The sequence below is a fragment of the Neopsephotus bourkii genome, unplaced genomic scaffold (assembly GCF_033783945.1).
Source record: "Neopsephotus bourkii isolate Nb327-2 ecotype Australia unplaced genomic scaffold, CSIRO-AGI_Nbou_v1 NB_272, whole genome shotgun sequence".
NCBI classification, from domain to species: domain Eukaryota; kingdom Metazoa; phylum Chordata; class Aves; order Psittaciformes; family Psittacidae; genus Neopsephotus; species Neopsephotus bourkii.
This window is the reverse complement of record NW_026900781.1, coordinates 3,360,840-3,937,555: the sequence shown is the minus strand read 5'-3', so window position 1 is coordinate 3,937,555 and position 576,716 is coordinate 3,360,840. Positions and strand designations below refer to the sequence as shown.

Below are 576,716 nucleotides of genomic sequence, written 5' to 3'. Positions count from 1 at the left end.
CCAATGTGTTTGCTCCACACGAATAAGGGGATGTGAACCTATACTCCCATTTACCTCTCCCATCCCTGCAAACTGTCAGTCATATTCCTTCGCTGATATTTTTCCTACAAAAATGCACATTAAGCCCATGTTTGGTTTGTGTCAAAATATGCTTGCAGATGCTTCATAAAAGTTTGTAGCCTTGCTACTGTTCTCTCTGTATTGCAACTATTTACATGTTAAGATGTCCATGTGTGAGTATTGCAAAATGCCTGAATTAGAGCTTACGGGACTTGTTAGCCCCTGCTTTTGGTGGTCATTTAGGAAGGCAGGCTTGGGGGCCCTGGCTGAACACTAAACCTGTACTTCCTCACCCAGGTTTTTGCTCAGCTCCCAGGAGTGTTTCTGATCTGGGCAACCAGTTATTGGCTTAAATGTCTGCCTTTTACTCTTGCTTGAATATCCAAGTATTTCAAAGCTGTGATATTCTGGCTGCTTACGATGCACAAGTGTGTTCAAAATGCTACCTGGCTGGAGAAGAGATCGATGCTTCCTTCTCAGTGGGGGTCCCTGCTGCTGCAAGAACTGTCACAAAGGAAAAATGTGTGGGTCTGTGCCTTTTAGTCTCTTATGGACAGAGCCATTTCTTATAAAGCTTTGGCTATTTTCCAAGTGGGATAGGTTAGAAAAATCTGTCAGTGGCTTCCATGAGTCTTCATGTCTGACAGACTGGGCCAGGTGGACCATTCCACTCAGCAGTTCATGCGTTTTGCCAGTCAACTTCTTTTCTATGCTTAATGACTTCTGCAGCACATTCTGGGCAGCTCCAGTTAATTTCATCCTTTCATCCTCCTGTGATCTCCCTCAGTTTCCTGGAGAATCAAGTGTGAAGGTGCAGTTGGCCTCTTCTATACTCCAAGCCCTCAGGCTGACAGTGCTGGAAGGGGTAGCACAAGGTAGCTTATGCCTTAGTCTTAAGTGGCTCCGTGACTGGAGAAGTACCTGTCCTTAGGAGATCGGTCCTCCACTGGATAAATCTTGGTAGCATTGATATTTCAATGCAGATTTTAAATTATAAACTGTAGCCTGTATATACTAAACCCCTCATCCAGTTGTATGCTGAATTTAGAGAACAAGGTGTAAAACCAGGCAAATAGTTCTAGAAAATAAATGGGCAGCCACTGTATTTCTTATGTAAATAGGATATAGAATATACAGATAGCTGGTTTAGTGTCTACCGCTGTATTGGCATATGTAGATAACTGCTTCGTGTGCATATGTGTTAACAGTAACTAAATATGAAAATTGAACAGTCATGCATGTGCTTTCCCTCATTTTACAAAATCTGGCCTGCTTTATTTGAGCAACGTATTACTCTTTTGTTGTTGTTGTTGAAATATCTGTACAATATTTACTGAATTCATAAGTCAAAATATGAATTCAGTTTTCACAAAATGAAGCACATTTACCATTTCTGTGGACTTATCATGCTTGCATGTAATAGAAAATTCACAAGCTGAATAATATATTTTGAGAGAGAAGAGCATTCAAAAAGATGTCTAACACAGAGAGGATACATCAGATGGAAAAGTCCTCAATAGGCTGGAATAATTACAAGCTCCTTTTAATAAAATCTATCAATGGGCATTTTCAGATGTGGTTTGGGATACTCACTCGGAGAATTTAATAAGCTGAAGTCTATAAACACTCCATCTAGGGACTAGAATCATTATTTGAACTATCTTTAAAAGTTCTGCCATTTATTCAGCTTTATGAGCTGCAGGGATTCATTATGCAAATACCTATTTAAGATTTGTATGGACCACAATTAAAAGCATAGCTGGATAAAATGCGTTAGTTTTTACATGCCCAGTAGACAGGCTCCAAAGTGAAGTATCTCCGCTTCTTCAAATTATTTTTGTACCAAAGAAACTTAAGAAAATTACATTTTTCTTTATGAATACCTATGTTGCCTTGCTTTCCCTCTCTTATTTTATTTCCAAACCTAACAGTTAAGGTGTACCATTAAATCAGGACAGAGAATGAGACTTGCATGTCATTGTTTAGGGCATGGTTTTACGAGACTTTTTTTGCCAGCATCTTCAATAGGGTTATATCTTGAAATGCATGTATGCGTATAAACTTAAAATGGCCAGATTTTATGACATATTTTTAAAGCAGTAACTTGTCAAGCCTGGGGTGTCAGTAAATTATCTCCCTGAATCCTTAGGAAACTGGACTGGTGGCAAGGGTTAATTCTGCAAATGCCAGATGTTAACAAATACTTGCCTTCATTCTTCCTTTTGTCCACAATTGCAGCATTTCATTTGCCTGGAGTATGATCTGATCAAAAGAGGAATACAAAGGAGTGCTGTACCCTTCTGCTGTTTTTCATGGAAGCTGAGTGTACAGTCTCCTCTGACATTGACTATGAAAGACTTCAGGCTTTCTCTGCCTTGCATTTGCCATCAGCGGGGGAGGCATTTTCTGCCACATGTGAGGTGTAAATAAAGGCTGCAAGAGTCTCTTCAGGACACCAATATATAAAATCTTCACCCCACAGAGTTATCATTCTAGTGTTAAGTTGCAAATGAAGTGGAAAATCTTCTGTGATAACAGGCGTAATAGTAAAGCAATTGGACTGGGGGCTTTGTGCCCTCTTTTTTTGTGTCTTACAAGAAATGATATGGAGTATATTTTCTTCTTTTTTGTGTCAGTTTTATGAATTTTATTTTATAGAGATGGTGGTTATTGCGTTAAGTTTGTTCATGTTCTTCCCCCAAAACACTAGCAGTAATATTACATGTGATGTGTTGGTTTGCACCCTTTATTTCACAACAATGTAAGATGAAATTATCCTTCTGCTGGAAATTGCATATTTTCTATCTACCTCCTCCCTTAATGTTACCAGATTGTATTAATCATAAATGTCAATGAAGTCTCCAGATGACTTCCTGACTTTCGACAAAAGGCCTTCATCTCAGCCTCTTAAATTCCAAGGTCAAGGGGAATGTAGCATTCAGAATAATTATTAGCATTATTTTACCTTGACATTTCAGCCCTGCTTCCAGTTTAGCATTCAAACTAGGCAGTGGAGACGAATGTCATCTTTCAATTCACAGGAGGGAATTGCCCCAGTTAAACCTGACTTTAAGGATATCTGAAGCACTGTATTAATGTGCTGTCCTGTTGTTTTAGAAATACTTCATGAAGGAAAGTTTCATTAAAAGCAGTCAAGATTTACAGTGACCAGAACAAGCAATTTTTGAATTGCAGCTTCCCCCCTAGGCTAGGATGAATAATCAGTGCTTCTCATTTTCAGAGGAGCCAGTGGTTACACTGCTCTAAAGATTCTTTTACCTTTTGTTTCAGCTAAAAGGTCAGAGTTACAGTTTTTTCTCATCATGAAGCATTAGTGGTACCTTGTCATTGTTAGGTGCATTGTTATGTGTCCAGGATCACAGTATCACAGTACGCTAGAGATTGGAAGGGACCTCAAAAGATCATCTAGTCCAATCCCCCTGCCGGAGCAGGAACACCTAGATAAGGTTACACAGGAATGTGTCCAGGCGGGTTTTGAATGTCTCCAGAGAAGGAGACTCCACAACCTCCCTGGGCAGCCTGTTCCAGTGTTCTGTCACCCTCACTGAGAAGAAGTTTCTTCTCAAGTTTAAGTGGAACCTCTTGTGTTCCAGTTTGTACCCATTGCCCCTTTTCCTATCATTGTTTGCCACTGAGAAGAGCCTGGCTCCATCCTCGTGACACTCTCCCTTTATATATTTATATACACTAATAAGGTCACCCCTCAATCTCCTCTTCTCCAAACTATAGAGACTCAGCTCCCTCAGTCTTTCCTCATAAGGGAGGTGCTCCACTCCCTTAATCATCTTAGTTGCCCTGCGCTGGACTCTCTCCAGCAGGTCCCTGTCCTTCTTAAACTGAGGGGCCCGGACCTGGATACAGTATTCCAGATGAGGTCTCACCAGGGCAGAGTAGAGGGGAAGGAAGGAATCTTGTGCCCATCCTTTGTGCATGTATTTGCTTAACATTTTTAACATCATATCAGGAAAGAGGGACAGAATATGTTGTTTGTTGGGTTTTTCCCCCAGGAAAGAAAAATATTTTCACCCAAGCACAGATGAAAAGAAGACGCAACCACCATGCCACACAGAACCCGGCAGCTATCTGACGTTGACTGAGCGGAGCGCTGGCAGTCTGGTTCTGTCAAACCATTTTACTTACTCATTTCCTGCAAACTTTTGATGCTTTGAGATTCTAGAAGTGTGTTTTGATAATGAGGTAAATAACTGTATAAATGTCATTCATTGTATATTGGTCAGAAAGCAGGTGCATACAGATGAATGCCAGACACCAGTTAGTCTTCAGAGCTTTTTTGGTACAGTGTGGAGAATAAATCAAGTTCTGGTGATGAGCACCACTTACTTCAATAACTTTGTTCCAGTTCAATCCTTGACAGAGATTTACTGTAGAGAAAAATGGAGTCACACTGCAAAAGGATATGCTACACTGCATAACGCTAGTTCTCTGTTCTTACTAGTTGTGTTTCCTGATACACTATGCCTTTCTGTGAAACCTTGAAGATCAAATTGCTTTGCATGTTTTGGACTGTAAGTCATGGCTACTCTCCAGCTGATAACAAATTGCTATTTGCATCTGTTATGATTGTGTGCCCAGTGTGTGATTTTACACAACTGCTGTGGCCCATATTGTTTCGATGGAAGTGAAATTTATTGACTTCCAGTTAAATTTGAATTTGGGACTTCACCTAACTGGAAAATAAATTTATTGACTCTGACAATCCTTTTATTCTAACCTGGCTCCATGCAGATTCTTCCTTGAAATGCTTTTGTCCCCAGCACAAACATGCTCTTTCTTGTATTCTTTATTTTTAAGTAGAAGTCTTGCATAAATATCATATGAACATACAGTTTGCTGCACAGATACGTAATGATCTGCAATGTGTTTTTCCCCAGAATTTTCCAGCAAGTTTGCCATTGTTTTTTTACTCAACTGCTGTAAGTTCTAAGATGGTTTATACTTAAAAGACAAATGGTACATAAAAGTCAGACTTTCTGTGAGAAGTTGGTTAAGCAATACACCTCTAATTTATCATGGAAGTCCATAGGAGTCTCAAGTCCTTTTCCAATTTCCATTTCCTTTCCTGTTTCCTCCTGTTAGATATTTACTAAGGATAGCTGACTCATCTTCAGTGAATTTATGGCCAACAGTTCCTGACCCAGTTTTAGTTAGCTTTCATTGACCTAAGCTGTGTGGTGATTAATTGCGCTGATAACAGAAGTGGAAGCTTCTTTCCTTCTGCCTGTCAAGCTTAGAAAAACATTGAATCTGAAGAACATGGCAGAGATAGAGGATTGATACTGAACACTGTGGAAATGACCCTGTCTCAGTTAAAGATCTGGCCCAGTTTGTGAAATAGAATTAAATTTATTCACTTAATACTTCATTACACAGGTGCTGCAGTAAAGCACATATGTTGCATGCATATATACATGTAAGGGTATAAAAGAAGCTGTTGCTGGTCTTTTGCATCATAATTTTTACTGAGTACTGTCCGGCATTGGAAGGGGGTGTAAAAGCATTTCATTGAACACCTGTGCATTTCCTTATTTTTTCTGTTTCCCAACATTAAAAATGTACTTTTTAATTGTATAACAATGTTTTGCCAGCTATCATCTTAATCGTAGATTTGTATCATGGAATCCCAGAATGGGTTTGGGTTGAAAGCGACCTTAAAGCTCATGCAGTTCCAACCCCCTTGCCACAGGCAGGGACACCACACACTAGACCAGGTTGCTCAAAGCTCCATCCAACCAGGCCTTGAACACTGCCAGCGATGGGGCAGCCACAGCTCCTCTGGACAACCTATGCCAGGGCCTCACCACCCTCATAGGAAAGAACTTCTTTCTTGTATCTAATCTAAATCTGCCCTCTGTCAGCTAAAGCCATTCCCCCCCTTGTCCTGTCACTACATACCCTTATAAAAAGTCCCTCTCTGGGTTTCTTGGAGGCCCCTTTTAGCTCCTGGAAGCTGCTCTAAGGTCTCCCTGGAAACTTCTCTTCTCCAGGCTGAACCCCAACTCTCAGTCTGCATCCACACGAAAGATGCTCCAGCCCTCAGAGCATCTTTGTGGTCTCATTAATGCTAATCTACTAGATAGGACCCTGGAGAGTGTGAAAGAGAGATTCAGAAGAGCTATCTGTAACCCAGCAATGCTGGATCCCATGTCATCCAGCTGCTCTATATAACCTTTTCGGGAGGGCTCCTGGGGTTTCTTCTGTATCCCTTCAGGATTACCTAACTCCGTAAAATTAGGTTTTCGCATATTAGCATTTTTCTTCTATGCCTCCCGCAAGCGTGTTTCTGACACTTCTGAGTTTGAGGGCTGAGAACACAAATCTGTCACTTTCCAGTGTGCTCTTTTATTTTTGCACAAGCGGCATATATTCTCTCCTAGCAATGAGCTGCATTTCATAAATTCACCTTTTCAAAAGACCATTTCTAATTTAATTCGTTCTTTGCTCAGTCCCACTTCTAAGCCCTTGGAACCTAAAGCTTGGGAGACAATTATTTCCATCCCTGAAGAGGGGTCTTTCAAAATCCCTTTGCATCTTGTGAGTAAAGTGTTTAATGTTTCAGCTGGAGATTGGTAAGCATAAGAACAGAAGCTGAATGGAATGAAATGTTTTCAGAGCCCATCCATTTTAAATAGATTTGGCCCCAAACTTTCTTGGTTTTCTTGTAAATTATATTCAGAGTTTCCAGTGAAGAGGAGCTAGAGATTATTTTCCCCCCTCTCAACTGGAATAAATACAGGAGTGCCTGGCTGATAATGGATCTGCAGCCACACAACTCCAAGGCCCTTATTGTCTGTGGTTTTCATTAAGTGATGTATGTCTTCACAGTAATACAGAAATGCTAACAAAGGAGTGCTGTTAAGTGTGAAGGAGCAAATAGATTCAGATCTATTTTTGGAGTCAAACACATTTTCTTGGAACATAAAAAAATAAGAAATTACTCCATGCTGACAAGAAGTCCTAAAAACTCAGTCTGAGGTGATTTATGTGTGTGTACACACACAGACAGGTATCCTGGTCTGGCTTCTTAGTTTGAGACTGTTATAAAAGTGATTGAAAACAAAGGGAGTTGTTTGGGAGCACTGCTTCAGTGAATCAAAACTATTAGGGATTTTACTGTTGTGAAAACAGGGTTTATTTAATGGGCCTCTCCAAAGTTTTTCTTTCCTCTGCCTCCAAGCCAGAGTGGACACTGGCATGTGAGATGATTGCAGGCTGTGAGTTTTCAAAGAGGTTTAAAGTAGCAAGACCACCCCAGTTGCTCTGCTAATGCTGCTGCTGCTGCTGCTGCCCTTAGAAAGAATTCTGTAAGTGTTTGAATTGCAGAGGCAGCAAAGTAATTGAGGAGACTTGTTCAGGAAGCAACTTATGAACATTTCCTTTCCCGAGAGCTCTTTGGTCAAGGACATGAAAGCAAATGTAGCTGAAAGAAATCTAGTAAAAACCTAAATGTAATGGCATTGATTTTCTGATTTGTGTTTTTCTGTTGTTTTCTTTCCTCTTCTTCTTTTTTAATACATCCTCTGTGCTTTTTCTAACAAATTACAGTATTCCACCCGCTGCCTCAGAAGTTTAAAAAAACCCAGTTGAGCAATTAAACAGGTTTCCAGAAGGTTTGGTTACAAAGCCATTGGGCTGCATGGAGAATATGCTGGCAACAAACAACTGATGTAATTTAATGAGGTGTAACTGAGTAATCTGGGGCATCCAGCAGGTTTTTGCTATAAGGGGCTACATCAGAAGGCCCTTTTAACAAGTACCCTGTTGCTGGCATTTGGAGTTGTCTTTGCAGAGCACTTATGAAATGTGTTCTGCTGATGCTGGTCTATGGGCCCTGATTTCCTGCTTTTCACCCATTTAATTAATTAGAGAAAAACTGAGCCAGAGGGTAAGTGACTCTAAGGTCTCATACTTTCTTTTCATATTGTATTGCTTACAAAGAACTTGAACAGGGAGGTGACCTTGCTTGTAATTGTAACATTCCTTATTTTTTATTTAATATGAGCAAAAGTCTCATCTATTATATTCGCATACTCTTAGAATTATGGGCCTTGAGGTGCTTTAGATTTGGATCCTTCTGTGAGGAAAATTGTGTCCATCTTCCATTGCAGAAATGGTTATCAGGTTTCCTGAATTCATGTCTCATTACAAAAATAGCACTATTTCAAGAGGAGTTAATGTTGCACAATTTGTGACGCTGTTTATGTACTCTTTCTATGGGTCTGAAAACATCTGTGATGTGTTTATTAAAAGGACAGTAATGGCCCCTAAACTGAAAACAGGAAAACTGAACATTTTTTTTGCTTTTATTTTTCAAAGACTAACTTGAAATGTGTCAATGCATATAGGCCATTTCTCCAGTGTGAATTGCAATAAGGTCCATTTTTTCACATCAGTGGTATGTGAGTCCATAATGCCCTGGCTCTGAACAAGCCTCCCGTGCTTTTGGATGACTGGATATTTAGAAGAGCCCTTCCTAGAAATTAAGTCCAGTGGGTCAAACCTGCTGTGGTCTTCCCCAGAGAAAGACCTCTCCTAAGACAATGCCACTGCAGAAGAAAGGCTATGTTAATTGGTGTACTTTAAGAATATTCAATTTAAAAAATTTGTTGCTTGTACTAATATGGAGATATATCTGGCAGAAGGTTTAGGTTTTTGCTTTGTTTTGGCTTCAGGGCTTTTTTCTCCTAATGCCTCAGTTGGTGAGATAACAGAGAGCTGTAGAGATGCTGCAAGAGTGGTGCTGCAGCATGAGCAATGGGCGGGTACTTTCAGTGGTCCCTGAGATGCCCACTTCCCCTCAGAGCACTATTTGAGGGTGGCCTGCGAGTCAGCACCCACATCCACTGCCATCCCAGGCGAGCTGCTGGGCTCAAGGCTGTGCTCTCCACCAGCCAAGGAGGAGTGAGGCAAAATACAAGTTAAATCTATAGTACATATTACTGGCTGTTAGTATAGTGTGTGTATGTGTGTGAGGGTAGGGAAGGGGTGTACTGGAAGCTTCCTGTGTCCCATGCTTTTTAACTCCTGCCAGCGTGCCTGTGATTGAAAAGGGGGCTGCTGCTTCCTTGAAATCTTGGAGTGTGTAGGAGAGAAGAGAGAATAGGCCTCTATTTCGACTGAAATCACTTCAGTGAGCAAAGATAGCACTTCCAAAGTATCAGAAGCTGTTGAAACACACATCATACCAAAAGGCAGGTAGCTAATGGGAGTGTTCTCCACAAAATGTACTTTTTAGATCTGCTAATACAGCATCTGTTTGATTAGTTTGCTACAAAAATGTGTTCCACTTCCAAAATGTGTCCAGTAGTTTGTATCAGGCTGGTACTATGACTTCACCAGTTCACTAATATTTGAGACGTTTTGTTTCTAAAATCTACACAAGATCACAAGAAGAAATTTGTTTCCTGAACCTTAAAATAAATATGTTAATCAACACCCAGTTGCTTCAATATTTATTCTGAAATAGTATCTTGTGACTGTAGCTCAGTCCAGAGTGTAATTTTAGTGTAATTTATAATCCAATAAGTGTAATTTATAATCCGTTAACTTAAAGTGTTAGAGGATGAAGGTAGATCTGGTATGCTGACAGTGTACTCAAAACACCACCTGTTATAAACCAAGGCTGAATGAAGGTTTAGATGGGTATGTCTCTTTACCTGTGAACAGTCATTTTTAGAAATCATTGTATTTCAAACTGGTAGTAAAACAATACAGATTTACAGCTGCTTGCGCATATAGGTCATTATGGAAACTGTGCTGGAAAGTTGTGTGGAGGTTGCATAGATGATGTCAGGTTGCTTGTTTAATTTGGAGAGGTTTTTCAGCTGTAGATGCTCAAGTTATGCCCAGGTACAGATGCAGTTGTGACCATTGTAGTCAGGCTGTTGAAATTATATCCACAGAATAGCCATGTAGTATGTTTTGCATGAGCAGCTACTTGAAATGTTTTGCAAGGGCATCTATGAAAAAAAAAAGAAAGCTAACAGAAAAACAAGTCTGGCATTGCTTTAGTGTGAGGTGTCCCTGCCCATGACAGGGGGGTTGGAAATGGATGATCTTGAGGTCCTTTCCAGCCTTAACTATTCTATGATTGCTCACTGTAAGAGCTGAAAGCCTGGTGTTGGAGCCAAAGATCTAAAATAAGAATGGGCAACATAACAGGCTTTTTTGGTGATTAATATAAAACCTCTGTTAGATTTCCTAATTCTGATCAATCCTAAATGTAATAGCAGGTGAGCTAGGAAACAGTGGAGTGAAACATGTGAGAGAAAGAGCAAATGGGCTACATTTTTCATAGTAAGATCCATTCGAGAACTGACTCACTGACTAAAACTGGTTAAACCAGGATGCTAAAGCCTGCAGGAGTTAAATGCTTTTACAGGTATCTGTTTAAGGGAAACCCACACCTTTCATTTAAAAAAAAAAAAAAAAAAAAGAAACCCATTCTACATGAATGGGCCAAGTTGTCTTATCCAGAAAACTTTGATCAAAAACTTTGGTGGTTCTTCAAAGCTGATCCTAACCACTGTGGGTGGAAAGCCAAAGTGAAAAGTATGTGAAGGTTTTTCATGCCTCCTGCTTCTGGAAATGCCAGAAGAGGAGCTTTCTCATTTCCCATGTGGTTATTTCCCCTGTTTCTCATCATTCTTAGAGTTCTTGGTGAGAAGGGGATTGTGGTTTATGATTGTGAAACCTCTTTGCTGTTCAGAAAGCAATGTTACATGAGCAGAATGGTGACCTGTGCTAAGAGGTGGTATTATTATTCCGTGTTTTTCTACCACTAGCTTAAATTTAGGCTTAGCAGTGAGAAGTACTGAGGCTGCAGTTGTTAGTAGAAGTGCAAGTCTTTAGTACATCTCATCTATACTTAATGGAAGTTAATGATGTCAGCATCTCACAGGACTTGCCTTCATACCCTGATTTAAAAGAGGGGTTAAGTAGGTTACAGGAGTGCTTTTTGCTGTCTTTTTCTTAAATGTCATATTTTCCACACCCCTGCCTTAGCGACAAACTAATCTGGGAAGACTCCTGTGTGGTAATAAAGAGACGCAAAACTACCCAGTCAAGCCTCCCTCTGTAAAGTCAAGGAAAGCACTGTTGGCATGGGAAGCCAGTCCATTCAAGGGGGAGCTTAAGTGCTCTCTACTCATCCGAAACTGTCTCGGGAAGTTTTATGAAAGTCCACAAAGGCAGTTGTCAGACTGCAGTGGGTGGGAAGACCCGAGAAACTGGGTGGAGTGGTGAGAAAATTTTAAGAATAGCTGGCAATTAATCTTAGCTCCTGGGATTTAGGGACTTTCCAATGCTGGCAGGTCTCAGTATGTGTGTTGTTATTCAGGCTACATGCCAAGAATATTTAATGCTGACTGCCGAGTGTGTTGGAGAAAAGTCATTGTGCAGGCACTGTCACTCAAAGGAAATACGCCACACCATAATCATTGGTTCAGCAGTCATTTTGCAGACTATGAATGCTGGCATTTGGGTAGCAAGTGGAACAAATAGCAAAAAAAGGTGGGTGGATGGGAAAACCTTTGTCTTTTTGGTAGTTAAAACTATTAAACCTGTTTGTATACATTGTCTGTACATGAGTCCTGAGATGCTGTTGCTGTTGCGATAATGAGAGTGCTGTGAGATTGTGTTAGAGCACATGGGGAAAAACTGGCTGTTGAAATAACAATGGCCTTTTGTGGTGAAAAAATGCTGTCTCTGTCCTGGAAAAAAAAAAAAAAAAAAGAAAAGTACAATGTAAGGGAGCAAAACCAGAGAAAAATTAATGAAGGGTGGCAGAAAAGAGGAAAACTTAGTTTGTCTGTAACATAACAATGTGAATTGCCCTGCAGATTTAAACTGAACCTGGACTTCAGACCTGACCTTGTGTAGTGTGATACCCGTTAGCTGTGACAGGCTGGGATGTGCCCTTCCCTCTGTAATATGTCAGTGAGTGTTTATGGAATAAGCATATTTAGAGAGCTGGGCTGAGTGGTGAGACTGAGAGAATGAAGAGATGGGGGGTCTCTTCCTGAACTCAGCTATGTGAAGGCACACAGCTATGGGAAGTGTGTGCATATGGTGGTATTGCTCCTTTAGGTCACACCGTGCCACTTATCTGCTGCCTGTTGCACCATGTATGCCTGTTCGAGGAGGTATTGAGACACCTCAGCAGCATGTGGGGCCCCCCATGCTGTACACACATGGGGTGCCCCTGACACTAAGCAGTGACAATGGCGCACACTGGTGCCTTGCCTGCACAACATGCCTGCTGGACCCTCCTGTCACCCTTCAGCCCTGCCAGCTTGCTGAGGCAGCTCCAGGCAAAGGGGAGAAGCAGGAGGCAGGCAGAAAGGCAAAGAGAGTGCAGCCAGCAGCAGCCTCGCAGTGGTTGCTGCAGGGCCAGTTGGCCGCCTTATCTTTGGGACTTGACTTGATAACCCCGGCGCCAGTGCCGGTCTCTTGCAAATTATCGGCTAGTCACTGCTTTAGATGTGCAGGACAGGATCACTGCCACGCTTTGTCATGGTCCTTGAGGGAATACACATAGTGCTCCAGGGCACTTTGAGAATGTACTCAATTATTAATAACCATTATGATTCTTTTTTCTGTCAGACTCTAAAGTCTTCCTGGTCATCATGGATTATTTATACCCCCTAGTGCTAGTGCTGACTGCACCAGCTCTGTATCATCAATCCTCCAGCAGCTACCTTTCTGACTGGCAGATATCCTTCTTCCCATGCAATACTCCCTGCTACACCCCAAGTGTAGCTATCTGACCAGCAGATGTATTTCCTGTTTCCACCATTGTGGATGCAGCCATAGTGTAGTGACTTCAGAAGGTTCAACCATGTCTTTAGTCTATTCAAGATGTGTTTTGTAGTAAAGAATAGGTAAAGGAGGTAAAAGATGTTCGGGGCCCAACTTTGGTGGTGGCTCAAAATTGAGGCCTATGGTGGTGTTAGGTGGTAGTGGTATTAGTGGTGCTTATTACCCCATCCTTTCTGATGTTTAAGGCACCCTACTCTTCATCCAGCTGGTGATAAGGTTCATCATACCCCACCCCACCTTTCAATGGAATAGCTTGATGCATGTCCATCAGCATCATGTATTCTTCCCAAAGACTACATGAAACATCTTGTTCTAAAGGCAGGATCACCTCCAGCTTGGAGAATTACCATTCGTGGTCTTGTGAAAGCTTTTTTTTATTTGTCATTGGAATCTGGCCTCTGTGTATTTTTTTGACTGCTTTTCTTTCACAAAGTGATCCTATTTCTGCCTGAAAAACAAATGCCAAACTAGAACCGGTTGGGAATTTTTCAGACAGATAGTAGATGTGGCCATTGTAAGCTGCCTATCTGAAACTTCAGTCCTGTGCACACTGCAAGGCTATATTAATGCAGGGTTTGCCCCATTTCCAGCATTCACCACACAAAGCTGACTCACAGGAGGCTCTGTGGGAGGCAGTCTCAAATTCGAGTCGTCTGGAATGCCAGTTATGCGGAGCCTTCGTGGAGGTCCCACGGGCGACAGGACAGGATGCTCCTGAGGTTTAATCTATTGATGGAGCAGTGGAGGCCCCTTTATGTCTTTGTCACTGTGGGCAGTGGAGCTGTGTCTCCTGAATGCCACCAGAGCTCTCTGCAGAAGCAGCTGAGGAAATCAATCCTAGCAGGAAGAATGAAATGGGAGAAGCTTAACTTAAAGAAAAGAAGCAAGCAATAGATAAGTAGAGATTGAAACAAATGTTCAATATGCAAAGCCTCCAAACTGAGCTCTAGACACTGAACTCAGCAGATGAAGTGGATAAGCAAAGAGGTCAATGTCACAGGTACTGACAGTGTTAAGTGTCTGTCTAGTAGTCTGTTGTCCATTGGTTATTAAAAAAAACCCCAAAACCAGACAAGATCTACACTTCTATCAATTGTCTTTTCATCTGTCCCAGTAAGAAGAATAAATGTATTCCCTGGTATAAAATGTAGAATTACACTGCAGGGAAAAACAAGCATAAACTCTGTCCTGTGCTAACACTGCCCACCTCCTGTGAGCTAACTTTGCAGTGCAGGCCTGGGCTGGGTACAAAGCTCCTGGGCCAGAGACCTTGACTGGGGGAAAAGCACTAAGTCCATAAAGGGCTGAGGGTGCACTTTGTGGATAATGTTAAACCACTCTAAAGGCTTAGTGCCTTCAAAGAGGCTATCACCTTACTACCTTCCTTTGCTTCTGCAGTTATGCAGTGCATGAAGTTACACTGTCAGGAAAAGACTCAACATTTGAAGGTCTGTGTCTCTTTAGAAGTTTGCTTAGCCCCAGGAGCAGGAGGTCGGAGTGTTAGGCTGGAAAAGTGGGACCCCTGCTTTAGGCAGTGTTCTGTTACTGGAGGAGCTAAACCTGCTGTGTAGAGCTGAACTGTCTCTCATACCATTAAAATTCTCAAAACAGGTTCCTGTAGGAGCAGTAGAGATGTAGTAACCCCCAAGTACCCATTACTCTGAGAGTTTAGGTGTCCTCCCAAAGGTTGGGTGCTTGTCTTCAAAGCCAAGGCCTGAAACAAGATCATGTAATTTGGAGAGGGGAAGGGCTCCACAGAAAAGCTGAACACTAGAAGCTACATATGGTAATAGAAGCAGTTTTAATCTTGAAGTCCTTTGGTGGGTTTCACTGTGTTTACATAGCTAAGGTGTTGATCTGGGTTGTTTGTTTTTTTTTGCTTATGAGATACAAGTAGCTCCAATACTGCCATATAAGCAGAAAAATAACTTATCTGAGAATGTGTGTGTATATTACATTAAAAAGTAACCTAAGGCCTTTGTGGCATAGAAAATGTTAACAGAATGCTTGTTATAAAAGTGACGTTTGTTGTCATCAGTGAGACAAGATTATAGACAGTGATGAGACAGTGATGTTACTAATGGTATTGACATGCAAGAAGAAGCAGCAGGAATTCTTGCCTTTTGTGTCATCAAAATCTAAACACATGGCTAAAGCCAGAGGAGAGTGTGTATGACAGAGAAGAGCATAAGAGAATGGTGATTGTCTGTAATATTTCCTACACTGAGTTTTTCCCTTTTATTTTCTTACCTGGTTTCCTGGTTTGTTTAGCCTTGAGGCTGAAGTTAACTGTAATTTCCATGGACAGCAAATTCTGGGTGTGTGGTATAAGCAGTAATGCTTTACCAGAAATATGCTTGCCAGGCTTGTCAATACAAGAATTCAGAGGTGCTAATTTCTGGAACGTGTAGTGATAATGTAAGTGGAATCAGTATTCAGTTAGAGTAAACATGGCATCACCCAGCAGCCCTTATGAGAAAATCCCAGTATTTTGTGTTACGTGGACGGGCAACCTAATGCTCTCAGAAGAGATTCCTCAAGTGCACGCAGTAGGTAGGAGTCAACCTGAGCTTCAGGTATCTCAAATGAACTGTTTAAAAGTGTAAAACTGTTTCTGAGACATAGTGCATGACATACACACCCCACAGACCCCCAACCCCTCCCCACCAAGGGTGTCTTCTGCTTTAAATGTCTTGCTGTCTAGCGTAAAGGAGGAGGGAGTAGTGTTGCTGAGGACAGGAGGTTACGGAGTAACCTGGCTGGGGAAAAAGCCAAATTAAACAAAGGTTTAGATCTATAGCTGAAAATAGTATAACTTACCATTTTCCTCTGCCAGTGGCTGACACACCACATTTTTTGTTCTTTAAAACCACAGTGAACCATTCCCAAAAAAGGAAGTGTAACCTCTGCTTTCTACACTTCTGTCCTTCCCCTCATCTGGGGAAAACCTTTCCTTGCCTTATTTCTCATGACACATTTGACTGGAGGGTTTCTTCACAGCGTTTCTGCTGGGGGCTGTTTGTTTTATCTTGCATTTTGCAGTAGATAACAGACCTGTATGCTACATAGGTTAGAGTTGGCCAATTTTGCCACTGATTTCTTTAGGTAGAGATAAAATGCCTTAGTCTCCCCCTCATGTCTACTGCTACAAGCAGGATTTTTAAATGCCTGTTAATGGGAGTGCTGAGTGATTTCTGTGTTTCCTTTGGTTCTCAGGTGGCCACGTGTGCACACTAATGAGACACGCTAATATTAAAAGCACAATTTGCAGCGGAGCAGAGGCCAGCCTAATAAATCTGCTGTTAATTCAGGCTCTGCGGTGATGTTGCTGCACTCCGGGGGAGGAAGGGCAGAAGCTGGGCGTTGGGCCTGAGGGACAGAAAAGGAAATCAGCCGTGGGCAGGCAGAGAGGCAGGATCTCGGTTGGCGAGGGCTGGAGGCAAAAAGCAGCAGCTTCTGAAGGAGTGTTGGGGCAGGATGGTGTGCAGAAAACAGGCTGTGGAAATCGTGTTTCAGGAGGTGACTGTACTGCAGTAAGAGGATGGGTGATTTTGGACTGAAAGGTTCTGTATACCTGAGAGTAGATAGCACAATTTAATGAAAAATACATTCAAAAAAGTGTTGCCTTAATTTGAAAACATCTTCTAAGAAGACAGGGCAATCAGCTTATGTTCTTCTTCTAGTACAGCCAAGATTTTATGCTGACCAAGCCCTGGCATTTCTCTGAGAACGGGATTGGGCTCACTGACCTTGGGAGGTCCCCACAAACCTGCGTGTCTGGTAATTCCATGATTTTGAGCACTGAAGGTAAAATCTCTGCTCCATTCACCCCTGATGTCAGCAAAGCTGGAATCTTATCCTGAAAGAGTGCTGATTGTAGTAACTCATATCCAACAGAGGAAAAGCAATTTAGGTGTGAAAGGCTCTATATGCTCCAGGTTTGGATTTGATGGATGCCAGCTACAGTAGCTTATTTGCCACGTTTGAGTCATTGACCACTGTGAAATAGATGGATGATGTATATACCTTCTTCCCACTGAGGAGAAGTCCTGACCAAACAGCACTCAAACAGAAACTGGTTTGTAACTCAGCAGCAGAGCCAAAGATATGAGTTGTCATAGTGACATGGTGGCCTTGCTCATATTTCTTCCTAGTACGTGCGAGTGTAAAGTATGCTTGAAAGGGCTTGATTATCACTGTTACGGATTTTGCTTGCCTCCAGGCCAGGCAGGCAAGCAGGCTGGAGCTAGCTATGTCTGTTTAGTGCACAAAGAGGGAGGCTTGGTTTCAAGAACTGTAAGTCTGGTGCTGTCCTGAACATCAAATTCATACAAACATGAAAGAAAAAGGCTGCTGGAAGAGATCAGTCATTCTCCAGAAGGGCCACTGAGTTGGACTGGAAAACCCTATCAAAGGCAGAACACAAATCCATAGATGTGAAAAGCTACAGAACAGCTCTAAGCCTATGATGAATTAGAGACTTGCTGGATACCAAAGCCTCTGAAAAGTTACTTGCAAGTGCCGAATTTCACTATCCCTCTCTCACTAAGTGGCTGGGGGTTTATTGTGCCTTCTGCAAGAAGTTCATGAGTTGTAGATATCCAGAATAGTTTCCTTTCCTGAAGTTATTTAATGCTAATTATTTCTCCTCAATCAAATTCAGAAGAGACTTTGTAGAGGGAGGACTAGCAAAACTCTGGAAAACAGATCTGAACAGCTGTACCTCATCACTTTGTGAAAGATTAGGAAGGGATGAAACGTCAGGCTTTGTGCTGAAGTTGGCCAAAGTAAATACAGAGTGGAATCTTCAGGGGTTATGATGAAACTATAAGCAGCAAACAAGTAAAGCCATTGAATATATTTAGATCACAAGCTGCATGGGATATTTGCCTTTCCTAAACTTGATTGCATTAAGCCAGGCCATCATCTTTTGGGGGCAAACAAGGTCCTGTATTTCATAGTGATCCTGACATCAGCGAGATTATTTATATAAAAAATTATTCTTTAATGTGAGTGAAAGTATTACAGTCTTGTCTTGTATTTGGATGTTATATTCCCATTTATTTTTCTTATTTTCTTATTCTTTATTTTATTTATTTTTCTTGTCCATTTAGACTTGGGTCTCCCTGGAAAAGAATGACTTTTTCATATGTGCAACATACAATTGGTTGTGATTCCCCCACAAATACATGTCACTTACCCTGAAGAGCTCATATGTCAAAAGGAAACATTTTGACCTTTATATGAATATTCATTTTTATATAATTTCCTCCTAATTTAGAGAAAATGGATACATTCCCATGAAATATTTTAATTGTGCCCAACATAGTATTTCCTACTTGGCCAGCTCTACTCTAAAGAGACCTGGTGAACACAAAGTCACTGGGAATACGCAGAACTGTGGGTGTTTCTTACTGACCTTTCTATCTTAAATTAAAGGTCATCCTGTAATATGGCTGTTGGAGTTTCTACATACTACTTACTCCAAGGAGGGGTCAATCTGAATAATTATAGGAAAGGTGACATGTGCATGGAACTTTGTTAAAAGACAAGAAAGTGCATGCCATAGGCCTGTGACAAGTTCATTTTGAAAAGGGGTGGGAGAGACTGTTGGGAAAAGGTTATGCTATGGAATATCTCTTCATCTGAGATCACAGTGAGCTTGCACAGGGTTTTGAGGGAATTTCTATACTCTAGATTGCTTTCAGTGATGAAGCTCAAGTAGTGGAAGTGGCTTCCCATGAGTGTCTTGGCTGGGAAGATGCGTCTGGATGCCAAGGTGCCACAGCCCTCAAATGGCTTGGGTACTACCATCCTCAGCAGTGGCTCACAAGCACTGGTGTGGACCAGCTAGAGGAAGCGCAGGCCACCTCAGAAAAGTCCCTTCTGTTTTCCTGTGATTAGCCTTTAAGAATGTGGCAATGGCAACCCCAGTGTAATCACTGGAGGGATTGAGTGCTGCTGCAAAGGGTGGAACACGGTTACCTTTCTGCAGTGAGTCTTGACTTGGAACAGCCGGGGGACCTTTGTTTTCTGCAATATCAACAGGCTGTGAGAATAAGCACTGCTTTGGCAAAAACATATGTCTATAATGGGCTAGTGAGACAACCTAGGTGTTATTCATTTGGGGAAATGCATGCAAATTTTTAAGTTGTTGCTATTCTTGGACTGCTAGGAGCAGGAAAAGTCAGACCAGTTATTTAATCAAAAGTCTTACTGTTGGCAGTGAGCAGGACAACATTTGCCCCCCTCCCCCCCCCCCCAGTAGAGCTGTAGTCAGTAATAAATAGCTGGGTTTTGAATATGCTTTTGTGTTGTTATATACATGTCACTGTACAGTACAGTTTTTTGTTGCTCAACAAAATTTCCTGACATATTTATTTACTGCTGCTTTTACATTGCTGCTACATTTTTCCTAACAGAGTAATGAATGCATTTGCTGAGAACTTCATATGATTATTAGGGGACCTGCAGTCTGCAGTAAGCAGGGACATCTTCAACTAGGTCAGGTTGCTCAGAGCCCCATCCAACCTGATCTTGAATGTTTCCAGGGATGGGGCATCTACCACCTCTCTGGGCAACCTGTCAAAGTTGTAAAAACAGTTCACTTTAAAAAGGTTCTTGCTTATATCTAGTCTAAATTCCCCATCTTCTGTTTTAACTGTTGCCCCTTGTCTTGTTGCAGCAGGCCCTACTAAAATGCCTGTCCCCATCTTTATCATAACCCACCTTTAAGTATTCAAAGGCCTCAATAAGGGGTCCCTAAAGCCTTTTCTTCTCCATGCTGAACAACCCCAGCTCTCTCAGCCTGTCTTCACAGGAGAAGTGCTCCAGCCCTCTGATCATTCTTGTGGTTCTCCTCTGGTCCCACTCCAACAGGTTAATGTCTTTACTGTGCTGAGGGCTCCAGAGCTGGAAGCAGTACTTCAGGTGGGATCCCACCAGAGTGGAGAAGAGGGGCAGAATGACCTTTCTGGATCCGTTGATCACACTTCTTTTGATGTGGCCCAGGATTTGATTGGCTTTCTGCTCATGCCCAGCTTTTCATTCACCAGTACCCCAAAGTAATTCTCTTCAGGTCTGTTCTCAATCCCTTTATCCCCCAGCATGTATCGACAATGGGGGATTGCCCTGACCCATTTGCAAGGCCATGCATTCACTTGGCCTTGTTGAACCTCATAAGGTTCTTGTCTCAAATTGCACTACCTACAGCTATTCCCATCCTCCTTGTACTTGTGTGTTCCCTTTGTTAGGCTTGTGTGCTTCAGTTATGATCACCTCACTGCACACTTGCTATTATGAAGCTGCTGTTGACTGATTCTCCAAGAAATGCTATCAGATGGGTCTCTCATTATCTTATGTTTCATCTATATAACCCCCATTTTCAAGAAGGGGAAAATGGATGACCCAGGGAACTACAGACCAGTCAGTCGCACCTTTGTGCCTGGCAAAATCTTGGAGCAGATTCTCCTGGAAGGCATGATAAGGCACATGAAAAACAACAAGGTGCTTGGTGACAGCCAGCATGGCTTCACTAAGGGGAAATCCTGCCTGACCAATTTGGTGGCCTTCTATGATGGGGCTACAGAACTGATGAACAGCGGTAGAGCAGTTGATGTCATCTACCTGGACTTGTGCAAAGCTTTTGACACTGTCACACATGACATCCTTGTCTCTAAATTGGAGAGACATCAATTTGATGAGTGGACCACTTGGTGGATAAAGAACTGGCTGGATGGCCGCACACAAAGAGTTGTGGTCAATGGCTCAGTGTCCAGCTGGAGACCAGTAACGAGTGTTGTCCCTCAGGGATCAGTGTTGGGACTGGTCTTGTTCAACATTGTTGTCAGTGACAGGGACAGTGGGATTGAGTGTGCCCTCAGCAAGTTTGCTGATGACACCAAGCTGTGTGGTTCGGTTGATATGCTGGAGGGACAGAATGCCATCCAGAGGGACCTTAACACGCTTGTGAGGTGGGCTGATGCCAACCTCATGAAGTTTAACCATGCCAAGTGCAAGGTCCTGCACCTGGGTCGAAGCAATCCCAGGCACAGCTACAGGCTGGGCAGAGAAGAGATTCAGAGCAGCCCTGCGGAGAAGGACTTGGGGGTGCTGGTCGATGAGAAAATGAACATGAGCCTGCAGTGTGCGCTCGCACCCCAGAAAGCCAAGCGTATCCTGGGCTGCATCAAAAGGAGCGTGACCAGGAGATCGAAGGAGGTGATCCTGCCCCTTTATTCTGCTCTCGTGAGACCTCACTTGGAGTATTGTGTGCAGTTCTGCTGTCCTCAACATAAAAAGGACATGGAACTGTTGGAACAAGTCCAGAGGAGGGCCACGAGGATGATCAGGGGACTGGAGCACCTCCCATATGAAGATAGGCTGAGAAAGTTGGGGCTGTTCAGCCTGGAGAAGAGAAGGCTGTGTGGAGACCTCATAGCAGCCTTCAAGGATGCTGGCAGGGACTTTTCATTAGGGACTGTAGTGACAGGACAAAGGGTAACCGGCTCAAACTTAAACAGGGGAAGTTTAGATTGGTTATAAGGAGGAAGTTCTTTCCTGTTAGGGTGGTGAGGCACTGGAATGGGTTTCCCAGGGAGGCTGTGAATGCTCCATCCCTGGCAGTGCTCAAGGCCAGGTTGGACAGAGCCTTGGGTGACATGGTTTAATGTGAGCTGTCCCTGCCCATGGCAGGGGGGTTGGAACTTGATGATCTTAAGGTCCTTTCCAACCCGAACTATTCTATGATTCTATGGTTTATAAAAGCACTCAGGGAAAAAGAAAACCAAGTGTGTTCTTTTTACTATTCAAATTTGATCACACTGCTTGGGAACAATGCATGTCAGCTACAGGCTTAAAGTGCTAAATAGCATTGCTTCATAAGCACACAGCGATTTTGTCCAAACAAACTGCTTCATCAAAATGTTGAAAAATGTACTGTACCACTGGACAGTTCTGCCATAGACAGTTTTATTCTTCTGTTTTCTCTTATTTTTGCTTTATGATTAAAAAAATAAAAGAAAAAGAAAGAAAAAAAAACAACAATATAATCACTTTTATTTTTATTACTGAAATATTTGCAGTGGAGCCTGAAGAAGAGAAGTAGTTATTATACATTATGTAAATAGTATCTTTAAAGAAAGGAGCCTTACAAACAGCACTCCTTTAACCCTTCAGCAACACCTAGCACCTCATTCTTCTTTGTTTGTTGACAAACAAGGCCAATTAACATCAGTGTGGTAATTAACTACAGCTCCAGGTAGTATTTGCATCCAACCTATTGCTGTTCAGAAGCTGTCTCTTCTCCTTACCTCTTTGCAGCTTGAAGGTGCTAATTTTAACACCTACAAAGCATGGAGCTTAGATTTGGTTGAGAAGAGAGCAAGACTTTTTTTTTTTATTATTAAACCATTAGATGAATAGTTATAACAGCAAGGTGACTTCAACCTTCTGCTAGATTTTTTTTGGACATTTTGGGATGCTTATTTTATTTCTTATCTTCCACATGACAAATTACTCTTTTTGGATGTCTTGTATTTACAGTGACAACACTTTGGTGATGGATTTAACTGGTGATCCAAAACCAGCGTAATTATGTTTGTTGCCAGGGAAAGAATAATATTCCTGGAGACACAGCAGGCATTTTATTAAATGATTGTACCAGCTGGAAACAAATTATTGCCTTTATTTTAAACTACTATTTAGAAGTCTAATGCTTTTATTTCAACGGGAAGCAAATTTTTAAGAAGATTACAGCTCACATGTTCTTGTGATTTTTAGTGGGTATGCTAGATTCATAATTATCCATGATGGTGTTAATTGCCTTAGTTTTGATGAGGCTGTTATTACCTGCAAGTTAGAAGTTGATCCTACTGTTATTTCCCTTCTGTCTGATAACCCAACTAATTTTGGAGTGAGGAAGAGCATATGCAGCAGGTGGGCTGTTTTTCTAATAATTAGTTTTCTTAAACATGTTGTAAAAAGCCTTGCCAAGAAAATATCACTGTAGCATTTTGAGCCCAGCTGGCACTGTATTGGAGTCTGGAGAGCGGGGAGAGAACAGCAGACAGAACCATGTTCATCTGTGGAGTCTCTCAGTCCAATTCACTTACAGGTGAATTTGTGTTCCCTGTGCTCTAGAATATGTTTTTGCCTGGGATTTTGTGGAAGGAAACAGAGGTAGTTATTGTGAGCAATTGCACACACTCACTTGCATTGTGAATGTGCACAGTCATTTTTTCCATCTGAGCAAAGTCCTTAGGACGCTATCATAGTTTACTTCAACAAGAAGCTCTTGAGGTTGAGAGGAACTGCATAGCTCAGTTCTCTGGCTTAATTGCTGGGTGTACAGGAACCCAGAACAAGAACATGCTTATGGACAATAAAGTCTGAACAAAGGCTCTCTAAGCCTTCCTTTCCCAGGTTTCCAAACCAGAAACTGATAAGAGATGGCTAGGAGAAATAGCAGTAGGGGTGCAATACGGGTCTGTGTTTTGGCAGTAAGTCTAATTTCACAGTCTCTAGGTCAAAAATGCCTCAGCCATGTAATGCAGAGTGCTGACGTGGTATGAACTCACTCTAGCACTTAAAATCTCTTCCAGAATGTTGAGGGGTTAGTATTTCAATTGCTTGCCTTACTATCAGATCAAGTTGTTTTCTGTCTTCCTGCAGTAAGCACAAACTCCATGTGTTTTGGCTAATCAAATGGAAATACGATCTTGGGCATGTCTCTGAGCTGAGTTCTATTTGTATTGCTGAATTAAATTTGTCAGGCAGTTCATTGGCTGTGCAGTACCAGTGTGAGTGTTCCCCTCCCTTCTCCCAGAGAAATGAAAAAGCAGCAAGGCTGGAGTGGTTTCCTGCAGTGCTTTTCCAAAGATTGATGAACAGTTTTGGCTGGACCACTCAAATAAACTCAGTTTCATGAAACATGGAAAAGTTCAGTGAGGTTACATGCATTTGAAAAGTGCCAGGTAATCCTATCAGCCCTGTGTTCTGTGTAAGTCAGCCCCAGAATATACATTGCTCTTCCTGTAGTCGTGATTAGCAGATGGGTTGTATGGTGCTCAGCTTATTTTAAAACTTCATGCTAAGTAAACTCTGTCGTTCAAGCAAGCTTGTTTTGTCCAAATTAAATACAACTATTTGGTAGGAAAAAATAATCTGGTTTTTAAGGCTTTTAGATTTTTCTTGGTTTTTATTGAAGAAATCAAGTTAAGGGCCCCTTCCACCGATTTGTGACATTGCTTTAGTGAGAGTTCAATGTAGAACATGCCAGTAGAAGCATTTCTTTTATATGTAATGTGCCATACATGTAAGATACATGTCATTTCTGTAGCATAGTACCGTAGTCTCCTGACAGCCTCTGAAAAACACATGAACGTTGCCCTTTCCCATACAATAGGGTAATGTTGAAAATGTTGCCAGGATGCAGCCAGCTACTTCAAACTATTGCTAGAGGCACTTTAGCAGCAAGGCCCATTTGTGCAGTAAAAGCTCTGTGATGAATTTAATACACATGAAGCACTGACTTCCCTAGGGAAAGCAGAAACATGATCAGAGAAGATAACCAGAGAGTCTGAAGGCTTAAGGAGGCAAACAGGTGTTGTCTGTGCTTTGTTGCCTCCCACTTCGCATCTTAGTCTGGAGGATACATTATTTTCTTCTTTGACATCAGGACTTCTGCTTCAGGAAGATTATTTGTTTTTGTAGTACAGTCTGAGCCCTGATGCAGGAGCTAAAAGCCATCTGTGTGCTTATTGTTTTTCCTCTTTGGGTATTACTATTCCAAGTGACTCTTTACAGTACATAGTTATGAAAAGGCTGAACAAGAAAGTGAAAAAACTGAAAATACCCTTTGGGGAAAGGAACGCGCAGTCAGTCACCTCAAGGTCATACAAAGTACTATTGGTTTACGTACTGGTGAAGGTTCACCTGATTCGTTTCATTAATCAAAGCTCATACTGTGTTTGCAAAGAATAATTGACATTAGCAGAGCTATGTTACTTAGGAATCTGATATTAACCTCTCAGTTGAATTATAATGAGTTTTTAAGTTAGAAAATATGCCCTTCCTTATTCAGTAGCAACAGTGTCTCTAATTAACAGAACAAATTGTTTGTCATGTTATATAGGACAAATTTTGTATTTTTAGCAATGAAATAAATACCAAGTTATTGTGACTCTGATTTGTAGAGGTTAATGTCAGATCCTGATATGAAGCTGTATTCTGCGGAGGTCCTTGTGCACATTGGGAGGGGGAACCAAAAAGGAAATTTCAAAGATTAGTGCAGTATTATTTAAAAAAAAAAAAAAGGTATATTTTGGGGGTGAGGTGGGGTGGCTGAGGAAGGGTGGGAAAAGAGAGGATTCAGAACTGGGAGGATGTGTTTGGGAGAGGAATGCACTAAGCACTGACTGAAAATGGAAAACTGAGGACAAGAAGAGTTGTATCTACATGTATTTAAAGGAAATTAGGGGAGATGCATTTTATTTTCTGTTAAGAAAATGCAAAAACACTTGATCATGACCTAACAATTGCATGTTGTGGCTTCTGCTTATCCTGCAGATTTGTTGCTGCCAGTGCTCTACCCAGGCATCTGTATTTACCAGTGTTTCTGCAAGTGTGCAAGTAGCAGCTCATCGGGTAAGCTTTGTGGGTTTTTTGCTCAATGCCTAGTATAATGGGGCTTTGATCTGTGAGGCATCCATAAATATTGCTGCAACACAAATGGATGTGATGTCCCAATCCACTTTTTCTGTCTTCCTGATACTAAGTATTACCTACCTTCTAGGAAAATCCTGGTGAAATCAATGGGTCTATAAAGGTATTGCTCAGTTTAACCAAGATGGCAAAAGCATCTTTTCCTCAATTTCATTTTTTAATTGAAGACATCTTGCACAGCAGGTTTGCCCAGTTTATGTCCTGTGTGATTACTCTGGCCTGTTAGGGTAATTTATTCGTCCTCTTCTTTCCATAGTCTGATCAAATGGATTTTTCCAGTTAAAGTGAGCATCTCTCTTTAACCACTCTGTCCCTCACTGTTTGAGGGACTTTCAGCCAGTCATTCTTTGGTGAAGTGAGTCTGGGGAAGGTCCCAGCTGAAAGGAAGAAATTCATGCTCCCCATGTAGGACTCAGGAGCAACTGCAAAGGTGGTGGCTAAACAAAAGAGCTCAAATTGCTCTTTTGCTTACAGCAGCTGAGGGGCAACTTCAGACCAAGGCTAGATACCTGGTGGATGTTCCAAAAAGCCACAGCATACAGGTGCAAGGGTTTTGTCATGGCATGGGAAGAAGGCTGTGGCACTGTTCTTCTCCATGTTCTCAGTGAAATTAATGGACCTGCCTAGAATTAAAGAGCTTGGTACTACTATCCTACAAGGATAATTTGTTTTGGCATGATACTTGGCCTTAGGAATTGGGTTGCTGAGAGAATCTTCTATCAGGAGAATTGGTCCTACGGGAGTAAGATAGTGGTGTCCTTCCTGCAGAGCACTGTGAAAAGAGTGGCAAGCAGACATCATCTGATGTCTACTTAGTCAAGGAGTCACACTACAAAGGAAAGACTTTTCCCCCTTCTAATTGTTAATTTCTATTGCTTTCATTTCCCATTTTCAACTGCACATCTTGCCATTATCTCCCAGTTTTTCATTTTTCTGAATAAACACACCCTTTCAAATGGGGTTTGCTTGTCTGCTGTTTGACCCAGCTGGTTTTTAGTAAGCTTTGGAGCTAAAAATTTTTTACTACTACCTGGTACTTTTCGGTTCTCCTCTTCAAAGACTGTATCAGCCAGGAAAAGCATTTCTTGCTTTTTCTAACTGTAGCAGTCATGTTGCCTTGACAGAACCCATTTTGGCTGAAAGTGCTAATAATATCTTGCTTTTCCTGCTATTGCTCTGCCCTTTTCCAGTACTGCAGGCATTTTTACTGAAAACTTAACCAACATCTCCTCCTCTGTTTGCTGTGTCAGGTCAGGGTGCCACCAATAATTTCAGTGTAGCTTTGGCATTTTTCCAGTATTAGCTGCCTTCTATTCACTTCAGGATTCAGCCTCAGCACCTCTGCATTGTTGACCTCTGAAGCTATTGATTTCTGTAGCTGGAATATGTTCAAGCTGCTGAAGGAAAAATCTGCTTTCCCTTATCAGCAAAAAATGTTGGGTCTTTCTATAAGCTGCCTTTTTAAATTTGAGGTTTACTGCAGGGATATGTTGAAAACACTGTTTATCAACAGCATCTTGCTCATTACTTGCTATTCAGATACTTAATAAAAAGTAAAAATCAGGGTCTTTTTTTTTGTTATGATAAACCTAGGCACAAATTTTTTCATTCAGTGGCAGAGTTCAGTGAGGGTTTACAGAACCTCCTGATTTCATCCTTCTTCACATCAGATAGATGAATTTCTCACATCTGGGGGGATAATCAGGGGCATCTGGGAAAGCTTGTGCAAAAGAGCAGTTCATTCAGCCTTCCTCCCACCCTACCCTAAATGGAAGAGGGCATACTTGTCCAGACAGTTCTGACTAAGATGAAATGTGTCCCTTTCCTCGGGAACACAGGAGTTCTTTGTTCCCAAACTTCAGTTTTTCTTGTGTTCTAACCTTTTCTGGTTTTTAATGGTATCTATTCAATGACTGCTCTTTCTTATGCTTGTAAAATGTAATTAAAGGCACCTGTACATCATAGATGGCATAGAATCACTTCTATCATTCTTTGCATATTATGTATTGCTGATGAATTCTCAGCAGTGATTTGGCTCAGGAGGAGCAAAGTGTCTCTGATTTCACTGGCCTTCTCATTTGTACGAAGTCTGCTTCACACTGTTCTGCTAGAAGAGGCCTTAAATGAAGAGTGAAATTTGTTTACTGTCCCTACTGTGTCCTGTCATGGTCTAAGGAGATCTAGCATCAATATATTCCTTAATTGCGTTTAGATAGTGTGGATTTGTGACACTTTATGCACTTAGGCCACCATTTAAAGGGAGAAAGATTTTACTCTATCTTTTAGGCAGTTTTGTTTTTCTGGGTTGTCTGAATTCCTTTTTGATTGTTTTTGTTTTTAAGTTTCTCAGTTATGTGGTTTTGTGGGGCAGCTTTAACGGCTCTGGTCTCAGAAGTCTGAGAAAAGTGGGCAGCTGCTGATCTTGCAGTTGTATGTTTGTCTGCGTACCTGTAGGATGAAGGGTAATATTATTTCTTGAGGTATTCCCATCAGCTGAAACACAAAGTTTGCTTTTTATGAAAACTGCAAATATGAAATCTAAATGTGTATTTTAGTCTTTAAAAAAATACTTATTGCTGCCAAAGCTATAAATTGTATTTTGTCTAAACCAAATGAAAGATTCAGTCTTCCCAACAGGAGACATTATGCTTTTTAATTCTCTTCTGAGACTTGAAGGCTCATGCTACTAGTTTAATTTCTCCCTCTGGAGCTTATTATCCATCAGTTAAATAGATTGATACAAACTGCTGTTTCCTGATCCTGGTCTTTACTAGTTTTATTTTTAATTAACTAAATCTTTTTCTTGTTTGTTTTTTGTTTTTTTTTCTCCCTCTTTAATTTATTTTTTGTACTCTACCCATCTTTCCCATAGAAACACCCTTTTTTTTTTTTTTTGGATCAAGAAATTGTCTTAGTTTTGTAATATAAAGACTGATTATTCTCACAATTAACCAAGGTGTGTATGGAAGGGGTAATGGGAAAGACTTTTATGTCCTATAAAGTGTCTTGTGTCTTATTTGTGGACTTACTTGCACACCATGGGGTTTTTTCATATACTTTATCATCAGGTGTCTCTTGCAGGTTCAGATGGAGAGACTGGTTTTACTGTAGTTGTGCCAGCTTCCCTGCTAAATGTTTGGCAGAGAAAGGTGTAAAACCCTAGACATGAACAGTGAAATAAAGACCTAAAAGCAAATTCCCTTAGTGACCAGATTTTACATTTCTTCTGCATCCCGCTGCTTTTATCTTATTGTGAGTTCCTAAGCAAAATTCATTTTAGTGAAGAAGTAGAGTTTCATTGTAAAGAGAATGGTATTATTTCAGTATTTCCTACCTTATAAAGGACTTGGTTTATAAGAATGTGCATTTTAGTTTAATATTCTGAAGCACTGAGTGGGTAACTTGGAAAGCAGAAAAAAAAGTCAGGCTTCAGTGTCCACAGAGCCTCCTCAGGGTTATGTATCTGCCCTGGTTGTGTAGTCCTGTTCTTTCAGGTCTTCATTTCATTGCTGTAGAGACAGCGCAGGAGCCCTGTACTTTAAAATGTGATTTGTTATTTATTCATTTTCAACTGAGATGACAGAACGTTTAGAAACATCCACACAGACACACCAAATTTACATCTTTCTCCCCATGAATCTCTGCTCACTCTCTCTGGCAATGGTGAGAGCTTTTTGCTCCTGTTTTCCTCACTCCTCGTTCACATCAGAATGTCTGACTTCCAGGTGTCCTCCTTGTAAGCAATACAGGCTTACTTTTGGAATTGCTACTTAAAAAAGACCAACATGAAGTTTTTTATTCCAATGGCATAGAACTTCCTTCCATCCACATTGAAAGTCATGTTGTTTTCTTCAAGAGCTCCACAGGTATCCAGGTAAAAGGGTCAGGACTGCATGTAAAGTGTACTTTTCAAAATCATTAGGAGTAGTCAGCATGGATTCACTAAGGGTAAGTCATGTTTGACCAACCTGATAGCCTTCTATAACAACATGGCAGGATGGGTTGATGAGGGGAGAACAGCAGATGTTGTCTACTTCGACTTCAGTAAGGCTTTTGACACTGTGTCCCTTAACATCCTCATAGGTAAGGTTAGGAAGTATGGGTTAGACAAATGGGCAGTGAGGTAGACTGGGAACTGGCTGAATGGTAGAGTTCAGGGGGTTGTGATAAGTGGAGTAGAATCCAGTTGGAGGCCCATAGTCAGTGGTGTTCCCCAGAGATCATACTGAGTCCAGTCTTATCCAACTAGTTTATCAGTGACCTGGATGAAGGGGTAGAGTTGAGCCCTCAGCAAGTTTGCCAATGGTACAAAGCTGGGGGGAGTGGCTAATACAACTGAAGGCTGTGCTGCCATTCAGTGGGACCCCGATAGGCTGGAAAATTGAGCAGAGAGAAACCTGATGAGGTTCAACAAGGGCAAGTGCAGGGTACTGCATCAGAGGAGGAAGAACCCCAAGTACTAGTACAGGGTGGGCGCTGATCTACTAGAGAGCCTTTACATTGAAGGTGACAGAGCACTGGAACAGGCTGCCCAGGAGGACCGTGGAGTCTTCTTCTCTGGAGACATTCAAAACCTGCCTGAACACTTTCCTGCATAGCCTGCTTTAGGTGGCCCTGCCTTGGCAGGCGGGTTGGATTGGATTATTTCCAGAGATCCCTTCCAACTCCAGTGATTCTGTGAAAACCCAGCAAAATGGGACAACAAAATCAGTCCCAATGCCCAAAGTTTTAAGAAATTATTTCTTACTGAACTTCTGGGGAATCTGCAGATAATAACTTTGTTTGTGTGCCCCACAAAGATTTGCAGACAGACTAAATAAGAGTCCTTTGAGCAATGTGCCACACTTCTTGGTGACTTTAGTAGAATGGTGGGTGCCCTTGACACCACAGACATGGGACAGTTCTCTGTGCCTACATGCTCAGGTATTTGTAGAACGGGACTCAGCTCAGTAAATCTTTTCCTGTATTAATTTTCACTGTGAACTGTGTTTTTGCTCTATTGTCTGCAGGCTGGATCATGTTTCAGCAACAAGAGTAGCAACGATGAGCCATTCACATCAGTGCCGTGTTTGGCACTAGTGGAGGCTGAGGCTCACTCCTGTGATTTACAGCCTTTTTGAAATAAATTTGTCACCAGATGCCAAAACCAATCACGAGCACTGCTTCAAACTTCAGATTCTGGTTCTTTGGCATGTTTTTTTCTACTGGGGTTGCTGATCTGTTTCGTTTTGTTTAGTTTTAAAATAAACTGGTTTCTGGTATGTGGAAATAGAATACAGCACGTATTCTATCTCTTTGGCCAAAATCAGCTAGAATTGCTTTGTGTTGCTTCTAACCAGCACAACAAGAAAAGAGCTAAATAAGGACATAGTTTTAAAACAAAACCAAAACAAACAAAAAGAAAAAAAGAAAGAAAGAACAAAAAGTTTGGCAGCTGGGTTGAGACCTGTGTGTCAACACGAATGAACACTTGTAAAGGTAGTACTCTTGTAAGATACAATCTTTTTTTATTTTCTTAATAAAATCTAACCTGTGTGGCTATGCAAAACTATTGCAACTGGCTGGGCTTCCCCCTGGTTCTAAAATCAAGTGTACATGGGATTTTCTACTTTTAGGTTTAATTTTAAAAATGAATAGATTTCTCTTTAAAAACTGTTTTGTATCTGTGGCATTGGTGGCATTCTCTACTTTTTGTGAAATACCATGCGATATAGACCACTTATATGAAGTAGGAACATACTATAAACTCTACAGGTTTAGGTGAACCCCCGTAAGAAACATTATTGCCAAAATCTAACAAAAATAAAGGATGTATGCAATTTTAATGTGTGAATTTAGAATTATGGCTATCTGTAGAAAAATATGTTTAGACCAGTTGTCTCATGCTGGCTATCACTAGGATACAAGGCGCTTGGGTTCCTGATACCCAATAGGATTATTCACTCTTGGCTTCCCCACATACTGTACAAGTAAAAGGGAACCATAAATCATGCCTTGCAAAACTTGGTCGGGTTTTGATGCCTCAGACTTGCCAAGTTTGTCTTACTACGAAGCAGCTGTTTCGTACACTAAAGTAAATAGTAATTTTTGAACATAAGTGGGAAAGAGGGCAAAAAGAGGGACTGACAGTGGTTGTCCCATGATATGTAACTCCGAGGGGCAGTTAATTCCCTAGTGTGTGTGGTAAGAACTGCCTGTTTTTTTCAACAGGCTGCATATGATCAATATTTGAATTAACCCAGTCTGACAAGGAGAAGGAAAGACTCCTCTCATTTTGGGGCACTGCGGTGTATGTGTCACCCACCATATTCATTGTCACTGGCTTGTATGGTTTCAGAGCAGCGGGGTGCACTACCTTGTATTTATTTGCATTGGAGCTAAGTATGGTTTAGCAGCTCACTGGGAAATAAGCAGTGGGTCCAGATATAATACAGGTCTTGTGCCTGCCAGCTCTGCGGTCTGCAGAGCATGACCCCAGATCTCATGTGGCCACTTTCTTCAAAGGGGACGAGTGAAGCCGCCTTTGAATCTGGTGTTTTCTTCCTGCAGTTGTTTACTTCCAAAGATACTGCTTACAAGACATGTAAACTGGAGGGAATTACATTAGCAAAATGGGAAATCCATATAGTTAGCGGTGCTGTGGTTGACTGGTTTGTCTTCTTGGCTTACAGCATAGTGATATTTAAACTGTCAGCCACATCTAAGTTGGATTTAAATGCAAGTGACTCCAAACTGGCATGTAAAATTCAATTAAATAGCTGTGAAAGCTTTTATATTTGCACTCTGAGGATTGTGACTAAAATAGGTGTTAATGCTATATATTATTGCAGCATAACAAAATTTCTGATGTCAGTTTCCCAGTCAAAGATAAACACCAGAGATAGGAAATGAAGCCTCATTCTGAAATGCAAAGCAGGTGCTGTATCCAGCAGAAAAAATAAGTTCATAAAGTAATTTGGTATTTTAAATTCTGAGTAGATGCTACGCATTGGGGCAATTTAATGCAGTTTGAAAGAATGTGTAAATTATTAATCACATAAGAGCTGGATATCTCTATCCATTCATTTATCCTGAAAGTAAGAGTCTTACTTCTAAATATTTCACACTAGTTTTCTTTCCAGCCTGTAGGAGGAAAATCTTCATTCATTTGTGTCAGTTTTATTTACGGATAGAAACGTTCAAGGGAATTTAAGCTGGAGAAATACATGTCAATCTGTGCTGTGATTGCAGCTTGGTGTTGGTTGCGGTACTGACAATATGAGGCAAGCCCAGAGTCCATGTAAACTCTGTCTGCTGCATGTCCTATGTTTCCTGATGGGTTTGTTTTTATAGTGAAACACACATGTTGTGGGAGATCATGGCAACACAGTGATGATCCTTGATATAGACCCAGCACAAAATAGCAGTATAGAAACCCCTATTCCATTACAGTGGTCGAAAGCAGAGAGTAGGGAGCTTGCAAGGTAAGTGATGTGGTTCCTCAAGGTGTATGGCTTCCTATAATGAGCCAGATCCTAAGTGGAGAAGAGTATGGATAAAACCGCTTTCCTCCCACTTTTGGCATCCCTATTCCTACCTGTAACTGGAGCAAACTTCAGCTCTCTTGGTTCACCAGAGCATCCACAGAAGTCAAAAAAATTTTTTATGTTTTATAAAAATACACAAGGTTTCCAGAATTATTAAATTACTCTTACACCAGCGTGGGAGTCAGGAGCAATTACTAAGCCTGTTACACCTTCTGGAATTCATGGCAAAGCAGTATGAAAGACACTTGGTCTGCTGCATTGCAGCAATAAAACCTGCAGTTCACGGATAAGTGAAAATGTGTTGGTGTATTTCTGACAGGCTGAGGATACACCTCTTACAGTGGTTAAGAAATTCCTGAACTGAAAATTTTCTTTCTTTCTTGTATTTTTTTATTCTCTCTGTTCTTCTGACTAATCAGTACTATTTACCTGAGTAGTCTTTTACCTGGCAAATAATTCTGTATATTTACTATCTCTGGCTGATCCCCTTACTCCTCCTTATTTTGCAGCATTAGGGTTGTCATCCACATACTATGTTCCGCTTGAATTTGAAGGTTTTAAACTCTCCTTTCCCTATCTTGCATGTATGTATTTCATTATTTGTAAACTGGTCCTGGTATAAACTATTCTGACTGCTGTGGTATTTTGGAGTCTAATATCACAGAAATACACACAGATAAATGTTAGGAAAAAAAAAAAAAATGAACAGGCCAAAGAATCTGCTAAGACACAAAGAGAGAAAAATCAGCTGAAAAATGATCCTGATGGTTAAGGATACACAGGCTAAAGCTCCAAGTCTTTGCTGTCATGTCTAAATACAATTGACTCTTCCACCATTTATAGAATCCTCTGTTTTTTTTACATCAGACTATATGAAAAGGAACTTTCAAATTTGCACACTTCAAGAAGATACAAGTCCAGTTTAACCAAGCTTCTCAGCTTCTTGCATCATCATATGAGAAGCTGCATTTGTCATTATGTTCCAGGACCCTGTAAAGCTCAAGTTATTGTATTTCATCACAGCATCATTGCATCATTAAGACAAATGAATCTTGCTGGCTTTTGTTAGGTGAAAACCATACAAAGCTCTGCTTTGGCTCTTGTGATGTTTTTGGCCAGTCAGTCATAATATTCCTTTCTTTCCATGCATAAAATAGTTTGTGTCTCTTTAGGTGCAGAGGTCACTTTGCACACTGGGTGTAGCTCCTAAAATAAGCCAAAGAGGAGGGGATATGAGCATGGGGGAACAGCTTCAGGAACTGTTAGGGAGCCACTCCCAGCTAGTTAAAAAATTATTTCCATGTGAGCTAATACTATTCCTAAAGCTCTTAGTGGAAACAGAGTTCAGTATTATCTAGCTACATCTGGAAAGGCTCTTTTACTCAGGGTAAAATTTTTAAAACATGGCTATTCTAGAAGCAAAGTGGAAGGTCTGGTTAGCTTACAGTCTAGCTTCCAGAATGCCCTTACAGCTCTCAGGGTTTATTCCCAGCTCTACTAGCATCTGAATTGTAAGAACAAACCAAAGATTTAGATACAGTTGTACATGCCTTGTAATTTTTAATGAGTTTTCTGAATAACCATAGTGAATATGTTTCCCGCATGGACAGTTTGTGTTTATGTGCATGTGTTATACCAAATGTGTTTCATGCAAAGCATTAGAGTACTGTACGGACAGGTACTTCATATAAAACCCTTTCTCAGGTTACTCATGATTTCAGAGCAATACAGCTGGAACCAGCACTGATGTGTTTATGAATACCTGATGAACAGGGCAAAGGTATATCTGTGTCTTTGTTACAGTGTGTGTATGTATAGAGTGCATGTATGTATGTATGCATATTGTTCAGCAAGGGCACTGCTTTTTTATACAGAGCTGAGCACTGGCCACCACAAAAGACTGTTTAGAACAACACAGTGCCTCCATTCTAAAACTTGTTTTCCTTACATATGAATGTCTGAAAAAAAAAAGGTAAATGACAGGTGGAGGAGCATGTGGGATTTTTTGGCTTTTTGACAATATTATTGATTTTAGAAATATTAGCAAATTAGAATCTGTCTTTTTTTGATTTGTCCGGAGAAAATTCAGAAGGGCTGAGTGAAGTCTGCTGTGAGCATAGTTACCCTTATTCAGTCTAATTAAAACAGTCACCTTTTTCTCCAGGTCCCTTCGTTCAGTCCCTCTGTAGGTCTAAACATACTGTGGAATTTTCCAGTGCAGACAGGGCTGTTGTTTTGAATGTAAAATAGTCTGGGAAAAACACACCCCATTTTCAGTGGCTTTTCTCCATGATGAATAAATCCATAGAGGGGAACAAGCTCGTACTTTTTCTTTCCTCACTTTTCTGAAGTATTAAATACAACTTTCAGTGCCAACAGGCAGCCAAACCTCCTGTGCTCTGGGTAAGCGGGATGCTTAGAAAACAATTTTTTAAAGTGACCCTTTAGCAAAGATCTCCTGCCATTTTTGTTGTCTAAATAACAGCTTTTTTAAATTGCTCTTCTCTTATATCTCTAGCACCTCATTTACATTTACCCATAGAGCAGAAAGCCACCAAACTGTGCTTCCAGAAACTTTGCAGGTGGCTCAGTAGAAATAACAAAGCAAATATAACCTGAAGGAGAAATGAGATGCATCATTTTGAGTAGGTGTTAGGCTGAAGTACTGGATGATTGACCTATAAAACAAGGCAAAACCACTACTTCATCTGAAGTTGTGCCCTTGTGTGCTTCTGCCTGAAGTCAATTCAGTCCTCAAATAAAATAGTTGACCCACTAGATGTGAAACACATAGAGGTGTCTACTTTCCAAACACATCAGTAAATCTTCTATCATTAGTAAACTGGTTTTAGTTTTCTAACATTGGTTAGAAAATGTGGAAGAAATGCATTTGGAAAACACATGGAGGAGAGAAACATGTTGCAAGTGTTAGTTTATGTTATCTTGCTTGCTATGCATAACTTGTAGGAAAATTAAAACAAGATATTGTCCTTCCCTTCTCCCCAAACTTAGAGCAGAAGATTGGGTTTTGCTAACCATGAACCAACTGTGATTCTGGACTTTCTTCTGGTGCCCTGCCATGGCCCACGAAAGACTCACTAGCAGCCCGAGGCACTCATCTCCCAGGTATGCCCAGGAGAGAAATAGATGTAACATGAAGTTAGTGAATGTAGGGGCCAGATCACTCTGCTAACATTTTCTGGCATTTTCACCAGGTTTCTGAATAAGTCAGGCTGATGGGAGTCTTAAAATCAAACACATGCGTATGCCTCAAAACCATCAAAAGCAAACAACAACAACAAAACACACAAACACCACACAAGTATCATGAGAGGAAGGAGTCTGTGTGGTATGATAAGGGCTAGGCTTACGATACTGTGACAGAGAAATCCCTTATCAGATTTGGTAAACAACGGCTTCAAAGGTAAGGTACCTTACCCTTTCAAGGGTAAGGTAGTACCAAAAAGGAATGCCTAATGTTAAAACTAAATTTAATCCTGTCTAAACATTTTGAAACATCACATTTAATATCTCTTGCTGGCTCTGTGTGTGTGCCTATGTTGTAATCTCAGGCTAGTATTTGCTTATACTAGAGAGCTCATTGCTCACATGTGTCTCTGCATGAAGAGGTATGTGACTTTCAGAGATACAGCTTTTATATGCAAATCTCTGATAAATATCTTCTGAAGATAGGACCATTTTTTCTATTATAATATTAAGAAAAATAGAGAAAGAAAACAGGTTTAGCTGTCAGTTACAGACTTCAAAAATACTGTTACTACATCACATGTTTAAAGCCTTTAGTACCATCGCATCACTGGGGCTCATTGCTAGAATATGAACACTGCAAGCACAAAATCAAATCTCCTCTTCCATCCTAATGTGCACTTTCTTTTAAGCACCTTTAGTTTTTGGGAATCCTAGTATGCAAAGTAGAAATCATCATTGATTCTTCTTAAGTATGGGATTTCCTCTTACTATGTTCCCAAAAGTATCAGGAATATGGCCTGTTTTCTTTCAGTGTGCTCAGCTACTGTTCAATAAAATATGAAGTCTTGTTAAAGTATTGATTTTTTGAAATGGGGTTGATTTGCTAGACCAAAACCCAAGTGTTTATGTTCTTTCCATAAGTGGTTTCTGTAATGCCTCCACTTTTTTGCCATTTAAATGTTTTTTAAATTTGAAGAGAAATTGGAATGAGAACTTTTTTCAGTTAGATTTTTGTTTGGCACTGGTTTTTGTGCAAATGTTATGCAGTTGTTTGAGTTCCTATGAAGAAGCCATGGTATCAAAGGTGGAAGATACCCCAGGAGCTTTGAAGTAGAGAAAACTATGTGGGTTAGTTTTTAACATTTCCCCATAGGAAACCCTTCTGGAGCTGAGGTCTAGGTAGAGGACTTAGGCAGTAATACAGTAGAGTCTGTATAAAATTTTTGCTCTAGTTAAAACCTCCCACTAGTACAAATTGTAACTGTACCGAGATTTGTCACTCAAATCTAGACCATGGGCCACCATTAGCATCCCAGGGTTGCGCGACCTAACATTCAATTTAGATACAACTCCTTTAGAAAGCCTACTACTGAGCTGTAATTAAGTGCTTAATATTGTTCTTTACTCTGGGATATGTGGTTAAAAGAGAAACACCTTCACTCATTAATTTATGTAAAGGATAACTCTTTATGGCCAGGAATGGAATTTCAGAAAAGGAGGGGGAAAATACAAGGACCCACTTAGCTTTCCATTAAGAAACCATGTAGTGATATTCGGAGGGGAAGACACAACAGTTCCTATAAGCAATGAAAACAGGAAAAAAACAATAAAAACTTAGTGTCGTGTATATACCAAGCACATTTTGTCACAGCTCTGTCAATGCCACCTTTGTTGTGACTGCAAATCCAGACATTCATGTAAATATGACTTTACCTACCACTCGTTATGGATCTTTTACCTAAAGTGCCTGTGGTGTGGAGGTTCTGCTGACTTCTGGGCTGGTTTTAGTGTAACTGTTTTGCATGGATTTTGAAGGGAAGATGTGATGCTAAGAAAACCTAACACATAAAAATGCAAATATTTGGGGAAAATGGCAAAGTGTGAATCCATGTGACAGCAGGCCCCTTAGTGGAACTGAGCTAACCCCATCTTTGTGAGGAGGCAATTCTCTAGAAGGTATGAGCAATAGTGAGGACAGAGGTTTTTCAGACTGCTGGTGGCAGGTTCAACATGTCCATTGTGCCTACTGATGTCAGCCTGAGGGAATATGTAGCCTGATGCAAACTGCATTAGGGATGAGGTATTCAAATGGGAAGCATTTTGATAATCAGTCTTTTTCATTGAATTAAAGGAAAAGACCCACTGAGACATGTGGGATATATGTTGTTAATTGCTCCTCATAACAATTATGTTTCTTCAGTAAGATCTCTCCTTTCCCTTAGTTCCTCTCCCTGTGAAATGATCTTGTCAATAGGGAGAGATCAACCCTGAGGAATCTATAATTTAATGAAAGATTGCTGTTGCCATGGCATAGAGAGAGTTCTGATTTTATATTTAAAGGATTTCTTAGTCTTCACTTGCATTTCCTGACTCTCTAAATAGCTATATCAGCTGTTAGAATTCAAACAATTAAAAATGCTCTATTATTAAGAAGAAATTAAAAGAAGTAATCAGCTTAACACAATTCCAGCTCAAAACAACCTTCCCTGGCAGCTCATGGGAAAAGCATATTTGTATGCTGTTAACATGCCAAATTGGCTTAAGCTAAAATACACCAGGGCAAGATTAAACCAAAGCAAAGACAATGGAAAAAGAACTAATGTTTTCTTTTCATTGTGAACAATGTGAAATTTCATCAGTTTTTGTTGTTAGTATGTCATATGAAAATACTATGCTGAAGCCTACCATGCAGGCTCTTACAGTCTTTGAAGTGAGACTCTTTGCTACAAACTTCTTGCATCTACTGAATTCCTCTGTTTATTTGGCTGAAATGTTTGTACCAGCCTCATTCTTGTCCCATCTTCAGTGTCTGAACAAGAGAGAATTTTTTCTCCTCTTTTTTTTAATTCCTTGGTTTTGTGGATGGGTGCAATAAAGTTGTATTATTCTGATGAACTGATAGTAACAGGGCTGAACTCAACACAAGAAGAGGCAGATAATATAGTACCTACACCTCTGTTGCTATTCCTAAGACACCTATTGCCATCATTCATCAGTCGCAGCCTCTACTGTTATCATCTTGGATGCCTGCAGGATAGATGCTGCAGATTGCACTGCAGCTCATCAGGTAACTTTGTGGCAAATGAGGTGGTGCAGTCTGTGGTACAGTCACCAGGAACACTGGCCAGTGTTTATGCCCCAGGTTAAAAAAGCCTGAAACCATAAACATTTGGCTCCTGCGTTTTTAGATATCCTGAGCCAAACTTCAGGAAAGTACAGCTGAGGATTAAGAGATTTGGTTTTCATTTTATTTCCATTGCTAAAGATTTTAGCTCAGAGCACCAGACACAGGCAAGAGATCCAGGCCTTCCTGGGATGCCCAACTCAAAGCTTGAAGTCATGGAAGCTCTCTGCCCTACCTGGTGTGCTTTCTTTGCTTTCAACTCTCCCTACTCTCCAGTACACTAGTAATATTTTGTCTTTTCCTTCCTCTTCTCTTTCCAGAATATCAATTCCACTGTATATTTGACCCTGGATCATTTTCACATCTGTGGTTGAAATTTACCTCTAGAAGAAGCTTGGGCACTGAGCATTTCCAGGCACTCCTAAACTTTAAGAGAAACTACTCATGCCTGTGCTTTGTGGTCTAGGGCTGTCCCAAATAACATCACTGACCTTGCTTTGATCATTTCACTCCTGTGTGGGTGAACCTCCAAACCACTGTTTTAAAAATAAAGTTCATTTTGCTCAGAAGGAGGTTTTTCATCCTTAATACGTAGCATACCACATAGTGTCCATATACCAGGGTTAATATGGAAGTCAGCTTGGTATGTTATGTGCCTCTGAATCTTACCCCAGTAGAAAAAGTAGAGCCAGAGCAGCTTTTAAGGAAAGATGGTATGGTTACTGTTCTCTAGTTCCCTCATCGTCGATATGCGGGATGTTGTCCCTGTCTATCTCTTTCTGCACTGGAACTGAGAGTGAACTGTGCTCATTACAGCATCATTATAGTTTATAAGGTAGGTGGTCCATAACTGCATCTCCAAAGCACTATTAAACCCTTGAATTGGAGTGCAGATGGGCTAAAAAGCTTAACCAGTTCAAAGGCCAAATGTGCTTAGTTGGCAAGGCAATGATCGTCCAAGAGATTCCTTTTTTTCTGACTTCCATTCATATTCTGCAGTTTGCCTTCCAGGATGATAAGCCAGCTGATCTAGAGACAGTTATTTTATCAGCTGTTTAAGAGGTGGCTTCGTGGTACAACGTGTGGTCTCTTTCCCAGTACAGGATGTCTCCTCAAGAAGGACTGTCTGCATATCTGATGTAAGATTATTTTTCTATCCCACAGTAGTCCTGAAGGCTGAGGTTGCTTGCCCATAAGTTTGGTTATTTTTTGCTTTTATTTTTTCTTCCTAGCCTGCTGTACGTCATGTGGGGCAAAGAGGAAAAGATGAAGGTGCAAGTCTTTTAATTTCCAATGTTAGACATATAGTTAGTTTTGCTTGTTATTCTAACCTCATGCATCCATCTTAGAGTTGATGAAGGGATGAAAAATAACTGTAGAGAAAGTCTCTTAAACTTCTCTGCTGTACACAGTCTCTGAACTCTAAATCTCTAAACTTCAAGATTCATTCCTCTAGGGTCCAAAAATATATTATTAGTTCTGCTTGATATTCCCTAGTGATTGAGTCAGTAGATATTGATGATTGAACTCCCAGTGATTGATCTGGTAAAAAAAAATAAAGCCCCCAGCAAAATCCCACCACCTACCTGGAGATACTGTGTTTCATTTCTATATGGAACACATCCTAAAGCTTTTAACTCACCTTGTAAATCCAATTGTACTTCTTGGGTACTCCAGTGTGCAATGGTAGCTGATGCTCTTGCTATTTTGCCATCAGCTCAGCATCATGCTGTGACCAAATTTGGTTCTACATCAGTCATTTAAGTAAGATATATTGACTGCTTACAGCTTCAAAGCAGAGGTAGTTAAATGAAATATTTTACTTGGGACTGGTGAGTTACTGTCAAAATGTGTGACAAACTCTCAAGACATGGCTGATATATCATGAAGAATCTTCTCAATTTTTTCTCTTGTAAGAAATTTGTTCACTGAATATGCTTATATTTAAGTGTCAAAGTCCTAGGCAAGGTCCAAAGTCTGCCCAGTAGTGGTTGTACAATGTGGATTTCTCCTCTAGTCCTTGATTTCCTGTTTGGTCCAATAGGAACGGGAATTATTCCTGGATTAGCATATTTGGACAGCTACAACTAATAAGTGTATGCATGCATGTGTCATATCACTTTTATAGACATGTATCAGACAAGCATGAATTCGGATTTTTTGATGATCGTTAAAGAAATGAGACTTCCCTCATTTAAATCAATTCCTTGGTGAAAGAAGCCTTTTTGTAGAAGGCATTTTAAGTGGGATTATTGCTATCCTTTGTAACACTGATGAAATCCTCCCAGGAATTAGGTGACAATGTTTGTCAGTAAGAACACCCAAGTTGTGTCCAAGAGCTAAACAGACTTCTGATCTCTCAGCATGATCTTCTGAGAGCCCTTCTCCATTACCTCTGCAACATCCAGATTTGACCCTGCATTCTGCCTCCAAAGTCCTTCCTACCTTCTGCTATATGAGTAAATAAAATTGTTTTAGATAGATATCACCGTTTCATAAGAACAAAGAAATGCAGACTGTTCTGAGTGTCTGACCCTCCTTTAGTCTTTTTTCCATTTCTCAGTGAAGCAAACAAAGCCATGTGACTCTGAAATACTCATGGGAGGGGAGAAAGAGGGAGAGGCTGCTGCTTGGTTTTTTGGGTTTTTTTGATCAAGGAGTAGTACCCAGACACTGAACAGAAAAAGGCTCCCATTGTGCACAAGCTGCACAGACATGTGAAAGAAGCAGAGTGTTCATTTAATATTACTGTATTAAATACTTGTATATATTTTGTAAGTCTATAGTATGCTGCTGCAAAATCGTTGCTTGTCTCCCAGTAGTCTTCCAGGAAACATCTTAGTATGTTTGTATCTCTTGTTCACATTGCTTGGAAAATGAGGATGAGTTTAGTCGTATTTGGGAAGCTGACTCTGATGTGTCTTCCTCCCATTTGTCTGGTAACGGTTCTTGCTGACAGTGATCTGCAAGGGAGTTTCCCTTAGGAAGTAAGGTTTTTATTGGACTAGCGCTTCTCTGAAGTATGTATAGAGGAAAATAACACTGGTAACATCAAATAAAAAAACCAAAAATCTCCTTAAGAGCTCCAGCAGGCTCCCCTAAATATATCACATGTTGTATAATACAGGGAATAATAAAAATAAGTAGTGATTTTAGAGAAACACACATTTTATATGTGTTTTTTGTCATCCACAAAGTCAGTATTATATTGATCAAAAAGCTCTCATGTACAATGTCAATTTTATATTTGTAACTTTTGTATGAGAATACCAAATATAATAGTTGTGTAATGCAGAAATATGGTACTCAGATGCTTAAATATTTAAATAATGAAAAGCTGTTGATAACATAGTGAGAAATGTTCAAATACTACGTGAAAAGTAGCAGAAAATCTGCAGGAAATTTATAATTACACAATTTGTTAAGCCTTTGTATTTTTCATTGACGACACATCATCTTGTGTATATATATGTTTGCAAACGGAATGAAATGTTCATCATTTGATGCTACATTTGCTAATTATAATGTGGGATCCAATACAGCAATAAGCGTCTACAATGAATAATGGCTGACTGTAGCTCAAGAGTAGGCTTTTCCTGTTTTTGAATCTCAGTTGTAGGTGCACATAATCCCTTTTTTCTTTATTCTCTCTCCAAAATTTTTTACTCCCTGTTACAGTTTCAGCTGTCGGCCCCACAGTCAGTCTTAAATAATGTAACCTAGGTCTGAAACCCTATTAGGAGTGTCAGGCTTTATCATTCTGTTAAACCACTGATTATTTTAGTGAGATGTTCAGGGTAAATGTTGGAAGGGTACATCAGACCTCCTGCTTTAGATTTTGACTGATAGAGAGGGGAAATAAGGAGAGAAATCTCCTTCTCACCTTCTCTCTGCTTGTAGATGAGAGAACCTTTGGACTCCTTTTACTTCCTTGGGCTGTCTATGTCTTTTCTTTGTACTTCCTCTGAGGGGCTGTTGCCTCTGCTACCCTTAATGATGTATTTTAGTCCCTGAATTCAGAAAGATCAGCAACCCAGATTATTGTTTATCCTGTTAGCAGGGGTGCAAAGAGAAGGAAACACTCATTTTTTCCTTCTCTTACCCCCTTGAAAGTCCATTTAAAATTATGTTTGTAATATTGGAGTGCTACATCTTTTTTTCTTCTTTCCCCAAGTTCCTTCTAAATTTTTTTTGCTAACATTTTAATGTAACAGGCCTGGAGATTGTTCTTGTCTTCAGCAGGAGACTCCAGGACTCCTGGGAATGGAGGTACCCATGTTAATCAGAATGTGACTCCAAGCAGTTGTCAGCACATCCAGATTCCTGGACTGCTGTGAAGAATTTGTTCCAACTTGTGTCCTCATAATTAGAAGTACAGTTACTTTAGCTGGACAGTCCAATGCAGGGGGGAGACTAGAGTGAGCTTTCTGTTAACACGCTCTCAGTTTAGGTCGTCAGAAAACCTCTGACCAGTTTTTACTTGAAGATGGTCTCTGTCCAGGATAATACTATGATTAGAATCAAAGGAAGCAGAAAAAAACCAAGTTTTTCTACTGAAACAAAGTGAAGGACACTTCTTATTTCCCCAGCCTAAAACTCTGGAAAAGTAACCCAAGATAGGACTTAGGAAGTACTTATTATGCCCTCTGCCAAATAATGGCTAGAGATCTAGCAAATCTGGTTATTAAATGAGCTGAGCAGGAAGAGCCTGTTTGAAACTGCTTAAAAATACTAGCACTATGCTCAGCAGAGGACAAAAGATGCAGAGATTATGACCTGCACTCGCTGAGGCATCAACTAAGTAAGATCAAAGTCAGCAAGTGGGCACAGCAGCTCCAGAGAAGCAAGAGAAGGGAGAGGAGTGTTGTTGAGGCTCACATGCTGCTATCTGCGCTCACCCTGCTCTTGTTATTGTTACTTTTCTTGGCTTTTAGCTGATAAATAAAATATGGAGTACTGTCTACAGACACAAAAGAGGGTTCAACTACTGCCTAACTGCTGTGTGTTGCAGTTGCCACCTAAGAGCTATCTTTTTGGAATTAAAATGGGAACTGGTGGCATTTTATGGACTGGTACTAGCAGTAATGTTTTACAGTAATAGGCCATGAATAGGGTGGTTGAGAGAAGCAGAAAGGCTTTATTCATAGTCAAATCCAGGGAATGATGTTTAGACAGTCCAGAGAGTCTGTTCTGTAGCTGAACTGTGCTGGCACCAGTTGCTAGAGCAGATTGTGTAAGTGACCCAAAGGGATGGCAGAGAATAACTTTACAACTCCCAAGAGTGGAGGGATCCTATTCAGGGAAGCTGTCTCAACTGTCAGGGCAGTTCTTCTTCCATGTCAGTGGACTGAAAAATATCTCTATTTTTCCCTTTGCAATCAAAAGCAAAAGCCGGCTTTTGAAAGACTATTTCAAGTGTAGAAGAGCTTCAGGCTTCTGAGAGCTTAATCTTCAAAAATGTTAATAATGGCTCATAAAAGCTAGTATTCCACAAGGAGACACTATAATTTCTGTCTTGCATCCTTCTTAAAGATGATTGCTAACTCTATATGTAGAATAATTCACTTGCTATTTTAAAGCTGAGGAAGGTGCAACTTCATTTAATTCTGTAACTATATGATCTCTCTGTTTCAGTACTGGGGAGGAAGTGCTGTTTCTTCACCTGAAATCCTGTATAGGTGTGATAGACAGAAAGCTGTGTTTCTCTATGTAGGTGCTCAGCTGCTTTTCTACCAGGTCTCCCCAGAAGGACATTTCTTTTGAATCAATGTGCTTGGCAAAGGGGGTGAGCCCTGGGTGACTGAGCTGTGCTGTGACTAGAATAAAGCTGGAGAGAGCAGCAGCTTGTATTCCTCAGGGTTTTAGAGGCAGTAGACCAGGAGAGGTCTCCTGTATCTTTTTACAGTTTGCCTTGGCTTCCCTTTCTTGCCTGGTGAAGGAGGCCTCCACATGCTTGGGGCTTGACTCCAAGCACAGAGGCTGGGTTTGCAAATGGCTTTAAAACACTAGCCAAAAATATTAGTCTGTGCATGTGTATGTGGAGGCGTGGGGGAGGGAGCGTTGCTCCCTTGTGCAGTCGCACAGAACAAGACACAATCTGGCGTGCTTTTGGTTATTAATAGCTAGAATATGGAAGTAGGGCAAATATCCATCCTGATTTATCCTGACCTGAATAATCCATATAGTCTTCAGGCCACAGACTAGCGATTCCGTCTCTAACTGTCATATTCCTGAATTTTAGGAAGTGATATCTGTGACCATTTTGTGTCATGATGATCAATGTCACATTAAAGAGAGAAGCCTGCAGGCAGGCGTGTGAGCTGGGTGAGTGCTGCTTGATTAGGGAAGCTCCGGGGTGGGGATCCTGCTTGCTGTCACTCCTGCTCTCTGTCACTCCACGCTGTTAGAGACCACAAAACAAAAGATCCCGAGGGAGAGGTCACCCTGTCCCGGCATTGCTTTGCTGGGGAGGGGAGAGTGGGAAAGACACTCTAAGGGGGAGGCCACAGGCAGAGGAGAGTCAAAGATCTATGAAGCAGCACTGAAGGAGGCAGGAAACATTTGGTTCAGGAGCAGAGAGGGTGGAGAAAAGGAGGGAGAGATGTGCAAAATCCAGTATCCCTACGGTTAACCATTCCTAGGCAGGATCAGGGTGTTCTGTGTTGAGCACAAGCTGGTACAAGAATAGCAGTCTGTTTAGATTCCAGGAATTAAAATAAAGAGTGCTGAGACTCAGGAAAGGCTCTGGGGTGTTGCTGGAAGTTGAGCTTTATTTTTTCTTCTTGTTTCTAAAAATCAAATACATTGAATCCCATATTTTTATCCTCCTCTCAGCTTGCAACATGGTGTTTTTCACACCTATTTTTGAAATCAAAGCAACTTTTTTGACCAAATGTGCAGATCTGCTGTTATGGTCTACTTATATTCCAAATATGTGAAGAGAGACAACCAAAAGGGTATTAACGGTGATAAATCCAGCAAAAAGATGCCTGGGACACAAATCAGAAGTCCTCAGTTGGTCAGTTTTCCCGCTGACTTCCACATGAACTGGCATGATTCTGGAGTAAAGTATGAAAAGCTGGAAGAATAGGGTGCGCATTTGCATCCTGTTATTGTTTTAAGAGTTATTCTGGTAATAGGTTTGCTTTTCTGGATAGGCACATAAAAAAGCGATAAATATTGCTGATTGCCTTTTAGGAACTGCAGGCGTTAGTTGGAACATAGTCCTGTTTACTAGGGGTAGAACAACTACATAGGGAAACAAATCCTTGCCCAGAAGACTTAAAGCCTAATATTAAATCAAGACACAATGTAACGAACAAGAGTAGCATGAAATGAAGATGGTTATGCTAACAGTCTGCTGTTATTTAAGCCAGCTAATGAACAATTTGATAGCTTCAAATCACCTAGCACTTTGTGTGTGTTGTGGCATGTTTCTGTTCTGCTTTGATGCAGTTAAGTAAATACAAGAACGGTTTCTACCAGTTCTACTAATTTCTGGAGTTGCAGTGTTTGATTTATAGCCAGGGCAGGTTAGTCCATTTGTAAATATTGAGTTTCAGTTTAAATCTGTGAGTCCAAACCGTATTTTGGACCTTAAACCTCAGTATTGAACCTCACAGATAGCCAGCCCTCCACGCTGCAGCCAAGTAGCCATGGTTACGCACCTCCTCCTCATGCCTCCCTTCCCAAGGCACAGCAGAGGAGGAAGCACCACAGGTCCCCTGCCTCTTCCCTCCAGATTTCACACTCTTCCCCCACCAAACATGAGCCTCCATTCACACCCCCTTGGCAGAAAGTTCTCAGCCAGAATGAATGCAGCACAGCAAGATAAACGTGAATGCTGGCAACCACCTTGGTGCTGCTGCGGAAGGGGCTGGGATGGCACCTTCCTGTTGCAGGGAGCTGAAGGTGGGCAGGCGAGGCTGCTGCCACACATGGGCAGCCCCAGCAGCTATCCTTCCAAGCACCCAGCCCTTGCCTGCGAGCAGAGGGCAGCTGTGGCAGCAGCACTCCCTTTCCTCTCACGGCCAGGGAAACCACAGGGCCCCAGGTCACGACCCAGCCAGGGAGGCTGAGATTCCCACAAGTGGGGATGAGAGGGCATGCCGGGATTTTCCTGTTTGCTTTTGAAGCACAGATGCCAGCTATCCGCGTGTTTCTCTCTGTGTGTCTGATGGGAAGTGTGCACCAACACTCGGGGCTCTGTGGCTTGGGCTTGTGGCGTTTGTGGGCCTAAGTTTGTCAGCGGTAAGTTATTTTTGTCAGATTTCCAAGTAAACAGCAGACAGATACTTACCCCTTTGAGCTGTTACAGTTTGCCAAGAAAACCGTCTGAGCTTTGAAATTTCTCCTTTTATATTCTGCCTCCCTGACCCTGCCTCCGCCGACAGCAGGTCCCTCTTGTCAGGGGAATGTCCTCCAGGCACAACACAGGGAAATGCAGGAAGGGAATTTTCACCTCCAGAAATCCTGTTTGGCAAGACAAGGATGTCTGGGCCTGCGAAAGGGACTGCAGCAGGCAGCTCGGTGCAGCTAGGACTCGTCGACGAGTCTCTCCCTGACACTGAGCAAGATCATTTCTCTGGAGAGGGGGGGGCAGGGTAGGAGCGAGCACATAGTAACAGCAACCCAGTTGACGGGTGATAGCTCATTAAGCTGTCACAGCTCTATGGTAACAGCGTGTATGGCATTCACATCTAAAGCAAGCACACAGGCTTTGATCAAGTTTGCTCTCATTATAGTAGTGGAGTTCAGCCCAGCCTGGGCTCCTTGGGAGCTGGAGAATTTGCAGCTAGCAGAATAAGCCCTGTCTATGCCTCTACAGAGACACTTTCATCAGGTTTCTTGTTGCTGTGCCCAGTCTCTACCCAGGGTTGATGCAGAGGGTCAGCTTTGCCATCCTCTGAAGCTGTGTGCAGGCAGCACCTGGGGCGTTAGGTTGCCTTCTCTACCAGGACACCCTTAATGAGGTTCTCAGAGGCCCTGCTGGATGTACCTGAATATGCAGTGAGGTTTCTGTAGTCTATGGGAAGGAGCAGGGTATGAACAGCTTCTGTTGAGTTATTTTTGCATGATCCATACATGCCTTGAGCTTACACAAAAGCTGTTTATGGCTGGGATAAGGCATGAAAAATGCTAAAGTATCTGGTATATCTTCCTGTTTAAGGTGTTACACAAATTCTATAAAGCTAATAGTCTGAATTCTGGAATAAAGAGCATTAGTCACACTCAAGATCCAACCTTTTTGCTTTGTGAAGGAAACTAGAAATGTGGTGTTTGAAGACAGTTTTTTATCATATGCTTGTAGATGCTGCAAGCAAGGTATTTATTAATTACAAAATATAGTTGTTCAGTTTTGGTCTTTGGAATGGTAGAGGACTTCTGGCCTTTAGCATTTCTTTGCGGAAGAAATAATCCAGTTCTGATGAATCAATGGGGTTTTTTCTATTGACTTTATACATTTTGGCTGATGTCCAATCTGGCCTCCCTCAGCTTCTGTCTGGGTGTTTGAACAGTTAGATCATCTTTGGCAGCTAGTAATATATGTTTGAATTTTTTTACCAAAATTAATATCAATGTTCAGCAGGTTATCAAACCACAAGTTTATGTTGCCACAAAGAAAGCATTGCTGTTTACTTTTGAAAATCCAGTCTTGAATTTCTTCTCGTCTTGGGGAACAGCACAGTAAATGATACAAAGGAACTAAGGCATGGTTCAAATACATCCTGACAGTGAACATTCCTGTAAATATAGATGGTTTAGCAACAGATCTTTGTGAAGGATCTGTTTTACATAGGCTTCCCAAATGTTGCAGGAGGTGCATCCTTTATATGCCATGCAGGTCAAATCTTTTATAAAAGTGCCTTTTCTTCTTGTCATTGGTAAAACTTAACAACTTCTTCCCCAAACAAAACCTTTCCCTTTTTCCTGCACCCCTTTTGTCCAGGTGTGTGAGGTCTCTGTGCCACAGAGGTCATTCATAAAGCAATTCCTACTGGCTCCGGGTTAGAGTACAGTTCTGGCACTGTCTCCTACCCTTGTCTTTTTCCTTAGCAGATGATCATGTGAGGAAGTCAGTCTGCAACTGAAAGTCTGTAAACAGCTTTTAGAGCAGCAGTTGCAGGCTTTAGTGTGGTTCATTGAAGTGAGACTCAACCAGCCCTGGGCTGTGTTGAGCTGAACACACCCCAGTTCCCTGTCATAACATATAGTGTATACCATGCTGACAGTCATTTGGTTTTAATGTAGGTAATCACTGATATGTTCTTTAAAGTGAGATCCATAGATGCTGATTACATTTACTGCATAAATTACTTCATTATTAAAATCAGGTCATTTGAGCTCCAAGACCATTAACATGCAACCTATTAGCATAATTTCATAAGCTAATAAATCAAGCACAGGAAAAGAATTAAGCAGTTCCTTGTGATAAGTGTTTCTTCAGAGATTAAGAAACACAATTTTCTTATGCATATATTAACATTTTTAAAGTGAATTCATGCAAAAGCAATTTTTCTGCATATATAAAACTTGTATTTAGTAATCATTATACTTGGCCTCAGAGCTGTTTCAAAATTAATGTTTTTTTCTCAAATCACTGTACAAGAATTTGACATTGAACCAGCTGGCCTGTTTTGATCTATTCTACCTGTAAAATTCTTTATGCCTTTATTAAACAGTCAAAGTTAAGAAATAAAACAAGCCAAGATACGATTTAGCAGAAAAATAGCTTGGGTTCATCTCAGATAATGAACTGTTCATCCAAGGTAAATTTTGTATTCTTAATCTAAAGCAGTACCAATGAAATTGTAATTATCTCCATAATTGCAATCTAGAAGTGTGGTTGTCTTCTTATTAAAGTGGTGCATTAAAATGGATTTAATTCCCATTTCTTATGTAATAGAAAGTAATGTTGGCTAGAACAATGCAGAGATAGGCTTTTCTGTTCACTTTACTGACTAGGTTTAAAATAATACAGTAATACAACTGTAATTATTTGGATACACAAAAGTCACAGGGAAACAAAGAAAATTCCAATGTAAATGAAATTGTAATAAGCAACAGATGACAATGCTCAAGAATTTTACTATTAGGAGAGGTCCACAATTTGTTTATGTTTAGCTGGTTTTGTTTTCCTGCTTCTAACCTACTGTTTTGATTTGTTGAGTGTATTTCTTTTTCATATGAGGCACACAGTGTTTTGCTCCAAGGAATAAGAGAATAGAGAGTTTTCAGAATAGCTCTCACCATACTGGATGTTTTTGGTCTTTTGGTTCCTACAGCAATGCCGCAGTCTACTTTTCTAGCCCACATGTGAAAAAACACTCAGATAGCTTTTAGCAATTGCTGTACTTGCTGCTGTTTATTGACTGACTTAGCTAAGACCACACCATACTGTGAACTGCCTCTTTGGGGAGGGTTGGCTTGTTGCTGTCCATCTCCCTGAACCAGTTCTCACTGGGGTGAGACAAGGACCACCACCACTGGCACTAGGGAGGTGGTGAAGATATGCAAGAGGGGAAGTCTGGGGACACCCCTTATCATGGCAGCTGGTTGCAATGTCAGCTTTGCTACAATTTAAAGCCACAACCTCAGCCACAGGAGAGCCAGAGTGTTGACCTGAGCACAGTGATAGCGTTTGCCCGAGCACAACTGAGGTAAGCAGGACAGTCTGCAGACAGCCTGTGTGGAAGAGGAGGCAAAAAGGGAATGTGTTATGATCACTCTTGTTATAGTGGTGTAGCTCATGTGGTAGGTGAATTGGACCTGTGGCTCAGAAAACTAAGTATTATCATCAGCTCTGGGGCACCCAACATAAGGAGGACATGGACATGTTGGAGTGAGTCCAGAGGAGACCATGAAGACGACCAGGGGGCTGGAGCACCTCTGCTATGAAGACAAGCTAAGAGAATTGGGCTTGTTCAGCTTGGAGAAGAAAAGGCTTCAAGAGACCTTAGAGCAGCCTTCCAGTGCCTAAAGGGGGCCTACAAGAAACCCGGAGAAGGACATTAATAAGGGCAGGTAGTGACAAGACAAGGGGGAATGCCTTTAACCTGAAAGAGGGAAGATTAAGATCAGATATTAAGAAAAAAATCTTTGCTATGAGGGTGGTGAGGCCCTGGCACAGGCTCCCCAGAGAAGCTGTGGCTGCCCCATCCCTGGCAGCGTTCAAGGCCAGGCTGAACAGGGCTTTGAGCAACCTGGCCTAGTGGAAGCTGTTCCTGCCCATGGGAGGGGGATTGGAACTAGATATCTTTATGGTCCTTTCCAACCCAAACCATTCTGTGAGTCTATGAATTGCCTAAATAGGGGAACAGCAGAGCATTGTCAATGAGGAACTTTCCATATCTGTTGTCTGAGCCACTCCTGTTCTGTGTTCCTTTCTCATCTTTTGGCCCATCAGGAAGTACACGGGTGTTGTAAATCATAGTATCTCCCAGATTATTGTTCTTCTTACCTTTCCTCCACTGGAGGAGTCAGTGCCTTGTTCCTCACTTATGGTCTCTTTTGCATTCTTTATTTCAAAGCAGATACTGAATTACTGCTGCTCCTGGCAGGTATTTAGATTATTTGGAGGCAGTGTGTGCTTCTTCATATCTATAATAATTTCTGTTGAGGATTCTCCTGGGCTGTGTTTCAGGTATGTCTTCAGAAGAGTTTATCAAAACTCCATTCCAGGTCATAAACTCATTTTTCAATGTTTGTGTAATTAATTGCACAGAGGAAGTAATGTATCTAGCCCAGGACAGGTGACAACACCTGAAATGGTATTTTGAGAGTTTTCAAATAAATATGTGACTAATCACAGTAAAATGTTTATTGAGTATTTGGCACTGTTGCTTTCCATATTGCTGAAGCTGAATATTAAAAAGGAGGTTTGAAATCTTGTCTGAACAAATTGGCATGATTGGGAGTTTTTTCAACATGACAGTCCTACTGGAAGACAAATGGAGGCCACTGTGCGAACACAAAAGCTGATTTGATTGCTTTGTTCATATATAGTAGAATCTTATGGAAGTCAAAGGCAGATTTCTCACCTGAATAAAATTTCTGGGTCAGGTTCTGCATTTGCATGAATGAATATGTGTAAAAACAAGAATTTAAATTTCCAGAATTCTGTAATAATTACTGTCAAGGTAACACTGCTATCTTCCCTTTTAAAGTGCTAACGAATCTTTTTAATGTGGAACACCCAATGTGAAGTACTTCACTCAGCCAGGCAGTATCCAAATTTTCAGCAGTGTATGAAGAGGAAGGTTCCTTGGGGCAGCGTCTGTCACACCTACCTCAGGCTTCTACTCTCACTGCCTCTCAGAGGACTCAGTTATTTTCCACATGCTAGAGGAAAAACCTCAGAAGACATGTGGGTCAAAATGAAGGCATCTTTGCTCAGGTTCAATGAGTGTTCTCTCAAGAGAAACAAGAGAAACTAATTTGAATCACAGAATTTCTGTTTCCCTGTTGTTTTTCACTGACATTGTTTATACTGCTATCTTTTCTCTTTCAGCCTACTTATCTGCTTTCCCTGTAAACTGTGACCTCCTGATGAAGTAGTAAATTCAGATGGGAATTAATTTCTAGTACAAACTAGTTTCTGGTATACCTGCTCACGGTATATTGTCATTGGACAGTGGTAAAAGATAATTAAAAAATCAGTCTTTGAGTGATAGCTTATTCATTACATTAAAAGCCTATTCATTCACTAATCTGACTGCTTCTAAACTACTACTACTATAAACTTATGACAGAAGAAAATGGAGACAAGTGGACTGAGTTGTCTGTGGTTGGAAATTAGAGTGCATACTGGTGACAGGAGAATGGATGGAAGTTCAAATCCATTTCTAACTAATTCCTTTAATACTGCCTTACATGAAAGTGTGTACAGGGTTTCACTTTACACACACAGTTCAGAGCCAGGAAGGCCAGGAAAAGGCTGGCTGAGGCATTTAGATGTTACGTGCTGTTTTTTTCCTGCATGTCTGTATTGTCTGCTGTGCTACAGTGTACCTCTGCAACCTGTCCCAGGAAACATTCCTGTCCTCCTTGGCTGCTTCTCAAACAGACTATGATCCTTATTGTGTGCAAGTGTATGAATGATGTTTGGAGAAAAGTGCTAGGAAATCAGCATTCCTGCTCTGGTGGACTAACAAACCCACCAGCTTTGCTCGTTTCCCAGGAATCCAGAATACTTATAGAAATCCTGACCTGTTGCAGATTTTCTTCCAGGAAAATGGTGGTGTCACCAAGATCTTTTTCATGGCAAGAAGGGCTGTGGTTTGTTTTGCTGGTGGGTTTTTTGTTGTTGGTGGTGTTGGTTTGGGATTTTAGTGTTTTGGGGTAAGTAAGAAAATACAGGTAGTTGAGGTGGAAAATGGACCATCTACCAGAGGTTATTCCAGGAGAGGAGACACTTCCAAAGTCCATTGGGACCTCCACAAAAATCTCTGTAGCCATTTCAGTATCTTTCTTGTTACCAAATCCACTCATTGATTGAACTACTTGCCCAGCTCAACCATTGCTCCATTTCTGATTTGGCAGGTATTTCTTTAGGAACAAAACAAATGCATCACTTAAAAAAATAAAAATCCACAAATCCCAAGGTATGTGAAAGTGCTTGCTGAGGACCAAAGCTTTTGTGTAAGAAAAGAGTTCAAGAAAACTAGGATACATACAGTACTGTTGCTTTGTCATGTGTTTTCTGATGCAAATTTGAAATTACAGTATTGAAGGTGACTGTGGAGTTTGTGGAAGTTCCTGCTGAAGATATCTGATGTGGTGTATATGACCTTGGATTATTAAAATCTGATCCTGATTGCGTTGACTCCATTTGCATTTGAACTATTGAAGAATAAGAATCAGTTCACACAAATGGTTCTCTCTGAGTTACACATCAAGGCATGTATCTACTCCATTTTCTCACATAACCTTAAATAGGACAATAAACTTTAATTTCTTATACGTGTATTTGAACTTTTCAATGGAAAGGGGTCATAAATCTCAAGATATCTGAAAAATTATGAGACTAAGAATACACTTGGGGTTAATTTCATTTAAATGGAATTCAGATGCTTACTTGAGACCTTAAGAATTTTGTAGAAATTTATGCAAAATAATGCAATTTAATTTTTTTAAGGTAGTAATAATCTGGTTGCGCTTTATTTCCTGTTCTGTGAACCACTCACTCAGGTAATGGAAAACATTTTTCCTTTTTATTTTGGGCGACCTGTAGTATCAGGTTTTTCCTCAAGAAAAAATCAAAGGTGTTATTAATCAAATTAGAAGATTTTAATGTAAACTGCAAAGGACAAAGAGAATTGCTCCACCAAGGCCAGAAATTGAGCCCACAGGAATTAGCTGAATGGTTGTAATATATCTTCCATAGAAGACTGGCAGTGGTGGTTATTCTTCATTTTTATGTGATGTATGTTAGCTAACCTTCGTTTACTCATCCAGCAGGAACACTGTAGAGGAGAATTATACACAATAGTATATATTTAGGATATTCTGGAAATATGATTTCCTCTCAGAAATGAGCCTTCAAAACTTACATTAAAAGCTATCTGTGGCTTGTATTTCAAATAAACAGTTCCTTTGAAATTACTCTAACGCAACAGAGTATTTATAAACTGACAAATGCTTACAATTAGCTAATTTGTTAGCATTCCATCCTCTTGTTTCCATGTTTTTCAGGCATTTGGGACCCATTTTTGAACCAAGACACTTCCTGCTCATTTTCCCTACAACCCTGGAATATTTCAGGGTTGTCATTCAGAGTGCAAAGACAGTCTTTTCTTGGTACTGTGGCTTGGCTTGGTGCTGGCTGACCCTGGTCACTGAACTATTCAAGTGTGCTAAGCCAGCAGGTGTCTGATTCAGCAGGGAGAGACCTGGTGGTTTTCTGTTATGCGACCATGCAGAAATATCTCAACAGTGTTAACGATGATGCAAAGGTGAAGATGGGACAAGTCTACCAGAAGGGAGGAGGGAGCTAAGGTATCACCTACTACTCAAGTCACCTGAAGGGAGGCATGGAACTACAACTTTGTAGGGGTAGCTACTGTGTGGTTTTCCACACCCAGTTTAGATATGTACTGCTGATGAGATTAACTTCATGCTGTCTGTTAAGAAACCTGTTTATCAGCATGGGGTATCATCTTTGAAAGATGTAATGCTTAAATGAATATATAAGATGTTTATGCATTATCGTGACAGAGAAAGTCTTATCTTGCACTACAGACTAATATTACTGCAACATAAAACTATATTTTAGAGAATCAGAAGAGAAGATAGTGACAACTTATTATAACTGACATGTTAAGTGTGTGCAGTTTTATACTTCTGATTACACAGATTTTATTAAAGTGGACCAACATCAACTAAGTTTGTCTACCAGTCTGACATGTCCTTTCCTTCTCTTTAGGTCTTACACATGGAGAATTGCAGCACTGAACATGCAGCCTTTATTTCCAGGCACTTCTAAATAAGAACAGCCAAGAAAGTTAAGGCAAATCAAATTAGGGATGTAAATTCAGCTTCCATAAATTAAAGTTCATTAAAGGCTTCTCTGTGGTTTAGTTCCTTCAGGTGTAGTGCAGCTGTAGACTTGCGTGAGGTCTGAGCTTGATTTTTGCTATTGATTAATCTTAAATTCAATGAACTTTAGAAAAACCCCAAGAGTGAGATAAAAAAAGGTTGAAATGTGTGTCTATTCTGATTAAACACTTACAGGAAGAAGAGAATGTCTTACCATATGACTTGCCTAGGTATAGCTTGAAAGTATACAACATTGCTGAAGTAAGGTCCCTTCTGCAGTTCATGAAACTCCTAATAATAACAGCACTTGCTAAAAAGTATCTTGGGAGCTGTATTCAATGTGAAAACTGTAGACAAATCAGAGAAGATGATTCTGAAGTGTTTCCAAGGTAAGTAAACATACTTTAAAATATGTTATTAGTGTTTTGCTAATATTTATTAATGTATTATCCTTGGGAAAGAAAAAAAAGGGGGGGGGGGGAAGGCTTAGGAAGAATCTTATCCATTTGTATAAATACATAATAGGAGGGAGCAGAGAAGACAGAGCCAGGCTCTTCTCACTGGTATCCAGGGAAGGGATAAGAGGCGATAGGCATAAACAAAGGAAATTCCATTTAAACAGAAGAAGAAACTTTTTTGTTTCCCCATGAGGTTGGTCAAACACTGGAACAGGTTGCCCAGAGTGGTTGTGGAGCCTATGTCTTTGGAGGTATTTAAGAGCACAGCTGATCATGGCCTGAGTAACCTGCTTTGCAGACCCTACTTTGAGCAGGGAGCTGGACCTCCAGAGGTCCCTTCCTACCTTAGCCTGCTGTCATTCTGTGTAAATAAGAGGTTGTTAGATACGAGCAAAATTTTGATCTCTGAGGTTTCCTCTGATATCATCTCATTTACAGATGGTGTTTTAATTACCCTTTTTGTAATACAGTGAAAAGGGATGATTCAAGCGTAAGTGGTCCTTTTGATTAGAGATGGGAAATCAAAATGTTATGCCAACAATTCTTTCGTAGAATTCAGGTTCAGTTGCCAACGGTCTGGACATTGATTTTATCTTGGGTCTGCAAGAAACATTGTCTCCAGATCTTCGCTGATTTTTCATTTTGGATGATTTCTGGCATATTCTTTTTGACAATACTTACTGTCATCCTCTTTTTTTCCCCCTTGCTAGTTCCAATATACTGTAAGATTTAAAAAATGGAATACAACCATAAATTACTTCAGTATTTTCAGTAGTCTTAGCATTTTGCCCAAACTGGCTTGTTTGACATCTGTGTTCAAATGTTTTGAATTTGCTGTGTTGCTAAATAATCCAGATGTTCAAACACCAGCTTAAGAAGAGCTGTATCCACTTAATGGAAGCATGCAAAGATCCAGAACACTGGAAAGCAGCAGAACTTCTCCTAATTTTGTCTACTGTCTATATTTATTGCTGTTCGTTCGACTCCATGCCTTCCCTTCCACCCCAGCTGCTACTACGCAGATGGCATTCCCAGCAAAACAAACAGTTCAGATTCAGTATGCTATTTGTTGTCTGGAAATGTTAGCAGACGACAGGGAGAAAGGAAGAAGAGGAGGACTAGCTCCACATTTTTCAGGTCGAATGTTGCCCTGGATTCTACTCACTCACCGCAGAGAGGTCCTGGGGCTTATCAGGGGAAAGGGAGCTAGAAAGAATTTGATACTGTGCGTATAGTGACCTTTGATACTTTCTGAGGCTTGATGGATTTAAGTTTCCATACTATGCAGCTATTTACTTCCAACTCTATAACAGCTTTCATTTATTAAAGGGCTGAAAAAAAATGTTTGCCTTAGAAACCAAGTGAAAACAATAGGGAAGGAGAAGGCATCCGTGCAAAGTTGTTACTATTAAACCCAGACACAAAGTGGAGTGTTTGCAGCATCTATGAACAGATGTCTAATGACAAGCAAACAAAACAATTATTCTTAAGTAATGGTTTATTTCTGGTTGATTTTTAAAATGCATTTTATTCAGCTTTTTTATACTATTTTATATTATCTATATGCTTTTAGTGTTGGATGCTGGCCCAAGTGATACTGAAAAAAATACAATGGTCTGGGGTTTGGTACAATAAAAGGGGAAAAGAGAGACATGGTAGTATTTTAGGCTAAATGAGAATGTAGCCACAGGTGTCCAGCATTTGCCTTCAGGAATTCAACTTTCAGATTAACTGTGCTAAACTTTCATTCTGGGGGCTGAATTCTCCAAAACTATTGTGTGCCTCAGAGTGAGAAGTTTCAGATGAAATTATTTTGATGAGCAAGGCTAAGGGAAAAGAGTGCTGCCTTTGGTATCTTAAAAAAATATCTTTGTAACCGTTTTTCTGAGGAGCTGTGGTAACTCTCTGTGTTGCAACAAGGACTTGATATTCAGCACATCTGACTCTAGCAGTGGTTTTGGCTGCCTTGTGAAAATTAATTCAAAATACCACTCAGAGCACAGGCTTCTGAAAAACACCAGTGCATAACAGAAGCTCTCTTACTGCCCAGCTGCAGTAGGGTCACTGAGACACCAGGTTTGAGAGCAGAGACAGATGTCCTTTTCAGTGGCTCTAGATAGAGCACTTTCAGCAGGTATTGGCCCATCTGCTTGGTACCACTCCCATATCTCAGATGTCATGGCTGATTATCCAAACACTCAAGCCCTGTTTCAGCGAAAATTACGGGAAACAGTGCCATTCACTAACAGTGCCACCTTAACAGCCCCCATCTGCTCATTCCCAGCCTATGCCCTCCTTCAGTTGTAAAATTGTTTATGAGGCCTTGCAACAACCTGGATCCAAACCCTGCCCCTCCACACCTCCAGAAGAGCTCTGATTATTTTTAATCTGAGCCAACTCTCAGAACCAGTTCAATGCAGAGATGACTATGGCTAGATTTGCTAGAGGAAACCAACTGCCTGTGCCCTGCAAGCAGGGAGGTGGTCTTTTCCAAGCACTGAATCTGCCTCTTGCTTTTTATACAAGGGTGTCATAAGGAGATCCAACTGTGTTGTACACATTCTGCAGTCAGGAGAGCAACGGGAGCAGCTGAGGACTGGCATTCTCCTCTGCAAAAGGCAGCCAGCTGAGGCTGGGAATCCCCTAACTGCCACTGTAGGGTTTGATAAACCTGCTCTGGCAGAACACTTCATGGTCTATCCTTGCTTTCCTACCACCTTAAAAGGTAACTAAATCTTAATAAGGCTTATGTATAAATTCAGAGTCTCTGCTGCCATGAGCACTTCATTATGCTCAAGAAATGTAGGAACATTTCTGTTTTGTACCACAAGCACAGTTCTTCACTGAGCAGGAGGGAAATTTTCTCAAACTGTTTGGCAAAATGCCCTGAATTAGAACCAGAAAAGACAGGACTAGGGGACTATGTAATCCGTCAGTGTTCTAGTGATAGTCTGTAGATCTCCTGTTGCCACCCTGGACAAGTCACTTAGAAAGACACACCTGTGTTTGTAACTAGAAATTTGAACTTGGGCTTTCAAGTTGAACTTGAAAAAGATGGGTTTTCTGAAAACCATGTAAAGGTACTTCATAGTTTTTGTGCACTATGAAGAGTTTCTATGGGAATAAGTCTAGAACATCAGTGCTGGTGGTGCTTTCCACATGTAGTCCATGGATCCTGGAGGTCTGTGACCTTTTTATACGAGGTCTGTGAAAATTTACCTTTGAAGAGTCAGGGAGCTTTGATTTGCTACATAAAGCTCTGCATTTCCACTAGAAAGAAAAAGAAAACTAGGAGCCTCCAGACTGATGTAGTCTGAAAGTCACTGATTTGGTGTCACTATTTGTAAGTATTCATCTGCGCTACAAATGACTGCATGCTAATTTCCCATGCAGGCAAGCATGTGTGTTTGTCCATGATGGTTTTATTCATCTCCTGGGTTCTCAAGATGGTTCCTCTGTGACCTAAATTATTGGGATGCAAATAAAACAAAATTCTAAGTGAATTTAGATAGTTCATGACAAAGCTTGTAAGCAGTTGCAGAGCTATCTGTGGATTAGGTGAAAATAAGGTGCTTAAATAGATAAAGTGAAAAAAATATTGAATTACGATTTTTTAAAAGCAAGCTCTGTTTCTTTCTCCTGTCTAATTAAATTTTAAGCTCTCCCTTTTTAACCAGCATATGGGCCACAGATGTCCTAGTCATCTGGGGATCAGTTAGATACGTGTCTGCATGTTATTCAAGTTCCAGCTGATTAAGCTATTGCATATACCAGAAGTTTTCTGTGATATTTGTATGGACTACCATGGACAACAAAGCTGGCTTGAAGATTTTTTGACAAAATTAGTTTGATCCAAAAATGCCTCAATTTTTCTAAGCCAAAACTTTGTAGGAAACAAATCAAATCAGATTTCAAGGTCCTCAAAAATTAAATTTGATGAAACAGGATTTTGACACTTTCTGTTAAATGGATTTCAGTTACAAAACATAAACTAATTCTACTACAGCTGAAATGTTTTAAAGATCACCTAAAAAATATTTCTAATTACATTTTTGACATTATTACTTTTAGTTCATAAACTTTGTTAAGATTTTTGTTGGATTTTTTTTTTTTTTTTTACTTTTTGCCACAGTCCAAGAAAGAGAACTTTCCACAGGATGGGAAAGAATCCATATCCAGTCCTAGTTCAGTCCATTATATTATAGAGATCTGAAAACAGAATGAAGAAGAACCACATAAGTGTCCTCCAGAAAAAAACAAATGAGGTATAGTTGTTCTACTTTCCCTTCACATCTACTAGCCTTTAATCATTCATTAGCAGCTATAGTTCTGGTATGATTCTTATCAACATATCTGCTCCAACAGGTAAAGCATAATGGTAATGAATAATCGGGATCTATTATTTTAGCAACTGTTCCTGATTCCGTTTAATGACTAAATGAATACAAAATGTTTTCTCCTTCTTTTAGCAAGGCTGTTTAATTTAGATGTTCTATAGATAAATGCTTAAAGAAGTCATTCCTTGAAACTTATAACAACAGGAAACATTTGCATGTTTAAATATCTTCTTCATACAATGCTGAAATACCTTTTGTATTTTTTTCAAGGTGACACAGGAAGCAGCCTAGTGTGTTAATTATGGTTCATTAGGTAATTGCACTGCAATGGAATAAATTTCTCTAGCATACAGCTACAGCATAGAAATTGATAAAAAAAATACTGTTTAACTTCAAGTTATGATGTCTGCTGAATGACTACAATTCTGCTTCAGTGGTTAACAATGCAAAAAATATCTGCATTTTATTTCAAAGCAAAATTTTTCCTATAAATTGTAAAGTTTATAATTTATATATTACTTTATGCAGTTTTCTTACCTAGAAATTAGAGTGAAGGGGTTTCACTGGGAAGAAATGTAGAAGCAGCATGTATGGTTGGGGATATTTTCTTGAGTGTATGGGAAAAACGGGAAAACAGGTTTCAGTCCTTCTTGAGAAAGAGCACTGTGAGAATTTTTGCTAGCGGCAGTTGAAAGAAACAAAAACATGGGGGTTGAGATTAATAAGATTGCTGAATTTGGCCAAGGAATTCATTCAGAAGTTGCAAATTCTTGGATAAACCAAAAATGACTATTAAAGGATTAGTTTCTTAGGGGACTCTAAAATTATGATGGGTCTGAGGTCTGGGTACTTTTGAAATAAATGGTGAATCTCATGAGAGCTTCCTGTCACTGAGGTAGTTTGTCAGGTGGAAGAATCTCTGAAGATACTTGAGAGGGAAAATCTCTGGACAGCAGCTCAGTCCTATCTTTGCTGTTGGCTGAGATAATTTTATGATAATGGTCAATTTAGAAAACAGCTGGATTTAACTGTGAATAAATCCTTCACCACTTCACTAAGGAGAGGGTTGACAACCAGGCTTTATGATGTCCATTCATAGGTGCTGGTAGTGGGAGACGCTCCTCCCTTTCCAGCTTAGGTTCAGAGAGGTTTTAGGTTACTTCAGGCCCAAGTGTTCTGAATAGTGTATTGCTATACATGAAAACAAAAGCTGCAGATCCCACAGCTGCATTGTCCTACTTTATTGCTTTATTGTGTAGGTCTTAGGAGGCCCCTTTTAAGCAAAGGGCGGTAGGAAAAGGAAACTGTAGGCTCTGTACAATTGCTTCTCTCTTCACCTTCCCTTCTGCTGGTAGAGGTTGGTGTATAAGAATCTCAGTAAATGGTCAGTTAATAAGTGCAATTAGCTCATTGAAAACTGTGATTTTGTAAAGACTAGATTTATGACTTGGCTGTGTCAGCCAACATGGTACAAGCTGGGAATGGACACTTAGCTGCTGTGAGTTGGCATAGTTCTATGGGAGTTGATCAATCCTGAGTAATTTATGCTGTGTGAGGATTTCAATTACAGAATGAACATGAAAGACCATTTTATATTCAATTATTTTTCATGACAGAGGACTAACATGACCAAGATCATTTTCATATGAGTTATGTAGGGATTACTTCATCTAGTTAAAAAAAAAAATAAAAAAAATAATGGTTTCTGTGATTTTTGCACTTCTGTATATTAATGCTTTATTTTCTATCTATGCATGCACATTTGTCCACTTGCAGAGCCCTTGAGGGTTTTTTCAACTGTGTTGATATAGATTTGTTCTGAGAATAAACCATCTGTAACTTTTTTCATTTTAAGGACAATTCCAATTTTCTTGTCATTTCACCTGCTGGGAGGAAGAGAGTATTTTTTCCTTCTATGGGGATGAACAATTATTTTCTGTCATTTAGTGTGTGGCTCCACTTTTTACTTTAAGAGTTAAAGACTCTTATATGCAAGTTTAATTCTGCTTTATCTTTTCTTTATGCTACTTGCTGACCCTGCTTACTCACTGCGTCTTAGTATTTTCAGTCTTAAATCTGTTTGGAGTTCTTTAGCTGACTCTTGTTGTTCGGGTTGTACCAGATGAATCCACAGAAAACTCTCCACAAACTGCAGGAGCTGCTTAAAAGTAGGATGATAAGAAGGTCTGTCCCAGCTCAGGCTAAAAAAGACCCATCTAGCCCAGTATCCTGGCTCCAAAAGTGAGGAAAAGTGGTGAAAAATGGAGGATGATTGCTAAAGATTAATATAAAATAACAAGTGTGTAATGATAGCTACCTGCCTTCTATTCCCAGCTTCTACTGATATTACTTCCAAAGTCAAGAGGTAGAGTCTCTCTGTTTAATAGCTCCTAATGGATGAAATTGCCCAAGAGATTTTTAACTCAGGTCAAATTCTGTAAAGCACATTTTGTAGCAAGGCAATTCAAAGTTACCAACATGCTATATGAAGAAATACTTCTGGTTTATTTGTTTTGAATCAGCTAATGATTCAATTCATCCTTGTTCACTGCCTTCCATTTCCTGTTAGCTCCTGCTAACTCTTTGACAGGTGTCCTGCTTATACAGAAAAGCCTTTACAAGTTGTTGATGGCCATTAATGTCTCTTTGGGCATATGATGTGTTTATGTTTTATGTCCTATTCTTACCTTCAGCTTCTTGAGAGATGTAATCTTTTTAAATACACTTCCTCTCTTTAACCATGGCAGCATTTTCTGAACTAATTACACCGAGACTTTAGTCTTCTTGGAAGTATCTTGCTCATGGGGTTATCACTTTTGATACTTCTTTTACATGCTTCCACTTTCTTTTTCTTAAACTTGGTTACTACCATAGTGGATTTCTTGTTGGTTTTATTGGTAGTTTTTTGTTGGTTTTTTTCTTTTTTTTTTTGGGGGGGGGTGTTGGTTTTGGTTTTGGTTTGATTTTTTGTTTGTTGGATGGGGTTTTTTTTAAATTTTTTTATTGCTTATATATGCATAAATCTAATTTCCTTACAGTTACTGTTAACATAGATCTTTGATGCAGAAGGACTCAAATAACAGGTGAGATGGCTTTCCTGGACTGTTTCAAATTCTGTGGCTGTGAATGGTTTTTTTGTTTTCCTCAATTATTTTTCCTTTCATTTAAGATGATGAGATTGTCTACGTTTTTCAAGTTGTTCTGAACAAAATTTAAACCTGGAAAATGTTACTTTTTCTCTTCATGCATGACCTTTGTTTATTGGTATAATTGATATACAATTTAAACTATTTGTCTTTTCTGAGATAAGGGGAAGGTGTTCAAGTTCTTACACACAGCTAGCAGCTGGTGAGTGTCAGTTACTAACCCACAGGGCAGAGACTAGTTCATCACCTAGTGATGCCCCAGCAACTGCCAGTGTTGTGTGGGACATTGCATGGGGTGCTCAGCCACCCACTGTAGCAGTTTGGATAAGGAACAAAGGAATGCTGGCCTTCCAGAGAGGCCTGGGTTTACAGTTTCTCTCTGACCAAGCTCCCTGGGACAAGTATCGCCCAGAACTCTTCTTTGAAACTGCAATACACATTAATAATTACCTAGAGACATATGGGAACTGGGCAGGCTGTTGTGTGAGGCATGCTAACTGAAAAAGAAGCCAAATTCAGGGAAGTAACTTGTGAGAGTGCTACCAAAAAGTATTTGGCATTTTAAAAAATGCTTTTGCGCTTGATTAATGGATTTACCTTACCTGAAATGTACTCTGAAAGGCTCCGGCAGTTCAACAGGCAAGAAAACTTTAGCCAAAAGGTGTGTACTTATAGCTGTATCTATCTGCAGTGATGAGAACTAACCTGAAGGAAATGAAAAGTAGTGAATTTTATATGTTTCCAGAGGAAAATAAAACTTGAAAAAATACTTTTTTCCTAAATTTACATGTTGGAGATGCCAGGAAAAATATATTTAAAAACAAACAAGCATCCTGGGATAATTATGGTATTTGTGTGTTTGTTGAGCAGGGCTAACAAAATGCAACATCTATTTTGTTATCAGCTCTTACATCAAGCTGTTGTAGCAGCAGTAAGTAGGCAAAATACAGGAACAATCCCCATATTCCTTCGGATGTACACTGCACTGACAAGTGTGAGTAGAGGGTTACAAAGGAGCTGTTGTCTAAAGACAGGTTTAATAGATAGAAGTGCTCAGCTCTGATTTGGGGAAGTGCAAGGTCATACTGTCCCTTTTATGAAACATACACGGGAGGTCACAAGCACCATCAACCTCAGAGAATTTAAGACAGTAGTGTAATTGCAGTAATGTACAAATAAGTGAAATTCTTGTTTTAAAATACTTGTCTGTCTTCTCCCATGCTCCATTTTAGTGAAGAGGCTTTACATCTAGACAAGCAAAGACTTAAAACCCAGCTTCATCCTGACCCATTTGCTTGTCTTGCCCCTTGAGGACTTCAAGAAATCCATGAAACTGTCAAGGTATCAAAAAAAAAGTTGTTGCAGGATCAAGATTTTTTTTTTTTCCTTATAAGTCTTTAGTGCTGAGCTGTTCCGGAACATAGGCAGAAATAATCCCCTGCCAAGGTGTGGGAATCCAATGTGCCTGGAACCACTCAGGCTTCAGGGTGCCTGGAAATTGAGAAAGACATTCTTGAATGTTCTTAAACATGATGAGAACAACCTTTTAGTTTCAACAGAAACTAAAGCTTGCTGTCAAAGATCAAGCTGGAGAGATTACATTTCCTGTACATGTTTTGAATTGGATAGTCTCAGTGTGGAAAGTGTATCTGTCTCAACCTATAGCTTTGGGGGACTGCTTTTTGTCTCTTAGAAATGCCATTGTGCCTTTCTGTCCATCCTTCTTGTTTTTTAAGTACTGGACCTAAGTTGCCGACGTTGCTGATCCTTGTCCAGTCTACTTCGTGAGATGAGGACCAAAGGCATGCGAGAGCCCAGTCTTTTGAGGTATTTTTCATATTTAGCTCCCAGTGACATCAGACTAGAAGGCAGCTATACATCTGCTTTAATGTATTCTTTAGGACTGTCAAAGTAGTTCTTCAGCAGCACAGACCAGAGCACCTGCAATAGTTTATAGTCAATAAGTGACTTAAGTTGTATTTAATAGTCTAAAATAGCTTTATTGCAACATTGCAGTGATACCATCCAAACTGAGGTCTTTATAAAGTGCAGTCTTGTCTGCCAGACCGATGTTAGCATGCATGATTTAAATGATGACACAAGCAAAACTTCTGCTCTAAAAAGGAGAAATTAAAGATACCAAAATATTATCTTACTTCTTGCCAATGAGAACAGCTGGCATGATGGGTTTACTGAACAAAAACTTTGGCCAGCAGACATAGGTTATCATTTTCAGGGCTTTCCCTCTGAAATACTGGATTAACAAAACATGCTAATTTTTTTATTTCAAAATTGGAGGGTTTTATGTCTTTCATCTGGTCAAATTTAGCGTAAAAGTGAAAATAATATCAAAGTTACAGGCACCACAGGGAGACTGTTAATGTGGTAACAAAGGGCATTCGGCCAGTTAAAATAATAAAAGACTATACAGCTTTCCCAGTGATGGCTGGAGCCCAATTAGTACTTTCCAAGTAGAGCCACAATATTCCTTTCCAGATTATGTGGTTTGGCACGATTCAGAATGAGTAAACTTACTTTCCTACAAGGGAAAAATACAATTAACAGAAAAAACAAGGTCACGCAGTATTATGCTTTCAGTAAGCAATAATACACCATGGGCTGTGCATTCAACAGTCAATATCTATACACTTTGGGCAGGCTGAGGCAGAGAAAAAACAATGGCTCAGCATACAAAAAGATAACATATATTATCTTGATAAACCTGTGTGCAAGAGTAAAATGCAAATGGATATTTTATTTCCTTACTAGATGATTTTAAGGGAATATACAGTGTTCATGTGTATAGTACTCACACATTGCTTTAAAAATATCCTTTCTGTTAACATTCTATACTTTTAAGTAATAAGTGGATTTGCTATTTTCTTTTTGTTTGAGCACCTGGGGTTTTGTGCAGCCACTGAAGGCAGAATGGTTTGGAAGAGTCTTTTTTTTTTTTTAACTAATTAAATTTGTTAAAAGGACTTTCAACCTGGATACTCACACTGAAAGCCTCTAAGAGTCTATTCTTATTTATAGTGATCTACTTTGCAGGAGTCTGGAAGTGACATAAAGGCTCAACAAAGCTGAAAATAAAGTCACAGGACTGGAAAAAAAAAAGCAATTTCCAATTTGGAGGTGGACTTGTAAGTGATTTGTAAGGATTTTTTTTTCTTCTCTCTCATTTTTGATAGTGTTTTTAAAACAAACGGACTGTTCAGCTGAAGCTCAGATAGGGAGAAAAATATGCAATAGAAAAGAAAGCATGGTAACCCAGGGTAAGTATATACTATGGTAGCAAAATGAAAACAGCCTTGCTGAGACATCTGGTTAATCTGTATTAGTGACACCATTCATGAGAAAGCAGAGGAATATGCCAGGAGGAAGATGAAAAAAGAAGAAAAATTAAAACTTCAAAAAACATGATGAAGAGGGATGGGAACCACTCCCATCACCTGAAGCATAGACCACACACCTGAAAAGAAGTAACCCACATGTAATTCAAGCACAGAATATGAACAGCCTTATCTCTCTTTTGACTTTATAATTTTGCAGATATCTCATATACTTATATAAGGAGTAAGGTAGGAATTGATCTTTTCTTTTTTTTTTTTTTAATGGTTAGGGCTGGAAAGGACCTTAAGATCATCAAGTTCCACCCCCACTGCCATGGGCAGCGACATCTTACGCTACACCCTGTTGCCCAAGGTTCTGTCCAGCCTGGCCTTGAACACTGCCAGAGATGGGGTATTTACCACTTCTTTGGACAGCCTGTTCCAGTGCCTCATCACCCCAACAGTAAAGAACTTCTTCCTTATATCTAACCTGAACTTCCCCTGGTTAAGTTTAAACTTATTACCCCTTGTCCTATCGCTACAGTTCCTGATGAAGAGTTCCTCTCCAGCATCCTTATAGGCCCCCTTCAGATACTGAAGGGCTGCTATGAGGTCTTCATTGGCATTAGCTCTCCTTTCAAGTGTGACAGGGTCACTCTGGATGGCATCCCTTCCCTCCAACATATCAACTGAACCACACAGCTTAGTGTCATTGGCAAACTTGCTGAGAACACACTAAATTCCACTGCCCATATCGCCAAGTTGTTAAACAGGAGCGGTTCCATCACCAACCTCTGAGGGACACCACTTGTTACTGATCTTCAGTTTTACGTTGATACACGGACCACAACTCTCTGCATGTGGCCAGCCAGCCAATTCTTTAGCCACCAAGTGGTCCATCCATCAAATTGATGTCTCTCCAATTTAGAGACAAAGATGTCATGTGGGACAGTGTCAAACGCTTTGCACAAGTCCAGGTAGATGACATCCACTGCTCTACCACCGTCCATCAGTTCTGTAGCCCCATCATAGAAGGCCACCAAATTGGTCAGGCAGGATTTCCCCTTAGTGAAGCCATTCTGGCTGTCACCAAGCACCTTGTTGTTTTTCATGTGCCTCAGCATGCTTTCCAGGAGAATCTGCTCCAAGATTTTGACATCCCTGGATAGGCTCAGTTCTAACTGGGCTTTACCTGATCCCTAGCTTCCCAGACAGGTGCCATGTTCCTGTGTTAGCCTGCATGGCATAGCAGGGTCTATGCTGATGCACATTCCTAATTCCCAGAATGGAATTTTTCCACTTTTGCCCTTGAATCAACATGGCACTCCTTACAATGTGAAATTGAAACTTGCCATATCTTTCTCCTGTACATAAACCGTAAGGTTCTTCTCTTAAACAGATTAATCTCATTAGATACTGAGGTATCTACCTCAGGGTAGGGGGATTGGACTAGATGATCTTTTGAGGTCCCTTCCAATCTCTAACATACTGTGATACATGGTCTAACGGATTTATATGACTTGACTGTATAAAGAAATAGAAATAGTATAAAACTATGGAGATGACCAAAAATTTGTATGCCTCGACACAACTTTTTCTCTATGTTTCCATACTAATAAATCTTCTTTTAGGAAGCAATAGATCTGTTTTTCCCTGAGTCAGATTTAACGGAAAGGAAACCGAATCAAGAAATGGAAAGTGAGAAAAAAAATGCACCTCTTTTTTACATAGAAAATATTTCCTGGGTGCTTCTTCATATATATGCCAAACAGTGTTTTATATTAACTTATTGATGAAGCCAGCTTCTCACAGAAAAGTTAATTTTCTTAGCTTAGAAAAGTATCACTGATTTTGATTTTAAAATGACACCAGAAGATACTGCACAAAAGGAAAAGTAATTATTTTATATTAAGAGAAATATAAAAAAGGCGATTCTCTGCTCTTTACTGACACTACCCCCCACAAGCTATTTTTAATTACTTAAGAACTATTTTCTGTGTAGAATCTGTATTAATGGCAAAATTATACTGAGTAAAAGGACATCTTGTCAAACAAGTATACTATGTTTACCTGCAAAATACCCTATACTTGCATGCAGCAATTGTGTTTTCTCTCTCTCCTATGTATGTTCGTGCAATGCTTTCATCACCCCTGTGGTTCTGTGTATCCTTCAGCAGTATATTAAGCAATATGATTGGTATCTGTCATGTGTAGTTTGTCTTTCTTAATTAGCCTAACACCTCTATCAGATTAAGATCAGCAGGATAATATTGCCATACACTACACATTTTACTCTCTGTGACATGTTTCTCTTTGTAAGGCATTTTGCAAATCCACTTCCTTCAGCAATACAAGAAGTCTAAAGGATAGAGACTAATGACAGAGCTTTGTCCCAGTTTGACAAATACTTTTACTAACTGCAACAGCAAAAAAAGAAAGAGGTAATTTAGGGGAAAGTACTACTTTGAAATTAATTTTGTCAGATCAAAATGATCATTTGGTTACACCCTGCTTCAGTGGAGGCATACAAGGTCCTGGTGTCTGAACACATCTCAAATATTTTTAAAAAGATAATGAATTATGGGTCAAGAGAAATAAACTCTTCTGACAGAAATATCAATTCATTTACTTTTTGAAGCAGCTATTTGAATAAGCTAGGTTTACTTGACACCATTCTTGGGATTTATAAAATCAAAGCCTTCCAAACTCAGCTTAACAAAATAAAAAATATCAAGACTTCTTCCTCCTTTGGTGAAACTCATCATGTTACCGCTGAAAGACATTCAGACCTTACCTGCTAAGGATGCCAGGCATAAATCCATAGCTATGAGCTCCACAGGGGTGCCCTAACCAGAATACAACATATTAAACACTACTAATAATGCACCAAAAGGTTAATATGTTCACTTCCCCACTTCAACATCAAAGAAGGTATTATACAGCAGTAGTCAAGGAGGGCACATTAAATAAAACTACCTTTTAATAACTTATTAAAGTAATCCTGAAGGGATGAAGATTCCCTTCCCAATAAGCAGATTTCCATCAAATTTAAAACTGACAAGAAGAGTTTTCAAGAATTCTGTAAAGCTGCATGTGCCAGCAGATAACTCTTTTGAATATATTTTCTCATTCCAGCACTCATTAAAAAAAAAAAAAAAAAAACAACCCAAAATTCGCATTATTTTTACATAATCTTTCTCTTTCAGGAAAAAAAAATAAATCTCTCAAAAACTTAGTTCATCTTTCTAAGAAATAGTGAAGCTCTTGCTAGTAAGTGTGGGAATACACCGGTCTTCTCCTTTATACAATTGTACAGCTAAAGGTGTTTCATAAATTGCTGGTTTCAGTGACAAAATAAGTAAATTTCACCTCTTGTCTTAAGTATTCAAAGTTTCCAAATTCCTAGGTAGTTGAACTTGCAGTCCAAAATCTTTAGCATGGTTCAGAAAATGTCAATGTGTTTTAAAACTTAAGAATAATGTACTCTACATTCCAAAATGTCTGGCTCTTAAATGGAACTTTTACAACCAGGTAGTATCAAAGTTTTTTACTGTGAACAGCTCTAGAAATATTGATGCGATAATCAGGCAAAGAAAATACTGCACTGCTGTTTCAAAGATACAGACTCTCTTAAGTCTCAAGTCCATAACTGTTACCCCAACTTTTAAAAAATAAGCAAAACCAAGAAACAAATCTACGGTAATGTGTGATTTCTAGGAAATTATGTGTATAATACTACCACTACAAAGCACTCTAATACAGAGATTCTCCAAATAAATTTGCTTTAGATACCACCATGGTATCCAATGGTGGATACCACCATGGTATCCACCATTGTTTTCTTTTCTCTTACTGTGGTAGACACAGTAGCTGCCAGCTGTGTGCTCGGCTTCAGATATACACCATGAAAGACATGGGTCTCCTTGAGCAGCAAATGAAACCCAGAAAACTTTTCTCCAGCTTCTATGGGGAGGAGGTGGTGGGCTGCGTGTGCCCCCACACTCCTTCCATGTCACCTTGAAAGATTCTGTAAGTGTCTTTGGGAGCTCCTGCTCTAATGCATCAAAGCACTTTTCCCCCAACTAAAATGCAACATTCAAGCAGCTGTGAGTATACAAGACCAAAAAATAATTTTCTGAGATCCTGCACACACCATACCACTCTCAAAACTTTATGTTCTATCATATTACACTGAGGCATTTGTGAAAATGTCTTATTCCTTATTCCATTGTGCCTGCTGCTATCAGCGCGCTGAATACCTCCCTTTGCCTCCCAACTTTATTCCTTCTTATTTTTTTATTATCTTTGGCATTAATGTATACAAAATGTGTTACCAATAGAAAAAGCACATTAGAAATAAACACTGCTAAACTCACTCTTTAACATGTAGTGTTGGCAGTGGATACATGCATTCAAGGATGAATTAAAAAAATCTGCTCTAAACAGGAACATATCAGTTGTAAACAATATAGGAGATGGATCTAGGTATGCATGTTAGCTGACTACAGGGTTATTAGGTTGCCTGTGGGATACACCCAGGAAAAATAAATGCCACCCAAGGACAAACCAGTTAAGATGTTTCTTAGCAAAGCAGAGGAAAACATCTGCACCGTTACTTGAAGCACCTGAGAGATCCAACGCAGATTTTTTTCATCATCTTCATAGAAGATGAAACAGATAAAGAAAAGAACTTCAGAGATTACCAGTGAGGAGTCATTTCAAGAGCAAGGCTGCAAAATTTTTGGTTGTTTAGTCTAGCAGAAACAAAAGCTGATACAGGAAATAATTACTCTCTAAAAACACAATGGGGTGGTAAACAGTAGGCAAGGAAAAGAACTATTTACTTTAGCAGACAATGTTGGCACAAGAACAAAAAAGTGTAATTTGGCTGTGAATAAATTTAGGCTGGAAATTAGAAAGTTTCTGACCATGAAAGTGGTGAAGTTCTAGAGTAGTTGTGGAATACAAATAGCAGGGACAAAAAAATAACAGTTCAAACTATTTAATGATGAAGACTGTTAAGTTCATGGAAAACTCTACACACATAGTTCCCTGGGTAAGTAAAGGACTGCATTTTGATCTTCCAGAACAGTGTTTGTGGTGTTATGTTTACCTATTTTCTGAAAGGATGGGGTTAAAAAAATTAAATTAAATAATATTTATGCAAACAATATCAGAAATATTGCTTAAGCAAATGCCATCCATATGTAAATGATCTCTGTAATTAAGTTTGTGCTTTGCAACAAGGAAACAATTGAACTTGATAAATAGGTATCACATTGTACTTCAGTGGTTGGAAACCAATTCTTTCAAATGGAAAGATGCAATTTGTCACGTGCTAGTTTTCTTGGGGTTTATAGTGTATCTTTCTACTACTTTTATTTTGCCCTGTCTTCTTTTACTCTTTAAAGTTCTAGACAACAGTTTTATCAGCATGTGTAGACAGAAATGGGAGACAGCTGGAAAGTAATGTCTGTTTATTTATACCAATCTGGTCAAATTTGGCTTTTGAGTTCCTCAGATGAGCATTTGCATTTAGTCTAAAATAATATTAGGAAAAATAAAAAAAAACTGATGATCATCATGAAAAGATGTAATCTGAATATCAGAAAGAAAGAAGCAAACATAAACCAAAGTTATTTGAGTTAAAAGAATAACTTAGAATTCAGGAAGGGTGTCCAAAGAAAATAAGGAAGATGTTATGAAACTAATTTCTACAAACACAGAATTTGCTGAGAGTGCAGTCAGGAGTTTAGCCTAGACACCCAAATTAAAGCACTTCTTAAGGTTTCCTTGTGCAGTCTCTGATGCTTGTAATAGCCCTACTATTAATAGCTAATAAGTATGGTTCACCCAAAACTGTAGTGGCTCTTGAAATTCAGATCTGTGGTATACCACTGTGACATCTGAACCATTACAATTATTTAAAAACTATCCTACGTTCTTTCATCAGCAAAGCCAAGCAGCAAAAGCAAAATAGAGGTATTCTGCTACTGGTGTCAAAATAAAAACAAGTGACAAGTGTTCAAATCAAAGAGACATTATTGCATATGTATAGTTTAAAGTCATGTTAAAAATTCTTATTTGCAAGTATGTGTGTACACATATGTATATAATTATAAATATATTTTTATCATAAGTTATCATTTATATTCTTTGTAAGCCCACTTACAAAAGATTTATTATGGAGAAAAATTTTATTATCAATTGCAATATTCGTAGCTATTAGCTTATAGTTGACACTTGCTCACCAAATATTGCAAAAATATATCAAAACATAACAATATATGAAAAATTGTGTGAGTAAATGTCTTGACCAGATACTGGAGGACTCTGGCTGTATCACATAGAATCATAGAATAGTTCAGGTTGGAAAGGACCTTAACATCATCTAGTTCCAACTCCCCTGCCATGGGCAGGAACACCTCACACTAAACCATATCACCCAAGGCTCTGTCCAACCTGGCGTTGAACACTGTCAGGGATGGAGCATTCACAACCTCCTTGGGCAACCTGTTCCAGTGCCTCACCACCCTTACAGTAAAAAACTTCCTCTTTATATCCAGTCTAAACTTTCCCTGTTTAAGTTTTAACCCACCACCCTTTGTCCTATCACTACAGTTCCTAATGAAGAATCCCTCCCCAGCATCCCTACATGCCCCCTTCAGATACTAGAACGCTGCTATGAGGTCTCCATGCAGCCTTCTCTTCCTCAGGCTGAACAGCCCCAACTTTCTCAGCCTGTCTTCATACAGAAGGTGCTCCAGCCCCCTGATACCGTAGAGGAAAAGGGCGTATACAACCTTCCCACCTTGCTCCTCAAGAAAAAGCACCATTATGTGGGCTGGCTGTAACAGATCTCACTCCATTTGCTGAAAAATTACAGTAGTCCTAATGGCCACTAATGGAGAAATTTAAACAAGCAAACATAGCCATTTTTCTAGTTTTGTTACTGACCAAGACCAAGTTATGCAAAAATGTAGTAAAAAGGATGAAAAATTGTTAAAAATGTGGAACTCAATTTTCAGTTCACTTTAATTCACCTTTGTATGAAACTGTTTTTACTCTTCTTCCTTTTTAACCCCTTCTTTCTTGTAGTTAGTAGCTACTGTATTCAGTAGTTTTGCAACTAGCAGGTAACTGTAGTTACAGGTCTGAAGGCCTCAGTAAGCTTTTTAGGGATAAGAAGAGCCCACATCATTCAGAAAGCAATTTCAAATTCTTTATATCTGAAGTTGGCACTGAGATACCAGCCATGATGCTTATGAGACAGCTGTCAGTTTTCAGGCTTTTTTTCTTTACTTTTTACTTCTGCTCACAGAGTACAAATGAGTTTTTCAATAGTGTTATGGTCTGGTTTAGAAAGACACATTGCTGATGAGGAATTGTTATTTCTCTTTGTATGTAGCTCTTAGGAGGACACCATCACTTGTCTGTTGAACAAGTGGTAAGGGACTGCTGAGGAATGTGTTTTCACTCTGTGAATTCCAATGTGCACATCCCAGTAGCACCCAGTCAGCAGGTGGGACTTGGTGAAGTTTTACTATCACTTGTAAATAAATAGATCTTGATTTAGCTTTTGAAAGTGAAACTACAATTCCCAGGCAGGAGAACAAACAAACAAACAAACCCAAACAAACAAAAAACCCAGCCCTACTCTAGTGCCAAGTTATTGTGTGTTTCCGAAGGTTGTGCACAATGAAAATGCGGCTAGGATATGGGAAGAAATTTAACACTTTGGGTACAATCAGTATACTCAGGTAGATGAAAGCAAAGGTATCTCTTAGTTAAGTTTTACATCTTAGCTGATGACAAAGAGGTGATGTGCATAGAAGATCAACAGGGATTCAAAGAGGTTATCTGGTTTACACTCCGTAGAATACCCTGCAAAGGATTATTCTTAAGAAGCAATGAAGAAGATCAGACCTTAGTCCCATCCCTTCTAACTTCTACCTGCTGTCTCCATCGTGCACCCCATGCTCCACTCCTAGCATTCTCTTTACTATAGTTAGATTTTCTCTGAATTTATAATCTCCAGATTTTACTTAAGACATTTTCATGTCTGTGCTTTGATGCAAAGGAACAAGAAAGATCCAAAGTTATGCTTCAGATAGTTTCCCAACCCTGAAAAGGTTCATGATTTAACTAGCAAACTGAGCTTAAAAGAATGAAATTAGTAGCAAGGCTCTAGCGGTCATCAACAGTTAAAATATCATATAAAAGAGGCAATAACCCATTATTTCTGATTTATATTTGTGTCATGCTACCTTGAATTTCTGGACGGTCCTTCTTCCACCTCTGTCATATTTGGATGTGCTGGTTTTTAAAGTAACTTTTCCCAATGAAGTACATTTTAACAAAAAAAGGAAAATTTACTATTTGGAAAGCTATTAAATACCATTTCAATATCCTCTATAGTGTCTATATAGATTAGTTTCAGAAAACTGAATAAAGCTATTTGGGAGTAGAGGAGAATATTAAATTAAAGTACTATGCAAATATCAATAAATCTGCAAAGATCAGGGGAAAGACAAAATGTATCATACTATTAGGAAATTTGGTGACAGTCACTCCTAAAATAACTAAACATTTACCCATCATCAATGAAAATTGCATTCCTAATTGTGCAAAAGCCATCATATTCCTTCATCTAACTTCCACTTCAGCTCACTCATTTAAATAATAGTTTTCTTATGCATATAGAGCAATTTTGACTAAGCTTGAGTTGTGAAGGAATTTAAATGAGCTAACAGCCCTGATGCATTTCATAATCACCTTTAAAATCAACAAGCTTCTCTACTTCTAATATTCCAGGATACTTTCATTTATTTTCTAGATTTTTTTTTTCAAAACCGTCTCTTAAAAATACAGTATTTTTCCTGCGGGTAAAGAAAATGAGCAATTTACTGAGTTTTTTAAATGAAAATCCAGAAACTTCTCTGTCTACGTGGTAGGTTGTTACATGAGCACAAAAGATCAGCTTGCATTATACTTACGTGACTGCTGACAAATATGCACAATATTAGCTACCTTATTTCTAGAAGTCACTCCAACACAAGCCTGACAAGTTCTTAAATCTTTGTAGAAGCTTTAAAAACTGGTGCTGGCAGATTGGAGTCTGTTCAAGGCTTATATGCAAATTACATTCTGCTACATGTAAATTTATGAACACTCCAAGAGTGATTGGTTAACGAGGTTGTTGTTGTTATTATTGTTATTATTATTATTGAAATTTCTTTTTTTCTATTGCTTAATCAGGGCCTGAGTTATTTTGGGGAGTGGAGGGGATGTCGCTCTTTTAAATCCAATCATCAACTCATAACTACATTTGCATTTTGATAAAAATAGATATGAGAACTGCAATGAGGCTGTTAAAAAAATGGGTTGCATATATAATGTGAATCTTTTGGTTCATAGTTTACAGCTTTCTTTTTTCTGTGTTTTCTAAAAATGATCTCTGAATAGCTCAAGATGGCACCCTGCTTTCTCAAATTGTCAGTGACTGTTCTTCAGTCAAGAAAAAAAGCCCCAGCTCCAAAGGGTAGACGTTTTCCCTTCATACAGTGCTTTCCACAGTAAAATTGTTTTTTCTTGATAGGTATTGTGGCTCAATATATAGCAATGCAAGTATTTTCCAGCCTATTCTTGTGAATGTCCAGAAACTGTGGAAGTGGACTACTCAAATCGATAAACTATTCAGAAGTATGTGTTTAGTGTGACTTGTTCGGAAGTATGTTTTAGTTCGAGGTGTCCCTGCCCACGGCAGGGGGGTTGGAACTTTATGATCTTAAGGTCCTTTCCAACCCTAACTATTCTATGATTCTATGTACCCCCCAACAGTCACTGCTTCACTGCCGTAGTGGAAGATGAAAGGACATCTCCAAACCCAAGACCGTAGGAAAGCCATAAATTTTTCAGTGCCAAATTAAGACAGCATTTTAATGTTCTTTAAACAAACAAACAAACAAGCAAGCAATTATAGTTAGGTATCTAGTCTTTTTCACACATTTATGATACCCCTTGACAACTATATTTTATTTTTTGCCCCTGACACCCCCAAAGTACCACTGAAAATTCTTTGGATTAGTCAATTTTATAAACTTTGTGCATTAACTGGTGATCAAAATTCCCCCAAGGTATGTTTATATATTTCCAAAATACAGAATTAGGGTGTTCTTGTTGATCTTAAAGAAAAGATATGCATAGTAAAGTCATTCTTTTCCCAATTATATGAAGGTATATGCATACACATCTGTATGTGGCATAGGCACAAGAAATATAGGCAGGGAGCTCTGATTATGTTTATCTTCTCAGCACTTTTCATTTATATGATCTTGTTCTCTGATGCTTACAGTCCTGACAGAGTTTAACTACTCAGCTGGTATTTTCCACACAGGGTATTTGCATCAGGGAATTTTCTCCCTCTTTGTTTCTACTGTTCTTGAAATTAGTTGTTGTTATTATCCCATTGTTTGTAAGCTTTTGGCCTTAGCCCTGTTTAAGAATACAGGAAATGTTCTTCTGCCTGTGTGCCTTGAAGAACTCAGTAGAGATGGAAAAGAGCTAAGGGAATGTTTTCCCTGAGAGACATGCCTATTGCTCTCTCTATAAAAATGCACCCACATTTGGGTGCTTGGAGCTGCCTATATTTTGAAGGCCAGACTGGAACAATAAAGAACCAGTCTGATGCCAAGCAACTAGAAATAAAAGCTCAGAGGTCAGGAAGGGGAGCGTGAAGTGGGAAAGGGGGAACGTGAAGTGTAAAGTGGGAGAGGTAAAAAAAAAAAGAAATCTCTTCGGAGAGGATTAGGATTGACTAAACTAAGATCGGGTCCTAGGGTGGGAAGCAGTAGGGATGCAAATCTGTTAGGAAAGGAGTGAGCCCAGAAAAATGTGGCTTGAGTGGGCTTGAGTGAGACTGTGGCAAGAAAGTTGCTTTTCAAAATGGGAAAATGCTGGGATGGACAGAGAAACCAATAGCATGGGGTACAAAACTTGCTCTGTCCTCAAGACAAACTCTCAGTGAACAGCAGTTTAGTCTTTTAGTCCTCATTTTCTGAAGAGCCTGGTCCTAATCTGCCATACAGCACTGATTATGGGAGCATGCATTTCCAGCAGCATCCCATAACAGTTACCTATTCATTATCTGACTCACAGATAATGAAATTATTTTCATAAAGCGATCTATAAGGGGAAAGAATTGTGTTTAGAGGAATTCATTTACAAAAATAAAACAAGACCTGGGGATTAAGGTCACAAGTATTGTCTAAACTGAAGCAGTCTGAAGCACAAGGAAGTTACTTTTTTCTTTATTTCTTTACAGAGAAATCAATCCTGTGCATACTCCCATGGACTCCAGATACTGTTGCAAGAGCTCAGCAATTCAGCAAGTCACACACGACTGTCAGAAGATCTAGCACGTATCATTAGAAAGTTTGGTTTGAGTAATTATCTAGCATTGAGTTTTGTGGCAGAGGAAAGGATGCACTCCAACTCCTAAATGCAATGAAACAGACACCAAACAAGCAGAAATTGTAAGCAGTTCATAACCAGATCAAGCCCATCAGCTTGCCAAAGGCAGACTGCACCTCAGGAAAAGGTAGGTGATAAATTTAGTACAGTCAAGCTTGGAAGAAAATAATTTCTTTTTAGAAAAGGAATTGCAAGGATCCATGCTAATTCTATGCATGATGCATGCCGTGCTATATCAGTCAAAGGAAAGACAAAAATACCATTACCCAAAATGACAAATTAAATGAGATATAGCTGTTATGAAATATATGGTTAACTTACAGATATTACAGGTGCAGTGGCATCGGTGGCTACATTTACATGTAAATAAGAAGGCCTTAAAGCTGGGTTTGAAAAGTAATGCTGGGACTGTGGGTACTTAAATGAGTAAGCATTATTGTAGTGGATTGGGTTATGGAAATTTTTCTTCAGTCACAACTTTGATTGACAAATTAAATTTTCTGTGTGACTTACAATTTTGATACATGATGCTCATGCTGGGTACAAATATGACAAGTTTAGAGGAGAGCTGCCTGTAACAACGTAGAAACTGAAGATATCGCTACTCCTCTTTAGTTACTTAATAATGACTCTTTTTCCACTTTTGCTTTAGTATAGGAGTCAGAATTATGTGGCATATAGATCATCTCCCACCCTCAAGGCCCCTCTGCATACCTCCCTCTCCCCTAGGCCTGCCAACCAGGGTATTGCCTTTAGGAGCTGAGGATGTGGGATCTCACCAGAATGAAGCTTCTTACCATCAGTTGCTACCTGCAGGTCGGAGGGGTGACAAGTCTCCGTGATTGTTATGCCATTGGAGGTGGTTTTGGAATGAACATAGGAGGCAGAAGAAACAGAAATGGGTGAGTATGAGTAAAGGCTTTTCTACTGAAGATTTCACTGTCCTCCCCCACCCCCATTTCATTTTAACAGCATTTCCCAATTTATCTAGTATTCAAAGCTAATTCATTGGGTGTTCTCGCTTATGCATGACTAGCTACAATGAGGTATATTGTTGCAAATATGCTTTTGGATACAATTCCCTGATAAACTTTTAAACAAGACCTGTGGCAGAAATAGTATCAAATGCAGTTTTCAAGCTCAAATGGGGGCATATTTTGAATTCCTGCTTTCTTTTAATTTTGTGCTTATTAGGTTAAATTCTAACTGAGTTTAAGCTGATGTAGAAAATGCACCATTAGAAGGATTGGCATGAGACCTGAGAAACCCACTGTTTCCACTGCAGTTCCCATTTTTAAATTCATTTCCCACATTCACTTGGTCAGAAATAATTCAATTTTCAGAACTTTTGGCTGCATTAGAGTTATTCAGCTAAAAACACAGAGCAGGTGTATCTTTATAGTCCATAAAGTGAACTGATACTGTGAAATGCAATGCGAATACTTATAAAGCCAAAAGTGGTTTTTAGTTGTATCTGTATAATATGAACTATCTATATAATATGAACTGAAAAGGCAAAATTGTTGACCTCTATCACATCTTGCAGTTTTCATATGAGATCAGAAAGGGAGTAAGCTATTGGAATTGTATCTGTGATATCTGTGAACATTTATATTGTCTTTTGCTTAACTTTGAATTTCGTGTGTCAAAATGGCTGGTCTGGAAATGCTACTGTTATCCTTTCAAGTTACTTCAGTCTTACATTCCTCCTAACATTTTTGTCCAGGAATAATAGTGTGCAATTCCTAGCAGCCAGGATGCAGAGGAATCTAGAGATACTTTATACATACATAATGCATTTCTCTACATTCTTAGGGGATCATATTTCCATAGGCAGCTACAATTAATTCAAAGCAACTGTAAAGTGAAAAAAACCCAAACACACACACAACAGACCCTTCTATCCTCAGGGCTCTTGTCCAGGTAGATACAACCATTATAGATCAGAACTTGTGTGGTCTATAGCAGTTGATAAGAATGCAGAATTGACAAGCAAGTGAGCAGATATACTACAAAACAAATGCTATTAACAAAACTACAGGCAAGAAGGTCCCTTCAATTCACAGACAAACCTATTTTGACTTGTTGAGTTCAGTGTATGTTTAGCTCAGGCCACATGTCCTGGTGAACAGAAAGCATCTTCTATTCAACATTGTGTCAGCTACACTGGATTCTTCCAGTCACAAGAATAATAACAACCACAAAACAAAACAACAAAACAGCAAGAACTTTCACAGAAAGTCTGTAATGGAAGGAAAGTAATTAATCGATCCATTTTCTATGCTGAATGGCACAGGGAGTGTTGCTACTAAACTAATGGCAGTAGAATGGGCTTAAGTATGTTCTTCACATGTGAAACTGGATTATAATCACAGTTTAGCTGCAGATGAGGGCATGGGTCCTCCAGACTCATAGAAGGAATTTTCCTGAATTGAATATTGGCATTTAATTGGGAAATCGTGTGAAGAAGTGTTTTGGCCCGTAATTGCATTCGGAGATCCATCTATAGACAAGTGCGACACAGTGAAAATCATAAGCACAAAACCAGACCAACGCATCTTGTGACATAATGCAGGTTAACTGTTGAATACTGTTGCTAAAATTAGTGGCTTTATGTTAGAAGTTTAATATTGCACAGTCTGACATTTATTTCAGCACATACAGTTACACACCTCAAACACTTCAGCTGTAGCTGCACCTGATTAACTATAGCCATATCAGAAAATATATGGATAGTACCGGTGACTATAATGCTTTTTACAAGGTAATATTGATAATATTCACTTCATGATCCTGCAGCTGATTTTAATGCTCTTTTCCCCATTTGCACATGCAGTCTGTCCTGCTGGCAGAGTGCAGTCCTGCCCTTTTTTGAAACACAAACCCAAAAGCCAGTTTACTTCCTGGGTTTTTCAAACTTTTTCAGGTACTTTGTAGCAGTCTCACAGATAACCTCACCTCCTAAGGGCACTGTCATAACACCCTCAGCACCTACTGCAGTGGCTTACACAGAAATAGCATTAAGCTTGACCAGCACCAGTATATTTTGAAACATGAGGCCAGTGTGGAGCAGTGGGTGAAAGCCAGAGGCACATTAAATATTCAGTGATATGAACTCAAACTAAGTTAGAGGACTCCAACAGGGATTCACAGAATTCTTTGGATCGGGTCTTTAAATGAAAACTTCATGTTATAATCTGCTCTGCAGTTGTTAATAAGGACATCTAGCATCCCATGACCAGCCACTCTCCACAGACTGCTGCAGCAGATAACACTGATAAAGAAACTCTGATTGCAAATAGAATCAAAATGGTTAACAGACCATGATTTCAAACCAGTAAATAATACTATAAGACTGTGATGCTAATAATAATAATGTAAATGCTAGCAAGTACTTGTATGGTACTTTGCAAAACATTTACATTCCTGTTTGCATGATCCTTGCAGCATAGTACTTATATCAGTGTATCTTATATTTGTGTACCTAAAACTATAAAATACTCATCATAACCAAACTACCTAGTTCTCTTCAGCAAAGTTTTGTCTGAATCTCTTGATTTTATCAGCACAGTAACATAATGCAGATTTTACACTTTCACCAGAGTTCCAGTCTCTCCTTTACACAAGGATTTTTTTTTGTTAAGTTTTGAATACTGTGTGAAAATTAAGAATATAAATATAGCACTGAGTTGACTAATTAATTCCAGATAGCATAGTAACTTGAGAGCATGTTGTCTAAGAAAAACAGTTTGCTAAATCACAATACTGAATAAACTAAAATTCAAGATTTTTGTATAATCATATTTTGTGCCCTTTCAAATTCCTTTGTTATCACAGCTAAAGCTGTAAAACCTTCTGCCTCTCTTACCTCTAAAGAACAGTCTCCACTTATATAAGGAAATTTAGAAGTGCAGTAAATTGTATTTTAAGAAGATAAATTATCTAAAATACAAATATTTTAAGAACATTATTATTTAGGTAAAATAGACTTTTCTTTAATAACATGAAAGAGTCAAAGCTGAATACAAACCCAATCTTTAAATTCTTTAAAGTCTATTTTGAATAAAAAGCCATATTTTAAATATGCTCTCTTGTCCCAATTTTAACATGAATACAGAAACACTTAATTAGATGTCATGAGATCATGCTGGTTTATATAAATATGTGCTATAAACACGCATTTTCCACAAAAGAAATACAATACAGTCACATAAATTAGAATAAATACTGCTTACCTTCCTTCCTTAGAAACTGTTCCCTGAAGGCAGAGTAAATCTGGTTATAAAATGAAAAACAAGCCTGAATTGTACAACTCACACACATACAGCAGATACAGTCATCGCCATGAAGAATGCCTATTTCTAGCCTTCTCTACATGTTTCTCAATTCTCCACATCATAGTTATGCTACAAGGGCTCAAACTGTGCTTAAAATGCTATTCTCTAGCGTAGCTATAGGCACCAACACATTGCATAAATGGTACTTACTGTTCCAGAAGTCACGCTTCATCCTATACGAAATTTACACCTCCAAGCCAGGGATTTGTTACAAGTGAGCAGATTGTGGCAAAACACTGTGCCTGGCTTGTCAGAAAAAGTTGCTACTTTCAGTGATCGGCACATATTCACAAAGCACAGTATCTTTATGTATGTGTGCATGCGTACCTACATATGCACGTCTACAGAAGTTGCAGCCTGTCTCACAACCACATGCTAACTGCTGAATAAGGGAAAAAAAATCTTGTTAGTATCACACATGACCATTTTACTTCATTGTGGCTTTTGCATATTTTTTTCATGTAATACAAGGCCGGTGATGCTAGAAAGCATTTCTAACTCAGACACGAGTAACTATTAACATAAGGCACTGAACTCATTTCGGCTTCCTCTGCAAGAGCGCTGCCACTGCAGCAGCAGTGCAGGGTCTCTCTGCTGGTACTCTTTTGCTGCAGTCTTTGTGCATGAGTATACATTATAAACAAATTAGTAACATAATGACATCCAGTACCCAAGAGCTAAAGAAAATCATGGAGAATCAATCAGATCTTACAGCAGACATGCAGATTGGCTGTAAAAACATTTAACAGCAGATAGATTTTTCCTGTACTGTCAAAGTTAAAGGTGCCAAAAGAAAGCACACACTAAGGCATTTTTGTTCCACTGTGATATTGATCCAATGCCAGACGTAGTGAAACACAATGGGCACACAGTCAGCCTTGGTAAATTAGGTAAATTAGAGATCATTTGATGGTATTCTATTGTTGCTATTGTAATCACAGTAATTTTCACTGGTAATGGTGCTTCATGATGAAGTGCGGTTCTCACTGGATAATTGTGAAAGGTATCGAAAGATTCAGGGTGTAGCATCTGGTTTTAAAAGCTCTTCAGATTCAAATTGGCATTTTACTTTATCTTGAAAATTTATTAGAGATTCAGATCATGCCGTTTTAAATGGAAAGGTGAAAGCAGGGTAATTTCAATCTATGAATTATTCAGATTCAGACTGGTGAAATTGCCATCCATGAACTGATTCTCTGACAGTCTCTTTTGCAGAGCCTCCATTATGCTTGTCATTTTTATTTCTTTATCTACAATATCATTCTCAGTTACTGAGCTCGTCCCTTAGGGCTGTGCTTCACAAACCAAGTATTTCAAATTGGCAATAACCTAAATGTGTTGCTGTCTCAAATCGCAGTCTCCACAGGCTGTCTTTTCCAAAGCATTAAAACCCACATCCACGATGGTGTCTGTTAGGCTCTTCGATTAGATGAATTTGAAACAAAAATACCCAGTAACAATAGAACAGCAAAGAGAAGAGACCAGGGTGTCATATCGAAGAAGAGTTATGTTCCTGTAACAGTCCAGCAAAGAAAGTGGTGCATTGTGCTTGTTCCTTTGTTGTCAGTGTAACCCATTCTAGTTGCATAGCATCACGCAGAAAGAAAAACCTTTTAAAGCAGGCTGACTTCGTGCCCTGATTTCCAGCAGGAGCAGATAAGAACTGCGTTATAGACAGACTAATCCAGGCAAATATATGCTCAGAGACCAAGCACAATTTATAGCTTCTTACAGGCAAGAAAAACAGAAGTAGTAGTAGTAGTTGTAGTTGTAGTAATTGTAGTAGAAGGAGAAGCGACTGGATAACCGAAAAGGTTTCATTCTCTCAGACTCCAACCGATACAGATTGCAGTCCCAGAGAGTCTCCACTTGATGGCTGGTTGTGTCATTGCTAGTCGACTGCTGCCCTGTATCCAAAAGGAGTGGGATTGATTTAGGTCAGAGAGTCTGGTTTCTTGTATGAGCTTTGCTCTAACTGAGGTAAGAAACTGCGGCAATCTGTATTACCAATCTATATGACCCTGGGACGTTGGCACAGCTTCGGCAGTGGAGTGCCTGCAAAGGCCCCAGTCGGACAAACAGTGACAAGTACTATCTCCTTTGTCCTATTGCTGCAGGTATATCATTGTAGCATAAAAAAAAACCCTCTTGGTATATAAAGTGGGAAGCCAGGCGTTCTTCCTCAGAGGCAGTTTGGGTGCAGAGCTCCAAGCAGTCCCTGCTCAGCTGAAAACGCTGCCAGGCTGAAGCCAACACATCCAGGCTGTGTGTCTGTTCCTGTGCTAACACCAGGAAAATTCCCTTCATATGAAAAAGACAAGAATAAAAAAAAATCTATGCTGCTTTGTGCCTGGTTCTATGCGTCTGCTTTGCCGCACTGCGACTAGAAAACTGCAGCAGTAAGAGCTCTGGCAGTTGCGATAATGTAGAAAGCAGCAGCTCTGTGACACAGCAGTCAGCTGACTTGCAGTGTTATCATTCAATGTCCTCTGTAGAATAAGGCCAGTTTCTAAGGTAGCACCAGGAGGATGACCATGCATACAAAAATCGGGCTAGAAGGATTGGCAAGACTTATGTACACCTGCAAGTGATTTTGGGGTGATGTATAGCACTCAGGAGTGTGCAGGTCTTTTCTCTTCCTCCTTTCCTTCTTCTTTTCAAAACAGAACTTGTAATTTATTGAGCAGTTCTCTCTATGTCATGAAATAGTCAGCATGGTCATGGTACAGCTGATGACAAGAGCTACCATTAATAACAGTGGTTAGGTAAATTATTTTTAAGATATTGCTTGTAAACCACATTTCTACGGGAAGACCTGGTGGGTTTTTACTAACTGCCCCCACCCCCCCGTGACTATGGATATGCTCCAGGAAAGAGAAAGTAGCCAGGTGAACACTCCTGAAAGGCAAGTCCTAATTGGCGAGAGCATGTTTTTGAGTTCTTATGGAGGCATCTAACTGATGGCTTGGCTTTGCGAGCGAAGATTTGGGAAGGGCTTTAACCACGCTTACTACAAGCACAATGACCAAAGGCATGTGGGATATGCAGATCTGCGTGGAAAAAAGGGTGGTGAGGCAATCAGGAAGTGTCCAACCACGACTCTCAACTCCTGAGCTCACTTGAGCTACCTATGCACTGGTCCGCCTGCATGCAGCGTTGGATCTTGCAGCTTCCCATGCCCCTTGTCACATACCGTTTTGACCCCCGCCCGTCCATACAGACAAGTGAGAGTAAGCCCTTCCAGCCTGCACGGTGGATTTTTTAGGTGAAGCAGAGCTTGCACAGAAGTGGCCCCACCCTTTAAACCTGAGGTTTAACTGGCATGGCCTACTTAGCTAGGACAGTGACAGCAAAGTCCACAGGTCGTAGGCATTGTAAGAGTGTCCTTCTCTTTGATGGAAGACCATACAAAGCTAGACGAGCTCCATCAGCCCGGGCTTAAAGATAGGAGTTTTCCTTCTCTTAGGCATCTAACTACCTAGGCTGATTTTCACAGCTCTCTGCAGCTCCCAGCTAAATTCACCGGGAACATTTGGTTGCTCGTGCCTCTGGGAAATCAGACGGGAGAACATTAAAGTTATAGCTGACAATTATGGGACCTGATTGAAGCTTGGAGTCAACAGGAGTCAAGTGGCCCACTGCCACTCAGGACTTTGAAAGTTCCCCTGGGGAACTTCAGGGATGCTCTTGAAAAACTTGACCATGTGTCTTCCTACTTAATTATACCTAAAGCTAAAGCAGCTCCATCAGAAATTGTTATAAACCAACTTGTCACTTACTGAAGGAATCTATATTATGTTGTGTTACCTTTGGCCTAGCACAGACCAGCTTCCACTGATCTTAATGGACAAACTAAACCAGGGTAAGTTCAGGTTAGATATAAGGAAGAAGTTCTTTACTGCGAGGGTGGTGAGGCACTGGAACAGGCTTCCCAAAGAAGTGGTAAATGCTCCATCCCTGGCAGTGTTCAAGACCAGGTTAGACAGAGCCTTGGGTGACATGGTCTAGGGTGAAGCATCCCTGCCCATGGCAGAGAGATTGGAACTAGATGATCTTAAGGCCCTTTCCAGCCCTAACTGTTCTACGATTCTATGATTCTATGAGATGCTGTATTTGCTCAAGCCAGAACAAAATTTGTTCTCTTGGAGGACATAAAGAGCAGAGCAGCCATGCAATGACTGTATGTCCATTCCTATATTGCTTCAGGGAGAGAAGTGTCTGTTCTCATGCGTAGCTAGTTAATGGATGAGTAATATAGCCACAGTCCTGTCTCTTCCTTAATCATTTTTTATTAAATGCCCCAAAGGCCACTATTCCTGCAGTCATCTAGTGGGGAAGTGCCTGCACCCTCCTCCTCCCCCTTACAACCAACCGACTGCACTCCTCAATTATGGGCTGTGCCTCCAGAGCCCCATGTGCTTAATATTCAAGAATATATTGCTATTTGCTATTCTGGGATCTCTGACAGAAGACAGGAAGAAGCATGAAGTCTAGGCAAACTCTGGGAAGACAAAGATGCCAGTTTTCCTGCCTTAAAGGATTTTCTGGATGACTAATGTGTCTTGACTCTGCTAATGAAGTGTCTTTTTCTGCTGAGCTGTTCCCCATGGCCTCACTTTCTGGCTTCAAGATAAGCTGGATGACCATTCCTCCTTCAGGGAGTCTTGCAGGTGGCAGCTCTTCCTAAGTGAAACATGGTCTGTAGATATCAGAAGATGCGTTTCCACCACCCATTGCAGCCATGGGAGGGGAGAGGACAGGAGCAGATACTTCTTTTCCCCAGCCACCAGCTGTGTGGGACCAGCTACAGCTGCAACAATCACAAACTGAAAGTTTTTCCCCGTTTATTTTTTCCCCTGTAATTCCATTGCCTCTTTGGGAATAGACAAAGGCATTTTACTCCCTCAAAACCCTGCAAGGCTGGGGGCAACCTGCACCTTTTGCTGAGGAAAGAGTGAAGGCAGCCAGCTGGCTCTGGTGACAGTGCCCTGGGGGTCAGTGATGTGCAAAATGCAGGATGGGGTGTATCTACTGACAACACTTCAGGAGCTCTCCTAAAACTGACATTAGGGTTTGGTTCCAACAGAGACTTTTCACTTTGGTTTTCTGGTGCTGATGAAGGCTAATGCAATTTCCTGAAATGTGTGCAGAGCTCCTTTTCTAGTCATTAACACACACATTTCTCCCCATGAACAAGATCCTAATTTGGTTTTCTGAAAGGCTGTTGCAGAAGGTTCAAAGTTGAGTGTTTTGATTAGTTCTTGGCTATGTAACCGTGTGTGTCCTATATTACATTCTGTTGCATTTTTAGAGTAAACTACCTGTTTAGAGTAAGAAATCATATTTGGACAAATTTCATAAAGGTGACTAAAACATTGAAACATTTACCTAATTAGCACTTAATAACTCCAGGAACAGAACAGATTAAAATTTTGCCTCTTTCCTCCCATTTTATTTTTTACTGAAATGAAAGCTGCATCCAAGTCCATAAACTGTATGCCAAGTTTTAGCTGAACACAATTAGAAACAGCTTAAATATTAAACTGAAAGCTGAAAGACCAATGACATTAAAGGGATGCTTTCTCACAGGCTCTTAACCATAGCACTGCTGACAGGATGCTGTATTAGAGTTGAATTTTAAAGGCACCACCACATATATCCCGTGTATTATGCTAAATTACAAATTCACAACATTTTGCAAGTCATTTGGATGTTGTGCTCCCTCTTCCTAAATATGTGCAACACCATGTTCATTCAGCTGACATTATTCTAAAATCCCAGAGCATTGCTTCAAATTAATAAGGCTGGTTTATGTTCTGTGCTTTTTCTCCGTTCCCTATATGTTGGTTATAGTTTTTAGTCAATCCATATTCTTAAATGCTAATTTTTTTAATCAACTGAACTTTATTTCAAATGGACCTCTTTGGTTGCTTGCTTTGTTGGTTGTTTTTTTTTTTTTTTACTTGTCAGATTTTAGTAAATCCAATTGCTTTGATTTTAATTATGCTACTGTGTAAACAAGTAACAAGAAGTACACTAATCTACAGGGTTTTTTTTGTCCATTATGAGTTGGCTTAGGTTTTTATTCCTTCCCACTGTACAAACCCTGGGCCTTCAGATGTTTAAACTACTATACACATATTTTATAAAATCCTCCCAACAGCTGGTTCTCTTAAGATTTCAGTGAAGTAGCGTATTGACTACCACTCCCTGCTTCCTATATCTTCAATAAGCTTCATGTAACTCAAGTCTACTGGGAGAAAATAAAATCCCAAACTCTTACTTTTCTTCACTGGAATTGCAAAGGAGCTGACTTTCCTAAAAACCTGAAAATGCTTTCAGAGCTGGTCCCTACATGCACATAAAAAATGGCCTTATCAAGTCAGACTCAAATTTGAGCTAGAGAATTAAACTTCTACAAGCTGCCCTCAGAAGACTAGCAGGGGCTAATTAAAAATATAACTCTTGCCACAGAAGTGAAAGAGAATCCTGTGTATTTCCCAATCCTGCTTCTGCAAATCCTTCCTGCTGAAACAGCTGAATCAGAACAAATTGCTTGTGTGCAAGTTACTTCAGCCATATGGTGAAAGAAAAAAGAGCCATGTGCCTCCACAGCTATGTAGTAAATAGGAACCACCTCCATGTGGTTTTGCACATTTATAGCTAATGTAGAGACCTAAATGTGAAATCATGGAAATTAAGTGAATTTGTAAGTCTTCCTCTGGGAGTTAAGGCTTATAACCCATTAAAAATATGATATTTAATCAGGTACAGATAAATACATATATATTGCAATGCTGATTATTCTGCTACGAGTAACTTTTTTCATTTAGTGATTAAAATACAAACAAAATGAATTGCAAAAAACAGAGCAAAATGGCAATATGCATAAACCACTAACAATAACAAGGAAAGGTTTTGATCCAAAGCACAAGAGGATCACTGCAGGAGGTTGGTGAATAGGATGCGACAGGAATGTCAGTAAAGGACAGGCACAAAAGAGACATCTTGCTGTATGGCACATCATTGGTGTCAGTCACTAATGATCTTCTTGGCATGTTGAGTACATAGCTCAGAATGTATCAACATCTTTTTTCTCTTGTTATTGGAAATCAGTTTAAGCTTTCCGTGATAGAAACCAAGGCTTGTGCAAAGGGGTGGTTGCATGTCTTGAGGAAGGTTACATCTTTGACCTTATTTGGATGTGGCATTTGATAAATCTGGGACAATTAATCATGGAATAATCTATGAGATTATCCATCTGGGGCCTCTGTCTTTTTCAGCTTGGGTTTGTGCTTCAGTTGGTATTTTTATTTGCTGAGAAAGACTGCTGTAGTGCCAGGGATGAATGAGGAAACAATCCTGGAGGGAAATTAAAAAATCAGAAATATGGCATAAAGTAGGGGAACCTCTATAAAAGGACAAAACTGAGTGTACGGCACTGAATATATTGGCCAAATGCAGCAGTCTGCAGATAAAAAGCCATCAATCTGCTATAGCCCATCCAGAAACCTGAAATTGCCCCCAAACTTTCAGGAACCTAATTCTCTAACAGAAACAATTCACACCTATATCTGGAACCCCAAGCTCTCATCAGTGCTTACATGGTTGTTTATGTTTGTGTGTTTGATATGTAATGATTTTATTTAAAATTGCCATGCTCCTAGTGCAGTTACAATCATCACTATTGCTTGCAGTTAGAAAATGCATCAATTTCTTCATTTAAAGCATTAAAATACACCCAGCTAAAAATAAAAACTGGAATTAAAAATTGGAAATAGAAACTAACATGCAGGGAAATGCTAAAGTGAATGCAATCAGTTCCAGATTTAAAACAGCCTCCCCACATTCACACCCTCCCCCCACCCTTTCCACTACTGGGTGGTCATGGACTCACGACTGTTAATAGTGGTTTTCTTTAGAGTCATTCCAGACTTCTATTTTCACTCACTTAAAAATGGGAAGAAACAGAGGTATTGACTTAATTTTCTACATGTTCTGCACTAAGTTTCAAAATCTACCCCTAAGGAAACAGGCTCCTGAAATAGTGGTGGAGTGTTCCTAATCAGGCTAGCAGTGGGAGTCTGGAAAAGACCTGCAGTCAAGAGAAGCTGAGCTAAAAAGAAAGCCCCTATTATCCCTCAGGATGAAAGTCGCTAGGTTTATAGAGGGCAGTATATGACATACAGGCTGTGATGGGCAAAGTCTGTATTCCTGGGCATCGGTGAGTGATGCAGCCCACTTACAGCTGAGTAATAGAGCAAATCTAGCAGTATTTAGTTACTAGCTCACGCAAAGCACCCAGTACTGGCCCTGTATAAATTTCTGGAGCTTTACTTGGTACTTGGTAAAAGAACCATAGAATCATAAAATAGTTAGGGCTGGAAAGGACCTTAAGATCATCTAGTTCCAAGCTTTACTTGGTAGTAACTTTACTTGGTACCGTGGTCTGACCCCACAGGAGCAGATGGACATTATGTGTGCTTTTGGAGCATGTCTTCCAGGTCAGGGTAATCCAAAAGGAAACCAGTGAGCATGCTGCAAAAGGGCTACACAGTGTGAACATCAGCAATGTAAATGGAAACAACTGAAAGATATGCTTCAGCAGTACCCTCTTGATCCAAGATGGAGTGATAGGAGAGCCACAAAGACTCCCTTCCCACCTTGTCATCAGTAATAAAACAAAACTATTTCAGTGTAATAGCCACTGCAGATCTGCTATTTTGACGTCTACTCCCACGCCAGCCGTTATCTGCAGTGTGTTCACAATCAGGCCCCATGTGATACAAAATTGAGTATTTTATCCAATACCTGAAGAATACCAGTGTCTGGCATTTTGAGTAAAAATAAAAACAAATCTGCATAGGAATATTCAGATAATATGACATGGGCTTGTGTAACATAACTAAATAATCAATTAACACGGTAATTTACTTTTTTTCTGCTCCCATTAAATTATTAAATAAGCACTTTAAATGCTATGTTATTTCTTCTCATTTTAACTTGCACATTTTTTACCTTTTCCTCCCTCGTTCCACAACTTTGGTGGCCATGTATGTGGCCTGTTTCACTTCCCCATCTCAGGCACAACTGCAACTTGGTCTGACCTCTCCTACCTAGAGGGGCAAGAGCTCAGCTTTTTGTCCCACCCATTCAGGTATGTTGATTTGGCAAGTCACAACTTGAAGTTCTACATGTATGCAGTGCAAGGTTCAGGGTCTAAATACCCTGCCTTGCAGAGCATCAAAAGAAGCACTTAGCTGCAAGGCAGCAAGGAGATAATCCCCATCTCCTCTGAGGAAAAGACTGAAGGGTCAAAAGAAAATGTCTTGAACTCCCAGCTTGGCTGCAGGCAAACTGTTAGAGCCTACAGGACAATCCTCCTTTCTGGACACAGGGCTTCCCATACGCTGGATGTCAGCTTAGCTTTCCTAACACTAAATCACGTATTTTTAATGAGCTTTAGCAAGCTTTCCCTGCAAATTATCTTTCTGACATTCTAGAATAAGTAGGGCAATAAATCACAATGTAATGCAGGTTTCATGTTGGGTCTGCTAGGATCTGTGAAGCTCTGGCAATGCAGACAGTTAGAATTAACCAAATCATCAGTTCATTCACTAGCTTAATAGAAACCATTTTACAGGCAGAGTTGTAACTTGTTTTACTGTTGATCTGTGAAAGTACTTGCATTTGTATAGCAATTTTTTACTACCTACAGCATAGTTCACCCTTCTGAACCTCTGAAGTTACTTACAGAATAAAGTATTACTACTCAGAAGTAATGATTAAAACTGGATTCAATCTAATTGCTGAAGACAACCACTGATTTAGTTTTTAAATTGCATGTGCTTAAAAGAATGGTGTGTATAAGCTCCCGTAAAGGAATAAACATTTCTTTTATGCAAGTGCACCAGAAGGTAACATCTAGAGGACCATCTTCTATAAATGTACTTGGATTTTTGATAGGCCCATCCCACGCATGATTACAAGGGTAACAGTGCACACATGCAAACATGTTCAGACTTGAGCACCTGGAGCTCTGGAGGCTGCTGTGCAGATAAGGACCATGCACACAATGACCTTCACTCTCTATTTCACCCTTCACCAGAGAACATTCCACCTTTTTTTGTGGAGGTAAACCACATTTAAATTTCACACTGACATAAATTCAGTCAGGCAACTCACCACTCCCCGTGCAGGACAAGCAAACTGCCAATTGCTGGGTCTAGGGGGATGAATCAGTGGGAATACCACCCTAGACTTAGCCAGCTTCTCGTGCATTGTTTTTCGTTGGCATCTGCTGTTGGGAAGCAGGAAACTATGCCTGATGGACTCTCACCCACTCAGAGGAACTCTAACACAATTATATTAAGTACATAACAAGCACACATCATTTAGCAGATATGCATTTAAATCCACAGCTCTTTCACAAGCGATCTGAAAGTGCTTCAGTCTCACACAACTGACATATTTCTTTGCTTTAAATTTCCAATATCATTGTATTTAATGATTTCTATCATTTCCTATATCCCTTGATAATTTTTAATCCTTCTATCTGTAAATCAAATATAACTCAATCAAAAAGAAAACAGTATTTAAATATTTCATAGGGGGAAATAAAAATGTGCCATTTTGTTTTGAAACCTAATAAAAATGATAGTGCTTATCTTTTCCCATTGGCTTAATATGGCCAGGGTGTTATGTGCAGGATGGCCTTTGCTCTGAAGTCTGAGGATGGGAATTGCGTTTCTGTGTATCTTTGACACAACACAAAATGCAGTGTATCTCTGATCTTATCTGAAACTATAAAGTGCTATTATGCTAAACAACAATATAATGAATGACTTAAAGAAAAAATAAATCATCAAAGGAAGCTTAACCAGTTCTTCTAGTTGGGCTGTTAGATACAATTACATACATTGTAATTGTATGAATTGTAAATGAATACAACATTCATCTTGAATTTATCCCTTTTCCTTTCTTGAATAGTTTAAAAACTGAACTAAATGGGTTCAAAAGTAACAGAAGCCTCATTTCACTTTTTTTTTTTTTAAGAAAATAATTTTAACATGTTTAAACGTGTTTAAAATATGCCTTAAACACTTTTCTGGGAGGAGGTTTTTTTGATCACTGTCAACTATTTTTCTCAAAGTCTATTCATGTTTCTCCATCTTATTATTCATATATCACATAATCTTGTTCCTGCTATCAATAGACTAATGCCCCAGGCACTGAAATACAGCAGTTACAACTGCGGCCTCAGTCCCATGCAGGCTGGCATATCCGCACAGACTAGGGGTCCCAGAAGGGCTGAAATGTTTCCTGGCACACATCTAGCCAAGGCCAGGATTTTATTGAAAAGTTTTGGTTAAATCTGTTTTGATATCGTGAATAAGGAAGAGCATGCCTTGTCCACATCAGCAGCACCACTACGTTTTACAGGCAGCTCTGTTGGGAAACTGCTTTATTGAAGCATGGACTGGCAATTTAAGAAATAAATTAATACATAATAAATAGCCCAAAGAGCTGCATCATTGTGAAAATTTTCCACAGTGTGACCTAGTTATGAATTTCTGAAATGTGTTTGGGATTTAAGGTCTGGCATTCAATGTTTTGGAAAATTAGGAGCTGCCAGGCTCTTCTTCTTCCACCTCCAGAGTGACTGATGGTGGTTTGTCCTCTTGCAGCTTTAAGTATGTGATGTGGCCAATGCACAAGACATGCTGAGGAAGCAAAAAACAGCCTGAGGCTACAGAGTTTCCCTGTACTTGCACTTCCTGACCATTGAAGGCTGCTGCAATAAGACAACAGTGTCATACTGTCTGGCAAAAGAAAATTTTTTCTTCTATATTAAAACTGTGTATTTTAAGAAAATATGTGCAAAAAAAAAAATAGAATGCTAAGCTTAAGGTTAAAATAAAAAAATGCGTTACAGATATAGTCTAAGGACTGCCGGGCTGACATTTTATGTTATGTTTTAAATAGTCCTGCTCCGTCCACGTAGTTTCATCATATGGAACTTTGGATTTAATAATTACTTCTCAATTTGCTCGTAACTGTTTTATAGCTATTTAATCTTTTGGTAACCCCATTCTTAGCTTAGCTCTTTTAGAGCTATTTTTCCTTTTGCTGATTATTAGGCAGAAGTCCAATCTTCTCTCCACCTTTAGTCTGACAAAATAAAGAAGCCAATCTTTTTTACCTTGATGCATACATCAGATTTCTCTGCTCCCTTGGAGAGTAACTATTCTCTAAATCTCTACTGGTCCAAATTAATCTTTTCTGAAAATGAGTCACAAGTATCCCAGGTTTTTTTCACTATTATCTTACCAAGGGACTTGTACAACAGTATTAATCGTTTCTACAACCTCTTGAAAAAAAACACCACCATAAGGTGGTCTTAGAATCATTGTGATTTATGAAATTATTAAATTTCTGGCTTTCTATGGCTGCAGCACCTTGGTAGATGATAATCTTGCTGTGACACACTTGTATATCCAGACTGCTCCATCTGCCTTTGTTGTTTATAGCCACTGCACACTTATCCCTCAGTAACAATGATTACTGGTAATCTGTACCAGCTTGGACTTGTACTTTGTACTTTCTTATCCCATTTCTCCTGCCCCATTCATGCAGTACTCCAGTTGTCCTTGTTATCCCAATCTTCCTTTCTATTAGCAGTGCCTCTTTGTCTTATAAGCAGATTTCTCTAATGTGCTTCCAAGTCATCAGTGAAATATTAAATAAAAACAACACCGGGACCAAACCTTGTATGACTGCACTTCCTTCCAGCCCAAACCTTCCATTTTCAGCAGCCCCCAGAGGTGATCTCCCTGACCCCGTGCCTCACTAACCTCACAAACACTAGAAATTTCCCCATCTTCTCAGTTTAATTAATAATTGCCTATGCAGCACTATATAAATACTTAACTGACCTCTAAATACTTCTTTTTGTTTCTCTAGAGAATTTTTTATCTTATCTAACACAGCGTTTGAGTTAAGCAGCCACAATACACCTTTTGTAAAGCCAGAAGTGTATTTGTCCCATCTACAATTTACTTCCATGTGTGCATTATACTGCCTGTGCTGATGAGGATCAAAGACTTTTTTTTTTTTTACCACTCTAATCTATTTTTGCTCAGAAAACTCTGTTATTACTATTACTACCAAAGGTACCAATAGTATGTTCCTTAAGTGTGTCTGGGTTTAGACCTCTAAGTGCCGAAAAGGAAAGTCGTTTCCTGGCTCCAATGGCCTATCTTGTCTTCCTGCCTGAGTGTATTTCCAGCAAAGGACTTTTGCTGACACTATGAGGCCTGAAGTCTGGAGCACAAACAGAAGAGTTCCTGCTGTGAGATACTGGTGAGGTTTGTTATATTTTATGGACCAGTGAGAGCCATTTTTTCTCTCACATGCTACCTTGGGCAATAAATGATGCCAAGTGCAGGAGGAATAGTCTCTCTCGAACAGGTTTGCTGTGAATGGAAAGTGAATCATAGAAGTGAAGGTCCCACATCCTTCAAATGACAACACTCACTCCCTTTGTCTGAGGCTAATGCTTAAGTTCATGCCCATTTGCTTCAGAAGCAGCATCTGAGACTGGTAGCATTTGTTTTAAGGCCCAAAGTCTAGGTGTCTTTAACAGATTAAGGAAGGAAAGATCTTTTCTTGCCCTTCCTCATAAACCTCCACCCAAAGCGAAAAGAAAGAAGGTTAATTCACAAATCGAAATGCTGTAATTCAACAAAATAGTCCTTAATAGAAAATAAGGTTCTGTGAGGGTAAAAGTAAGTCAGTTGTTTTTTGCTTGCTCTGAAGTCTACCAGAACACATGTTCAGTAATATATTCTGAGCTAGATATGCTCACCTGTAGAACTGTCAGAAATAATTACTACTTGGGTGCCTGAACTGCCATTATTAAAATAATGGTGTGCTTAGTCATTAAAAAGCAAAATTAATCCAATTGCATTTCAAGTTCTAAACTGGCAAATTTGCAGAAAGATCTCAGACTGACTTGAGAGGATTACTGAATATAAGTAATGCAAGTCCCAAACTGATGAAAATCCAGGGCCCAAATACCCTGGTGCACCTACAGTAAAAGGGCAAAAGCCAAAAATCTTGTGGTACAGGAAAGCCAGGTGAGTTCAAGGTCAAGGTCACTGATGCCACTAAAATGAAGTATGGCTTTGAGGACTGATCACATAATATTCGTAGTCAGACTGTGCTCTGCATTATCAAAGGTAAAAACAAAATAAAACTCTCCCTAGAGAATGCACCAGATGAGGCAGTTTTATGAAGTATTGTCTCACATTAGAAAGTTGCCCACATTCAAATAGTAACCGAACAGTTAGACATGAAGGTGATGATAAGTATTTTAGTACCAGGGGGTTTGTTCTGAACCTTGAACTGATACAGGGAGGCAGAGAATAGCATTTCTCTCACATGTTGAACCCTTTTCAGCCATGCATTCACCCATGTTTCTAGAGAAAATTATATGAACCCTGCACTTCCTAAGACTAAATCTTCCTTCCAATGGACTATTACTAAGTAAGACCAAATGCACCCCAATCCCCACACTGCGATGCAGATAGTGAGTGAACTCAGTATGAAATACCAACCATTACAACAGGTAGACATCCATATATGCATTAATATCTTCTACTTTGGAGTGGAATTAGCATGTGTAACCATACATAAGCAGTCAATTATTCAGATATTCCATCTCTGAAAGTTAAGTTCAGATTTAGCAAGTAGATCAGGTAAGGCAGTAGCTTCACTTTCCAACAAAAGCTCCTTAAGCTGGTAGCTTAAAAATTGCTGTTAAGGCTTTATTTGCCTAACTGTAAATTCATACATTTTTACAATGTATTAATCAGTCTATGTAATCCTGTCTCCAACCCCAGTGACAGAGTAATTGATGTAGATATATCTAGAAGGATTTTAGCCTCATTGGCAGAAGCCTTCCCATCTGCAGTAATATGATGAGCAATAAGGAGCATGAACACGAGCCTTTGAGGTCAGGCTAGTGGAGAAAAATGGTAAGTTTGCACAAAATCTAGTCTGCATGCATGCAGTCATTATTTATAAATTACAAAATGTTTTAAAGCCTTCACCTTAGATCCTCAGTTTATGAAGAGCCACTAATCAGTTTTTTTGAACAAAGATCTTCTTTTCCATGTTTTTATACAGCAATGCAAATATAGTGCTAGGATTAAGTATCAGATCAACAAAAATGTGTTAAAAATTTAAAATGTAATTCAGAATAAAAAGTCAGAGGGAATTTCAATCCACCACAAAACATTGTGTGCAGAGAAAGGAGCTAATCTGAATAGGCAAATTAGTCCCTGCAGTTATTTGTTCAGGACCATTAAATTAATGCATTTAATGGTTGCCAATTACTGTGTATGTATGCTGCTCTATGCCAATGATAAGACACTGCTGGTCATGCATTTTAAAACCGTAATCAGGATCAAAACTTGGGATTCTTTTCTCTTTATTTCTCTTTTTTTGTTAAAACACTTACATGTGCAACTTCTTTACTTTCAAGAATACCAAACTTACATTGACAAGTGCTAATAGCTGTACTCTTTGCTATTAAAACTCCTTTTGTTGGGAAGCAAATTTGAAGATACATGTAAGCAAAAGATATAGAAGCATGTAAGTTGTAGAGGAATTACTACTGTATAACTCTTTATCTAACACAAAGGCGTCTTGATGTAAGTGAAAGCAGAAAATTGACACAATCAAGATTGTGACTCCATTACAAAAACTGGACATGACTCACTGGTAAGGACGAGATACATTTATTTTAAACAAGCTCTTTAATTTTGTACCAGAATATAGAGAGCTTTGGAGGTTTTGTGGTATGTTTACTGCTGTGTATATATATCTATACATCCCAGTGTCCACAGTGTGAGCTATAAAACTAAGAGAAAGTAATACTTATTTTTTTTTATGACTGCTATTTAAAATTCAGCTTTTACAGATTGTGTTTGTTAATTTAGAAGGGCTGACAGCAAATCCACTACGTGACTTGATGGAACTAAGTAGGCAAAACTGAGCCCTTATCAATGACAGATCATTCTCATAAAACAGACAAAAAAAAAAAACATTTATACTTGACAAATCACTTGTGTTCTACCTTAGATTAGAAACCTAGAGAGCAAGCACATAGTCTTAAAGATTCTAAATCCCTAGAAAAGAAATGAATCAAATGAATGCTCTAAAAGACATTTTCATTTTCTTTCTAAGTAGCACAAACTAAGTAACAACAAAGCCACGCACATGAAAATTAAATGTAAATTCAATAGCTAGGACAGTTTACAAATCACTTCTGTAGCCCTGAAGCAGGATAAAAGGAAATAAGTATACTTCATGGTTGGTAACCTATTAACTGACACCAACTGTTGCAGCTGTGAATAAAACAAATGCACGATAAGATTAGATATGTTGATTGCACCTGGCCATCTGTAAATTGCTGCTTACCATAAGAATCACATGCTTCCTACTAGGCACTGTGATAAATGCGGAGTAACTGTTGTTGGTTGTTTTTTTTCTTCTTTTGGTAAATAATACAGGAAATAATAAAGCAAAACTTGTAGGTAGCAGATCTGGTTTCTTTTCAGTTTGTGCAGTTTGCCCCAATGTTTGCCAACTTTTAAAGGGAGAAGGAGTAAGCCAAATAAATGAGACTGTATCTCACCAGTGTGGACAGAACAAGTCATCTAAATGTGTTTGTTTTATACAGAGACTGCAAAGGCCTTGCAAGACTTTCTATGATTTTGAACAAAAATACAATAAAAATATAAGTTAACATACCAACAGCTACAGCAGTCAATTTTTACCCCTTGAGGGAGTCACTAGCAGCTCCTGACTAACAGCTCCCCTTATTTTTAGGCTAGAAAAACCACAGAGGAGGCTTATTGCATGTGCCACATTCAGATGTTGCTTCGCCTACTCGTGAGCAGGCATCAAAATGAAAAGGAAGCAGAGGGGCTGCTGTGAAGAGGAACGTGGGGCTATCACACAGACCAAGGTGTGAAAAACTTCTGGTATGACCCCCCCCCCCCGAAAGCAGCAGCTGCCCCTCCAGAGCTGCTGCCCCGCTCATCATATCATCAACCCCATATATGCTGGGGTTGGCTTCTCCCCAGGGAAGGCAGCTGTGGGGCAGCAAACCTTTTATGGCCCAAGGACCACACAGAAGGCTGGGAAGCACCTGGCAAGGGCCTCCTCCTCTGCAGCAAGACAGCTCTATGAGCTGGTGGATGACTGACCACTGTTCCTGGGTGCGGGACAGTGAGGCACCATTTCCTAAACCTGCAGGAAGTATTCCTGCTTTCTTGTGGGAAGATGCAACTGAGCACTGCTGCCTGCGAAGCACCTGAAGGGTCACTTGGACTTGCCAAGTGTGCAGCCAGACCACATACAAGTCAATTTGAAGAATCAAAAACCAGAATGGTAAATAAGGAGCTTTTTGCCCATAGCAGGGGTGTTGGAACTAGATGATCTTAAGTTTTCTTTTCCAACCGTAACCATTCTATGATTCAATGATTTTTTTACTCCAGCTAGATACTGTCCTCTACTGTATTAACCAAACCTGAAAAACTGCTCTACCATAGCGCTGACAGTGTACCTGTGCTATAACTTGTCCCTGTTACAAATGACAGTGTCAGTATGGGGGGTCTCTCATATAAGTAGTGGCATATCACATACAGCCAGTTTATGTATGCATGCAATATTACAGCCTCATTAAACAACAGATTCCACTGCTCCTGTCAGCAAGTGCTTAATATAGTAGTGTTACCCTGAGTTCCAAAAAGAAAACAATTGCAGTAAAAAAATTGTAAATGCAATCAAATGTCTTAGTTGCAGGATCACCATGGCTGTGAGATAGTCGGGTGTCAGATATCCTTTCATGGCTGGATTTGCTTAGGAGTCTTTGAACAACCCAAACAGCAATCAGATACCACTCTGCTCCCCTAGATTGCAGTGATTTTGGCATTACATGTTGAGCTTTTCTGAGCAGCAACCCATTTAACACTAGAATGTACACCAGCATGCATTTTGAAACCTCAGTTACTGAATATAGATATGGAGTATATAAGATTGCAAAATACATCAGCATATATCTATGTAAGAACAGCAGAGCTTCTTCCATTTATAGCAGTAAAGATGGTATTATATTTCTAGGATAAGAAAATGGAAAACCAAAAATAGATTACTTGAGAAAGCTTAAACTCTAGATAATTTTTATCTTCATCAGTAGGTGGCAATTTATCTGCTCACTTGCTCCATGTGATTCTGGAGATAAAATCTCCAGAGGTAAATTTCTGGAGATGAAATCTCCATAGGTAAATTTTTTGCCACGTAAGATATTTTTGTGTGCATTTTTTTAATGCGCAAGGGTGAATGCTGTTTAAATTTCCTTTACATGATTAAAAAACAAATTAGTGCAGAAGTTAGAACAAATTAGAGTGATGTTGAGAACAGGGAAGCAGAAAGTTCAAGACATGGTAAGCTGTGGACTAGCGGAGCTATGCAAAGGAGCCAAAAGTCTGCTGGCACCTGCCTTGAAGAGCCCTCACCCCAGGAGGAGTTGGGAGCAAAGCTGTGCACAGAGAAGCAGTAGAACAAAAGTAGAGTAGGGCACACCTGCACCACAACCCATTCCCAGCTGCTATATAAATACATTGGAGAACAGGTGCCACTCTTGAATCACAGCTGATGTGACACATGAATCAAGGGTGAAAATTTAAAAGCATCTATGTACCTGCCTGGTATGCAAGATGACTTGATTAAAATTTCAGGTATTTTTAATGCTATAGTTTGCAGTGTACATCTATCCTAAAAAGCAAGTGCCTCCAGGGTCTATAGGAACTTGGTAATCTTCTGTCTTTTTTAGCTCTCTAGTCTAAATATTGAGGGTTTTCCCCAGTGCTCTCACCATTGTTTTTGCCAGTGGGTTTAGGGTTTTTTTCCCCTTTTTATATATACAGGGAGAAAAGGTCATACAAGAAGTCTTCAGGACAATGCCTGTGCATATGTATGTGTTCTTATTAGCAACATGCTGCAGTGCCTCAGAGATGTTCTTTGACAGTTGTACACCGCTGGAATGAGCATTACTTATACACCTGGTGTAAGATACATAAGATGCAGTCTTGTATCCTGGTTACTTCCACCCTGCACAAAATATCTACCTGAGAACTACATCTTCTGTGTCACACCATCATAGGCATGAGAAGGAACTTTATGTCATGGGGCTGAGAGCATGATGAAAAGCCTAAGATCTGCACTGAGATAACGCAAGTGCCTCAACCCTTTCCCCCCCACTCCCCTGCCCCGCACTGGGGCATACAATGTCTTTCTTGAATACAGGGATATTTTCTGATATATCAACAGGATTAACACCTTGAATTTCAAAGACAGTCCTGCTGAACCAAATTAAGGGCTGTTTAGCTCTTTCATAGGAAAGCTTTGAATAGCAGGAGTGCAATATTTTTCACATTTTTCAACTATTGTATTTATAATCCACAAAATGACTATACACTAGCATCCTCTTATACAGTATTCAATAAATCAGTAGTTTTACAAACCAAAATTCAACAGTTCAGGCTTTTTAAAATTCATTTTGGACACTCAGATTAGATACCAGACTTTGTGTATTGGTGAAGCGCATGAGTCGAGGATTAGAATTTTTGAATAATACATGGAAATTGCGTGATTCTTGTACTATGAAACACTGTATAATATTCTAGCTTCCTGAGGTTCCGCACAGACAATTTGTTATTTCTGATACCAATTAATCAAACTTAAATACAGGCTCTATAAAGCAATGCAAATTCAGACGCCCTGTCTCACTTGAGAACACCTGCAAGTTGATATCACTCATATATGTGCTTCTTGAGTGTGACAGCTAGGTCAGGATTACATAAAGTAGTGTAGAGCTCTGCCACCTTTTTCTGACACTCTGTTCAGAAAAATACAGTTCTTAGAGAAAACAAGCTTTTGAAATAGGTTTATTTTTTTAATAAAATTCATATTTAATATTAAACCAGTAACCTTTTTCTGTACAAGCAACATAAGCAAGGTAGGTGACAGAGACTGTAGAACAGGCCCTGGCAAGTACAGAACGGTATCGTTTGAGCAATCTATTTAGAAAAGATTAATTAAAAAAAAAACAACAACAAAACAAAACTACTCGTAACTGTCACACCACCACCATCATTAAGAACAATTATAAGGAAGGAAACTAGGAAGAAAGCCAGACTTGTATTAGTCCTGAGCACAAAAGGAGAAAATTGACAGGAAATGTACCTTTTTCTCTCTTTTTCTCTCTACTTTTTAGACGAAAATGTATTTTTTCCTCTTCCTACCAGAACCTGGTATGTCCCTACCTACCAGACCCCTTATGTCTGAATACTGCAGGGATGAACACAGGGGTGAATTTTTGGGTACAAAGGCAATTTTATCATAAAAAGTACTAAACGTTGCCTAACGCTGAAATATCAGAAAATGATAGGCCACTCTTAAGAACAGTCTTAATGGCATGACACTGCTGGTTTTAGTCACAGTTATTTCCATGCCTCAGGAGATCCTAAAATTAAAGACATTTAAAATAATCACAGTTATCACCTCCACCGTTCTGTTTTGAACAGTAAACAGTGTTATTTGATGACAGGCTCCTCTGGAGAAAGCTCTGCAGAAAGCCTCCACAAAGCTTACGTCAGCCATGTATCTGCCTGGGTGAACATTTTATGGTGAGTCAAAAGCCAGGTGCTGCTTCAGAGTCCGTGTGCCTCTGCCAGGACTGTCTTTAGAGTGCATGGATAACTGTCCACAGGCTGCTGAAGGACTTCACAAAACCCATGCAAGATTTTATTATTGTTATTGACTTACCTTTAATATATCGCTCAAGAAATGTTCTCACAAGAATCTAGTTAGAAATGCTAAATTTTAGGAGAACCCTTTTTCCTGTGTGCACAGGGATTACCTTTTGCTTCCTTTCCAGGAGTACTAAGTGTAAGCCACATTTTGCTCAACATAACAAATCAGTCACGCACTGAATTAAATAGTATGCAACATCCCACTAAATGATCTTTAAAACTAACCCAAATTTAATTCAGTGCACAGTGTCTTTGTAGCTCCAGCTTATCGATGACACTAACATCTGGGTGACATCATGATGCTGTGGAAGTGGGTAGCAATATGACCTCATTCTTGGTACTATGTGGGCTTCTGCCAAACTGTCTTCTTGCAGCTATTTGCTAGTTCATAGAGGTGGCAGGAAAAAATGAGCTGAATGTTACGAATGTGATAGTGCCTTGTAGAAGGCAAGGGAAGGTGAGAACAAGCAGGAAAGACAAGTACAGGTGACTGGGAAGGAACGTGAAGGGCTGAACAGAGGAGCATGCTCAGAAAACGCAGCACTCAGAAAGAGCAGAGTGCTCCTTCCCCAGTCCTACCACAGGGAAAAGGCTCGGCCTTGCCCAAGGGATGGCTGCAGGCACCCACCAGCCGCTGCTCCCCAGCCCTGGCTCTCCTCTGAGCTACTCAGCCTGGGGTGGCCTTCATGGCAGCTGCACCTCATGAATATGCAATCTGCTGCTACATATGCAGCAGACCAGTAATTCCTCTTCAACCCTGTGGCTGTGCGTCTTTTCACTTTGCAGAAAAGCCTTGCCAAAACAGCTTTAAAACTGAAGAAAAACCTTTCCTTATATGAAGTGTAAAAAAAAAAAACAACCCAAAAAGTTTACTAAATCCTGTAGGATTGGCTAGGGGTTGCAGTTCTCCTTTTAAGTAAATGCAAACAATGTGTTTTTCCAAATTTCTTCCTCCTCCCCCCCCCTTTTTTTTGAACTTGTTCTCTAAGAATAACACAAGTTAAAACTTCAAAAGTCCTGAACGTGGATAAAGGATAGACAGTATTATCATATTTTCTTATTAAAAATCTCTGGAGAGGTGCTTCTGCCTTCTCAAACCAGACATTTCCATATAAGTGATTAATATCTGAATTAATATAAATATGTATACGCAAATGCCTTCTTACCTACTTATTGTATTAAATGAGCTAGAAATGTCTTGGCATTCTCATAACAAGAGCCCTGAGTATCTCTGTGAAGGCTTGTCTTCAGCTAAAACATAGTGAATATACAGTTTTGAAGGAAACGATACCATGCAACTTTAGGCAACAGATTTTCACTCCTAAATATCCTCTATGAAATGCTTCCCAGTAATAAAAGTTATTCTCTGCAAAGCCACTGGGGAGAGTTCAAAGTGTTTATGAATCACGCTGAATAAAGGTACTCTGTGAACCTGAGTGATGCAGTTGTACAATGGAGTTCTCTGCTTGCAAACAGGATGAAGAAGGAGGGCCCACTTTCATCTCAGCTTCCACCTCTTGAGCCTTAAGCATGCTTATCTTCTTTGAACGTCATCACCCACTATCATCATATTTTAAAAGCCATTTTTTTTTCCCCTTTAATGGCAAGTATCTTGCCAACTTTGTTCTCCTTGGATCAAAATGTGCAACAGAAAGATGGTGGGAAAGGCTCTTCAGCATCTCTCTGCTGTGGCCTAGTCCTTCCCAGTTCAAAAGGCTAAAATCACCCCGCTACACCTATTTAAATGCAGCATAGAGTGTCAAGGCAAAATATATGTTACAGAGGTGAATGTTACAGACAGAAAAACACTCAGAAGTAATGCAGGTTGGTTTGGATTTTGTGTTTGTTTTTTTTTTTTTGGGGTTTTTTTTTTTTTTAAGGAAAATAAGGTGTCGCCATTCCCTGCCTTGAGGATGCCTTAATTGCCCGCAGTGTTTCCTCTCTAGTGACTCTATGCCCCGCTCGCTGCTGCAAGCTACTGCTCAGGCCGTGCCCGGGGGGAGGGCCCCGCTTGTTGCGTGAAAAGCACGCCCTGGCGCGGGGACCCTTCCGCGGGGGGGCGCGGAGAGCCGCACACCGCCCGGCACCTCCCCTTCTCTCCCTACCCCGCGGCGGGCGGTGCGCGGCCGGGGAGCACCCTCCCCCGCGGGAGGCAGGCTCCTCTTCCCCACTCCCTCGTCCGCGCATCCCCTGCAACGCGGGTGGGTCATTGCGCGGGAGAAGGGTCGTGCCCGGGTGAAGGGTGGCGCTGGAGGTCGGGGTTGCGCTGGGCAAGGAGAGGCTGCTTAGGTAGCCTCTTTGTGCACACTTTGTGCGCAGCGCGCAGTTACTGTGAGCGTTAATTAACCCGCCCAGTCCGGCGGAGGGGCGGGCTCGCTGCTTCCCGGGGGCAAAAGGTGGCCGGTGAAGCTGCAGGGACTCCTCGGCCCAGTGGGGCGGCCGCCCGGGCAACTCTCCCTCCCGGGAAATGAGCCGGCGAGGGCACGCAGGAACACGTTTCGCGGGAGGGAGGGTTTGCCTTCCGAAAGCTCAGCCAGAGTCGACACCAGAGCGTTTCTCACAGCCTGCGGAGCTGGGGGTGTGGAAAAGATCAACGGCAAGGGCTGCAGTTAAATATGCCTGAGAGCCAGTAATCCTCTGCTTAAGAGGGAGAGGGGAGAAAATACGTGCCTCGTTGCTAAATCTGCGTATTCTTAAGGCATTTTAAACGGTGGGGACTGTGGTGCGATCTGCACAGGAAGCCCGTGGTCGGTGCCCGGAGCGCCCGGTGCTGCTGCTGCTTGCTGCAGATGTGCCCGGGCGCTTTCCCCCGCATCAAGTTACCCTGCTCCGTGAGCCGGGCGAGCCGCCGGTGTCGGGCCGCAGTCCCACGCATAGGAGAGCGGTCAGGGTGACTGTGCCCTTACCTCCCCCCCCTCCACGAGATTTATCGTCGATCGCCAAGTGGGTGTGAATGTGTGGGTACAGCCGCTCTGTCATGCAAACCTGCTGAATTCCAGTTAGAAACTTGTGGTGCTGTGCCGCTCGGTACAACCATGGGGGGAAATAATGATAATGATAATAATAATAATAATAAATAATAATAATAATAAATAACAATAATATAAAATAAAGGTCCCGAGTTGGGTATCGCGTTTTCCCATGTCTGGCAAAGAGGCTCAGCGCTGCCACCTCGCGTCCCCCGGCCCTACGAAGCCTGCAGGAAAAGGAATGAAGTTTCGAGGGTTTTTTTCACTTGCAAAACGTGGAGAAATCTGGCCAGTGCTCTTCAAACCGCCTTTTAGGTGGAAGCCGAGTGCTCACACTTTACACCTAGGCTTAAAAATGTGGGGAGCTGGAAGGTGCTTCCAGTCCTGCACTGGAGGATTAGGGGTGGAAGTAATTAACTTTAAGGAAACAGCCAAGAAATTGTAGTAAAATGGTTTTATAGAGTTTCACATCATGTTCTTGCGCTTGCTTTATTAAGCAATTCTAAATTGCCCTTTTGTAAAGTGTTCTTTCCTTCCGGAAATAATACTCTTCTGGCCATCCCATGTTCATGCTTTTTGAAGCAAGATTAAATTGAGGTGACTGCTTTCATCAAGATAACACTTAACTCACCTGAAGATAATTTTTAGCCATGGTACACTGTGACACAACTGGGTGAAGAGCTTTTCTAAAGCTTTTTTCTTTTCATGTCTCTGAGTTTAGTTTGTATTTTTCCTGCTTTAACCTGTACCTAGAAACATGAGAATATTTTACTTGCTTTGTAGTTTAAACAAATTGAGATTCATATGTAAAACATAATAGCTGGGATTGAAATCCTTTTGGATAGCATGCTTACAGGTGGAGCAGCCAGGAGCCGCTGGCTGCTCCCAGACCCAGTTTTTCCCACTGCTGCACATGGGTACCAGGGGTGTAGATAAAGCCAGTACTTACTCCTTGACACCCAAACCACCGTGAGTCCCCTTTTCCACAGATGTTGATGGTGTATGGTAGAACAGATTTGATGTGAGCTTTGGGGTAGTGGGGGAAAAAAACATGGCATGATTTACTACACACCAAGTGTAAAAGTGAGAAACACCACTGATGTCACTGAGTCTCCTCAACTTAGTACAAAGTGGTGTTTTATCCAGTGCTTACCAGAGGCTGAGGAAACAATGTATTATTTTTGCAAGGAAAGCAATAATTTAGATTGTATCTTTGCAAATGTTCTTGGTCATGTAGGTGACCTACCCAAGGAGGTACCTGGAATTTAGGATTTTTCTCAGCACTTCCTGACAGTGTAATAGTCTGTGTCCCATGTGGGATCTTAATATTCAAAGCTTGTTCTCAAACCAGTTAGAAACCATGCTAAAGGATCCCACTGTAAATTTTATTGCAAAAATATCTAATTTTAGACCTCTTTTTCAGACATTTCAGCTGTTTTCAACTATTGTTTTTTGTTTCTGATTTAAAAAGTGTTTTTAACTGGTGGTGTGTGGAACAGAAATTTTCACAGCTGTTTTGTCTAACAGCCTTTTCGGTCTCTGGCCTGACGGATAGTGTGAGGAATCTCTGGGGCAGTAACATTGCCAGTGTTTTTAAGGCCTCACCAAGCCTTTACCTGAGTACTGGGTTATTTGACACCGCGAGGCCTGAAGCGGTGCCTCACAGCGCCTCTCACCGCCGCCCTGTTGTTACCACTGACCACGGCAGGGCGCAGGGGCCGGAAAATGGGATGAAAACGCACCTCGAAACGCACCTTGCGCCCTCCGAAGGGCCCCAGAGGAGGCGGGGGACGGGGGGACGGGGTTAGGCGCGGCTGCACCTCCGCGCCCGGGAGGCTGGTCCCTGCCCACCGGCCGGGTACCGCTTTCCCCGCCCCTCGCGGCCTCTTCTGCTCCCAGGGGAGCCGGCGGGGCCGGCCAGGACCTCTCAGCCAGGGGTCATGGGGCTGCGGCGTGGGGGAGCGGCCGCTTGCGGAACGCAGGGTAAGCAGGCAGTGAGGGCAACACGTCTGCCCTCCCTCTTACTCCAGGGCTAAGCGATGGAATGGGTGGCGGCGATCAGCGAGCGCTGCCGCCGGTGCGGATCTCCCCTCTCCGCAGAAGATGCCGGCCGCGCCTTCCGTCCCACCCGCGGCGCCGCTCTCCATGTCGAAGGGGGCGTGACGGTAGCGCTTTGCGGCCACTTCGTGCGGGGTGACGACCCCGCCGCAGCAACACCCGCGTGTGGCCGGGGGGCGGACACACACACACACACACACACACACACACACACACGCACTCCGGCATCCTCCTCCCGGAACCCCCGGCAGCGGGGTCACCGGGGCGGTGTGTTGCTTTGTGCGGGCAGGTGTCCCCTCCGCCCCCCCGCGCCCCCCTTTAATGATTTGCATTATGATGATTTTTGCTGATTTCCTAATTTTTACCCTGCAGGGAGGGAGGAAGGGGGAGGGGGTAACGGGGGGGGGTTGCGGGCACGTGCTCTGCGGGGCGGCGCGCGGGGCTTGCCCTCCTTTGCCCCCTTTCAAAAAGTCCTCCCCGCCGCCGCCGCCGGGAATGAGGTCAGCGCGGGCGCTTCCCATTGCACGCGGGGCGCGATTACCGCGCCGCCGCGCCCGCCAATCGCCGCGCGGCGGGCGGGGCTTGGCACGCGGAGGCGTTGGATACAGCGCCCGATTGGCCGCGGGGCGGGCCGCGAAAGGATAAAGCGGGCGCGGGGCGGGCGCGGGGGTCCGCTCTCAGGCTGCAGCCGGCCGAGCGCGGCTGTGCGCGGGGCAGCGCCCGGCGGGCGGGGGGCGGCGGCGGCGGTGGCGGCAGCTCCTCCGCAGGGCTCCGCGAGCGCGGAGCAGCAGCAGTGCCGGCAGCAGAACCAGAACAACCACCACCGGCTGCGTCGGCGGAGGAGGACGGGGCTGTGAGCCCGGCTTGCCGCTCTTCCTGCCGGGGACGTACACACTCGTTCATGCACGGGCGCTTTTCTTTTGCTAATTCCTCGTGATTTTTTTTCCCGTAATTATTATTTTTTCCTTTTTCTATTTTTTTTTTTTTTTTGCCTGAGGGGTTTTGCTCAGCGCCTCGTAACCGCCAAATCCTACCTGCACTAACTCCTGACCGCCGAACCCGCCGCCACCACCACACGAGTCCTGGAGCCGGGGTTTTCGGGGCTTTGGAGACGCGCCGCAGCCGCCTCCCCCCTGCCACCACTCCCCCTCTCCCGCCGCCGGTGCACGCTGGCCGTGCCCAGCGCTGAGAGACTTTGTGCGCCGGGCGCGCTCCTCTGCTGAAACGCCGCGAGCAGGCGGAAAGCACTTGTGAACTGCGGGACCACAGCTGCTTCAGGGAGGGGGCAGATCCGAGGTGGTGAGGAAAAAAAGCAGAGGGACATTCTCCCCTCCAAAAAATCCCAAACCCGTAACACACCAAGGAAAAAGCCAACTTGGACCGACGGCTCGCGGTGCGGCTTTTGCAGAAACTCTGTGTCTGACCGCGGGCGGCCCCGCCGCTGCCGTCGCCGCCGCCTCGAGGGGGAGAGGACCGCGCCGCCGGGGACGAGGCGCCGGTGTGGAAGTACAAGTGGTGCGCGGAGCAGGACCGCGGCCGCGGGGGGCTGCGCGGCCGGCTGCGCCGCCCCAGTACCGCTGTGAGAAGTTGCGCGCCCTGCCCCGCGCCGGAGCGGCGCTGAGCTCCGGCGAGCCCCGCGCTGCCGCCGCCGCGATGGTGCAGCAGACCAATACGGCGGAGAACACGGAGGCGCTGCTGGCCGCCGAGACCTCCGACTCCGGGGCCGGCATCGAGCTGGGCATCGCCTCCTCCCCCACGCCGGGCTCCACTGCTTCCACGGGGGGGAAGGCGGACGACCCGAGCTGGTGCAAGACGCCCAGCGGACACATCAAGAGGCCCATGAATGCCTTCATGGTGTGGTCGCAGATCGAGCGGCGGAAGATCATGGAGCAGTCCCCCGACATGCACAATGCCGAGATCTCCAAGCGCCTGGGCAAGCGCTGGAAGCTGCTCAAGGACAGCGACAAGATCCCCTTCATCCGGGAGGCGGAGCGGCTGCGCCTCAAGCACATGGCGGACTATCCCGACTACAAGTACCGGCCCAGGAAGAAGGTGAAGTCGGGCAACAGCTCCGCCAAGCCCGGCGACAAGGCGGACAAGGGCGGCGGGGGCGGCGCCGGCGGGGGCAGCGCGGGCGGCGGCAACGGCGGCTCCGCGGCCTCCGCCAAGCCCGCCCCGAAGAAGGGCGGCGGCGGCGGCTCCAAGCCCTCCCCCGCGGGCGGCGGCGCGGGCGGCAAGCCCCACGGCAAGGTAGCGGCGGGGGGCAAAGCTGCCCCCTTCCCTGGGGAGCCCCCGGCCGCGCTGCTGCCGCCCGAGCACCAGGCGCTCTACAAGCCCCGGGGGGCGGCGGGCTCGCCCTCGGGCCCCGGCAAGCCGCTGGCCGAGAAGAAGCTGAAGAGGGTCTACATCTTCGGGAGTGGGCAGGCGGCGGCCGCCTCCGCCTCTCCCGGCGGCGCCGTGCCCGGCAGCCCCACGCTGAGTACCTCGGCAGAGGCCGGAGACCCCTTGAGCCTCTACGAGGAGGGGGGAGGTGGGGCGGGTCGGCCCGACGGGGACTGCGGCGGCGCTGCCTGCCCCTCGCCCTCCGGCTCGGGCTCTCCCTCGGATCACCGCAGCTATACCAGCCTGCGCGCCTCCTCCCCAGCCCCCTCCACGGCGCATTCCTCCTCCGCGTCCTGCCACTCCTCCTCCTCTTCCTCCTCCGGCTCCTCTTCGTCGGACGACGAGTTTGAGGACGACCTCTTGGACCTGAACCCCAGCCCCGGCTTTGAAAGCATGTCCCTGGGCAGCTTCAGCTCCTCGGTGCTCGACCGGGACCTGGATTTTAACTTCGAGCCCGGCTCGGGCTCTCACTTTGAGTTCCCGGACTACTGCACGCCGGAGGTAAGTGAGATGATCTCGGGGGACTGGCTGGAGTCCAGCATTTCTAACCTGGTCTTCACGTACTGAGGCAGGAGCCGGGCGCTGCAGGAGGAGGCACCGCCGGGCGCGTTTCTCGAGTTTGTTTTCCTTTTTCGTTTTTCTTTGTTTTCTTTTTTTTTCCCTTTCTCCCCTGCCTTCCCCGGGAAGGGACTGTTGAGGTTGCTGCTGGTGCTCGGGGAGCTGGGCGGCGAGAGCAGGGTCGCCCTCTGCTTGCGGAAAGGCCAGCAGTCCCCTTCCCCCAGCCGGAGACGGACCAGCACAAACACACCCCCCTCCTCCGACGTTGCCTTTTCAGAGACTGGCGAGAGCGAAATGCTGCCTTTTCCCTTTTTTATTTACTGAAAAGAGAGACGGAGAAGGGGGGGGGGAGAACCGCACACACCTCTGGGTTCTTTGTTATTGCCCACTTTATATGAATAAAGAGGAGGGGGGAGCCATGCATTGTGCTAAGCGCACGCTGGAGGTCTTGAGCATTCGCCCTTTGGCGTGAAAGAGCGAGCTGAACTGCTTGGAAAAACGGAGAGAAAGAAAAGAACACAAAAAAAAAAAACAAAACAACAAACCAACCACCCAAGCCTTTGCAAGGTTCGTGTCTGGGGGGAGAAATCCTGTCCCGGTTTCCTAAGCGGTGAGAGGCGACGATGATAGGAGGAGGAGACGGATGGAGCTAGGAGCTGGACTGAGATCCCGGTTAAGTGGAGAAGAGCCAGACTCACACTTGAGAGCTGTCTTGGAAATACGGTGGGGGGAAGATAATAATAAACTGAAACGGATTTGCACGTACGGTTGAGGTGGCGGCAGCGCTTTTCTCGGTCACCTTATGTCATATGTAGAAAGGAAAAATAAGGCCGAAACTTCAAGAACACTGAAAACTTTCTTTGGAAACAGAGACCGAATGGGAACAGTTTCTGTCGTGATGTGGTACAGGGGAAACTGAGGGCGACGGCTTTTGCAAAAAAAAAAAAAAAAAAAATCCCAAACACGAAAATACTGAAAAAAAAAAGTAGTTTTTTTTCTTCTTACTCAGAATCGTGATGGTGTTGGATTATTTCACTGGTGGGGTTTAATATAGCATGTTATCCTGTCTATCTTTTTAAGATTTCTGTAAGACTGTTGAACAGTTTAAAAAACCCTAGTGTTAGGATAATATAAAAGCAGATAGATGGCGCTATGTTTGATTCCTACAAAAATATCACCAGCTTTTTTTCATTCTTAACTCTTTAAAGGATTCAAACGCAACTCAAATCTGTGCTGGACTTTTTTTAAAAAAAGAAAAGAAAATTCAGGACCAAATTTTTTTCTCAGAGTATGTATGTGTTTGTTCCTTATAGCTGTAAATGAAAAGACTGGTTTCTCTCACCGATTCTCCATCCTCGTGTTGTTTTTCGGTTTTGTTTTTATTTTTCCTTGTAAATGTAATCGGATGCCATTTTATAAGTGGACGTATTTATACTGGCCAAACATTTTTGACTTGTATTTCTTTGTCCTTTTTTGGTAGTTCTCGTTGTTACCCACACCATTTTTATGTCTCCTTCACTGAAGGGCTAGAGTTTTAACTTTTAATTTTTTATATTTAAATGTAGACTTTTGACACTTTTAAGAAAAAAGAAAAAAGAAAAAAAAACAAACAAAAAGAGAAGAGAGATGAAAACGTTTGATTATTTTCTCAGTGTATTTTTGTAAAAAATATATAAAGGGGGTGTAAATCGGTGTAAATCGCTGTTTGGATTTCCTGATTTTAACAACAGGGCCGCTGGTTAGTATCTCACCCGCGTGTGCGCGCTCACGCTCACTCACACTCTCACGCACCCACGAGTCAGCCCCTCTTTTGTCCATGTTTACACTCCAATCTGCAGGCATCTTAAAGTGACAGCATCCCTCGCCGCCCGTGCCCGCTCCGCAGCCCCCCCGCCTTTATTGAGGGGGTCCGGAGGGGAGCGGGCAGGGGAGGACTGAGGCGGACACACCGTGTGCCACCGTTTTGGGGAGACACGCCTGTCCCGAAATGAAGTACAGCAACTGGTGCATTTACAGAGAAGGGATCCTGTACCTTTAACTTGTAAACCACATCTTTTGCACTTTTTTTAGAAGCAAACCCGTGCCGTTTAAACCACTGGATCTATCGAAATGCCGGTTTGAGTTCGCGACACTATGTACTGCGTTTTTCATTCTTGTATTTGACTATTTAATCCTTTCTACTTGTCGCTAAATATAATTGTTTTAGTCTCTTATGGCATGATGATAGCATATGTATTCAGGTTTATAGCTGTTGTGTTTAAGATGAAGAAAGTGAAAACATCTTTGTACATTTAAGTCTGTATTATAATAAGCAAAAAAGAAGATTGTGTGTTTATGTATGTTAATATAACATGACAGGCACTAGGACGTCTGCCTAATGAGGTGGTTCCGTTAAGGGTTTAACATTTTTTGTTATTTTTTGTTATTTTTTTGGTCATCCATCCTGTGCAATATGCTGTGTAGATTTATTTTTTTTTTCTTTTTTTAATCTTAACGATCACCCTCAACGCAATGTTGGGAAAGAAGAGAGAGAGAAAAGGAGAAAAAAAAAGATCATGCCAGCTAACCATGTCAAGTTCACTGCCTGTCAGATTGTTGATATACCTTCTGTAAATAACCGCTCTTTTGTTTTGGGTTCTTTTTTGTTTTGTTTGTTTTTGTTTTGTTTGGGTTTTATTTTTTTCTTTATTTTGGTTTCTTTTTTTTTTCTTTTTTTTTTTTTTTGTTATTGTTGTTGTTCTTCGGGAAGGAAATAAAATCAGCTGGAACTGAACCCTAACACTGGACTGCTCTTGTCATCATTCATACGCCCCCCGCCCCCTCCGAACAGCGATCTGTCGTCCTCCGGGCAGCGGAGCTTCCTGCTCGCCGGAGCCCCGGCTCCTGCGTCGGCCACTGTCCCAGCGCGGAGCCACCGCCCCGGGGCCGGCCCTGCCGGGAGGAGCCAAGGGAGGGGCAGCCGTGTCGCCGAACCGGCCCCCTTCCAGGGCCGTGGCGGGTGGGTGCCGCGGAGGCCGGGCTCGGCGGCGGTGTGCAGCTGGGCGGACGGCTCCCGATGGAGGGGTCGGGGTAGCTGGGGCAGGGTGGAGTTTGCCTTCCCCGAGCTCCCGGCAGCGCGTTAGCGTTAGGCGGCGGGCCGCTCCTCTCCTTCCGGGGCTGCTGCCCCGGTACTGCAGGTTGAGGTCGTTTTCCCTTATACAATATGTGGGGTTTTTTTTTCTTTTTTTTTCCCCTTTTCTGCGCTGGCTTTCCGGGTGAAAGCCTCCGGAGCCAGCTATCCTCTGGGCACGGGCAGCTGCGGGGCCCCGCCTCCCATCCTCCATCCAAACCAGTTTCTCCGGGGCACCTTTAATGAAGTCTTTCTAACGAGAGCGCTTGCAAACCCCGGGCCATTAACGCTCTTAGCAGGGAGAATACGCAGGTCGGTAGTGTGTGTGGGTCCTTGCCCCCACCTCCCTGCTGCTTCCGAAGTGAGTGCGCCCCGACCTGTGCCAAAACCCGTGACTCCGTTGGGGGGTCCCTGATACGCGTTTGCGTTCCCCTCTTGCCCGCGGGTATGCATCGTATCTTGAACAGTATTTTGTAAACCGATTAAAGCATCCCACTGACATAATGGTTTCACTTAGCTGTTAATTTACAGCTGGCTTTGAGCCATAAACTCTTTTCCAGGAAAAGTAGCAGCAAACGAAAGGAGACGTACTGGCTGTTTTACAAAGCCACCGGCACAGGAGGTTAATGTTTGGCCTTCTTAATCCTCGCGAATTCCTGTGTTATATTTGCCATGCAAAAAAAGCCCCCACCTGCAGACCCGCGCAGTTCATTGCCCGGAGGTTTCCCGGTTAGCCTCTTTGCATGCAGGGCTGCTCCTTCCAGAGGTCACTTGCAAAGCAGACATCCCTGCTGGTGACCCCCGGGACTCCCCATCCCTCGGGACGCAGGAGGGGGCGGAGGGCGAGCAGGCTCACCGCTGGGGGTGTGCGCCCCAACCCCCCTGCTCCTGCATGCAAAGGTTGTAACTCAATAACCTTACTTATAACTAAGGTTATCGGTCAGTTTGTTCTTGGGTCTGACCACAGGCCAAAATCGAGGACGAAAGCGAGCAATGGAATGGGTAACAGCACCGACAGCAAACTGCAGTCACTTGTAGCAGCAGGCCTGGACTGTATGCCCTGCCCTCCCCTCCCCGAGCCAGGCTCGTGTGCCGTTGGCTACAGTTAACTTGAGGGGTTTTATGGTTTCCTGCACACGTTGTTTTTCTTCTCAATTATAATGAAGTCCAGTGTTGCCAAACGGATTGTGTCTCTGGGGACTCTTTGGTGACACAAGTTGTTGCCTCCAGATAGCTAAGTGGAAGTCAGGCTAAAATATATATGTGTGTATGTGCAAATATACACAAATAGGAAATACTCATACATTCCTTGCTGTCTGCAATATGGCTCAAGGCACATCTCTCACCAGAGGAAGCACCTAGAATTAAGCTAAACAAGGATATGTCACCATATGTATGTCTTTTTTCTTGTAGACCATATTTCTAACAGAATTGTTTTGGGAGGGAAAGTAGTAGCCCTTTAGTAAATGTGAAAGCTAGTAAATTTATTGCAAAGCTTTTTTAATGGAGATCTATGTAAAAGAAAACTAGATTTTAGGAATTTCAGCTGGTGCCTGACTGTAGGCTTGCCTCACGCTGTATCCTTTCTTGGACATGGTCCAGTGGGGGCTGCCTACGAAGAGGTGCATTTCCACAACATCATGAAATCTACTATGCGAGATTGCTGTTGCTGTTGTTTCCTCCTGCTACCCTGCTGTTGCTGCTGACGGGGCCTCTGCCCCAGCCAGTGTGAGAGGCCCCAGTCCTGCTCCTGGAAACTGCAACCATGCTTGAACAAACAAGGCAAAGCAAAATTGCTCCTACCCTTCAAGCCTTCACTCTGGGAACCAGCGTTTTAGAGACTTCTACAGCCACACATGGTCATCGTAACCAGTGAATCCTATTCCACTAATTATTAAATCCCCCACAGCATCCCCTTCTTGCCTGTGGCCTCCACAGTATCTTGTGGTAATGCTGAGTGAATTTGTTTGTGTGCTGAGTGAAAAAATGAACTTTCTGTTTTTTATTTCAGCTTTGGTATAGATAATTTTGTCCATTCTCATACTGTGACAACTTTTTCTCTTCTTCAGCTTTTGCTAAGCCACTCTTTGCTGTTTCTCCGTCAGCTTATATCATAGTGCCCTGAGATACAGAAAAAAATTCAAGTGGAATATTTAAATAAAAAATCACTGTAATAGGGCACATGTCTGTCACTAAAATTTATTTTTAATAGACATTAATTTTAAGTAATTATTTTCTTTGTAAATCACTAATTTACCTGCAAATTAGATGAAGACTATTCACTTCAAGAATGTATGTATAATTTTCAGTAATCAGGCCTGTCTCCCCTGTGTATCATTTAATTTCCTTCTCTTCCTTCTGAAGCAGCGGGTGATGTGACTGCATGCATCGACCAAATTGTATTTTCTTCCTTTTTCAAGACCGAAATGGGGTTCCCTGGGAGTCAGCAACGCTGAGCACATTTGCAAGCTTTGTACTCCCCTGTTCCACTTCCAGCAGAAATGGCCTGACCAAGCAGAGTGAGAGGCCTCTGCAGCCTCCCCATTAGCTGTTGTGACATGCGCTTATGTGATACATGATGCAGTAGGAGCCAGATGAGTGCAGAGCTTTCAGGCTGGCCAGCCCCTTCACTGCCACATCTGCTTTCACAAGAAAGTGAAAAAAGCAGATTAGTGCTTAACCCTCCTCTCAAGGGCTCTTCACTCTGCACATTGGATCTAGTTTTTGAAAGTATATGTTAGGGTTAATTTTTCATGTAGAGTAACTCCATAAAGGTCTCTGGAAAGCTTTGAAGACATTAACAAGGTATTACAATGTGACCTCCTGGGTCTACACATGTCGTGATCATCTTGATATGCCAGAGTTCAGAAATGATTATCCACCTCCCACCATTTCACCCTCTCCAGAGTCCTCAAATGAGTTCTAAACGTTAGCTATGGTTTTTGTCACCAACATGAGGAAAACAAACATAGTTGTCTCCAAGATGGGCATACTGTGGCACAAAAGGTGACTTACTCAGGACTTAGTAATTAGTCAGTGACTGCTCTGATCTGTGCATTGTGTGTATGTATCTCAAGTCAAGTAGTGTTTACTGAATGCACAGTAACCAACCTACACTAACAGAATTCCATGAAATGTGATTTAGGCATAACTCATAGATGCAGCTATGCAACATCTCCTAACACTACATATTTGGCTAGATTATCCTATTCTGAGCCACTTCTATGCCTTTTTTTTTCCTATCAATACACTCATTTCTAGTATCCTTTCTCCCACTGAACTAGCTCCTCCATGTTTTTGCAAACAAAGCTTAATTCTCCCACATGGCAGAAGAGTACCACAGACTCCAAATGGCTCTTGTTCTATCTTCCCTTTTAAGTGAATATATTTGAAGGACAATATAACAGCAACTATTGGTGGGGTAACATTCGTTGGTTTGCGACAGAGGAGGTTAGTTTTCTGTAACCCATCTTTAATGCCATTTGCTGACAGCTAACAAATGCTGATCAGTCTCTTTATGCACCCCTGTGTAACCTGTCCTCATCATAAGCAGTGTTAGCTTGAACAGGAGGGGGAAAGGGGCTTGCAGAAATAGAAGCAAGACTTGTAGGTTGGTTTCAAGAGGCCCCTATGGGTCTTTCAAAATTATGGGAATTAGGCAGAAAGAGAAACTCAGACTGGGCATCAGCTGGGTCAGCTGTGGGCTTTGAGTTCTGTTTGGCACCATTATGGCAGCAAAATACTAGACAAAACGTGTGCTATACTGTCAAAGCTATGCTTTGTGTTGGCAGTGCCCCTGTAATTTAGACCTGGAAGAAAAAATGTTGGTCTTTCTTATCTTTCCTCAGTTTCTTCCTGGGCTCACCTCACCCAGTCTCCAGTTTACATTCCTTCCTCTGACCATTTTTCTTCCTGAATGTCTTCTTAAGCTTCTTTACAAGGAATTTGGTAATATTACGTTAAAGATGAAAATTCCCATTCAGTGGACTCAGAACATTATGACTTTCCTGCTTCTCAGACCCCATTTCTCTTCTGTTTCAGCATCCATCTCCTTCCCTTGCAAAGGGCATGTTGCCTAATGTGTGGCAGTAGAATGAAATCTGATTTACAGTGTATCCAAGAGGTACCTGTGCTCCCTTATCATCCTGAGCTTTGTCCAAGGCTCTCAGATGAGGGTATCTCTGTGCACTGCCTGCCTCAAAAATAGCATCAAGATGGGTACAAACTGTGACTGCATTTCTGAAAGCTAAATGACAACAGCTGGTATCTAGCTGAATAATTTAAAAGGCTGTTGCTCAGGTTGACAGCTTTGAACAACTGGGTTTGCTATGAAGCCAGACAAGATCTGACTGCATGATCTCAGCACAGCTCACCGAAACCAGGATACTTGGGTTAAAGCCCAACCACATCTTTCAAATGGGCAAATTCTAGATGCGCCAGAGAAAACATAGTAGAGGACTTTTTGCTGTAGCAGCCTGCCTGAAGTTTGCGACTGCCTGCAGCTCATGGTCTGTCCTTCTCAAGAAAGGGAAGCAAACATCCAACTATTCTCAGGACCCTGAAACTGCTGAAGCTGTAATTACAGCCACAGTGGTTGCTAACAAGGATGCGTTGACCGGACACAGGTGACCGGTGTGCTGATGACAGCAGGTTACACAGGACAGTGTGGGACTTGGTGAGTGACAAAGCGAATAGCAGTTTAAAGGGGGATCTGGGCATTTCTCCAGACTTGAGCACCTGGGTCTGGATCATTTTACATCCATTAAAATGTATCCAGATGTATTCAGACTCTGGACTAGGAACTGCTATGATTCAGAAATGAGGCATTTGAGGTATTGCTCCTGTGGTGACATTGATTCAGATTTGCTTAGGGTACCAAGAAGGGCAAACTAATTTAACATTATATATGTAACTTTAGGGCTTAATTGCCAGAGAGGGATGCATTTTCTGTAAATATTCAATTGTTCCAGAAAATAACTTATTTCTGTAATAAGAAAGCAACATGACTATTTTCTAGTGAAAGAACTTACATAGCTCTAGCTGTAGGGAAACAAGTGGTACAATGGACAAAACAGGAGGTCAGAAATAGACATCTTCATTTTAATTCCAGGTCTTCCTGAAAACTTTGTCCAAGACTCAAAGTGATTTAGAAAATCTTGTTATGCTGCTTTCCTTTGGATTGGTTTGAGTGTTGTTTTTTTTTTTTGTTGTTGTGGTTGTTGTTTTTTAATAAATTTAGAATGCATGACATTTCTAGAAAACAAGGTAATGGAACAGCATAAGAACAAACTTATACATTCTCACTCGAAAGAAAGAGGAATCCTGGGTATATTAAAACTCTGGTTTTGTTCTCTTGGGTCAGCTTTGAGAGAAAAGAAGTATGAAAATATTATTTGCCTGAGGTCCCTCCTAGCTTTTAAGAACTCACACATGAAGCCTTATAAACTGAGTGCTTTGCTTACCTATCTGGGGGTAAAGTGGAGAGAGCTGTGCCTATTTAGCCTGGAGAAGAGACAACTGAGAGGATAAGGGGCAATGGGCATAAACTGAAACACAGGAAGTTTCATCTGAATATCAGGAAAAAACTTTGAGGGTGGCAGAACACTACAACGGGCTGCCCAGAGAGGCTGTGGAGTCTCCTTCCCCGGAGATATTCAAAACCTGCATGGACATGATTCTGTGCAATGTGTTCTAGGTGAACCTGCTTTAGCAGGGGAGTTGGATTACGTGATCTCCAAAGGTCCCTTCCAAACCCAAGCATTCTGTAATTCTGTGATCCTGAATTGAAAATGCACACTATTGCTCTGGAGATGGTTGCAAATGGAAGGTCATAAATTCCAGCTCAGCTTATCTAAATGGTAGTAATTTCATGTAGTTCTGAAAGACTGCATTATCACAGTGAAAGATACACACTGTGAGTTAGACTTTGGCTGACGTATTCAGTGATAATTACATAAAGGAAGCTTCCTAATTCCATTACCAAATTGTTCCAGGTTTAGATAGAAATGAAATCATAGTGTCGTCTCCTCTTCTATTGTATTATTGTTGTTGTTACATTGTTGTTGGTGCCGTCAATTATAGATCAGCAGATCATGTCCTTGGTGCACTTTAAGTGCAGGACATAAAGAGAAGATCCACTTCAGATTATTTACAGTTTAAATGTAGGACAGAAAAGAAGCAACAGATATGAGCAGAAAAAAAAGTAATATTGCCATTCAGTTTGGCTGCACTCGTCTCACTACAGCAGCAGCCTGAGCTAGCTGCTTTTTTGTTCTTTGCAGGTATCAGAGATAAAGATGGGTATTACCAAGGGAATTGGAGTGAACCGGGACCTCTTCCAAAGTATTTTTCATGATGAGAGAAAATACAAAACATAAGAAGCAAACTGTTAAGAGGCTGGGATCATGAGGTGATCACAGACAACTCACTACTGCTGCACAGGACCAGTAAGATACTCAGTAAGCATGTGGTGGTGCAGGAAAGGACCTTGACATAGCCTTACTTGTGAAAAAGGGCTAGGAAAAAAACATGGGTCAGATTATTGTGGTGAAGCCTGTGGGCCGTGAAAATTGTTGAATCAGAAAGTGTGAATGCATGGGAAGAAGGAGGAAAAAATAGTCCAATAGTTGAGACCCAATGTGATGTGAAGTTCAAAAAGAGAAGTTTAGGAAAAAAGCCAGTACTATTAAAGCATAGTCTGGATATCAAAGCAGAATTATTGCTGATGACTAACAAGAACAGGTGTCTTATGGCAATAGTTGAGAAAGAGAAAGGAGGAAGGCTTTAAGAGCTTAATGGAAATGGAAAATTGTATTTTCATTTAACTCAGACAAACTATGCCATCTGGTTGGCTCATTATTCACAAGCAACATTAGAAACAAAAGCGGAGGTTTTAATTTCTTCTGAGGTGAGGATGTCAGCAAATCATCGTGTAAGCCAATGGAACCTGGTTTCTACAGAACGTATCTCAGGAAATCTCTGTGGCTGGACTCTCTGATGTCTAATTTGTATGTTACTCTCTGCTGCAACATACCTGGCTGAACCTGAGTGCACTAACTTCGTTTCCCTAGTCAACCCCACCTGGGACTCTTACCCACCCCTCAAGAGGTCATTTAAGTTGAGACCTAGGCCTGCAACCTTTCTCCTGGGCCTTTACCTTTGTAAAGTCTATAGAAATATGGTGTCTTTGGGGCCTCAGCTTCTTTCTGAATACATTATCGATGGCTGAATGAGTGAATGAAAACACGTATATGACACATTTTCAGGAATGCAGGATAAAAAAAGCAAGTCCAAAGCACCTTTGCCTATAGTCGTCTCCAGTTGGTGAAATGTGCTTTGATGGGATTTGAAAGTTGTGCTGGTGCTACTTTGGGTGACCCTAGCACTCAACACAGGACCTGGCATCCTGTGGCCTTACAGATCAGGTAATGTTTTTGTTGTCTCTGAGGAATGCTGGATGCCAAATGGCAGGTTTACAGTTTTTGTCACTGTGTTTGTGACTGGCATGTCTATTGGTGATCTAAAACAGTTAATTGAGAATTGTCCTGCAATAATGTGATATTATGAAAGAATGGGAAATAACATCAGTTACCAAATACAATTACCTTTTAATATTATTTTGCCATAAATAGAGTTGTGTCATAGGTGTGCTAAGGTGCAGCTAATTCTCTTGTCATAAATGAATTACAAACATGTAGAGCAAAGTGTATTCATAAAGAAATATACGCTTGCACATTTATGAACATTTTTTGCATCAGGGTGCTCTGAGAACAATAATGATGACAAAATAAATAGGCTGGTTTCACAGCAAGGGGATTGATTTAGATCAAAGTCATTTAAATTGCCAATTTTAATCATGATTTTAATTATGAAACTGGAAACCTTGATTTAAATAATTGATATTCATCTTGTTTTGCATTTGTGCTTCTTAAGTATTTTTCTAAAGAAAGGTTGATTCTCATTGGCTGGTGTAATTCAGTATTCTCTTTTGCTAACTGTGAGGATTAGGTACATACTATGTCTGTATATATTAAAGTCTTTTAACATATATTTACACAAATTCTAAATTTATACACTTTAATCATGTTAGAAAAATAATTAATGTGTATTTTCTGAATTTCTAAATTATGCTTTTTTTTTTCCTCAGGCATTGCTTCAGATGGTATCTGGATGGTAATTAGACTTTCACTGAAAACACATAAAATCTGGAAGAAGAGGGGGTGTTAGTTAAAACATGCTGGGTATCTAAAAAGTAGTTTTGTTAGAATGCATTTGTTTTAAAAAGCAAGGTCTAGATCGGCCTTGGACTTCAGACTGGCAGCTATGATCAGTTATTTTAGTAAGGTATTAGTTGTCTGAATCTCCCAACCAGGTAGGGCTATGTCGCTAAAACCTTCACAGACCTCTTTCAAAGGACTGTGTGGTGAAGCTGGGATCTGGGCGATGAGCAAGAAGAGGAGGCCACCAAAGACATGAGCTCCTGCACGGTCAGTTGCATCCTCTCCATCCAAGCTGGTGTCAGTGGAGAGCATGGGAAAGGAGAGAAGCCACCAACCATCCTCAGCCTCCTAGGATAAGGACAAGGTGTCCTTCTTCACAGCTTGCTGGAGGCAGCTTGTAATGGTGGTTTTGAGCAAAGTGGGTGATTTCTACCCCTGCACCATCATGGAGTTTAGTGCCAATGCGCTTCTGCAGAGCGTGTCCTAACTTGATTGTTGAATTGCCTTGATGGTCTGTGGCTGTAGAGCTGAACTGTCACTGTGAATTCCAGTATTTTAGAAACAGATTTAAGTGGCTCATAATGCATTTTAGCCTAAGTGAGCAGGAAAAATGGACCATTTTGCTTTTAATCCCTGTTGTTTGTTTTGTGTGTCTTGGCATTATCATGACCTGGAAGACCCGGTTGTTTGAGATGGTTCTTGATTTGCTGTACCGCTAAGTATAATTTATTTCATTTTTGACACTGAAGAAGGCTTTTATACTTATTAATCTGCAAAAAAATGTAGCAAAGCTTTATGATACTTTCTTTTTTAGGTTTAAGTGCATTTTCAGGGTCTTAAATAGTCTTTTGGGTATGGAGTAGTGAGGAAGGTATCCCAGTTAGGAAAGGAAGATATCTTGAACATCTTGGTTGTCTAGTTGATTAAATTGATAACTTTATTTATTTTTTAACCTTTCATCCTGATGACAAAAGGTTACTTGTGAGTGTTGACTCTTTCACTACTGAGTGTTCCTTTAGGTACTGAAGCTACTGTGGCTGTAGGGAGTTTTGAATAAAAAAATCTGGAAGGTCTGTATGATCCTCAGTGTTATACATACATCTCTATATGTGATAAAACTGAACACAGAAAAGGTGCCCTAAATATACTCCAAACATTTTAAGATGTATACAAAATACATGGTTTGACTTATAAAAGGACAAGCTTAAATAACAATTATTTGAAACTTTCCCTATAATTATCTGTCGAAAAATCTCTTGGTCCTCTTTTTCTACTTTGGCAGAGGTAGTTTTAAGTATGAAGAAGGTAATATTGTCAAAACATTTTTGTTTGTTTGTTTTTTTTGGGGGGGTTGTTTTTTGTTTTGTTTTGTTTTTTTTTAGTAAAAGACTATCACTCTACCTCTTGATTTCTGCTTGAATAAGTTGGATTTTTTTATTATTATTATTTTTTATTAACAAAATAATAGGTGACAATCAGACCTAGGAAAAGTAGCGAAGTACTAAGTGCAGTCTAATCTTAGTCTTGTCTGGCCATCCATGCTCATAATTACTCTTCTAGGTTTTAAAGGCACTAATCATTTAGTAAAGCCAATTGTGCAAATTGAGAAAAAGGAATTGGTAATTCAGCCCTTGCAGAACAAGCTACTATTTTCACATATTTCTGCCATCATTGTGTTAGCATCACTGTGGTCCCAAGTGTCTACTGGTGCTTTATATTTGTAAAGGCAGGGACAAGTCATCCCTGACCCTTTCATCTCAAATATACAGTAGTATTCTACAAGTTCTGCACTGTGAGGGCGGTGAGGCACTGGAATGGGTTGCCCAAGGAAGTTGTGAATGCTCCATCCCTGGTGGTGTTCAAGGCCAAGTTGGACAGAACCTTGGGTGACATGGTTTAGTGTGAGGTGCCCCTGCCCATGGCAGGGGGGTTGGAACTTGATGATCTTAAGGTCCTTTCCAACCATAACTATTCTATGATTCTATGTGAATGTTGAAAGAGACACACATAAAACAACCCAAGAAAACAAAATGAAAACTCACTTTTTAACAGTGGTGAAAATTATGTTAATGAGACTGTCTTGATGCACCATAGCCATGACTGAGACAAATTTGAGCATAGTAATTCTGTACTTTGGATGTTCAGTGGACTTAATACCAAATTGGTTAATTTTAAAAGATTTCTTAATTTATGTGTGTAGGTGGTTTTAAAAAAAGACATTGCATTATTGTATCCATTGTGGAAAAGCTGGAAAATTACCTCCCTTGCTCCAGCAAAATCTGTTATTTTTATGCTTCAGAGGAATAAACATAGTCCTCTCTACTTCAAAACATCCCTTTCCTTTGATCCGCAAATAGCTATTTTTAGTGAATTTCTTGCCTTTTTGCTCAAGATCTTGATTTATATCCAGCCCTGCATATCTTTGAGCAACGCTTCAGAGCTCTCACACTAAGTATTTTTTGCTCTCACTCTCTTTAATTCAAAGTTGGCCCCAAATATTACTCCATAACAAACTAAAGTACCCAATGTTTGTGAGCTATAAGAATAGGATTTTGTAAGATCTTCTGTACAGGTGGAATATAAATTCCTTTAATACATACACAAATAGAAGATAGGAAATATTTAACATTCTCAGAGTGCCCTGCTTGTGGGGTAAATTCTGATCAACAACAGTAAGTTTTCCTGCCCATATGTAATAATGTAAAAGATGAAAGAGGATATAAGTTCCTTTCAGCCTAGTCTATTTTACTGAATGTCATGTCAGGGGTTAGATTTAATTTTATCCTTTGTGAAAAGATTTTTTTTTAATAAAGTATCGGATTAAAGGATAAATTAGTTTATTATTTTATAGCAATAGATGTTAAATTGGATAATGTGTTACCTCTGATGATATCACAGAAATTACTTATTGTGATAAAATGTTGCTTGTCATAACTCAGTGGAATATAAGTATGTCCTAAAAACCATATTCACAAAATATAGGGGTTTGAGCTATTTGAATTGCTTATAGTGGAAAGTAAACAAAACTAAGCTGCCCCTAATTAAGCTGGAAAAGAGGCTACTTGTGGTTATGTTATAGAAGTCTTGTTGAATAAGTGAAGAGATGCAAATTTCTCAAATGCACATAAACCAAACCTGAACTTTATGGGTTCGATAGCAAAGGCAATGGCAGAGAGACAGGATAAAGCTCGCAAGGCAATGAACTTATGTATCCTAGCCCTGCCATCTTATGCTGGCTTGAAGTTGGATTTGAGCTGACAGAAGCTTTTCAAAATGGCATAATATTTGAATAAAATCCCTAATCTTCTGCTCCTGGGTGGAGTGGCTTTGCCTGAAGAAGGCTATGAAGGCTCAAGAAGGAGTGATCCCTGCCCCAGATCTACCTTGTCATTTCTGCAAAGCTAAATCCTTTTTTTTTTGCTCTGTTTATTTGTCTTATTCTGAACTTCAGCTGAGGCACCATGAGACCCAGAAATTACTCAAATAGCAACAGCAGAGATGAGAAAATCAAGATTGGCTCACACGTTAATCAGCCAGCTTCATCTTATCATCCATGGTGCCCCCTAAGACTGTGAAAATATGCCTTGGTGTTTCTGGTTGATTTTTAATGTTTCATACTTTTCTGATGAGAACACCTGAAGTGATGTTTTATGAAATTTGATGCAAAGTGCACTGAACCCAGGTGGAAAAGGCACCAGTGATTTACATCTGCTTTGGAATATGCCCTTAGTGGGAGGTAAAATAACTTTTCTACTTGGGTATTCCCCTTCTGAAATAACTCTCTTCCATTTCTAAACTTGGCTGCTTTGTTCCATAGGCCTTGCTCATACATGCACATCCTGATTTTAAAGGTTTGTTTGTTTGTTTGTTTTGTTTTGTCTTTGTCAGTTAAAGCTGAGATAATTCTGTTCAGAATTGATTGAAAAACTGAGGAATAGTTTGAAAAGAGTCTCCTGGAGGACTTGCAGGGTGTAATATAAGTCGTCTGACAGTTCCAGTTAGGGCTGTCTGAGTAAGTATGAAAAAGGGTAATGTAAATGATAAAGCTGGAATTGCAGAAGTGTTCAGAAAGAGAAATCCTGATTTTTATTATTATTATTATTATATTATAATAATTATAATAATAATAGAACCTATTGCATATTTTAAGCTAATTCTGTAGGTGCTTGTACCTGTGCCATACAGCTGCAGGTCACAATCCCATGACTCCAAGAATCCTACTCTTTACCTTTTAAAATCAAATGCAATGAAGCATTATAGCAATCTGCAATAATATCCACTTCCTGCCAGCTAATCAGCACTGGGCACCCATGCACAGAGTTAAGGTGCATGGTGACCACAATGGTAGGTAGCAGTGCCCAGATAAGCATGCAGGCTGGAGAGATCCTACAGCATCAGCTGCTGGCTGTGGTTGGCCACTGTTGTTTTTCCTCCCCATGAGTGAAGGTGTTGCGTGGGCTTGGGATGCCCATACGCTGTGTGAGCAGAGAGCCAGGTGCTTACTGGGAAGCACTGAATTCACTGAGCTGGTGGTTTGCTTCTGTGAAGGTCTGGACAGGCTTCACAATGAGCACTTCATGACTGAGGGGGGATTGAATAAAGTTGTGTTTGAGCCCTTTGTAATGCAGGAAGTCTTGAATAAGCAGTCTTGATTGCCAAAAAGGATGGACACAGTGGGTTTCAGATGTTTAGCAATAAACCCCATTTCTCTCATTTGTTGCCTAGAGAATGTCTCTCCCAGCAGTAACCCTCCTTAAGGTGCCTAAACAAGCAACTTTTGGCTGTGGAGAAAAATCAGCTACGGAAAATTAACCACATCGCTTGATGCCACTCTTTTGTCCTCTGTCAGAGCTTCTGTTTCTGAAATTGGAGGTCATTTGAGAAGTTGGAGTTGTTGCAGTTGCCTGCAGTTGTGTCTAAATGCTTCTCTATCTCTTAATTTCTGATAACCCTTCATATAAAATTACTTCTGTGTTTCATGACTATCTGGAGTGTGCATAACACTTTTTATACAGAGATCAGCATGGGTCTGGTAAGGTTCTACTTTGTCTACAGTTTATTGGCTGTTATCTAACTGGGTGTTTAGTCTCCTGATGTGAAATATCTCCTGTTTCTGGTACCTAGAAAGCAGTGTTGTCTGTGGTCACTTCAAAAGACGTTTTCCTCATCAGGTATGCTTAGTATTAGTTTAAATCAAGAGTAATTTTTAAATTTGAATATTTAAAAATGTTAATACATTAGAACATTTGTAATTCTTTCCTTGATGATAAAGCAAGGAAAGGATCTCTTTTCACACTGATTTTTAATTTCAGAGTTTTTTGTAGAAATCTTTACTGAGGGCATTTTGTACTGGCTATGTAAAAGATGTTGTCCATGTGACATTCAGAAACAAAAGGCACATTTTGTAACTAAATAGGTTAAAAAAATAGTCTGGTCAGGGGTGGCTAGAAGCTGAGTAACAGCAGGTCAATAATCTCTCTGCAGCCTCTGATTGCGGCTAGTTAGCTATGGGAATGTTTTCCAGAAATTCCAGTTTTTCACAGCTATTTGTTCATCTGATCTGATTAAATATAATGACCTAAACTTTTCATGTGCAGTTGTCTGTGAGGTTGGGGTTTTGGTGGTGGTTGTTTTGTTTTGCTTTGGGTTTTTTGGGGTGTTTCTTTAATGCTTTGGTTTTCCTGCAATTCATATTCTGAGTTAGCAGGACCTTTTTTTGCCCCAGAGCCAAACTTTCAGTTTTTGTTTTTAAATGACGATGCAATAAATAGGGCTACACTGATTTTTATTTATTTATTTATTTTATTTCTTTTTAGATATCTGTGGTAATGAAAGTACAACCTTCATGAGCAGTGTTACTGCCATAAAAATAGATGATTTAAGAGCAAAGGAAATTTCCCAGAAGTCCTTCCAGTGCTTTTAAACTATCCTGTTCAATAGAGTATATCTTCATAAAACAAACCACCACAAAAAATATTCAAAGTTCTTTTGATATGTGGATCCAAGTGTTTCTGATCTTTGTATTAGAATATAAAATCTGCATATTCAGCTATCACTAAAGCTGATAAATTGCTGAAACAGCTCTCACATGCACATTGCATACATAGGTAGCTTAGTGAATGAATAATGCAAGCCAGAGCTTTCTGGAGTTTTCACTAAAGAGGAATGAGGTTTCCTATCAATAGTTATGGCCTGACTCTTCATCAGCTTGAATCTTCTGTGAACATTTATACCTGTGTGAAGTAAGCTTAAGAAGAATTTTAAAATGCTCCACTGGAATTTACATGGCTTGGGAGACTCGTAATAGGATGAGTGTCTTTACTTCAGGTCACTGATTTAAATCCCAGTTAGAAATAGCCAGGAGTCATTACAATCTGGCAGCCGGCTGGTGACCTATGAAATGAGCTGGTAACAGGAGCCACCAGTTGCCAACAGGATGTGGCAAATTTGCTTCACACCTGTGAAGCAAATTCAGGAGCCTGCAATTAGAGAAACAAGGGCTTTTCTTTTTCTTACTTATCTTGTTCTCACTGCCCAGCCTGTGCTGTAGTGTGCAATTGAGTTTTATCCATTAATAGGAGATTTTCTTAGAATTACAGTCTTGGTAGCTGATCCTCTAAATCTGCAGAGACAGCCAGCTGCAGCTGTTAGGTAGCCATTTCTCCTCTGCCTTGCTTTTATCTAGTAAATGTTTGCCTCTTTTTTATGTATATGATGATTTCTCCAGGATTTTCCTGTCATCACTGAGGAAGCAGCCCCTCTTTAACCTATCCCACACTTCATTTCACTTTGTAAAAACACACCCCTCCCCCCCCAAAAAAAAACCACCCTGGAAACACCAAAATAAAACAACCAACCAACCAATCCAAAAAACCCTGATTGCTATCCTTGTGAATGTATCATTGAAATTATTTACATACTTATGGTTGGAGTTTAATATAAAGTAGCTGTTGACTGAGGGACCCCATAAATTACCCAGTGTCTGTGGAGGCAGAATCTGTAAACATAATGTATTTATGTGTGATAAGTACAGAATTTGTAATTTGACTTTACAGTCAGAGGTTACTGTCAGATTACAGGTGTCTCTGATCCGACTACAGACAGTTGCATATGATAGGTATTTTGCTTTCATGATACCACTGGCATTGTGTGAACCACCAAATTTGAGGAGAATAAGCTTATTTGAGCTTTATTAATTTTTAATTTTATATATTTTCTTGTTATTTGACATAAAAATAGCACCAGGCAGAGGAGATGGGGGTGGCGGGTGGGAGGGTTGTGCAGCACTAATAGTCTGTGGATAAGTTTATATGTTTGAAACTGTTGCCTTTGGAACTTGCCATGGCCTTCACTTGGGCTCTCAAAATACAGCTTCCACGCAGTGGTCAGACACGTGCATAAAGATGATGGCATGAGAGATTGCAAGAGTGGGACTGGGGAAAGCATGCTTTTCTTTATATACTAAATGCATATTATGTTTGGGTTTGCATCCAGGTGGGCATTATCAATATTGGTGTTAGTGATATTTTTTCAGTCATGCCACTGGCAGCTATATTGAATTGCTACTTAGAAATTATGGGGTTAGGGAAAATTATAAACTTTAACAGATGTTGACAAATATACACCTCACCTTTCTTGAGGGAGCACAAGCAATATCTCATTCAGACTCTCTATATATTCTGTATATTCTTCTTTCTCGTTAGATAGAGATGAATTTAACTTTTATCAGACTGATATCATTATTGCATCTATTTCATTCAAGCGGCATAACTTTATCCAAGGCTGGGACTCCCCTGGATACTGGTTTTCAGTATACAGTTTGTATTTTAATAAGTGCTTAAAACAAGGGTATGCTTTGAAAAATATTAAGGTGTAATTGGTAATGGTAGGTAAAATATTCTTTTGTAGAGAAGGACAAAAGGAAAATAAACTGGTAAGATTGAATAACTATCATTTTATGAATATGGATCTACTTCTGATAGAAAGTGTTCTGTATTAGTCAAAAGCATAATTTTTTTAACTGAATGGGGTTGTAACTTTCTAGATGAGGTTTCATTTGAAAAATCTGAGAGCAGTGGCAGTGTTGAGACTGATAATCATATTGACCTAAAAGACCAAAAAGGCAATTATAGAGGTTATAGGCAAAGGAACAAAGAACAGTAATAGAGGGCAGAGGCAAATGGAAAATCAGACAGTTAGTTTGTCTCATGTCTATATTTACTATGCTGTTTTTACCAGAGCTGGTATAATATTGCTGTGCTTAGAGTGACCTTGATATTTCTTGCAAAAACAAATTATATTCCATCCTCCTTCACACTGGCAGGTATATGTCCACATTTTTTGCCATAACCTATTTCTGTGCAAAAAGGGTCAAACTTGTAAGACCTAAAGATACACGAAGTCAGCACTCATACAAGCTAAAATCAGATCAGGGTGGCTGGGCTGGCTTGCTGGATCTGTGGCCAGGAGAACGTGTTATTTTACAGAGTGACAAAACACTCTTGCGCTGGTGTGGGCTGAATTTGAAGGTCAGCCCTGTGGTGACCCTAGCAGCCTGGTACTCAGAGGAGGCTTTGCCTGCTTCCATGACCTCTTACAGGATGGTGAGGAAAAGCCTGTCCTTCATCCTCTTCCATCTCTTTTGATGCTCCCTTGTTCATCTGGTGTTTCCCAGCTGTCTGAGCAAGAGCTGACTCATCTGGATGCGCAAGCCTCCTGTGCCCAGCTCCTTGCTGGCATCTGGGGATGCCTAGAACCGGGAGAAGAGGAGCAGCTTTTCTCTGTCTGGGTTACATCTTTCTCCTGTCCCTTTGTGCACACTGGGGAAGTGTGCACTGTGGTGTAAGCTTACTTAATTTTTGAGGGCTGCAAACTGCATAACCTCACCCATGCCACATGAAGCAGAAGTGCATGTTCTCGGAAGACTGCTTATTGCTGTGGAGATGAGGAAGTCCCAGATTAGATGTTGGGCTGGCCGCAAAACCTCTGTCTATTATCTGTCTGCTTATATATCCGGTCATATTATGACAGCACAAAGATATATTATTAAGCTACAAACAGGTGTTTCATATGATAACAAGGTGCACAAAGCCTGTTAAAACATGCCAAGACTGTAAGTTAGGACTAGGATCCTTTTCCTGCCATTGTCCTATATATTCTCTATATGAGGGAATTCAAGACAAGAATTTTAGTCTCCATGCTTCATCAATATTCAGCTGACTGCTCAAACAGATTTATGAACTAAAGAGATCATGCTGACTACGATCCTAGTCCAGTGCCTTTGTCAGTATGGAGAGATGATTTCTTAAAAGAAGTGATCAAGTAGAAAGGGTGACATTTTTCAATATAAGCCAAAGAGACAGATAATGAATTAAATATGTAGAAAAGGGACTAGAAATAACTTGAACATTCTCAAAAGGTGATAAGAATGGATATTATCAAATAATATATTCAGAATATTAGCCTTGAACATTCAAGTCTACCATATTTTTCTAGCAATTTTGAAGGTGTATGTACATTAGATAATCTTTATACAACATCTCATTTTTGCAGCTATATTTAAACTCATTATTACTCAGGTTGAATTTTTCAGGAAGTAAGAAGTCCAAGCTAATGTTTTAAAATTGTAAGGAAGAAGAAAGTAAAGCTGAAACAAGAAGGTCCCAAGCATAGTCTTATTTTGACTATAATAATCTTGTCTTCAAGTAGTATTCATAATTGTATGTAGAGTAAATGGGAACAAGAATATGGAAAAGTAATTTTTTGCCCCATCCATTAAGAATAATATAAAATGGGCCTGTTCATTTGTTCAGCTTGCAAAGGAGCTTTCATTTTTCATAATAAAAATTTTTATTTGAAAGGAATAGCAACTGCAATAGCAACCATCATACATGAGCATATTGCTGAAATAAAGCCTTCTTTGAATTTGTTTGGGAATTATCTATTTCTCAAGGGATCCTTGTACAAGATCTGTTAGAAGAACCATAAGCTCTGGAGGGAAAAGTGACAGAAACAGTTAAAATGGAACTAAGTCTGTGTCAACTTACTGATTTGCCAAATAAAAAGGGTGGGTTAAATAGACAGGTGGGTGGGAGAGGTGGGGAGATATAAAGGGAGGTATCAAAGAGGCTCTGGTGTACATACCTAAAAAGAAGCTGTTTTAATGGGCTCTCTGAGCTAAGATTTTCTGTGGCTTGATCAAGATAGGCACTTGATAGAAAACAAGACCAGAGATCAGTACCCTTTTTCTGGCTTACAGGAAAACATAAGGAAAATGCAGGCAGGTGAGAATCAATTACAAATAGTATTTTTTCTCTCTAGAGTATGGATGTTGTTTAGGTGATTCAAAAGAATGCAGTGGTGGAAAGCTCATGCTCTGATACCCTTTTGGATAGAAAAAAAAGCAGGGTTGGTTTGGGGGTTTGTTTATTTGATTTAAAATAAACATCCTACTTATTTGCTGAGTATGTGTCTCCAGACAAGAATATATCCATGCCAAAACAATTCTTTCATTTGCAGCTTTGTCTGTCTTGGTCTATACATTTGCAGAATTGGATTGACCTAATGATTTGATTCATACTTCTGCAAAAGAAAGCAATGGTGAAATCAGCCTCTGTATATAGAACAGTAAACCAGAAGGAGAAACAAGAAATTACTAAGGCAACAAACCCCAGAAGGGGCTCTGAAATATTTGCTAAAAGACCACCTTTTTGCTAATATTCTGCTCCACTGCCTGCCTTCCTATACATGGCAACATCCAGAATCTTATAAGCAAGTCAAAATGGTCAGATGCCCTTGGAAGATGAGTAGTAGTTCACTTCTCTGGGAGGTGCAGTCAAAAACCAATAAATGTCATTTTGTGCAGTCTTTTCTCACAGTAAAAGTAAAGACTGTTACTGTAGCTGACGTATGCTAACTTTTCTCTGACTTCCCTCCTGAAGTTTGTCATCTCCTGTGGCATCTATTAAAATAGAATTGAAACTAATCCTCTCTTCTGGGGAGCTCTGTGGTAGTGGTTTAGTGGATCTTGCATAGTCTGAATTTTTCTGACACTGCCAGGAAAAAAGATCAGAAGAGCCATGTGGGTCTTCAAATCCAACCTCTTGGAAGCAGCAGGTAAAGGACAATTGGCTCTTTAGTCTGGAGACGTCTGCAGGCAATGTGCTTTTGAACTCCCTCATTTCCAGTGTAACAAAACTTACGAAGGAAGTAAAAAAGCCACATGTATGTTGTGTAATGGGAGTAAGACATAATCAGCACCCCAGCTCCCTCCTCCAGGCTGGGCTGCCCTTTGCATTGATCTGCATAGTGGGTGCTTACAGCATCTGCACAAAATTCCCAGTTTTGGGGTGCCAGTCTTCACATGATCACTGTGGCACCACCACATGCTTCAAAATGACCATTGCCATTAGCGTGGCAACCAGATGTTAAATGAGTGTCACAGCCCCACAAACCCACTCAGCTGGGGAACTTTAAGCAATTGTATGTTTTCTTGGTAAATGTAATGGAACCTAAACAAGTTAATGCAAGTAATCCCTCAAAGAGATTAAAAAATCCTGTAAGTGCATTAGCTCTGCAGGAAGGTTTCCTGTCGTATGCAGCCAGTCTTGCTTTCAGGCCCCTATTTATAAAATTAGCTGTACACTAATGTGGTGGCGAGACATAAAACAAATTAAAAAAAGTAACTAGAAGCTAAAGCCAAACAAATTCTGATTTAAACTGAAATACAGCTTTTCTTTTTATAGCATTATAGCTGACTTAGTTCTTACGGGAAGTGGTTGACTGTGCATCACACAATGTTTTAGCAAAATGGGAAATCTTTCTGAAGCTGAACTTCAGAAGAATATGGCCAAACAGGATAAATACAGGAGAAACTGGATTACATTCTCTGCCTAGTTTGACCTTTTATATGATGATTTAATGAACTTTTTTATCATAAAATGCCTAAATTTATGTCTAAAGTGAGTATCACTAAAGCCCTTCATCAGGGGAGCTTGGGAAGCAGAATAAAAGTGATATGGACACAGAAAGAGATCAGATATCTGAGAATGAAAGAATTAAGAATGTGATTGGTCACTGGGGTAATCAAGGATTTAAAAGCTAAACGCAGGTAATTTAGGCCACTTGTACCCATTATTTGGGAGCCAGAACAAATAAGGTCACTGTCATTTGAAATGTTTAAATTTTGGTACTCTATGTGTAATTTCATCACTGTTGTGGCTTTCTTCAAACCAGCTGTCATCATGTGCAGCTATCAGTAAATGCACACTTGGATCCCTCCTACAGACAGAGTAAAACCAGCAGACACAGCAAAAAAGAAGAATTATTGCCTTAGAATCTTTATTCCTATCTTTGGCTCTCCTCGAGTTCAAACCTATGTCAGGCTTTCCACTATTTTTTAAGGGACAAACGTCAGGAAAATGGAGTATTGCAATCTGGGTCATGTGGTTTACCCTTTTTTTTTTCAAATTGACACAATGTTGGTAATAGATTCCCCTAATTTCCGTGTCATTCCAGGTTTTATTGAACTGAACATCATTGTGACATAAAATGCCAAACGTTTTCTGATTCCATGGATGCAAGGCATATGGGGTTAAGGATTTAATGTTTATTGGAGCTAGGTGCTGCCCAAAGACTAAAGAGTAGGCCATGATCTCTGTGTAATATTTATCTTTCCACTTACAGAACACAGGTATTGTTAACAATACATTTTGTATCATTAAAATTACAAATGCTACTATGTCTACTGACAGGCCTATGAGCACTGTCAGGAGATGCTTCATTCCTCACTTATGGTAAAATTATTTGAATTCCATCCATTCCAGATGTGGATATTTTCTATATTTCTCTCTTTTCCAAAGACAAACATTTTTTTTTAAGTCTTTATCTTTTCCAAATAATTTTGTACATCCATTTTCTGTTTCATGTTACTTATCATCAATAGCTTCTTTTTTCTTGCTGCTTAGGTTTTCCTTTTTTACTGTTAATACTTGCCTTTACCTGGTCAATGAACCACAAACGGACTTTAACCACATTTTATTGTCTTGACTGCAGATGGCCTTTTATCCATCAAATAAACTCTTCTTTAAGACACAGTAAATTTTGTTGAAATACTTCTGGTATTTTTGCCCTTTCAATTAATTTTTCTATTTTTTCTCATTGTTGCCCAGGTAACTCTTTAGCTATATATCAGCTGTAACTATCTTCATTTGTGTATACTGGATGTAATCGGGTCATTGTTTTGGGACTTTATGCAAAGGATGGCTTCTGGTCCAATGATTGGTTAGTCTTGGTCATTTATAATGAAGTAATAAGGTAGAGATATCCCATCTGGGAAAGATCTGGCAAAAACTGTATACGTGCTAACAGAAGAGTACATGTTGGCTGGCCATCAGTGTGCATTACTAAAACAGTACGTGCAAAAAGCAGAGAAAATAAGAATGGAAGTAATGAAAGGGCTACGGTGCAGTCAACATTCATCTTCCTTCTGTGAAACTGAAGGTTTAAGAAAAAAATAGTGAGGAGGAGGGAAAAGAAAGATGGCTAAAAAAACCATGGAAATAGTGTAGATGGAGAGAATAGAGATCTAAGACCAGTCATAAATGGAGGGAAAGGAGAAACAGTCTATAGAAAATAAGTTAGGAGGAAATTGTATAAGTTTAATGATAGTTGCTCCAGAGCATACAGTGAAGAAGGGCAGAAGAAGGTAAAAGGAGTGGTAAAGAAGAATGACTATAAGGAAGCATTTTACGTTCCTGGTGTTACACTGTTATGTATTACCATTTCACTTCACGAATTTTGACTGAAAACCAACAGTGAAGTACACTGCAGCAGAACATAGGATAGGAATATTTGAGAGCAATGTACAGAGCATGCAATGTGGAGCAGGAGGGTTAAAAAATTGATCCTGAGTGGGGAGTTGCAAAATGTTTTGAGGAACAAGACTTACTTTAAGGATGATGGCATTGGGTAGGTGGGGCTGGTTTGAGTAAGCTTCAAAACTAGTGAAGATGGGCATGCAGGAAAGGAGCGGAAAAAAAGACAAGTTGGATTGCTAGCATGAAACTAGTATGAACTGAAGGGAAATAGGAAGGGATGTAGGTAAGCAGGGGTTGTAGGAGGTGGCAATAGGACACCAAAGGCTAAATGCTGTGCCCTTCCCATCCTGTTTTTCCTTCTTCTAAAAAAACCCCACATCTGAGGACCATCTTCTGGTTTCTGACTTTGAAAGACTAGCCCTACCATGTTGGGTATGGGCTGCTATTAATTGCCTATTCCTGGTAACTTCTTCAAGGTTTCTTTTTTATTCTTTAAAGACAAAAATATCCCATAAAAACCCCAAACAAAACCAACCCCCCGAAAACCAAGCCACAGTTGAGTACCGTTGAGGCCAGGGCAGCCTGCTCCAGCACGGTGGCCTAATGACTGGGGCTCAGGGGAGGGGGGGACACATACACGACTCAGAGCTGCCCCGAGCCTGTGCCAGCACAGACATCGTGCACATACACATACACGTGCAGACAAAGGGCTGTAGATCCATGCTTTCCCCCTTTCCCCGTCGGCAGCCCCCCGTCACTGCTCCCGCCCTGCCGGTAGCCCCGGCCCCACCACCCCGACGTGCGGGTCCCGCTCCAGGCGGCCGCCCCGCTTCCCACTGCCTTTCCCCTCGCGCGGGGCCGGGACGCCGGGGTGCGAGACGGGCACCACAAAGTTAGGCACCGCGGGGCGGGGGTGCTGCTCCCCCGCGCCTTTGTTCTGCGCCGGGGAAGGGACCCTTGGCGGGGCCGGGCCGAGCCGAGTCGGGCCGGGCGCCCGACCACAGCATGAGCCGGTCCCGCGACCCCGCCGTCGCCACAGGCCAGAGAGTGGGAAGGAGGAGGAGGAGAATTGAGGCGGAAGGTGTCTCTCCAGCCTCCCTTCCTTCAAGGTGAGTCGCAGCCCTGCTCCGCGTTTCTTTTGTCTCGGTGCGAGGCCGCCGCGCACCCCCGCCCCGCCCCGCCAAACTTTCGGCGAGGACCTCGGCGCCCCGACGGCCGCCTGCGGGCCGGGGCAGGGCAAGGGTACTGGGGCAGCCGCGGTTTCCGCCTGGGGCCGCGCCGTGGCTGCCGGCAGCGCCCGCGGCGGGTGTCCCCGTGGGGACGGCCGGAGGGCAGGTGAAGGGCCGCGGGGCTGCGGGCGGCCCCCACCTTCCCTTCTTGTTTCTTCGGAACGGATGCTGTCGGCCTCGTCTTCGCGCTGTACGCAACAGGTAGGGATGCCAGAGGCTGGTGGTGACACGGAGCCGTGGCCAGGAGCTTTCGGGGGGCTTTTTTGTTACGGTCTCTGGAAAAGTGTGAAGGGGAGGGGGAGCAGAAGCAACAGTCTTCCCCAAATTCCCCTTCAGTTGTTTATTTATGTACTTCCCGTGTCCATGCAAAAAGAGTTCGTTTCGCAACTCCGGAGGTTTTCCTTTTTTCTTTTTCTTCTTCTTTTTTTTTTTTTTCCTTCTCTTTTAAACTTATTTTTCTTTATGTCCTGCGTTTGCCCGTCTCATTCCGGGAGATCAAACTGACCGAAACCAGATACTTCGGGGCTTCTGACACTGACAGCCAGGGGAATCCAAACAAAGAGGTGCATCTACCGGAAATAATGATTTGAGAGATCTTTCTCTCCCTTTCCACCCCCCATTCTCCCCCCCTCCCCCCCCCTTGAATTAATTTTTTTCTTTTTGTTTTTTTTTTTTTTTTTTCCGGGAGGTTCAGTTCGAGGGAAGTTTTGCGCCACGGACGGGGACGGGGTTGAGGAGGAGGGATGGAGAAGGCGGAAAGTTGCGAGAAGGGGGGGGTTGGGGGGTGTGCGGGACCCCGGCTGCGGCCGGGAGAGGAGGGGGGGCCGGGCCGCGGGGGACCTGCCGCCGCTGCCGGCTCTTTGTCTGCTCGGGCAACTTGAACAAAAGGAGAAACTCGGATGAACTCTCCATCTCTCCCTCTCCTCCTCTCCCGGGTTATCTCATTTTCGGCAACTTTATCCAGAGAGATTTACTCAACTTTCTCCGAGCTCTCCCGCCGCTTAAAAGTGAGCGGCCCCGCCAAGGCTCGTGAGGAAATCTGGCTTCAGAGTTTAAAGAAAGGCTAAGGTACGTTCGGACTTCGTCGGTTATTGTTCTTCGTAGGCTCCCTCGTTGCCCCCCCCCCCTCCTCCCTCCCCACAAGCTGCCCTCTGGGCTGGGAGTGGGGGGGCTACGGGCCAGCAAGCCTTTTCTTTGTACTTCTCGGAGCACATGCAGGTATTTTGGGGAGGCTAAGGCAATCATTCCGCCCTAGCTGCGGTAATGTAGGCTGGGGGGCACTGCTCAGGGGGGTCTTGCCTCCTCCTTGTGCTTGCTTTGTATTTCGTTTTAGTGTTTTATTTCTTTTTTTGGGGGGGAGGGGGGGAGGAGGGAAGTGGGCTTAAAGTGCTTTCTGTGTCGGGCAGCGTTTTTGAGAGTTGGGACAGAGGAAAGCTGAAGACAGGGAAAACTTATTGGGATTGTAAGGGGTATTGGGGGCCCTGGCCAAGGAGTGGGTGCTGGAGGGCTGGGCAAGGTACAGGAAGGGCGAAAGGGGTACTCTGCTGCGTGCCAGCCAGGGCTGGGAGACGAGGAACACCCAACAGAGGGTCACACATTGCTGCTGTGGGACCATCCCAGGGGAGCAAGGTGCGCAGAAGTACGGAGGGACAATTTTAGAAAGGGAGAGACTTAGAGGGAGGACTTTGTTCGTCCGAACGCATCGATCATAGCAGGGCGGGAGAGTGGGAAGGGTCAGTCCAGGCTTGGCCTTTCCTGCGCAGCTCTGTCCGCTTCGTCCCTTTGAAAGAGCAGTAGTCGCCTTGGGTGTTGTTCCATTCTTTTTGGTATTCCCGCTTTCTAGAGTGAGCATCACAACTTCAGAAAACTTACTTGAGTGCTCTTTGTGCTTTGCTTAATTATCTTGATTAATCTAGTCTCTTACTATTTCCCCTTCCATTTTTCTGTGCCATGTAACAACAGCCACTTTTCCTCCTTTTTCATCCCAGTTCACTACTTTCCTTATCCTGTTTTATTTTCTTGTCCTAATTTGCCAACTGTCCCTCTCCAACTTTAGATCTGTTTCAGAATTTCTGAGGTCTCTACTTTTCCACTTTCTATTGTTACTCATTCTCCTTTTTCATGGTCCCTTTCCACCTATTCTTCTACCTGTATGCTTGCTTGCATTTCCCATGAAAAACTCTTTTGCCAGGATCTTTCTTTTCATGCATGCATAAATACGCTCAGGTTTCTCCTGATGTAAAGCAAACATAGAAGCTTCTTGTTTCCTCTTCTAAAATTTTTCTTCTGTGTTCTGCCCTACATGCGTGTTACTCAGTTATGCAGACAGAGCTTCTAACAAAAATTCGTGTTCATCCATCAATATGAACCTTTCTCCTTGTTCTTTATCTCTGTGCACATGCATCTTCCAGTCCCTAAGAGTTTCTTCTAGTTCCTCTTCGTCATCCTTGGTGTGGAAGTTTGTTCTTTTCCCTTTCCCCCTCTCCAGCTTGATAGACCCGACATTGTTCTCCACATTGTTATTCCTTCCAGTGCGGAATGCTCAAACTTTTATTTCCATTCCTCATATTCCCCTTCCAACCTAAGCAAAAAATTTGCTGTTGGTACTTCTGAAGGAGCAGCACCAGTATAGACAGACACAGGTTTGGTTCCTTTGGCTTTGCTCCTTGCTGGGCCAAGTGTCAACAATGATGCTTGTTGCAAAAGTCCTGGCTGTAGTAGTACATATGCTGGTGGAGATGCCTTGGGGGAATGCTGAGCCAGGGCTAAAGGGGGAAGAAAAGATCACTATATCCACCATCCTTATATGATTCCTTCAAAAGGTTTGAAGAGTTTTATTTTTGTTACTTGGGGCTTTTTTATCAGCTTATTCTTTCATGAGTTTTGAAATACCTGCTAGGGCAGCTGAAAAGCCTTTATATTACCTTCCTTTCCTGTCACTTCAGTGCTTTCTGTAACGTAAGACTGTAAAATGTGTAGAGAAATGCAAAAATCTTTTTCTTAAAGCATCTTCTGTTACACTTCAGTGTGGTGATGTTTTTAAAGTGAAGTGCTGTCACCAGGCTTCGAGTTTAGGATGTGCCTAAATTTGTGAAGAAATATGTATTTGAAATTATTCAGAAGAATGTAACTTTATATTTGTACGTTAGTCCCCGAGCAGTGCGGCAGAGTTACTTTGCTGAACTAACACTTCTTCCTTTTATTTGAACAGGTCAAAACATGGTCGTCAGGGAAAATGGGATGGTTGCCAAAACATCAGTGTGTGATAGGTGCCATATTGCATTATTCTCCGAGTGTTGGAATACAGCTTGGGATTCTTCAGGGGTGGCTAACACAGTACAAACTGTACCATACAGCTGCTGAATGTCTTAAACATTTGGATTCATACATAACTTCTGGAAGAAGTGGAGGAGCCTCTTGCCGAAATTTGTGGATATTGTGTAAAATGCTGCTGAGACACATTTGGATTATATTGTCACCTGACATCAAGGTTCTGCAGCTAATGAAAGGTATGCTTCTCCTCTGTTGCAAAAATGCTATGTCTCGTACATCCAAATACTCAGTATATTGTCTTCGTTTTAAACAAACTTGCTTTGTAACTTTCTGTTTTGTCTGCCTTGCTGCTGATGCCTACCAATAGTCCTGAATCGTGTAATCTAACAGAAATGCCTTACTAATGGTTTGTCAATGATTATACCTTAAAAGTAGAAAGAAGTGAACATTTCTGTTTTCAGAGTTAACTGATATTTTCAACGTCATTACTCCACTTCATCTAGCTCTAGAAAATCAGACTAGTTAACTTTAAGAAAAAGAAGTTAAAATCAATCTAAGCAAAACATTTTCTGCAACTGGGATTCCCAAATAACTGACTTAATTTAAAGATGTTGCTATTTTGAGTTGAACTCAAGGAAACAACCTTCTATTATTTAACCTTTCTCTTTCTGAATAGCAACAAAACTCTAATGGATGGCTTGTATGGAGGAGAGAGCAAATAGAAGTATTTCACTTAGAAATTCAAGGGGTTATTTTGTTTCATATTTTTTTTAAATTTTGATTTAAGGTTACTTGCAGAGCATGTTTGCATCCTGAATGTCCTAGTACTGTGAAAGTCTATTGAATACAGACAGTACTGAGTTTTCTTGTTATTGTATGAGATAACCAATGTACAAAAATCAAATGAAAACTAGTGGAGAAAACAAGCTGTTAAAGAGTTATTAGTGAATAACAAATTTTTATTGAATTTAGTTTGTTATTCCAATAGTGAGGAAATCATTGAACTCCTTAGTGAACTATGAAAGTTATAAAGAAAAATTTAAAACTACTTAAAATCTGATCCTTTTATACCTGCTTTGTGCAGTTCTTCTTCATAGCTGGAAATGAATAGCATGAAAACAATTGGGTTTGTTGCATATTTGAGCTCATCTGATTGGTTCTACCCTATACCATATGTAGGGCAGACAAGTATTCATAATCTTAAGAAAAGTGCTGAGCTGGCTGGCCTACTTTAGAGCAAAATAGAAATCTGAACAAATAATCGCTTGTTATCCTTTCCAGTTGTAAATGGAGATAGAAGAGGCAATACACTCCTCATTTCCTGGTTCTGACCATGATTTAATAAATACATACTCTGAATTTTCTTGATTATTAAGGATAAGATTTTTGTTGAGTACTGATTGCAATTAATGTACATTTAGATTTCCATTCTTAATGTTCTGCATTTATACTGTTTTTGAACTTTGCATGACTTAAGTTAGCAGTATGAAAGTCTTTATTTTGAAGTCTCAAAAAAGGAAAGTGTGAGGCTGTTTGTGGAAAGAGGAAAAATAAAAGGAAGGATAAATGGATTGTTCTTGATAAAAATATTTGGAGTTGCTGTTAGGTGTCTGCTTGGAAAAGAAGCCCAGTCATTACGTTTCTGTATTTAAAGGAAACCAAAACTGTGATCCATTTTACTTTCTGTGCAGATCTTTTTTCTTGCTTAGTTTCTTCTCAGGCACAGGCATTTGCCACTCTGTAGGAAAACTAAACTGGACAGGAGAGGTACACTTCATTTACCTGCATGAAAGCCATTAATTTTAATCAACACTAAAAAATGAAGTGCAGTTTTACTTGCAGTTAATGTAAATAGAGAAAACTCCTGATTTTGGCTCAATGTGAGAGTTCACGTAGGTTGAATTTCATCATTGCCATAGGATTCAGCATATATTGTGTGAATTATTAGATACATTCGGTTTTGTACCTGAAACATTTCAAAATATTGATAACTTGGTGACAAAACTGTTAACATTTAAAGAGGGGGAATGCAATATAGCTGTCTTCAAATTTGTTTGGATTATTTCCAATTAAATGAAAAGATGTATTCTTATATTCAGAGATAAGATCTGCTGTGAGAGAGGAAGTAGGGCCAGCTAGGAAATTATTAGTGGTTCTCAGACAGAAGGTGTGCTGTGTTGGTGGGAGGTGAGATCCTTGCAGGATTTGCACAGAGACAGGGAAAATGCATTTTACAGGCTTTAGCTACAATGTCCTGTAACTTTCTCCTGGGAGCAGTCCCAGCAAAGGGGTAGCAACAGCAGGTGAGACAGGAGATGGATGATGATTGACTCCTGTGGGGAAGGAGCAGCACATATGCCTTGGGTGGGGTAATGGGAATCACCTGTCTTAAATGGGGCAGGAAGCTGCCCCACTACTTTCAGTGGGGGCTGGTGGTGAAGTTGTTGGGAGCTGCTGTTGGAAGGAAGTGTTTCAGGTATGTGGCCTTTAACACTGTAGTTCTGAAACATGTGAAAGGGTAGTTCTTGTGGTTTGTCTCTGGGTACACTTGCTTGTTTTGCTCCTGAATGTCCTGGAAGAGGATGGAATTCCTTGCAGGTGTCCTGGTTAATATGGGCTTGGTAGTGAGCTCTGAACTGCACCTCACAAGCCTACCCTGGGATGTGTGGTCATTAAGCTGCTAGCAGAACTCATACCTAACCTAAAACCACATCAAACCAAATTCAGGCAATCTAAGAAACAGTTCCTCCTTTGAACTGTTCTGTCAGTTAAGAAGGTCTTCTAGCCAATGTACTTTGTTGCACGAGAAAGTGTCTTGTTCTATGTAACTGTGGTGAGAATAACCATGGCCATGCTCTTGGGCTAGCAGAGCATAAATGCAGAAGAGATTTAATAGGCTGCAAGAAGAGCTTTTACAATGTGTTGTGGATAGTTGAATGGTAGTGTTCGAGTTGTGTGTTGTAAGGAATTAGCAGAGGAGAAAAGGGCAAATCTTGTAACTGCTGGATTTTTAGGTGGTAGATGAAAGAAGTGGTATATGTAATAACTTCCTATCAATGAAGATCTAGGAAGGTAGAAAGGAAAATGTGATAAGGAGTTAATTTTTAGTTGCATAGGGTGGAAATCATAATTGAATTTTTTTTAATTTTTGTTTTTCTGCTTTTATTTGTTTGTCACCTTATGAGGTAACTTGAGGTACAACGCTCTTGGAGAATCAGTATAAGCATTGCTGTATGGTTTGTTGTTTCTTACCTTGTGTGAGCAAATTTTGTGAGAAAGGTGGAAGTCAAACAAGGCTTGAAGGAGAGAGCTGCCATTCAAAATATGTGGGCTGGAGCAGGTTACGCTCCCCCATTCTATTACAGTTATGAGTGGGAAATACTAGCATGAAAACTTATAATGAAAAGGAAGCTTCTGACATGCAAGCTGCTTTCTGTGAGATGCTATCAGTTGTGTGAGGACACAAGCATATGTTGTCTGGGATAGTTTTCTTTCTCTTGATTGGTTTTATTTTATGTAGCAAGGAGCTTTTCAACTCACCAATGGATCTTGATTCTTTTTTTTTTTTTTTTAATCTGCATTGCCATAATATGAAACTTGTCACAAACTATTTGTGAAGCCTGAAGTAGGGTGCTGTTGTGCCGGATACCTTGACCTTTCCTTGATTAAAACGCATTGATGTGTTTGGGTTTGGAAGGGGAAAATAGGTAAACCAGGGGGATTTAGAATATTTTAATACAAAATTAATTGTAGTCTTTGTGTGAGGACAGACACAGTGCTTCTCCTGAAAGGTTATGAGGCTACTGCAAGTGTGGATTCTGTTTTCATATCTATGAATGTTGTAGATTAGTGAGAGTATATAGTGAGAGTATATTGCGCTTAATTCTAACGAAGAACAGAGAAACGCTTCTACCTAATCTAACCGTGTTTCCGCTAAAAATAGCAATACGGTTACACTGTTTATACCTAAAGCTAAACAGACCCTCTACTTCTATTTAGCAACAATGTTACCACCTTATAAACGAAACCACATTTTGATACATTTTCAATGTTTCCGTATCAGTTTTCAAGGCCTGTAAGCTTTCATGTGCGTGGGTATTTATTTATTTATTTAAACTGTTCCTAAAGCATTTTGTGCATGAAATGAGTTGCCTTAAGCCCTGCATAGGGAGAGGAGTGTAGTGTTGCTCTGGATGTTGGCATTACTTTCCCTTCAGAGATAAGGGAGAGCAGTGAATTAGAACTGTGAATGTTTGCATGGGATTCCTTGCAGGCATGGGAGGCACGTCTGCGTGAAGGGAGGGGGAAGGCACGTGGTTGTCATAAACATTAATGAGTAGACAACAGAAGCAGGTATTCTGGTCTGATAAGGATGGAGTCTGCAGTTGTGAACCAGTGATGATGAGTGAGGAAATGAAGTGGTGAGGCATCTTGGAAATGAGGGCTGGTAATTAATGTGATAGCGAAAGGAGAGGTGGATATTTGTGGGAATGGGTGAGAAGCTGTTTATCATAATTTGTCTGGAGGCCTGTGCCATCAGAGCATTTCTAACAGAAAAAATCTAGAGAAATCTTTAAGTGGCCATAGCATATGTTATAAGTATCTTGGGAATCAGTATATGGGCTTTTTTTTTTTTTTTTTGGTGTATGATAAAATTGTTTCTACATAGTGATGTGCAAGAAAGCCAAGTTAGCTTTAGCTTTGCATAGTTTGAAGTACATCTTCCCCCCAGATAACAGCAGTCTTCAGCTGAGGATACAAATTAGGTTCTTCTGTTTAGCTTCACAATACCGTGCAAGGCAAAAATTCATTTAGGTAAGTGGTTCAGGAGTTGCATATGTTGTTTTGAGATTATCTCGGATGTGAGACTTTGTGTGGCTGCTCGTTTAGTAATCTTTCAGACTTTGCAAATGGGTTTTTGGTTGCTATCAGTGTTGCTCTGTGCATGTGCTCTGAAAATAATAAAAGTTGTAATGGCTCCAGAATACTTAAGAAGGTATGCGAGATTATGCAGCAAACACTGAGGTGTATCTAAGCAACTTGCTGCTTTTGTGGAGGCTGGTGTAGTGCCACACAGGGTATTAGTTTAGGCCTGTAAAGCTACTTTAGCTGTTTAATGGTGATAGACTTGATCTGTTAATTGTTTCTTCTCTGCTGCAATTGCATGTGATGTCACTTCATCTCTGCTGGTGCTGGAGCTGACCTGAGCTGGTTGTAGCTTGGGGAGCTCTTCCCTCGGCTGCCTTGTGGAGTGTGAACATAGACTCAGTTGTGCTTTGTAGAGAAGCTGTTTAAAGGGTCTGGGTTTCAAGTGGGAGAGACACACTTTCCCTTACTGAAGGTGTGTAACCCTATTGGTAAAAACCTGAAGATATGACAGATGATGAAGGGTGGGCTACCTGTGGGGCTTAAGTTTGCTATATTCAGGGTTACACAGTGCAATACAGGCAGTAGTTTTATTCATTCAACATCCTGGACTGGACCTGTGGAGCGTATTTATGCATGGGTCCTTACTGAAAAGCAGACAGTGGAAGAAAGGGTGACTCTGGTTCACAGCTTCATGTTTTTAGTATTTTTCTTTTCTTTTTTCTTTTTTCTTTTCTTTCTTTTTATTGAAATTCATTATACTTGCAAAAGAAGAAATGAAAGAAATGTAATTCTAGCCCCAAATCTTGTTCTTTGTCATGTAGATACCTTTCAGCTTCAGGATTTGTATGCATTATTTTTATAGTCTTAAGAGTGTGCATTATGTGGCTTTATCAGTTTAAAGCTTTCCTTTTGTGTGTGGTAGAAATCTGTGCCCTAGATCATGGCTTGGTTTATCAGATTTGGATTAACTGCCATTTCTCCTTTTCAAACAACTTTTTTTTCCATGGTATCAACACCTGATATTTGAATATTATCATCCATCTTCAGGAGACTTTGATGCATGAGCATTTCTAGCCTAATTTAGTTGACTATTTGAATACATTGTGAAAAACTTCCTTTAAATTGAGAGAAAAGTTGAGTGATTGTTGCTTTTAAAGCATAAATGGGAACACAGCTTGCAAAACCAAATTAGCTGTCCCTGTAAAAATCTATATTGTCAACTTAGTTACTTTCTATACATCAGCTATGGGAGTTAGCTAGAGAGGGTTTGATGTATATCTCCTGCAGGAATTTCAGCACTTGAGTAGTGGAAGAGGGGGGCTGTAACTTGACATATGCTCATGAAAGCAGCTCACCTAGTAATAGTACTATCTTTGTGAATGCAAAGAAACCAATCTACTGCTTTGACATTGGGTTGTGTGTTGCCATTGGAATACTTTTGGGGTGTTCCCCCCCCTCCCCCCCAGTTTGGAAAGGAAGTTTTAAAGGCAACAATAAGAGAAAGTTGTTCTCTCTCCCCAGAGAAATGAACAGACAATTTGCTTAATGTCCATTGAGGTTGGTTTTGGACCACACAATGCATTTAGATGCAAGATTAATTCAATGCTGGTTTATTTTAAAGTTATTATTTAAACTCATAATTAGCACCTTCCTTGTATGTATTTTAGTGTATAGTAGCTTAAAACAAATGCCTGAAATATTTTCATTAGCCTATTTGAGTTAACCAGTGCACTTTTTTCCTGTTTAGCCACTAACATTTGAGCTAGTGTGACTGAATCCAGTCATCTAGGTCAATTATTCGGCTGAGCCAAATAATAGTAGTTAATGACTTCTGTGGTGATAGGGACCACTGGGGTTTTTGGAAAAGCAAGCCAGATATCAGAGATTCTGTGTGTGTGTATGCACATACATTACATGCTTATATTTTAGACAGATATATGCACACAGACATGTGCATTTTCACACCACACAATCCAAAACTAAAGGTGTGGTGTCTGATGCAGCTTTATGTAGAAGATGGGTAGATTTTCCCCTCTGTTGGAAGCAGTGTCTGGTGCATTCCCAAACCCTGCTTTTGCTGTCTTTTGTTGGTGGTCTTCTTTGCTGTGCTCCTTTTTTTTTTTGTTGTTAGCCACTTAAAATAAAATACATGCCCTGTTCCAATTTAATTCTAATTTAATCACTTAAAATACATCCTGTGTGTAAATTCTGGTCAGTAAAAAAAAAAATAATAAAAAAATGGAGACGCGTTTATCGAATTAATAGTGATCAGGTATATTCTGAAAGAATTCACTGTAATCAGTTTTAAAACACTTTACCTCAACCTCATGCGTACTGCTTACTCCTTCCCCTCACCTCACAGAAGACACCACTGAAAAGCATCAAGGCATATCTGAATAGAGCTATGCCAAGCAGTAAAAAATTAGTGTGTTTTTTTTTTTCAACTGGTAATCAATTTGACTTAACTTTCTTTGTGTATATATAAATTTATACATATATGTACACGCCTGTATGTGTTGGTTGGATGTAATTAATTGTTTCACATTATGCGCAGCGTAATGCTCAAGGTTGAGAGAGGATATTTTTGATTTTTTTTATCTAGTTTTAACATCTTCATTAAGAATTGTTGTGTGTGCCATCAAAGCTATGTGTGGAGCGTTACATGTTGTGGACTTCATGCAGTATAGATGTGCTATGGCTCTCTGAGACAAGCGAAAGGATGTTTGCAGAGGAAGACCAGAACTATTCCTAGACTAATTTCTTTACATTTGCAAATGCAAAGAAATCAATCTACTGCTTTGACCTTGGATTGTATGCTGCAGCTGAAATAGATTTTTGCCTTGAACACTGTTGCAGAAGGCAGTAAGTTAAGATACGATGGATCTGAGTGAGAGTAGGACAGAAAATAGGCAGAATAAGAATTCTTTTGCAGTCTTGTGTGTTTGAGATTATTGCCCAGGGTTATGCATCTTGAGCCTTTTCTTAAAATGCTGGCACAGTCTTGTAAAGCGTAGCTGGGCTATGGTCCAATAACTGTGTAGGAGGGCATATTCTATGTACTGAAAAATGTGTATAGCAGTATTAAAAATAAGGATTTATCAGAAATGGTGTACCCAAGTGGTGGTTGCTGAATTAAAGTGGTGTATACTTGAGACTTATGTTTGCTTAGTGTGACTAGTGATGTGCAAACACCCTAGGGACTGCCAGGAGCTGTTATTGCATGTAACATTTTCCCTTGTTTTTTACCATGCGTAGTGTTTTATGGCCAGGATTTGTTTAAGAGGAGTAGGGTGGTTTCATTCTTATTATTTTATTCTGAATGCTTCCAGGCTGAAGAGAACTGAAGTAGACTTTGTTATTTCAGGTCAGTGCCTGTATTAACTTCTTGGCAAAAACTTGTTATGGATCATATACTGCCATCACTGCAAAACACAGTAAGTGAGAAAGGGTATCTCTAGTTCTGCTTAGGTAAGTTCCCATTCCTTCTATGGAAAACCAAAAAAGAATCTCTGTGGAGAGGCAGTGGTTGAATTTAGTATGATAACCACTTGCCAGAAAGACCCTTGATAGTAGTTAGCTTTTGAGAGAGACAGCCATTAGGTATGTTTCTAAAGAGAACTCGAGAAGAATATCGGTGTATCTGTTGGGTAGCAAATGTTATTGTACGTATTTGTAGTGAATTTTGACTTAATCTGCCTCTTGGCTGTCAAGGTTGAGAAATACAGACTCGAGAATATTGCTGTGAACTATTGATGCGTACATTTGTGTGTAGGGCCATCAGGCTTTATAGCAGAGCTGGCAAAATCTGTAGGTATTATTGGCTGTCTTAATTTTGTTTTCCCAGGTGGCAAGGGGAACAAAAATTAGGTGTAATAGGATATTTAATTTATCTTAGACTTTTTGTGTAGTTCTTGTTCCCTGTTGGTTCTTCAGTTCTTGGATTTAGAATTGCTGTTAGCTGCACATATTGCATTATTTTATGTTGAAATTCAAATAAGTAGAAAATGTATTTGAAAAAAATTCTGCATAAGAATTCTGCATTAGTTAATTTTAAAATGAAATCTTATACTTCAAGGGTCAAAGTCTTTTGTTTGGGGAATATTATCCATATAGAAGCTCTCTGTGTCTTTAACAGAAATGTTCTGTAATTTATGCTTGATTCTTCTGCTAGGTTAATGTTAATTAGTTTAACATATCACTCATAAAAGGTGTCATAGTTGAGTCATTGTGTAGGTAACAAATCTTGCACTGGCTAGCAATGAAGAAATATTACCTCTATTAAAACCCACACTTAAACTGTGGAGTCAGTAAGGACTCATGACATTTTGCAGTCATCTAGCTTAATGCATTTTAATGTGTTCGGTGGTGTGAGGCTTTTTTCTTGGGGGACTGTGTGGGGATAAGCAAGTGAGGCAAACCTTTCAGATTATGCAGTTCAGTGTATTATGTAGCCTGTGTCAGGTGAAAAATATAGAAATGTTGGCACCTGCTGGGGTTAGGGCTGCATACTGTAACACTGGTTTAACCTGAAAACAGTCTGTCCAGTGTTGGGTTACCCAAAGAAAGCATACATAAACAGCAGTAAAAAAGCTGAAATTTACTTGTATTCAGAAACCAAGTAATTTGATATTAGTAACACAGCTAAACAAGTATGCATGCTTGTAATTAGCTAAGTAGTTTCATCATTCTCTGCCCAGAGAGAAGCATTAGAACTGGGTCTGTAGTGGAAAGCAAATTTAAGTTGTAATTGTGGAGTGTTTAGTGTGACTCCATAATACCTTTTTTTTTCCTCTCTCTCTCTTTTTTTTTTTTTTCCTTTTCTCCTTAATTCTTCCCCGCTCTCCTCAATAATCCCTCAACCTCTCAGAGGAGGTGGTGATATAGTGCGGCCAACACAACTGTAAGACTGTCTTGAGTTTGTGTGTTTGGCTGTTACAGCTACTCCAGAGGATGAGACAGGCAAGGCAAGTCAGTCTGATCAGACCTCTAATCAAAAGATGCTGCCTACATTTATATATTTATTTTAAGCATCAGAATTTGAATGGCAATGAGCAATTGAATAGACATTTGAGAGTGATATTGTTTTCTTTGCCTGAGGAAGCCTGGGTGAGTGGAAGGTGTGGTATCTCGAAGGTCAGTGCAGTTTCACTTGAGCAGCACAGGCAGGCATGGTCAAGAGACAGGAACATAACATCAGAAATGTTAATTTGGAAATGCTTAAACCTCCTCCACTGCTAATGGCCATAAGCACTCACATGGCACAGGAGCAAGGCAATCCCACCAACGTGTGGCAGAGGATGTCTGATACTTTGGAGGGCACCTACTGGTGCATCTCAGAAATCATAAACTAACAAAGCAGATTAGTTTGCTTGCAAATCATGTGTTTGTTTCCCTGTGGCGCAGACTACTGTAGCTTTGTGGCCAGGCAAACCTAAGGAGGTTGATCCAAGAAATTTCTACCTTGTAATAAAATGCAAGTAAAAAGAAAATTCAAGTAAACAGCCAACATGTTCTGTCACCTTGCAGTCTGAACACTGCAAGAAACTAGGTTACCTCTTTAATCTTTTTAGGTATGCTGCTTAATTTGGTGTTTCAGATCTGAGAAATGTCAGCTTGGCAGCAGGTAGAGCTGGCAGAAGAACAGGAGTGCTCTTCTGCCTCCTTTCAAATTGTGTGAGCATTTAAGATCCTTTGGACTATTTGTGTTTCTGTATCCCAGTAGCTGCTGATTTCTGTACTGAGGGCTGGTGATCATTTGTTTTAGTGTGAAGATTTAATGAAATTTTGTTCATGAAAATGTACCATTCCTTGACACCCTGCTGTACTGCTCATAATGTTGATGTATTTTTGAGTGTCTCAACATAGTTGGGTGTAACATAAGACAGCTATCACTGTGCCTCAGAATAGTTACTTGAAGACATAGCCACTTCAAAAAAGGATAATTGTCCTAAAATCTTCAGTGTGTCACATTGACCTTTTAATGAGATACTCACTATGAACATTAGGCCTTCTTTTAACTGAAGGAGATTTTTTTCTATGAACAGGTTGCTCTTAAGGTGCTGTTTTCCGGAGAAGATTTTACTTTTAACTTCCTTAGCCATTTGCTCATTCATTCATTTGCAATTATAAATTGTGGTTACCACAGGAGTTGAAAAATTGTAGCAAATGAGTGACTTCTTTCTGAATTTGCTTCTCACCTTAGATTTGCAGTAGGCTTTCAGACTTCCTTTAATTTTAACCATGAAAAATGAATATATTACAGCAATTTTATTAACATCAAAAGGCTTCAAATTGTTCACATGTAGCTCTTAAAATTTATAAAGCAGCAGTTTAAGACTTTGAAATTCTTAACAGATGCTCAGCTATGTTCTCAGTATTTGAGCTTAAAGCAGAAAGAATTTAACTCAATTATAATAATGTAAACCTTTTCCTTTTGCTATGCATAATTAAATATTTTCATTTACATAGCACTGAAGTTTAACATTCCGAACAGTGTAGATAAGCAGAAGAAAAAAGCAGACAAAGATACATCTTTGCATGCAGAGTAGTAATGCACTTGCTGGTGATCTCACTGTGATTATTAACAACTTTAACTAGAAATTCATATGCAAATTCTTCTGAATATGGATTGTATTTGGAAGGTGATTATTATTATTAGTTGTTGTTTTTTTTTTTAATTGGGTGCATTTTCTGAAATAGTCATTACCCAATAATGTACAGTACATTAGAATTGGGACAGGAGTGCAGTAACCTTGATGGATTCTTTTACTTCTTCTTTTAACATATTAGTTAGTGGAATGGGTTTGGGGAAAATTAAAATTTCCCTTTATTTGTCAGGCTGATACATGTGGTTGCAGGAGATGGCTTGAATGTGCCTGTGTGGAAGCCTGTGATCCTGTATGTGTCTGATTTACAACTGGTGTAGGAAAAACTGTGCTAGAGGTGGTTATTACTACTACTTTGAGTAACTCTGTGTATCAGATTCAGCAGCCTGCTGTCAGAGTGGTATAATGTGAAGCATCAGGTATTCTAAGGGCTACAGAATAAACCCAAGATCTGCAAGTAAATAGCTGCGCTTCTTTAAATTACTGCTGTTTGTCATGTCCATATTAGCAAGATCTATGAAACTGAAACAGTTCTGAAGAAATGTAGTGCAACTTGTGTTGGCTGGTTTAACGTTGTGCTCGAATCTTTTTGGAAGTGGGATGATCAGTGATGTTCCCTGATAGTAAAAATTAAGTGCTTCTGATTCTTTTCTTCCTGAATTCTTAAATTATGTTAATATGTTACAGATTATGTCAAACGACATGTGATTAAGTATGGGAGTGTAAAATAAAAGTTATTTTCTTGTAGTGCTTCTTTTATGGTTTGTTTTGGTTGAATGTCATACACCAAAGCAGTTTAGAGGTATTTTTTTGCATTTATTATGTGCTTCAAATCTCAAAATTAAGTGCCAGTGTATCAGATAGATAAAAATATTGTGTAAATTAGAATTAAGAGAGGATGGATTTCTAAAGAAAGCTTAGAGTATATTAAACACTATTTTCAGCAGATGGATTTTGACATATATCAGAACACAAATTAAATTGGAAATACAAGCAAAAGAGAGCATATCCCTGTATACATATGTGCATGCATGCATTGTAGGTGGTGGAGGGGAGCAGGGGAACTTAAAGAAACTTGTGTGTTTATCTTGACCTTTTATTTGCATTTCATCCAGGGATCCTTAGCTGGTGAGCTTTGGGAAATTGTTTTAGTACTTATCTTTCTGGGTATTTCTGTCAGTTGTCTGAGCTTCTTCCATTTGCAAACGAATTTTCTAGTGCCTCATAGAAACTTTTGTCTTTTTTTTTGCCTTGTTTGCTGGGGGTGAAGATAAGAGAGCAGGATGTAGGTGAAAAAGAATGAGAATTTAATTTCCACTATAGCAAAATTTCATGTACTGAAGCTGCTTCTGCTAGCCACCATTTTAATATAATGAGGGTGGCTGTTTGCTAAATGCAAATCCAGGAGTGCAAGTTACTTGTGTAAAGAACAAGTGAAGCTACAAGAATCTCATTCACTTTGATGTTTTTTATATAATCCCAGAAGCTGGTAACAATACATGTGCTCTTGTTTTCTTTCCTTTTGCCTCTGGCATTGATTGAAGAGTGCTTACATGCTCTAAAAAAAGTCTTTGGGACCTCTGAGCGCTTTAGATTTAATTTTATTGGTAGGAAAGCAGCTGGATGATGAGTGTGGTGTTCTCTTTATTTTCATTATTTTTTTGCTTTAGCTGTTAAGCATTTGATCAATTCTCTGTTACCTTCTTGCTTCATTAGACTTGTATTGCAACTCTAAAGGGTCATGAAAAGTTTGCCTTATGAAGTAGTTGCTTAGCAGAGAAAAAAGTATTGTCTAGATTTTTGAGATGTTTTGATGCTTTGGAGAAAAATGGATTTTTTAAGTTTATATTAAGTGTGGTGTATTAGGGATATGTTGGTACTGTAGTTGGATTACAAAAACATTGTGTCTGTATAAGGAGTAAACATCATTCTGTGTTTTTTGGATTCTTAGCTGGATGTTTTAGGTGTGTTGTTCTCCAGCTCGTTTTCTGTGTTAACATAACTCTCTGAGACTGTTTCTGTTCATTAACAATTGGATTTTATTGTACTGAGGCCTTTGTTTGAGGCAAGATAGGGAATTATTTCAGTATATGAAATCAGGCATTTATCTGTTTATGTATATGGGGTAGGATCTGGTTTCTTTTGGTAGTGAAAATCAAGTGCAGAGAGCTGTATGTAGAAGATGAGGAAATAACTTGCTTACTGAATGTAGTTCACAATTAACTCATGCTATTGTGTCTTAATTTATTGCAAATGTAGTGTATTGCTGCTTTACTAAGCCTTTCTCTTTTTCTATTCTTGACCTGGTCAAAGACTCTTAAAGTAATTTGGTGTCTGTTTCTCATGTAAAAACTAACCAACCCCCCCATGCAAGAAATTCTGGAAATTATATTGAAATATTAGGCCTTGGAGTCCCTGGAGTACAACTATTTGTTTGTGTGTATGCGCACTTTCTCTAAGGTTTGCTTTTGTTTTGAGGTTTAGGGAGTGTCTATGTACCTTCCACTTCCCAAGTAATCAGTGGATGATTTGGTCCAAGTTTAACTATTTACTTGTAATCTCTAGAGATTAGAATTCCCAGATGTTTTAATACCAGGGACTGCTGTTTTGAAACTGCAGTGAATGCTCAAGTCCTGATTTATGTGCACTTAATCCCAGTGCCTGGGACTTGTTCCAGTAAACTCGCACATCTGGGTGGGTGCCCAAGCTTTTTGATGAGTTCTTATAATTTGGGTATTGACTTTTGAGGGTTGGAGAGCAGAATCAGGGTATCATCCTTGTAAAACATAGTTCTTCTGTGGGTCTTATTTTGGTATTTGTTAGTATGTCTCAGACCATGGCTCTGATTATGTTGAAGAGTGGCAGGGTGAGCAGACCAGACACATTTTTGCTCTAATTTTGGTTTTGAGAAGTATGATTTTTCTTTTTTTTTCTTTTTTTTTTTTTCTTTTGAGTGCATATTGAAAACAAGACTCTTCACAGCAGTTTAATCCAATTGAGATTGTGTAAGTGTATCTCATTTTCCTAAAGACTCTGATAGGATAATCCCAGGTAACCCCATCATAATCTCTTTTCTGCATCTGGCTATACGACTGATGAGTGCTGTGATACTGCAGGTGACTTGATTTAGTTGCTTGAGGTTGCTTGGTCCAGGTTTGGATGCAATAAATCTAACCTGATATATTTTAATACTTTTGAATGCAAACTTATTCAACCTAAAAAGGGAGTGGGGGTGGGTGGTGAAGCTTTGGCATGGAATCTCTCTGTGGTGAGACTTTGGCTGCATGCTGGAGGAGTGAAGTATTACTGCTGAAGAGGAAGACCTTGGTAGGAAACAGTTAAACTGGACATACCAGTCCATGGAACTGTCATCGTGTGATAATTAAAGTTGCAATTTATTTGAAATGCGCTCAGCTGATGGCACCTATCCCTGGTTGGACTATAGCAGACATAGCTGTGTTTTTCATGGCTGTAGGGAATAGGCATCCTTTCCTTGAGTGCATTGTGGGTGCTGGCAAGAATCATAGAATAGTAGGGTTGGAAAGGACCTTAAGATCATCTAGTTCCAGCCCCCTGCCATGGGCAGGGACACCTCGCACTAAACCACATAGCTCAAGACTCCATCCAACCTGGCCTTGAGCACTGCCAGGCATGGAACATTTATCACTTCCTTGGAAAGAACTTCCTTCGGTTTCAGCACTGCCTAAGCTTTCCTGTGTTGCTTTTGTAGATGAATCCTTTTTCCTCTGGGCTAAGGGGTGCTTCTGAAATGTATGTCAATGAAGGCCCAAGAAAGACCCCCCTACCCCTCCCTCTGCACCAATTTTGTCAATTGGCATGGGAATGTCATTTGGGGATCTCTCTTATAGAGTGTTTGAGCAGAGTGCGTTACATTCCTCTTAGAGGTTTTGCTGCCTTCCCTCTCTGGTGGGAATTTGATTTCCTCCTTCAGTTCTGATTGTTTTGCTCTAAGAGGTAATACACAGTCATCTCTAGTGTATCATTCCTTTGTGGGAACTATTTAGTTGTTATACCAGGATTTTTCGTTTCAGGTTGAGTACTTTGGCAGGGTCTAGATATCAGCTTGTGAGCTCTGTAATCAGGATTTCTGGGTGTTACATGAGGTGGTTTTGTTTGTTTTTTTGTAATATTGTTGGAACTGAAATCTTTGAAGGTCTCTGGTTTGCTGGTAATGGAATCCACAGTCAGTACCTGGGAAAAACTAGGTATCAGTTCTTCCTACCTTTCCCTATCTGTTGTGAGAGAAAGTTTCAGTGAACATCTGCATTAGCTGGGGCTTATATTGTCTACTCCATGACAATCTTTATATAGTTATTTGTATCTATGACTGCTCTGACAGTGTGAATGTGAAAATTATCTTGCCTACCTATAAAAGGAAGTATTTATGGTATTGGTAAGGGGGGGGGGAAGAGCTCAGGGGCAGGAATGGTGATACTTGCTCAAGCTTAAGTTTTGTCTTTCTTGTGAGGAAGGAATAAATGCATTAGAACACTGCTGAGCTGTTCTGGGTGCTTCAGGACGAATGTGAGAACAGGGCAGGTTTATATTATGCTTTCACAGTTTGTAGTGATTTATGGCTTATGAGCCTTGGACTCGACTGAGTGAAAATGTCTGTGTAGTTAATAATAATCTGAGGATTTTTATTCCTACCACATTTTGGATCCATGGGAACTGGTAGTATTCACTGCACCTAGTGGCACTGAATCCCACAATGAAGAAATCTACTCTTTAGTTTGAACCTTTCAGGAGCTGGGTTCCTCTAATGCCCCTCTGCTGTTGTAGCAGGAAAGGTAATTGTTATTTCCTTGCCTTTCCCTGCCAGCTGGGATCCTGCAGAAATCTGCATTGTCTGCCCTCAGTGTCTCTTTGAAGAAATTGAGGCTAAAAGAGCCACACACAGGATCCATCTCTTACCTTTGATTATCTTGTCTTTTGTTGTGTGTTTTCTAGTTCTGTTGTGTGCTGTTGAGAGAAGAAACGAGGTTTATGCAGTAATGCAGCTTTCTTGTTTTCTTCTGTATGCATTCTATAATAATAATCATTGATAGTATTCTGTTACCTTTTTGTTTTTCTTCTGGACTGCTACAGAGAATTAAACTATCTGTTAAAATCTACTGTTGCCCCCAAAATTTGTTCTTTAATGGTATGACTCATGGCTGCCGATGTAAAGGGAATACTGGGTGTTCCTTGTCATCCTCCCAATCCACATATGCATCTTATTGGTTTTTTTTGTTCAATTTCACCTAAAACTCAAATGCTGTAGCCACTAATGATGCTGAAAACTTTTTTTCTTTTTTTTTTTTGAGTTCGGAGGTTAAAGAAACATTCATCAGGGTAAAGCTAAAAAGCTGTAGTTCTTTCAGAGCTGTCCCAGCTGGCAGTGCAGGCCAAAGAAGAGCTGGAAGGGCTCATTTCACTGGAAGTCAGATAGTGAGTATAAGAATCAGGAGAGTACACATGGTCGGTCCTCACTGTAGGCTAAAAATACAGAAACTGGTTTTTCTTTTTATATCTGGTATAACTAAATAAAAAAGAATATTGCTTGCTACTTACAGGTGTTGGTGGAACAGGACTTCGAGCAAATCTTCTGATTATTGAATCATGAGCATTTTGACAAGTATTTGTAGCAGAAATTTAGTGTGTGGCTTTTTGTTTCTTGTTTAATCGCTATTTCAAAAAAAGTTATTTCTGTGGCAGCCATAGGTTTATTTTTGGTTCCTGATAGTTTCACAGAAAAAATGCAAAATAGCTCACATGTTCATTCAACATAAATCTTTCATATAGATTTTTATATCCTGAGGACAAGGAGGAGAGAGAGCAACTAGATGCTTTAAGTGCATTTGGAAAGAGCTGTCCTAAAACTGTGCTAAAGTCAATGAAAATACCTTATTTTTCTCAGTTAACTGAGGAATATGGAGAGGTACAGCACAGTAAGATGGAGGCTGCTACCATACCTGGATTACAGAAATGAAGGGGTGTGTGGGTTAATGGGAAACACAATGTAGCAACTGAGAGGAGAGGCCTTTGGAACAGGGAGCATCCCCTTGTGTGTTGCAGGTATTGAAGTGCTTTTATTGTCAGCTTTCAGTTTATGATTTCCTCCAGACCTGGGTGGTATCTTGTAGTTGTAGATGAATGCTCTATAATTCATGACAAAAAAAGTAAACCAAACCCATCAGATGAGTTATATGTTGTACGCTGTTTAAAAGAAAAATTAAAAATACCCCTATATTTTGGTTAAATGTGGAGTTTAATCACTAGAGCTACTTTAGAGAGTGAAACAAAGGACAGCCAGACAATGTATTCCTGTCCTGTATTACCAATTTTACTATTTCTGTTCTAGACAGGACTTTAATCAAAGCCATTTGAGCTGTGATTCTTAAGATATTAAAATTTTTGAAAAAGGGGTATGACAGTCACTTAGGAGCAAAAGGTAAGAGGAAGATCAGGGCTCTTCTAAATTGGTCCCAGAAGAATGGGGTGGCTGAAGAAACTGTTAATTCTTCTTGTGTATCCCAGAACTAAAATACAATTCATGCCAAAGAGCCCACCTTAGTTCTGTAGGGAAAAGCTGAGCCCGTTGAGTAGACATAAATTAGTTAAATTGGCTGCTAAAAGCATTTCTCCCCTGTACAGATAATATTGCCGATAGCATGTACAAATAGTCTTATAACTTCAGTTTTTGGCTTGATGGGTTTAAATATGTAATAATGATCCTTTGGTAGCCACATCTAATGGGTTGGTGCATCTGTGTCAAAAATAGAAAGTACCTGTTAAAAAGGATGTAGAATCAGATTGACGTCTATTAGCTGTGTTAAGTTATTGAACAGCATCAACAGTGAATGGTTTGTCACCAGCCGACACTCTCTTCAAGAAGAAGTGGCAGAAGAAACCTTCTTTGCACTGTTAGAAACTGATGTCAGTCACGAGGGCTTGTAGATGTGTAAAGAGAAAAGTAAGGTAAAACAAAAATATGGCTCTTGAGTATTTCCATTCCATGATGAAAATGATACATTGCCTGGCTATAAATGGAAATTTTGGTTTCCTAGATGGGGGTCTTTCAACACAATTTTATTAGATATGTGTATCAATTTAGGAAAATAAGCATCACCTCTTCAAATCTTAAAACAGCGGGAGAGAAAGAGTGCTTATGTGATTGAGCTATTTTGCCCTAGAAGTCCTTGGGGAATAACTGTAACAAACTGGGAAGGTGAAAAGGGAGAAGTAGCTGACTTCTGTTGTGTAGTACCAGTGATGCTGATCTCCTGTAGGAGACAAAGGTCTCTGCTTATTGCACAGGGTACCTTAAAACCAAGCATCGGTTCTGGTTCCAGAAGTACTGGGAGCTGTCTATCAGTGGTGATCTCTGAGTATTTGTGTTCAGCTTGAGAAGACTGATGCAGGGAGCTATTCTGACTTCGGCAGAAACTTCTCAGAATTTGTTTTGCAGTGCTAATACAGTAGTTATCCCTACCTAGAGTGCTAACATAATTAGTTATGTTTTGCAGTGCTGGCATTTCTTTTCTGTCAGGCAGACTTTTGAATGGCATGTCCTTTATCCTCCAGGACATCCTTTAGTTTGCGTGAGTGAGGTTGCAATGGCCCCTCAAGCACTCTACTCTGGCACTGGCTTTGCAAATTCCACATGCACGTTTATTTAGCATGAGCTGCAAAACTGGGCTTATTTGTAAAGAATTGTTTTGAGTATCAGGAATCATTTACACAGGTGGTTTAGTTTCTACATTTTCTGGTCACTGTTCTGCAGCCAGTGCCCTCAAATAAAAAGGGGCAAGTCAGCAAGGGGAGCAAAATCTCTCTGGCTCGTGTTCCACTGGGTTTTGGGTTGCTAGAAAATGCCTCTGTTTTCAGTTGACTGCTTTGGAAGTGCAGCTTACCTATGCTTGTTGTGCTTTTCATTTTCTTCCTTCCCCCGATGCAAATCTCTCCCCCCCCATGTCAAAATGGAAGAGCAAGTCAAGAGCATGTGGCTCTTTTGCCATAGTGCTTGGCTCTGAGTGTAAACAGCATACTCCAGGCTGTCTGTGATGGGAGTCTGCCTGAAAGAAGTGCTTGCATTCAAAATTCTCATTAGGGAAAGTGATGGATGGCTTTGCTGCAAGCTGCCCTTTCTCCTTCAGAGTCAGCCTGGGAAGGAGAGGGCTTCTGAGAAGCTGTCAGCACTTGATAGCTGTACAGAAACCTCTGTGTGCTGGATCATTGGAGCAATGCTGAAAGGAGAAAATGGGAATAATCTAGAGCCCTGCCTGTTCAAACAGTAACTGCTAAACTTGTTGAAACGCAGGTGGTACCAAATATGCCTGATATATTGGATCTTGTCCATGGTATCAGATGGGAGTGGAATAGTGCATAAATATTACATTTATTAAGAGCTCTTTTCTTATTCAGTGAATACTAAAGAATGATTCCTCTTGTGTTGAATAAAGGATAATCTGTTGATAGCAGTCTTCTTGAATTCAAAGCTATCAGGACTGCATTTTGAAAGGTGGTATTTCCTATGAAAAAGATCTGTTGAGAGAATAATATTTTTTCCTAATTTCTTTTCAGGAAAGGAATGGAGAGTTTATTAGTTGAGCGTTTTTAAAAAAGATATTTCTTGAGAGAGTCATAGTTCATTTCTCTGTCCAGTTAAAAGGAGGTACCTAGTGGGGATTTATTTAGGTGTTCCTTTTTATTTTTTTTTATTTTTTTAAAGTACTTTTTAAAGGAGTCCAAATAGAAAATTTATTTTTTGATAGTCATGACACACTGGCTGACTGGTGTGTTCTGGTCCAGTGTTTTAACACATACATCACTGTGCTATAAGTGATCATATTTTCACCACTATCTCTGTCTTTTTGTATCCATACAATGATTTATTTCTCAATTTTGTGGTTAATGCTTAAACAATCTAGTAGGATATTTCTACTTGTCATTCCTTTCCCTTGTCCAAGAAGAACAATATACTTTTCAAGCAATCCCATTTAAATTGAAATGAAGTCTGCCCTCTGTTTCCAGCACTAGTCTGTACCCAGGTGGAGACTTTACATATTGACAAGTGTCTGAGATTAGAAATTATGACATGATGTTAGATTTACACCTCTACAGTTAGATTTGACACTTAAAGCTGAGATCTTGCTTCTTTGCTGTGTATGAAGAATAAACCAGATCTGGTACACAATAACTCTTAGAGGGAAAAAAATGTATTTCTGGGGAACTTAGAAATGTATTAATTGAACTAAAAATAATGTAACTGTAAATAGGGGTCAGTTAAGGTATTTAAAAGATGATTTGGACTTCTTGTTCCAAGTGTTGTCTAGCAAAATCACCTTGCTTAAACTGAGAAACTTTCTGAATTTAGCGGGTTTTATTTTGTGATATTCTTGAATGATGTGAAAAATTCCTTAGTTGAAGGTGAAGAAATGCTTTGGATCAGAGTTTAAAGGAGGAGTTATTTCTTTTCTTAAAAATAGCTGTCATCTCATGTGATTTCCACATGGCACAGTAAACCTGCTGTCACCTACTGCTCTGCCATAAATGGAGAAGGTTTATTTTTTCTAAATCACAGTGTGATGATTTCAGTGCAAATAAATGGTCTCCTTACTGCTTTTTGACTAGGCTAGATGTTGAAATCTGAACTGAAAGAGATGGTGGTGGCTGGGCTGGTGGAGGAAAGGAGGTGCTGGGATGTGTGGTGTAGGTAGGGGCTGCCCTTCCAGGGAGCACAGGAGACTTTATTGCTGGTGCCCCCTCCGCCCCCCAAGTTGGCCCATACCAGGCTCTCCTCTGCTCTATGGTGGGATTGGGGCTAGGATGTCAGCATGAGTTGTTAGCATTTCCTGGCTATCTAATCTGTCCCCAAAGGCTCTAGTGATGCTCTGCTCACCTTTTGAGTCCCATTGCTGTACTGTGTTCTTCTGCAAGGTATGTTACAAGCTTAGTGAGAGGCTGGTCTGGGGACATTAAAGATGGGTCACTGCCTGAGCCTGCACTGCCTGGCAAAGAACAGACTGCAGTTCCACATCACCAGTTTCCTTGCTGAAATATGAGCTGTAGGACCTAGAAAACAAATGCACTTCTCATTCTATTTGGTGATTTTTGTTTGTGCACACCTTGCAATGAAAATCCTGCAGAGCAGCACATGAAGCCTTTGAAGCCTCTCCTTGCTCCCTTCCAGGCTGTTGTCTGCAGGCCTTTGTGTGTTTGGGGCTTTTATGTCCTTTTTTCCCCTCTTTTTTCCCTTTATTGATGGAGTAACTAAAAACCTAGTTTTACTGTACCTACAGACAAATCAGGATACATAGAGCATATACAATGTCTGTAGTGGAAATTGTTCCAGTGGAGGATTTCAGTTGTTAGGAGTGCAGTCAAGATATTAAGCGTGTTTGTGCTGTCATGGAGATATGGGTGGGATGGTGTTATCTATTCTGGGTTCACCTTCTGTAGTATGTAAATACAGCCACCCTGCTTTTTTTTTGTTAATCCCATGAGTTTTATGTGTTGCTGGATTTTGTTTTCTAGTATAAAAACCAGTGAAATAGCAGTTTTGTTTCAGTTGCTGTCCATTTCAGAAAACATTTTTGCATTACAAAGTCTAAATAGTGAAGGAGTAGAAAGAAATAGGCATAGAGAAATAGAATGAGGAATTGTTGGCAATTTGGTTCCAAGGTTTGGGTGTTTTTTGTACAAAATGGTTGGGTAGGCTTAACTTCCTAATTCTTTTTCAATATCCAAATGATCTAATGAAATCCTAACAGCTGATTATATGAACAGGGAGAGAAAAGCTGTAAAATATATACTTACCATTTTATTTAGAGATAAAAAACCCTATTAACTAGGACCCTTTCGGAAAAACTCTGTTGATGAAATACGTTTTTATTTTGAAAACACATGTAATAGTTCAATATTTTATTGATATAATATTGGGTTTAAAACTGACTGAAGAGTGAGGCATGAGATTATTTTAGGATTGAGGAAATTACAGTAAGTTAAAAAAAAATAAATGTAGATTTACTGTTGACCTTATAGAGAAAAATCAGCTTGCTGAATGGTAGGAGGCTGCTGGATTTATGCCTGATGTGTGAGCATTTGACAAAGGCAGCCTGCTTATACAGAGGGGGTATTTTCTTTCCATTTACTTCAGTATAGTAGCTATTCCATTCAAAACTAAGAGCAAATTGGAAGAGAAGACAGGCAAGCTTATTTTTCATCTTCTGACACAAACAGCAGTGGGTGTAGTAGGTGAAGATCTACTAATTCTAATCTCTGCAGGGCATGGTCACCAGCAGAGTCTATCACATTCACTAAATATAAATAGATTTTCTGGTAATGTGCTGGAGTTATTGTGAGGATAATTAATTTCAAATAAAAATGCTTTGAAGGTCACTAATATGAAAATTACTTTTTTTTTTTTTTAAGGGTGACAATGCATAAATGGAAAACAAGCTTGATTTTTTTTTTTATATTGATGCAAATGGTAATTAGAATTGCTCAAGTCCCTTGACTTAAACTATCTTTTTCTCTTTCCCCCAATACCTATAAAAATACATAAGGCTGTAGATAATCACTATTTCATTGTTTTTAGCTGCATTTTATCATCCTCTCCTTGAAGTTAGAGACCTGTTCAAATGGGTCCAGAGATGAACAAAATGTGTGTCTTCAAGTCTGTATTTTGAAATTGCTTGTGGAAGCTTGTGAACTTAGTGACATTAATAATAGGGTAGGAGTTGAGGATCTGTACAAATATTTGAAGCATATGAACACGATTTCTTTCTCTTTGCTTAGAAAGAAATTCTACTGTTGGGCAACAGTAATGAATCTGGTATCAAACTTATCATCTGTGTAATAAATGTTTTCTATGTGTGGAGGTTTATTCCTTCATTTCTAGTTTGTTAATAAAGAACTTTCTTTTTGTTTAGCAGCATTTCATCCATGATTTTCAAGTAATGGGGTGTTTTCTTTTGAGTAGTTTTTTAATTTTCTGTAGTTCAAGAACAGAAATAATAAAATTTAATAGTTATAAATTTTTCTTTAAAAATGGAGGATTAAAAACTGGATTCTCCCAACAAAACCCCTAGATGGTCTCTTTTTCTGTTCTTTCCTTGCTCTATTTTCTTTCCCTTTGCAACCCAAGTTAAAATAAAATTAAACTCCCCTTCAAACAAGAATGCATCCTGAATTTGTGCTGCATGCTGGTAGACCTGTCCACGTAGTAGAGATAAGTATTAAGACCTTAGTTTTAGCCACAGTACTTCAGTGCATGGTTACATTCATTCTTACTAAGGCAAATACTGAGTCCTTAGTAGGAGCTAATTTTCTTCTGAATAAAAAGCACTTCCCTGAATTGGAGTAAGGCATGTGAAATGTCTGGCATTAGTCATAGTTGGTAGATGAATGTGTACTCTGGCCAGAGATTTTACTTCTGATATTCTACTGATTTGCAGATGTCATTTTGACACCTAGATGTATATTTAGGTGTTCTACACACTCCAAAGATGAGAGCAAGGTAGTCATTTGAAAGAAAAAGTACTGAAAATAATATTTACTTTTATTAATAGAGTCAGCAGCATGTTTGAAGGGTGGTAAACTTAATGTTGTTAGCAATTAAGCATATTCTTATGTGTGAGTCTAGATATTGTTAAAATATTTTAATGCTGTTGAAATATTAAAAATATTCGTTGCTGGAAATTTAGACTGGAAATACCGAGTTGCTTTTTAGGTGTCAAATTATTCCTGAATGGATTTTACTTTATCACCAGAACTAGAACCAGGTTAGGTTTAATGAAGCACACGATTATCAACTGAGTGATCTTGCTTCTTGCATCTCTATTATATGTTGTGTGGTGAGTATAGATTCAAAATGTGGTGCAGTGTCATATCTAGGGCCTATTCTTCTTGTGTGGAAAGGTTTCCCCTCTGTACTAGCAAGGAAGATGACTACATTTCATAGTTACTAGTTGTTGCTTTGGGTTCTTGGCAAAGTATCAGGTTGGGTGATGTTTGGATGCGCCTCTTTTGCAAGAAAATATTTTGGCATCATGTTATATGTGGTTTGGTCCAGCGGAAGAGCATGTGGGATGTGTAGTCTTGAAATGGAAATGCTGTAGGAGTATTTATTTTAATCAGTTTTTAAACATGCATCATGGCATGGCTAAAAATACCTGCCTACTTTGGTAGAGTGAAGAAAAGTGCTGTAAATATAAATGTAGGTAGTATGAGTGGCTGAGAACTGGGTGGTGGTTGCTATAGGCTTCTAGGGGCTGGTTTTGAGAAAGAATAAAAGTTGCATGTGAACAGCAGACCATAAAACATTTTTTTTAATTGATTATAAACAGCTGGATTTAGAATATAAAAAGATAATGAATCAACATTGTGTATTATTCATTTACTTGGATAAGGTCATGAATGCTAACCACACTGCTCAGATCTGACTCATTCTGTTTGGCTGCACTGAATATGATGAAACTACAAAGGCAGTTTTAAAACAAGTGCCTACAAATAACTTGTCAGTGTTTGGTGATGCAAAGTCCACATAAATCTCTACATATGGAATGTGTGAATGCACGAGTATCTCCTGTTAATTATGCTGTTTGACATTTCCAAAGCTAAATAAGAATGATGGTTAGATATGGATCCTATCTTGCCATGCTGAAATGCCAAGCTTCATTTTATTGCAATAGAGATTAAGGCCAGCAGAGTGGTAGCTGTTCTCAGCATTGGAATTTTTGCTACTGTGATGCAGCATTTGCTTAATATAAACGAACCTTTGCACCTCTATAAAGTGCTTTAAATCTAGAAAAATTTATGCCTTATCAAAAGGTTAATCCTGACAAATTATTGTAAATTATCTCATGTCTGCGCAGTGCCGGTGCAATGAAACAAATTCTTTGCCTCAAAGTCCAGTGCCTATTTCAGGAGATTGGAGAGCATTGTCGTAGGTGCTGGGGGTACTGGGGTGGTTGGCAGGAACAGCTGGGGGTTGGTCTTGCAGAACTCTTGATGGGTCAAGTCTTTGAGTACCAGATATGCATGTGGGTAGCAAGCCTCATTTCTGTTGCTCAGCATTTTGGACCGTTTACCAGGTTTGCTTCAGCAAAGGATGGAAAATTTGTGCTTAAATAACATCAGACTTCACTGGTGTTGAAATATTTCAATGAATTGGGGCCTCAGGGTGTGTGTGTGTGTGTTTGTGGTATTGGTTCGTTTTTTGCTGTGTGGTGTTTTTTTTGTGTGTGTGTGTGTTTGTGGGGATTTAAATTATTTTCCTTTTTTTTTTTTTTTAATTTGATAACATCCACTTTCTGTCTGGAGTACTGCATTTAGTGCCACTGTTAAAGCAGTGTCAGGGGGAAATACATACTGGCTCTGAAGCAGTAAGTGCTGGGTAACCTTCAACCACCACAAAAAAAAAAAAAATCAATTTCAGACATTTGAGCACTGTCTGTTTATCCCACCTCACAGCCCAGATTTAAGGAAGTTCCTAGGCTCCAGTACCTGTCACTTCCTTTTATTTCTGTTTCGGCTGAGAAATATGAAGAAGTCTAATGGAAAGCTAGATTGTTGATCACAGCATAAAGTTACACAAAGGTGCAAGCTTGTATCTGTATGATTACTGCATCTGCATCAGCATTGTTATTTCTATTAGAACATAGATTAAAATATTTGTCTAAGTGCATGATGAGGTACCTCACATGAAGTAAACTCACGAAAATTGTTGCTTTTATAGTAGCTCCAATGTAGCTATAGGAGTGTGCAAGCCTTCTGTGCAGGATGCTGCACTTCCTCCCTGTTGTGTAAGCAGCTGCCGAGCTCCTGGGAAATGAAATGGTTTAAGAAGCTAAGTACCTTCCACCTGGGTATTGTCCTACATCTGATGTTGATAAGCATTAAATAACCCTTAAACAAGGATACCCACTCAAGAGCATTGCAACACAGACTTTTTTGGTGTTGTTTGTTAATAACACCTTGTGAAAGTGTGAGACCTGCTTGTTGCATAGCTCAGATACTGGTATTCACTGTCTGAGAGCTACTTTTCTCTTCTTTTAAATCTTTTTGAGGCAAGAAAGATGCATGTAAGAGGCAAGTGTGATGTTTTGACAAAAGCTTTAACATCTTGCGGTTGATGGGACCCAGAGTGGGTCTGCAATACTGGACCACACAAACTGAGCCATAAACTCTGTTTTCCTCTAAAATAGGCTTTTCTGAAGTGAATGCTGGGTTCAGTGCCCTTTTTCACTGCAGAAATAGTCAAGCCTCTATTTCTCACCTTCTCGGAAAGGGCCTTACACTCTCATGCAGTTTGTATTCAGGGTGGTGGTGTCATTTTGCTGAGGTGGTATCAGCCCAAAGATGGGTAAGCAAAAGGGAGCCCCTGCCATGGTGCAGGCCGAGGTTATTGTGAATTCCTCCTCTCTTTTGTTCAGCAACTGTTTATATATTTTTATCAAACAGCTGTTTCAGCTCTTTGTGCCTGCTGGTCTAGCTGGTAATGTCTCCCTTCTCTTTTGCAGTACCTTTTTTTTTTTTTCCCCCTCCCTTCCTCTTGATTGAAGACCTCCCTTCAGCCTCCTATTGTATCTACCCAATTCCATAAATTCTTTTTCTCAATTCCTATTCCTTCGCCACAAAAAGCTCCTTATTCTCAGAGGGGAGTGCGTTTTTGCCTGGCGTCTGGACAGCTGTCCTATTCAAAACCTCTCCCCCAGAGTAAGAGGCATCCCACAATTCATTGCTTTTTTTCTTTACCATGGTAAAAGCTAATAGAATGTTTAACAAAGGCCTACAATTGTAAGGGGGGTGAAAAATGTGAGTATAACTTAATAGTTTCAGAAAACTGCTGAATAATATAACCCTTTAAAGAACCTTTTTGAAAGCTTTATCCCTGTTTGCAACCAGCTGAAAAAGCAGTAAACTTGCAGGATTTGATACAAACATCTTGTTTGGACCTCAGCAGCGAGTCATGTGTTTTAATTACTTAATATTTCAAAGAATTTATTCTTTTTTTTTTTTTTTTACCAGTACAAGGTGGCATGAAATTAAAGTGTGCATTATATGGTGAGGGTTGATAATAGGTAAGCAATTAATGGATTATGTTGTGTTTTAAAGATTTTGAAGTCAGTAGTGTTGTGCAAATGCAAATTGAGGGCAACGCATTTGTAAAAGGTTGGGTTTTTTTTCTTTTTTTAGTTGAGTTTATCACTTAGAGCCATTACTTTTCCTTTTAAGGATTTGTGCATGTTTGATAAACACTATTTTGAGCATGGGGAGCATTTGTCGTATGGATTTAGATCATAATCTGAACAAGTTTGTTACAGAAATTGGTGTTTTAAAGGCATGCAATCAAGTTAAAATTACGGTTTTGCCTCTGTGTAATAAAGTATTTTAAACTCCTCTCCCTTGCAGTGTTGTTGTTATTCCAAAGCAAGATGAGGAATAAAATAGTTTAAATTTTTTGTTAGTTTAACAGGCACCTTTGACAGCCTTTTCCACATGTTGGGTCCTGCTGTGCTCATACACTTGCATTGTTTTTTTGTCTGAGAGGCCTCTTTGCAGCATCTGGGAGCTGAGTGAGAAAGCTCCTGGGTTTGAGTGTATTTAATTTCAAGTATTTAATTTCAAGCGCAAACTTGTCTCATTGCTGCTGTCCTGGTCAAGTCATACAGGGGATGAGACTGTCATTTTGAACTGTGTTTCTCAGCTCACAGTGGCTGAATCTCCATCCTCATGTCATGGCACATGGGTTCACAAATACAATTTAATTGACATGAAGATCCTGGAGTTCCCTGCCTTTCACATCTGAAGAGCCTGATCCCTGTTTTATGAAGTGTCTTCTTCCCTCACACATGTATCCAACTTATTGGGGTCCTGTGCAGATGCCTGGCCTGAACCTTGCGGATGTGCTTTAATAAGAGCCATTGTGCTGGCTGTGTTGCTTCAACCCTCTGCTTGCAGAGGGATGAGTCAGCGAACAAAGGGTCCCCCCAAGCCGCTGGGGGCTGGGCTAGCCCCAGCAGCACCCCTGTTGTAAGCAGGACCTTATGCATAAGAAAGGGTGCCATAAATATGCGTTTGCACCAGCCATTACTCTATTGTCACAGATTCATGTAATGAAAAGTCCCTAGGTATTCATTAACATGTGTGGCTTTATAAACACTTCTTGTGCAGAATTGCTAGCCACTGCTATTTCCATAGAAAAAGTGGTGTGCCAATAATAACAATTTTTTAATTTAAAAAAAACAAGTAATGCATAAAAAAATCCGTAAGAGTGAGCAGAATCATACAAAATATTCAATGCTAAGTTACGCAGAATCATACAAAATATTCAATGCTAAGTTACGCATAATTAAAACTGTCCTCTGGTGTTGTGGCAGTGATTATTTTTTCACTGGTGATAAAGCAAGCATTTAAATGAAAGACTGTTTTGGTTACGAGTCCTGTTTGCTTTGCTGATCTCTAATGTATTTACAGGTACATGGCTCATATTGCATAATTTCTTTGAGTAAGCTTGTTCAGCAATTTTGCAAATCTAGTCCAAGGTTTCTTGTTTTCTTATTGCAAAGTAGTATGAGAAACCATGTTTTAACTGTTGCTAAGGTTTTAAGTGAGTTAGAGCTCCATACTGTGATGTTTACAAGGGGGCTTGCATTGTGTCTGTTGTAGCTTGAAGAGCCACACCAGTGGCCTCTGTCTGAGACTGAGAAGAAGCTTTGTGAAAGATGACATTTGGCTACCAGATGCATTCAAAACCAGGGCTGCCGAGCATTGCCCCATCTGCTTTGAGTAGAGCAGCAGGGGTTTTTAATGCCTGTGTATTCATTATATAGAGGGAGTGGCTATGTGTTTAATACAGGTCCTCATTAATTTTGTGTAGTCCACTAGAGTTCTCTAGTGTAAGGATGAAGAAATAAAACTCATAATGATCTTTTCTGTTCCCTCAGCTTGCTTCTGTTTCACAGGATCCTTACCAGGGTTTTCTGTTGCCTTTTTTTCTTATGCTGTAATAGGAAGCCTCAGGAATCACATGAATACCACTGTACCTGTGCAACAAGGACCTGGACATCAGGCAGGGGACCAGAGGCAGGAGGCAACTCAGTGAAATTATATTCTTGCTGTGCTTCTTGTGAATGCATGGCCAGCTGGTGCCAGGTGGCCTGCTGCTGGAGTAGCAGGGGATGTGAAAAATAAGACCTCGCTTTCTATGGCAAGTGTCTATCCTCCTGGGCTTGCAGTCTGCAGGGCAGCTGTCTCCTCTCCAGTGGGTGCCAGCTTTCCATGGTTTCAAGGAGTAGCCAGCAGGAAGTTCCTAGTACTTATAGAGGGATTTAGGAAAGTGTGAACAGCCCCCAGAGACTTGATAGCAGCCTCTGACGTGTAAATGCAATTCTCATCACTTCATTTTCTGGTCAGTGCCAAAGTCTTTCAGGTCCCAGCAAGTAGGCACCGGTCATGCTGTAGTGTGGCATTTGCATGCTTACAGTGTTAGTCACATGTAGAGTCCCTGGAATGAAAGAAACAGCCACAGAGCCTGATGCAAGAAGAAAGGTGCTCTGAATTTTCTAACATATTGCAAATAATAGTAAAAGTTTGAAAGGTAGCCAGAGATGCTTTTCCATCTTTGCTTATCTCTAAAATTTGGGCTTTTCTTTTGATTAGAACTCCATGATGTATACTTCAAATATTATTTTGAAAGTCCTAAATAATTTGTATGATAGCTGAAGATCTTGTAGCCATTTATCATAGCACTTTTTGCTTCTTATTGTTCAGTGTCTGGAGATTCCTGTCACTGAAGCAGCAAAATTATACCTGCTATGGAAGAGCTTGAGTTTGAAGCCTTTGGGTAGGATGCCAGGGTCAGGTTGTGAATTCTCGTTTAATCTTCATTTCTGACCTCTAATAGTAGCCAAGGAGGAGGGCTGTGCTGGCTTCCAGAGCTCACAGTACCAAGACCGTTTTAATGTTTCCCTATAAGATGCAGACATGCTCCCATTTTGTGCATCTACTGGCTTGGATGTATGATACTGATGTTGCAAAACTTAGGTGTTGAAAAATTCTAGATTTCTGTTTCATCTCCCACTTTGGATAGTACCTGAATAAGAGAGATGGGTTTTCTGTAGCATGCCTACTGACATATTCTCATTTATAAATGCAGATTGGCATGGCAAAAAGTACCCTGTAGATTATCAGTTTTAAAAGTGAGGTACAAAATCACCCTTATTTTTAATGTGCTGTTACATTAAAAATGCCATTGCCAGTTGCTGTTTTCTATTGGGTGAATCAATACAAAATCCAGGCAATTATTATCCATCCTAACATTTAGCATTTTGGAGTCCTCATTGCTGGTGTAAGTCGTGCTGAGGGTGAACTGTGATGAGGGTAGCAAGGACACTCATTTCTCTTCTGCTCCCTCAGCTATACAGATGGCAGTCCTTGGGCAGTAGTGGGATGGGAAAGGACGGTGTTGTACCCCCTGGCAGAAAACTGCTGCAGCTTCCTTGTCAGAGGCCTCATTTGCTACTATAAACCTTTTCCTCTCCTCTCGTTTATAGGGAGAGACAAGCTTTCAGGCTTTGTCTGCTGAATGATCCAACTGATTTTTTTAGTAAGACAACTTATGTGAGTAGTGCTGCTTGTATGCAGATGTCACAAAATACATGATGAAAGAGAGAAAAACCCCCAGGAAAATAGCATGAGTTAAAGTAATTTTACACACAAGCAGTGTACAAAGGTGCTAAAGAAAATTGCACCAAAGCAACTTTAAAGTGCTATCAAATGGTGCAGGCTGTGATATTTATAAGGCCTTGTCAGGGGTTAACCTAGGAATTAGTCATAGTATGAGCTCATCCCAAAGTGAGCCTTTTGATTTCTGTGCATACTGTGGAATTGGTATTTATATTTCATCATTCCCCTGTTATTCCTTTGTTTACATTTACATTCCCTTGTTTTGTGAATATAGATCACATCCATAAACTATTTTGCACTGCTTTTAATCCTGAAAAATTCATGACAAACCTGAAGAAGAATGTCTCCCTATGTAGTGAGTAAAAAGTATTAAGTAAATGGTAATAACTAAAAATACTTCTCACTGCAGAAAAGGCATTGAAGTTATCCCTCTATACTGGGAGGAAAACAGAGAATTAGGTGAACTTTATACAATCTTTAAAATGTCTGATGTCTTTAAATCTATGATGCTGGAGTGCAAGTAAGCCCATTAAAGACATGTCAAGTGTAATTTTGGAAGATATATGTTTCAAAACAATAGATGCATAAAAAAATAGCATAAGGAATTTGCCTCTGGGCTGCTGTGAGGGTGACACATTAATTGTCACAGATGAAGAGGTAGACCCCCTTTGGAGCTCATGATTTCACTGTTCATGATTTATTAGTCTTGCCATTCATTAGAGGGGGACACATGTGCTATTCTCATAACATTTAAAAGATGGTCTGTCTTGTCTAAATATTTTAGCAACAAACTTGTAAATTTCTAAAATGTACTGGTGCTTCCATATTACTTCCCAGCAAATGTGCTTTCATTTTGAAGTACAACTTGTTTTTTGCTTCTCTTTTTTAATTAAAGTACTGTTGCTTTATGATAAATATTGATTTTTTTCCCCTTTCTGTCAGGATGTACTGAAAGGCAGACAGTTAAACCAGTGGTTCTTGTGTAGTGTGTAATAAATCATATCTTGTCTATTTTTTCCTTTGTACTTCCTGTTCAGTTTATTCAATTCAGCTCTGTAGTGAGATCAGCTAGATGATGCTGTTGCAGCAGAAGCAAGACGATGATGCTGTGACAATACTCCCCTCCCCCTCCAAGTGTTTATTGCAGCTCAGTTGGTTTTCCTGCCACTGTTCATCTTGGTCTGCACATTTTTTTTCTCTTGCACACAAGCATGCTTTGCTTTTTAGCGAAGAAATTCCACTCTTGTTCTGATGATGATGACACTCACCTGTGAGTTTAAATGCAGGAACAAGTGATGTTGTACAACGAACAGAAATGACGGCCTTTCTCTCCAAGCCTTGAAAATGACTGCCTGGGGATGTCTGCCTGCATCTTGCAGACATTTCTGTCCCAGTTCTACCACTGCAGCAGAATGCATTGAGTTTTAGACCTGTAGGGCACTGGGAAAGCACAGCAGAAGAATATAAGCATAAGAATCTGTTACCCAGGCATGGCTTCAGTCATTGTGCTGCCTCCAGAACAAAACTTACTGAGTTTTTCTTGTTGCAATAAGATGTTCTTGTTTGGAAATGTGTTGAATAGGAATGTCACTTTTTTTTTTCTTATAAGATCAACTGTGATTGAAATGCTTTTATTAATTCCTTACATGAATACCTTCCCCTACATCATCAGACTTGGACTCTGTCAAGATTGTGACAGTTGTTCAGGAATTACTAAGCACTGAAAAATCTGTCATATTAACTTCGTTCCTTCTGAAGGAACTGAAGTGCATCAGAAATATCCTTCTGTATCATAAATTGATTTTTATATGTACTGAATGACAATGCAATTCATCAGCTTCAAAAGCAGACCTTGCATCATAACACTTATTAATTTTTATATATATATGTATACACATATATAAAATCTCACTAAGGATTGTAAATATCACTACCTTTTTTTTAATGGTGGTCTTATGCCACTATGAAAATTGTGAGCATCTCTGGGCTTGTATGTTTGTGCATGTGGGAAATACCACATGAACATCCTGCCCAATTGAATTGTGAACAGCAGTGTGGAAGATATGTTGAGTGCTCTGCCCATACCACTGCTGCTGTGCTCTATGCTTGGGAGCAGCTTGTGAACATCTGCAGGGGAGGGGAAAAGCCTGACTAGGCAAAGCCAAAGTAAAGAGGGCTGAGATGAGATGATCTTTTGCTAGTGGGATAGTGAGAATGGGGAGAATGATTTTCCTGTTTTGGGGAAAGATGTTCCCAGAGAGTGCTTCCTGGAAGTGGCACCTCCTTTTTATGCCCATAGGTACTTGTGTATGTTGTTTTATGAAAGTTACCATTTTTTGCCTTTGAAGGGGGCTCATGGGCTGTAGTGTGGCCATAAAGGGTGGAAGAACAGGTCTGTGACAGAAGAAACATGCCCACTCCTGTATCCCAACATAGGTACCCTCTACATACATCAGTTCCCCAGAAAAGAGAGGAGAAGATACTACAGGCTGAGTATTAATCTTGGGCTTTGACCTTGTACCAGCAAACTCTGCCTTCTCTCTGTTAGTAAATTATTCCTTTACTTGAGTAGCCTTAATGTTGTGTGGATGTTTGTAGGGGTGTGTGCATATTTATCGTCTCACTTTTGTAAACTTCTGACCTCTTTGCCAGAGTCTAAAAAGTAATGGTGCAACTTTTTAATCAGTAGTGCATTCAAACAGCCAATATAAAAACTACCAGGATTAGAACTGAAGAGTATTTCATGTTTTTGAGACAGTACCTGGAGATTGTAACTTGCTCTGTGTTAGAAACTGCTTGCAAAACTGCATTTTTATTTTTCATGTGGATTTTCTGAAAGAGGAAGCCCACAACAATGGGTTTGTGCTTGGGCGGGTGGAGGGTGGCAAACAGTGTAATAATGCATTTTCCTGATGGTGCAGCTTCCCCAAAAGGTGCCACGTCTGACATGGGCATGTTGCTTGTGATTGATTGAGTGACAAATATTCATTAAATTTCAAGGATTTTTAAGCCAGATTTTGTGGTTTCATCCTTCCAGGTTTTGGGTTTTTTTTTATTATTCCTTCTAGTAGATTATGGTCATTCATATCACATTATTTCATACATTTCTACTATGTTAGTGTAGTATTTCTAGAAATTATGGTGTTCTTGTTTCTTAAGATACATAAACTTAGCTTTATTTACCTCAAGTCTGCAATGTGGTTCCACTTTATTTCTGCTTTTGTAAAACTTACAAATATTTTTGTCTAATTTTTTTATTTTATTTTAATCAGGTAAAACATCAATGAGTTAGGTTTATAAAACCTTATTGCAAAAGGCTAGTGTATTCCAGGAGCTTTGAAAAAAAACTGAGAAGTGATACTACTGTTTTACATTGCTAAAGCTGAAATTTTCCTTCTTGAAGTCACTAGAGTAACCGGATGATGGAGTTGGTGGCTATTTCAACTGGAGTTTCCTTTCTTTTATCTTGCAAGTATTTTTGGGTTCTTTTTTTTGCAGACTACTTTGAATGTGTTTACTGTATTTCTTGCTCTAGGTGAATCAGACATGTTTCAGTGTCACAAGTATTGCCATAGCATAAAATTAGGAAGCTAACTAGAAAACACCAAAACCCATTTTGAACACAGCAAGTGTAACCCATTATCATTTACTTAATGATGTAAGAAAACTTGCTTTCTGTAAAGCTGCCCTGAAATCCACACTATGAATCTGTTAAACCAGGCTGGATCAGATTGACATTTTAGAGAAGACTTTTCATTGACTGTCAGAAAAAAAACCCCAAACAACCCACAAATATTTTGAAGACTATGAAGATGTTTCCAATGTACAGAAAACTGAAAGATACTTGCAAAATTCCTTAAAAGCATGAAACTGAGTAAAACCATGAAATAAAATCTAGGTAATTGTGAGAAAGATTTAATAGCCAGAAAAACCGAGCTGTCTTCAGAAGCATTTGAAATACATGAGGTAACTAGCTCTGTATTTAGCTAATGCTCTTGCCACAATTGCATACTGGGATGTTACTAACCACTTCAGTTTACCATGATTTCTAAGGCAACATCACAAAATACAGCACTTTGTGATATGTGAGTGCTTATGCTTTTAATAAGTCTTGCTTTTATTGCCCATTAGGAGTTAAATTGACTAAAACTGATTCTCTATTACGAAGCATTTTCCAATCTAAATAAAAATCCTCAGTTAATGTCACATTTAGCATAAGGTATTTTCTAAGTTTTTAAAACAAACTAAAGTACTTGTTTATGCATAGAGCACATGTGTAGAGAACGTACCTTAGTAGTATTGCAGCCTCCTTTTCACCTTGGATTAATCACAAGGTATAGTTTTCACTGTTAGTGGCAAAAGGTTGTGACCAATAACAGTGGTGGAGCATCAGGCTTGTTTCTGTATTTTATGCCAGGTTAATGTAGTGATAACTGAACTATTCAGGAAATCTGCCCTGGCCAAAGTGAGTAGGACCCTGATCTTCACTTACATGCTTAATTGTAATGCTACATGTGTTTGGCTTTACTGCTATGGAGATGTTCCTTTAGTGAACTGAAATCATTAAACAGGCAATCCCAAACTTGTTTGTAATCTTGGGTATTGCTATTTTTAGGCATTGAGAGTCTTTTTGTGGTCAGAGATGTAGTTTTGCTAGAACTTTACAAACTTTAAAGGTAACTCTTGCCCCACGGAGTTTACAGCGTAAATATTGTTGCTGCATTTGCAACTGTTTGGGACCTTGACAGGAAGGGGTTAATACCATACTCCACGCACAAGTGCTTCTATGCAAGTCAGTGTTACTGTAGCATTGCCCAGTTCCCCTCTTCTTCCCTGAGCTTCCCAGCTTGCAGCAGGGCAGTTGTACTGCCCAGGCAGCTTTTCCTGTTGTGCTTATTTCTTGGTCATTAACAGTGCTTTCTCTGACTTGGAACAGCTGTGGGAGTTGTGGTTTCTTGTCCTTTTGAGTTTCCAGTGCTGCTCTCTTTTACTGCAGCTTCAGGAAAAGATCTCTCTGGGGGAGAGCTGGCAGAAGTTTGCAGGGTGGCAGCAGTATGGGTTTTGTCTATCAGAATTGCTGACTTGAGGAAAGTGTGGGGTGGATTTTTGTGATACTGTAAAACTTGTGTATTAAGCTAGAAACAGAGATCAAAATACTAGTTTTCTGTCTAAAGGTACATGTAACTTATCTGTTCTGCTTCTGGTCCTCCTGGAGTAATGGCTGGACTTGTCTCTTTTCCAACTTATTTAAGTGGGGGACCAAGTCTCTAGTTTTATCTCTTTTTCTCTGAGTTCAGTGCAATTCATATAAAAACTATTTTAAAACTTTATTTTTCATTCTGGATCACATGTGGTTTATGTGCATTAAACATGTTTTGAAAGGGCTCTCCCACAGTTGTGGAGGTGGGAGCTGAGAACAGAGTGCAGCTGTGCCTGTCTGAGCACATGATGTTTCCATAGAGGTTTGGCAACCCTTGCTGCAATCTTGGATCTGCACCTTTTTACCTGGAGAGAGGAAATTAAATAGCTTGAATCTGTTTCTGCTTTGAGACTTGGCTGCACTTTATTCAGGTTTTTTGCTACCTCTGCTCTTGACTTCTGGAGCAAGCACAGCACCAGTGTTAACCGGTCTGAATTCTTGTATATTCTGTTCCCCATTACAATTTCTGCTTATCAAATCCCTTTGCTTTCTTTGTAAACTCAACCAGTGCAAAGCTCTTTCTATTGAAAAATAATAACGATGCTCAACAGATAATATGGACTCACATTCCTATTGTAGGATGGACCTGTGTTTCAAAGGCCTTCAAAATGACAAATATATATATACATATTTTTCCTCCTCCAGGCATGCTTTTATTTTCCTTTTATTTTACCAAACAGTTGACATTCTAGTTTCAATGTAGTATAAGATGTCTTTAATTTCCAAATATTTGACAGTGTTTCCATATCTCAGCTGTGGTGTACTACAGCCTTTCATATTGACAGCTCAGTGTTTTGTATAAATTAATGGAGGGAACCTACATACCTTGGCACTCAGAAAAAGGTAAATTGTGTTTTGACAGTTGTAGAGACTTTGAAAGACACTTCAGAGCATGGTGAATTTTAATGACTGAGATGGCTAAGGCAGCTCATACCTCAGCTGATTGCTTCAGACTGTACCAGCAGCTGTAGGAATACAACTTTATTGGTTTGCAGTTATGTGTTACTTCAAAACAACTGAGACTAGGAGTACAATGTCTAAACTAAGATTTTTCTGCCTGGGGAAGTAGAAGTCAGCAGATGTCAAAGTTACTTATATCACCCTAAAGTTAAATGAGTAACTTTGTGTGTGATTTTCATGGTCTTTCATGATTGTGAGTCTGTATGCATATTGTGGGTGTGTAATTGGAAGTATCAGAGTTGTGGCCTTGTTTCTTTTTGGATATACACCTGCGCTGCCGAAGTCTTTGTATTGCCAATTTTAAAATCAGTATCTTGAGGTTTTGTTGTAGTCAAGAAAAGGTGGTTGACATAAGGGTGTAATTCATCTACTGGGGACTCAGTGTATGGCCATCCTGCTTTTAATATAGTCTGCTATTTTTATACCTTCCATATCTTACTGCTTAGAAAATACACTATTTTATTAATTGGTGTTTTGTGGTGGTGGTTTCTTTTTTTTTTTTTTTTTTGGCTTGGTTTTTGTTTGTTTGCTTGCTTTTTTTTTTAATCCTCTCAGTATCATAAAGGAGCATTTCCATTTTTCATGATCTAGTTAATGAAGGAAACACATTCTTTTGTACTAAAATTATTGCTAAATATCCCTCATGTCCTAATATCAGGTCAGGACGCTTATTTGACTATGAGAGCAGGGGAGAACTTGGCACTCCTATTTGAGCTTCAGCAATCATCTCCGTGGAGGTCTCAAAAGAAGCTGCTAAACTCTGTTTGCTAAACTTTTCTTTAGCTGTATTACACAGTGAGAAGTACTTATGATTTCTTAAAAATAAGTATGCAAGACTGTAATATATGCTATTTCTAGCTAAAGAGAAAAACCCCTCACATATATTCTTCTAAGCCTCCAAGCACAATGTATTGCGTAGGCTGATGCTCCTAAATGTGGAAAATAAAGGCAGAGTGAAAATTAGACCAGCTCCCAATAGTTTGCTCATGCTTTTACCAATCATTTTTAACATCTTTAAATCCTGAGCATGAACATATTTTATTTAACAACATGTGACAGAAGGCATAGGCTTTTCTTTCCGTTTTCTAGCAACCCACACTTTTCATATGCTAGTGGATATTAGTGTGAAGTGTGTTTTCTGACATATGAATATAATTCCCAGCAGTGCTATAAGAGGAGGAGGGAAGAAAGGATCCAGATTTAGGTAGTCCGTTTTACTTGAGGTACTAAGTATTTAGTTTTCCTTCATGTGTTTGGTGAAAATGAGTGTCTTTTCAATTCATCAAAGTATCTTTGATTTAACCCATAAAAATGCAGTTCTTTGTAGTTGAAGTTGCAAGGTACAGTCAGCCATTGCCATATTAGTGTTTTAGTTTGGATCAGGAGCTCAGCTTTGCACTGCAGGCAGTACACTGGGCATTAGGGCTGCTCACGCCTATGTTGGTCCCTGTTGTGGGGAAATCCTGACAGTACAGGCTGGGTTAATTTCAGGTAACACCAGTTCAGCAGATTCACACTGAGTGTACTTGCAGAACATCACCTTCCAGATCCCTCTCCACTATGGGGAGATTTTTTGAGCTGATCTGAAATAAAAATCCTGAAATATGCACTGTGCTAAATTCCTTGTCCTTAACACCAACTGTGCTGCTCTACTCATCTGCTTCTAATGAGCAGCCTGATGTGATAATGTAGGTGTAGCCAGAAGGCCTTCTGAGTGGCCTAGAAACAGAGCAAGAGGAGCAGAATAGATTGGGATTTCTTATCCACCTGGGAGGAACTTTCCCAGAAAGTTTTTTGTATTGTGGTTTCTCCCATCACTGTCTGTGTTGTTTGGTGTGTGTGTGTGTGTGTGTGTGATGTCTGTTCCTCCCACCCCCAACTTTATTGAGATTTTTGTCAAGTTGTGTCAGTGCCTCACTTGGAATGCTCCTTTGGTTTTAAGTAACAATACTTAAATTAGACGACACATCTATTTTATTTGAAATCACTAGATTGTAGGATTTCTGGAGCTCCTTTCAGTGAATTTTGGCAGTTGCCAGCTGGTTTCTCTTTCGGGATGGTAGATATAATGTGTTTTACTTCTGACTTGTTTGAAGTTCATTACTAAATTAGGTATTTTAAAATTTAACACCATAGCTGCTACAGTAATGCAGATAAAGCACAAAATATTAATTATTGATAACCATTTAAGCAAAGTTAACATTTCTCTTACTTTGGTATCAGGTAAGACTGTCAGACAAAGCCTGCCTTGAATACTTTCTGACACCAACTATTTCAAAGACTTTTGGCTATGAGATTTGCTTTTCTGTTGGTCTTGTGACTCCAGATACCGTTATAAGGAAGTGTACTTCTGGTGGTCGCATGACCTCAGTCATAACTGCTGTGACCCTACTTGGTGGTCATGACCCCCTGTTTGGGACTTGCTACATTAGAACAATATGAAAGAATTGCCTTATGCTAATGCATTAGGAGGCAAATGCAAGTAACTGTCAAGGAAGCAGTGAAACAGATTAATCATGCAAAGGGCTCTGGTCTTGCAAAGCAAAACTGGGTAAAAAACCCATAGCTTCTACATGTTCAGTGTCTTAGGAATAACTTCTGTTCTACTACCCATTGATTGTGTCCCTCTCATTTAAAAATAAAATACTAAAATCCCAGCCATCTTTAACATATTTACGAAAATCAACCAGCACTAATTTCATGCAAATGCTTGTATTTTTTTTTTTTTTTAAAAGTAAAATAAGGGCTTTAAAGTGACCAACACATGACAAAGCATCCCCCTCATTCTTGCCCAACTCCACTAACCTTTCAAAGATAGAGATGCTATCTCGCATTGAACTTGTGTCAAAGTTCAACCTGGAAAGGCTTCCTTTCTAGTTCTTAGACCAGTGGTTTTTAATGAAGATAGGGATGACATTGTCTTTTTAATGTCACAAGTGTAATTATTCTGTCTTTTTGAAGGAAGAAACTATATCATATTGTTCTAAAGTCTAATTTCCTTCATAATCTCCATATCAGAGCCAGGATTCACTAAGTCCAGCTCTCATGGTCTGTGAGTGCAGTTTAACCCTTTTTGGACTAATTTACTCCACACATACTCAGCTGTGTTGTTTGTTGGTTTTGGATTATGGGGGTGTTTGTTTTAATTCATAAGGCTTTGTTACTTGAGGAAGGTGACTGTGTCATTGTCTAGGCGAAAAACATCATTCCATTTCCGGAGAATTGTCAATGATTCAGGTTAGTGATGCTGCCTGTGTTATTTCATCTCTCAGTTTTAAAAGTGGTTTGAGACTTCCAACTAGTGAAACCTAGAGGCTAAGAATCACAAACGTACGTTGCAAATACAAAGAGCCTTTATAGCTTTTCATAACTCTAAGCAACTTATTGTGATGGTAGTAGTTTTAAGGAGGCAAACAACCTATATCAACCTTCTACCTGATTATGTAATATTTGCAAGCAGCCTACGATGGTGTCATTTGTCTTTACCAGCAGCAGGCCTTGTGGATAAGTAGAATTCACACATTGACATGACTCGGTTCATAGGAATTGTGGCTGAATTCCATTCAACAGCAGTGTCCTCTGCAGAGAGTGTTTCCAGGCTATCTGGATGGCAAACAGAATGTGGGCGGAAGGTCAGCAGTTCTGTGAACATGCCTGAGACTCCTGGGTCATGTGCAGTCTGTGTTAGGTACAGTGCTGGGCAGGCTTTGCCTTAGCTCTTACAGATGTGGACTCATCCTTCCTTTTCCAGAGGTGCAGGCAACTGTGTTCAGTCACCCTGCTCCCCACTGAACACTTTGGACTGACAGAGTATCTTAGAACTGGAGGCAAGAAGTGCACCCCACTCCTTGGACATTACACCTGATAGCTTGGGAGCAGATTGACTGCCATCAACAGTGCCTTAACACTGTTGAGTGAAGCCATTTAACCTGTGAAATTCATCCCATTAAATCAGAAGAGGCTTTGTAGAAGGCAATTTGGGACAGTGTTGAGTGGCTCTGTTTCCAAAACTCTGCATGGATGCATGGCTAGGATCTTTTAACACTCTTGAGGATCACCACTGTCATGCGCTGCATTGCTGTAGTTTCTGTTTAGTCTATTAAAGCATTCAGCAATATCAGTGTTCATCAAAGGTCTCCTTTTGTGCTAGTTACTCTGTTAAAGATAGGATTCTTAGATGAGACCTCTCTTTCATCCTTATGCAACTTCATAGGCTTCTCTAAGCCAACTGTTGTAATGAGTAGGTTCTTCCGTAGCTGTTGTCCCACCACAAAGATCCTTTGAATACCAGGCCCACTGGCTGGTGTTGATTTGCTTTATATCTTTTCTCTAAGGACAAGGCCAGGCTGAAGAGGCATTTTAAATTCCTTCTAGGGTGACTTTAGAACCCACTCTACTGCACACAACTGACAAGCCATCTAGCTTACCCCAAAATAAATTCAGTTATTCAAGGTTTTTCCTGTTGCATACAGATTTTTAATCTGCTCTTTGCTCTTGCTTTTAAAAATCTTTAACCAAAGTTTGAATTGCAAGGGGGAGGGAATGTTTTTTATTCCCATGTGAAACAGTATGAAGGAAGGTGGTCAGCAGTCAGGCACAGAGAAAACAGGACCCAAGCTTGTGCCACATGGGAGCTGAATGCATTGTTTGGTGACTGTCATTTGAGTTCAGAATTGAGAGATTTCTTTTTAATGGTTCCAAATACATCAGGTTTATAGGACTCTGGAGCAATTAAAATGTCTCCTAAGAAAAATATTAAGACTTAAGGGCTTGCAGTCTCAAGCACTACGAAATGGTGTCTGTGCCACAATGCACAAGGTATAGGGCGATATTTACTGAATGTCTTCATGATTATCAAAGGCTTTTACTTGGTGCCTACTTGTTCTGTCACTGTCTGATTTTTAACATGTTCTAATTTGAATTTGTTTGCTAGACTAGCTTTGCAAATCTCTGGTAATTTTCAGGGTTACTTGTTAAAATTAGGGGACAATTATAGCTGTGAGGACAAAAAAAGGCACATTAGTGTGACTGCTTATCTCATAATGTAATCCTACTAATATGTTAACTTTAGTGAAAATAAATTAAGTAGTTTAGTTGTTGAACGCAGCTAAACCACGGTTAGAAGAGAAGAAACAAGCCTGCTGAAATGCAACATTGACTTTACTGGCTTTGCCTTGGCTTTATGATGTAATGTTAGTCTTGGAAGCATGTTTCTTGTTTCTCTTTTTTCATCAACCAGAAAACAATTAGTCAAATATCCTTTTCTGCTTTGACAAATATTTTATCATAGCCTCAGATTTCTGTGCTTGGAGGCTAAAAGCCTCCATTCTGAGATAGACCCGCTGAAGGAGGCAGCAAGCTTCCCTGTGGAAGTCTCATAAGTACTTTGCTATGTAACTGTTCTTGCTCATGGTGGGAGGTGTCTTTGGTAGAGTTTAAAAAGGAACTGTAGTAAATCAGTACGTTGTAGTAATAAGAAATTAATGACATTAGTTTCCTCCATGTCTGGAAGACTGCAAACATAACATCTTTGACATACTGAAATACAATACCAATGTGGTGACAAGGAGCAGTGTAATTAGCATTTTGAATAGCTAATGAATGAACACCTGATTTTTACAGGCTATGGATAAGTTGACCTTATGTGTTTCTTATTTTCCATGCATTCTCTAAAACTGTAAATGGTAGTATTTTCCTAATTTATTTAATTAAATGACTCAATTTAATTAAAAGAGAGTCAGTATTCTGAATTTGAGAAGAAATGGCTTTTTATTTTCTTTTTTTTTTTTTAAATACTACCTGCATGACTGGTAGGCAGTTGTTTTTATTGTGCACTAATCTTCCGAGTAGGCTTTTGGGATTTAAAGACTGCAATGTTCTGTGAAGTTACTTAAGAAACACTTTGCGTAGTCCAAGCTAGTTTGATCTCCTGATATGCATCCATAGTTAAGTCAAGTCTACAAAGCTATTTAAACAGGTAGCCCTCCATTTAAAATTTAAAGAGTTCTAATGGTCCTCTGGCAGTCATACAGGTTTCCTGAAAAGAAGAAATTACAGTTTAATGGCTTTGTAGTTCCTGACAAGTTATTTGTTTAGACAGTTATCAAGAAAGGTGTTGCCAATAGCCTAATGAAATACTGGTAACATTTATTTTCATTCACAAGGAAGATCAGAGTGTTTATCAAAATGAATTTTATCTGAGTTGTAATGACAACTCAGATAATGACAACTGAGTTATCAAGTTGTAATGACAACTTGATCCACTACCTGAAATTGTCTAAGATGATGGTATATATTGGTCACACAGCCTGCACATGAATAGGGGATTGCTTTTCTTTATTAAGAAGCAGCAGCAGAAACAAAATAATGACATGTATTATGTTTATAAACACTGTAGAATCATAGATGGGTTTGGGTTGGAGGGGACATTAGAGATCATCTAGTTCCACTGCTATGGGCAGGGATACCTTCTACTAGACCAGGTTGCCCAAAGCCTCAGTCAAATTGGCCTTGAACACTTCCATGTATGGATAGTTGCAGCTTCTCTGGGCCACCTGTGCCAGTGTGTCATCACTCATGAAGATTTTTCTTGTTAATACCTAATCTAAATCTACCCTCAAAAGAGGCCAATTAAATATAAAATTGACTGTAGCATCTGCTGATATTTCCTCTGTCAGCCTCTGTAAGTCTTTCCTAGCAGAATATTAAGAGGATGAAAAAGATTGCTTTATGGACCTGAAGTTCATATTCCATCTTCTGAGAGCAATTAACTTCTTAATAGTGAGAAATGAAGCATATGGGACTTAATTCTGATAAAGGCATGTTCCTGTTTTAAGTAATTTTATTGATGGTTATTTGAAGGAGACCTGATATATAACTTGAGATAGAGACAGGCAGAAAACATTCTGCCATCAGTTGTCTTGACAAAATAAAATCCTGTAGAGATACTAAAGTAATTAAAAATGGAGCTTGATTTTTTTGCTTGTATTTCCAGAAAAGCTAGAAATGGAAGTGATAAAGTTTGTGAGAATTTTTTTCCCCTTCACTTTTAGAATATATTAGGCTGTAAAGCATGGAATAGTCTATGCCCAGTCAAGGCAATTGCATTTGTGTGGTGTTATGCAGAAAAGTAATGTTTTCCCAGAATCTAAAAATTAAATATTTCAGATAAGAGGCTCTGTGGACAGTCCATTGCAAAGCTTATGTTTCCAGCCCTCATTTTGCTTCTTTCTTTTGATGCTGCTGCTGCAGGACTCATTGTTTGCTGGCTATCATTACCTACAGTGGTGATAGCTGCAATTTCCCAGGAGCGCCTATGTGGCCTATGAAGGGAGGGAGATTTTGATGTGTTTAATGTCAAACCTCTATAAATCCCCAAAGGCTGAGACTGGATCATTTGAGCTAGTCTGGGGGCCAGTGGAGTGTGTATTGCACCTACTGTTCGTTGTGGGGTTTTCTACTTGGTGTGTATTCACACATAAGCCAGAGCTCCTGCTGCTTTTGCAACCCCAGTGGCACCTCTTTTCCTGGCAAACAGGAGAAACTTATCATTGTTGCTAGGACATCATTAGCGTTGCCAGGAACCCTAATCAAACAGGGTTCAAGGTTTCATACTCGTGTGATGAATTCAGTACATGTGGCTTAGATTGAGGGGGAAGGTTGATTTTTTGGGCTTGGTTCTCCAAATGTTTCCTGTGTTCTTATCAGTGTAGCTTCTCTCACGCCAGTTTCTTTCCATGTGAGCACAGATCTCTTGCTGTTCTTCTGACATTTCTCGTGATGGCTTGGGTGTGCTCACTAGCAAGGGGAGATACAGATGGGTGGTGTGTGTTAGTATATTTCTACCAGATGTGACACCCAACAGCTGCATAATAGCATCCAGAAATGTGTGGGTGGAGTACAGTATCAGAGACTCCTCCTTCCCTCTGCAAATCATCAGTTAGTGGTGCTGGTGGAGTTGTATGCATATGCATTATTCTTTTTGTACTTTTTTTCCCATTCTAGGATGCTAAGCCTCTGGAAACACGTTATCTTGCTTTCTTGATCAGCACCTGGCTGACAGGCATTAATGTAACTCCTCAACTTCAGCTTGTCTTTATTTATGTTTTTATTTTTTCTTTCACCTATTAATTCTGGTATGTGGGGTGGTTGGCAGCTACTCTGCTATAGTTATTATTTCTCACACTAGCTTTTTGAAGGCTGTGATGTGTACATGTGGATGGTTTTTTTTTTTTTTTTTTTTCCTCCATTTGAGTTGCGGAAGGTGTTGAGGTGGGGATGGGCAAGTGTTCAGGACCACAGGCATGAAAAGATTACGGAACAAAAAGCATGGAACAATTAATGGGCATTTAACTCCGAGTTGTCATGTAAATTAAAGCACCAGATGCCCTTATTTCTAAGTGATGGAGATCTGAAACTGTAACCCACAGTGATCTGTGCAAGTGACACTTTCTTATGAACTCTTAAAACTTCACAAATTCTTTGTCATCCTTAGAGTAGCAGAGATCCTGAGTTTCTTTTACTTTCCTTAAAAGGGCATGGATGTTGCCTTGCTGGCCAAATTTAATCACAGTAGAGGAATCAGCGTGTGTGTTAATGTTGTTTATGATGTAAACTTACATCAGATGATTAAGACAGTTTTGTTTGAGGCTTTTAGACTACAGAAGTCAGTGGTTGGCCCATTTCCGTTAATATCAAATCAGTTTTCTGTGGCTCATCCTGGTTTTCATAAAAATCACGTTGCAGTGTTAGCAAATGAGTAGCTATACTTTTCATATAAATGTTATGATGTTAGGTAAGGAAAAAAGTTTACTCTTTTGTTATAGCTGATTTGAATATCGTTAAATAATTAGTGTCATTAGAGGGGCACACAGGGCTTTTTATGACAAGATGGGAAAAACAATGCAAATTTGAAATGCCCTTATTGCACAGCATGTGCAACATGCAGTGTGGTGTCAAAGCAAGAGTCTTAACTGTCGCAGTTAGGCATTGCAATGAAAAAAGAAGAGGTGGTCATTGTTTTGCTAGCCATAGGAGAGTGTCAGTCTGTGTTCTATGATATGTATTCATGACTAGTTTATCCACCACCTGGGTTTCTGTGTATTAACTTAATATAGTGTTTTCTTTTGGAATTTACACCTAAAATTGTTTTCAGATAAATGTCAATTGTTAAAAGTAACCATACAACAATCCCTTCTTCGTGTCATAATTTTAACTCAGAAAATTGAGCAACAAGTCTGTGCTTCTGACGAAATGCAGATAAGCTTAGGTTAAAAAAACCCCACAACATTTCATAAATGAAAAGCTTCTGTGCTACAGGAACTCACAAGAACTTAACTCTGGTCTGCAGTGACATCAGACAGTGATCGATATGAGATGAATGCATTTCAGTATTTGTGATATTCAGCTAAACATTCTTTCCTAACAAGCAGTTATAAGTATTTAGTTGCTGTAGGAGAGAGAATGGTGGTTTGGTGCATTCCTGTCTTAAACTGGAATAGCAAGAAGTGAGTTTTTTCTTTGTTTTTGTTTCATTTTTTGTATACTCCAGACTTTGGCAGCTACTGAAAGAACATGTTTTAGATGTGCTTAACAAGGTGACAGTGTCAAAACACACTCTTTAACTGGGAAATGTATTGTGGAGTTGATTTTATTTTATTTTTTCCTTAATTTACCAGAAGAAGGAACTTCCTAAATGGTTGTTGATTGTAAGAGTAAGAGTTGTGAAAAGAATCAACAGCTAAGAATCACATTTTGCTGCGTTCCTCTTCAGTGAAATTGAGTTGAAGGGAATGTTGCCACATTCCTCCTGCACCAACTTAAGGCAGTGTCTTTAATGGTATCACACCTGGGAATGTCAGAAAACTAATAGAGATTTAGAAGCTGCTTTCCTAGGGTCACTGCAGAGAGGCCAGGGCTCATGAGTGCATCTGAACTACTTCAGTCCAATGTCCAGTGTCTTCAGCTTGAACAACAGCTGGTGGTGATGAAGTGCAGATGCAGCTGCTTCCAGGACTTGGCTTGCTGGTCTGGCAAATGATAACAAGCAAGAAAGGAAGGCGAAGGTGGGAGAGGTATTAAAGCCTTAAACCACTGCAGCTGTTTAAGTGGGTGCATGTCAAAAGCTCTTAGAATTAAAAACACAGGCCACTAGAAATGGGTGGTGTGCCTATATGAGTTTGTAGCTTGTGCTGTGGGTTTTCCTCACAATGAACTGCCTCTCACTGTACAGTGATTGGTAAAAGCATCCCCTGCATAGGGCCAAAGCTGGATGTCTTATGTGTATGATGTGCCATGTGGCTACTCTACGCTTCTTTGTCATCAAACAAAGACCATAGCTAGATGTGGGCTGAATGTTAATGGGGGTGACCAGAGGGGGCTAAGGCAGGCAGAGCAAAGCTCATTTAGAAAGTGGGGTTGTAAATGCTCCTCAGCCCCCTCAAAACCACCATATGCAGTCACAGATTGTTAGACAGTTATGTCACAGGGAGGAAGAACAGTTTTGTATTAGGTTTGTGTGGCAAGGTTTTGGTAGCAGGGGGGCTGCGGGGACTGGCTTTTGGGAGAAGCTGCTAGAAACTTCCCCCATGTCAGACAGAGTTAGTGCCAGCTGGCTCTAAGGTGGACTCATCACTGGCCAAGACCAAGCACATCAGTGACAGTGATAGTGCCGCTGGGATAGTGTATATAGGAAGGGGAAAAAGTTACTGTAGAGGAACAGTTGTAGCTGGAGAGAGCAGTGAGAATATGTGAGATAAATGGTTCTGCAGACACCAAAGTCAGTGCAGGAGGCGGGGAGGAGATGCTGCAGGTGTTGAAGCACAGATTCTCCTGCAGCCCGTGGTGCAGACCATGGTGAGGCAGGCTGTCCTTTGCAGCCCATGGAGTCCACAACAGAGCAGATATCCATCTGCAGTCCATGGAGGACCCCATGCAGGACCCCATGCTGAAGCAGGGAGATGCCAAAAGGAGGCTGTGACCCCATGGGGAACCCACACTGGAGCAGGCTCCTGGCAGGACTTGTGGCCCTGTAGTGAGAGGAACCCACATAGAAGCAGGTTATTGTTGGCAGGACTTGGGACCCCGTGGGGGACCTGAAGAGCTTCACTCATGGAAGTGACCCAGGGCTGGAGCAGTTAGTGAAGAACTGCTGCCCATGGGAAGGACCCATGTTGGAGAAGTGCCTCCCATGGGAGGGACTCCAGGCTGGAGCAGGGAAAGAGTGTGAGGAGTCCTCCCCCTTAGGGGAAAGGAGCAGCACAGGCAACATGCAATGAATTGTCTGCAATACCCATTCCCCATCCTCTTGCAGTACTGCCTGGGAGGCGGGGAAAGAGGCAGAGATATTGGAGTAAAGTTAAGCCTGGGAAGAAGGGAGGGGTTGGGGAAAGATGTTTTAAGATTTGATTTAAGTTCTTATTATCCTACTCTGGTTTGATAGATAACAAATTAAACTCTTTCCCCAAGTTGTCTGTTTTGCCCATGACAGTAATTGGTGAGTGATCTCTCCCTGTCCTTATCTTGACTAAAGAGCCTTTTGTCATTTTCTCTCTGTGCTGCCCAGTTAAGGAAGGAAGTCATAGAGCAGCTTTGGTGGGTGACTGGTGTCCAGCCGAGGTCAACCCACCACAGGTTAAGGCACTAGTTGGTGTCAGGAGATCTGTTTTCACCACTGTAAACTTCCTGTTTGTCTCCCATGCTTCTGTTTCCCTTTACAGAGCAGAGTGATGATGCTTCTCCCCTTCCTTGCTTGTTTTGCCAGCTCTCTGACACAGGGAGTGGTTGTTGCTGTTTTTAGTAAAAAGGGCTTGGTGATGTATTCCCATCTGCCAACATGAGGCAAAAACCTACTGGTAAGCCTGGTAAGAAAAGTGTTCATATAAGAAAGGGAAGTGTCACCATCAGTGCATGTACAGAAACACATGCAGTCTGGGAAGCAGTCAGGAGCTAGCACTGAATGTGCAGTCACAGCTGTGACAACTGGAGGAACAGCAACATGGTGGGTCATGGGTGACTGCCATCTCCACCCTTTGAGGTTTTTCAAGACGAGTTGGATGAGGTCCTGAGCAAACTGTCATCCCATGGCTGGCCCTGCTCAAGCAGGAGGCTGAACCTGACCTCTGAAGGTACCTTCTAGCATGAACATGTCTGTGGTCCTTTATGCAGTTGGAAGGATTGTCTCGGAACCATTTGTCTTGCCTCTTTATTTTGAGGTGTGTGATGTAACTCTGTATGTAGGGGATAAATTGCTTTGGCTATTTGTATAGGAGGAAGATAACTTCATATCATGTTTGGCCTTCCCTTACAGCAGCTGTGTCACAGTGTGTGAAGCATAGTTGGAGTAATCTGTCCTTTAGAGGGGTATGTACCCTGCTATTCTGAGTATTATCTTCACTTCAATAGGAGGCTGCTCCATGCAGTCGCCGATGACTCTAAAACCCATTATGATTCTGAGGTGGACTCCACGTGGAGCCTCTCCACTTGTGTTTATGACCAGTTATCAATAAAAGATTGCTTGAAGCTGCCAGCAGCTGTTAGTCTGCCCAAATCTTGTTTGATGGAATCAGTTCCAGAATCAGGAGGGGAGTGCTGTCCCCCTAGTCTTTCTTTTGAGACTCACCTGCATGATGCTGTAGTGATCTCACTTCTTTTCCTGAATTTATGAATTGTTCCCCTGTGTGGCTGAGAAGCTTCTGACTCTTGCCACAAACTGTGTTTCAGTGATGAATGGGGTTTGTGCTGTAGTTTGCTTATAACGTGCTTTGGGAGTCTTCCCAGTGAGAGGCTCTGTATCAGGATGCGAGAAGCTGAAGTGTGAATCACTGCTCTGCCTCCTCTTGCCAAGCTGAGGCTGTGGGGCTTAAATTCCAAATTGTTCCAGTTTTTGTCAATGGGCTTGTGAAGAACTGCTGCTATTTTACGTGTGAGTAGCTGTGAGGCAGTTTCGAGCATCAGGCCATAGCTAAGGCCCTGTCCTGATTTCAGGATAGTTTTAGAAAGCTATTTTTAAATTGCAAGGCCTCTAAAGACCTTCTGTAGGGATTGTGTGATAATGAGGAGCACTCCCTTCCCCCAAGGGAAGGATGGAAGAGGGAGAATGGGTGTCCCTTGGGATGACAGCATTCCTGCCCATATACAGTCTGCAACAGAAAACTTAATTGGAAGTGCATTTTCCTGGTGCCCCCATTCTCCATGTGCTGAACTTCATTTTATTTTAAGGCTGTTCTGCTGTCTGTGGTGTTACTTCTGCCAGTATTTCCTGATACATTTGGAGCCATTGTATCTGTTAATATATTTTTAAATGTTTCTTTCCTCATATGTGTGATTATAGTCTTGGGAATTTTCTTCCAGTGTTCTGCCAATGTCTTTAACATTTGTTTTACTCTTAAAAAAAAAAAAAAGAATTAATAATGGATATATTTCCTGCTTTTAAACCCTGTAATAGGAAAAAGGAACCACAGTTTTCCCATCTAAGTGACAGCCTGAAGCAGGATGTGTAGCATACAGGCATACAACAGGCTTTGACCAGGAGGAGGAAATTAGTGGGCCACAAACTACAGAAAGTTCACCAGAAGTCATTGCTCTTCATTTATTTTTAAGCAAATCTTTAAATATCTAGGCAAAAGGACAAATTATATAACAGAGTCTCACTGCATATTAAGTGTAGCGTTTAGATACCTGTGTTGAATGTGATTGTGAAGAGATTATGCAGCCTCATATATTAACGGTATTGTCATTGAACTCTGTTTCTTCTCCTTCCCACTTTATTTATTTATTTATTTTAAAGAAAGGATGTTTTAATGTTATTAAATGAAGTACTGATACGTGTTTCCATGGCCAGATTCTGCTGTTTTCAAAATGATGTGTGGTGGGAGTGTGCATAATTTACCCAGATATGTCCTGTCAGCTTTTTGGTCCTTATTCTTTTCAGTGCCTGGGAAAGTGAGATAAAGCAGCTTATCTTCTTTCAGACCTGTGCAGCATTCAAAGCTGCTTCATAAAAGAAAAGCAACCTTAAACAGTTTTTCTAAAGTTAATATAGACTAATAGGTAAAAAACATGATCAGAAGTGTTATTGTTAATGAGGCTTGAAATATACTCTGAAGAATCTGCAGACCAGCAGAGGGATGGAAAGGTGTAACTGCTAGAATAGCCTACCACTTTGGAAAAAACAAGTTTTGTTTTTAAGTGAACTTCAGTTGCAACATTTCTTTTCTGCAATTTGCTGATTCTGTGATGCTGAGTTCCTATAGGAAATGCATTGAAATCTGTATGGATGAAAAAAGTCTTGTTCAGCTGCTATTTCATAAAAGAATGCAGTAGGAGTGAGGCTTTTTCACTGTTCTTCCCTCCTTGAACATCCTTGAAGTTTATTATTGAACTTACTGTAACTTTCCTGTCTAGCAGTGCTTACCACGAGTGATGTGTTTTGGTTTTAATGTATTTTACTTTATAGTCTGTAACACAGAATTTGTCCATGGGATGCTACAGCTGGAGATAATTAGCTGAACTTCATAATATTTTTCTCTGTTGCACTAAATGCAAGCAAGAGCTCTTCAGAAGTAAGATATTTGTATTTTAAAAATTGCTTTTGTCCATTTCCTTCTGCATTTTGCCCCTGCTGTTTATTCTAATTTCATTTAGTGTGTTCGATGAGGCCTTCATACTTTCTTTTGCAAATTTTTGTGTCTTAATTTCTTGCTTGTAAAATGGTACTGATATTCCCTATTCCTTCCTTCCTATCTTTAGTCCTTGTTTTTGCTGTGTTACCCTTTTTTGTACTGAAGACCCCGTGTTGACCCCTAGATTAAAATTTGCATTACTTATTAACTAGGAACACAGCAGGTGCTCTCCTGACAGGTTATATTTAAATGATGGTTGAACATTAATTTAAATATTTTTATAGAAGTGGCAAAACTCTGACAAAGTTATATGAAGGAAGGGTTTGCAGTGAGAATAGCTCAGGAAACTACTCTCAGTTCTGTTTAGCAAGTCTGTCCATGGTTTTTCTCCGATCAGCTGTATATCACGGGTAGGGTGATACTTCATGGCAGTAGAGATTTTTGTATGCATTAGTATTTTGAAATATTTCAACTCCAGCTATTATTTCCAGCAATTCTAAATAACAAGAAATTAATGGTGTAGAAATCTTAATATGTTTATGGTTTACTAAAATTTTGTGATGCCCTGTTAGTAATATTAGGGAAAATTCATGTTACTGAGATATGATCTGTAGAAACATGTATATGTAGAATAAACAAAATCATGGAGGTCTTAGTCAAAATGACAGAAAACATTTATAGCAGTAAGATTTCTGTTTGAGGGTCTTGGCTTGTTTGCCCTGTGCTTAGCTCATACAAGCCAAAGGAGGTTGTTATTTTTGGTTTGTACTTCTTCTCTACCATGTAGCATCAACTGCACATGATACACTTCTGCCATCTCCATGGGAAATTCTGGAGAGCAGCTGGGAATGCCCCAAGGAGGCCAGTTGATGCTGGTATTGATTTATTTCCCAATACTTTCCTCCTTTAAAAGTGAAGTACATCTGATAAACGTGAGAGAGGATTAATCCATGTAGCCTTGTTGTCAGCTGAAAAAACCAAAGATTTAGAAGAGTAAAATTTCAACAGATCTCTCACATACAGAACTTGGCCTGTCAAAGCTTACAAATGAGATGAGCTGCGAAAGCTGTTGCCAAATTCACATGTGAATGCTTTCAGTCTGAGAGGTTGCAACTGATGTATACCATTGTCTCAACCAGAGTTGTAGGCTGTTTTGGTCTTGGTTTTGTAACTACTTTTTTGGGTGATGTTGGTGGTGTATCATTATAGTAAAATTATGCAGTCAAAACGATTGTACTCTTACTAATTGATGCAGCAAGACTTGTTAGTGAAAAAACTGAATTGTTAATAGAAGTGTGTGTACATATATAAAATACATTCAAATATTTATATATATATTTAAAAAAAATTGAAGAACACAATGTTACTTTTCATTGACTTCTAGTCTTTGTTGTGTAATGGGCACCTGGGTGGAACATGAAACATTGAGTAATATCATACTAATGCATGGCTTCATCTTTAACTCTTTTTGACTTCCTGTGACGTGACATAAGGTGAGGATTTCATGTGAAACTTGTTTCCTACCAAATGTGGGTTGGCCGTCACGGTGGTTGATTGTGAAGTGGATGTAAAGCTGCTAGAGTGCCAGTTTTACATTTAGCCCAGACATACAGTGAAGAAGTACTTGTCCCAAGGGCTTTGTTACTTCCATCAGATTAGCTTCTGTATTTTTACATTTAACCACCACTGGATGAAAATCGATAAAACAGTTTGATAGTGGAAACCACGTTGTCTTCCTCCTAGGGAGTGTCCTGACCTGATAAACCCGAGTGGTTTTCTTTGATAAGAGTTAATCCTGGGTGCTATTCTATAAAATGGAACAATATCAAAAAGTTCTGCTGTTTCATATTTTTGTGGGTTTAGTGTCTCTCGGTGAGGGGCGAACTGTGGGGTTGAGAGGCTTATGTGGCATCTGTGAACCACATTTGGCCTACAGTGCACACCCAGCCTTTCTCCCTGTTGATGTGTGGGTTTTTCAAGGGTTTGTTTTGTTTTGGGATTGTTTCTAGTGGAAACGATTCAAGTTGCTGCTGTATTCTCCCTGAAGCTCCAGGTATGGCTCAACAGCACATGTTGGACAGTTTTACAGCTTGCTGTTGACAAGGAGTTTCCATTTTCTCCTTTCCTGCTCCTGTAGCTTCCCTTTGTTTGGTTCTCCTCAAGCTCTCTATTTGCCTTGCAGTGTGAAATGTGTGGAAGGAAAAATAGCTCAGTGTTTCTTCTGTTGCTCTAGTGAGTTAGTGCTTTTCGGAGCAGGTGGGCAGTGACAGGGCAGAGGGAGCCTATGGTGGGAGATGGGGGCAATGGGGGCTGGCAGAGCAGGCATCACAGATGCCATTTGGCAGGGAGGAAGGAAAAGGGAAGGGGGCCTTTTGCCTCCCAGGAGCAGGCAGCAGTGGATTTGTGGCCATACTGGTTATCAGTCCTCCTGTCTTCTTGGTGAAGTGTCGAGTGGGAGTAGATGGTGGAAGTACCTCATGGGCTTTCTGTGGGCAGGAGGTATGTGAGACTCATCAGGCCTTTGAACTCTGACTAACCAGAATTTGAAGTACATGAGTCCATCATTCATGGATTTCCAAAGTTTTTTTTCCAGTGCTGTGGCTTAAGAGGCTTGTACAAAGCATTCAAGAAAACCTGTGGGCAGAAGAGAATTTATCCATAGGCTTTCCTGAGTCCTGGGGATGAATAACCAACAGCTAGACCATCTTGAAATGTTTTTCTTTGATAAGAGCATGAGCTCAGCTTGACAGAGGTGCCGAACAGACACAAAGGCTGTTTGTAGTGGGATGGCTATGAAATGAGGAAGTGTGACTGGAAAGCATGCAAATATGCAAGTGGCAGAGGTAAAACACTGACACATACTGCACCCTCTTTGTTCTATGGTCATAACCTGCAGCTGTGACTGGCCATTTTCAGGCCATGCTTTGATTATTTATTTAGTTCCCCTGAGTCATCTCTCAACTTCTGGAATGGGAAGAATGGGTGAATTTTGCTATTACTGCACGCTGCCACCATTTCCCACCGAGTTTTGCAATGGGATGTGGTCAGTGCCTGTACTCTGCCATAGTTATGCTCCCCAGAACTCAGTGTTGGGGACAGTTCTGTTTAATATCTTTACCAATTATCTGAACAAGGGGATAAAATGCACCCTCAGGAAGTTTGCAGACATTGCCAAGCTGGGTGGAAGTGTTGATCTGCTTGAGGGTGAGAAGGCTTTAAAGAGGGATCTGAACAAGTTTGGATCACTGGGCTGAGGCCAATTGCACGAGGCTCAGCAAGGCTGAGTGCAGAGTCCTGCTCTTGTCTCACAACAGCTCCATGCAATTCTACAGGCCTGGGGAAGAGTGGCTGGAAAGCTGCTTAGTGGAAAAAGGACCCGAGGGTGGTGTTGGTTAACAACCAGCTGATGTGAGCCAGCTTGGGCCCGAGTGGGCAAGGTGGCCAATGGCATCCTAGCTTGTATCAGAAATAGTGTGGCCAGCAGTACTAGCAAAGGGATTGTCCCCCTGTACTCAACATTGGTGAGGCCACACCTCAAATCCTGTGCTCAGTTTTGGGCCCTTTGCTTACAAGAAAGACATTGAGGTGCTGGAATGGGTCCAGAGAAGGGAGATTAAGCTCATGGAAGGTCTACAGCACAACTCTTAGGAGGAGCGACTGAGGTAAATTGGGGTTGTTTAGTCTGGGGGAAAAGAGGTAGACCTTACTGCTTTTTACAAGTACCTGAAAGGAGGCTGTAATGAGGTGGGTGTTCTTATTTCCAAGTAACAAGTAACAGAACAAGAGAAAACAGCCTTAAGCTGTGCCAGGGGAAGTTTAGGTTGGATATTTGGAAAATTTTTCACTGAAAGGGTTGCCAAGCTTTGGACCAGGTTGCCTCAGGAAGTGGTTTAGTCACCATTCTTGGAGGGCATTTAAAAGGTATGTAGATTTGGCACTTATGGTTTAGTGGTGGACTTGGCAGTGCTATGTTAACAGCTGGACCCAATGGTCTTTTTTAATCTAAACGACTGTAGATTTCTGGAGTTCAGATTAAGGGAAGAAAGCAGTATGTCCAATCTAACCATGAACATACTGCATTTCCTCACAAAAATACCACATCTCTTCCTCTGTGTCAACATAGTGGCTTGTGAACACAAATGGTACCAGACTTTAGAGGTACAGGAGACACAGTAGCATTAATATGACATGGTTGTAAGCACCAAGAGGGCTTTCTCTGAGCCTTCTTTTAATTATTTTTTTTGTTGAATATGTCTTGCTGTAAAATAGCTGTACAGGTTCCCTGTGTGAGTTTTGACTCAGCTGGGCTCAGGTGGAGAAATATACTTTCTTTCAACAGCATGGGCTTCTTAGAGCTTAAGATACTAGAAAAATAAGTAAAAAATAAAGAAAGCAAACAAACAAAAAGGTGACATGTAACCCAGGAAAAAAGCATGTTAAAAGGATAGGTAAGAGGGGAAAACCAAAACAGTTCATGTGACTGCTCTGATTTGACAGATTTCTTCTTTTCCCTCTTCCCACTATGGTGTGGCTGTTATCTTTCAACATTAACCTTCAATCTGTGTCATGTGTTACTGCTCCATGAGTCCTGCTCCTGCCCTTGCTCCTCTGCAGTGCCCCTGCTGAGCTCAGGACTAGCAGTTGAGGGCAATTTGGTGTGATTTGGAACTGTGAAGTGCTGTATCAGCGCATGGGGGATTAAGGTTTTTAGTGTATTTTTCTCTTACTTGGAGAGGGAATTAGTGAGCTCCCAAATTCACTGGATTTATTGGAAATCTGTGCCCGCTGAATGTATTTATTCCCCTGTGTTGTTAGCTGTACTCTTGACAGGTGCTGAGAAGAGATTTATAGAAACAGCAAATATTTGCTACAGTGGCTGAAATATCTGAGGATTATTTAGATGTGACTGTTTATCATAATCTCTCTTAGTTCTAGTTCAATAATTTAAATGCATAGGCTTGAGTCTTTGGAAATTTTTAATCTACTTCTCTGTTGGATTTTAAACAGGTTTCAAGACTAAATCCTACTGCCAATGGACCAGTACAGGTCTGATACATAGACTTTGGGAGTAAGGTTTTTCTGGGTTTTAGTTTTGATTAAGTAAAATTATGGGGAAAGCAGAACACGACTACAGATGGATTCTGCTCATCACAGCAGAAAAACTTGAGTTGTGTTCAGCTGACACAAACTAATCCTGAAAAAAACTCCTCAAGAAGAATTTTCTGTATTAGTTTTTCTGTCATAATTTCTTCAGGACTCCTTTTTGCAAAACTTTCTTCTTTTTTTTTTTTTTTTTTAATATTTATTTGTAGGTAAGTTGTATATCACTAGCTTTTAGAAGAGGTACGAGAGAATGAAAAAATGAGCAGAAAACACTTAGATAACTCACTTTGGGTGTCCAGATCAATAATTCTGGAAGGAAACAACAATAAAAGCAAACCATTAACTTTCCCTCAGGTTTCCAGTGAAATACACAGGAATCAATGTCAGCTTTGCAGTTATTTGAGAGATTAGAAACCCTGGAAGAGAGCTCTAGAACTCTTACGGAAGTCTGCTTAATGTCACTTCCATGGTTGTGCTCGTGTGTTGGCAAGCTCCTCAGCCTTTATCACTGTCCCTGACCCTAATGTTTGCTGTTTAGGGAAGAAAGTGATTTCTTAGGTAGCAAAGAGTAGAATTGTTGAAACCATCTCTGCAATTTGCCAGTTGTACTCAGCAGAGAGTCAAGGCTGCTGGGACTCTATGCCACCTGTCCTGTGTTTCTTAGCACAGGAACAGCTGCTTTTGCAGCTGTTTGGTTTTTCTTGCAGCCTGAGCAGAGCTAGAGTTTGTCAGAATCAAGTAGCTGAACTTCATTTGGTTAAGATGAAGATGATACTAGCTGACTCACAGGAAATTACGCAGAAAAATGGCAACTCTCTTCATATTTCTGATTGTTGTGCATCTTCTCTTCCTGCCCCACAGAGTTTTCCATCTACAACTGCACTGCTTGGTACATTTAACTGTCAAGTATTTCAGTAGCGCAGGGCCTGATAAAGTGTTTTTCTAGTTCTTCCTTGATGAAGAGGCTGAGCTGATTTTTTTGCTTAGAGGACTTGATGTAATTGTCAGCTCCTGCCGTTTGATACTGTATTAATGCACTCTAGGGTTACTTATGATGTTTTCCACAGGAGCTGATGCTATGGTGAAATGTGTGTTTATTTACATGTGTATGTTTATTTACAAGGGTGGTCTTTTTTTTTTTTCCTTGAATTTACTTTTCTCTTAGGTTTGGGAAAAGCATAAATGTATTGACTTTTATGGCCAGTTGCAAAGCCCATTTCCTGGAGGGCGTGGAATGTGCCTGCAGCTTTGAGTTTCTGGGAGCAGCAGTTGCTTTGGTTCAGTTGGTGCACGGACGTGTTTTTGCAGTAATTATTATACATGTTCCTTGGTCATGGCAGGCATGCCCTTACACCCTGAAGGAATGAAGTTCTGTAAATGAATGTTTTTCAAAATGTTTTTAATTAACTTATCACCAACTGGTTCTAGGAAAATCTGAGAATATCCAATTGGAGCTGAGATTAATAAAATGAGATTCTGTTTGATCAGAGGTCACAGACCTGGAAAGTTGACTTACACCCGCAGCAACACTGGACTTTATTTTTGGTTTTGCATTCACATAGAAACATTCAAATGCATTAAAGAAATGACATGCCTTTTTTTTTTTTTTTTTTTTGACTCAGGATATTGCAATTCTCTTAGGTCTTGAAGTTCACCTACAGCTTCCGTTTTAATCCTTGAAGCTTGAGTAACCATACACAGTGAATATGGAAACCTCTTTACTATGGGCCCTCTTGACCTGATCAAACTAGCACTGGCAAAAGCACTCTCTTTTTAAGCAAAAAAAGATATTCCATGTTAACTTCTGCCAGCTGGAATTTTATTGTGCTCTGTGTTAGGTATTAGTAGATAAGGATTACAGGGTAAGGATTACTTGGTTAGTGGTAAGGAACTGTTCATAATTGTAAGTCTCAAAAACTGAATCAAAACTGTTTAAGTTTAAATTTGAATAATTGTAATTTCATGTGTTTGTGTTCTTAGCATCATTAGAAAATAAAATAATAAATAAAAGTCCCTCATATCTGCAATCTGATCTAACTACTGGCTTTAGTCTCACATGTTTAATTAAAAAACCCACCAAAACCAGAAACCAAACCAAACCAAAACCCTCCACCAAATCCCCAAACAAACCAACTTCACCCCAAACCCCCAAAATCAACCAATCAAGCAAAAAAATCTCCAAGCCCCCAAAACCCCCAAAAATAAAAACACTAAAAAAAATTTGTCAGACCACTCCATCCTCCAGTATATGTACACATTTAGAGAGCTGGGTAAAACAAAAATTTCTATGGAATGTAGTTCTGTATGTGTATGGATAGGTGGAAGATGAAATGAGCATGTTTCTGAATTTAGATTTGTCTAATAGACTATTGAGTTCTGGTTATGGAGTGAAAGTGTAGAGATAAATATGGGTACTGCAACTATAATAAAATAGAGAGGATAGTAGAAAAAGCTGTTGTTCCAGAGGTTACTAGTGCATTTTTGCTTCCCTTGTTTCATAGTATTCATAGAATCATAGAATAGTTAGGGTTGGAAAGGACCTTAAGATCATCAAGTTCCAACCCCCCTGCCATGGGCAGGGACACCTCGCACTACACCGTATTCTGTGAAGAAGAGATGCTATGATTTCAGTTTATGGAAAAAACTATCAGGAGTAACTTTCCCTGGGCTCTGTAGCCTCCTGCTTGGCAGGAAATGCATGGGAGAAGATGCAGCAGATTTTGTTCAGAGGAGTAGGCAGAGTCCACTGCGAGCATCAGAAATACTCTGGCAGCCACCAGCCACTGAGCCTGTGACCTGTGGAGGCTTTCAGCTTGACTGCCTCGGCCTGCATCGTTTGTGTGATGATAGAAATGGGTAGGCAGTGACTGTCTTACACCTTTCCACTTCTAAAATAGTCTGTGTCATTTACAGCACTTCAGCCTGCTTGACTGCTTAGTACCGTGTAAAAGACTTCAGTCCAGTGCAAGTGGGCTTCCCTCCCCTTTCTTTTTTACATAATGGTAGCAAAATACATCTACAGTAATTGCTCTAGTTGAATTAGTAGGCTGTGTAGATATAAATCTAAATTATTGTGGGCTGGGAGCTGCTAGGAAGGGGGTCCCTCCCCCTGGTTGTGCTGACTCCATGCCTGGCTGCTTGCACTCCCAAGCCAAAGTGAAATTCCAGAAGTCATACTTGTACACGTGGCAAACTTGTTTTTGGTTGCCTGGGCCATGTTCCCTTTGGCTGAGCTTCTGTCCTCTTTTATAGTTTCAACAGTTCTTACCCCTGAGACATTGTCTTCTTTACTAATTAATCTTTTCATTCCTTGTAGAGTCTGGACTTCTTCTCAATATCCTGTTTAAAGTGTTTATTCATCCAAGCACATCTCCAGTCTTTCCTTACCATTTTTTCCCCTCCCACAAATAAGATATTTCTGCGTTTGAGAAAAAGTGAGCACAAGTTTCCTTAGTTTTTCAAAATTTGCCATTCTGAAATCCTGAAGTCCCCTTTTCACTTACCTTTGTATATTTGATTCTTCTCTTTAACTGGTGACATACACAGTAACTTTTGACAGTCAGCACTTCTATCCAGTCTTCACTTCTTACTATGGCAATGTCTAGACTAGATTCATGTCTTCTGTTGTTGTTTATAAAAGTAATCTCATATATAACAAGAAGAAAAAAAGCTTCCAAACATTTTTTGAGCAACATCTATTAGAGAAAGTGAAAAAAGCAACATATTGTAGTGTCAGAAAGGGAGAAAGAGAGAATTTGTCCCATGCAGATGTAATTGTTCCTTAAATTTCCAGTCTGCATGTATCCATCTTACCAGCTGCAGCAGGGCTGAACTCACTCAAAAGAGACTACAGGTTAGCCTAAACCTCTGTGCATCTTTAGATGCATTATAGGGCTCTCCAGTACAGTTTCCATCAGGCTTTTGCATCTTAAATTGGCAGCCTGCCTGAGAACTACAGAATACTCTTGACAATTTCTAGGCTGAAGAGTTGAAGAAAGAAATGTTATCATAAACGGGGTATATGCTATGGAATAATTTTTTGCTTTCTTAGTGAGTATCACCCTCTTTCTTGCATGGACAAAATCCATGCCTTAAATTCATTATTTCTCTGTATTTATTTAAACCAAGTAATTTGAGGGCTAAGCTTAAGACACTGACAGCATTGGAAACAGAATGTGTGTGGCTTGCATCTGGGGCACAATGGTTTATTAAAAAAAAAATATGACCATAAACTTTTTCCCAATGTCCGTTTTCATTATTACTGTGTATACACTGAAACCTGAGCACATATTTCCTTGGTCAAGATGTTTCTTACGTGCCAAGCATGTAGACTCATCAAGGGATAATAAAAGAGAACAATAAAAGCAGTATGTAAAATCAGTAACAGTAATACTGTTAAGTGAGTAAAGTTGGTAAAGCAAAAAGGTTGAAGAATTGAGAAATTTGGCCCATGACATGCACCAGAAATGTCTTTGTGTGGGTTTTCTCCCCTTTCTTTCCTTGGAGATGTAAATTCCTGTGTGGAAAACCTCCCTTTACTTGCATTTCATTTCTTTCCATTACTGAAAGAAATCCAAGTTCTCATAGTTCACATAAAATGGATTCAGTCCAGAGAGATCGTTGCCCTGTTCTCATTATTAATCTAGAAGGCTTCATACTTGCAGCATGTCGCTGCGCTGTGAAGAATATAGAGAGGGCAGGCAGAGGCATCTGCTTGGGGGATGGGGGGAAGAGGCGGCATGCCTTCCCTCGATACCGAGGAGCCTTTTCAGTGGTGATTTCATGCTGATTTGAGCATGAGCTCTCGTGAAGCCAGGCCAGCCCAAACTGTTCTCACGGGCTGAGGGAGTGATGTGGGAAGGAGAGGCGCTGGCCGCAGATCCGGCACTGGGCTGCCTCCGCCATGGGACTCTCCGCCAAGCCGACCGTTCTCATCGCTGATCCCTGACCCGGCTGCCAGCAGGGAATTGCTGTCAGACCTACTCAAAACTGAGTCATCCTGTATTTAAATTAAAATAAATATTTAGTGCGTGTTTTTCTTTAGGATCCTTTTGTGTGAGACTTACTAAATGTCAGTGTTTAACTGGAGTGCAAACATAGCTTTAATTAGAAAGGAAGTTTTTGCCTAAAGCTGCTTGCTATTGCTGGCTGGGGTTTGTAACTCCTTTAGTAATGGCGTTTCCTAATGACCTGGTCTGCAGATTCCCAAACCACGATCCCATAGATCACCCAGGTCTGTGGGGAGCTGACACACTGTGGCAGCTGCCGTTAGGCTTCTTGCCAGAGATCAAATCACGTAAAAAAGCAGCTAGAGACACACAGAGTATTTTTTTTCCCTTTTTTTTCTTCCAAGTAAGCAAGTGCTGTCTGTTACAGTCCTACTACTTGTTTGTGAGTGGGAGAAAAAATTCCCAAGGACATGAAGGCTGTGGAGAAGTGGTCCCTGGCAGCTCTTTGAGGAGGAGTCATTGACACTTTTTCCCTTTTAATGAATGATGCTTTATGTGCTTTTGTATTGGATTAATGCTTACTCCTGCCCCCCAGTATTAATAGAGAGCTGACTTCTGGTGTAGAAATTAAAGCTTCTGGTGGTCAGAATACATTAAATGTTCCATATATGGTCTTTTTTTAAATCCTGCATGGTGTTACAGAAGATGGATGGTTTTACCTTACAAGGAAGTTCTATTTAGTGAATCTCAAGTATGACAGTTTATATTTTTTTCTTTTAATATCACAGTGTTAAGTACCACACAGAACAAATTCTGGTCAACTCCTTTCAATTTCAATAAGATTTTTGGAAATACCAGAGGCAGAGCACTGTTTTTTGGTGGGTTTTCTTTTTCTCCTTTTTAATTTAATCCATATAAACTTTATTGGTGTTTTATAAATTATTCTTATTACTATCCTAGTCTCTAAGAGGATAGAATGCTTTCTTGCAAATAAAAGGTTAATTCTTTTTCTGTGAGGAAGGGAGTAGACTCTTTTAAATTGTGAGAATATTTATTTTTATCATAACAATGAGGATGTTGGGATGAAACAAATGTTTTTTTTTGTTTGTTTGTTTTTGTCTTTTTTTTTTTTTTTTAATAAAGACAGCAGCTGGTTCCAGCCTCCAGGTTTGAAGTATTTGCAGTTTCATCTGCTTACAAGCAGCTGGAAGCAACCCTATATGGGTTGCTTATTTAAGAAATTGATGTACTTTTCTGTGGGGAATGCAGAACTGGATCTCACAGAAAGGAATATATTAATGTTGTTAGTGATGAGCTTCAATACACTGAGCTTGTACCAAGAGCCTTTGAAAGTGCTTTACTTTAGAAGTCCTTTTGATCTTTGCAAATAAAAATACCAAATGTTTGACCATGGCCAGATTGCATTTGCAAATGGTAGTTTAACTGTTTTAGATTTGTTGGTTGATTGATTCATTTTGGATGAATTTGAAACAAATATCCCAATAAAATAAAATTTTCATGGGAGGAGGATTCCTGTACATTCCTGTTACTGGTAAGGGATGTCTTTGAATAGCTGAAACCTCACATAAGGGCTTCCTTATTCATGGGGTATGTATGGTAATTTTTCATATCCCATGCAAATGGGATCTAACAACTATATAAGTCAGGAACAGAAAAAAGATTCAGTTTGAAAGATGACCATCAAATATCTTCATTGAGATGATGTGTGTTGTTCAGCTGATGTATTGCTTTATAGAGAATATGTAGTGAATGAGGAGAGAGTATTTTCACTTTAACTGTTCACACGATAGAGGGAAGATGAGGCAGCAGCAAAATGGGACAGGCTGAATCTGCCATTCTTTGTACAGAATTAAAAAAAAAAAAAAAAAAGGAATGGACAAGTTTAGCCACTTCTTTGCATGCTGTGTGCACATTCTGTGTTTTCTGGTTTTAATAAAACTGGTAACTTTGTTGAGCATCATTCTTAGATTCTCATCAGTTAACATATATTCAAGATGTTTCCTTTAGGAAAATTTTTCTCTTTCCGTATGAGCTGTTAACAACACTGCCTGGTATCATGAGAGTGGCAGTCATACATAGTGTAGGGGAATAAAGATGACAGTGGTGTTTTCCTAGTACCATGTCTGCAATGAGTTACTGCGTGATCTAATATCCTGTGTTTGCAAAAAAGATATATAATTATAAAATATCATAAAAATATATATAAAATCCCCCTAAGCATAATGAAATAAAATTAAGATCTATTTATACTTAAAATGTATAAAAGTTTCATTTATTTTTTTAACAATTATTTGAATATTAGTGTTCAAGGACAGGTTGGACAGTCTTGGGTGACATGGTCTAGTATGAGGTGTCCTTGCCCATGGTAGGAGCATTGGAACTTTCCAACCTTAAGCATTCTATGACTCTATTTTTTAATAAGTTCTATCAAGTGATCTAATAATAGCATTGATTGATGGTAGCTGACTATATAAAGTGTTGTACCAGTTTGCCTTGTACCCTAATTGCATGATGCAAAGTTCTGTTCCTTTAGGCAGTGTTTTGAGTGGCATGTACAAAAGGTCCCATATTTATTTCTCATATGCATGCTTTCCCGTTGTTAGTGGACTCTCGATCCTGATGTTGTTGGTATTTGAGTCAGGACACTGCAGTACATACAATGTACTTCCTATGTACAATTTCCTATCGTTGGTTCATTTAACATCCAGAATCTTCTTACATGATGTACTGTTATTGTTGTTCTCACACTTCAAAGAAATAGCATAGGGTTGTCAATATGAATCATATATTCATTGCCCTGATTTGCAAAACATGTTTTTTGACTATGGAATTCATTTATGTGAAACTATTTCATATCACTACTTTCTCCCACTTTTGACTTGACCTATATTGTATGTCCATACCATACTATTTCGTTGCAGAAATGGTATAGAATCATAGAATAATTAGGGTCGGAAAGGACCTCAAGATAATCTAGTTCCAACCATCCTTCCATGGGCAGGAGCACCTCACACTAAAACATGCCATGCAAGGCTTTGTGCAACCTGGCTTTGAACACTGCCAGGGCTGGATCATTCACAACCTCCCTGGGCAACCTATTCCAGTGCCTCACAACCCTAACAGCCTATTTATTCTCTATTAAAAACCTCTATCCTTGGTTTTCTTAAGAGACTGCATGGACGCTTTGCAATTATTTTGGCTATATGTTGCCGCTATACCTTCTGATATGAGACATAAATGTGCTTTCACAGCAGACCTTTGGTGCTTGTAAGTATATGCAAGACTCTGCTTGTGTAGATGAACACCTAGTTAGCAAAGTTTAAGCAGAACAGAGTGGGCAACTGAGCTTTCTCAACAGTAATGTTCTGCTTGTGACCTTTGGGGGACAGGATTAGTGTGTCTGTGGTACTTTGTTGTTTTGGTTTTTTTCTTAAGAACCCAAGGGAAAACCCAGCCCTGGGATGCAGGTGCTGCAGTAATAAATGGAGATAAAAGGATTTTATATTGTCGGGAGATACTACCAAATCAGAAAGCATAAGAAAAGGAGTATGTATTTACAAGGCCTCCACCTAGGGCGTTTCCTCTCTGGCCATGCCATTTTTCCTCATCTTTATTATATTGACAGTTTGAGCTGCTGCTATGGCTGATATATATCCATATGCCTGGATCAGTGTTTCTTCCTGTTTATTTTATGAGAGGACTTCAGGTTAAGCGTTATTTCAGTATCTGCATTTGCAGTTAATGACTGTAATTAATATTAAGCTGTTGTTGTTATGATATAACATAGTAGTACACTTCTGAGGGTTCTTTTAAAGATGATTTTGAAAAACAGGTGTAGGATGATAAACATAGGTGTTGATAAATTACTGGAATTGCATGTGAGAATTTGAAATACCTACAAGTTATGGGTTGTTTTTAATAAGAAAACCTATGAAAGTATAAGTTTTGTGTTTGAAGGATTTCCTAGGGTTGTACAAAGTTGTATTAAAGAGAAATTAAACTGGAATTATACCCAGGTTTTCTCTCAAAATAACCTATACTGTGTTTTAGGATCTTTCTGAATGAAATCTTCCTGGCAAACTAGAAATTAAAATGCTCACAGAAATGTCAGTGAAGGGGAGATAAAAAGGGTCTGTGAAGTTGTATATCATGATCATGTGAGATAAATAGGATCACACCACCTTATTAGACCATGGAAAGACAATAACTTTTTAGCTGTACTGCTTAATCCATGCTTGATCTAGAGTGAAGATGTTTGAAGTTGTGGGAGGCATATTCTATTACAGGATGGAAGTATCTTTCTGACACTGAACTATGCCACCTGTACAATGGCACTTCCTATACTGTTCTACTTGCAATAGAAACAGTGGCTGGGGTGAAAAGAACTTCCCAAATCATGTTTCTGGGATTCTGGAAACTTCGGCAGCCACTTCTTGGTGCCTGGTCCTACTTCTCTGGGGTTTCGACACCCTGACCCTCTATACAGCATGCTCTCGATAGCAGTGCTTGGTTGCCTCTAAAAACAGTTATGACGGTTGCAGGTGCACATATCTCCAATGAATGCCTTTTTAGGAGAGGTGTCGAAATTAGGATAGTACTGCCTGCTTATCTGAAAGGTTTTTAGAATCCTTGTCTGAACACTGAAAAATATTTTCTGCTTCTTTTGGTTTCACTTTGCTAAATTAATGAATATTGCCCGTTCTTCAAATTTGATTAATCAAGGTCTTATCATATAGTTTAGATTAAAGCAGCTTTATATTTCATTAGGAAAATATTATGCAATTATTATATTTAGACCATGTCTTCTTTTTCTTTTCCCCTGCTAGTATTATTCTGTGTTGGCCTTCATACAAGGGATCCTGTTAGATTCTCACTGGGTGGCCAAAAGTCAGAAGATTGCAAGTGTTACGAAGACTCATGTTTGTTTTGGGTGGAGGCTTCAAAGGCTTGTGGGCTTCCTTGCACAAGGATGCAGTCAGGAAATGGGAAGGCAGAGAAAAAAAATCTGAATCAGTTTTTATATAAGAAAGGGGTCATAGAGCCACTATCCTTGCTTAGCTTCAATTGGAAGGCAGTATAGTTATGGATTTCTTTGGACTACATGTCTTTGATGTTTGCATTAGTTGCTGTTAATAAAGTCTTCCTTTTTTTTCTTAGTTGTACACTTTAATAATGTAAAATACAGCTATGCATTCATAAGGCAATTTGTAAATAGTGTGTTAAAGCTTAGCAACTTAATGTGTATAGTTTGAGGTGCTGGATGATGGGATGTATTCCAGCCCATATGTTCTACAGATTCCAATTAGTAAAACCATCCTGCTGCTATGTAGGATAAAGTGTGAGTTAGGATTTAATGCTCTATATTTTCTTGGTAAGTTATTGAAGGAATTACCTCATCAGTTCCTTCAAGTATTAAACATAACTCATGTGGCTTGCTCAGGCTGGTCTGTATCTGGAGGGCTCGTGATTTTGTTGTATATCACCCGTGTTAGTCATTTTATTAGATGATGTTAAGATATGGCCGTAAATCAGATTTTTAACACAATATTATGGATGTCTGCAGGAACACAGGTCTTTACATACACGGTGTCAGACCATTGGCACTTAAAGAACTGTGCAGTGATATGTACTAAGAATGGATGAAAATAAAAGTAAGAAATTATTTCTTGTCTCATTCAATCAGTTGAATCCTTGCATGAAGAAAGGAAGGAAATGTTTAGTATTAATGTGCATAGCTTACATATGCTGTTGTGGTTCTATCACTTACAGTTGAAACATCTGGTGGTCTCGGTCAAGAAAGAAATAATCTTATCTCTGTGATTTCTAGCTGTAATTTTATTTTATTTTTTTTTAGATTCCCATCAACTTTTTTTTTTTTTGAGGCTTCCAGTTAATGAAGTTGCACACAGGAAGTGATTCAGATTGTAGAATGGACACAGACAACATACGTATGCATAAAGAGATGCTGTGGGATAGTCAAGACTTTCTTCCAAAGCCTCCATGGGGTGGAAATCCCTCAAATGAATGATTCAGGAGTACTCAATGTAGTTGAGTCACTTTGAAATTGTTACCCTTTGTCAATATTCGCCTGAATAGGTGTTATTACTTGTGTTCTTTATTTTCATTCATAGGTTGAACTTTACATCACTTTTGAGGTGAAGGAGCTTTTTGTTTAAGTGGTGAACTGAAGTTTCAGGACATCCAAGCAGTGTCTGATATTGCAATCAGGGACATGCTGCAGAATACCCCAGTCCCCTAACCCTGTTAGCAATGTTTTTAAGCTCCATCTGGGTCTGTGGAAACAAGGATGTGTGGAAGACAGGGGTCTTGCCCTGTCCTGATGCTGGGATGTAGCTAGGGGCTCCTCTAGGTGAGGACATGGTGTGAAGCTGAGCTCAGTTAATGACATAACTTAGAGCTGACTTGCTAAGGCTGCCTGAGTGGCCAGGATGCAGGCAGCTGAGATCTCATTTATGCTGCTGCTTGACTAAATGACTGTGACAGAAGCTGACCAGTCTAGGAAAATTCCTCTTAAATAGTAACTTGCAGTCACTCACCCACTGATTTTATGAAACTGAAACTGAGAAATGGCAACAGACACTGCAGTGTTACAAATGAGTCAGAATCCAAGTTGGTTAACTGGGCATTAAACAGCAGTACAAGGGAAAAATCAAGCAAACTTAGTTTTCTTGGCAATAGTTAACCTTATTTTCTATTTTAGGAGGACCTATGGCTCTGTGAAATATAACTAGAGGTTGTCATTGCAAGTCTTACTAGAGTCAGCTTCCCAAGACCTCTTATGCTCAGCACTGACTCTTAAGTCGGCTCAAAAAATGCTGTATATTACCAAAAATAGTGCAATCTTTGGTTGTTGCGAGATTAATGCTATGGACTCTGTGAATGTAAATTACAGTTCCATTTGGGAAGGTCTGCTTATCTAAATGCTACATAAATACTTTCAAGCAAATATTAAAAGACGGCGGGAAATTTAGTTTGGTTTGCATTTTTATTCGAGTTCCAAGAGCTGACTTCAGTTGTACTATAGTGGCAAAACATACAACATGACATAATTTCCACTAAGAGATGAGAAGATCAGATCAGCTTTGGAAACCAAACTTAAGAACTATCGAATTTGCCAGTTTAGAGGTGTTGCATTAATTCAGTGAGCATCCTTACAACAATACATTCAGCAATGAGAAGTCTTACAAATGGAAGCTGTGATGGCCATAACACTAGCAAAAATCAGTTTCGTCTCTGGAGTGATAGGTGTTTCATCAGCCTTTCTGTCCTGCTGCCCTGCCTGAGAGTTGCTGTTGTAAAATCAAGAAAGACACCCTGATTATTATTTATGCTTAGACAACCTTATGCTGCTGTGATTGTACCAAGAGATGCTTATCTGATGATGCTTGCTATAGTATAAAATATGGTAATATGATAATGTTGTTTCTAGTTCCTCAATGAAGTAAGGTTTTTATTGGGGATTAGAATACCTTTTTTTGTTTATAAAGGCAATAATTCTCCCTTCTGAATTTGCTACCAGCATAATTTAATTAAGCCTATATATTATTAGCATTTATATGACTAAAAGATTATGTTCTAGAAATACATCCTAAACGTTTTAGAGAAGGCGGTTAAAAGTGAGTAAATATCTAAAGATACATAATACATAGACAAAATATAAAAACAATTACTGTTTAGCATCTTATTTACAGTTTCTTGTGGTGTCCTTTTAGAAACTTGAATTTAATGGGTCTTTTATTATATGTTGTATGCTTGTCCATTTTTTCTGTATCAAGGTAATAGAATCATTAAAAAAACAAACAAACAAACAAAAAGAAACCCAAACCCCAGAAACCCAAATCACAAAAAACCCCAAAACCAAAACACAAAAAAAACCCCAAACCAACACACAAACCCCAAAAAACTAGAGTAGAAATGAAGTTGTAACTCCTGTGTTGCTCATGGTCATGGGAATTTTTTCTCAAGTCTAAGCTTTTCAATTATTTTGTAATGAATGTTGCAACATCATTGAATAGTTACAGTTATTCACAGGAACTGTAACCCATAGGAAAAAAAAGTCAGTGTTTGCATTGTTACTATTTTTTTGGAAAAAAAGATTTTTGGCAGTGTAGAACATGTATATGTAATAAACTCTGGAGTTTGAGTATAGTGAGAAGGGTAGAAGAGGAAAATTCCTGCATTTTTCATGAGTGTGACTCATAAGGAATATGTTTGCCATGGTTAATATCCAGTGGTTTTTGCCTGCCTGAAACATAGTCTGTGCACAAAACTCCTTCACTGGGCTGATCTCTGGCCTTGACTTGGTTTTGGTTGATTTTGGTTGATCTCCATTGTCTTCAGTCAGGCACAGCTGCATTTTATTAGTATGTCAAGGGTAAATGCTGCCTTCAGTGCACTCAGGCTAGATTCCCTTCCTGTTCTGTCTGTAGTGCACCATGCCTTCTCGAAATGGATACCCACAAGGTTTCTCCTCTGCCTCCCAGCACTAGGTTGACTTCAGCTTCAGAGGAGAAAGCAGTGTGAATATGGTGGGCCTGCCAGCAAAACAGAAAGCTGGCATGCCTTTGGCGAGTCAAATAAGAAAAGAAAATGTGACAGATACCTGCCATCTTAAGCGACTTTGTTATCTTAGTGGAAGAATGCAGTGCTGCATGTTTCTATTCTGCCAATATCTGAAGTATTGGTGCTGGTACTGGTATTATTTCTGTTCAGTGTCACTGCAGAAATTTTCTAATATGCAAATGTCACTACTTACTGAAGACTAAAAGCAAGTTAAGTATAGAACTAAAACCATCTCATAGTTCAGACAAAAAAGTTAATTAGCTGTTCTTGTCAAGGGACTGTGATTAAAATAGGCCATCTTCATAATAGTGACTAGTTTGCAGGGACTTCCTGAAAGCCACCTGGGATGATGATAATGAAAAGAACAAAATTAAAAAGGAGGGGGAGGTGGTGCCATTAGAGCTTATGATGGCATTTGTCAGTGAATTAAGTCAGCTTTTAATTTGAGGACTGTTATTTTGGTACTTTGGAAAGAAACTTAGGTTTAGTTTTCTGACTTTGTTTGGCAATGTGAGGATACTAGGTCAGCTGGGTTACTGATGGTTAATATTTCTGTGTAAAGTTCTGGTTTCATTGCTCACATCCTTACTTGTGAGAGCTGTTGGCATGGCTCATCTTCAAAGGCCACTCTAATCTGTGTGTAACCTGCTAGGTTCTGCTTGGGGAATTATTCCTTTGTGGAATTATCACTATTAAGGAAAATCTAGATGAGAAAAAGCATCTGAACATCATTACTGCATCATTCTTTATAAGGTGATGACAACAATATGCATAGCAATATTAATTTAATATGAATTTATATTGACATATCTTTTAGGAAAAAAACGGTTAGCAAGTAGTACTTAAACATAATCGAATTGTGTAGTGGTAGGAAAGATCTGTGCAGCTTTGGCAAGCTCCAGCCCCTTCCCCAGCACCAGTGTGGAGTGGCTCTGTACTCCCTTTGATCTTTCCTACTGAAATGTTGTATCTCCTCATCCAAAAAACCAGCAGCAGGGAAATCTCCAAAGGCTGAACAGTGCTTGCTCTTTCCTGCGTATGGATTCCTTAATGGATGCCCTATGCCAGTGTGAAAAAAAAATTTTTAATCAGTCAGGTCTGACCTGAATCATCTTCTAAGTTGGGTCTCTGTGGGAATGTAGTTTTAAGGACAGTTATGCTAAATGGACTAGTAGGGTAAAATAAACATTGGTATGATTTAATTAAATTTTTTCTAGACAGTTGCCACTTATTTAACAGTTCTAGTAAAAAGCTGCTTATCCTCTATTTCAGATGGAGGTTTGCAAGAGTCCCAGTGTGGCTGTAATATTTTCTCCTAGATAATGTGCAGCAAATGTCTTTTGAAAATGCAAGCAAGTTGAAAAGTGAAAATGTGGGCAAGAATTAAAAGTACTCTGATTTTTCTGTGCTAAAACTCCTTGCAAAAAAACCCCTCAAACCCTGCTTCTAAGTTATTTTTGTTAAATGAAGCTTTTATGTCTCTTCATTCCTTGATTAGGAATGCAGTGATTTGAAAAATTTAAGATGTTGAGGTTTCAGAAGTGTCAGGGATGCTCAGCTTTTAAAAAAACATAAGTAAAAATTTCAGTGCTATACATTCAAAAGAAATTGCTGTAAATGTTTGTGGATATGCAAATATTTCTGATAAATTTAATGGGGCAAACTTTCATGTCATTAAAAAGATAAAAAATGTACACATGCATGATCAAGGTAATATAGGTCTCTAAATACATTCTGTGTAAAACAGCTATGTGATGCATCTAAGGAGTATTTATCTAAAGCTTGCTGTAAGAAGTGTTGAATCTGAACACTACCTTAGCAGTTTTGTTTCTTAATATTGCAAAAATGATTAAAAACTGCTTCTGAAGTATTTTCTTGAAAACCGTCAGAAGTGGAAGGTCCAGATTTTAGCTTCCAGGTGCAGACTGTCACTTATGCTTTAAGTTCTGCCTACTTATGCATTGTTTCAATATCTTTTTGCACTTCTTGACCTGATGGTTTGCTTGTGTTTTGTAGTTTTGTTGTTTTTTTGTTTGTGGCAAACTTTTTATATTATGCCTGGACTCTGTATTATGCGGAGTCATATGGCCTCTGACTTCCCAGCATTCTTCACATTTTTATTGTCATTTACTTACATGGGAGAAAATGGGTTGAGAAGTTGATAACCAAGCTGAAGCAAGAACAGGCTTTTCAGTTGGTTCTGTTATAACTGGCTTTAGGTAAATCTTGCAAGGGAGGAAATGACTGTCAAAGGTACTAAGTAACAGAAAAGCTGGGTGGCTGAGGTTGAGGCTAGTTAAGTCTGAGGGGTCTAGGTCTTTGTTAGTGGCAGTTCATTGGAGGTAAATTTAATCAATTTTTTTTTTTTAAGAACTAAATATTCTTTTATGGCATGGCATACCTTTAGATTCCCACCCCCCGGGCTGTGTTTTCTGATATGCCTGTTTTTTACATCTGCTTTTTGATGAGGTGTCTGATTACATGGTTTTATTTCATCCTGTTCTTTGTATAAATTGGTGAAATTCAGATTTTCCTGTAGATAAGCATTTGGCCTTTCAGTTGCTTCTGCCTTGTGAAGAAATTAATTCCTTCAAGCGAGCGAGTTCAGCTCCAGCTGTGACTGTAGATGAATGTTCTTGCAGGGTCATGTACTGCAGCTCTGAACCTAAATAAAAGGATTAACAAGGGTTCACTTGGAGGAAAAATGCTTAATTTCACTATAATAAGTATGAGAACCCATAGGGAAAACCAATAAAGCTTTACTATTAAAATTGTTAACAAATGATTATTCCACCCTGACCCCCCTTCCTACTGTTATTGTACTTTTGGAACAGTAACAAAGGATGGGATTGACCTAGTTCATGGTAGTACTTTAGTCCCTGGCCTACAAATAATCTTTTTCTTCAAAAATAATTCCTAGTCTAGTTCTGTTAGGAGGCAATGATCATATTTATGAAGGAAGTGATATTTTCTGATGCATTTTACACAATCTTCTTCCCCAAAACTTTGCTTGGTGTGAAGGGAAAAAGGGCATCATGTTAAGAGGTAGTTATGCTGGGACTAAGCCTGACAGCCAGCAATACCCAGATGATACATCTCATCGCTCTGGAAGAGCATGTACATTTTCCAAAACAAGCACATACTGATTTTAATGATTCCTGGCAGAAAGAGAGGATTTCCAGGATGACTCTCTTCAGCTGCATATATAAACCTCATTGTCTTGTCTTCATTGGCAAGACTGCCCAAAAATTAGGAAGAGCAGAGAGGCTAGCAGGGGGCTTCCTCACTCGGTAGTATTTCTGTTGGCTGTTGATGGCTGGGATACCGTCCCTTTCCATTCAAGCAAGCAGTGGAACGGTTGAGTTGCTATTCAGGGCAATACTCTGGTCCTGGAGGTTTCTTCTGTCTTTAACAGAGAGTATGAGGAGAGGGTAGAAGTTTGATTGCTGTGGTCTTGACTCTTTCCCCATCATTTTAGGACTGCCAGCCTCAGGCAGCACTATTATCTGAGTAGTCAGATACTTTGGGAAGGAAAACTAACTAAAATTGACAAATGTAACTGCCCTGCTTGGTATAAGAAATCAAACCAGAAAAAAAAAAAATCATCTAATTTTAAGATTAAATCTTGATATTGGCTTTGTCCCTTGTGTTATTTGGGCTTTGGAAGTGGTCAATGAGTCCTGGTTGATAAGCTGTTGACGCTCTTGATCTCCAGGCTAGAAAATACCAGCCTATCTGGATTGCTTGCCAGAAGCTCCTGGTATTGAAACCAAGGCATATGGAGGCTGGTGCATGAACAAGTCTTCTCAATAATGGTCAAAGGTGCTCCTTGAGCATGCTCTTAGTGTCAAGAATAGGGAAGCAGTTTTGGTTTTGTCATGTGGTTTTCTGTTCCTTGTTTTTACTTCAAAGATTTTACCCCTCTGAGAAATATTTGTGTCTGGTATATATTTGCAAATATATATATAACTTTTTTATTGATTTAAAATATTATTTAAAATATTTATTTATTTTTAATAGTTTGTAAAATTATTTCTCCATCTTTCTTTCATCAGAAGACCACTTCAGAGAAAACAAACAAAGCAAAAGTCTATGGACAGCATTGTGCTGTGTTTCAAAAATGTTTTTCATTTGTGAACAGATGAACATCATACCGAACTTTGAATGTTGACCCACTTTTTTATTTCCCTCCTGTTGTTTTCTTGTTTGCATTCTCATAAATGTGGTTTCAATTTTTCTTATTCATGATCATTTTGTGGACCACCTTCTGAAACTGTAGGGACCACCATCAGTCCATAGGGATGGCTGAGGACTCACAGTCTGCACAAAATTCCACATAAGTTTTTGTTATTTGTTATAACCTTGTTCTAGCATTCTGAGTCAAATGTTTCTGATGGTCTCTTGTTTACCACCTAATGTGGCTTTAATTAGTCACAAGTGGCAAGTATCTTCTATAGGCAGAAACTAACTGCAGTTAAATAGATTAGGCATGCTCCTTCATTAGCTTCATTTTATCATTGGTTGGTATGATTTTTGCGGCTGCCTGTTCAGGTAAGCAGCCTGTGCATTAGAAGTATTCTCTTGTTTTTCATGCATTTTTCAATGATCTTAAGGAAAAGGTCACTTTTTGCAGAGACTCTAGCTATTCTATGATTCTCTAACTCTATTGGAAGAAACTTGAGGTTTAAAAGCATGTTTTACAGAAACTGTTGGCATGGTATTCCTGAGTGGCCTGGTTTTGGTTTAATGTGACTGGAGTTCCAGAAAGTTGGGGTTGTAAGGTGAAAATTTTAGACCAAAGCTACTGTGGGTAATAGTGCAAGTATCAGGTCTTCTCCATTTATATATGTTAGATTTGAGTAAGATAATATTATAGTGTGTACAGGGGAGAAAATATGTGATACATGTGTCATTCACAATAAATATGACATCCTTTATAAAGGCAGAAATGTTAGCATACTCTTAAAAAGTACTTTCCCTGTGTCCTTGAAAGCACATTTTGCCCATGAAGTTTATGGTGATATTCTTGCAGACATGGGAGTTAATCACACTACATGAAATCTGAAAGGTTAATTTGCTAGCTTGCTGCATAGTTATTCTCTGTTAATCAAGGAGATGCATGCAACATTTGCAATACATGTTTTTTTTTCCATTTTAGTATTTAATTTAGAAAGGGAGGACTTCTCAGAGATACAGTATACTTACTGTAAGTAGCAGGGTCTTTTAATGTACTCATGTTGTGGGCATAAAGTAAAAATGCAGCTCCTAAAGAATGTTCTATCCAGGATTTTTAAAGTAGTCTTTGTACCTGGACACCGAAGGAATTATGGAGCTTTCCAATGGAAATTGAAAGTAGAAGAAAACATATAAGAAAAGGCATGTTTCATATTTGGCATAAGTTTTTCTTTTTGTAAAATATAACCATAATCTGGAAATGTGATTTCCTTCCATGTGAGAACTGAGAAGTTTCTCTGCATATAGAGTGTGAAATAATATCAACAAGTCAATATGTGGATACAACATAGTTGCCAAATCATTAAACCAACTAGGGATGACTGCTTCTTTTTTGATGCTTCTATTTTTACATATCATGCTGATTTTCCATCTACAATTACTTTTCTTAATAACTGCATTTCTTGTGGTTCTAGTTATGCCACAGATGAATGTACCACAGCTTCATTTGAATGCACAGAGAAAAGTTCTAAATAAAAACGTATATTAAGAAAAAAATCTGAACAACAATAGCAAAAATCCTTGCAACTCTGAAGTATTATTGTTTAAGTCATGGATTTGATGACTTTTTATTGTGTAACACATTTATAATTCTTTTTAAACATTTAGGAATTCACCAGATCTTTTTGTTACGTGGTTGCTGAAGCATTAATCCTGGGACAGAAGTAATGATTGATGAACACCCTTCAGGTAAGAAGTCAGATGTATGCCATTTGGAATGGTTGTTCATTAACTTTCCCCACATTGTTTTGGTTAAGCTTCAATAGCAGCATCAAAACTCACTGAATATAAAATATAAATCTCTCATCTACATGAATGTTTACATATGTCTCTGTAAATCACTCTGAGCAGGTTTTTAGTTTTTCCCCTAGATTTGGTAATTCTGACAAGAGATGACATTGCATGTTAAATGATCAAAAGATTATTGCAAAATATGGTCTGTCATTTCTAATTCTTCCATCAACCCACCTGTCCCTGTAGGAATTAGTTCCATCTACTTTAAGTTATACCAGACTGGAGCATCTATTCCATCAGGCTTTACATCTCTAAGCCACACTTGGCTTGGTAAAAAATTTTGAGGTTTGCCCCTTAGTAAACTTTTTACTAGTTAGTTTGCTAACACTTTGATAAAATATCTCCATGAGGAGGAAAACAAAATGCGTTTTTGTGTATTTGTAGTGAATTCCAAGCTCTAGCTGTCTAGTGTAGTCTGTTCTGCCTCTTGTGATCCACTTTTATTCACTCAAATTTTGTGCTTGGATCTATAGTGGTCATGACTAATCTGATACATGTTTTGCTGCATCTCCATATGTCTTGGTTTGTTAAATAAGGACCTCATAAGATTAATTTTTCTCAATACATCCACTCTAGCAAACATATCTATGTGACGCAAGTACAGTAAAAAGAGAATGTATGCCAGTCAATGGGTGTTTCATTGCACAAAGCAGCAAATCCCCATCCTCAGTCATCTTGTGTGATGTTGATGAGCTATGATTATTATGATTACATAATTATCCTATGTAATCGATTAGGAGGGTGGGAACAAACAAGCTGCTGCTATTGTAGCCTTTACTCTTGGCACTGTATAAAAGAATTTCCTTAACTTCTTTTTGAATTTTATTTCACATTAGCTGTTACAACTGTAAGGCCTGAATATATGGACAATTTCAGCTTTTCTTGGGTGGTTTAAGTAACTGTTTCTTTGAGGCTGGGCCAATTCAGGATGTAGTTGTCAAGTTGTTGATACCCTTGGAAGTTAATCCAAGCTTGTTAAAGCCTACACAAATGCAAGCAAAGGTTGGTCTTGATTGAATTCTTGCTCTGTTGCAAGCTTCCTGGGAAACTGTGAGCAAATCCTTTAGTCCCCATATTAGTGGGATATAAGTGCCTACATGCCTGTGTGCTTGCATTTCTAGTAGAGAAGACGGTGTGTCCAGAGTACTTTCTTTTGCAAAGCTTTGATATAGAATCATAGAACAGTTAGGGCTGGAAAGGACCTTAAGATCATCTAGTTCCAACCCCCACAGCCATGGGCAGGCCCTGGGCTACACTGAGCTTTTTGTGCACACATCACCTAGTGCTGGTAAAGCAGAGCTGTTGGGCAGTCAGTGCTCAGAAGTGAAGGTGGGTACTGGTTCTGTGGCTCTCTCACTTCTGGTGTCTTTGTAATGTATAGGTGTGAGGCAGCTGCTTGGACCTGTCTTGCTTTTCTTTTTGAGCTCATTTCCCCGTTTTTAATAATAATTTGGGGGTTGTGTGGCCTTTATGTTCTGTACCTCCTTGAGTTCCACAAACAAACAGAGAAGATGTTCCATCTCCTGAGCTGTGAGGCAGTCACCCTGGTCATTTTTTTTTTCCAGACAAAATTCAAGATTGTGTGGAAGAAACCATTGTAAATTGCTACTATCCTGGGGACACACACTTAATGGGCTGAGCCTCCTAGCAACACATTAAAGTATAGGACCATTAATCAGAATTGAACTATATTTTTTTTCTTGTTGTTTTCCTTTCGTACATTTAAAACATTGTTTTCATGTTCACAGAAACTTTAGGTTAAAGAGGAAAAAGTAATTACCCAATACTGCCTTTGCAGCTAAATCATTGCACTGAGGACCTGAGTGCACACACCCCAGCTAATGTGTCAAGGCTATGGAAGAAAGTGTGAATATTGCATAAATCCTCCTGTCTTTCTTAGGTGGAGTCACAGAAATACACTGTGCATTGTATATGATGTTAACTATTGTGGTAGGATTGTCAAGCTTGAAAAAGCTATGGCTTTGCTGAAGGTAAGCCCTATTGAAAAGATAAAATTTGCTACTGATACTGCGAAAGTACAAAGTACTACACTTTTTAAGCATAGAGGCTTTTAAAATTCTGCAACAGCAAGCAGAACCAAACCCAGCCTTCAGCTAAAATCTGAAAGCTAGTTAAAGGAGAATAATTTCATTATACTGATTCTCCTTCTTGGCAAAGAATATCTGGGAGACAGAATTTATGCAGCTGGGTAAGTTTGGTTCAATTTTGCTCTTAATTTTCCTTTTTCTTCAAAAGACATAATAATCTTGGACATACTATCTGCTCCTGATTACAGAACCACCTTAATGTTGTACACTTATTTCAGTCCCATCTGCCCTCATTTTTCCTTCTGCATTTATATTTGGGGCAGAAGGTAATAAGGCAGCTCTTTAGAAAAGATTGCCTTGATATGCAAGGCCTTCAGCTGAATGCTTATGAGATAAAAGGCAAGTTGAACCTAACATATCATTTAAGGCTTTTTCAGTTGAAGGTGATTCCACTGTGTTTGTTCTGATGGCTCATGGAAAAGCATGTAAAAGACTGTCAAGTTGGCTTTTCTCACTAGAAGAAACTGTTGAGCGCCTTTTCCCTCCAAGTCCCCAGAAAAAGGGCAAAGGTGAATAACTTCTGGGAGGCTGCTGGACACTGAACTTGACTGTGGTACAAAAGGTGCAGCTATTTAATAGAGAAGCAAGATGAGGAGCCTCAAATGAATTAGCTTTACAATACTAGAACTGTAATAGAACTGTTTGCTCACTGTTTTAAGCCTTCAAAAAGGGGTGGTGGTGGGGAGAAGAGCAAACCTGATGCTTTGCTTGCTAGTGCAGGGAGGAGTGGCTGAGAAAAACATGAGTGTTTGAAAGTGAGTTGGCCTGTTTGATTAAACTAAAGAGAACAAGGTATATCCACAGATCGTCTGGATGCATGTGGATTGTTTCATGCCAGAGACTTGTATAAAATTGAAAAAACAGAGCAGGCTTTTTTTTTTTTTTTTGGTCTGTAGCAGGATATAACTAGATTGTAAACTTTGGCAGGACTCTCAACATCTGAATGCTTCTTGAAGCTCTGGCAGTGCTTTTGTAAAACTGATTCTGGAACTGGAATAAATGAGAGGGTTTTCTGTATTCTTCCTCATGTTAATTAGGTGATACAGTAAGTTTTCTATTTGTCCAGAAAGAGGTCAAAGCTAACAAGTACTGGAGAATGGAGGAGCCAAACAAGGATAAGTAATGAGCCAATTTCTCAAACTGGCAACAACATACCGAGAGTTTGGAAAAAGTATGCTAGCAGGCTTCCTTTATTATTATAACCTCTTGAACAGAATAATCCAGTCCAAAGAGCTATAAACGCTTTCCAATAGAGAATTTTATGACCTAGTTTCTGACTGAAGCACAGTATCACAGTGTGTTGAAAAAACTTAAATGAAGATGCTGGTGGCAGTGCCTCTGGTGTGTTGTATTAGAAACTCAGTTACTTAGGCATTCCTGCTCTTTGCAAATACTTGTTAATTGGAGTCAAGTGGACTGAACTTGAAGCATTGGGTTTTTTTTTTGCAGGAGATGTAGACATTTAAATGCCTGGGTTGGCATGGAGAATTTTCATAGGATGTCTGAGTTTTTTTAGCACAGCACTGTTTGGAAAAATAATTGTTCTACAGTTATTTTAACAGTAACTCGGCAATTATAGGATGCCTTTCTAGACCTTGTGTTCCTTTAGAACAGTGAAGTGGAGGAAAAAAGTGCATTTAGTCTGTTCACAATTATAAATCGCTTGGAAAGAGGCATGGAAAAGTTTGATTAAGATTCATTCGATCTATGGCCCTCCTGTGAGGAGGAGGGCAAAGATTTCAGGGGGAATGTGCGGGGAAGGAGTGACAACAAAAATGTTGACCTGATTTGAAGAGCAAATTGTCTGAAATTGGATAAACACTTCTCTTTGTTTCTGTTAGCCCTTGCAGGAGGCATCAGAACAAGCCACATTTCAATTAGCTGCCCTGGTGAGAGGCTGGCTGGCATGGCATTTCTGTGGCGGGGAGGAAGCAACATAGAAGTAAACTAGAAAGCAGTTACAAGTTGGTGGATTCAGTTTTTGCTCCCTTTTACATTTTTCCTGTAATTCACTGATGCTGATGAAAGCAAGGCAGCTACACTGATATCCGTCACCTGTGGCTGTGACCAACATTATCTATTCCTTTCTCATGCCTCTTCAAGGAGGTAGGCAGTGAGGTTTTGAAAGCACAGACCATTCATGTCTCAGCCAAGAAGAATTTCTGAATGTTGTTGAAATACATTAAATAAGACTTGGTTAGCTTAGCAAGAGCTATAGCTAGAATTCTTGCAGTGTTTCAGTTATAATTCCTTTATTATTCCAGTTGCTTATAACTTCCTGAAATGCTCATGTCTCAAGTTGAAATTTTCCAGACTTGATCTTGGCCTGACAGTGACCTTTCTTCCCTTTTCTTCTTTGTTTCTCTTTTCTCTGCGGTATTAAGTGAATATGGCTTGGGCGTTTCGTTTATAATGAGAAGAAAATAGTAGAAAAATACACTTCAGCTGTTACTTTAAAACTCTGAGACTGAATAGCCCAAGTGTTGCGGCTGCTGAAGAAATGGTGGTGAAAATCATCAGAAGTGCTTCTTGAATCTTACCAGAACATGTTGGAAGGGACACTTAAAGGGCCATGAACTTTAGGTCTTAAATTTTAACGTTCTCCCCATCATGCACATATATTACACTCTTTCATAATTATCACATGCAGTTATTTTGGCCTTATCAGTGATCAGCTGAATTGAAGCAGTAATCGTTGGTGAAAGAACAGATCTGTTTTCCACTGTTTGCAATGACCCTGGCAAGGCACTGCTCATAATTCAGGAACGGAGTAACACAGCTGGCAAGTGCTGTGCTGGGGTGGGCAATGGGAGCCCTCTGGGTCACGCTCATCCCACAGTTCAGGTGGAAAATGTTGAAGTTGCCAAAAACTCTTCTCCTAAGAAAACATTTAAACAAAAGACAAATTTTAAATTAATTTTCTGACAAGCTCTATTCAAGGTGTAGTCTACAGTAGTTTAGACCAGAATGCAATTGTCTTAGGGGATGGGATTTATTCCTGGGATGGAAAGGGTAGAATAAGTTGTCAAGTGCTTTCCTTTGGATTAATGCTGTTATGTCAATTAACTTACATAAAGACTATTGATGATGGTGGTGATATTGCCAAAGACCAGATTGTGGGGTTTTACTTCTTGACTCATAAGATCTATTTCAAGAGAGAGAGTCATGTGTTTGCTTATTGGCTTGCACACAAGCATGCTTTGCCTTAAAGACTGTGGTTTTTGCAAAGGACAATCAATGTGTTTCTATGAAACATTGTAAGAAATTTCGTTTCTAGAATTGTTTTCTCTTGGGCTCTTCTGTTCCATGGGAAATATCAATTCATGTGCATTCATGAATCATCTTTGTTTCTGTTATTAAATGGATGTGTCTTCCCATTGATGAAGACAAGTGTCTGACTCTGAAAGCTGCAGGGGAGCAGCAGACAGAACAGAAGAACAGAACTGCCAGGAGATCTGGCAGAGCTTCCCATTGTGCTCCAATTTTGTTCCACTGCCCTTTAACAGGGTTTAAGTGATTTCCCAAACTTTGAACCTCCTGTGTAACATCACAACTCTCCTACCTTCTAGAGGACTGTAGAAACTTTCTTCATTGCCTGTCATAACTGGCTATGGTCACCTACAAGATTGTCCCTTGCAGTAGCACTTTAGTGCTGTTCAGACACTGCCTCAGTTGGAGGGTAAAAAGTAACTGTGCCAGCGTTTCATATTGCTGGAGAATCCTTACTTCTTGTTGATGAATAGTACTATATATATAGTTTTTTTTGAGATTTAAGAATTTCAGGATTTAAGATTTAGTCAATAAGTACAGAAGTCCTATCACAACCATTTTCATCTCTAAAAATTAATCAGGATATAACTGCTGTATCACAGAGTGGAACCTACTGTCTTAAAGCTGCATTGATCTGTCATAAAAACCAGAGCCAAATACCAGGACTTTAAAGAAAATTGTTCTGTATTGCCAGTTTATACCTTCAGAACAAGAGGGACTGTTTTCATTAAGTCAGCCATGAGATTTCAGTCTGAATTGCTGTTTTCTCAATGGGAATCTTGTCAAGTATGGCATCCTTCTGATCTATCCCTGAGTGAGTCACAAACTTCATAGTAGTGACAAGGACATCCGTTGATGAAATATTTTTGGGGCCTGTTTGCCAGGGAACCCCTGGATTCTGAATTCTTTCAGGCTTCCCGATACATGGTAAGTTACTAAAATGGAATTGCTTGGAACAGATACAGTAAACTTCAGATTCATAAATTAAAATATAGCCTCATCCTAAAAGCTAACCTTGTCCATCCTGATGGAAAAGAGCAATGCACACTTTGGTACTGGCAGCAGGGGTAGTAAGTACCACTGCAAATGTTGTGGGTACATGCAGTCAATGTACAAGAAGTTTTTGGTGAAATGAACTAATCAAAATTTCCTTAAAAATGACAAACTTATTTTTCTGTGATGCTTTTCTTGTCATTTCAGTCTGTCACTGAAGGTACTGGTTTAGGTTGGCTCTCTTCCATGCTGTCTTTGGGCTTACACTTTCAGTTACATTTTTAAATGTCAATTTTTTGAATGATAAGCATCTATTTCCATCACAGATATTTAAATGAAGGCTCACAGATGTTAAAATGAAGGAGTATCGAGAAAGTTGTTGTTTAGAGACTTTTGGACCAACCTTCCTAAACTCTACACTTGAATGGGTGTGTTTTTTCAGGGTTACAGCTAGATGTTGATGATTCTGTCAGATATTTAGGGTGGATTTGTAATAGGAGCATGGAACTAATTTTATCTTATAAATTTTATGTTCAATGCTTTCTGGATTGGTTTTGCGTTGTCATCTGCTCTTTCGCTATAAACATAATTATTTTGCCATCCAGAATGGGCCTTGGCGTTGGAAACTTTAGTCTCAAAAGTCTTTCTGTCTTGAGGTATTTAAAAACTGACTGGGCATCCTTTAAACTGTTGAAACAAGTTTAACATGGAGAGATGGTTGGTTGGTTGTGTTTTTAGTTTTTCCATTCCCCCCTCCAGTTATTTTATTATTAGTCTATGTTGATGAGTACTTCAGAAGAATTCAGTTTTACTCCTGAAATGACAATCAGCTAATCACCCTTGCTTTGTCAGTTCCCCAGCCCCCTTGTGCCTCCTCTTATGTATGTGCTCTGTATGCTAATAAGATATACCAGACACCTAACCCAGTATAGGCAGAAAAAGCTCCCTGAGATTGCTGAAGGAACTGCCATGCAGTAAATTCACATTTTGTTTGAAGGCTGCTGCTGTTCTGCTGAAGGAAGGTTCAGAATAGCACTTTCTTGGTGCCTGGATAATTGTGTGAGTGCTCCCTGGGTGTTTCACCTCCCTCCCCCACTTTCCCAGGGCCCTCCAAAGTAACTGTAATCCTCCTGGCTCCTGTTTCTTCCACCAGAAAAACACATCAGCTCACTTAGCTTGGATAACATCCTGCTTTGCAGATGTGCTCTGTCCCAGGGAGGACAGCTCTCTCTCAGGCTGGGCGCTCCTTGGGTTAGCGAAGTGCTGGTGTCTCTTCTCAGCCCTCTTGGAAATGATTAATTATGGTTATGTTGCTGCTCCGTATGCAGGTGGGGTGGTTTCTTTTAGTTTGGGGGTCAGTGTAGGAGGGCTGTGTAGCCGTGTACATTGAGTACATATAGTGATTCATTGGTTTAGATTATGTGTCATCTGAAAATTCCACTTGAAAGTTTATGCTTGCTTTGGGATGCTTACAACTCACAAGTTTTTAAATACATTTTTTGGGGGGGTCACAATTAGCATGTAGACTGTTGCAGGGGGAGATTAAGCTGAGGTGGAAATACTTGTATTTTGCAAGGAAGCAAAGAGCATGGTGGCTTATTTCTGCAGTGCAGATAACTGGGGATCTGTTGGAAGTGAGGGAGGAGGATGCACTCTTATATATCACTGCCCTGAGTGGGCTGATTGGAAAAAGCTGAGCCTCTGCTGTGTGCTCCAGTGCTGATAAGGGCTGTATTTAGCTGACGGGGAAATGAATTAGAAAACATTCAGTGTGTCTGTGAAAAGTAACAGTATGTCTGTGACCTTGGAAAAGCAGTCCAGGGCTGCCCAGTCAGGAAATCTTCAGGCATGGAGGCACCAGTTAGATGGCTGACCTGGGGAAACTGGAGGCCTGGAAACCAAGAAGTAGGAGTTTTGCCATGATCAAAGCTGAACTGAGCAGGAATATAGTTTTGTTAGTAGGCTTGAGCTGCTTTCATCTGATGGAGATGGTGCCTGCTTGGCTCATGCTGGCACCCAGCCTCACCGTACTTTTCCCAGGAAGTATCAGTGTAAGAGATTTCTGTGTGCAATTCAGTTGCTCTGGCTGGACCACCCTTGGGTAGGCAGATTACAGCCAGTTGAAGCTGTGCTGGTGGCAGCGCTGTATCTCGGCCATCTGTAGGTTGAGATATGCTGGAGATTAGGCCTGTTTCAAGCTGTCTCTTTCATGGCCATACCCTTTGTCTGATCTCAATCATTAAGAGATTAGGTTTCTTGAAATATCAGCATTTGTCGCCCCCCCCGGCTGGAGCAAACCACTTAGCCCACAGATGCTGGAAGGCTTGAATAGGTTTTCAGTGCAAAAGAAATGATGAGTTCCTTAAATGTATAATTTATATGGAAGAATAATCTTTCACCCGCAGAGTGTTGGTAAATGCCGGTTTTTGTACTGTGGTCAAGGGCATGCACTGATAAGCTGGTGGAAAAAGGAGTGTAGTGAGAGTAGATATTTCTTCTAGGGAACGAATATGATAAAAATAGGAATATGCATCAGAGCTGGAATGCTGACTTCTTAGAGTTTCCTGAATGTGCACTGGTTTAAAACTCTCTTCTTATTTTCTATGGGGACTGTGTTGCAGGTTTTGAGCCCTCTATTTTTCAAATAGAGCCTTCATCAGAAGGAAAAGTTGAATACTTACTACTCAGAGATCTATTAAAAAATCCCTAAATGGCAGGTGAAGTGGGGAGTTTTTGATTCACATGCTGTACTTTCTGAGAAAGAGTCTGAAAACACGCAAAAAAATGTTTTTTTGTTGCTTTGGCAATCAAGGATTTGGCCAACTCTTTGGGAAAGGAGTACAAAACATAGTGTACACGCTTTCATTTATTTGGAGGGGACCTCTGCCGAGCTTGATTGGTTTGTATTGGCAAACACTGAATTTCAGTAGATAATTTCTGTAATGTTTTACTACCATAAATTGAAAAGGCCAAGCTCTGGGTCCTACACCTGAAACCATTTTCCAGACTTGTGGGCATCAGTCCTTCCTTCAGTGCTGGTCTGATTTTATGGTCCAAGCCAAGATCTAGACCTGGATGTGCTGGTATCTGTAAAGCAAAGTTGCAAGCATTCATGATAAAGCTTAGTGTGGGCTGAACTTTTGTGTGACTTGTTTATTAGGGAAATATCTGGTAATCTCAGACTTGTGTTGAGTAGCTGACACAAGCTGGTTAACCCTTTTTTTTCCTGTTTTATCAGTTCTTATTGAAAAATTCCCCCAAAGTAGCATATATTGTTTTTTAATAGAGACTGTTCATAAGGAACACTCTAATATATACTCTGGGTGCATACTACTGTTTATTCATAGATTCATAGAATGGTTTTGGTTGGGATAGACCTTTAAAGATCACCTAGTCCAAGCTCCCTCCCATGGGCACAGTCACCTTTCACTAGATCAGGTTGCTCAAAACCCTGTCCAACTTGAACACTTTCATAGGACAAAAACTAGGCTGGATTAGGGCCTTTGGGTATTCTTTGCCTCAAGGTAATAGCAAAGTAATTTGTATTATTGCATACAGTTATGAGTATTACTGAAATGACAATAGTATCTCCCGTGTAAATGAAGGATAGGCATGATTTTTTTTTTTATCTATAGGTTGTCTTATTTTCACCAGTTAACATGAAAAAGTACATTTTCCTCTTAGATGAATTTTTAGCCAAATTATACTCTCTCAAATCCAGAGGTGCAATGAACTGTTCTGCTGATTTCTTTGCAATGAGTTCAAATTTCTGCTTATACTACTGAGGAGATTGATCCATACCTATGCAAAAGTATACATTTTATTCTTATTTTCAATATCTCCAACTTTCAATACTCATAAGTTACTATTTTAAATACGCTTTAAATTTTTTTTATCTGCAAATCTTCCCACATAATTTACTTAAAGTTTTAAGACAGCTGTGATTGCCTTTTCCTGTTCGCAGCTGTTCCCTTTCTTGAAATTCAGACTGAGTGAAGCAGTTGGTCTAGGCATTGGTGGTTTAATTCAAGGGGAACTTGCTGCTCACTGATCTTTATGCTAACCATAGACAATGTATATGTTCACATATGCCTGTAGTATACGATACGTACATTTAGAAGTTACTTACTTGTGTGACTTGATCTATGAAGACAAGGAGGAGAACCAGCCTGTTTGTTCAGGAAGATCTCACCAAATGCAATTGTATAAAACTCTAATTCCACTAACAGCTTGCATCTGGCTGCCTGGGAATGTAACTCAGCAGTTAAGCCAAGCAAAGCAGGGAATGGATTGCAGCAGTTAACGTTTGGGTTTTTTTGCACTTGAAATTCCCCGTTTAGCTTTACAAGTGTCCTGGAAGCTTAAAACTTGTTCTAGAAGGGGTAATCTCCAAACCTTGTTGCCTGGCATGGATTCTTGTACTTAACGGATAACTGTTATCAAGTCTCTGAAATTCAACCTGTAAATTAGGAAGCTGGGATTCTCTGGGGATGTGGGTGCAGGACTCTGCTGTATGAACTGGGTCTTGGCAGGGTTGCTTTTTGTGCATTTGCACAGGAGGGATGGAGATGGAAGGAATTTAACCCCAAACAAACCATTCTTTTTGAGAAGATTGTTTATTGAAGTTGGCTTTAACATAGGTAGCATAGCAGGAGAAGTGCAGTGATTCTTAAGTACAGCATTGGCTTGAATGAGATATTGTGTAGTTTGTCTTCCATTTGTAAGGTTATTCTGGATGTGCTATGTGTTGCTCCAGCCAAGGTCAGATGCAGGTCATGGGATGTGTGTGTACAGGCTGTCTATAGTGGTATATAACAGAAGCAGCTGTGAGGTATAGAGCTTTGCCACTCTCATGTTATGATTTGAAACACCACTAGGCTTTAAAAAACTGCGCATTTTCTCATAGCATTGGCTGTTCAAGTGTGTAATGGATATTCTTAACTGCAGCAAGAAAGCATATATAGTAATTAAAACAGAGCAGAAGAATTAGTCAAATTTGGCACAAATCACTGAGAAAGTGTCTGCTTTAGCTGTAGATATAAATGAAGCACTAGCCAAAATTACTTTCAAAGGTTTTAATTACATCTGTTTTAATTTAGGATGTAAAATGCAGGATATTATTTTTTAATATGAATTTAATTCATGTTTAATCTGCAGATTGCAATATTGTTCCAGCAGGAATTATATACTTGGGAGTGGGATAATTGAAAACTTCCTTTTTGAGCTGTTTGTAGTCTGTTGCAGGGCATGCTGTCCAGAACCGCTTCTTCTCTGTGTACACGCAACTGGTGGTGATGTATCATTTAACAAAAATATCCCCCCTCCAACACTCTTCATTTTAATGGAAGTGCATTATTTTGCAACAAGTTATTCATACTGCAGATATGTAAACCAGTCATCAAAACGTAGTATGTTTTCTATATAGTCCTTTAATTTTTTCCTAGATGTGCATGCAGTAGGACTGGAGGCTAGTACTGCTCTAAGTATTCTAAAGCTGATTGCTCGTAAATGAAGAAAAATAACATGCTTGAGCTAGCCAATGTTTTTTCTCGAGTTAACGTACCCCGGATAAGAAAGGGGCCTTGTGTGTGCGTGCATGTGTTAGTTAACATGTTCTGTACTGTTTGATGGCTGTGGGGGTCATTCGCCAATAAAGAGTGAGTTCAAAATGCCCCTGGTGAGAATGCAAGATATGGGTGTGGGAGGGACTGGTGTTCTTGCAAACCTGGCTGCTTGTAGAAAGGATTTTGAGTGCCATTTGAAAGATCAGAGCTGTTGTATAAATCAGCAGGTTCAAATGGCCTAGATCTGAACGATTTGGGAAGATTATCTGAATGAATTTCAAATGCTAGTGGCCACTGTATTGAATAAACTGAAACAAGCAGTGAGTTGGGCAAGAGAAGCAAGAAGAAAAGGTCATCTCTTATCCTCCCACTCAAACAGAGGAAGGGCAACCAGGAACTGCTGCTCAGCGAGCCTTGGTTTTAGTCCTTATGTAAACACATACAATGGTGAATAAAGTTACAGGTTTAAAAATAGAAACTGTGTATATAACAGAAACATGAGTTGGAAATTATGTATATGGGGTAACAATCATAGGTATTATATAGCTTAGTTACATAAACGTGGAAATTGGGCCAGACAAATTGACAAGCCTTTCTTTGTTGACATTATACTATTGGTAGTAGTAGGAGACTGCAGTTCATATAATATGATTTGTTTTCTGTGGGAGTAGCATAGAATATTTTCTTGTGAGAACTCAATACCATTTTAATGGACTAGTCTGTGAAAGTTGGAACCTGACTGAAATTGAATACTGGCAAAAAGAAGAAAACTCTTCTCAAATCCAGAAACAGATGGCAGTAACAATATACAAGGTTAGGGAGTGTCAGCAAATGGGCACTGTAGTGTTTTTTCCATCTTATTTTAATGTATCTTGCTGTAGGGTTGTGGCATGTGGATCATATAATCATAGAATAGTTAGGGTTGGAAAGGACCTTAAGATCATCTAGGTCCATCACCCCTGCTATGGGCAGGGACACCTCACACTAAACCATATTACCCAAGGCCTCATCCAGCCTGGCCTTGACCCTAACAGGAAAGAATTCCCTCCTTATATCCAATCTAAACTTCCCCTGTTTAAGTTTGAACCCATTACCTCTTGTCCTATCACTACAGTCCCTAATGAAGAGTCCATCCCCAGCATCCTTATAGGCCCTTTTCAGATACTGGAAGGCTGCTATGAGGTCTCCATGCAGCCTTCTCTTCTCCAGGCTGAACAGCCCCAACTTTCTCAGCTTGTCTTCATACGGGAGGTGCTCCAGTCCCCTGATCATACTCATGGCCCTCCTCTGGACTTGTTTCAACAGTTCCATGTCCTTTTTATGTTGAGGACACCAGAACCATACACAATGAATGATGACAAACTAGCTCTCTTTCGCTTTGTTGTATTTTCCCCTCCACACAAGGAGAATCAGCTGTGCACAAATGGCTTATCTTGCTGTGAGGAGGATCTGAGGCTGTATGTTTTTAGCAGTGTGTTGATTTTCATCAAAGGAATGTCTGTGCCATCGGTTTCAGGATCATGTCTTTTTAAGAAGGCTGCTCCGTTTTGTGTGTGTGCATGTTAAGAGTATCGCTTCTTAAATATCTGTAGAAAAACTTTGATCTATTGGTGATGTGGTCCTGGAGATCTTTATTGTAAGAACTCTCTTCCACAAATAAGAGCTTTGAGAAAGCTGTTTCTCATGTAATTACTTCATGTAATTGCCGAGCTAGGATTTATTCTCATTCAGTTATGAAACTAAGATACTACTGGATGCGTGCTTCAATTTTTCTGTTGTATCTTGGGAACTCTGGGTTCACTTTTATTATCTTTAGAAACCTGGAAGCTTCTACTGCTGGGGAAGATTCTGTTTGGGAAAGATACAGTGATGGTAAAAAAAACAAGTTAGAATAACTCTGTCTGTCAAACACATCTTTGATTTAAAGCTAGTTGCTAAGTCTAATAACAATGACAGAGCAAAAGCTATTTGCCTTTCCTTATTCTAATGCCTAAATCCTTAACAGACTGCTTTAGTCCAGTCCCTGGAAACTGAAAGCCACTGTAATATTACTACATCTTCAGGTGGAACGCTCAGCAAGGCATAGCTTGGAGAAGAGCATGTACTTCAACCATTGTTTTAAAGGCAGTTCCCTCCAAAAGCTGACAAACAAAACCCATGCTGTATTTGAAGGTAACTAGAAAAAAAGTGTTGCCAGAGAAGACTCAAAGGAATGTAGACAAAGAACATTTAAAAACAAATAAACACTTCTTCAAGATAAACAGATAAATGAAATGCAGTTAGTGTCTCCTCTGCCCCCAGAAGGGAAGTTACCAAGAGATTTAAAGTAATAGGGGATGTAAAAAAAGTAATCTGACTAGAAATTTGACCTCTGCCAATAAACTTGTAAGTACTTTCTGTTGCCTGTTGTGCAGAAAGTATCCTTGCTGAAATGAGAATGAGGGAGCTCTGGCCTGTGCCCTGCATGTTGTTTATGGCACTGGCATTCTGCTGCCAGTGATGAGCTCTTCGCAGCAGACCAGGGATGGATATTGGTTATGGCCCTAGCACGTTTTCCTGTGGACATCTAGATGTTGTGCACTGCTGTATGTGACCTCAGAGTTTCCAGTTCCTGCCATGTGTTTGCTTCTCCCTCAATCTCTACCTTTCACTCCATACACCCTCTTCTAGAACAACACAGGAAGTATTTGAATGGTGGTGTCTCTCTTGTCTACAAGGAAATCAGTTTTGTGACAGAGGAGATGAATGGGATGTCCCAAGACTTGACGGCTTTTGAACAAGCAACATGCAGTTAAGTACATTTAAATAGGCAGAAAGTTTATTAAAAATATCATGCCTACTCAGGCACCATTTTATTCTTACTGCAGTGGTCTGCATGTGTGCAGATTGGAAATCAGGGTCCATTTTCTTGCGTACTGTGTATGAAGCACAATCACAGACCATGGCTAAATAAGCCTAAACTTTCAGTTACCAAATATAGTAAGTCACTGGGTGATCTACTAAACTTTTTTCTATATTAGCATGTACTATGAATTTCCTGCATCATTTTCATCTAAGAAGACTTACAACTTAAAAAGCCTTGACAAAATAAAACTAAATGTCATTAGCAATCACCTTCCTTCTCCCTCTTTGCCTCATTGCCTTGAAAGGTGATCTGCCGTTGTTGTAAATTATGATGAAAAATATGGAGTAACCTGTTGCAATATTGAAATATTTAATGTTATGTGGAACTCAAAGGTCCTGAAGCTAAAAGTTTTCATTACGGTGATGTTTTTGTCTTTACCTTGTTTTATGTATTGTACAGCAGGTAATAACGCAACATCTCTCTCCACCTCACCATTCCCTCCCCCCCCCCAAGTATGGGCCTTTTTTAGTAAAAGCAAGTAACTTTGTAATGATTATTAGCTGTGTCATATGTTTATATTTATGTTGATTTTATATATATGTGTGTGTGTGTGTGTGTGTGTGTACTTAAAAATTACGATCTCTTATTACAGTGAGAATGTTGTGGAAGAATGAGTTAGAAAGGTTCCTGAGTACGCATGAACTGTTGAGGCGATCTTGGACTTCTGGATCTGAATGTCCTCAGAAGGACAGGGAGATGTTAGTGGTGTGGAGCAATGTTCGGTTGTAGTCATGTCTAACTGCTGCTTTTATGCATTTATCATGTTGAATAAATAATCAGGTGAGATAATGGTTGGCATAACTCCTGTTGCCTCTGAGTTGTCTTCTGCCTGCAGTTGTCATTACAGTAAGCTCTGCTTTTGCTGTGTCCCTCATGTCCATTCAGGATCACAGCAGAGTTAAACTTAGGTGGCTGAAATGGTTAACTCCTGGTGTTGTTAGCCTTCCTCTCCCCTGGGGAAGTCTTCCTTTTCAGCTGAAACCCCCACTGTAAAACTTCTCTGTCATCACAGTAGCTCACAGTTGCAGCACAACAAACCCAAACCAGCGTTTTTATGTTCGGGGAAGCCTTAAATTCAGGCTAACCTAGCCTGCTGCTGGGTGAACAGTTGTTGGGAGTCAGGATGAGTCTGTGTCAAGGGAATAACCAAGCCAGTCTTCTGCATGGGTATTGCTCACATTCAGCTGTGACTGCCTTCAACATCTCCTCACAGGAATACAATATTTTGAAACTTCTCAGTTGTCCTGAAAGAAGAAAACACAAACAAACCACAGCTGCACTGCATACTTTGAAAGTCGTGGAAATGCCAAGACTTTACAATTACAGTATAATTTTTTTTGCATGGCACTTTTAAAGCTTTTTGCAAAGAATCATAGAAAATACTGATTTGGCGATAAGCAAACAGGTTTGGCTTAAGGAAGAAGCAATCCATTTTTTTTTCACACTTTTTGAACGGAATGTGAGATTTATGGTTTTGGGATTTGTTGTCTTTTGTTAGGAAGTGACAGGACTTGAAATCTTATTCTTTCTGAAATATTTCAGCATTTCCCTCATTATTTATATCTTAATAGAAAGTCTTGAGCTTGATAGTTGGCCTCAGTTTTCCAGTGTAGACAGAAGAACTGCAGACTGCTCTCTGGTCTTGTGAACTTTAGAATCCTTATTTGGTGTTGGAATGGATTTTGTCACTTAACAAAACTGAGAAATGGGTTGCAATCACAACATCCCACATTTGTTTAATCCTGTGTTTGTTTTTTTTAATATGGAAATTGTTGAAAAGTAACTGGTTAAACTTCAATAAGAAGCTTAACCTCTTTTCTTGCTAGTTTCTTGTAGAAGAGAGAATGTATGTTATAATAATTTGATAGGTTGCATTAGTAATCTAAAGTGATTTTAAGTGCTGTCAAGTCAAAAATATTGGTTAAGTAATGGAAAGAAGGGAAAAAGAGGATTTTTTTTCCTTACAATATTCATTATGTTGGTTTTGTTTTTTCCTTGTAGTTTGGCAATCACTCTCTCTCTCAGAAACCTGTTTAATTGGTAGAATGAAGCGTAAGTTTTATAAAACTATCCTGTCTGTCTGTAAAGTTCTGGCTTTGTTTCATTTATGTTTTCTCATCTGTTGAGTCTGCTGAGCAGAGGCTAATACAGACGAGACACGCAGCCTTTACTTGCAGTAACTCTGTCAGTGCAAGTAGCTTGCTTACTCCGTATTTATCTGTTCATTTCTCTTGGAGCTCATTAATCTGTCAGCATGACACAATCCTTCCAATGAGATTGTGCCAAATGTTACAGTAGCACACCAGCAGAAACCTGCGTGACATTTGTTTTTCCAGAGATTAAATAAGATCATTTTCCTGTCATCTAATATTTATGCCCAGTGCAGTCAAAATCCAACAGTTGTTTAAGTGGAAATAGCATAGCTGTTCAAAAGTATTCCTGAAAACTTAGTTCAGGCTTTACGTACCCTGCTGCCTGACCCACTACCCTGCAACACTGCTTTGAAGCAGAAGGCTAATGATGGAGAGAGCATAGAATAAGCCTGACTGTGGGGGAGAGCTCAGCCCACAGGACTCCAGTGGTATTTAAGACTGAGCTTTAGAGCTGCTCAAGAATTACTGTTCCTTAGACTGTTAGGCCTGACCGTCTGTCAGAGCTATTAACTTCAGAATAACATATCCATAAAGAGAATAGAGTGGCTGGGGAGGAGGAAAGGGAAGGGGCTATTTAATTTTTCTTGAAATAATGCTTCATTAACCTATGGAAAGAGAAAAGGCTTCTGCTTGATGTATGAGGCTCCCATAGTTCTGGGTGGTGTACAGAAATAGCTGGGAATGTGAAGCATTCAGGAGAACCTCAGGATCAAGTTTTGGCTTCTTGAAGCTTTCAAAGCCTCACAATTCAGCAGGTGGAGCTTGCTTTGTGCTGGTCGTTGCAGCTCAGATCCATCTGAATTCCTACAGGTCACTTACAGGTACCTCCCCTCTCCCCCTCTCCAATGTATCTGTTGGTTGTTTGTTCATATGTTGTTTGTTAAAAACCACCAACAAAAAATAAAATAAACGTCTTCCTGCACTGCTTAAAATATTATGCTTACCTGGAGCTGGAGCTTCAGTTTCTTCTGCTGTATGTTATTTTTTTTTGAGCATATGTTCAGAAAATGAGTCATGCAGGGTATTTTGATTATTTGTGGATCTCTCCATCTTGCTTTGAAAGCACGTTAGCATTACTTACATGGTAATTTTGGTTGGTGGTGGCATTCAGTAGCAGAGTCTGAAATACAAGCAACGTTTTCTTGCAATTAAGAAAGCAGATTAAAAAAAGTCCTTTATTAATTTCATTTACTCCCAAACAAGCGGCTGCTTGACTTCAGCTCAAAGTGTGAAATGTTTTGGTCACCCTTTCCTAGCATTGACAGAATTTTTGGACTTCTGCCAGAGGAACAGAGCACAATTGAATGTATGAAGACGGATACAGTAAAAAAAAACAACCCAGCAAAACAAACTCTGCTAATAGGCTTTTATGAGTCTGACTCTTTGCTTTTTTTGCTGCTTGTACTCTCATTTTTGTCTAAGCAATGAGTCTATGTTAGGTTTATTATTGATTATTATTAAAAATACTTTTTCTTCCTTCTCTTATTGAATTTTGATTTTTGTCCTTTCTTCTGTGTTCTTGTTTTCTTGTGCACTTTTTCTGTTCTTTCATTAACATGGATTTTTCTTTTCCATCTCCTGTTCACAGCTACAATTGCTTTCTCTCATAAAAAATATTTTGCTTTTTTGTGTTTCTCCTGTCATGCTATTTCTTATATTCTTCAAGCTATGTATTCACTCTGTTTTCTCCTTCCCTGCACATGTGCCTTGGTTAGGTCCTCCTCTTCCCTGTACTTTCCCAAAAGAATCAGTGTGCTAAAAAAACCCAAACCAAAATAAAACTACCCCAACAAATGAAAACAACACCCAAACTTGGGCCATCCTACTGATCAGGTGATTCATATCCATGACAAAGTGGGAATGGCAGTACATATGTAAAGCTTTTGACTTCCAACCTGAGTGAACACAATTACAGAAATCCTTTTTCTCAGACTTTTAAATATACAAAATCTTATGCTCCTAGAGTAGGTTAACGGGGAGAATCGATATATTACAGGAGTGTCACCTGTGCTGCTGGCTATAGCTGTTACTGTGTCAGCATTTCCATCATAAATTTTTGCTTTCAAGGGTTTATAACTCTGCTATTAAAATTCACTCTTGACTGAAACTTGGCATACAAGGACTAAGCCTGGAGCAACCCCCACCCCCGCCTTTGACTTTTTAAGCTAAAGGAATGCAATGAAAACTATTAGTCTAATGATTAGAAACGCAGCATTATTGCAACCAAAAACCTAATTAATTTACTTATTTTATATGTTAGTTTTCAGTATGGGCATATATTCTAGATATTTTGGAACAGGAGATTGAGTGGACTACCAAAAAAATCAAGGTAAGAAAACAGATCTTCTCCTTGATAACACTTCCATGATATTTCTTGGAATGGATTTCAGTAGGCCATTTATTGCACAGCCCTACTGCTTCAAAATAAAGGCTTTAAAAATTCTTATTCAGTAAGCCAAGTGAATGTAGATCATTATATGCCTTAAGAAAAATAAAATCTTATAGAAATCAGGAGACTGAATATTCCAGGCTCTTCGGTGCAGGATATTTTGAATGCTTCTAGCTTACTCCAGTTAGACCAAGCAGGTTGGGGCATCCTTGGGTGAGCTGCAGGCAGGGGGGCTCTGTCTGCTGTCTCTGAAGAGGTGTTTTCAGATGGTGACCTGCACCAGACAGACTGCCTGGCTCATCTGTCATTGCTGGAGAGATGCCTCATTTCTGGGCAGATGAGGTTGAGACAAGCAGGATCCTGTTCTTAATGAGGTAATTTAGGTCACCCAGCAATCACCTGATGTGGGGCAAATTTCTCCTCTCTAATTGCCTGTGGGCAAGTATCTATCCACACAGCCTGCTGCCAAATCACTTGGTGTTAATTGGCACCTTTTCTTGTCATCCTTGAAGGGAAGTCTGAATAGGAAGATAACCCTTTCCTCCTCCTGAAAGTAGGTGGCAGGATTTAGACTGCTGCGGTGTTTGGGAGTTAACTGTGTTCTTGAGTGTTTGGGATTTAACTGTATCTGTGTGGCTCATCTTGCACATCTCACCAACTCTGATGTGACATGTGAAATAAAAGATGCAAACAGAAAAGATGCTGGGAAAGAAAGAGATTTTTCCTTTTTTCTTATTTTTCTTTTAAAGAAATTATTTAGTGACCAAAGCAGGTGTTCTGATCAGTCACAATCTGCCTTTTAATATGTGCTAAATAATGTTCAATCTTGGAAGTCAAAGGGTTAAATATTTGACACCCAACATATATAACTGTTTATAATAACAAAAAATCGATTTGAATGGGAACAGGGAGTTAAACTGACCAGCAGAATTGCCAGTGTGTTCTCTTATAGGACTGAATTCTAATGACTAACATATAACAGCAAATTTGTATTTTGAGTTTGTTTTGGCCCATATACCAGGACACTGGCATAACGAGAATGAACTGTATTAGAGGTGTCTTTGTCAATGCTTTGTCACTTGACTTTTTTTCGGTGGGAGGTGGGTGGTAGAAAGGGGCTTATAGGATGAAAAGCTAGTCATTATTCTATCAGAAGCCAGCTGTATGGCTGCTAGTCACAGCAAATAAGCCAGGCCAGCCACCAACTCACTTATTTCACTGTGTCCAGGCTGAAGGCAGGGCAAGTGAGTGGGCTGGTGGTGGGTCACCCAGGTGACAGGGAGTGATGGGAGGTTCTGTGCATCTGCCCTTGTCAGTCTGAGGCCAGAGGGAGCTGCTGGAGTCTTCCTCCTTCCTCCGGAGCATCTGCCAAAGTCACGCTGCTGCTTTTTCAGTGCCAGCTGTGATGCAGTCAGCCTGGTGAGAAACCATGCGAGGAGTGTGTGTGTCACTGTTTTCTGCAAAGTAGTGCCAGTCCATGCATGTGCTACTGAACTTTTGGCATGGTGGAGAGGTTTTGGCTCCTGGTGCGCTTCCAAGAGGGCTTGCTGGTGCTTGCCCAGTAGCTGACCTCCTGGGAGCAGTTCTGGATAAACAGCTGGATAAATTGCTTATTTTTTTCCCTGTCTCTGAATGCTGATACTGTAATGTATGCCCTCAAACTGGCCTAGCTAATATTAGAAAATGATTGGGTGAAAGGATGATAAGATTTATTAATGCTTTTAAATCCTCAGACATATTTTTGTACGAATGGGAATAGCCGTCCTACCTTTCATATTGCTTTCTGTTTTAGAGTGAGTGTTTTTGATATAACCCAGAACATCTCTCATGCAGTCTTGCCCTTCTTTCTTGATCACAGCAAGCATTTGAAGCTATGCTCACTCCTTTCCTGACGCGTTGGTGTGTCTGGGGGTGTGTGCGTGTGAAAGGGGGAGAAAACAGGCTTGCTGGCAGGATCTTATTTTGTCATGTGATTTAAATCCAAGGCGCTTTGAATAAAAGTTTATAGGAGCTGGTTCAAATCATTATAAGTAAAAGAACTGAGATTCTGCTCTGGTATTATAAGCTAAAATAATAGTGACTGTGATTCTTAATTCTTTCCAGTGTCAGAGGAACTGCCCAGCCTTATGACCAGGCTTCCTGTCTCTTCTGAAGGCTTGTTCAGGAAATGGCAGAATGCACAAAAAGGGTCTTTGTCATTGAAAAAGTTTGTTATTGTGCAGTTGAAGTGCAGCTGTTGCATATTTCCTTACTTAAATTTGGACCCTTCCTGGGGTTTCAGTCCTCTAATTTTTCTGCCCAGGTCACTGGTCTATGGTGCCTATATTTAGCATATTACAAAAGCTTTTGTGGTCATTTGAAGGCTGAAGAGCCTTCCTGTAAAACTCTGCTACACCAATATTAACTACCTCTGTTGGAATTAATAATATGAAAGGTGGAAACTGGAGGGTTTTACAGAGAAGTTTGAATTCATAAGCTACATCACTCTTTCCATATTTTGAAAGTTTCTGCAGGTTCTGAGGACTGTACAGCATACATGTGAGAGAGTGTGCTCTCATAAAGAACCAAAATGCTTGCTCCCATAAGTCAGGAAAACCATGACCTCTTTATAGGAGCTGTCTTGTCAAATGGCTGTAGTGACTGTATTAGTCAGAAGTTGCGTGTTTCAGTTAGTGAAGTTTATTTTACCCTTAAATAATGGTAGGCCAGATGTTCTAGACTTAATTTACTGGATGTATTTGTGATTTGTTGATGTTTCAACAGTTCTGTAAGATACCTAAGGGACGAGTGCATGACTGTGTCTTTCTGGTGGAAGCTGTTCTGATCAGTAAGGCAGCAAATAAGTATGTTTGTTTCTTTTACTTTGTTCAAGGGTCTTACCTGTTCCTCTCTAAGAGTTATTACTAAACATCCTCGCTACTCAGCTTTTGGACAATGTTGTTGTGGATCACTTAACCATAAGAAAATTCTGGACTGGGACTTGACAGTAGACACTATGTGAGAGATATTTTGAGATTTTTATATACTAACATATATAAGGTAGTATAAAATAAGAATTAGAAAACATTGAGGTAAAGGTGTTTGTCTTGGGTTTTAAACTGTTTTTAACCATAAGTGTGTACTGAGCATATTTCTGATCACTGAAAATATTTTTTCATATTGTGAAAAAATCACAGAAGTTGGATAATTGTTGGCTAGTGGTGGTCAATGACAAACAAAACAGGGTGCTGGTTTTTGTTTTTTTTTTACATTTTCATTGCTTAGTTTTAGATTTTTACATGCTGAGAACAAGAATAGGCAGGGTAGCCCTCTGAGTGTGGTAAAAATAGTATCTTTGTAACTGATCCTGTACATCATCTTGGTTGTTCAGATTTAGCTCTCCTTGTATAAGTGGACTATGTTGCTAACACATCCTCTTGGAGATGAGCTGGTGACTTCTGAGAAAGTAATTGTATCCTTTGGAAGCAGAGCCCATGGTAGAAAGCAGGCTTATACTGTATTTCAGTGTGCCTTTAGAAACAAATTCCTTTCTTCCATCAGATTTCTGTGTTGTGTCGGATGCTTAGAATTCCCTCATGGGGTTTAGACTGTAACTGTAGGCTAGCAGCTGACATGCATTCCAACCCCCACCAGCTTCTTTTGCAAATGTATTTGTATTTATTCTGTAATACTGTATATATGGCCCTGAGTGGCTATCTGAGTTGCAGACACAGGTACAGTTTCTATACCTTTACACATAAAAAGTTCCTAAAAAGGGTATATAGAGGAAGCCTAACAAGAGGCTGGAATTTTCCTTGATACAGCAATAAAGCTATCTTGATGAGCCATAGTGCAAGCTCCTGGACTAACAGAGAATGTCTCAGAGGAAAGAAGGCAGATACATCTTTGGCACTAATACATAATTATAACATGATGCTATGCTGTTGTATTTGGTTATGATGTAGTGCTATTTATGTGTAATGAATACATGTATTATCATAGCTGGGAAATAGAAGTAGCTGAACAAAAAGCAGTTAAAATAACAGAGCCAGCTCACCAGGTTTTAGCTCTGAGCCATATAGTACAAGTAGAATAACCTGGGTTTGATTAAGTGGCACCGGGATACATTACTGGCCAATAAACTTCGGTTTTTGCATTATATATTCTGCCTTTTAAGTCAGCTCATTAGCTTTATATTTATATTTTGCCCTCTGCTTCTTTGAGCCCTGTGAATTATAAGGTGGTACGTAACATCATCAGAATACTTACACATGGATTTTGCATGAAGAGAGTAGTAGTATGTTTCAAAGTACCTGTCAGAGATATATTTAAAGGCAGCTTTGACCGTTTCATTTTTCTTTTGGAGATTTGCTAAGTCTGTTATTGAGAATGGGACATAAGTGTAAGAGGTTCTTGTTCACTTCAAAGCTGATGTGCTACACTCAGCCTTGTGTTTGCTCCCAGTCATGGCTGCTGCATCAGAAACCCTGTTGTTGCAGTGAAGGTCTGAGAGCTGAAAAAGGAGTCTTTTACTAGGCTTGTGTATACCTGGAGAGTGTGTGTTTGCATATCGATGCATATGCCTTCATACACGCACATGCCTTAAGCCAGTCAATTCATGGGCTAAACTGTATTTAGAGCAATTGGTGGTAGGTTGGTTTTGGTTTTGCTTGGTGCTACAAGAAGCTTCACAGATTTTTCTCCTAGAAAGATTACTGCTGCTGATCAGTGAGGAAAAACCTCTGTATCATCCTTGCTGTGTTGCTGGCTTTGCCAAAGCAGCAAGCTGCCAAAGGCCCAACATTCCGTGACACCCAGCTTGGGTTCATGTAGGCTCTGACAATTACAGATGTGCATATCTACTACAGATGTGCAGGTCTCTCACCTTTTGCTCTGCCTCCAGGGCCAGCTGTGAAAGCCTGGACGTTGTTGTGAGGAGCTATAGCCTTTTGTGACCTGCCTGAATTGTTAATGGTTCACCTGCCTGGGATTGTGTGTTATGTCCATGAGCAATAGACTTCACTTCTTACCTTAAAAAAGCTCTTCCACCCCCAGAAAGAAGATGTCATGGGAGGCAGTGATGTTGGAGGAAGAGGAAAAGTACTTCACTTGTTCAGAGAACCTAAAATACCTTAGATGGAAATAACAATTGCATTTGTTTTTTTCAGTGACTACAAAAACCTTGACCCAGTGTTTGATTCTATGTGCTTTTTTTCTCCTGTTTCTGTATCTTCTAGCCAAGGAAGAGCTGAGCTGAAGCTCTGGGCTGCCTACAGGTTTTCAGGAAATGGTGATACATAGCTCCAGCCTCTCTCCCCCGCTTTCCTCATATTGTTTCTGTATTTGACAGAGAACATGCTGAGATGAGAGGTTGCCTTTTTTTTTTTTTTTTTTTTTTGTCAGGTCTGATGCTGGATGGAAGCAGCTTGCTTTATTTAGAATATGACAGAGAAGAAAAACCACAGCTTAGGGTCAACACTCTCCTGGTGTTTATCCATACATACAAAATAGTGCAAGAATACCAGATACATATGGAGCACTGTGATTGGCTGCTGTTGATGTCATACTGATGTCACTCTACCTAGTAAATGAACAGATTAGTTTTCCTTATTTGCTTGTATTAATTCCAGTTCATAGCAGCATGTTTTTAGGGCATTATTGCACTTGTCAAGTGGTGGAGGGCATCTAGGTATTTTCTTAAGCCTGGCAATATTTTGTCTCGCCATACATGTGTGTATGGCGCCATACACATACACAAATGTGTGTTCTCCCTCTTTGCTTTTTTTTTATCTATTAACCATTGTGTGTGAGGAGTTGCTTTTTCTCTGATTAAATGCTAATGAAATAGGTGGGAGATTCAAGATAGCTTTTAAGCCTCACGTGCTACGATTGCAAATTTAGGGAACTGGAGTCTGTATCTGGGAGGATGAATGGATACAGATGAGTGGAATGTGGGGTGGGTGTGGAATAAAAGGTACCTTTGTGGAAATTATCAGGTTTCCATCCACCTCTTATTAAATCTAGGTCAATGTTTGAGTACTATAGTGGTTTTTTTACCCCATACTGGTGCATATCAAGATAATACATTTCAAGGTTGTTTATTTAGCATACTAATCCATGACATGCATGCTAAATCAATTAGTGTTTCTAATACTCTTAAGTAAAAACAGAAATTTTAAGAAGTCATAGTCTGCTTTTAATAAAGGGTGGGAAAGGCACAAACACAGAAAACCCCTTAAAGTTTGAGATTAGTTGGACTTTCTCACATTCTAAAGCTCTGGCTGTGATCTGGCAATAACATTGTTTTGTTCGGGTTTTTTTTTTTCTGAAAGTTGGGACACGCTATTTCTAAACAAAGCCTTTTAGTAGAATTAATTTGCTTTTTCAAGTAGAAACTTATTAGAAAATAGTAATTGCAATATTTGTCTTCAATTTATTTTTATTAAACACTCCCTTTCTCTAGTCCATCTCCCTTGGTTAACCAGAAGTGATTCTTAAAATGATGTGGTAGCCACTTTCACAGCTGTCGGAGCTTTGTTCCCAAGGGGCTAAAAAAATCATTGCTGTATCAACTTGTGTGACTGCTCAGGAACATTTTGATTGATGCTATCCTTTTAGGATTAGTAAAATTTTAAGCAAATTTAGAAACTTTCTTAGTGCTAGATCTTCTCTGCCCATATACTTCTGAACTTCAAACAGCCAGTGAACATAAATTTCAAAAGGAGGCAAAAAATTTCAAAAGGAGGCAAAAAAGTCATTATAAATTGCAATGGGCTATTATGGGGTATTTCTGAGTTCCAGGCTAGATCCACATCTCTGACAGGTTGTAATTATGGGTGAGCTGCAACCAGCACTGATCCAAACATACATAGGAATTTCATGCACAGATTTTTGCAGGTGGTGACTTGGACAAGTCTCGCAACCTAAATCAATATAATTGCTTATTCTGTGCAGGCAGGAAAGCATTGCTCTGCTGTTCCCTATGCTGCTTTTTCCTCTTCCTTCTCCTCCTGCTGTTTGATCTGGTGAAAGCTGTTTCAGACCAAGCTGGCAAGGCTATCACTCATGATCAGGATACTTAATCCCATGCAGGTGCAGTTTGAGCAACTACAGAGGGCCTCAAGGTCATGCTGATGGTAAAGCTGGGCAGAGCTGGGCTCTTGCAGATGGCCTGGGTAGGAGGTGTGACAGTCAATAACTTTTCACATCTGGAGCTTCCATGCTCTTCTGCCATTTCCTCCTCCTCTCTCCCCCAGCCCCTTCATAGCCTTTCACTGGGCTGTCCTACAACACTGCATTAGCTCTGGGGACCTGCAGAGGTGAATATTGCTTTTCAGACAAGCAGTTAAGTAAGGGTTGTTTATACTTTTTATATAAGAAATGTAGGCAACTGAAAGGAAACTGCAGACAAGCAGACCCCTTTCACTGATGTTGGTGGTCTAACCTTCAAGCCAGTTCTTTTATTTGCTTCCTCTCTCTACCCTGTGATTTTAAGCCTACTAAAAAAAAAAAAAAAAAGGCAGGATGTTGCTGCTGGCTGCATCTCTGCTCCAAATACAGCCCTTCCCCTTTTGAAGGCTTGAGTTTGTCAGACCCTACTACTTCATTCCAGTTCTAGCTCTCCATTCTTGCCCTATCCTTGTGTTAAAAGCTACTTATGTTTTTTCCTGAAAGGTCCTTGCTCTTGTGGTGCTGTTACAGCTCTGTAAGTGGTTTAAACTGTCATGTCTTCTTTACCCTACTCCCCCTGAAAAATACGCTGGAGACAGCCCTCACAGGAGTGCCTTAGGAGAGAAGACCTGAGAGAGAGAATTTAGGAAGTGTTGGTAAGGGAAGTAAATGAGCTGTGATGAAAGTGAATCTGGGCACTGAAAAAAGGATCCTTAAGACTCTTTAAGATTTACTTTAATACAAATCTCCAAGAAAGTTGGATGGGGTTTTGGGGGAGTATTTCTAACCTCAGAATCATTGCTGCTAAGAACTGTTGCTTCCCTTGTGGCTTCAGACTGGAGCATGGATTTCCACAATTATACTGTGAACAGGAGCACGAGTCTATATTTAGGATACAACACTTTGTGGTGAAAAGCTACATATGGCATAGGAGCACCCACTTATGAGCTAAAAATACATATTGCAGCCCAGTTTGTCTTTGAATGAAGTTGCGCTTAGGACTGCAGTGCTTAAGCATAGTTTGATGTCTCACTTCCCCTCCGCCCACTATTATTTTTATTACTACATTTCAAAGTACTTTCTCTTGGTGAAAAATTGCCTGCTTGGCATGCGGCTGCCTCCACACTGGGCCATATGCAACCTGTACATCAGTCTGGGAAGGTTTTATGTGGATTTCTTTATGGCAGTTTTTTGTTTATTTTCAGGCCAAAGATACCCCTCCCCCCCCTTTTTTTTCCTCCCCAGTCTTTATGGGTTTTGTATGTTTAAAAAAGGAGGAGGTTAAAAAAACCCACAAAAGCACTGTACTATAGTGTTACCCTAAAACAATTCTATGTGTTACTGTGGGTGGAAGAGGGTGATGCTTGCTGTGGTTGCCAGTTTTCATTTCTTTTTTTAAATGCTCCTCAGCTGGTGACAAAAATTACAAGAAGTAGTAACATCTTCCTTTTAAAAGGAAGGAATATTGCCAGTGGCTTGGGGTATCATGTGCAATTTAATGACAGCTCTTAAATCTGCCCCTTAGCAGGAGGCTTTCTGTGCCTCCACCACCCCTCTGTATGCTGACATTGTCAGTGTTTCCTAAGTCAGAGTCAGGAGATGGTTAGGTATTCCACGAGAGCAGGTAACTCATAGGAAAGACTAAGACATAAACTAAAGTCTCTGGTTACTGTGAAGTATTGTGCATTGATGTATTGAAGGTGCCGGGTGAACATGTATTGCATACACTCAATCTTATTTTGTAATATCTTGCTGGATGCTGTTACCTTATTCTGCCAGCTCTTGTCCTTCAGAGACTTTTTTTCCTTCAAGAGTGGAGAAAGCAGTCTCTTATACACAGAACACTTAGGATATTAAATGAACTATCTTATTTCTTTCTTGCTTCAAAGCATCCTTGTTTAGATTCAAAGGGGGAATAACGGAATCATGATTCCTTCAGTTCGAAAATGTTAGGATTAAAAAAGAAGATATGCTGTTTGCTGAAGTTCTTCATTCTTTCAGAGTTGCTGCCTGCAGCATCTCTCCTACTTGATCACTCTTCAAGAGAAAGCTGCAAATGAAATACCTGCAGGCTTTCTAAAAAGAACCTAGATTAAAGGAAGAAGGTGTTTTTCTTCAATCTCTCTCTCTCTTTATGCGTAAAGCAGAATGTTCTGCCTGTTATTTGAAATACTCATTCCAGTGATAAAAACATAATTATATAGCCCCTCAGTGTTTATGTAAATGCATTCAGCAACAAATTTTGGAAACTGGACTTGTGCTCTGTCAGTCTTCCTTCTTGTCATGCATTTGGTTTAAACTAGAGATGCTCTTTTTGCTTTGTTCTTCAGAAAGAGCAGGGAAGGAAAGCTGCTGTTTTTCATAAACAGTATCACATGTTCATGATACTGATAGATTTAAAAATATTGGGGGGAGGCTGGTGTGGAGAGGGAAAACTACCAAAACATAATGGCAATACTGGGGTGGAGGGCACTCTCACAACTGTATATATGGATTTTTTTTGAGGTTAGGACAGAAGTTTCCAGGCACACTGGGGAGTGGATTAGAGTGACATGGTCATGTTTATTGCTTCTTGCAAGGACTGGGGCATAGGTCTTTTTCCTACACAGGCCTGAGGTTAGTCACATGCTAGTCCAGATCTATATGTTGAGACAGCAGCTCCAGTCTCTTTTCTGGAGAGAACAAAAGTGATGTGAAGTTCTTGCTCTGCATATACGTTTGAAGTATTTGAGGATTGGAACTACATGATCTTAAAGTCCTTTCCAACTCTAACTCTTCTATTATTCTAAGTAGCTTGTGTACTGTATTTTGAGAATTCTTTGGATAAAAAAAAAAAAACAGAGAAGAAAGAAAATATTTAGACTTTAAACAAAATTCAGTTTTTCAAGAGATATCTGGTGCTTTTCCTCAGCATTTAATTGTGTTGCAGTTTTACAAAAGCTTTCCATGAATCCCCTCCTGCTTTTGAAACCAGCTTTAAGTATCCTTTCTAAGGCTTCAGGGATCTCTTGACATGGCTGTTTTGAGCTTGTTATTCGCTGCAGTGCTAAGTTATCCTCAGGTACCCCATCTTGTTTTCTTGAATTGCACTTTGTTAGTTTTCTTCCAGATTCACATTCAAAGTGAGATGAAAATTCCTTGTCCCAGGCAACTTTTGGCAGCTGATCATCTTATTTAAAATGTTTCCATTTTTTTGGAAGAGATGCCATTTTCTATATTGTAAATTGAGTTTACACAATACCAGAATGCCCATTTTTGGAGAGGCGTATATCACCATGTAGAAAAATTAACTTATTCCAGTTATGAACTTGAGGTTGCAATGTCAGAAGGTTTAGCTAAGAAAAAAACATCCTGACTTTAAATGCTGTTATAGTCACTGTGAGTCAGCTTGCAGAATCATATGCTCTGTTATTTGAACACGCTCAAACTGTCAATAGTACCAAGGGGTCTAAAATGTTTTTTGTAGTCGAATTTAGATTCAAATTGTTGTAACTTTTTGGAGGTTGACAAAAACAGTGGAAAAATCAATGTTCAGCTCATTGGTGAGCTGAGTTGACAAAGGAGTTTGAAATCCAATGCCAGCTGTTTTACTAGGTCTTGACTTAAAATAACATCAACAGACTGTGTGACTCTCAAAGCACTGCTTGACATATTTTTAGTTGCCACAGAACAATCCATTCTTGAATACTTCTACCTGGATTTCCTGGGAAATACATTCACATCCAAGAGAAAGGACAGTGTTATACATGGAATAAAACTGTTCTGTGATGTGATAGGTCTTTCAGTCTTCAAGCATAATATTTTTGAGGATGTGATAGTGTATCAAAGAGAAGATTAATTATGTAGTGATTTTTCCTAACACCTGGAGCTCATGCTGTTGCTGCTTCTGCTGCTGACTAGCTGTTGTTTTTCATAAATCACTCTGTAGGAAAAAAATTAAATCCAGTGAAATGATGGAAACAAGAAGTCATGGCTAGGAAAGAGGAAAGCAACATGTAAATATTTAACTACCACCCAACAAGTTCAGAATCTTCAGGAATTTCCATTTTTCTTGGCTTGTTTCCTTGGATTATAGCTTGGAAAAGAAACCTGTCTAGATATGTGGGGTTGAAAAATAATAATCTCTGCCTATGTTCTGGATACCTAAAAATGTGTGTGCCCTTCCCCCTCCTCCTGGAAAATAACAACTAATAAATGAATTAACCCAGAAATTTCTCCAATCATGTGCTGTATGATTTCATCTTTGACCTTAATAAAGGCCTTTTATCCAGTCCAGGGACCTTCATTGGTGCATGTAAACAAGGCCATTCAGCAGGATCTGGGATCAGTATATTTTCTCTCCATTGTATCTTGAACCTGCCAGCTCTCATTCTGAGATGCATAAATGTATGTGCATTTGTTTTGAACATACAGATTCTGGAGAGTTTGGGTTTGTAGCATCTTTTTGAACAATGGTGGGGGATTGAAAAGGATGGGAGGGATATTAATTCCTAAACATTGCTTCTTTCAGCCAAATTCATGAGATGTGAAGTAAGTGGCGGTATTATTTTCTTCCAAGGCAGGGACCACAGAGTTTTGAGCTGGGGTGCTGTCAGCTTTTATGCCCATAATAACCACTATTTACAAATGATTTTTACATGCTGCGCTATTTGACTTCTGAAAGTGCTGAAGAATCAAGGTCTAAGAAAGTAACAAAATAAAGCTTCTAATACTACACGTTTATTTCTCTGCTTGGTTTTTTCATCAGACATCAATTTATTTACTAAGATAGCAGCGGTGCCTCTTAGCACATTTTTGTGTCAATGTTGACTGGGTGATTAGTTGTTCTTGTTTCCAAATATCTTTCAAAGAAAGTTAGTGCAAACTTTAGGGACTGTGATAGCTTTCCAAAAGGTTCTTCCCTTCTCATCTTTTCTGTGACATTTTCCACAATTAAATGTATTATTTGACCTTGAACATCACCACAAAGGTAAAAGATCCTTGATTTTACTATGTGCATTTTAGGTCCCTGCATAAATACATTAATTTCAATGAGTTAAGTGTAGCCTTTGCTTGTATATAGCAAGAGAATGCTCACAAATGTCTTTATTAACTGAGTGGAGCACGAGAGGTTTTTTAAATTTGTTATAATTGAGAGTGAAGAGAGAATGTTATGATTGTCACTCCCTACTGCTAGAATAAGTACCTGGATTTACCAAAGCATTTGTTCTAATCAGCAGGAGATGTTTTATCTGTGAAAAAGTTCTCTTGTCAATGAATTGTGTATCTCTACCCTGTGTATAGGAAACACTGTACTTTTCCACTGCCTGAGATGAGTGTCCTGTGTTTCACCCCCAGATTCCTGTATAGGGATTATTCTGTGGTCATGGTGGTGAGGCACTGGAATAGGTTGCCCAGGGAGGTTGTGAATGCTCCATCCCTGGCAGTGTTCAAGGCCAGGTTGGACGAGGCCTTGGGTGATATGGTTTAGTGTGAGGTGTCCCTGCCCATGGCAGGGGGGTTGGAACTTGATGATTTTAAGGTCCTTTCCAACCCTAACTATTCTATGATTCTATGATTCTAAGTCAGAGAAAAAGATATTAGTTTGGTGGTGTTCTTTGTGGGCTGACTCCTTTCCTTTCTCTCATTAAATTGTATTAAATTTGTAACCTTATGTTAACTGTGAAATATTTCATGCTGGTATAAGATAGCATCCTTCCTTCATTGCTCCAGTCCATTTGCCACCAATGGATGCCATTCCATGAAGTCAGTTTTGTAGAAATGTTGAGATAAGGAAATTGGATTCTTTAGAACAAGGCCAGCATAAGACGACATGAAACACAGTTAAGCTGTATTAATATAATTTCTGTCTTCATAAATCATGCATAAGGCACAATTAGAAAAAAATGAAGTAGTAAAATCTGAAATATTACATTTCTATTTGCAATCGTTGCAATTATATGTTAGTTTCACTAATCGTAAACTGATGGCTTTAATTTTTGATGGAAACCCCCTTCATCTTAAGGTCTAGGATTCTTTTCTTGTACTTCGAGTAGGACATCCCCAGTGATTACTTAGAATTGTCTTGAAATTTGTGTCAGCCTTCCTGCTTGCCCTCCTTTTCACACGTTGTCTTCCCTGGTGTGATGTTGCTGCTAAGATGACCCCTGAGTTCTCTTTGAAGCTGAACAGTCCCAGCTCTCTTGGTGTCTCCCTATATGACAGAGATGCCTGGAACTATTCCTGCACAGTGACAGGACTTGACATTTCCCTTTGAACTTCTAGATTCCTGTCACCCCATTCTCCAGCCTGCTAACATCCTTCTGAAATGTTTTTTTGGGATAATTTGCTACATCACTTTCCCAGGGATTGAAGTGTGGGCTGTTTTACCTGTAGTTGCCTAGGTCATAGAATTGTAGAATGGCTTGGGTTGGAAGAGACCTTAAAACTCATCTAGCTCCAAGCCCCCTGCCATGGGCAGGGACACTTCCCACCAGACCAGGTTGTCCTAAGCCCCATCCAACCTAGCCTTGAACACTGCCAGGGATGAGGCATCCATAACTTCTCTGGGCAACCTTTCTAGTGACTTGCTACCCTCACAAGAAAGATATTTTATTTTTTTTTTTCCCTAGTATCTCATGTATATAACAGCCTTCCAGTATCTGAAGGAGGTCTATAAGGATGCTGGGGATGGACTCTTCATTGGGGACTGTAGTGATAGTACAAGGGGTAATGGGTTCAAACTTAAACAGGGGAAGTTTAGATTGGATATAAGGAGGAAATTCTTTCCTGTGAGGGTGGTGAGGCACTGGAATGGGTTGCCCAGGGAGGTTGTGAGTGCTCCATCCCTGGCAGTGTTCAAGGCCAGGTTGGACGAGGCCTTGGATGATATGGTTTAGTGTGAGGTGTCCATGCCCACGGCAGGAGGGTTGGAACTTGATGATCTTAAGGTCTTTTCCAACCCTAACTATTCTATGATTCTATGGTAAATCTACTCTCTTTCAGTTTAAAGCTATTCCCTATTGTCCTATTAGTACATGCCCTTGTAAAAATTGCATGCCTTGTAAAAAATCCTCCAGATTTTTTGGGGATAAAAGATGCTTTAATACCTACAGGCAGAGGACCTTGCTTACTGTGGAGTGAAAAACCACAGGCTGCTGTGTAGAGAATTCTGATATGCTACTGTTTCTCCTGGAGCTTGAATTACCTCTTTGAAATTATACCAGCTTTATAAGCAGGCACAGTGTATCACAGTGCGGAGATGGAAGTTTTTCCTGGGGAGTCTCTCTATGATAGGAGAAAGGACTCGAAACACCAAACTGCCATTTTTGTAATGTTCATTGTAAATGCTCTCAACTTTTGAATGCTATCCTTTCGCCAAGAAGACGCTACAGCACTTCCTGCATACCAGAACACTATTGTTGGAAGCCTGTTGTAAAATGGTTCAGAGGAACAGCTGGTTTAAGTGTTTGATGGGCTTAACCTGCAAAAAGGTGACTTAGAGTACTTCAGCTGTGTGCCACAGGTTTTGTTGTGAGATGATATACTCCACTGAATTGGTTATTAGAGTGCAAAGCATCAAACGTTATCTATTTGTTACATAAAGAGATTTTGTTCACAGTTATTAGGCATCATTACCTGGGTTTTAAGTAGATGTGTAGGACATTTGGATCAATTATCATTGTCTAAGAAATCCTAAAATGAAGGCAAGCAATCTGTGCTTAATGTAGTAGAAAAAGGAGGAGCCAGTAGGAAGCCAGGCAGGATGAAATAGGGAGAATGTGCTTGAGGCAGCAATCCAAAAAGATGATTTTTGCATTTTGAATGATTTTCAGGGGGCAGGATTGCTTCTGTCACGGCCAGAAGGAAGCAGATTATCTTGCATCTCAGCAGCAGTAATGAGGGAGGGCCTGGATGGGTGTTTTGGCTTTATGAATAGAAAGGGAAGTCAAGGCAGTAAAGATGTTAAAGCAGGCAGGATTTTGAGCCAGTCTGGAGTGCATGGAGGTGGCAAAGGACCAAGGCGAAGGCGACATGCTGACATTACAAGAAAGAAATGACTGAAAAAGAAGAAGGTGAAGGGCAGCTGCATGTTCCCCTCTGTATCAGAGTGCATCTGCATGATCTGCAAGTAGTTCCCTTGGGGAATTCAGCATTCAAATGTCTTTAACTTGACATTGTTTGTAGTATTGTGTTTATATTGTCTAAATTCTGCAGTATGTTTGCGAACTCAAATTTGTAACTTGCTGCAGCTGTGCCCCATGGGAGCGTAGCTCACACTCGCTGTATATTAGGAAGCTGATCAGACTACACCTTTGATGAAGCATTGCATTTCACCCCCTGCCCCCCTCCCCCTCCTTCCCCGTAAGGGAAATGGCATGTATGAAAATCTAATATATTAGGGCCAAGCCTAGGCTGCAAAAAAGAATGGGCTGCTACTTGGTAGAAGGACAAAAACGTGAACTTCTAAATGCAAACATTTTGGGTTCTGGTTAAAATACCATGTTTTTAAAATGTCTAATAAAACAACCAAGCCAAAACCCCTCAAAACTTTTGTAGAAATCAAATGTACTTTGTGAAAATCATTGCTCACAAAGCAGCTCATTTTTCTGTTAGAGTCAAAAGTCTTTTTCTGCCCATCCTATTTTAATCTCTAGTTCCTGTTTGTTTTCACTATTTGTAGACTGGGAAGGAAACTACTGTGTCTTATGGATTTTCCACACTACCATTTCTATTTTGCTAAGAGAAATTAGTCTTTGAAGTGGTGTAACAAAAGACCCTTTTGCAGTGTTTTTGGTGAGCTGCAAATAAGTTGAAACCATTAAAGAAAACAAAGATCAGAACAGTAATTTTTTTCATAAAGTTCATGACAAGTAGGAAATGGAATAGAAATTGTATGCTATAGAAGGCTTTTCGCTGTGTTGCAATTATGATAAGCCCTGGACAAAGACATGGTAAAGATGATGCCTTTGAAGGAATATTTCCAATGAAGCTGGTACTTGTCTTGGGCAGGATGCTTACACTGATATAGCTTTAAATCTGAACATATATATTCATTATTCAAATTCTTTGCTGAAAATTCTTTGCTGAAAATTCTTTTGGCTTATTAAGAGGAAATACTTTCCAGTAATATACTTAATCATTTTACCTGCTGGGTTACCTTTACCCTGTAAAGGCAGCTTGGATTAAGAAATTCAACTGGTTCTGCTTTATGGTTTTTTTTCCCCCACCCTTCCAGAACAGTGCTTTTGTTTGTGCTCTTAGCACTTCAGGTGAAAGATTTCAAATTCCTGCAAACCTGTCTTTCCACTTATTGAAGCTGCTTGTGAAAATACTACTTTTTACAGTAAGATTTTATAATTACAGTGTATTTGCTTTTTCTGTTCGCACTTTGTCTAAGTATTCATTTGTTCTGTAGCAGAATACTTTGTGACAGATGTGCAGGGTTTTTTGTGTGGTAACCAGTCTTTGACCACCTTGACTATATGAGGAGCAGCTAGAACAGCATATAGCCCAGGGCTAAAATCTGTATGTAGCAGGCCTGCTGTATTTTTTCCAATTTAGGGCTTAATTCGGGCCTGTGAAGTAGCAGAAAATCTGGGTGCCATCTGGGCTTATCCTCTCTGCTGAGGCGAGGTGTGGGAGGCTGGGAATCCTACATCACTCCTAGAGGGGGTGTTGGCTTTTTTTAAATTGCACTGTGGGACAATACCAAGTTTTTCCCAGGATTGTGAAAATGCACAGTCTGCCTTTCCCAAATCTTCTGAGGTTGCCTTCCTTTTTTTTTTTTTTCTTCTCCCGAGGAAGGCCATGAAAATCACTGCATAATGGGCTTGGTTAAAACATTAGTGTTAGATGCGACTTGAATAAACCCTGGAGCTAACCTCACATGAAGCCTACTTATTTACTTAAACTAAATGAAGAATTAAGAAAAAGATAAGTTGATTTCATTGAGGTTTTTCTAATCAGGTGAAATATATCTTTATTCCTCAAATGTTACTGAATAATTGCAGAGAACCATTCTGAATATGTTAGTATTTTCTTCTCCCAAAATACATAATTACAAAGATAAGGACAGCACATATAGAAAAGAGACAGTGTCCAAGTATGTCATTACAGCGGGGGTGGAAGGGGAATTATTATGGAAAGCTAATATTCATCCTTTCCTGAATGCCTTGTTTAAGGATTGCAGTAGATTCTGTTATATATGTATAGCAATTGATTTTGTCGCAGGCAGGAATATGTTAAATACCCTTGTTACACTCAGTGCAGCTGAGGACTTCACTTCCTTAAGAAAATCATGGTAGAATTGTGTTCCTTTTCTGTTGAAAGAAGTCAGCATTTGTCGTTATGTGTGGAGATACTGTTATACCAAACACTTTCAACTATATCCGTTTTCTGCAGAGACTAAATAGCAGAGGTGGAATGTGTTGATTGAGAAAACACACAGTGAAAGCTGCCTTGCCTCTCCTTTCTTGTCCTCTCAACCCCTCTCCAAAGCATCAAGAATTAATAAACCTCTATAAATTATTGGCTTAAAAACCCAGTGTTGATACCAAGAACTTATGTTTTACTGTAAGATAAATTAAGTGTGGATAGCAGTGGGTAAACTAGACTTCATTGTACTACCTTATAAATGTCTTCTGTAGCACAGATTTACAGTGGATTTTTAACTGATGACCCCCTCATGATAATCTGAATAATGGTAAAGCAAATTACTTCAAGAGAGCAGACATTGGGCTCTTCAGGAACCTGCTTAGTAAGATTCCATGGGATATAGCCCTAGAGGGCAGGAGGGCCCAAGACTCTTTGTTGGTCTTCAAGGATCACCTGCTACAAGCTCAGGAGTGTTGCATCCCAACTGGAAGGAAGTGCAGCAGGAGGGCCAGGAGACCTCCTTCGATGGATAAGGAGCTGCTGAGGAAAATTCAGATGAAAAAAGAGTCTAATAGAAAATGGAAGCAAGGACAGGCGGCCTGGGAACAATATAGGGATGTTTTCCAGGAAGCTAGGGACCAGGTTAGGAAAGCTAAGGCCCAGTTAGAATTAAACTTGGCTAGGGATATTAAGGATAACAGGAAGGGATTCTACAGGTGCACAGCAAATAAAAAACAGACTAGGGAGAACGTGGGCCCCCTCAGGAAGCTCTCAGGAGAACTAACTACACAGGATTTGGAGAAGGCTGAGGTTCTGAATGACTTCTTTGCCTCAGTCTTCACTGGCAAAGGCTCTGGCCGCACCACAGGAAGGCAGGCGCAGGGACTGTGAGAATGAAGACCTTGGGCCCACTGTAGGAGAGGAATTGGTTTGGGACCATCTTAAAAATCTGAACGTGCACAAGTCCATGGGTCCTGATGAAATCCATCCGCGGGTCCTGAAGGAGCTGGCAAATGAAGTTGCTAAGCAGCTGGCCATCATATTTGAGAAATCATGGCAGTCAGGTGAAGTTCCCGACAACTGGAAAAAGGGAAATATACCCCCCATTTTCAAGAAGGGGAAAGTGGATGACCCCGGGGAATTACAGACCAGTCAGTCTCCCCTCTGTGCCTGGCAAAATCTTGGAGCAGATTCTCCTGGAAGGCATGCTAAGGCACATGAAAAACAAGAAGGTGATTGGTGACAGCCAGCATGGCTTCACTAAGGGGAAATCCTGCCTGACCAATTTGGTGGCCTTCTATGATGGGGCTACAGAACTGATGGACAGCTGTAGAGCAGTTGATGTCATCTACCTGGACTTGTGTAAAGCGTTCGACACTGTCCCACACGACATCCTTGTCTCTAAATTGGAGAGACATCAATTTGATGAATGGACTACTCGGTGGATAAAGAGCTGCTGGATGGCAGCACACAAAGAGTTGTGGTCAATGGCTCAGTGTCCAGCTGGAGACCAGTAACGAGTGGTGTCCCTCAGGACACCCAACGGGTGTTGGGCCCGGTCTTGTTCAACATCGTTGTCGCTGACATGGACAGTGGGATTGAGTGCGCCCTCAGCAAGTTTGCCAATGACACCAAGCTGTGTGGTTCGGTTGATACGCTGGAGGGAAGGAATGCCATCCAGAGGGATCTTGACACGCTTGTAAGGTGGGCTGATGGCAACCTTATGAAGTTTAACGATGACAAGTGCAAGGTCCTACACCTGGATCGGAACAATCCCAAGCACAGCTACAGGCTGGGCAGAGAAGAGATTCAGAGCAGGCCTGCAGAGAAGGACTTGGGGGTGCTGGTCGATGAGAAAATTAACATGAGCTGTATTCAGTGTGCGCTCGCAGCCCAGAAAGCCAACCATATCCTGGGCTGCATGAACAGAAGTGTAACCAGCAGGCCGAAGGAGGTGATCCTGCCCCTTTATTCTGCTCTCATGAGACCTCACCTGGAGTATTGTGTGCAGTTCTGGTGTCCTCAACATAAAAAGGACATGGAACTGTTGGAACAAGTCCAGAGGAGGCCACGATGATGATCAGGGGCCTGGAGCACCTCTGGATGAAGACAGGCTGAGAAAGTTGGGGCTTTTCAGCCTGGGGAAGAGAAGGCTGTGTGGAGACCTCATAGCAGCCTTCCAGTATCTGAAGGGTGCCAACAGGAATGCTGGGGAGGGACTCTTTATTAGGGACTGTAGTGATAGGACAAGAGGTAATGGGTTAAAACTTAAGCAGGGGAAGTTTAGATTGGATATAAGGAGGGAATTCTTTCCTGTTAGGGTGGTGAGGCACTGGAATGGGTTGTCCAGGGAGGTTGCGAATGCTCCATCCCTGGCAGTGTTCAAGGCCAGGTTGGACAAGGCCTTGGGTGATACGGTTTAGAACGAGGTGTCCCTGCCCATGGCAGGGGGGTTGGAACTAGATCTTGAGGTCCTTTCCAACCCTAACTATTCTATGATTCTGTGATTACTGAGGACAAAGCCAGAGGTTCCTGACTTACCCCTACTTGAATATGTTTTGCTTTGCTTTCCCTGAACTTGAGGCATGGGGATGATTACAGCTTGGAGCAGCTGCTCTCTGGTAGTGACAGTGCTGTTTCTTCTTAGATTGGAAGCAGCGGTTGCAGGACTAAATTTTGCATTTGAAAATTCAGCAAAATCAGTTTTGGAAATATTTTGTGCAGTCAAGGTATTGACACTAGACTTTTGATACTATAATTTATGATGATTAGGTTTAAACATGTTGACTGTTAGAACATTCAAGACATGGTAATTGATTCTGGTGTTAAATTTCAGCAACATTAGAGGTCTGGGAGAGAACTGTTCAAGCATCCACTTCCAGAGTGGTAACGTAGTACACTTATTCTAGTATGATAAATTCACACTGATGGGTGAAGTGTCACACTGATGTGTGTATTCTGAAGGGTTGTGTTTGAGTTTTATTACGTATTTTTAAGAGGTTCCTCTGTGTTTTCAGACGTCTGACACTGTTTTTAGTGGGGCAGTACTGCTGGTGTCCTTTGCAGCAGAAAAGCTTTGTACATTGCCGCCATTAATGGATTCTGCTGAGCAAGGTAGCAAGCACCAAGCTATGATCTGTTAATATGCTCAGGCAGAAGGGTCTTCCTTACATAGAATACTAATTGTCAGAATGAAAGCCAATGGTTTTTGTTTCCAATTTCCTAACACTAAGTGGAATCTTCTGTAACCCTGACTATGTAATTACACCCGAAGGAGGGATGTCTCAATTTGTCGTTGAGGTAGCTTTAGCAGTGGCGGCTGATGCAGCAACTGTGAAGGAAAAGTGAGCATGCTGTAGCATTAAAGCTCTCTGGGTAAGTTTTAAGTGCTGAATGTTAGGGATCCACCAGATTTTTTAATTGGAAAGTTTTGCAACACTGTAGCTTTACATCAGCTTTCTTCTTTGCTAAACCCTGAGGTAGAAGAGTTGTCCCTTTGCCAAAACCTTGATTTTTTTCCGGAGAGACTGTTGCCTAAAATTGTGTTTAGTGGTTATTTTTTATTTATTTTTTTTCCTCCTCCTCCTTCTCCCCTCCCTCCCCCCTTGCTGCAGGCCAAGGAGGGGCATTGATGATTTCAAGTAGGTGATTATTCAGTATTCAAAGCTATTAATTTGGGGTTGATGAGGCGTTAATAAAGGTAAATATTGATATCATCATCTGATGATAAGCTAGCAATATGGTAAAAAGGAATATAGATCACCCAAGCTTCCTCTGGCTTTTATTTTTAGGACTTGAATTTTTGTCTGTTTTAAATGCTTATGTTGTTGCTCTGAATTTTATTGACTTGCAAGTTTATGCTTCCATGCCCATGAGTTAATTTCTCTTCCTTTACATTCTTCAGGTACTTAAAGATGGAGTGAGTCAGTGTTTTGCAGGTGAAGGTTTAGACAAGTTATGGATCAAATAATAATAAAGGCTCTGTCTAGATTTTTATCTCTGCAGCAGAGGCAGATGGCTGAGAGACAAAGATGAATCTGGGTGGTCTTGATGTCAGAGACTGCCATGAGGATGGATATTCCCAGCTGGAGAACAGGGAGAGGAAAAAGATCCTGAAACTCTGAATGAAGTGTACTTGCCTTCAGTTTTGCTGTGCAAGAAGCCGAACTTATTTGAAAACTAATCCAGCTACCTATTTTGGCATTGCTTATCTTAAAAGCAGCAGCAGTGATGTAGTCAGTCGTGCCTCACTTACTGTGTGGGGTAGAAAAACTGTGATGCAAGATGAAAGACCTGCTGGAAGTTGAGCCATATCACACTCCCCCCCCCCCCCCATTTGTTTGTTTGTTTGTTTTTTGTGGGTGTTTTTGTTTGGTTTGTTTTTGTTTATTTTTTTAGGGAATCAGGTCTTTAACAAATGAGATTTGGGATATTTCACTTATATGGAGAAGTTATGGAAAACTGCATCACTAGAACTGTAACTGAAGTGATTTCATAGTTTATTTTTAGGCAGTTTGGATTGAAGCTTGCTAATTGAGGGCGGGGGTGAGAAGGGAAGGTTTGCTTGGAGTTGGGTTAAGCCGAGGTTATCTGTATTTGCCTCAAGCCTCAAGAGTTGGCAAGAGAATTGACTAAACTTTGTGAACTTGCATAGGCCTGGCCTTTAGCATGCTCACATATGCACACATAACATGCGCCCTTGAACGCTTTCTCAGCTTTCCACTCCAGCCAACTTCTTTAACAAGCATACTGCAATCCTTTCCAGCCCACGCTGGGAGGATATTAAATACTTTTTAGCCTAAAACTCCTGCTCCCTCCTCCTCTTTAACTTTCCCACCCACCCCCTGTACGCTCCCACTGCTGGGAAGGATGGGTGCTGTTTTATCTCCTTGGCTATGAGGATAGTTTCACAACTGTTCTGTGTTTCAGTTTTTCACCTACCACAGACTTAATGTATTAAAGTGGGCCAAATCTGGCACTCCTTATCCCAGACAAAGGTTTCATTGAAGTCTTTGGGAACTGTGCCTGAGACTTAGTGAGATTGCAGGCAGTGGTATTTAAAAGAGGCTTCCTCAGTCATTTGATTGAAGTAACTTCTTTTTTTTTTTTTTCAGTGGAGGTAGTTTAATCAAGACAGTGCTTTCAAGTCTGAAATGATCTCTTATGAAGTTACCTGGGAAGAGGTTTGAAATATCTCACTTAATGTTTTCACATCTTGGTGCATCAGTTCCCAGCCATTTCACTCTTTGTCTTCTGTTTGAAGGAAAATCCTGAGAGATGCCTTTTGTTTTACCTTCCATCTCTAAGGTTAGGTTGGACAGAGTTAGAAAGGGTGGTTAGAAGGTGAATCAGCATCCTTTTGAAAGGAGAAGTTATGACAGCTTGTTATAGGGTACAACTGATGTTTTGCAAGCGACGTGATCAAAGAAACATCCTGACTGATATTCTGACTTTACACTACTAATAAAAGACTCAAGGATGGGAGGAGGGGATTTAAACCTCCCTTGCATGCACACACATACTTGTGCATTTTCTCACTGTGTGATTGAAGAAACATTAGCAGGGTAAAAATTTTTTTTGGGAGGGAGGATTGAAGGAGGGCAGGGGAGGAGTTTATACAGTTGCTGACCAACTGGAGGCAAAATAATAACAAGGTGAATTGCCAGTAAAGAGAGAATTGGTCTCTGAATCTAGAACTGATAACTCCAAGTGGATTTGGGCAGGAAATATTCTGCTGACCATAGAGCATCAAGTTGGTTAGAAAACACATAGCTGAGAGTCAATGTATTACCTGTAGAACTTTTTTATATTTGTGGTAAGAAGATAATAGATGTATTTCTTTTAAGACTTCAGAGGAAGAAAATGAAAGAGGAGAATGTTCAACTTTGTCAAAACCCACCAACATGTCAGCTCCTGAATACAGTGTGCAGTGTGTCCTGCACAGGGATGGTAAACAGGGCAAGTTTAGAGAACTGAAGTATAGCAGATATACTGATTTCCAATTTAACAGTTAAAAGAGGATATTAAAATAAAGCCTTCTCTGACACAAAGAAAATGGGAAATGGTGTCTCTGCTGACAAGACATTCATTTCTGTCTGAAGCACTGTTTGTTATAAGGTTATAGGAAAGGCCATGATAGTGGCATGTTCTTTCACCCTCTGCTTTTTCACTGATGCTGAGGTCCCAGCTCTCTTTTTAAGAGCCTTGCCTTTGGGTCAGAGCTTCAGGTCTGGACCTCCTGATCCTGTCCCAGCTTGTGGATTGCAGCAGGAGATTTGCCATCTAAGATGGGAGCTCTTTTTCTTCTCGAACTCAAAGGCAATTTAAAAATCTGGTGTATTACTTGTAGCTGAAGAGGAGCTGGAGAGCAAAGCACTTCTAGCTGGACTGTGGTAAGGCCATGAACTCATCTAGTATTAAGTGAAAGGATTTTGTGGTGGAAGGAGCTGGAGGCAGAAGCTGAGGAGTCAGTCCAGTAAAGAGGCCACAATATTTCAGCTGTGGCAGATTTGTGTACTGGATTCTGTAATTTACTGGTGCTGCATGCATCTTTTCCACTGAGCTTAAAAAAGCTTTGCCTCTAACTACTGGGTCTCCCAGAAGAAACTGCTTTGGTACTTGTTGTTTTTTCCTGTGGAAATCTTGGTGAGCCCTGTTGTCTTGTTTGCTGACTCCACCAGTCCTTTTGGCTTTGCTGCCTTGTCTTTTACTACTCGGTGACTTGTTCCTGGTAGTGCCTGTCCTCACAACTTGTGCAATGAGTGTAGGACTAGAATAGCATTCTTGGCCACCGACACGTGTTTAACTGAAGTTCATGAAGGTCCATTGAATGAGGTTACCAGAACCATACTATAAAAATGTACTTTTTCCTTTCTTTTCACATAGAGACACATTTTAATTATCGAGTCATGTCCGGACAGGTTTTTTGTTTTCTTTTTATTAATGTGACTTTCCATAGTTTGTACACTCAAGAAGGAGCTGGGAAAAGTGCCTAATAGCACAATAAGGAAAAATAAACATCTTGTGTTAGGATGGACCATATTTTTTTGAAACAATCATATCTATGTCTTTTGAAGTTTAATCTGTGCCAAGATTTCTGTTTACGGTTTCCTTGTGTGCTTGTATTGTGCCATTTTTGTTTCAGTTGTGTTACTTTTTTCCTACCTGAAAACAAAGCCTCTGTTTTGACTTGTCTTTTGCATGTTTTCAGTGATGGAAATGGACCTGAATGTGTTGGACTAGTGGTTGAGTTTATGTTGTTCAGTTATTTATTTTTTTATGACATAGATTTTTACTGTGTAATTCTACAACAATTAACATTCCTCCAGGCTGAGAATAGCTCTAATGAAAGCCCGTCTGTGAGCTGAGAGCAACAGAAGTGGTCTGGGAGTAGAAAGCTTAAACAGTGAGGTTAACAGGTCAAATGAGAAGAAGCAGTCAGTTGAAAGAAGTGAATAATACAGGGGATTAGAAGAAGGGATGAAGCTTAATGGCCAGGCTTTGCAGTGAGGTCGTTACTTATGTGTAGGTAAATTCTCTTTGACATCAGCATTCAGAAGTTTGGTTTTGTCTCCAAAGCTCAAAATGTTATTTTGTAGAAATATAAAAAGTCTGATTTCTTGCATATTATCTTTCTCGTGTACCTATGATTTGGTGGTATTCTCCCATTCTACACAGAGGTAGACCTTTTCAGATTTTTGTTCGCTGAGAAGAATATACCTTCAGTTGATAAAGATGGGTAGTGCTTTGCAATCTGTCTGCTGTTCTCTTGCAGGTGCACAAAAGCTTGGGTTTGGTAGTAAGACACCACAAATGTTATCAGCTTGTTTTTCCTTTGCCACGTACAAGCAGAGTCCATGATCAGGTAGAGGAAATGTCATGCTGACCTGTGGTTGTCTCTGAAGTAGTTTTGAATCTTGACTACATAAGTTAATAGTCTTTGTCTACTGAGGCATATTTCTAGTCTGTGATGATGAAACCAATTTTTCCATCAGGCATTAGTACAAATGAATACTATGGAAGATCCTTACAACTCTGACTAAGAATTGTTCTTCTGTCTGTAGCTTGAAAAAAAGGCAGTAAGCTAAATGTTTCTGGTACTCTTTGTGGCTGAAATACATTAGCAGTGGATTCTAGGAAGTAGCCAAGTTGAAATATGTATTACACAATTTCTTTTATTCTTTGTAGTTGGCTTCCCCATATTTAAATGTAACAGGGCAAAGTGTGAGAATATAAATGTGAAATGTGTGTGACACAAGACAGAACTGAAAGGTGCCGGCTGGATGGGATTCTTTGGTTTCCCGCTGAAAGGAGCATTGTCAAAACCAATGTTCAAGGTTGTTGCTACAGATCACCTTCAGTGGGATGTAATTTTTTCTCCTTTCCCCAGTGACCAGAAGAAAGAATTGGTTTCTTTTATAAAATTCATTGAACTCTTCCTGATTTATGATGCTATGCTAATGGTTTTCCATTTTGTACAGAAACATCTTTATTTGTCTTGCTATGTGTAATGATGATGAGTAATGAGGAAATGGCTTCATAGGTGATAAAGGACACCATAAAAGTCCTGCTGTGAGTTAACTGTAAACTAAACTGTGTTCAAACCATCCCCTTTAGGCACAAGCTCTCCTGCTGTGTTTCATCCTTCCTTCCTCCATCTGATTTCTGATAGGCTTTGCAGCCTGGTCTTTGCCAAGAAAGCATAAAGCATTGGAAGGAAAAATGGGATTTAATTATGTTTAACGGTGGGTCAGGAAGGGGGAAAGGGAGATAAGGTTTTAATATAAAGAGCCAGTGTTGATTCCAAATATACATGTGCTTTTAAATAAGTTTCATGAAAATGATTTCAAAAACAACCCCTTCAGTAATATTGGTCATCTTGGCAAAGTACCATGTTTTGTTTTGAAATGTGAACTCTGGAGGATCTAACACTGGAACTATTAAAAAAACCCCAACTTTCTTTCACCTTCCTTATATCTCTTTTCTCCTTTTGCCCCCTAAACAACTGACTTACAAGCAAAAACCTCACGGCTAGCTGTTCTGGCCTTAGTGGTTGGGAATGGCTTTCCCTCCTGTGGTAAATAAGCTCTGCCTACACTGACTTCTGAGGTGGGACATCTCTTGTGGATCTTTGTCTGTCCTGGTGCTCTAAAGTGGCAGCAGTTCCACATGGATCCTAGCAGGTGCTAATCTGCTCCCTCGGTCTTTTGGCAAGGCTGGTGTGCTCCTGTCTAGCCTGCATACACTTTTGGGACCATGGTGCAGGGTGTCTACATGAACTTAGAAGCACTCCCAAACCACAGATGCATATATCTGCTGGTGTGGCAGGGTTTGTAAGGAAAGGTTTATAGAGAATTTAGGACTCATCTTCCCAGTACCTTCTTGCTTCAGAGCTTGACAGGCCATCTCAGACAAAATCACTGCTTTTATGCAGTGTAAGGTAGAAATATCATCTCAGGTCCCCAAAATGGGACTGTACCTCAGGAGGCAGTGCAGGGTTGATGTGATTGTGAGCCAAGTCACTTACTGCTCACTCAAAAATCAAGTCACGTTTGATGCTGACTTCTAACCTTCCCAATGTAGAGCTGCAAACACACTGATTCTCCACCTTTCAGTTTATGGGTATTGGTTTTGGCACATCCCAAAACAGATGCCTGCTGCTGCCCATGCCATCTTTGCTGAAACAAGCTGCTTGGCACAAAATTCATGTTTGCAATACTCGCTGTATCTCACAAACTAAAGGTGTTGGTGCTTAACTGCCCTTGGTTGCATTCTCCCTGGACTATACACCAGTCTGATTTGGGGAGATGCCTGCTGTAGAGCCAAGAGTTGATGCAGGCCTTACAGGCCTGGAAGGTTGGGTCCCTCCTTGGCTTGCCAGGGAAGCTGGTGGGAACTAGAGTATTAGGGTCTATGTTTCCTCACCAGCTATTTGAATCTGTTATGTTTTCATGAGGTATTTTTGTTCAGCTGACAAGGATTTCTTCTTTTTTCCTTTTTTTTTTTTTTTTTGATGAATAAGATTCTTGTGAGAAAATACCAGTCAGCTGGGAAAGGAGCTAAATAGAAACATATTTTTATAATAAAACCAGAGAAAATTTCCAAGCATGATCTGAATGCAAGTCTTGACTTGCTTTGCTATGGATCAGAGGAGTGTAAACTGCCCCTTTCATCTCTGTAGTGCTGGATTCTGAGACAGAAATGCTTGGTATTTAAAATTTGATATTTTATTTATAATATTTCTCTGCTGAGAAGAAATAAAGATCCAAATAGTGTCCATTTTTGAATAATATAGTGGTTAGTCCAGTCTCAGAATTTGCAAGACTCTTGGCAGTTAAAGGCTGCAAACTTTTGTCTCTGGAAATTTCTATTCTAGCTATGTAACTTACAGCAGAAAGTGAGATTCATGATGGTATAGGCTAAACAGAATTTAATATATTAAGTAATGTAAGAGGTATTTGTTTCAGTTAGAGAAGCAATTTTAGAGAACTTTTTCAATTATTATGGTTTTCCATGGGAAGAATAAGGAATTTACTTAGTTATAAGTCTACAGGGTACAAGGCTGGACTTGGCATCCTAAGACTTTACTGAATGTTTTATAGCAAATATACATAAATGATCTACTAAAAACATTGGATGAGAAATTTTGAGTATTGCAAGGCAATCTCTTTAAAAGTGTCAGAATGTGGAATGTATTCTTACTTGTATGTTCTTAAATTCTACCCCATATAATAGGTTGGCTTATGGTAAAAGCTTATACTCAAAACTCATTTGCTTTTCTGAAGCTGATGATATCTTCCTGAGTTCAATATTTTAAATATTTTCACACTTTATATTTTAAAAGAATGATAATTGAAGATAAGCCAGATTTATTCTTCTTCCCTAAATGAGTGTAATTAAATTCATCATTCTGGCTTTCTTCTGAGTAGTTAGCTCTTTCTTTGAGGGCTATGTATAAAAATAATCATAATATAAATATATATATCTTGAAGTTTTTCCTTGTATTAAACATATGGGCTTATTTGTTGCCAGAATTAATTACACCTACAAGGAAAGTATGCAGCTAAAAGGAAGTGGTGGAAGCATGGGAAGCCATTTCTTTTTTGAAATCTGACCACTTGAAACCACCCACAATGTCTGGAAACCTGGCAGCTGATGTGCTGTAGTTTTGTTCCTATGGTCATTATATTTCTTGGTGCACATAATTAATTATATTTTTTTAAGAAATTTAATTCTCATAATTAATTTTTAGTTAAGTTTTCTTTCAGTGTTAAAAATTAATGTAAAATGTTATGTATATTATAAACAAGGCTTCCTCTCCGAGCACTTTAGAGGAAAATGTTCTAGTACCCTGTGCTCAGAATCATGGTTCAGCTACAATTTGATGGAATAAGGCAGATTCAAGTAGCACCAGCTTTAATGCCAATTTTATACTTGGTGATCACTGGAAGGATTGAAGAGTATGGACATTCCTGGGTGTGTGGTGCTATCATTGGCAAAGATGAAGCAGTATTTCCTTTATTATGTGCTTTGCACATTGACAGACATTAGACATTCAGATTATACCCAGAATATCTTAAAAAATATGTAAAAACTGAGGAAAAAAAAAAAAAGAGAAGTTTAGCTGCCAAGTCGTGGAGGCTGTGCAACTCTTCTCCAGACAGATGTTAGCTTTTAATTTGAAAGGAGCAATCTTTCAAGTTCTACTCCTAGATTTCTATTCTGATAGATTTAGTGGCTTGCACTTGGTGAACTTTCCTGTGAAGGTACATTTAAAATATTTTTCAGTTTTTTTGTAATTTAAACAAAAAAATCAGATGGCAGGCTTGCTTTATAGTTAATGACTAGCTCTACAGTTAATTTTTAGGGAATTTTTTTTCATGTGTATTGTGGTTGTATTATAGAAAATGAAATTTTTGTATTAAGAAGAAAATCACCAAAAAGAAAATAAATCACTTTTTTCCATTTTGAGTTGGTTCTGATGCAAAACTAATTAATGAAAAGGTTTTGTTTTAAGAGGTCAGACTGGCTGTAAGTCAGGGCTATGAGCAGCAATTAAGGGGCAGATAGCCCAAGTTCTGTGCTTATATCTTCATTACAAGCCAACTTTAAAAATAGTGAGCTGCTAAGAATTAGTTTCTTCAACCTGCTGGGCATGGATGCTTTTATTTCAGCCTTAAGCTTCCTGTGAAGCAGCAAAGGAGAAGCAAAATTCCTCCTGCAGCAGTGAAGTAGAGAAAGTGGGACTGCAGCTGTTCTAGACACGATGTCCAGAGGCCCCTGTTTGGGGTCGGGGGAAAGCCTGAGTAGGGGATCGTCTCAGTGCTGGGTTTCACATACAGATGTTTGCAAGGTGGGCCCCTGAGTACCTGCCCCAGCTCCTTTAGCAGCTGTAGCCTGTGTGCTTCAGGCTAGGTTAGGGTACAGCATTTGTGTAGGAATGTGCTTCTGAAATTTATGAAGTGCTGTTGGAATATACACTTCCTTCCCCCCCTCCCTGCTTTGAAAGTGAGAAGTGGGGGGAGGGCAGGGCAGGAGGGAGTAATGTTTTGGGATGTTATGCTAAAAACCTGAGGCTAGTCAGGTGTAATGTAGTTTAGGATGTCTGCTTGAAGATATTTGCAACTGTGAGGGACAAATTGCAGCTTTCACCTCGTGTGCATGCAGTTGAGTTCAGTGGGTGACTTGCTTGCCAAGGCAGAGGTGGGCCGTTTTGCTTTATCATTTTCTCAGCCCTAAACCTCTCACTTTGACCAGATTCCCCAGCCATAACCCAGCTGAGAACCCACTCCTTGTGGGCCCTTAGGATTTCTCATCCATCCTGAACCTTAATTTTATGCTGAGCTTTGAGCAAAGTGCATAAATAACAAGCATCTTCTCTTTGCTCCTATGGGAGATGGCACCACAAGGTAATCTTGATGCTACGTTTTCTCTGTGATGGGGGATGAAGTGATTTCTACTGCTGCTGTTCCTTCTCCTCTTTCACTCCAGTGAGGGATGATAGGGGTCATAGCATGAAATAGGGCAGTGGGAATGACTGTCACAGTGTATATGGGCTTTGGATTGATGTGACCCAGATTTGTATGGTTTGCCTCCTCCCCTATTGTGTTTCCTTTGATGATGAGGTGAGAGGAGAGACTGTGTTCTCTTCTGAGATGCCCATGGGTCACATTACGTTTGGTCTTTATTAGAAAACAAGCCCCAAAATCTCCCTCTCTTCAAACCTTCCAAAACAAGCTGTGGCTTGCGGATAGGATTGAAATAGGTATAAGCAAATATGAATTACTTTTCTGAGGTCCTGAGGCTCAGTTTGCCAGTTTCAATAATATCTTTGGAAGCAACAAAGCCAAACTCTAGGTCATATCGGCAGTGTGTTGACAAAGTGATATGATTTTATTTGTTAAAATAGCAGTCAAAAGATTGTCAGTGGTAGTGATGGTTGTGAAAGTAATCTTTCAGGAAACCTTCCAGTTGCAGGGACAGGCATAACCTTTTTTGGAGAGAAGAACACCAAGACTGGTTTTTAGAAGTATATTTGCATTTCCAGCAATATCTCATAACGAATTCATCTTTAACCTTATTTCACAGTGGTTTTAGAATATAGATGGTCCCCTGCACCCTTCTCCCCTTTTGTGTGTGTGTGTGCATACAAGTGGGTGCTTCTGCAAGGGTGTTGTATCATAAAGCAATTGTCATTTACTGACTTTCTGCACCTGAAGCTGCTTCTTTTGGGCATTTGAGCTGATTTCACGCATCCTGGCATGTGCAGATCTCTAGCCTGGTCCTGACCAACCCTTTATCTGCGAGCACCTTGCAGCTCTGCATGTCCACGGTGCGAAGGCAGCACCAATGTCAAATGCAGTGCCATGGGAGAGGAGTGAGTATGGAAGTTCCCCCCTTGCCGGCACTCCTGTCTTGCTCATGTGTGAAGCCATTCCACATGACCCTAACTGCATGTTGCCCATCAGTTGCTCACTGCCTTCAGCTGTGGGCCTGTGGTGGGCAACACGCTTACTTTCTTTGGCTTGCTTGCATTAAAAGCAGAGGAAAAAGAGAATTTCACCATCCTGTCTGGCCAGTGGTGTGATCAGTAGCCAGGTCTGTTTTGATAGGGCTGGATCCCACCTTTTCACAGGTACGCATCTGTGTGTGTGTACACAGTCTTAGATGAACTTTTTGCAGGAAGATCCTGCAAAAGTAAGTAAGTATACATGTATGAATTTAAGTGACCTGATTTATTCTGTTTTATTTGGTCTGTTTCTCTCCTCTTCCTTCTTTTCTTCCAACTGCTAGGAAGGTCCTGCATTTTTCTTTGCTATGCTTGACAAATGTGTTTCACATGAATTTGGCAGGCTTTTGAAAAGAAGGATTGAGCTTCTGTGACTACTTTTATTTTTAAAGTTTTTTTTCCCTTATACATAAAGCTATTAAAAGGTACAGTTGGTTGCCTGGAGAGAAAAGCTAATACAGAGAAGAGGATTTACTCATTAGTATCTCAGTCATGTATCTTGTATCTTAACTATTCAGTTATTTCCTTCATGAAATATAAACATGTGGTTGCATAAAAAAGTCAACTATTCTATCTGACCATCTTGAATCTTAAACAAAGATGATATTGTTTTGAATGTGTTAAGAAAACCTCCCAGATATTTTTCCTATTTGCAGAGATTATGGTAAACCTTAAATTCAGAATTAGATACCTGAAACCAGGCAGATTTTCAGACCCAATTTTTTTAGATTAATGGAAGATACATTGCAGCTGTCTAACGTATTTTCATGAATACTTATGTTCTGCATGTCTTGTAAAAGGATATAAGAAAAGGCAGTAGTGTTGATTTGTATGAAGGTTTGCTTGCATAAAAATGCAACAAGTACTGTGGCCTGTAGTTCGCTGTTGAAGGTTAGGGCCAATTCAAAAAATTCAGGTGCCCATTGGTTTTGGTGGGTCCAAGCTTGAGAATGAACAGTAAGGTCTACATATTAAACAGCTCATCTCTATTTTGGTGCCCATTCACTTTTTTTTTTTATCTCTTGAGCAACAAAGCATGCATTTTAGGTTATTCTTCCAGAGCTACCTGAGAATTCTGGCTTTCCTTATTCACACCAGCTGCCAGCAGATTTTAAGGTGTGTGTCTCTGTGTCCTTGAATGAGCTATCATAGATGCTGGTGACAGGCTGAGCTTTGAAATGTTTTTTGCAGCCAGCACAGAGTGCATGGGGAGAGAGTCATTACGACCACTTATAGACAATACTTGCTTCATATGTTAGTCTTCTAATAATGAGCTCTTCTCTTTGAGCTGGGGAAGCTAAAGGACTTTGTCATGGTCCACAAAAAGATCTGAGCAACACTTACACATGCTGCTAGGTTTGGTCAGTCAACCAAATTTAGGTTTCATCTTTTGTGTGGCTACCAGAGGTGTCCAAACTCATGTGATTTTTTTTTTTTTTTTTTTTTTTTTTTAGTTTAATGGCTTAAATTAAAAAAACATTAGGCTGTGTGTTTTGAAGATAGGACTTTCTAGTTATGAAGTTCAGTGGTTCTTTTTTGCCATTACTAGTTTAATGTGCAGTACATTCCTCAGCAAGGTAATTAAATACAGCAGTTTGTTTAGATAAATACAATCAGATAAGTTTGTAATAGGAAGAGATTTGTGTTTGTAGATGCTGTATCAGCTCCAGGTGTAAACTGAACCACCAGAAGACTGTGAAAGGAAAGCTCTAAGCCTTGTGTGGTTGGTTATTCTGGACACATTTCCAGCATATTTGGAGAATATTATACTGCACATACATCAAGATTATACAAAAACTGATTGTAAGTTCCTGAGCCACCTATTCGCATAAAACTCCAACTGATAGGTTGTCAGACTAGTGACCTCAGCTATAACCCTCACAGCACTGTGTGTGCATGTGTAGCATGGGATCATTCTGATATACCACAGTGGTATCTTTTGAGGGTGTTTCTTCATATGTGCTACAGAACTTCCCCATATGAGCTGATGACTTGACTGCCTTGGCTGTGAAGTCTTAACTGAAACTAGGTGTTAATCATCCTTCCCTCCTCCCACTTTATTTTTACATGAAGGTTCATAATGTCTTTTATTTAAATTCTTATGGATTTAATTTGGACAAGGATCTTGCTGTCTGGATGGTTAAGACTTGAAATTTTCCCAACTTCAATCCACTTCAGTGTGTTTTATTCGTAGTGCCACAGAAAGCAAAGATGCACTTAACGTTCTTACATATAACAAAAGGTTACTGCTGACAAAATGTCCTTTCTTTTATCTTCCTTGGGGTTTTCAGAATGTTTTGCAGAAGTGAGCTTTTATTTGACTTTTGGAGTGCTGAAGAATCTCTGATACTGTTCATGGGTTAAATCTCTGGGTGCCACAGATCTGTTAGGCCTCAGTGTCTTTAGTTCACACTGCAGGGTTCAGTGTTACAGATGTGTACTTTAAAACTTTGTGATTTCAGACTGGAATGTCTGCATATGTTGATTTTCTGTCAGGGTTATACAAGCGGATGCTACATGTGCATGCATATGCACATGTGCATGCAAATGCACGCATGTAAATTGGTATTTATAATGCTGAATGAAAATTAATTATAAATATAAGGATAAGAAAGAAATGGCATGAGAACATATTTTCACAACAGTATACTTACACAAGTGATATGAAAATATGGAGTTTTCTTGTAGTTTGTCTTAGCTACTGTGTTAGGTCTTTTTTTGCTATTTACTTAATGGCTTAAACCTTGGTCTTACCTTTTGGTTGTTCAACTGCAGTTGCCATCCTGCTGTAGTCTGTGTTTCCAAGATGGGCAGGAGTTACTGTGTGTGCCTCAGGTAGTTACGGAAGGCATGATGTGAAGGATGGGCTGGAAGGTTGCCCACAGCATTCTGCAGTATTACAGGGACACCACCCGCTGCCCAGTACCTTTGTCCTGCTTTTGGAGCTGATTTGGTAAAATAAATAAATAAAAGCCACTGAAAACTAGAGGCCAAAAAGAACAAGAAAATGCATTTCTGAGGGTGGATTTGTCTTCTGTTGACACAATTTGGTTTCCTTTTTGTAGCATGAAAGTTCAATAACTTTATTTCTCCATGCTGTGTTTTAAAGGCACATTCCAGTTGTGTTTCTGCTCAAGAAAGTTTTCAGTAAGGAAGCACTCTTACAGTGATTTTGGATTTCTTCCAGTAACTGAAGAGCTTATGGTGCCTAACTGGGATTTATTGTAACCGAACAGGAAAAATCCTGAAATACAGGACTGCGTAGTTGTATAAAACCATTGTTTCCTGTCGTTTTACAGTTGCTTGACCTTGAATTAGAGCAATGTCTTTGAGTGTCTGCAAGACACAATACAGTATGAACTAATCATTTTAAACATCTATTATAGCCTTGGGTTTTGTTTTTCTTTTTAATTAATGCATTACATAAAATTGCTAAATTTTCCTGTCCTGTTTTCTGTATTTCAGGCTTGAGTCACAGAGTAACGTGGGGATTTACACTTTTGAAGTAGGAATGTGAATGCAATTGAAGGATTTATATGGAGGATTCTGTTCCTTCCTGCTCCAGGAAAGACAGGTGAGTGAATTGTGAGATAATTTGTAATTAGCTCAGTCCTTACTTCTGAAGGTCTTTTGTCAAAACAGGAAGGTACAATTCAGATAGCTGTATGTAAAAATAAAAGAATACACTTCTTAATTGCAAACATCAGTCTTCAGGATTTTCCATTCATGTTCAGTAATAAGAAAGTTTCCATAAAACGTGGTGTGAGTTTTCTATAAGTTCCCGTATCCTCCTATCTCTTTTTGATGTAGAACTTTTTATATTTGGACGCTTTTTGCCCAATGCCAAAGAAATCTGAACTGACAAAACTGACAGCCTTTTTTGAAGCAGTTCTGAAAGAGGCTGCAACCAGAGAAAAGCTCAAGGTGGAGCCTTATTAAATCCCTGTATGTAGTTGTTAGTGAAAGAGACAGGTCAGCATCAGCACCAGATATGTTTATGCTTCGTCTGGGCTACTTGTGAAACGTTAGAGTGGAGGTGATGTGTGAATTAATTCCAGTGGCTGCAAACCCAGGTTTGGTATCTTGCTTCTGCCCTCTCTCACCACTTCCTTGCCCTCAGATGGGAAGAGAAAAACTAGGGGCTAAATGCAGTAGGCAGTAGATGGGAGTTCACTTAAGGATGACTTTGGCTCTGACTGTAGATAAGTGGGGCTATCATTAGAAAAGGGCACACATTATTGTTTCTTTGATTTATTTTTATGGAAATAAAATCTTAACATTCTTATTTCTTCCAACTTTGGGAGTACCCAGCATATACCACCTTTAGGCTTCACCGTCCAGGGCAGCTCGGGATGACCTCCTCAGTTTTCCCATTGTGCACATTTGGGCAGGGAGTGCCATAAAAAAAAAAAAAAGTGGATGTGGATAAGACTCTGTCAGCTTCAAAGAGCCAGAACTGAGATGTTGCCATGCTGCCTACACCCTGCAGCCCAAGAGCAATGCCTCGGGTGGTGTAAGAAGAAAAGACAACATAATGGTGTTGAGGTCTCAGGGACTAAGTCTGAGGTTTTGACTGAAGCAGAGACTGGAGGAGATGCAAGTGTGTGCTGGACTGGAATAGGAGGTATATGGTAAGGTGAAGCAGGCTGCAGTGAGGTAGGGGAGTGTCCCAGCACTTAGAAGGGGAGAAAGGTAGGCAGCAGGGCAAAGTTGGTGTCAGTGGTGTATCAAAGCATCTGGAGCTCAGTGGATGAAGGAGGGAAACAAATGGGAGTAGCAATTTGTGTGGCTTGTCCAGATCAAAGAGTAGGATAAAAAGATGCAGTAGAGTGTGAAGTGGGTGGGAATATTTTTATTGAACCCTGTACACCAAACATATTTTTTTTTCCTCCAGAGATGTTTCTTGGTGGGCTGTACTTGAGAGCAGGTATGAAAGTCTCTGCTGCAGTTTCTGAGAGAGAAAAAGTGAAGACAAATTTGGGGAACCAGAAAAAAGGGTTGAAAACTGTGCTGGCAATAATGAGAAAAGAAGTGTTTTGAGGGGGAGTTTTGGAAGGTAATTGGAAAGCAGGGATCTGCATCAGGAAAGATGGAGTGGTAAGATTTGATTTCCAGGTTTCTAATTTTTTTTCAGTGGTATCATGGGAATGGCAGCTCCTATTGGAGGGAGGGAAAAATCAGCTTTCTTCAGATAGCACAGGAAAAGGCTCACTAGATATGCTTGCATGGACGAAGAATGATTTAATGTAAGTGTGAGAAAGTGATAGAAACATTTTGATCATACTTTCTGTATTTTCTGTTTTTTGAAGAGAGGCCTGCTTACGTTCACACAACTTAATAACCGTGAGCTTACAAACCCATATCTGTCTTGTGGTGCTTTCTAAAAATGTGCTCTATGTTATCCTATCTTTCATATACTGTCTTGCTTTGAAAAAACTTTATTCTGAAGTCAGTCATGAGGAAGTCTAGTTATATGCTGGTCTGCATATTCACTGCTAAGGGTAAGATTAAAATGGTTGTGAATACTTTAAAGATTTGAGCTTGCACAAATAGCATTTGTCGTGTAGTTGGTAGATGGGCTGTCACTCAGTGAGATGTGGCTCCTGCCTGAAACAAGAGCATGTCTGAAGCTGCCTTAATAGATCATAAATTGGCATAGTGTCTCAAAACAGTGACCAGCTTGGCAAAGTATAGAGTAATCTGCTTGTGGTTGTATTCAGTTTTACCTTGTGCCTGCTTTTCCTTTGGCTACAATTGTGCTTATGAAGTGCTTGTCGTTTTATCAGGATGAATCTGGAGGTGCCAAATATATGCCAGAAAAGTACTTGTTACCTTGATCTGTTTTCATGCAGTCTCTGTGTAGTATCATATGGGGCTGGGTGTCTCCTATTTTAACAATTGCTTAAATATGTTGATAAAGTTTGCTTTCAGCAGGGCACTGTGTTCTCCTGGACATCTTGGTGTTGTCTTCAGCTTGGTCTAAGTTAGTTTGAGGGCTTTGTGATCTTGTAGTGGTAAGAGGTAGGTGCTGATGCCTACTGTAGCATGGGTAGATGTGATTTCCAGTGCTATGGCACAGTGGAGGGTGGAGCTTGTCCAGGTGTAGCGATCCTGACCTTTTAAGGAACACTATACTTGCCTTGTATGTGCTTGCCTGATTGCTGTCCCCTCTGTATGCAAGAGCTGGTACTCGTGAGGCTGACACCAAAGCAACGTGACTTGTGTTTACAGCTTTCCACCACTGAAAGCAAGTATTCACAACCTTTCTTTATGCCTAGGAGCGTTTCCGTTCTTAGCTGAGCTAGCTAAGGAGCTTGTCCTCCATATGGCCATGTTGCTCTGTGCCTGTTTCTAACCCTGCACATTAATTAATTTTCTTTTCCTTTTCTTTTTTTTTTTTTTTTCCTTTCCCCAGACCCTTTCAGAATATAGGTATAGAAAGCATTATGTTGTATCTATAAGGATGCTGACCTAGCATCAGATGGAAGAGTATGATGAAGTGATAAATATTTCAAGCCCCTGGCCTTTTATCTCTGGTCTTTTTTTTCCTTAATGCTTCTCAAAGTTAAGTGATTGAAAAGCTTTCCAGATCTGATAACTGTAAAGATTTCAAGTGAAACTTTTGGCTTCTATCCTGGCATGAGATCATACAAAGTGATATTAGCTGAATTTGTACCAGAATTTGAAAAGAAAATGTTGCTTTAAGTCTCTCTCAGCTATTTTTCACCACTGCTGGGCAAATGCTTTCTCATTGGTTAATGTCTGTGTACCATTTTAAAGGTTTCAAAAAACATATGTGTGTACATATACATTTTCTCCACTAATAATGTATTAAATTTGTACTCTTTTGATATTTTATCCTTGCTAGCAGGACTCCTCGGATTTTTTGTTTGTTTTTTTTTTTTTTTTAATAGAAGTTTTAAAATCTAGTGTTGCTGCGAAAACTCATTATAAGAGAAAGCATGTACTGAAACCCTGTTTCTATTCCAGAATTATCTTAAACCAAAATAGCGCTGGGGTACCTCATTTTTAACCTGTCTTTTGGCTGATTGCTGTGATAGGCCTTGGTGAAAGCAATGGTCTTGTACATATGTGTGTACCTATGAACAGTAATGATGTGTCAACTGCATGGGTTTTGTGAGTTTCCTGTACAGAAGCAAAATAAGATAAATAATGCCTTAAGTCAGGCCTTTACATTACCAAACAGGGCTGAACTTCAAGGTTGCAAAACCAAGCAATCAGACCCTAGAAAATTCTACAATTAAAGCTACTCATTCATTCTCTTGGTAAATATTCATTTTGATTGCCTTTAATTAGAGGATTGCATACTTCCCCCTCTCCCCCCACAAGGCCTGCATATCGTTCAGTGCACAGCATGGCTAATACTTAATGAGTGGGTAGGTTGTTGATGTTTTGTTTCTCACCCTTTCTTGTATGGCCTTATTTACTGTGTGGTTGGCAGATGGTGTGCTGAATACAGAACTAATCATTTCCTCATGGAGTTTTTAATGGTGTTAACACCATCAAGAGTTACTTGTTACTGTGTATTTTTCAGGGAATCTTAATCAGGAGTACCAAATAAGACATATATATTTTTATATATATATTTAACCAAACTGTGAACCTTGATTGTTAATGAGGGGAGATAGTTAAAGCACAGTCGCATTGATAGAAATCCTTACTGGAGGAACTAAAAGGTGCTATCGACTCTGTCCCCCAGTACCCCTTCTGTAGCAGCAGAAAACAGTGGGTCAGAGCTCATGCTGGGGCGTGAGATAGCTCCAAAACTGAAGGAATTTGGTGGAGATGTTATAAACAGCTACAGCTTCCCTCTACCCCACCAATGTTTGTATCTTCCTGTTGTTGATTGCATGTAGGAACATAGATTTGCCATACTGACTGTCATCTTCTGTAATCAAAGGTAACCATGCAGTAGATATTTTGTCCAGCAAGCTTAGAGTACCCATTCAGCAACCAGCTCTCCAGCATTCAGTGCATATTTCAGACCTGATAGAAATGAGCAAAGCTTCAAAACTTACAATAAGCTACAGGAAGAGAACACCCTTCATCTGGTTTCTGTCTTTGAAACTGTAAGCTCTTCAGGCTGGAGGCTCTGCCTTTCCATATGTCGATAAAACATTTCAAGCAGTACATTAGTATAAACACCAGTGGATGAGGTCATCATATATCAAACAACATAATTAAATCAGTGCTTTATTCACTGTCTGTGTGTCATTATGGCTGCCTCCTAGGTCACACTGCAGCCTTGAAGATCATGTAAGAACTTGAATGTTGTAACAGCCCTCATAGAAACATTTGCTTTGAAGTTGGTGCTATTTATTTAGAAACCAATCTTCAGAAAAATGTACTTTTGTAAAATGTGGTTCTATTTTGAAAAGCCATGTAAAAGGGAAACGCTTATTATTGATTTTTGTCATAAATTGCCATGCATGACTGTCAGCCCTCTGCTGCTGATCACATGATTGTGATGAGATTTCTTGGTTGATTAGAGGTCTGAAAGCAATTGAGTGGGTTATTGGAAAAGACCCTGTTTCTCAGAGAGGAGCGCAAGCTTGAAGTGATACCTTTTAAGGAACCAGACTTTGGACATTTTTATGAAAGTCTGCAGGTTTTAGAATTTAAGTGATGCTTATTTTGCCTGCTACTTTAAAGTGCACTCACTTTAAAACAATATAGGAAAATATTTTGAGCAAGATCCTCCTTCCCCCTTTCACAATTCTGGTACCCACACTTTAAATCTTACCTTATGTCAGCACCTATGTATGCTTTATAGCAATAGATATTTATGTGTGTTTTATAAGGATGTAGGCTACCAATTTTGTCTAAGCAATAAGGTACTTTGAAGTCTGAAGTCATAAACCTAGATATGCACGTAAGCCTCGTGCTTCACCAAGTACGATGCCTTGGGCATGTGTTATTGCTTACCTATGCCATAATTACTGTACACATGTAGCTACAGGAATATATCCATTTGGTTTTCCTACTGTAAACTTTCAGATGACTTGCTAATCTAGGCCACTACTCAGAAAGAAGGGCTGGTCTGAGATCTTAATAATTACAAAGCTGGCACACAAACTTCAATATTAAGACTCTCCCAGATTCACCTGAAATCAGGTTGCATTCATTTTCTTTTTTTTTCCTTTTTTTTTTTTCTTTTTTAATATGAGCCCAACAGCATGCAAAGTTGTGATGATGTTGCTTGACCTGCTGTCTCCCAGTCTTGATGGCTAGGGAAAAAGTGGGAAAGATATTTAGGGTTCATAATCTCTTGGCTTTGCCATAAATGAAGGAATTCTTGTTCCTTTTTTTTTCTGTTTTTCCTTTCCTGTGGGTGTTTTGGGTGTTTTCTTAATTAGTTCATATTAATAGATTTACTGGAGTAATACTTGTTCTTCCTTCTTAATATTTATCTGTCTAAATGCTTATCCTCATATCCGTAATGAAGGCACAAAACAGTTGAGTTGACACCATATGTTGTAGGCTGCTATTTGCTAAATTTGAGCCTGAAAGCAGGAGAGTGAAGAGAGATCAAAGGCAGGTCTTTAGTGTTCTGCAGGATAGGTGGCCCCCCTGAAATCAAACATAAAAGCAAAGTTGTGCAGCTTACCCATATAGACACACTGCGGGTGGAGGTCATCTGTCAGCCGGGGACTAGTTTGCCTTCTAATGCAATTCCACAGACCCATTGCTGCAAAGATGAGAAGTGGCAGATGAGGATGAAGAAGGACTTGCTGGGTCCTGCTGGAGGTTAGAGTCAGTAGTTCCCGCTAGGTAGCTCCCCCTCCAGGAAAAGCAGGGCTCCTGGCAAGGTAGGAAAGCTGTGGGAGGGTAGGGAAGGCTATTTGCCCCCAGGCTAAAGTTGGAAATCACCTGGCTCCTTCTCAGCTTGTGAAATAACAGCAAGGAGAAAAGTCTGTTATCCTGTCTGAAGATGTGTACCTTCATGTGGTTCTGGGGTGCTAGAGAGGACTTAGTTCTCCCTTGCTCAGCCTCTCTTCAGAACTCTGCTGTTCTGAGACATTTGTTTTCCTCTTCAGTAACAGAATCTGAGCAGGGGTTAAAAAAAGATCACTGGCTGACAACAAAAGTATAGGATGCTCAATACGAGCATTTCCAGTGTCTTCAGAAAATTAATTTTATTATGTTGTTTTAGTGTCTTGATTGTTGAGTGGGTAGGCCCTTGGTAAAATTCCTGATAAAAAGAATAGATACTATGTTGGTTTTACACCTTTTTTTTTATGCCTCTGCTCACATTCCATTATTTTGCTGTGATCTTTTTTCTAAAATTGCCAAAGTAAAACAAAAGTGGTAAACCCTAATTTAGAGGTGTTAGCAAGAGCTGGCTCACCCTGATAAGGGTCAGTCAGGCTTCACTGGTTCTTTATTATAATCCACTACCCACTGCGGTTTATCCTCACTGAATATTATGCTTCTGTTATACTTGCTATCATCTCTGTGCAGATGATAGCTTAATACTTGCAAATGACCTAAATACAACGAACAGCAAGCCAGCAAAACTCTGAAAACATACCCCTAAGAGAAGACAAGGGCAATACTGGCAAACTTGTTTTTCTTAGGACAAGTGTGAACGAGTACTGGATGTAAAGAAAATTTATCTTCTTTTCCCTCCCCTTGCTACAGGGTTGTAATTCTCATTTCTGTTCACAGTCATCTAAGCAAGCTCAGGTGTGTTGAGCAGCAGTGCCTATTTGCTTGTACATAGCATACTATGCCTACAGTACAAAGTGATGTGCAGCTTTCAACCAGGAGCCAGCTCAGAACACAGGCAGAGCAAGCTCAGGTCTGTCTGTACCTGCCTGCATAGAGAGATCCTTAGAAGAAAGAAGAGACACCCATTTTCTCCTTATTACTGCATTACACCAGAGGCTAATGCTCTAATTAAAACTTGCAGTTAGCAGTGGTTTGTTATAACTGCTGTAAATTTTAGTCATGTTGAGACTTCCTGGTGATGGGAGGAGAGGCACAGAGAAACCAGTTAGCACAAACAAGGGTTCTCATGTAGTTGGCTATAGCAGCCCTGTCCCATCTTCCATGAATTTCATTGTGGCATCATCTATGGCACTTTGTACCAGGAAAATTACTAAATAGCTTAAGAGAAAATGTGAGTAATGCTGTATAGTGGAGAAGCTAACATCTGTCTTGCTTTGCAAGAGGTTCTAGTCATGTCTTCCTGGGCAGGAAAGGGAAGAACTGCTGGTCAAGGCTCAAAACAACCTTGGTGTTACCTTTACCTCGGTTCATTGCTTCCATTGGTCTGACACAGTGGGAGAAAAACTAGGAACTCTGTTAACAGTGATGGTAAGATTAAGAAATATGCATTTTAATAAAGGCATTTGAGAATGGGTTTGCAGATGTTAAAAGTAGAGAAACATAAACTTGGAAAAGGAGTGGTTTTCTCAGTGAGTCTCACTTTTTACCTCCTCAGTCACTGTATTCATTTACGTTGGTTATTCTGATAGCTGCTCAATTGCTGTGCCAGGTTACTGTCTTCTGCTCGCTTTTATGAGCTGGATGGCTGAAAATGCCTTCCTTCCAAATATTCATTTGCTATCCTACTCTGTGCTTTTTCCACTACTAGACCAAGGAAGAATGCCCAATTCATTTCCTTTCTGGGACAGGAGGACTTGATCATATGAGAGCTATCAAAAGAGGTGTAGTCTGGCATGTAACTACCTTTTCCCTTCTACAGGTGTGTTTTTCTCTTGGGCAGCCTTGGCAGAAAGCTGCAAATCTGGATGTGCTCTCTCCATTAAGCATTGTTTAGCAGTCTGGGTTTGGGATGGAGGAGCAGAATGGCATTGAGTTGATGGGGTTGTATTCACGTGGAGCCTCTGCTTCCTGTCACAATGTATTTGCCCTGACATAAGAAGCTGGCATAACATCACTGTGGGTGTTGCCAGCAATTTCTTCTTTTAATATTAAATTTTGGGAAAAAAAAGCAATAAATGTTTTCTTTCTAAAAAGAAAGAGAAAACCTCAAAAGATCTCAGCTGGCTCTATGTGCCCTATAGGTATGTCTGGTTGTTTTTTGATGAGCAAGCTGCTGTCCTCCTCCTGTTTACCTCTCTGAAAGGAAGTGTCTGTTGACATAGTCTGTGTTTCAATCATCTTTATTATAGAGTGCTCTGGGAAGCCTTTGGGGCAAGTTGAGCCAGCCTCTAAAAGCAGCTTCTTGGTCACAAAGAGAGATGAGCCTGACCAGACACCCACAGTTTGTGTTCTTTTATTGCAGAGATCTGTGCCCTGATAACCTCCGACCCTGCAGCAGCTGAGGTCAGCTTAATTTGGAGTAGTGCATTAGGGGTGGCGGGCAGGTTTTTCACTGCTTACTATACCTACCCTTGCACAGCAGCCAGTATGGGGGCTGCTGTGCTGCTGGGAGCTGACCTCGGTGCCTAACTGGACAGAGGCTGGGGTTTTCCTTCAGTGGGAGTGCTGTTTGGGAGCTAACAGGCTTGAGGGGCAGCTCACAGGCATCCTTCCCCTTCCTCAGTCCCACGTGTTTTCTGTGCATACTCTCACCATGGGGTGCTGCTTAGTGTTTGTTGCCCTTAGTGTGGCTCAAACATTTGCAAGACTTCATAAGTTATTACCTATTCAAGGCTCTTTCTCTGAACAGTGTCCAAAGCATTGTACAGTTCAGGTTTGTGTTCGGATGGTTGGTCACTGCATTTGTTAGAGAGCTGCTGTTAATGACTGGTCGTATCATCAAAGCTGTCTGTTAATGTTTGCATGAGGAGAGTTTTATTTCAGGTTGAAGTTTGTGCATTACAGCTCAACCATTGTGGGTAAAAACAAACTGTGGATAATTTGCATGTTGTTATGGTAGTGCCTTGTATTATTCTGTGCTCTTGTAAGCCTTTCAAATAGGTGAAGTTAGCTTTTGGTCTTTCTCTATGATGAGCTCTCGATATATGCTCATAAAAATGATGCTATACAGAGAGCATCCATCTTCTTGATAAAAGGTGGGGCCCTGAGTGACCATGATGTGCCCTCAAGGTCTCTTTCTCCAGATCTGCACAGCTGCCTGCCATCACTGAGGGGCTAAACCCATCCATCTTTTGAAAGAAGAATGGTTTTATACTGTGCTAATAAGGAGTGAGTTATAAACCTTCCCCTCTCAAGATGTCTTCAGCCTCCATGCATAGCTTTATTTTATCATCAATAGTCCATACCTTAAGATATTTGCAGTCTCTGTCAAAAATTGTTACCCAGGTAAGATACAGATAGTTAAGGAACAGGGTATGAGTGACCTAGTTGTCAAGTGGAAAGCACTTCCTGTGGGACATGGGGAGCTGCCTAACAGATACATATTCAAATATCAACTAAAATAATTTGGAGTCATGCACTGATGATGAAAGCAGCTTGTTCCTTCATTGTAGCCAAAGATTTCAAGGGCCAAATTCACTACAAATGTAAACAGTGTTGCAAATTACATGTTAAAGCACAATTGTTCCCCTGCAGGCTATAAATAACTCCTATTTTAAGTCACTGGGGTTATTTGTCCCCTGTGGGAGACACTGTAGTCTGTGGTGTAGCTGACCAGAAAATGGTTGTTAGTGATAAAGTGGTGTAATTTGCATTGATTTATTATTCATTGGCTGTACAGATCAAGTGCAGCTTTCCCAGTGAGAGGGATAGACAGCAAATTCTTTTGTCACTTTAAACAAATGTCCCTGCTGAGTATAACAGAGAGATGTTATTGTAACTCAGTGGAGTTTATCACACACCTTCTCGCTTGTAACTCTCTCAGATCTGTAACATACTGCAGTAAGAGTTGACTCCAAACTTAATTTTGGTCTGTCTGTGTAAAACAGGCTTGATAAGTACTAGCAGATGTGTGTATACGTGTGTGTATATATATAAATATATATATAAAAGACAGCTCCTTGAATTTGTCTAAATTCCCTGCATCTAGTAACATGTATGTCCTGCTTTAGAAGCTCTAGTGCTTGCTTCTAACATCATGCATCCAAAACAATAGTTTTTTATTGGCTATAGAGCAGATGAATTTGTGTTTGTTGTGGTCAAAATTAAGTTAAAAATAGCCCACGATAATTTTTGTGAGGTTTTCTTCTGAAAGTGTTAACTTCAGAGCTTCTAGGTATTGTAAGACATAGTATAGTTGACGTGTGATATTATCAGAGTATATTTTGTTGCTCCTCTGAAAACTGTCTTCTTGGAAGAAGAAAACTGATAAAGACTGGTTCTTGGATTTCTTTTCTCTCGCCCTCTGTCTTTTTAAGTCAGCTTTCTATGTCTGGTGGTTGTAGAAGAAAACCTGGCAGTATTAATCAAATGATGTTTCAATCTCAAAAATGAGAAAGCTAACTAAAAAGGAAGAATATTGCCTTTAAGTGTTATTTTTAAGTTAGCCTTGGGAAGAAAGAAGGTATTTTATATTCAGATTTAGTATGTGTGTGTGTGTGTGTGTGTATGTGTATGTGTGTACACTCCTGCAGGTGTTGAACAATCACTCCTTCCTAGGCTATTGACAGCACTGATTTCAACTGTTGTGCACACATGCAGTTGGTGCCTTACAGATGATGGCACTGTGCAAACACAAGTACCAGACTTGTCTATTTGACAGTGCAACCACAGTGTTCGCTGTATGTTTACTTAATATCAGCCTCCATCAGTGAGTCCCAAGTTACAATCTGCCTGTGAATAAATACCATGTCCTGTCATGGGCAGTTGTTCACAGCCTGGAATAAACTTGTGGAAGAGAGGTGCTGGGGGCTGGAGCACTTCCCATACAAACACAAGCTAATAAAATTGGGTCTGTTCAGCCTGGAGAAGAGCAAGCTGTTTAGGAGACCTCATAACAGCCTTCCAGTACCTACAAGGGTGCTGGAGAGGGACTCAAAATGCGGACTGCAGACTGGAGTGATGTGACAAGGTGTAATGGGCTTAAACTTAAACAGGGGAGGGTGGTGAGGCACTGGAATGGGTTGCCCAAGAAAGCTGTGAATGCTTCCTCCCTGGCAGTGTTCATGGCCAGGTTGGACAGAGCCTTGGGCAACATGGCTTAGTGGGAGGTGTCCCTGCCCATGGCAGGGGGGTTGGAACTTGATGATGTTAAGGTCCTTTCCAACCCTAACAATTCTATGATTAACTATAAATTGCTCTTTTGGGGTCAATTTTTCTGGCAAACGCCGAATAAAATCTTGGAACTTAGCTCTTCTCTTAAAAGGAACATGTCCTATCCGTTTAGAGCTGAACCATTTCGCAGCATATTTCTTCACATTTTTGTTAAAGGTTAGCAAAATTGTTTAGACAGCTCTAGTGGCTGCACATCAATCTGCTATAACCAGCTGATTAATGTGACTGATTTCTGCAGTGAATTTCTCTAATCACTTCTTATTTACAAACTAGGGTGGTTTTGTTTAAAGCAGCTATGCTGTGAGTGTTCATCAATCTTAAAAGTTCATTCTTGGACTGAAGTAAGTTTAGGAAACACAAGTCTAATGAACTTCTGTGACAAATGGTGCCCATAAAAGAAGAGGTCATATGTGAAGTCTCTGGTACTGTTAATCCCTCTTGTCATCTCCTACAGATGTAGTAAAAAAATTTCAATTCTTCTTGAAGCAAAAAGAAAGGAAATCATAGTGAGTGCAGGCAAATATTAAAGAAACCAGTACTCTGAAGTCTGCAAGGAAGTGTGCAGGAAGCCGGGAAACTGGATTCCCATTATCCAGGCTATTGGCTGACAGTGATTTGAAATAATCTACAGCATTTTGGGGGCAACTTATTTGGACCTCATAGTTGTACTCTACTGGGACAAAGATCCTCTCTTTAGAATACAGCAAAATTATGAGGTCTTTTTTCAAGTGGATTAGGTACTGAACTGATGTTTCTGTTGTGATACACTGTGCTTTGTTTTAGAATGCAAGTGCTGAATCCTTCTGGGTGTTTATTCTGTTGGTAAATTTATTTCACAGTATCACAGTATGTTAGAGATTGGAAGGGACCTCAAAAGATCATCTAGTCCAATCCCCCTGCCGGAGCAGGAACACCTAGATAAGGTTACACAGAACGTGTCCAGGCGGGTCTTGAATGTCTCCAAAGAAGGAGATTCCACAACCTCCCTGGGCAGGCTGTTCCAGTGCTCCGTCACCCTCACTGAGAAGAAGTTTCTTCTCAGGTTTAAGTGGAACCTCTTGTGTTCCAATTTGTACCCATTTCCCCTTGTCCTTTCATTGTTTGCCACCTAGAAGAGCCTGGCTCCATCCTCGTGACACTCCCCCTTTATATATTTATATACACTAATAAGGTCACCCCTCAATCTCCTCTTCTCCAAACTATAGAGACCCAGCTCCCTCAGTCTTTCCTCATAAGGGAGATGCTCCACTCCCTTAATCATCTTAGTTGCCTATTTCTATCTGGTATTGCATGAGCTGTTTCCAATGTAAGAAATATTCTGCAGCTGTGCCCCTATAGGGAACTCAGTTGGTCAGATGTCCACAGGTATTTGGATGCAAAGTCTATGCGCTTTATAGACAAATCAATATAACTCGTTGAATTGTAGCATGCCAGAAGTGAGCCTCCAAGGAGGTTCCAAATCTGTTATGCAGGATGTCAGAAGAAAGTTGTGGCATACTAGGCAAAGTTGATTGGTGAAAAAATAATCATATAAGTGGATATATAAATAGAACATAGAGGATCTGTTAGTTATCTTCAGCAGTCACCATGATTTGTATTTTTAAAGCAGGCTTATTTTCCCCACACTTGTGACTTTTTTGTTTCCTTGTAGCTCTCTGTATGTCTGGGAGGATATTCTATGCATGACTTTCAGGTCAGGAATAATTCTGCAGGTTTCCCTCTCTCTGTACCTTCTATTCGGATGACTCAGATATGTGTGTATTTGAGTCCAGTCTGAAGAAAATACATGATATTTCCTAGTGGTTGTCTCAACCATTTTTTCTACACATTACAGATCGGTATTTTGTTCATTATTACCTTTGGTTTGACTTAACTTTTTGTGGGAGAAGCTAAAAGCAATCTGACTTTCAGATACTTGTGGACTTTTCTAAAGAGGACTTTTCTCATTTGTATGTACTGCTAAAGCTCTTACCCTATCTCTCATCACACACCGATTCTCTCTCTGCCATGCTACTTTTGCTGGTTTTGACATGTACTGGTAATCATAGAATCGTAGAATAGTTAGGGTTGGAAAGGACCTTAAGATCATCTAATTCCAACCCCCCTGCCATGGGCAGGGACACCTTATACTAAACCATGTCACGCAAGGCTCTGTCCAACCTGGATTTGACCACCACCAGGGATGGAGCATTCACGGCTTCCTTAGGCAACCCATTCCAGTGCCTCACCACCCTCACAGTAAAGAACATTCTCCTCATATCCAATCTAAATTTCCCCTTTTTTTCTCAATCCTTTAGGTTGTTCCTATGAAAGGTCTTCCAATCATATTGCCTTTACCTTTTATCCCTTTTCTCTCTAAATTACCTTACTGTCCGCTACCTTAAACAAAATCAACTTTATTTTCAAAGCACCTAACAATCTCCCTCTATTCCACCTGTAATTCATACAGGTTTTTTCTTTGTACCTTATTACCAAGTTAACAGCATAGAGGCATCTAAAATACCAGTGAAGACAAATGTTGTAGAAGTCAATAGATGCAGAGCAATTATCTTAATGAAAAAAGTAGTACTTAATCACTGTGTTCAGGAAGAAGCAAAAAAGAAGGTAGTCAGCTGTCCATCGGTGTAACAATGTGAAAGATCATCACTCTACTCTGCTGTCACTCTTCCCTCCTCCACCAAAAAAACTTCAAAAAAGCAACCCCACACAAAACCCAAAAAACCAGAACAGGAAAGGACACATTGAATAAAATATATCCTGGTTTTAGCAGCTATTGGTGCGATCATAGAAGAGCTAGTCATTGGAAGTAACTTCAGATGAAATTTTGATCAGCAATTGGTATAAGTAAAATGAAAGGAGGATTAAAACTATGTCTTTTAATTAAAATTTTTGTTGAAAGATGGCAAACTTGAGTTTGCCAAATTGCTAGCAGGGCAAGTCAGGTGCACTGGAGAGCTTGGGGACCAGAATGTTGCAGCAATTAGGAGGTTTTGAAGTCTGGATTTTGTCTTCCAGGAAGGAGGAAATGTTATAGGGAAAAGGCGAAAGTAAGAGTTGCCAGAATTCAGGCTGAATGGAAGTTGGCAAGCAAAGTCTAGACACATAGAAAAAAGGACTTTGAGCTGTATAAATAACTTTGAAACAGCAGGAGGCCTACTATGTATTGGTGCTGCTTGTAGAGGGATTAAGCATAATTTAGATGTGGCCTCAGTGTAAAAAGACCCAACTGCACCACACATTCACCCAAAGAAATCCTAGTGGTGGCCATCAGGAGAGAAAAATTTGAATGTGATGGAAACAAAGCGTGATTATCACAGTGCTCCTGAACTGCATAATTGCATAGAAGCTAAACTTTACAACTGCTTACTTGGAAACCAAAGGTATGACTGAAAGCATTTTTAGCAAATCCTTCAGCACCCACTGTCCACCTCTGGATGCTGTGACTTGTGCTTAATTGTGTCAGCTATCTGGAACAAGAGTAGTTTTGTGTTGTCACACCACTTGGCGTTGTAGTTCTTTAGGATTGTTATGTCAGTTTGTGAAGGTTTAAAGTATTTAAACCTTAGAAAAAAGCTAAACAAGTGACTGTGAGAAGAACATGAAATGCAATGTCATACTAGGAAGCGGCTTAAAAGGTTTATTTAGGGGGTTCCTACTGAACAGAGAAAGGAAGATGAGTTCAGCAATTGTACGTTTTATGCCCTGGTAGAAGGCAGTGGCATTTTGGGGACACTCTAGGGGAGGACATTATCAAACTGATTAGGATAAAGTACAGAGTGAGAGATTTAAGCTGCAGAGATTGGAAGAAAGGGGCTGAAAGGGAGTGGCTGGACTTGATACTCAGGAGGAGGAAAAGAAATGTCACAAATGACTTTGAATTTGCTGTTTTAAGCATTGAAATCCTACTGCTGGCATTGGTTGCAGGGAGAGGAGGAAGCTTTTGTAGGGAAAGCATTTAATATTAGGGCAAGTTAATTTGTGTTGGTGACAGAAAGAAAACCTGAAACTTTCGAAGGAAAAGTAAGGCATGTGCATAAGTGTAACACAGATAGCTTAAGCAAAAGATGGGTTTGACAACATGGTTTCATGAGCTGCTTGATTTGATCTCAGGCCTATACTCTTCTGCTGTCCCTTACTATAGATTCCTGCCATCACCTTAGACTGCTTTGGCAATCTTGAAGTGGCATCTGAATCATCAATGCAGAAGGGAGTGCTAAAGTCATAAGCTAGAGATCAACTAAGAGCAGCTTGCCAGACCTTTCAGAAGTGCCCATTGGTATGGTTGGCTGCCCAGAACAGAGAATAATTATTGACAGGAAAAATAGTGACTGATTTGAAAACTTGCTGAGAATGAGATGTCAGAGCAAGGATGATGACTAGTAGTACCAAAAGATCCAGAAGAGCCAAGTAGTAGAGGTATAGAGGAAACTCCTTGAGATATGCCTGGGAAGAGATCATGAATTATTTCGGTGAGAGCACTTTCATTCAAAGGGAAACAGCGGAAACTGGTCTGGATGTGATCCAGTGTAGAATTGGAAGAGAGGAAGCCAGTGTGTTGGCTTCAGCCTAAGCTCGCAACAAGTCTGTAGATAAGGGAAAGGAAGAAAGGACCAAATGCTGAAATAGGTCAGGCTCTTGTGGATAGCTGAAAGCAAGGGGACAGTGGGAAGGCAGAGTGGTAAGTGGAGACTAAGCTTGGCTGAAACAGAAATGTGCAGTGGAAGACAAACAGAAGAGGTTGAAGAATTTCAGATAAAAGGTGAATATCATCTATATGGTGCTATATTAGCAATTATTATTTTTTCAGTAGGAATTAGGGAAGACCAATGAGAGAATTCAGTTGGAAAACCAAGAAACTTCATGCTTAAATGAAAAGGCAGCTGGCCTTTTTTTTTAGTTAGTTGCAACTGATTTGAAGCAGCAGTGTGCTGCTGCCTGCCTTTTCCTCTTTCCACCCAGACAGCAGGGCGTATTGCCGATGTGTGCTGGTGTTACAGTGGCTGCTACAGAGTTGGCTTGGCTCTGGGAGGAGAGAGATGCATCCAGACTTCAGGGGCCACACAACCTAATTGTCTGGCTCTGGTCCAGCTGCTGATTGACCCAATAAACTCTAATGAATCTGGATTCCTGCAGTCTGATTTGCTTCCTCTCCCTGTTATGTGCCTTTCTCAGTCCATGAAGAGCTGAAACCTGAGTGCTGGCTTTGACAAAAGGAGTGAGAAGAGGGGGAAGGAGAGGAAGAAAAGGCAGATAACAGCCGAATGTAATCAGTGTTTTATTACCATCCTCAGGAAGTGGGAATGGCTTTAAAAAAAAAAAGAAAAGTAGTAGGTTGGAGCGAAGTAAGTTAGTTATGGTGAGGTTATTTGACAGGAAATTACAGAATACAAACAGGCAGAAGAAACACATTTTAAAACAGGGTAGGAAATCTCAAGTTACTTCACTGTGTATATTCAAACCCCCCAAAGCAAAGGCTGAAAATAGCAGTTTAAACAAAAGCTATCTTATCTGATAAAGGCATTTCAAGCACAAAAGGAAATTTATATATTGGGTTGACAATCTTAAAGTAAACTGATTGTCTTGATAACACCATAGATTTAATTGTGGGAAAAAATGGGGTTCGTTTGTATGACCTGCAGACACAGTAAATTCCCATGTAAATTCATTCCTTTTCTTTCTTTGCACATTTCTTGTCTCCTAAGCAGTGTTTATCAGTATTTTCCAGAAATTGTAAAGGTAGATTATGCATGTAGGATGAGACTGATAAGTAGGTGCATATTTTAAAGCCTTCCATGCAGACCAGATGCAATTCATTTCCTATGCTACTGTATAGAAACATATTAATGATATTTCAGCAAGTACTGCTTAGACTCATGATTTTGACAGAAATATGTTTTGGGAGAAGGGTATAATTTTCAGTACTGGATATGAGCATTGTTATTTTACAGTTAGTATATTTGTAATGTATTCTTGCATACTTGGTGTGTCTTTTCACTTTCTGTGAGGTAACCATTCTCTTAATTCATCACCTTTATTCTGAGTCTCTAAAGCATTCTGAAGTGCAAAGACAGCAGAACTCGCTTGCTAGTGTGGGTCTGCTGTAGCTCTGCTGTAGGTACCAAAGCTGCAAAGAACATCAGGGAAGACTTTTCTGGTACCTGAACTGTCACTGAGTCTTTTGTTACAAATGGGATCAAGGAAAGGTGCTTTTTTATTTTATTTTATTTTTTTTTTAAGGAAATGCTGTTCAACTGCCAGTATTCTCTTTTTACCATTTTTTGTTTGAAGCTTACTGTTGAGAGTTTGAATAAACATCGCATCTATATAGATATATCCTTCTAAGTGGGATAGGATATGTATTATAGAGTTGATACTACTTGATTTGCTGGGAGGGAAGGAGCAAGCAAAAGGGGAGGAAATAGCTTAGTTGTGCAAATGATATGTTAGATTACCTCTGTTCAGATCAAAGACTTAGAACACTGTGGGACAAATACCTTGCTCTTGACTGAAGCAGTGAAAAGCAGCATTAAGAGGTTAGTAGGTACACCTGCCTGGTTGCTGGAACTTTGTGTTCCTCCTCTCCTCTTCCTCATCAGGCTGCATATCTAACAGTGTACCACATGCAACAGGCACATCTGTGAATTGGTGCCTTGTCATACTTGCTGAGTCCTGGGAGACATGTAAATTTGGGATTTTTTTAATCCCAATTAATTTGTCCACTGTGTTTCTGACTCCTTATTGGTAACACTGTTGAGCCTTCATAATCTATGAATGCAGCAAAATAACCTGGTAGGAGGGATTTACTTACTGAGAGTTATGTTGGAAGTTAGTGGTAGGTGATGCTTCTCTTTGGCTGCGGTGCAACACGGCACCCTAATGTCTAAGTCAGGTAAGTGATGGGTTTCATCTGCACTCAAATATTTCCCTTTTATAGGTGATCCAGGTATGCCTGGAGATCTCTTGGCAACCACAGTGCTCAAAATTATCTGATCTCACTGAAGGTCAGAGAGTATCACTGAAGCACAGCACAAAAATGAGTTCACATCAAGTTGTGTTGAGGAACACAAGACTACAAAGTCCAGTAGTGTTCTATTGCTGGAAAATCTTGCTAGGAGTCCTGTAAAACTGTCAAGATCTGATGGGCCTGTAAGGGTTTTTGCTCTATTTAACAAAAAATATCAGTTGTCAACAGACCATGGGGATTGAGTTGCAGTATAAATATTCTGAACTTGGGATCACTGGGTTTTGCACGCAAAATAAATAGGAGTGACACCTGTGCAGGAAAGAAGTTGGTCTTTTATCTATTGATTTATGTCTTATTTAAATGACCTCCTACTTTAACAGGATTTCATAACTCAAATGGGAGACTTCATGAGGGAAAGTTGTGGGAGGAAAATAGCTTCCTCCTTAAAAGGGGAGAGTGTTGATGTCAATATGAATCATTAATCTAGGGAAAAAAAAAAAAAAGAGAAAAAAGAAAAGAGCAAGAAACTGAAAACAAAATAAGAAATGGAGCTAAAATATCTTTCTAAAAAGCACATACTGAGTCTATGGAAAAACTGGGAATAGAGTCAATAGCGTTGACTGACTCAAATTTTTTTTCTTCCCTTCCTCCCCTCCTCCCCAAACCTTCTACAGTTACTCCCTGACACAATTCTGAAATGCAGAAGTGGTACTGTCATAAAAGGAGATCAACAAAATGTAGTGTCCTATAAGCCACTCTCCAGGATGCTGTTGCAAATACTGGGAACTTGTTTTACGCATCTGTTTTTTTTTTAGCAACAATCAATGCAAACTGACACAGCTGATAGAGATTTTCCTTAAGGTTAAATACCATGCTTCAAAATTAACATCTCCGAAAAACCCCAAGATCATTAAAAAAATAATAAATAATTGGATGTTACTATGAAGTATCTTTTATAATCAACTTCCCTTTTTCTTTTTAAAATTGAGACATGTATGAGTGAGATTTTAAGGAGATGCCTTTATCACAGGTGATCATTATGAGACATCATTTTGGTTCTGTCGTACTGCTATTTTATAGCTATTATTTTACATATGCTGATAATCTAAAACTCAGTTCTGGAGATGTAAAGTTATGGCATTATACCAATCTTTAACACAGACTAATCTCGTGACTAAGTAGCAAGCATGTCCTTAGGTGAGTATGGATTAATGTTAGAATTGTAGAATCCATAGGTTGGAAGGGACCTCAGAGATCATCTGGTCCAACCTTTCATGGCAAAACGTGACCTGGACTAGATGGCCCAGCATCCTGTCCAGCTTAATCTTCAAAGTCCCCTACATTGGGGATTCCACCACTTCCCTGGAAAGATTGTTCCAATGGCTGATTGTTCTCAGTGTGAATAATTTTCCTCTTATGTCCAATTGGAATCACCCCAGAAGTAACTTGTACACATTACCCTTCATTTTTAACATGTGACTCCTTGTAAAAAGGGAGTATCCGTCTTCTTTGTAGCCACCCTTTAAATACTGGAACATGGTGATAAGGTGTCTCTGAGCCTCTTTTTCTTGAGGCTGAACAAACCCAGTTCTCTCAGCCGTTCTTTATGCAGCAGGCTTCCCAGTCCTTTGATCATCTTTGTGGCCCTTCTCTGGACAGTCTCCAGCCTGTCCTCATTTTTTTCCTTTTTTTCTTTCTTTTTCCTTTTTTTTTTTTTTTTAAATAGCTTTCACTTCCTATCTAAAATGAAAAGATTAGCCAAGGTTTAGGATATAAAACCATTTTGAAAGTTTAACATTGTTATTGTTTTCACCTTCATAATGCTGATAAAATAGATGGGCTCACTTTTATCTGGGGGAAAAAAACCCAACAACCCCAAAAGAAAACAGTATTTTGCATTAAACTGAAAAGTTGGGAGACTAGCTTGGGAAAATTCTGTTTGCTGATTGTGAAAGGCATGCACATAAAGCTCATTATGACTACTGGGAACAAATAAAGCTAGGTCAAGAAGTACAGTCAGTCTTGCCTGGTGGTTTTGGCTATAGGAGTTACTTAGGCAAGTCTGTGCCATCAAGTGTGTTTTCCTGGTTACACAACTGATATTTTGTGCCTAGGTGAGTGACTTAAGAGCAAGCTGATGAGAGCTGGGGTAAGGGCACAGCTCACCTGACAGTGTTACTCTGCCTATTCCACTGAGAAATGCTCCAAGCAAGAAAGGTGCTTCTGCAAGGATGAAAGACCTGCCAGTTGGATTTGGGGATTTTTAGGTCTGTACAACAATCTAAAATATGGCTAGTTTATATAACTCATGTCCCTGCTTCTTGAAACTCCACTGTGGGTAAAGTTTGAATTAATTAACCAGTAACAGATGTAAACCATATTCATATCCAAACCATATGTTATCCTTGTAGTTTATCTGTACTTGTTTCCTTTGAAAACAATGAAGGCTGAGCTTATATTTTTCATGTATATGGTTTTAGTTTTGCAGCTTTTTCAATGGTTTCCAAATATAGACAGCAGTGCAGTTTGTTTCAAGGTGTTTTGAATAGAGTACCTGGCACATTCCCAGGTTTTTGTCTAATCAGTCACTGGCTGGCTTAGGAAAAAAATTAATTTAAAATATGAAGCGAGTATTTTGCAGAAGCACTTAATACAGTTTCGGTCTAGGATTAGAGTCTCTAGAGATTGGGTGATCCTTGTGATCTTTGCTCCTGGAGAAGAATAATTCTGAGGAAGCTTGTTACTCCTTGTTTCAAAAAATCAAAGTTTCTTTTGAGGACTTCCAGTTGTGGGGGAAGGGGGGAAGGTTGACAATAAGGTTGAATTTTTCTTTTGTAGCTTCAGAAGAAAGAGAATTTAAAAAAATCTATAAATGCATTTTTACAATGTAAAGTATTCAGACCGATCTCATTACTGTTTTCTTGGTGTGGCTTGAATGTTTGTGGATTAGCAGTGTTACTAGACATTCACAATAATGTAAAGGGTCTTCCTCCAGAGACTTACTTAATAGGGCCACAGTCTTGTAACATGTGATAGGACAGGGAGGTATTTTTCTCTACTGTGGGACAATGGCAATTCATTTTAGTTATTGTGTAAGGCAGACATACTTCTAAAAGTCTCCTTTTCTTCCCCCCCCCGCCATGTGAAAGCTCCGCAGTCTGGCCAGAGGGAAATAAGCTGCAAAAGAAAGTATCAAGTTTTGCAGCCCTTCCTATAGTATGTTGATGTTGCTCCTTGAACCCAGCCTAAGGGAGCCATTAGAGCTATCATCTCACAGCTGAAAAGGGGAAGAGGGAGAGTAAAGTTTCTGCAGTGCTCTCAGTCTCTAACAGCCATGGGACCTGCGTTCCATGTTAAAATGCAGTTTTAGGATCATTGTATTCAAACTTAGTAACACTTAAGATATATATTTACATAATATTATGTGAGAATTTTCCAAGTAGTTTATTTAAAATCATAGGATATTACTTACAATATTTTAATTGCCTAGCATTTTTTCAATTAATAGCCTAGTATAGAAATTGGTTTTTTAGGGATCACTTTAAATGAAAGTGTGGAAAATATATATTCTATTTTTTTTAATACAAGCTTTTAATTGTAGTAGATACAAAGAAAAGTTTTATATTCCTATATTCCCAGTAGTTATCCCACTAAGCAGAAACTTATTTCTGTTATATGATGGTATAACACAAACCATAACCTAAACAATGTAAGCATAAAAAACTCGTATTGAAGCGAAAATTGTATACAAGATACTTATTTTAAATGGAATGAATGTTATTGTCAGAGTAAGACTACATTAGAAAATGATTCTTTAAATGCTGAACATCAGCATATAATGGAACAGTGAACTATCCGCAGTATTTACAAAATTATGAATTATCCCCACATACCAGATGTTTGGCTTCTTTTAAGCAATCTTATTTTGTGTACAAATGCTGTGATGCAGGTGGTCATAAAAAAACAGCAAATGCAGATTTCAGGTAATGTATGTCAATTTTGTTCTGCTTCTGAAAGAGTAAAACATAAAAAGCAACTAGTGTTCAAAATACCCCCAAAGTCTCTTAACAAGGCCAAAGCTTGAAGAGAGGCCAGACTTGTGTGTTATGTTAAAATCAGGCTGAGCTGACTTTTTGAGATAAGTTTATTTCCCCAAGCAAATATTCTTTTTTAGATCTATTAAAATCAAAGTGCTTTTTAATTTAGTGTAATCTGTAATGAAGAGAAACTGGATAGAACATTATATGTGAAGATAGAGCAACTATGAGTGATATGAATTATTAAGACCCAGATGTGAGTCAAAGTCCTGAGCAGAAAGGACCACGTTGGTCTTTTCCACAAGGTCTCTTCTTCATCAGGTTTGGCATCAGTGTAATCTCACAGCTGGCCTGTAAACTCAGCATTTTAAACCCAATCTCTTTAAAATTGGTAACTGATAGAAGTTGAAGCACTGAAGTCAACAAAATGGTAACAAACACCAGGTGACTGGCTTTTGTGTCTCCCTGCTCAGTTCCTTACAACCCTTTCTCCCAGCCATTTTGCCTGCCCACAAGGGAAGAGACCTCCTGCCAGACCTTGATTCAGGCTTACGTCATGTATGCATCCGCTGGCACTGTCAGCTACATGACAAAATACTCCAGGTGGTTTCAAGAGTCTTCCTCAGAGAGCCACAAACCAAAGTAGTCTGTTTGTGGTGTGGCAGTACCTTGGGAATGAGAAGGAAGACTGATCTTTGCTGCATCACTGTTGTTGTTGGTGAACCCCATTTTCCTGAACATTGTATATGGGGAGTCCTGCAAAAACTAGGTGAGCATGGGGGTTTGCAGCCAACACAAGGGAATTACTGGGTTCAGAAGGTTTCTCTCAGACTGCCTGGAAAGCCAGGCATCAAGGAATGAAAGACACTGCAACTTTGAATGAAGGCGGGAACCACTTGTCCTTGCTGTATAATTTGAATTGGGTTCTGGCAATGGAATTGGATTTTTTAAGGCATCTTCCAGTAATATGTTCACAGTCTGTAAGAGATCTTTTGCAGAACTGGGAACAGATTCTGGGTCGCTTCCGAAAAATAAATCAGTGTTGGAATATAACAAGCAGCCTGTTCTGCTACAGCTGCTGAACACAACACGTGTGCTGCCCTGCATAGGATAAGGTTATATCCAGCTCTATTTCTCATGGAAATACTGAGGGTATTGGAATGGAAGCAGAAACCCCTTTATTTTTGCAGTACAGTAATTCTGAATGGATATTTTCCACCACAAGAGCTCTGTCTCCATGCCTGCCCCTTAGGAAAGTTTAACACACTTGGTAACTGTTTTCACTTGTAGTTAAGAAAGGCAAGCCCTGTGTAAGGATAGCTATTTATTGGAATGCTAAGATGTCAGTTTGCATGTATGACTTTTTCAGGTTTAGATACTGGAGGCTGGATCAAACTGTGGAAGATGATGTTACAACAGAAACTGTATAAATACACACAACCAGCATGTAAAGTTTTCAATTACTTTTAGATGAGGTCAGATGTATTTGAGTGAATTACATCAAACAAAAAGATTAAAGGTGGACCATATTGCTTTAAATGCGCACAGTCCCAAACCTTTTTTGATCTCTGATGGCATGCTTTCTTGTTGCACACCCAGTTTTGCAGTGAGGAGGATCCCTGGAACATGCTTCCCTTCAGCCATCTACTGTCGCATTCTGTTCTGCCTCTTCTGAGCTTCTGTGATCTTTCCCACTTAGATTAAGGTGTGAACTGAGCATGTGATGTTATTTCTTCTTCTTTTCACCATACCAGCTCCCTTGGCCAAGGAAGATGAAAGACATAAACCAAGAAATCTTAATGGTGTACTAGTGGTGGAGACAGCAAAACATAGAATCATTTAGGTTGGAAAAGACCTTTACGATTGAGTCTAGCTGTTAACTTAATATTATCAGTCCACCACTAAACCACTCCCTGAAGTGCCACATCCATGCATCTTTTAAAAACCTTTGAGGATGGTGAGTTAAACACCACCTGGGGCAGCCTTTTCCAGTGCTAAAAACCCCTTGTGTGATGAATGTTTCCCTAATATCTAGCCTAAGCCTCCCCTGGCACAATTTGAGGCCATTTGCTCTTGTCCTATTGCTTGTTACTTGAGAGAGGAGACCAACACTCACCACACTACAGCCTCTTTTGAGGTAGCTGTAGGAAGCAACAAGGTCTTCCCTGAGCCTTCTTTCCTCCAGGCAGAAAAACCCCGGTTCCCTCAGCAGCTCCTCATAAGACTTGTGCTGTAGACCCTCCATGAGCTTCATCACCCGTTTCTGGACCTGCTCCAGCACCTCAGTGTCTTTCTTGTAGTGAGGAGCCCAAAGCTGAACGCAGGATTTGAGGTGTGGCCTCACCAGGGATGAATACAGGTGGACGATTACTTTCCTGGCCACATTGCTGATACAGGCCAGGATGCTTTTGGTCTTCCTGGCCACCTGGGCACACTGCTGTCTCATACTGGCTGGCTGTCACTATATTTACCACTACATCCAATAAAGGGTGAACATTTTCTGAAAGCAGCATGGCCCAAATCCTTATTTCTCTTTTGTGCCTTTGTTGCTATTTGAGTTTTTGTTTACCTTTTTGCACCTCTGCAATGTAATTGGTTGTTTTGAGAATTTCTTTTGTTCCACTGTCAATATTTTTGCTGCATCACATCTTATGTATAACACAGTTTAAAACAAAATGTTTTCAGGTGATCAGGGCATCATGATTATACTAATTTTCTAGGGGCTTGCTCTGAGACCTGTGTGCTGCTGAAGCTGACTCAAATGATGTGACAGATGTAAGTATTTTGGAGAAACTTGGCCCTGCAAGCCTCTGTTTGTACTTGGAATTAACAGATGCTTTAATATCCCCATGTCATGCCCCCCCATCTGTAATGTGCATACAATGATATCATTCACTTCATCACACAAAGATGATGTGAAAATGAATCACTTCATGTTTGTAATGCATTCAGATGTTGTTGTGATGAGCACTGTAGGAAAACCCACAAGCAAATGAATAATGCATTGTTCAAATCAGGCTCTGAATAGTACACAGTAAACAAGACATGGGACTTCACACTGAATAGTAAGAATAAGGCCAAATAATTAATTACCACTTGTTCAATTTTCACTGTCCATTCAAAGTATTGAAAGGGAATGGGATCCTGTGGAAAGAACGTAATCATATCCTAAGGGATTGTATGTTATTGAATGGTTGGAAAGGAAAATATAAAAGTTTCTTTTTTTCTTTGATTTTTTTTTTCTTTCTCCCACTGATCTTCAGTATTAGGTACGATGTGTGTTTTGGAACAAAGTAGTAGTGTGTTAGGATTACTAAATTGCCCAATTTCAAGTTTATTGGTCTCCCTTTAAAATGATGCGATAGTATTTGGGAATTCTAATCTCTCTTTTAATTCTGTTTTCCACAGTTCCCTGCCATTCAGTGAATGCTTTTGGTTATTGGTGCTTCAGCATCAAATGAAGGGTGTAACACCCTCTCTGATCACTGCAGAACAGTCTCTGGATATAGTTTTTTAGTTTGGATTTTATCTTTTGATATGAAATGATATTAAGAGAAGTTAATGGAAGAAGAGAGTTAAACTTTCCCCTGCATATCAACTGCAAGATAAGTTTGGTTTTGGTGAAATTGCTGGTATTGGAATAGCTTGTTCCTGTGTTCAACCTCGTGATGGTATCTTTGGATGATATCTCTGAATGTTTACATTTTGGGGATGAAAAAGACAACTGAGGGAGATATTTGAAGTTACACTACACAAAAATATGTCAGTAATTCAGGCTGACTGATGGCTCCTTTAGTAATCAAAGTCACCTGTAATTTTTTATTGTCCTAGAGCATAAGCCATCCATAACATCTAATCAATATTATTCTGCAGATGGAACTGATGTTTTTTTCCCAGGCATCTCTTCCCCAGTTCTCTAAACTGAATCTTTAAAAATCGATTCATGTAATTTGATCAACTTAAAATACTGAATGCACTGAGGTAATTATACCAAACTACTTGCATTTCATTGCTTCTAGTGACAGTAAAGCTATTGACAGTGCAGCATTAAATATAAACCATAACTTCCATGAAAACAATTGTGATTTACATTTGCCATTTTCTAAACTTTTTAACTTTTTGAAGTAGATTTTGCATAATGGTGATTTATAGTTTAAAATTGAGGGCTTCATCTTTTCCTCTTGAAGCAAATAGTCTTCAGTTTGTTTATTGGTCCCTAAAGATGAAATTTGTTTTAAAAAAATAGCAGGGTACTGAGCTGTTGGTTTGACTTAGCCAAAGTGTGTCTGAGAGCTTCCTGGTTTTTATCACTGAAAATATTGTTCCAGATTTTCAGTGTACATTTTAACAAGATATGGTTAGGCATTTCATGGCAGGGGGCCTGGAACTAGATGATCTCAAGGTCCTTTCCAACCCTAACTATTCTATGATTCTATGATTACAGTGGTTAATGACTCCAAAATGATATTTGAGTGGTCACTGACATCCATTGTCATGATAGCATTGGGTGCTTCCATAAGGCTGTTCATGATATCATGACCAGTATTAAGACACTTAAGGAGAACTCTGTAGCTGGGAGAAAGTATGTTAGGGTCTAGTTTTTCAGAACTACTAAAGTCTAGCCATGCCATAATGTCTTTGGGTCATATCCATTTGGGTGCCAACTGAGTTTTATAGCTTTTTCTTGAGACTACTGTCCCTTAAGAATTTACTGCCATTTGCAATGAAGTTTGTAAATATATTTTTATGTTTTAAGATATCCTTTCTATTTAGAGAAGTAAGCTGCCTGATAATTTAAGACAGTCTGGAATGATCTTATACTCAGGTGTAGATGTGCTTTAAGAATGTTTTGTATTTGTGTGAAATACATGAATCAAGAATCACTGTTGTGACCTCACAAAACTGACAAGCAGATAATTTTTCTTATTTTGTGTCTCCTGTCCCCATACTCTTCCCCTCTTTGGCTTCACTATTTAAGTGTAAAACCACTGAGCACAAACATGTCCATGAGTTAGCCACAGCCCGTGGTGATATTATACCACTGCTAATTATGATAAATAGCAGTTATGGGACACCTGTGTTTAAAACAAAACCAAATACTGCTTGGAAAGCAATTTTGTATCTGACACTTCTGGAACAATTTGACAAAATGCTGGTACATCAGAACAAAGGCAAATTTGGATCAGAAGTTCTGCAGAATACCTGAGTGATTGAAAGCAAACGCATGATCCAATATAAAAGGATAAATCTGCATTTTAGGATTGTGGAGAGATGTTCACCTTAAGTACTGATAGCTGAGAAATGTAATAAAAAGAGGAGACTTTCTTAGATTCTAAAGCTGGTAAAGAACACTAAACGCACCTTTCCCATGTTTTTGTTCTGCATCAAATAGTAAACTTGCAAATGATGAGCTAGCCTTTTGCCAAGATGGCCCAAATGTGAAGGCTGATGTATCTTAGGGAGTTCCAAGTGTACTTTCACTGACCTTCTACAGGAGCTGAGCTTTGGACATTAACTGATATTCACTCATGTCTCTGCAGCATTTTCTTAGGGCCATGCATAATTTTTAATCTGAGTTCATAGCGAATCCAGTACTTCATCAGGCTCATAGCCAGAAGCTTGGAGGTGTTGGACACATCTTATGATGGGATCTGAAACTCAGAGACAGAAGGTAGCGAATTTAGGTACCTGAAGTGGTGCATACACCTTTATATTTTGGTGTAAATCAGGGCCTGAGTTAGAAACCACTTATGTGCATCTTATACCCAGGGATCTCAAATAAAGTTATAAGTAATGAATTAATCTTAGCTGCAATGTGAAAGATGCATGTAAGCTACTATGTATTTATTTTAGGCTTGCATGAACGGAAACATAAATCAACTTGGCTTGCGCTGCATGCAGAAGTGTTATCAGGAACAGAAACCAAAGGTCTCCTTTCTCCTCTTGCTTGGCTGACCCAAGAGTGTGAGAAAGCTCATTTACACATGCAAAATTCTGACTGCTCTCAAAAGCACTTCTGTGTTCTGTATTTAGCACACTTCACAAAAGAAAATATTTTCTTTCCCCCTCTTTGCCTCCTCCCCCCTTTTTCTTTTACCCCATCTCCTCTGCCTCATCTCTTCACCCAATAATATTTCATTGTCTTGGCTAATTGTGGGAGGATTAGGAAGGCCTGGAAGTGGAAGTACTAAAAATGTTATGATATAGTGGACTGGCTAGAGGAGGAATATAAATTAGTCCTTTCTGAGAGATGTGAGAGCCTACTGAGTCTTTCCTCTGGTTGGCCTGAGAGCTTGGCTGAATCTTGAACCAAGGCTCAGGACTTGCCATTGCAGGGACTGCCTCTGTGCCCAGCCAGGAGGTAACTGGTGGGAGAAAGATATGTGGAACATTTTCAAAATGGTGGCACTGGGGTAAGGGTGGCTGGGATTATAATTGGCCATAAATTAGAATGAAACTGGCACTGCTTACAGAAGAACTTGGAACTGCTCTTTATGTCTGTAATACTGCATTTAGCCTACTTGAGAATGCATTGTTATAATATTCATCAGCTTGGCAATTAAAAAAATCTACATTTTATTTCCAACTAGAGTTGATAGAAGCAGAAACTTATTTAAAATATTGAAGTCTAAGCCCCTTGAAGGGAGTGTTTCTTTAAGTAAATACATAACAGCATCTCAAACCCCAAGAAGCACTTTTTTTTTTTTAATCTTCTAAGTAAGTGTCCTTTGCAGTTATGTCTTTCATCTCATGGGAACTGCTTGTGCCTTGTTTTAATCCCTAAACATCATCAAAGTCAGTGGGAAAGAAGAAGGAAAAAAGATCTGCAGCCTCCAAAATAAAAGCTCAGTGTATTGTGACTGAGCTGAGCAAAACCCTACCCTGTACTTCTACATTTTGTATAAAGAAAGATGGAGTGTTAGAAGAATTTTCAGGGTTGGACATTTTAACTGAATTTATAAAGGGATCTAGAATTCTTGTTTTCCCTAAAAATCACACGAGATGTATACAGTATGTGCGAGGTGATGTCTGATTTTGTCCTCCATGGTAATGCAATGTTATAGTTCTTTGGTGTTGCAGGAAATCAGAAGCACATATTAGAAACATCTCCTCAGCGTGTTTAGAAAAGAAAAATTAAGACTGTCCTTTCACCCCCTGGGAAAATCCACTTACCTCATGTTCTTTAGTCTGAGCAAATTCTCAAGTTTATCAAAGTAATTTTTTTAAGCCTGTGGCCTCCATATTCTTATAGGTGATAGCATCAGGCCCATTATCTCCTACTCTTCAATTTTCTTTAGCTTCCTGCAATTTACATCCCATTGTCCACTAATATCTTCTGCATTCTTTTAAAATAAAACAAATAACTTCCTATGTTGACTCTGAGCTTAATAAAAATCAGATATGCAGCATTTGGGACTCTTAAAATAACACGTTTTAATACAAAGATGTGAGATATCTTTTGAAATCTGTGGTGGATGTTTGTTTCCTGCTGGGCTTAATTTAGGAATCTAGTGCTAGCATTAGACCAAGAGGGAAAAATATTTGCTCTTTCATCTGTATGCCACATCCCATCCAAAATCACAAACAGCTCCTTTAAATTTCTGATCTTTGTCCCCTGCTGGATGTGTATAATACACATGTCTGACATATGAGAAGGTCTTTAAAAAAAAAAAAAAAAAAAAGAAACAACCAGAAAACCAAAATGCTAAGCCTTGCTTGTGCTTCTTGTCTTTGGCCTCCTAATCATCTGCAGTTTGGGAGAATGACAAGTGTCTGAGTCTGTTCTGATTTACTAAAGACATGGTTTTGCCTTTCTCTGAAGAAACTTCTTCCTTACCAAGACAAAACTCCTGATTTTATTGATAAAGCAGAACAGTTAAAAATTACTGGGCAATAATTACCTTCCTCATAGCAAGGGACCATTTCATACATGTATTCATACAGCCTTTGGATACACATGTAAATAACTTCAGATGTGTCACCTTAAAATTACAAAATTCACAAAGGTCAAACCCAAATGTGAAACTCAGTCTTCAACACCTGGCCGTATAGCTCTCATAAACTCTACAACATGCAGAAGGACTTCTTGTTCTGTACGAGCTTGTGCAAGCTTGTACAAGCTTCAGATGTTCAACTGCTTGGATCACACCAAGCAGCTGGAATTAAAGAAATATTCCATTTTTTCCTTGATATAAGTCCATCCCTGATTAAACAATCATCTTGAGTGCATGAAAAGCATGTTTTAAAGGAATGTTATTAAATTGTAAAAATGTAACACTGAACAGTTTGATGCTGGAATCAACATTGCTCTTGTAATCTCTGTTGGCATGTTGTATGTAGGCATTATGGTATAGATTTTAATTATATGCTTGCATCTTTTCCCTGTAGTTTCTTTGCCTCATCTACATAGACATCCCTTCTCACCTCTCCCTCCCCTTAAACACAGAGTACTCTTTAAACTGACAAGCTGCTTGATGTTTTGTTTTCTCTTTATGCAGTATATGAGCAAGTTGCATTAACTGTATGCTGTTCCAGCCCTGATATGAGGGCAAAATAATTAGTTTTGTCCTGCAATTCTCTGTGGTACTTTACCAATTGAGGAGCAGAGAGATCCTGTATAACCTAACCTTTTCAGCTGCAATTGCAAGAGAATTGCTCTTGGCATAAACTTAGAGAACTAATATATTGAAATTTATTTTTGTAAGGTGTGTGCACAAAGATTTTCTACCAGGTAGAGAGATCTGGGAAAAAGCTTAGTTAAAAAAATTAAAAAAAGATAAAGCAGGCATGTTAACAACTGACAGAACTTTTGTTGATGCGTTGCCAGTTCCAGATCCAAAGCAAGCATGTTCTAAAACTTCCCAAAGGAAAGACCACCAGGATTGTACAGTGTGTATTCTTCAATTCATTTGTTTGTGAAAACTAAAATTTATGTTTACAGGAAAGGAAAATTTCAGTCCAAGCAGTTTAATTTTGCTGGCAGCTGGGTCTTGGTGACTAAAAATATCTGGCCCACTTGGTAATTGGGGATGCTGTTTGGATGGTTTTGTACGAGGCTAAGAAAGTGTACGAACACTTTGATTTTTCTTTAAAATGGCATGTTGTTAGCATGTTCAGTGTTTTCTGCGTGTAGTAGACAATAATGAGCTGTGTTATCCTAGCAAGAGTATGCTGTCCACAAACATCAGTTGTGGTAGGGTGGGGTAGAAGGAAAGACTGTGTTGGCTTGCGTTGCCCTGGGTCCTAAGCTCTCTATCCTGATGGAAAGATTTACAGATATGCCTTGGGTCTGGCCTGCCTTCTGCATTTCAGATTCCTGTGTTTGCCTTATGTTATCGTAGGTTTCTTTTTCTTGGTGTTCAGTAACAGAAAGAAGCTAGAAATTATTCTGAAGCAGTGGTAGAGTTCACTTTTAAAATGAGATTGTTTACATAGTGGTCTTCAAAGCTAGCTTTGTCAATAAGGATTTCAGTTTTTTCAGAGCACTTTTCAAAGACCCTAAACTTTGACTAACACTTAAGATCAAAAGAAGTGATGGAGTATTTCTTTAGAGGAGATATTTTGCTTTCTTGAGCTTTATCTGTCTTCCAAAGCCTTGATATCAACCTTAAGCAAAGTAGTGAAGCTTGAAAGAAGCAGATATAGCTCAGCCTCTGTTAGAAGAAACTGCTCCCAAGCATTTCCCCGCCTGGCACTCTTAAATAATAAGTTGTTTTAATCATGACATGCTTCAAAAAAAAATCCACTCAGACTCCTTTCATTTTTCCTCATACTGGGCACATGTCATTACAAGACTGAGAGGTGAGAATATGTCCCATCTGCAAGAGGGAGAGTTGTCTTTTTTCAATCTGTTCGGTAAATTAAAGAAAATAATGCAACAGAAAAGGCTCAGTTGTAAGCACACACAAAGACACAGGAGAAGAAACTCAGTGGTGATTTCAGTGATGTGATATTGTATATCCCAAACCATTTTGCTGATATCATTTTGGTGTAATATGTTCATCGCTTCTGTGAAGTTGCAATTTCTCACGATGCTAAATTTTATGTAAGCAACATGTCACTCATTAGGCAGCCAAGGTGGAAAGGGCTGTGCAAGAAGCAGCTCACTCGCTTATCACAGTAGCAAGTTGTCATAAGGTTAAATTGTCCTAATGATGAGTTGTCATTAGTATATTCCCTCCAAAAGGTCTGTATTTGATCAGCTGTATCATCACCGGTACAACAATGCCAAAAAGTCATGCCAAAGTGCTACACAGTATTACTTACAGTAGGATAAACGATTCTGAACTTGGCTCTCTAGAAGGATCTTAAAAGCTAACAGGTACTGGGAATTTCGAAAATGCTACCTTCAGTCTTCACATGCTACAATGGGGCCAAATTTTAGGTTATGGGAACACTGGAAGGTAGTCCTAGCTGTGTGCATTCCTGCTCTTAGTTTTGTTGAAGGCTTGGAAACATGAATCCAAAGTGTGGGGAAAGCATGAAGCTTGTATTACATACACAAAAGCAATGCAGACATCTTCACATAAAATAGTCTTAACTTGTTTATCTTTATAATTATCACAGTATGTTATGTGAATTATATATGGAATTATCATGTAATTTCACGTGTCGTGTAGTTGAAAATATGAGTGCCTTCATAGTGTTAGTAGATATTTTTACTGTAATATTTCTTCCACTTAGAATGGGAAATATGCAGGCAAATTTAGCTGCTACAAATGAAAGCTACTTAGTTTTTAGTAAGTGCTGTCTAGAATTTTGTTCATAGGTGGCATTTTTTTGGTTTGTTGCATGTTTACTTAACCTAAAAAAAACCAAAAACCAAAGGACCACCAACAAAAAAAGCACCAGAATGAATTCTTAGTTTCAGTTTCTGAAACGCTTGTATTTTTGTCCTTGGAAGTTATTTTCTTCTTTTGTGCACTAGTAGCTGTTATGACATACCTTCTCTGTTCCAACTTCACTGCTTGTTGCTTTGATGTGTCTTATAAAAGTCCAAGGAGACGAGAACACACTTGACTGATATAATGATACATACAGCAAAATATGACCAAAATGAAACTGACATTGGTTATGTTTCTGTATTTTACTGTGGTATTTATGTAACACTCTGGGATATTGTACTAACATTTTGGATACTTCAGTTTCTCCTCATCACCAATGTCCTTAAAATTGTTTGTGTAGATAGTGGGCCAGCAACCAGGAGATGCAACAAAGCTTTTTATATAGTCTGTGTAGCAGGGGTCTTCTGGATTAGGTCTCTAAAGAAAAGGTGGTTTGCTTTCAGCCTTGTATTTCCTTTAAACCTGCAAGTACAGCTCATGCTATCTTTGCCTATAATAATATATTCAACCCAAGTTTTACAGTTCATGTGTGCAAACTGACTGTATAGGTTTCTCTGATGCTTCATGGCTGGCTAGGTGTAGGTTTGTGTCTGGTAGCTACCCAGATTGATAGCAATAAGAGGCTTGTAGAGTTAAAGATTGGCATTTGCACAGCACAGCAAAATTGTACTATGACAAAGGTTACAGACTAAGCCCCACAAGAACAATGCATGCTTTGAGATAATATATTTTACATTTTACCTATGAATGTGCATGTGTAATTTGAATTGCTTTTCAATTGGACAAAGTCCCATAGGTTTGAGGAAAACCACTGCTAGCTCATATAACTCGGTAACTTCTTTCCCACCCACCCCAAATAAAAATACAGTGCACCTTAAAAGGTTGTTGAAGAAGGATATGTAATTCCTACTCCGGTATGCTAAAGAAGAAAAGGGTGGGAATCAGAAATTACTCTGTTTATCTAGGATGACTGAGTGCAATCCTCTCAACTACCCCTTGACTTGATACAGCTGCTCCTGTTCTTTTCTACATTAATGTGTTCTTATATTAGCCTTCAAGCAGTAGGGGAAAAAAAGAGTTTCCCAAAACATTGTTATTAATGAATAGCTGTTTGCATCCTTTTGCTTTTGGTATCTTTTTGTCCATAAAAAACAAAACAAAAACCAAAACAAAAAAAACCTCAAACAAACAAATAAAAACCTCCAAACCCAACTAAAAACGAAAACAAAAATAAAACCACAAACAAACAAAAACAACAAAAAAACCCAGCTTTTTTTTTTTCTTTAAATCTTTATCTCTAAATATAATTTTCATGAAAATTTTGGAGAAATGCAAATTTATTTGTGATATTCCATGCTAAAAGCTCCTGGTGGTTTGGGTAGAATGTGCTACTAGAAGCATCAGTGCCTGTGCTGGCTTTTGTATGTGCTTTCCAGGATGTAACATTGGAGAACAAGTCATAGAAGTCATGTTAAGGTGTGCTGACTTACTGACATGAGCAAAAGAATTAAATCTGTAGATTTGGGGGCAAATTTTCACCCTGTGCATTGTTTGTCTGGTGCTTCTTAAGCCTTTGCTTTGAAAATACAGAGGTGAAATATTTTACAGATTTCTGTTTAAATATGGGTTAGCAGGTGTTTGTTTTTCATTGCTATAAGTTTACCTTGTTTTGTTTTCTAAAACATCATTCATTCTTTGTGTTACTTTTGCCTTTTCAATGGAGAAATAGGTTAAAGAAAAAAAAGAGTGATTGCCACAAAGAACAAACAAAACCTAAGGAAAAAGCTGATTAAGGCATTTTTTTTGATCTACCTGTGTAAATAGTATTTTTAAAAGTGCAATATAAATATAAAGTGAGCGAATCTGGCTGCAGTATATTTTTCAATGGATGTGAGAGAGAATTTAGGTTCGGTATCATTAAATGGTTTCCTTAAATGGGGATGTGGTTTGGAATGTTTGTTTATAAATATGCAGATGTACTTAAGCTCAATAACTGTCAAGCCTTTGCATGTTAATGAAGTGTTACTGCAAGAAGCAGTGGTGTAACTGTGGAGATAGGATTTATCCGGAGGATCTCTAGGAAACTGCCATGCAATGTAAACAGAAGTACTGTTCCTATTGACTGGCAGGGATGTTGCTCACTATTGACACTTATTTTCTTGTATTCTATCAGATGCACAGTAAAGCTAAGTTGCTCCTGTCTCTATCGCTTCTATCTTTTCACCAAAACAGATCAATTTTGAGGACAGAAATGAATACCCTTCTTCCTCAGATAGACAACAGAACTCATAAGGGAATAATTACAAGTCTAATTCAGCTCTTTTAATGACATCAGCTGAATGATTCTTGGATTCAAAGTCCCGGATGAGTTCCTAAGCTTTTTAACTCTAAGCTTCTAGGCTGAAATAGTATGACTTTTAAATTTTGTTTTCACTGGAAGATCAAAGAAATTACTGCAGTATTCATTAACTGTGTGTACTTCTGTTTGCGTAGCCTGCTGAAAGAAGTTGGTGTATTTAATAGCATCCATTTGCTGGGTGAGATAAGGAAAGGCCTATAGGAGGAGTTGTCTGCAGGGCTAACAAAAGCTTCTAGAAGTTGGTCATCCATGTATGTATTTCCTAGAAGATTTTCCTGTGAAATCTAACCTGGTAATCCTGACACGAGCTCTCCTAATGGGCTGGATTCCAGATGGATTGCTTGGTGTTACTGTTTTATCTTGTGCAAAAATTTGAGCACATGAAGTTTTTTATTTTGTGCAAAACCTAAAATATATAGCCGTGAATGTGGAGGGAATGCCATATTTTTACACTGTTTTCTTTTGGGTAATGTAATAGCATCCATGGCTTCCCTTTGTGTAACCATACAATGGAGTGCTGGTGACCTCTTGTATGATTAAAAGCTGCACTCCTGCGGTCAGGGCAGGCCAGTCATCCTTCTACCTGTTCTTTGCTATCAAATAGAACATATGTAACCAGTAAATATAGCAGGCATCCAGGGCCAGTTTAGTTCTTACCTTAATCCTTTATCTGCATTGAGGCCGCAAGTTTTGAATGGTCTGCTCTTTAAGTTATTTGTTCAGCAGAAACATTCATTTCATCCTTGAAAAGTCCCAGTTAAGAAAGACTGCAAGTAACAGATGTGTTTTAACACTGTATCTGGGAAAAGCAAAGAGACGAAATGGATGTTGAATGTTAGAAATAAGTGGATATCGTGTGCTCTGAGTGGAACATACCTATGTTTCACTTCAGACCAACGTATGTGAGGAAAGACTGCAGGAGCCTGTTGCACAGAAGGCTTGTGCATTTAAGTCTGAAACAGTTTCTCCAGACTGAAGTTACAGCAGATGGGTTCATTGCAACAAAAGGCATAGTTGCAGGGCATGTGTATATATTTCATTTATCAAGCAGGGGTTTTCATAGCAGCACAGATACAGTGTGGGTTTTGGTGGCACTAGTAACCTGGATGTGCAGGCTGTAAGAAAGGCTGCTATGCCAGATCCCTGCCATGTGCATAGCTGGAGTCAAGCTATTATTAACAACACAGCATTATTTGTTTGGGTTTTCTTATTTGTTTGTTTTTGGTGTTTTTTGTTTGTTTGTTTCTAATCCACGCAGATGTGAGAATGTTACAGGTATTTCTACACCTTAAGGTCCAATCTACACCTGATTGTAACAGAGCTGCTTTTGAGAAAGAAAGGAGCCAAGTAGGTGCTTAGTTCTCACTATGAGAAGGGATAATAGGTGCAATGGCAGTCTGGTCTTGGTAGCCTGATGCTGCTGTGGGAATTTATGGCAAGGAAGAGTGGCATGGTAAATCACAGGATCGCTAGTCCATCTTTCTGCTCAAAGGACAGCTATGGGATCAAGCTTGCTTGCTGAGGACTTTATTCAGCTGAGTCTTGAAAACCTGCAAGGCACCATACGTCTCGGCCCATGTTATGCTGCTTGTCTGCCCTCATGGGGAAACAGTTTCTCCACATAGCTGGTCTGAAAACCTCTCCTTTCAACTTCTGCTTGCTGTCCCTTATCCTGCTACTGTGCACCACTGTGAAGGGCCTGATTCATAACCACCTTGTAGGCACTGAGGAGCTGCTGTTACAGCCCTGAAGCTTTGAGGAACCAAGCCTTGACTCATAACCACCTTGTAGGCACTGAGGAGCTGCTGTTACAGCTCTGAAGCTTTGAAGAACCAAGCCTTGGTTCATCAGTGTCTTTTCACAGGGCAAGTACTTCACCTCCTGACCATCTTGGTGGCCTTCCTCTGGCTTGCTCTTGGTAATTGATGTCTATCTTGCATTAAATATGTGACCTAATAGTAGAAGGGTGATAATCGCTGTCTTTGAGCTCCTGACTGTCCTCCTGCTCATAGTCTAGGAAGCTGTCTCTGCTGTGAAAGTACACTGCTGGCTTGTGCAGAGCTCACTGACCACCAGCATCCCATGGCTTTTTCCACTTTTCTCTTTCCAATCTGCTCCCCAGCCAGATTGTGCTCAGCCTGGATGGCTGTAAGGGCTCCCTCTGAGCCCAAATCATTCGCCCATTGATTTACTGATTCAAACATCCACCCATTGAAACCATAATGTTTCAGCTTGAATTCACGCTTATTGTGATAGTGTGGAAATGCTTGCTAAAATTGAGGTAAGTTATGTCTGCTGCTCTGCCTTGTCCTCAGATACAGTCATTTCATCACAGAGAGCACTTGGGTTGGTCACACATGATTTAACCTTGGCCAATGTATGCTGACTGTTCTCAACCAGCTTCTCCATGTGCTCAGAGATGTGCTTTAAGAGGGCCCCCTTTGTGCGATGTGAGGCTGACTATCTGGCAACTCCCCGTTTAACTTTTTCTGGAGATGGGTGTGATGCTTGTCTTTCTCCAGGTGTGAAACATCTCTGCTGCTCTCTGTGATTTTTCAAAGAGTAGGTACACTCTGAAAGACACCGCTTCTCTTGGCACCCATGGAGGTAGCCTCTATCCTCACAGCAGCCAAGTTGCTGATGTGGTAAAATGATGACTGCTTCTGCTACACTGAGGTAGCACAGAACTGAACTGTTTGTCTCTGTACTATCAGAAAATGACCTTGGTTTTCTTTTTCCTTGATGTGCTGTTGTGGAAAGGAACCTCTGTGACAGTCACATACTAAGACGGTACTTCTTGGTCTGGTTTAATCAGGAACAGGACAGAGGACTTGTGTAAAACAACTGATACATACTGAGGAGAGAGCCCTGATATTTTGCTGAGTAGAAGAAATGTTGAGGGCAGTGTGCCCCCTTCTACTAGTTTTTTTTTTTAATGTAAAGATGTTGTTTGTTAATCAAAAAAATTGGTAGATCTCTGCCTGCCTCCTGAAGGCAGTGTGCATGTGTGCTGGCTCTGGGTGAGGGCTGGGCTCCAGGGGAAGCAGGCTGTGCTTGCCTGCTGGCTGCCAGCGGCCTCTCTGATTCTGTTTCTGTGAGAACAAATGTTGGATCAGCAAATGGGATGTATGTGAGAATAATAACACGCAAATATTGATTTGCCGGATACCCGAGCTACTTCTGTGGCTGCAAGCTGCATGCCTTACATTACACCCAAGGCATAGCAATCCTGATCTGCCTACTTACTCTTACCATTTGCAGAGGACTAAGAAGTGCTTTAATAAATGGCACGTGAGAGAGTGTACCAGCAGAGTGCTACTGTAGGAGATGCTGGTCAACCAGAGCTTAGTTTGGTCTGTTCCTTCTGACAGTGTCATGACTGTGTTGCATTTGTTAAGTTTTTGCAGTCTGAGGCCGAGGACTGGCAATGTGCCTGGCATCTCCCAAAGGAGCGAGGAGGAGAAAGCAGAAAGCTTCTACAGAACTGGAGAAGGAGTTACATTGTAATTTTCTCTCTTCTATCCCTTTCTCTCTCCCTTAAAAAAAAAAAAACAACAAACCAAAAAAAAAAAAAAAAAAAAAAAGAAAAACACACCAAAAAACAAACAAAACCCCCTTTGTAATTAGTTCTGTGCAGAAGGTTGAATTCAGCCTCAGTTTGATCAAAAAGAGGGGAAAAATCCTACTATGACAACAAAATTGTGTTCTGTATAATTTTAGATGTCAGACCAAAAATCTGCTGATCAGGGATCATTTTGTAGCGTAAATACAGGCTTACAATTAGAGTGGCAATTGTGCTTAAGAAACCTGACTTTACTGCCCCACAAATCTAGGTTTAACTCTTATTACTACCCAGATAATACCAGAATTGTTGGTTTTGATCTTGTTATATGATATGCTAAGGAGCAACCAGATTCTTTTTCTTTGACCCTTTACTAGATCAAAGACTTTTCTTTCTTTCTTTCCTTTTTTTTTTTAACCTAAGCAGCTTTTTATTTTATTTATCCTTAGTTACTTTTGCATTTAGTGTTTTGATTTTGTTATGAATAGAAAGGAATTCAGCTTTCCAGGGGAAAGGATTAAAACAGAGTTTGCACCTGAGATAAAAAACTTAACATTATGCCTATCAAGCAGCAAAAGGATGAAAATCCTGGAATGCCTGGCAGTGATGTATTCTGTTGCCCTCACTGTCCCGTTAGGAAGTCTTTCCATGGCTCAGCAAGCTCCCGGGAGCTATGTTTGTTTGCGCAGTCATTCATTCTGCCCTCCCTTCCCTTTCCTTGTTTTATTTGTATCTTATTAATTTTTTATCAATCCTAAGGCTGTTAAATACAGCTTCTTCAAACCATCAAGTATATGCCAGAAAAGCTTTTGGCTTCTTCAGTTTGGCTAACTTCAAATTGCCCCCATTGTCCCAACCTGCAGTCAACTATTGATGTGGTGTGGGAAAGCTTCCATGATGATTCCTCTTCTTGTGAACATACTGCAGAAACAGCGTCATGGAGACCTTTGGGCTGTTTCCACAAGCTGAAATAGTTGCTTCTGCAGTCTGAGATCCCTCTACAGTTGGGTACCTTTTTGTGTTGCCCTCCAGCTTCTGCAACAGTTTTATTGCAGTGTGCTACTGAAATTACTCTTGCTGGCAGAAATTGTTGCCTTTGGTTTTTTTAAGGTTCCTGGGAACTGCCAAAACAGCCATCAGACACTTGCTGTACTGAAAATCTTGCAAATATCAGAGATCATTTCTCTTGGGGAAGTTCTTCAGTTTTAAAAAGTTAATGTAGATTCCAGGATAATTTTTTTTGAGAAAATTAGGTTCTGATTTATTTCTACATTTACCAACTCGAATCCTCTCCAGAGTAGCAGTAATGGCCAGAACATAGCTCCTGTAGTCAGAGCATATTGCTATGGTGAGCAGAAGAGAATGCCTTAGTTTTAGGTTGTGTAGTTTGAAAAAAAATCTTACCTTGACCCTTACTTGTCAATTATAATCATGTTTCCATACAAAACAGTGATGGCTTCAGTTGTCTGCTTTATTAAAAACCTGCTGTGTGTCAGAACTAAAGGTATCCTTTTTCCCCTCAGCACGCTGATACTTCCTGCCAATTGCGAACAGCACATAAACTCATTAAAATCCCCGAATTAGTTCTTAACCAATGTTTATACAATAGCTCAATACAAATTATGTTTACACAATAGCATAATGTAAAACTGTGCTATTTTCATTTCAACAAATTTGTATATGCTGTGGAAACCACAGGATCTGTGGGAGGAGAAGAATGCCTTGGAGAAGAACCCAGCATTAACTGGCCATTGGTTTCTGAGATGGTGCAGCAACCCTGGGGCCAGATTGTTTTTGTTTGCTGCTTCAGGAGGCATGGGCTGCTAAGGGATACTTTCCTCAGGGGTGGCCTCCTCCATCATAAGCATCTTATTCTTGCTAGTCAGCCCTTCAGGCTCAGTGTGCTCATATTAGGTGAAGTGAGCAAGCACATCCTCAGGCCATGAGCACAGTGTGCTCCACGTGGTTGACAATAGCCAGCAAACAAGTTTAAGCTAGCCCTAATTTGTAAAAAGCTTACCAAGTTACCACTAGGTTCCTCAGGAGACAAGTTGCCTCTTTCTTGCTAACTGAAGCAATGAGAATACACAAGGGATGCTGTCCTAGATCAACTGAATGTGCTGATGTCCCGACACCCTTTGTGGACTCCAGATGTATTTAGTACTCAGGCCACACCTCCATATTGCTTTGCTTATCCTGGGCCTCCGGGAAACTGTATGTCTGAGTCACAGGGCATTGAGACTGGGCTAATCAGCTATGTTGACAGGCAGGGTATATTTTATTGGGCTTAATGCCACCTTAATGTGGTTGTGCAGTTTCCAGAATACTTTGTGTGGATATGCCCATAATCAGAGGAGCTTGAAGTGACTCTTGAATTTGTCTCTGTCCAGTTCAGGCTGCATGACCTTTAAAGAGACCATGAAGCAGTATCTCTTCCTTTTTCTTATGTGCCCCAAAGGCCAATCCAGGACAAGGAGGTTTTGAAGGGACACAAGAAAAATAGAGCCAAAGTAAGCACCAGGAAGGAAAGAGGAGAAGAGGAAACAGAAATAGCAATGGAAATCTGTTAGGTACAGAGAAGGCCCTTTTTGACTCTATTTCTTATAACACTTAGCATATGTTTAGGTACAACAGTAAAAAGAGCCTTTCTGACCCCGAGAGATATTATGTTTGCATTTGCACTGTGCTCCTGCTGGGAAGATTATATTCAGCATTTAAACTATGGCAAACTGGAACTGTTTTGTAGGAGTCATATTTAACAAAGGTGTTTTTTAAACTCTGAAACATTTTACTGCTTGTTATCACTTAGGTTCATGCATTAAAAAAAACAAAAAGGCAGTGTGAACATGCTGCAGGTGTGCAACAGAGTTGCCTGGATAACTAACTCTCCCTATTTGGCTGGCTACTTTTTGAGAGCATATTGAACACATGCTTTGCTGGTGTTTGAAGGCCCCATGAGAGGCAGGAGCTGACTGAAAGCTCTCAGCTATGCTGAAGTGGGTGGCCAAAGTGCTGGAACTGAACAGCTGCTATAAACCTGCTGAACTTTGTTTGTAAATTATTTTTCATGCCATCTGGAAAAAGAATGATGCCACAGTTTACAAAAGCTGTAGCTGAGGTTCATATTGAGCAATAAGTGTGAAATATTAAGTGATTATCAGATTTTAGAGGCTTCTCTGAGTGGCTTAAAGACAGATTCTTAGGTTGCAAAAGTTTTAATTGAAACATTTTGCCAGTTTTTCTTTCCTTGCAAAATATTTATCTGAGTTCCGTTTGGGTCTTCCATCAAGTTCTTAGCAGTACCCAAGAATCATGCTGTGATTGAGTCTAGGACAAAGAATCCACTAGATATGAGGCTCATTTGCTTCAATTGCAGATGTGATGCTACTGTCCCTGACAAAGTATTCCTCAGGAAACCTTCCCCATATGCATGGGTGATGTCAGGTGTGACCTGCCAAGAGATTATTTATGTTTTAGGTGGAATAAAGCTACTTCATACATGAGCCCAATTCTTGCTGAGGCAGCCGAGTGACTTCTGCTGGGACAACAGTACAATGGGGTCAGGCTGTAGCCTTCAGGCTGTCTCCTGCCTGCTCGGCTTGCTCTGTCTCTTATGGACTTTTCCCTTGGTAGCAGAATGGTGTCCATAGATGCTACCACAGCTAAAAAAGTGTGGGCTGCATAAGGAGACGCAGTCATTTCTGAGAAACTTGGAGAAGTGTCTCTCCTGCATAAAACCATAATTTTGCTGACTACAATGGTGGCCTCACCTGGATCCATGAGACTGGGAATCCTTGAACTTTAGAACTATTTCTGCTATAAGCAGGGTATTTTTGTCTTTTCTTAATGAATTCCTATTTAAAAGGCATAAAGTGAATGTGCTATGACAGTGGTTCATATCTTTACTGTGAACAAGCAGGGATGTCACTGAAATGGTTCAACATGCAGGTGTTCAAAGTATGCTGGCAGGGCATTTAAGGGGAAATTGCACAGGAGAGAGGGAGAGAGATTATAACTCAGACCTTTGTTGTTTCTGTGTTTTGGGCATGGACCTGTTGGTGTGCTGACATATACCTTTTCAGTTAGGTGCACTAAAGCTTAAGCTCCTTCTGGAAAGCTGGTAGTGAAGGCAATGAGATGAAAGGCTCATAGATATTTGTCAGCTATAAAGCATGGATTGACAAATGGAGTAGACACTAATAACAAAAATTATATGATAAACTATTGTATGGTTGTTGTAAGAGTACTTTTCTGGTGAACTAGGTGGAAAGCTTATGTGGTTGTTAATGTGAAGCAGGTCGCTGTCACTGGAAAGCAGTAATAATGAAGGCTTTCTGGTCAATTGTTTTATAATGCCGAACAGGCAGTTCTCTGATACAACTCTAAATCTCATTTGTTGACATTATGTATGAGGAAATAAATATAACTTGCCTTGCCCTGTGCTAGCTGCTTAAAATGCAGCCTCAAAATGTAATGCAGTTGCTTGGATTCGTGGTATTTGTACTCTGGGTGTGTGACAACTTCAATAATTTCTTATTGCAGCTTCAGTGTATTAACAACCTATGAAAGTGTTGCCTAAGTAGTATAGCTGCCTTTCAGACTTAAGTTTGTGTTTTCTTCCCAAAACTCAAATTTGTGTGTAGTGCTTTCTGTTCTGCATGAGATGCTAAAGAGAAGACAGGAGCCTTAAACCTAGAACGGTTAAAACCAATGAAACAAGGGGTAATGACTAAGTTGAAAGAGGGTAGATTTATATTAGATTACGAAAAAATTCTTCGCTATAAGGGTGGTGAGAAACCGGAACAGATTGCCCAAAGAAGCTGTGGATACCCATCCCTAGAAGTGTTCAACACCAGGTTGGATGGGGCTTTGAGCAACCTGGTCTAGTGGAACGTGTCCCTGCCAGTGGCAGGGGGATTGGAACTAGATGAGTTTTAAGGTCCCTTGCAACCCAAACCATTCCATGATTCTATGAAATCTGGGTTTCCAAGAACAGATGACTCTCACTTGGGGACCTGCAAAACTCTTGTTTATATCTGCTTTCTAGATGTGTGTGAGGGTGTGTGTGTGTGCCTGCTTTCTAGCCTCCTTGCTATCTTTTGCTTCCCCATATGGGTTTAACTTCTAAGTACCTAATTCCGTGGAGCTCATTCTGTAGCCTGCTTTGTCAGGGCACTAAATAGGTCTCTCTCTCATGTATCCAGCTGCGTATTTTCACAAAAGCTGTAGAAACTTACTAGCTTTGAGACCTAATCCTCTGTCAAACTTCAGTTTGTCAACAGGTTCAAAAGTTTCTGGGAACATGGGTGGACAGCCCACCTGCGCACATGTGTGCATGCAGGTCATGAACTCCAAGGCTTTGTATGGGTATGAGCACATGTACCATGTGCTTTTTCCTCTGTATACCTGATGAAATTCCACCAGGTCTGAAAACTAAGTTCCACTTTAAGGAACAGTTGATTTGTCCTTTTTTTTTTTTTTTTTTTCCTCCCAAGCATGTTATTTATTTATATATTTTGCTTTTCTCTCATCCATCCTCATGAGTGGAATAAGAGAAATACTGACACACTCTTATCTCTGCCATCACCAGGGAATGCTACTTTAAAAACATCTAATGATTTTAATGAATTTTGTGGTGGAAAGCTGGACACTGAAGCTGATTTGAAAGCATTCAGCAGTGGAAAAAGGATAGGCCTTTATTGATAGCTAGTCAAAAGTGAAAACTTAGCTGTAATTATTTACAAATCAATTAATGGACCTTTTCTCTAACACCCTATCAGTCAAAGACTGGCTAAGAGCAGAGGAGTGCATTGATAAGTATACACCATGAAACAAAATCAATTGTCTTTTGTCATTCTGACAGAAGTGAGCTGTACATGTGGATTAACCCAGAATGCAATAGGAAAATGTCCACAGGCTGGAAGATAACCCAATTTTGTAAAATCAAGGTTGTCATAAGAATCTTTCGTAACTGATGGAGAGATTAGAACTTATCTAGCATTCCTGGTGGTAAGAATCAAAACAGCTTCTGATGCAGCATTGCAATTCTTTAAGTCTAGATTAGTTTCCTCAGCCCTGGAGCTTGTTCTTAATGTAGGCTGATTTAAAGAAACTACATATGTAGAATGTACTTTGAGGTCATACTTTTATGACTGAGGTTGTATGTTCATGACTGTTGCTGGCAGTTTCATTGTTAGCCATTATACAGTTCTATAATGTCTATTATAGAACTACTATACAGTGCACAGGAACAGTGCCAAGTGTGTTTCTGATGCTGTAGGAAAGCTGTCAATATTTTTTTTTTAGCTTTTTTAAACAAGTCATTAATTGTTTCTCATGTACAAATTTTGTTCAGACTTGTTTGCCTGAGTATGATGTGATGATATTGATTGTAAGCCTGTCTATAACATGACTCTGCAAAAGGACAGTGGAAAAAAACCTTAATATTTCCTCAAAATGGCCTATGTAAAAAGCCTGAAATACTTTTGTAATTATCAGTAGAGCCCTAAAATGCTATTAGGGTAATTTATTTAAATGTCAGAATTTAAGGCTATCAGTTTTAGCAAATACTAGTTCTTCATCTGATTGCATGATCTGAAACTCTCAAGAAATTTTCAGAATCATACCTATGTTTTTTCTCTTTGCACTCAAATCAGTAACAGCAGTGTCTTATTGCTTCCAGCTGGGCAGTACATATTTCACATCATTACGATTAGCATAACTTCATTCCACTTGAGCATTCCACACCAGTGCAATCCAGCTTCGGTTTCCCAAGCTGGGCCTTCCCCAAGCTGCTTTTGGGAAATCCTAGTGAAAGAGTCCACTATTCACACCTTTCCCCTTCTCTTCATTCCCCTTTTCTCTGCCCCCAACATGTTTTGTTGGTCCTAGCTGTAACATACTTTTCTGCATTTCTGCAGGTTATTTTGTAAATCATCCAAGGAGTGTAGTGGTAGTTCTGCTTGTCTATTCAATTCATTTTTCAGCCTAAGGCAACTCTACAGATTGCATCTACTTTGAGATATAGTGCAACCACCAAACAGTATAAGTGAGCACTGGTGAGAGCACAAATACATGAGAATTATTAAAATAAGCAGCAGGCCAAACCTCAAAGCAAAACCCAACCAAAAATATTAATCAAAATGAGATTATCAGTAACGTTTTGTGACTGAGACCAAAGGTCAGTGCAATAGCCTTTCAGTAATGTGTCATGCAGTCATGCAAAAGACCTGGTTTCTGTTCCCAGGCTTTGTCTGAACAAACTTGCATGATTTGCTTAACCTCCACAGGGAGAAAGCTTTGCATTGCTCATTGATTTCAAGGGTGATGGTATGGATGGAAGTATGTGCCTTTCTGTCAGATTTTGAGTCCTGAAATGGGATGATTCTTGAGACAGAAAGTTTCTAGGGACTTTTCATACGGATGGAAGTATGCAATGAATACTAGAAAGAAAAACATGGAGTTTTAGCTTTTAAAACATTTTAACACTGTAAACACCATGATAAGGTAAAACTATACAGAGTGAGTCTGACAGGTCCATACCGTGAACATAAAGGATTCCCAGAGCAGCCTTTTGTGCCCCAAGTTGTTCTTCCTGTACCCATAGAGATGCTTAAGATTTTTTAGCTGCTGACCTCTTAATGTTTTCTCTACTTACTTGAAGTAATAACTTTGAAATTCTATTTTCTTTGTTTCTACTTTATTCCATATTTATTTATCTCTGATAGCTTTATCCCCACCCTCACAGAGTTGTTTAAAGAGATGTTTTTGCTTCTTTTACGAACATGCTCCTCTCTCCTCAAGTAGGGGCAGATGAGGAATTGTACACCTGAAGTCAGCTTCCTAGCATCTTCCCCATAATAAATTCTGTCTAAGGAAATTGTTGCCTTGTCTGCAAGAAACCTAACTCTTCATTTAAACTTATTATACTTCTCATATATCAAAATGACACAATGATGTGGCAGTGATGTAGACAAGTAGTAACATGAGAAAAATACAATAACTTGTTTTCAGTGTGTGTCACACAAACTATTTTTTTAAATATCAAAAGAATTTTACATACGTTTTCTGACATATGCCATAACCTTGGCATTGGCTCAGGAGCACATTGACACTAGTTGGCATTGTGAAATGTTTTCTATTCTTTCTCCCTATGATTTTGATCATGGCCTTGGACTGACATGACTTTCTTAAAGCTTTTTAGAGTATGTTTTCTAGGCAAGAACCAATTTTCTTCCAGGAAAATTTGACAAATAATGTAAAAACAAGGGGAGTAGTGGAAAAGAAGGTGAAAGTACACAGTTAGCTTCAGATCAGTGCCTGCCACTGTCTTGAACTATTTTTTTGTTTACCTTTGGGAGAGGTACATTTGGAAATAGCACAGCCACAGTAATCAGCAGTGACTATCTTGTATAGCAGAATTTTCCTTAGAGGTGTACGTGTTCTAGGTTATTTACTTCTTGCAGCTTAAAAACATGGTATTCTTCAAATATTTAATTGTCTCTGCCTATTGCTCCATAGTAAATATTGTGGAAATCAACCTTGCGTCTGCAAAATAGTTCTCTGAAGTATGTTTTTAAGTCTTTATACTTAGATATTGTACTGCTTTCTGGTGATTTCTAAAACATAAAACATTGTGAAGGGTGCTCTTAATGGATCCTTTAGGTATTAAATGTAGCTGTTGTTTCTGAAGTCCAAACTTAAAATCCTAAGTGAAGAAAGGCTGGTATCACAAGTTTTATCTGAGGTTAAAATAACCCTGAAACAGATGGTATACATAGTTAAGAAAGATTCCCACTAAAAGCAATTTTAAAGTACTAAAAGGCAGTCACCTGGATCACATGTATGGAATAGAGTGCTACTTAGGTAAATGCAAAAGCCTTCTGAAGCAAATCTTACTTACCGATGACTTTATTTAAATGTTTTGATTTAAATCTCTTTTGTGATTAAGATTTTCTATTTGCAGTGCCCTTGTACAGAATCATAGAACAACCCAGGTTGGAAGGGGCCTTGAAAGATCACCTGGCCTAGCGTTTTGTGGGAAAGGAAGCCTAGATGAGATTATCTAGCACCCTGTCCACTTGCATCTTGAAAACCTCCAGGGATGGGGACACCACGTCCTTGTCAAAGGTTGTGCCAATAATGATTCTTTTTACTGTAAAAACATATTCCTTACATATAGGAGCAACACACTGTCTGATAGCTAATGTTAAACTTGGAAAGAGGAGCTTACATGACCTTTGTGTGTATGATAGAGAGATTGAGGAATTTCAGTGGAAATAGATGGATGCATTTGTGCAAAGTTTTAAGGTGGTTTTATTGTTTTTTGAATGATCAACTGAAGAATTGAAGATCAATTCCAAATCAAGCTTTGTTCCTTCAGAAATGGTTGGACAGAGATAATTTTGCCTTGGCCTCACTGTTTATGAAATTAGTTCTTAAACTTTCAACCCAAAGCATTACATAATTAGTTGGACATCAAAGTTGTGTGTATATTGGGCACATTTAGATTTGCCTCAGATCTGTATCCTTCTGGTGCATCAATTCTAATAATATTACAGCACATCATGGCAACATGAAACACAGTTGACCAGATGGTTCTCTGTGGCTTCAAGAAGTATATTTGGCATCTGCAAAAGCACAGTCGTTTACCCCAGCATTTTCTCAAAATTCTAAGAGAGTATAAAACTTCCAAAAATCTCTACAAAGCTTCTCTGCCAAGAGCTATCTTGCTCCATACGTGAGCACCTAATTAAAATATTTTGGTATCCAAATTTGCAGATAAATTCAACATTTTCACATTCTGGATAATTCTGATGCAGAGGACATTGGGAATCGAGACACAGTTATTGATCAGTTTAGCTTGCTGTTCACGTAGCAGGTCACCTGTTCAAAGACTGTAGTTTTGTGGGTTTAGATATGTACTTGCTCAACCCCCTTGATTTGTCAAAAACCTTGAACATTTTTATAAACAATGGTATTTTCACATGGAATGCCCAAGAGTTCCAGTATTTTGCTTTAACAGCCCAAGGAAGAAATATTGCTGGCAACAGATCAAGAAATTGAAATGTATACTTGCATCTTCAATTCTGTACAAGTACAAACTGGTCTTAGGTGATGCCACACCTTACCTTTTCTAATAAATGACGGAGGAAAAATGTTAACTATTAGACAGCCAAAAAAAGTGAAACACATGTTTAAGAATAGCTTGTTTTTTTATGAAATATCTTTGAAATGGTGTTGTTTAACACCTCAATATTCACTTAAAAGCTAGTCCAGCATAAGGACTTCCAACACAAAGGAAACCAACTCTTATTTTCTCCCCCCAAAAAAATTCCCAATTGTGTGTGTATTCTGTACATTCTATGTTATTGGTGATATAAAAACTGGTTTGATTAAGCTGAAATCCATTTGGACAACGTTAACTCTAAATCTTAACTTCATTTTAGTTGCTCACCCTTGCTTAGTAAGAGGGACAATGATACACGTGGGAGATGGGAACAGAGCACAAGTTTCTGGAGTTAAAAAAGAAAAGGGGGCGGGGAACAAAAATGCTATGGGAGGAAAAACAACAGTAGAAAGTAAAGGCAATGTAGAAAATAAACAAAGATTACGGAAAAGGTGCATGAAGGAATAAAGAAAAGGGAAAAACTTAAATTTGAAGGTTCTGATAAAGTATGCTATAGGCTGCACTACCTCTGGTATTTGGGGTAAAAATGTTTCTGTTGTACAATCTTGTGAACTCTCGTGTTTCAAAAAGTTGAACTAAAAAAAAGTAGAATGGATACTAATCTTTGAGTTCAGCAAAGTGTTACAAGCTTAAAACAGAGTTTAAGTATTACAGATACTCAAACTTGCTGAGATATATATAAATGCCACTTCACAGAGTTTGTATAGCAATCACAGTTATCAATATTATTGGTTTGTTTGTTTATTGTTGGCTTAAACTTTAGGGAGCAACCTCATCAAGCAAGGGTGTTTTGTTTTTAGTGTATTCCTTGTACCCTTGTATGAATGTAAGGATGGTGGCAGACCTCTGCGCAGCTAGTGAAGTGGTGGTATTTGATGTGTAGGATTATTCCATGTTTTGCACTGTCAAAATATAGGAAGGCAAATGTGACAAAGTTTCCCTATGACTATGTAATATGTTTTCACCCCACAAGACAAATATGAACAGGTGGAAGGACATGAATTTCAAAATAACAAAGTAAGAAGCCAGCCCAGTTCTGGTACCCATAACCATGGCTGTGGGTACACAAACAAATTACTGCGGGGTGAGTTCACTGTAAATTCATAGCGTTGGCTACTGCCTCAGTACATGCTTTTGACCTATGGTTAATGTGAAGTAGTGTGAGGTAGTTCCCGTGCACCAGGAGTGCATATCTGGGCAATTCCCAAGAGGTACATGTTGGTCTGTGAATTCACATGGTCCTCTACCTTGCACATGTACTCTTATCATGGCAGATAGAATAATGAACCTGCAATCCTTATATGTTGCATGAAGAGCTAAGTATTTTTAACCTGATAAAGACCTAGGTCTGTCGTGACTGCACTATTTACTTAAAAAAAAAATAAATTGGGAATCAACACTAAATTTCAAATGCAAAATAGACAGTAAGGTTGGTTGGTGTATACTCAGCTGTCAAAAACTGGTTAAGCTGGCTTTTGTAGAGCTCTTTGTGCCCAGAAGTAACTTTGTAGACATAAATTAAAGCATGCAAATACCTGCTTGATCTAAGGCTGCAGCAGGCAATTAGGTATCTTCTCTGGAAAAAATAGTCTGTAACTATTTCCTTGACGAGAAGAATTAAAGAAGGAGATGGGTTTAGAAAGTAAGCATGTAATGTTTTATATTATGTTATGACATTGTGCCAATGAAAGAAGTTTTATGATCAGTCCCTGCCTTCAGAAAATTGATTCTCATTGGCAGCTGGACCTGCACAAGGGGCATGATCAGGAGATCTCTTATTTCATCCCTGAGCAAGTAGGTAATGTTGCCTTGTGACTTTCAGAGTTTTCTGTCCTTTCGACAGTTTTCTAAGGGGTTCCTAGGGAAGAACAAAGATATATGGTAGTGTGATCAAATTACATAAAGCGAACAAAAAAGCTCTTAAATGCAATCTTTGCAAGTTTTTGACAAATGCCATTATTTAAATATAAAGGCATGAAGGAATAAATTTTCAAAGCATTGCCTGGAGGGTTGAGCGTATTTCTTTCTTTGTACTGAGAGACTTTGTCCTGTATTTGAAAGAGCTCAGTAGATGATATCTGAGGGCTTGTGAGTTTAGAAAGCTTTGCTTTAGGAGGTCCAGAATGAACCTTAAAGGCTGTGTATAGCCCTCAAAGCCTGGCCTGTGTATTCACTTTCCTTGTTATTTCAAGGTGAGTAGAATGTTGTTTGCTCTCAGGCTTTTCATTAATGTTGAAGGGAAATCACAAGAACAATCAGCTCTCATGATGGTTTGAATTTCTTTTTGTAGCAATTCATGTAAATAGGTGTGCATATGCAAGCTAGACATAGATTTAGGGTTGCTGTTAAATTGCCACTGTATATGCCAGTTGCATGAAAACCGGACAGCTCAGGCTTATGTGCAGCACATTTAGATTTTAGTTGTAGGAGTTAACATTTAGAAATGCCACTTACTCTTTCTGGAGGTAAGGGCTAGATGCCAAGTAGATGAACTATGTGTTTGGATTCGGGGGTGGAGGGTGGGATTTGTGGAAGCCATAGAAAACCTATCCACTTTATTTCTTGTGAGCTGTTTTCACCTCAGGATTGCTCTTAAATTATTATGCAAACAACTTAGCAATGTCTTTTAGCCAGCTGTGTTAGCCATTCTCTTTGACGCAGGTGTGCCATGCAAGTCTTTCAGCACTTTTCAGACCATCAGCAAGCTCTCTTGGTGTGCCTTTGACTGATTAGGAGTGGTTTGCTACTGCCTCTTTTCATTCTGTTTAGAGGAGAGCTACTATAACACAGGTCCTTTCTCTTTGCTAAGACAAGAATACAAAATAAGCTAAGCCCCGTTCACCTGAATATGGGGGCCACAATAAAGCAGGATATTTCTTCACCCAGCATACCAAGTGCAAGAGCGGCTTGCAAATCCTTAAAGAGATCACGGGCTTCCCAGGTGAATGTTATTTGGTATTAAGGAATCTCTGGTGAGTGGCCATGGCTGATGAGATAAAAGCTTCAGCTTTATTTGATCACTGTTAGCTACGAGTGAATGACCTCAGACATCCTGTATAATGTGGTTACTCAGCTATGAGTCTGGCTGAGCTAGCCTCATACCTATTCTGCTTGCTGGTGCCCAGTGCAATGAACTGTGCTGATTCTGTTACATTTTTGGCTGGCAGTGGAAGAAGTGACAAGTTCAGCTAGAAACAGAGTTCCTAATGGCAGGAATGCTTTGTTCATGGTGACAACTGGGGGTGCTAAGGCATTGCATTTAAGGAGCTAGTAGCCTGAGAGCAACAGATTTCTGTCAAGCACTGGGTCAGGCACTGCTGTTACGTGGACAGCTGGGCTGCTATAAATCACAGTGCCTGTGTTACAAAGTCAGTGGTAGCTGAGACATAAGGAAATCTTGGCCATATGTCCTTTCCACCAGTAGAGCCACAAGGTGCTGCTGGCATGATGCAAACAAGTCCTTATCTGTAGGTAGATGTCCACAGTGCATGTACTGTGTGGAAAAACTGCTATTGAAATGAGGTCATGAGAAACACCTATTTCTTGCACAAAATGAACATTTTAAGCAGTCAGGGTCATTTGTACCTGTTTACCATGATGATCTGGCTGTGGAAGTGTAAATTTCACAACCTTTTAAGGAAAGAAGATTTGTTCCCCCCCTCACATTTGTACATTTAAGCTATTTTAAAGGTCATGTGTATGCGTGGAATTACATAGGCCTGTAATAAGCCTAAAACCTAAGCTAGGGATAGGAAATGGATCTGATGCAGCAGGCTGTGGGGAAGTGGAAGAGTCAGTGTTTCTCACGAAGCTTGAGAACAGGGCTGGTGCTGGGGAGTTCGGGATGGTGACAGGGCATGAAAAGGGATGAGAAGGCAGGGACCCCTCCCTGAGAGTGTTACACAGGAGGGGAACAGTGTGGAGACAAGACAGAGAGCTGCAGCAGTTGGGAGGAGGAAGGAATCCTGTGAAAGCTGGAAGGTAGGAAAGAAGCAAAACAGGGGATGCAAAGGAGTGGTGGGATAAGGTCTCCTGTCCAAAGGAGGGTCATGAAGGTATGCAGACCCTTCCTGGGCAAACACCAGAGCCCTAGTGAAGAGTTGCATCACACTCTAAAACAAGTATACCCCCTCGTTCCCAGCAAAGGCTGTGAGGAGGTTAGCTCTAGGTAGAAGTGTGGCAGATGTTTCTGCTAGGGAGTAAGATGGGTGAAGCTTGTGTCACTACAGCCAATAAGCTTGGCTTTTGTGCCAGTGAGATGTATTGTTCTGCAGAGGAGTCTTTTAGCTGTTCTCTCAAGATGTGGGTAGTAGGATTTTAAGAAAATGCAAATTAAAAAGGCCCTTTAACAGTGCTTTTAAACACATAAGGTCTTTGCACTTATCTGCATAAAATCTTTGCTACAGTGAGTCAGGGTCATGGAGGTGTTGAAATCCTTGGGAATAAACAAATAAAAGACTGTCTAGGCACATGTAGTCCTGTGTGTAAATCAGAGATTGTTTATTGCAAGGTTCTATCCTCAAAGCAGCTGTTCACAATAGCTTGTTGTACCAGTTCTACAAGATTTTTCTGAAAGAAAATCAAGATACAAAGGTTGCTGTTTGCTTGCCAGCTGTTTGTTTCACGCAAGAGCCCTGCATCTTTGCACCCTGTGCTGGGAGTCCTTTTGCTTTGCGAAGGAGCATTTTTTATCTCTCTCTTGATCAAGAATAAATCCAGCTCAAGTTCAAAATAAAAGGGAAAAAATTACTATTTCTTTCCATTTTTGTTTTCCTTTCAGAAGCTGGGAGTTAGAAGGAAGGGAAAAATGTGAGAAATTGAGAGATGTTAAGTGGGCTTTAGAGCACATGTTTAGCTGTAATCATTCTTATACACCCGTGTGTGTCTCTTCTTTTATTACCAGCCCTCCATGAAATGTGGAGATTAGCACTAGTCATGCGGAAGTGTTTAAAAATTCAAGCAGTGACAATAGGAAGTGTCAGACAGTAATGAAATAAGTACGGCAAAAATACAAAGACAGCAGCTATTCATTAATAAATTAGGATCTAGTAGGGTTTTTTTAAAACTGAAGATGCCTAACTTGGAAACTATATTCTTCTGGATGCAGCTTTATAATTTTCCTTTTACCCAATCTGGGGAGGAGAGTCTCCTTTTAAACATAGACCAAAATCATGCATTAATACTTCTCATTACACATTTAGAAGTAAATTTAGTATGAGGAATTAGAGCCACAGCTATCTCCAAGGTGGGGAGTGAAGTGTAACCCTGGACATGGAGCTACGAAGATGAGGTGAGAAAGAGAACATTGAATAAGCCCTGGCACGCAGCACCTTTCTCATGCTCTCTGCTTACTGAAAACACTGCTGTCATATGCAAGATAGCCAAAACATGATGTAAGAAAGGTCTCACTAAAGCATGTGTTATGCTTGGGTAATTTTGGTGGTGTTATTGGGAAGTTCAGGGTGGTGTTTTCCGGATGTGTGGTCCATCTCAGCTCTGCACCTCACTGCAGGGGCCTCTTCATGGGATTCCCTGGCGCGGGGTTGTGACTGTGTTTGGCAGGGGACAACCCCACCTCCCCTCCTTTTCAGGCCACTGCACTCAGAACACCACCCAGATCTCTGTGCTCATGTTTTCCATTTAAAAGCATTCAGGGTGACTGAAGTGAAGGGCCACCCAGTGCTTCAAGTGAGCAGCTGCAGTAGTGGCCAGAGCGGAGCATGTTCTCACTTATCTGCATTAAATACGGGTGGCCACGGGTCCCTCGGGAAAGCACGCTTTCTCACTATCTGGAGGTGGCAACTATTGTCTGTGTTTCCAGCTTTGCTGCTCGAAATAGTTTTCTTCTGCTTCCTGTGTCTGTGCAGTTGTGTGCTTTCAATGGTCTTGAAAAATACCGCATGGGAGAAAACCTTTTGAATCTGCTGCTCTGGTATAGAGGGACTGGCTTAATGAGAAATGCTCCTCTTCAAAAAGTTTTTATTAAATAAAATCCCTCTTTCCTTTCTTCATCCCCCTTTTGCTCCTTCCTCTTTCCTAGCTGAGGACTGTAAATGACTTCTGCATGTTAAAATATTTTTCTGATCAGCCTTCTGCAGGCTACGTCTCCAGATCTTCTGTACAAAAGTGCCAGTTGTTATTAATTTTTATGAACTGAGCTTATTAACCTGCCTTTCATTTTGTGTAAACTGTAATTAAAATGTACGAACAATTTGACATGCAATGTGCTCTTCTAGCTCTGCTGTTGGGTCTGCCTTAGCAACATGCATCAAGAGTGCTCTGAACCATTGACTTTTATTTTTTTAAAGGAAGGCTTGGGTCATTTCCCAGGGGACAACTGGAGCCTTTGAATGAGGAACCCAGGCATACCTTTTCCTTTGGGCAAGATTTGTGCAGCAGCGGCAGGTACCAGGGCAGACCTCTGGCTGGAAATGCAAAGAATGAGCTCAGATCACAGTCAGCTCTAGCAAAGTAAACACATTCCTGGCCTCCACATAGCTATTTGATTAGGTGATGTTTTTAGATTTCCTTCCCCTTTTTGTGTGTGTGTGTGGAGATACTGGTGAAGATGGTACAGGGAGTTTACATCATTTGTGACCCTACTTGAAACATTACTAGAGCAAAGTGAGAATTGTTGTTGTTCTGGGTAACCTATGAGGACAAATTTGGTTGGAGCCCAGACAGGCTGCCGGACATTTGAAATTTGGGATAGCTCATTGAGAGGCAGGTCACTGGTGCAGTTTTCTGTCTGCGCTCTGCACTTTTAACAGTTTCCTTCACCTTTTGCATATTTTTTCCTATCGTTCTTGGGTCATTATAGTTATTGTACTAGAGTGTGATTGAAGATAAAGCTATGATAAAAGTATTTTTCTGCCTTTATGTGTGTCCACAGGTCCCTTCCAAATCTCTAGCATACTGTGATAACAGATTATCAGAGAGTCCCCACTTGGCTTAGTGAGCAGTGTTCCCCCCTGAACTTACACCAGGATGACCAACTTGCAAATTATAATTTGCCAGCAGTATTTGCAGGGAGCTCTACTTTTGGGGAGGAAAATACTGAAGGTGCAATCTATGTGTATTATATGGCTGAACCCTACTTCAGTACAAATAAGGAGTTGAGAGTATTATTTTAAACACCACAATTTTTAAGCAAACTTGATTGTTGATAACTGTAACTGACATACAGACAGATCAGAAGATGATAATTCCCATTTATTTTAATTTAGTCATTCAGAAGTGCAATGGGTTTTTCCCTTTTTGTAGTGACGTATCTTATTATGTCTGCTTCTGTCTTTTTACACTGTATTGCCCGCAATCTGCTTTCTCCAACCCAGAATACTGAATGGAAAGACTCAGTGTAGTTGTAATCTACCCATTAGCCTACTTTAATCTCCCCATTGCCAAGGTTTTAAAAAAGAGGCTGATGTTTTGTTGATTATGGAGTGGAGGAGTGTATGCATGTATATGTACGTATATGATTTGTAGGCTTCAGTGTGGTCTATTCATATATGCAAAGTGCAAATTCAGTCATTTGGAGGTCAGAGTTAGAGGATGACTGGGTGGGGGCTGATTTTTTTTCAGCATCCTTTGGTGTTCGCTCCACTCTGTGGCTGTTGTGGAGCAATGTAGAGTTTAATGGGAGATGATGTCTGCTTTTTTCTGTAGCAGACTGAACATGGCCTTTCACAGTGCACTTGTTTTCGCAGATGTGACCAAACAGCCTGATCAGGGGCTCTATACCAGCCTGTTGTTTCAGCTGAGTTGTGTCTTTGCACTCAAATTATTTCAGGTATGTCCCTTAATCAATTAAAAGGTATAATCTCTCCAAAGAAATCTCCTCTTTCCTCAGATAGTTGCTTACTCAGATGATTTCTCATTTTAAAACCCCAGTAAGACTTTCTTTTGATGCTATTCTCTTTCTTTCCCTTGTGCAGGGGTAAGTCAGCTTCATTATAGAGTCAGAGTAGCTGGGCAGTTTCTTAGCTGTGGATAAACAGTGGGACCTTTGAGCTGAACCATTCCAGATGACCTAGGATGAATCAGGCTGCATTCCTAGCAAGGGCACCCCTCTTTCTAAGCAGATGAAAAGCCAGTTTTTAAGCACACCCGCCTGTAACATGCTTTGGGGGAGATGTTTTTCAGTGTTGTTTTTTGCTTTCTTGAGAATATAGCATAAGGTTAGCAAAATATTTAAACTGTAACATAGTCACAGGCTGAGTGCACAAAGTTTATTTAAGGGAGGAGAGCACTATTTATGGAAGGCATGTGGTTTACTTCCCCCCTCTCCCAAAGTGGGAATTTTTTTGGGGGTTTGGCATGCTTTGCAGTACAGTTCGTGAAAGGAAGAGAGGGAGGTTTCTGAAAACTTTCCCTACGTTCATGTCCACTTTCTCACCCTAGGTGTAAAATTTATTGATTACTGTATTTTGTGCATTCATATTTTATCTGCTAGGGTTTGAGCAGTATTATTAACCTTTCCTTTTACAGTCAAACGATGCAGTTTTCTCCCCTTTATAGTAGTGATACGCTGATAATCTGAATTAAGTGCAAATTGTGGATGCCGATTAGGAGCAAAATGAGAAAAAGACATTATAGCTCTTGCAAGTGCTTCATTATACTAAACTGCCAATTATAAAGTTCATTTCATTGCATTTAAAGTGAAATGTTTAAAGGAAGTGTGGATAGCTGGAAAGGTTGCCACACTGCTTAAAAAAAGATTATATGATGATATGAGATACTTGGTTGTCATTGTGTCAATTATGGCTCGTCAGGCAACACTAGTTTTTGATGTCTGGCATTTGTGAAAGACAGTTACATGAGAATGCTAAAAAGCCCTGAAAAATGTTTGTTAGTTGCAGTCTTGAGTAAGATATTCAGCTCTGGCAGAGGGCCTTTAGGGTCCAGTATTGGTAAGACAGGAACATTTTTTTAGTACTCAAGAAAATGTATCAGTTCTTTACCGGATCCTGGGGCAGTCTGCAATGGCCAGCCCAAAAATGGGACTTGAAGAACAGCAACTTTCTGTGCAGAATACAGGATCACAAGCTTTTGTACAAAGTACGACATGCCCTAAATTTGGAAAGCCCTGCTTGCCTCCAAAAGATGTCTCAAGCCCATTGAGAACAGCTGTGCCTTTTTAGCTGTTTGAGGAACATGGCTAGCTCTCCGCAGGAGTGAGGCAGGGAAGTGGTGGAACTGAGGGACAGTGCACTGTTGGTTTTCTGCCCTTCTATGAGCTTAGGAAATGAGTAGCTATCAGATACTATGCCCATGCTGGAGGTTTGACAGCCTTAGATTTTTGTTCAAACCATTAAGCGCTTTCATCTACAAAAATCACTTTCTTTTTAAAAGGAAAACATTAAAACAAACTATTTTTTTTTTCCTAATGACTTTTGATCCAAGAGCTTTCAGAGTGCTTAGCCTTGCAAGGTCAGATTTTATATACATTTTTTTTCAAATTACTTTACAAAATCACAGGATGTTTCTGTGGTGAGCATACATCTGTTCTGGCTTTCGCTGAGCTTAGGAAATCGGTCAGGAATTAAAGCTCTGGCTTTGTGGTTCTGAGGAAAGCCCTTAAGAAACTCTTAGACATGAGAGGGTAAAGAGGGGTCACTGGAAGTACTGTTTGACTATATATAAATTGTCTGTCTTGTGTGTTTGTATGTGCAACTATACTCTATAGACCTTACATATATGTATCAGCTGTTGAAACTGGTAATCTTCAATGCTTGCTTAGACAGGATAGATTGTTGCAGGAATAAAAGCTAGCCATAGGAAAACATTAAAAGTAACTGCCTTTACACAGCAGTGGTAACTCCTGTGCCTTAAGCTTACCTTTATGTCCTAAGCTCAGCTCTATTGTTTTGTGTATTTCTGTGAAAAAACCATATATGGTATGTGCACTTACTGTGTGGTTGCATTGCCATGGAAACCAGCACCAAACCTCATTCCCACATCATGCCTGGCTATGGATGGATGGAGGTCATGCGCTGGCATCTGCTGTGTGCTGCCCTCAGGTCTTTTTCAAGCTCTCCTAAGAGGGAGGTAGTGAGAAAAGGGATGGTGGCTTGCAGAAGAGAAAAAGGAGACAAAGTGCACAGGGAGTGAAACTGCCAAGAAAGCATGAACCATCAACCATTTTGCCCTACTCCCAGATATTACTGTTTTGCTGTAGTTAGATAATTTTCCTTTTTTGATCTCAGAACAATAGTGCAAATGAGTAATGACTGTAATATTAGTGGGAGGTTCTTGGGTCATTTCTTATTCCATCACCCTGGGTCTCAGTGGGTCGCTATGCAGGATCTCTGGGTGAGTGAGGCACACACTGAAGGAGCAGGGCCTGAAGCACAGAGGGTGGAGATCTTTGACATAGAGATTAAACCTGGAAAAAATTTCTATAGTTTTTCCTATAACGTTTCTTTTTTTCTTAATAAAAGCTAAAATGTTCAAAGCTTACGGGAAAAAAAATCAAGCTCAAGAGATGTGAAATAAAATCCAGCCTTTGGGGTAAATGGAATTCCACTGTACTTGTCCTTCCCTTCCTGGTAGGAATATTATAGCAGGTTTACCAAATGTGAAGCTTTTTCTTTGCAGCAGAGCAGGAGGGCAAAAGAATAATGGAATGGGAGGAGACACGGTTGGCTTTTTTCTTCTCCAAAACATGTTTTTCCTTTCCTTTGGCATAAGCAACTTCTTCCATCTTTCCCTAAGCCCCTTATTTGTTAGACCAGTGGGTGGCCTTTAGACAACCTCATAACAATGTGGCCTTTCGTTATCCTAAAACATTAATTTCCAGGCATGCTGTGTAGGCAGCCTACATTCATGGTGTGCATAATTGTTAATGTCTTGTGTGCCCAGGTTACGTAGAGTGACTATTGCTTTCTGTCCCCCCTCTCCTTTCCCCCACTCCCTCTCTGAGACCTCTGTGTGTGCTGAGATGCAGTGCAGCTGGGAGAGCCCTCTGGCCCTCAAATATTGCCTTCATATGAAGGAGGCAAATCACATTTACAGCTGCTATAAAAAGGTCTGGTTTCTTTGTTGGGGGTAGTGCTGAGTGTGTTTAACTGGCGAAAGGTTAGCACAGCTAAAGGACTAGAAATCTGAATATGGTACAAACCATGGATAATACGCCAAATCAGTGCACTTTTAAAGGTACTTCTTACTCTCCCTACCTCCTGCCATCTTTCTTGAGGTTGCTGAATTGAAGCAAACTGACTGGTAAGATGGACACATTAAGAAAATCTTTGCTATGCATTTGTTTCTCTTCCTTCTGTCTTCCAAGCAACCTGTGGAGCTTGTGGGCAGTGTGTCATAGAGTCAAAATATTTTGAGCACTAAGCCACTTCTCTGGGAGTTGGTATTTATCTGTAACTACATGTACTTAATCTCAAAGTGCTGTAAATTTCAGATACATTGTATTATATAAAAACACTTTCAAATCTGGGACCTGCACTAGCACACTTAAACTTTATCCCTGAGTGGGGCTAGCTGTAGTCAGGCAGTTGTTTAACAACTTGCCAAAGGAAACTTGAGCGCCAGTGCAAGGTGAAGCCCTGAGCTGGCTGGGGTGCTGCTCTGTGGCTGCTGCTGCATCCTTGCTGTATGTTTCCCTCCAGCAACCCTGCTCCAGGCCTTTTCCTCTGGGGGATATGTAAAGGACACAAATCATGGAAGCAGAAATGGGACAAGTGAAGCTTGTGCTGCTTGTGCTGTTCTTCGGCAAGGAAACTGATGTTTTCACAAGGCTTTGTGCTCGGTCTGTTTGAAGTCAGGTATAAGGTGCTCATGGTCATGCTCATAACTGGGATCTCTGGCAGTGTCATTTTAAATCCTTTACCTCTGTGAGAAATAAGATACATGCTACTCCTTTATATCAGCATCCTTGGATGCTTCTGATATGGATGCAGCATTGACACATGTACCTTGCTGTACCCCTTCGTGTCTCTTCTGCTTGCCCTCAGTTGTGTCAGTAATGGTAATACTAGGGTGATGACAGTCCTGCAAGATTCCTGGTTGTGTGTTTATGTCAAAGCTACCCATAATTATCCTCCCCCCAACCCCTGATCCCAGGCAGCAGGGTGAGATCATTGCCATGAAATCACTAAACTGTAATACTGTGTGGGTCAGGCTCCAGGATATTCAAGCTTCATGTGGCTTATTGTCATGTACGTGTGCAATTTCTAACTGGGTCTTCATGGGGTGGTGCCCTAAAAATGAGTTGCTGTCATTTTCTCTTTGATTAGTCTCCCCTATAACTGGCACAAAGTCTTCCCTTGAGGCTTTTCCTTATGTGTTTTGTTAATGTATATCTTTTTCTGAATTGTAAGCTTATTTTCCTGTATAAGTCCTAGGGGAAGAAAAAAAAAAAGACTGACAAAGATTAAATACTCCCTCTAAACATGAGGCTGACAACATTCAAGTTTTAAAGAAAAGAAATAGTCTGAAAGTCAACCTTGTTTCTGGTCTTTTCTTGCAGCTTTTAAAATGTCACTGCCAAGAGAAATGACCGCAGTGGTGAATGAAGCTATGGAAAAAATTGAGCTCAAATCTCTTTTTATGTTGTTGTTGTTATAGTACCTAGTCCCCTCTTCTGAAAATGTAAGCCAAGGAAATGTGTGCACTGAAGTTCAGAAATAAACACCAGGACTCCTTTTAGCATTAAAGTACTTGCAATATAAAAAGATTACCTTGATAGACATGCTTTGTTCATGACATGAATTGGTAAAATTTGGCATGGCTCTGAAAGAGGCCTTCTGCCAGTCTTTCCCCATATTCTTAGCTCATGCCTTTGCATAATGATGTGATCCATGGTGGGCAGGAATAATTCACCCTAACATGAATAATGGTAGCATTTGTGGTCAACTGGTCATGACATTCTCACTTGAGCATTTCTCTTTGGGAACTGTGTCTTCAAGTCATGAGACTCACAGTAATGTCAAGAGCAAGAGCAGCACAAGCACAGACTGGGTGAGGGAGAAAAGAGCCGCTTGTTTTACAGGGTCCACTGTAGAGGGGAAAAAAGAGGAAACAAAAAAAGTCTTGCTTGAAATACTGGTGTCTTCACAATCATCTCTTTGTGACACTCCCTCCACCCCCAAGTACTTCTGTGTTTAAATCCATTTCTGTGCACAAAATCCACTGAAGTCTCAGTGACAGGAAAAATAATCAGCCAGGAAGGAGCTGAGGGGAGTAGAAAATAACTGGGAAAGAATCAAGGTGGGAAGAATTTATCTGAGGCCTAAAACAAGCAATAGCAAAAAAGATCAGATGCTTTTAAATGTGTTCGAATCAGGCATGTTACCCCAGATTTGGATCTTCCTGGTCAAAGGAAGAAGTGGAATATGATAAGCTTGGGGATCATTTTTAAATAGGGGTGTGATGTAAGCATTGTCATGGTAGAAACTTCTAGCATGCCTCATCTATGTCTATTGTTTCCAAGTCTTAGGTATTGAGTATCTTTGAAGGTTAAATTTATAGCGATAAATTATTCATTGCTAAGTAGAAAAGGATGAGTGAAAAATGCAGGCTCCCCCACTGAAACTTAAAAAGGCAAAGATGCCTCCGTGGGTACATACTTGTGGTAGTTGCATATAGGAATAGTCTGGACACTACAGTTCTGATTAAAGGCGATTTTAAAGTACTGTGGTCATGCTGATTAGATGTGTAGGATGCAACTGCTTTGTGTTGAAACAAAAAAATGTGTTTACAGGAAGACGAATAAATGGGAAAAGAGTATCTGTGGTTCAAGGGAGAAGAATTATTAATGTTCTGATGACTTTTGCAAACTGAAAGTCTGGGAAGTTAGTTGTCTAAGAAAACCACAAGTACTCAGGCTTGGTTTAAACTCAGGCTCTCAAAATTTGTTTGAATGTGCGAGTAGAAATCCAAATATTGTGGTGATAGAAGAGCTGACACTCTTTTCATCCTTTAGATGTCATTTACAGGACATGGGAGATGGTTGAAGAACCAGAACGCTACACTGTCATTCTGTAGTGTAAAATACTACTTAAAATCATTAAGAACAAGAAACTTGATTTACAGGTTTAAATAAAGTGACACCAAGAGAACATGTGTCACCTTGTCATGTGTTATTTGATTCTGCCAATGCACCCAAAGTAACTCCATTCTGTAAAAGGACAAAAGAATACCATGTCAAATATTACAGTCTTCTGATGTGTCCTAATTAGTTCTGATTTTGTAGAAGTTTTTTTTTTGAACAGAAATTATTCTAAACAGCAATGGCCTTATTCAAGATGTCACAATTAAGCTAACACAGAGCATGTTAAAATGGTACAGTTTGCGTTGAAGTCTGACTAATTTACAGCTGAAAGGGTTGAAGCTAACCTTGTGCACCAGAGGTATGTTAAGAATTATTAAAAATGGAGACTCCAGAATTTGATCCACGGTTTTCAGAACACTTTGGAAAAGTATTTCCACACAGTGCATGCCCAGACTTTTTTTTTTTTTAACTATCCTTTACATTTTATCTATATTGTGTAAGAATTTGTAACCAGAACCTATAGACCAATTACCCATGCAAAATAAGCAGGAATGTTAGCTAGGGCAGAAGAAGTAATAACCAGCTTAAACTGCTAAAATATTTTCTTTCATTTGTATGACAACTGTATATAAAAGTTCCAGCTGAAAGTGGAGCCCATGTTGTTTGATACTGTATAAAAGCAGAGTACAGCATATGGAGAGAGAGTGCACACAGTAAAAATCTGACCTGAGAAAGTTGTATGAAAAATTTTAGGAAAGAGCAGAAGGAATAGTGGTGATAAATCAATCTTGCTACAGTTAAAATCATATGGAGGATTGCTTAAATTCCTCTGATTTTGCTTTTTATTCAAGGAAAAGTGTGTAAGAAATGTGATTTTAAGCTGAAGTAACCTAAAGGAGCTGCATTTATTTCAAGATTCTTTTACTTTAAGGTACTGTAATACAGCAGTGTCTGAAAAGAATTTCATTCAATCACAGCCTACAAATAGCAAATATTCCCTTGACAGACACCATCAAAGTCTTTATTGGCACCATGTCTTTTTTGAAGCAGACAGTTTTGCTTCTCAGAGTAATATCTGTAATGTTGCACAGTAATATTTGCATGCCCAAAATGGGTAACTGAACACTTGGGACAAATTTAGAGCTGTTATAGAGGCTTTGAATTCTCTGAAGTCAAATGATTTGCATATGCCTACATCATGGAAAAGTGTAATCTCTTCAGCATTACAAGGTTAGGCTGCTGAAGATAGTAAGGTGACTTGGAAATGCATTTCCTAATTGTAGCATTCCTTTTCCACTAAACATGTGGCTTTGATCAATTATTTACTTACCCTCAAACAGATCTACACTTTTGAAAACTTTTCTTTGTTCAGTTAGTACTCAAACTACACGTCCTTGGTATCAGCTTCTGCAGAAACTGTCTGCAGTTCCATGCAGTTCCATGCAGCTCCAAAAGATGAAACAGCATGAAGGAAACAATCATAGTGTCTGAATTTTTTTATCTTCTTTTATTATGTGAATGTTCACTGCATTAGAATATCCTTGCCAACAATCCCTCTGCAGGTATCGAATGTCTCAGCTTTGTTTCGCTGCTTAAGCAGCTGTAAAAGACATTTTATGGCCTTGTATATTCTTCCACCATAAAACTTATCATTTAAGTAAATCACTTCAGTATTAGTTTATAGACAACCCTAAAACGAAGAGGGTTAAAAAAAAAAAAAAAAAACAGAAAAGAAAAAGAGAAAAGAAAAGTAAGATAAAAGTCACTAGCAGCCTGGTATGCACAGGAATTGGTACATTTGGAGCAAGAAGCAACCTCTACTGCAGTATTTGTTGGGGGGGCTTATTCCATGGGTAATGCAGCAGTCCATGTGCCCTGCCGCAGAAGACCAGCTGTCTGCTGTGTGTTACTAGAGCTGCTTGCCAGCAGGCATGGCTCATTAGGAGCCTAGTTGCAGGATATAACATCTTTGCAGTCAATTAACAATGCTGCTCTTTAAAAACGTCCAGATCCTTCCTGATTCAGCAAAGCACTTCAATATATGTTCAAAGTTAAATGCTTGATTAAAGTTTGGTGTAATAAAGATGTGAGGTCTTGCGCTTGAGGTTAAACAGGCAAGAGCATTCCCAAATCAGGGCCTGACATGTTACCGTTCTTAGAGGTTTCCTGGAATCTTGAATATCCTGAAATACTGACTTTGCTGATTTCCAAGCTGAATATAACTTACAACTGAAAACCAAAACCAAATCACGTTACTGTGACGCATGTAGGAAAGACTTCTAAAGTCTGTTCCCTGGTCATCACTGATGCTTGTCTAGTCAAAGAAATTCTAGCAGACTGTTTACATTTTCATAACCTTAACATAAATAAATTAAAATAAATTACACAACTGTAGTTTTTTCGAACTGGAGTTAAAAAACCAACCAACCAAACCCCAACAGTATCCATGCTCTCCCAGCCCCCCGCCAAAAAAAATAAAGGCAACTCAAAATCACCCCAGAAATGGGTTTATTCTTTGTAGGAAGAAGCAATAAGAGTAATTGAATTGTTATACACCTCCTGACTGTAATATTTCTCAGTGTACAAGGTGATATTTTGTAGCTTGCTTCCTGTGGTCAAGTAAAGATGTATTAGAATCAAAATCAAAGTTTTTTCCTTGGTATTTTATGTAACAAGATGTGCAGTTTCCCACGCTTGTTTTGTGCTTATATCAACTTGCTTATTGTAATGCCCTACTGATAAATCATTCCAGTATTTAGTAGGAAAATGTCTTTGATCCAGTTCAGTGGGTTAACAGTGGAATCAAAGCTATTCTCTCACCGAGTGAGAGTTACTTCTAAGCGTAACCACTGTGGGTCTAAACACCTGGCTATGAGAGCTAAACTTGGCATTTTCTGTAATAGTATATTGAACTGTGATAGCTCACTGCTTCATCTTCTATCATATCTGAGCTTACATTCCCACTAATACAGTGCAAAACTGCAGCTGACTGCAACACTGTAGACTCAAACCCCAAATAATCTTTAAACGCAATTTGTTGTAAGTGATCAGTCGGTGAACCATGCAATGAACAGTTTCAATCTTCCTCTTACTCTGTTCTGTTAGAGAACAAGCTGAGATAAGTTTTGTGGTATCTAAGATACCTTGCTTGTATGTTTTTAAGGTTTTTTTTTCAGTCTGAATTAGAAGTGTTATTTGTTTTTTATTTACTTTTTGACCTGAAACTTAAAACCTAGGTAGCCAAACTCAATGTGTTCCTTGTACACAGAGACCGTCTAGAAGTAGCTGGAATTCAGTCACAGCCTTCAAGGTGGGCATAGGACCTCTCATCAAAGTGCTGGGATGTCACACATCCCCATACGGCTGGCATCGTTTGCTCTGACGGCCTCTGGGAGTGGGGTAGTGGCCTCTGGTAGCCCAAATGGTAAAGCAGGCATCAGAGCCCAGGGGTCTGTCTCCGGTTTTCACTCTCAGATTCACTAGATCTGTTCTGGGGTAAGGCTCTGATGCTTCTTAGATTGCTGTGTGTCAGATATGTTAGAGAAATTTTGGATTTAGTTGGTGTAATGCTTGAACACCGCAGGGATGCAGGTGCTGGAAGCAATGAAATCTAGAGAGCTGGGTCAAACTCTGCTACAAGGTCAGCCCCCAGATTCCAGTCTTACAGCCCACCAGAAAGCCACACAAAAGTTCAGTGAGAGTCCTGCCTTTCTAAGCTTTGTCCCAAATTTCCGTGTATTTCAGATGAAGCATTATGGGTTCAGTGAGGCAAACTTCTTTAGATAAAAGCATCCACAGCAAAATGCCCATCCCCTCTGAGACACAGGGGTGAGCCTGAAGTTGGAGGCAGCATCAGAAAACAAGCTAACTTTGGAACAGTTTGGACCACATGTGAATTTTGTCACTGATCAAATATAAATAATCCTGCTCAGACCTTAACAGCTGAGGTGAAGCCGAGCTTTTCAAAAGATTGAACTTGGATTACAGTTTTATGGCTATCTCTAAAATATTTTATTGCTGCTTTATGACACTAAAGTGTACATTATGTGGCTGTAAAGGCTAGCAGTGTGAAGGTTTTACCCTTTGCTTATGTACAAAACATAAAGAATGCCCTTCTATTTTTAGGGAATATATACATATATATATATTAAAGTACAGCCTAGGAAGGCATGCGTATTAGTAAGAAAAACCTTACTCAGTATTTTATTTTATTTTTTTAAGTTTGGGTACTTTATTAGTTGGCAGTGTGTGTCCATTGATGTAGGTCAAGCAATTAAAGGAGGGGAGACTAAGTACGTGTTGTATGTACGTAAATGGTGCTAGAATGTAGATAGCGTGTGTAACACTATGGATTGGAGAGGAAATGTCTTCTATTAGATGAATTAATGGAGAAAAATATCTTTTGTAAGCACAAGCCCATTCTTAGGTCTGAAACAAAACTTGCATATTTTGTGCATGTATGGAATGAATTGGTTTATACTATGTGTGTGCTCACACATACACACCTGCTCAAATGCAGTTCTATAGATGGAACAACAGTCACAATATTGACTCATTTGCATTAAAATCACATGGCTGTGTTCTCCATTTTTACAACAGGAATGGTAACAAATGAAAATGTTTGGTCTCTTGTTATATTTTTAAATCTAACTTAAAAATATGTAATTCAAGAAATGTGGTATATTTTGGAGTCAAGGGGATTAAAGATCAATTCCCTTTGGTTGTGTCTTCATTAGGATTCATCAGTAGCTTAACCTGGCCTTTATCTCTTGCATTTTGTATCCTTCAGATTTTGCTCTCATCCTGTATTTAGATGACTCACCATCATTTCCTGCCACTATCTCATGCTGAGTGACCATGGGCAGGAAAATTGTTTTCATCTACTCCTTTTAATGAACGTTCCTGTTCCAGTAGACTCACTTAGATCAATTCTTTCACAAGCTATGAAACAATTATTTTATATCTGTGAACTCCATGTTATTTTCCTGCCCCCACCCTTGGCATAAATGTCCTTTCCAGTCTTTGGGAAAAATGCTGGTTTATGGTGGGATGAAACTGATGTGTTAAGTGTCATTCCTATCTCTAGGACTGGAAGGACTGGGGTGGTACACGAGTGGCTATGGTGGTGTGATATATGTATTTTTAGTGGTCTTTAATTATTATGGTTCATATTTCCTATAGGTAAAGTCTTTATTCTCCTATGAGATGCAAGCGGACCACTCTACCAGCTGTCAAGGCAAATATTGCTGTGTAGCCTTTGCTGTCAGCAACATCCTCAGTATCTGGTGATGGGGTGCCTTGGAAGGATAGCACAGAACAAGCTTAATACTACATCATACAAGCTTCATACTCCTCAGGATCTCTGTGCTGTAAGTACACTGTATAAGGTTGTGTGTCTACAGCCTGACATTTCCAAGTTGGTTAACTAGGGGTGTTTTGACTTAACGGAAAATTTATTGAGATGTTGATGGTTTTATGCTTTTTAGGTGGATGAAACTTTGCATCAGGATCAAATAAATATGAAAGGTGCTTTTATATTGATTTATTTGTCCCTGTGATCAGCAGAGATTTCCATGATTGTTAAGAGGAAGGGACATTTTTCCTGTAGCGCAATTACAAGCATGCTGGAAACAGCACAAAGACTGTAACTGACAGGCAGTGTCTGACGAAATCCATTCTTTTGCTGCTGTGCCTAACAAGAAAATGAGGAGATGCTTTTGGTTATTTTGAAGATATAATCCCTAGGATGTCTAATATATCTAGTGGTATCTTTGAATATATATAGAGAGAGGGATGTTGAAATAAAGACATGTATAGAGGTGTATGTTTTCCAGCTGTAAGAGAGATGTGTCTGCAACCTAACTGCACTCACTATAGCCGAAATAAACACTTTTGGGAAGAATTTAGCTGAATGGTTATTTTTGGTCTGGCAAAGAGGAAACCGACTGAGTGGCTGTCATTACTCTGATGCTGATTACTGGAATTGACCAGTTTAAAGGCAATTTGCTAACTCTGTTTAAAAACAAAATTGGTCTTTCTGGATACAGCTGTGATTTGGACAGGGAGGGGCTCTAAACCACATTTATGTTTATTTTTTTTTTTATTTCTTCAAAATAAATATATATTGTTTTAAAAAAGAAAAGTTTCCTAGCAGAAAACATTATCTGAACCCCACATGCTGTGGGATTTAGGGAATTAACAGGATAATTCAGACATACAATCCTCACATTCATTCCCACTCCTGAGAATTTTCCTTAAGGAATAAACTTCTTTCCTGCACTTGGTCAGAAACAAAACTAAACCCTCTTTTTTTTTCCTTTTTCCTTTTTTTTTTTCCTTTTCCTTTTCTTTTTTTCTTTTTTCTTTTTTCTTTTTCTTTTTCTTTTGACTGGAAAGCAAAACAACGAATAAATCTAACATTAAGCTCTGGTGTCCACACTGTGTAGTTCACTATCATCTCAGGATATGAGCAGTGTGGCTTCAGCAGGCATTCACAGCACTCCTCCCTGTGAGCTTTTGGCTGATATGTTGTCTGATTGCTCTTTCCCTTTCCTCTCCCCTGCTACTTATGGTGACATGTGCCAGCAGGGGCTAAAGGGTGATTCAAAGTGTTCCCTTTTAATATTTTTCTTTTTAGGGTGTGGGACAGAAGGCACTGAGAGCAGTGCCATGTGTATTGGTTTGCATCTCTGTGAGAAGACAGACCATGGCACTGCCTGAACTCTGCCCCCTGAGTAACAGAAAGTTGTGATCTTGCAGCCCTGCTGCTCTCTTGATGTAACTGGTTTCCTTTTCCTTTATGGGGGGAAGGTGATATAATCTGCAGTGACTCTCTTTCTGCAGCAGGAATTAAAAGTAATCAGAACACGCAAAATTCCCAAGATGCGTACAAAGAATCAGTTATGACTGATTGGTTTCACACCCTTTCCCCTTTTGTTGCTCCTTATCAAAACCAAACAAACTCAAACAAAATATATCCTTTCATTTATACAGGGAATAAAGCAAGTCAGCAAGGCTTGGTGCTTGTCCATACTGTTGTTTAGTTTAAATGCACACATGCATGTGTATTTTCTTGCTTTTCTCCCTCTTCTCCATGCTTCCCATGGTCCTCCTGCCAATTTAACGATTCCTCTGACATAATCTTTAAGATTTTTAAATCTATATTCTGACATCCTTCCTTCTCCTTCCCCCCCCGCCCCCCCCAATTTTTCCTCAGCAACTTCATCCATTCCCTTGGTTCCTCTTTTGCTCCTTGAATTGGGAAACATCTCTTAGCTTAGTCTTGTATTATCTGATCCCCAGTTGAATCAAGTAGTATTAAGCTACCTGGAGATATTTTGGGATTTATCTGTCTAGATATAGATTTTTTTTTTTTCTCCTAATTCCATTATTTTCATTGTTAGGGTCCCCTGTCAAATTCAGGTCATGCTGGTTATCTGTCTTACCTGTTTCTCCTCCATCTTAGTTCACAGAATCTCTGTGGGTTTCTCCTAAAATTCACCTGTGTTCATTTGATTGTTCCAATCCTATTTCACAGCATTCTTGTTCTTTTTTTACTGTGTCTTCAGTTTGGGCATAATTTCAAACTGGCACAATTTTACTAAGTACCTTGCAGGATTTTCCTTTTTACTGGTTCAGTTCTAGGCACCTAGATTCACAGCTGTGCTACTGCATTCTAAAAACAAATCCAGCCTGATAGGAGGATCAAAGGGGCTGCCTGCAGTATCTTGCCTTTCACCATGTTCCTGATTCCATTGCTACACTAAATGCTGCCAACATCCTTGTCTCTAAGGCACTTCTGTAGTCCTGTGTCTCTCCTCCCTTTCCTCTAGCTGATGTTTTGCCAGAGTGTAAGTCCACATCCAGCTGTGTTTTTATTACACACAGAGATGGAAACTCTGCCCCATCATTCCTTGTCATTCTTCACCTTCCTTTTGTTTTGTCTTAAATATATTTAAGGGGAAACCAGAGGAGGAATGGAAAAGGAAGGAAGGGTTCGGTCTAGACTTCCAAAGCAATTTCCTTTTCCCTATAGAGCACAGCTCATTTCCTTCCAGAGCAGTGTGGCTAGGAAGTTGCACATTTCTTCTCAGTGCTGACTTTCCTGAAATTTGTTGAGTCAAAGCACAGCTACTAGGAGTGGTCCAGAGGACTGTAACATGAGTGTGTGTGTGCTTCCCTTTCTCACTGCTGAACAGAGCAACAAACAGAAATTAACGTGCAAAGGAGAGCGAGGTCTAGATAAGCAGCCACAGGGTGGAAATGTTGAAAGAAAATAGACAAATATCCATAGACACACCTGTGCTTGGATGTTCCTTCGTCGTGGGGCCTCACAGGGCTTATTTTTGCCGTAAATATCTTGAGGACAGAAAATTGAGCACTGTGGAGATTGATGATTTGCCTGAGAGTTAATTACAAGGTATAGCTTTAAAAAAGAAAATAGTAGTAGTTAATTGTTGTAACTTGAACTCTTCATACATTGCATTAAGCTAAATACAGGAGAGGTTTGGGTGTTTTGTGTGGTGTTTTCTTTTTTTTCTCTTTAAAATGTATTTCCATTTGCTGGTTTTGAATAGTATCCCATTTAGTGCTGTTGCATCCACTCTTACCAAGTTTCTATGCTTGTTTTAAATCAAATTAATAAATTGTTTTAAGTAAAATTAAAACCAGAAAGGGTAGTGTAGTCCTGACGGAGCAACTTTCCTCCTGTGAGTTCAAGATACTTTGCTTAAATTTTTCATGTGAATTAAACTCATTTTGGAGAGGAAGTGATCCTATTCTGTCAGCTCCATGGAGTTTCTGATTTAGTTGGTGCCTTTGGGACTGTGCGAAGACATGAACAGGAAGATGAGCTTGAAATCTGACTATGTGCTTGATTTCATCCCCTCGGTTTGGCTTCTGCTTAGCAAGACAAATGACATGGTGTTGTATTGTCCTTCCACCAGTAATTGCATGTTCGTGTCTGAATAACTGATACTTCTTTCTGAGTCTGAAAATGCTTATAACTGATTTCTTGTGTTAATTATCAGAAAAGAGATGATAACACTTTAGAGGAGTACTTCCAAAGTACTAGTTATTGAACTTCCCCAGGAGCTTGAGTTGGTTGATCTTTCTTTCAGTAGAGGAATAGGTGAGGAAACTGCCTTTACATTTCATCTCAAAAATGGAAGTTCAGCAAACTTGATAGGCAGAGAAGATTTAAAAGATCTCCTGCTTCTCAGATCCTTTGCCTTGAATTCCCAACTGCAGAAAACCCTTCTGCTATTAGCCACAAGGTAAAACACCACAGTGTTTGCTCATCTCCTGCTTGATGGCTTTTTTTCATGTGAAGGAAAACACCTGGCTCAGAAAAACATTATGTACAGGTAGGCAAGCTGTCAGGGAATGATTACTACACCCACTTGTTCATCCTGTACTGGATAGTGCACTGAAATTTGGGAGCTGCTGTCTGGCATGGGAGTCTTTGTCAGGACAAGAAAAAGACACTACAATGTATAACGTAAAAATCCTGTTAGTGCTGCAATATACAGACCTTTTTTGTGAGGGTAGGGGATGATGCTTCTTGCTTGCTTCAGCCAGATTACAGCTGGCTATTCTGGTAGAGGGAGGTACAGCTTTTCCATTTGTGGAGGTACCTCTGGAGTGAACAGATGTGTAGCTGGTAGCTAAAGGTGCTGGAGTTATTATAATCATTATAAACCATCCAGCTGTGTTTGACTAGTTGGCTCAAGTTTTTGACAGCTGTGGTTAGCAGGGAAATCTCTGCTCTTTTAAAGGGAGTTCTGGCAGTGCCAGGTATTCAAGATGAAATGAAGGTGGTAGGAAGTAAGATGGCTGTGATATTTCTGTTGATATTATCTGCCCATTAAGTGATCACTGTGGGCTTTTTTCCTTCCTGAAATATGTAACTGCGGTTTGACTATTTTTTTTTTTATTTTTTTTTTCTGTTTGCTGTCTATAGTAGGTGCTAAGGTTGTGTTTAGTAGATTAGGTGAGAGAGGTAAAGATGCTGCTTTCTAAAGAGGGAGAATGGATACACAACAAATAAAAGTTATTTAGAAAATGTCACTTTTGTAGCTGTGATCATGGTGGGATGACAGTCATGGATCCCATGGCTGGGAGCTTTTAATTCTCAAAACAATGTTCATGCAATCTGACCAAGAGGAGAAACTGCAATCATAGGTAATATTTTCACCCTGCCAGGGGAAGACAGGCCTGTATCCCGTGTTTTCAAGTAATTTTTCATCTAATGATTCCAAATATGCACTCTACTGGTACTTGGGGAAGGGGGGAGGGGTTGTCTGACCTTTACGATTCAAATTGAGGTTGTGAGTGGTTTTGTACATGTAGTAGCTCAGTCTTGTAGGAAGCAGGGCAGTTCCAGAGAAAAGCCAGTTGTATTCCTGGAAGGCTAGGATTTAAAGCAGTGCTATGCTAAATGCTGAATGAGGCAGATCAAAATAAATGGAGACACAGGTGGAAATTAAAAAAATGAAAAAAACCTCCTAGGTATCTAGTTTTGCTGCCTGTCATCTGGTAGGCGTGCAGAGCCTGAGCTGTGTCCTCGGGTCTGTCAATGGCATGTTGTATGGCCTTAAGAAAGTAACTGCACCTCAAAGTCCCTGAGGTCCTGTATTTGTGAAATAGGGATGATCATAGAATAGTTAGGGTTGGAAAGGACCTTAAGAGTATCTATTTTCAACCCCCCTATCATGGGCAGGGACACTTCACACTAGACCATGCCGCCCAAGGCTCTGTTCAACCTGGTTTGAACACCGCCAGGGATGGAGCATTCACAACTTCTTTGGGCAACCCATTCCAGTGCCTCACCTCCTTCACAGTAAAGAACTTCTTCCTTATATTTAATCTGAACTTACCCTGTTTAAGTTTTAAACCCTTTCACACTTGTTCTATTGCTACAGTCCCTAACGATGAGTCCCTCTCCAGCATCCTTGTAGGCCCCTTTCAAATACTGGAAGGCTGCTATGATGTCTCCAAGGAGCCTTCTCTGCTCCAGGCTGGACAACTTCAATGTTCCTAGCCTGTCTTTGTGTGGGAGGTACACCAGCCCCCTTATGCTTGACTTCCTTGTGTCCCTTCTCTGGACTTGCTCCAATAGTTCCATGTCCTTCTTATGTTGAGTGTACCAGAACTACATGCAGGACAACAAGCAAGGTACATTGAGTTCTAGGGATGAAAAGGTGCGGTATAAAATTTGAGGTTTATCACTGATAATAATATGATTATTGATTTATTCTTACTGTAATTTTTGTATCAGACATAATTACTATTTTTCTGTGAACGGTGTAAGGTGCATAAAGGTAAAAAAATATGATTTATTTGAAGGTATTGTTTGGAAGCAACCATAAAGATTTAAAGTTCTTTGCTTTGTCCTGGTATATAGCATAGTCCATATAGCAGTAAAGTCTTTTCATATCAGTGTATTTCAGCAGAATTTTTTAGTACCTTCCCAGTAAAAAGTACCTTCCCAAAAAAACACACTCAAGAAAGAAATCAGCATTTGGTATTTTTGAAATTGTCTTGTATTTGTAAAACAAGATGGAAGAGGCTAGATCTGTTCACAAAGTACTGTGTTATTCCACCTGCTTCCAACCAGTTTAGTGACAGTGATGAGTTATCACATTTCTATCAAGGAAGAAATAAAAAAGTGCTAGTCAAAAATAATGTAAGAGAAGGCTTGGAGTTTCCTAAATGCTTGCAGGGGGAATGTTTTCTGTCTGAATCTTCATGAGGTGGATGAAGACTTCCTGACTTGATTCTTCCTAACTTTAACTAAACATTTAATAGGTGCTGCAGAAAAAGTGTGACTGGAGAACTATAATGCTTCTTAGAAAATAGCTTTCTGAGATGTGGCACTGTCCAATTTGTGCCACCCTGGTAGCCCTGCTAAAGCAGCTCAGAGCAAATTGCTCCATCACAAATGCATAAAATGGGTCGAGGATGGATTATAAAGTTATGTCTCCCACATAATTAAATTCTTTTTCCTCTTTCCTAACCTACTGCCTTTTATATCAGAAACATTACTGGATATACACCTGGGAAATTAGCAGAATGTTTGTTTTACTTCTTTTCAAAGTATTTTCATGGTTTTAGGTGACTGACTTATGTTCGTTGGCCCTTGTGTAAGAGACTGTGAAAGCTATTTCCTTTTTCCTTAATTAGAGCATGTGGAATATCAGGTTTCTGAGCAGTGAATTTCCTCTCAGGAGATAGATGAGCATATGTGGTAGGAGTCATTGTTTTTGTAGACTTAAGAAGTTGGTCTTTCTGTATTTTGCATATACTTTCTTAAAAAAAACTTGAATCTTTCATACAAACAGAAGTAACAGTCTTGAGTCAACATAGCTTCAGTAGAGGTACAGCTAGACCTCTGTTTTTATGCTGGTATTTTCCTGCATGACTTTATTTGTGGTGTTGGAGAAAGGAAAGAAAAGGGGAGAGCTGTTTCCCTCTCTTTGCTCATGTCCTGGTTTTTAAGGTCATGTGGTTTTATATCTGCTGTTTTGTGTGGGTGGGCAGGTATGAGTCTTGGTCTGACTTCTTGTGCAGTGTCAGGGGGAAGTTCAGGTCGGTGCGCTGCCAGGGCCTGCCCACATCCTTCACCCACACAGCCCCATGAAGCAGTTGCACATCAATCAGGGAAAACCCTCAACTCTTCTCACCGTTGGAGCAGGTGTCTGAGCTCACAATGACATCAGATGAATGTCACGTTACCATGGGGCACCCACCAGCTCACAGTGCATGTTCTGTGCACAACAGGTCTACCCCCAAAGTAAATTACAGTCTGATGCAAACCATACAGCTCTAGACTCAGACCACCAGTGCACATCCTTTCTTCTCACAGATGCTCTGGGGTAGAGTGGAGTGAAAGAAGAGTGAAAAGAATAGTTGTGCAAAAAATTGAAGATGTCTGTACAAAACTCCCTGCCTACTCTTATGCTTTTAAAATTGTCAAGTAATTACAAGTATTATAAAGGAGGAAGGGAAGTCCAAGGCTGTATCCAGCAAAAGCAAAGCTGGCTGTATCAGTTATGACCCAAGAAATGGGGAGTTCTTGAAGCACAGACAGATGCTATGCTGTAGGGAAAAGTTCTTGCAAAACTACTGCTTTCATGTCCATTTAGTAGTGTTGTCTCTTTTTTTTTTTTTTCTTTTTAAGCATGATTACTGTACCTTGTTTTCTTTCCTTGAAAGTTGAACCCAGAATAAACACAGTCTACCCAAACCTCTTTATTTTGATGTGTTAGAGTTTGCAGTATACCAACACTTATCTGTAAATAAACTCTATGAAATGAAAGTACTCTGTGCATCCCAAGGGGAGCTGTTGGCTTTTTTCAGGTCCTCTGTAATGGAGTGTGGGATAAACTCTGTCCCTCTGTGCCCAGGCAAGTGTGGAAAGGCATCACTGTCTTAATTTGCCCCTGGTAATTCAGCAGAGTGGCTCTGGGTTGTATGAGTACATGTGAGAGAGGAATTTTGTGTCAGCTTCTGCCCGAATATATGTGTACATATATTTATTTTGCTACATGAATGTAGAATACTGGAACAAGTTATTCTTGGGTTATATGATAGTGGGTAGGTGCCTCCACTCCTAGACATGATCTTAGGTGGCAGTGTGATGTCTCCACCATTTGGGGGTGTTCAATAGCTCCAGGAATGGAATAATTATATTTCTATATAACAAGTGTATGAAGAAATTCAGATAATTTAACTTTTAAATGAAATGGCTTATCCAATTATTTTATCTTTACATGTAAGCAAAAAAAAAACATGCTCAAAAAAAGTGGTGTTAATAGTTACAGAAATCCTTTCTAAGAAAAAAAAAAAAAGGCACTTTTTCATCCACTAAAATATTGGAGCCTTCCTGATTCAGTGTATTCACAGGCATGTAGAAATTATAGGGTTAGGGCCTAGTTGGGAACATATTCCCATTATATTGCCATGCCAACTGTGTTCATGCTGCTCTGTTTCACCTACAGATAACAATAGGCAGAGGTGCTTATAACCCAGGAAAGGAGGTGGCTTCAGTTTTGCTGTGCACAGTTCTCAGATGCAGTAAAGCAGTCCTGACTCTTAAAAGATATTTCCAGCTTTGAAACACTGTTCTGTTTGGTGATGAAAGGTGATGACTTAGCAAGTGTATAATCGAATTAGTTTACGTAGATAATGAGACCATCTTTAGCTATGTTACATAACTTCTTGCAGGTGCAACTCCTGCAAAAGGGATCTGAGTCTTTCTGCTTTAGGATGTAAACTCATCACCACCAAAGAGTTGAGAAGAATCTTCCTGCAGGGAAAAGTCTCCTCTTCCCTCACCACACCCCTTTTCTTTTTTTTTACCAATAGCCTTTCTTGAAAACAAACTAGATCAGCTGCTTCAGTGTTACCTTTTTTTTTTGCCTTTCCTACAGAAGTTGTTCCCAGCTTGTTTCATGGTCAGGAGCCACACGGATAGTGGTGGCCCTGCTTTAAGGTTCAGGAGCTGGTTTCCATGTCCTTCGATAATATTGCACGGATGCTGATCCAGAGGCTGAAGCACAGGAGAATAGCCATGTCATGGTCATGGAGGGATCGCAACACTCTTGGCTTTACCAGCTCTGTTTTGCTATTTTATCATACAAATGAACGTGCTCTCCTAATCAGGTTTTCACACTGTGTGAGTGGAACAACTGGTACAGATGGCAGGAGAAGTGAAGTGGGGTGGGGAGTGAGGGAGAAGAAAAGAGAAGAAAACTATTTGTCAGGCTTGATAGTGTTAATGAAAACATAAAGAAAGGAGGAAAGCAATGTTTGTAGAGCAAAGAGTGACCTTACAAATGTGACCCCTTTTTTTCCCAAGGGCTTTTGACTTTGAAACCAAAGCTGGTTTTAATGTTCACCAGGTGCCATCAGGGTGTTTCTGTTCCCTCTTAAGGAAGGGAATTAGCCTTATAGTTTCAGCATCTGCACTTCAGTGAACTTCAGTGGCAGGGTGTATTCTTGTTCAGAACATAACCTTTGAGGTTCAAAGGCCATGAGTAGCTCAGTAATTAATTCTGTTACTTCCACAGGAGGTGATCAACACAGACCTGTACTTCATACAAGTTTTGCCACAGGTTTTTTCAGTCCTGTCGTTGCTCAAACAAGGTCCACCTGAGCTTCTCTGTACATACAGGCAGAGCAACCAAAACCTTTTCAGAAGCAGCACAGAAGCAACGCTGGCTGCAAGATTATGCCTCATGCTAAAACAATACTTTAAACATTGTAGTTTGGCAGCTGATATTATAGTTCAACTTCTTGGAAGAAGTGAGATGTTATTTTGCTCAAGATATATGGCTATTTGTACCCTGTTGTTATAAAAAAACTGTTGGTACTTCTCATCTTCTTCCTGGCTGCTTCCTCTCCATGGGTAATTGTGTGACTGATACTACCTAGGTATCTCAACCTTGCTTGTGACCTGAGTGCCGCACATAGATTTTAGCTGTTTCAGATTACTGTCCTGTCCTGCAGAAGATGGATTTATAAGAAAGTTGTATATTGTCAGCCAGAGGAAATTACTGACTGATTGGTGGGGTCTTTGCTTTCCCCACCTCTCTCCCCTTTCCTCTGAGAGGCCCAAGAGCCAGCCATTCCTGCATGGTTCCCCCTTCCTTTTGTGAGACTCAGGAGATTCAAGCAGCTCATCTAATCCCTCTGTGTACAGGCTGTTGGAGTGAGTCCAGAGGAGAGCCACAATGATGCTCAGAGGGTTGGAGCACCTCTTCTATGAAGGTAGGCTGAGAGAGTTGGGGCTGTTCAGCCTGGAGAAAAGGCTTCAGGGAGACCTTAGATAAGCTTCCAGTGCCTAAAGGGGCCAGCAAGAAAGCTGGAGAGGGGCTTTTTATGAGGCCTTTTAGTGATAGGACAAGCAAAGACGTCTTTAAACAGACAGAGGAAAGATTTAGATTACATGTAGTAGGAAGAAGTTCTCCCCTGTGAGCGTGGTAAGGCACTGTCACAGGTTGCTCAGGGAAGTTGTGTCTGCCCCATCCCTGGAAGTGTTCAAGGCGAGGTTGGATGGGGCTTTGAGCAGCCTGGTCTAGTGGAGAGTACCCTTGCCCATGGCAGGGGGTTTAGAACTATATGGTCTTTGAGGTCCCTTCCGACCCAAACCATTCTATGATTTGGGATGCTATTGTGCACTAAAGATTCAAGACTGCATGATGATAATGCTGTTAATAATTATGTTTCATAACGTGGCACAAAATGCAGTTTGTCTTCATACTGTAGTAACACTTCTTACTTAGAGTAGAAAATGACTGCATTATATTTGTATCCAGAGGAATCATGTTATTAATTAGTAAATAATGACATGATGAAATTGAAGCATAGTGGCTTTTCTTTTTCAGTCTTACTTTGAGGAATGTATGCTATAAAAGCATATGCACATATAAATAGCTGTCCCTGTGTCCCTAAATACTTAGGCAAACATGTTGCAGTATAATTACATTCTAATGACAATGACATTTTTATAATCGAAAAGCTGTCCAAGGATAGCAAGGAGTATAGCAATAAAAAACTACCTTTATGAGTTTAAAATAGGCTATTGGAAGCATACTTTTATATACTGTATTAATATTTTGTTAGCATTAAAACATGTTTGGAACTTGTATGGAAAGTTTCTAACACAGGACAAAATTGAGGTACCTTTTTGTTTTACTTCATGTTAGGATAAAAAGCTTGCAGTTGATGAGTTGGATTTACCAATACTACAAACATTGCTGTGGGTTTTGGGGCCGATTATAATCACTAGGGTGGCTGAACTGTATTAAACCCCAGAAAATCTCAACAAGCCTTGTAAATGATTTGTTGAAGTTCTCTAAGAGGATTGTAGAATAAAGGTATCTGAGTGCATTCACACATGTGGGGAAACCTGAGTGCATATGTGCATTCCTGGGTCCTAGTCTAATTTCACGTAATAGTACATGAGCTAAGCCTGAATTACTGTAAAGCACGTGTTGACTTGGACAGTGCCTTCTGAATCAATTCAGAGCCCTTACTAGTATAAGGGCACTTCTGCTGAAGAATGTGGACCTTCTTTAGTTGCACTGAGTGATTGTTAAGAATGCTTCACCAGTGGAGACTGGATAATAGAGCCTGGAAGAGGATGTTTCAAAGTTGATTTGAATGGATAAGAACACCCAGTCCCTTTTGGAAATGTTGACATTATTTTTCTTTTTGTATGTAAGTTGTTTTTCATGTAGTTAAAACGAGTATTTTAGTATTTCTGAAGTTTTCTGTAGTTCATGTTCAATACCAATTTCTGGAAAGTTCATGAGAAGCTGCAAAAATAACAGAAGACTAGCACTGCAGGAGAAAGCTGCCTCAATATTCAGAGTTGGAAGGGTCTTCTGCTGCATTCCCAAATTTAACCTTCAACTTTACTTTACATAGCAAAGTTCTGATTATATTGTGTAATGAACATCTTTTTTTTTTTCCATGAAGAAAAATATATTTTGTTGCAGTAGAAAGAAAGAAATATTCTGAAGTGTTTCCACTGTGGCACAGCTAGAAAAAATAAAAGCTAGAAAACAATTCTCATTATTTGAATTAAAAAAACATCAAATAATTAAAATATACACACAGGGAATAATTTTTCTGAAACTTCAGTAGTGCTTATAGTTTTCAATTGTATCAGTTATTGGTGATGAATCTTTCTACACTCATGTGAGTGAAGAGAGGAATACTTACACTGAGAAGGCATGAAGTCCTGGATGTATTTTGCCTGGTTGTTTTTATGTTTCTTTTACTGTTCTTGCAAATCTCAATAGCTGCAAATGAACCTGCAAGGTTATGAAGACCTGAGTAACCCAATGAGTTCATGAGTTTCAAATATTACACCCATAGTTTTCTATGTATTTGTTTCATGTCATAAAGTGGATATGAATTGCCAGTGAATGCTACAGTAGGTGAAGCTTACATCATTAATTATGATGGAGATATTTTTAATATCTATTTAATATATATAAATATATTTTAAGAGGTATTGTGGTTTTCTGTGCACATATCTGGTATGAAAGCGTTACAAACAACATCTCTTTCTCTTGTTCTACAGCTATCCTCAAATAAAAAGCATAATAGGAGAGAGTGCTAGTCATTATTATTTATTAAAGTCAGCATGTTTACTACATTTGCCCATTTGTCCATGTTAGCAATTCACAATTCACTTCTAGGGACAACCTACTTCCTAAACAGTAATTCCACCTACAGTTTTAAGTGTGAGAAAGAAGATATTGGGTTAGATGTAACTAAATTTCAAAACCCAGAACAGTTGCTCATTTTAGTGACTGCTTCCTTGGAAAGTTCCTTTAATGTGGGATGTTAAGATACAGGGAAGTGTAAATGATGACCCTGGGGACGTGAGAAGACAGGCATGGTACTGCAGTGGTTACAGAAGAGACAGGTGATGTGGGAGATGACAAAGCTCTTGGGGAGATATCCATGCCACAGTTGCTGTGTTCCAGGTGCAGCATCTTAAAAAAATAAATAAATAATCTGAAACTCCTTTTGATAATTCCTTAAAAAAAAAAAAAAGAAAAAAATGTCGATGAAGACCAGAATGATTAATGATATTTTTTTTCTTTTTAAAGTTGGCTATTGACCTGTAAGTTCTTACAGCGGGGAGACAAAAAAAGGCTTGGATAGTGAAATGTCAGCATGCCTTCGTCTAGAGAGTGCTGATGGGCTTAGATGGAATAATGTTGTAATATGCCACATGAGGAAGAGGTAGAGTAGATGGGTGCATCTGCTGGCAATCTTTTTAATTTGGAGCCACCTGAATGCAGTAAGTAGCTGAATAATAACCTGATCCCCATATGGCTTCCGTTCCTTCCGAGTAATAGCGTGCGGGAGGGGGAATGAAAAAAAGGCTACTTTTAGCTCTGGCTTCTGTTTGCCTCTTTGTGAGCCTGAGAATGTTTCCTGTCTGCTTGGTGATGGGGAATGTAACCAAAACAGACATCAGTCAGTGACATTTCTTATGCCTGGCTTTCTGCATTGGGTTTTCTTTACCACCTTAGAGATGTTGCAACATGCATGAAGGGGGAAGGAGGTCAGATCTTTAGCATGCTTTGTAGCTAACTCACTGTAATATTTTCCCTTGTTGGCTTCTCAGCGTACATTGTACTGTATCTATAATACATTTCCCAATAATAACTCCTTGCAATCCAGTATTGCAAAAAGCAGGTGAATATTGTTCTTTAAAATACTTGTAGTTTTGGGAGTGGCATATTTTGACATAAGGAGTTTCACTTTGGTCTAGAATTTATACACAGACTTACTACTTATTTTTCTCATTCTTGCTTTTTTATCTCCTCATACTTTCCTTCCTTTCTGTGTTCTCCTGTTTCCTCTTTAAATTACAGATATGAGGGCACAATCATTTTCATTGAAAAGGGCTTCACTTTTGGGGATAATCTAGAGCCATTTCAAGAAAGGTCAGCAAGTTCACAAGGGTGTTGTTGAAGATGGGATTATATGAAATGTGGCTTTAGGAAAAACAAAACAAAACAAAATCAGGAGCCCTCAGCACCCTGCAGTCTTGAGATGAATAGTACTTGGGAGAAATGCCCATCCTGCTTGTTCTTCTAATAGGGTTTTTTACCAGATTACAGCCCTTGACTTGTCTCTGTCATGACAAGTTTTGCGATGCAAATTCACTCACGATGTGAAGGGTAAGGTAAGAAAAGGAGGATGAATGAGTGGAGAAAGGAACAACAGTGAGAGAATTTGGGCTTTGACTGTGTTCAGTATTGATGATACACAGAATCACTGTAAAAACAGGTTAGGATAGTAGATTGGGAAGCAATATCAATATTGGCATCTCTACTAGTATTTGTTGCCCTATTGAATTTTTTAATTGCTTCAATGAGAGGATATAAAGATATGCAATTCTTTGGGAAGGAGACAGTCAAGCCAACTCCTTTTTTGGCCTGTGTAAACAGATATACATGTAATTATTGGAGACGCGAAGTCAAAGTTATGGATTCAAAGGAAAACGAGCATGGAGTATTTAGGGTTGTACTCCTCTGAGAGTTGTATTTATTTTTTTTTTTTTCCTACTTGGAAAAATGTGGAATTCTGAAACATACTTTGCTGCCCATTTTACACTCCTTTTGCTTATCTCTAGGAAATAAAGTCTAGGCTGTTCTCTATCGAATTCCTATAATTTCTGTCTCTGGCTTACCGTGTCTTCTGGTTCAGCAGTGCATGGGAGACATAGTCACGTAGTAAAACTTCAGCTTCTCCTCAATTGGGTGTCATCAGGGGAAATGTGCACTGTGGGTGAGCAGGTTCCAGAAATCTCAAACACTGCAGGAAAGCAGCTGGGAAGTTCCTCTTTTGGAAGCTGCTTTAGGACCTTAAAATTTAATCTTCCTTCCCCCAGTGGGATTTGGGCCCCTGCAGAAGTCTTATTGCCTGTCACTTCATAGGCATGAACAACAATTAAGAAGTTTCTACGATGTTGTGAGTACTAAGTTAAGTTGCGTGTGTGTGTATTCCTAATTACCTTTAACTGAGACAGACATAGGCTTAATATTGTGCCTTTCACATATTTGTATTCCCCTACATGTTGTTTCCATGGGTCAGTTTTGCTGTTAATAATTAGTCTTTTAAGAATGTTGGGCAAGGAATACACTGAATATAGCAAATTCCTGCTTTTCTACATATTGTCCTGTTGGATGTTCCTCACCAGGGCTGTATGAGGAAGCTAAGACAGTTCGTTTCACCTGGTAAGAAAAGGTGAGAAATTCTAATCAGAAATAATGATACTATGATGTTATTAATTTTTGAGAGAGTTCTGGTACACATAGTAAACTGGAGGTCTGCTTTGACAGTGCACAGAAAAGCTGTGTTAAGAAGTTAAATGTGCGTGGGAATATACTCTAGCACATGGGCACTGGCCCATGACAGTATCATACAACTCTTAACTCTCTAGAAGAAGTTGGCCGTATCCAAACTGTCTCATGGACTGTGCTTTCCCCTATGGTGCCAGGGAGAACTCTGGCAAGCCTGTGCCAAGGACTTGTCTAATAACTGAACTGCAGAGGCAATTAAAATCTACTGTCTGGGACTGCTTCTTCGTATTGTTTAATTTACTGGTGTAGAAGTGGCCAGAGAAGAATATTTGTCTGTTTGCTTATCCATTTTAATGAGGATCAGCACTCCAAATGGTATATCTTATGCATTTGGGAACTCATTTTGTTTTATAATTGCTGAAGACTTTTTGTTACAGGCTGCATTAAAGTGACACCCATGCTACTTCTGCCTATCTATTGGGAAATAAAGCCTAACATAAAAATGGAAGAAACAGCCTTAAGCAAGTGTAACACTGGCCACTGTACATAAGGTTCTGGGATGATGGGGCTGAAAGAACTTGCTTTTCCCCTGAGGTATTTTTTCCCCTTTCTTTAAGATTTTAGGGGATGACAGTGATTTCTCTCCGCCATAATATATAGTGCACTTCTGCTGTATGCTTCGAGTGCGTGCCTGTGTTTATTTGCACAGACACACATACACGAGTTGCCCGTTTATAGAAGAGATCTGTAATCTCTGTGTATGATCTTTGATAGTTGGTGTTAAGTGGTAGTGACAGGTCACGTGAACACTGAGGCTCAGACCCAGCAGGAGGCAGTGCATATGCATCTTCAGCATTAACACAATCGACATCCGCTCAACAGAAGGGTGGCTGGGTCTTTCCTTAGGAAACATATGCCAAAACTATTATCAGAGGCTACGTCATGGCCTGCAGCAAAGTGGACAGGATGTTAATGAGGAGGGAATTGTGGAAGGAATCAGGGTGCATCCCCTACTATCAAAACAGAATGCTGAATAAACAGATTATTTCCATTACCTTGCACTGTCAGCAGTCTTGGTATTTTGATCTTTATCAGGTTTGTGCTGATAAAGGTTGATTTTTCATTACTTACTTGATACAGGTTTGGGGGTGTTTTAAGTGTGTGTGTGTGTGTGTGGAGATAATGCAAACATCTGAGATGCTATAAAAGACACCGTGGACCCAAGACAGCTCATTATTTCTCCTTGACAAAGAAATCTCTGGTGCATCTTGTGATGTCTGTGACAGTGTGTAATGAGGCACTCTACTATGTCAAGCCCAGAGTCGTAATTCTGTCTTATCTGCTGCAGTAATGAGACTTTTTGAACTACTGAACTCAGCAGAAGTTATAGGTGAAAGAAAATGGTTTGTGTTTTGTAACAATCTACAACAGGTGGAGACCAGGGAATCTGAATCAGTTATTTTTCAGTTGAGGACCATGTATGAGAACCTTGAACTTAAATTCTTTAAGTTGTGTTGATGATTCCAACAGTGTCTGCTGCTGCTTTAATTTTATATTTGGCAATTTTCTTCTGTAATTCTGGATTGGAGGTACAATATTTTATTGCTTGCATTGCTTCTATTTGTTGTGGGTTTTTTTTCTTTCATCCTTTTCATCCTGTCCCTCTGCCCCTCTCAGAAGTTTTGCCTGAGTATCAAGAGTGAGATAAGTAAAATAAATACCTTTGGGGATAACAGCTGTCCATATAAGTATTTTTGTGGATCTGCTTTAGAAAACAAAATACCAGTGCAATATGAAACTATTTTTCCAAGATGCCAGCTGTTAAGAAGTTGCATTTTGATGGATTGATCAGAAGTTCAACACTTATATTAGTCTGATGTCCCTGAAATGTTAGGCTAGTTCCTCTGTTTATTTATAAAATTAATTAAATATGGCCAATGTCATAGCGAGTTCAGCTTACCATTACTTTTCAGCTGCCTTGTCTTCACCACAAAATGAATGTATTTTTTCCTACATCTTAGCCCACATACACTAACATGAGGTAAGCTGTAGCTGTAATATGAGTTATCAGGGTGACGTGGCTCTTAGCCTCTTGGCAAAGTATCTACAAACTCCTTTGTTTTGTTACGTTTTTACCAAATGTCAGCTAATGTGCGCTAAGAATAGGTCTTACTGCCTGCTCCCCCACCGGAATGACCTCAGCTGTGACCTGGAACTTCTGTGTCTCAGGCTGCAGAGATGGTTCCTGTGCCAGAGGTGTTCCAGCCTCAGCCCTTGAGCCCTGAGATTCAAATCCATGCCCTGATCTGCTAGAAAAGCGATGTTTGGTGCAGCAAAACCCATTGAACAGCCCTTGACTGGAAGTCATTGTAACTCATTATCAAGCTGAGCTCAATTTGAGGAACTAGCTATTGTTAAAGGGCCGTCTAAAACCTATGTTGTTTGTTCTTAAGCTTTTATTTGCAGGGAAAATGCCTCTAAATATCAGGTACTTCAGGAAGACTGAAGTTGGATCAGATCTATTTGTTTATGTAGCATACTGTCATTCCAGGTGACCTAGTTTAGGATTGTGATGAGATCTGAAGAGCAGATATTAAAAATGTTATTTGTGAGAGCCTGTGTGCTAGAACAATATGGGGTAAAATCATCTTAACGAGAAGCTAGATCATCAGCAGAATTTGTATCTCGGTAAATACAGTGGTTTTATTTTCCTTAAGAGGAACATAATGAGCCTCTTGCAGGAATGCATTTTCATAATGCTGAAAGAAAATAAGTAGAGGTTTTAGTTCTTTTAAAGCTTAAGCAGAAGCAATTTTCTGCAGTACCCCACAGTTGCGGCCATTGTGATTAAATAGTTATCATCAGCCTGCTCAAGATTCACACACAGTGATGGAACATTGATCAAAAATATTCTGTCATACTCTGGAAATAAAGTAACTGGTTTTAGTTTGTTTGGCAAAATAGCATAGAGATGTTTTATTATTATAAATCAAGATCCAGAACCTAAGAGTCCAAAATAGCACTGTAGCTTCCAGCTAGAAATCAAAGCCTGTCAGGTGGTATCACATCCACTGTCCTTTTCAGCTTTATTTGACCCAAGAGGAAATTTGTTGAAATGCTTGCTAACCTTTACTGAACAAGAGGAGCTACTTAATAAACATGATTTTTCCCTGGGGAGTTTTACTGCCTGGCTTAGGTTTAGGCAAGGTTTCCCCCTTAAAATTTTTCTACCCATGTTCTGAGTCTTCCGAGGAACACAGCAGTAGCTCTCATGGAAACTAGTTGCACTGGTGTTCCCCTGGAAGAAGCATAATATTTATTGACCACAGTATTAGGAAAACTAATAACAATAAAAATGCTATGTATAAGCCAATAAAAAAGGCAGATTCTTACTGTTCTAAACTTGCAAGGGGAATCTCATAAACCTTATGAGTTTTCATTATCTCATTCTTTATAGGGAAAAGGTAAAGTTATGGACAATGTGTAGGAAATAGAATGTATTTTGCTTTTCCTGAATGCATTCCGCTAGTACTTGTGCTGACTGCAGGTCATGTTATAAATGAATGAATAAAAAACGAATGAAGAAAGGCTATGTACAGAAGGAAAGCTGTATTATTACATGTTTTTCTATCCTGATTCTGGTTGTTGATATCCTCTAGTTAACAGGTTTGTTTCAGTGAGTAAAACTCATAATAACTTGTTACCTTTATTCAAAATAATAATTAAAAAAATCCTGGTTTTCTCACTTTAATGTCTTTGCTCAGAGTGAAATCCACATCACTCAAACTGAATACAAGCAAGTCTACTGATTTTCCTCCTTTTGGTCTACATCCATCAACCAGAATAAATTCCATATTGAAATAATAAATATGCCTTCCCACCGAGAGAATGGCATTGCATTCCCTTTTACTTCCAGACGTGAAGAATTGTTTGGATTTGTATGTTTTCTCTGTCAGCACTGAAGAACATGATAGCATTTCTTTGCAACTCCTGTGTCCCTGAAAAGGCATTTTTCCTTAATAGAAGTCCCTCACTTTTTACTTGATCCACTACTGCCTAAGTCATTGTGAACAAATATCTCACTCCAAGGGTATGTGCTAGAAATGCAACTGAGAGATTATTTAATAGACTTTCAGGCTGTGAGTAACACCTGCATCAGTAAGAGGTGAAAATTCAGCCACAATTTTAAAGATGCATCAGTTTGGCTGGTGGGAATGTTTTTCTTGTTTTTAAAGCCAGTGTTTTGAGACACGTATACATATACATATACCTGTATATATGTACGAGTGTGTAACAGAAAATAATTGGTTTTCATTGTTTGGATAACTAATTTTCTACAGAAAAAAAACAGTAATGGACATAAACCTTTTTGTCAAATAATTAGTCAAATAATTTGACAAATATTTTGTCAAATAGTTTAGCTTTGCATTATACGCAGATTTAGCTCTGTTCTGTGTTTTTATGTGTACACCCCATATTTTATTTATTACTGCTTAACTGTCATGCAAGTAGTACCCATTTTTGTATCATTGTTGGAGAGGAAGTTTATCAAGCACAGGCCACTGTTATCCAAATAAACTCATTGTCTGGATTTTCACAGGAAAATGAAATATGATGAATATGTAATGTTTCAGGATTTTTAAATGATTCCTTTGACTTTCAAATTTTCCATGTGGTTCATAGATTGATGAATAATTTTGTTCATGTCTCAACCAGAATAATTGAACCTGGTCTTTTAGAGCTGCATTGGTATGTGGAAAGTCATAAAAGTGAAACATATGCAGGTGCATTACCACTGCCAATGTACTGACTGAGGCTCAAATAAAAAATAAAAAATTTCCTTGCTTGAGAAAGATGTTACAAAATTCTTCTGGAAAACTGTTCTGTGCTTATTGTGTCTTAACTGTACTATTCACAATGGACAGTCTGTTTTCATTAACTACACATATCTAGCACATGCATTATATTTCTTGCGGAAGAGTGTACTACTCTATATAAGCTACAAAGAATCTGTATTCTTACCATAATTGACATGGTAATAACATATTCTGCAGTATTTTGTGGCAATTTTACAATGGTACAAAATTCTGCTGCTTCAACCTGGAATTCATTTCTTACAAAGGACATTTCTCTTGTTCCTTTGAATGATACTTAAAGGCCTCCATTGTTATATGGGGATACAAAATAGACATTAGAAGAGAAAATGAAGCAGATGACACTGGCTCTTACCAAGGGCTGATTATGCTTCTGAGAGCTGGATCTTGGCAGTAAAACACCTTAAGCTCTGAGGAGACTTAGGAAATGGTTGTTGATTTATAATATTTGATAGATTGAAAAGAAGGAACCCTGCCTAGTATAGTGTATGTCATGCTGATACCCTTTGCAAATAAAAATATAATGTATGTTAATATATGAAAATTTGGCTATTTTGACCAATAGCAGCACAAATGCATTGTTACTGAATAGCAGTAATAACCAACAAAACAGGATCAAGAGCAGCTCAAGAAAAAAAAATCTTTTACCCCTGAAATAACACTATTTGAATAGACTTGCTGCTCATGGATAATTATTGACATGACTTTTATTAATTCTGAAAATCACATCCTGCTCTGGTCCTAGAAGAACATGTTTAATAGCCCTTCTGCTTCCAGGTTCCTGAAGAAAGAGAGAATTCATAGGTGATACATGACCCTAGAAAAGTTCTGATTTCTAGGGTGAAGAAGAGTTTTCTTACACACAGATAACCTGTTAAACTGGGTGAGTAAGAAATTTTGGTCAGTTAAATTGCTTTTGGCTTTTCCATCATGCTGAGTTACTTAATTAATATTAGAAAAAAAAAAAAAAAAGAATGAGATACAAATGTAAGAAGCAGCAATTAAGTAAGTCTGACTTTGCTGTGACTGTAGAAAACTTAAGTGGAAGTGCTTAGTAGTTTTCCACTGAACAAACTACTTAAAGTCTTATAAGAGCAAACCCAAAGACTATATGGGTCAATGATAAACCATATGCCTATCCATACGTTTCAAAGACTGTCCTGTCCCTGGAAGAGATCCGGTAATTTGAGCTGAGCCCTAATACCTAATAAGGATATATTTCCAGTGGCTGGTCAGTGCTCTGAAAAAATTCAGGATACACATGTATTAAGCGTCACAGAATGAGAAAAAAAGGCAGGAAATGTATAATTTCTTAATCCCTCAGATAAGTTTTGAATCAAATATGCTATTCCCTCATGTTCTGTTCTTTATATCCAGGCTTGGTTTATTTCTTTATTTTTGCATTGACAGGATTAAGGAATTAATTTCTACTTGGTTTTATGTGTATTTTGAAATAAGTGTGATTAAAACAAGTGCTTAAGTAAAATTACCGAGGAAACATTTTGTATGCACTTAGGAAAATACACAAAGTAGAATTTATTATAGCATTCCTCTCTCATATAACTGAATGTTTCTTAAGATTATTTAATCTTCCACTATTGAGACTCACCCTAAAACCTTTAAGCAATGCATGGAAGTCTGAGGATATTGGAATTAAGGCTGGAGAAACATGTCTTACTGTGAGTTGAAAGAGAAGGACAAATCAGTGTTCTGATAAATGTAGCTGGAGGTGGGTGGAGAAGATTGGAGGAGCCCTTGTCTCCTCAGTTTGTTTTTTCTCCAGCTTGTAATGGGTGCTACAACTTACAGCTGGAGCTGTTTGTTAGCAGGACTTTGTGTCTGACCAAATAATATCAACATATAAATTAAGTAGAAGCCCTCACTTAATTTGGGGTAGAGGGAAGGATGATAATGTGGCTTCCTACTAAATTTTATTGCCAAAGTATATTTTATTGGTTGGAAGGAACATCCTTTAAGAGGTGATGATGTGCTGACTGGAGCTTTGCATCCAAGATTTATGCTGTGTACCATGGCTCTTTGATTTGTATCTATTCCACCTTTGCTTTAAAAGAAAGGGGGCTTGGAACTCCTGGATCATTAGACCTTCTAAAACTAGAATAAAAAAAAAAAGATTTCACTTCTGTTGGCAGCATTATTTTTTACTTATTGTAGCCCATGTTGGTATTATAATCAAGAAAGGAAATCTTGTTTTTTTTGTGGAATTCAAGCTCTGTCTTGAATAAGTATGGATTTTAACGCATGCTTAAGTGTGTGTCAAGGTGCACAGCTGAATGAAGCCTGTAATTTAAAATTTTATACATATATGAGCTCATTGCGCAAATAAAATCTGAGCAATTTGTAAAGTTGGTGTTGAAATACAAAATTTATAAATAGGTTAAAATACACTCTAGAAAATGAAGAGTAGAAAAATAACCATAACTTCCAAGTAATCTTAAACTGGATGTGATACTGCCATATAGACACTTAGGGACTTTAAGTTAATTATCTAAGCAATTTCTTCACAACTTTCAGTTAAAATTAAAGCCCTTGCCTCACTCTTCATTGGTTTTAAACTGCAGATTAATGAGCTGACAGAAGGAGAAAAAAAAAAACCTCACTTGACAACCTGCACCCCATGCCCACAGAATTCTGTGATCGATACTTCAGGGGAAGTTCTTGTGTCTTTAAGATACTTTGTTTTGGATTTTTAACTCTAACATGATTTTGAAACTTGGTGAAAGATGATGACACCTGATTAGCTGCCCAGTTAATCTCAGTCACAATAAAACAATAATATCAGTAATCTTTCAAAATTCACATGTTGGTAAATGCAGAGCTCTTTCTGTTATGTATTATTATTTATTTATACTATCAACCTTACCTTATATAAGGAAAGTGTTATGGTTTAGGGTTTGGATTTTTTTTTCCTCCCCACTTTGAATTAGATGTTGGTGTCCTTGGAAGTCACGTCCCTGCTACCTGGAGGGAAGACCTTAGGACTGGAGTTCCAGCATGAGTTTATGTTGCATCTCTGCTCCTGACAGTCCCCAGCATGGGATTGGCAGAATTTACCCTCCTTTCCAATGTTTTCCCTATTCATTCTAATACTAATGCCCTGATATCTTCATTGGCACCCTCAAGTGAATTCCCTCCTTACTCTGGCAGATTTCTTTAAATACTGATGGCCAGTAAGCATTGCACTCTGTTAGCAGTCCAGTAGGCCCAATAACAAGTACTTTAAAATTGAGGGCATTGTACTCTGTCTTGCACAGTATTTTGCTGTGGGTTTTTTTTCAAGCCACAACTGAAGCATCTGTTGATTCTAAAAACAATTTGCAACTGTTCATATTAACAAATTAAAAAAGGAGGTGAGAGACAAGTGCTTACAAGATTCCTTTCATGGTCACACTAATGAGTCGTTTGCAGACACTCAGTTGTGCAGTGAACTTACTGGACATCCATATGGCCAGAGACTAAATCTGCAAAAGCATATACATGATGTTGGGTGGCAGGTATCAAAATTAGTCAGTGGAATCGAGTAGCTTTAGAAAAGGGGCCTTGAGGGTTTTTTGACACATTTCACCTTTTTCAGCAAGGCTGAAAACTTGGGTATAGTTAAGTATGGCTTAGAATTGGGTTTAGATACAGCTATTTAACTTTATCAGACTATCCTGGGGAACTTTATAGTTCTTGGCTTCACGAATGATAATGATCTGCTGGGGAATTACTGTTTTATAAGTGAAAAGGCGAAAGTGGCTGTAGTTCTCTTTGTCCAGCCTCTAGTGTGTGATACATTATTGGACTGATTCCAGTTTCCTGTTTATATAGGGTCTGGCTTTGATGCGAGTACAAGAGATTAAGAAGCAGAAGCAGAGTTCCTGTTTTAGAAGTTTCTCATTAAGATGTATGGAAGTCCAGTGACACTCTGCTGACAATTATTAAAAACATCAGACTGGAGAGCACATACTTTTATATCAGCACCAAAGATTTAAAGGCGCACCACCTCAGTAACATCCCCACTACTTCATCTTTGATCAAAGCCACAGATTAGGAGGATATTTTGCATGTTGTTTTACACACGTTTTAAGCTAAGGAAGATCATTCTGAAAAACTTATTTGTCTATACAAGAGAATTTAAGAAAATAATTCCTACATTAAATAAAATCACAGAGTTTTTGTCTGAAGTTCATTTGTCAACCAAAGTGATTTGGAAACTGTTGATAGCAATTTGTTAGCTGCATTTTACATTAAGAAGTTGTACTTTACTTGCAGTTTCAGTGTCTTTAGCAAAGTTTCATGCCATTATCTCTTACTATACCTCTGACTGATTAATTACAGTTCTCCTTAGTACAGAGCTCCACCTCCCTGGGATTGAGATAGGGTAACCTATTGCCCTGACTCTTGCTGTTGTACTAATGACTCGTTTGGCAGTCCAAACTTTTTTGTTTTGTGTTGTTAATGAGTTACAAACCCCTGTTATTTTCTGTTTGTCATCTTTCATCAAGAAATGATAAATAAGTCTATGCATATGAATTCTGTTATATGCAATATAATTCTGGTAACAGCATATATGATAACTGGAGCATGATAACCAGTAACAGAAAGCTTATACTTACAGCTGTTTGAAAAATCACTGTCTTTATACATTTGAAATAGAGAACTGGCTAGATTTAATTTCTGCTCTGGTGTGTGTTTATACTGACTTTTTGTTCTTTTTTGTTACTTATGGTTGTGTAATTTACATTTACTTAATAATCCAGAATGTTTAGAAAATAGAAAAAGGGTTGTCTGCTGTAAAAGTACTCCTATCAGCAAGCGGGTAGTTGTCAAATGTTAAAACTAAATAAGATCCAACTGGGCATAATTAAACCAGGATTTCCACTTAATAAGGTGCATGCATGTATATTGGAACTGCTGAATTCAGAGGTGGACTGGATTATCCTTATATTAATTTTTAAGTTATTAGCTCTTGAAAAAAGAACTTAAAAATGAAGAGAGCTTATTAAGCTCAGCTCTGGTATCTTCAGTGAGACACCATGAGACTTCTTTCATGGAAGCTTCCTTCTCCTCTTCCATCCCCAGAAAATCAGGGCAATTTAGCTTTCTCTAGAAAGGGCCCACAACAGAATTTTTAAAGACAGTATTTATTTAATATGCCTGTAGAACAACAGACCTTGAATGGGGTTTTTTTTTTTTAGGTTTGTTATGTGAAAGCAGAGCTCACCATCTTAAATTCAGTTGAAATCTTATGTCCTTTTATATAACCTCCCTACCCATGGAGTGCTCAGTATGACTAAGGAATCCCTGTGAACACATCAGGTTATTGTGAACACATCTATGATTTTAATTGGGACTGGGTAAAACAAGTCTTCAGTTACATATCTGAGCACTGCAGCCATCTAACCCTGCTTCTTAGGTCCTCTCATCCTCTTAACACAAGTGCATGTTGAATTTTAGTCAGCCAGGAAATGCTGACCTGTGAGACCAAGGCGTGTTTGGCATGCTGTAATGTCAGGCTGTTACAGGGGTGCCCTCAGCTGATGGGGAGTGGCTGCAATGGTAAGCATGCATGCCTTTGTTAAACATAATCAGTATACCTGTAGTGTTTATATGTGGCTTGATTTATTTCCACTGGGACAGTGTTTTATTCTGCTTTAGATCCAACATGGAAGAGATCTGGCATGTCTTTGTTAACACTAGATACATAAAGTGCTCAAGAAAACATTAAAATCAAAGCTTTGCTCATATTTATATTTCTGTTCTGGATGCGATTTTGGAAGCAAAGCTGAATCTTACAATTAAACAGAGTGACTCTGAAGTCCTCCTCCTCAGAGCTGCAAAGATAGGCCATCACAGCAGCTGGCAAACCTGCCCTTTGCAGTGTAGAGTGATGTTAGTGTTCCAACACAGTCTCCACAGAGAATCTCCAATATTATTATCTTCTCCCTGATATCCGTAAGAGATTTTCTAAAGAAGCCCTGGTGGTGTCCAGGCAGGTACATTATCACAGTCATCACAAGAGGGGGTTAGTACAGCTGCCTTTTCCTTACCAGAGATGTACTCCTGCTCCTACCTTATGACCATGTACCATGTTTACTGTGCTCTCTCTTTTCATGCCACGTTTAATATCATGGCAATGTGCATGTAATAAATCTTGAAGATCACTAAATATTTTCTATGGCATTAAATACACAGAAATAGAGCAGTCAGCATCTAGGAACTGTAACTTTATCAGCAACACCACTACTACCATCACTATCAGTACTTAAACTGGATGCTCCAGGTCTACCCAGCTGCTGTTGCCTCTTAGCAGCATGCAACACAAGTTCTTCTTGTACCAGTCAGGCATTATATCTTAAGCACAATAGAAATATAAATAAAATATCAATTTAAAAGCCCAACCACAAAAAAATACCACCTCTGGGTTTAACAATGAGACAGCAAAAGCTTAAAAAGATATTTTTCTAGTTGGCTGCTGCAGTTACTCAAGAAAATTTTCCAGAAATTGCAATTTTACTGTTTCAGGCAGGAGGAAAAAACCCCAAACCAAACAGTCCAAACAAATTGCTCATAGAAGAATAAAAAAATAATTTAAAGTTTAAAATAGCATTTTAAAAACAGAAAAACAAATCCCAAGGCTTATCATTCCTTTGCATAATATATCTAAGCAGAGCTAAGGCCTTTTTTCCATACACAGGCTTCTTTCCAAGTAGAGAGGGCCAGAATAGCATGCAGTTTTGAAAACTATCCCATTACTTTGCAGCAAATTTAGCCTTCAGTTTTGTATGCATCATGGGCAGCTTCAGTTTCAACCTTCAAGCTATTGTATATGTAATAGTATCTTAGAAATATATATGACAAATGGGATATATTTTGTTGGTGATAGTTACTGGAATTTGTTATTGTGCAAAAGTATAGTTGTAGAGATACAGTTTTGCTTACTGTTAAATAGTCAGAGCCTGAGTTACATGGGATAGTTGGGATATAAAGCAGGACTTTTGTTTTATGGTTTGGTTGTTGTTTTTTTTTTCTCTTTGCTGGCTTTTACTGTAGGCCAATTAAAGAACTTGGCAGTGGGGGGTTTTTATCGTTTCTGGAACATGTCAAAGCTTCCTAACGCACATGTTTTCCAGATGCTGAAATGAAGGCACCTAAGTTTTGCAGGCTTTATTTTTATCCATCAGTGACCGTCTTGGAGCAAGTGACATTCAATCAATAAGCTACATTTTCTTTTTTTTCAAGGTAGCTATAAGAGTATGATATAGAGAAAAGAACTGTAACACTGTGAACTGCAGTTCATACAAGAAATTATTGTCACAGCTCCTAACGCCAAGTGCACTGAACTGGAATAAGCAGAGCTGGAATGAAATAGAAAATAAAAAACAAAAGTTGACTCCCTGCCTTTAATCAGTAAGCTGTACTGTGACCCCTGTAAGTATCAAATAACCCATAAAAAGAGCTCATGTTGTAACAACTCTTTGGAAAACTACATGGAATTAAGGTATTTGCATCTCTCAAGAGGGTGTTCGTTTATAAGGTGTATGTTTTGCTCTACTTGAAGGTACATATGCTGTCTTAAGCTGAGTATTATTGTGCTGCGTAATATTTGGCCTGTTTTTTGGGAAATTTTAATATAGCAAGTTTTAACCATGGACAAATATCAAATGTTTTCTGTGATTAAGCTTTGGGTTTGTCTTAGATACCAGTATTTCAAGTTCTAGACATAAAACTATGTAAAGCTCTCTAATGGCCCTTAAAGGAAACCACAAACTGTTTCTTGAGTTGGTTATACAAGGAGTCACTCCAAGGGCCTTGGTCCTGCAGCCCTTGAAGTCAATAGCTGCGCTCCCATAGATTTTTGTGGTACAGGCACGGCGGGCGCTCTCTGCCTTGCGCAGGAGCCAGCTGAAGTCAGCCCTCGTGCTCTGTCAGACAGTTCAAAGCTAGCAAAGCTGTCATCATCGCTGGCAAGCCCTAGGGGTAAAGTGAGGACAGGGCGAGGCTGCCAGAGCAGTTCCCGGCGATGAACTCTCTCAGGTCACTCCTCCAGCAGAGCTGCAGGCAGCAGCGGACATCACCAAGTAGCCACCCCGGCCTCTGGCCAGTGGCTTTAGGGTAGCGCTGGCCTTTTGGGCTGGTGTACTGCCATCTGTGCCTTGCATTTCCAAAGGCCATCTTCTCTTATGTGTGTATTTCATCCAAACTCTGAAAATGTTAAGCCTGCTCATAAGTGTTGGAGTGTGCAGACATCACCACAGGCAGTAAAAGCCTGCAGAACTGTTGCCAGCCAAAGAGTTCTTGTATGTGCAGATGCAGGGGCTGAAATTGTAGTACCATTTTTGCAAGGTCTTGTACCTGCATTTGAAGTGAAAGCACATGCATGTGCTTTGTGCATGCAGGCTCAAAAGAATCCCTGCTGAAAATTTACCTTTGCTGCAGTCACACAAAATAACTAAAACCCAAGCACATACATTTTCAGTTAAATGTCATTTTTCTTTCCCCCCATGTATTATTCAAAGGAAACTTACCTTATGTAGAGTCCCATCATTCAGCTGATTGTGTTAGATGTTGATATAAACCTTTAAGTAAAAAAGTAGTTTTTCTTGTCTATGTCTGTGCGGTTTGATCATATATGTAAAAACAAATGTGTGTGTGCACATGCATGCATGGGTGCATGTGATCTCATAGCCAGCATTATATCTTGAGGCTTTCACTAGTGGTTCTATTATAGCTAGGCTCACTCAAGATATGCTTTTTCTTTGACAGTGACATGTAGCATTGCCTTGATTAATATTATTACTCTAGGGAATATAAAAGAAAAGTGGAGCAAGAAAATTATTGTTACAGTAAAAGCCATTCAAATGAACATGCTTATTAACATGCCTCTCAATTGCACAGAGACTAAAAGACAGGGAGTGCGTTCTCCTCTCCCACATTGCTCTGCATATTTTGTCATTATGCTGCAGAGCTGTCGCGACTGCTGTCTCCTGGTTATGATTTTCAAATCCCAGTTGATGATTAATACCTTTGGCTCAGACAACTGTAAAAGGCCGGTGCTGTTGCTGCATACATTTTCGCACTGCTCTGACAGTGGTGATGTGCATCACAATGTGGAGGGACATGGAGGGTGGAAAGGAGCCAAGAGAGAAAGAAAGAGTGTGTCACGCAAGCAGTAATTTTTTCCATATATTTTCCCTGTTTTCCAGGTCAGCACTCGGACAGGTTCAGCCAGAAAGCACATTTCACGAATGTCTTGCATTTCTGTAGCACCTTTTATTTACAAATATTCTAAAGCCTCTCATGAGGAGATTAAAAATCTAGGTTTCATGGATAAACTCAGTGTCCTCAGGTAAAGAGGAAGAGTGGACAAGGTGTGGAATTTCATCCAGGTGTTGCTGGAGACTGTACCTTTGCCAGGGAAAGAGTGTCCCTGAGCTGACAGTAGGTTCACACAAAAGCTTAGAGGGAAGGCAGCGGGTATACTGATCAACAACAGTAGTTCAACTACTGATGAACACTCAAGGTAGATAAATGTAATCATGAGGAAAAAATGAATGAGAAATTCATAGAAGTATTATAGGATTCCTGATGTTCCTCATTCTGCTTTCTAGGACTGCTTTGGCTGTCTCTTTTTTCCATCTCTATCTGCTCTCTTGCATATTCACTTTTCCTTTTGGTACTTTCTGTCCCACTATACCATAGAATCATAGAATAGTTAGGGTTGGAAAGGACCTTAAGATCGTCAACTTCCAAACCCCCTGCCATGGGCAGGGACACCTCGCCCTAAACGACATTACCCAGGGCTTCGTCCAACCTAGCCTTGAACACTGCCAGGGATGAAGCATTCACAACCTCCCTGGATAACCTATTCCACTGCCTCACTACCCTCACAGGAAAGAATTTCCTCCTTATATCCAATCTAAATTTCCCCTGTTTAAGTTTGAACCCATTACCCCTTGTCCTACCACTACAGTCCCTAATGAAGAGTCCATCCCCAGCATCCCTATATGCCCCCTTCAGATACTGGAAGGCTGCTATGAGGTCTCCATGCAGCCTTCTCTTCTCCAGGCTGAACAGCCCCAACTTTCTCAGCCAATCTTCATATGGGAGGTGCTTCAGTCCCCTGACCATACACCCGTCTCTCCTCAAGTTCCTTTTCCTCTCAGTCCTAGAGCCTCTCACCTGGCTATTTGGGTTCCTCTCTCAAATGTAGGCATGGGCATTTACAGAGTTTTAGTGCATTGGTAATGGTCCAAAACAAGTCTAATGCACACAAAAATTACTTAGGAGAACCTGTGTATGCACTGGTGAGTGTGCAATACCTGGTGCTTGTATTATTTATTATGTAAATGTATCTACCTATGAAAAACAGTGTCAGCCTCTCTCAGACTGGGATGCTGAGTGTGCTGGACATTTGTGAACAGTACTGTTGTGAGTTGTACCCTTCCCGTTTGTCACTGAGGATGTTTGCTCAGATTTAAGTATTGTTTTTGTTTTGGCAGAGGGGGAAAGCTGGGAGCAGGAAGCGGCTGCACCCTGATGGCTGTCATTTCCCCTGCGCGCAACTCCTGTTTACTGCCAGCTGCTTTCTTACAGACACATTGCCCGGGCTTTGACATGACTGGGCCCGTCACTGACTCAGAACTAGTAAACTTTGTGTGGCTACTGGCTCATTTGTGCTGTTCTTTGCAAACAACAAGGTCAGCCTGGGGAAAGAAAAATAAAATCAAAAATAGTCATAGGATCTTTCACAATCCTCTGCTCGGATTAGGGTACGTGTGTTCCCACTGAGTCAGTAAATGACAGCAGCAGGGAACGTCTCAAGTGGACAGTGGGGAGCTCTGCAGACCTCTGATGCAGAAGCTGCTTTTCCAGCAGGATGTGGAGGAGATCCTGGTAGACTGATGGCTGGCTGCCCGGTTTGCAATGTGTCCTGTCAGGCCTCCGTCTGAATTCCTCCCCCTGTGAAAGCTTTCATTACATTTGTCACTTGATACATTAGTTTGTTTTAATGCACTGGAACCCCACGTACGCTTAACAACCGCTTTCTTCTTGTTTTATGGGGCTCCACTGTGTTTGGAAAGGAATTAAAGCATTTGAAAGGCTTGGCAGTTTCATTCGAGATGGACATCCAATCCAAATTAGTGTAAGTCACTTAAAATTGAAGTAAAATGTTTTCAGGAGAGTGATCTGATAAATATTGGCTTAAACTAATTGGATTTTCAATAGACAAATTACTGCATTTTTCTCATTACTTAGTGCTCTGTAAAGACTTTCATGTTGTATGGGAGAATACAGTTCCCCGCTTTTGAGCTGAGGAGGAGAGAAAACACTGACTGAAGGTACTTTCTGAGTCACTGAATGCTGCAGATTGGGTGGCTGAGGGATGTTCAGCCTTCCAGGCTGCTTGCTTACTGTTGAAGGGGCGTTGCCATTTTCCAGTGTTTTCCCACAGGTTTCCACATCCTTATGCTCATTGTATGGATGAGATGATTGTCAGGCTGCCACTGACCTGTCCGAAAGAAGGCTCTCACCTGGAGAAGCAAAGCATATAGCCTCTTGTATTACGTATAGAGTAGCAATTGTGGTTTTTTTAATAAGCAAAAGCAGTGCTTATTTTCAGGTAAGGTGTACAGGAAATAATGTGTCTCCGTTCAAAGTCAACTTCTGTATTCTAATAAGCTATTAATTAGAGCTAAATAGGATCTAAATAAATATTCATTTTTAGGAGTTTTGTTTAAAGTATTATTATCCCCGATAGAAAAAGAAAACAAACAGGGATTCTTAAAATCTTACCTAATGTTGGGAACACCATCATTTAATTCCTTCTAAAACATGTTTTCTGTAAAGAACTGGTGTGAATTTATTTTATTCCCAGTGCTTGTCCAAAATTTCCCCTTTCATTGAATATCAGAGTGGATGTCATATGGAGAAAGGAGCTGCTCCTCAAAAGGTACAAGACCATGTGGCCTTGAGAGGTGGTTGGTTGGTGCAGAGAACTGAAATAGCTTCTTTTTCGTAGTATTGAAATGTTTGTATGAGCAGTAGTAGTAAGAGTGTATTTTAGTGTCCGTGCAGTAAAATTGAATTTGCATGTGGATGCAATTAGATAATATTGAGTTGTAATGGTCAGTATGCAAATAAAACCATGATATTCTTTCATCTAGCTTCCTGTGTAGGGAGTAGTAGACATGGAAAATAGAGTGGTGCTATGTAGAATTACTGTGTCACTTATTTTTCTAATGCAAAATAACCCAAAGCAAGGTTTGTCAGTGGGATATTTGTTCTCAGTTTAGGAGAGCCAGTAGTTTACTGCACTGCTGAAGCATGCAAATATGTATTTTTTCAGGGCATATTTGGTGTATCTCATGCAGTCTTGACCATGCCAAGTCCAGTATCCCAGCTGAAAAACGTTTCAGTCAGTGCACTGCATTTCCATGTGATTATGCTGGTGTGGTAAACTTTTTTTTTGTTACCTTTTGAATAGATAATTTAAAATTGTTCTCTGTAGGGATGTACTCCATTCCTGTCTGCCTATCAGTCTTTCTATCTGAATGCAGAAGTATTTGATTAGTGTATTTAAAGTAATAAAGATGTCAACAGTAGTGTCACATTGATTGATGCTAATTATAAGTCTTTAATGGCTCCTCTGGTTTGGCCACTCTGCTTTCAGATTGTGATTTTATGGTTAAAATAATGCCCTGCTGTCCGCAGACTTGGTCATAAATTGTGGCCTATCTTTCTTTAATGACTCTGCATGCGGTGGTATAATCCCAATAACATACATTATTTTGGTAAAAGGAAGGCAGTGACTTTCACAGAAGTGATGGATGGATTTATAAGGACTAGCTAACAGAATGGCTGGGCTCACACCAGAGGCAAGGCTGATTGCTCTGCTTGTGCATTGCCGTAAGCAGAAACATTAGGCCGGCAGTCTGAGATAACTGATGATTTTCATTCAGTCCTCCTCTTTCCACACTGTACCATTAGTAATGGTTAAAGAAAATGCTGAGGTGTGAATAAAAGGCCCCTATCAAAAGGCTCTTTACTTAGTAAGATGTAAAAAAATCTTCTGTTGGCTTCTGTAAGGTACGCTGAATAAAAAGCAATGCAGACTTTTGCTTTGTGGGCATTTACTTCAAGTCATGCAACGAATGGTCAGTGATCGCATGTTCACCTTATGAAAGGTCATTGCTATCATGAGGAAAATGCTACAGCTCTGAGAGGCTTCACCATCTCTGGTGGAATTTAATCATTTTGTATGTATATGAAAGTGAAATTTCAGGGGACCACGCAGGGATGTGTGTGCTCAGGTATGCCCACGTATATATGGACGTGTACCAAGTTAACTGCTACGCTGATTCTGAAACACCACCTTGCTACTTCTGTATTCATAACTGGCACTCTGGAGCTGCAGCATAGCAGAGAAAATCCCATAATGCCATGTGTGCATACAGGCAGGTGCACACAGATGCCTTTAGAGTGGTCTGTGCCCTACAGGGCCTGTAATATAACTGGTGAACCTGGCTGAAAAGCAGGATGTTTCCTTAGCACTAAAAAGTTAGGAATAGACATTCATTTGGAAAAGGTACAGTTACAGAAAGTAATTTCTTGGCATCCTAATCCTGGCTTTTACTGCTTGGTAGCTCACTGTAGTTCTGTTGTGGTGTGTGATTGACAGCAATGAAGTCCAAGGAAATTACTACTGGGGGGTGTGTTGTGTTGTTTTATTTTTGTTATTTTTGATGAAGATGGGACTCATAAAATGAATCCAGAGTAGAATTATAGCATAAACAGTGTTAAAATATATCACAAGTTTGAAGCTTTTGAATTCCATTACAGACTGCCAGTTCTGATACTGCTTTCTTACACAGCTACTGCTGGACCAGTTGCTTTCTAAATAAACCCAGACAGTATTTGTTTACTGAGATAGAAAGCTGTGTCACTTCTTCACAGAACAGCAATATGAGTATGGTTAAACATACCAAGAAAGCCAACAAATAAAAGAAATTCCCCCAAACCCAAGACAAAGCAGGATTCGCATAAAGGGGTTTTAGTCTCTTGGTACCAAACCTTACCAGTAATAGTTTTTCTGACTCCATCAAAGCAGCAGTATGCCTTTGCCATGTTGCGAAGTGTATGCTTCCAGAAGTCACATCAGCTGGACAGCATCTGGCTGGCTGATGAACTTGGCGGGCAGCTGTACTTGCAGGTTTGGAGTTAATTCTGATTCTGTCATCGGAGGTGCTGCTGATGGGGTGTATGAAGCCCATTGCCCATGTGAATGTTTTGCATTCATTTTGTTTTGAGGTAGTGGCATGTTCAAGTTAGTTGCTGTTAGTTTTGGTCTGGTTTTTGTTTTTTTTTTGTTTTGTTTTGTTTGGAGGAGTATTTTTATTTTTTGTTTTTATTTTTTTAATTGATCAGAGTTTTTTCCTTTGCCGTGTTTACTGGAGCTGGGCTGTGCATCCCCATGAAGCGTTCTCCCAGGCCCCCAAAGGACAGAGTTCCCTTTGTCCCAACCCCTGCCTCTTCATCTCGCTCCTGTCCTGCACCCAGTTCATTCACAGCACTGGTGATGCTCTGAGAGTAGAGATGAATATGCCCTGTGCTGGGGAGTTATCAGAGACATATGCTTCATATAAACACATTGCTCTCCAGGTGGAGGAGCCCCTCAAGTAGCATGTGTGACTGTGCACAGAGGGGACCATCCTACACACAGAAACTTGTGCTGACCGAAGGAGGTGACAGCAGGGTTATTTATTCTCTCTCAACTTGATTATTTCACTCTTTTGTTTATTATGAATTATCACTAGTTCATGTATTGGACATGGAATGGAAAAAAAAATAAAAAAAGAAAACCAGCCCTAAGGCTTCTGCTTAAAAATGCAGGTTAATCCTACGTGGCTTTCAAAAGCATTTCTGTAGCATGTTACTAATTAAGATAAGGTTATCATTTTAAGTTATACCAGGAATGCAATTAGAGTTCTTAGTAAGAACTGTAGCAATCAATTTTATACAAATTATTCAGACCTGGTAAGGTAGAATGCAGTTTTAATAGGACAAGAGAACACACTGTGGTTTTATTAAATATAATATAGATTAAAATTACAGCTGAATGCTGTACTGCCTTTCATTCAGCAGAACTCTTGTATACCTTTCTAAAATCTTTTCTTAGGTAGGATTAATCCAAGTATATTTTTTTCATCTCCTTTTCCATGTACAGTTTCAATTGATTTTTGACCTTGTAAAAGAGCCCTTTAAATGGATATATTGTTAAAGCAAAAAAGAATGTAGAGAAGTATTTGTTATGCTTACTAAATTATGTAGATTTCACAGGTACAAGTGGGTGCAACTTAATGTCAGATGTCAATTTAGGATCTACACAGCTTGTAGATGTATGCATTTTCTCCAGGTACTGTAGAAAAGTGGTCAAATTCAGCCCCTATTTAAGTGAAGAAAGCAGAGTGGGCTGTCCTCTTACCAGTGCACCAGACAGGCTTGGATGCTGGATGTTTCCTTACCTTTGAAATTTGGCCAAACCTCAAAATAGAGAAGGGAAAAAAACCCCAAAACAACAAACAATCAAACCCCATCATGTGTGTTAGTGGAAGAACTATACTTACCCACTTTCACATTTGTTTATTCATTAAGACATACCCATTTCTGAGAAACAGTGTGCACCATAGACATGCAAGCTGAAAAAGTATGTTGTGGAAGGGCTTCACAGTCTCTTGCATATAATGTGGTGTTTTTATCTCTGTGTAGTGTCCTTTTCACTGTACTTCTGTCACATCAGTGACTCTTTTTCAAGCAGAGAATACTTGTCCTTTAGGTTTTCCCATAACAGTTGTCTTTAACATAATTACTTCTTATCTTGCTCTGGTTGCTTCTTTCCTTTGGAGTTGCACAGACTTAAATCCCTTGAGTTATACTCATGTTTTACAGATGCCGTTTCCTACATGCTTAAAAGTGGATGGCATTAAACTGCGGCATGGCATGGCATGGCATGGCATGGCATGTGTGGGCTTAATCGATAATGAAAAGATTGAAACACTATAATAATCACTGTTCCTCGTGTGATTAAAAACTCAGCAAATTCAGAAGAAAAGCTTTATCTAAACGGAAACAAAATGTGAAATGTGGTTTAATGCACACTCCAACAGCTTTAATTGTCCAGTGTAAAAACTTAGTGATCAGTGAATAAAATATTCTGTAAGTACATGTTAGGAGAAAGTTATTTATAAAAATGCATTAGATTTCTAGGTTTACCTTTTGTCAAAAACCTGTTAAAATGGTTTAGTTTTCTATTTCAGATGTCTTTCATAACAGAAAAACTTTCCCTAAGATTTGTAACTTTTTCTCTTGAAATGCACACTACAAGTGTTTGGGTGAGAATTATATTATTTTACAGGGTGGGAAATGAAAGCCCCTGACTTCTTCCTCCAATTTTTTGCACCAGGCTGTCCATCTTAAAAAGAACAGTGTCTAATTAACTCTTTGCTAAGATGTTCAGTAGGTGGGTTAAGAGGAAATGTATTCAAATATCTGTTTTTATCCATGTCACTGTACCATACCTCCCAGAGCCCGTTATCTACATTTTTTCATTATGTGGGCTGTACTTACCAGCCTCGCTGACCTTGAGCTATTACTGTATTGAGTATTACTGTACTGCATTTTAGCAATGGTGGTGCAGATGGCACTTCTCTGTTTTGGGGCAGGTTTTCCTTTCGCTATGATTCTGTAATCCAGGGGAATAAAAATTACGGTTTAACCAGGAATCTTGTTAAGTTTGAAGGAATACTTCATGAAAAGATTGGTCATAATGTTTTTTGCAGGTAATTTGATTATTAACATGTGTTGTTATCTAACCCCAGATGGCAACTTAAGAAGTTTTATGTTGATTTAAGGATGGCAAAGGCAGTAGGTAACTTGAGTATGCTTTGTTGGAAAAGTGCACCCATTAATAAGGTGCCGTTTTTATTTAGGTAATGTGGTGAAGATTGTTGGATTAAGAAAGCATAATATAGAAAAAACCCAACCCTGCTTTCATGGAGATCATCCTCTGTAGTTAGAAAGATGTAATCAGATAATAATTGCCATTAGTAATGTACAAAACAAAGGACATTCTACAGGTGTTTCATATTCTTATTTCTTTCTTACAGGAAGTTACTTTTAATGTTTGCTTTCAATCAGAGTTATGAGTGGGATTAGGTTTTGGGATGTATGTTGTTGTGGGTGTTCACTGCAGAGCAGAAGACACCTTTACACCTGGTCAGTGTAACCAGGCTGTCACGAGGACCCTGTGGCTGTTGGAAACTCCCTCACCTGCCCTGCTGTTTATACAGATACTATATTGTGGTCTACAAGGCTTGTTCAGGCTTATCAAGGCAAGGTTCATTAACAGTGGTCACAGGCCTTGTTATTGTGACTGTAAGCTTACAGGTGAAGGTTATTTTATCATACGCAGAGGTAAAGAGAGTTTGTGTTTACGAAAGGAATTCCTCTGTGCTAAATCTAGATGGTTGGCCTTCATTAGCAATAAAAAAGGTATGTGGACTGATAGCATGGGTGGGTATCAGCTTCATTTATTATTAAACTGACAGTAAAGCTTAGTTTGGTCAAAATGTCTTTTAACAATGTCTTATGAAATTTAACATTGTAAGTATTTAACAATATCAGTGAAGCACAGCCTGTGTGTTGTATCCAAATCTGTGGAATAACAAGTTTTTCTAGACTGGTTTAAAGTGGTGGGTTATGTTTTCATATATCATATTTCACTGTTGTAATTCAGAAGGTTTTGTTTTGAGATGTTTTGAAATCCTTAAAAACACAGGATGGGATGTTAATGATGAGTAAAAGAAAATATTCCAAAGCTGGTTAGTTATAGATGTCAAGCTAGGAAAAAATATCAGCTTTGAGTGCAGAAGACATTTTCAAATGACTTCTTGATGTTGGATGCAAGACCAGGAAACATTCACCCTGGTGTCCATAATTATTTTTAGAGTTCCTCAAAGTTTTTCACAATTTGTTTACAATTAAATATATTTGCAGTTCACAAATTAATAACATGTATCTGAGGCTTTTATGTTGCTCAGCCAGTATAACATCTGCACTCTGGATGCTGTAGTCCTGACTCAGAAAACAGTCTTTACCAGCAAAGACCAGTTGGTATGTGCTTGTATCATACTGAAGATTGTAGAATGTAAGTAAGTGTTTAGTACGTGAGGTTAAATAGACCTAATTTTAGGGCTTTTGAATAAATTTGAGATGTGGCTTTTCTTCTTCAATTTATTCTTCTGACTTTGTTTTCATTCCTGATGCTACTCAATCTTTTAACCTTCCTCTCTCCTGTTAATCTAAGGCTGCAATGTTGTGGTGAATACTGTTCAGTTAGCACAGTAGGAGAGGAGATGGACTACCATTAAGAAGCATTTGTTAAAGCAATTGAAAGGTTAAGGTTTATAGTTCAACAGAAATATGGACACTGCTACTTCCTATGGCACAAATAATGACCTAAAGTACACCGTTTATAATATTACACACACAGGTAAGTTAGAAGAATTGTTTATAAGGTTTCGGACACAAATAAACATGAAGAAACACCAGCAGTAAAACTGTCCCTCCATTTGTATATGACCATTCACTCTCTGCATGCCTGATCATGCATGCTTTCTTTTCGTGGAAGTTCCCATCTCTTTCCCTGAGCAGGATGGATATAGCAAATTGTTGTAGATTTGCCTTTTTGTTTTAAGTCTTTCTGTTTACCGTGCTCCAAGATCTCTGTCCCAAAGAGGTGTTTTTTGCCATCAGTTAATGTATGCATTATCTTACTGATCCAGAAAAAGATTAATGTGTGTCACATCTCCATGACATGAAGGGCTGAAATTATCCTTGTTTTACAGACACAAAACTGAAGTATAGATGGGGTAGTGCAGAGTCTCACCAGTTCAGGGTATTTGTTTTGGGATGCTCATTGTTGTGCTATCAGAACAAAACTTCTACTGCCTTAGTTGTGGTTGTAAATATCTTGGGGGCCTGGAGCGGAAAATGCATGTACAGAACTTTTGCATAGTTAGGCAATGTTACAAGTCTCATGCAGAGGCAGAAGGGGGTAAATTCTGTTCACTAAAATAATATTCATCTTTCCAAAAGAGGTTTAGATGTAAAAAAAAAAAATAAAATCCAAGCAAACAAAAAAACTATAGCGTTGTCAAATTTGGGTTCTTATCTGAGAAGCAGCAAAAGTAACACTACCATGAACAAGAGATATGCTTGCAAAATCCTGGCTACAGCTCTTGGAATTGCAGATGATCAAAGAACATGTTGAAATAAATATTGTTGGGGAGAAGGACTTAGAAATATCTAATGCTGTTTTATTGTAAGTTTACAAATTGAGACAAAATAAAACCAATCACAGGCAGGATTGAGGTTTGAAAGAGTTAAAAGCACAAATTAGAAAGTGAGCAGAAGGCAATGTTAATAATAAGTGGTGCTATTGGCTCTTCTCCTTACTTGATCACTCAGCATTTAAGCCAGATATGTACACTTATATACGTGTATATATATATATTAAAAATGTGTGAGGCTATATAAATATATATATAAGGAGATATAGTTATATGGATACATGTATAATAAAGAGTATGCAAGCTTGTATTTGCACGTGTTCATTGTGCAGCCCAAACTCCTATGTGATGAGAACATGAAATGGGGTTTAAATGTGTGATTATTCTCACTTCTGCGTTGTGCTGCTGTGGTTTCTGGAAGCAATCTGTTGCTTTCGCAGTTTGGTCCTTGACCTTCTATCACTTTTGGAGATGTGCCATGCAATCTTTGTTTACAGTAACAAGCATGGAAAAACTGACTTCCTGACAGTAATGCTGAAGTCTAAGTTGAAACCACCCACAGGTGAAAAAACATAGTTCTTCCACTTTGAACTTGTAATGTGTTTGATGTAAAATACCCATCTAAAAACTGGGCAGCCAACAAAAGGAAACCAGTCCTTTGCCCAAGACCAGCTATTAACTGCTTTGTCAGCAGTTTCACTAACGAGTTGGCTGTAATGTGTTTCAGAATGGTTTTCCTTGCATACAGTATAATTTAAAAAACCCCCAAACAATTAGTTATTTAATTTTCATATAGGCATGGTATTAATTGGCTGAGCAGTTCAGGACCCTTCATGGACTTTTTGCTATTACACATAGAATCATAGAATAGTTAGGGTTGGAAAGGACCTTAAGATCATCAAGTTCCAACCCCCCTGCCATGGGCAGGAACACCTCACACTAAAACATCTCACCCAAGGCCTCGTCCAACCTGGCCTTGAACACTGCCAGGGATGGACCATTCACAACCTCCCTGGGCAATCCATTCCAGTGCCTCATCACCCTAACAGGAAAGAATTTCCTCCTTATATCCAGTCTAAACTTCCCCTGTTTAAGTTTGAATCCATTACCCCTTGTCCTGTCACTACAGTCCCTAATGAAGAGTCCCTCCCCAGCATCCCTATAGGTCCCCTTCAGATACTGGAAGGCTGCTATGAAGTCTCCATGCAGCCTTCTCTTCTCCAGGCTGAACAGTCCCAACTTTCTCAGCCGATCTTCATATGGGAGGTGCTTCAGTCCCCTGATCATTCTCGTGGCCCTCCTCTAGACTTGTTCCAATAGATCCATGTCCTTTTTATGTTGAGGACACCAGAACTGCACACAATACTCCAAGTGAGGTCTCACGAGAGCAGAATAAAAGGGCAGGATCACCTCCTTCGACCTGCTGGTCATGCTCCTTTTGATGCAGCCCAGGATATGATTGGCTTTCTGTGCTGCAAGCGCACACTGAAGCTGGCTCATGTTCATTTTCTCATCAACCAGCACCCCCAAGTCCTTCTCTGCAGGGCTGCTCTGAATCTCTTCTGTGCCCAGCCTGTAGCTGTGCCTGGGATTGCTCCAACCCAGGTGTAGGACCTTGCACTTGGCATGGTTAAATTTCATGAGGTTGGCATCAGCCCACCTCACAAGCGTGTCAAGGTCCCTCTGGATGGCATTCCTTCCCTCCAGCGTATCAACCGAACCACACAGCTTGGTGTCATCGGCAAACTTGCCGAGGGCGCACTCAATCCCACTGTCCATGTCAGCGACGAAAATGTTAAACAAGACCGGTCCCAACACAGATCCCTGAGGGACACCACTCGTTACTTGTCTCCAGCCGGACATTGAGCCATTGACCACAACTCTTTGTGTGCGGCCATCCAGTCCGTTCTTTATCCACCGAGTGGTCCATTCATCAAATTGATGTCTCTCCAATTTAGAGACAAGGATGTTGCGTGGGACAGTGTCGAACGCTTTACACAAATCCAGGTAGATGACATCAACTGCTCTACCACTGTCCATCAGTTCTGTAGCCCCATCATAGAAGCCACCAAATTGGTCAGGCAGGATTTCCCCTTAGTGAAGCCATGCTGGCTGTCACCAAGCACCTTGTTGTTTTTCATGTGCCTTAGCATGCCTTCCAGGAGAATCTGCTCCAAGATTTTGCCAGGCACAGAGGTGCGACTGACTGGTCTGTAATTCCCTGGGTCATCCGTAATTTCTTCATCACACAGCTTTTTCACAGCCTGGTAAAATACATTAGGGTTTGCAGATTGTTTTGTATGAAGAACTGATATATTGCACAATTTCCTTGTTTTCTGGCATTTGCATCACTTTACCCAATATTCTGTGTTCACCAACCCATACTAATGACTGTAAGACTTTTAAAGGAAATTAGGGTAATTAATAAAGAATTTCTGTGTTCAGTCTAGATTGTCTTGTTAAGGTACAGGTTTACTAAACAAAGCAACACTTGAGTTTGGAAGTCAAAGTCATGATGCAAATTGAATGCAAATGTAATGGAAGATTTGTGGCCGAGATCCGTGGTCATGTTTTTGGTGGTGTAACTTAGGTGATGTGTTTTGTTTCAAGTAGCCATTCCATAATTATATTAAGAGATTGTTATCTTACACGTTCAGGAATTTGCAAGAGCATGATAAGAACAGTGAAAGAGTGAGCTAATGAAGCATCACTATATTCCTGCAAGTCATGTGTTCAAGTGGTATGTGTTTTAATGCAAACTTCCAAATCCTCTGCACAAATCTTATTTGCTTTTTACATCATTAGTATAATTACAGTACTCTAAATTAACTTATGGCCTGACCCCTTTTACACTGGCATATGTCATGTCAGTTGCTTTTGAATCATGAGAAGAATTTGGCCCCAAGGGCTAACTTAACTGAAGGAAACAGTTTTTAGTGAGAATAATAATGGGAATATTAACCTCAGGAAACTTGTGAGAAACCTACAGAGAAACTTGTGTATTTTTTCACTTTTTATTATCACTTAGTTGCATTTACATTGATGTATCACGTTCTGCTCTTTTGAGTTCCTATATTCCAGGACTGATTCTGAAGTCTTCTTTCTCACACTAACAGTTTGCAGGATTCCAACAGCACAGGGCTTAAGATATGTCAACTCAGGCCTTTAAAGTGCATAGGCATTTTCTAACATTCAGTGATCAAACATGGGTAAATATTGAGAAACTGTCACTCAGATTTTAAGCATAGTATTTGTACTAACAGTGGAAACAGAATCTCAAATATTAGGATCAAAGAGCTGAGAAATACAAACGTATGTGGTCAGTGCTATCATCTGGAATAGCTGAAAATTTGAGAGGCTAATTGCAATAAACTGTCCATCATGCATCCATGGAACCTAGAATTAAAGTGGGAAAATTTTCAAAGAGTAGTATTGAATAATCAGTGAATTCAAATAAATTGATCTTGTTCCAGATGACTGCAAGAGAGAAGTGCAGAACTGTGCTTCACCAGTTTCTTGTGATGAAGATCTCTGTGCTGAAGGTGCAGAAGCAGCATTTCCCTATATTTTTACATGCTCTTACTAAGATGGTCTAGACATATTTTACTGAAAATTACCAAAAGGTGGAGTTGTGGCTACTTTTGATTGGATGGACAAGCAAAGCATACCTTTTGTATGAGACAGAGTTCATTCCAGGTGCCATACAAATAGTAGCAACATCAGGAGATAGCTTTGAAGAAACCTGTAAGTACCAAAGCAGCTTAGCTGTGGTCACACAAAACTCCTTACAGGGTATTTTACCTTAATGAAAAGCTCTGTACACTGAAAAGAAGCTGCTTCAGGGTTTTTAACTCACAGATAAAGTTGACCTGAGTGTCTCTAAACCATGGTGCTGTGTGTCTAGACATACCCTGTGGTCATTAAACATCTACTGATATTTTGTGTGAAGCGTAGGGCACTTCATGCCTTGGCCAGTAGCCAGCCTGGCTCAGTACTTAGACCTATGTGCAGCTCTGTGGTTTTTGTTCACCGATGTGTTTGTTTTGGTTTGAGTCCATAAGGTTTGCACACTTCAGGTCCACTTTGAGGTTTCAAGTTCAGTGAAACATCAAGTTTTGCCTGGCTTTTGGGTTGAAACCTCAAGCCTAATGGTAATGTTTTCTCTATCTGTAGATGACAAAGAGAAAGGTCATTGAAAAGCAAACCCCAGAGCCTGATGCTGGCTGAAAATCATCAAGCATTCAAATGGAACATTCCCTGCAGAATTTCGCAATTGCATGTTTCTACCAGAATTAGCAGCTATGCATTTTTCTGGTAAACACAAGTGTGTTCGTTGCATTCTGCTTTAGCTGAAACTACAGCATTACTCCAAATTTCTGCTGTTTTTCTCTTCGTACTTCCTGGGTGGCACTGTTAATTCCTGTGCAAGTGTGGCAGATTTTGGCTGTCATAAGCAGAAAGCTAAATTTATGTTAAAACATTGGCCAGATACTTGTTTGGTTTAAGTTCTGTTACTTCTGACCAGTCTCTGCAGTGCCCATGTTATGTTTAACCAACTGCTTCTGCTTTCTATGACTTCAGGAAGTAAGACCCAAAAGGGACTATTCCCAAAAGGAAAAGCTGGTGTGCTAAAGGTGGTAGGGTAGCTTTCCTCTTTTGGGTCCTAATTCTTGTCTGGTGTTGAAAGAATTTAAGTCTTGTTCTCTGTAATAGTGCAACTATCTCACACCTGGGATCCAAAGCTTCATTTTCAGTGATGATTGATGAATCTTAGACTCATAGAGATCCTCTTGCAGTAGAGTTGCAATGGAGTACTGTACCAACCAGATAGTTAGCCATATGAAGAAGTGTACTGAATCTGGTTAAAAAGTGCATGAAAATTACTCCACAGAAACTGAGTAGCATTTAAGCAGTCATGAATTATGTTTAGTTTGGCCTGTCTGTATATTGCTGTAATTCTTCATGTTGATCTAGAGTCTACTCTGTTGCTGAATCTTCTACTCCAAAGCCTGTTCCCTGTGGACAGTTACATCAAATCCAAGTTATTGTATTCCTAAGGTAGCATGAAGCTACACTAATATGGAGCAGGATTTATGATTAAATGTTTGTGAACAGATCGTCAAATGCCAGCAATAAAATGGTGTTGGGAAAATTTCTATTCATAACCTGTCAAGGCAACATCCAAAACAAGCCCAGTCCTTTCCACATCTTCCAGTCCAAAAGCTTTCATGTGAACTCAGCCAGAAATTATGTTAACCAGAAATTCACACCTGTACTCACAGCTGTTCGGTTTGGACAACTTCATACTTCTTCATTCACTGTAATGAGAGAGAGAAAATGTGCTATGGAGTTCAAATGAGAGTCATTTTAGACAGGTAGTTTTAGAGTCTCCAAATGAATTAGTTTGTGAGTTAACAGTACCTAACAGACCAAAGTACCTATGTTGGAGATTTGGAGAGGGAAGAAACAGTTAGTTACCCATACTGGTACCAAAGAATTCAGTGGAGAGGTTATCTGAAGGAATCTCCGTGTAAGAATTAGATTTTTAAGCTCTGTGTCTGTAGTGCTATCTTTCACAAGAAGCTTTTGTTCATCTAAGTATTTTACATTACTGAAGAAATTATGACTGGTCTTTCTCTCTGTAATTCTTGTCTCTCTCCCTCCTCCCCCCCCCCCCATTGTTTGCATCTAATACAACTCTGTACTTCTGGGTCATACTTAAAGGTACATATTTGTGTATCTACATAGGAGATTATTCACAGGCTTCCCAAAACATTTATAAATACTGCAGGGTCCCCTTTTCAGGTCTGCTTGAAAAATGTCTTGTATTGCATACTCTGAATAAACTAGCATCCTCAAGCTCCATGTTGGTTCAGCCGCAATTCTGGTTTCTGAGAGTAGTTGGGGTTTCACATGCATCTGGTCTTTGATCTTTCTCCTGTTTCTCATGGGTAACACATGACAGAACACTGGAATCATTATCAGGGTGTTCACTGGGGTTTTAGTGGTTTGGTTAATAGTTGAACTGGAAGCATTTAAATATCAAAACAATCATCAGATGGTGGCAATTTGGAGATGCTCAAATGAGTATGAGAAGTCTCTTTTTTCCTTGACTCCTTCACTTTGTTTTTAGTGTTAGATCTAGGAAAGCATATGCAATCCAGTATTTCTCATTAGCAGTGTAGTGAAGGCTGTGTATGCAAGAAATGCACAGGTTATGGAAACTCTGGGTGTTTCCAGGATGAAGTTGCAGCTGACCTGATATAATGGTGATGATAGACAGGGGGTTCACCAAGTAACCTGCAGAGGATACTTCCAACAAACATACAGAATCATATAATGGATTGGGTTGGAAGGGACCTTAAAGATCATTTAGTTGCAAGCCCCCTGTCATGGGCACGGGCATCTTCCATTAGACCAGGTTATTCAAAGCCCTGCCCAGCCTTTCCTTTAACACTTAGAGGGATGAGGCATCCACAGCTTTGTGGATCTACATCAGAACAGGTGAATGAGCTACAAGTGTCAAGTGGGAAAGATCATCAGCTCACGGAGTCAAGAACTCCTGCAGCTCAGATTTTGAGAATGAAAGAGAAGCCATGCTGAGCCATGTTATGCTAATCGCTATAGATTAAGAACAATAAGGCTGGTGATTACGACAGCTCCTCTTACCTTGTAATCCAAAGCCCTGAAGATACTTATTTTGGTGCACTGAGTCTCTGCCTCAGTAATGTTTATCTTTTTGGGTGTACCAATATCATTTTCCAATAAAGACTTGCCAGTGCTGAAATTATAAATCCCACAGGTGAAAATGCCCTCAGATGACTGCTGTAATCTTGTGATTTCTTTACATGCAGTCCTGTGGCTCTCCTGAACACTAACTGCATGCTGAGGGTGAATGCTACAACCGGATTTTACGTGGAATTTAGGCAACTCCTAGGTGCAGCCCATTGCAAAACCTCTTTCTGATAGGAGCCAATGAGAACGAGCTACAACTGCGTTGTGCAAAATTTTGCAATCTGCTATTGCGTGAACAGTTGGGGAGGTTGAAATCGTCGCAAAATAGCACTTGGGTTCTGCTCCGATTGCGCTTCCTTGTGTGAGTGCTAGATATCTCTCTTCTGTGGAATTCTGTGCTTGATCCCTATCATATAACTTTGGAGCTTGCAATGGGATCCTGTGCAAAGCAGCTGTGCAGATTCACAGCAGCTATCTTCTTACATTTCCCTGACACCGTGTACAGTTTCAGTGTAAAGAACCAGGGAGCGCAGCACTGAGAGGTGGTGCCCGGCATTGCAAACAAAGGGGATGGAGGACTCTGTGCCACCTGCTCTGTCACTTGAACAAATGTTAGGCATAAAACAAGCTACAAACTGCTAATTGTTTGTTGGATGATAACTTTATGCAGCAGCAGTTGCATCGATCATCAAGGTCAGTTTTTCTGCTTTTGTTTCTTCAGCGAGCCAGTCCCTCGGTTCCATGCTCCTATAGGCAAGATGGTAAAACAGCCAAGGATATTAACTGCTTGGTGCCCTGTCAGTGAACAGTGTTGCGGAGCTGCACGCCCTTATTCGGGGACTGCCAGGGATGTCCAGATGTTTCTGCGTTAAACAATGTGGCACAACACCTCTGCAGGAATTGGCAGACAAGAGATTGCTTCTTTATTTGGATGGAAAGATTTTGAGTCAGCAATGCCAGGAAAACATTGCCACCTTCCGCAAACCAGAAACCCCAGTCATGTCCATGCGTGAGGAGAAAAGCTTTCTGCTCATTTTTTTCCTCGAGTATTTGTGGGACAGTGTGTTTACTAGAATGACCAGTTATGAAGACAGTGAACACCCCTCTGTTTCCTGTTGTAGTTGCTCATGAGCGTGGGCCTGAGTGGGAAAAGGAGTGGTCTTTCTAAATAGCTTATTAGGCTCAAATAAATTATTCAAGACACAGATTTAGATATAGATTGCAGGGAACGATAATGGAGTTGGTTTTCTGAGCCTGTTCATGTTATGAAGACACGGAGTATGCTTTTCAGGAATTAATTTAAGTGGAATCAGCTTTGAATAACATAGCCTGGAAGTAATATTACTGCCATCCAGCTAGTGTCTGTGGAACAGCATTCTCCTGCCTCCTGAAGCACTGGTGTTGAAGATGGATAGATAGTGAGATACTTATTTTTTGGCCTTTTTTTATTTAGTTGTGTTTTTTTTTTTAAACGGGAAATTCTTTTCTAACCGCTAGAGAAGGGCATGTTTTTGTAGAGATTCTCCACCCCCCCACCCCCCCCCCCCAAGTGAAACAGTGGACCACATCAGCATCCGATTTGGGTGCGTCATGTGGTTTCTCATGTGATGCTGGTCTCACTGCGCTTTGGAGAGTGAGCCTTTGTGACTCCGCACTCTTGGACAGTAGCATCCAGCATCACAGGAGACTTTGGGAAGAGAGAGGAAAAGGCAGCTCCCCAAAACCTCCAAAAGCCCAGAAAAATAAAGTTACAATAATTTATTATAGTTATTGTTTCTTCTTAACTGTTCTGGCTTTTATTTTTAATTCTGGGTCTTCCCTTTTTTCCGTTCCTGCAGGCACGAAGCTATACCATTCAGAAGAAGTGAGATTGTCTTTCCCTACAGCTACGAGACTGCACTGATCTCGACACAACCTGCTTTTCCGTCCATTTACCTGGGCGGCTGCTGCCGTTTCTGCTGCTGCTGGGGCTGCCACAGTCTCACTGCCTGCGCTTCACCCCGGCTTGGCTGGCTCAAAACTCACTCGTCTGCACATTGCTACAAAGAGCGATGGAGCTGCGTTTTTTCTGTTGGTTCTGGAAGCAAAGAGTTGCAATATGTGATGACTTTGGGATTTTCTTTGGGGGGGATGTGGAGGGAGGAGAAAGGAGGGGTGTTATTCTAGGTTGGGGTGGGTGAAAGCTTAAAGAAATATTATGTAAAGTAATCCAGTGCTCGACAAGGGCATCAGCAGCAAGAATCCAGCCTCTGCTGCTCCAGAGGATTAACATGGGGAAGCCACAGTGCTGCAGTCGGGTTTCACCTCAGCGTTGTGCTGGAGATGGATAAATAAGGTATTGGTTGTGTCTGCCTGTTAAGGCAAAGCCATGGGAGAAGGAGAGAGCGAGCGAATGCAAATGCAAAGGAAGAAGAAATGCTACATGCCGTTTGTCTGATTCCAGGCATTCCTATTGCAGAGAGGATGGCTCGATTAACAAAGCAATGTATGGATGGCGGGGACTGTAAATTGTAGCTTGAACACTCCTGATGCTGTCAGTGAAGGAACTGATGAGCTAGGTGGTTGCAGCGATATCCCCAGGGGAAACAGCAGCCATGCACTCTGTGTGTATATATATATGTATGTAAGTGCTTTTGTGTGTGTGTGAGCATGTACAGACATGAAAGAAAGACATTTCTGACCAATTTACAGAGGAAGTTTGTCACTTCACTAGGTCAGACTTGATTGCAGCTTGCATTTTCAGCTATAGCTCTACACCCATTTCCTGACTGAGGCGGCACTTTGTGAAAACAGATGGTAGGCAGAATTCTTTTAAGAAACGTGAAAGCAGATCCTTTCCGCTTAACACCTTGAAGCACTGAGTCTTCTGCACTGTGCTGTGAGAAACTGTGGGGTTTCATTTCCCCATCTTAAAATCTTTATAAACACAGCTGTATTCAGTATGGTGAAAAATTCTATCCTGTAAATAGAAATGTGATCAATCTAATCAAAATAAATGCATCCCAGATGACTTCTAGACCAGCTGGCTAACACAGTCATCAGAAGCCGGAATGCTCAACTGAGCATTTATATTCAGCGTTATATTTATATCTTTCTTCTTTTCCTTTTTAGAATTTCAGAATCAGCCTTTAATTGAAAAGAATTCTTCATCTATTGAGAAAAGGCAATGCTCGTATTTGACAATAGATTTTTCTGAAATGTTACCTGGGTGTATTTCTTATTGCCAAATGTGCATGGGGGAGACCATGTGTTCAGAGCAGGTAGATTTGTCACAGTACAGGCATGTTTAGTTTGGTAGGCGGCTCTTCTTGGCCATGGCTGAAAAATGTAGAAATGGGGGAAACAAGCACTGCAGTCAGCTAGGGGCTTGGCATGGTTTCTAGCAGCTGCCTGTCGAGAAGGAGGTGGTTTGGTTCTTTTTTTCCTTTTTTCCTTTTATACAAATCCATAGACCATAATGTCATCCTAAAATGTGTACAAGGGGATTTCCCAATAGTCATGGTGAGCTACCCTGCAAGACGCCAGTCTGGCCCTTCCACTATTTGTTACCCAGCCTACAAAGGCAGCCCTGTGTGTTGGATTATATTTAGCCAGCTGTTGGATAACATTCTTGTGCTGGGGGCAAAGGAGTCTTATTACTTCCAAAATGTAGTTTTCTGTTTGCTTAAAGAAAAATAACCTTGGCAATACAGCAGGCTCTAGAAAGGACCTTATGTCACTCCTATACCTTTCTGAAACTGTCATGTGCTTCTAACTGAGGCAGTTTAAAGCAAGCAAGGAGGACGGAGAGACTTAACTCACAGCTTCAAAGCTGCAGAGACAAGCAAAATGTCAGCAGCTTGTAATTAGGAGTCCACGGTTACGTCAGTGACTGTATCGCTCCAAGAATAGCTATTTGATGTGTGCCACAAAGCAAAGGGAGACAGTCATAACCTGGTTACTGAGCCGGGTTCAACAAGAAAGCAAAATGGATTAATGAATCTGCTGTGTTCCTAACTCAGATGTGGACGGATTTACATGTGCAATGCTTGCTGAATTCTGCAGCAGTGAAGACTGAATTACCAGTTTGTCAGAGGGTATGCGTTCACCAAGTGGAAGTGTGAATCCTTCAGAAAAAAATGCAGATGAACCATCTTTCCTAGAAAATGCCTTTCCAATCTCTATCCTGCATAGACAGCTGCTTGTCATGGAGGCATGCTCTGAAGGGAGACACAAGTGAGGCGCACAGAGGTGTTTATAAGCAAGGGTGTAATTAAACACAAAGCAAGCATGCTGAAATTCTGTTCTTGCATTATGAATTTGATACTGAAATACCACCCCACAGAAGGCTGACTGGGGTCTAGTGTGGTTTATATTAAGGCTTCTCTGGCGAATGGGGGGGGGGGGGCCCCCAAGAAGGCATCATGCAGCATCTCGCAGCCAAGTCAGAGTCCCCAGGGCTGTGGCTGTGCATGCTTAAAGGTGCTGGTCCACACCCCGCCGGCAGCTTTCTGACCTCCACGATTATTTTTAGGTCTGCACAAGCAACTTGGTAGCATTTAAGTAGTGAAATTGCAGGGGGTGCTTAATCTGCTCTGACTGGCCTTTCTCCGTGTTGTGGCTGGCAGATGTTTACAGGGCTTTCATAGTTATCCCCTCTGCAGTATTCCATGAGAACGTCTGTCGGTGTCCATGCCGCCCGGTTGCTAGAAGCCTGGTGTGGTTCCCTGCTCCCCACAGAGGTCGGTTTCAGTTCAGCTCTGTTTATGTCACTTTTTAATTCATCAGGATAGGTAGATTGCATTATGCAAACAGTGGGGTGGGGTTTTTGTGGGGTTTTTTTTTTTGGACTGTGGACACAAATTTGTAGGAAGAGATGACTGTGTATATTAAACCAATAGCTTTTTGAATCGTGTGTAGTACAATTTAAATGTACTTACTTTAATTAATAGAAGGTTACAAAAGCTGGTATTGTCTGTGGCTGTTTAATTTACATCTTAGGTTTAGTCAGTGAGTATAACCTGCCTGATTAGAATAGTGTATTCTACACGGCCAACAGGGTGGAAGACATTATTTTGTTTGTGTTGGTTCAAACAGCTGGTCATTAATGCAGGCTCCATCTCCAGAGTGAAGTGCTAGTGGACATGAATGGCTGCCTGATTAATGCTGTCCCTCGATGGGTCCTTCATCCAGCAGCGATGCTCGCAGCAGAATAATGCAGCATGATTTGATTGCGCTCTAACAGGGTAGTATGTCATTGTGTCACCAAGCAATCGAGGTTATTATGGGGCAGGGCAGACAGACGGGACAGTGGGGTTACTAGACCGTGGCATTTTTAGAAATGCAGGCCTGACCTACTTAGAGTTATTCTTGCTGGCTGGCAGCTGCCTGGTGCAGGGCTCCCCCTGATAGGCTGCGGCTGTTGCTAGGGGGAATTAGCATGAATTTTTCCACATACAGACTCAGTGATTGAATGATAAAAGCTGACTAGAATTAAAGAGATTCGGTTCAGTATTATGCAGATTTATCTCCCTCATTTTTTTTCCTCTCAAATGCATATAAAGGAGCAGAAGACAGTTTGTTTCTATTTATTTTTGACCTATTTTTCTTTTCCAGGGGAGGGCAGAAGTGTTATGAATTTTTGATCATAATTTACTATTTAAACCATTGAAATGATATGACAGTGGGCATGCATCTTTAATGTATGGGAGATTCAACTGCCATCTCTTTGGAAGGGAATGAAATGAATATATTTTGTGTTCTGGTCAGACTGCCACCTCTTTCTATTTGGAGCCATGTCAGATTCCCTTCTCTGGAAAGGGGAAACATATACCAGGTTTTATTGCATAACATTACTCTTGCTTATTTTTAGCTATCTGTACTTTACAAAATTAGTCCTATGTTTATGTTGGTGGATGAAATTAATCCCCAGACTATGTCTCCTATAAGCTGAGACAGGCGTCTCGGGTATGCTGTAGCGTTGTGTGTTATGTCCATCTGAAACCATGTTTACATATTACAGACATATCAGCACTGCATACCTAGCAGAGAACCGATGCCTGGCCTGTAATCAAATCAATTGGAGAATCTCTTCTGGATTTTGGAGTCTTTTTCAGGCTTTAGTTTGAAGCTGGATTCTGTAGATGGCCCTTTGTTATTTACATACATCTGGCTAAAATAGTGTTATCTTTTCAGAGAAATCTGCTCCCTCAGGAAGCAAATAAAACAATACTCAGTGAAGAATCCTTTGATGTAATTATGAATATTTCCTTTGTTATTATGGCTAATTATACAAGATCTTTGTTTAAACCACAAATCCCCTCTGTGTGATCCTTTACCATACAGAGAAGTTACAATTTGGTGCTTATAATTTAAAATTAATTTTTCATGGTGAAACATCACAACGTCATATGCAAAGAATTGGGAATTTTCAAAGTAAGAGGCAGTTTGGGGTGGGGGAGGGGACCTAAATGTATTCAGAATTGCAGAATAAAAAAGAGGTGGCTTGGTCTGTCTGAAACAGTTTCATTTGAAATAGTTGGAAGAATGCAAGATACCTTTCAGAGGGCTGTGAGAAACCTGCACATCTGTCTGGAGAGCCAGCAGCCTCCCTGGATGCCTTGGACCCTGGAGTCTCTTGGGAAGGTGTGAAGAGGAAGCAACTGGAAATGGACACATGTATTTGAATGCATGTTGTGGCTGACACAAAACAGTCAGTTCCTACAGATTTGAATTTCCTGTCTCTTTCCTGGCCTTGATTCATTATTGAACTCACACCACTTCTTTCTCTGTTCCTTCGCAATGGTCCCATGTAATGACAATTTTTTAGAGAAGTGAAAATGAAGAAAGGCACTATTTGACACCTAGTAATTGTGTTCTCTTTGGCTGTCCCTAGAAGTGACTTCAGAAAGTGAAACAGCAGCTTTGCTCCCACTCCTCTCCAGACTATTTAGATCCAAGCCTGGTATCTTGATCAGCTTTCCTATAGGATTCTGGAAGTGGCTGTGGCTTCCCATCTGAACTGTGTCATGATTCAGCTGCCTCCTCAGTGGTTTATATGCAGGTGGGCTGCCTTTTTGCTAAAAGAAGGGAAGAACTGGCATGGAAGTCAGTTCCTATTGGGAGAAAAAGCCAACTTTGCTTTTAGGATGGTAGGCAGCAACCAGCCTTTGTGTGCAATTGTCTGTTGAGGTTTTTGCCCTTATTGGTTTTAGACGTCTGTGGTTTCATCCAGTTTACCTGGGATATTAGCGAGCTTGGACTTCAGCAAATCAAAATAAGTGTGCAATATTATATGAATTTCAACAGAAACTAATTTTCTAGAAAAACTGGGTGTCATCTTTTTGAGTGTGGTCTTATTTTGGTATATTCCTTTAAGAAAGATGAAGTCCAAAGAAAACCAGCAAACAATATGAAGCATATACTCTGTGGAAAAGAGTGGTATCCTTGATGTTTGTTTGGGACTTCAACAAGTGAACGTTTGTAACAAACATCAAATCAGACAGTTTAACAAACCATCAAGTGACAAATATGAGAAAATTTGGTGCACCAGAAACTGTGTTCAACGTAAGGTTACTTTTCTGAAAGTCCCTGTAATGGGAATTATTCCAAATAAACTAATGTGAATAATATGATCATAATACTTTAGGTAATTAGAAGTAGAAGAAATATGGGGTTAATGAAACAATCAAAATATGAGCTCCCTGTACATGCATAAAGCATAAGAAACAGGACACCAGAGGAGTTCGAAAAAGTCTGTGTTGAAAATATTGTCAGTTGTGCACATTCCTTTGAAAAAACATGTTAATCATTTTCTGATGATCTCCTCTGAGGTTTCTGTTGTTGCAGCAACTTACACCTCCTACCTTGAAGTTGCTTACCTACAAAAGATTGTGTTGTATTGTTCAACATTCTTGTACCATGACCTCTCCAGTGAGTTATGAAAGATCTATTATGCTGAGTTTCATGCTCTAGGGTAGCTAAGCTACTGCTGATTTACTGGTAGCATATGCAGGCAATAATTTCTTTCTTCCCAGCAAAAGACCCAGAATTCTGCCTCCATTTGCAGCTGTGAGGTGATTGTGCTGCTTTGTGTCTTCCTGACCTTGAAGTTTTGGCCAGTCAAGGATTTGCTGTGCATTTTGTGATGTCATTGCAACTTTGTTTTCCCTGAAAATTATCAGAGGATATAGTATATAAAGTGACACATCTAGATTCTCATGAAAGGATTACATCTGCAATGAGTGAGTTGACTCCCAGCCATCACCTTCTGCCAGGGCCATAAATATCAGTTCTGCAGCAAATGTGTTTCAGTTCTGATTTCAAACCAAAAAAATGAGGAATTGTATCGTGTTTCTTAAAGGACTGGCATTTGGCACATTCCTTTTATTGCAATACAGTAGGGAATACAAATGTTTTACAAATTAAAATAATCCTTACAAGACTTTTTCTGTGATCTAGTAACATGGAAACAAATTCTGCAACATACTGCTATCAGCCAGGAGCCGCCTTATTGTGGCTCCACATTCAGGCTTTTCCAGCATCCATGGATGTGTGTGCCTATAAGATCAGAAATGCTGTATACATGTAGTATGTGTGAACATGTATACAAGACACAAGCATAACTTATGCAAATATAATACTGAAGCATATAGTGTGTAATATCAGTTGTCTTAAGGTAGGAGTAAAAACTGTGCCTCTGGATGTACGATGCTGTTTTGTATATGATGAAAAGTGGGTTGTCATAAAATTCATACAATTCTAGTATGTAGCATAACCGTTGCATAAATGCTGCCATCCCATTCACCACCAGCAACACACACACACCAAAAAAATCATGATATTATGTAATACAAAGATAACAAAAGGATGGGGTGGTGAAAGTAGGGTGTACCACTTGTGCTCTTTTTGTAGTTAATAACAGTGTAACATGAAATGTATGATGAGCTGTTTAAGAGGGAGAGGTGTATTTTATATTATCGTCAATTCTTTCCTCCTGCTCTTAGGCCACACCTACTTCAAAAGTGGATCCAGACTCAGATCTTGACAGAGATCATGACCCTGTTGAAACCAATGGCTGTTTCATCCTGGAATTCAGTGGGGCGAGACTTTCATCTCTGGTACTTTCCCCTGAACATGTCTTTTTTTGTGCTCTTGTTCCAAAGTATGGTGTTTCTATTTGTACGTAAAAAAACTCCAACCAAACAAAAAAAGCCAGCAAACCCTCAAAGTTCTGTTCCTCTGAAAATGCTTTGAAAGCTCACTTTTTCTGAGCAATATACTACAAATTTGTTCTTGAGTATGAGAAAATGTGGGGAAATATTACTTCACTGACAAGCAGATAAGGTTGAGTTGTGGTCAGTCTCCATATTTATGTTGTTCCAAATACTTCTGCTTTCATTATGAAATTTGTTTAGTTTTCAATGAAATGGAGCAAGTGAAAAAAATATGCCAATGAAAATCCAGTCTCTAACAGGCTGCAGAAACTCAGGTAATAAGATGGCTGGTGTCTCAACCTACAAAGCTAGGTCTCGTAGAAATGTAAAGGGAGGCAGAACAGAACAATTTCTTAAAACAAATGCTTTCTAGCTCTCCAGCAACTTACACTGTTGTCATCTCTGAAGTTAATGGTGCATTCCTTTTTCTTTTTTTTTTTTGATACTTAAGTGTTGTATAAACAGTGCTTACATCAATGTTTAATGAAGTTACTCATTTGGAGGTAGATATACCATAGTTGTGTGTCTTGATGTGTTTTTCTTTGGTACATAGAGGCACAGTAATTGTTTCTGAGTTCAGAATTTATTTGATATTTCAAAGTTGGTGGCATTTGAAATAATGGCACTTAGTAGACTACATTGGTGATAGATTTTGTGCAAAGTTTTTTCATTCAGAAAACCATATGGAGTGGAGAAGGTGGTGCATTGTACTGAATACTTGGTTTGGTTAGGGTTGAATAAGATGATTGATGAATCTTTTTTAAGATCCTGTTGATGACCTCTAATTGTAGTAATGTATTATACATCTCCCCTGTTATTCCTGCACAGGCACATACACGCAACATTTTAGCTGATCTAAAATTGCTAGTGAAGTCATCTCCAGCAGCTCTTCACATTACTCCTTTGAAACTCAAACCTACAGTTGTTTACAACTTAAAGCTGAGACCACAAGTTCTGTTCCTCATGTTGGTAAGATTCTGCCCCTTCATGAGTTCTATAGACACATTCTTTTTATAAAAAAACAGAAATTCCAATGCATTTCAGTGCCCTGTTTGCTCTCTCGCAGCCAGTTGATCTTGTTTCCATCAAGTGTTTTCTGTTAACAGCCAGCAAGTAGCACACTTGTCTGCAATGGACTTTGATTTCTTGGCATTGTTCTCACTGTTCTCAACATTTTGTGGTAGTGAACAGATACTGCAAACATGGAAAATAGTCTCCTCTGGTGCCTATATTTGTAGTGTCAGTTCACATTTGATATGAATTTAGCTGAAACATGAGGCATGAAGATTAAGCACTGCCCTCTGAAATGTTTTTTCTTGTTTTAGGAGTGTAATCTTATTTCTTTTAGAAGAAGCAAATGAATGGCAAAGCAAGGAGCCTAAGCAGACACGTTTGATTTCACAAACTAGGTATTCGTGTTATGATACGTTCCAAAGAAGCAGGACAGGGAACTAATGCTGTGCAGATCAATTCAGTTGTGTGTTTTCAAGCAGTAGATCATCTGAAATCGGAGCTGTGAGACTGAGTGAAATGCTGGCACTGCTGGAGGAGCTGGAAGATCAGGGCTGACTGGGGAACGGTGCCTGCTTGCACAACTCTCCAAAGGGACTCTCTAAAGTTTCAAGTGCTGCCAGCAGTTGGTTGTCATCTTTGCTCAGCTTAGCTTGACACCGTTTTCTGTTCAGTGGTGACTGCAAAGAGAGGTAATACTCTTTATTTAAACCAGCTGTCTTCAACACACCTTGGCTTCTTGATAGCCTTAGGTAGTCCTGGTTGCCTCATATTAATGAGGAGTTTGGAGCATGCAAAAAAATCAGAAGGCAGACAGGTTTTTGAACCAGCAGTGCTCTGTAGTTGAAGATTTCTAGATGGCCTGGTCACTTCTGTTGCAGAGAAATTTAGAAGAAACAGAAGACAGTGAAGTTTTGGCTGTGCTCCAGTGCTGCATAATGATGGAGACCAAAAAATTCAATCAAAACTCTGAAATTATCTTACTCTGGGGGTCTACAACTAGAACGACTCACCTTCCCTTACTCTTCACCCCCAGTTCATCCACTGTATTCAGTTCTGCACAGGCCCCAAACAGTTTACACAATATGTTGTCGCATCTATTGTGTGCAAGTGTCTTTAAACATTTGGTTCCCCTTGAACCATAAGGACTTAACATACACACTGGTTTTTATGAGGTCTGTAATTACTTCTAGATTCTGGATGGTACCCATGCCTTCCTGATAACCACTAAAATATAAGATATTCAGGCATGCACATACTCAATTTTTTTAAAAAAAGGATGCAATGGTTTTTTGTCACCCCTTAATCCTAAGTCAAAGGGTATAAACTGCAAGGGGTTTTTTTCTGTGAGCTGGAGGGACTTCAGAGATTCTTCTCTCTCTTTGGGTCACACAATCCTGCTTTGAAATGTCTTTAAGAAAGATGGAAAGAGTATAGCTGTAGATTTGAAACCATGAGCATTGCAAATTACTGAAATAAACGGTGGTTCTTTTTATTCTGAGATCCAAGATGAGATAATACACAGAAGTAAAAAAATATGTATGTTTTCTATTTTATTGTCTCCTGACTCCCCCTAACCCCCCTTTAACTCATTTTTGGATCTAGAAAGAAAAGCATGCCGAAAAGGCCCAGGGTATTGAAGTGTGAAACTGAAGGAGTTGCTCATTCCCATGATGCAGACACTGTGCCCTTTGACAGAGTTAGCATGAAAAGAAACATACTGGAAAATACTCGCCTAAGTATGAAAAATTCCTTAAATTCAGGGTGTGTTCATACAAAGGGAAATTTCTACAGTGTGGAAATCATTAAACCTGATCCAGAAAAAATGTGAGGTGCCCCAGTCATTGAGATGTGAATCTCTTTAATCCACACAAGCATTAGAAAAATCTGAAACATGTGAAAGTTCAAAAGCTGCAAAGCCATTACATGACTTCTTATTCAGTTCTCAAATACTGTAACTTTCTATTGAACTGTGAAAAGGCTTTTTCTATTTTTTTCTTTTCTTTTCATAAGCAATAGATCAGTCACTAATGTGTTATTCACATTGTGAAGATAAAAGTGAGTTTCACTCGATTACATCTACTTGGATATAAATTCTTATTTTGTTTAAGAGCATTTATGTAGCATTTCAACAGTTGGAAACTTGCATCTTTTTATGAGTTGCTATTAGAGAGCGGGGAAAGAGCAAGGCAGTACAATTTTTAATATTTTTTTTAAGAACTCAGCCAATTTCAGAAGTTTAGAGGTAGCTTTAATAACTGAATCTAACATTGCATGAAGGCTTTTTAGCTGTATGTGTACTAATTAAAAAATTGACAAGAAAAAAGCAAACAAACCAAATCAACACTTTTTTTTTAGCTTAACTTTACAGCCCTGAAGTACATCAAGAGGACCTTCAAGTTTATCAAAGCTGACTTCCGAGAAAACAGTAAGTTATTTTTTGTAAAGGGACAAACCTGGTTGGTAATAAAAATGCTCAGGATTTCCCACTATCAACAAGCCTCTGAAGTGCAATGTGCCTAACTCCAAGGGCCAGAGTCTCCATGCCTGGCCCCAGTCTGTCCTCATGCTGTGCAGCAGTTAAACCTCCTGTGGAGGCTTGGGCAGCCTGGCAGGTCTGGCTTTTCTCTATGGGAGTATTAATTTGTTTTGCATCTGCAATTGTAATGCTAGGCTTATTTTTGATACCTTTGCCCTTGCTTTGGTCAGTTATAGCAGCCCTCAAGTTTTCAAATAGTTGTCTTTCACTGAGGTATGAGTCATGCTTTAGGCTGTTTAGGCTTAAATGAAGTACTTATTTTTGAGATAAATTTGCTGGGGAGAGGGGGTCCCATGTGTTTAATGGTTTTGTTCTTGGGGCTGCCAGGGATGTAGTATTACACTGCAATGTCTGAAATAATAATAGATCTTAACATATAGAGTAACAGGCTTTCTCAAGGGCAGGAAGAATAGAAAGTTTCATATTGATTTGCCAGTTGAAAATAAGCCACAAACTTTTGTCAGCAAAACTTCTGTGAGAAGATAGTATAGTGACAAAAAACATTTGGAGTTGCTTTTTAAAATGATGGGCAACTGCAGAATCTGCAAAAGAGACTTTTAGAATCCTCTCCCCACAGAAAAATGTCTTCTACACTTAAAAAGACAGGGAGAAGCCCATTTTCCACATGAAAATATTGGCAACCTGACTTTTATTCACTTGCCAAAGATGTATCAGAAAAGCTGAGGTAATCCACTAATTTTGAGGTGGTGAAGCAGAAAAGTGCAAGTGGGGTAGACATGGGAGGGACTGCAGGAGCAAAGGGGAATGTCAGCAGAGAACTCTGGGACCTCTGGAGGAGACCCAGTTCTCAAGCAATGCTCATCATTTAGAGTTATAAAACCTAAACAAAGCAAATGTCTCAAACCTGTGCCAAAACCCAGAGTTTAAAGGTAAACTTTAGATAAGGACTAGCTGTATTCATTCTGTCCTCTGCTGCCAAGGCCTTGCAGTACAACAAAGGACTATTTATCAAAAAGGTCATGTGGAAGAGGACATGGTTTGAAGAAACTGAACTAAAGAAAAAAAACCCCACAAAACCTAAATGAGACAAATGCAAAAATAGTAACTCAGACATGAATGGAGTTCTGTACGCCAGGCATTTCTCACATGCGTCCTTTCATATACCACAGATACAGTGAATATAATTTTCTTGGTTTGGGACATTTCTCTATAGTCTCAAGAGCTTGAAATGGAAAGTAATTACATAATTACATGTGTCCACCTAAACAAAGTGGAAAAGGTGGTAAAAGAAAACATGGTGCTGTGACTGGGTTTTCCACTGTTTGCTGTTTTACTTTACATGTCATTCAGGGATACTTAAGGGTGAACTCATGCATGATGGTAGCCAGTGCCTACTGATCTATTACTATAGTATTTAGGCCTTCATGTGGTAGCAGCTGTTAAGGGATATTATGTGAATAGTCTGATCTTATCTTGATCTACTTGACCAAAAAGGTTTCCCCCACCCCTGAGTTTGTGGGAAAGGGGAGTAATTCTTTGTAGCTGGGATCCACAAGTTGTCATCCTCTCATATCCTGAAAAACACTAATAAAGGGCAATTTTCTCTGTGAGCCTGCTGTAAAAAGGTTCTAAAATACAGAGATTCTAGTGTCATCCACAGACGACAATCTGTTAAGTGTGTTTGTGTTTTGGGGGCAAGCAGAAAAAGAGCATTCCCTGTGAACGACAAGTGCCAATCTCATAATGTCATATTACCATTGTGGATGAATGAAGAAAAAGGCCCATTATGTTATATTTAACTAGAAAGACTTAACAAAGAAATGCACTGTGATGTTAGTGAGAGGAAGGATAGACTTGTGATTAGGGCACAGGAGATGTTGATTCAAATTGTGGCTCTGCAAGAGACTTCCTCTATGACCTTGGATGACTTGGGTACTGCCATCCTTCGAAATGGTAGTAGCACCCAGACAGAGGAAGAGATTTCCTAGAGAGATAACTTCCCATTTAGGCACTCAAATATGGGCCTAAGTGACCAGATCTTCAGGATGTGCAGAAAGATCTTTTGAAAATCGACAAGAAAAGTAGCATCTGCAAGGCTTGGAACCTTTTCTCTTATGATTTAATTCTTTTTTTCTTTTTGCCTCCACTTTTTTCCTCTCCCCTCCTTCTCCCTTTTTTTTTTTTCTTCTGTTTTTTCCTATGAAAGCCTGGCTCTGATGCTGCTTATTGAGCATTTGAGAATCTGAACCTTGACCTCCCTTGGGATTCTGACTCTTAGTCATCTTAAGGCATGGTTTCCCAGCTGAAAATTGGGACAACAATGTGTCCTTTATCTTTCTGTCGGTTTTGTCTGTTTAGTCTTTGAGGCTTTGGGGAAAGGGACTGCATTGTAGAATGTACAGGTATTTGACCCTAATGTTTGAGAGGTATTGGGAGAAATGGAGACCTTAGACATCAGTGTGATGAAAAGGAACCGGTAAATGATGGTTAAAGCAGTGATTCTGAATAAGTGATGAATTCAACCCAGTGCTATTGAGACTGGCTTTGCTTGACACAGAAAGAGAAGACAATTTGTGTCAGAGTCAGGATTTCTTCAAGACTTGGGAATGTTAAGATCAAGACTTGTGGGTTAAACACATCTCTACCCAGAGCTAGATTAGAGTCTGTGTTCAAGTATGTTTTCAATTATATTCCATTAGACTTTTCTAATGCTGAAATTTATCTTAAGTTGTCACAGTGCTTCAAAGCATGGACTTTTCCTCTCTCTAAGTCCTTGAACAAACGCAGGATGTGTTGAGGCAAAACTGTTTCCAATTAAGTTGATGCATTCTGTTCTCTAATGTTGCAGGACTTCAAGTTTAAGTTAAAGAAAAATCCTGTAGCCAGAGTTCAGAAAGATGATTCAGACAAAATTGCCTGGAAAGCGACTATTTGCCTGAATTTCTGTGGCTGCACCGTGACAGCATCTCAGATAGCACATGGTGACACATAGCCGTGAACTTCACTGAAACTCTGCTGACTAACACTGACTGGGGATCCAGCTCTCTGTGTGTCAGGTTCCTGAATATGTAAGGGGGGGCTTGACGCATATGGGTTAAAGGAATAAAAGTGATCCCAAGTAATTCTCTGTTGCTTGTATTTGCTGTAAATTTCTGCTATAGTAAGTGTACCTTTTGGAGTTCCTGGGTTTTTTTCCTTGCTTGACTAAGCATTCCTGTTCATTCCCCATCATTTTGTGGAGTACTATCCTGAAAAATTCTGTCATGCTGCAGATTAAAAAGGATTAAATGTGTGTAATGGGTTTTTCAGATAAATTTGTATACATATGCAGCATGTTAATTGGCAGATTCAGTTCTCCAGCTCAAGACAGATACTTGCATCTTTACATCCAATGCTCTTATTTGTCAATTCTTGGATCTCTTGCCACAAGGATCCCTGAACAAACCACCTTAGCAGTCTTCTATATGTTCCTTCTTATATGTGCCACCTCCCCCTGCACAAAGACTTCTTTTCTGAACTCTAGGCAGCAAGGTGATGCCAGAACTTAATTTGACTCACTGATGTTGATGGCTTTGCAATGCCTGGCCTCTCAATTTGTTTTCCTCCAAGGTAATTTTAAGGCTACTCAGAATACACACTCAAGCAGGCTTTGGCAAAGGTAAAATATATAGGGAATATATATATATTAAATATATATGGAAATTATGATAAAAGTAAATCCTTCCATCTTCCAGGACACTAAGGAACAAAAATAAAGTGACATGGACTAATGGCCAGTTTCCCACTTTGGACAATATCCTGTTGCAAGAATATGTGTGACTGATGGTCATTGCTGAATGAGTTTTGGGGTTTTTTTAACTTTTCAAGAGAATATAGTTTTTGGCTTTGAAGAGTAAGGTTTATTGTGGATACAGGTGTTACTGAAATAATTCTAGCATTGTCCACTTGGAAGTAGTTGGAGCAGGTATTCGGTAATTCAGTAACCACATGTAGGGAGCTATAAGGAAAATATCTTCATAAATTACTGAGTAGCTTTGCTGAATATCAGAATGTTTCTTCAGCTTCTCTTCAGAAAAAGAATCTTACCTGTGGGACCCAGGATAGTCTTTTCACAATTAATGCAATCTGTCATGCATTGTGTGGGGGATTGTACAGTGACAGGGGTTGTAAGAAGAAACGCGGATTTCACTTTTCTACTTGGTTTTGGTGTATTTAGTACACGTTAAACAACTAGGTCATTTAGAAGCTGAAATACCAAGTTGGGTTATGGATCCAAGTCACCTAGTTGCCTGTCTGTAACTGTGAACCTACTTGTTCTTGGTTCTTTTAAAACTAACTGCAACTTATTTTGGTACTCTTAAAAGAGTACTTTGAAATCTGGCCCCTAAAAATACAAGAAAATATTTAGCATAAAGTGAAACTGCACTGAAATTCAAACCAGTGTCATTTTTTAGGCTTTTTCTTGAAAATTCAGGTCAAAACTCTCTTCTGTCTAAACATTTCAAATTTTTTAATTGCAAGCCACTTTAAATAAACTTCCTGGACTCAGAAGATACTAGAATTTTGATGTATGCACCATGGGGTAATTGTTCTATTTAAGGATGATACTTGCTTTTATTACTCATGACAACTATGCCATTTCCCTTGTCTGTGTTTGTAATCTAAGCAAAGTGTTCTTTTCATAGAAAGAGGGTATGCTCTTCTGTTAGTATAAATAAGAAAACCCAAGAAAAATAACCACAGTGTGACATGGGTCCCTTCAGAGCTGGGGATAATATTCTGAATGCCCTCTTAATGAGGGATGAAAAGAGACATTTATTTTGCCTTGGAAAAATGTGGAATGTTGGATCTCATTCTGGAAATCTGGCCTTGACTGCTTTCTGCCTAACGCAGATTTTGTTCTATGTAGAACTGCATGCTGATCACCAGTTTGAATTCATTCTTGACTGGCTGGCTGAGTCTTGTCCACTTTCTAAGCTATAGCAGAAATATATTTCAGTGAGACATCAACCTGAAGCTATTCAATGAGCAGATTTTAAAAAAAAAAAGCAAAAAACTTACTTAATGACAGTAGCAAAATCATTTTCTATAAATGAACAAGTGCTCAACTTAAGAAGAACCAAGAAATCTTCTAAACCAATGAGTCTAGGGCAGTTTTATTTAAAGCCTAACATATATTGAAGGATTTAATTGACATGCCTTATTATTTAGTCTCGGAATCTATTCTGAAATTATTGTGTTGCTCCTGTTAATATACAAGCTTCCTCCAAAGGACTAAATGACTTTCACAACAAGCTACATGAATCGCCTGGTAGTTGCTTCATGGAAGATTTTGACATGTTTATATCATTGCTTTCTTCTACAATCCTTGAAACATATTTAAAGGAGAAATCACAAATGCCTTTGACCAAACATCAGTGTTTTTATGACTGGCAAATATGACTGGCAAATATGACTGGCAACATGACTCAGCTTTAACAACAGTGACCTAGATCTTGCTATAATGGCTATTATCTCTGTAGTCATAGTGGAGACATTTGAATGCTTCAGTTTTGCATAAATGAGACCGTATGCAGATGGATTATACCATAGCAAGCAGATCTGTAATAGAACTGCTATGCTGTATTGACATACGGTTTGAGAGAGACAGTTTAAATATTAGCAGTAGCTCTTCAAGCTTTGAGTAAATAGGGTGTATCAGTAAGTGGTATGGATGAGATAGCAAAGTTATGGATTTTACAATGGTTTAACTTAAGAATCTTTCCAGCAGTGATTGATAGGTATTTATAATAGGACAAAAGACAGCTAGGAAATACAGACATTGCCTGGTCCGCCTTTTGACAGAAGGATAGCATTTTGAACTATCCCTAGCTGACCAGCATCCTACAGTTATACCTGCCTGCTGATTGATGCTCATGGTGCTAATCTGATCTCAAGGTGATTTCGACAGAAAAGCATTTCTGTTGTGACAAAAGCACCCTTGCACAAGGTATCTGTGGCCAGCCCATTAACAGTTTGAGTGTGAAAATTCCCTGGTGACTGGTTTTAAACAGCAAACACTGAACTGCATGCACTACATTCAAATTACTAAAGTTATATATGCATAAGAAAACTTTCATGGGTCAGGGATTAAATTAGTTTCCTTCCTTTTTCATTCTTTTTGTCCCTTCCCTTCTCCACCCTTTGTCTGGCTTTCCAAAGAATGTATATTGACTTTTGGCACTAAATTTTTACTGAAACAATGATGAACAAATTATTTTCATTGTGACATTGTGCACTAGTCAGTTTTAGATATATGCATATATATATCTATCTAATAAATAACACTGATGTTATCAGTTTTTGATCATTTAAGCTAAGGACATTCAGAGATAGAGAACATCAGTATTTAAAGGTGCTCGAATAGTTTCATTAATTTAACAATATATAAATGATTACTATGCTGCATCAAAAATGCCCACCTTTTAGCTGAGTTAAGACTGCATCTGAAGCACTGAAAGGAGATCCATCAGTGCCTAAGGGCTTGAAGTCTAGTCTTTACCTGAATTCATGGATGAGTTTACTTGGAAAACATTGACTGGCAGTGGAAAGCAGAAGCTGAACAAAATTAGGAGCAAATCCTCTCAGCAAAGTAGATCTGTTGACTGTCAGCTGCCCTAGATTCAAAAGTGCAAAACCGCTCAGACGGTTGCTGAGCATCAGTGGCTTGGAGAGTTGAGAAAATTAGCCTCTGGTGGTGAGAATAATTGGATTCCATTTGGGGAACTTTTAAACTCCTAATATGTTAAATATTTGAGTGAAGAAAAAGTGGTTTGTTTTCATTACTGCCCTTGAAAGGCTGGAGGGTATTTTCTTTTGCCAGTTTTAATGTTTAATTTTCCTCAGAAGATCTTAGCATACATGCTGCCATATAAAGGCCACCTTTAAAGGCCCTTGCTGAAGCACCTCCCTCCCTCCTCCACTTTCCCCCAGAGCACCCTGCAAGTGGGTCAGTAAAATCTGGTACAGAGAGAGCAATGGCTCTAAATGGAGAAACAGGTATCACCTCCAAACACCCCCGAAGTGCATGTCCCACTTCAACATGCCTCTCTTTTATCATAGCTAAGGTTTCAGTGAGCCTTAAAAATATCAGAAAAATAAAATGACTGTTAAAAAAAAAAAAAGTCATAAAATACTCCCACTAATTCCTCTTGAGGATTTCTAATGTCTCCTGCATGTCTGTAGAGGGGCTGTATTTGTAGCAGTAAGTCTCTTCCTTTTTATCTCAGATACAGTGCTAAACAAAGAAGATTCTATTTCCCTTTTATCTTTCTAAACTGCATTTATAGGAGGTGTCTCTATTTTTCTCATTCCCAGAGCAATACATATGATCATTCACAATTTCTTTGATTGTCCTCTCCAACACTTCATGAATAGCTGTTAATCTTAATGATCTTTCAATACTATATTTGAACGGACCACTACCCACTCCCCATGCACTGTGGAGGATGTATGTCAGGACACACATATTAGTTAGGCGGAATTGCATAAACAGTTTTCCAAAACCACCAGGGTCAGTTACTCATCCAGACACTGCATAGAAGTTCAGAAGTTGAAAAGAATGTTCTCAACCATTTACGCTCAGTAAAAGAAAGGGTTTAATGGTTGAAACGGAAATTAGATTTCCTGAAATTCAGAACTGAAACATTTCCTTTAGAAGTAGCACAGATTACTGCAATCAATAATGTGTCTGAAAAGGCTCATATACATGTAGGTATACATGCATGTGTATACATCTTTATCTATCTCTGCATTTCCTAGAAGCTGGTTTCTGAGCTTGGACTGGAAAAAAATCTGCCTCCTAGAGAGAGCTCCCCTGTATTAAGTGAGGCATTACATGGCCACAAATACTAATCAGCACAGCTGAGACAGCATCAACACTACATTGACCACAAAAGAATTCAGTTTCAGTGTGGGATGTGAAGGTAGAAGAACTGCATCCATTTGAGTGCTACTGAGGCTACAGAATCCACAGCATAATGCACCGCAAGGGACAAGGGATGAAAAATCACTTGCAGATGTAACATTCACAGGGAGAAAGTGGGGGATCCAGAAGGAAATATGAAGGAGAGAACTATGGAAAATGCTTACAGCCCTAAAAAAAAAAGCCTAAATGAATGTTCACCAGAATGCATTTTTCTACTTATCTAATATAAACAACAGAGGAAATTTTGAAAACTGGGTCCCACATATCTGGAAACCTGACCAGTTATTCCTGATTACCTTGATATAACTCATGCCATGTGGCTTAAATGAAGCCATGATAGATATGCAGCTTCTGTCAGAAAGAGAACATTTAATTATGTGAATCTGATTAAAAGCTGATGCATTTTAACAATTAAAATAAAACATCAGTTAAAAATTATAATGAATAATTTTTAAGAGCTGAAGATGTCAGGGTTCATTACTTAAAGGTCGAATTCTGAGTGCACTCTGTCACTCATCTTCCCCTTTATGGAGTGTTCATTGAAGAAAAATGGGGAGGAGGAATTATGGGAGGGAGAAAAGAGGGAGGATGAGAGGGAAAGATGAGAGGGAGAAGATACCATGAAATTATGCACATTTTTTCTCAGAGATTGAGGTTAATCTTTTCTAGTTATACTTGAACTTAATCTGCCTTGATTTATAAAAGTTATTAATTTTTTTTTTTCTGAACTTATCCCTGTTTTTCCAGTACAAAATTTTACATTCAGTATTCTCTCCAGGACAAGGTAATTCAATTTCCTTTTATTTATCTCCATACGTTGAAGAAGCAGCAATGATTAGACTGACAGCGTATCACTGTTTGCTCAGCAACAACACCTATTCACCCTAACCCTTCTGTTGCTAAATCTGAAACTTTTGCATTATATACTTCTGCTTTGTATCATCTTCCTTCTTGTACAGGATAATGCTACTTTCTAAAAAGGAAGTTATATGAAGAGTTTTTGCTTCAATTAAGTATTTAAACTTGCCATTAAAGAGTAATTCTTGAATCGGAATTCTTTGGGAGAAAAAGTGAAGAATCCACTCATAGATGTTTGTGAGGCAGATTGCCTTCATGATGAAACTTCTAATGCTGTAAATGCTGTAGAAAAAGTGCCTGTTGGCAGAAATACACCTAAGCAATTCTTTCAAAAGTCTGCAGTCATCTTCTGTTGATAAAACCAAGCTTCTCCAATGTTACTAGATTTAAGAGAAAGGGAGGGGTTTTTTGTTTGGTTGGTTGTGGGGTTTTTTTGGAGGGTGGGGGTGTTGGGTTTTGTTTGGGGTTTTTTGTTTTGTTTTGGTTTTTATTTTGTTTTCTTTTTTGTCAAATACTTATTTCTTGAAGCAATGTGTCAGTAATAACATGAGAGTGAAATATGGTCCTACACATATCTCAAGAAATGTAAGTTGGTGTTTTAGCAAAGATTTTACTTGTATTAATAGAATCCCATAGGAGAATTTGTGCTACTTGTAACCTTGACAGAAATGCCTTTCTCACTGTCCTTTTGAATAATTTTTACTGCTTTTGCACCTCATTCTCCATTCCTGATTGCTATCAGGTAAACACTTCCTTCTTTACCATCTTTAACTTTTATGAACACAAATTAAATCCCTCTTTAGCAGACTTTTTTTTTTTCTGATCCTTCCACCCAAGGAAGGGTCTAAAGCAAACAAAAAAAAAGATAATTGTCACACAAGTTGTGGAACTCACTGCAGGTGACTGTTTGGAAGACAAAAGCTTAAGTGCTTTAAAGTCAGAATATCAATGTTTGTGCACAGCACGCCTACAATAATGTTTAATGTGATGGTTGCATCCAGTATCTGTTCCAGAAGGTCCATCACCTCCTGCCTACAGAGGACCTAAAAGAAAGAGAGCTGCCTCTCTTTGATGGTCTTTTCCTGAACATTTCACACTTGACATTGTTAGAAACATCATGAGGGACCAGGCAGCTCTTTAAAGCGAACCAATACTTTAGTTCCTGTGTATTCTTTCTACCATTCTAGGCCCCTTTTCTTTTCTTATGATTTACATCTGTGGTTGTCTATGATAAATATTCTTATAGTTGTTTCTAATGGCAAACTTAAATGGAAGTTTATTCTGTGATAGTGTGAGATTCCCTTACTTAGCTGACTTTTTCAAACCTAATGGTTAATTCTTGAATGGGAAGTGGTTTCTGCAGATTCGATAATATCAAAGGGAAGATAGTGCCTCAGGAATAGAGAAGAAGGAAAGGATATATCATCAACAAACTCAAGACTGTAGCCCAGAAAATTATTTGGTTTTTAATGTGTTCCACTGTTAAGGAAATGTCTTACTGGTAGAGAGCAAAACCAGAATGAACTGGAATACTTTTTAGAAAACAAATCTAGTGGTAATTTATCCAAACATTAATTATTAAATGTTTGCAGAGATCTTAGACTATATATGCATTTCAGTATAACCACTTAGGGATGTTATCTTAGGGTAATACTGCAGAGTAACTGAAACCTTTTGAGCTCATCAGCATGACATCAGCAAGTAAAACCTCTGCAGTGCTTAGATCAGAGAATGTTTTCATTGTAGCTGGTGAAACGAGTTGTGCAACACCGGCATTGCGTCCAGGTGGATGGGGGTGGCAATTTGGTAAAATGCACATTAGACAACCGATATATACAGAGGAGGGCAACCATCCAGGAAAACACTAAAATCTATTGCTGAAAAACTGTCAAACAGGGGTCCCTTAATGTCAGGGAAAGTTCTGGAGATGGGTATTACTGGTATTAATCTAGTATGGTCAACTACATCCATCTTACAAAGACATTATCTGGCTTTACCTGTGAGATTTGTCAAATATTATTCTGCCAACTATGTGCTTGAGCAGTTTGTGCCAAGTGTAATGCTGTGCAACACAGGGCCAGGGATTGCTGACAAAGTGCCAGAGTCTGTCTGTACTTGTCATAGCACCACGACTTGCAATGTGCTGAACTACTGCTCTCTTGTAAGTGAGAAGCATCATCAAATGCGGTGAGCCAATTTTCTTCCTATAGATCCTTGGAGCTGCAGCTACAAATCCTGTTCTTGTGCAGGCTGGGTGTGCAAAGGGGAATGACGTTCTTATCAATACCAAATGTATCTGTGCTTACTGAAGGCTATATAGAGGCTTCTTTTTGACTTAGAAGTCTATTGCAGAGCTTCAGCCTGAGTTACTTGAAATAATAGAGCTGTTGGTAATGTGATAGTTTTTGAAAAACAGTGCAAATTACACCCTTTTGCAAGAGCCTACTGGATGATAGCAGAAACAAACAATAAAAATGAGGCAGAGCAGTAAGAGGAAGCAAACATAAATCTAAGATGCTGAATCCTAGGCAGACAAGAATAGCTTTCAGTATGAATAATTCTGCTTCTCTTAATTTATTTCCTGTCTCCATTTGCCAGCATTTCTATTATTCCATAGGGTATCCTATTACTGATTCAGATCAATACTAAACTTCCAAAGGTGCATTATTTTTCAGACAGTTTTTCACATAGAATAGTTTGAAAATGTGGACACTAAAGAGAAACAGCAATGCTAATTTCAGTGTTCATTTGTACATCAAACTTTATTTTGCACAAGTGTCTTTATAGTCAGTCTTTGCCAACATAATAACATACTATTCAAATGTGCATTTTAATTGACTATGATTTGACTGCAAATATTGTCCTAATGAGTTCTGGATATAAAGTGAAGAATTAAATGATGGAGCCTTGTTTTGGAAAGCCTGTTGTATTTAGTTTTGGTTTAGTAAATGAAGTAAGAGTTCACAAAATATTTACTAGCTTCAGGAAAGCTGTATATGGTTCTGTATATAACTAGAAGTATTGCTGACAGGTTTTCAGACAACATTATGGGTCATAATACCGCTGTTTCAAAGTGCAGTGCTTATTTTATATTAATTCTGATGAAAAGGTGCTGTTAGGAATGCTTGCTGTACAAGAGGCCTTAAGTAACATAAATCTCAGCCCTTCTGAATGTCATAGAACATTGGTTCCTGTCTTTTTTCTTTCCTAAATAACTTTGAGTTTCCTGGTAAGTCTTAGGCTTGTTCTTTTAATCACTTCACAGCGTGTAGAGCTGATGGGTAGGGGTCTAGAATATTTCCCCATCCCCACAGGCATTTTCACAGTGCAGCTGTTGATCATGTGAACATATTCATGTTTCCTTCACAGCTGACACTCTGCAAACGTCTGGCGTGCCTGGAGATGGTAAAAGTGTGTTCAGAGCAAAAGGAGCTTTCTTCTCATAAGGACGGCATGTCAATTATCTAAGAAATGGAATTTGAAGTGAAAATATGGGTTTCTTCAATTGCATGAAGACAATACAGACCATCGTGGAATGAGAATAAAGTGTGTCATTCTGGGGTATAGATTGAGTAATCTAGACACCAGAAAAACAAATAATTTCCTTATTTTTACTTCCTTAGAAGTGAAGGTTTTCACGGATTTTAGATGTTTAGCTTGTCTCACCTCACATTTTTTGTAAGAAATTTTGCTTTGCTGGCTCTTTAAAACTCTTTTTTTCCTCTGAAGTTTATTAAAATTTTGACAGCTGTCAGACTAGGGATGTGCTGAGAATGCTGCCTATCACACTGACCAACTGTGTCACTGCCTCTTTGTTCTTCCATCTGTCTTCTTTTTCCATTTGTCATTTTTTGTCCCACTCGTAAGTGCCTTTGTGACAAGTAACATTTTAGCAAGGTGTTTTGTACAGCACGTATGCAATTGCTCCTGATGCATATCATCCACTTGTGTTTTCTTCCATTTATTTGTTTCCCTTTTCTACCTAAAAAACTCCTACCAGGTGAAATAAGATCAATCCCCTATTATACCAAATACAGGAAATCTCACATGAATGCAATTAGACTTTTGACAAGAGTCTAAAATGTTTAAAGAAGATTCTCCAAGGCATTAACTTTTGTCAGTGCTTGCTTCTTCACTAAAGCAGAGCTCATGCCTTTATGCAAGGACTGAATAATCCAGTAAACTAATTAACCATACCTTCTGTCACTTTTTTAACCTGTTTCATTTGAGAGTGCATGAATGTTTCCCTCTGTAACCTAGTGAACCTAATATAAGGCAGTGAATTGTCATTTGAGCTAATCTAACTATATTCTTTTCTCTATGGAAATAATAAGGCTACAAGGACACATTTATTGCACATCAAATTATTCAGGTCTTTTGTGTTCAGTGAAGCTCATTTAAACAAAAATCTGATAAAGGAATAAATATGTAATGATGAGTAAAATAATGCGTACTGGGTTTAGATCACATATCTAATGCTAATGTTAACAGACTTAGATTATTTATGATTCAATATTCTACATTGCATAAATCACCTCACTGAGTATGGTAGGCTTATATGGCAGCAAAATGCACAGCTGTGTTTGAGGTTAACCCTTAGAACACACATCTGTTCCCACAGTCTTCTTTCCTTCTGGTAGTGCATGCTCCATAAGTACCTCTGAACCGCTGATCTTTCTCATTTTGTTTTCAACAGGAAGGATCCAGCCTACTGCTGACTTTCTGCTTGCCCACCACCTTGCTGAAGTCTATGCATCTCTGTACTTCTCCCAACAGCCCCCTCCAGCTGCTCCAGGCAGTGACCCAACGGGCTGCTTTGTAGTCACACTAAATACCTGCTTGAATCATGCAGATATGTCATCTTTAGTATTGCTGCTCTGCACATGAATCCTTATCCTGTCCTGATGGTGCTGTTACAGATGAGGAATATTTTCTAGAGTCATATGAAGCACATAGATACATGGAAAGATGCATTGCCCCTCCAGTGGATATCTTGTCCTCAGAGCCATTTATTGTCTTGAAACAGTCCTTGATATTTCAAGTGATATTTTGCCATTTCTTAGATATATTCTATTTGTCAGACATAGTCCAGCTACAGAATGGCCAGTTACTAGGTACTCAGTTATGCTGTAGGTCTCTCAAGCTGTAGGGAAATGGATTTTTACCATTTACCGAAGTTTTTATTTTGCCAATTTGTTTAAAAAACCCAACAAAGCAAACCCACAAACAACTGAAAACCCCTAACACTCCCAGCTCCCACCCCCTTTCACTATTAGAAACAAAGCAAACCTCTTCTTTTATACCTTGAGAGATTTTATGTGTCTTTCTTGCAGGTTTCATTTTTAGAGGAGGAGGGGAAGGAATGGAAGAGAGATGTCTGTCTCTGAATAACAAGTGCTCTTTTTTTTATGTAAAAGCTCGTCAAGATTAAAACAGATAAATTTTACCAAGTCACTATGAAGCAGAAGAAAACCTGCAAAGTAGCTTTACTGTAAATGCTAACATGGTAGGACTTACCTGTCTAGTTTGGCAGAGCAACAAAACCCACTACAGGAACTCCCAGTATAGTTTCACAGTATCACAGTATGTTAGAGATTGGAAGGGACCTCAAAAGATCATCTAGTCCAATCCCCCTGCCGGAGCAGGAACACCTAGATAAGGTTACACAGGAACGTGTCCAGGCGGGTCTTGAATGTCTCCAAAGAAGGAGATTCCACAACCTCCCTGGGCAGCCTGTTCCAGTGTTCCGTCACCCTCACTGAGAAGAAGTTTCTTCTCAGGTTTAAGTGGAACCTCTTGTGCTCCAATGAGAAGAGCCTGGCTCCATCCTCGTGACACTCCCCCTTTATATATTTATATACACTAATAAGGTCACCCCTTAATCTCCTCTTCTCCAAACTATAGAGTCCCAGCTCCCTCAGTCTTTCCTCATAAGGGAGATGCTCCACTCCCTTAATCATCTTAGTTGCCCTGCGCTGGACTCTCTCCAGCAGGTCCCTGTCCTTCTTAAACTGAGGGGCCCAGTTTGGTACCTTCTTACATATTTTAATAAGAAAAAATATATTTATTTAAGAAAAAATATTTTTATACCTTCATAGATGCATTTCAAGGCATGAGAACTGGTCTTACTCACATCAACCCTTATTTGTGTGTCCAATCCCATCTTTCTTGAGCCATGTCATAGCATTGAGGGAAAAATTACATGCATATGACTGACAATTTGGAGGCCTGGACATGTTACCAAGAATATAAAACGTTAACATTATGCATTAATGAAATAGAATGAAAATAAATGTCAGCTGAAAGCAAGTCCCACCTACACACCAGAGCAGCAAAATGAATGAAGCAGAGAGGACAGCAGTGACCACAGTGGCAACCAGCAAGACGTGACGGCTTCACACTACATTCTGTCTCCTAGAAGACATTTGATAACACTGTCTTCACTGTTTCTGTGATCCAGAAACATAATAATTCTTTTCTGTATACTATCATAGCATGATCTGATAAGCTTTAAAAGCAACATTTTTGGTGATGATTTTTGTCCACTTTATGTTCTATTTTATATTAGTGAGGGTACAACATTTTATACAGATTCATGAAGGAATGAACTTCTTTTGGGGGTGGGGTTGTTCAGGACTTTTTATGTTCACAGTAACAGGACTTGCAAGCTTACCTCTGCATGAGATGAACTGCATTTTCAATCATTGTCTTCACCTTCACATTTGGGGTTGTTACCTTCACCTTCTTGTGTGATTAGCCCCAGGGCACATGTTATCTCATATCCACACACATTCTGTCATGTGTCATTCTTTGGCTGAATGAAAGCCATGTTTGGAAGATGGAAAATAAAGGGCTGGATTGAATTCTGTAGGTGCACGACAGAGGCAGTCTTCATGCAGATTTCCCCATTCCTGCATCCAGGTGGTAGCTGTGGGAAGGAGCTGCCTTGATTTTTAGGTCTTTGTTTTGTGGAAACCATATGAGGCTTTGTGCAAGTCTCTGTTTATACATCACCTCTTATATACAACACCACTTTCAGCTCCAGCTTTATGGGAGAAGGTTCTATCTACCACAGCAGATATAGCACGGATCCAGCCACAGGACACCACGAAGTAGCTTGGCTGGACTTCAGCTGGGTGCTCCAAAATCAGTAGTTCTGTAAGAGGTGGGATTTCAACTCCAAAACTTTTCTGTCTCCCCTCTGGAGGTGCTATGGTGAGAATTTGCTGCTCTGGAAGAATTTGAATGAATCTTTACATGTCCTTTATTTGGAAAAGGCCAAGAAACAATTCTAACTAAATGAGTGCATATCAGTATTTTCACACGAAGACATTTCCAGAAAAGGTGTGTTTACCATTTGAACTACTGGTTAGGAAACCTTTTCGATATCTATTAGCAATGATATGGACAGATCTAGAGTCAAAATCTGAATTTTTATAACTTGAATCTTGAGTATGTGGATTGAAATTTATTTCAATATTAAAGACTTCTGAAGGGACCTACTCTCAAGTATTGTGTTTTTTAAAGTTTGATTTGCATATCAACATAAACCTGTCTTTGCCTACTTTTACTTGAGAGAAGGATATCTTTGCACTATAGTTCTGTAATTCCTGGCAATTTTATAGACTATGGCAAGTTGATATAATTGCCACTAGCCCAAAGGAGTTGCATAAGGTGAATGAAGGCAATCTTATGTTGGCAACTTGTCCATTGGACATCCATCGATGGAGGACAATCTCAGTGTAGAACCTCATACAGGTAATGTATCCAGTCCTAGTGAAGCATATACACCAGATTTCTTTGTGACTTTGCTGTGAACTTTCAGTGGAGCCAGGCAATCTTTGGGTTTTTCTGTACAGTCCACTGAGAGATACAATATTAGTCTGGGGGGACAGTTCTGCTCCCCACTTTACTCGGTTTTGTACCCACAAAAACTTTCCTCTCATGAATTATTTACTCTGTATTATGTCAGTTTTTACTTAGCACATGGTGGTCTGGTCTCTCTCTATTTCATGCTGAAACCTGTGACCCACTAGATGATACAATGCAACTGGGGACTCAAAGAACAAAACTTTCCTCATTTCTGTTTTTAAGTCAGTCAGGTCAGTGTTGCTGCCAATGATATTCTCTTCTGTATCTTTTATATACACAAATATCATGTACCTATGTTGGTATTCTTTGGGGATTAAAATATAGCATTGATTGTTTATACTATATTACATTAGCCATCCCACTGAAGTCAACAGGAGTATCCACACCAGGGAGGAATGTAGGTCTGAGCTTTTGATTCCTGTAGCAGCCTTCTTCAACCAAACCAAAATATTACTCTATGTTTGGATTATGCTTAGTTGCAGCTGAGAGATGATTGTTTGTCTTTCAAATTCCATTCACATGAGTATCTTTTCATAACTGATATATGATAATTTATACTACATGTTCTCAGGACTATGTTATGTGAAAAGTAATATTTAGATAGCCAAATATCTGACACAGAAAGTATACGACTATCACACACACATATGCTTAGAAGTCCAAGAAATCACATCTCCCAAGTTGCTCATATCTTTCCCTTTCACTGTTTGTGTTGGTTTCCTTTCAGTAAATACAACAGCAGATCTTTGGCCTGTACCACATGTCAAATAAGGATAAGAATCTTCTGAATGGAAATCAGTTTTCAAATGTAAATGGAACAGATATGTAGAACTCAACAGTTTCCCTATATAACATATATCTTTAAACTACCAGATTATGCAGGTGCATCCGCAGGGGTAACTTGTACATGCAAGAACCCATTTATGTAGATTAAAAAATATGTGTAAAATAAAATATGTTTGTAGCATAAACTTTGGCATATGCACACTTTGCTAGAGTAATTGATGGAATGAATTTTGAATACCTCATCTGAGGACATAAAAATCAGAACTGTCTGAAGTCACTAAAAAAGGAGCAGAGCGCAAAGGATTTCTGTACTTTTTCCATTTACAATATTTTGCTAGATTCTGAATATGTAATTCTGTGCACTGTCTTGCTTAAACACAATGCAATGATAGGAAAGATGCTTTTTTTTCTGTTTTGATTTTTTTTTTTTAATTACTTTGCTAGGGAGATTGTAAGTACTTACAGTTTAGATTTGGAAGTATTTAGCTACTCCATTCCATTTGAATTAACATATAATGCCATCTTTAATTCTGTATTTATCACAGGGAAATTTTTGCTTGGAAGATATGATTCTGGGAATTTGCTAATTGTCCTGTGCCATAATATCACTTCTGAAAGGATTAAGTCTTTAAATATTGGAGTTCAGTAGGACTGCTCTTAATCTTTGCTATAATAATAAATACTGAATGTCAGACCTTTTTAAAGATCCAAATTGGAAATGTCTTTTATCTCACTAAAATGAATGTATGAGCTTCACATGTGTAAATATGAAAGTAGGGAATTGTTACCCCAAATATAGCCTGATAGGATAATTGGAAAGGATTAATTTGCTGCATGTGGCTTTGAGGGAGATGAGTAGTCTGCTGTGTTCCCAGGAAATAGTTCAGAATTCTTTATTTTTGCTGGTGTAGAATTGTCTGTAAAGTTTGCATGCTCAAGTAGTTTTAGGTATAACAGTTCTTGAAGAAGTAATCCAAAACAAAACCTCAGATTTCCCCTGTATGAAGCTTATTCATATTGCTAGAGCCTTTTTACATGAAATTTTGAATATTGAAAATATTTTGCCCCTTCCTTTTAATATTCATGCAATAGAATTTCTTTCAAGTGTTGATGTGGAATAAGTTATACAAGTGTATATTTAACAAGATTTAGAAGACTGCTTCAGTAGAATTAGCCCATGTAAATGCAGGTTTAGCTGTGTGCTAGCAGTACAGTTTGAGACAGAGAGTGTCAGACTGAGAGGCTTTTCTCAGTCCTGGGTCAGAAGCTGGTTAGTCAAGCTCTTGTACTACTCGTCTGCTCCCATAGTTTTACCCGAGTTGCATTTTCCTTGCTTAGCTCCTGTCTTCCTATGCAAAGTCACTTGCTCAGCAGTCTACCTATTTGACCTTGCCTGTTTCTGCTGCATGATAGTTCAATAAAGGTACTGTGGAAGCAGTCCTCTAACATACTGCTAGCTGGACAGAAGCTGACATGAACCTTCTAGGAAAGCTGAGATGTGGTGTAATATCCAAATTGACCTGCAGTCAGCAATTTTAAGGTGTTATCACTGAAAAGCAGAGGGGATTGATTTGATGTGCCGTGAAAGAATTAATGGAATATCCATTTTAATGCTCTCCTAAGAATGAAGGCATGTTCTGCAGAAATCCAGTCCAGCATGTGTGCTAGCACAGCAGCACGTGGGTCAGCTGGACCTCCTACAGGGTGGAACTCTTCAGTCTCCGTGGTCTCTGGTTTCTTTGGGCTAGTCCCTCCTCAGCAAAGTGGTTCTTTAGAAACAAAATCTGCAGGGGCTGTATTTAAATGTAAGACCTGAGGGGGAAAGAAGTCCCAGAATCCCAATAGCAAACTGTTCAGCTCTAGGGCTTCGAGAGTATCCAATGGTGTGGAAATATCTTACTGCACTGGTGGGTACTACGGTTCCAACATTCAACTTTTACAGATGCAGATCAAAAGTCTGCATTTCTCCCTTCATTGTAGCTGCATGGGAATCTGCCTGAATGTAGAGAGTAGGCTGCTTATCAGCTGGTATGGTGATGCAGAGTCAGCTTCAGCTGCAGACTCAATAACCAATGAAATAGATGAGTTTTATGAGGTATATAATTTTGTATTATACAGTGTAAAAAAACAGTGACAGCTACTCAAGAGTGGCTATAGGTCTGTAGAAGAAAGTCTTTCCATCTATGAAACACCTACAAAACATCAGTAGGTGATGTTCTTCAGTGAGAAAAGATACCTGGGGTAGGACCTGTGATTCTTAATGCTGTCATGTAAAAGCTATTCACCGGTGTAATTGTGAAGAAGCCATCTTAGTCAAGGGATCTGTGTAATGCAAAGGCCTGTCTTGAGCTAAAACCTCAAGAATGAAAATATTCTTTTTACTCATTGGAGCACACAAGGTTGTTAGCCAATTTTGAAGAAATACAGGTAATTGTGCAGAAAACTGTAGGTGACACAACGCCTACACTTATTCACAAAAATGGTTCCACTGGAGGATGAGAAATGCCTCAGATCCTCAGAAATCAAGATAACCAAGTGCTAGTCAGATGCCAGGCTTGTGTTTTACTGTGCCATCAGCAAGTTAGTCTATTTTGTGGAAAACTGACTGCTGTCTCTTGTTCAAAGCAGGGTTTAAAACTTTTCTTCACTCCTGAGCAGTTCCTGGTATTCTTCAAGTGCCACTTTCCGAGTCTGGACCTCCTACATTTCCATGTTTGTCAGCAACGCGCATGACTAAAATGGTATTTTCATATTTCAGTGCAATCGATGCCCCTTAAAGCAGAGGCTTGCAAGTGTGAAAGAGAGATATGTTGTTCCCTAATGGCTTATTACCATCCCATTTGCAATTCAGATCAGTTCTAAATTGACTGAAATTTTTAAACACATAGCAGGCAGTTTAAACTAATGATTGTCTGGAGGTTCACATCTGACATGAGCTAAGCTTCTGCTCAAAACAAATTGCAGATAATTCCTCCCTTAGAGTCAAAATGTCACTTTTTACACTGTGCATTGTTGCCAGATTTTGTCAGTTACATTAAAAAGAAAAAAACTCACACCAAAACCCACAAAAAATCTGCTACCCCCTGAATGTTCTGAATTAGAAAGCAAAGTGACGTTGTGGTTGTTTCCACCCTCCCCCCTATTTACAATAACGTATATGTGTGCCTGGCAATCAGTACCCTGATGAAAAATACTTCTCCTGCCCCAGCTTCCAGCACACACTTAAGGCCCCAGGGGCAACCCTGATGGGCTACGCTTTGTGCTCTTGGGTGAACAATGGCCAGTGCTGGCACACAGCATTAGAGCTGCCTTTTCTTCTGGCCAAGGAAGTATAGTAAAACGGGCTTAATACTTTGATGTTTCTATTTTTCAACACCCTACCTTGTAACTGCTGCTTCAAGAAGTTACACAGACTTTGGGTTCAATTCCATCAGGATTTCAAATTCCATAGGTTTGATGATAATAAAAAGGGAAGCTCTTTAAAAATGTGCAGTGTGGTGGAAAGGGTATGTTTAGTATATGATTAAAATTGGGTTTCCTTTGAAAGAAATAGCACAAGAAAGACATGGACATGTTACAGTGTGTTCAGGGGGTGGTCACAAAGATACTTGAAAGCCTGGAGCACCTCTCCTATGAGGAAAGGCTGAGAGAGTTGGGGTTGTTCAGCCTGGAGAAGAGAAGGCTCCAGGGGGACCTTATTGCAGCCTTTCAGTATATAAAAGGGGAAGTCTTGTCCTGTAGTGACAAGAGGCAACATTTTTAAACTGAAAGAGGATAGGTTTATATTTGATAAAAAGAAGAAAAAATTACAGTGAGGTTGCAGAGAGCATGTTGCCTTGTGAAGCTGTGGATGGCCCATGATGACAAGCATTCAAGGTCAGGTTAGACAAGGTTTTGAGCAACCTGAATGATTTGCCTAGAGAATCATGTCCCAGCCCATTCCTGGTGGTTTGGACTAGATGATTTTTAAAGGTCCATTCCAGCCTAAACAATTCTATGGTTCAGTGCATGCTTTGGGGGAGAGCATGTGGTTTCTTCACCATCCGCACAAAATGTGTTTTGCATGTTCAAGACAGCAGCACTATCATTCTACAGCTTTGCTCTGCTGTTTTGTCCCCAGTAAGATTTATGCCATGACACTAGATATATAATATTACCTTTAACTTAGGCCAAGACAGAATTCATAATTCCTTTGATAAAGAGGCTATATCAGGTATGCCATGCTTTGATATTGAGGTGATGTGTAAGATATGAATAATTAAACAGGTACCTTCTTCCTCTTGGAACAATAGCCTTTTTTTCCTTTTTTTTTGTGAATTATGACATAGACAAGGGGGCTTGTCTGGAGACAGAAAACATGTTTTTTCAGAACAGTGCTATTATCCAGCACTGTATTAAAAGCTTCAAGATTTGTTTTTGTGTGAATCTCTTCATGTCTTGTATTCACCTAAGCCTTACTTTAACTTAGATGGAATCTCTAGTGAAAATAAAAATAAATGGGTATCCTAAATTTCTTGCAAACCATTCCTGATGCTTTTGCTTTATATTTTTCATGGTACCATCCATCAAAAGCTAATCTCTCAATAAACTCAGGCTGTGCATTGCACTTTCTTCCTTCACGTGGCCCTTGAGAGAGCATGAGAGAGTTTTTTAATGCAATGAAGTATTTTCTAGTACAAGATGATAAAGAATAGAATCTTTTTTATTTTCTCACTTTGATGCAACAGGGAAACAGAACAGTTTTCTTGTAAATATCACAAAAGCCCTTTTAAAAAATTGCTGAGCTGCTTATTGCATTAGCTTTGACATGAGGACCCATGGTCTCTGTTGTGTGGGTCTTATGAAGATACCATACAAATCAAATTAATTAAGTAGGTTTTCTTATATTAAGTTGTAGTACATGTGCTGTAGGTCCAGAATGTTGGAACATCCAAAAGGTTCTGAGGCTTTAGTTAGTCTTGGAAAATCATGAAAAGGCTTAGAAAAAGGTTGAGCAATATGAACTATTTTTGTCCATGAAATCAGGCTGGAAATCTCTCAAGAATGGCTCCTGGGAAGATTATTGTTATTTCAATAATCTGCCTAAAGAAAGGGCCTATTGTCATGGATGATTATTGACCTAATCATGCAAACCATGCACAATGCTTTCTAACATGAAGTCAGTAAAGGTAAGCACAGCAATATCTATATATTTTTCAGGAATTATTTCTAATTAGTGATAGAGGGAAATGACAGAGGGAGAGGCTATGTTATATACCACACTTTGCATACTTCCAGTCTCTACTTGTTTGAATTCTAAGCAAACAGAGCTGGGAAGAAACCCCTTTTTTGTTTATTGTTAGTGTACAGTAACAGTGCCTTGGTTGATAAATGTGGTTCTAGTTTTTCTGATAATAGTATAAAAGCTGTAGCATTCTTCACTAACTTTTGACTTATTTGACACTGAAAGCTGGAGAGAGGTAGTCAGCTTGATTGGTGAAAGAACTCCATCAGTAAAAGGGAATATTTTTATAATTAGTTATTTAGTGCACAAATTAGCATATTTGATGACTCAAACTGTCACTCGTGAATTAATAAGTGATCTGAAGTCTTCAGCATAATGAACCATTTATTAAAAAGGGAAAAGTGTTCCTTTTTTATTAGTGTGGTGATGTTTGACAGGAAAAATGTTTTTGAGGGACTACTACTCTTACATATTGTCAGTAAATACCATTCCTTTTTTATACTTGGCAAAGCACTTTCTGATAGCAGACTGGATAAAATGTAAATAACTGTTTGTTGTAAAGGTGTTCTTTAACAAAATTTCACTGGCGTCTATGTGATAATTTTTTAAAGGGTAAAATTTAGGCATTTCCGGTTAAGGGCTTTGACTGAGACATGTCCTTAAGACTTTTAGTGGGACCAGTGTCAGTAGTAAATACCTATATATTAGTACTTCTTGAGCCAGAGAGTGAGTGTTTCTGTGTCCCTGAAAGCCTTTCTATCACCTCCTTTCTCTCAGCTTTTTTACACTCGCAATGTGTACAGGGGAAGAAAAGTAAGATATGGTTGGATTTGATGATCTCAAAAGTCTTTTCCAACCTAGGTGATTCTATGATTCTATGATAACTGGCCAATAAAATGTTACCACTCAAAGAATTTCAGAACTCCTTCATAATGAAAGGAAGAAAAAGTGATTATATCATGCAGTTCTCTTTTGGACACATGAATTAGAAGGCGGTATGCCATGACAACTCATTCTTCCCACAATAAGCAGGATGTTAGTGTGAGATTCTAGTGCTTCTTGGATAATTAAAAGAGAATAGACATGATGGCATGAAAGAGAATCAGTGACAAAGTAAGCAGTGGGGTTTTCCTTCAATGCACAATACAATTATTGATTAAAACATAGGCTTTGTGTTTTCCTTTAAAATGGAATTGTATTTTCTTTCTGTTCCATAGAATCTGTACATGGGACCTTAAAAAAAAAAAAAAAATTAAAAAATCAAAAAAAATAGAAGGACTCTCTGAACCCTTCTTTTCACCAAAGATAAGGACAGTATGTGTTGCTTTCACCTGTGTGGAAAAAAGGTACGCTTCAGAGGACATTAGACACTACTACTCATCTGTTTTAATTTCCTTCTCATAGTTGAATGCATGAAAAGAAATGAGAAATCACTTTGACAAAATCTGCATTTTTAAAAAGTTCAATTATGGGAGAAGATATCTAAATAAATATTTAAAATCCCAATGATAGTAGATGTTCATGAAATGTTATCTGATAGTCATTGATATTTTTTTTGGAAAAAAATACTGGAAAACAGTGGCTGACATACTTACTGTTTTCCAAGGGTGATGCTTCTTTGAATGTAGCTTCGTTCCTGAAAATGGATACGAGCATAAGGATCTTAAAAAAGATATGTTCTAAAAGTAGTTTAAAACTTCTTTTTTACACATAGCATAAACCTATGGATATTTGGTCTTAAATTTCAATTGAATAGAACATTGAGTCTCAGCTTCAGTCTTCAAGATTTACCAAAGTAATTTCCAGGTGTGCGTTGGTCTCTTCTCCCAAGTAAGAAGTGACAGAACAAGAGGTAACAGCCTCAAGCTGTGCCACGGGAGGTTTAGATTGGATATTAGAAATTTTTTTCACAGAAAGGGTGATCAGGTATTGGAACAGGCTGCCCAGGGAAGTGGTAGATTCACCGTCTCTGGAAGTGTTCAAAAACCATGTAGATGAGGCCCTCAGTCATATGGTTTAGTGGTGATCTTGGCAGCTCTGGGGTAAAGGCTGTACTTGAGGTCCAACCTTAAAGGTCTTTTCCAACCTAGTTGGTTCTGTGTTTCTATGATTTTAAGTTTAGTGCCATCTATGTAAGCTTGAATATTATTTTCAAAGGGAACAGCCTGTATTTCAGTCATGTGGTGGACCTTTCCTTTCCATTCCTGAAAGTAAGTAATCTTAAATGAACAGAAGTAAATAAACCAGCAGAGACTTAGGTAAGGCAAACTTTTGTACTGAATAAATAATTTGAAAGCCAGGCATTTCAAATGCTAGAAACCTGAAGTAGCCTGAAGTTAGTACATTTGGAAGAAAACTCTTACTGATATCAGTTTCTTTCATTTTGAAAGAACATGCTTGTTCTAAATTCAGTTCTGTATAAGAGATTAGTTGTGTAACTATTTTTATTGGATGCGAGACAATACTTTTTATGTCTTATGAGCATGCACTAATTAACAAAATATTAGTGAGATAAGAATTTATTTTTCCTATGAGGAACTGAAAAAAAGGAGAATTGCCAATTTGCCTATATTGTGGCTTGAACATTCAGAGTCTGAAGGCATTGTCTGTGCCAGGGAACTTGACAATGAAGGTGTAGCTTTGAATGTGCTCGTGGGGTTTGACGTCTTTCTGTCTCTGTGACAGCTGTGATGACTCAGAATATTAACCAGATCACTTTTAAATACCCCTTTAACTAAACAGCTGCAAACCAGATAGCTTTTCAGTTGTTTAGAATCTTTTAAAGCCATTCTTTTTTATCTTTTTTATGAAATTAAAACCTCATAATTGTACTAAACCAGGCTATAATAAAGCCAGTGCATGCAAGTTTTAAACAATTGTTTTAGCACTGTAATTTTTAAGCACATAATGAAAGTCATTGTTTCAGATCTAGTCATGTAAATGTAAAATTGTGAATGTCTGCCCTATTAATCAAGTTGCTTTTGAATTCTAAAGAGATTCTGAGGTAGGAGTTTACTCAGTGAGACATAGTCATTTTTTTAGCTCAATACTGAGTAGTCCCATTATTCGTGTTTTCTTTTGAATAAGAACTCACACTGTAATTCTAAGCACTTGTGATAATTACAAAGGATTTTTTTCTTTTAGTTTTTAAAATGCCTTTTTTTTTATTCCCATTGGCATGATAACAGAAAATAGAATATTATGATCATATTAAATTCTAGTTTGAGCACTTGAGTTTTGTCTGGCAAATTTTGTCTATTTTCTTCCTTGACTGTGATGTTACACAGCTGTGTATTGCTAAGTTGCTGTTGCATATGCCTGAAGATTTGTACATTTCAGGCCTTATGAAAGATGTCAGTTATGACTGCCCAACAAGAAATTTGTTTGCTGTACAGGTAATTTTATATATATTAAAAATGAGCTTAGTATATACTTATCCAGATAAAGCCTGAGGCAGTCAATAATTGAAAACAAAGAGATTTAAAGGCCATTATATATATATATATACACACATAATTAGAAATGCAAGTATCATTACATCCTTCTAGAGATGGCTAAAATTAGACCTTTGAGTTACCTAATCCCTTACATAAATACCCATCATGGTTGTGCTTATTTTGTTGTGGTAATGAGCAGTTTAAGCCCTCAAACCCATCTTCTCTGGTGTTTCACTCTTCCTATAAACTGGCTTAATTCTGGAGCAATGCAGCAGGCTTGTTTAGTGGGAAGTGAGACCCATTAGGAGGTAATTTGAATTTAAGCTCCTCTTTGCTGAAGCTGTGTGATGAAGCCAAGGTTGAGTTTGTTTATAGCTTACAAAGACAGAATATAGATATGGGCAATGACTCCAGCTGTTTTTTAGCTTATTTGCTATGTGATTGCAAGCCAGATTATTTATTTTTTTTTTAATTTTTCAATTGTTTTGATTTTTCCTATTTTCCAGTGTTTGGCTGTAATGTTTTGAAATGGGTGCCCTAAAAACTTTGTGTGACTAAACCCAAAGACACTGTGAATTAAGACAGCAGACACCTTAGCTCAGCTAGTACCTTTTTGTAGCTTGAAAGTTTTCTGAGCAACTGCAACCACCACACTTCTGAGGAATGGGATGGGTAGGTGGATATGACATAAAGGCACAGCAGTTCCTTTTGTGACTTACTTAAATCCTTTGCCCTCAGATAGTCACCTCAAACATAATGAACTTTCTTTTGGAAATGCTTCCTTTCCAAATAGTCAGAAGAGATGAAGATATACCTGATCTCTGTTCTTTGAATTCCAGATGTGTCTTCTCTCTCCATGGACCGCATGAGGAATCAATGCCTATGTTAGCCAGGATAGATTTCTTACATGTCTCTCACCTACTGAGATGTTTTTTGTATGAAGTAAAAGCATCAAAGTAGACTGGATTTCAGACCGTACTTATAGTGTAGGGTAGTTTCATGCAATAGGTGACTAATCTGCTTATTTGTGTTCTTCCGGGTTTTTTTTCCCTGATTTTTGGAGAGGGAGTAAAGAGCAATGGGAGTAAGACGTCCTTTCATCAATAACTGGGGACTGAGATCCAAAAAGAGAAGATACCACTAAAGGTATAAACCATATCAAATACTTTTCATTCACTGATACCACCCAGTGTTATGCACTTTTGGATTTAATAACATTTTTATTTTTATCTACATTATCTGATTACCACTGAAATTCTACTAGGTGAGGAGTTTAGACACAAAAGTGTATTCTTGTCATACAAGTATTTATAGCATTTTAAACACCAAGATAAATGATCCTAATTGTTGCAGCCAGAATTCACATTAACATGCCTGAAAAGTACTGACGATCCTGATACGGTGAAGTGTGACTTTTCATAAAGTTTGCACTGAAAAGTGGCAAAGCAACAAGAACATCATGATGAATGATTTCGGTAAGTGATCAGGCCCATGAGCAATTAACAATTGCTATCATGGATTAGGCGGCACTTCAGAACTTTGAGATAGTTGTCGATTTTGTGGGAATCTCGGCGGAGGCAATGCAACAGGTTGTAAAAGGCAAAGAGTCTGGAGTCCTCATCATCGAGTTGCAGAGAAGGAAGGCCTTCCCATGGAGAGTAAATTTCATTTCCAATCTCACCAGAATGAACCTAAAGACATGAAAAGATACTGTAATAAATGATAGTGAATCTGGCTAGATGTAGAACAGAGCATCTAAAATACTGACCTTAGTGAATGCTAGTTGCTAGTGTATGGCTTGGAAGGTGTTTCCTGTTATGGTTCCCACTATTCTGTAAAATGTTTTCTATCTTTATGAAGATTTTGAATGAATTTGTCAGATTTTCCAGTTTATTTCCCTAAAATATGTAAAAAGCTTAACTGTATGAACAGTGTTTTAAGAGAAGTAGTGTGTTAACCAATGTCCAGAGGAATCTGCAAAGAAATCAAACCTCTCTTCATGCATGGACTCGTCAGTGACATCTCTTTTTGGTTCCTTACACCTTGAAATCTTTGTTAACACTTGTTCCTAAACCTCTTTCTGTGTATCTCCAGATTTATCTCGACCCATGTCTTAGGTGATTTCTCTGTGATACAGGTAGCTGCAGGAGCACGTTACCAGACAAATGTCTCAACAGTACATCTCCAGATGTACTGTACTTCAGATTCTACGAAAAAGCTAAGTGATACAGTGACATCCAATATTAGAGAGCTATGTGTAGGACCTCATGTAGTAAGTCAGTATCTGGGGTAAAGATTGGTTTAGGTCTCCTTGAAAGAAGCAATAGTTGATTTTTTTCATATCAGAAAAATCTGCCTTTCATATTTCATAGCTGGAAGGATGTCTGTGGCTATCGGTGCTTGTGTATCTTCCTTATTCCCCACCAGCTGTACTTTGTAAAAGCACATAAGAGAATATCTGTGGAGCCTCTATCACTCTGTTTAAGCAACAGGCAAAAAAAAAAAAAAAAAAAAAAAAGGAGACCTACTATCACTCCAAAATGTGGTTTGACACTAATGAATTTGCCAGCCTTGTCTTCAATCTCCTTCTGTAAATAACGTGAATGAGAAGGTGATGACAGTGTAACTGTATTAGCACCTGACTTCAACTGTTATCTTGGATCCTTGCCTGCACCCTTTTTACTCGTGGATATGGGGCAGAGATGTATTTGATTACACTGATAAATGCATTTGTGGCCTGGATGGGCTAAGATTTCTGAGTAAAGAGACACCTAAGTGAAAGAAAGAGACCATGAGTGATGGAAAGTGATGGATACAGTGATGGTAGCACTCTTAATGCTGTTCAAATGTTCAGAGCCTAAGTAAAAGCCAGTAAAATCAGAACCCCTTGTTAACATCTAGCTCACTGACAGAATGATATATTCAGGGACTAACAGAGGCCCCTTTAAAAAATAAACATGCTAGAGCTGATTTTATTCAGTAAAGCTTTCAATCAATTACTGATAACAAGGGGTATTCGAGTATGGGTTTTGTCAGAAAACAGCCTTGCTTTCTAACCTTACAAGTGTGGGGGGAACCAAGTCATAGCCAGAGTTCAGAGGAGCCAATATGGTGGGAAAAGAGAAATGAGATACCACAGTTAACTTTGTTGTATGCCACAACTTTGCAATAGCCCAGACTTCCAGAAAAGTTTTAACCTCAGCATCTGCTTCTGGAAACTCTATGCAATACTTGTATGTATACAGGTGTGTATAAACATGCTAAAACATAAAAGGTACATATGAAAAAAACACACGCATCCTTAAAAGAATCAGGATTACAAATTCTAAATAGTCAAAGATTGAATGGCAATTACCAGTGTTAATGGTTACACCTTCTCTTGAAGCAGGACTAAGAATACACTGCTAAGCCAGTCAGATCACATTGTCTCTTTAGAAATTACTAGATAGCAGCAGAAAAGAAAGCTGAAAGAAGAAAGCTGAAAAGTTCTCAAATTCAGCTGTGCTGGCTCACATTTTTTCCTAAACATTGTCTGTTTCCTATCCAATTCCAGGTAGGGAGGGCCTATCACTACATGAGTCTTCCTTACAGCAACAGAGTGGAAGGATGTTAAGGACCTAACACTTACCCTCCCTACTATTTTCTCCATTCCTTCTAGAAGCCGCTTGTTTTGCTCTTCAATCTCTACAGCCTTCCAGAGGATAGTATCTGGAGCTTCTTTGATTCTTTGTACTTCAGAGGCCAGATGGATCAGGGGATCATTCCAGGAGCGCAGCACTCCCAGTATTAAATTCAGCAGGTCTTCATGCTGCTTACCCACGTTAAGAAAAAAACAGTTAAAATAGGAAGGCTAAATGCTGGCAACATAGGAGGCACTTAGAACCATTGTCCGCAGACATAGTGATTTCTGCAATTTATTCCAGGACCTACAGCTGATTGTGCCCTATAGTCCTGTCTTAGATACTTCCATGCAATTGCATTTTTGAAGTTTATCATTGCTGTCATCCTGTTTTAAAACATTAACACAAGTAGCTGCAATACTATGATGGAAAATATCATTAAACATCCTCTACATTAAAAACTAGCAAACACAAATCTGAAAAAAAAAAAAAAAACAAACCCAAAACAGAGCTTCTTGTCTGATGTTGATGAGCACTTTAAAATCCAATAATTATTTTTGTTTGTTTGCTCTTAAGTCTAGTACTAAGTGGATGGATGGTTAACGTTATGGTAGACCACTAAATAGCTTTTATTGCCTCTACGTAACTCATCTGTCCTCCCCTTTGAACAATGGTGCTCCCAGCAATATCTTTCTTGCTTTTAAATTTGTCCTTTTTTCTGGGCAATAAACATTCATAATGCTTATGATCACTGTAGTATTCAAACTTTTCTTTGCTAGATCTACTGGACCTGAACACTACCAGATCTCTTACATACCCAGGGCTCTGAATTCTATTGCTCCAAATAGAATTTCAGAATGACATACTGAGAGGATGGTGATACTGGAGATTGCAGGGATATCATCACCATGAACTTGGTAAAGATTTCTCACTGGTACATACCCATTCATACACTTGTGTTTATTTTTTTCTCTAGAGTATTTTCCATTTGTACCTGTGAGCACAGGCTGAGCAAGACTATCTTCATCTTAAGTTTATAATTATTAATTTGACATATATAGCATGTTTCTCTTTACAAGTATTGTAGTATTTCACACTAAAGTCTTTGTATTTGGATGATGATATGATCACTTTTTCTTACTGGTAATATCAAAGATATCTTTTTAGCATTTGCTTAGTAATATCAGTGTTTTCAGTTATTGGAAAACTGTTTACCTCTGACTACATACAGTATTCACTATACAGCAAATGTATTTTTATGTTTGTTAATATAATAATTGTCTATAAAGTGTTTTATGATAATGTTAAAGGATTGTAGTGTTCTCAGTACGGTATAAGCACGGTAACAGGCATTGCTCCATTGCTTCGTATTGTAATTGGAAATGAGATGCAATGACTGATTGTAATATGCAGGAAACAGAAGGGAAGATGAAAGTTACCAGTACTTACATATTCTATATAGTTTGTAACTCAGTATCAGCAAATGTTAAATAAATTTTTCTTGGCTTTTTGGTGCTTTCTTCTTCCTGGCTTTTTGCTCCAGTTGAGCTGATTTCCCTCTCTTTCTGTATGCTGCCTCTATTCCTTAGCCCTCCCGCTTCTCTCACTGCCCCTGATCTATCTCATGCTGAATGACATTAGAAATGGGACTTACATGAATCTGCTGAGCCTGCTCCTTATCTTCAGGGGTGGTTAAGGAGGAAGTGTGGCAGCCATTAACAGCTTTTGTAATAAAACCTCTGCCCTGAGCATAGCGTTCATCCTGCAGATCAGCAAGCACAGGCGTTATTGAAACAGATAAGTAAAAAAAGTTTAATTTCAAACATTGTATTAACTAATTGTTGTTCCATTGTTCTTATCTCTGCTTTTATGCTGTAAAGGTCCAAAGTTTCTGGTGAGTCTTTAGTGTGAAACTGGTACCCAGCAAACACTACCTTGTCTCACAGATAAAGAATGATGGGAAAATGGTATCTTTTAATAGGACTGCTGGAATTCTTAGCAATGGTTAGCATTATACACAGATTTGGTCACCACTGGGATTATCACTGTCTGTGCAGCAGTCATGTTTGTTTACTAATTGAATTATTTTATGTGCTAACATATGTTTGTGCTTAAAAATTATTGAATCTATTTATGCTATTTTCTTGCTCTCAGGAAAAGGCAGAGTACTTACAAATTCATTGAACATTTCTGAAGAGAGGAAATGTATGTAGTGTGAGAGTTTAACTGCTCGGTCAAAAAGTTCCTCGAGGGAAACTTGGCAATTGACAGATCCATTGGGGCAGATTGGTAAGGAAGTCACTCCTTCTTTTGTCAGGAGCATGTTGGACACCAGAAGGGCTGCCAGCAATAAACCTGTTCACATTTAAAACAAACAAAAATGGAATCATACTGATTTGTATGTGCACTTAGAAGTAGCTGTCAGAGCCAGAAGCAGGGTGATTTTGGCTGTGCTGTCATGTAGCTCAGAGTAGCCCCTGTACTGGCTGCTGAAAATTAATGGAGGAGGAAAGCACTGTAATTCTGTTATCCTTTCCCCCCATTGTTATCCTGACTGTACAGCAGAGCTTTGAGGAGACAGGATAACTCGTGTTGCAGTGTACATGTATTCCAAAATCTCTTACTATTATGCCTGACTTTATTACATAGCGATAAATGGGAGAAGCAACAAATCAAAGTTCTTCACAGTGTAAACATAGATACATAATTATATTTGCACACATATATAAGTTTGGAAAATGGATTGGTTTGGTTGTTTTGTTTGCTTGTTTTCTCCTTTTTGTTCCCGCCCCCCCTTCTCCCACATGTCCTTTCCTTCATTGCAGACATTTGGAGCTTAAATTAGTTTTGTGGGAGGGTGGTTAGGTCACTCTCTTAAGGTTTTGGTTGTCCTGGGAGCTCCTTCAGAAGATTTCTAGCAGCTGTGCTGCTTTGCTGGTTAGAGTTTAACCCTAAACTGCTTACTGCTAAGGAACCAGGGAGAACTTTTGACTTTTCTCCTGAGCTTCTGAAACTGATATAGAGGAGGTTTTATTATCTAAACCACAAAACCCCCTCTGTTTAAAATTTTTAACCTTAACTTAAGAAACAAGTCTTTTATTCAGTGAAATAAAATATGCAGAAAAACAATGGAAAAATGAAAAGCACATTGGTAAATGAATGAACTTATTTAAAGAACACTGTTCTGTACTCTGACAGTTTTAGTTCTGGAAATTGGTCTGCCACCTATATGCATCCCCTAGACTTGTCTTAAATGCTAAATGAAATGCTCCACAAATCAGGTAGCAGAGCTGTCACCAATGTTATCCTCTGATAGGTTTCTTTCTAGCTTTAAATTCAAGAAAAGTGCATTTACACAATATTGAAGTAACTCTTCCTCCTCTCCCATGAACAGGATACATGCTGCCTCATGCTGCAGTTAGGAAAGTTCGTTGGGGAACAATTTTGTGAATGAGAAAGCCTGAGACTTGTTGGCCCAGGAAGTTAAAAGTAGTTGGAAAAACTTTCACTTCAAAATTACTATATCACTTCTAGACTTTTGGATAATGACTTCTAGTCATTACCTTCTGAATGGTGTAGCAAAGCAATCTGAATCCAGTCTTTCATGTGGAAGTGTCACATTTCTCAAGCCAATTATCTTTGTCCAACGCAAATGTAATTTTAGGATAAACAAATTAAGCCAAAAACAGATCAAGCTGCTTTCTAATTCCAAGGTTTGGACACTAAATATTTGAGATGGAGACATGTTAGTGTTACAGGGGGGTTGGAATTAGATGGTCTTTAAGGTCCTTTCCAACCCTAACTATTCTATGATTGATTCTATGATTCTATGATGTTTCACTGGAAGACCTCAGTTTCTAGAGCTGTTACATTTCAGTTACTTCCTAATTCAATCTAAATTTAAGAAATAAAAAAGTTATCACCAAGTGAATTACAGAAGTCTTACCTTTCAGTGAAGCCTCCTTATTGCTCATGGTAGAGATCCTGTATGATGACTTGCTCTACCAGAAAGAAGTCTCAATACTTGCTCTTATTCTCTGCACATGCCAGTTTTATATACACCATCCAGGGTCCATTTTGCATACATTCAGCAGGTCATGGAGTTTGCCTCGATAATTACAAACATCAAATTGCCTTTCTTCCACATTCATATTCAGTATTTTTGGGTTTTTTTTTTATTTTTAACTGAGAGAGTATTTCATTAACAAGTTCAGCTGTGGGATTCTAATGATTAGATGAAGAGAGTGCCAAATTTTTGTCCTGAATGAGGTGCAAATGCCATTGATCCTAGAAAGCTGCAGTTGTACCTAAGACAGGTATTCCCAATGTTTCTAGCCTGCTGTTCCCTTCTCCATAACTGTCTTCTCATGCTTACTTGTTTCTTCAGGCACCCAAGCAGGCTTATAGTAAAATTCTGGCTATCTGGGAGGAAAACAATATTTTACAATGTCCACAGTGTTGTACTGTTATTCACAGTATATTATTTATAATATTATAAACAGCATAAATATATTATAAACTGCATAAGTTATACTGAAATTTATCCAGAAAAATGGAACAAAGGCTCCTGAGAAGACAGGTCTCTCTCTGTAAAATTATAGATATGACATTCTGAGTGTATCTCTCCATACAGTTGAGAAAAACATTATACAGCTCAAGTCATGATATAACTGATTCTCAGTTTAAGAAATATTTAGAGAAATGGGGCAGCATTTATATTAAAAAACAGTGATGTGCAACAATTAAAGAGGAAAAACTTTTTTTACTGTTGAATCACAAATGTGTCATGATTAAACCTCCCCCAACCTCTATAAAACAATAAGATTGTTTCCTATGTTTGAAAACTCTGCGTAAAAGATAGGTATTCCCACCATATGCAGGTATTCCACCATATGCTGACGTAATCGGTGGGATTTGTTTCCAGATCTGATGGGTCTGTGGTAATCTACAAACTAGTCTCAGCAGGTTGGCCCTGTTTTCTTGTTGTGTAAGGCTCATCTGTATGAATATGGATAATCTCTCACTTGTTTCTCAGGTCCATTTACCCCTGAAAAGACTTTCCAAATTAGATTATTAAAATGAATAAGGTATACGGTGTTAATGAATTTTCTTGCCTTTAGACAACTAGTTCCATACTTGTGGAACAGGTAAGTATGTAAAGCTGAATCCTTCATTATTTCATAACTATGGATACAATTCCTGAAGCACAATGATAAACATAGAAGGATGGTAGAATATTAGAGGCTAAACCATGGAAGGTATCCCTTGGGAAGGAATAAAAGGAGATGATTCAGCAATAAACCAGAAGTGGTAGCAAGTGGTCTACATCTGTTAAGTTCTAGGATGATTTCTAGAACAGTTTTTTCTGCTTAGAGGTTAGATCTTGTTTGGATATTGAAGTCCTGCTGCGTAAATGAAGTAGTTGATGCATGCAGCAGGGAAAAGTGGCAATCTGATGAAGGCAGTAAAATTATAAGAGGGCCACAATCAAAATTCTAGAACAGGAAATAAAAAAGTCCATCTGTCTTCTAAACCACATTCACATGCCTCATGATCTTGATTTAACACAGCTTCACTCGAAAATCTTCTTCGATAAGATTACAGGTTAGCTTGAAAAATCCTGGTATCTTATAACATTAGAATAGTTCTGTGAATAAGAGGAATGAATGCTTCTTAACCCACTATTTAATCCTTCATTTACTAGTCTGCTTTTCTTGGCATTTTAAGATGTTAGTAACAATGCCAAAATAAGCCACACAGTATTAGGGACTAGATAATGAAGGAAGATGTTCATATATTCCTTTGGCAGTGGAGTGCAAGCCGCAGTTTGCTTTTACTAGGAGGGGCGTCCAGTTCACTTGGAACTGACTGCCCCAGGGGTGAAAACACAGCCCTACCATCTGCCATGGACTGGTCCAGACTGCACTGGAACAAGTTCTTTTATCTAACTCCAGAACACCTGCAATACATCAATGACATTATTGTGTGGGGTGATACAGCAGAAGTAGTTTTTGAGAAAGGGAGGAAAATAATCCAAATCCTTCTAAAAACATGTCCAAGTCCCTCTGGATGGCATTCCTTCCCTCCAGCGTATCAACCGAACCGCGCAGGTTGCTGTCTTTGGTAAACTTGCTGAGGGCACACTCTGTCTGCTCATGTCAGTGACAATAATGTTGAACAGGATCCATCCCAATACAGATCCCTGAGGGAAACCACTCGTTACTGGTCTCCAGCCGGACATTGAGCCATTGACCACAACTCTCTGTGTGCGGCCATCCAGCCAGTTCTTTATCCACCGAGTGGTCCATCCATCAAATTGATGTCTTTCCAATTTAGAGACAAAGATGTTGTGTGGGACAGTGTCGAATGCTTTACACAAGTCCAGGTAGATGACATCAACTGCTCTACTACTGTCCATCAGTTCTGTAGCCCCATCATAGAAGGCCACCAAATCGGTCAGGCAGGTCACCCTTAGTGAAGCCATGCTGGCTATCACCAAACACCTTGTTGTTTTTCATGTGCCTTAGCATGCCTTCCAGGAGAATCTGCTCCAAGATTTTGACAGGCACAGAGGTGAGACTGACTGGTCTGTAATTCCCCAGGTCATCCATTTTCCCCTTCTTGAAAATGGGGGCTATATTTCCCTTTTCCCAGTAGTTGGGAGATTCACCTGACTGCCATGATTTTTCAAATATGATTGCCAGTGTCTTAGCAATTTCATTCTCCAGCTCCTTCAGGACCCACGGATGGATTTCATCAGGACCCATGGACTTGTGCACATTCAGGTTCCTCAGATGACCTCAAACCTGATCCTCTCCTAGAGTGGGCTTAAGGTCTTCATTCTCACAGTCCTGCATGAAGGTAAAGTTCTTTTATCAAGTGTAAGAAATGACGTAGAGGTTAAAATGTTTATTTGTGGCTGCACAGGAAGTCTTTTGGAAAAAAAAAAAAGTAAAATTCCTGATTCCTGGACCTGCACTTTAAATGATCGCCGCCATTTCCTACTTGTGCCTAAAAGAAAACAAAGGTGAGAGAAATGAAAGGAGGGGAAAAGTTACAATAATCAGAAATACATAGGTCCACATATTAACTTTCTTTTATAAATAAGGACAATATTTTGTCTTTTCTGATTACTTCCTTCTCCATGAAAATTCTGTGCAAAAGTCAAGTGATTTTCTGGGATTCTGTAAAACAAGGTCTTTTCCTCTCCATCTTCTTCATATAGGAAACAGGAGAGTTTAAAAAGCATTCTTTCTCAGCCAAAGAATTTTTCTCAGCCAAACTAGCAAAAAGGAAGTTGAAGACTTTCTTAGTGTGATCTCTGCATGAAGGCTGGTAAAAAATAGATAAGAACATAAGGGAAAATTATTCCATATGGAGAAAAAAAAGCCCCACAACATCTTAGGGAGGTTTTCAGTTGAAGTTTAAGTACCAGTGTGGTTTCATGCAATTTCAGAAGTAGACGTAAAAAAAAATATGGCAGAACATGTTTGAAAAGTCATTTATCAACATTGTCACTATGATGACATATGCCCAAGTACACCATGGAATATTAAGTGTGAACCCCAAGTAGAATTCGGGCTGATAGTAGCAAAAAACTCAGGGGAATTTGCACAAAGAATGAAGTAAAAGCTAGTTAGTATATATTTGTGCTATGATACTTGAGGTGGCTTGAAGCTTGTGGCTCTGTGTTCACTAATGCTGTATCTGTGTATTACCAAATAACTTGGCTGTATAAATTTTATCTGGTTCACACATAACTGCATTATGGCACTTCAGGTGAATTATCCAGAGATCTTGTTGTAGTGGCTATCCTGGCTTGATACTTGATACCAGATATGTCTGACTAGTGAAGGTTGGATGATTATGATCTGACATCTGCTAAGACAAAGATACCCTACTAAACTTTTTGTATAAATGTGAAGTAGCAGAGTCATCCTCTGCTGGTTCATCATTTCATGTCGTATGGCTGCTATTATTTATCCTATATATTTAATCTAGTTTTCAGACCTTGAAAGCTAGAGATTTTAAATGTGAAGATAAATAAGGGAGATCTCCACCCTACAAAAAAAAAAAAAAAAAAAATCTTTAGAATAGATTCCTAGGAATATTGTTATACAGTTCAAGATTTTGAGCAGTTGTGACAACTTCTGTATATCCAGTATATTATTCTTCTGGGATGATGGAATTACATACATGGCCATAATTTGCCTTATTTCCAAAGCTGTAAGTTACAATCCAGTCCAAATGGAGTATTACAAGCATACAAGAATTTGCCCACTTTGACCTATAAGATACATTTACAGTCTTAACTACAGAAGAAAAAAGCATGCTTGATTCTGAGGCATATGAACATCACAAATCCGAATGCTGAAGACCTAGTGATTTAAACAGATTTTTTTGCTTATTTCCCCATACATTTGCTTTTATCTTTGATTTATTTCACTTGACCATGTCCTGCTACAATCAGGAAGTTATCCGCCTCAAGATTCTGATTTCAGCTGATCATTCTTCAGGATAAAGTAGAATGAGGTCCAAGGATTTTCTTAGGGTAGGCATGCCACAGTGAAACTTACTAGTGGACTTGGTAATTATTGGTTTTATTTTAAGTATTACATTTGTGTGACACACTTTTAATAAAAGGTAGTAAATAGTAAAATTGTCATCAGAAGGCGGCATTTTTTCCTGCTAACAAGTGCAGAATAGGAGAAATAGGAACCTGGTTTAAATATTTGCATATTTTTAATTCTATGGATAAATGCATCACTGGAAAAACATTTCCTTAAGTGCTTTGTGGAACTAGAGTCTGTAAAAGTAAGAGGATTTTTTTTTTTTTAATTGCAAATATATTGAAAAGAGCACTGAAGTGTGCACAGAGATTTTGAGCGCATTTCAAGAGGTAGGTATTTCCAAGTGTTGTGGTAAATGTTCTGGTTTAGCATGAAGTGTTTGATTTTAGTAACGGATAGTATCTCAAAATGGCAAATGGGGATTTTGTCCTGTGCTTTAGAAGAAGAAGTGTATTTTCTTGAAGGCATGTTTTTCCTCATGACGGGACATACACTTTGGTAAAATAATTTCTGATATGTACATAATGATTAAATGGAGAGGAAAAGATGAGTAGAAATATTTTTTTTTTGGGTAGGTATTAGTTGAAACCAAAAGTGTGGGCAAATGTTAGTGCTGATATTGTGATTCTCTGGGAAGACCTCGCTTTTAGTTGTGCATTTATAAGAGGGAGGATTGCATATTGCTGCTCAAAATTCTTAATTTCATAACGGAATAGAAGTGGTACTGAAACGATGTGACCTTTAGTTAACTGTCTTTAAGGAAGTATTCCATGTCAGGAGTTTCTCTTGCTGATTCCAAAACTTAACACATTTTTTTTCTTCATGTGTTTGTTATTGTCTCTAAACCTAATAAATAAATAAAATAAAAAAAAATGCTGAAGGGATAAGATGTATGCATATTGGGCATCTTCTGACTCAGAAAATTTGGAACCTTAAGCCTTGTCTAGTATTTCATCAGAACTATTTTCCCAATCTTCCACATTTTGAAGATATTTTAATAAAATCCTTCATATTTACTGAACCCAGGCTAGAAATTAATATTGATATAGATTTTCTGAAGACACTTGAAATTGGTTTAGTAAAATGCATTCACCTGCTTCTTAAAGCTAAAATGTTTTCTTTGGGGAAAAAAATGACTATGTATTCTGTGCTGTGTAAAATATGTGTAAATACATACAGACATATATAGCAGACAGAGCCCATCATAAGCTCTGTGCAGGGGCTGTCAGCTGTCTCAGGGTATCTGATCGGATTCTCTTATACCTAAAATACTTACAAATGATAGCTATATTGGACATCCAGTAATATAAATTAGGAGGAAATAAATTCTAACAAAAATTTGAACTACTGAAAAGGTTGAAGTAAATATTTTTAAAAAGAAATAGAAAAATCTATATAGTCAAGAAAACTTTTTGGTAGCAAGCATTGCTAACCACTCCTTAAAAGGTCAAATACATTAAATTGCACACCTGCAGCACATTTGTATGTTTAAAAATTCATTAAAAAATATTGAAGGTACATTTCTGCTCAATCTCTTTTCTAATGAATATATTTGCATGCAATCACAGCTTTTCTTCTTTAGTGCTTTCTTACTCATTTCCTAAGTCCTCAGTCTGTAACCTGATCTTGTGGGATTTACAAAGCTGAGGCCAAAGTCATCATGGAAATGTCATGACATTGCCGTTATCGGAAGTGCCTAGTCATTATAAAGGGCTGACACAGTGTAGCTTCATGACTAAGAGCAATAACGTCAGATAGACTGTGTGACTTGTTACAATAACCATAGATTTTTCACAGACAGGAAGAGATGAAGGGATCATCATCTACATCATCTACATCTGGTTTCTACAGATCTTTCATTAGTGCCATCCAGTGAAGTGTGCTCATTAAACTTGGAGACGTGGGAGACACTGCACTGTCCGGCAGCCTACGCATGTCCATCCCTGATGTCTTTATGCTTTTTCATTGTCATTTATGTATTTTACTTTAGTTTTTTTTGAAGTGGATTATAAAGTTATTATTTGAGCTACTTCAAACACAGCTCTTCCCAAGGAATGAAGGCTTTGATATTGTTACAATGTTCTTTGAGAAAAAAAATATTACCCCAAAACACAACTACAACTCAATAGCAGGGAGTGCAGCACAGTCCTTGCAGCACTTTCTCCTGATAGCTTTTCTATTTTGGCTCCAGCTTCAAATCTTGGGGCAAATATTCCCTGTCGTGCATATTTCAAGTGTGTTTGGCTTTATACCTGTGCGTAGGTACGTAGCAAATAAAAAATAAAAAATAGACTAGGGGCAACATAGGCGCCCTCAGGAAGCTCTCAGGAGAACTAGCTGCACAGGATTTGGAGAAGGCTGAGGTTCTGAATGACTTCTTTACCTCGGTCTTCACTGGCAAAGGCTCTGACCGCACCACCCAAGTCTTGGAATGCAGACACAGGGACTGTGAGAATGAAGACCTTGGGCCCACTGTAGGAGAGGAACTGGTTCAAGACCATCTTAAAAATCTGAATGTGCACCAGTCCATGGGTCCTGATGAAATCCATCCGTGGGTCCTGAAGGAGCTGGCAAATGAAGTTGCTAAGACACTGGCAATCATATTTGAAAAATCATGGCAGTCAGGTGAAGTTCCCGACAACTGGAAAAAGGGAAATATAACCCCCATTTTCAAGAAGGGGAAAATGGATGACCCAGGGAATTACAGACCAGTCAGTCTCCTCTCTGTGCCTGGCAAAATATTGGAGCAGATTCTCCTGGAAGGCATGTTAAGGCACATGAAAAACAACAGGGTGATTGGTGACAGCCAGCATGGCTTTACTAAGGGGAAATCCTGCCTGCCCGATTTGGTGGCCTTCTATGATGGGGCTGCAGAACTGATGGACAGGGGTAGAGCAGTTGATGTCATCTACCTGAACTTATATAAAGCTTTCGACACTGTCCCACACAACATTCTTGTCTCTAAATTAGAAAGACATCAATTTGATAGGTGGATAAAGAACTGGCTGGATGGCAGCACACAGAGTTGTGGTCAATGACTCAGTGTTCGGCTGGAGACCAGTAATGAGGGGTGTCCCTCAGGGATCTGTGCTGGGACTGGTCTTGTTTAACATTTTCGTCGCTGACATGGACAGTGGGATTGAGTGCACCCTCAGCAAGTTTGCCAATGACACCAAGCTGTGTGGTTCAGCTGATATGCTGGAGGGAAGGAATGCCATCCAGAGGGACCTTGACACGCTTGTGAGGTGGGCTGATGCCAACCTCATGAAGTTTAACCATGCCAAGTGCAAGGTCCTACACCTAGGTCGGAGCCGGCTTCGGTGTGCGCTTGCAGCCCAGAAAGCCAACCATATCCTGGGCTGCACCAAAGGAGCGTGACCAGCAGGTCGAAGGAGGTGATCCTGCCCCTCTACTCTGCTCCTGTGAGACCTCACTTGGAGTATTGTGTGCAGTTCTGGTGTCCTCACTATAAAAAGAACACGGAACTGTTGGAACAAGTCCAGAGGAGGGCCACAAGAATGATCAGGGGACTGGAGCACCTCCCATATGAAGATCGGCTGAGAAAGTTGGGGCTGTTCAGCCTGGAGAAGGCTGCATGGAGACCTCATATCAGCCTTCCAGTATCTGAAGGGGACCTATCGGGATGCTGGGGAGGGACTCTTCATTAGGGACTGTAGTGACAGGACAAGGGGTAATGGGTTCAAACTTAAACAGGGGAAGTTTAGATTGGATATAATAAGGAAATTCTTTCCTGTTAGAGTGGCGAGGCACTGGAATAGGTTGCCCAGGGAGGTTGTGAATGTTCCATCCCTGTCAGTGTTCAAGGCCAAGTTGGACGAAGCCTTGGGTGAGATGGTTTAGTGTGAGGTGTTCGTGCCCATGGCAGGGGGGTTGGAACTAGGTGATCTTAAGGTCCTTTCCAACCCTAACTATTCTATGATTCTGTGAAATATATCAATACTATCCTACCTCATAGACACCAGTGTTCATAGTGAATAAAATTAACTAGCTTGTGTCATTCATAAAAATGAGTATGTTTGAAGTAGGTATTTTTTTAACATTATAGACTAGTAATTCTTATTACTTATTACTATATTACTTAGATTATGACACTCTTTCCTTTAAATTCTTTCCTTTTCCTAAAAAACTATCCACAACCTGCCACAAATTTTCTACAAAAATTCTGCTTATCTGAGCATCTATCCTGTCAACCTCCTCAACCTTGTGAATCTTTAAATTGGTCTTTAGAGAGTGAAAGAGACACCTGTATTAAAAAGTAGTATATTTTTACATTCACATTTGTTGTGAGGGATACAATCATAATGTTAAATACTTCTAATCTATAATATTACTTTAAATCTTGTAATTAAAAAGTATTTCATATGTGTGTGGGAGAAATAGAGCCAGGTTACAATTAAAGATGATAATAGAACAGAAGCTCTCAGTTTTTTAATGTTTCTTTCTCGTCTTTATGAGAGTGAAGCAAAAACTTATTGCATGCTGGCTTGCAAGATTTTGTGAGAGACTGCGTGTCGTATCAGATTGCAGCACATTTTGCTGTTATGGCTCTTGAGTTCATGTGTAAACAGATCCTGTAGCTGGATCTATTATTTGCAGATGGCTCTGAGATGTGGATTGCAAATGATTGAAATAGGATGACCAAGTAGGAGAAGGTTACTTTTTTTCTGTTTACACCAGACTTCTTCTGGAGATAAACCATCTTCAGGTAAGTCAGATCATGTAATCTCCAAAATCTTCTTTCCTACATGGTTTGATGCAAGCCAGAAATCTATGGCTGTTTAAAAACCCAAACAACTTTCATTTTAAACAGTGTCAGTAGAAATCCATTTCCTTATTAGAAATAGAGATGCTCACAAAAATGGAAAGGGAAAGTAGCCAGTTATTTTTGCTGTACTCTAGATTTACTCTCTACCATGTATGGACAAGTGTCAAGGTTTTGCAGCTACTTTGGCAATAATAGAAACTGCAGGTTTCATTAATCCCATAAAACCTTAGTGTGAGGCAAAGCTGTTGTTAACCATTCTCACTGAGCTAGATGTGAAAAACCTTCAAAGCCTTTAAATATGCCAGCAGTAACTGACTATTCTTGCGCATTCCCTCCAGCCACCTTTCACTTCACAAGGGTTTTTTTTTATAAGGGTTTTTAATTTATATCCCTCATATATCCTTTTTTTTTTTTCCCCTCTCTCTCTCTTATTTTTGTCTCTATTTTCTTCTATTCGGAACATGCGTCTGGAAGACGGAAAGAAAGCAACAAAAGGCCTTGACATCTGGAGAGAATTTCAAATTGTCTTTTGCCTTCTGAAATGAAAACCGTAAGTATTTTTAAAAGGAAGGATAAAAGGATCAAGAGATACACCTAACTTATCTGGCAGGCCCATGACAGCATTCAGTGATCTCCACTGAATGTTTTGTGGAAGTATGTTAGTCCGAAGGTTTTTTCTTAAGAACAACAGGTCATAAAGGCCTGATAGCCTCTGAGTAAAAGCAGAGACAATTGTTCTCATATTGTCCAGGACTGCATTACACATACATGTGTTAAAATGACAGTAGAACTAAGAAGTCCATGGTTACTACAAATCCCTTCAGAGAAATATACTGCTAGTGTTTCTATTTGTTGTTTTCTGTAGGGAGATGGCCCTAATATTTCTGTTTTGTGACAAACCTAAATAATTATAGAACTGATTATAGAGGTTTGGGATAAAATCAATGCATATATCACTATTCAGAAAGAATTTTAATATGATGTCTTTTAATGCTTTTGGAAACATGACTATTTCTGTAACCTTAGTAGGGTATGACTTTCCTGTATCCAAAGGCAGAGATCATGTGGTTAAACTCTGCACAGAAATCATATACGCTATTCAAAATGTCTATTTTAAATCCTGCAGAATAATCCACAGATCATAAAACCTCTTTAATTTTTACTGGTTTTGGTTTTTCTTTCTCAACTCTATATACCTTCTGTTCCTCCACTACCGTGACACCACATAAGAAGCATACTACTTTCTGCTAAAAGGCAAAGATTGTTTACCCTCTCAAAATCCATTAGTCTGCCACCTGTGTTCATGTATGTGGATGTAATAATGCAAGTACTTGCATGCAACTCATACACCTCATTTGCTCCTGGACACACAGTCTATATCAGTCCAGGAATTTGTTGCACAGACACATCTAGCCATATGCACACCTAGAAACATCACACCAAGCATGTGTGCATGCAAACCCAATTCAGAGGCTTCCTCCACATAATGGCTGTCAGACTCAGTTAAAGGTACACGGAAAATTAGTAGGCCACTCCATGCTGATTTGTAATGCTTTTGATGAAGTGAGGTTCCACGAAAACAACGAAATGAGTAATCTAGATAGTCTTATCAGCATCATTTGGATTCTTGTTACTTTCATACTGTATTTTGCGTTAGTGGAAGACCAGCTAATCTTAGCATACTGTGAAGTGAACTTGGACCAGTTTTTCCAGTAGATCATGATGCACTTAGGCTACATAATCTTATAGCCAGTGTTAGAAAAATGCAATGGTCTTATCTAGGAGAGTCTTGGTATGATACTGAGTTAGTGGAATCTGCGGTATGTAGCTTGGTATTATCTCCCCTTCTAGAGCGTACTCCTGTTGATTTAGGAAAGAACACTTTCAGATCCTTACTATGAAATAGTAGTGAAACCTACTGTTTTGAAGAACACTGGCATGGTTTGGCAAACAAATAATAGAAAGAATTATAAGAGATAAGTGGTTTTTGCCATGTTTATAATCTTGGTGCTAATGAATATTGCCTGCATGAACATGGCAGGTAATAGGGAAATAATTTACCTTTCACTTTGATCCACTATTCAAGAGCCTGAAGTATACTTGTTTCTCTGGCAAAGCCTTCTTGATTAATTTTAAATTTTGGTTTTAGTTCAGAATTTAAACTAATGGAAGTATTGTGTTGCCTTAGCCTGTTGTTTTAATCTTGGCAAAAGTCAACATCAGGATATAGCAAAACTAGAATAGCAATCTATCTCACTGCTAATAAGTCTGAAAATGTTATCAGTCAAACAAATCTTTAATATTAATAATGTATATATTTTCTTGGCGGGGTAAGAACTACATGTCACTTTCCCTTGAAGCTGTTTCATACACGTTATTCTGATATTTTTTGGAACAGACTTTGTGAAAAAAGAAGAGGCATGCATCGTTTCCTCAGGGCGTCAGCTCTCTTGGTTGCTGGATGACTCTGGAAACAATGAGCTCCATATCCTAGCCTATTCCCACCAAGATCCAGCCTGGATTCTGTTAAGTTTGAGATCCTGCTCAGATGTTTTATCACAGCACATGGTGGAAAGAGAGGGGACTCTATACGTCTGTGACTAGATGAGTCTATTTAAGGCTGAAAAGATAAGGACTAGATATTTTCATGAACTTAAATAGTGGATATAAAATCAGCTCAGAGGAGACTCTAGCTTGGGAGCTGGCTTGCTGCAGCTGGAACCCACAAATGTTTTTCACATAGTCTTAAGGATAGTGTGGGCTAGAGGTATTTCAGAGGCTAGTAGCACAGCCATGGACACCTACTGCCAAATCCAGATCTGGCAGTCACTTTAGAATTTGGACAGTCAAAGAAAGAAAGAAAGAAAGAAAGAAAGAAAGAAAAAATTGTATCTGACAATTGCTTTTGACAGTGTGGGAGTAATAAAGAATCCAGAGAAACCTGATGGTCAGGCACCACTATGAAAGCTGGAGCATGAATTCTATTACTGAGCTTTCAACTTATTCATGATGATGTTGCCTTTTTCTCATGAGCCCCAAATCACCTCTTTTGTTTAGCCTAGAGCTGTTTCTCAGTAAGGTCCATAATTCTCAGAAATACAGGATGAAGAGAGCAATGCTCTAATACTTCTGAGTTAAGGGAAGACTGGATCCAGGTTTTGGAGGAGCCATGATAGAAAAGAACAGCTTTTTTGTCATGCTGACGACTAAGATGGAACATTTTAAAGTCTGAGTTTGCTGTTGCTAACAGCTTTAAGCCTGTTGTTTGAAAACGTCTACTCTCCTGTTTCTTTTCCTGCAGTTCAACACAAAATCAGTTCTAGCTCTGGAGAGCAAGTGACGAAAGGTTGAATCTCTTTATTACTTTGATGGCTGTAGACAGCAAATAGTCACAGTGCTTCAATTTTATATCCATCAACTGTCACCTAATTTAGTAGATACACATTGATCTCCAGCAGAGAGTTTTGAAATTGTAATCAATATGAAGATGCCACAGAGGAATAATAATAAACCTCTTAGGAGCTGGAAATACATTTAATGAATCAGAAGGTTGAGTAAATAATACCATATGTATGTGGTGAGAGCTGTCTGGATAACTGTGGTTACAGCTCCAAATGACTCCTAAATAGCCTACAAAATAAAAGAAAGGGAGATTTAGTAATTATTACTGGAGGGTCTGCTCATGAGACTATATCAAATACATTTAGAACAGCATAAAACATGAGAAAAATGAAAGCTCCTTTTGTTTCCTTTTCAAAAAGATCATTTTATTTGATTTTCTGGCAAAGCATGTATATGTTTGCATATGTGAGGTGGATAAAGACATGGCTTGATAGTGAGAAAAAGAAAGCTCCAACAAAAAGTAAGGAACATTTATTCCAAAGGGAAGAGTACTACCCAGTTTAAGGATTGGCAACAAATGCTTGGGTGACTGACTCTCGCTGGTATTTAAACCACTGTCTCACCCAGCTTCCTGTATCTGGGCCAGTGTCATACCTTACCAGTTAGCCTCTGGCTCAGGTCATAGAGGTGGGCAGTTGAATAATCTGCACTACAGAAGGGGCTAGAATGCTTGGACCAAGCATGTGTTGTGTAATCCCAGCTCTGATACTGATCTAGGCTCTTTCCTGTGTGACCTTGTCACATTCCACAACATTTTTGCCTCGTTAGCTTCATCAGCAAAAAAGGGTGATATTTAACTGAGGGCTTCATAAGAATGTTGCGATTAACTAAGTCATGCTTAAGGAGATGCAACGGAATTTCTGTACTGAATCTGACCAGACAACACCCTCATCCATCAGGCAGCTGGGGATTTAATAACCTACCCTCTCCCAGACCTGCAACATAGTTCAGCAGCTGTGTGTGATCAGTCTCTACCGAGCCATATGTGGATCTTTCTGTGTTGGGTACAGTTTTTAAAGAAGAGTGGTGATAATGGGGTGAAGATTCCCATCTATCTGGCTTAGGTGAAGAAAGTGAGTTAGTGGTTCCACAGCCACCTTGGTAACCCTCTATCCATGTTGCCTTTCTGCTGTGTGGACCAGGTGGAGCAGACTGCTGCGAGGGGGTTGACTAGGTGACCTCTGAGGCCTTTCCAGACTGAATGATTTGTGATTGTATGATTTGAGGCATGTGTGAAAGTGATCTATTTTTAGATGTGTAATTAGGAAATGAGGAAAGAATCCAGAAGTCTCTAGCCATTTCTTCCATCCTTGCTGCTTTATTTTCTGACAGCTTCACAACATTAGAGGACCATGTCTATGCATGCCTCAAGTAGAGAGTAGCATCTAAATGAGCAGTATCCAGCCATTTTGGTTGACTGCTTTTAATGTTCAAGAAGGATTGCATATGGTAGTGCTGCTCTTCCCACATCACAGAAACTCCAGCTTCTTGTGAGTGAAGCTCACACGCTTCACTGTATACATGCACAGGTAAACCCCTATATGCTTCTGCAAACAAGAGCTACCAGCAGGTTCTGACTGCAAGAAGAGCTCATGCTGTTTCTGACAGCTGCCTTTCTTAGTGGCAATTCACATACAGCAGAAGGAAAGGTGCAGGACAGGTGATCTGCCCTTGTTAAAGCAGAAGTTTATTCCCAGCTGCTACCTTTCATGTAGGCTCCTTGGCCCATGTCAAACAAAACCTACCAGTCATTCATCCCACCTCGATCCCCCTGCCTGCACCTGGTAATCTCCCAGGTTACCCCACAAGGCAGGTAAATTGCCATGGTGGACTTGTATGTGGCCCATGCCCTGCAGATTGAGGAGAATGATGGCAGTTCTGCTTTGGTTATTATTATTCTAAAGGCCCAGCCAGTGGAGGGAACAGATTCACTGAGTGCTTGAACTCTTTGCACTCTTTTGAGCTATGAGACAGGCAGTGTTTAAAAATAGAAACGGCAGCTTCCCTGTGCAGCCCCTTTCCCAGTGATTCCTCCCGGTGGATGAAGTCATGCCCACAGCCTGCTACCCTGTGAACGGGCAGCTTGTCTGCGGCTGCAGGAGCCAGCACAGTGAGCTTAAAAGGCTGTCGGGGTTGGCAGGTCATCCGCCCAAAGGCAGGAAAGAAGGAGGGGGAGGGAGAAAAATTGAAAAATAACCACAAAGAAAACAAGCTCTTTTTTGAAATTGGAAACTTTAAAGAAAAGATTTATGAACCTTTGGGTTTATGAAACCACCTGGTGCTTTGGAGTTTGCTGCTGGTTAAATTTGGTGGTTCAAAGTTTGGTAGTTGTTTCCCTCCATTAAAAAAGAAAAAGGCATTTAGAATGGTCTAGTTCCACACGTGCATTGATCTTTTAAAACTCATGCCCCCTTAACTTTGAGCTCAACTTGTAAAAATCAGAAAGATTTAGGGGAAAAAGCCTGTTACTTCTTAAAGGCGGCTTTACCATTTGTGGCACACATTACTATGTACAGCCCCTGCACTCTGCCTTTGCTGTCTGCTTAGTTTCCTTACCGGTGAACAGTGTGACTTGTGCTGTGTTTTGACAGTTGGTGACCTCTGATCCCCCTACTCCATAAAATGTTTAGGCTGAGGGTGCCCAAGAGGATCTCTCAGACGTGATGGTTGGCAGCTCTCCTGAGACAGGCCCATCATCTTTCCCCCCAGCCCATATATAGCAGCGGCTTTTAGCCTGAAGATTTTGATTATGCAGAAGTTCAGGTCAGAGATTTCCCCCACGCCTCTGGTTCTGGGTTTTTAAAGAGAAGGGTGGAAAAAAAGAGAGAAAGGAATGCCAAGTGCCTCATGCTGCCTTTAGGATCAAAAGATAATTGAGCTGTGTTGGTATCAGCCATGATGCACTGGCAGCAAAACACAGTTCAAATTCTGCTCTTGCAGGGGCATCTGCGCTAGGGAGAGTTTCCAGGGAGTTATGAAGTCTGCCAGTTGGTCATGAAACTGCAGTTATAGTATTTAATTATTCTATGGTTGGTTTCTATCTGGTGTTATATACCAACTGGGTATGTCTTATGACAATATTTGTAGAGACAGATAGTTGTTAGATCTGGATGAATCATCCAAAATGAACAATTTATTCAGCATGTTGCTTATTTTTCCCTTCATAAGTTTGCAATTAAAAATGGTGTTACTCTTAGATGTGTTCATTATTTGAAATTGTCAGCTACATGAGTGAATATTCTTGTTCTAAGTTAATTTGCAGTACTTTGCATGAAAAATTTTTGTAATTTCAACTCCTGTGGTTAGTTTCAGGAGTTAGGTGAGGTTCTCTCTGCTCCCTTGTTGGTGATGCAAGTATTTAAGCAGCAATAACACTATTCTAGAACTGTGTTTGACTCTCAAAATCAAACTTAAATTCAGGTTATTAAGGCTTAATCGCATACTTGAAAACATGCTATAGAAATATTTAGGCATAATAGGGTATTTCAGCTTAACATTACTCTTGGCCGAAGCTTTCACTAAAATGCTTATAGAAAGTGAATGATGCTGGCCTTTAAGGATAGCTGACTAATATTAGAAAATGTATGAATGTGTGAAACCGTCAGTTTTCTAACTGGTAAAACATAGCATCTATTTCGTCTTTCTTCTGTCAATTTTGCTTTGACATAACCAACCTGGCAGCATAAATGGCAGCTTTCTTATCATGGCGTAATGTCAGCCTATGGCAGCAGCTGAAGCAGTCATTACAACTTTAACGAAACTGAAGATTATTTTTGTTCCTAAACGAATAGAGTAGGTAGAGGTCACTCCCGTAGCCCAGTAAGAAGGCTTAAAGAGCCAGTCTGTTTCTGGATTTGCCCTGTGACTTCTCACCCTCCTGTCAAAGGTCACGCTTGGCAGTGTTAGCTTGTCCTTTGGTCTTATTAAGTCCTATCATCACCTCATATACCTTGCTCTGCACAGGTTGGATTTTGCCAGTTTGGAGCTTACTAACTCAATCCCTAATTACCAAGATCCTTATGTAAGAAACAAAAATGTGTCTGTGAAAAAAAACCTTTAAATGGTATGGGATTAATTACTTTTTTTTTAGTACATTATTAATTCACATTTTAATTCTGCATTTTGCTCCTTGCTTGGCAGCTTATAGCTCTTGAAAGAGAGTATTATGTGTTCTTCCCTTCTTTTTTTGGAACAAATGTGAATTTTGCTGCTTTTTCAGTCTTATGCCAGAAGTCTGTGATAGAGAAAAAAAATTATTCCTCCACAGTAACACACTCCATGGTGAAAGAACTGAACTGGTTTCCTGGAGATCTAGGTTAAATTCCTGACTCTTCCACAAACTCCTTTATGTTCCTACACAGGTTACTTAAGTTTCTGCTAAAGTTCTCTATGTGCAGAGAAAATGAGATTATTGCTCTTCCTTGTCACTGTTTATATTGCTAACTAAAACTGAAAAATATTTAATCTGAGGATCGCACCCACTGTATGATGGTGTAGTGCTTAGTACATGAAGATTACAACTTTCTTTGAGGTCATGCTCTAGATATTCCTAGGAAATGGAGAGATATATTTCCATTTTTCTGGTAGGAAAGATGAGAAAAAGCAAAGGTAAGAGATCATTAGGAGTAGAGAAGGCAGAAAGTTAGAAAAAGGTCCGAGTATATCCTCTTCTGGTTCTTTGCATTACCTGCATCTCAGGCCATCCTTAGGCACAGGGAAAAAATAGGCACTCAAGTTGGAGATCTGGTGGACAGCATTGTGAGCTTTCTTTCCTCTGTTAAGAATAGCTGGTTCCTTACTGTGGGACAGCAGAAGTTAGTTTTACCTAAGATGCTAATCCCTTGGTCCAGTTCTGTTCACCTTGTTAGTTTAAGAGCAAAGTTACCCTTCTCGTAAAGGTACATATTCCTTATGAGCGTGTATTTTCTGCGACATAAAAGTTAGGTAGTTATACCTTTTCACATTCACTTCCAGGACAGAATTGCTTATGCCAGTGCTTGGAAATTTTGGAAATATTTTGTGGATCCTTTTGGTGTAATATTTTCATATATAAATCTTGATGCCACAGAAAGAAATACTTCTGCTCTATGAAATTCTAAGCAATTTAGTGGAAGAAAACTGAGAAAAGTGAAAGGGGAAAAACTGATTGGTGTTGGGCAAACTGTTCACACCTTCTGTGCTGTCCTGGAAGCCTAAACTAAAGTTTCTGGCTATTTGGAGTCAATGACAAGTTTGTCATTCATTTCCACAGGCCCAAGATACCATTCCCTTGTTATTCAGTTTCAGTCTCCTTGTGTAAGACAATCAGGAGCCAACTGTGGAAACAAATCTCTTAGCTGCTGGAGCTATCAAGTAATCAAGATATTACCCAAGAGGCTAAAGCTCTTTTGACTTTCAGCCTGGGGTCTGTGGGAGTAGTGTGAAAGGATGGTTGCTCACCTGTGTCTAATTAACAAAGCCAAAGTGAAACAGAACCTAAGACCTGTAATAATTTATTTCCATTGCAAAAGAATGCCCCGCCTTGCCTCCCTTCCCAGGAAGACAGGAGGAAAAAAAGAGTTGCACCAGGCAATAGCATTGCTGGGGAGCACAGTGACATTGTGGCATACAGTACAAATTCCCTACACACTGCTGGAGACTCAGGTCAGAAGTGCAGCCATATGGGAAGAGTGGTGGGAGGAGATGTCGGGAATGAAAAAACATGTGGATCCTGCCTTAATGTTAAGATCTGTGTGTTCCTGTTACTCCCTCAAAGGCTATTCCTGTGTGGTTCCTGTGCTGCAAGCCCCTGATGGGATTCTCTTTTTGATCTAGAAGTGGTTTAGACATACTCTACAAGGCAGAAAAATGCATACAACACAGCTATCACATATTATAGGAGTAACACAGCCACAGTATAAAGGAACATATTTTTATATTACTGTTTATTTAATTGTCTCTATAGTTTCTGTTACTTTGCTTTATAGAAGCAATTAGCTCTTCAGTGTTTACAAGCTGAAATTTGGATGTTACAAAACACTTGACAACACAACTCAAGTTTAATGTGCTATATGTGTATATACAATAGATACAATAATATGGATAATGAAACTGTGTATGGCTTTGTGCATAATCATACCCACACATATATGTGAAAACAAGTCAAAGAGCTTTGCTTAGTAAGCTTCTGGTATATACACCTAGTAAAGATCTTACAAAATTGCAAATGTTAGAAGACACAGATTTCATTGTCTCTTGGTATAAGTAGAATGATGCGAAACTATACCAAGAACGCTGTACTATGGACTAAACAAATTATGATGGGTATCTAGGAGGATTTCCCAAGTGAATCTTATCTCTTTCTCACAGCTATGTTGATTACCATCAGTTTGTCTGAATTATTTGCCGTTTAAAAATATTTTCATTGAGGCTCAACTAGTTCCTTTCCCTCCTGGTCTTTTCACCTAATGCTTAGATCAGCATGCAGGGGCTGTTTTATGGAATCTTTGGACTTGAGCTCATGGGATTTGATCTTGAGAAATATGGGTTCTTTTTTATTGCCAGCACTGATATATTCTGGAAATTTGCTCTGCCTGTTTTCTAATATAGTGCACAGGGGCTGTGTTTTGTGGATTTTGGTTTTGTTGGTCTTTGTGCATCATGGGTATCTATGGGCACCTGTGGCTGATGCAAATTAGATGTATGTGCATACAATAAACGAAGCATAGCTTTTAATATACACTGGTTAATAAAAAGGAATGTTTATGAACATGTAGTGTAGTGGAAAAACTGAACACAAATCAGAACATTCTTTTATTTATTTTTTTTTTCCTTTTTTTTTTTTCCTTTTGAGAATAACTTTGGTGAAACAGATGGAAGAGCCATTTATCTCTGACTTCAATGCCTAGCTTGGCCGCGACAATAGAATGCCTATTGGGCATGATAACAAAGCAGTACATTTCTGGCCAAACCATTTTCTCGCATGAGCAAGTGTAACTCTTATGCAAGACAGCTGAGCATTGTACAGTGTATGGTGGGAATATGACAACTTAATTTTGCTTTGTTCTCAAATTAAGAAAAATATATTCTTAAGGCAGGTTTGTTTGTATCAGGTAAGCAGAGCTGAAATTTTCAAACTGTGATTTGTGACTGAAGGAGAAATATTTAGTCACAGCATGCTGGTTCTTATTCTGTTTCTCACTGAGAAAACCTGTGTGGGAGGGGTAGATTAAGTGCAGAGTAAAATTAGGCTGTCTTGATCCTTTGAAAAAAAAAACCCCAACAATATATTTAATTCAAAAATAAAATAAAACATTCTTCATCAAAACATCAACGTATAAATGCTTTCCAATCAGCAATTCTTTGTGGAACCAGTTGCTGTAAACTGCAAGCATATTGCTGGTTTATGTGTTATTATAAAAGAGAAGAGATATGTTTGTAAAAAGAGTCTGTCAAAGTGATTGTAAACAGTATTTGTAAACCGTTTTTTCTGGAAGTATTCATTCTATGAAAAGTTATGAAAGGCCCTGAGCTGATCAATTTGAGCAACATGGAGTCTCTGTTAGAGTGGGTTTTCTTCTAAAGCTTTCTCTGACGACATAAAACTGGGAAACGAAGGTACATCACTGCAGTTAAATGAGGTTTAACCAGCCACCACTAGAGCTGTGAAAGTGTACTGTTTTCTTGTGAATTGGCCATGATTGGACTGAAGTAGGACCCAGTGTCTTCTATGAGCCATGGTATGGCAACAGAACATAAGCTTTTGATGTACAATAGTAGCAACAGTAAACTTTGTGGGGTAAACATGATGTGCTCCATCAGGAAATTGTGACTGCTTCATATTCTACTCATTCCAGGAAGCCAGAGTCCAACATGCATTTGCACAGAGAAGCAAGGAGTATTTTCTCTTTGAGGTGATGTAATCTAAGTTACAAAGCATCAAGTCTCTTTCTGTGTTTTAATGTAGCAACCAAATGTTCTTATTCCCTCAGAGAATAAAGTAGAACACATTTTAGAATGATTCAAATCTTTCCTAGTTCTCACTGAGAAAAAGGACTGATTTTTGTTTTCTTTCACTGCCTGACCTGTTGCTTTCCCTGTATCTTCATCTGTGTAAATTTACTAATGTAGTCTGTGAATTGATTACCTTTTCTCATGATTTTTTTGAGGTAATAACTACTACTAATGCTGTGTGGTTAGGCTCAGAATAACTTAATCTGATTTCTGGGAAGTTGTCCCTGATTTGCATCATTTCAATTGAGAATATAATGAGTCTGTCTAAGTAATGGTGCAGTTTAAATATTTCTCAAATTAGTTACAAGTATTTGAAAACTCTGCATAGCTGGAGTTTATGAAAGAGGTTTTAATCCGTTATTTATTACCAATACAAAAACACAACTTATCACCTGCTGAACATGGTCTTTTCTCCTCCCCTTTTTTCTTCCATGTTCTTTGGAAAAGTATACTAAGTATCCATTGTAGCTGATGATATTGTTTCATCAAATTTATTAAGAGATAATAATGAACTTTGCTTATTCACTTACCTCTGAAGTGCTCATGCAACCTGTTATTAAGAAATTCACATTATTATGATGCTATTTGCATTTGTTTCTGAATACAAATTATTGACCCACAACTGCTCAAAAGAAACAAAATCCTTCTAATCACTTACAAAAATACAGAAGTCTGCTCTTAAATTAGAGGATTAGCTGACTGGGATTGACTTTGCATATGGAATGGCAGGAGGAAAAGGGCAGCCTGAGTCATGTAACTGGCCTTGTTTATATCAGTAAGAGAGACAGGAAAATTTAATTTAGTGCATGCAATTTAGCATGAAAAAGGTCAAACTGGTGCATGCCTGCAGGTAGTTAATCAGAAATCTGCTATGATTCCCAACCCAAATAATGTTAAGCAATAGAAATGCAAATATTGGCCCTTGCTCCATGAAGCTGATTTCAGCTGAAATTCATAAATCCCTCTTGCTTCTGTCCTGAGTATTTTACATTATTCAAACGATTTTAATTAGAAAAGGGGGTGTCTTTTCAACATCAGTTCTCGCCTCCAGAAGAGTCAGAACAGAGTGTACACCAGAGCAGAAGTGCAGCTGGGGCAGGATGCCCCTTAGGTGGACTCAGGTATGTTTTAATTGAGTCTAAAAAAAAATTAAATTGTCTGACACATGGCATGTGCCATCTGACAGTGGACAAAAAGACTCATATCGGTGACACCTGAGGCGGAAGAAAGACTGTGCCTGGATCAGCTGAAAGCAGCTCTTAGCCTAGGTGAGGGAAGTGTGTGTGTGCAGGAGTTATTGGGAAGTCTTTTGCAACACCAAACTTCTCTCTTCTTCCCTTCTCCCCTGTATTTCCCATCCTCTACCACTTTAAAGTTCCAGCAAGCACTTTCAACCCAGTGCAGACCATCATGGAGCAGTGTAGCATCTGAGTTCATTACTGTGCCTGCTTTTTTGGTTTATAGGGTAGTAACCTGGGAAACATAATGCTTTGGTTTTTTAAGATGCTGAACATCTTTTAGTTCTTTTCAATTCCCAGAAGTATGCTGCAATTAGCCAAAAGATACCATTTTTCTGTCCCATTTTTCCTTTTGTAAATATACACTGAGTAGCTGCTTTTTTTTTTTTCCCCTAAAAGGTCTCATAGGAAAACTAATTTCTTTCCAACCATAATTTACATATACATTTCTATTCATTTTTTGTGCTGCTCTGATACTCAGTTAAGTCCTTTTCAAAATAGTAAAATTCAATCCCCAAATAAATTGGACTTAAAACAAATACTGCTGTTAAACTTTAGATCTGATTGGGACTGTCTATGTGGCGAGCTTGGAATTCACATTTCCCTCCCACAGTCAGAAAGTGGTGTTTGCCTGCAAACCCCGTAAGTCTTAGAATCAGTTGTACAAATGCATCTGTTTTCTTATTTAGTGGAGCTAGTCACAGGCAGCATATTACTCTTGCTTTTCAAAGTCTGTCCTGGCTTTCAGAGTTGCTTCATAGCATAAAGTATTGATTTGGATCTGTAAACTCACGTGTGGTTTAGGTGCTGTCTATGGGCATCATCCTTTCACATATTGAGTGCCTTGTGGGAGGTGCAGAGTTCTTTCAGCTCACATTATATTTAAGGTAAGTGCAAGGTAAATGGAAGGAGACAATAGAGACCTTGAGAAATCCTCCCTTCTCTATGGAGTATCATAATATACTTGAACTTTGCTAGGCACTTGTGGTCTCCAAACATTTGGCAACTGAACTAGTCAGACATAATCTAATGTCAACCTCATTTATTTCTGTTCCCAGAAGGGAACAGATGAGGAGGCTGGAGTGGTTTTAATGATCTTGAACTGCATATAGATGTCAAGAAAACAATACCATTGTTCGCTGTGGCACACGTTTTAATTTTTAAATGGTAAAGATGAACCAAGACTGGGCACATTCAGAGCTGCTTCATGACTGTAGTGTGTGAGGGCTACTAAAAGGCCAGCACAAGTGCTGTTCTTCTCCTCTTTTTTCTCACTCTGTGCCAGTGGCAGGGCTGAACAGTTGAAATCTTGGCTGAGTTGTGGGGCAGAAGCACACCACTCAAGGGAGCACTGCAGTGATTCAGCTGATGAGTGGGAGCCCTGGCTGCAAAATGCATCTGGCTATTTCTTGCTTGACTGGCTGATTTTGCTTATTGGTATATGAAGCAGAAAGAGCTGTACACCCACCTCTTCCCCTGCCTTTCCTGTATTTTCCTACTGGTGAAGTAACCGGGGGGGGGGGGGGGGGGGGGGGGAGGAAGAAAAGGGAGGAAAAGAATATATCAGGAGAGAGGGGGAGGTGGGCAAATGAAACTTGCCATTTCCTTTGCAGAAATCTGGAAGAAATCCATCAGATTTGACCCGAAACTTCTACCAAGTATTGACTCTATTTCCTGCACCCTGCTTAGTAAAAAAAAAAAAAAAATTAATTTAATGGAAAATACAAGTGCAGATTCTTGATGGCATTTGTCTATTGTTGTTGTCTAGGTATCTGCTGTCCCATAAACAAAGGCTCTTGTTATGCATCAAGGTCTGCTCCAAATTCCACAGAGGATGACAACAGAGCCCTGGACTGAGGAAGGGAGAAGCTGGAAAGGTAAAGTGGCAGTAGAAGACTTCTGTTTGGTCCTATACATAGTCAAGTGTTTAAAACTAAGCTCACAAATAGCTGCTTTGATTTAACTTCAGTGAAGAAACTTCAATGAGAAAGTTAGTATGCGCAAAATTAACCACATGCATATGTCTGCAGAACTAGGGCTTAAGCCACAATCAATAGTCTGTCATGATTTTTGAGTTACTTTTTTTTGGTGCCACTTTCTGTAGGCTTAAAGGCAGACTACAGAGTCTGAATAAGAAAATGGTAACTTTGTCTAGTGTTTCTCAATTTAATTTTTTTTAAATGCTGTAGGTTTTATAAACAGGAGAGACCTTTTGAAGGCTCTAACAAGTTACACTGGTGAAAGCAGATTTCAGTCCACACAGCCAAATTTCCTCATGAAGGTGCTCATTGTATTCCTTAATCCGTAATTCTTATAATAAGCTTGAGTCATTTCGCCCAAGAAAGAAAAAGAGAATTGTGAGTCACTTGCATAGAGGTTATGAAGTCTTGATGTGTGAAGCACGGAACTGTCACTTAGGAGTGTCACCTTCTTAACAGCGTTGAAGTTGAGGGTGCATTGTGCTGCTTTGCTTCTAGACAATCAGGCAAAGCCATGACTGTTGGAGGCTGTTGTATTAGGAACACATGAATAGATCAAAAGGTTAATACATTTAGGTAACAGTTTTTGAACAAGCCTCATTTTCCTAGTATTTTTCATCTTTCCCAAGGATGTCAGTTGCATAGGGATCAGCACTAAGATAGAGTGGAATGTGTGGTTTTGGTTGTGTTTATGGAAAATTGCAGAAGAATAGAATAGTGGATTAATTCACAAAACCTTTCTGCTAATGGGAATACTAAGGATCAAAACTAAAACCAAAAAGAACACAAACCCCTCCCCCCTTAAGCAAAGCACCATGGATGTGGTATTCTTGCTGGTTGCTTGTCATTAAGGCCTGACAAAATTCACATACACACGTATATACAAAACCTGCATGTGCACTGGTCCAACTTTGACTCCAACTGTGACTTTGATGACTGAATCACAGGGTTAAATGTGTTGGCAGTGAAGGCTGGAAAACTGGACTGGGTGCTGAGAAGCTGCATGGTGGGGAATAAGGAAGATGCTCTCCTCTGTAGATCCAGGGAATGGTTCCAGGTGCCTGGTGTGACTTTAGACTCTTATGTAAGGTAGCAATATGCACATATTGAGTTTGGCCTTCTCGTGAATGAGTGGGTAGTGTGGTAGGGAGACACACACAGCTGTGGATCCCTAGCTTTATACCTTTAAAATGAATCATGACAATGTCTGCCTCTGATATAGTCAGTGCAAAAAGTAATCCCAAACAGACTCAAGAAATGTGAGATTCATGAGGATTTGCTCATCATGTCAAATTCTCTTTTAAAACATGCACTAGGCTGCTAAAGAGCTACTTTCCTGGTATATGTTTACCTCAGTACTGCTAGAGAAAGAAACACACATCTAGAGAGAAGAGACAGCAATAGCAGATTAATATTGTGTGACTATGATAGAGTGTACTTGCCTAAAATGCTTTTGCCAAATTTACAATACCAAGCTTCCCAGATTGAAGGTCTCACTAATTATAGCAAGTACACCAGTGGCTTTAACCATGCTCTAGGAAATAGTTCCCTATTATTCAGACCTGTGCTGTGGCTCATGGGCATATAAATGCCACAGGCATTTCATCTTCATGCTTTGAAATAGAATGCATTGCTCCGTAGTTTGACTGCCCAAAGAGATGTTTATAAGATAGGCAGTCTGCTTATCATCATTCTGATTATATTGCCAGTCATTTGTCCAAATGCTTGGAAATTTTAGTGACTTGGAGAAATGCTAAGCAAAATGGTCATTTGATCAAATTTTGAGGACACTTAATTTTTTTTTTAGCTTAGTTTTTATTAACATGTATGTGGACACTGCTTTGCACTCTGTCTCTTCTATAGGAAGACAAGAATTTTGATTAATTTCACATTATGACTCATTTAGCTGTGCCATATCTATTAGGATTAAAAATTGCTGATCAGAGGGCAGAGCATTTGTGTACTTTTATTGTCTTTTGGCACATTGTCTTTAGAAAATACTTTCTACTGCAGTTTTCTGTTAGTAATAGAATTGTGGAAAATAGATGAATAGATTAGGATGTGTGACACAAAAAAACAGGTTGTCAAAGGAGCTTCAGGAAAGGAAACAAAACTATTAATTGTGGAATAAACAGGATGCTATTACACAGCATACTTGGGACAAAAAGTTCTGAAACTACACAGTATACTTGGGACAAACTGTCAACAGAAAGCAGACAGGCCCAGGTGTTGCTTGAGTGGTGCATCCTGCTTCTTTTAAAGTTCTTGGTTTTCCTGGTTATATAGAGAAAGAACTGTGAGCCCTGTGTACTGCAGGTCTACGGCCAGGATTTTAGGAGTTACTGGCAAAAGTTACCGCTCCCACAGCAGTGTTAACCCCAGTGTTTGCTGTGTTATTTTTACATGCTGTACTTGAACAGACTATGCATATGTTGTCTTATGACAGAGCACTTGATTTTATAGAATATCATGGGAGCTCAGACTGAACTTCATAGGTGGAATTAGAATAGCAAGTAGAATCGCAACCCTGGACTTTAGCAGGGCAAACTTTGGCCTCTTCAAGCGATTGCTAGGGGAAATCCCATGGGCTAGGCTGCTTGAAGGTAAAGGGGCCCAAGATAGTTGGTTGACATTCAAGGACTGCTTTTTCCGAGCTCAAGATCGAAGCATCCCGACACGTAGGAAGTCAAGGAAGAGGGTCAGGAGACCTGCGTGGCTAAATAGGGAATTGCTCGGTATGCTCAAGTGGAAGAGGAGAGTTTACAGGTCATGGAAGGAAGGGCTGGCCACTTGGGAAGAATATAAGGCTGCTGCTAGAGGATGTAGGAAAGCTGCTAGGATGACTAAGGCCTCCTTGGAATTAAAGCTGGTGAGAGGGGTCAAGGACAGCAGAAAGAGCTTTTTCAAATACATGGCAGGTAAAACTAACACCAGAGGCAATGTAGGCCCGCTGATGAACGGGACGGGTGCCCTGGTGACAGAAGATACAGAGATGGCAGAGTTACTGAATGCCTTCTTTGTCTCTGTCTACTCTGCTGGAGGCAGTCCTGAAGAGCCCTGTACCGCTGAGACCTCAGATGAAGATAGGTCAACGGAGCGGTCTGCTTAGTCGATGAGGAATGGGTTAAAGACCAGTTGAGCAATCTGGACATCCATAAATCCCTGGGTCCAGATGGGATGCACCCGCGGGTGCTGAGGGAACTGGCGGAGGTCATTGCTAGACCACTCTCCATCATCTTTACCAAGTCTTGGGAAACGGGAGAGGTGCCTGAGGACTGGAGGAAAGCAAATGTCACTCCTGTCTTCAAAAAGGGCAAGAAGGAGGACCCAGGTAACTATAGACCGGTTAGCCTCACCTCCATTCCTGGGAAAGTGATGGAACACCTTATCCTTGGTGCCATCTTAAGGCATATCAAGGATAAGAGGGTTATGAGGGGCAGTCAACATGGCTTCACCAAGGGGAAGTCATGCTTGACCAATCTCGTAGCCTTTTATGAGGAAATAACACGGTGGATGGATGATGGCAGAGCGGTGGATGTGGTCTACCTTGACTTCAGCAAAGCGTTTGACACGGTCTCCCACAGCATCCTTGCGGCTAAATTGAGGAAGTGTGGTCTGGATGATCGGGTAGTGAGGTGGACTGTGAACTGGCTGAAGGAGAGAAGCCAGAGAGTTGTAGTCTATGGGGCGGAGTCTAGTTGGAGGCCTGTATCTAGTGGAGTGCCTCAAGGGTCGGTACTGGGACCAGTATTATTTAATATATTCATCAACGATTTAGATGAGGGAATTGAGTGTACTATCAGCAAGTTTGCTGATGACACTAAGCTGGGAGGGGTGGCCGACACGCCAGAAGGCTGTGCTGCCATCCAGAGAGACCTGGACAGGCTGGAGAGTTGGGCGGGGAATAACTTGATGAAATATAACAAGGGAAAGTGTAGAGTCCTGCATCTGGGCAGGAACAACCCCAGGTTCCAGTATAGATTGGGGAACGACCTGTTAGAGAGCAGTGTAGGGGAGAGGGACCTGGGGTTCCTAGTGAACGACAGGATGACCATGAGCCGACACTGTGCCCTTGTGGCCAAGAAGGCCAATGGCATCCTGGGGTGTATTAGAAGGGGGGTGGTTAGTAGGTCGAGAGAGGTTCTCCTTCCCCTCTACTCAGCCCTGGTGAGACCTCATCTGGAATATTGTGTCCAGTTCTGGGCCCCTCAGTTTAAAAAGGACAGGGACCTGCTGGAGAGAGTCCAGCGCAGGGCAACTAAGATGATTAAGGGAGTGGAGCATCTCCCTTATGAGGAGAGGCTGAGGGAGCTGGGTCTCTATAGTTTGGAGAAGAGGAGATTGAGGGGTGACCTTATTAGTGTATATAAATATATAAAGGGGGAGTGTCACGAGGATGGAGCCAGGCTCTTCTCAGTGGCAAACAATGAAAGGACAAGGGGAAATGGGTACAAACTGGAACAGAAGAGGTTCCACTTAAACCTGAGAAGAAACTTCTTCTCAGTGAGGGTGACGGAACACTGGAACAGGCTGCCCAGGGAGGTTGTGGAATCTCCTTCTTTGGAGACATTCAAAGCCCACCTGGACACGTTCCTGTATAACCTTATCTAGGTGTTCCTGCTCCGGCAGGGGGATTGGACTAGATGATCTTTTGAGGTCCCTTCCAATCTCTAACATACTGTGATACTGTGATACTGTGTAATTGTTTATAAGCATTAAATATAAGGACTAGGCATGTTTTGCAAGTTATTGAAGCTAGAGAGTGGAAATTGATCTGTTAATCATAGCATGTTTCTGTGATTTCAAATACAAGAATGCTGTTACATATGGGTCCTCTGAAGTTTAAACTCCTACTTCATCTTGGAGAGCCTTGAAGCAAAAATCCAAATTCTGTCCTAATCCTAATGTAGAAGTAGTTCCTTATCTAAACTGTATTTACTTAGCTGAGTTAAGGTTGGTCAGAAACAGAGGGAAACACAAACATAAACTCTCTCTGAAGACAGAGAGAATGCAGTGGGTGTGCTCATGAAGACCTTCTGAGATGAAAGTAATGGAAATTGGTGGAGGATGAAGTCCATGATGCTCTCAGTTTTTCTTTTTACACTCATTGTTAATGCTGAAAAAAAATTTTTCTTTTTAATTCTGCAGGAAGTTGAAGGATTTGGTCTATAAGCTAGGAGAGGGAATCAGAAATAGCGTACAGCCTGAACTTAGAAGATGACAGAGCATTTCCCAAGAATCCAAGGCTGCAATGTGATCATAAGAAATGAAGAAATTATTTTATTACTCTGAGGTAGAAGTAAGCTACACCTAACTGAAAAATAACGTTAATAGTTCCACAGCAGAATAAACATTTGAATCAGAATCCAGACACCAGTTGACTCTTATCCAGTATTAAATGGAAACACATGGTTTGTACTAGGAGCTAGATCAGGGTGGGAGGAGGAGGTGGCAAGAAGCCCCAAGCTCCTTTTAATTTCAAGTGTTATACTCAAATCATGGCCACTGCCAAAACAGCCCGCAAAGTTGAGCCAATTCAAAACCATTCAGTTCAAGGCTGAAACATGTCTTTCTCTCCCTCCCTAACTTTGTTCACAAACATGCTTCAGTCAGGTGTTAATTACAATCCCCAGTAAAGCCTCAGAACTGCACAGATTCTCCTGGGGAAAATGACTGAACTCAGCACTTTGCAGATCTGTTTATTTTACTTTCCTGCACGTTAGTTACCCCAGCTGGCTTGCTACGGACAGAGAAATGAGGGGAAAGCCCAGCATACAGAAGAATCCAGGGAAAGACTAACACTCTTCCAAACTGAGCAGTTTTCATGAGAATTATTGCCTGCAGTGTGCTGATTGGGTGGTGAAGTGTCCTTTCTCTGGAGACCTAACCTTTTGATATTCTGGAAAATCATCTTCTTATCAGGTCATTCTAAGCCATCTTGCCTTGTGCCATGATTCACAGGCAAAAAACAAGTGGGAGAATATCTTGCCACATATTATTATTGTTAATAGTAACAATTATTTGCTAATCTCTGATGATGTGACCAGCACTGAACAAGACACAGACAAGCAGAGATGAGACAACATGCACTTGGAAGGCCCTGAAGTGGATGTTGACCTACTAAGAATTTAGAATGGATTAAGTGGGAGTGGGAGATGATTCCTTTCTGATGCAGTCTGTACTGAAGGAGAGATTTTTTTATTTGGGCTCTAGTAAGAAAATGTTGCCAGGAAAATAATGCACGTCTTACCTTACTATGCCCCCTGTGAAATAAATAAAGTCATACTCTTATCTGAATTGGCCGACTGCTGTTGAAGCAGATGCAACTCTGTTAAGTTACATCAGATGGTCCCCTGACCACAGGCCCCTTCATGGTTTAAGATATGCTAGTGAGCTAATTGTTCTTAGCTCTCAGAGGGTTGAGTATGAATTTGAGATCTTGTGTGTCAGCTTCCTTGCTAATTCTTGGAATGTGTACTTTCTGTAGGTAAATACTACTGTCCTGCAAACCAGGACAATTGATTCTTAAGTAAAACTTGTCTAGATGGCAAATTAACTTCACTTCTAAGAGTGGCTACCTAGGCACATGTATAACAACAAAAATATAATTTTTAATTAAGGGAAGTAATAATTCCTTTGGGTAGCTTTTATTCCTGTCAAGTTTTCACAGAAACTTCACTGTTTTAACTGTTGGCCATTGCTTTCTAGAAATCAGGCAAATTCACAACGCAAAGGTTTGTCTACATGGGGGAATTACCAGTGGTAAGCTAAAAAAGGTAGAATGATGTTGCATTAGCTGCTCTGCACTAAAACCCCCTATGGACGTTGAGAGTACACTCTAAGAGTTCCTTTGTATGAAGTTGCTTCCTCAACTGCATGTAAAAGTACACATGCAGGGAGCAGCCAGCATGGTGCAAATTCATACTGTAGCTTGTAAATTCACACCCTGCTTTCCTTGTATAAGCAAACCTATAGTCAAGGCCTTGCATTCATTCCACTGGCATAAACCTGAATGAATATATGAACCTTACACTTTGCCCTGAAGGTAAACACATTTGGGTTAATGTGATGTGTAATGGAGGGAATGCTGTCAGGAGCCAGGGCACCGCCATAGACAATCTTGGGAGAGTTATTAAAAGTACTTCAGAAACTCTCAGTTGCAGTGAGGGAGAGTGTACATTATCACTGTCAGAGGGAGATCACCTAGCAGTCCTGAAGAACATGAGCATGACTTGAAATACAGCTACAGACATCTTGCTCTGTGTGTCATGCCTTAGTTTTTGAAGGAAGTCTCATTGTTGAGTGGTAGATTTCTCCTACCATTTTAGCCAGAATGAATATTATTTATATGTTATCTTTGGCAGTGAAAGCTATAGGAGTGCAGCTGAGCTTGGACTTGCCAAGTCTCATGTAGCTGAAAAGGAGACTTTCTTATAGCAATCTCTGGGCCTCTCCTAAAAGCCTCCCTCTCTAAAGAGTATTTGTCGAGGTGTTTCAATGGGACATTTAAAATATTTTTAAAGGACTTTGAACCACCTTTGCCAACTGCCACTGCTTGACAGCCCTGCAAGACACAGTCATCCCAGCCTGAGCTGATTCCCATCTGCAGCAGAATAGCAACAGTGATCTCATCTTCTCAAGTTTCACTGAAGGTCAAAAGCAGCCTAAAGATCAGGGGGCCCTCGCTGAGAGGAATGAGCATCTCTCTTCCTGCCACTGTTACTTTTGCAGGAATATACACAGAGCTGCCTTTCATATTTTATTGAATTCTTATGCGAAAAGAGTATCTTTGTCCAAACATGCATGATCCATCAGGCTGTTTTTCCAGCCTCTGTTATTTGATGGCCTCAGGAACCCACTTGCAGAATGTGATTTTACCTAAACATAAATATTTTCCTGTGAAGTATTTATCTTTGATTAACAGCCTAAGAATCTGGACGTGCTCAAAAATCCACTCAGCTCTCAACAACTGGGGCTACAACAGTTACTTGCTTGCATTTTGACCATAAAGCTTAAGAAAGCTGTGAAAAAAAGCATAATGACTAAAACCTTCTACCTTGAATACGTGTACATTTGCCTACAATGCGAACTGGTGTTGATTGAAGACTGGTAAGGTGACATGCATGAACTAGCTTGTACAGTAGTGGAGTCAGAGTGCTACTGTAAGCTTCAGAATGGGCAAAGCATAAGAGCTACTGAAACCTCTGTATACGGTTGCTAGCTCATGACAAAGGCCACAATACTATAGTTAGCCAAGTGATACAGAGAAATTCTTGCACAAATTTATGATTCTCTATTTTGCAATCACAGTTTCATTTTTCTGTCTACACATTCAGTTTGTCAACTTTGGAATTGGATATCTCATCTGAGGGAGTTTTAGTTATCTTCTTTAATGTTTATGAGGCACACTAAGGGGAAAATGCGTCCTACTTGTCTCAGACATCTCTCATGATGGGTTGAGCTCTGTGGTGGTTTCTTTTACTTCCTCTCTTCTTCTGATAGAGTAATATGTTAGATAAGTAGCTTGAACTGGATGGCTAGTTCTTATCCAGTCAATTTTAGAAGAGATCAAACCAGCAAGAGAGCACAGACTCTAAGATCATGCAGCTATGAAAATTGGTGTGCAAGAAATAACCATAGACTGCCATACTTAATCATGACTGGGCTGAATTCTGCTCATTTTATGTACCTGGAAATTTATTGTTACTATTGGGCTCTAACGTGTGTGCTATATGGAGAAAAGCCACAACATTTTAGTAGGATCTAAATAAAGCAATCATATTGGTGATGGCTTGCCAGAACTGAAATGCTTCCCTGATCTTCAGTTTAGCCTTATAAGCCTTTTAGTGCACCTGCTCCAGAGGTGTGTTTTATGTCTTTCAAAGGATAACCTAGGCAATATGACAGTATTTATCAACATATGCTGAGAATGAACTCAGAATAATATAAGTTTAGGGTACTGACCATTCAGTTGCCATTCAGTTATGCCCCCAGCCCTGGATCTTAGAATTTACAACTGGCTGCAGAGATGATTCTTCAGCAAGGATCTGCTGATGAAGCTGCACTACTGTATGAAGACAATATGAATGAAGCTGTACTATTGTGTGAATCAAAGCAGACAAAACCCTGCTTTGATCTTTGCAAGTGTAGGATCTGCTACAATTTCTGTTTTAACCATTTGTCCCCTGTCTCAGGCTGCCAAACTCATGAAACTATCCTGCAAAAAAATAAGTAAATGAGGCAATACTGCAGCCGCCTTGTAAAAGCACTTTGTTTTGCCTAAACATGCAGGATACCACAGTCTAAGCTTAGGTTTTCCTCTTGAGACATCTCTTCACATGTCAATTGTTTATGTACTGCTTATGTTTCACAGCAATTCGCAGTCCAGCTCTTCTCATTGTCCTTGTCTTGTGTGCTTACATTGTGGAATTCTGAGGTTTAAAACAGAACACAGGCAGCATGAAGCTGTTGTCTGTTCTGTTTTGGCATCTGGCAGAAGTGAGCTCCTGGTGGTGATGCAGAGAGGGCCGTGGTCAGCCTTGAAAATGGCACAACAGTTCAAGGGAACTCCAGTAACCCATGTAATCACTTCTTTGTTTTGATCTTTGTGGGTGAGCAGGTTGTGCCTGATGGTTACATTAACAAGGCATTTAAGCTAGGATTTTGTATTCCAAGCCAATTTTAGGTAATACCTACTACTTGTCTTAATTTTCTTCAGTTCTATTAAATATTGTTTAATTGCTTGTTATATGAATGTCAATCAAATAATTTACTACAGTAGATCACAATGGACAGAGGCCAGCATGGCATGGTCCAGAACCTGGCCAAAGCCTTCGGGGAGCCTGGCCACTGGGACACCTACTGCGAAAGGAAGTATTTGGCTGAAATGCCAGCATTGTTTCTCACTCTTTCTGTATTATATCACAGTATCTGTAACTGGTTGACTATGGAGTACCTGAGAGGAGATGTCAGTTTTAGCATGTCAGGTGTTCAGGCTCCCAGAACTTTGTATTGTTAAACTTTCCGGGCAGTAAAATGCAGACATATTGAACTCATTAGTTACATGCAAATGGTTTGAACAGAAAATAGACCACATTAGTATTATTTTTAAGGGAAGATGAAGTAATGTAATGCAATTATAAGAGCCTGAAATATGGCTGATTTATTGAGAGACACCATATTTGGCTTCAGTGATACAGCTGAAAAAACCATGGAAGTAATAAACACAACTGGGACACTTTTGGTTTAGAAACTACTTAATGTGAAATGCAGGTTTTGGAAATATTGACACAAATTCTGTTTTCATTTAAACATATGTGACTTAGTTAATTACCTATGGGCAGTATCTGACCCTCTTATTTATTTCTCTTATTTTTTTCAGCTCAGAGCACAGTTCTCAATTATACTTTTAGAAGCTGGGTAAAGTTAGATTCCCCATATTAAAGCTTCAATTGACCTCAGTGGAAAGAGTTGAAAAGACTTGGTTAGTTCTTCACCATTTTTTCTCTTGAGCACTCTGGATTCTCCCTGAAAAAGAAATGGAAAAGGTGTAATGTGACCTGAAGGAAAAGCTGCTTCTGTGACACCTCCAGACCACAGAAGTTTAGACCACAGTTTTGGAGCACTTATGCAAACTCAAACTGCCATGTGTGCAGTTTGCTGTTCCACAGATTTTTAAAGTCATTGAAAAATCACTGTAATGAACTAGTTGGTCATTGGGCATAATAGTGTCCTTCTGGTTTACCTAACTCTTCCCGTGTTAAGCTCACTCCTTTCAACTAAACTTTTGTATATATTTAAAAATTACTCCTAAAGTCCAGCTTTTCATTTTGCTTCTAAGAATTTTTATTAACAGTAAAAGGCTTCCTAACTGAAGAAGAGAAGATGTTTTCATTTTTTCTCCTCTGAAATCCAGGGGTTAAGCAAGTAGGTTGTATTGTAAAGGTCTGAGTTCAGGTCCTTTCTGCCACTGGCCTACAATGCGAGTTTGAAAGAGAGACTCTCCTGTAAGAGTACCTTGATGGTAAGGCTGGCAGACATAGCTGTATTACCATGTAAAGATTCATTTAGAGGATAATATAATGTGGGTCCTCAGCTGAAAGGTGTGATACCCTTTCTGGTTAGTATTTCAATGGATATTTTTAAAAGCCATCTCAGAATGGCCCATGACAGAGTATTTAAGGTGTTCTGCTGGGGATTGTGGGTTTAGGAGTGAGGAATTTAATTTAGATCTTTTGTTTCTCTGCAGAGTATTTTAGCATTTAAGAAAAAAAGGTACATGTCATCACACCACCTCTTCACTAAATATTATTTTCCATTAGCTAAAATCTTTAAGCAAATCAGCTAGACAGCTTCCATCACATTTTATTTATTTTTCTTCTGCTTAGAACCCTGAAGATATAGTAGGCATGTTTTAGATTTACCTTCATATCTTACTTTGCATTCCTACACTGGGAAAATAGATTTCTGGGCAGAATAAAGGAGGGGTTTTGTGAGTTGATCTTGGATAAATCCTGTGAGTTCCCTATGCAGTATGATGTCAGATAAATACTGAAGACATAAAGTTTTAAAATATATCTGCAGTCCAGTCAGAGAGAAGAGCTGGTGTTCTGGGTAGTTTTTGAAACGGCTGCTGTGAACTGAGATCCATGCCACCAACAGTCAATCCTGTCTGTGAGAGCTGATCCAGAAATCAACCCTGTCTGCTATGACAAGGTCATGCCTTCCTAGGCTAAAAGACAACAGGTTAGTTGCAAGATTTTCTGAGTATTTAATTGATGTATTTCAAACCTACTATTTCCTTCTTAAGGAATCTTGTGTTTACTAAATGAATTTATGAAATCCTCTAGCTGGATCATCCCTATTTCTTTCTATCGGCTGCGTTCAGCGAAGACACTGTATTAGAAGTCCAGGTGCTCTGGGCTCTTTCTGTTTCCAGTGGTGAGTGATATCTCAAAAGCCCATCTAAGAATGGTAACAGAGGATGGCTTGTAGATTAGGCTACAAGCTTAGGTGCCATTGTTCATTATCTAAAACTAAGTAGGGTGACTCAAGGCTCATTGTGTTGATCAGTAAAGTCTATTTAGATGTTTTTCACACAAAAATGTTCTGACAAGTACAACCTGCCCTTCAGTTGAAGGGTGAAAGTGGGGCAGAATGGAGGATGTGGAGACAGCGGATTTTAAAACATTGCAAGACCTCATACTGCAAAAATCCGCACTCACCTGTAGAACCATGGTCCCCTTTTATTCTGCTCACTAATCCTTTTTCTTCTCTTTACCTACTTATTTCCTTTTTTGTCACTTCTATTTTTTTTTTTAAAGGCTGTCTAAGCAACACCAATTTCCAATCTGTGAGCAGAACTTTGCTGCATTGTCCCCTTCCTAATGGCTGTTTTTGCAGAATTCCATATGAAATCCTGATACTTGAGGAAGGTAGAAGAAAAGAGAAGAAGGCATGTGTGTGGAGGATATACCCAGAAATCAGAACCATGCCATGCAAAATCGTTACAGCTGTTTCTGTTTTTACTGATTGTGTCTTCTGGATTCATTTCTCTGACAACTGCTGCCCATGTGAGCAGGAAGGCATGCAGCATGACATTGCTGTGGGCCGGGGGTCCTAGGGCCAGGAGTAGGTGGAGAGTGGAGGGAAAGGAAGAGGGTGTGGTGGTGAGGGCATTTATGTGGGACACATCAAAGCACATCCTTGTAATATGTTGCAGTAACCCAGGAAATACAGTACAGATGCACTGAATAACCTCATGGCAATCCAGGGTCTGCAATACTGTTACAGCAGCAGCTATCACAGTATGTGTTTTTTTGCATTTCAGTGAGCCATTTCTCCCCCTGCTCTCTCATAAAAATTCACTCTCTTAGTTTTCTCTTCTGAGCAGTCTTGCTACACAGTATGTCATGCAAACAAAAGTAAGTGTGGTAAAAATGAGTTAAGCCATGCCTTTTACAAGCTGGGAATGACTAAAGAATGATTGCTATAGCTTTTTTTATTTGCTCGGTTATGACATTAAAGGGGCTGTTCAAACAAGGAAATAGTGAATTATGTAATTCTGTACATGGAGTGAAATAGCAAGAGAGAAATTTTTCCATGTGAGTAGGTATAATTTATTTTTTTTTTTTGACAATGTTAAGTATCTTCCTCCTTTGATAGAAGCACTAGGTAGAAGCTGAAAAATAGGAAATGCAGTTTCAGATGCTCAAATCAGTTCATTGGCCAAAGAGAGAAAAATCTAGAAAGAAGTCTGAAAAGTGCAGTTGACATTTTTTTCTGATCTCTTTCCCTTGGAGTTGCCCCAAGTCTGGTCCAAAAGGGGTAGATCTTGATATTTTTTGTTTCATACTCAAATTGTACATTTACCTATATGTTCATATAAATGGTTTGGAATATATACACGCCCTTCATATATCTTACTCAGCTACTATGACGTTATATCCCATGAATGCGTAGATCAGTGACTAAAGTTAACAACAAGGATGCCTTTTAAAAAACACCCACAATGACAACATTAAGTTGTTTTGCAATGCAATATAGAGAAACAAAACTGTAAATGAAGAGAAAATCATAAAATGCATCTTGTGGTGTATATTAATTTGAGATAAAAATAAAAAAAGTATTATAGATAAATACATTATATTTTATTAAGCATTACTTCTTGCTCAGCAATTTGTACTGGAACTCCTTCTCCCATCTGTCCCTGGTTTTCATCCATATGTGGAGCCTCAATGTGTCCCTGATATTTGTCAATGTGTCAAAACTTTGGCACAAGAAGGAGGAAAATAGACCAAAAACTAGAGTCTTTGGTCAGAACACAGTGAAATAATGTGGACTGGATTCAAATCCTGGAGCCAGTCATATCTCTTCGGCTTTTGATTAGGAGTTAAACTCAAAACCGAAGGGCACACAGCCCTAAGGTTCACTGTAGCTTTAGCTAAAATGAAGGCCAGAACCACAGACCTGCTTTGAAAGGAGCAGTACTTGATCTAAAATGGAGGAATTGACATAAGTCACTGTTAGCAAAAGCAGCATCTAAGTGCAAAGATTGGGTATGTTCATTCACACTGAGAGAATATCAGTTCAGAGTGGCACAAAAATTAATGATTTTTATATGCAGATCTTGCCAACTTTGCTTTAACTAGGCACTGACTTTTTGAACCGTGGTCTATGCATATAATGCTAGCTTTTTCCAAAACACACCTGTTTGTTTACATGTGCGAAGTATGTTTCTGCCTAGCAAAATACCCCATAATAGGCAGTTAACTCCTTTTATCTGTTGTTCACCTGTGGTTTTTATTCATGGAGGGTTTGTAACCAGTGGGTCAGTATGAAAAACTGCTGCTCTATGAGAAATAGAGATGCAGGCTGAGATGCCTGTGAGTCCCTATGCTCTATATTAACGCCTAGAGCAAACTGTTAAGGAAACATATGCATTCTTTTAAAATGTGGGAGCACAACTAAGCTATGAAAACAACTAGTGATGTATCTTTTCTAACTATGCCTCTCCAGGACATTGCCTTATCTGTTAGATGCTCTCCATACAGCTGATTGAAAAAAGTAGGTGGGGCATAATAGGAGAAAATTACTTTTTCTTTCAAATGAGATTTCTAGCAATTCTTGGCTATGGATGAGTCAGAAATACTGGTATAATAGGGATTTTTGCAGAATCTGGGGATGTTAGTTTTAGGTCACAGAAAAATGTTTGAGCAAACAAGTGAAAAGTTTGAATAAACAAATCAAATCCCCACCAGACATGAAATAACTGCATCTTCTGAAGTTCAAAACTGCTTGACAGTCATTGAGGTAACTTTCAAGTTGCCTTTATATAAACTGAATTTGATTGTTCATTCCTAGCAATAAATGCCTGCAGCTCTGGAGATCCTCACAATGATTAGATAAAAATATTAGAACTGAGGATAAAATACAAATGAGTATATATGAGAATCCTCTGCCTTTCCTTTATTCATCCATGAACTTATTGGGACAGAATACTTTCCCATACACTCTTGCAGATCCAAAGCCTAGACTGCTACAAGCATACTGCTACCAGCATACAAGCACTCATGTTGTTTTTTGCTAATCAGCAAAAGTCTTTCTCCGGCTTCTCTTCTTGTCTGGCTTTTGAATATGAGAAATGTCCAAAAGTGATAAAGAACTTAAAAGACGTTATTTTGGATTTTGCTTGAAAAAAAATTCAAAGCAGAAAAGCTTTTGATCATTCAAGTACACTGGGGTTCCTTTTGTTCCTGACAGGGTTATGTCATACTCTCCACTTTCTTCTTCTACATTCTCTGACTTTTATTTCTCCCTGTACAGAATATACCAGGAAAATATTTTTTTCTGTTCTTACAAGTTCTAGAATTTTAATAACTTGGCCAAATATTTTTTTTCTGACTTATTTTTCAGTGTTTCTTCTGAGATTGTTATAACTTAGCTTTTGGTCTTCAGAATATTGTTATTTCCTTGCCTGCTATTTTTTTCCTAAATTCCTTTAGTTTCTTATTTACAATGAATTACATACAATCTGTGCCTAGCTTTGGCTGAGTCACTTGAAATTTTACTATTTGGCTCTTTGCTGCTGATTATTATGTGAAAATTTTATTCCATTGGAGTGACTTACAAAACTAATCAAATCAGCCTTGTGTTGGGAGAGAGACTATTACAAAGTGAGCAAGCATCTCTGAAAGTCTCATTTTAGTAGAAATAAAACTCACATGCCCAAATACCTTTGAAAATTTGAGGTACAAGCTTCAGCTTCCACCTTTTCTCAAATCATGTGTTGCAGGTCAAAAAGAAAAAAAAAAGAAAAAAAAAGGAGACTTACTGAGAAAAAGAACTTTTATCTTATCTTTGATTTTTTCTGGGTCAGGTAGAGTTTTAAGTGAAATAGTACAGCTTAATGGGCATACGAAAATAGTCATTGTGACTAGGGAACAATGGTAGGGGCCTGGTAGGATTATATTAAAGGCTGTGGGAAGAGCTAAGTGGAAGATGTCAAATAGGCAGGTAGTGTTGTACCTAGAAAACACTGAAGCAGGATTTTTTGGGAACTAAAGCCAGTTGCTATATTGACCTTCACTGAAATGATGGATGCCTGCTGGTAAAGAAGTTGGCACTTCCTGTCATGTAGGGGGGAATCAGGAGCTAGTAGGGGCAGGGACTGACCCTGAGCATGACAGGCTGATTTCTTCGATCATCTAAACTAGTGTCTCTGGTGTGTAAATTTCTCAATCTTATCTATTTGATGATTTTGTTATCAAATCAAACCAAATTACTGAATATGGGGCAAAATATTTCTTAGTGCCTAATATTTAGAGGTTACTGCCTTACCCTGACACATGAATACTTGCATAGCAATGCTGGTTTTTTTTCAAAGTCCATTCCCAACTGTACATTATTTTCCACAGGGAAGGGGGAAAGCTGGGGACCAATCCACAAATTGTCACACGCTTTCACAAACCCTGGAAGCTGTTACCTCCTTGTTGTTTATTATTTTGAAAAGTCTTGCCCACAGGAATCTGCAGTCTGATATAAAGTCAGAATGTCTTTATCTTGGGATTGCCACAGCAATAACTCTAGCTACCTCTAGCTGCTTCACTTGCACTGTGAAGTCACTGCAATCGTGATGAAACTGGACAAGGTTAACCATAAACTTGACCTTGAGCAGATTTGTGCTTTATTTTCTGAAAACTTCATTGCCAGGAAAACTGCTTAGCAACTATTGAATGAAAATTGCAAACAGGGAATATGTTAGATCTGGTAACATCTCTGTATCAAACAAAAAACCCCACAGCAAACAAACAACAAAGCAAGAACACCCCAAAAAACCCACCATAACCCAAAACCCACAACCCATACACAAATCAGTTTGTCTGGGGTTTTGTGTTTTTGTGGGTTTTTTTGTTTTGTTTTGGGTTTTTTTGTTTGGTATTTTGTTTGGTTTTTTCCTTGTTTTGTTTTGTTTTTGTTTTTTTTTTACATCAAAAAAATAATGCTATGGCTGTGGATTAGTCTTGTGTGGTAAATATTTACAAGATGGCTTCAGATTAGCTGAGGGATAAACGTTTTTTTGATGGAAAAAAACCCAACTTTGATCTGACTGGAGGACCAGTGCACAGAAGGTATAAACAGCACAGTGAAGCAGACAGAATTGTGACTGATGCTAATCAATCAATAATACATACATTTGTGGTGAAATAAACTAACCAGAGTTAGGAACAATAAAATAAAGGTGCAATTTAATTAGAATACAATATTGATATTCTGGGATGGAAGGAGGTCAGTTTTCTTTCAAGGCCTCTATAAGTTTGTGTTTCTCCTCTATAGAAGTTTATTTCTTTTTTATTCCCTTCTAAGTGCTAGTCTCCATTTGAATGGAGTTGCAGCTATTACTGCTGCCTTTTATAGTGTGTTCCACAAATTAACCCTTTCAAAATGAACTTTTTTCAGCCAACCTCATGGTATAACAAAACCTCAAAGCTATAGTAGAATAATTCTTCTAACCAGAAAGGCTTTAAACCTCTTTAACAAATTAGGAACAAGAACCTGACATTTTGCTTATTAAAGTAGGGGGTGGTGAAAGAGAAGAGGATAATAATTTATGTTCTTTTATTATTATTTTTTTTCAGTTTCCTAATATAATGCAAGTTCTAGGATTGAATTAGTTTCTGGCACTCCTCCACACTCGTATTTTCAACAATATCACAGCCAGACAATGACAGGATAAAATAATCCAGATGTCTTTAGTTCATGCATAAAAGAGTGAATGTTCTCTTTCACATTTGCAACTAACTGTATATAAATAAGATTAATATTCTCTAAAAATAATATCTACATGGTTTTTAGTTAGAGCTGTTTTTAAAATATCAAGATAAAGAGATGAGCCTTAATATTTTTAAGGATTCCAGTAAGTGGTTAGAAGAGACATATTTTTTTCTATTCATTTTTCTGTCACATTCAAATGTGAAGTAGTATGTCTTGAAGAAACACATACACAACTGACATAAAAAACACCATTTTTCTTCCCTTTTAATCAATACCCATGAATTTCTCCAAACTTCTTGCCAATAAAATTATTTCCCTCTATTTATGGATACACCTATTGTGAGTTTTATGTGAACCAAATAATTTCTTCCTGTGTTCCTCCTTAATATTGGTATCTAAGAAGACAAAACTGAGTGTAGAACTTAGTTGAATGTTTAGCTGTTCTTTTAATTTTCAGTTTGTTTTTTGGTTGGTTGGTTTTGTTGTTTGTTTGTGGGGATATTTTTCTTTTTTGAAGGTCTCAGAACTAGTGTTTGCTCTTCTGTTTGTTTGCCTTCAGAGAGGCAAGATGCTCAAGGCCCCTCTCTCAGCTGTGTGGAAGTGCAGAATGCATTGCAGTGGTGCCTCTTTTGGTTGTACATAGTAAGCCCATTTCTTGAATACAGGCTGGAGCTGGGCTTCTTAGACCAGATCTTGTACTGATGTCTCTTCTCCATCTTCTACTGATGTCTCTTCTCCATTATAAGGCAATTATGAACACTTCTGTGCTACAGATCAAAAGAAATCAACGAGTCTGCTTTATTAAACACATAATATGTGAATTTGAATATTTTGACTTATTCAACATATATGACACAGCATACCAAATAGCGAATATGGAATTTGCTCTGCAATGTTATTTCTGGTGCACAGAACACTGTCCATGACACTCCTGGATCGGCAGTTGTTTATCAGCCTCTGTGGTGCTGGAAGGACTAGTGGGTTTTGCTGATTTATTATAGCTGTCTGAAACAGCTCTCATAAGCACTTTTTCTATGCTTGCATGCACATGTAAGAGAAGCAGGCACAGGAGGGAGAGGTGACTTTAGTCATCTTCTTCCCATTTGTGGAGGAATAGATATTTTCTGACAATTCCAGTTAAACATCTGAATCAGGTTCTTCTGATTCTTGCTCCTATAGTTGTTATAAACTGTTTTATGCAGAACACATATTGCTCTGCATTTCTAAACCAGGTTGTAAGCATGATATAAAATTCTCTTGGGGCATTTTAAGGTAATAGTGTTTCTTTTTGTTGCAAGACTCATGGTGAAAGAGTGGGCAATCACACCACATGAATAGCTGTGTTACAGAATTCCTTCATGGTATTACACTCTACTGAACTCCAAGTCATAACTTATATCACACCTAAAGTCATTAAGTATAGAGACAAATTGCTTCGCAGAAGCAAGTCTTTTGTTACTGGATTTTTTATCTTCATGTTAGTGTTCTCTTTGCCATATGTGGAAAAATATCTAGGATTACTATTTGAAAGTGATTCAGTTGGCTTGTTTGAGAAACCTCCAGTCTCATCTGTTGTAACCAAATTTCTGAGGTAAATTATAGCCCTGTGGAGCTACAAGTAAAGAAAACAGCAGCTTTCAAATGACATTTTGGGAGTTAAAGGGCCTATTGCTATCCACTGATTATTTGTTTCTTTATTTACAACTATAAAACTGTTAGCTTTGCAAAGGGGAACTTACCTCAGGTGAAACATAACAATTCTTAGTTAAGGCTAGACCCAGAAGGAGTGAGAATTTCTCAGAGGACGCATAACCACATTTTGTGCTGTACTTCACTGCACCACAGATCCAATCGAGCATGCAGACAAACAGAGCTAAATATGGTGCTTAGATGTGCCTACGAAACCCTTGCCAGAAGATACAGTTATTAAATAATACCAGGATCTCCCCCAGTCTTCTACTAAAACTGTTGTAGCTGACTGCCAGGCTTATGTTTTCTGGGCAGATTATTTCAATCCTTTGGGAAATGGAGAGCCACTCTAAGAGCTTAATACCTCTGGGACAGAATATTGGAAAGCTTCATTTGATCTTCTTTGACATTTATGACAGTATCTAATTTTCAAGCTGAAAAGGTCCCAACTATGGGCTATGCCACCACCAACATGCATAATTAAGGTGGCAAGTAGAAAAAAGGAGAGTGATGGGATATTGTAATGAGTGTCTGAGTTAACTGTGGTATGCTGCTGCCTTATTCATGCTGTTTGGATGAGTGGACGCTAATTATCAGCGTGAGGATGGTGCTATTAACCAGGGAGTACTAGCATTTTAAACCTCTCTGGCCAGATCTGTAAAAGGACAGCTCACTGAGACCATAGTCCTCTCCATTGATTAACTATGTCTCGCAATTCATCATTGTGAAACAGAACTGATTTTGTTGTGGTCCAGTGTATGAAAAATGAACTGTTTCTTCTGAGGACCACTGGAGAAGCTGTTGTATAAACCTACTGATAGAGAAATAAAACAATGGAGATGTAGAAAGAAAGAAGTTTCTCCCACAGTCCATATCAGCCATTAAGAGGCTTTATTAAAAGCTGCTGCAGATCTCCTCTGGGTTCCAGAGCTATGCTGGAGAATGGCTGCTGCACAATAGGTTAGGCAAATTGGGGTACAGAGGCAGAGGGGGGCAATGACTTGCAAATCCTTGACTGCCTTGGACATCTGGTCCTCCTGGAGAAGGATATTTCTACATATGTTTTTTATTAGTGAGACAGAATTGCTGGACTACACTGTTGATTCCAATCACAATACTCTGTTTGAAAAGGCCTTTAAAAGCAACACCTACTTCTCTTTATTTCTTCAGCTTTCTAAATCTTTCTGATGCTGTTGGCTCTGAAATAGGTTGAATTGGGCAGTGGGAAATAGCATTTCAAAATCCTTCATTGTGCAAGGTCTTCTGTGTTTCTCATGTTTTGGGGGTTTTTTGTTGTTTGGGTTTTTTTTTTTTGTTTGTTTGTTTTTCTTTTTTTCTGTATTTTCTTCTCTATTGCAAGTAACAGCTATGTGTTTCTGCCTTCTTGGCAGTGTAATAGCTGATTCAAACTGAAATGAGAAAATTGGGACCATTAGGCAAAAAGTCAACAAACATTTGCGATCCATGATGCAGATTTCTTATCAGTAGTGGGGATAAGATATTCCTGGCTTATTCATCACTGAACCAAATACAATTCCAAGATGGACATTCCTTCTAAGGACTGGTATTCTTTCCTAATTCTTAATCCACAAAGATCCCTGTTTCTAGGAAGAATGGCCTTTCAGAACTGTTCTCTTGCCTTTCCTTCAGCAGCATCAGAAGATAGTATCTGTGTTTACAGACTGGAAGTTGCGGGTTTTGCCAGCTCTGCTATGGCCTCTTGGACTTTGAGAAAACCATTTTTCCTCAGTTATCCATTGTGAAACAGAAACAACAGCGAACCTGCTTTCCATGCCTCTTGGAAGTCTCGACTGATGACTATAATGAGCTTGTGGTTTCTCAGCTGGAAGGCAAGGAAGCACTGGTGTATTACCACGGTACCAGTTCAGGGGTCAGAGTGTGAACTTCTCTTCTTCCAGAGTGAAGGAAAACTCTATTGCTATAACTTAGACCCTATCTGACCAGTATGCTCACTGTATGCTGTTTTAAACTGGTCAGGCCCACCTTCATTAGAAAGGAGCAGAATTTACAGCTGTTAGTGACAAAATTCTCTCTGTAGAATGGCAGTTTCTCACTGGGAAGCGGAGTGTCAACAGAGCTACTGATATGAGCTGGCAAAGCTCCACTATGAACTGGCAAAGCTCCACTTTAGCCAGTGGTGTAAGGGAAAAATTGGTGAAATTTGCCCCAAAGCTTTCAAGGCTTGCTTGTCAAAATCAAGTGAGAAAGAGAGAATTATAAAAACTGGTTGAAAAAAAGATGAAAAGACCTTCAGAAAGCTACATGTCTGTACTGGGTAATGTTATTACACAGTTGCATTGCTGATATAATAACAAATCAATAAAGGAACATTAAATGTTTTAAAGAATGAATAATGTAGTAAAACAGCATATAGCTTTAAAGTGTATTGACCTGGATATATCAAGCCTAAGCAATCACGGGCTTTTGTGAGATCATTTCTTGACTCTGAAATTAGAATCATTTCACGAGTGTGTGAAAACAAGAATGAGGTCACCTCCATCTTAATTAGAAAAGGATAGATCAAATATCCAAGGCATACTTGCTTGCTGTTGACTGACTTGGAAAGGTGTGATATAGTCCTGGGGCAGTATTTTATGATAGCCTTTTGCTGCCATATGCATTGTACTCAGTAAAATTTAGTCAGCTATTCTTCTAATTATGTTTTATTTCTCCTCTGCTGGAAGAGCTTTCAGGCTGTGTACAATGAACATGTGGATCTTTATTTCACATTAATGTGTTTGATAAAATAAAATGATACAGTTGGGTAATATGGATCACAAACTAATTTCTATACACATTGATTGTTTCAGAGTGCTGCGGAACTTTTTTGTCTTGGTCTATATTACTGCATTTCAGTAAGCCTGAAATATACTCAGGTTTTGTGACCTTTTTTTAATTCATTTTTGAAAACCCTGACATGGAATACATTGATTGAGAATTGATTCCTCCTTCCTAGACTAATGAAACAATAGCCTCAAAATGAGACACATAATTGCCATCTTTCCTATTCTGTTCACCAAGTGCATGTGTCAGTACTCTGAAATCTAATGATGAACTCTTGGTGAGAGCAGTACCATATGAGTAATTTGGTTGTTAAAAAGCATATACAAATGCTTTTAAATAAAAAATAAAATAAAAAATAATAGAATAACATTCTTTATATTCAGCAAGAGGCTGGGTCTTTGCACTTTGATGCCTATTATGAACCTGTAAGACGTGCTGAACTGTCATGCCCCTAGATCACTCTAAAACATAAGGTAAAGAGAGACCAAAAGCTATGGCTTCAGTTTTGCCATTGACGTCAGTGTGGTCAGTGAGTCTTGACAGTTGCTAATAAATTGTTCTTAGAGTGGGACTTAGGTTATCTGCCTTCAAAGATGTGTGCACATCTGGGATTTCAGCTTTGTTTAGAGATGGTCATTAGAAACATTAATCCTAGGCCACAAAACTTAGAGCTCAATCAGAATATTAAGCCCCTAAATTTTCAAGTATAGGAAGTTAGTTTGATAATAGATCAACACTGAAATTTAGTAGGCTATGCAGAGCTATGATGAGGGCACAATTATTTAGGTCCAGAATCATAGGCAAGCTAATCTCACTAATAACAATAATTCAATGTGGTCACTGTCTCCGTTAAGCTAGAGCTCAGTCAAACATTCAGTTAAAAAGATTTCCTGATGCATGGGAAATATACAGTATGATAGCCAAGACCCTTATCATCCACAAGCGGCAATTCTATCAGGTGAGGTATTGTGAGAAGAAATCTTGCAGGTGCTAGGGTAAGCTTTTCTTGGCCAGGAGCTGATCAAACCTTTTGTTGCTAAATGCAGTGTCAGCCAATTCACTGAGATTTATCCAAGTACATGTGAAGTTGCTTATACATCCAGCATGTGACACTTCCAGTATGCTTCCTGGTGTCTGTGATTTTTAATACTCACAGGTACAAGATGAATAGAACAGAAGGGTCAGCTGAAATCTCAGTTACGCAGGCAACAGTAAACTCTTTGCAAACAGGTGTGACTTAAGAGGAGAACAAAAATATTTAATATTATGTATTTATATCAATAGATATCTTGATTTTAGTGAATGGCCAAGATCAGCACCCCCCTGTAAAATGCACCCTGATTCTCACCAAGCTGGGTACCTGCATCTTACAGGTGGAAACACAGAAAGGTAGCAGTAACTAAACTCCACAAATGGCCGCAGGCTGGATAGCAGATAGATGAGAGGCGGGGAGGTGGGGAACCGAACCCAGTCTTTGGAAATGTGTCTTTTGCTTTGGAATATGCTACATCGGGTCCACCACTTCCTGTGGGATATATAGAATTTGCCTGGGAAGAGGATACCTGTAACAATAGGGTAGCTGATTTGGTGGGGTTTTGTCATGGGGTTTGTTATTTTTTTTTGCAGAAGGGAGTGTTGCCTTGAGTGTGGGTGCACAGATCTTAACATGATTTGCGTGAATAGATTCTATTTTGTTTCTCTAATTTAAATGGCATTAAGTGGCAAGACTCACAGGGCATAAGTATGAAGAAAAATGAAAGCTTTCATGTAGCTTTCTGGGAATGTAAATTGCCCTAAAATGGAGTTTAATATTTGATTCAGACATGCAGTCACTTGGAACAGTAAGCTGGATTGCAGCAGTGTATTTAACTATTTTATAGGCTGAAGTGATGTCTTATGAAAGTGTTGAAACATAAATCAGGTAGAAAATGATTCTAAGAAAGGAGATCTGGGCTAAGCAAATCTAAACTTGCACAAACCTGTCAAAAATATGTTTTATTGTCCAATGTATTATCCTGCTACGATTAATGTGAATTGGAAATACATTATGGTGTGTGATATGTATGCATGCTGCAAACCCATTAAGAACAAGCCTATATGATTTATTTGTATTAATGTCATATTAAATGCTAAATACGATGATGATTAAATGCTAAAAATAAAGTTGATGCTAAAGTGTAGGTGCAATCCAATAAAAACAAGGACAATTTGAGTTAGGACAGCCTTACATCAATTTTATGCACTCCCAGCAGATCAGAATTGTAGCACCTACACTGTGAACAGCCCTAGGTGTAGTAGTAAGCTGTTTTTCAAATGTACACCCAGTGTAGGAGCACTTTGGTGTAGGAACACTGGTATGTCAAATTTATGCAGAGAATTTAGCTTAGAGAATCTGCAAATACACATTCAGATATTAAATCCCATTTCTCCCTTTCTTTCTTTCTTTAGTTTAACCCATGTATACATGCAGCCCACAATGCAGATTTCTAACATTGGATTTTTAAAGCTGGTTTGAATCCCCTGTAAAATATGCCTTAATAGTTGAGCATGTAAAAATCACTTGTTTAGGAAACATGTACTGCATTCCCAAGGGGTCAAACCTATGTTTTCATACTGAGCCTTGTTTTTAGATAACCAGCAAAACAAGGCAAAAGAGGAAGACTGTACTGGAATCATCATACAAATACTAATGAATTTGTTCCCACAAGTCCCCTGAGAAGTATTACTGTCATTTCAGGCATTATAATAAATTCATACATGGGCCACACTCTATTTGTAAAGCTCATTTTGAATGGGAGCTGAGAAAATCTGTGCAAAGACTACTTTTTGTATAATGATCCTTGTTCATTTTAAAAGTAATATTTTTTTTTTTTTCCACTATGAGAGAGGGTAATGACCTTTTTCTTTTTTTTTTTTTTTTTTTTTTCGGTGAATCCCAGAGGCAGAATCAAAACTGTTGCAGGACTGTATGAAAGTCTCATCTAAAAATGAAGCTAGAAAAGCAGGCTATGAAATTAGGTGATAGCTCCACAAGGAGTACAGTCTGTAATCCAGCAAATTAAGGAGGTTTGTGCTTAAACCAAACTGTAAAATCATTACTAAGCACTTTTTCTAAGCAGCTTAATTTATGAGGGAGTATAACTTTGCAAACCCACCATCCTGCAAGACTCAAAATATGACAGCAGTTTTAGAATGAACAAAAGAAGTACTAAACCAGTAAATCCTCAAACTAAAATATTCTGAATCCCACAGCAACAGGGTTTTAGTGTGGCATCTCTGTGACTTATAGTGTATGATTATAATCCTTTGGAATAAATTGACACTGACTGCTGTAACATCTTAAAGCTATTCAAGCAGCACATACAAATTGAGAAACTAAATTACAGCCTGCGTCCAAGATTTCACACAGTATATTTTTTGAGTGAACTACCTCCTTGGAGATAGCAAATTCAATTGCAGAAGACTTCTTCTAGGACAAGATTTAGGAGCACATTGAAAGACTGAATCTTTTCTTTGTAGATAATACAGATTGTCTATCAAACCTATCTGTGACAGCTCAGCAACTATAAACACCTCTAAAGCAGACCTGGGTATCTTTTTAGCTCAAGTGGGTTAAAAGTAGGAGTTGTTCACTGAAGTTTTTAAACAGATCCTCAGCCTAAATGACAATAATAGCCCAGGAAGTGTATTAGAGAGCAATACAGGTGCCTAAAAGGAAGGCTGAGCGCTGTTTCAGGTGAACTTAGATGTCTTGTCCAGCCTCTGGCCACCTGTTCATGAGGATAGAGTCTTCTGTGCTTTATCTGCCTGATCTATACAAGTGTTTTAGATATCCAGCAACACATGAGTAGCATTAGATGCCTGTGTCTCAGCTGTTGAATACCATAGTTAGACAAACAAGGGCTGTTTATTAACAGCATTGAGACCCGTCTGCAAAAAGGCATTTAAGGGATTGAAATCTGGGAAAAAGTATCAGTACAGCCAGAGCTTCAGGTACTACTTGGTGTCAGGCACCAAGTGTGTTTGCAGCAGATGCCATTGGGTCGCTGTGATTTTACTCTTCAGTATTTGTCCATGTATTCAATTACTTCTAGTCAGCTCTTAATTATCAATAGTAACTTCCTATCAGATATGACTTATTTGTCCCAGACGTCAAGTGTCTATTCAAATCTGACAGGAGAAACGCTATTAAAATAAGAGTGTTTGCCAGGCTGTTTCAAATTCAGAAGTAATTTGCTCTATTTCTGTATAGTTTGAAATACAAACTAATGTACTACACCAGAGGAAAGCAAGGAAGAGCTTGTGTTCCAGTCCAGGAACTGGGGTGCTAGGCAGTGCAGTACTGGAGCTTATCACTCCCTAGAATGAAGCATGGGATATTTGGACTTACTGGTTCATCCCTGGTTTTGTCACTGCTAGCCCCAAGTTGTCTGCATGTGGAGCTAGTTAATAACTGCAGTAGTGGGAGCTAGGGGGAGGTGAGGAGGAAATGGAGGGCTGGCTTTCATCTGCTTTCCTGTCCGTGCAAGTGGCATTTCTGAATGAAGCCAAAACGACCGTATAGCTCTGAGTGATATTGTTTGCCATTGCCTGCAGAAAAGATGTTAATTTCTTAGTCCATAATACATTTTTTACCTGAACTTGTTGTGAAAAAGGTCTTGGTACAGTGAATTCCTCATATATGGAAATCATGATCTTCCAATGACAGTAAACCAATCAAGATTTGAAATATATCAAAGGAGAGGACTAATAAGTTATTGTAGTTTACTCAAAGCAAAGAAAAAGATGAGATAAAAAAAAAAAACCTACAATAACACACCAAAACACAATAATCTTATATCAAGAAAACAGCTCAGGAATGACTTCACATTAGTTTGTTTCACGCTGTAAACCTTCACAATATCCTGAGTTCGTGTGCATGAGTTTTGCCCTAAACCTGATGACTAAGGCTTTCAGAATCTACCAGGCAGCAATACATTTGTAATTTCAAATCTAAGGAAAGCTTCTGCTGACTGAATTTGTAGAGAAGGAATTAGGTGTTTGCCACTTCTGACAAGAAGGCTGTTTACCTCTCAGGAATAACCAAGGTCTTTGGCTCCTAAATGTCACACACTCCTGTTGTGTGAGAGGGTATGTGTGTTGCAGTTTGACCAGTGTGCCTTGTACCTAGGATGTAGGCTTTATGCTTTTAAATGCTAGGAAAATTCTGAGTGGTTATTTTGCCAAGCAGCCTTGCCACTACTCTAGTGCAAAAAGTGCTTGTCCTGGATGTAATTAACTGGCGTTATTATGACCTCAGACAGAAGGGAACTCCTTCTCCAATTATGAACGCAGCAAAAACAACTCCTTTCAGTAGAGAGAATTCAAAACAGACTTGTGCTCTGCCAAACCACCACTGTGAAGTCCAGCTTGTCACATAAATGGCAGTAAATCGTGGGCTGCTCCAACTGTCTTTGAGGCTATGCTAGTTCATAATCTTGCTAATAACAATCCCTCCCCTTCCCACCCCTTTGGTCACTGAGGAGGGCCAGGCTTGATCTCTGTTTGGGCACTCATACAGTTGAAATCAATGTTTGCTTGGAAATAACAGGCAGTTTTTAACTTGAACATACTGATTAAAGTACAGAAAGCCTATTGTGTGCAGGAAAGCCACTGAGGAGAGTGCTCCGGTATTCAGTTTGGAAGGAAACAAGTGAGATGCCCTGCTCTGATTGCATCCTTTAACCAGAAAGTGCAGGAATGTGCTTTCCCCCCTCCTTCTCTTTCTCTCTCTCTCCCTTTGTTTTTCTTTTCTTTTCTTTTCCTTTTCCTTTTCTTTCCTTTTCTTTTCTTTTCTTTTCTTTTCTTTTCTTTTCTTTTCTTTTCTTTTCTTTTCTTTTCTTTTCTTTTCTTTTCTTTTCCCTTTCCTTTCCTTTCCTTTCCTTTCCTTTCCTTTCCTTTCCTTTCCTTTCCTTTCCTTTCCTTTTCCTTTTCCTTTTCCTTTTCCTTTTCCTTTTCCCTTTCCTTTTCCCTTTCCTTTCTCTTTTCTCTTTTCTCTTTTCTCTTTTCTCTTTTCTCTTTTCTCTTTTCTCTTTTCTCTTTTCTCTTTTTTTTCCTTTTCTCTTTTCTCTTTTCTCTTTTCTCTTTTCTCTTTTCTCTTTTCTCTTCTCTTTTCTCTTTTCTCTTTTCTTTCTTTTTTTCTTTTTCTTTCCCCTTTCCTTTCCTTTCCTTTCCTTTCCTTTCCTTTCCTTTCCTTTCCCTTCCTCTTTCCTTTCCTTTCCCCTTTCCTTCCCTTTCCCTTTCTCTTTCCTTTCCTTTCCTTTTTTCTTCTTTTTTTCTTCCAGTTCTGACAGAGTGTTAACTGCTCTGATTCACCCATACTGCTGGACTCTGCTTCAGGTCACGAGTGGGCCACAAGATTTTTGGGAGCACTTCTCATACAGTTGGGGGGGTTCCAAAATCCTCTGGTGCCAAGTGGAAAATGAAGCTGTCATCAGTCCAGGGTCAGCTCAGCATAAGGGCAGAGGAGCCCTTTCCTCTTATTTTATTTCCTTTAAGTCTGTGGTCCATTTTTATTGCTGGAGAATGTTTTCAGGAGTAGTGGAACTCTTATGCATCACCTCTTGGTATTCAATCTCAAATCTATAAAGGAAACTTCTTATATTTGTGTGCTTGGCTTGAATTTATTCCTCCAAGGGAAAGACGATTATTAACTTCTTGGTGGTGATTTCACTTACACAAATTCTCCTGTGTTCACAGAGCTTTTACAGCAGAATTTTAGTGATATAAGCCTCCAGCTGATGTGAGGCTATGTTGGGAGATCCAGCCTTTAACTAAAAAGCTGTTCAAAGCTGCTTCTTTAGTCTTTCTTGGTTTTATATTATTCAAAGACCACATTGGAGTAGGATGTGGTAGTCACTAGTTAGACACCAATTGTGTTGCTGTTATTTCCTAATTAGTAGTCCAGCTGTGCAAATAATTGACTTTTTTGTTTTGTTTTTTTTTTTGTTTCGATGGTTTAATCAAGGGTATGTAAGACTGTTCCAGGTTAAACATTTGGTTTCATTTTAAGTTGTTGTTGAATAAAAAGTAATATCTTTTCAAAGCCTTTTAAGACTATAATCTTAATATTCTGTTTTGAAAAATCTTGAAAAGAAATGGTTTGACTTTTAGGGAATGCTTTTGCCTATGAGAATCTGATGAGCTTGATGTGCATTTTTGATAAGCTCAGGTAATCCAAATTTATGTTTTAGTTTAGCTCTAATTGCTATTTTACATTGTACAATGCATTAAAATCAATCCATTGCCCATTGTCTTCTCTAAGAACTTTTATTAAAACTATACATGCAACAGAATGTTTGTTAAAGCTTTCCTGCACACTGCCCTCCTGGTTTTTTGTTGAACTATGTGAAAATACATCTGCTAATATTTTTCAGGTTGTTACTAAAGCTGAAACAGCTGGCTAGAAACACTCTGCTTGTTTTCCTGTCCGTCCCTGCACTCTGTTACACAAGGCAGCTTGAGCAGCCAGTAGCTGAAAACCCGACCACTTGCTGAGATCCATCTTTCATTTATTTTATCTCTTTGCCTGCATTTACGTCTAGTGACGTGGTAGGCTGAAGAAAGAAAGTTGAGAAGGTCACTCTATTGTGTTGCTTCTGGAGCCTGTGTATTTGCCCTTCCTGAGTCTGTTTATTCTCTGAATCATTTGACATGCTGCACGTTCTGCTCTGACCTTCAGCCTATTGCAAACTTCATTGCCTCACCTAAAGGCCATGATTCTGCAATACAAGACACAAACTCTAGGGTGACTCATCCCAGGTGAAAATCCCCACAACTCAAAGCTTTGGTCCAGTTTAACCTCATGTTTCTGAATCAAAGTTGCTCAGAAAACTTTTGCAGCTGAGCTGCATTTTGGCAAAATTCATGATCCCCTTGCTTTGTGCCCCTACCAGCATCTGATTAAACCTCAGCTGGTGACTGCAATGGAAAATCTGACAGGCAGGCAGCTGTGGCTGTGGTCGGTTCCACTCAGAGCTGAATCTGGTAAAAACAGGCACAACCCACTGCCTCTCTGGACTGCACATCGAGTCCCAGTTGAACTGTTGCCTCCATTCCCTTTTTAAATGGTTCCAAACAGCACATTCTACTTAAAAAACCTCAAATGTACATTATGGCTGTGGAGAATGAGCCCTGTAGCCAAGGTTACATATCATAGCTCTTTAAAGGTATTTTTTTGTTTTGGTTTCTTTCAGATGTTTTATTCTGTGTCAAAGATCTGGAGTAGAGAAACTAATGTTGCTGGCAGATAGTGAAACAAATCACTTCCCCACCATATATATCTTGACTTAAGATTCTTATAAATGAAATGGCACTGTTTCATGATAGCATAAAATAATATGCTAACACTATTATAAAATCTATTGTTTGGAGCTTTTATTATAGAATGATTTCAAATATTTGTTTATTTTAAATGGGGAAAATCTGTGAAGCATGCATTTCCGCACAACAGGTGGAAAAAGAAAAACTCTTCCTATTCGTTATCTGGCTCTATTTGCTTGCAGGAAAAGACTTTACTAACGTTGCACACCTTAGTCTTTTATATTGGGTAGATGTTTTCCATGCATAGTGGTGTGTATTTCAATACATCTACTCTCCTGTAATTACTCTGTGGGAGTTGGCTCTGCCAGAAATGTTACACAGAAAAAGCCAAAAGATAATCTTCATGTGTCCTCTGAAAAGTGGCAAGGATTGAATGATAAGCCCAGGCACCTATTTTATGTTTTCACTTATATAGCCTGAAGATTGTATTGAATTATGTTGTGTCTTATTACAATAGCATGAGTGAAATGAACATACCTGAAAGGGAAAAGAACTATAAAGGTATTGAAGCCAAAAATATTTGTAAATGGACAAACATTACTGTTTCACAAATCTTTTCTGTTCTAGTGTGGCAGGATTATTTTTTCATCTGCCAAAGGATATCTGCAAAAACATAACCCAGTATTTAAAAGAAATATTTAGAAGACCATTAGAAGAGTGGGGAGAATAAAGAAATCATGTTGTCTTTCAATTCCAAACTATGCTTTAATTTTGCACATTTATGTAATAATTTGCTATGTGTTCCTTTTATTTTTTCAACTAGAAAACAATCTAAGTGCAGTAGGTTTCAAATAAATACATGGTATTTCTGGCTTGCTGGAATCTGGATGTTCATGAACCTCTCCCTTGCAGGTTTGCTTGGTCCTGTTCCATGCTCCATCCATTGCTCCTGAGGTGCCTCTCCTAATGCAGAAAGTGAGTGGTGTGGGAATCCACCTGAACTCATGCCATTTTTATTGCAGGGCAGAGAGAGCTACTTCCCAGGCAGCTGGCAGGAGGAGTGCTGTGGCAGTGCCATCTGTTTCAGCGCTGCCTGCTAGAATTCTCCGCTCGCTTGATGTGCCATCACCGTCTAATCAAGGCATGGAAGTGGTTAATGTTAAAGGAGCTGTCATGAAAAACACTTTTTCCAGCCTGAAGAGCTGTCAGAAACTGTAGCCATGACTATCCTACAGCTGCTGGTCCTCTTGGTATGTTTTTCCACACCACCTTTTTGAAAGACTTTGCTGTCTTGCTGATCTGTGAACCACTGTGTGTAACTACAGATCCATATGCTCAGAGAAACTGTTGTGTGACACTTCAGACAGACCCTGAAATCATAAGATAATCTCTTCTTAATTTTTTTAAAGCCTTGTAACAGTTTCCTGAGGTATACACAGGAACTGATTACCTCATGCAAAGCAAATGTGAACTCCCTCCCCCATCTCCCATAAATAATCTTCCACGCAACTGCAGACACTGACATATTTATCTGTTGGCCACAAAGGCTGAGGTCTTTGGCAGCAGCTAGGAGTGAAAAACTGGAGATTAAAAAAAAAGATGCAAAGCTCCTTTCCACCTCTTCCCCAGTTTACATCTGGCTGCAGGCCACTGAATGGTGCTGATTACGCCCTCCAGGCAGTTAATTCTTTCATGTAAGTGATCTATGCTCACATTGGACGCACTATATATATTTTTATCTTATTGTTTTCTCCAGGTTATAGAACCCTCGGACTGTGTATTTGACACCTAGATTAATTAAGAAATGTGCTTCAGAAAAGTCAGCTCATGAGGGAGAGGAGAAAGGTATAAGCCAGGAGTTTCCCTTGGCCTTTGGGGTAAGAGACTACAAGGCAACGTAAGGATGCTTGTCTAGGCATCCTTATAACCAATAGCCTGGATGTGAGGCTGAAAGCCAGCCTTTCCAACAGAACAGTTCTTCAGATTTCCTGCCAGGATGTGAGGAGATGGTATCACCTGCAAAATCAACAACACGTTGATACAGTATCTGTGAATTCTTAATATGTTAATGATTTTAAGATAATATGTCTCCAGTTGCACTTATTGCCAAATGACATAGGCAGGATCTTCTGTGTGACAGTGTAGCATAGCATGATATGATCATGGCAGGCTATCTACCGTTGGCTAGTCTCCCCTTTATAATCACTAGTAAACATCAGGTGAAAAATATAAATTAAAAAAAATGTTGCTTCCTTTCTAAGGGTTAAAACAAAAAACTCACACTACTGATTTCACTTGCTCTGCTGAAGTTTTGAAAAGAAAGTGGAAACTTTGTAAGTGTAAGCTTCTAGTACCTGTCAAAACCTTGTCACATCCTTCTTATAACACGAACCCTTTTCCCAAGATGCCAAATGGGAGAGCATCTGAGATAAAATTCATTAATTTGCTGTACCCTGCAATAACAAACCAAACAAAAACAATCCTTTCTTTTTTTCTTTTTTTTTTACTGTCTTGGTGACCTGCCTGCAACTCTTGTTTTCAACTTTTTACTGTTGGAAGCATAAATGTAGACTTCCTGTATCCTTTCATGGATATGAGCAACAGGTGTACAGGAAGTCATCAGGGAGGAACTGGAAACAGAGGGATTAGGAAATAGCCAAGGTCTACTCAGGCATGGTGTTAAGGGCAACTACAAGTGTTCTCCAAAGTGAAGGGAACTTGTTTCCCAGTGGGATCACCTGGACGATGTCACGGCAGTTAACATACTGTGCAATTAGCATAAGGCACCAGGAAAATGTATTCTGCAAGTACAGAAATCTTCAATAAACATCACATTTCCCCTGTGGTTATCTGCCAGTGAGCCACATGTATTTGTCACAAGGCAGATCAAAGTGGAATGAAGGGTACTTTATGGTGGTAAAGAAGTCTGAAAATGCAGGATGAGGATTTAGAGAGCTGTTGCTACAGACTGCAGGAGTTAAACTTGATCTACTCTTGATATTGCAGAGTCTTCATTATGCAATGCAGCAAACCAATTCTAATAACTTTTTTATTTTGTGCTTAACAACAACCCCCTTGCTCAGAAACCTTCAGGAGAAATGGGTCTTGGAACTGCTATGTTTCTTTCTTCTTTTTTTTTTTAATGTAAACAATCACTTTTCTGTTGTTTTTAAGCTACTGTACCAAATAGTTTGAGTATAGTTCAAAGTGGCTTTCATGTTACATGCTACTAAATACCAGAGAGTTAAAAGCATTGTAGCATCATCTAGAGGCCAGACATAAACTACAGTGCATTGTTAGTGTTGAATAAAGCACACAGATAGATGTTAAAAGATGATTATAAGCAGCTTCTTCCAAAGAACATAAATAGCAGAAAATAGAAAATAGAGGTTTCCCAATGAATTCCTTACCACGAGAGTTAGAGTGCATAAACACATATACTATGTATTAGGAACCGTGTTTGGAGAAATTTCAATTTTCCCCCACATGTATAAATAAATAATCGAAGGTGGTAAAATAATTTATAATCTAAGTTCCATCTATTTACAAATTTGATGGACAGCTGACACTTTAATTAAAAGGCAAGTACATATGCCCTGTTGCGCATTGCAGCATGTGAGAGATTCAATTTGTGTAGCAGCTACGTGACCCAAGATTCTCATTTTATTTAATATATGAAGAATAAACTTCCTTGTTTCCGTTTTCCAGTTGTAAACTTTGTCTGTTTCTGAATGCATTGAATAGCCAGAGTAAAAATGGCCTGTTGGAGAGTTTTATGAGGAATGTCTTGCCAGCAAAGTGCAGAGGTTTGAGAAGTTTATGAGAAATGTGTGCATATGTGTGGGCAGGAAAAGTGACTTCAACAAAGATGCCTGAAGGACTTAGGTTCTCAGCTTCCCCTGCCATGCAATGGGATTTGGAAGATTTGCATCTAATTTGTTTAAAATCAAATTTTAAAGCCAGCCTCTCTTCAAGTAAGTGAGAGCACCTTACAACTGACAGAAACTTATGGCATTTCCACTTTGTAGAATTCAAAACTGAGTAGTTTGTTGATTTATTCAAACTGATTTGCTCAAATTGATATGGTGAACAGGTAATGTTGAGAAAGAAGCTAGTTCCCTTGTGTCTTATTCCTTTGTACTGAATGAGGCCTACTGGCCCCTCTAAGAGAAAGGTTGACATGGCCAACCAAATTAATTGTCTACAGATGTATACGAGACTAGAAATACAGATGCAGGAGTACTGGACTGTTGTACAGATTTACTGCCCTTTAAAGTGAATGTTTCTTTCTGGAACATAATGTCTGGCTCAAATAAGAAAATCTCATGAGAAGTCAATACTGCAGATCGTTACATTGCACTGGCAATCTCCTGAGATGGGCTTTTCTTTTTTTCCAGTCTGAACAAATAAAATAGGCCAGTTAAGACAGCAACCAATGAGCAATTACTAGATATGAGGAACTAGGGAGAAAAGTGGCAGACTATCTGAAGTACTCTCCTAAGCACGTTTTGCTTTGTGTGCTATTCTAGCTTTGGTGAATACTTCTGAAAGGGTCAGTGGCAGAAGCAGTTCTTCTGCCTAAACCTCAGCAGTCAACAGGCATGTCAATGTGGGAGCAGGATTTTAGTTCTTTAAGAAGCCAAAGTCCTGTCTCTGAAATAGTCTCCTTTCTAAATGCATAGTTTTCTTCAAATCAGATCTCATTAGCTATATCTACATCACCCCAAAATGCAAGGTCCTGGGTTCAGATTTAACCTGCAAAAACTTTTGTTTGGGACTTACTTCCCAGCAGGATCTGTGTTTCTGCCAGTATCCATGTTTTGTCAAGCAACAGAGATTTGGTTTATCTCTTGTGTGATGGTTCGGCTAAAACTATCCTATTCCAAGTATTAATATAAAATTTCCAGAAGCACTAGAATACAGCACACCGAGATTGTTAAACAAATAGCTGTAGTTAAACTGAAGAGTTCAGTGGCCTGAGTTTATGAAAGATAAAGAAAATTTACGCTTGTTACATATAATTACTTCTATTCATAATTAAAATGACATATGGAAGTCTTTAGATATTCGTGTTTAATCAGGTGTGTAAATATAATGAATTAAATAAAAGCTTACTTAGGGCTCTTGTTTCACACATGTTCTATTTTGCTTGTATGTGGACTGGCATTCAGAACATTAAAAACATATGTTTATTTTAGAAGATGTTTCTCCTTATGTAGATTTAATATAAGTACCTTATAAAGAAAAAAAATAGAAGTAGAAATTACATTCTAAAATTAGCATTTCACTGATTTTAGCCCGTATCTTTTTCTTTCCTTGGGACATTCCCTTGGAAAATTCCATAATTAACCCTTTGCCATTTAAAATTAGATTTTCTACTAAAAAGCACAATATTAAATTAAAACAATTAAAGTGATAAAGCTCATCCAATAACACTTCCTCATCTAAGAATAGTAAAAGATAACGCAGGGAAGCTAGGCAATTAAAAATACGTGTGGTTGGAAATAAAGTAGTAAGAAGTGCAAAGGGAACTGAAACAGCTGTTGCCGTTTCATAAACACATGCATATAAATTATTACTGTCGAACTTCAATGAGATCTATTGGTTTGAAATCATTAACCCTCCAGTATGAAACCTCTATGTGAAAACAACAAAGTGATGCAATTTCATGTCCCAATTTGTACTTCCTCTATCACTTTTCAATCAGAGATGGTCTGTGATTAGATCCAGGAGTCAAATTCAGATATTTGTCTATGATGGCAGTTTGAGCATGCTTTATGATGGCCTAAATCCCACTGTGAAGCCATCAGCTTGGCTTTTGCAGAAATTAATGCTCTGTACCTTAAATTTCTACTCTGATAGTGTTGAGAACTTGGATGAAGGATCTTGGTCTCAGTGTTCAGATTTCTGTGAAGAAAGACTGTGGGAATCCATTGGCAATTTGTTTTAACCACAAACTTTACAATTGCAGCTGTGTATGACTTAGATGAATGATAGTTTCAGGAGTGCCTGAAGCACTGCTAAGGCAAGAGTTTCCTCTTGTTGGTTCCCTCTTGTAGGTTTCCTCAATAGCAGCTCCATGAATGAGTCAGTAGTGATATCTAAAAATTTGGTTTCAACACCAGGCCCTGATGAGACTTCTTTTCAACCTACACAGGCATTCTTGAAGTCTCTTAATATTATGGCTTCCTGCCACTCTAAGGTATTTTATGTCTATCAAAGTCAATAAAGTCATCTTAGTGGGGGTTCAGAAGACAATTTGCCTATTTGGAGTTAAAAGTTAGACAAAAATTATGGTGCTGCGCAAATATTTTCATTGTTTTAAAATTAAATGAGGAAAAATAAAGTAGCGCACACATACACACAAGAACATGTACACATACGTGGCTCACACATGGGTGAAGTAAGTCACAGATTTATACAGTCTGTACTTAATAATACTTTCTTAGGAGTAGAGTACCAGGGTACATTCTTAGAAAAGAACTGATTTCAGGTTCAGTGAATGTGACATCACTGAAAACATGCTCTGTCTTTCAGAAACTAAACTCTAACCAGCCAGTGTCTTTGCTTAGTCTTTTCTGGTTTTATTTTAAGATGTCAACACCAGAAATTGTTATTGGGCATGATGTAACACATTGTTGATCAGAGGCAAGCAAGTACTACCAGGCACAAACTAGCTTTCTGGAATAGAAACACAGTGTAAATTCTCTGTCCCAGTTCCTGCTGGCTTAAGTGACTATTACATTTTTATTTACCTACTGTAATATTTTTGGCCATCTCATTTTTTAATTCTATGAAATCTTTCTTCTCTACCATCCCTTAGGGTGTTTCTCTTTGCAGAAATTACATTCCTTAGTTTTACCACTTCAAATCCTACATCAGTTTAGCTAGACTGAGACTTCCTGGAGACTTTAATAATGCTGGGAGGTCCCTGGATAGGTATGTATTTGTGGTGATTTTTTAAATTTTTTTTTATTTAATATTAATAAAATATAGTGCTGAAAAATTCTTCTTTAGGACCTCATTACCCAACAGGCTGGAACTGTAGAACATGTAAATATATATGTTAGTTAAGAACTAGTTTTCAAATGTTGTTAAAACAATTAGATTATTATAGAACAAATGTAACATTGGTGTGTTGGATGACATTGATTCAAAAATGCTGTGCCAGACCTTAGATGGTTATAAATAATATTCCTTTCCATGCACAAACATACACAGGGAAAAAAAAAAAAATAGAAGCAGTTCCAATCATTGGAGAATTTGGTTAAACAGCACAGACATATGCTACTGTACTTAGGGTGTTCAAAACTCAAAGGACACATAAAACATTTTGCAGTCTTGGGAACATTTTCAGAAAAAAAAATGATTGCTTAAAATCGAGAGTGTAACATTTCTCCGTTTTCCTCTTATTTTCTAGACATTTTATTTTTAGAAGTCCCTGCTTCCCTCATAACGTAACTCTGCTGTCTCCAGCTAAATATAATACTTATGCAAGAAATTACTATCCTGCTATCTGAAGTCCCTCTGCAACAAGTTCAGTATAAATATTTCTCTTGCTGTGCTTTAAGAGCTGTAAAACCTGGTTGATGAGGCCATAAGCCAATCTTAACTAGAATACATTTTCCCTTTGGGCATAGTTGCTTACTGGTAGCTGCTAACAAATGGCCAAAAAGATATTCCATGCCTTGATGCAGCTGAGTCTAAGAGAATTTGAGATAGGAAACATCATTAAATTTTCTTGGTTCTTTCACTCCTCCTTTTGCTTTTGGACTTTAAGCTATTTGCACACTGTGTGGCCTGTGTGTAACAGGCTTTGGCATTGATAACACTCCACCTCTAGAAAATAGACAGAAACAATGAGACAGTGTATGTAAGTTATTGTAATGAATGTGGTTTTGAATGCAGCTTTGCACCTGATGGAAGAGTTACCTGTGTTAAAATGTGCTTGATGGTTGTGGTCTGTCTTTGTTGGTATTGTCTTAAATGTGACCTCTTGTATGTTTAAGCAGAGTCTGACTTGGGTCCCTTCAGAAAAAAAAAAAAAAACCAACATAAAAGTTGTTAGGGATCACAAAGAAAATTTTAGGTACAGGTACTGAATATGAATGCATCTTCCACGCCTTAATACCTGTTCTTGTGACACTGAAGTCAACAACGCTATTGTCCATGACAGCAGAACTGGAATGGTTTATCACAATGTCACAGGTAACAACCAGTGCTGTGAAGGACCCATCCCATGTTACTCACGAAAAATTGTAAACAGTATCTTTGGTCTAGCTGTTTAAATGATACTTAAGATTAATTGATGAATTGCTACATTCCAGTAATGTGTAATAAAGTAAGCAAAATAAAAATCCCAGCATACCTCCATTACTTTATGACTTATGCTGAATTAATAGAAAGCATAATAGCACAAGAAATCTAGATTGTGTCTTGTGGGAGAATTACGTTACCTGAAGTATTATGCTTAAACTCTGATTTTTATAAGTTGTTAAACTTGACTATTATTGTGGTTTGCAATATCTAGAGAATTAAATAGAGGCCTCTTAACAATTAAGATAAAATACATCTATTAGAAAAATTCTGCAGATGAAGATTTTAAAAGAAAAATAAAATTGGAAGAGAATGGAACAAAAACTGTTTTAAATGCATGAGCTGGATCATGCAATGGAAAACTATGTAAAAATGGGGTCCTATTCTTATTGCTACATATCATTCCAAACATATGTTTTTTCCATTTCTGAGGTTCATGTAATAAAATATTAATGGGAGAATGAAGTGACTCCTTCAGGGAAAGGGAGGACGTTCCATATGAGAGATAACTTTACAAAGCTGTGAGACCTCGGAGGCAGTCTTGCCCCTGACTTCACACGAGTAGGTCATGGACAAAGCCTCTCTGAGGGCTGCTGAGCTCAGGAATCTGTTTTGCATGAAGCAAACTAGAAGATCATTAATCTCCACTAAAAAAATGAGGAACAAAGTCTGCTAAGGTTTATATGCATCAGGAGAGGCATAGGCTCTTTTGTTCCGAGATCCTGTGACAGTGTATACTAATATAATTTGTATCTTAGTACTATAACCCCTTAATCGTTTGCCTACCTGGATTATTCCAGTCATGGATTTGGAAGTAGCTTCTATTCATGCAGTTGCTAGCGTTTAATGAAGGTACTCACTGCAGAATACCAGCAGGCTTCAAGCTGTATCAGCATTCTCTGACCAAAGCCTGCAACTCCACAATGAGGTAGTTGGCCATGAGCACTTACATCTTGGAGCATTCTGAAAGAGAAAAAATAACCTATTTCTCTGGGATGCCATGCCTTTACTGGGAGATTAAAGAAAGTTCTTTTTATTTTAGAAAATATATGTAAATATTTTCATTGAGATCTGTTTAACCAGAAGGTGGTATGAAACACTTTCAAGTTTTACTGACTGCATGTTGCTATGCCTTCTCTCTGCTGTAAAATAGAAGTCAAGACAGTTCCCATAGGAAATAAGATGTAAATTAGCAAGAGTGGACCAGATAGCAACCACTGGACCAGATTATACAAATTTGTTATCTTTTGGAATTCCTAAAAGATAAAAAGTCTATGGAGATAACTAGTTCTAGTCAGTTGATCACAATTGTCTTGTTATCATAATACTCCCTACAGGGCCCTACAGTAGTCATAATCTGCACTTTCTGTAATACAAAACTTACATTCCTCCACGACTGACTTCTATGCAGAGGTGGCACTATATTTAATCCCGCATCTCAGTGCATTACTGCAATTGAAGGATGCTCCCAGATTTGCTGTATAATGTGGAAAAAAATCACAACTTTGAAGTTTGAAAATGCTATTATCAAACTTTTAAGTAGTAAAAGACATTCACTACTCTTAAATACTTGAATTATGTGTTCTCATTACAGAAAATAGGTATATGAGTTGTACTTAACCCAGTGATTATTGTTTTAAAGAGATTATTTCTTCAGTAATGGTGCCCTAAAAGTAATTTCTTAGGCTGGTTTTAACAATAGTAGGTATAAATAGTAATCTAATTATACTTAGGAGAGATTTATAGCTCTGATTACTATCGCTTTAAAATTTCAAAGGGACTGACATGAGCAATCAACATATCCCATACTGTGAATTCATCTTGTTATTGTAAAAACTACCTGCCAATTGCTTGTCTAAGAATGATATGCCATGCTGCACATATTATTTCAGGGATTATTGGTACAGGTATATAATGCATGCATTTTGTTCAGTGTTAATGCATAAAACCTGAATGCTGTTTAATAAGAAAGCTTAGATTTCCAGGCCTGTAGTTGTTTGCTTTCCTCTGTCAGAATTTTTTTCTTTATTTGCCAACCAATTTATTATGCAGGGTTTGGTGTTTTTATATGAATTACACAACACACAGACAAATGATACTAAAAGCACATTATTGAAGTTTCAAAGACAAATACATTTATTTGGAAACACCAGATCTGAAGGTGCTGCCCTATGTATACATGATGAGCTTTTTTATTTACATAACACAAACCTCTTGCATGGAATTCTAGTCCTACACTTATTTTACTAAATGGAACCGGGTAAGTATATGGGCTTAAACATGGGGTTACAGTTCTCTATACGGTATAATTTTTAGCATGACCAGCTTGTTACTTTTTGTATTCAAGCTGAAGAACATCCATGTAATCAATGCCTGAACACAAGGTGTGGACCCTGGTCCTTTAGATGCAGCCAGCCTGTTTTGGGGTAAGGAGAAGGGTTTATCCACACAGATCTGGACTGTGCTGTCACTTGCTCTCAGCCAAAGAACAGTACCTGGTTTATTTCATTCAGTAGCATAGAAACAGGTGCACATGTAAATTTGGGGAATTAATGAGGACTGTTATAGGAAAGTGATTTATTCATAGAGTTCTGTTCTTCCTCCATTGCATTTGCTGCAAGAGTAGAAAGTGAACGGGGAAAAAAACCCAACAACCAAACCAAAACACAACAGTCAACTGCAGGTATCAAGAAATCCAGGGAAAATCCAAAATATTAAAGAGTAGTGAGTTCACTCAGATCTAATTCTTCCTGATTCTTGATGAAGAGAAAAGTAGTCTGCAAGCATTATACGCTTGTGTCCTAGTGCATCTGCACAAGAGGTTTATACGAGACAGATGCGGCCTTGATTCTAGCATTTCTTTTTTCAGAAGTGTCTGACTTTGCAAATATAGGAAACATTCTTCATGTACCTGTGTAATTTCTTCTTGTTTTGAAAAAGAGACCAGTGGTGCTCTAGAGTGATTAATCAAAATGGTTTAGGCAAACTGCTCAGATTTCTGCTGCTTGAGTTAAGGAGTAACTGACTGTGAATTGTCCTGTGTTAATGATCATCACTGAACGACCATAAGGTATTTTTTTATAATATCATTTGTAATTCTTAAACAAAGCGAGATGCTGTGCTTCACTTCAGACTCTGCAAGAGCAGATTCTCTGCTGGGCACAAGCTTTTTTGACTTATTCGCTTTCCAGCTTGATCCCATTTTCTTTCTCTTCCAAACTGTTTCTGTCATGCCTCCATTTCCTTGCCAGGCATCTTCTCCAACCTCAAGCTCTCTTAGCTCATGAAAGTAATTTTCTCCATCTTCTGCTTCCCCACACTCTCCTGGTTTGTAATATATTTGCCTAGACGTATCTTAATGCCTGTTTTTCTTGTGCCCCATTCCCCTAGTTTTACTATTCAGTTTTTCCTCTTATCCTTCCTGCATTAGTATGAGATGGTTTCCTGCCATATACTGCTAACAGGGGGATTACTGGGAGAGGTGGAGAGACAGGTTCTTGGTCACAGTTCCAGCCATTACAGCAAAATTCTGGCTCTGCCAGCCACAGCAGTCTTGGGCTGGAGCATATCCATTCAGGTTGCACATGTGCAGCCGGCAAGCTTGGGGAGATCTGAGGGAATGGAACATTCTCACTCACCCTCGGGGGGAGGCACATGTGCAGCCTAGGAAGTGGTCGCTACTGGGAACGGTGAGAGACTCAAACACATTTAATGCAGGAAAGATCTTCAGGGACTTCTAGCTGAGAGAATCTAAAGTTTCTAATGACTCTGTGTAAGCGGTTGTTTTTTTCTTCTCCCTTCATCACTGGGCTTGTATCTTTGGCAAAGCAACAACAGAGGTCACAACACAATTCCAGTGACTGAGGCCTTTAAAAAAACCCCACAACATATCCCCAGGATTTTTTAATATTACAAATAATTTTCTTCATTGCTGGAAGCAGCTAAATGCTTTTAGGATAAATTTCCCTTCCCTTTTTCCTTCAAGTAATATGGCTGCCCTTTGTTGCATTCCATTTGGGGAAAACTTTATTTCCTGGCCTCATCAGACCATCTCATAAACTTTTAAAGGGATTTAATTAAGTAACTTTGTTCTTATAATAAAATTACCTAACTTCCTTCATGTTCTCCCATCTAACATCAGTGTGCTCTCAGATTTCTTGTGTGCTGCCACTCTTTCGGTTGTGTGGTCATGAGCAGAGGTGATATATTGGTATGATTAAGTGAAATACACATAGTTGATTACCTTTTCATTGGGCAGCCACCCAGAGCCCTGGAACTATAGAGTGGTAATGCAACACTGAGGAAAACTTTGCCTAGATATTCCAAAATGGAGAAAAGAAGCTGCCAAGTGTAATTGAAAACCATTTGGTCTGAGTCCTGAGGATAATTGTCTCCTTCATTCACCAGGTTTAGATAGAGTCTGCACTGCTTGGGTGTTTATTTTGTATCGTATTCTGGTTCTACTGTTAGGCTATTATGTGCAAATCTCATTGAGCATGCTTGTTGAATAGTCTTACTCACCCTGGTGGAACAAATCTTCAGATCAATAGCTCTTCATATATTACTATGATAATACAAAGATCTGTTTCTCTCTTCAAGTCCACTTTACACTGATTCAATGTTATATGCAGATGTAAATGAGACTAATAATATGCCAACTGCCCTTTCAAAAAAAAAAAACCCTCAAACCCAAAACCCCCCAAACCCTCTTCACATTTACATTTATACCTCTCCAAACCTCTCCAAACCTACTATACTTTGGGAGAAAATGGTGGGCAAGGATATGAACATTAAGGCATCCCTGGATTGCAGCCGCCCTACATGCTCAAACCCTTTCTACTACTGAGTTTCAATGGAAGGAAATCTTCATTAAATGTTTTTAAAACTGAATTTCAGTTGTTGAGCACAACACATTCACAAAAAACTGTGTATAGACATAGGCTTGTGCATACACACACACACATGTAGTTATGTGAGTGCACACTCAGAGGCACACGCATGCACTCTCAGTCAAAGACTAAAGCAAGCTTCCTGTCTGCCAGTTTTTCTAAGATTAGCAGAGGAGCTCTTCTACAGCTCTTCTGGAAGAAAATACAGAGGACAATTCTGTTGTCACAGGCTCAAAGGCACAACAGCAGAAAGAGACTCTAAGATTTTACTTTTTTATTCTAAATTCTAAGGAAAGCTCTTGTCATGTTCTCACCCTTATTTTCCTAAGCCTTCTTTTCCTAACACCTTACTCTTAGAAACATTTTCCTAATGGTTATTCTGTGTCTTTGCAACTGGAGTTTAAACCTGTTATTTTTGTTCTAGCTCTGGTTGATAAAAAACCAGCTGATTCTTTTGTGGCATTCTTTACCATATTTTAAGACAATCATTTTTCTTTGTAAAGCCCACTTCTCTAGACTCAAAAAACCAAATCTATTCTTTCTTTACAGTCCTCCTCTGGGCACTCAGCGGCTGCTGTCCTGCTCAAAGAGTGCTTACACAGCTGAGACGATGCCCAGTCGTGGGGCTAGGAACAGTGAGAGGATTCCTTAAGTTGTCTTTCTTATAATGTGCCTATTTTTATGTCTTTGACTGGTGTATGGAAAATTTTTGAAACAGCCTGACTTAGCTGACTCAGATGCAGTTTGGAATCCCCCTGATCCTTTTCTGCAAAGCTTCTGATCAGCTGGATTTTCCCTGTATTATATTTATAGAGTTGTTAATCCTGATTTAAGTGCAGGAGTTTGCACTACTCCTTTCTGACCTCATGTGTATTACAGAGTATTTCTCCAGTGGACAAAGATCTTTTCCATTCTAGTGTTATTATCAGAAGTGCTTGTTACCCACCCTGTTTGATGCTGTTTTCAAAGGTCGCAAAGGTTTTCTTTACTCAGTTTGTTAATGAAACTATATAATACCATGGACTTCAGTAGGTCATACTTAATAAATATGTCCTGTTTGACTGTGAATGCTGATAGCTGCATTTTAAATACAGCTTTCAGCCAACTGTGAACCCATTTTAGACTAATTTCATCTAGGCTGCACATGTTATTTCAGGGAATTCATCTAGGCTATATTCCCTAGTTCACTTGAAGGAGTTTAGTAAGAGATTGACAAAGTCTTACCAAAGGCAAGATCTGTGGCTTTTCACAGGCATTTGTGTATACAGTATATCTGTTGCCTGCCACAATCCACCAAACCTCATTGATCTGTTTGTAACTGAAGGGTGTGTGTAGAGGAGATGACTTTTATTATTGATATGAGTAGTTCAGTAGCCTCATAGCCAAAACTGGAAAAATATTTGCAGTGATAATGTGATATGTGTCTGTTAATAGAACCAGCTTTGAGATCTCAGCATATAAATGCATGTGTTGTTTCACGTTAGGAATACTGTTGGGCATTGAGAATACTTTTGTTGGCATTCTGTCAGCAGCACTAAATTGGCAAACACCTTGCTTTGAAATCATTGCTGGACTTGATCCAGTTGCTCAGGGAGTACCAGCATTGTAGAGTGGTGTAATCCTTGCTGTCTCTTCAAGAATTATTTGTAGAGTTACGGATGTAAATATGTCAGAGTGTCTTACAAGGAACTCCTGCTGGTGTCACTGACAACCCTGTCTACGGAAAACACTCAGGCAATGGCTTTTTACTTGGTAAGTCTATTGAGAAAACTTCAGTGAGTCTGTGCTAAAAATAGTCAAAAATCCACATCACTAGATGGGGAAGAGTGTTCTGTCCATGCTTAGTGTCTCCTTTTTTCTCCTTGAATTAAAAAATGAAAACCTTAAGATACTTACAGTGGCTCTGAAAGTACAAAATATAAGCACTAGATATTGCAGAGGAGTTGCCTTTTTTTTGTATGATGAAGATTGGGGTTCACTAGCTCTGTTTGCATTGAAGTTCACTGCTAAATTATGTTCTTGTCATAACATTCTTGCACACTGAAATTAATTATTGCAGGTGGCAGTGAAACTTCTTTGGCTTCAAATTCTTCTGAAGGCATAAATAAGAAAGAATGAGACTAATTGTCTTTTTTTATTTATTTATTTTAAGCACTCACTTTTGCTGCTGGGCTTACAAAATGTATGCCTTTTGTACTTAAATATACAAGTAACACCTGACACTTCATGATACGGATAACAGAAACCTCTTGTTTGCACTTCAGGCTCATTTGCTGCCAATTGGAAAGTCTAGTTCAGCAAAGTGAAACCTTGATTTGGTGAAGTGCTTTAATTTGTGCATCATTTTAAGCCTGTGAATATGCCAATTTTTCCCAGTGGAGTTATTTCCATTTTTAAAGGATATTAAGTATGTGTTCCTTTATGTGCTTTGCTGTGGTGAAGTACTGTTCTTCTCGAATGAGGAAAGATGCGATTGAAATTAGCCATTTTGTTTATAGAACGGACATTTAATTGTAGAAGTATTCTCATATTCTTGATCATTTTGTAGTTTATTTGTGTCTCCATTGACATAAAGCCATTTCTTTTTGATAAAGTGTGTTCTAGAGGGTAACAATGGGATACTTTTAATTCCTTTGTTTTCTGATCCTCAAATTCTTTAACTTGGTGCATAGCCTTTTCTTGGTTATTTCTGTGAAAGCTTACTCTCTAGTGGGGAGGCTTAGTTTTCACATGCTTTACTGTATGTACTCATTTTGCAACTTACTGTACACTGAGCCCATCACATGGCTAGTGAAACAGTTTGTTTACATTTGTTGGTTCCTGGGACTGAATTTCAGTGTGACTCACAAATGCTTTGTCTGCGGACCTTGAGTCATGGATACTTTTTCTTTATGTCTGGCACAACAGTAAATTACATTCTTCACTGCTGGCTCAGTATTTTTGGAGAGCTAGAGATCAAGTATCAGGCACAAATTTTAAATGAGCTATTTAAATTAACATTTTAAATGAAGAGATTTGGAATGCAAGGCCAAGTATTATGCTTCCTGCTGTTCGTATGATTAATGTGCATATGGGTGATGTCATTATTTTAAATCTCTCTAACTGTATTCCCTCATTCTGTGAGAGCACTACTAAACATTTTTCAGATGGTGAGCTTTCCTTCTTGCTCAGAGTGGTGGATTCGTGGAATCACAGAATCATAGAATAGCTTGCGTTGGAAGGAACTTTTAAAGGTCATCTACTCCAATGCTCCCTGCAATAAGCAAGAACATCTTTAACTAGATCAGGTTGCTCAGAACCCCGTCCCACCTGACCTTGAATGTTTCTAGGCTTGGGGCATCTACCAGCTCCCCAGGTGACCTGTTTCAGTGGTTTACTCTCATTGTAAAAAAATGTCTTCCTTATATCTAGTCTAAATCTACTTTCTCTTAGTTTAAAACCATTATCCCTTGTCCTATCACAACAGGACCTACTAAAAGGTTTGTCCCCATCTTTCTTATAAGCCCCCTCTAAGTACGGAAAGGTTGCAATAAGGTCTCCATGGAACCATCTCCGTGCTGAAGAACCCTGACTCTCTCAGTGTTTCCCATAGAAGAGGTGCTCCAGTCCTCTGATCATCTTCATGACCCTCCTCTGGACCCACTCCAACAGGTTATTGTCTTTCTTGTACTGAGAACTCAAGCTGAAAGCAATACTCCAGATGGGGTATCACCAGTGGGGAACAGAGGAGGAGGATCACCTCCTTCAACCTGCTGATAATGCTGCTGGTGATGTGACCCAGGATGTAATTAAGTTTCTGGGCTGTGAGTCACCTCATGTTCAGCTTTTCTTACATGGGTACCCCCAAGTCCTTCTCTGCAGGTCTGCTCTGAATCCCTTCATCCCCCAGCATGTATTGATATCAGCGGTTGCCCCGATCCAGGTCCAGGACCTCACACCTCATTGCTGAACTTTATGAATTTCACATGGACCTACTTCTCAGGCTTGTAGGATTATTTCATTGCTTCTCATACCTGAAATAAATTACCTCAGAAAAATGGAACCAATATATTTTTAGGAGCAAACCATTTTTGTATCATAAAGAGGGATGACTACTGTTTTCCTAGTGGTAGCTGAAGTTTCTTTATCTAACTAGAAGCACTGGATACAGCGAACAGCTGGGACCTCTTCTAGGTAATTCAGTGGCAGCCTTGGTCAAGTTTTCTTTTGAAATTCAGTGAGTCATAAAAGGCTCCTTAGTGTTCTTGTTCTATGTTCTTTCTAAGTATAAATTCTTGCTTTGTTACAGCCTTTCACTTTCTGTTCTAAATCTGTTTAAAGAATGAAGGTGTTGCCACTCCTTGTGGTGCAATATTGACTTTTGCACAGCTATTTTATTCTTCTTCGAGCCACAAGATGCTAGCACTGTCAAAATCTAACAAGAACATGGTGAAGTTTCTGTTTTGTTAATGTTTCCACCTGAAAAATGAAAGGCTTGTCCTTATTTGGTTTTCTGAAATATTTTCATTTTTATGTTTAGACCCGAAGTTATTAAGATGTCAAACTGAAAGCTCTGATCCAAATGTATATCAAATACACCACAACCCTAAGTGGTATTAAACCAGGGACTGGTCCTTTTGGCAGTGCCGAACCATGTATATGGAAAGATTATGTAGTTCACAAGATCAGACAAAGTCTGAAATAAAACTGTGCACTGCATATAGGGTAGAGGTGTCAGCAGCGAGTGTTTCAGCTGATTATCTACTCTGTCGTAACACTTGTAACATAGATATAGATGATGACCTATGCTGTCTTGCTCTTAGAGGCTATTCGTTTTTTTATTAAATCATGATATTACCCTGATACCTCTGAGAACCAATAAGAGTCTAATAGCCACCATGTTTTGCTAAATAATAGTGAAATACCACATACTCATACATATAAAAAATGCTTCCAACAAGAATCATGCAAGCCATAAAGTGTGAGTTAGCTTTGGCCAATGTCAGTTAAATCTATTGAACTTTTAGGTGATCAAATCAGCTATGTCAAGATTATATCAGAGATTCTCCTTTAATCTTGTATTCTTGTCATTCCCTTTGGTCTCACTTGATTGATCTCTTTGAGGATTCTTCTTGAAGTTCTTAAATAGTTCATTATTCATGGGGGTCAGACGAGCTTCTTCAAACCAGCAGTATTCCGCTTCCAGAACAGGCAATGCATACAAGAATTTTAAGTGGTGCAGGAGTGGTCTTTTATGTGCTGGAAATTAAACACTATTTCTTAAGACACTGTTATAAATGCTTTGCCCTGTTTTAATCATGAAAGATGGCGATGGCATGCTTTCCACATTTGAGTTAGTTATAATTAAGATGACTGTTATGTGTCTGGACTAGGTAGTATACAGGACAGAACCAGAGCTTATAAATTTGTGATAGGACTCATACTGTGCTGGGGCTTAAGCAGGAGAATGTGCATCTAAAGTAGAACAGTCATACAGCTTTCAAAGAAGAGGGAACTGGCTGACCTACTTATGACCCTTCCCTGTTGGCTGGGTGAGAAGGAAAAGTAACTTATAAAGTCTACCTTCCTAACTTCAAAGTAGAAAGGAACTGGGAAAATGACAGAAGAAGGAAAAAGAAACACAGGAATTCAAGGGAGCACCCAAATATATTCAAAGTGCTGATCCTTGCCTTCAGGAACTTGTTTTACTGCTTTGGTTAGCTGAATCATGAGGTTGCTTTTATATATTCCCCCAAGACATTCAAGCTCTTAAAAATTCTTGGCAGAATTCCAATTATTCTCCTGAAATCTTTCCATTCCGCCTCTAGGATTTCAGCATGGGATTTGCTGTCAGATTTTTAGGGCCTGATTCATAACAAATTTTCACATCCTTTACATAGGACACTTGAAGAATTTACCCAGAGAAAGACAGAGAGTAGATATATGCAGGGTAGCAGCAGGAGACAAACATTTCTCAACTTTGCTTAGAGAAGAGAGGGAGAGGGGAAATTTCATAAGAAATCATTTCTCTAATGACTTTGTATATTGGCTTCTGTACTGCTCAATACCTGTGCAAGTCGTCACTGCACAGTGAGAGTGCAGTGCCTTAATTGCCTTCTTAAAGAAGAGAGGAATCTCTCTGCAGCTAAAAAGCATGAAGCCTTGCAGACATTTCATACTGTGTTAAAGGTATTGAATACCTTATTACTGTAATTATTTGCTTTTCCTGCTTGAAGACTCCCTAATACTTTTTTCTTATATAACTCAGTCATTCTGTACCTTAAACCTCACATCAAGTTCTGGCATGGATTGTCTGAACTTGTAATCAAACATCTGCCCTAGAAAGCTATCAGTCTCACTCTCAAGTATCTTAGCTGTAGATTCATCTGTCAGAGTTCAAAGGAGCACTACTTGTTTTTTTTTCCTCTCTTGTCTCACTTAAAACCCATTCCTTGTAATTCTACTTGAGTTCTTGACTCTCTGGCAGAGCCTCCTGATATTGTCAGCACAGTTTTTCTCTCTATTTCACAAATTAGATGAGAAAAAGAAACCTGGATGTATTAATTAAAAAAAAAAAACAAGAAAAAAAAAAGAAAAAAAAAACCCAAACTCGCTGTCTCTGTGACTTCAGACCACTGAATTTCACAAATGTTGAGTGAATATATAATAAAGCTTTGCTGAACATTCGCACCCGCAATTCTATACTAAATGGCTTTTTTTTGGTTTGTTTATCGGTGACTGCTTTTCACAGGAATGATATCCTACATGAAGCACACCGATAGACACAGTGAACTGAGATTAAAAGGGGTGTGATAGGTCATGTAATCTATCTTCCCAAACAAAATCTTTATTTTTTCCTATGTGAAAATGTGTCTTTCCATTTAAATCCCACACAAGACTAAAAAAATGAAGCAGTGGTGTCTGGCATTTTATTTTGCAGGGTAAATTCAGTCACTGAGGACTTGCCTCAACTCTGGGCAAAACATTCTCTTAATTTCATTGTTTCTTCCCTTTCTAGGGTCTTTTATAACTACCTGGTGAAGTATCTCTAGAGTTTTCTTTGATGCACATAGAAAAAAATTCTAAGATAGGGCAAATGAAAGTTATGTCACACATTTCAACATCACTGTCCTTAATAGACAGTGGTGGTGTGTTGTTTATTTTACAAGCAGGGAAGTTATACAGCTCTCTTTCCACACACTGTTCCCATGTCCACACCTACACAAAATCTGCTGTCTTGTTTTGACTGGGAAATGTCAATTATCCAGTGGTTTGGGGCTGGCAGTTCATTTGAGTTGTCCATAAATTACAGACCAGTAGTGTATTACCAGCATAGGTCTGTGCCAATCCCCATCACAAACCGCGCACCCCATCACAACAAGCATGCAGAAATTAGGGGATAGGTGAGAGGTCACTGTTAAAGTTGACCAACATACATCAGATTCCTATGGTTAAAAACCTCCCAAGCAGTCAATTGCTCATTCAGAATTACCTACTAAGGTTTAAGTTACCCTAAAGTTTCCTACCTGGCTCATAGCCAGGTTGTCATAGATTTCTTTCAGGTTCTGTGTAATACCTGCTATTCCTATCTGGATGTCCTAGACCCCCCAGGACATCTTGAATGTTCTATGCACTATATGCCATGAGTAGACAAGTGAAGCAGGTCCTCAGTGTTTAGATTTCTGAAAAATGAGAAATCATTTCTTTACTGTATTACAAGCTGTATATTATATATCAGTATATAGGATATATCATTTTATAGGCTTTTACAGCCTTCTGAGAATGAGTATATTCTGTAGCCAGCTCCAGGTTGAAACATGCAAACATGTCAAGTGCCATCTGGGGCATCCTAGCATCAGAAATTTTCCCATGGGGCAGACAGATGTGATGTGAAACCTACAAGAGACCTGCCCTCTCAGACACACACGTTTTCTGCTTTGGCAGTGAGTTACCCCTGGGAATCTAAAATGACACTGTATTTAGGTAAGCTGGATCCCACTGCACAGCTTAACCTTAGGAGAATTCAGGTCCCTAAACTGGTAGCATTCAGAGTCTCCTGGCTGTATAGCCCAAAGGATGGTGTAGTCTAAGTATTACTTCATGATTCTGGGATTACCTCCATCTCTGCACCCTCAAGGAAATGCTATGTCTTCCTGGATTTCTAATAAACTATCCTGATAAGGACACAGGAAGGAACTTGTGGGTCACTGGCTTTGGTCTTCTGCTCACCTCAGGGCACAGTGTCATCAACCTTTTCCAAAGCTGTGCAGTGCTTCTATGGGCCAGAGTCGTACTCCCCATCTCTCTCCCCACTGCCCTATTCAACTGTCGCGCACCCTTTATCTTCCTGCACTGCTCAGCTTCCTGGACTTCTGCCCCAAAGCATTTCCCCCTGGTCTCTTTAGCAGTTAAAGTCAGAAGAAGGTCAGCTCGCAGTGTAAATGTTTACACAATAAGCTTTGCTCTTTCTATACTTAAAGATAACTCTTCATGTTTCTAACCTCCCAGTGAACCTCACAATAGTACTAAGAAGTCTGTCTTCTCAGTGAGGCCTAGAAAAAAAGAGCAAGAATATGTAGGTCAGACTGTTTAAGAGTCTGTGAGCTGAGGCAAACAACTACTGTATGCATTAGTGTGAGACAGACCATTTTCCAGTTCTCTTGTCCTAGAAAATATGATTATTTGCATCATGAGGTCTGTGGTATTTGATGTTTTTGTTAAAGCTTTCCCTCTTTGAGTCCTGTGATGTTGCTTTTCATTGAAAAATAAATTAGCTTCTTTGCCTTTATTATAGTATAGGAAAGCTGGAAGACACAAAACTCAGAGCTTCAAGGTTTCAAAATGAAGACTTAAGATGCAACCTAATTGTTAGTATCTTGTGGAAGGCAGAAAAGAGATGGAGAAGACTGAGTCAGGCCTTTTGAAAGGTATCTCTTTTCCCCATACTTCGTTACTGAGCCCATCCAACTTTGGGTTTGTTTTTTTTTTTTGTTTCTTTGTTTTGCTGTTTTGGGTTGGGTTTTTTTAAACTAGAAATAGCCATTACATTATATACTTAAACATTTGCAGGTTCCATTTTCTGGCCATTTATTTTACTGTCTCTGAAAATGTCTTTCTTTGTTGGGTTTTTTTGTTTCGTTTGTTTTTGCTTTGCACATTGTAACAAAGAATATGTTCAAGGTGAGATTTGGAAACAGATAATGGGTAAGTGCTGTTGGTGTTGACAGGAAGTCTCTTGTATATGAAGGGCAGCATGAAATAAAACTGTTGTTTTTTCAGATTCCAAACAAGTGGCTGATAGAACCTGATATCTCATACTGAAGGGAAGTAAAAGTTGACAAAAAGACAAAGGGGGATTTTTGGTTCAAGATGGAAAGCTATGTTTTAAGCACTCAGATATTTGTATAACTACTCACTGGCTGGGTAACGTGAGAGGCAACGATAAAGAAGAGGAAGGGAGAAGATCCAGGATCCCTTCAGTTAACAGCAAACAAGACTTGCTATCAGAACAGAATGGCTGGTTGGTCTGGTTCTGCATCTTCAGGCAAGCTTCTGAACAGCTACCATTGCAATGGACTCTGAGTGGCTGGGAGAGGGCTTGGGGGGGAAGCAGGGGCACACATGGACTGCCTGTTCATTCACTGAGCTCATTCTTCAAGGGCATAGTTATGGAAGTCTCTCGTCTGTTGCCTGTGTAGATAAAATTCAGATTTGTGTTTCCAAGTCTGACCTTCCAGCCCTTCCCATGGACACTGTTTTCATGCAGAAGCAGGTGAAGGAAAGACAAAGAAGCCCATGCACGTGTGTATTTTCTCAGTGGTAAAACTATTTTTAGTTACTTGTTTTTCATGTGTAGGCAGGATATCCAAGTTAGCTTTCTATGATTTATACTGGGATTTTTATATAAAGAGCCACACTATTTCTGTAAAGTATTATATATTTCCTTTAGGGAAGGCTAAATCACCCATATTAATTCAGCTAAATTCAGGCTTCTGTGATAAATGGGGGAAATATGTTTTAGATAGTCATAGGAAATCTACCCAGCAGTGTTGTGAAGTCAAATAGACGAATAAAAAAGAATTGGTTGAAGCTGAATAATAGACAGTCTATCATAGCAGTATAACATAGTGGCAATCAAGGAAAACAAATGCATTCATTTTAAGAAGTTACAATAACTCACCAGTAGACCTAGAAATATTTGTCTGAAGAGGACACTGACAGAAGTGTCACATATACAGAGCAGGCTGAAGAAAATCAAAGGCTTTGAACCAAAAAGGAGGAGCTGTAGCAAACCCCCAGAAAACTGTTACTCTGCTCTCAGTGATTTCTTGGACCATATGGTTTTATGTTAAGACATCACTTCTGCACATGCCAATGCAAAATCTAAAAGAAAATGTGAAGCTCCTATATGTGAACACATGACAGCTCAACCATATGAATATGAAAGCTCAGGACAGTAAGAAACACCCATGTAAAATTTCTACAGTATACTCATTGTTAACTGCTGGTATAAAAATGCCTCATTTTTATTGTTATCAAATTTCAGTTTGTCAGAAAGTTGATACTGTTGATACACTGTCATGGAAAATATGTTCCTGGATGTAATCTTCCCTTTCTTCTCACCCCTTTCTTCCAGCTAACCACCTCAATAAGATGAAACTAAAGCTTTTTAAATGGAGCTTTTATTGTTTGCACTGATCTCCAAATATGATTTTACCACAGATATTTTTTTAGTATCTTCAGTGTTGCAATTGCAGTTAAAACTGACACACTCATCTTATGAATCTACAGCAGTTTGTCATTTTTTCAGCAGCAGACTTTGGTAAAAGCCCATTTGTGCTGTTTACAAGAATTACAACAGCACCAGGGATTTGGACATACAAACCAGAGGCAGATAGGGTTTCTTAGTCCAGCTGGAATTTAATTTCAAATAATGCACAAAAGCATTTGGTGTTTTTAATGGGTTGAATGTAGCAGAGTGTGCTTTGAAGAAACTTGCATCAGCTTAAAAGGATAGCCTCTGCAGTCTTCCTGATACGGTTTTGCATTGGCATACAAGCAATCCAGCACCATACACTGAGAGACACAGAAGTGCAGCTAGCAGTTTAGTATCTGCGGCAGTGGCTCTGGCACCACTACAGGCTTCCCAGGCTCCATTCTCATTGGAATTTCCCTTTGCTACCAGGTGGCTCTGTGTTGCGGTCCTGTGGTAGATATTATAAATTCACTAGTGGAGATACTGGGGGAATAGGGTTGTATAACATGGGGGTGGTGGGTTATATTAATCCTGAGCTACTAGTGCTACAAAGTGCCTTGCTTTATTCTAGTTCTTCGCATTTTTTGTAACTGAAGTTGTGAGGCCTTGATCCCTGAGTGCACCGTAGCCCATCAGAAAAGAAAGCTTGCCTGTCAGCTGCAGACACCAGGTACATTTCTAGAAGCACTCTAGAATAAGCTGACCTTATTCTACGTATGTGGAAGCACAAATTAGATCCTTTTCTCCTATTTCTATGCCTTCCTTACTATTAATCTCTCTAAGAAAAAATGCATAAAATGGAGTTGATGGATCTCTTTAGCTTTCTTGGAAATACTGAAATGCAGTATTACCAGGGCTTATCATGTGGCATTCCTATTACTGGATATCATATGATCAGCTGAAGTGCATCGGGCTGTATAATGGGAGTGTTCGTACGTGTGAAGTTATGTGTGCGGGTTGCTTGAATTTACTATCATAACAAAGTACTGAAGATGCATGAGATTAATGCCTTTTGCATTGTGATGTGACATGCTCATACTCCTGCTACCTATATTTACACACACTGGGTACAAAACAGCAAATATCTGACTTTTGGCCGCTGTGATGGCAGAGAGGATGTGGGGCTTTTGGGAGAAAGAATGCCAGGCAATGTGTCAAATGCTACTTGCATAATTTTGGCATGTCGGTTAAGCACTCCTGGTATAAGACTTAGTGAAGAACTCTAAGATTTAGAAATGGGAGGTTTCTAGATAAAGCCTGAAACTGGAAGTAGAGAGCAAAAGAGTAAATTATGAAAATTGGGAGCTGGAACAACACAAAAGGTAGTTTCTTAATGTTGCTTCTGGACATAATATTTATTAAAATTAAACTCCAGTTTCTTGGTATTGAATTTTTTGCCAAGCAGAGATGTCTGGTATCTATATAAATCTTAAAGCTGATAAATATCTTAAACTGGTAACCTGCAAGTTAAAAGTATATGAGAGCTAAAAATACAAATTTACCCTGTTAGTTTTTTCAGACTTCAGGAATTTCCTTATTGCAGTGTGAAATTTTAAATTACTGTAGGTTAGGAAAAAAAATAAAAAATGCAGTGTCTAGGATGTTGCCTCAGCTGTAAATCCCCACTGAATGAAGCAGATTTGGCATCTGCAATGATGCTTGAGAAAACTTCCCTGAACAGCGTGTGAATAGCTGCTCTCACTGTGTGCAATGATCTCCTTTACTTCAAGAAGATGTTTTGTATGTAGCTGAAAAGGTGTGGTCTATTCCCACATAAAGTTTTGGTTCTGATGAAATTGCCCCAACAAAAAGTAATTAAAGGGGAAAAAAAGAAAGGAACAAGAACCAGAAAGTATTTCCTGAAACTTTTCCCAATGCCTCTGTGGATTAGTTTTAATTTCAACATCCCTCAAAACTATTTTTAATTTATGCCACCCAAGAAGGAACATAGGACGAAGAAAATAGGAATGGTTCCGTGTGGTGCATGTTAATAGCTACAGCGTCCCAGGCTTAAATGTGGAGTCTGAACAATGTGAGTGTGGAGCAGCAACGTTTAAAGCTGACTGTTATGTGCTGTATATTGATGTCATTAATATTAGCCAGAACAAAAAGAGTTAGGAGCCTACAGGAGTTGAGAAAGGTTAGAGTTTGTTGCGTGAGAAGGTGTGAACTTTCCATACAAATTGGACATGACACAATAACATTCAATTTGCCTCTACATATTTAGACTTTGTCCTATTTAATTTCTAGAGGTAAAGTCTGTGTTTTCTTTCTGAATGCTCAAATATTCTGAGAAGAATGAAGATTAACTGAAGAAAAATGTTTTTGGAAAGGGGCATTGTGGCTGAAATTCCACTCCCTTGGACTAATGCAGGTTTTTTGCATGGCTAACCCTCAGCTGTGGAGGAGGTGGGATGTCTTATAAGTGTGCCCACTTGTTCATACCATGACTACTAGTGCCTGTTTGGTGGCAGGACACCCTAGTCACTAGGTTTTCATATATCCTTTGGCTCCCCACCCATTATTGCTGTTGATGCTCTTGGACCTTTGCTTTAGCTATGATCCAGTATTTACTGAAATGGCCTTCACCACCACTGCAGTATAGGAAGAGAAAGTCCCTCACAGCTGGTGCAGCTACACATGGTGCTTGCAAAGTGCTATTGTTATGAAGCCTTATGGTTTCTTAACTCAAATCCACTTGGAAAACAGTGAGTCTGTAGCCTTGGTGTTTGTGAAGGAAAGCTTCGAAAACATGACCTGAACTCACCCGGCATTAGAAGGCAAATAAACCACACAAATGAATTTATTTATTTTTCAGTAACTCAGCTAATCTCGTGATGTTTTGTGGCTTGACTCATGGTTTTCAAAGGCTTGAGGTTGGCAATAGTGAGTAATACATAGAATGTCACATACAAAGCAAAAACAGCTTGAATTTAATTATTTTTCCTTTTTTTTTTTTTTTTTTTTTTTAAGTTCAAGGATTATATAATGCCAAGATCAGATTCTGCTGTGGGCTTTAGTCTGCTGCCGGAGGAACTGTGTTTGACAGTCCAGGCCTCTGGCTTTGCTAAGAGCTTGAATCTCAACAACTACATCTTTTCCCTAAGTAAACAGTTCTGTAAGCAATGAAACCAGTGAGCTCTGTTTCCTTATGTTTTCCATTCTAGTGGAAAATATCCCTGCCCATGGCAGGGGGTCTGGAACTAGGTGATCTATAAGGTCCCTTCTAGCCCAAACCAGTCTGTGATTCTATGATTCTAGGATCTTTGAGGACATTATCGTCATCATCTCTGAGGCTTCTCACTTCTGTAGGTCTAACTCAGACTGGCTAATACCTTGCAAAAAACTTGGGGGAGATGCTGATTGTACATACATTTCATTTCATCTGGAACTTAGACTAAAAATAAAAGCTGTTGTATACAGTATATTTGAAGTTGCAAAACCAAGCAAAGGAGAAAAAAATGAAGCTATTAATTAATTAATTACTTAATTATGTTGCTAGACTCTTGAGGTCTATTTCAACTATATTTTGTGTTTGTTTCCCTCTTGTACTTGCTAATTTTGCACTGGGATTTTGTGTGGGAAAATGGACAGATTAATATATTCTGAAAGAAATTCTGAAGTATTTAAAAAATAATCATTTTCCAGATCACCTTTTATGATTTCATTAAATCTGTGGCTCACTTTTTATAGCACAAAGAAAGGCTTTCAGCATACAACAGTGATGAAAGAGTGAATTAATTGTCTTAACAGCCATTATGATTCACTTAGTAGTACTAATTTTGATTTTCTGCAGGAGGATGCATTAACACTATGTTATTATCACTACTAGAGGATTCTCAATCTGGATATGGAGGTGTAGAACATCGTTGTATTGCCACTGGTTATTGCAGTGTGTTGCCACTGACCATTTTGAAATTACTTACCCCATGGGAGCATAGCACCTTTTCTGAATCCCCATCTGTTCAGCAAGAGAAAGTGGGGTTATCTCGCACTGCATGCAGGGAGTATAATTGTCTCTCAACCTATTTGCAGGGATTAATCCCCAGTCTGTATACATAACTGGTGAGATAATTAACTCTTTAATTATTGATTTGCACTTTGTGCTGTGCACACATGCAATAATTACCTACATGTTTTCTTCTGTTCAGTTGTCACAGAGTCACAAGTTGGAGGTGCTTTTAGCTAGCTAGTGTCTTTCCCATCCCTTCAAGAGAATGGACTCTGAATACTGAGATGTCTGTCCCATGTGAGCTGATGTGAAAATCAGCTCCTCTTTCGCTCCTGTCAGTAAACATGGAACATAAGGTTATTGAAAAAGGCTGATTATGCAAAATTTCATTACAGTTGCAAAGCAAAGCAAAAAAAAAAAAAAAAACAAACGTATACTACTGGCAAAGTCTTTCCTTAAACCAAAATATGACATTAAAAAAAATGTTTATGCTTTCATTATGAAATATTTAGCAATTTCTGCATTTTTGCTGCTAAGAAGGAAATTCTGATGCATTTTGCATTTTAAAAATCTAACTAAGATCTACTGCTAATTAATGTTATCAAATAACATAGCCAGATTATTCTGGTGTCTATTTATCTCTGCATGATAAGTACCTTCAAATGTCCTCCCTTCTCCCATTAACAGTTGGGTGTCATTTGAAAACTGAGTAATAATAGTAAGTATTGTCAGCAGAACTGTTGAAGCCATCCCTCTGGAGGCTCCTCTACAATAAAATACACATTCCACATTTCAACCACAGAGGTATGCATGGCTAGATTTTTTTTTTTTTCGACAGTAATTGAAAAACTAAGGCTTTGCAGGCAGAGATAGCTGCAGGATGTCATCTCAGGGTGAAGATGTGCAGAGGCTGCTTAGAGGTCACGATATCATGGACCTTCCCATACTGATTTCATAATGTGTCAATGAGATTTATCCCGTATAATTTCTACACCCCATCCCCTCCCCCAGCATTAAACCTTAAATTTCTATTTCTTGCTTTGGTATCTGGTCACCCCCCCCCCCCCCCTTCCCCCCTTCTTTCCCTGAGTCATCTTCCTTTTCTTTTTTTTTTTTTACTGCTAGTGGTAATTTTGCACCCTCAGTATTTAATTTTTGCAGTCTAAATATAAGGTAAGAAATCTACTTGTATTTGCAACAGTCTACATCTGTACTCCTTTTTAGGTTGCTCCTCTATTTATTATTGCTTAGGTATTGCACATGTCAGTGGTTGTGACTTGATTGCAGCTTTTCTCACACTCACACATATGTTGCATATCATTATGCATTTAACCATAAATCTTCATGTTTCTAATGGAATAAGTTAATATAAATTTCATGTGTTAGTTTGACTTCTTAAGTATGATTTTAATGGATAACCAGGTACCACCTGCTGGAATTATGGCTTTGTTCTTCTTTTTGTTTTTATTTTGGCTAGAATACGTTATAAGGAGTCCATGCAGCATAGTAATTGTTCTGTAAGGCTCAGAACATTGGACACTAATGATAAATAGCTGACTCTCCTCCACTGAGTCTGCACAAGATCTCTTGTTGATTTCAATGAAAGGAGTATCAGTTTTTTCTATTTTTAGTGATATAGGTGGCTTTTAATAATCCAGTTTGAAAGCAATCATAGTTTATACAATTAGTGGGAAAACATTCTCAAACAGTTGTTTTTCCCTGTTGTCTGCTTTGAGCTAAAATTTTTGTTATTGTTGAAGGCACAGCCCTTGTATTTGTTAGATAATTTACAGTAAACACACGTCCTCTTAATTACATCATAGTAGCTTAAACAGATTTGTAGAGCCATTAAAAAATCAATACTTAGCTTTTAGGTGATGAATTAATTAATGGAGTGTGAATGCTGAAAGTTTGCTTTATCCAGCATGCACTGTGCCTTTTCATAGCTTCAGCATCAATTGGAGGAAGTGTAAAATTGCATGAAATTAATAGGTTGAAAATGCTTATGAAAGTGGATCACTTTGTGTCTGGCCTAGTGACCATTCCTGTAAACCTTTGTGTTAGTCCAGAAAAAAGTTCAAATTATTTTATATATAAATATATGTATAATGTACACACAAACATATTGGCCCCTCCTTTAAGGCCCATGTTTTTAACTTTCCTTTTGTACTAAATCCCAGTTGAAGTCAAGGTGAATTTTATATTTCAAGACTCATTTTGTATTTTGTAAGGATAACTTAATCAGCTTTGCAGCATGAAAACACAAATTCAAAGCAAACTTAAAAGCTATATATAATACAAGTTTAAATATATAAGAACACAAAATGGCAAAAGACATTTTTTCTTTTTGTTTTTGTTTTGTTGTTTTTGGTTTTTTTTTTCCCTATTTCCTGCATTACAGTTAGATGTAGAAGCAGAAAAGCAGACGTTGGGAAGAATAAGTGTATTCTCAAATTGTTCTTTAAAAACATTTCAAAGGATTGTTTGTAAGTTGGTAACTGCTTCCTTGTTCTAAGTTGGGATAAGATAGAAAATGTTGAGACTGGTAATTATCATTGGTTTGGTTTGGTTTGGTTGGTTGAATGTGGGGTTTTTTCCCCTAAAATGGTTCAGCATTGGTTTAAAGAAATAGACTACAAATTCCTACTAAATAAAAGGTATACAGCTGTCATTACACTGACTAGATTGTAATTTTTAGGAGCCTAAGTAAGTTTACATATTCAAAGTCCTGCATATGAGATAAGATCCTTGCCTATCAAAATGCCTACTTCTGACTTCTGATACTATCCCTTATTTATGCAGTGAATTCCCTTTAGAAATATTTCTTCTCCTTTTTTTTTTTCTGTAAATGTAACTTTACTTTCATGTCCTTGATTTGACATAAGAGAAGAAACAGACATGAGATTATTGTGAGGAGAGTGCTGAGTTAATCCAAGTAATGTGTTAAATGGTTGCATCAGAAACAAAAAGCTGTAAATCCAGAAGCAGTAAATTTTCTAAATTATGTCACTGAAGTAGTTCAAAATTTAGTTTTGATTTTGTACCAAAAAAATTCCACACTACCCAAATATATAGAACTGCTGAAGATAACAGCTGACAGTAGTAGCTACTTCATCACAGTCACTAAGATTCCTTTGATATTTATTATCTGAGATTTATAAACTGTCTGGTTCTTTAAATGCATGACCTTGATGCCCTGCATTTTTGCCATTCAAAACAGTTTCATTGTTTAATTATTGACTGCATCTATGTTTCGGGGGTGGGGGGGAGGGCTTGTAACATTAACATGGAGCTAATTTAAGGGATTATTAAAAACTATTCTGTTGTATCATTGGGTTGTATTTTGGTAACGCATTTAGCATATTCACACCTGTGTCAGAATTTCAACATGGAACTTAAAAGAACCCCAATAGGTGTGTCGCTCATGCTGAGCTTCTTATCACTTAAGGTCTCTTGAGCAGAAGCGTGTGCTGTAAAAGGTGATTTTTCATTTAGCTTTCAGGTGTGGGAACAAAACATACCAGCTTTGAAGTGTTCAGGCTTTCATTTGTCTCTTGGAAGGCAGACCATGCTTTCCACATTTGGCTGGAATTCATGCTTCTATTGTAGATACAAATAAAATAGAAAATATCTGAACTGATTTTTTTATGGGAAGTGATTGCAGGACTGTAGATGTGGCAGCATTATTTGATTTTAAATCTGCACTGGTGGTTGGCACACTCCGTTGCATTTAAAGTCTCTTCTCTGTACTACTGGTTGTGGTGTATATGCACTTCCTCTTGCTTTATTCTCATCCTCCCTCTTCTGTTTTGTGTTTCGAGATATTCTTCAGGAATAGGCAGACCTGCTCAGATAAAATATGAACTACCACACCCTTAGAACAGCATTTTCTGATATCCAAATATAGCATGCAATAAATATGGGGTTTGGTTGGGTTTGGTTTGGGTTTTGTTGTTTGGTTTTTTTGGGTTTTTTTTTTTTTTTTCATACTTTGAATCAAACAGTAAGAGAAAGCGCAAATGAAAAAATATTTTGAGATATTTAGTTCTGCATACAAATGGAGGAATCCTAAAAACACACTATTTTTTAATTTGTGGATGTTTATGCAGTTTTTCACACTCAAAGATTCAGTTAAGATTTTGTTAGAAACTAGGCTTTAGAGTTCTTGAGGAAACATAACTGAACTGAACCAGATTAAATATCCAATATGTGAACAGTGTTCCATGTTCCAAAGGACCATACATTATTTTTTCTCCTCTTACTTCTCATTGAGCGAAGACAGTGGAATAAACTCTCTTGCTCCTCTCAATGATTTTTTTCTGTCTTTGACTTCTCTTTATATAAATGCAGGATGTCTTGTTATATTTAAAGTCTTGTACAATTGGACCATACCCTTTATTTCCAGAATAGTTTTTACACAAGAATCAGGAAGGAGAAGCCAACAAGATGAAGGCTTCATATCTATGTATATAACTAGGTGTCATCTGACAGATAATATTTTGTATAGAGAAAATTTCCATATTTTTAATTTTCAGTGTTTGCCTGCATCTGTTAATCTTTCTCTTTTTGTTGCATCAATGTTAATCTAGCTTGTTTCTTTCCATCTACAAATTCATTTTTACCTGCAGCTCTCCACTTCCTGGCTTCTTTTATACCGTCATCTGTTTTCAGTGACCCATCAGCCCTCCAGCCTTGCCAATAACTTTTCTGCTTTGGTATCCCTCCTATAAGACTTTACAAAACCCATTTCAATCCCACTTTCATTCCAGTAAAACCCACTTTCACTCCAGTGTTTATTGGAGGAAGATAAAAAATACTTCGAATCTCAGGTTCTCTCATTAATACCTCTGAAACAATAACCAATATATTGTCTTTTACATCAAAGTTCATTTGCATCACTCCTTAACAGAAAAGCATTGCTTTCAGTAGAAGCAATAATAGCAGTGATCTTTCCAACACATGACTTTGGAGGGTGTCCTTCCACATCCTGTGAAACATTTGTCTTCTTAATAATGTAGTAACATTTCTAGGAATATAAAAATCTTAAAAGCAATCACTCAAAGCTTAAATATGATACAGTGAATAGCATTGTTTCTTCAGCTCCCTTGACTCTGCTGTGAATGGGGAGGCCCATTGCCATGTAGGGAATTCTAGCGTCAGAGACCACGCTCTCCAAAGCAGAAAAAATGATGCACACACCACCTTATTAAAAGATAAATTTCTTTAGTTGAGAGTCTGTTTTGTGGGCCTACATTTTTTTAAGGCTGGAGTTTTTCTTTTTTGAGAGCTGGTTCTTTATTTCTCAGAAATCTGCAACACGCATTCTTTTAAAGATATAAATAAAATTTATTATAACCAAATTCCTATATTTCTGTGCTCACAGTCATTTAATTAAGTCTTAATAATAAAACAGATAAACAATAATACTAGACCTGTGTTATTCATGAGCAGTTATGTTGGCTTATTGTTGAAATGTTGGTCATTTTTGCAAGACAGCTTTCAAGATGCATCATTAACTTCTGATGGGAAGACTGGGAGGTGTTCTGACACAGTTCTGTTCTGATGGTACTGAAAAGATGAATTAAAAGATGAAGATGTTTCCAGCTGTCCAAATAGAGTTTGGAGTTCACTGGTTGACTAGTAAAGCAATTATTTTGTAATAGTTTTCAAAACTCACATTGCTTATAAATTCTTTCAGTCTGCAAGAGCAATTTCATGCTCAACATGTAAATTAATGAGAGCTGTTATTTCATATTTCCCATTCACATACAGGAAGGGAGCCTCATGATGCAGAGGAAAGATTTTAGTGCAAGATTCTTTTAAAAAGCCCTGTAATTTTCATTTGATACCTCTTTTTCACTGCAAGTACATGGCTTCATATTTTTTCCCAAACTTCAGGCTTACTAGCAAAAAACTTTCTCAAACCCAATGTGACACTGAAGTCTTGAAAGAACTGGTAAGTTGGGGATCCGTGTCTCTGAATTCAGTTGAAGAAAACATCGCCAAATGTCAGGTTCTCAGCAGACTGGCTATATGCTATAATGGAAGCTTTTTTTTTTCCACTAAATGTCTGGCAAATTTATCTGTTGAAGAGAAACGCATCTCACGATTGAAGTTGTAGCCTCACAGCAGGCTGAGCAGGACTTCAGAATAAATTGAGTTGCTGAGCACACATTTATTTTTATGCTCTGTGTGATTAAGTTGCTCCTAAATAAAGAACACAGCAATTAATCTGACAGAGAGGAAACAATTTACAGTATCTTTTTCTAATAGTTACACATGTACACAGCTACCCATTACAAATTGTCCCCTTGGAAAGGATGGGTCTCAGGGAAGAATCAGACCTTGACCCTGACATCCTCTGCTTGAACTTTTCCTGACATGGTACTGCAGACTTCAGCACAGAGCCATTTCCCATCCATCTTGTTTGCTCTTCAGCTGCCACCTCATTGCTTTTTCAGCTGCAGAAATGGATGATGCTGTTTCTGACGTGTGTTGGGGCAGGTGGGTTACACTGTGTGCCTCTTAACGCTGATCAGGAGTTGCTAGCAGTTTCTCTAGATCAATAGTGGGAAGTGAGGCACAAGAAGGCTAGATAATTTATAGTTTGAAGAAAAGAAATGAAAAAATGCCTTTTTTTCTTTTTTTCCTCCCAATTGAGGTAGTAAAGCTTGTGTTTTAGCATCAGAAGAAAGAGCTCTTCTTTGATGTTTTTTCCACTGACATATGACCACGCATGCTGCTTTCTGTATTTCACATGGCTAAATAATTTGGTTTAGAAAGTGAAAATTGTTATTGTCCAGTCTGGATTAAATCCCAGATTGAAACTTGCTTATTGTTTAGAAAATAGGAGAATGCCCTAAAAGTTCCCTGCCAAAAGGCCGTGGAGATGGCATACCCACTGTATTTTGTCTAAGCCTGAGTTTGGTGGTCTTGGGAGAGCCCTTTGGTTTACTTGACTTTCCTAATGTAAGGAATATTCAAGAGAAGGTTTTTTTTTGTGGTTATCAGCTCTTTTGGACTGTCTGTAAGACATACAGGGATGAGTATGACTGGCATACAAATAATGAGGCACATCATTTCTTATATATAGATCTACAGCAGCCTGAAGTGTGAAAAACAAAACTGGTTAAGAATTTGTTTCTAAAATTTAACAATCCCTGAAGTTTAATGAAGTAACCTATAGGAAGAAAAAAAGTATTCCAGTTCCACTTCTGTTTCCCACACATAATGGCAGGACTGCTTTTTTCTTCGAGGCAAAAACTGTTTGTTTGTGCTAAATAACTTTTATGAAGGTGAAAACACAAAGTATCTTATCTCCCCTCTAGGGTCTTTGCAGCTTTAATTGTGCAAGAGGCTCTCAGAATTATATTTTTATACTTTATTACAGAACTTTCTTTTATGACACACCTTAATGTCTCCGTTTCTTCTGTAGTTCTGAAAAGAAACAATGACTTTGATACTGCTGGATGCCATTGTTTTTTAGCTTTGATCAGTACCAATTTTATGTCCTTGTGGTTAGTGAGCTTGTAGCTCTTTTCACATCCTCTTTACCTGCTTTGCTGGCTGTTGCTTTCTGATTCCCTATGTACTATGCTTTGATTTAAGTTAGTTGCTGTTAGATATGTGCATAACAGTTTTAAAAACAATGGCAAATTCAATTTTTCTACTTACCTTTCATCACAGGTGGCCCCTATGCTGGTCTCTGTATTCTGATAAAAAACAATAACAAAACACCCCTAAAACGATTGAATATTGCTAAACTAGTGGACCTCATTGTCTACTTTGTGCTACAATTTTCCCTGCCCGCTTAGTGTCCTAATGATTGCATAGCATAATAATCAAACAAAACCTAAGTATTTTTCTGGTGGACCACAAACAAGTTCCTTGGAAAAGAGTATGCATTTCTATTTGAAATGGAAATTTAAAATTTATGTTGTTTCATTGTTGTTTGTTGGTTGTTTCTTTCTTTTCCTCAGCATCTCTCCTTCTTCTTCCTCCAGTGTTCCTCCATTTGGGAATTATTGATTCGTTTGTTTACTACCTCAGCCAGAGCAAGTATAGCTGGGCTGGAGCACCAGCTGGTTTGGAATGACCTATGCAGTAAAACAGAGTGGAAAAGTATCCTTTAGTAGGTTTTAAAGCTTTGTAGCTACCAAGATGGGTGTAGTAGCAGAAATAACAACAAAAATCAGTCTACTCACCCTGCTGTTTCCTCAACTCACTGTGCAGTTAGCACTTTCTTCATATCTGTAAAGTTAGATGTGTTGTCATTCCCACACTGCTCTGTTCCAGCCCATCTAACCTACTTTTCCCCTTTGAGACTACTTTGCATTTTTAATCAATGAGAATTGATTCCAGATTAAATATAGCTGCAATGCTCAAGACAGATAAACAAGCAGTCAAGGGTAGACCATATATGTTTGAGCTTTCTGTATTGATTTCACTGTCATGATCACTTGAAACAAGGACTACTGGACTTTTCCCTGAAAAATAAGATTCAGGAAATGGACTTGGAAGGAACTGTAGTATGAAACCGATCATCTGATGAATTAAATATCCAGTTACATGATGAACTAAAACCTGTTACACTGGGAAATGAATGGAAGTGTCTATGTTAACAGGCTAATAAACCAGTTTTGCCAATCATTTGGTCATTTGTGAAAGGAAACAAAGAGCTAAGAAATGTGGCCAGAACCCTCTTTTATAGTTTTACGCTGTTTCATGAATTCCCATTCAGTTTTTGTGTAACAACATACAGTTAAATCCCTTTGCTTTAGTGCTTTAGTGGAAGACAAATTCTTATAATAGTTTTTTATTTTTTATTATTTTTACAATATAACTCACAGGCCATGAAGTTTTCTTTGAAATGGAACTTCATATTCAGTCCCAAGTTTGGCATGATGTGGGTTCTCTTGCAAAAAGTATCTCAAATTCTGTTTTAAAGGAAATTCTATGTTATGTATTTATACAGCCCTTTCTTCTAATTTTGTGTCAGTGTCTGATGACATTCTCAGAACTCAGAGCCATCTTCACTTCCATCATATGAAAAAAATTACAAGTCTGAATTCCTAATATTTCCATTCATCTCTTCTAATGAGCAGCCAGAGTCAGATACTGTTGCACTGGCTTTAATAACATATTTATTATGTAAAATACTGTTTACACGAAATAATACTTTTGCAGCATACCTCACCAGTTCTTCAGCTTCTGTGTCTGTGACTCTGGTACAAATACAACTTCAATTTATAAGGGCAGCTTTTATGTATTTTTGTGTATTGGCCCAGCAAAGCTGTGGGCAAGTCTATATGATTTCTTTTTGCTACCTATCTTCTGTCTGAATAGTGGCTTATGTCTTTTCCCCTGCTTTATACTGTACCCTGATTTTCTACATATACTGTCAAAGAGCTGCCTTTCATCTCTGCTGCACCTTGGAGTTTATATTTAGCATCTCTGCAAATAAACGTATCCTGTTCTTTGCCATCTTTGAACACCCACAACAAACTTCCTCTGCCTTTGTCACTGTCAAGTTTCTTCAACCAACCACTAGCTATTTTAGACACTTTTAAAATGTATTTTTGCACAACCTGACAAAGCTCCTGCTTGCTCTATTTCCCATTAAGTTTTTCCCACAGGTTTGGTTTTATTTTATTTTATTTTTTTTATTCTGATACTTAATGAAGCAAATTCTGCCTCTTCTCGCTGTTCTCCCTCTGCTCCATTGACATAGTGCACAAGTGTGGTACTGCCTTTGTGATAGGTCTGTCTCCCCAGTAATCCACTAGAGTTATGGACATAGAGTAGAATGGCAATGTGAGGGAAAAGCTAAAAGATGCCTGGTGTTACTGCACGTATGTGAAAATATTCAGCTACCCAACAGATGAAACACAGAAGCACATCCTAGCCTTCTGTTTTGGGGAGATGGCAGCTATGTTATGCAGGTTGGCTCAATTGAATGTCTTATCCCCCACTCTCTGGAGGAAAAAAAATATTGGTAAAAACCAGAGGGCAGAAAACTCATAATATTAGTCAGGGTATTGCTTTGCTATTGCATTTACTTCTGTGGGGCATTTAGAACACCTGATATTGTCCCAGGACTCTTTCAGATGAATACCTGTTTCCTTACCATGACTGTCCAGTGCACTTCTGCAATAACTTCAGTGTAGCTGAGCAGTTCTCTTCACCTGTGCTGCTTAACTGCTTAACCAAGACCTGAAGACAGTAAGAGTAACACAGTACTTGCATTTTCAGAAGTTTTCTCTGGGAGTGAAGGAGTTGGAATGAGGTAGGATTTTTCTCTTTAAATTTGTGTATGTTTTTACTTTATGTTCTTGCAGCCTGTCATTACTAAAAGTTATCTGAGTGGCCCAAGTACTTCACGTTTTTTCCTTAGAAGCTATCTCATCTTTTGTTTCACTGCTCTCCTGAGTTTCTGAAATGTCATGTTACTCAGCCTTTTTCACATCCCTGGCCAACTCATCATCACAGTTATTATCCAACCTCTAGAGCTGATTTACTTAACACATCATTAAAAAATTATGTTTGGCTCATCTCCTCTCATGCTCTTCACTTGTCAACAAGTTCTCTTTTTTCCCCTTTCACATGCAGTCTTTTTGGTGCTTAGTATTTGTCATTAGATTTTACCCTTAAGCTCTTACTATCTCATCTACATTATATACGACTGCCTTTTTAGTTTTCAGTATGTATCTCTTCCATCTACGTATGGAATTTTTTCTTCCTGTTTATCCTTGAGTCTGAATGCTAAAACCAAAGCATAATAGCATATTCAAATATATGCTCTGCCATGGTTATGAAAAAAAAAAGGCATATTTTTATAAATATATTGCTGTTGCTTTCTTGTACCTATCAGAAACCTTTTGGTTGAACTTTCCTGTAGAAATGGTTTTCTTACTTGGCTAAATGATCCAATATTTCTTTAAAAAAGAATCTATAATTATTTCTGAAGGAAACTTCTTAAAAGTAATCTTGAAAACAAAGATACAGACTGTTGTGAAGGTTTCTTTTGAGGGGTGGTTTGAGGATTTTCTTGTTTTTTGTTTTGTTTTGTTTTTGTGGTTTTTTTTTTTTAATGTGAAGCAGTTAAAATTAAAAAAAGATAGCATACATTTGTTCTCATTTTTTTTCCTCAACAGAAAATAATTAGGATTCAATGATAGGGAACATACAATCCTTGTAAGTATGATTTTTTAGCTGCATTTGTGTCCTTCACTGCATTTCTTTATAACTTTACTATACTCTGCAAAGAGATCTTTAACCTGGACAGTTCTTGAAACTGATTATAAGCCTACTGATGGGAGTAGGCAATTCATGATTTTATTATTTTTTCTGGCTTCTGGGGGACAATGGGCAAATGAATAAAAAAATTACTTTAAAAATATTTAACAGTTACATGATTTTTTCTGTACCATGTTTGTTTGATTTTTTCCCCTATACATAAAAAAAGGACTGTAGTTTTGGGAACCAACAGTGTGTATTAACGACAGGTAAATGTTGACTTTGGGAAGCTGACCATTGTGTGCATGAGTAGCCAGAAAAATAGTGGTGATGTCTGTGGCTGTCATGTGGACATAAGACCAACAAGTTTTCTGAGGAATTGGAATTTCTTGGTACCTGACAATGTTCAGTGAGTATTGCTAACAATTTATCTCACCGCTAACAGCTAGAAACCTAAAGAAATTACTCCCTATCACCCAAATATCAGTGATAGATTTCAAAGATTACAAAGGCATAGCAAACACAACTGAGCATCGCAGGGCTAGATGAGAAAAATCATAAAATCCCAAGAATACTTCAAAACATTTTCAAAGAGATCCAAGGCTTCGATAAGCTTAGTGTTCTGTGGCTTCTTTGGTTCCTCCAGTACTTGGAATAGCAAACATTGTTATGCTGGCCACTTGCATTTCAAAGAGATACCTTAAACCCTTCTGAATTTATTACACTGAAATATTAAAGCTGTGAGATTCTAGACACAGACTAGAGTCCTGGGTCAAACTACTGAATTCTTAGGAAAATTTTTCTGCAGAATAAGCTTAGCCGAGGGCAGTTATAAGGACAGAGGTTTTCCTGCTGATGCTGCTGTGAACCTCAATTGCAAGTTCAGGCCATTCCCTCCCATTAGCCTGAGCAACACAGAGCTGCTCTTGTGTATACATAGGAATAAGAAATGAGAAGAAAGAACTACCATAGTACATTCTATACATCTGCTACAGCTTTCTTCTTTTTCTGTCTGAATTTTGGCTAGAACTGAAAATCTAGTATTTGTTTTCAATACTTTGGAGAAAGGACAGCACAGACAATCTGACCCCAAGGGGTAGATTCTTCCATGATTTTTCATCTCATAGACTGTTATGTGTACAGGTCCTGAGAAAGAAAACATCTAGAAAAGGAGGAAGTTACCAAGCAAACAGTGATTGGAGGAAAAAACCCCTATGTCTCCATAGTCAAACCAACATGCTTGGAAGCCACTATGAAATCTCCACAGTGTCTGAAAGAAGAATATGATAGTTTGGCTATGATAACACAAGTGTGTCTTTAATAATTTCCTGTCACAGTTAAAAAGTGAAGAATAATGAAAAAGGTGAACCCTATAGGTTGACAATCTATTGAAGACAAGAGTTTGTTTCTCTTTCTTGCTTTCTAAAAAAAAATAAAAAATGCCCTTAAGATGGATGGTGACTCAACTCATTCTTAGCACCATCTCGAACAGTTCATTATTATAACTATGCTGGGGCGACAAAAGAGAAGATAAAAGCATATTAGCACAGCAAATGTCTCAGGGGCTGAATTACTTTTTCCTTCTCTGCCTTGCTCAAGAGTGGGAGCTACAAAGTACTATATTGCTACCATTACCATCACCTCTCTCCATAGCTCCCATTATTCATAAGAGGACAGCTGAGGTTGATTCCACATACTGCCTTGTGTAAGGAACCCTACTATTTATCCCTTATAGTCCTCTAGACTGAGTTGTAGCAAATGATTTAGCAAAACAGTCTATTTCATCTCCATGAGGTACAGATTTGTCTTTGAGTTGTCCTTATATTTTCTAGTGCAATTTTATGTACAATGTGAGCAAGATTTTTGGGCTGCCTTGCAAGCATAAAATGAAACAGCATTTCTTTTTTTTGTCAGATAAAAAAAGGGAAACCCAAACATCTGCTGGATTGTGGAAAGCTTCAAACACATTTTAGATGACTGAACCCTAAGGGCTTTCACTGAAATTGGAACGTTGTTTATTCTTAGCAATTAGATGGAAACTGGCCATGCTTCAAACATGACATAAAAATTAAATGTCCTCTACATTAAACTGACATGGTAGTTTCGGAATACCTGGTGTGTTGCACGCAATGTTGTTTTCTTGTCTCTGTCTTTTCAGCCTACTGTGATCAATAAATGCATACCTAGGCAGCATGGTGATGAAGGATGTTTTTCCTTGATAGTAGATGCTGAATAGAATGCATCATCTAAATTTGTGCAACTTCCATTCAGTGATGGGTACTTTTAATCTCTGTCTTCCCTTAGCTTCAGTTTAATAAAGGATTTGCAGGGCTGATGCAGAGAATGCTATAAAAAAGCAAAGGAAATGTCCCTGAACTACAAATAATTTGATTAATTATGAAAAATTTAGGGAAGATCTTGGACTCCATAACTGAAAAGCTGTTATAATTTGATTTTACAGTGTATAGAACAGAGGGTTTGCTCTGCTCTTTTTTGATGGGGTAGTCTGGAATACTTCATGAATGTAGTGAAATTGTAAACAAGAACTGTTGAGTTTTCTTTTGGTTTGCTTGGGTTTTTTGTGTTTTTTTGTTGCTTTTTTTTTTTTTATCAGGGCTGCAAAACATCTCAGTCACCAAAATGAAATGGCTAATAGAAAACATGCAAGCATATTTTGGTAGTAACGACAAAGGAGAGAATTTCATGGTACTTACTAAAGCTTACTGAACTGTTAATTTTCCTGGAGCTGTTTAAGTTCCACAGGGGCACTGCTTCTTCCGCTTTGGCCACATCTGCTTGGCTTTTCAGCAGCAGTGCACTATCCTATATCCATTACTCCTACCTACATTATTCTCTACCCTGCACTGCATTAAAACCCATATGAAATATTCATTAAAAGAACTAGGTAAGCAGACACACAGGCACTTCTTATAGCAAATGGAATTCTACTACTTCATGTGGAATATATGGTCATATTAATCCTTTACTCCTTCAGCTATGTCCTTGCATCTCACTGAATCTGAAGGCACAGGAGGATTACCCTTCACTTTTAAAATGTAATAAAAAAAAAATCTTTGAAACAATTTATTATTAAACATATTTTTAAAACGTCATTTTCCTAGGGAAAAATAAGAAAGAGTCTCAGGCTGGAAATCCAGATCATCCAGAAAGATAGTGTAAAAAAGGTGGATTATCACTCTGTGAATATTTTAGAAAAGTGGAAGTATTACAGAGGGAACAGTCAGAAGTTGATATGCCAGCTACAGCTGTTCCTGTGTGATTTTATTTATGTAAGAAGTTCTGATGTATTACCTTTCAAAACCTAAGCCTTGTTTCTGCTCTCTGTCTTGATAGTGGAAGCAGATAATTTTAAAAGTAAATATCACTTACTCTTCAGCTATGCTCGCTGCACCTGGTTCCTTCACCATGGAGACAGTATAAAGGACCTTAAAACATCTACATTATTTGACTGAGCATGATGTTAAGATTTTCCCTTAGTGCAGATCCAGACCAGTGTATTAAGTATATTAATAATTAAGAATATTTATATTAATATTATAATATATAATTTATATTAATAATTAATAATATTACTAAGCAGCAATACAGGCTTACCACCGTCAGACTGGGATCACTATTCAGTATTTTCAGGTGTGTCTAGTTTATTCCTATGTCATGTCTAATCATCATCGGTGTCCCTGCAGCAGCACCTCTAGGAGTTCAGGCTCTGTATTTGATGTGCGTGGAAGTGACTTGGTGATGAGTATTCCTGTGGTGTACATATACTCCTGTATTGTCCTTGATATATAGGACAATTCAGATCAAATACTGTACCTGATTAGGTGTGCAGTCTTGTAGTGTTATTGCAGATGGTATTTTTCTTCCTGAGCTGTGAAGGAATTGTACCTTTGCCTTTGAGAATTTTGTGATTTAAAGCTAAGAACTTCCAGTCCGGTGCTGAATGTGTCTTGAGTCCCTCAGTAGCTGACTCTGTGTGCGTATGGCTAATTTGTTTTTAGAAGTGCACTGGAAAACCACATTTGCAATTTTTTCAGATAATCATGAGCAAGTTCACATAGCATGTTTGTTTTTTTTTCTTGTCAGTTATTTACAATATGTAATTTAAATGATATCTTTTGTATTTGAGAAAGAAATCAAGTAAATGCTACTCACACCAGGAGGAGCTGGGCTTATTAAAAATCTTCCAATCATGAGGAAGAAGGATAACACGTACACTTGCTATTAAGAAGTATTAGTATGTTAAGGTAAGTAAGTGCCAGTACCCATTGAACTGATGGATTTCTTTTTATCTTGTTTGGTATTCGATTGCAAGCCTGATGTTTAATGACACATGATGGTTTATTTGGTTGCACTCATAGACCTTATTTTTGTAAACTGCAGCATTCAACCTCATAGTGCATCGCATTAACCTGTGATCAGTGGTGCAAGAACTTGCCCAAGCGTGGGAATCTACAAAATAGCTGCTCTGAAATAAATGTTGGAAAGAGTTGTTAGGATTTTATTTTCTTCCTCCAGTGGTGAGAGTATGGGTTATATAAACCCTCTGTGCTGATATTCTTATTCCAAAAAAAGAATGTTCACAAAGGGACTTGTTCTAAAAGAAGACACTAGTAACACTAGTTACTATAACAAGTAGCATGAGTCAGGTTTTTGCTTCCTCTTGATACCTGAAAAAGACTTCATACATAGTTTGTAAACTTTCCTTACTGTTTGTGGTCATGTATCAGCTGATTGCTTTGTTACAGAGCCTGGGAATTTATGATGTCATCTGTTAATACATATCTCTACTCACGAAACAGGAGAGTAGTGTAAATGCTTTCTTCTAGTGGCTCTCAGCAACTATGTTCTATACAGTCACATCAAGTAATAGCTTTTGTACCAGGAGAAAATTAAAGTACATGCACACACACACACTCTGACAGTATAGCATTCACTTACACCTTCCTATGAATTATAAAATGTCCTCTTCCAGCAATGACGTTTACACAATGGTTTTGTATGTTAAAATTAAATTCTGTGACTTTTTTATTGGCTTATAGATAATTCCATAATGCATGCTACTCTTTTTTCTTTATGACCTGGTCCTTAGTAATATCTCATTAAATATTGCAGAATTACTGACTTGTCTCATGAAACCAGACATGTATCTTGTGTGCCATAACTTCTCGAACTTACCATGGTAAATTGTTCCTCATTGACATGAGTATTGTATATTTTAATGATTCACTTGTTTTGAGTATTTTCTCCCAGTGGTAGCTGAATAAACCAATTTGGGAAGGAAAGTGGAAGAATAGTAATGTCTTTCCCGTCAGTCAGTGGAAAAGTTTGACTCCTTCAACTCCTTCTGAAGGCTCTAGAAATAGCTTGTGTGACCTCTCAGTTTACTTGTTTGTGACACAGAGAGCATGATAAACTTCCCACTGGAACATGAAATCATCTGGTAGAGACATCTACAGTAATGTAACTGAAAGATATTTTTATCAGAGCTTTCCTTGGGCTCCTGAGCTGCAAGTCTTACTTTTTTTCTTTTTTAAAATAGAAATCTCATTTTTCTGATTTGAATAATAAATCCAGCTTGATACTTCTTTATCTACACTACTCATTTTAATGCTCAGGTGTTGTTTGGCGTACAGGACCTAGATAATCTTGCAACTCTTTTGTGTTTGACATCATGAACACTTTTGCACAGGATGTAGACTCATCTGCATACTGAAGGTTAAGTAATGCTAGATTATTAAGTGGCCTGTAGAGTCAGATAGCCTACTGAGTTTAATCCTACAGTTAACAACCTCTCCATCGTTCCAAAAAATCCTCCCAAACCTCTGGAGAGAAAGCCTGATGAATACAGCAGATGCCATATATTCTTGTCAGATATGTGTTTATGTTGGTTTCTGAATCTAGTGAGAGCCTGCCCGAGGAGGTAGAAGCATAGAGGTCTGCGAAATCCAAGTACCTGGGAGAAGCAGCAATGCCTTGTGGTAGAGGGTGAATCGTTCCTGCTATAAGCTCTTACTTGAGCTAGCTCCTTATACTGTGGCTCTTGATTGTGCTGGAGCTGTGAGTGATGAAAGGCTTCATGTCTGAGAATTTCAGCAGTGCAGTTTATACTGTCCTCCCAGGTGCACTGCCTACCTCACCCCCTACAGCTCATCCTCAACCCACCCTCTTGCTTTCCTGGAGGGGGACAGAGCAAGCGGCCTTGAGTTTTTCTTGTGCTCTCTGCAATTACCTGATAGAAGAATAATCCCTGCAGGTCTCGTAGCATTATGCAAAGAAAGATAGTAGTGATAATTCCTATTATTACTGATCTCATAAGCCTGATATTTTTATTAAATATAGGTAGAAGTGTTCATTCAAAATGATATACTTTTAAAACGTAAATAACCAATGCTAGCAAGGCCAGGCTTTTCATTAACTACCAAAACTCCAAATTTCAAAGGTACAGCACTGGATATAGAAGGTTATGCTGAAGGACAGCAAATAATTTGTGAGCCAATGTATACTGCTTGTGCTGTCTGTAGGATGTCTAAAAGCATTAAAGATTCATGATCTTTTAACAAGGAGCTGCAGCAGCAGCAACATCAAGTTCCAGAATCAGTAAGCAATAGTTTACAGGTTAGTGCTTTGGAATATTTATTTTGTCTGATTTGAAAATGTTTAGTCTGGAACATTTCAAATTATACTTTCCCACTGTATATATTTGGCTTGTGGAGCCTGTCTCTCTGACTCTGGACAAGTATGGACTACAAGTTACTCTATTTTATTGTTTAGAAATCCAGTCTGTGGTTGAAGTCTAATATAAAAAGCCAAGTGTTCTTTTGAGAATGCCAGGGTCGAAGTGCAAGGCCAAAAAAAGGGAAAATGAGATAATAGGAATTTTGTGTGATTTCTCTGGTGGGAATAGAGACCTCTGAAGTCCAAACACAGTGGAAATTTGTAAAATAGTGTCCGAATGCCTGTGCTTACAGCACAAAATCTTCTGCTAAGGATCATGATTTTGTTCTAAAAAGAATAAAATAATGGAATAGTAATCTCTCAGTTGCTTAACTGACTTGGCCTTCGTTGTGATCAGTGGGAGTTTAAAATTCAGGTTTTAATATTTTAGTGAGGATTTGCTGTTTAAAAAAATTTGCCCCAACTTGCAAGGAAACTGAAGCAATGGGCATATATATTTATCTCAAAACCCAAAGATGAGTTAAATAGCTGATTTAGGACAGAACTATTAACTCAGTTTGAATTCATATTTACAGGTTGATAGCTATCAACCTGTAAATTCTGATCTCACCTTTTTTAATACTATGCTCTGGCCACAGTTTGACTCCCACCACCCATATTTCCCTCTGACAAGTTGTCGCTGGAGAGGAATGAACTGAGACCGAAAGTGTGTCTATTGTTGGCTGGTTTTGAAAGCTCAGGAAATAAGCTAGATTGCAAACAACAAAAATGTCCAGAACCAAGTTAAAAGGAACATAGAAATATCATAGTAAAATGCATGAAAACTGAGCAATTAAAGTTGCCTGCTTTGATTAGAATTGTATGTATGAACATATAGATGAGGTAGAAATAGATACATCAGTGTACATACTTGATGATTTGATAGTGAGTCATATGAGATGGAAATGAAATGTTTCAGTATATGGGGACAGGTTCTTAATTCAATTGCAGCCAGGACAGTAGGAATGGGAGATACTTCCTGATTAGGCATCACCAGCTGGAGAAAAAGTGTGACAAGTTTTTCTGTGGCCCACTTTTTCCCTTTTGTGCTTTCCTTAGGTGCTTGCTTTTCTCTGAACTTTCTTCCTTTCCTTTCTTTTCCTGTTAAATGCTGACTCTGTTTTCACTTGAAAACAAAAGGTACATGTGTTGGAATGAGAGCAGAGATTGGCTCTGCTGTCAGAGGGCAAATTATAGTTATGCATCTAGTGTTATTTTCACTTGCAACAATAACAAGTGATGTGTCCAGTCTTCCATGCACAGGGTGTCTTTTAGCTGGATTTAAAAATATTTTACCGTTTTTCTCCTGAAGATCCTAATTCAAACTCTCCAGGGTACATCCCAGTAAAACATGCTGATGGCAGACCTGCTTTAGTTCAAGACTGTGTCCAACTACAACCAGTTCTCATGCATATTTGTTTTTCAAAATTAAGATGGCCTTCACCAGTATTTTTGGTACTCTTGAGACATGATGACATTTAATCATAAAAAAAGCTTTAGGCACAGCATGGGAAAGTGCTTTATTTTCTCTCACTCTTTCCCTTCAATTATCATGTAAGTGAAACCAGATAGAATGCAATATAAGATCCACTCAACTGAAATATTTGCAGCCGTCATATACACATATTCTCCCACATTCTGGTAAAACACTCTATTCTCTCCCAACTTTAACATGACCTTTAGAGCTAATCGCATCTCTGAGGGCCTCACTTTATTATTTCTTTGCAGGCATATAGATAAGTAACTGTATTATTTAAAACAACTTAAAATGCTCAGTAGGCAGTTACCAGTTTAACAAAGAAGGGAATGAGTAGATACTGTGTCGAAACTGGAAGAGTTCTTGTTAAAAACATGTCAATGGTTTGGTGATTAGCTTCTGACAATCTGTTTGGACTTGCAGATAGATACAGAAAAAGAGTTCATTGTACCCCTAATGTAGCCCTTTTGCAGCATAGTGAACCTGCCACCTTCCCTGTTGTGTCTGCAGAGAGTGGCCCAAGTCACACCAATAATGCTTGTCCAAGACCTACTTGTCCTTCATGTTCACAGCTGAGACACAAAAGAAACAAGCATGTTGCATGGGAATGCTTCAGAGCCTCTCTATAAAGAAAACAAGGCCCTTATTAAAAAATTTGTTCAAGGATGTGTATTTACACAATCCATTAACCATGGAAGTAAATGAAGCTTATTCATGATTTAAAAGATGGGTTATTCTTTCAGAAGAAGATTAGTGTCCCATATTAGGCTTTCTGAGCTTGCAGTTGGGTATCAGCTAGCTGTAGTCACATAAATTCACTGGTGCAACTGTGGTCAGGGCTTACCATGCTGTTTAAGTATACAAATAAATATTTAGTTATAAACAAGTTAGGACATTGTAACAAATGTGGCCAAAAGCTGTACTGTGGAGAAGAATGAAAATTTTTGATACATGTGTTCTTTTCCCTCAGCTTCCACATCTAAATTATATTAGGAAGTCTTAAAATAGATGGGGAAATGGCCCACATTTTATTGCCTACAACATATATGGATAAGAATTTGGGTTAGGTTTCTTTTTTAATAAATCAGAATTGCCATTATATATTCATGTATTCTATTAGTGAAATGACAAGCTGGCAAGAGGTGTATTTGCCACAGGAGGATTGTATTTCTTTCATAACTGGAATACTTTGGCTTCTCTCATCAACTGCTGTTCATCATCTTTGATCATAGAATCATAGAATAGTTAGGGTTGGAAAGGACCTTAAGATCATCAAGTTCCAACCCCTCTTCCATGGGCACGGACAACTCACACTAAACCATTTCACCCAAGGCTTCATCCAACCTGGCCTTGAACACTGCCAGAGATGGAGCATTCACAAGCTCCCTGGGCAATCCATTCCAGTGCCTCTTCTTTTGTGTTCTTCCTTGATAGCTACATTGTCTGATGTGCTACTTGTTTTTTTCTTGGTACCAAACACTGCACCAGATCAGGTTAGATTAGCTTTTCAACACGTCTGGCAGAATGGGGATATCTGTGGAGATAAATGTTATTATGACAGCAGAATTCTTTGTAGCCATAAAAGGGAGGATAAGACCTGCCCATAAAGTAGATGAGAAGTATAGGACCTATGGAGGAAAACTGAGTATTAGAGAAGGCACAGAGATGATCAAGAGTCATAAACAGATTAAGGTACATACAATAGCGGGATTAATATGATCAGTTGAGGGCAACCTAAGTTCATTGCACCAACATGAGTGATGCAGAATATGACTTTCTTATGGACCATCTGAAGAAGAAAGCTGAAGTGCTCACTGGTAAAAGTGTGAGTAGTAGCATCAGAAACAGAACTGGAAGATAGCCTTTAGTCTTCAGCATTTTGGTGAGCCATGCTGGAGAGAAGGTAATTTGTGGTAGCTGTGCTTTATTTAGTTACTTAGATACTGTATGGAAACCACCACTTGTTTCTATTAAGAACATGTTTTTTAAGTGGGATTAAGAGTTTAAAAGAAAGCTGCCTGGGCATCCAGCCAAACAGGAGATATCCATTTATAGCTTAGCAATGATGAGCCAACACTGGGAATTACTAGGCCAAGTTCCTTCATGATGTAAACTAATACAAGCAAGCCTGAGGCCCTGGTGCATGAAACAAGGCTATGTTTCCCTAAAATGTAACAAATGCAAGAAAAAGAAAAAAAGCTCCTTGTTGTCAATTTGTAGAAGTTCAGCATTAGCATAAGAAATAAATGAATTCTGGCTGGACAGACATTTGACTGCTGAAAATGAGGTTCGTCACAGGAAGGAAAGCTGCCAAGGTGTTTTGTTTTTTTTCTGGTGCTTAGCAAATGACAACTTGCTAAAAACATGAAGCAATGCACTGTTAGAAAAGGCAAGGAAGTATCCCCCAGTATCCTGTGTAACTGAGCTTAACAGGGAAGACTTGATTTTGAACATTATTTCTTTTTAAAATGATGAAACAGCTGGATGTCACTTTTTGCAATATGAAAAACACCTACAACAGCAACAAAGTTTTAACATAGAAAATTTAGATATCTCTTTCTCCTCTATCTCTTTGCAGTTGTTTCACAGACTTAAATACTTAAATAGCTGCACTATTTATTCACTGACTTATTTTACATGAAGGCATTTGCTTTACATATTGCCTCATCCAAAATTAACTTTAACTTTTTACCCAGTGGTTCCACAGTATCCTATTTTAAGCAAATAAATGTAACAAAAGAGCCATGTGATATTGTTTTTCTCACCATATAAATACAATATGAAATTGGAACTCACTCAACAAATATGATGGCTCTTTTCTCATCTCTGAGTTTATTATGTTATCCTGAATTAATTAATTTTCCAAAAGCTTGAAAGCTGTGCTGTGGCTTGCCTAAAATTACGAAAGTGGTCTCAGACATTGGCTACCGTCTGGTGTCCCTACCAGTGGGAAGATGATTTAAGGCATAAAGTTCTGGATTCCTTTCAATTTAAAGGAACTTCAAAGACCTCTATGGTCTCTGGGGACAGAGTTGCAACCTTGTAACTTGATACACCAGCTGAAGAAAAATTGATATAGCATGGAAATGTATTGTCAAAGGTTTATCCATTATTTACTGTTGATCAATGCTGAAAGTTGAAGTTTGAAAGTTGAGGTCAGCAGTTCTTTGTCTCAGATATTTAACAGAAAACAATCAGAAAAGTTAGAGCTGGAAAGACAAGGAGTCCATTTGATGAAGCATCAATTGATCACCCAAGACATCTCCCTTTGGGAGTGGTTGTGTGACAGAAGTTTGATTCATCATCTGTCCTGTACAGATGGGGAGTAGCGAATGCTTTGTTGTTGTGTTCACCTTTATTTGATTGAGCACTGGGGACTGTCAGGTCATATGGAAGGAGGAGACACGAGTGTAAACAATTGAGAAGATGCATGGGGTTGTGGCAACTGTCTCTCAGATGGGCCTGAATATTTAGTTCTATATTCGATTACATGGGATTTAATACAATATCATGACATAAGTGAAAGAAAGGGTACTCTGTAGCTTGCAGAATGTGCTGGCAGGACAGTCAACAAGTGACTTGCTATACCTTGAGTGAGTACCGGCTTCCATAATAGCCTCATGCATTGGGAATGTTGTATTTTGCAGTTTGCTGACCTACTTTCCATAAATTACTTGGATTTTAAAAATATAAAGTGATACTATCAGGACAAGTGAAAGAAGAACTGGGCCCAGAATGTCTAATGCCATAAAGAAAAGGACATCTGTGGCTATGGTGTGCTTGTAATGTAAGTCTTTAGGAAACGAAACTTGAGCTAGATCACAGAGAACATGTCAGTATTTCAAGAGCAGGCAGGATTCGTGAGGCTAGTTGATAGTTTGGCTACTAGAAGAAAGTAAGCAATGGGAACTGCTGGGTAGCTACTAAGTACCTGAGAGCCAAGCTGGCTTGCTGCAGGGTTGCCCTTCTGCTGTGCTTACAGCATAGTTTGCCAGCTGCTGGACTATTAGCAAGAGAGAGTCAATGAAGCAGCAAACCAAAAATCTTTCAAAAATGTTCAGAACATTGTAGTTTTCTGTTTTCCAGGGTCATGATGATACCTTAAGTCCAAAGATTAATTAAATGGCTCAAATTATAGGAATAACAGAAAATCTTTACAGCACTTTTTACAACTGTAGTCTGTACAACAAGGACTGTGCACTTTGTAAACCTTTGCATTACAGATTTGAGCATCTGTAGGACTTTTGCAATATCTCTAAGAGCACTTTGTATTTAAGAAGCATTCATTTGAGGTAAGATAGTTCTCTTTCAGGTAACTTGCTTTAGAATGTAGGAAATGTGGCTGAAAATTTGGCATTTTATAGACATTTAAATTCGATGGCTGTCTTCCATCCTACAAAGATATTGGTGCAAAAATGCATAAGATTTTGGATGCCGCTTAGGCTAATCTGGCCCTGCACAAGAAATCATTAAAAAAAAAAAATGACACTTTTAAAGCTATAATAGCTTATACTCCTGTGCTTGCTAGTTTTTACAAAATTATGCCCTTGAGAAAGACTGAAGTTAATCATATTTAGTTTAAGGGACAACAGAAAATCATGGCTGATACTAGAGTTATTAATGATATCTAATTAGTATACCCATTAAAAGTTTACAAGATTAATCTTACAAGTAAATTGTAATCAAGTTTAAATTGGATTTTTCTCTAAAATTGGTTTTCTAGACTTCAAAGAAGGATTTTAAATAGAAGTGCTGTAGTTAATAAGAAATCCTGGACAGTATTATTTAGATGAAGTAGCAGGATTGGTAACAGGATACTAAATCCTTATTCTTTGCCTTACCATTTTGATTGTAATCCTTAGTGGTTTTAATGAATAATTCTTACAATCTGTTAACTATTTGCTCAGATACATTGAATTAGTTGGTCTTGGATTGGTTCAGCTAGGCAGCTGGCCACGCTGCAGAAAGAGCTGTTGTCTGACATGGATCACTCACAGAAGGAATGCCAGCTTCCCCAGAAGGTCACAGAGGAGAGACCAAGGATTGAAGGGAAGAAGAACAGAGATCACTGAGATTGTGCCCAAGCTGCTCAATAAAAAACAATGCCAGGTGGCATAGACTGGGTTGTGCACACCATGTCTGGGAATAACTCCCTGCAGGGTTACATAGCATTTGGTTCTGTCTCTCTTTGGGATCACAGGGTGCCCTCCTGGCCTCATGACACCATCAGTACCTTTGTGTGAATTTTTTTCTGTTCAAAGATTCTAAAAAAACTGGGAGAGCTTTGCTGCTGCCAGAATGTTTCTGTAGTGGTTAAAGACTTGAGATAGTCTGTTCACAAACACGTGGTAATCCAGACATTGAGATTCCTTATGTAGTATGAACTGCAACTATACAACGTGTCTAGGCGTGGCATGAAGGCTTAAGCCAGAAAGAAACCCTGAGAATAGAGGTGTTCATTTTATCTTCAGATTTAGATATTTTTGTGGGAGATCTAAGCCAGGCATTGGTGAAGAAGCTGAGCTTTTCAGATTGAAATAGCTTTTGGACTGAATTATTCGTTTCTTTGAGTATGAACCCCTGATTCACTTTTTTTTGTCCCTCTAACAGTAGCTGAGCAGTTAGTTTCACCTGCCTGATGAAAATGAGGATTACAAATGCAAACGCTCTTTTGTACATAAAGACAGACATGGCATGAAACTAATTTGTGAATTCCCAGGCATGGGAGAGGAGAAAGTTTGCCAGATTTGCAGCTTGGCCAGAATGGCTTGTGGGCACACACAATGTAATGTGATTTACTTCGATGGCTAGAGCGCAAAAGCCTGCAGCTTCTCAAGTGTTCAGCTGGACCAAGGGAATGCTTATTTGTGCTTAAGTACTGAACTGGGTTTATTCTGGTTTTTTCAGCAGATGCAAATTTTGTAAACATGGTCCCATGTGGTGTGTTTATAGCTGCAGAGAGTCTGTCACAGAGACCTGAATCCTTTGTAGAGGCATAATTGTTGGGCTGTATCTTATTCATCTCCAAACCCACTGAAATCACATGAATCTCTTTTTGTGTTAGATGATTGAGTTGCCAAGGCAAGCTGCTCTAGTGCCAGCATGATCTGCAGCAAAGCACTCTAGCAGGTTGCACAGGGGGGATTTCCTGAACTGGGGAACCGCAGAGGAGTTGAGATAGCTGCCAGGAGCCTGCAGCTCATGCAACAGCAGCTGATAGGACCTGTGCAGGGCCAGGACCAATGGCAGCGTGTATAAAAGAAGCTGTTAGAGAGCACTAGCCACAAGGTCAGGCAAACAGCACACCTGTGGGAGGTGCACCCAGGTAGAGTAGCTCCTCGCTTAAGGACAGAGCTCCAGGAGGTAGTAGTTTGAGGAGTATCAGGGAGCATAAGAGAGACACTATTGGAATCACACCTACTTTCCCTGAGAAAGACACAACAGGCAGACAGGGCACATGATATAGAGGCTTCCTTATCTTCTCTCTACCAGGATGAACAGAGGGACTTAAAGGATAGAGGGCAATGGTGACAAGTTCCTGCCCAGCATAGAAAGTGCGTCTCTGCTGTGACTTCCCCACCGTCCCATGTATGATAGGTTTAAGTCTCTGCAAGGTCAACTGAACAACAATGAGGATGATGGTTCATCTAGCATGGAGGCATCACCAAGGTTAAGTTGTCCTACATCCTGAATAGGAAAGAAACTAGCTTCCTACCCTGGTATGGCCCTTGGATTATTATCCATTATTGATTTATCAGACAGGCAAGAAGAAGTTGCAACAAGCAGTCCAAGGGCAATCAAGAAAGACTTCAGAGCTTTGGGATAAATGTTTGAGGGATCAGAAGCACAAGTAATTTCTCTTCTATCCTTCCAGTTGCAGGAAACAATGTGAGAAGAAACAGGAAGAGCCTGTCTCCAAGCCTGTTGTCACTGACAGAACTGGGGTTTTGATCATGGGCTGTTTTACATGACAGCAGGGCTGCTGGCAACAGACAGGGTACATGTGTCTCAAAGGGAGAAAAAGGATCTTTGCCCAGAAGTTAGCAGGGCTCATTGAAAAAGCTTTTACCTAGATTTGAAGGGGTCCTCTGTTCAGTTCTGGGCCCCTCACCACAAGAATGACATTGAGGTGCTGGAGCTGGAGGTCTAGAGAAGGACAATGAAGCTCATGGAGAGTCTAGAGCACAAGTCTTAAGAGGAGCAGCTGAGGGAAAGGGGGTTGTTTAGCCTTCAGAATACGAGGATCAGGGGAGACCTTCTTGCTCTCTACAACTACCTCAAAGGAGATTGTAGTGTGAAGAGTGTTGGTCTCTTCTTCCAGTTAACAAGCAATAGGACAAGAGAAAATTGCCTCAAGTTGTGCCAGGGGAAGTTTAGACTGGTTATCAGGAAAAATCTCTTCACCAAAATGGTTGTCAAGCACTGGAATAGGCTGTATTGGGGAGTGGTTGAGTCCCTATCCCCAGAGATATTTAACAGACATGTAGATGTGTCACTAAGGGACAGGGTTTAGTGGTGAATTTGTCAGTGCTAGGTGATATTAAAGGTCTTTTTCAGACTAGATGATTCTACAATTCTATGAATTTTCCGTAAGACAATTACAAGCAACTAAGTCCCTGTGGTTTAAGCTTTTATAATGGGCACATTCAGAGCCTAATAAAAGGAGCTGGTGACATGTCGTTGCAGTGTTTTTACTTATTTTTGATTGGGACTGGCAGCACAGACCCACATCACAGCTGAAAGATTGGTAACATGCAGTCGTCCACAGGAACAATTCCTTAACATGCTGCTTAGCTCAGCTGCTTGAAATGGTCATTACAGTACATCAGGGCAAGGTTGGAAACATTTAATTATAACTTGCCAAAATGACAAAATTTCAGAAAACTTTTTAATTTTTTTATATATATATATATGTATATGTATATATGAAATCAAATACAAGGAAATCCTATGAAGATGCTTATTTTTTTCATAACACTATTTTATTAAGTAGGTGTCAAGATGCAACAGGCTAGAAGCGGACCTTTTGTAAATGCAGAATTCCACAGGTATTTTGTGGTAGATTACTGTTATTTCTAGCAACCTATATTTTCTCTTATTCAGGTCTCTACTATCATATGTGTTTTGTCTCAAACCCTGTACCCTCCATATTATGTATTGGTAAAATTGGATCAATTATGTAGGACTACATTTATGAAATTCCAGTTTTTCAGCTATTATATGACACTATAACAGTACCTGGGACAAAAAGTGATTCACGCTTCTGGAAATAGTTTGTTGTTTTTCTTGTTTGTTTTTTTTTTTGTTGTTGTTGTGGGTTTTTTTTTAAACTACATGTCTTCTAATTTCTCTTGAAAGAATTTACTTTGACCATGTACAGTTGTCCTTCAGCAGTCTGTTTGTACATCACTCTGTACTTAGAGATCTCTATCATCATTATTAATCATGCTACTACTCAACATTTTTTTTTAGAATAAGTTAAGAAACCCAGAGGACTTAAAAAGGGGGGACATGTCTACATAGAACCATTCTTTGTGTAGTATAATTCAGTAATTTAAAAATATCAGCCAAATTTTGCTTTATAGTGATTGAAAACTCTATCCATGGATCCAAATCCACTGATTTTGGAAAAAATTTCTTTATAAAATCCTAAGCCAACAATCATTAACACCTATCAGAAGGCTTCATTTTTAATTTTTGGGAGGGAATACAAACCTTGATGTATTGCAACTGCTTTTCTTTCCATTGTTTTAATATATTTAATACTAATTTAAAGGTGGAAGGTGGAAGGTAGTGGGTGTTAGATAATTTAAGGAGTTGTTACTTGGTTTTTGTAAAATCAGCTGCTTCAGTGAATATAAAATAGTCTGTGATCTATATTGTACCTGAACGGTGATTAGGTCATGTCAAATTGGGTTTATTTTATTGAGGAAGATGACAAAAGTAAGTAATTATGCTCTTCTCATGGAAACCTGAATCAAACATTTCCTCGTAATTACAATGTATCTGACACAGGTCTAAGTGGAAGGAAAGATAATAATTTGCATATTATAGAGGTTAGGGACCACTGTCAGAGCTACAGCCTGGTCTGAGTCAGCCAGGAGAAACAGAGATGAGAAAAATAATTGAAAAGGCAGTTCACAGTAAAATGAAATTGGTCTCATTGTCATTTACGGTTGTCTTCATGCCTGTCTGTAGGAGAGAGGTCATCCTGGAAGCGAAGGAGGGAATGGAGCAAATATGTCTCACTAAGGACCAAAAGGCAATTTACTTTTTCTTAATAACAGAGGCAATTGTAATATATATTTATGAAGAAGACTATGGAAAAGCCCACGTGTCATATCCCCACTGCAAAATACCAGGTGTCTTTTTAGTAGCAGCACTGCAGACAGAAGGTATATCTAAAGGTTGTCCTCAAAGACAAGCTGTGTACAGAGCATGAGTACTTAATGAAATAACTCACTATGACATATTGATTTTGAAGGCAAGAGGGCAAGAAAGGATTTTCAGCAAAATTAGGACTTCTCAGTTGAAACAGCTGCAAGAGGTGGGACTCATATAAGCTCTTTGTCAGGATCAAGGGCAAGCTGTAAGTTTTTTCCTTTCCTGAGCTTACTAGGATGTTGAATGTGAAATGTCAATGTGAACTTTTGTGCCTGGACCAGCTATAAATTCCACTGTCACACAATATTGCTGAGGGGAAAGTAACCTTGTGGAAGACCTCCAGTTGAACTGTGGTTACTGCGCATATATGTGTGTCTTTAAATTCTTATGAGAACTGTGTGTTTTCAGTTGAGTTTTGCATTAACCAGACCATGGCAACAGCAAGAGATGAGGGCAGGAGAATGTTTGTTTAAACTGGGTAGGTTTTAGTGAAGATTGTCATCTTGGACTATCATGTCTCACAGAAAATAGGAGAATTCCTGTTTTTTTGAGTAAATAAGCTGTGGATGTAGCCTCTGAGTTTTGCAGGAACCTTCCTCTGAAAAACACTGGAGTGATACCCCTCTCTTCAGAAGGGATTTGCCTCCCATATTGACACCCCTGCTACTCACAGAAGCCGAGGGTGTTTGCTTGTGCAGCGTATCTATGTGGAAGTGCTACTGAAGGCTCTGACGTTCAAGGGACTGAGAGTTTCTCTGCTTCCTTCCCCCTCCTCTTCTGCTAGAAGACAACATTTAGGTCTTTTCATGAGTGATGAGGCAGAGCAACAATTAGCAGATATATCAGTGTGTGGTCCCTTAATCACAAAGGCTCCTGAATTATTGTAAAATGCACTATGTTTTCAGTTTTTAGGGTCTCAGCTCATTCTTGTGCTCAGAGAAGAAGGCCTTTCTGATTGTATTTTACCACTGATTGGTTTGAAAAGGTAGAGTTGATCCTCAAAAGTTTTGTGTCTAAGCAGTGGTACTAGCAGGGCAAGCAGTGGTATTACCAGGGCAAGCAGTTTCAGCCTTCCTTTCCACAGTGACTAATGAAACCACTTTATGTCAGTGTAAAAGATAAAAAAGAGTAACTCCTGACTGAATATGCTGAACTGAGAAAATCTTCTTGAAAAGGGCAAGGAGGCTTTTTAATTCCACAATTTTAATTCCAGCAATGTGGGAGTGTTTTTATTTAGGAAATTTTTCTGTTGGATATTTCATTGCACAAAAGCATCTGGTAAAAAGAAACTACTGCAGCTGAGCATCCAGCTCTACTGTGAAACATATTTCATTGTATATATGATGATGCTTCTGGGAAACAGAATATTACTTGCCTCAAAAAAGTGAGCTGTTATAATAAAAGCAGCAGTAATACATTCTGTGGCAGAATGAGACAAGTGACATCAGGGTGCCATTGTGTCAACCATGGTAGAAGTACAGAGTATTTGATCTGGCCCCAAAAGTCTATGATTGAAATATGATTGATTACGCACTAAGTTGGAAGCGTATCTTTAACAGTTTAACCTATCTGTATGCATGAACAGATGACAAGTTTTACTCTTCCTTTTCTCCCCTTGGTAAAAGAGAGAAGTTTTATTTTCCATGTGTTCACCCATACCCTGTTAATGACCGTTGTGAAATCAGAAGTCAGTGACAAAGCAGGAAGTGTAGCCTTGGTCTCCAAGGGAAAGCGTCCGTTCTGTTGGACCACCCATCTCCTTTGTATAAGTATGTGCCCATTTACAGCTTAGCTTTGAAGCAAAATTAATAATATTCATCCCTGAACAACGTAAACTGATCAAATGTGTTGAAAAGCAGGATCCTAGTCAGCTGAAACAGCAGTATCATAAGGGTGTATATACTGCACAGCAACATAAATTATTATCAAAAAGAGAATTGCATTGCTGGTGAAGTTATCTTTCCTTATCCCCTTCTCCCAGAATCCTTTTTCTATTTTTCCATGTTACAAATAAACAGTGGACTAGCTCACTGGATTAGCAGTGAGATGCTCAGTTCTAGGCTGGCTGATCTGTTTCAGTTTCAGTTGATAGAATTGGAAGCTGTTGTTTCCTGCTGTCTTGTTCATCAGCTTGTTGTGAAATGAGCTTGCATCATTTTCAGTGTACAGATTTCCAAGTTGCAAAGACGATCCCTGGTAAATGCTGGGGTAGATTATGGGCACCCACAAATCACCTGTATATTACCTAATATCTTCCTGTCTTGCTAAGCTGTACTTGCATTTGGTTGCATTTTAGGACAAATCTGTACAAGGTCTGAATAGTTGTATCAGTATGTTATGATGGCAAATGCCTTCATGTTCGCAGTGTTTTTACACAGGCAAATCTACAGCACTGCCAAGACTTATTCAAGCTTCCCCAGCAATCCCTTGAGTATCTGCGGTTGTGCTATCCAAAGCATGCTTTTAATAGCATATCTTCATATAAACTTTTCTTGTACACTTTTGTTAGTAATAGTATGAAGAGGAGAGACTTTTGACCAACTGATCTTTGTCAGCAAAATATGTACTGTAATTCTGTCTTCATCTACAGGAATCATAAATTAAATGTAACTCCTTGGATGTAGAGTAGATAATGGCTTGTGTAGCTTTTTAAAAGACTGGCAAGACTCTTACTGTATTTATAAAAGTGTTACTGTGGTACATAAAGCATACCTCTGTTTTTAAATTTCTCCAGTTTCAAAATACAGGGCTTTAGTTTTGTTCCATTGCTTTCCCTCTCTGCTCCAGCAAACCCAGTATCAAGCCTCACACTTCCAAATAAGCAAATACAAACTTAGGGGAAAACCCTCAACAAACTACTTTTTCAGATTTTTGTCTTAAGCAAAGACTGCAGGTTTTCAGTGGTGGCAAAGTTTACTCTAGAAGATGGGCTAAGCAAACAAGTAAATTCTGATTTAACCATAATGTCATGAATCCAGTGGAAACACAGAGAGCTTAGCTTATATTTAACCTAAGCTGCTATTCGCAGGAGGCAGCATTCTAAGACACTTATGCCTTATTTAATTATGAACCAAATGTTTATGTTGCACAACTTTCTTCAACTAAAAACTTGGCTAGTGATGCTCAACTTCAGAATATTTATGTCTAATTAATCATGTGACAATAGAGTATCAACTCTACATCCAACATTGCAACTTTAGATGATGCATTTATAAATGGGAGTGATCTGATTCAAAGAAAACGTACTACAATAGCTTAAGATCTAGCATATTCTCTAAATGGAAATTTAAAAAATGACTGCATGAAGGGAGTTGCAAGAGACTGGATAACTTGTTTATAGAAGAATCATAGAATAGTTAGGGTTGGAAAGGACCTTAAGATCATCAAGTTCCAATCCCCCTGCCATGGGCAGGGACACCTCACACTAAACTATCTCACCTAAGGCCTCGTCCAACCTGGCCTTGAACACTGCCAGGGATGGACCCTTCACAACCTCCCTGGGCAACCCATTCCAGTGCCTCACCACACTTACAGTAAAGAACTTCCTCCTTATATCCAATGTAAACTCCCCCTGTTTAAGTTTTAACCCATTACCCCTTGTCCTACCGCTACAGTCCTAATAAAGAGTCCCTCCCCAGCATCCTTATAGGCCCCCTTCAGATACTGGAAGGCTGCTATGAGGTCTCCACACAGCCTTCTCTTCTCCAGGCTGAACAGCCCCAACTTTCTCAGCCGATCTTCATACGGGAGGTGCTCCAGTCCTCTGATTATCCTTGTGGCCCTCCTCTTGACTTGTTCCAACAGTTCCATGTTTTTTTTTATGTTGAGGACACCAGAACTGCACACAATGCTCCAGGTAAGGTCTCACGAGAGCAGAATAAAGGGGCAGGATCACCTCCTTCCTTCCCCTGACTGCCATGATCTTTCAAATATGATGGACAGTGGCTTAGCAACTTCATTCACCAGCTCCTTCAGGACCCGCGGATGGATTTCATCAGATCCCATGGACTTGTGCATGTTCAGGTTTTTAAGATGGTCTCGAACCAGATCCTCTCCTACAGTGGGCCCAAGGCCTTCATTCTCACAGTCCCTGCGTCTGCCTTCCAAGAATGCTGCTTCAGGGTTAAAATTTCCACATTACACATTGCCTTGATGGCTGTACCTCTTCTGGTAGGAATTCCTACCTCAGCTGCAAATTCTTGCCTACCTCCCCAACTTCCTCTACCAGTAACAGTGCATTTAATACTTTTTGTGTGATTTGGATAAAAACGAGTATCTTCTGATCTGCTTGTTTTTGTGTTATACTGTCAGGATACCCCACCTGAGGATGCAGAATCTGACGTGAGTTCTTGGAACAGAAGACTGCAAGTCAGTGCTGTGCACAGCTAGGAGAAACTCACACTGCCATGTATACAGTGATTATCCAGCAGGTGAGGAAGGAAACAAGTTTATTCTGAAGGCATGAACTAAAGACCAGAGAGATTGGTTGGGTGGCAATTGATGAAGTTCAACTCTTTTCTTTTGTTTTTTTTTTTTTCTTGATTCTTACATATTTCACTTAAGAAGTTAACAACAATTTTAATAAAGATACTAGAACAGATCAGCACATTCAGATGATACGTGTCTCAGTATACGGTGGAGCCAAGGCTATGGAAAAATTACCTCCTGGGGCAGATAAGAAATTCTGTGTGACAGAATGATTTTCATTAGAAAAGACCAGCTAGTTACAAACAAAACTGTGCCTCCCCATCTCCCTACAGCAATGCATCAGTTTTAATATAAGCCTTCACTGGGAGCAATGCTTGGCTACAGGTTATAATTCTGGACCAAAATAACATGCCAAGGGTGAAAAACCTTATGGTTGGTAGATTTTCTGGTTTCATTCCTTATGGAATTTCTCTCAAAACTCATTAACTGTTTATTAGCTGGTTCTGTTTTCCACTCCACAATAAATGAGTAGGAGCTGTTTTTATTAAAAGAAAGGGAGTAAACAAGTTCTTGTATTCACCCCAAGTAGAATGCAACCTTGTGGCAGTATATGGTGTTAAAATGCAAAGAAAAATCAACTCTGCTGTTTGAAAAACTAAATCACTCCATGTGTAATATATTTTACAGAGGCAGCTCCCTAGAAAACCATGCGACCCCACTTATCATATTTGTGGTGAAGGACAGGACCTAAGGCAAGATGGGCAGAATGTATATAGGGGCAGATGAAAACAATAATCTATCCATATGACTTTTAATTTTCTCTGTAACATGCAATACTGCTTCTTACATCTTCATAGAAAATGAAGGAATTGTACACTATAAGGTGAGGAAAATGAAGGAAGTGAACTCTGAGATGAGTTGAAAACTGATTAAACTGATGGGCTGAGGTTTGTGATCAGTGACACAGTTCAGCTGTGGAAGCCAGTCAGTAGTACTGTATCCCAGAATTTAACCCTGCAACTGTTATTTTGTATCTTCAGAAATGACCTGGATAATGGGACAGAGCATACCCTGAGCAAGACTGCAGATGTCAAAAAAAATTGAAGGAGTGGCTGATACAGCCGGTGGTTGTCCTGCCACCTAGAGGGATGTCAACAGGCTAGAGAAATGGGCATCAGGAACCTCATAAAGATCAAGAAAGGGAAATTACAAGTTCTGCCCCTGGGGAGGAATAAACCCAGGCACCAGGCCAGGCTAGTGCCAACCAGCTGGAAATTAGCCTGGCAAAAAAGGCCTTCATGGTCTTGGAAGGTGCCAAGTTGGCCATGAAACAGTAATGAGTTCTTGCAACAAAGAAATCCAACAGTGTCCTAAACTGCATTGGGAAGACCACTGCAAATAGGTCAAGTGAAGTGATCCTTCCCCTCTCTTTTGCCCTGATGAAACGCATTTGGAATCCTGGGCTCCTCAGTGTGAGAGAGACATGGGCTTACAGCAGTGCATCCTGTGAAATGCCACAGACAGTAAGTGCTTGGAGCCTCTGACACGAGGAGAGGCTAAAAGCAGGGACTGTTCAGCCCAGAGAAGAGAAGACTCTGGGAGATCTTCTCAATGTGTATAAATACCTGATTCAGAGGACTAAAGAAATGGAGACAGACTTTTCATAGTGGTGCCAAGTGACTGGAGGAAGGGCCATGGGCACAAACTGAAGTGAAGGAAATTCCATTTAAACATTAAAAACCTCATTTGTTTTTTTTTTTTTTTTAATTGGTTTAATTTTTTTTTAATTTGGTCAAACACTGGAACAGGTTCCTCAGAGAGGTTGTGAGATCTCCATCCATGACAATATTCAAAACCAATGTCTTGAACAACATGCTCTTGCTGACAACCATCAGGTGTATCAACCACTCCTTCTAGTTCTGCGCCATCTGCAATCTTACTTAAAACAGGGGATGGACTACACAATCTCCACAGTTCCCTTCTCACTTCAGCCATTCTGTGACTCTACAAAAAACTCTCCACTGACACTGCCAGTAACTAATTTTGTAACTGTATTTAGGAGATAAGTGAAGAACTGTGTCAGAGCCAGTTTTTGTGAAGGCAAGAAATCTTGTCTGTCACCGAGATCATTTGCATTTACTGTTCTTATATTAGGTACCAGTTCCCCTTCCTACCCTGCATGCATGCACATGTAAACACACACTCACTCCTTCCCTCTTCCTCTTACACAGAGAAACACACGGTGGAAGAGATGCATGTTTGTGTGTGTACAGTGTGGTCTATGTGCATGTCCAGGTCTTGGATTTTGGGTTTTTTTTTACTGTAAGAAAAAATAAACTGAGAGGGTGGTGTTTTTTCTCTCTCATCTCCTATTCAATGGCACTCTACACTGTTGGCAGTTTAATCTGACAGTGGAGCAGACAATAGTTGTAAGGAAAAATGGAATTACATTTTGCTCCCCTCTAGTTTAGGCAAATTTTCAAAATTAGGCGTTAAAATGCAAAACCGCTGTAAGAATGAATTAAAATGCAGAAATTGCCACTCACAGGAAGCCTGCACAATTCTAATTCTAAACATTGTTAAAAAAAAACCCAACAACCCAACATTCTATGTCTAAAGATCTTTTTTTCAGAGAGGGGGGTGGAATGGTTAATTTGAATTACAAAAAAGCCTTGATAACCCCCCACACATCAATTTACCTGTGAACAAAAAGATTCACACAGAGAAAATGGGACTTGGGACTATTTGATAAATTACTGCAGACTGCTTGAATATTCCATTAGCAAAATAATAGCTCGTTATGGAACCCAGAAGAATGTGGTATAATTATGATAGTACCATCCCCCACACATGCTAGGGGGTAAGAGGAATGCAAATGTTAGAAATGATAGCTACTTAACCACAGCTTGGAGATAGGCCTGAAAACAAATGGAAGGGTTATTTGATCTCAGGCATTCATAAGGATTTCTCCAATGTCAATGCCTTAAATTGCTGAATACATTCCAGCTAGCTGAAGGTCATATTATTAATAGTCATCTTTATTGTGGTAGAGTACAAGAGCCCACAAAGAAGGAGGAGGCCCTTTTGCAGGCAAGATGTAAACAAAGAGCAATTGACAGCCTCTGCCCCAAAGTTCTTACAAACTAGAGCTAAACAAACAAGACAAAACAAAGGGCTGCTGCAGTGACACAAAACGGCATTTTAGTCCCACATCTGGTTTTGTTTGTTCAAGTCTTGGGGGGGTCACTTTGGAAGTGAATGAAACGGGAAACCAACCAGAGTGAAAGACCACAGAGAGGAGCAGGGTGAGGGGGTAATCCATGATAAATAACAATAATTTCAGGTTTAGAAACTTCACTGAATCTTAGTTGTGGCCGCACTTGTGCCAATGGCTAGAGCTCCTGGCACGTGTATGTAAAACCAGTGTATTGCTACTGCTTGTGCCCCGTGAGCAGGATGCTTGGCATATGGGGCAAAGAATGAAAGGGGGTCCCTATCTAATTCACTCAGTTTGACCTTGCTGCTCCCAGCTTTGTAGTTTGAGCTCCTCCAGCTGGCAAGCCCCGAGCAGTGCCCTCATCGTGTGCTCAGTTGTGATGCAGATATAGCCCCTCCTCTGGGAGGAGGGGTTTTCATTTACATGTATATGTAAATGAAAACTGGAAGAAATAAATATCTGTTTTTTAAGACCAGGTGCCTGAATTCAAAGATATGATTATAAAAATTGGCTGAACTGAGCTCACATTGGCTCCATCTGCACAGGAACCCCTTCCAGTGGTTAGGTAGGATGTCTGTCTTGGCATAGGGTGAAATCTGTGTTCACTCTTATGTATTCTGCTATTATCAGTTGCAGTCTACATAAATTTTTCTCTCTTTTTTCGGAGCAAATATCTGGTCTGTCATTTTTGTATTTTCTTGGAGGCAGAAAACACATGACAAGAAATCTTATAACATTTTCTAAAAAGTCCTTAAAATATCTGAATCTGAATAGGTGTTGAAGAACATGGCTTTAAATGACATACAATGATGGTTTCTTGAAAGCGCTTTCCACTAGCTATCCATATTATTCTTAGATATTAAGGGTAGAAGGGTGAAGAGAGAAAGCTGATTGCAAGCACTTTAACTCACAGCCTGTGTGTTAAGGCTAAGGCTGCTTTTTATTTTACAGCGATCCCACACCAGCCTTCTGGATTTAGATACTGGTCCAATGCAAACACTGGGATGGCCATCATCTGATGGTTGGCTCAAGATTCAATTGACTGGGGAGCTTTAGCATTTGGGTATTAGGCAATTTTAAAGCACAAATCTTGGCACCATCTTAACCAGTCACTAATGGAGTGGTGTCAAAGATCTCTTACGGTGATTTATTGATTCTGTCTCATGAGCATTGGTCCAGCAGCATAAGCTGCTCCAGGATGAAGAATTAAGTGCTCTTTATCCGCTAAAGATTTGTGGCCTTCATTGAATTATTTTCTATATGCTTCCAAGAAGGTGGAAGAGTTAGAAAAATCATGTGAGAATATTCTGTTGACTCCAAGTTTTTACAAATCTCTGTAACCATCCCAGTGACAGTTTTTATGGAAAAAAAAACCCAACCAACCAGCCAAACAAAAAAAACAGTAGGCATTTCCAAAAAACTAAGTATCAACATGTATAAATAACATACAGTCTAGGACAGGCTGTGTGTTTGCGAGAGTGTGTTAAAGAATAAATAGAAATGTCCAATGCAGTGTGTTCATAAGTTTGTAAAAAATGCCTCTCTCTTGCTCTCTGGGAAAAAAATAGCCATATTTCTTCAAGGCTGCAAGAATTTAGCTTAATCTGTGAGGTGACAGAATGTTAAATGTGACATTCAATAAACCACCTAGGAAAAGCTAAACAGTGCTAATCAAGCCATTTAATCTTTTAGAGTTAAGAACTGCAGCAGGAAAATAAAAGGCATAATTAATAACTCCAGCTGGGAAAGTAAGGCAGAGTAAAAACAGGGGCTAAGGCAAACATCTGGTCTTTGTTTCATGAAATATTTACCATGAAATCAAAACTTTTTTCCACCCTTGTGAAATGTGCAAAATTTCCTGAGTTGTAAACTTCAACGCTGGAATAAGTTTGCACCTGCAAATGGAAATGAGCTTTTCATACACCTGAACTTGCCCGTACAAATAAATGCCTGAATGCATGTGCGTGTGCCTGCTTATCTGTCTGAGTGTGTCCTATGCAAACTCTCAAATAATATAAATTTTTAAGTTCTTACAAAGGTATCACCTGTTTATTAATTCATAGTGCATCTGCCCTCACAAACAATCAAAGTTTAATGTACAACAAAATGTTTAACAAACTGGTTTAGCTGCCTTGTGGTTAGCTACTTTTCTTGCCTGGTTTGCCCAGCTGTTAGTATGGTGGCTTCTGAGTGCCTTGCTCTGTGTTTGGTATGTTCACAGAACTGTTATAAAATAAGAATGTGTTAACCCTTTTTTGTAAATGGGGTCTGCAGTAAGGCTAAAATGAAATAACTTGTCAAAGGTCAGAGGGGAAATCTTAGTTGAGAGAAGGATGAAACATGGTTTAGGATTCTGACACAAGATTTATGGGTCATTAAAACCCTAATGAAAAATTATAAGGTGAGTTACACATTCTTATAGTGGAACATGCTGAGCTGATATCTGTTCAGTTGCCAGTGGTAAATGGAAATGGCTGGTTGCACAATCACAACTCGGTCAGTGGTGCGAGCTTCAGTTGAAGCACTCCATGCACTGGATTATCGTTCCCTCTCATCATTGTTACTATATTAAAACTTTGTATCATTTAATAATTCAGTGGTGCAAAGTTCTACCCATTGACACAGCATTTCTAACAGTTGTCGTTCTCATCTTTGAAATTTTTTGCTCATATTATACAAATTTTGCCAGAATTCAGTGCCCGCTTGAGCCTACAACTGCATGCCTTGTCATGAAATTCTGTGGTCAGCAGAGCCCTGCAATTTATGCAAATGTTGAACATGCCTTTCTTCTTACTCTCTCTGTTTGTTGAGAAAGCTGTCTGTATGTTTGTCACACTTGCGCAGCAGGGAACGATATTTTGACACTCCCTGTATGGGCTCTGCATATTCTCATGTAAAGAAGAAATGTAGCATTGCCAGTGTACTTGGGCTTTGCCTGTCTGGGGAACTATGGGGTGTGACAGCAAACAAACCCTCATGCATAACAGTGGCTGTGGAAAGATGAAAGTCCAAGGGCATCTGTGTTTTCAAAGCCACATGTACATCTGACAGTGCAAGATAGATAGCATTTTAATTACATTTCTATGCAGAAGATGGAACCAAGGCTCTGGTTAAATTAATAAAAACAAATGCTTTCATGTTTTAATGGGGCAAACCTGGAATATATTTCTGTGACATGTATCAATAATCCAGTGATTTCTGAACCCTGAAGTTGGCCCCGGTTTGTGTTTCTATCCACCCTAGAAGTCCAAATATAAACTAGGATGAGATGCAACAGAAGGAAGGGAAAGAGTATCCAGAGTGCAAAATTACTGTGGTCATCATTAAGTGTGGAGTAATCTCTTGAAAGAGCCTATAAAATTCTTGAAAGGATGCAAAAGTCAGAAGTGTTTTTGATATAGTGTGACCAGCGGGACTAGGGAAGATGATTAAAAGCTGTGTAGATGTGGTACTTAGGGACATGGTTTAGCGGTGGACTCAGTGGTAAGTTAACTGTTAGACTTGGAGGTATTAAAAGTCTTTTCCAACTTAAGTGATTCTACAATTCTATGAAAAGTGTAGTGAATTGATCAGAGGAATCAAGAAAACTCAGTGGTAGTTGGGGTTTTTAACTTGTGCTTTTCAAGTTTATTTCATAGGGTAACAACATAAAAAAAAACTTTTTTTTAATTTCAAGTTCTTAAAAAAATTGATTTGGGGTTTCATGGTACGTTAATTTACAAGGAACAACCCAAAACCTTTCTAAAAATAAAAATATTTCTTTCTTTGGTTTTTTTTTTTTTTTTTTTTTTTTGTATTGTAGAAACTACCAAAAAATCATTTCAAGAGAGAAAAATGAAATATACTATTCTAAACAGGTTGCGTTGGAATATTTTGGTGTTGTGAGAAGCTTTAAAAACACTTCCTTCGGAAAGCATCTTTCTCAAAGATAAGTCATCCTACGGTCCTATGATATTTTGCTGATTGTTTTTTCTAATCAGCTCTATTTTGTGTTTCAGAACAGAATAACCCAGCCAAAATTCTTGCTATTTTCCAAGGAAATTTGTAAAGCAACAAAGCTGTATCTTTGGTTTGGCAGAATTTCTTCTGCCTAAGTAGCCTGTGTATCCATTAAGGCAGTTCACTCTCTTTGCACACTCACCTCCTCTGTGGACTGAAACACATACATGGTGGAAACTTCAAGACAGAGTCAGGGACACAAGTCTTGACAGCAGAGGCTGAGTCCACTCCCTGGTACTTTCCCTCATGCAGGCAAGGAGCAGTGCACTCAGTATCCAAAGTGGGATACCCACTATCTTTCAAAGGAGGTGATCCCCAAATAACCCCCTTACCAAGAGACAGGCCTGCCTCCTCCACTTTGAACCCAGACCAGTCTTGGAAAAGTCTTGGTGTATCTTTCACTGACAGTAAGGCGAAGAAGGAGATTACAGTCTGTCCCATCATGTCTGCTGTCTTGCAAGCTGTGGAAGCAGTTTTGGAAAGGATGAGAGCTGGGGGCCTGTGGAAGACGGCAGTTATCTAACTGTGATCCCATGTCACTGGTGTGTCCAGAGCCAGCTACCATAGGAAAAGAGACTGAGTGAAAGCCTGCAGGGTTATATACGAGATGAGTATAAAATTCTCCCTTCCCAATATAACACAGGCTTCCATATCCCAGTGACCTTTCTAGTCCATCTCTTTTCATTACGCTTGTGGCATCCAAATCCAGTTTCAGAGTCATGGGTTTCCCACTATCTCCAAAGGCCTTACTTTTTCCACCCAAGAATAAGATCTGGTAGTGTCTCAGTGACAAGAACTGAACTTTGTCCTCTTTTGGAATCACATAGTTCAGTTTTCTTTACACTGTTGAAAAGTCTTAAGATTGCTCTTAGTGCCCGTTTTTTGTAATTGTCTTCGTGTTGCTTGATTGCCTTGATGTATTACACCAGTATTTAGTTTTTATAAAACACTCCAGGTACTGATGAACATAATTTCTGCAGATAGCTATGGTCTGGAAAAAAAATAATAAAAATTATCATTTCTAATTTTTCAGATAGCAAGCTATCAGGGGCAGATATGAGCCTCAAAACTGTCATTACATGAGAATTCATGAATGACGGTGAAACACAAAGAGTTTAGTTTGCAATGAAAATTATTCAGGAGAGCAAGTCAGACAGAAATTGATTCATAAATTCACCTCTGATTGTTAATTGTTCACCCTCTGGTGATACAGGAGAAGAAAGGCAGGATGTGCTTGGTCCATGAAAGTCTTGTACTTAATTTTTGCAGGCTTTGTATTGGACCCAAATGCTTAACTTCAGCTGGGTTTGTCTGTGTGTTTCTTTACACTACTTAGTTATGCCTACTCTGGATATTTGCTTTGTTTGTGAGGACTCCTATCAAACAGCTAGAAAACATGGGCAGCCTCAGCTGCCATACTTATTTTGCAGTCATATTTGACAATGGATGGGAGGACTTATATTATTGAGTGTACAGGAAGATGATCTGTTACTTTTAGATTTACAGTATTATGTATAGCAAAGTAAGATCAGACTTGTTTAAGTAAATCAATGAAACATGTCCTTCCTCTGACTCCAGCAGACATGGAGTTTGCCGAGATGGGCAGGACTGTGTACCTCTGAGATTTATTTGGATGGACATGGAAGGACTGGAATACTGCAGGGGAGGTGAATCTGTCCACACAGCAAGGGTATCCTGCTGTTTTTTTTTTTTTTCTCTTTGCCTAATCAAAATTATTCCTCATCTTCTTCAAGAGATATCTACATTAGCTGTTTTGTTTGACTGAAGTGTAGCCTCTAGAAGCAAATCTCCAGATTTTATCCTTGTGCTGGTCTTTCCATTACACAGAAGACTCAGGCTTCATAACTGGATTCTGTTTAAATTAAACTAAACCAAATGATGTATTCGATGAGCATATACAACCTTCTTCTATCAGTATTCGGAGTTCAATCCACAAGGGAAGTATTCAAGATAAAACTCCTTGAAATATGTATACTGTGGGTTTTCAGGACTGACTTCTTCTCTGATCTCCTATTAGTCCACATTAAATCTTAGTATAGACATAGCTTGTAGACATGGCCGAGAAAAAGTACCCAGCAAGCACTGCCAATATCAGGAGTGCCATTTTCATTAGGAGATTTGGAGAACTTCTAATTTCCCCTGTGATTGCTGGGAATTTCCATAATTTTTAGTTATAAAACTCATGGGATACCTGTTTCATTCAACAGCTGCAAGTTCCAGAGAGTTTTAATTTATGGAAGATTGTATTAATTTTTATGCTTTTCAAATCAAAACTAGATCATGAAAAAAAAGATGTCTTTTTTTTTTTTTTTTTCCTGTGTACTTGCTTTTTTGGCAAGCTTATTGTTTTTCAGTTGGGACCTGCAGCTAGAGGTAGAGCCATTTTTCTTCTCTTTTCTGAATAAAGTGAGCCCATATGTTGTGAACAGCACAGTAGGAAAATGTTGCACTTTTTCCTTCAGGTACAAGGGCTTTTATAATTTTCCAATTCATCTCAGCTTGGGAATCTTTAAAGGGAAGGGGCATGGTGTCTTACTTTGAGTCCTGGTAGAATATACAACACTGATGGAGTTGAAGGGTTTTCTTGTCACCAATAGAAAAGTCTTTTCATACTTTATGTTTGAAGAACAGATCAAAAACTCCCAAGTTTTTCCATAATAATTCCTGAGTATGATGTATTGAGTAACTCTGTCCATTTTACTCACGCTAGGATATACCAGCTTAATATAGCTGGGGTATAGCCCCTTAGGTTGGAAGGTTGACTCTAGTCTGTATCCATTAAATCCTTATCTGATTTGTTGCCAACACAAATGCTGACTAGTTTTAATTATGATGATACTTGGCCCCATTTCTTTATATAGGCATTTTATTGAGGGGCTCATTGACATTTTTTTTAAGATTGCAGAAGATCCAGAGGTCTGAAAGTTTTTATTCTTAGCAACCCAAGGTCATCAAAAGACCTTTATATTGGCAGAGGGAGCCCTTATTTTTTCCATGTCTTTTAGTGTTCTATTCCTTGGATCTTGCCTCAGTAGAGGGGAGGTAGTTAAATACTGGGATGTAAAAATGCTGCTCTGTCCGATACTTAAACACCTCTGTCTAAAAGCAATTAAAAGAAGAATACACAGAATACTCCTATCTTGTCTCTAAAGACTTGAGGAGGGTGCTAAACTTGTTAGTCACCTTTAGCTTCTCAGAGCCGCATTTAATCTCAAGAGAAGAGAAATACTTTATGTTAATTTTGCTTCCAGGCAAAACATCTACAAATCTACTTGACTGCTAGTTCTTTAAAACTGTGCTTACTTTGTGCTGTCTTCTAGAGCATGTGCTAACAGTCCTGGCTCAGAACAAACTCCACCAGCAGCGACCTGTGCTTTCACTCCTGATGATTCCTATCAAGACTGTCTTGAATTCTGGGTTAAAATCCACACAGAAAGAAACTTTGTGGGTTTGAGGGGACAGGGGGAGAAGCAAGGGGAGGTATTTTTCTGAAGTGCTTAGATCCTGCCAGATCTGTGCAAGAAGCACTGGAATGGACTGAACTGCTGCCAGGCTATAAGAGATCTCCCAAGAGCTGCCTCCCTTCTCATCTATCTTGGACTCAGGATGAGTGAGATGAACCATCTGCTCCACACACTTACCTCGTTGTGCCGTTGTCTGTGACACACTAAAATATTGCACTGAAGTCCTGCAGTGGAGGTTGGAAGAAACCTAGATTTCTTCAATTTCTTTGTCAGACCAAAGTAGTTGTGGTAAAATAACGTGTCATGTTAGTCCTCTAACATGTTCTCTAGCAGTCCTCTAGCCTGCTTCTGAGGCACTTGGCTCCAGCCCTTCTTAGAGAAAACTGTTCACTGCATCAGGCACAATTTTGAGAATACCGTGGGTGTTTTACCATGGCAGAATTTTCATGGCAGGAACTTTTGCTCACAAGCATATATCTTGCCTAAAAGAGAATGATGCAGCATTCATTCAGTGGTGAGCTGTTCTTCTTGTACCGACTGCTCATTTGTGCAACAAGCGAAGTGCCTCTCCCTCCCAGCTTTACAGGACTACAGCATTTTAGGTAGCATGTATGACATATAAATTTTCCTGAAGATTTTTACCATTTACGGTTTCTTATGTCGTCAAGAAAATAAGTTATTACACTTGGGGAGCAAAATGAGTAGAAAATACTGGGATGACCATAGCCAGCATCACTTAATGCTGGCAGAGATAAAGAAAGGAACAAGTCTCATCTCTCTCTTTTAAGATGAGAGATGATAGTTGTGCAGCAAGTCCTTTGTTAACAGAGATAAGGCCCAGCCTAAAGCTCACTGCGGTTACAGAAATAGTCTTTGGCTGCCATTTTGTGTTTGGTGCCCTTTGGGTCAGTACTTTCACCTTGCTACAACCTCCCTAAATACTCACTTCCTGTGAGAAAAGGATGTGGTATTTCTTAGCAAATAAAGGTATTTCTTAGCAAAACTTTCCCTCTGCTCTAGTTTACTGTGCAGTTACGTAGCTGTACTGGCACAGGTCAAGTGGGGGAAGAAGCAAAAGGACATCAACAGCAGGAGGGAGTAGGACAGACACTGTTTCAGAGGGAAAGAGATCTGTGTAACTGGCTTCATCAGCTTCAGTGGTCTCTGAGCTCCCCTTTTAGTGGTTCCTCTTGTGTCAGGTGTTACACAGATACAAAAACTGATGTTATAATTTGCATTATTTTTGTTCATTGGTAAATAGTGTCTCTCTTAACAAGGCTTTAGAACAGTATTTGATTCTTAAGCTATTGATTTGGCTATCATTGGCGAAGACAATTTGTTATTTCAGGGTAGTGTTCTGGGTTGTTTGGTTCTATTTGCACAGTTCATTTGCACAGTATGTTTTTTAATTATTTAGGTAGCTGTGACTTTCACTGTGGTCCCTTCACTGACATAAATCTGAATATCGTACCCAGGAGGAACATGGGTAGCTTCAGATGTCGTCCTTCTATCTTTGTCTTCTACATTTTCCTTCTCCTATATACTTACATATTGCATATAAGATAATAAGGGTATTGTATATAAGATAATAAACATGTAACATCTGTTATATGTTTTCCAGGAACAGATTTTGTGTTTAAAACTTTCAACCTGATAAAGGCTATTGAGCAGCAGATGTTTCAAAAGAGAATAATCCCTCATTTTAAAAGTTCACAGAGGTCCCTGAGTTTTTTTCAGGGTTTCCTTGAATTCTTTCTTGTTTATTTTTATTGGATGACAGTTTATTAAAGACTGGAACCAAAATTAAAAATCTAAAAAACCCAAACATAATTGCCTTCCCATTTATTGTTAAATTTAAAACTAAGCAAAATATGAAACCAAGATTAACAACATGCCTGAGCTGAAAGCCCTTAGATGCTAGCTAACTTACTCTGTTAGAAAATAGAAAAAGAGGCTTTGATTTTGTTATGGATATTGTTGTATTGTTTACCTGAGGTGTGCACTGGGGCAGATGTTTGTGAATTTCTTTGTTGGATGAACTAAGGGTAATTAGAGAGTCACTTCTAATTTCATCTTAGCTCCCTTGACTGACACATGCTTTTATTATGTCACTGTGCACAGGGTTTCCTGTCTGCCCATAGCAACACTAAACGACTCTGTTCATAACCAAGAAGCAGAGCTGGACCTGAGATAAAATCCCAAAGTGTCCCTGAAAGTGTAGAAAGCTTAAATCTCAAACCTGGCCTATTTCTCTGTAATGACTTCAGTCCAACACCTTGGTCCAAACACTGCTGAACTTTGGGAATGTTTGGATGTGATTCCAAAGTCTGTAGCTTGAATCCAGCTATATCTAGGAGGACAGATTTCTAAAACAGATGTTTTCCCACTGGAAGTGTGTACATGAGCCCTATTAGCAAAACAAAAGGGTTTGCCCTGCAAAACATGTCTGAAACATTCCTAATGCACTCAGCAAATAGAAGATGAAAGTTTATTCTCCATGCAGCAAGCTAACGTCTCACATGAAGTCAGTTTGAAAAGCTTCCATCATGGCTGGCATCGCTCACCACATTGAAACGAAAAACAGTGGCTTCGAGAAGTATCATAGAAATACATTATGTCCTATTTGACTCGAGGGAATGGTTAGGAACTGAAGTATTGAGTGGTTATTCTCTCATCCAAAGGTGAAATCTAAGCCCTACTGAAATTTGTGGAATAAATCCCACTTATTTCAGTAGGCTTAGGGTTTCATGCCAAGTCTTCAACACTGCAACAGGACTTACCTATGTCATCATACAGAAGATCTGGAAAACCTGCATGTATAAGAACTGGACAGTGTTTCTTGGAAGAAGATAATTTTGTGCACCTGCTATAGCTGAAAGCTCTGTGGCTTAAAAGGTATTTACTAAAGCTAAGGGAAAGAGACAGCACATCACCACAGCTGTGATCTTTATGGATAGAAATGCACTGCTACTTTGAGTTTCTGACAGTTGGTAAAATGTCAAAGAACAATTTAGTATTACCAGGCTAGGTCTTTGAGTCTGTGTTTTAGCTTCCATTTTTTTGTATTTTTAAATGGCCTAGAACCAAGTAATTATGTATCTAAATGTGATCCTTCATTTTCTTTGGCAATGGATCTTCATCTGTCATCATTTTAATCCATCTACTGAGGGAAATGATAGAGACTGCCATACCTGAGAAAGAAAGAATGTTATCTCAGATTTCCTTGTGCTTGAAGTATTTCAACAGATGCCATTTGTGTCATGACTCAGAACAGCCTCTTTTCTGAACTCAGAATACTGCTGTTTGTCTCATTAGTATTTCCTAGTATTTAACCACTGTTTGACTTTTTGAATAACTTCCTCTTGAGCCATGGTAGCCTATCAAGTTGACGTCAATTTCAATTTTACACTGTGTTTCTTTTATCATTATTTTCAGGACTTGTGGGGTTATAGTATGATATATTCAGTGTGATAAAAGAATTATTTTCTGGTTACATGAAATAATTAAAAAATTCTTCAAATTACAGTGACAGATGCTCTGAACAATGTTATCATTAGCAGACTCCTCTGTGCTAGGCATTAGAAAGGAAACTGATGAAAGTGTGCAACAAGGGACAGACTCTCCATAAACTCTCTAGCAGCCAACACAAGACAGGGAGGGAAAGCAAAGAAATTAAAATTTAAATAGGAGTTGCCAATTGTTACCTCATGAGCTTACCATAAAATCAGGGCTAGAACCCTAATTTCATACCCATTATTTCAAGTGCCTTTCCCCTATTTGTTGAACAGGAATATCCTTGTGACAGGTAGATATTAAATTCCTTTCCAGTATTATCCAAGTAGACAAGCACTCTTCTTATTCATTCTAAAGGTGGGAAATCTGAGCTACTGGGTGGTGAAGATATGTGAATGAGATTAGCATTGAGAAAGGTCAGAGTCTTTTTATTAAGACCTTGAAGTCCAGTCCATATGCTGAGTCCTGCCAGGTGTGCTGCCTTTTTAGCTATACTGCAGAGCATGAAACCGCTGTCAGTCATGCTGCCACCAGAACATTTTGGTATTCAATTTTGCAATCACAGTACACACCATGCAAAAAAGTTTAACATAGTCTTTGCTGTTTCCCTTTGAATGAACAAGGAAAAAAAAAAAAAAATCTTGGCAGTCTTACCTTTTACATTAACATGTAATATTGGGTATATCTACAGGCAGCTGCCTGACCACTATTTAAGCTGGGTGCTCAACTAGGTGCATGCAATGACAAGCAGTAGTTAAGCTGCTCTTATCTTTTTTTCATGTCATTGATAATGATACTCTAATTCTTTTCAAACTGTGTTCCTTTGGCTATGTTTTGATAGCATGGTTGTTATTCCAGTGGTCTGTGTTATTCTCTGACAGTGCCATTCTGCCAAAGGATTTTCCCATAAATTTAATTTTTGAGCACCTTTAAAAAATTGGTTTTCTTCATGTTTTCTAATAAGCATTATTGCTTTAAAACACAAGCCTATTTTCAAGCACAGTGGAGTAAATCAGTGTAGCTTTTTTTGATTACATAAGAAAGTTTGCAGTTTATACCAGCTGAAAATCTGCTTTTCCACTACTTGAAATATAAGATGATAGATTTTTTCTTTCTGTTACAAAGTAGAAATTTTGTTATTTTAATAGAAATGAAGGAACTTTACAGGATGTTCTACAAGATAATATTTAATTTAGATTTGAAAGCACTTTTTTTTTTAATCTATAGAAACATAAATCTAATCTGGAAATTCTTGGTTTATATAAAAAATACTGTATTTGTGTCAAATTCACATAGCAGGCAAACTTGTTGTAAATTCTGGATAACTTAACTGAAGATGCCTTATGTATGCCAATATACCTGAAGAATGGTCTACAGGAATTAAGTATTAGATTTTGATAATATTTGTTATATAGCATCTTCCTTTGTTACTTTCAGTGTGAGCATTTCTGAAGAAAATATGAAATGCATGAAAATGAAAAATCTATTTCAAAAGCAGTAACTCAGATATTTTTTTTAAGAAAACAACCCAACAAACAAATAACCACCTCCCCAAAACCAACAAAACAAACCAAAAAAAAGGGAGCAGACTTGCCCTTTGAACTTCATACTTTGCTATAGAAAATGCCATTATTAAAACCACACAGGAAGTTTACTAGGAAAATTATTACTTTTCCAACCTGTACTCTTAATCTGTACGGAACTGCCCAGTTATCTAACTGTCGTTAATGGTCCCAGCAAAAGCATTCTTGAAATAATGATATTTTCAATGTCACCCATTTGGTGGCAAGAATATTTTATCTGTAGACAACAATTGCTTACACCAAATTATAAAAAAACAAATCCGCATATAGTGACCAAAGAGTGACAAAAGCAGATTGGCTTCATCCGAAAACAGTCTGATGTGAAGAAAATTAAGCACCACTATGCTTTTGAGGAGTCACTTAAAATATGACGATCTGTCCAAATTCAGTGAGTTGTTCAGTCTAAAAAAATTTCAATTTCATAAAACCATAGAATCATAAAATAGTTAGGGTTGGAAAGGACCTTAAGATCATCAAGTTCCAACCCCTCTGCCATGGGCACGGACACCTCACACTAAACGATGCCACCCAAGGCTCTGCCCAACCTGGCCTTGAGCACTGCCAGGGATGGAGTATTCACAACTTCCTTGTGCAACCCATTCCAGTGCCTCACCATCCTCACAGGAAAAAACTTCTTCCTTATATCCAATCTAAACTTCCCCTGTTTAAGTTTAAACCCATTACCCCTTGTCCTACCGCTACAGTCCCTAATAAAGAGTCCCTCCCCAGCATCCTTATAGGCCCCCTTCAGATACTGGAAGGCTGCTATGAGGTCTCCATGCAGCCTTCTCCAGGCTGAACAGCCCCAACTTTCTTAGCCTGTCTTCATATGGGAGGTGCTCCAGTCCCCTGATCATCCTCGTGGCCCTTCTCTGAACTTGTTCCAACAGTTCCATGTCCTTTTTATGCTGAGGACACCAGAACTGCACACAATACTCCAAGTGAGGTCTCACAAGAGCAGAGTAGAGGGGCAGGGTCACCTCCTTGGACCTGCTGGTCACACTCCTTTTGATGCAGCCCAGGATACAGTTGGCTTTCTGGGCTGCAAGTGCACACTGAAGCTGGCTCATGTTCATTTTCTCGTCGACCAACACCCCCAAGCCCTTCTCCACAGGGCTGCTCTGAATCTCTTCTCTGCCCAACCTGTACCTGTGCCTGGGATTACTCCGACCCAGGTGTAGGACCTTGCACTTGACATGGTTAAACTTCATGAGGTTGGCATCAGCCCACCTCACAAGCATGTCAAGGTCCCTCTGGATGGCATTCCTTCCCTCCAGCGTATCAACCGAACCACACAGCTTGGTGTCATCGGCAAACTTGCTCAATCCCACTGTCCATGTCAGCGACAAAGATATAGACCAAGAGCGAGCAACACCACTCAGAAATTCAATATTCCTTAGGTGCTTTATTGCCTGCAATTGCCCTTGCATCTTTGAGGCTATAGGAGCAGGGAGAAAAGAATGCAGCAGGATGGGACAGAGATTGAATTCAGGTCTCTAAGGTGTGACTACGGGTAGTACAGATGTTAGGGAGACAGGAACATGAAGACACATGGAAAGGAACAGCAGGAAACTTTCTACACTGTCCTTCTCTGGATTTAGGAAAGCACATGAAGTTGCTGAATTGCAGCATTACTTCAAGTTGTGAAGCAAGCACTTGTGAAATACATTGTCAAGCTGGGTTCTCATCCCATTGCTGAGGGCAGATTACTGAAGATAACATTAAGACTAGGAGGAATCCTCCTGTTTTCCATTGCTCCTGGTTACTCTGTTTAACCAGGAGAAGGCGTTGATGGAGGCTGATTTCAGTGCCATTATGGGTCCACTAGATAATGTTTTATATATTCGTTTTTAACACGATGTTCATGTAATTTTGTTTGATTTTAGATTGAGTTGAATGATCAAGTGCCAGGTGATGATCAGAAGCCAGGGACATCAGCCTTCAGGTTGTCAATGCAATTTGAATTCAGGTCTTTTTACAGATTCTTGTCTCTTATGCATGTGATCATGAGTTTTTCCTTCATTGGTTCTGTGTCATTAAATAAGAATAAATAAACCTGCTCAAGGAACAAGTCAACACTGACTAGTGACTGAAGATTTTACCAGAACATTTTTGTCTCTCTGGTAGCAGTATTTGGAAACTGTGAAGTGGGTGAAGTAAGATGGCAGAGATTGTAAGACTGTGTTAAAGGCAGCATAGTATACTTACAAAATACAGTTCTATCCCTTAGTAGCATACAGTTTCTTCACAATTCTGGGAAATCTATGGATATGAGGTGTATTGGGTGGCTGTCCATCTGGGTCCTATTTTTCTCCAGTGTCAGTTTCAGGCACCCAGTGGCAGCTTTGCAAGCTGTCAAGTACTGATATTTGAATTTTAATTTTTATGAAGCCATCAGTGCATAGAATGATATAATAAATGAAGGGACCTGAAAAATTAGATCTTTCGTTTTCCAACTCAGGAAGAAGGACTCCTTCTTCTGAACTCTTATATGTGCCTTAGATCATAATTTCTCAGATGGGGAAAATACTATGCTCTCCTTCTATTGAAAAGTTTGAAAGATTGAACCATTAACACTTGGGAGGAACAAAAATGATAAAATGTTGGGCATCAATGATGAAATTGATATCTGTGTATGTAGAACAAGACAAATGTGCTTTCTTCTATTCTGTAGTTAGTAAATGGGGCACTATGGAAAGAATATTGATTCCTACTGTGGAGATGTTTTCTTTCCTGTACTCTGGATGAGGCAGGGAGCATGAAGAAAATAGGATGTGAATGAGTGGTTAAATACATACAGCTGGGCTCAGTTGAATATTCACATGTTTGACTTTGTGGCTTACATTTTATAATGCACTTGACATTTTGGAAAAGTAATGGTCTAGACATTTTCTTCTGAGATGCCTATAACCATGTGTAACATGTATTAGTCATACTTGTAATATGGTTTTAACAGCTATTAGTCAAATATTAACGTTTAATAAGCTCTTTGTAAGTGGGTCCTTTAGGTGATGCACTGTGTGAGAATCTCTCCCTAAATTTGTTCAACTAAAGCTCATATTCCCAGGGATTTCTCAGACCCAGTGACAGTATTTAGCAGCTTCTAGTCTCAAAACACAGGGGCAGTGCTGCATACATTATAAGAATTACAATGTGCTGAAGGCCTTTGGCATCATTTGTCCAAATGGTCAAAAGTTACTTCCAAGTCTCTTTGCTCATTTCCAGGTTCAGAAAAGTTCATCCCATGGGAATGAATTTCCTGACTATTTTTTTGCTGGGAATAGCTAGCACACCCACTCACAACCATATCCAGCCAATCGATGATGAGGCAAAACTGCCTGAAATAATCTGAGCAGTCTTAAAATAGTAGTCTTTATTTACACAGACAACAGAAATGACATACTGTTTTTCCTTTCCTTTCTTTTCTCAAGATAAACTGAGTATCTGCTGTGAGTTTCACACTTCAGCTACTTTCAGAATCTCAGGCTGAGTCTCTTGACCTGTGGTGTCTGAAACCCACTTTAGCTAGGCTCTCCAATCCAGCACCTCATTAATTACTATTTTAGGGAGATGGAGATTCTCAGCACTGTAAACAACAACTATCCAAATAAAACCAACAATCAGATTCAATGCTAAGACTTTTTGTAATAGTATGGAACACTTGTCACCACTGCACTCTGCCTGCCTAAAAATCTTCCTTTAAGTCAGTGCTTTGCAATCTATGTCTCAGCCTCCATAATGTTAGTGAGATATTAATATATGCATGAAGAGCAGCAGTCAGTGTAATTAAAGTGGCAAAGTGATAAATGTATAGCCATTTTGCATGGTAATATTGTGTATTTAACAGGTTTATTTATTCAACAGTTCTTTAATTATATTTTGCCATTTGGAGATTTTAGGCATATAAAAATCATATCTCTTCCATGGATATTATTTTTAAAATAAGTGACCATGCGTTATTAAAAAGGCACGTGTTTGCTTATTTATTTACAGTAATTTTTTCTCTTTTTTAAAAATACTGATTTTTTTTATTTTTCTAATAAACTTGGAAAGAAAAAGACAATTTATCTGTTGTAAAGAATGATATAAGGCAGGTTTCTTGCTATTGATTGCTTCAATTAGGATTTATGCTGTATTTTATGATACGTAAGTTAGAGGTAGGAGTCACTCTGAAGACATGGCCTCGGAACCTTCCATGAGTCCTGTGAATGTACAAAAATAGTGAAAGAAGATAAAAGAGATATTTGTATGGCAATTAATGGACAGACACAATGAGTCAGTGCTAAAACCACTAGTAATCTTATTGCTATTAGGCTCAATAATCCCTTGAAATATTTGTACATTTCAACAGTGAAGTTTTGGGTTTAAAATTATCTGAGATGCAATTCACCAAACAGGAAGAAGGCTATAGTACAAACTGTACAAATCTGAATGCACACTTACCTCCTTGTAAAGGATACTAAAGTAGTATACTCTGATTCTTGAGGAACACAGAAAAATACCCATTTATACAGTTGTCGGATTACGTGCATTATTGAAATTAGAGACAAAACTACATTTTCAGCTGTTGTAAATTGATCTAGCTCAACAGGGAATTAAACTTGTGTTAGAGAGTCTTCATTTGGATTTTGATCTTTATAGAGTGATTTTTGTCACAAGTCTCAGAGTATATTTTCTAAATCTACATCTCTCTGAGTCACAGGATTTCAGTTTTAGCCTTTGCTCAACTGGAAATCAAGATTTCAGCCTTGATTGATAGTCCAAAAGTTTCAAAACAAATATCTCAATGATGTAAAGTTGAGAGGATGAAAACAGCAGTAACACTGCACATCCCCCCCTCCCCCCCCGAAATGTTATCATTTTCAAGCAAACCATATTTCTGGAGCTTGACTCATTATTTTTGAATGGTGATGGCTGGAAATACAATCATCCTTGGCTTCTCAGAGTACTGGTAGCTTCAGTGTGCAGGAAATTTCCTTCAAGCTCAGCAAATTAAGTTTCAGAATGTTTCCTCCCTGAAACCTGGTGGATGGGGTTGCAATGAATGAGCTTCAGTCTGATGGTGGTGGGGGCTTGTTTGCTGGAGCTCAAATCCTTAGTGAACAGTACATTTCATCTCTAATTATAAAAACATTACAGTTCTAACAGTTGTTTGTCCATTAATTATTCTGACAATGTTTAATCTGCAGATAAGAAACCACTATCAACCTGTCATATTTCCCCCACTAACGAGTTCAGCATCAGTTTAAGAGGAAGTGCAACTCATGAAGCAATGGCTCTACATCATAAATTATAGGTATCCAACATGCATTACAAGGACAGAAACAGTAAAATAGCATGGGACTCTTTACTATATACTCTGAAGTGACAGAAAAACAGAACTCCACAGTGTTTAATCTACCATAGCTTGTTTATTCCCTTTCACACTCATGCCAGGTTTAAACCACTTTGTGCTGTATTCTGCTGCTACCTGCAATTAGCACAAATGTTTATCTAAAGCTTGAAAGGGGAGAAGTTGTATTTATAAAAAGCATCAGAGTTTCTAGTCACTCAGATAGTGGAAAACAGTGCTGTCACAGAAGACTTATTTATTTGTTTGTGTTCATACCTGTGTTTGTGTTACTTTAGGAGAGTTTCTTGTGTTGTCTTTAGTGAAATGCACATCCCCAATTCCTTTGTGAAACAAAATCTTGTAAGGAGACCTGTGTTATTGAAAAAGCTGTGGTGTACACACTCAGCAAAAAAAAAAAAAAACCCAACAAACTGAAACAGCCAAACAGACGGTGCTGATACCTTGATGAAACACTTAATGAAATGAAAAAGAGCTTTACATTCACAAAAGAAAGGATGCTTTCACAAATAGTTGCAGTTGCATAAAGTGGATGAATCATGTTTGCTAGCATGAATGAGCATAGTGGCAGGAACATAGGAGAATAAAATACTCTAAAAGCTTTTCCCAGTCTGTCATTATTCTTGGGCTTGTCCATCTTCTCTCCATTCCCTCTTTTGGAAACTAAGTAAGCAAAAAAAGCCATGTATAGAATGCTTATAAACTTGTAGTATTTAACACCTAATCACATATAGTTAGGTTATGGTATTTCTCTTGTAAATTTGCACAAAAAGATCAGTGGAAGAATATTTTTCTGCCAATAGGACAGCTGAAAGCAGGGTGAGAAGACAGCTTTGCACAGAAAGAAGACCACAGAAAACAGGACATGTCAACTGATACAAACAAATTCTGAAGTGTGAGAAGATAAGGATCATCTCATACTTCAGGAAGAAGAGGAAGGAATTGTAACCTGTTATCTCTTTCCTGGATCACAGTTTTAGTCACCAAGCAGTAGGGTAAAAAGAAACCACCTCTCTTCAGTAATTTTGTGATTTTATCTCTTAACTCCTTGAACTAAACGTTTTATTTTGTATTCAAACTGGGAAAACAAGCAAACAAAAAAGCTTTAAACCTGCTCCTCTTCCTTCATTTTAATGAGGAAAATCACAGCAACATATCTTCATAAACTCAGAATTGGCCTCTTCTTTCCTTAGGCTTTAGCTCAGTTTGGCATCTGAATAGAAACACTAGCTATTTACACCCTTGTGGTCTGAATCATCATGAGTAATTACCTTTACTCTGGTGGCAGGCATTCCTCAAGGGGTCATTAGAGCTTGGTCCATATGCAAAGACTCAAGGTGTGAGGAATCACAGAGTCAAGGCTTTGTGGTACTTATCTGATCATCATCTCTTGCCAGACTTTTGTCAGGTAACCCGGTTTCTCCATCTATCATAACCAATGCCACAGGCAGAAATTCCTTTAAACCAAAAAGCCAGAGGGACTGTTACAGAGATTTGGTCTTGGAAAGTTTTTCTTGTGGCTTGGAGAAACGAGAGGTATATATTAGGTGGAGAGATTAAAACTTTGTCAGCAGAATCAAAAGTCTTAATATTGCTGAAGTAATCCTGCTTAAATTTACTATGATTGCAGGAAATGTTTAGATGACTTCATGATGTTCAAAATGTTTCTTTCAGGCAGAGATTGAGATCTTTTCACAGAGAAAAAAATATATATTGTTAGTCAATTGTTAAACATGCAGAATATTTTTATCTTGGTCTTTTAGATTATTTGTAAAGGATTTTTTTTCCCCCAGCATTTTTATTTTTCTGTCTTAAAAAAAAAATATAATGTGCAAAAATAAGAGCAGATTTTTTTCTTTTTTTGTTTTGTTATGGCTTTAATGAGTGGTTAAGTTTATATAAATGGTGCAAGAAGAAGTTTCAGGTATGGTACTTTTTTCACTAAATTGGGAATACTCCTGATTTTTATGTGGACAGTAATTAATTTCCCGTTATGTACTTTCAGCCATGAAGGACTAGATACACTGTTTTGGAGTGGTAGACTGGCTGCTTGACACTGGTCTTTTTTGGTGCACTAAGGAATACTATATTATAAATATTTTGAGCCCCTCAGTTCTGTTGTAGTTGAACTGCAGTTAACTTGCTCCTTGAATAATCAGACCTTTTAAATGCTTCCCTAGCCTCATTCCAGCATGCCCTATTGTTGTTCTTATTTTTGGCATTTCTGCTTGACTTTCCTCTGGCACTTTACTGGACAGATCCAAGTCTGCCACTGGACAACCCTCTGGTCTCCATAGAAAGAAGGTAATCAATATCCCCAAAATATTGTGAAGGCAGACGAGGGTCAGCAGAGGGCTGTTGTCTTTCCCTTGTTGAAAGCAAAATATCCACAGGCGTCACTGACTAAAAATCATCCTGCTTTACTTTCTACTGGCTTTGACAGTTAACACAAGAAAAGGAATAGCTTCTCTTAAGGAATATTTCTGCAGCAACGCCCAACTCTTATTTTCTTCAGTTTCTTTACAGTCTTGATGACAGCTTGCCTTCCTTGCATGAGCTGGCAGAAGCATCCCACTTCCAGGGCTGATAAAGGACTCTGCCTTCCTCCTCCCCTCCAGCTGTGTCGATACTGTCCATTTTGTTAGGTATGTAAAACCATTGAAACACTTTTACTGTAGGTGCGTTCATCTCATCAAAGCTGTGCTTTGCACTGCGCAGTGAAACTGCCTACTGGAAGGAAACAAATGACTCTGGTTAAAGAATCATCTGTAGCTATAAATGCTGCTGCACCGGAGTCTGATCTGACTTTAGGTTTGCCTCAACTGTATGGGCTTCCCAACCCTGAAATGTGGGATATCACTGTCTGACAGCATATGCATGGCATTGTGGTGAATATCTGGACATGTGCCCTCTCCCTAAACTGTCAATGTTTCCACAAAGATTAAAGAAAGGTGCCTGCTGTCAATCTATCTTCCACACAGCATTGCTTGATGGCTCATTCCTTTTTAGCATATGGCTTTTTGCATAAGAATACATCTTCTGCACTTTGAGGAAGGGAAGAAAAGGAAGGAGTGGAGTGTGGGACATGTGGGAAGTGTAGCTGGCCAAAGGTCTACCAGTTGATGAGGTTGAGGCACAAAATAAGAAAACTACATATGTCAGGGTGTATTATAGCAGCACAACTCAAATTATCATGTTTTGAATTCATTTTCTATAGATATCTGAGTCCCCCACCCACCATAAGAAAACCAAAGCAAATCACAAAACACCAAATGAACAGAACAACAGAACTTAACATATAAAACATCTATGTACAGCTTCAACTTGTTGACCACCATATTTGTTGATGGTTTTGTAGATCTTTTTGACCATTTGCATTACCAGCAGATGGTGCTCAAGAATATGTTGCACAGATTCTCACTTTTTTCCAAATCAATAACACTTCTGGTGATTGAAGTTCCTTGTGAGTAGTTTATCTGGCACTGTTCTGGCTACCCATTCCACACGCTGATGGAATGGGTATCCCATGAAGAATCTCTCCTGCAAAAGCATGAAACACATTTAAGTGCCTTAATTGCAGTAACTAAGTCTCATAACACTAGTATGAGTATTAGTAAAACTAAGGATCACCTGACTAAGGAACAGATTTTCTCTGGCTTGATCAAAGCTACCCTGAAAATCAACAAAAGAGCCAGAGGCAGATACAAATCTATCTGAATCTTTTTTGCTTATCCTAGACCTCAAAATTCACATTTATACACATCTAGTTATACCTGTTACAGCAGAAGCACTGTTAATTTCATGCTGTGCAATTATGAAGGCACAGAAAGAATATAGATGAGGCATATTTAGCAATAACAATATTTTTTCCATCTTTATTCATGAATCAAGCCATTATTACACATATCAGACAAATATATATCTATGTCTATGTTCAATATTATTAGTTAAGGGCATTCTGAGCTGTCTGAATTCCCTTTAGCCTAATAGCATATGTACATCTAAATATGATACAGTAAATATAAGGGAAATGTGCTTTTATGAAGTTGCATTTAAAAAAAGTATTCAAGTAATATGGAAGCAATCACAGGATTATTTTTTTTTTAATCTGAAACTATACATTCACTATGGCTTGAAAACGATCCACCTGTATTAAGGATGAAAACTACAGTATTAAAGAATTTAAAGATGAACAGTACCATCTTAATGCATCCCTCAAGCAAGACCTACTTTATACGAAGGAGTCCTTTTTTTTGTTTTTATTCTATGTTATTGTTTTTCTTGACATTACTTCTGCATATGATGTGGAAAGGATAAAAATCACTGGTGTAGGTTCAGTTGTGAATTTTATGTGTATTTGGTATTTATGGTGGCACTGTTTGGTCAAGCCTGTGATTAATGATCAGCGCAACCCCTCTCAGCATAAAAAAAAAAAAAGGCTTTCTCAGAGGCAGAAATGAAATGCATGCAATGGTACAAATTTCAGATGATAATAACAGTCAAGGCCCTGTTTGGCTCTTTTACTTTCATGCTACTACAATCATGCATCAGCTCCAGTCATTACCAAAAAAGTTCAGTTTTATATGTCATGTAGAAAATATTCACTGAAGGTTTCCCTAAGTCATGATTTAAATCTTACTATCAAGTCATTGCAGCTCTCTTCTGAACACCTGTGTGTTATTTTCTGGAGTTTGGCACAATGTTTTATCCCTGGCCACTTTCCCATTTATAGCTTTGTAACTTTCTTAAAGCCTGGGCTGTAGCTACTTGGAGATTTGGATGAGCTATGGCAAATTAACAACTTTAAATAAAAACTGTAACAGTCCAAATGCATAGTTAACTGGGTGCTCATAACTATCATTGCAGTAAACAGTGTTAAAAATACATCCATAGAGACGGAAGTTTAGTCTCTATGATTCAGAGTACATTGAGGTTTCCTTTATTCTACAGCACTACTGAAGCCCTAAAAAACTTTTTAAAAAGTTGAATCAGATATTGTTTTATCATGGAGGATTTAAAGGCCTTAATTGATAATTTCAAATCAACAGTACACCAACAAATCTGGAAGTAGTAAATTTACCCTGGGCATAGGTTTGAATATTGGGATTTTACTTGTTTTTACTGTAATATAGGAGCTTTGTCAAATTTTACCACAAATACTAATCCATTTGGTCTGGAAGCTTTCAACATTTTTCAACTTAAATATATCCAAAAATGCATTGGTAATTGAGAATACCTTCAAAGGAAGCCCTGTCTTCTGTAACTGTTTAGGAACCAGTGCAATGCCTATCATCAGAATACGGAAGTTTTTAAAAAAAGAAATAATCTCTTTTACTTCCTCCTAGCCAGCACATGTTCACTAACCTTGCGCGAG

General features: G+C 39.4%; 3 protein-coding genes across 14 annotated transcripts; 2 read left to right on the top strand and 1 right to left on the bottom strand.

The window, feature by feature from the left end:
• Nucleotides 1–110,014: 110,014 nt before the first annotated feature.
• Nucleotides 110,015–112,506, top strand: SOX4 (SRY-box transcription factor 4). Its single transcript, XM_061346395.1, has one exon. The coding sequence runs from the start codon at nt 110,685–110,687 to the stop codon at nt 111,978–111,980; it is 1,296 nt and encodes a 431-aa protein (XP_061202379.1). The 5' UTR covers nt 110,015–110,684; the 3' UTR covers nt 111,981–112,506.
• A 25,725-nt stretch (nt 112,507–138,231) lies between these two features.
• On the top strand, nt 138,232–414,871 carry LOC133208492 (uncharacterized). Of its 12 annotated transcripts, none has more exons than XR_009724384.1 (6): nt 138,232–138,546; nt 141,557–141,854; nt 218,066–218,146; nt 272,612–272,720; nt 362,736–362,841; nt 389,881–391,058. XR_009724384.1 is itself a non-coding variant. In XM_061346391.1 (5 exons), the coding sequence occupies exons 2-5, from the start codon at nt 369,449–369,451 to the stop codon at nt 394,705–394,707; spliced, it is 681 nt and encodes a 226-aa protein (XP_061202375.1). In that variant the 5' UTR covers nt 367,309–367,517; nt 369,279–369,448; the 3' UTR covers nt 394,708–395,655. The 12 variants fall into 12 exon arrangements, 3 of the variants coding, with proteins under 3 accessions (XP_061202375.1, XP_061202378.1, XP_061202377.1); XR_009724383.1 differs by lacking the exon at nt 138,232–138,546 and adding an exon at nt 139,120–139,413; XR_009724390.1 differs by lacking the exons at nt 138,232–138,546; nt 389,881–391,058 and adding exons at nt 139,120–139,413; nt 365,787–366,371.
• Nucleotides 414,872–428,389: 13,518 nt separating this feature from the next.
• Nucleotides 428,390–432,857, bottom strand: PRL (prolactin). The gene is made up of 4 exons (XM_061346228.1): nt 432,684–432,857; nt 432,165–432,272; nt 430,519–430,698; nt 428,390–428,581 (listed from the first exon to the last, which is right to left on the bottom strand). The coding sequence occupies exons 1-4, from the start codon at nt 432,831–432,833 to the stop codon at nt 428,390–428,392; spliced, it is 630 nt and encodes a 209-aa protein (XP_061202212.1). The 5' UTR covers nt 432,834–432,857.
• Nucleotides 432,858–576,716: the final 143,859 nt, after the last annotated feature.

Coding starts and splice junctions, on each gene's coding strand:
- SOX4 (XM_061346395.1), top strand. CDS start 110,685: ATGGTGCAGCAGACCAATACGGCGGAGAACACGGAGGCGCTGCTGGCC.
- PRL (XM_061346228.1), bottom strand. CDS start 432,833: ATGCTCCTGACAAAAGAAGGAGTGACTTCCTTACCAATCTGCCCCAAT. Junction 432,273..432,683: donor CAGAAATGTTCAATGAATTT/GTAAGTACTCTG, acceptor GCTGATCTGCAG/GATGAACGCTATGCTCAGGG. Junction 428,582..430,518: donor TGGAGAAAATAGTAGGGAGG/GTAAGTGTTAGG, acceptor TCATGTCTTTAG/GTTCATTCTGGTGAGATTGG.
- LOC133208492 (XM_061346391.1), top strand. Junction 372,731..389,880: donor AATCCTCTGCTCGGATTAGG/GTACGTGTGTTC, acceptor CCGTTCCTGCAG/GCACGAAGCTATACCATTCA. Junction 390,133..394,559: donor GTTGGTTCTGGAAGCAAAGA/GTTGCAATATGT, acceptor CATTTGAAATAG/TTGGAAGAATGCAAGATACC.